General features: G+C 43.5%; 5 protein-coding genes, 1 long non-coding RNA gene and 1 pseudogene across 21 annotated transcripts; 3 read left to right on the top strand and 4 right to left on the bottom strand.

Moving 5' to 3' along the window:
• Positions 1–100603: 100603 nt before the first annotated feature.
• LOC117073370 lies at positions 100604–168969 on the bottom strand. The gene is made up of 8 exons (XM_033194168.1): positions 168956–168969; positions 166837–166890; positions 166220–166283; positions 165466–165953; positions 114404–114588; positions 112625–112658; positions 102169–102197; positions 100604–101226 (listed from the first exon to the last, which is right to left on the bottom strand). The coding sequence occupies exons 1-8, from the start codon at positions 168967–168969 to the stop codon at positions 101072–101074; spliced, it is 1023 nt and encodes a 340-aa protein (XP_033050059.1). The 3' UTR covers positions 100604–101071.
• LOC117073381 lies at positions 152064–152688 on the top strand (annotated as a pseudogene).
• Positions 165636–204049, top strand: RNF32 (ring finger protein 32). 4 transcript variants are annotated; one of them, XM_033194187.1, is made up of 10 exons: positions 165703–165928; positions 168524–168634; positions 169347–169438; positions 170046–170304; positions 180884–181026; positions 183775–183807; positions 184356–184480; positions 185009–185117; positions 202465–202632; positions 203337–204049. In XM_033194187.1, exons 3-10 carry the CDS (start codon positions 169424–169426, stop codon positions 203571–203573), a joined length of 1089 nt encoding a protein of 362 aa, XP_033050078.1. In that variant the 5' UTR covers positions 165703–165928; positions 168524–168634; positions 169347–169423; the 3' UTR covers positions 203574–204049. The 4 variants fall into 4 exon arrangements, with proteins under 4 accessions (XP_033050080.1, XP_033050078.1, XP_033050079.1 ...); XM_033194189.1 differs by lacking the exon at positions 168524–168634 and having other exon boundaries at positions 165636–165853; XM_033194188.1 differs by lacking the exon at positions 168524–168634 and having other exon boundaries at positions 169350–169438.
• Positions 191526–208408, bottom strand: LOC117073382. 5 transcript variants are annotated; one of them, XR_004433215.1, is made up of 7 exons: positions 207650–208408; positions 206003–206388; positions 203304–203542; positions 199254–200403; positions 199082–199141; positions 195604–195802; positions 191526–195381 (listed from the first exon to the last, which is right to left on the bottom strand). It is a non-coding gene; the product is annotated as an uncharacterized LOC117073382 (long non-coding RNA). The 5 variants fall into 5 exon arrangements; XR_004433214.1 differs by having other exon boundaries at positions 206003–208408; XR_004433213.1 differs by lacking the exon at positions 206003–206388 and having other exon boundaries at positions 203304–203545.
• A 634-nt stretch (positions 208409–209042) lies between these two features.
• On the bottom strand, positions 209043–423132 carry LMBR1 (limb development membrane protein 1). Of its 9 annotated transcripts, XM_033194184.1 has the most exons (18): positions 422840–423132; positions 373347–373419; positions 370313–370352; positions 362485–362624; positions 330890–330993; positions 296688–296814; positions 296128–296196; positions 295179–295243; positions 289714–289786; positions 267592–267714; positions 265216–265296; positions 259730–259806; positions 259019–259096; positions 256870–256943; positions 256542–256632; positions 255233–255299; positions 215596–215757; positions 209043–211687 (listed from the first exon to the last, which is right to left on the bottom strand). In XM_033194184.1, exons 1-18 carry the CDS (start codon positions 422903–422905, stop codon positions 211602–211604), a joined length of 1596 nt encoding a protein of 531 aa, XP_033050075.1. In that variant the 5' UTR covers positions 422906–423132; the 3' UTR covers positions 209043–211601. The 9 variants fall into 9 exon arrangements, with proteins under 9 accessions (XP_033050075.1, XP_033050076.1, XP_033050073.1 ...); XM_033194185.1 differs by lacking the exon at positions 215596–215757; XM_033194182.1 differs by lacking the exons at positions 267592–267714; positions 362485–362624; positions 422840–423132 and adding exons at positions 313978–314055; positions 390974–391094.
• Positions 423133–471877: 48745 nt separating this feature from the next.
• Positions 471878–497033, top strand: NOM1 (nucleolar protein with MIF4G domain 1). Its single transcript, XM_033192497.1, has 11 exons — positions 471878–472890; positions 474983–475110; positions 476563–476758; positions 482442–482765; positions 484756–484866; positions 485608–485775; positions 486503–486624; positions 489260–489392; positions 489954–490085; positions 492674–492783; positions 493422–497033. The coding sequence occupies exons 1-11, from the start codon at positions 471898–471900 to the stop codon at positions 493594–493596; spliced, it is 2592 nt and encodes an 863-aa protein (XP_033048388.1). The 5' UTR covers positions 471878–471897; the 3' UTR covers positions 493597–497033.
• Positions 497034–529072: 32039 nt separating this feature from the next.
• On the bottom strand, positions 529073–535133 carry MNX1 (motor neuron and pancreas homeobox 1). The gene is made up of 3 exons (XM_033193651.1): positions 534138–535133; positions 530696–530856; positions 529073–530092 (listed from the first exon to the last, which is right to left on the bottom strand). Exons 1-3 carry the CDS (start codon positions 534820–534822, stop codon positions 529739–529741), a joined length of 1200 nt encoding a protein of 399 aa, XP_033049542.1. The 5' UTR covers positions 534823–535133; the 3' UTR covers positions 529073–529738.
• Positions 535134–576716: the final 41583 nt, after the last annotated feature.

Raw genomic sequence — 576716 nt, 5'->3', positions numbered from 1 at the left:
AAAAACTGTACATATCCAAGACGTACAATGTGATGTGTTGGTGTGTATGTTCATATATAGTGAAATGATAATAAAAATTACAGTGAATTCAAAATTAATTTCCAAAATGCATACTGCGTGTCACTGCACTATAATTAGGATGTTGTCACTATCCATTTGATTCTGCGAAACTGTAGAATCTATGAGGACAGAACTGTAATCTTACAGATATTCTATAGTCAGAAAAATTATATCAAATATCCAGTTTTGGCCATTTCCTGGGACAGTGTTCGATAATTAACTTGAGCCTGAGGAGACTATAAAAAATCTTAACATTAGGGGCAACTGAAAAGGAAGGTTGAGATGGCTAAATTTTTTTCTTTTCCTGGGAAAATGCCCTATGTCAACTCCATATTCACTACATTATGGTTAATATTAATTTCATATCTTAAATCACTGATTCCATCAAATGTAACATGTATTTGATGATTACCTAGTATGGGTTCAACATTGGGCTAGACATTTAAAAAGTACAAGATACATTTACAATATGTAGTTCCAGCCCTCAAATAGTTATAAATCTGCCTGGGAAGGCAATTTGTTTACACTTGAACATTCTGGTTACATTTTTAAAAATCTATATGGACAATAATGTATACTGAAGGAGAACAATAGATGTTTCCTGAACACACTAGGCACACTCTTACTTCAGGGGCTTTGCACTCACTATTCCTTCTAGAATGTTCCTTCCTTAGGATACCTCCAAGGCTCCCTCCCTCACTCAAGTGGCGGTCTCTGCTGGAGTGTCCTGTGCCAATGGGCCCTCCCTGACCACAGTAGATGGCAACCTTCTACCTGTTGCCCCTGTCTCCCTACCCTACACTCATTCTTCACAGCACTTGTCAATCCTATTTTATTATTTATAAGTTATCTTTTTTTATTAGTATTTTCTGTCTTCCTCCTTCCTGTGAAAGCAGGGACTTGCTCTGTTTTGCTCATTCCTCTGTTTCTATCATCTGGAAGGTGGCCAGCTCATCACAGACATTCAATAAATATTTCTTAAATCAATGTCTAAGGGATGAATCACACAATGCAGGGTATTGCCCAGTCGGATGTCACGTGAATCAAGACATTTTTCAGGAAGGATTACAACTACCATGCAAATTGCAAGCTCCCTGGGAGGCGTAAGCCCTCCCTCCCAGCATCACCATCAGCATCGCGAGGTGTGCCACCAAACTCCACCGCGACTTGCTGATGTGCACGTGCATCTCAAATCGATTCTGGGTTTACGTGTATACAAACACACAGCCAGCTAAACACCTTCTAAACTCAAAACACTAACACCTAGACAGGTGCTGATTTCAGATGTTCATGCAATTGAAGCAAATGAATTCCATCTCTATCTGAGCCATATTTTCTAAAGACAGACTTCTTTTTCAGCATGGATTATAAAGAAGAAAAACACAATTACTCAGAAATCTAACATGCCTCATGTTAGTAAACCACGATGTGAATAGAAATGCCCAGGTCGCGTTAAGATTTGTTTCATTTGTTGTGTTTGTGTGTTTTTGTTTGTTTCAGCCCAAGTCATTTATTGCATTCCCAGATTGAGGCTGGAATCTCTTGCATGTGTAATCCTCGTTCGACAAAATAAAGAGCAGACATGCACTCTCCCAGAAAATCCTCCAGCGGCAGCAGCACGTGAGAGCCAATCGAAAGCCAGGCCCGGGCCTGTGGGAGGATCAGGGAATGGTGAAAAGAGTAGAAGGAGCAGGGACTTTGAAATCAGAGGAGGGTGAGGAACAGCCTCCCTCCCTTTCGGACTTTCCAGCTGCTGGACGTCTCCGAGCCTAGCCTGTCATTCTCAGAACATCTCGAATTCATCATCTCATCTTCCCACCCCACTTAGCAGCTGGTAGACACTGCCCTGTGTTTCATGATGTTAAACACACATGTGCTACCTCCACACTTAGCATGTATACCATCTTGTATCAGAGATGGCCACATCTTGTATTTCCTAGAGCAGGGGTCCCAGCTCCCCAACAATACGAGTCCGTGTCCTGTTAGGAGCTGGGCCACACAGCAGGTGGTGAGCAGTGGGCCAGTAAGCAAAGCTTCCTCTGTATTGACAGCCGCTCGCCATTACCTACATTACCGCCTGGGCTCCGCCTCCTGTCAGATCAGCAATGGCACTAGAATCCCAAAGGTGCACAAACCCTACTGTGAACTGCACATGAAAGGATCATGTTACTGTAATGCCTGATGATCTGTCACTGTCTCCCAGAAACCCCAGATGGAACCATCTAGTTGCAGAAAAACAAGTTCAGGGCTCCCACTGATTCCACATCATGGTGGGTTTTATAATTATTTCATTCTATGTTACAATATAATAATAATAATAGAAATAAAATGAACAATAAATGTAATGTGCTTGAATCACCTCAGAACTATCCCCCCTCCCTGTCCATGGAAAAATTGTCTTCCACAAAACTGGTCTCTGGGGCCACAAAGGTCGGGGAATGCTGTCCTAGAGGCTTTAAGGACCAAGTACACAGTGTAACCGATGTTGTGTCCCATAGCCAGGTGGGCACAGCCTGCAGCAGCCACATTCTATAGACTGAGAATCAAAAGCACTTAGCAGGTACCCCAGCATCAACAAACACCACCCACTGGCACCCGGATGTCCTCAACGCACTCTTTGTCCACCTGACCAGATTTCTCTTCATGACACGGTAGAATCTTTAGCTAAATACTAAAGAGAGAAAACATCTGTCCCTCTGGTTAAATATTAAAATGATCCTGCCAGATGTTCATTTCTAAACGAAACAATGGGAAGTGTTTTAGAAAGCATTCTCTTCACGGGGATGGAGGGAAGGCAATAAAAGAAAGCCCGTGTCAAAGGAACCCACACACCAACCTAAGGAACAGACCAAACGTAGGTGGGCGATGAAGAAAGCATTGTGTGTGTCAGTTTCCATCCGTCTGTCTCCCCGCAGCCCCCACCTTCTGTCCTGGAGAGTTGTACAGAGAGGGCACATCACACCCACCCACTGGAAAATGGATAAATGTTGCGTCCAATTTCACTGTCATCCCACAGTGGAAACCCTGAGCTGAGGAGGGCTGTCAGGTCGGAAGGACAACGTTCTCTCCGCCGCTTTGATGTAAACCAAACTCTGGGTGCTGCCAAGGTGTGACTAATTCTTCCTTTTTCCAGGCTTACCTTGTTGCATACTTTTTTTCATATAATTCTGCAAAGCTTTAAAACTGGGTTTAGAAAGTACAAGGGCAGGAAGATGTACCCATGAAATGCTTGACATGATATAAAAATCCCCATACCCCGTCCTCTCCCAGCCCTGCTGTAGAAAGCAAGTTTTATTAACACGAGGCAAGTGTTCAGTTTCAAGAGGACTCTGAGCATTAAAGCAGATTGTTTTATGTCTCTGACATGAATACTCCGGGTGGATGAACTATCAGGGCCCAGGTTTAAGTGTGATTAATGCCTAGTACTTGGAAACCATCCAAACTTATTAAATCTGATGGAGTAAAACAGCATAACTTTCTCATATTATTTCCAAGAGATGTGATTAGGCTGAACGTGGCAGTGAATGGAACTGCAAGAATAAGCCGCCATGCGGGGGAGGGGAGCTCTGTTTTATTTACAAAGAATTAAAACAGAGTGGAGCGTTTTAGCAAGTACGGGCAGAGTTCGATCACCTCAACCCAAGAAGAGGGGTGAGGACTGAAAACAAAGTCAACACAACCTTCCTGTATATTCCGTGACTTGTCCACACACTACCGAGAGTAAGAGTTGACTTACTGGAAGAAAAAGAAAAAGAAAGTATTTGATAAATGTTCCCTTTTGCCCACCGCAAAATGAATATATCAGTACACACGTGCACTTCACACACACACACACACACACACACACACACACACACGTCATTTTATATTCTGGTATGTAACAGAAGCATCGGAGATACATTCAATGCTCCCCCTTCCACACAGAAAACAGGAGCCATACAATCTTACAGTCCAGTCTGTCTACAGATCCAGGCAAGCGTGTCTGAAACTGATTACTGGTAGATGTCACGGCTTCGGGACCGTGCGCGTTTGTCTTTCCAAGGTGTGGTGTGCTTCTCCAAGGCAAGTCGCTCCCAAGCACAATACCTATACTTCGTAAATTCCTTCGGTTCTGCTTTGGACAAAATAACATTCCACAGAAATGAACAAGAAAACTACATGGGGATGAATGAGCAGCCAACATCCAACAAAGAGGAACTTGCAGAGCCCCTGCCACGGACCAGGAGGCAGTTGGGGGCTGAGAGACTAAGCCTGGGTGGGGACGGCCTCGCCTTCCGGTCAAGCGCTCTTGGCCCGAAGACGCGGGGAGTGCAGCAGTCGATCCTCCGGGGCCATGTCCCTCAGCCCGGTGCAGACGCGGCTGCATTAACACTGGACATCTAGACACTTGGACACTTGCATTTAGGGCTCTTATTGAAGAAACAGAAACATAACAAAAGTATTTATAATCTTAAAATCTGTCCATTATGATCCCAAGGCAAATCTGGGCTGTGGAGGGGAGAGAGAAGGTGACCCCCACTCCCCCACCACCAGTCTCTGCACTGATAGAAGAATAACAAATATTAAAAAATCTGCCAAACAACAAAGCTTCAATTTATTATACATGCTCATCTATTTAACTCAAAAAAAAAAAAAACCCTTGAAAGCCTGAGGGTGATCCAGCCCCTTTAATACCCAGGCCCTGAACACGCCACAGATCAAGGCCCAGGCCCCAGCCTGCTTTGTCTGCGAAAGATGAAAGCCAGGCGCAAACAGGTGAAGGCTTTTTTGAATCATCACCTGCAATTAAGCAAAGGAAAACCAAGAGAAGCAGAGGTGAGCTGAACTCGCTTGAAAAAGACGCCCGCGGAGCAGGTGGATGCTTGCTGCGGATGGCTGCGGTGTCTGCTGACACTCCCAGATGACGAGCCCTCCCCGGGCTCCCTGCATGCACGGCAGATTGCCCGGTGGGAAGGGGGGTGCACAGGGAAACACACACAGGTGCACACCCAGACACATACACACACACACACACACACAGATACAGACAGACACACAGAGACACTCACAAACACACAGACACAGAGACATGCACAAACACAATGACACACACCCAGACATACACACAGATACAGACACACAGACACACTCAAAAACACACACACAGCTACACGCTCACAAACACACAGACACGGAGACACGCACACACAGACACACAGATACAGACACACTCAGACACACAGAGACATGCACAAACACACACACATATACAGAGACACAGACACACAAATACACACACACACAGAGACATGTACAAACACACAGACACACACGCACAGATACAAACATACAGACACACAGGCACACAGAGATACAAACAGACACAGTGACACACACACACCCAGACATACACAAAGATACAGAACACTCACAGTCACACAGACACACAGATACAGACACACAAACACACAGACACACACGCACAGATACAAACATACAGACACACAGGCACACAGAGATACAAACAGACACAGTGACACACACACACCCAGACATACACAAAGATACAGAACACTCACAGTCACACAGACACACAGATACAGACACACTCACAAACACACAGACACACAGAGACACAAACACACACAGACACAGTGACACACAGATACAGACACAAAGACACACAGATATAGACACACTACAGTCACACAGATACAGACACACACACAAACACACAGACACACACACACACAGACACAGAGACATGCACAAACCCACACACAGACACACTCATAGACACACAAATACACACAGATACAGATGCACTCACAGACACACAGACACAAATACATACACACAGACACAGAGGTATGCACAAACACAGACACACACAGATATGCACATAGACACATACATAGATACAGGGACACAGGCAGGTACACACACAGACACAGGAAAACACACACACAAACACAGATACACCCACAGACAAATACACAGATACACATAGGTGCACAGACACAGAGACACAGACACATTTACACACAGGTACACACAGGCACAAGGACACTCACACTGACACAAAGACACACAGAGACAAACAGGTGCACACACACAGACACACTGACACACAGAGACACACACACAGACACATACACAGAGACACATAGGTGCACACAGAAATACAGACACACTAACACATACAGACGCATACATATAGACACATGGGTGCACACACAGATACGCACAGAGATAGGGACACACATAGACACACAGATACACAAACACACATGGACACAGGAAAACATACACGCAGACACAGATACACACAGACACACATGCAGACACACAGACACATAGAGTCTAGCACAGAGACACACCCAGAGACAGACACACACACCCGCATGCTGCATACTGCCTGTATCTCACCAGTCACTCTTTCCATGCATTGTTTTGACTGGTTCCTCTCTTTCCATTCTTTTGGAAACTGTCCCAAACTCAAGTTTGCATGAGACTTAACTATTAATATTTGCATCTAAATGTTTTCTGTTCTCCTCCACGGAGACCCAGATTTCTAATAACCACAATTATTAAGGTCTTAGAGGAGCATTGACCCAGAATTTTCAGACCTGACTCATTCCACAAGAACAGTATTTCCTGAACAGAGCTCCTTCTCTCTGAAAGAGCATGGTGATTTTAATAAAAAGTCTAGTGCCATGTTATGCCTCTGTGTTGTCATTTTTTACTTCTTGTAGAAAAATTCCACTGTTTGAAAGCGTCTGGTGTGTACATTTTGGATCAACTCTTCTGCGGCAAGTGACATAGCACTGCTCATACCCATTCTGCCTCTAGGCAACTACCTCTGCCAAAACTTCCTATTGCTTTCTCAGACGTGGAAGAAACCTCAGAGTCAGCAGCATATCTTGCTTACCCATTATATATATTTTAAAACATAATTTTTTTACCAAAATATGTATTGGCTTTAAAGGAGTTTACTGTAAAAAGGAAGCTCATCCTCACTAATGCAGGCTTCAAGTTTGTGTGATGCCAATGAGATGTCCCAATGACAGTTCTCAGATAAGTTCCGATTCCACACAGAAACCTCAATTGTACCAAAATGAATGAATGAGCAGGGGATAGGGCTGGCTTGTTGTATGATATTAGCTCAAAGCTCTTCATCGTTTTCTAAAGATCATTTGGAAGAAGATGGAAAAAGTCTTGCCTCTTTGCACCAGATCTGTTTAGAAGCTTCAAAAATTCCAAGTACTGCTTCCATATTTGGAAATCGATACCAAGAATCAATGCAAACTTGCTTTCTGTCATGTGGAAGCCAAAGGTGAGGATAATGCATTTGACCAGCAGAGAAAATTGCTGGTTTTCGGCCTCTGAGAAGTATCTTCTCCAAGGTAAAGTAGCAGGAATGCTCCAAAATATTTCTTCAATCCTACAGTCAATGCAGACAACAGAGAACTGTGGTGGAATTAGATACACTTTGGCCTCATGCTGGTCTCCAAGGACACTACCCCAAATCAAACTTTCTCACCTTTCTTCTTTTTGTCTCTCTCCAACCTCCTGTGGAACATGCTTGGTTCTTCTGTTCTTTCTAGCCCTGTCTCATGTTCCCTTTTACCCTCGCTGTTATCAGTTTCTCAAGGCTCAGGCCAACATACCATTCACCTGTCTGTCTGACTCATAAAGAGTGACCTGGCCTGGGCGTGGTGGCAGGTGCCTGTAATCCCAGCTACTTGGGAGGCTGAGATAGGAGAATTGCTTGAAGCTGGGAGGCAGAGGTTGCAGTGAGCTGAGATTAGGCCACCGCACTCCAGCCTGGGCGACACAGTGAGACTCCATCTCAAATAAAAAATAATAATAATTAAGAGTGACCCGACCGGCCGGGCGCGGTGGCTCAAGCCTGTAATCCCAGCACTTTGGGAGGCCGAGACGGGTGGATCACGAGGTCAGGAGATCGAGACCATCCTGGCTAACATGGTGAAACCCCGTCTCTACTAAAAAAAAATACAAAAAACTAGCTGGGCGAGGTGGTGGGCGCCTGTAGTCCCAGCTACTCGGGAGGCTGAGGCAGGAGAATGGCGTAAACCCAGGAGGCGGACCTTGCAGTGAGCTGAGATCTGGCCACTGCAGTCCAGCCTGGGAGACAGAGCGAGACTCCGTCTCAAAAAAAAAAAAAAAAAAAAAAAAAAAAAAAAAGAGTGACCCAACCATGAAGTCTTTGCCCATGCCTATGTCCTGAATGGTATTACCTAGGTTTTCTTCTAGCGTTTTTGTGGTTTTAGGTCTTAACATTTAAGTCTTTAATCCATCTTGAGTGAATTCTTTTGTAAGAGCTGTAAGGAAGGCATCCAGTTTCAGTTTTCTGCATATGGCTAACCAGTTTTCACAAAACCATTTCTTAAATAGGGAATCCTTTCCCCATTGCTCGTTTCATCAGGTTTTTCAAAGATCAGATGGTTGCAGATGTGTGGCGTTATTTCTGAGGCCTCTGGTCTGTTCTATTGGTCTATATATCTGTTTTGGTACCAGCACCATGCTGTTTTGGTTACTGTAGCCTTGTAGTATAGTTTGAAACATCAAAAACAATGGTAACAAAAGCCAAAATTGACAAATGGGATCTAATTAAACTAAAGAGCTTCTGCACAGCAAAGGAAACTAGCATCAGAGTGAACTGGCAACCTACAGAATGGGAGAAAATTTTTGCAATCTATCCATCTGACAAAGGTCTAATATCCAGAATCTACAAGGAACTTAAACAAATTTGTAAGAAAAAAAAAATCAAAAAATGGGAGAAGGATATAAACACACACTTCTCGAAAGAAGACATTTATGCTGCCAATAAACATGAAAAAAAGCTCATCACTGGTCATTAGAGAAATGCAAATCAAAACCACAATGAGATATCATCTCATGCCAGTTAGAATGGCAATCATTAAAAAGTCAGGAAACAACAGATGCTGAAGAGGACGTGGAGAAATAGGAATGCTTTCACACTGTTGGTAGCAGTGTAAATTACTTCAACCACTGTGGAAGACAGTGTGGTGATTCCTCAAGGATCTAGAATCAGAAATACCATTGGATCCAGCAATCCCCTTGCTGGGTATATACCCAAAGGATTATAAATTGTTATAGTATAAAGACACATGCACATGTATGTTTACTGCAGCACTGTTCACAATAGCAAAGACCTGGAACCAACCCAAATGCCCATCAATGACAGACTGGATAAAGAAAATGTAGCACATATACACCATGGAATACTATGCAGCCATGAAAAAGGATGAGTTCATATCCTTTGCAGGGAGATGGATGAAGCTGGAAACCATCATTCTCAGCAAACTAACACAAGAACAGAAAATCAAACACTGCATATTCTCACTCATAAGTGGGAGTTGAAGGATGAGAACACATGGACACAGGGAGGGGACCATCATACACTGGAGCCTGTTGTGGGGTGGGAAGCTAGGGGAGGCATAACATTAGGAGAAATACCTAATGTAAATAATGGGTTGATGGGTGCAGCAAACCACCATGGCATATGTATATCTATGTAACAAGCCTGCATGTTCTGCACATGTACCCCAGAACTTAAAGTATAAAAAAAAAAAAAAAAAACAAAGAGTGACCCAGCCTGAGTCAAATCAAACTTGCTGAGTTAAATAAAACTGGATTTTCTGGCCAGATCTGTGTCTTTAGTTCAGAGCCTGCAGGTCTCCAACCTTACTAAGCCACAGTGATCAAAGGGTCCAAAGAAATGGTCTTTTCAATAACTTTATTACTTGTCAAGGAAATGAATATGCAAACAGCACCATGTTGGATAAAATAATTTTTTTTCTTAAAACAAGTAAAACCAACATATCCAAAATAATACAATCTTCATTCTGAATCTGTTCTTTTTCTTCAGTCAAATACCATCTTAGCCACCACGGGTTTTATAGCCCAGCAAACAACCCCAAGTGACTTCTACATTCTTAACTATAACTTCAAAATGTGAAAAACAGTAGCAGTATATGAAATATTCAATTAAATGGGTGTTCCAGACAAAATCTTAAGGAGTATCTCGTGGAGGTGCCAGTTCCGCTCCCTGCAGATAGGAAATAGATGCTTTGCTCTCAACAAAAAGGAACTTGGAGAATTTGTCATCTCAAACTAAGTTGAATGAGGAACATCGGGTAACTGATATTGTTTTCTCCCCTAGGTATGTGGGTCTCCTGGCTTGCCGGTAATGGGTAAATTGCACATAAATGGGATTAAGCAAAACTTCTACTCATGCCTGGGAACAAAAATTACCTGCTTTAGAAAACAAGGGATGCATTTGACCCATCAATCCCACTACTGGGTATCCACCCAAAGAAAAAGAAATTTTTGATATATTAATTTCCTTTCCTTTAGATACATATTCAGCAGTGGAACTGCTGGATCATAGCATAATTCTATTTTTAGTTTTTTGAGAAACCTCCATATTATTTTTTAACAGTGGCAATACTGATTTACATTTCTATCATCAGCAACAAGGGTTTCCCTTTCTCCACATCCTCGTCAGCATTTTTTATTCTCTGTCTTTTTGATTTAAAATATTTTAACTGTCGAAGAAACAAAAAAAAGAGAGAGAGAGAGAAAACAAGGGATGGATTTCCCCTTAGTAATGAGCTCAGGCAAAGACTGACTAGAGCAGCCTCTAGTGTCCGAGTGGAGCTGGACCAAGTACTCAGCCCTTTAGGCCCCTCAACCACGGAATTCTGGGAGTCCCAGAGGCCATCCACGCAGCCGTCCCCCTGGGGATCTGAGATGTTGGGGTGTAATTCACTTCTCCATATTTGATTAACTTTGTAATCTCCAAGCAGCTGATTTCATTTGCCCTGTGTCGTTCAAGGTGATATCAACACATAGTATTAGGGTGAGAGCTGAGTCCTTTTCTCAGACACAGCTGCCTGCGCCATCTTTCTCTCATTGCTCACTCTGTCTCATGTCTTTCAGAAGCAATCACTGTTTTCCTACATGTACATTTACAAATGCCACCTTCAAACCCGAGGAAAGCCAGACCCTGGCTATGTTCCAATAGCAACGATCCTCCCATCTGTCCCTGAGTGTGGGGACGATCAGGCAAGAGAACCATGAGACTCTTCATTGAGTATCTCATTGAACCTTCTCGGCCTCAGTTCCCCATCCGCAGCACAAGGCAACGTAACAGTGATGTGGACGCCTCCTTTCAGCAGTAACAATGTGTGGTTTCTAAGCAGGGGTTCCAATCACTCATCCCTGTTCTCTCTCCAGTAATTCTCCACAGAGTCTAGGTCAGAATGCAGAACTTCAGGCCCTCTAAGTACAGCCACAGGAGTAACTCATGCCTGAGCTGGACGGAGAATCCCAGGAAAGGTGGGACCTGAGGTCTGAAGACCCGCGTCTCCTCCCCACCTGCGCCCCCCGTGCTCGTCCCAAACCAGGCTGCTCTGGCAGCGTGAAGACGGCGCTGCGCTGACGGGGCAGCAGCTCCCAAAACTCTTGTAACTAGTGTCCAGCAGCAAGCGTCCGTGGGAAGGCATTGGAGGCAAGGGCTCGGGTCTGCAGCTGTGAAAAGCACATCTTTCACATGAGACCAGCTGCTACCTGCAGGCCTCCAACCCACGTCCCAAGTTCATGAGAACCACCTTCTAGCCAGGTTTCCAAGAAACTCAAATTACCTGGGCATCTTGGATTTTACCTGGCAACTTAGCATCTGACCTGGTCAAACCTGCTATCCCCACCCTTTCTCATGTTACCCTCCCCAAGTCACCATCAACCTCTCCAAAGCTCTGGAGAGGAAAGGGAGGAGAATAAACGTGTGTGGCCCTACTGCGGGCAACGTGACCGACACTCTGCTCTTTGAGGAAGAAAGGCTTGCTAGGGAGAGGTCACACATCCGGGCCCTCCCGCAGGTTGGTTCTAGGCCATTCCTTCCAAACACACCACCCAGCACCTCCTAAGTCCAGCTCCGTGCCAGGTACTGAGGGTGACTGAACAATGAACAGGCCGGGTGGGGCTGCGGGGATCCTGTCTCTGTGGGAGGCACCAAGCGATAAGTAAACACCCCTTGCCTCCTGCCTGCCTTGTCCCCACTGACTCAGCTTGGAGCTACCTGGCCCCTGGGTCCCCAGTGTTCAGTTTCTTCAATAAGGCTGTGTTGTTCTCACAGGGAAATACGTCTCTCGGGGAGCTTCGGGCAGTGCGTGCAGGAAGCCAGCTGAGGCCTGCACTGCACCTAGTGAGCAGGGGTCAGTCCCCCCGGCCGCTGACCGCCCAGTAGCTGTGCCCAGGGGATGGGGGCCTCTGGATGCCCGGTCTCTAAGCGCAACCAGGTGGGATGTGTGCATGTCTGCATTTACAAATTCATTACAAGATCAACAGAAGCAGGCCACTCACCCCTTTTATCAGCTCGTGCACGCTGGCTCTGAATTTGCCTTCAGTTCATCAGGCTATGGAAAATACACCGTTCCCCATGGTTGGGCACAAGGAATGTCCTCCTCTCTCCTGCTCACGTGATCTCCTGGCAGGCCTCCCACACTCCGGAACAGGCCTGAGAAGGAAGCCGCAAACCGCGTGTCACACACCAATCTGGTGCAGGCCTGCGGTGCTCTGCGAAGGTCTGCACCCACCAGGCAGTCCCACTCCACCCAGGCCTGGCTGTGACTATGGGGTCTGCAGGGCTGGCCTCACCCCTTGCTCGCACTGTGGGTGCTTGTCACACGTTCCAGAGCGAGGAGGCCAGGGCAGCCTGGGACTCTGCTGGGGCCGGGAAGTTCTCCGTTGGCGGGCGGGCGGGCGTCTTCCTCCTCTGGTCACTCTCTCTGGCGCCTGGTTGGAAATTCAGCACCCTCAGACACACACGCTCTCTTTTTAAAGCATTCATCCAGATCCAGACGCTTCAGTCTCAGCACGTGTCCATCATTCACTTCTGACCTCCAACATCCAGGACGCCCAGCCCACTCGCCAAGGCGGTCTTGGCCTTTTCTCCCCCAAACCACCTCGTAATGGACACGGGTAGGGGACTTTGCAGGAAAGACGTGAGCCTTCGGCTTTATCCACTCAACAAGCACCCATGGTGTCCTACACACTGTGGGAGTCCAGGATCGAGCAGGAGTCATTCCTCAGCGATCGGAAGCACAGGAGGTCTCGAGGCAGCTGCTGGCGCCCGGCCGCAGAGAGGCGGTCCCAGGGGAGTCCTGGGACACGAAGAATGCTACCTGTGTTTTGAGGTCCGGGCAGCTCCATCAAGGAGGGGCACTGGCTCCAGAAGTTGAAGGAGAGAGTTGAACGCACGGCACAAGGCAGGGACTTTGCAGGTGGGAGAGGCAGCCCCCGGGCAGGCGGGCAGTGCTGGCCACATGGGCAGTGCTGGCCCCACAGGCTGCAGGGAAGATGCAAAAGCAATGTCAAGGTAATGGACACGTGCTTTTCAAAAATAAAATGTTTACTTCAGAATAGTTTTAGATTTAAAGAAAAATTGCAAAGACAGTACCCCCACTCGGCTTCCCCCACACTTAACATCTTACATCGCTAGAATCTGTCTGTTACAACCAGGGCCCCAGCGCTGCTCCATTGCTGCCAGAACTCCAGACCATCCAGGCACCACTGGTCCTCCCACCAACGTCCTTCTCTGGTGCAGCTGTCATGACACTGACATGTCTCTTTAGCCACCTCTCTGGAACAGTTCCTCAGTCCTTCCTGGGTTTTCATGTCCTCCTCTGTTTTGAGAGATATTGACTGTCCCACGATGGGGATTTGTCTGGTCTTACTCTCACCATCAGACCGGCTTCGCAGTCTTCCCCAAAGACCAGGGACACTCTTCCCCAAAATGCATAACCCGGTTTAACTATGCGAGTGAGGCCAGACAAAGTCCCATGAGGGACGGTCAGTGTTTCTTCTCGTCCCACCTCAGAATAGGGTGCACAGGGAGGTCTCAAGGAGAAGGTGGTCTTTCAGTGAAGCCCTAAGGGGGCTAAAGTGAGACAGGTTGACAGCTGGGAGGGGAAGAGCCCTGAGGCTGCAGACGGCCAGTACAGATGTCCTGAGGCAGCAGTGGGGCATTTGGGACTGCAGCAGTCGGCCCAGGGAGACGGAGGCAGTGTCTGGACAAGGAGAAATGCAGCAAGTGAGATGAGAGAGACACCATGGGCCATGTCGTAAACAGTCCTGCAAGAAATAAGGATTTTTTAAAAAGTTTTTGGTGCAAATGAATGACAAAATCAGAACAATGGTTAGCATGTATTAGAGGCAGCCACAACTGCTGCCCCACCCTTCTGGAGTCTGCAAGAATCCCCCGCTTGACTCTGAGGTAGGGACCAACAGATTCTGTGACCTTCACCTTCCGGCACAGAAACTTAAAGGATTACCAGGTGCAAAGGACTCTCCCCCAACCAAGTTGAGCTGAGTCTATATGAGTATTTCTCCTAGAAATTTGGCCAGGCGCAGTGGCTCATGCCTGTCATCCCAACACTTTGCAAGGCTGAGGCAGGTGGATCACTTGAGGTCAGGAGTTCAAGACCAGCCTGGTTAACATGGTGAAATCCCGTTTCTACTAAAAATACAAAAATTAGCTGGGCATGGTGGCACGTGCCTGTAATCCCAGCTACTCAGGAGGCTGAGGCAGGAAAATCTCTTGAACCCAGGAGGCAGAGGTTGTGGTAAGCCGAGATCTCACCACTGCACTCTAGCCTGGGCAACAGACACTCCATCTCAAAAAAAGAAAAGAAAAGAAAAAGAAATTTGAGCCAATCAATACAGAGGGAATCAGGCAGTGAGAGGTGGGCACCAGGCCTAGGAGAGCTTAAAGACTGGGGCCAGGCTGGCCATTCTAGGTCATTCTTTAGCAGAGGAAGCCGGTCTACCAGATGAGAGGAATGCAACTAAGACATTACAACAGGAGCCGTTATTTTAATTCCTGGCTGCCTGATCCCCACTTTCAGCTTCCAGGGGATCCAGCTGTCCTTCACTCCCTGTCTTTGGCTTTCATGAGTTCTTCTGCTCCTTAAAATAAACCCCCTTCCCCATCTTAACTAGCCTAAGGGGTTTCTGGGTTTTTGCAACTAAAAGCACTCTGACTATAACAGGAAGAGTGGGCCAGCAAGTGTACGTGGGACAAAGTAGAGGGAAGAAGACAGGACACAGGTGGCCCAGCTCAGGAGTACCTTTGCAGTGACACACAGGCACTTCCTGCATGCCATGTCCCCTCTCCATGCCGCATCACTCAGGTCACCAACAACGTGATAGTGCCCCATGGCACCGAAAAGTGTGAAATAAGCTCAACCCCAGTACAGTGTCAAGGGTGTAATCCATCATCATTTCCACGGAGCACAGAGTTTCTGAAAATGAATCCAGGAAATAGAATGCCTTCACCCTTTGGAAGGTGTTCCTCAGGGTAGAATTCCAGAGCACCTGGAGATGGAATATGATTTTGAGCAGGTGAGCCTTTTGAGTACCATCACTCAAATCCCCCCATCTGCAGGATTCTGTGGCCACTCACAGGTAAGCTCGGTTGGACTGCACCCCAATATTAATATAATGCCCTTCATTAGAGGCAGGAATTCAGCAAAAGAAGAAGTCATGTTGAACATTGTCTGTATTGATCTGTTTTCATGCTACTAATAAAGACATACCTGAGACTGGGTAATTTGTAAATAAAAAAGAGGTTTAATGGACTCACAGTTTCACACGGCCTGGGAGACCTCACAATCATGGTGGAAGGTGAAGGAGGAGCAAAGGCATGTCTTCCATGGCAGCAGGCAAGAGAGAAATAAAAGCCAAGCGAAGAGGGAAACCCCTTATAAAACCATCAGATTTCATGATAACTCACTCACTGTCACAAGAACAGTATGGGGGAAACTGCCCCCATGATCCAATTATCTCTACCTGGTCCAGCTCTTGACACATGAGGATTATTACAATTCAAGATGAGATTTGGGTTGGGACACAGAGCCAAACAATATCATTGCCGTAAGGATTTTAACTAAATCTCAAGCTTTGATCACCAATGTAAAAAAAAAAAAAGAAAAAAGAAAAAAAAAAGTCTTGTTATAAAACAATCTCACCAATTTATTATGAGGCAGCCTTTCCTTTGCACATACACCCAGGAACAACTAATACAAGATCTAGAAGTCTGTTGAAATACATACTCCCCAACCAGACCACAAGAATCATTATAAAGTATGTATCTGTGCTGGTCTTTAGATATCATCAAATCCAGTTTATCTGGGGGAAATGAAATACCTGCTGGGCTGAGATGAGAAATTACTTAAAATCCAGGTCCCACAATTTCCAAACACTGCTCACTACTCACACTCACTCATGAGCTCACACACCCACCTGACAGCAAATTCATGTGTCCTCACCAATGTCAACTATATAATAAATCATTTTTCCACTTCCTTAAGATGACATTTACTGATCCAGATCAAATATTCCAAATGGTCATTCACATTCTCCCTTTTTCCACATCTGCACAATTATATCCATAGTCTTAGAAAGAAAAATACCCTTTCTTCCTCTCGAAAAAGAAAAGTGAGCATTCATAGGAAAGAGGAGTATCCACTGTCCATTTATTCAGTCAGTGATGGTGCCAGTTCTCTCAGCCAAAGAGGCAAGGTGTGCATCATCGGGCAACGTTTGGAAGACGCTCCTCTCAGCTTGTCACCATCTAAGCCAGAACAAAGGCTACTGTGTCCCAGATGTAATATCCAGATGAGGTGAACACAATTTCAAGACTATGTCCCCACATATGGCTTTCTTTATTCATTGTCTTTAACCTCTCCATTGAGCTTCCCTCTCTGCCTACCAGGTTGCACAGGTCACTTTCATCTTAAATAATACAACAGCTGCCCTGTCTTCCCTTCTAGCTATTGCTCTCGCTCTCTTGTATATGCCTTTTTAATTTCCAACAACCTGGTTTTGAGTTTTTGTGAGTTCCAGTAACTTGCCCATGTTCAGTCACACCACACCGTCTGTTCCTCCCTCTCTGTTCTCATTGCCTGCACCTTGCCACCTTCTCCAGCACGACCTCGACTGCTCCTCATGTGGCCCCATCCCCTTCCTCTCACTGTGGCTCACCCATTTCACACATTCACCCCGTTCCTCAACCTGACACACCATTCAGGCAACTTCTAAAGCAACCTAGTTTCACTATGGTGGTCTGAGAATATTAGACATTTTCCCTCCACAGAAAACATGTACTAAATGAAAAAAAAAAAATTAAACACATCCATTTTGATACACTGGAAAACAACCAAAGGCAGGTAACAACTTGAAAACTGTTTACTTACAGAAAACCAGCCTGCACCAGGTAAGACTGGTGAACCTGCAGCCTTCCTTCCTGGGGCATTCCCACACCACCTCTCACTAGATCAGGTAGGGAGGGTGTGCAGCCTTATGATCAGAAGCCACAGAGTCTGTAGCTTCTGACTAGCTGGTTCGGTCAGTCAGATGAGATGAGACATTACTTAAAATCCAGGTCCCACAGTTTCCAGTCAAACACTGCTCACTCTCACACTCACTCATGAGCTCATACACACACCCATGAGCTCACACACACACCTGACAGCAAATTCGTGTGTCCTCACCAATGTTCAGGGTGGGTGGCAAAAGCAGCCAGAGATGTAAGAAGGAGGTTGTGGAGGGAAACAAGCTACGAAAGAGCCGAGATGTGCTCATTACATGTCACTGCTGCCAAACTACATGCAGAAGATGTTGGAAAAGTCTGTCAAAGTTACACGCATGAGACACTTGTGATGTTGCCGTGTCTTTGAATACATCCTGCAGTCCACACACAGCCACATGGTAGAGCAGAAGCCTTCCTGGCTTGAATGGAACAGCATGACCTCTACTCAAATCATTGGCTGACTGCTAGCCTATGTAGGCACTGGGAGACCACTTGGGAGCCAGGCCATAAAGAAAGTGAAAAGAAAAACAAAATAAAGATATTAGTGGCTGCACACACAATGGAGACACTTTGCATTTTGAGTCTAGGCAAGCTAATTTTCTACACCCTCAGAGGAACAAACCAGAATTCATAGTCATTTCAGTGTAGTGCTTAAAATGTCCAGTTTTCAAACGCAAATTATAAGACATGCAAAAAGAAAATAAAAGTATAACCCATACTCAGGGAAGAAAAACAAAAACCAATCAATATAAAGTGAGTCCAAGAAGGGCCAGAAGTTGAACTTAAGAGACAAAGATTTGTAAAAAGCTATTGTAAATATGCTCAACAATTCAAAAGAAAATACATCCAAAGGATTAAAGTAAATGTGCTAAACATGACTGAATAGGTAGAGAACAAAATATTGGAAACTATATAATAGAACCAAACAGAAATTCTAGAACTGGAAAGTAAAATAACTGAAATAAAGATTTCACCAGATGGGCTCAGCAGCAGCTATGAGGTAGCAGAAGAAAAAAAAAATCAGTGACTTAAAGAAAGATCAGTAGAAAATACTCAATCCAAAGAACAGAGAGAAGAAAGACAAAGAAAAATGAATAGAGCCTCACAGACTGCAGATCAATGTTAGACATACCAACATACATGTAATTAGAGCCCCAGAAATAGAGGAGAAAAGAAGAGAAAAAAAAATTTGAAGAAATAGTGTATAAAAACTTCCCAGATTTGGTGAAAAACACTAACTTACAGATCCAAGAAACTCACCAACCCCAAGTAAGATGAACAATAAGAAAGCCACAATTGGACACATTATAGTCAAACTGCTGGAAGCCAAAGTGAAAGAGAAAATCTCAAAAGCAGCAAGAGAAAAATAACATATTACATATAGAGAAACAAGGATACAATTTAAAGGTAATTTCTCACCAGAAACAATGTGGCCAACAGACATGACATATTCAAGTGCAAAAAGAATAAAACTATCAACCAAGAAGTCTATATTCAGTTAAACTATCATACAAATATGGTAATGAAATTAAAACTTTTCTAGATATGAAAAATTGATAGAGGTCAGGCGTGGTGGCTCACGCCTATAATCCCAACATGTTGGGAGGCTGAGGCAGGCAGATCACTTGAGGTCAGGAGTTCCAGACCACCCTGGCCAACATGGCAAAATCACATCTCTACTAAAAGATACAAAAATTAGCCAGGCATGGTGGCATGCACCTGTAATGCCAGTCACTCGAGAGGCTGAGGCAGGAGAATAGATTGAACCTGAGAGGCGGAGGTTGCAGTGAGCTGAGATCGCATCACTGTACACCAGCCTGAGTGACAGAGCAAGATTCCATATTAAAAAAAAAAAAAACAGAGTTTGTTGCTATTAGAACTTCACTACAAGCAATGATAAAAGAATTCCTGTGGGCTGAAGGAAAATGACACCAGATAGTAACTCAGATCCACAGGAAACAATTAAACACACCAGAAATGGTAAATACGAGTTATAATCTGCATAAATATACAAGAATATATACTTTTCTTTTTATCTCTTAATTTCTTTTAAAGAGTGTTTAAAGTAAAAAATATATACTGTGTTGTTGAATTTTAACATATAGGAATGTGTGTGTGCATGTGTGTGCATATGTGTGTATGTATATACATATGTGTATTATATATTTTAATTCTAATTGTATACATATAGATTTTACACATATATACATCATGCACATATACGTTATACATACATATGTATATGTAGGTGTGTGTGTGTATCAACAACAGCACAAAGAAACAGAGGAGAAAATGAAGCTGTACCAGTGCAAAGTGCTATATTTTACCAGAAGAAAGTCAGTATCAACTTGAAGTAGATCGTGATAAATTTAAATACTTATATAATCCCTAGAACAACTACAAATAATTTTTAAAGCACACAAAGAAATATAGCTAAGAAATCAATAGAGATATAAAAATGTTCTGCTTAAATATTAACACAAAAGAAGGAAGAACAACAGAGCAAAATGACAGACATGAATCTAAGCATATCAATAATTACATTAAATATAAATTTACGTGCCACTCCAATCAAAAGGCAAAGATTTTGAGACTAGATCTAACTGTATGCTTTCTACATAAGACATATTTTAAATGAAAGCTACAAAGACAGTAAAAGTGAAAAGATATGCAAACTGTACATATGAGAGCAGTAGATTGGCTGTGTTAACACCACACAAATAGTTTTAAGCTAAAGAATATTACTCAAGACAAAGAGGTACATTTCATAATGATAAAATGTCCAATGTAGAAGAAATATATAATAATTTAGGCATATATGCACCTAACAATAGAGCTCCAAATACAGGAAGCAAAACCGACAGAATCAAAAGAAGAAATAGACAACTAGCTATAGCTAGATGTTTCACTACTCCTCCCTCCACAATTTATAAATCAAGTAGATAGAACACCAGCAAGAACATAGAAGACTTGAGCAACACTGTCAAACAATTGACATCTGGAAAGCACTCCACTCAGCAACAGCAAAATACACATTCTTTTCAAACACACAGGGAACATTCACCAGGATAGACTACATCCTGGGATCAAGCAAGTCTCTATACATTTGAAGAGACTGAAATCATGAAGAGCGTGTTCTCTGACCACAGCAGAATAAAATTTTAAATTAAAACAGAAAAAATATTCTGGTAAATCCCCAAATATGTAGAAACTATACACACAATGCTTATACATAATCAACAGGTCAAAAGAGACATCATAAGGAAAATATATCTTGAACAAAATGCAAATGAAAACACAACATACCAAAATTTGTGAGACATAGCTAAAGTAGTATGCTTACTGCTAACAGCCTATGTTAGAAAATAGGAAAGTCTATAGTCAATGATATGAAATGCCATTTTAAGAAGCTAGGAAAAGGTCAAATTAAACCCGAAGTAAGAAGGAAAGAGATCATCAAGATAGTGCAGAAATCAATGAAATGGACAACAGGCAAGCAATAGTTAAAAATCAATGAAGCCAAGAAATGGTTCTTAGAAAGATCAATAAAATTTACAAACCTTTACCTAAGTTGATGAAATCATATACATACATTATTGCTGGTTGTGGAAAACGGAAACAGTTTTGGCAATTTCTTATTAAGTTAAACATACACTTACCAACAAACCCATCAATCCCACTTCTAGGCATCTACCCAAGAAAAATGAAGAAATACACCCACATTAAAACTTCTATGTGAATGTTCATAATAGCATCATTTATAATAGCCAAAAACTGGAAAGAACCCAAATGTCCATCAACTGGTGAGTAAACAAAATGTAGTATAACCATGCAATGAAATATTATTCAGCAATAAAAACAACTAAACTCTTAACATATGCAGCAGCGTGGGTGACTCTACCACATCATGCCCCAGAGGGAAGCCAGTCATAGGAGACTCCATACCATATGATTCCCTTTACAGGAAATTCCGGGAAAGGTGAAGCTATCGAGGGAGAAAGCAGGTCAGTGATTGCCAGAGGCTGGGGTAGGAGCTGGAATTACCTGCAAAGGGACAGGAGGGAATTTGGGGGGTGATGGAAGTATTCTGAAATGTTATTGTGGTGGTAGTTGCAAGACTTCACATTTATCAGAACCCTGTGAATAGTACACTCTAATGGAGTGAGGTGCATTTTAGGTAAATTATACATCAATAAAGCTATGGTGTGTGTGTGTGTGTGTTCACGTGTGTGTGGGAAAAACCCCCATATTGCTTACTGAGTCAAGGACACTTGTGCTGGGAACCCGGGGCCTCTGCATCCTGGCCCTGTGTGGTCCCGTCTCACTCACCTGCTTACCCATTTTTGTCTTCCACAGACCCATTCATTTGGTAACCGCAGACATCTTACACTTTTCAACCCCAAATGATTTGCATTTCTGATCCAGTGACTTCAAATCCCATTCCACCGTCTCTACCCATTCAAACCCCAGGACTTTGTCAAGACCATTCTGACTTTTTGTCCTGTGTTCCACGTCCCGCCTTCCGATGCTCCTCACCCTCCCATCCACCTCTGCTCTCGGACCTTCCAGAGCATGGAACAGCATTTCCCTCCTTCGAATGTCAAGGACAACCTGCACTGACTGTGTTGCTCCTCACTGTGCACCGCGTGCCATTGTTGTTTGTGTTGATGCATTGGATTTCCCTTGCAGAGGGCTTGCTAGAGTAATTATTGTCATATTCCACATAGCATACACTATCACACGAGTTTGCAGACAGAAGACACTCAATAAGGATTTGTGAACAAGCTTTTGGGTATGCCGGCTGTGTTACCTCCTTCCTTCAGGGTGCTTTTCCATCCTCCCAAAGCACAGAGTATTTCATGTCTCTCCTGGTCCCACATATTCTAATAGCTCAGAGCTGAGGACTTGCAATGTCTAACAAGATTAGAAGGGTCTCAAAGTGCAGGGCAGGGCTTTCATGTGTAGCCCTGCTAACTCCCAGTGGCGGTCTTCAAGATGAAGTAGACGTATCGCATCGAGTGAAACAGTTGTTATGCTCGCCTCAAACAAGCAGGACACAGATGAAAAAGAGAATACAGAAGCTGTTTCCCAGTCATGCCAGATCTCTCCACTGTGCCTCTCTTACATCGATTTCATTTCAGTTTGAATCCCAGATGTTTTCCCAAAACTAACACTTTTTTGTTTCTATTACATTGGCTTTCCCAAGAAATCATTCACAGGGCATTATTTTTACTAAGAAATTTAAAGGAAAAAATGAACTTGCCCAGATGCTCGGGCCGGACAGTGAGGTTTGGAAAGTTGAAAAGTGAGTTTGACAGTTTCATTCCCTCAGGCGACCGATGATCTCTAAGGGGCCTTATAATTATTTATTTATTTATTTATTTATTTTTTTTTTTGAGACAGAGTCTCGCTCTGTCGCCCGGGCTGGAGTGCAGTGGCCGGATCTCAGCTCAAGCCTTCAAGAACAATGTGAACCACAGGCAGGGGAAGGCAGTGGCAGTATGGGGTTTCCTGAGTCCCTGAGGGAGAGGAGCCCTTCCCAGACCAAACCAGTGGGGTCCAGAGCTATGTCAGATAAGGGAAGGCAACAGAAACTCCATAATGTGAGAAGAGTCAGTCAGGATCCAAGCAAGCATGTTCTTTTGCATCCAAGAGGCATTTCCCCCAGACCCCGAGGGAAGAAGAACTGCGAACTCATACTCCATCCCACAGTCGGTATTCCCACAGGTTGTCGTGCAGACTGTCTCACAGCTGAGGACACAAGCCCTGGAGGCCATTGTCTGGCTCCAATCCTAGCTCCTAGACTTCCCATCTGTATAACCTCAGGAAGGCGCTCAGTCTTGACTCAGTTTCCCTCTAAGAAATGGGGACAATGACCGCGCTTAACCCCACTGACGGCTATAAGTCTTGCAACCATCTTAGACCAGTGCCCGGCACAAAGTCGGCACTCCATAAATGCCACATGCTAACACTGCCATTATTGTTGTTAATGCTCACATTCGCGCTTTCCATTCTCACTGCACTGCGCAGGCTCACCCAGCCTCATCAGGACCTTCGGCACCAGCAGGAGGTTCCACGCAGACAATGCCGGGCACAGCTGCAGGGAGCACCCACACTGGAGGGGCCCATGGGGCTTTTTCTATAAAGATTCTGCTGCACAGACCTGGAGAGGCTGGAGAAGCCGAACCCCATTGAGAACGTTGTTTTCACAAAAGCCATTTGCCTTCACATTGGTTTGCAGCACATGACACTAACTCATTCAAGGTCAGAGCGACCAGACTCTCAACCCTTATTTTCGTTTGCTTGTTTTGCTTTTTTCTTTTCTTTTTTTTTTTTTTTTCTGCATTATCCATTTTGTTTACATTTCTGTTGGACATGACCTTAGGTTGACTGTCATTTCAGTCATGATACTGAGCGTCTAAAGTCCACAATCCTTTTTTAAAACCATTTCTACTCATTTGCTTTTCCTTACAACTCCACAGCCCAACCGCAGGGTTCTCCAACCAAAACCCTTCCTGGCCTCCTCCATCCTAACAAAACCTGAGTCAAACATGAAAGGAAGGTGGTCGGTGAAGCTAAGGGGAGTGATTTGTGTCCGTTCCATAAATCAAGACTGTCGCCTTTTGAAAAGGGGACGTGTCGCGCATCTGACAGCCTGATCTTTCAAGGACAGTGTGTTTCCAGGAAATTCTGAGCACATATGCAGGAAGCAGTCATCTTTTCCTCCTGTCCAGCCTCCCACCTCTTCCTCTTCCTCTAACTGCCTCCCTTGCTTCCAGGCCAGAGGTTCAACCCTTCCTCACCATCCCTGCCGAGGGAGGCTGTGTAGGACGCTATGAGGGAGGCACATGAGAGAGGCTATGTACGGGAGGCCCATGAGAGAGGTTGTGTGAGGGAGGCTGTGTGGGAGGCTTTGTGGTAGGCTGTGTCAGGGAGGTTATGTCGGGGAGGCTGTATGAAGGAGGCTGTCATGGAGGCTGTGTGAGGGAGGCTGTTTCTGGGGGGGCTGTCAGGGAGGCTGTGTGGGAGGCTGTGAAGGAGGCTATGTAAGGGAGGCCTGTGAGGGAGGCTGTGTGAGGTAGGCTGTGTGAACGAGGCATGTGAGAGAGGCTGTACCGTGTACCAGAGGCCCATGAGGAAAGCTATGTGGGAGACTCTATGAGGAAGGCCTGTGAGGGAGGCTGTGTAAAGGAGGCTTTGTGAGGGAGGTCTGTGAGGGAGGCGTGTAAGGGAAACTGTGTACTGGAGGCCCACGAGGGAGGCTGTGTGAGGGAGGCTCGCCAGCAAGCACACTTCTGAAGGACTCTGCCTGTGGGGCAGGCAGGAGGCCATGTCCTTGTGATGGCCACCATCACCCCATTCATGGCAGTGTATTCACAATGGCCACAGGTCTGTCAGCAGAGGAACACACAGGCAAATGGTGGCTCTCCACACCAACCATCTCAGACATCAATAACAGAATATTTTATGAATGTAATGGCCTGGTGGACATCCCAGAGGGACTTCAGAGCCATAATGAGCTCGTGGATTAAAATGACTAGCAAAAATGGACTTCAGATGAAATACTCATTGTAGTTAAGTAAATTAACAAAATTTAATTAACTTTGAATACACAATGACACTGAACAATATCAAAAATATACACTAAGATGATGAGAAAGATAAAAGCCTCTGTGCATATTTAAAATGGCCACAACCTTTCTGACCCACACCTCATCCACACGCGCAGGTTCCATCCCCGCCTCTGGAGTATGGGCAGGGCCTATGACTGCTGGGCGGACAAGAGGGACAGAAATGATGGCCCAGGTCTGGGCCCAGGCATTGGGATAACGGCAGTATCCACCTCCTTCTCACAAAATCCTTGCTCTAAGGGAGGCCAGACACCATGTGAGACCCTTGGCCACCCAGAGACCACCATGTGAGGAGAAGCCCCTGCCAGCCAAGTGGACAGGCTGTCTGGAGGGAGCAAAGCCCCTGGCCAACCCCAACTCTTCCAGTCACCCCACCCTAGAGGCCAGAGAGGCAACTGACAAAGCTTCTAAGATGTTCCAGCACCCGAAGCTGCAACTCAAGAGGAACCAAGAGCCAACAGGCATGAGAGAGGCTCCACAAGGGACCCCAGTGAAGCCACCCCTGACCCATCCAGCTGCTCAAGCCACCCCATCAACCACAGGGCAGACACCAACCAGCCCTGCTGCACCCACCTGGACACCTGGACACCGGGACACCTGGATGCCTGGCTTATAGCACCGTGAGCATGACAGGGTTGTCATTTGATGCCACTGGTGTTGGGGTTATGACACATCAAGAGAAAAGCAGAACAGATCAAATCTGGGCTACAGAGTTTCTACATAGATGGGCATATTCGGATTCAGATGTGCACGGTAGGCCCGCTGTTTTTCGGATGTGCACGGTAGATGCGCTATTTTGCCTACGTGGCAGGCATTCAGTGTCCTTGTGAAGGGATGATAGTGGCCAGTGGAGATCAAGGGAGGTGTCAATCTCCCCAACATAAGTGTCCTTTGAGAAGAGAGATGGTTGGTAAATGCAAAGCTGATTGCTCATCAGGTTCCTGGTGTTTTTATGTATGAGTTCCCCTTCATTTCCTGGTGTTTTTATGTATGAGGTCCCCTTCGTTTCTGTTTCTCTGTCTGTTTGCCTGTTTGTTTTTGGCCAGACACTGAAAAACAAATTGTTGATTAATAAGCAGAAGATAAATGTGTCTAATATTTTTCTTACAAATATTTTCTAATCATCTCACCTGCATAGTTACTTTCCCAAGACACCTGTTAACCTCTCACAGATCACTCCCCTCTGTGAAGCTTGGTTTGGGAAATGCTGCACTTAGGTGGTCAGAGAAATTAAAGATCCAGTAAGAAAGGCATGGAGTGCTCAGAGAGATGACGCTTAGTGAGGAGGAAACTCAGAAATGCTTCAGAGAACAAAACCAAGGAGGATGTCACTAGAAGAACCACAAGGACAGCACAGTAAGGACCAGAACAATGTCACAGTGAGGCCCTGGGGGACAAAGCACTCAAGACTTTGGAAGAAAACACAGTAAGGGACTATGAGGACATCACAGTAAGCCTAGGAGGACCTCAAGCAAGGACCTAGGAGGACGTCACAGCAAGGCCCTAGGAGGACATCACAGCAAGGACCTAGGAGGACGTCACAGCAAGGATCTAGGAGGACGTCATAGCAAGGGCCTAGGAGGATGCCACTGTGAGGTCCTAAAAGGACAATGTGGTAAGGACTAGGAGAACACTGTGGGAAGGACTTATGCAGCAAAGAGTATGATGAGAAAAGAACAAAACAACAAACACATCACAATTAAGCACTATTGATCACTTAGTTCACGTCAGTGAACTGTGTAAGCCCGTTCCATACACCATTTCAAGGGACAATCATGGAATAACATTCCCATTTTACAGATAAGGCAAGGAAGACTTACAGTATGGCTTCACTTGAGTCTAGGCCCATAGGCCCCTGCAAACCTTCAAGCCCAGTGCTGAAGAAGCGGAGGGCGAGTGGCAGGAGGGGCTGACTTTTCCAAAACAAAATTTGTGTGTGTGACAGTTCTCTCTAGATCTATAGAAAACATAAAGGGATGAGACAGGAGGATGAGGGTGCCTCCGGTGTGGCCTGCAAAGATGAGCTCCAACATAAATCACACACGATTTGGGGGAAGAGAGCACTCAAGTATCCTAATGCCAACAATATGGGGAAAAGTGTCAACGCATTTGCTATTTACATTAATAATGTCCACTGATAAATTTCCTTGTGTTGTCACAAAGAAAAGGATGTTTCTACAAATTTATCTTATTAGATTTCCATCGTAAATGCAAGCTTTACCCCTTTTTTCTCCTTCCCCATCTCATGTGTGCTTTGAGTTATTTGAAATGTGTTCCATTATGCTAACTTTTTTTAAATCTGCTGCCTTCGCAGGCCTCTTTGCTTTCCGTATTGAGTAGATGTATTTTTAGCCTCCTAATGCTATTGATTTCATTACTTTTAATTTAAGGATCTGTACTTGACATTTTTTGACCTTATGTTCAAAACCAAAGTCTTCATTTGTTCACCTTAAAAAAAAAAAAATCATAACAGAGTTTTCTTTGATTATTGGCCAAATCATGTGACTAACGAAAAACCAGATGTCAGACACAAAGCTACTAAATATCAAATAGGTTATCAAGCAAGAGGAAAATGCAAAGATATGAAGGTTAATGCAATCCTATCTTTAGACAAACTCATTTTTTCCACCCTAGTTAGAGACAAAAATGTCAATCTAATAGTAGAAATACATCAAGAGTGTTTATTATCTGCCTGATCCTAGGGCTATATATAAAAGTAATTCTGTGACCTTGTAAAGTATCTTGACAGCAGTAAATCATTATGTTAGGAAGTGGAATTGCATTCTCTGTGTTGTTAATTATTGTATCCATTCAAGACAGCTTATCAAGAAATAGGGACAGAAACTCAAATAAAGCCTATTGGGTCCCTCATGGGATGTCTATTTACCACGCACCTGGAGTTGTTAAGTTCGTGCCTTCTTGATGTGATATCAAACATACCTTATCCTTTCAGCAGCACTAACTTTCAAAGAAACCAACAACCATAAAAATTTTTTAAAGTATTTTTTTATCTCTAGAAATAAAGATGAGAAGAGTCCACAAACAAATTCATTACTTTAGAAAAGACTTTCAAATAAAAATCCTTCCAGGAGTAATAAGTGCTATAAAGTTCAAGAAACTATATTGTGGGAAATTAGTAAATATGCAAAATATTGATTAAAGAAAATTGCATCAATCTCCCAAGAACATGTTGAATCCTGGTAGAGTTTGAGTAACAATGACAGTTTTTCTACAATTACATTTGCAGAAAGTTAGAATTTCTAAGAAATGAAAATGACACCTTGCATCAGTTTGCTTTTTATTTTCAAAGCGCTTCCTCATGAAACAGGTGGTAATAGTATTAATTGTATTATTTCCTCATGAAACAGGTGGTAATCGTATTAATAAAATTGAAATGATTAATATTGTAGCGTGCTTGGAACAATATATGGCCTATGGTAAGTGCTCGATAAATGTTAGTTATTTACATGTATCTTTAAAATTTCAAATGCCTTCAAACATATTATCTCATTTGACCTTCAGGCGAACTCTCTGGGTTGGTGAAGTACTCGATGCATCCTTTTCACCCACATTTCTTGGTGTCTCTTCTGGGCCAGACCCATGAGACATCACCCTGAGCAGTGGTCTCCTGAAAGATGACTGTGCAAAGAAACAATCACAGAAATAATGCAGCAAACGAAAGGCTTATTCTAGGAGGGGAAAGGGACTTCCTGTGATGGGCGACTGGTGAGGGCCCTTTCAACGACGACGCCATCTTTAAGCAGACACAGAGAGAACCGGAAGCACAGCAGGCAGCATCACCGGATGTTGAGTTTTTAATGACGTCTTGTGTTGCAAGGTGCGTGTGCCACGAGCCATGATCTCTGCATTTTTGGGCCCTCGTTGGTGGGAGAGGGACCCATGGGTGGCCTAAGAGCAGAAATAATGCCTTGTGCTATGGAAGCAGGCTGTGGGCAGGCAGGCTCTGCCCGCCATCAGCATTTCTTGGCATCACGACTTGCGTCTGAGGACCAGGTAGACATGGAACTTTGCAAATGAGGCAGCCCCGCTGATCCAGGGGCACAGGTCCTGCAAGACCTTGACAGATCTCTCCAGGATTTGTTTCCTCTCCTCCAGGAGGCAGAATGTCCAATTTATAACTGTAACCCGAACCCCCGCAAATACGAATTCCAGTGCCAAAATGAATAAAGCTGAATGTAAGCACTTTAATTTTTTCTATGACCAGAAAATGCTCACCACTTTTTCCCTACCCAGTTCTAGAGGCGATAAACGCCGTGCAGTTTCTAGGACTTGATTCTACAGTACCCTGTACTTCCTATTAATTAGTTCATTTATATTTGTCCTGCTCAGGCTAAATCATAAATAGTCATAAGAATCATAATATCCTCGGATAGCACCAGGCACCATAGTCAGCATAGACTTGAGGCTTAAGTAACTTGAGCAAATTGGATGGAAGAGCACAGAAAAATGAGAAAGATGTGAAAATGATGGAAGAGACGACAGGAAGCTCCAGCCTCCTCCTGAAACCTGGAGCGGGAGAGATGGGAGGAAACACAAGCTTGAGCCAAAAGGCAGAACTCAACCCAGGAGCCTCCTGCCGGAAGTTGTGAGATTTCTTTAATCAGGGTGACTTCCCACAAATGTATTTCCTGCCTGATCCCGCTGTCTGTGTCCTTGTAGTGTGAGTGGCAGAATCCCTTGAAGAAGACCAAGCCAGTGACCTCGTTTCTGAAATAAAAGGCGGGAAGTGAGGGAGCCAGTGGCCACCAGGCAGCCAACCCAGAAAGAAAAATCTCCAAGAGTGGGAACAGGTGAGGGTAGTGTTAAAGAACAGAGAGCAGGCCTCATGCACTTCATGACACCGTCAGCAATGACAGCGACAACGTGTACTGTGCTGACCACACTCCAAAGGAAACACCGGGCAACCTCCCTTGGTGGAAGGTGTCTCCCGGGTCATACTCCCAAGCCCAAACAGGCGGCCAGGGGGTTCTCTCTGCTCGATTCTCCACAACTCACTTCTACAGGAAGAAGTTGCATGGAAATTCTGTGTTCTGGCAGGGCACAGTGGCGTACGCCTGTAACCCCAATACTTTGGGAGGCTGAGACAGGAGGATCGCTTGAGCCCGGGAGTTTGAGATCAGCCTGGGCAACATGGCAAACCCCTGCCTCTGGAAAAAAAAAAAAAAAATATTATATATATATATATATATATGAAAATTAGCTGGGCATAGTGGTGTGCACCTGTGGTCCCAGCTACTTGGGAGGCTGAGGTGAGAGGATCACTTGAGCCCAGAAGGTTGAGGCTGCAGTGAGCCATGATCACACCACTGCACACTAGCCTGGGTGACAGAGCAAGACCCTGTCTCCAAAAAAAAAACATATTCTTTACCAGATGCTCCTTGGTTCATATTTTTTAGCTAACATATAATGTTCTTTTTTATTCATCTTTATTAGGCCTGGGATACCACTGAGTTCTCCTTATAGAGAATGGAGAATTCAAATAAGCAAGTATTTCAATTAAACATAATTTGGGGGGACCTCCGTTTTTATTAGAAAGAGGTAAGCCTCTGCTCCACAAAGTCTGTTACCTATTGCATTTTTTGTTTTCTTTCTATCTGAGTTAATCATCATCATCATCATGATAATTAGCATTTATCAAGTGTGTTTGCCATATTTCGAGCTGCGAGCTGCCTGTGCCTATCTCCTGGAGCCCTGGAGCTTTTATTCTCTCCACCTTCCATTTAGGTAAACTGAGGCTTCAAGGTTTGTCTCATTTATTTCCTTAGTGCCTGAGGGAGGACTCTGTCCCCATTGGCCAGCCCACCCCAAGCATACTTGGTTTGGGTGAACTCACAGACAAAATGAAATTTCCTTCCAGAATCATGACCCAGGCAAACTGCAAGATTCTCGGTCACACAAGAAAGACAGGACTTTGCTCACTGGCTAGTGTTTCCTATCACAAAAATAACAGCAGAGTTCATACTTCTGACAAAGTTTTACAACTGAGGAAGAAAAGAAAAATCAGGTTCCTGGTTGGTCACCCCTCGGCTCCAGCAGATGTAGGGGCTGGAGCACTCCCTGTGTTTGGTTCAACAAGGCTGATGTCTGGTTCCCGTGCTGGGACTGGACTCCGCCGTCAGCTCCTTAGGACCTGGCAGCTTCCCTTCTTGGCATTTTATAAAAATTAGAGTAATTTAAATCTCCAGTAGGCTGTGGTGTTCCATGAGTTCTTAAAAATGATTACACTAGTTTACTAGTTAAATCTTTACATTAAAAACTGTGTTTCCAGCTAAAGGAAGTTTTAATAATTTCCTTTATTAATAAAATATCTAGTTATTAATAACTTCCTTTATTAATAACTAGATCCATAGATCTTTTCCCCTCAAAATTCTGACTCTTAAGAACAAAATAAGTATTATTCTAATTACCCACTGTTGCTCTCAATTGCCATGTGGCAGGCCACACAAGTGGATTTTCAATTCACAGGCTGTTTGCTGATGCTAATTTTGTGTCCCAATTTCATCTCCTTCGTAGAATATTAATAATTCCATTTGTGTTTCAGAATAGCTTTACAATTCTATTTTTTAGAAGCTCTGATATTATACATACTTTTGCAAAATCTAAACAAGAGATTGAAGGATGGTATGACTTGTTTCTAGAAACTTTCTTGTCAGCACCATAAGAAAGGTAAAAAAAAAAACAAAAAAACGGAAAGGCAGCTTACCCTGAAGTTATGGGGAAGACATAAGTACTGGGAAGAATACTCACTGTGTGAGAAAATCAGAAAAAGAATTATGAGGCCGGGCATGGTGGCTCACGCCTATAATCCCAGCACTTTGGGAGGCCAAGGCAGGTGGATCACCTGAGGTCAGGAGTTTGAGACCAGCCTGACCAACATGGTGAAACCCTGTCTCTACTAAAAATACAAAAATTAGCCAAGGTGTGGTGGCACATGCCTGTAATCCCAGATACTCAGGAGGCTGAGGCAGGAGAATCACTTGAACCTGGGAGGTGGAGGTTGCAGTGAGCCGAGATCCGGCCACTGCACTGCAACCTGGGCGACAGAGCGAGACTCCGTCTCAAAAAAAAAAGAATTGTGAGGGAGATAAGCAAGAATCATTAACCTTGGATTGTGCCCCAAAATAGGCTTCTTAAAGGGACTTTACAGACCATCCCATCCAATGATTTTGAAAGTAAGCGTCATGAGACATTAGACTCCACAAATGTCAAAGGATACCATAGTCACTCACTCACTCAAGAGAGGTCGGGGATCAACAGGCAAATAATTTTGAAAAATTCTGAGCTTAACCAAATTATACAGGCTTCTCTATTTCTGGACATTTAAAGACATTGTGATTCTCCAAGAGGAAGATAAAATGTTCAGCCTTTCCCAAGTCTGTCTGATCATGAGACTCTTTTACCATGGAATATCTTACAGGCTAATGTTGCGAAGAAGACATGTGGGAACCACTTGACAGATCTGCTCCTTTACATCGAGAGTGAGGAAATAGGGACCAGGGATAATTGGTGGTCCCAGGATTGAAATCAAGTCTCCACCTTCCTCCTCGTCCTCCATGAACAGTCCAGCTTCCTGAGTCCATTTGGTTTCCTTCTACCTTATAATTAGCTCAGCCCTGCTTGGCATAGCCCCTTTCAGGCTGCAATCCAATGCCACACAGGTACTCAGTAAACGAGAAAACCCTTCTTGTCATTTTCAAATAATGAAAACAGCTCATGTTCATTGGGCACCTACTATGTGCCAGGCACTATACTAAACATTTCACCCACATTGTCTTATTTAATGATCTCAACAAGCTACGAGAGGGGCCCAATTGGTATCCCCATTTCCCATTTGAGGAAATGGAGCCTTAAGATTGCTGGTCAGTTAGAAAGCTGTGGACAATACTCAAACCCAACCCAAGTACTCAGTCCCCACACTCAAATGTGCGGCTGTCTCTACTGCTCAGTGCTCAGTAAATGTTAATGATGACAGATGGTGAGTGACACAGGATAAAACATCAGGAAAAAGTGTTGCAAAACAAGGAAAAGATTGGCCACAGCTTAGAGGTTGTGTTGGTTTTCCATTTAAGTGTGCTGTTGGGCTGAGCTATTCATTAAAAGACCTTGGTCTTGTCCTGAATCTTGCATTTCTACCTCGCCGGGCTGCTCTTCCTCTGAAACTCTGCCAGTGGGAGGATTCCACAGAGACTTTCGTCCCCTGTCCTTAATGCCTCTGATTTTTAAACTGAGGTCAAATTATTCAAGGAAGTAAAGACTGCAAAATATTTCTCAGAAGAACGGCGATGAGAGAAGCCAGGTGCCTTATGCCACATTTTGTCATTAAAAAGGCTTAGGTTTTTCTTTTAAGGATGACACGAATCAAAATTACTTATAATATTGGAGTTCCTCTCCCATTCTTTGCTCACTATTCAAAAATGAAAAGAAGGGTTTTCTGACTTACTGAGCAATACTTGTGAGCTGTACCGAGCACAAGCACATACTGAGATCAGCATGGAGACTTTCTGGCACATAAAAAGTGCATATGGAACTAACTCTTGCCTTTTAGGGGCTGATAGTTCATTTGCAGAGATACGACACACCGAACATGTAAAAAATGCAGAATTTGAGGTGTGCAAGATTTCATAAGGCAAAATTTTATGGTAAATGTCACATTTCTGAGTTAAAGTGAAGAACTTGTGTTCGAGTTGGGGAGACCATTGTGGGCTAGTGTGATTGGAGGCTTTCTCCTGATGGAAGCAAAACTGGAGAAGCTCTAGAAGGATGAACCTGAACAAAAGTGTTGAGGAGCTCTGTCGCCACCTGTCAGACCCAGATGGTTTATTCAGGGTAACAGGAATCAGACCATGCTATGAGCCATCATCCATGAAGCTGTGGTTTTTCCCTTGGCTTCCATTTTTGTGCCCCTCCAGCATGGGGGATCATTTTCTATGAGGCAATGTGTGGGTTACCTGAGTCCCCCAATACACAGGCATCTCTTAAACACACACCATCTCCATTACAGTGACAGCTAATGTGAGAAGTTCCACTTTCTTTATTGCTAAGAAATATCATCTTCAAATAAAAATAATCCCAGAAGTTAGAATAGTACTTTCAGTCCGTCAAAGGGATTCCATATCTGTTTTTTCATATTCTCATGAAATTCCTCTAAGACAGGAAACACAAATATTATTATCATCATTTAGCAAGTAACAGGAAAAAAATGAGGCCCAGTGAATTTGTCCAAAGTTACAATACCAGACACAGAATCAAGACCAAAATGAAGTGATCAGTCAACTCCAGGGTACTATGGGCAAAACGTGAATATAGACTGAGTATGGGATGGTAATTGTGAATTTTGTTTGATGTATGTATTAGTCCATTCTCATGCTGCTAATAAAGACATATGCAAGACTGGGCAATTTATAAAGGAAAGACATCTAATTGACTCACAGTTCAGCATGGCTAGGAGGCCTCAGGAAACTTACAATCATAGTGGAAGTGGAAGCAAACACATCCTTCTTCACATGGTGGCAGCAAGGAGAAGTACAGAGTGAAGGGGGAAAAGCCCCTTATAAAACCATCAGACCTCATGAGAACTCACTCACTCACATGAGAACAGCATGAGGGTATCTGCCACCATGATTCAATCCTCTCCCACCAGGTCCCTCCCATGACAGGGGAGGATTATGGGAACTACAATTCAAGATGATATTTGGGTGGGGACACAAAGCCAAACCATATCAGTGTGATAGTGGCATTGTGTTTACATTGGAAGGCTTCCTGATTTTGGAAAGGTAAATGCTGCAGCTCTACAGGACCAGGTGCCCTGACATCTATAACATCCTTAATTCATCTTAGACGCTTCAGCAAAAATGCCACGGCAACAAGCTACCAACTACTAAGGTATGCAGCAGCTAGATATGGGTTTCCATTGTCCTATTCCTCTTTTTTTACCCTTGAGCATGTTCATGCAGAAGAAAAAGATAAAGTAGTCCATCCATGATGTTTAGCACACACCCACAGGTACCAGGATGTGTAAATGATGGGAGTAGACCCTGAGCTCTGCTGCAATTAAATGTGTATGCAAGAGTGGCAAGAGGGGACATGCATACACCTTAATTTCTTAATTATTAATAACGAAGGAGAAACTAAGAGCAATTCCACTTCAGTCCAGATATGCAGAGTCTCCTTGCTGATCAGTTTCTAAACTGCGTCAGCCACTGCCTTGAGGGAGCAACAGCTTTAAGCCAGACAAAGGCCTGCCCTTGAGAATGACATTTCAGAAAGCCCTCAGAAGGCTCCAAGGCAAATAGCACCGTCCACAAGCACGGCCGCTGGCCAGCCTTGTCCCTGGCTGCAGGCTCAGCCTGGTCTTCTTCTTGCATATTTCCTTTTTAACCTCAGATTGACCTGCAGCCTCCACGGCTGTCCCTCAACTCCAGGTCCCTCACCGCATGATCTGCTTCAAGGTGCTACCAGTCTCCCACCTCCTGACCAAGCCCAGACGGGCCCCTTGTTTTGGCTTCCCATCTCCCTCCTAGCTTGCACCAATTCAACCTTGTTACCTGGCTCACGAAAAGGACTAACTAGAAAAGTCCATGCTACACAGGTTGAAAGGGCTGGAATATATTCTAGAAAATTAATTTCATGGACAGTTTCAAATTCTGCGATTTATTTCAAAACATACTCAGCAAGTTTATTTTGACATGACACTATTGCATACTGAAAACAAAAAGTGAAAACATATGCATGTACATGTGTGTTTGCAAGGTGTGTGTTCATGTTTAGTACATGCTAGGCAGTAAATGCTGTGTAAAGTGTGTATATAGTACAAGCTGTGCGTGTGCATTTGTGTGTTAAGGGCCATGTTGTTCCCCTCACAATAACTAGGCTTTTCCCCTTTCCCCACTAGGACTAGATTGATGTATTTGAGATAACAATCTGAAAAATTAAGATTAGAAGTATTTTGCTTACTTATAATCTAGCGACAGATAAAGAGACCCATTGCCCTGTTTTTACTGGTTTAAAATGAAAAATACATTTATAAACCTATATATGGTTCTATTTTTAAATAGTAATTTAAAATGGCAATAACAAATGACCTAAGATTGATTTTTCACAAAATGTGATTAAGTACAAGTCCATATTATGTGCTGTCTGATGTGACTTAGTCACTAAAAAATACTAAGTTTAAAAATACTAAGCCCCACAGAGGTCTCTGGCTGTAATGTTCACTGTATATTACTAGTGCCAGATATATCATAGATAGTTGTTGGATGAATGATTAAATGAACCAACCTGAGTAGCTCCCAAAGATGGCATCTATCCAGCAACCATGTGACATGCCATTCTCCCTGTTAGCTGGCTCCTGTAAGATAATGCATTCATTTGCTAGAACTGCCTTAATGAAGTTCCATAGACTGGCCTCTCAAACAACAGGTATTTATTTTCTCACAGTTCTGGGGGCTGGAAGTCTGAGATCAAGGTGTCAATGGGGCTGGTTCCTTCCAAGCCTCCTTCTTTGGCTTGTAGGTGGCGGTCCTCTCCCGTGTCCTCCCATAGTCATCCTTGTGCGTGTCTGTGTCCTAATCTCCTCTCCTTATAAGGATACCCATCAGATTGGATTAGGGCCCATCCCAGTGACTTCACTTTAACTTAGTTATCTTTTTAGGGACCTGTCTCCAAACACAGTCACCTTCTGAAGTCCTAGGGATTAGGACTTCAACATATGAATGTTATGGGGGCATGACTTAGCCCATAACAGGTGAATATGGACAAACTGAACTCATCTCCATTTAGAGAGGTAAAAAGAGACACAGTTCTGGATTCTTGGAGTAAGGTTTGAACCCTATACAAGTACAGGAATAGTTCGCTATCCATCAGATTAATAATGAAAGTGGAAAAACAGAGAAGAATTTATTAATAGTTGTAAATGCAGCCTGCTCTGCCTTGGACGGATTGGGCCATGTAACCACCAAGACCTGTAAGAGGACCAACATGGCAAGATGTGGAAACAGATTCCGCTATGCCAGCACAGCAGGAGAGGCCCATGTGGGACAGCAAGAGATCAGAGACTGGGGCCTACTATTTAGATAGGGGGTCTCAGCTGAGAAATGAAAGGGTTTCTGTAGAAAACTGTACGATCCATAGTTAGCATCCCATGATTTTGTATGTGTGCTCCTTACTTCCACAGGGAGCCCATATCGTTCTTAGTGGGCAGAAGTCTCTTCTCTTTTATTCTCCACTTTATCTGCACCTGACTCTGTGAACTTCTTTATCTTTCTGTATTAGTCATCTCAGGCTGCCACAGTGAAGTAGCCCAGACTGGGTGGATGACACAGTAGATGTTTACTTTCTCACAGTCCTGGGGGCTTGAAGTCCAAGTGCCAGGGTTGGTTCCTGGTGAGGGCTCTCCTCCTGGCTTGCAGACGGCCACCTTCTCGCTGTGTCTTCACCTGGCAGGGAGAGCTCTGGTGTCTCCTCCTCTTGCTAGAAGGGACTAGTCCTGTCAGATCAAGGCCCACTCTGATGACATAATTTAACCTTTATCACCTCCTCACAGGCCTCATCTCCAAACACAGTCACACTGGGGATTAGGGCACCAACATAGGAATCTGCTTGGGGGGGCACAAATATTCCATCCATAACATGTTCCCCAAATAACACAGACAAGCCTCAGTCCATGCCTTCCAAAATGTACATGAAACTACAGCTGCTCCAGCCTAACCAGATGGCATTTCCCTTTTTTGAAGGATGGGAGCAGCAGCCCATGTGAATGAATGATGTGGGGGCTCAGGCACATTGGAACATAAGAAGGGGAAAACATGGGAAGGGGGTGGCTCTCCCCAGCCCCACATTCATTTAATGTATGAAAAATCAATAATTTTTTAAATTTTGTTTAAGTATCAGGTTGAATTTACTCCCTCTTCTTACTAAAAGTCATTATAAGAGATCCTTTCCTATCTAATTGCTCATAAGTTTATGAGAGAACTAAAAATCTCTCAATATTTCCAAGGTAAACTATAATTTTAATTATCATTTCTCATAATAATTAAGTCCTTCAGCAAAAAAGAAAATCCCGTGCTGGTTTTCTAAATGGTGATGACTTCTTCAGTGGTCTCCATTAGCATTTTGGTTTCAGGCTGAGAGGATGGAACAGAGGCCACAGAGCAATGCAAACAGTTTCCACTGGGGTGTTATGAGAGGGTTTGACACCTGCATGTGTAGCTGCAGGACCTGTGTGAGTTATAGCCTCACTTGAAAAGTGCTTTGGGATTAGAATTTCAGGATCTCATAGATTTGAGAACAGAAAGGGAACTTGAAGTCCAGGCAAAAATCTTTTGAGGTGGAGAACACTGCTTCTTTAGGCAGAATCTGAGCCGCTGTGCTAGTTTATCTGTGGGGACAAATGTACAGGAGGTGTGCAAAGGACACTAGAAATGGACCCACAGAGCCATCATTCCGTTCCTGGGGCTGCCATGGCGTCCATGCCTCATCCTTCCCGTCAGTTCTGTGACCTGGCATCCTCTTTCCACCCATGCTGACCCTCCTCTGTGGCCTGGCATCCTCTGCTTGCCCATGCTGACCCTCCTCTGTGGCCTGGCATCCTCTGCTTGCCCATGCTGACCCTCCTCTGTGGCCTGGCCTCCTGTGCCCACCTATGCTGACCCTCCTCTGTGGCCTGGCATCCTCTGCCTGCCTGTGCTGATGCTCCTCTGTGGCCTGGCATCCTCTGCCCGCCTGTGCTGATGCTCCTCTGTGGCCTGGCATCCTCTGCCTGCCTGTGCTGATGCTCCTCTGTGGCCTGGCATACTCTGCCCACCCATGCTGACCCTCCTCTGTGGCCTGGCCTCCTGTGCCCACCTATGCTGACCCTCCTCTGTGGCCTGGCATCCTCTGCCCAACCGTGCTGACCCTCCTCTGACAGCTCTGTGCCCCTAGGCCAACCTCTACAGCTGCATCGCCTGGAACCCTGTGACCTCTGGCTTCTGGTCCAGTCCATCAGGAGACAACCAGGTGCCGCATCCAAGACTGGGCCTCACGCAAACAGCCCTCCCTCGGCTCTGCACACTCTGTCCTCTCCATGCCAGGCCAGCCCCGGGGAGCAGCGTCCTCTCCAGTGCTCTCTGGGTGCCTTAGTTTCCTGTGTCTCTTCCCTAAACTCACCCATCCCTTTGTAAATGGGCCCTGCATTCGCGTTCTGTCTCTGCCAGACCTCACCTGGGGCAGTGAAGGCAGAAGGAAGAGGGCTCCTCAGACCTGAGTTCCACTCAACAGACCATGTTCTCACTGCTTCATTACAAACAAACCAGGTTCTACATTTAAAAATGTGGTAAAATGCACATAGGCCTTATTAATGTGGGACTCTAAGAGAATGAAGAGATCGATCCCGGGATGTGACCTCTTCAAAGCGGACACTCACAGTCGGCAGCAGTCTCTGCTTTCATAACGATGCCCTTAAGTTGATATGGGGCCTGTTAAGCAAAACCCAGAGAACTGCATAGTGCCATGGCAAGAGCAGCTGGCCAAGGCCAACCTGACTCTACCATCCCACTCCTGGCACTGGGCCGGGCCCAAACAGGAACCCTCAGCCAAGAGGCTCGGCTCCTCAGCTTCCACCTCGACATGTGATTCCTGTATCAGGAAAGACCCTTGTGTCCCTTTAGGGAGTGGCGGTGAGGCCTCAGTTTCCACCTGCGTGCCTCTAACAGCCTTTCATTCAGTGCAACTGGCCTCGGCAGGTGCAGTAAAGCCAATGTGGGTCAGAAAGCCTCGCTGCCCAAAAGGTTACAGACCTCTTAGAAACAAGTCAGTTGTAGACTTGAAGAAAATTTTTAAAATGTGTTTTTTGAAAATCAAACAAACCTGATACCATGGTGAATTAAAGAAGTTACTACTTCTGGGCTGAAGTTAGTCTGCAGGAAAAAAAAAAAAAAGACAATCTTCTGGTTTCTTTAGTAGGAAAAGGGACTTTTGCTTGAAGCAAAAAGTTTCAGGTTCCTGATTTTCCTGTGAACTCTTTGCAAATCTTTTAAGACTTACCAAGATATTTATGCCCAAATACTATTAAGCAATTTAGGAAATGATATGCTATTTACCTTCATCATTTGTGTTGAGGATTTTCTGAGTGTCTGTGCCTTTTTGTTCCCATCAGAAAGATTAATCAACCATCAAAGTTTTCAGATCACCGGCTACCTTCATTAGCGTTGGCATGACCCTAGAAAATGCTCTGGCAACAAAACAAAACTTCGCATGAGACCAAACATAAAGGCAGGTTATGAAAGATGTTTCCTGGGCACACCTGGAATTCCCCTCATTAGCAGAGAATCCTCCTAATCTGCCGAAAATGTATCACGCCGTATTCCAGAACACTTCCCGATGTTTCCTCTGCCTCGGTGCTTTCTTCTTTTAAGTGTGTTTTCTTTTGAGGCACTAGATTTGAACATGTGACAAGACAGCATCGCCTAGTGGACACAGAGCATTGGATAGAATCCAAGACTCCCAAGAGTGACTCGGCTTGTTGACGACTTGACTTTCTCAATTATAAAATGGGAATAATACATCATCACATTCCGTTTCACAAGTATACTATAAATACAAATTCTGTTCATTGAGGAAGGCCTTCTAACTTCTTAAAGGAAAGGCAAAGGTTGAGTTAGTCAAGACGTCACTTTGAGCGCTCTCAGGTTGATATCCTTGCTGTTTAGAAGTAGCTTGAAGCTTCAGGTGGAGTGGGGAGGTGTGAGATCGGTAAATGTGGGCTTTTGTATCTTTCCCTTTCTGGACCTGATATCAACAGTCCTCTGCCTCCCAAGTCCTCTTGAGGTGTCAGTGGATGCCAGTGCAGCTGCTTCTCTGAGATACATAGGGGTCTTTTTGCATTTCACCAGGAAACTGTGGAAAACCTAACATGTGTCTGATACGAGAATTGCAAGGGCTCCCATGGGAGGCCCGGTGAATCTTCAGGAGTCTTCCAGAATAGTCCTCAATCTAACCCACCTGCAAGACACAGCTCTGTTCTACCTCCCTGGAGTCAAGCCCTTCCTGAAGGAAGCCTTCTGGCCTTACCCACAAAATTAAAACTCAAGAATCCAGACAAAGTCAAAAGCCAGATAAACACTTAGAAGTTACTGGGGTAGAAACCCAAAAGAAGAGGCAAAGTTTTGATGGAAGTATTTTCGGCTCAAGGAGGCCCACATTCCTTCTGCTGCTCAATCATTTGGTCTGATTTTGCGTCTCGTAATTGGACCAGCCCCATCAGTGCACTTCCCATCCATGCAGCTTGGAACCTATTCCTGCCCTGCTTCAGCCTTGTTAAGACCTTCCCCAGGTTTTAGCCTGTTTTCTGCTTCAGTGAGATTCCCTCAACTGTGGGTTTTTAAGGGTTTATGTTCCCTGTATCTTTTCAAATGATGCTCCTTAATGGAGCACTGAAAATCCTCCCCAGAGTGAACTTTCCTCAAACTTGTTTGGTGGAAGAAGAAGAAGAATATCTTCCTACTATACAAAGCAAATTCCTTCATTTCAGGACATCTCAGAGATACAAAACTATGTCCCAATGTCAACCTAGCCAGCTGGGTCAGCTCACAGCCTCGGCGACACTGACTCGAAAGCAGAGTTTGAAGTGTGTGAGTTTGATCAGCGAAGTGCCTGTGACTGAGAGAGAGGAAGCAGGAGCAGGAGGGGAGAGCCCACAGCTGAACTGCAGACCTGACCTGCTGCAGGATGAGGAAGGAGGCTGGGGCACAAGATCCCGGGGCTGTAGCACAGCTCGAGAGTCTCTGCCAGCCCGTGCAAAACTGGCACAGAGGGAGATGTTGGCCTCTCATCCAGTAGGACCCCAGCTATGACAACTAGCAAGAGTTCTCACTCTCGGGGAACTAGAACTAGCCTTGGAGATACCACAAATATTTGATTACCACCTTTATAGCAGGTTTTAACATTTTGAGGCACTTGTGTCTCCTCACCACTCTTTCTTTTTTAAAATGTCGTGTTTATTCGTGGCCATTCTCTTCTGAATACCTGGAAATTAGTTAAAAAGAATCTAGTACCAGTAGTCACTAAGTAAATGTTCATTGTTATTTTTAGTATTATTTCATATTAGGTTTATTCTATCAGATAAACAGTGGCAAGAAGAGGAAGGACCAAGTCTCCCAGTGGGCCACCAGGAGGGATGAAAAGTGGGGCTACTCCTTTCTCCACCCCTGGTTCCTGGGCTTCCTCGGGAACACAGTGCCACAGAGAGAGCTCAGATTCTGGGCATAGCCTGTCACCTCGCAGAGCACTGCCCTCGAGGTGGGGTTTCAGCCAACACCCCTCCGCTCTCTCGGGCCTCAAGCACGTGGACAGGTGCATGATGCTTCCAGTGGGTACTGTGGCAGGGGCCCTCCTGTCCCTCTGATTTGGTCTGGCTGTGTCCCCACCGAAATCTCATCTTGAATTGTAGTTCCCACAATTCCCATGTGTCATGGGAGGGACCCAGTGGAAGGTAATTGAATCATGGGGGCGGGTCTTTCCCATGCTGTTCTCATGGTAGTGAATAAGTGATCTGACGGTTTTGTAAAGGGCAGTTCTCCTGCACACGCTCTCTTGCCTGCCACCATGTAAGACGTGACTTTGCTCCTCCTTTGCCTTCAGCCATGATTGTGAGGCCTCCCCAGCCATGTGGAGCTGTGAGTCCATTAAATCTCTATCCTTTATAAATTACCCAGTCTCGGGTATGTCTTTATGAGCAGCATGAGAACAGACTAATATACCCTCCCTCCCTGTGATTCCCTGAGGTTCCATTAGAGTCCCTGCCTGTGCACCTGATCCTCAGTGGTATTGTCTGAAGCTTTGAAGCAGGAACAGCAAATCAGCACCCAGGATGGATGACTGCTACCATGAGGCCAAGCTGCCATTACTGCCAGACAGAAAGGGCACAATAGAGCCAGTTTGCCCCCAGGTGGTCAGAGGCCTCCTTGAGGAACAGAGTCACCTCAGGGGCTCACCTGTAACTTTTCTTGCTGGCTGTTGGAACATCAGCCACCAAATTCACCTTGGCAAACGGGAGTTCCTGCTACTGGGACCACAAATAGCCCCTCTCTCTGCCACTGCGTGCTTCGTGGCAGCTCTTACCTTCCAGGGGTAAGGTCCCAGAGTGTGTGTTTTCAGGGGGCCCAGCTCTGTGGGTTCTCTACTACTCATCTCAACCACTGCCACTCAATCGCCAAAGCTTCTGTTATTATCTATATGCCAGTAACTCTAAAATCTGTATTTCCATTCAAGACTGGTCTCCTGAAACTCAAACACACAGGTCTAGCTGTCCATAACATGTCTCCACTTGGGTATTTCAGAGCCCTTCAGACTCAGCATGTTGAAGAATGAACACATGAACTACTCCACCCAGCCTGCTCCTGCACCCTTCCTGCCTTGGTGAATTGCACCACTACTCCCAGCTGCCCAGCTCCTCCCTCTTCCAGAACCTCATGTCCCATCCATCACAAACTCTTGAATATTTCTGTGTGTTCATGATCTGCACCTAAACCCCAGCCACCACTGGCTTTCCTGGACTACAGTAGTTTCCTGGCTGGTCTTTCTGCCTGCAGTATAATCCACCTCCAAGTCACTTTCCATTTTGCAAATGGGTGATAATTCAAAGACATTTGCCTGTTTAAAACAGTTCGAGAGATGATAGCTAAAATCATTCATCGAGGGGTGAAGTCCCTTTATGGTGTAGTCAGAATGGAAAAAAGTCTGGGAATCAGAATTAATGAAAAGTGGCTGAGCTGAAATGAAATGTGTGGCCCAGGGAAGATTTGGGAGAGACCATGAGAGTATTTTTCCATTTTCTATGGCCTGATGTTTTTTACATGTTTACCTTATCTAAATGTAATTCATTTGGGAGAACAAAGTAAGCATCTAAGTTGACCTTTCAAGACAATAGTTAAAATTAGTAGCCAACTGCAACATACAGAATATATGACATATTCCTTTACATAATATAAAGATAAATTCAAAATGAGCACTTGTGAGGCTCTCTGATTTTCAACTTATTCTCCTGAGCAGATACCACAAATGTTTGATTACCACCTTTATAGCAGGTTTTAATATTTTATAACATTTGTGTCTCTTCACCACACTTTCTTTTTTAAAATGTCATGTTTATTCATGGCCATTCTCTTCTGAATACATGGAAATTAGTTAAAAAGAATCTAGTACCAGCAGTCACTAAGTAAATGTTCATTGTTATTATTAGTATTATTTCTTATTAGGTTTATTCCATCAGATGAACTTTAAAATAATTCTGGCAATCTCAAAAATATGAAGAAGAGGAAGCTTAATCCCATTTTCATTGATTATTTTAGTCCTAACAATTAATTTTAGGAAACCATCCATCTCCCACTGCATCAACATGGAATGCTTCTCCATTTATTGTTTCTATCTTTTCATAAAATAAATGATTGCTTTCCTCTAATATGTTCTGTACTTTCCTTCTTAATATTATTTTAGGCAGGAAAATCTTTGGCTTCAATAAACAGAAATGCCACTCAAACTAACAAGAAAAAGAGATTTTATTGTAAGAATATAGCTCATGGAACTCAAGGAATTCAAAGACAGAACACAATATAGACAAGCACCCCAGGGGCTGGAACAAGACAGCCAGGGCCAAAGCTCTTCTCCCACACTCATTCACTCTCTCTCTCTGTCTCTGTCTATCTGTCTCTCTCTCTCTCTGTCTCTCTCTCTCTCTCTCCTCCCTCCCCCTCCCTCTCTCTCTCCCTTTCTGTGTCTCTCTTTCTTTCTCTCTCTCTCTCCTCTCTCTCTCCCCCTCCCTCCCGTTCCTTCTCTCTCTCCTCTCTCTCCCCCCTCCCCCATCTTTCTCCCTCTCTCTCCCCCTCCCTGTCTTTCTCCCCCTCTCTGTCTCTCTCTCTCTCTCCTCTCTCTCTCTCTCCCCCCCTTCCTCCCCCTCCTTCTCTCTCTCTCTCTCTCCCTAACCCCCTCTCCCTACTCCACCTGGCAACATGCACACACTGTCTCAGTCTCTGCTCTGCTTGGTTAATCCACTCCGGTCCTGAGTGTCTCTCTTCAGACCAACTTCTCGATTTGCTCAAGGTGTCTGCTTCTCTGTGAATGTAGCTGGCACAGGGATTTGATTTGTTGTGGTCCATTTTCCCATCAACTGTGCATGAATTTTCACCTCCGTGCCACCCTCCCCACTGCCACTGAACTAGCCTGTACAGTCTCTGTGTCTCTTAATTCAAATTCAGCAGAGAGAGAATTGGTGGCAGGTGTGGGTCAGCCACTTCGCTCCGGGATCCATCGGTTTGGGACACGAGAGAAGTGTACAAGAGCCATGAGGCAGCAGGGTGGTGTCTGTGTCATGTGACGCTGAGACCGCCCCTTCCAGGGCAACACACAGGTGGCAGGGCCCCTAAAAGTGCAGTCAATAGGTCTGAAAATGATCGACGTGGCTAAGGGCATTCCTAGACATCACACACACATTTATCACAGCAGGATTTATCTTTCGTTATATTACCCACAAGTTGTTCCCAAATATGGTAATAATCTTGACATCTGTGTAGTTATTACACATCTAGCAATCAAATTCAATCATTTCTAACTTGATTCCTTTTAGAATTTTCTGTGCTAACATTTAAAATACTGATTCCTTTATTCCTCTATTTTATTCTAGTTACCATATTGTTGTTGTCATTGCTTGGATTTTTCAGAATAGTAATAAATAATAATGGGAATCCTAGCCATTCATGTTTTTCTATGTTTTTAACAGGATTTTCTGTAATGTTTCACTATTAAATACCATGCAGGAAATTAGGAAATAATATCACAACCCAAGATAAATGGAGCTAACAGCATAGACGGGACAAGGTAAGACATGAGGACCAGCTTGCAACTCTAGACCTGGGAAGACCCCATGAGAAGCGGGATGGGGAGAGAGTGGGGACAGTCATGGGCAGGCTGGGAACTCCCTCTGCTCACTAAGCCTGTGGGAGCAGGACCCTGGAGACCCCAGGTTTCACACAGTAGCCGTACAAAGCAGAAAGTCAGAAGCACAGAAGGCTTCTTCCCAAGGTGGTGGGGCAGGCCAGGAAGCAGGTGGCAGAGCCCCAGCATGAAGGCCAGCCAGGGAGCAGAACGCTGAACCCTAGCCCCTGGGGTTCCACTGGCATCACCAACTCCCACCATGCTAAGTGGAACTTTCAGGTGGAGGGGAGTTGGGAAAGGGTAGAAGTGATATGCTATGGAAATCCTTACAGTTTATGCTATTACAAAGTTGAGTTTTAAAACATTATACTGTGCTATTAGAAAAAAAAATCCTTTTTTTATAGTCATTATTCTTCTATGGTCATATCTTTTTATTTTGTGGATGAGCTTAAGCCGGCTTAGTTGGTTCTAACGTGATTTGATTAACACTACACTATAGCCTTTCTCAGCGAATTACAATCTCCTGGAAAAATAGCCATGGCTTCACAGCTTTTACATTCTTCACAGCAGCTGCGAAGTTGGCTGAGTCTATGATAGGCATTCAATAAATACTTACTGAACACAATCAAAAATTCTAAAAAGTATTGATACCCAGAACCCACTACTAACCTGGGTCATCCTCGCATAAATCCTTCCTATTGGCATCAAGTGCAGTGGTGGCCAAGAGAATGTGAATAGGCTGATACCAACCACTCTCTGTCCCAGTTTGGAAAACATCAGCCTGTAGCACAGTGTGACCCAGGAAACATGCCAGAGTATGTGTGTGTGTGTGTGTGCACGCCTGAACGTGCATGTGAATGTATGCAAGTGAAAGTAAATGCTGATTTTATTTATAGGATTTTATTTTTGTTGAAAAGCGAAATGGGGAAAGGATGGCCCTAAGAAGCTAAAGCATAAAAGCTCGTAAGAGAGCCTTTCAGGCTTCACTTACAGTAAACTTATTTCTACTTTACATATCATTTTAATAATCTTGGGGTCTGTGAAGTTTTTACATCAAACGTTTTATATAATAAATATCCCTCATCTTTAAAATAAAATCAAAATCCAAAAACACCTGCCATCTACAGTTCTTTTGCAAGAACTGGAATGTGTGCTGCAAAGGAAACAATCAACAGAGTGAGGAAGTAAACTACAGAATGAGAAAATATCCGCAAACCATCCATCTGGTAAGGGGCCAAACATCCAAAATACATGAGGAACTCAAGCTACTCTGCAGCAAGAAAATAAAGAACCTGATTACAAAATGGGCAAAGGATCCAAACAGACACATCTTAAAAGACGAGATACGCATGGCCAACAGGTACATGAAAGATGCCAACTTCTCAAGTCAGCAGGGAGATCCACATGAAAACCACCAGATATCACCACGCACCTGTTAGAAGGTTATTACGAAAAACACAAATGGCAAGTGTTGGCAAGGATGTAGAGAAGGGGGAAGCTTGCACATTGTAGGTAGGAATGTAAACTAGTACAGCCATTTTGGAAGACAGCATGGAGATTCCTCAAAAAGTTAAAAGTAGCACTACCATACAATCCAGCAGTCCCACGGCTGGGTATAGACCCAAAGGAAATGAAATCATTATGCAGAAGGGAGACCTGCACTCCCAGGTTTATTGCAGCACTATTCACAATAGCCTAGATTTGGAATCAACCTAAGAGTCCAACGACGGATGAATGGATAAGAAATTGTGGTACATGGCCTGGCGCGGTGCTCACGCCTGTAATCCCAGCACTTTGGGAGGCCAAGGCAGGCAGATCACGAGGTCAGGAGATCAAGAACATCCTGGCTAACACGGTGAAACCCCGTCTCTACAAAAAATACAAAAAATTAGCCAGGTGTGGTGGCACGCACCTGTAGCGCCCCAGCCTTGGCGACAGAGTGAGACAGAGAGGTCAGAAAAAAAATTGTGGTATATATATGCAATGGGATATTATTCATCCTTAAGAAAATAAAAAGGAAATTCTGTCATTTGTAAAAATAAGGATGAACCAGGAGGACATTATACTAAGGGAAATATCCAGGCACAGAAAGAAATACTGTGTGATCTCACAGTGAAATTTAAAACGTCAGTCTGATAGACACGGGAAGCAGAAAGGTGATTTACCCCAGAGGCTGTGGTGGTGGGGAGAGGACAATGCTGATCCAAGGCCTCCCTTGGTGTGGAGAAAGAAGTTCTAGTGATCTAATGTACTTCATGGCGACCATAGTTAATAATAACATACTGTATATTTCAAAATTGCTAACAGAATACATTTTTAACATTCTTACCACACACAAGAAAAACAGTTCGTGAGGTGATCGATACGTTAATTAGCTTGATTGAATCTTTCTACAACGTATTACCTAGATCAAAACATCACATTTTACCCCAAAAGTATACACAATTATTTGTCAGTTAAAAATAATATACGGCCAGGCACGGTGGCTCATGCCTCTAATCCCAGCACTTTGGGAGGCCGAGGAGGGCAGATCACCTGAAGTCAGGAATTCGAGACCAGCTTGGCCAAAATGGCGAAACTCTGACCCTACTGAAAAATACAGACACTAGCTGGGTGTGGTGACGCGTGCCTGTAATCCCAGCTACATGGGAGGCTGAGGCAGGAGAATCGCCTGAACCTGGGAGGTGGAGGCTGCAGTGAGCCAAGATGGTGCCACCGCACTCCAGCCTGGGCGACAGAGCGAGATTCCATCTCAGTAATAATAATAATAATAATAATAACAATAATAAAGTAATATCTATTTTAAAAAGTAGAATAAGTAAATAAATACACTTTCGATAAAGATTTTTGATTAAACAACTAGAATGTGTTTGGGACTAGGGATGGAATAAAACATTATTTTCTCGGGAATCGGGAAGGCATTCTAATTCACCGAACGGAGGAGCGGAGTGGGGGAACCCGCACCGGGCATGCGCACACGTGAGACGTGCCGCCTGTGGCCGCTGGGAGGCCGCGTCCAGCCCGCCCCGGAGAGCTGCGAGGTGGCTCCGCGAGGCGTGGCTGGGGCTGGGCGGCGAGGCCTGTCCCAGGCGGGAGAGCCGCCGACCCGCCATGTTTGCTTCTCCCGCGCGCAGCCTCATGGGCCTGCGGTGAGATTTATGGTATCTATTATTGAGTTGTAGATCAGCCTGGATATTGCATGTCAGTGTAAACACCTTTTCACACTCTTCACCATATAACTTGTCATTTTTAATCTCCTACATTGATGTTAAACATCTCCTTACCATCAAACTGTAAATACAGCGTGGACCATTTTTCTACGTGACTAAAAAGAGTGATTGAAGAGATGATTAAAAAAAAAAATTCCTTGATTTATTTCACCCGAGGTTCCTCAGAAATATGCTATGATTTATATCCTAACAGAGGCTGTCTGATTAGTTCACTCTGGGCTAAAAAGGCAAACCATTAAAGGCATTAAAATTGCAACAAGAACGTTATCTCCACAGTCAGCACAATAGTGACATCTTGTGCCTAGGAACTCGGGAGATGGCGCAGCCCTGCCACTTCTCGGGTCAAACCTGAGGCCCCAGGAACCAGCACAGGGCCAACTGCGACAAAGACTAAACTATTTAAAACGTTGACGGTTCCTCCATAGACGGACCGACCCCAGCAAGGGAGGCTGCTTTTTGAGTTAGACTTTCCATGTGCAGAACAGAACTGGGTGGTCCTGGCGCCTTTTCTCATCATACAAGAGAGTCGGCAGGTAAAAGAAAGAGCACTGTTTCGGGCATTCCAGGGTCAGGGTTCCAGCCCCAGTCAGGCCAACTTTAAATCACGAGCCTGTTCTTCTTCTGTAAAGTAAAGGCCTCAAGTCTGAGGTCAAACTTTTCATATTTACAGTTCTTGGATTATTTTCATTAGGAAGACTATTAAACGGAAATAGAAAGCCTGTTGCATTGTCAGTTAACACATTTTGTATCACGCTAAGACAAAGACAGTGCCTCTCTGTCTCAAGGCGTCCTCGATAACACTAGCAGTTACCTATAGGCACAGACCCAAGCAACCACAGAACTTCAGCACAGCACACAGAAGGCGTTTCCGTGGCTCCCACACACCTGAAGGTCAGGTAGGGGTCAGCCGATCTAGGCTGGGTTCAGCTAGAGCAGCTCGCCTCTGCCCCTCCAGTCTCTTCCTGGGAAGAGCAGGCTATCCTGGGCTAGTTCCCAACTCAAGGGAAGTGGGCTATCCTGGGCAAGTCCCCAGCGAAAGGGAAGAACTGCAAGAGGCTGGGGGAAAAAAAGGCCTCTGAGTTCTAGGCTTATGAAGGTGCACCGGCACATTGGCCCCTCCATATGTCAACACAACTCACACATCTGAATCCAAAGTCCAGGGCAGGAAAATGCACACCACCCTTTCAGCAGGTGGAGCTGCAGAGTCACACGTGTGAAGTCATGTGAATAACCCTGAAGTCTAAGGAGGAAAAAGGAGGGAATGGAAAGGCAATCTACCACTCCACACTGGGAGAAAAGTGAACGGAAAGGCAGAGACCCCATCTGCATTTCCATTGTTCCTTACACGGTGAACACTCCAACCAACCCAACTACCAGAACCCACTTATTTGATTTAATTTAATAAGTATTTGTTTTGACTCTGTCTGATCAAGGCTTGGTGGAAGGCCAGAATCGGGGAACTGGTTTACCCACCTCCTACTCAGGCCTCTGGACATGCACTGCCTGGCCAGAGATCACACCAGGCAATATGGGGGCATATGCATTCAATACTAATGAGGCTTCCTGCTCATTACACAGAACACCAGAAAACACACACAAGATAAGTCCAAGTTTCATTCAATCACTCTTTGAAAACACATCATCAAATTCAAATGAGTGAAGCAAATAGGTATGTATTCTGAAGTAAAAAACATTTTCTTTTTGAACTTTACCATGAAAACCTGGATGTGAGAAACTTGGGAATACCTTAGTCAATAATTTGGATATAAACTTATTTTTAATTTGTTGGCACTGAGGTAATATTTTCTTTCTCAGTATGATGGCATTTTGATCCAAGCATATGTTTGTGAATTTTGTGTTAGACTTATTCTATACCTGACACCTTTCGTGAATGGGCCAGAAAGGTCTCCTGACGTCAGTTATACGCCTGAGAAAACTCATTACTACAGCTTTTTAACAATTTTAAATTCAGGTGTTCCCTGTAGAGTAACAAATAAAATGCACACAGAGTCTCTTGGGGAGGAGGCTGAGAAACATGACACAAAGCTGTTGTTGCCCAGGAAACAGACACGGCAGGAGAAAACCAAGGGAGGGCCACCTCCCCGCCCCGTCATTGTTGGAAAGGCTCCTATGCCGCAGTCAGAAACCATGGAAGTGAACGTGGATGATGATGAGGATGGAGGGAAGGGGTGGCTGCACGGTGAGATCTCTCATCCATCAGAAACTGGGTCTTCTCCAAGCTCTGAAAGACTCTCTTGGAGATGCATGTTGCACTAAGGAGCAAAGTGACAACATCCAAAATGTGCTTTCCTCAGTTCAGCCAAGAAGTTGTATACACATCAGGTCAACATGGCAAGAATGCTCACCAGTGATTACCTGTACCTGTGTGCTCACAGCACTCTTCAACCCTCCCTCTGCACTTGAGCCTTTTCCAAATAAAAACGTTTTAAAAATTCAAAAATAAATCAATGTCCTCTTGCGGGATTCTTGCCAAGATGTCATTATAGCATCAGTTTTGAAGTTCCCTCTCAGGCCCAAACATTTACCATGACAGATAAAATCTACCAATCGCACCACCCCCTGCTTCCCCCCGCCCCCACCCCCCCAAAAAAACATGATCAAGCTCAAATTTAGCTAAATAACTATATGAACCAAAGGTGATACAAAAATGGAAAGCTGGCTGGGTGCGGTGGCTCACGCCTGTATTCTCAGCACTTTAGGAGGCTGAGATGGGTGGATCACTTGAGGCCAGGAGTTCAAGACCAGCCTGGATAACATGGTGAAACCCCGTCTCTATTAAAAATACAAAAATTAGCTGGGCATGGTTGTGCATGTCTATAATCCCAGTTACTCAAGAGGCTGAGGCAGGAGACTTGCTTGAACCCAGGAGGCAGAGGTTGCAGTGAACTGAGATGGTGCCACTGCACTCCAGCCTGGCAACAGAGCGAGACTCCGTCTCAAAAAAAAAAAAAAAAAAAAAAAAAGGAAAGCTGAGAGTCGTAGAGTTTGAAAACAGCACAACAACCATGACACAGCATCCCTGAGGTACCAGGTAAACTAGGCTCACAGATGAGCAGCGTCAGAGGAGGGTCCCACCTGTTTAATGCAGCCAGCAACGTTAACACTAGAACCAGAGTGGGAACGTGCAGGAGAAAGTCACTGCCATTCCTGCTTCTGCTCACACATGCAAGAATTCCAAACTCAATATTAGCACATCAGCCGTGTGTACAGATCATTTATCATGGCAATGTGGGATTTAACCTAAGAGTGTAAAATGGTTCAACACCAGAATATCTACAAAGTAACTACTAAGTTAACCTAACAGATGAAAGAAGAAAAGACATATGCGCTCCTCAGTTGATTCAGAAAAATCATTGTATAAAATTAACAATCATTCATGTGTTTAAACAATATAGAACATAGAAAGGAACTTCTTAACCTTTTTTTTCAAAAAAAAAAAGGGGGGGGAATAATGAAATACTCCCAGCAGGGCATGGTGAAATGTCAGCTCACTTCTAGGTGCCTGCCTAATTCTTCAAATCATTATAGGGTTGCTTTTCCCTTGCAGCTTCCAAGAGGACAGTTATTTATTATTAATGTTTTAAACTGTTTTTATTTGGAAAAAGCTCAAGTTGCTGATGCGGGAGGTTGCTTGTGGTGAGCCAGTGCTCCTGCCAATATTAAATAGAAAATCTGGGGAAAAAAACTACCCCCAAAATCTGTTTGAAAGCACGGAAGCACCACGGAGGCCGCAGGGACTTGAGAGAAGGGTACACCCCCGGAGAGGGGGCCACATCCTGCAGCTTCTCCCATCAGCCATCTACTGAGTCTGATATAGAGCGAGACTGCAGTCTGCACAAAGGGCCGGTCCTGAGGCCACGACTGAGAGGCAGAGACCCCACCCAGGTTTCGGCAGGCTCATGTGGGTGCAGAACTAAAAGGAGAGACTCGAGGGACCAGCTTCCCCCTGGGAAGGGGAGAGATAAACCAGTCCTGGCAGGTCTCAGCGTTTTCCTTCACACATACACTGCCTTATAAAGCTGCAAGGGGTGGAAAGGCACCAAGCCAAGAAGAAAGCCCCAAGCCACAGTAGTGAATGTTTAGCAAGTTCTAGAAAAATCAAGGCTTGGAGATTAGCACCTGCTGAGAAGAGGGGCCTGTTGATCCCCACAGGCCTTTGGCTGAGACCCCAGGAGGGGAGGGGCACACGGAGCCCTGCTGACAGCCCAGCCTCAAGTCAGCTTAGACCACAGTGAGGGAAAGGCGATCATCACCTCCTTGGTCTGCCTCGCACAGAAAGCATGAACCCTCTCTGGGAGGAGACAACACCCAGAGATCTCACAACTGTTCATATGCAAGGTCTAGAATTCAGGGTGGGCAGGGGAATTCTGTGCACATTAAAGTGACAGAACTCAGTGACCAAAAGTCAGGGGAAATCAGTCAACAGAAAAACAGAAAAGAGACAACAGAAAAAACAGAAAAGAGACCACACCCACCTTTGATGCACATATTGAAATTATCGGGTAAGGAATTTAAAATAGTTTGTGGATATGTTCAAGGAAATGATGGAGAAAAGAAAGCAAAATGGGAAATCTCACCAGAGAATTAACATCTATTAAAAAGAACCAAATGGGAATTTTAGAAATGGAAAATATAATAATTGAAATTAAGAACTCAGCAGATGGGTTTAACAGCAGATGATACCCAGCAGAAGAAAGGGCCATGAACTAGAGTCTGGGTCAATGGAAAACATCGCGACTAAAGCACAGAGAGGAAAAGGGTGGGGACTGCAGAAGACAGCATGAGAGGCTTGCTGGACTTCGGGGAAATGACGTAACATGCATCAAACTGCAGCTCCAGAGAGAGACCAAAGCCAGAGTACAGAAAAACCACTGTTTAAAGAGATCATCGGTAACATTTTCCAAAATGAATGAAAGACATCATCAAGGCAAGCCATACATTTATAAAGTTCTACAAATTCCATGCAGGATAAATAGAGGGTAAAGAAATGAAACCCTCCACACATACTCTACTTACAGGTAAGAAGTTTAAAATGCAGCAAAAGCCTGCAGAAACCAGTAAGTCACAGCCTGGCAGATTTTTGCAATCCATAAAACCAACAAAAGATTAAAAACCACATTATATATTTTTAAAGTTGAAAAATCGATTTTTAAAAGACAAGCAAATCACGTTCTTGTCCAAGTCTGGGAGGCCTCATGTGACAAGACCAAGGACCGAGAGCACCTGCCGTCCCATCCATCTGCCTACACACCAGCTGGTCCCCTCCTGGGCTTCTTCTCTCTCAGTACTTGGCTGGAAGCAGCAAGAAGACACCAGAACTCACCAAAGCCTTTCTTATTCCCAGAACTGTCTCTCCTGGAGCAATGGGTTCCACAAGCCACAGCCTGCCTTCTGGGTTCCAGGCCATGAGGGCAACACTTTCACCAAACGTCTTCCCAGGACCTCACAAGACCATCATATTCACAGCCCATGATGTCTATTTCTTCACGCTTACCCCTGACCACTGGGCCAATGCACATGTTGTAGGGTTTTATTACAGCGGATCCCCATCCGCAGGTTCACATTTCTGATTAGGTTACTGACCCCAAATACAGCGAGATGGATAAGCTGTCAGTGTACATCATGCTCATGTCACCGTCCAGAGCTCCGCAGTAGGTACATGACAATGGTATGATGCTGCTGGAGGCCCAGGCTGGCCCGGTGGCTCTGCCATGCTGGGCGCATGGCTGTCTCTGGGCAGAGGCTACAGCTGTCTCCACATCCTGCTAGCTGAAAGGAAAAGCAGGTATCTAGGCAAGGTAGCTTTTTCACCTCTACCTTCTCACCAGCCCAGACAGTCATATGGCTACACCAGTCGCATGTATGTCTTAGAAACACAGTCAGCTTTCCAACCACTGCCAAAACCAGAAGGATGAAGAGGTGGAAGGAGTACACACGAAGTACCATGGGGCTGATTCTTCCATTCCACAGTCATATCCCCTCCCCAGGAAGCTGCCTGAGGAAAGCTGGGCTACACAGATCAAGGATTTGACTCCTCCAGGCTCACGGCCACTGCCCCTCTCCTCCTCCTTGTCTACTGATCCATCTCTTTCTGCCACCAGGACAAAGTTATTTCAGGGACTTACCTCTTCTGACCCTTGACTTACTTCAGTGCCAACTTGCTAAGCCCTGACAGGTCTCCCCAGCCCCAAATCCAGGGAGGAAAAGGCTGAGGAGCTTGTTCCCCCCGAGAAGACCATGGACTCCTTCTACTATATAGTTACCCCTTCCCCAAGCCCTGCATCCTCAAGGAAGAACTGAGTGGGTGTGTCCAACTAAGGTCCTGATAGTTAATTTTGCCAAGGTGGGGGTTAATTAAGAGACATAAATTTATCAGACAACGTAGATTTCCTCTGTGGCAATCTCCTGCATCTATCCATAAAGAAAAGCAGCTAGCACATCTTTTGTCTACACACACACACACACACCCCCCACACTGAGGCATTCCATTACACCCATTACACACTGTATGCTACTCAAGGACATAAAAGAAGACTTGAGAGAATTTACACCTGTTGCTCCTAAATGAAGAAATTCAGCTCTCTAAAGTATCAGTTCTCCCTAAATTAAAAACATTATTTCTATCCAAAGCTTAATGAAGTCACTTTAGGAATTTGGAAAAAAAAAAGAAGATTTGAAAATTCTTCAGGAATCTTATATACATACAAAAAGAAGAGCAATTAGGGAAAGTGGTACCAGCAGATAATAAAACCACACATTGGAACAGTCTAGAACAGGCGGAGGAAATACAGCTCCCTGAGACTGACATCAAGCAGAACCCATACATACTGGTTGACGTGAAAATGTGAAACGTCTGCATGCCAAAAAGAAAACACTGTTTATTGATGAAAATGCAAATAGTCATATAATATATTGAAAGGGAAGGGCTGGTGATATAAAATCATTAAATCCTCATCAATCATAGGAGGAAGTAGAAAGACATTGTCCAAATCACTAAAATCAAGGAGCTGCAGAATACTCGGATAGCAAGGACTGGGGTAAAGGGAGTGTTACCTCAATACTGGCTAAAGAAGCTTCGCTCATTCACCGCTGGGAGTGTGAGAAGTGTGGCTTGTTACCATTTTCTTTACTAAATCTAGCAACATATAGAAAAGCATACATCCATCTATTTTTCTATCTTTTCCTATCCCAAAGAGCAAAAATCACCTTATATAAGCACTCAATGTGTACAAACAGAAGAGTCTTATTAGTTTTAAGTATCCAAAGAAAGAATTAAAAGTAAAATAAAAATGGGCCTGAGATGACAGATTCTGGCACAATGCCATGGCATCTACTACACAGAATGAGATAGAACTATGCCAACGGGCTTGGGAGAATTTCTGTGCCTGTTTTTTTTTTTTTTTTTCATTCCACATTTATTATAAGAAATTTATGTGCTGGGCACAGTGGCTTGCACCTGTAATCCTAGCACTTTGGGAGGCTGAAGCAGGTGGATCACTTGAGGTCAGGAGTTTGAAACCAGCCTGACCAACATGGTGAAACCCCATCTCTATTAAAAATACAAAGAAGTTAGCCAGGCATGGTGGCAGGCACCTGTAATCCCAGCTACTCAGGAGGCTGAGGCAGGAGAATCACTTGAACCCGGGAGGCAGAGGTTGCAGTGAGTGGAGATCGTACTACTGCACTCCAGCCTGGATGACAGAGGGAGACTCTGTCTCAAAAAGAAAGAAAGAGAGAGATAGAAAAAAGAAAGAAAGAGAAAGAAAGGGAAAGAAAGAAGAAAGAGAGAAAGAAAGAATGAAAGAAAGAGAAAGAAAGAAAGAAAGTAAAGAAAGAAAGAAAGGAGAGAAAGAAGAGAGAGAAAGAAGAGAGAGAAAGAAAGAAAGAAAGAGGGAGGGAGGGAGGAGGGAAGGGAAGGGGAAGGAAGGAAGGAAGGAGGGAGGGAAGGAGAGAGGGAGGGAAGGAAGGAAGGAAGGGAAAGAAAGAAAGAAACAAACAAAAGAAAGAAAAAGAAAGAAAGAAAAGAAAGGAAAGAAAGAAAGAAAGAAAGAAAGAGAAAGAGAGAGAGAAAGGAAGGAAGGAAGGAAATAAATAAATAAATTTATGTAAGTGTAAGAAAAAATAAGACGTAGTGAAATACATATAATATGAATGTGTTTATATAAAAGAATGAACTAAAAAATACACCAGCATATTAAGTGTTAATGGAGAAACAGATGAAAGTTTTACACACTACAGTTTTCATAATTTTGGTGTGGGGCTGAGAGAGAATTTCAGAGAGATATTAAGATGCAAAATGAACAGAGAGGTAGAAGAAAAAATATGAAGTTGCATGAAATAATTTCATCTGCATAAAATCATACAAGTTTGAATCTCTCCCGAATGCTATGTTTGTTATCACAGGTGGTGCCTATCTAGGTGGAATTCACTTTCTTCTAATACTTTTGTCCAAATGTTTTGCAAGGAAGATGTCTTACAATATTATACTATGATGTAATCAGAAAATAGTTTTGGGTGTGCAAGACATATGAATCAAATTGAATCTAAAGTAGAAGAAAATAAAGAGTTAAAAACAAGCAGAAAATAGACAAACAATAAAGGAATATTGGTGGTTTTTTGAAAGATCAGTAAAAATTATTAACTTTAGTTAGAAAAAAAGAGAAAACACAAATTGCCTATATCAGGAATAAAAGAGGAAACTTCATGATAAATATTACAGATACAAAATAGATAACAGGGGACTAGTATGAACTACCTTATCACAACAATTCAACAATTTAAGTGAAAATGGTGATCTCTATGAAACACACAAAATACCTACTTAAGAAGAAATAAAATGTAAAGAGATGCAAAAAAGAAAGAAAACTGATTTAATAATTTAAAGCCTTTCATACATTTAAGCACAAACATTTTTAAAATTAAAAAATAAAGCTTTCCTACAAAGCCTTTCTACAAACTCCCAGACCTACAAGACTTCAGTAAATTCTATCAAACCTTTAAGAAAGTAGATAAAGGAAAAAGAACCCCTTTCCAACTCAATTTTGTGAAACCAGTTATACCCTGAAATCAAAACCAGAACTATCACAAGAAAAATCTAGGGACTGTATCCCTAGTTTAAGTGTAGCCAAATATTAGCTCACTTAATTCAGCCATCTATAAAGGGATAGGAAAAAAGAGTAACTGTTGGCCAATGTTCATATCAAAAATAATAATAAGCGCTTAGAAAACCAGAAACAGAAGGGTCCTCCTTCAACCTGCTTAGACATGTCTAGATGAAGCCCACAGCTATCATATTTAATGTTGAAAAACTGAATGCCTTCCCCTTAAGACTGGCAACCCCAGGCAAGGAAACCACTGGCACCACTCCTAATCACTATCATCCTGGAGGTGGTAGCCACTGCAGTCAGGCAAGAAAGAGAAATTAAAGGCACACAGATTGAAAGTTTAAAAGAAAATTCTTTATTTGCAGATGACATTATTGGATATGTAAGAAATCGTAGAAAATCCATAAGGAAAAATAGTCCAACAAGTGAGTTTGGCAAGGTCTCAGGATACAGGGATAGCATTCAAAAATCAATTTTGCATCTCTATATACAATAAACAATTAAAATTTTAAAGTTTTTAAATGCCATTTATAAGAACATCCAAAAATCTGCAGTACCTAGAGATTAATCAGTACAAGTCCTGTGCTTTGAAAGTTCTAAGAGATCACTTAAAATAGCTAAAGAAGAGCAAAATAAATGGAAAACTGTACCATGATCATGAACTGGAGGGATTAAATGGCAATTCTGTCCAAATTGATGAATGGATTCAATGTTATTCCGATCAAAATTCCAACTTTTTTTAAATTATCAAGTTGATTCTAAAGTTTATAAGGAAATGTAATTAAGCTGTTTTACAAAAGAACTTATACTACCTGATTTCAATACTTACTATAAAGCTATAATAACCAAGATAGTAGGGTAATGATGTAAGTATAGACATATGGATCAAGGAAACATAATGGAGTTCAGAAATAGACCACACTAAGATAGCCAATTGGTTTCTAACTAATGCGCTAAAGCAATTCAATAAAGAAAAATCTCTTCAAGAAATGATGCTAAAATAACTGGATATCTGGTCTTACCTCACCCCATAAAAATGAATAGACCTGAGCCTAAACTAAATTCACATCTCTTGTAGAATATATAAGATAACATCATTATGATTTTTGGCTAGGCAAAGAAGTTTTAGTAAACACAAAAAGCTTATATTCTTTTTGTCTTTTTTTTTTTTTTTTTTTTTGAGACGGAGCCTCCCTCTGTTGCCTAGGCTGGAGTGCAGTGGCACAATCTCTGCTCACTGCAACCTCCACCTCCCAGGTTCAAGCGCTTCTCCTGCCTCAGCCTCCTGAGTAGCTGGGGTTACAGGCACGCGCCACCACATCTGGCTAATTTTTTTCGTATTTTCAGTGGAGAAAGGGTTTCAGCATGTTGGTCGGGTTGGTCTCAAACTCCTGACTTCATGATCCACCTGCCTTGACTTTCCAAAGTGCTGGGATTACAGGCGTGAGCCACCGTGCCCAGCCAAAAAACTTATATTCTAAAAGAAAAAATATGGTAAATTGGACTTCATCAAAATTATAAACTTGTACTGATCAACAGACATTGTTAAGAAAACAAGACAGAAAACCACGAATGGAAGAAATTATTCTCCATACATATATCTGATAAAGGCCTGATAGAATTTCAGAACAACATAATTCAGTAACAAGGAAATAAGTAACCCTTAAAAATAAATGAAAAAAGACTTGAACAGATATTTCACCAAAGAAGATATTATGCGCAAATGGCCAATGAACACATGACAAGAAGTTCGACGTCATCAGTCACTAGGGAAATGTGAGTTAAAGCTGTGACAGGCTCCCACCACACAGCCGCGGGACGGGTACATGGAAAGACCCTTCGGCGCCAAACATTGGCGAGGAGGGCGAGCAGGTGGAACACGCATATGCCGCGGGTGGGAAAGAACAATGACAAACACTTTGCAAAACGGAGGGGCAGGTTTGTTTGGTTTTTCATTTGTTTGTTTTAACATGCCCTTACTATACAGCCTAGCAATTCTACTCTTGGGTATTTACCTAAAACGAGAAAAAATATCCACACAAATACTTGTAACCCAAATGTTCATTAACAGTTTCATTCATATCAGCCCAAAACTAGAAACAACCGTCTTGTCCATCGACATTTGAATAGATTTTTTAAACTGTAGTATAGTCACACTGCTCAGCAATAAAAGGGAAACTCTATAGACATATGTAAAAATATGATGAATTTTCAAAACATGACGCTAAGCAAAAGAGGCCAGACATTAAAGATGACATGCTATACGATTCGATTTGTATGAAACTAAAGAAAAGACAACTCTGATTCAGAGAGAAAGATGAGTGGCGGCCTAGGGTCAGGGTGGGCCAGGGGCTTGATGGTAGGGAAGGGGCACCAGGGTGTCTCCTGCAGTGATGAATATATTCTAAGTCTTGATTTCAGTGGAGGTTACACCAGGGTACGTATTAGTACACTCAAAACGAATGCATGGCTGGGAGCACTGGCTCACGTCTGTAATCCCAGCACTTTGGGAAGCCAAGGCAGGCAGATCACCTGAGGTCAGGAGTTCAAGACCAGCCTGGCCAATGTGGTGAAACTCCATCTCTACTAAATACAGAAAAATTAGCTGGATATGGTGGCAGGCGCCTGTAGTCCCAGCTACTCAGGAGGCTGGGGCAGAATTGCTTGAACCCAGGAGGTGGAGGTTGCAGTGAGCCGAGATCGTATCATTGCACTCCAGCCTGGGCGACAGAGTGAGACTCCATCCCAAAAAAAAGAATGCATTTGCTGTATGTAAGTTATAGCTCGATATAGTATTTTTTAAAGAAATATGTAAAGAACTTGATATGTATTAGGATTAGGTGCTCACAAAATGGTATATGTAAACAGTACAATTGTAAAATGAAAGAAATGGCAGCATAAGCCCACAATTGAGAGACGGGGGGCCAACTGTAGCACAGAGGCAAAGAGCGTAAGCCCTGCAGATCCCCTCTCTGAGTCCCAGGGCTACCACTTAGTAATGGTATGACCTTGGAAAGGTTATTTAGCCTCTCTGGGCCTCGGTGTCCTGGTCTGAAAAAGAAGTCTGCCATAGTATACACTTCATGAAGTATAAGACAGTCGTAAGTCATGAAGTACGTAAGACAGTCCCAGTTCAACAAATGCTTATTGTTTGCTTATGATATTACTGGGAATATTTATCACAATCCAAAGTCAAAAATATTGAGGACAAGCACAGTGGCATCTGCCTGTAATCCCAGTGCTTTGGGAGGCCAAGGCAGGAGGATCACTTGAGGCCAGCAGTTCAAGGCTGCAATGAGCTATGGTCACACCACTGCACTCATTCCAGCCTGGGCAACAGAGCAAGCCCTGTCTCTAAGAAATAAAGAGAGAGAGAGAGCCAGAGTGAGAGGGAGAGTAAGCAGAGCTGAAGATATCTACCATGAAGAGAGGAGCATAGAGCTGGGGAGGACTAGCAAGGGATGCTGCATTTTCTCATAAACCCTTATATATGCTTTGATTTTTAACCAGATGTTGATAATACCTTATTTTTTCAAATTTAAAAAGATAGGATAGAAAAAAATACAAATATATCAACAAATAAAAACCATGACAAATACATGAAAAAACAGTTTACAAGAGAAGTATGCATATGAAACAAGAAATTCTTACAAAAGAATTTCCATGCATATGAAACATTACTAATAAAGAACATTACTAATAAAGAAGATAAAACAGGGTATCTTTTTTTGTTTTATTGGATTGGCAAAGATCTAAAATAATGGCAAAGAATTTGAAGAAACAGGAGTTTTTATGTTGTTGGAAGGAGTGAAAATTGTTACAAGCTTTTTTGGAAATTTAACAATATATGTCAAATTTTAAAAATCTGTATAATCTTTTAACAGTGACTACACTTCTCAGAATTAACCCTTAGATCAGACAAGTTGGGCTGGGCACGGAGGCTCATGCCTGTAATCCTAGCACTTTAGGAGGCCAAGGTGAGCAGATCACTTGAGGTCAGGAGGTCAAAACCAGCCTGGCCAACATGGTGAAACCCCATCTATACTAAAAATACAAAAACTTAGCCGGGCATGGTGACGAGCGCCTATAATCCCAGCTACTTGGGAGGCTGAGGCAGGAGAATCACTTGAACCTAGGAGGCGGAGCTTGCAGTGAGCTGAGATCAAGCCACTGCACTCCAGCCTGGGTGACAGAGCGAGACTCCGTCTCTGAAAAAAACAAAAGACTTAGACAAGTATGAATATTTAAGAATAGCCAATACAAAATTGTTTATGTTTGCAAAACTAAAAGCTGGCAACAAACCGAATGTTAAACAATATAATTAATATTAAAATGATATAGTTAAATTAGAATATATCTATGACATTCACACAATGGAATGATTGATAGACAGTCAATAATGATGGTATAAATCTATATTTATTGAATTAGAAATATGTTCAAACTATAATATGATACGTAAAATCCAGGTTATAAAATAGCATACCTAGTATAAACAAATTTAGTTTTCTTTGGAAGTGCATCTGTATGTTTTCATGGCAAAAGAAAAAATCTGAAAGGATTTTTACCAAAATGATAATAATGATTATTAATGGACAGTAAGATCTGAGGGATTTTTACTTTTTACTTTAAAGTTGTCTCTGTCACATAAAAGTTTTATAACGATCATATGTTAATTTTTAATCTGCATTTGTAGTTCTAGATGTTAGGATGTGCTGGAGAAGGCTCAAGTTCTTGCCTCTCCAACATCAACTCCTTACAAAAGTTAGTGTTGTAAAACATTTTACATTTAGCAAAAGACTGCAGTCTGTTCCTATTGTTCTCTCTTTGTTTTGTTTTTTTTTTTTTTTTTTTTTTTAGATGGAGTCTTGCTCTGTTACCCAGGTTGGAGTACAGTGGTGCAATCTCCACTCACCGCAACCTTTGCCTCCCGGGTTCAAGGGATTCTCCTGCCTCAGCCTCCCAAGTAGCTGGGACTACAGGTGCCCGCCACCACACTCAGTTAATTTTTGTATTTTTAGTAGAAATGGGGGGGGGGGGTCTCACCATGTTGGCCAGGCTGGCCTTGAACTCTTGACCTTGTGATCTGCCAGCCTCGGCCTCCCAGGTTCCTATTATTCTTTTGTGCCTACAATGATGAACACACCTAGTGATTCAGACCTCAGGAAGCCTGGCCTCATCTCATGCTGTGATCTCATCCACACTGGCCTGTTGCCTGGTTAATGAACTGTGATATCATAGCTTGTGAGGATGCATACTTGAGCAGGGAAGAGACACTAGGCAATATTAGAGTCAACACAAAGAAAAGAAATAAATACATTCCAAGAAGCACAGAAGGAAAAACAGGTATAATGATTTTTTTTCATACAAGCATTCTAATTTTCTGAGTATATATTATAGTAATGTTTTTTGATACAGAATTTCACTCCGTTGCCCAGGCTGGAGTGCAGTAATGCGATTAAACTTCGGCTTATGATCATCTAATCTTAGAAAATAAAGTTAAGAAGATGCTAGCTAATATATTAGAATATTTTCCACAAAAGAAGGTGATCTTTGTCCCTTGAAAAGTGGAACCAAAAGTGGTTCCATGTATGTTTCAGAGTCATATAAATGTAGACCACTGTGGAGGCAGCAGGACTTGCTCCGAGGAATGTTTGGAGCATCATCATTTTTAATCCTAAATCCTCAAATGAGATAAAGTAGCCATCAAAATAGATCCCCGGCCTCTGTTGGGATCTTGGGGAGCTAAGCCCCAGCTTCTGATGTGAGCAGCCTAGGCCAGGTGACCAAGTCACGAGCAGGCCCATTTCTAACACAGAGGTAGGGGAGTCTGCGTGACTCAGGGGTGCATCCTGCAAGAAGACAGGGACCTGCTCAGGGGCGGCGACCACTCCAATGCACAAGCTGCTTGCTTTTGGCCAACTGGACTCCAGCAAGCTTCTTCACTGGGAGCTACGACCACCTGAAAATGATGGCTCAGCGCAGGCATGGCCAGGGCCACAGCTCGCGTCTGTCCCTGCCAGGGAGGCTGTCCTTCAGGGCGATGGGCAACTGCAGCCTCTCCTGTCCTTGACCGCCTGGGCTGCCATAGCCAGGTGATGGCCTTCTCATCCAGGCACGGGGACTCATGTCACCAGAGGGAGGGAGAATGTCTCCCATGCTAACCACGTTTGACTGTCCCTTTGTAGAACATTCTGATGTGTGTAAAGCACGAATTTGGGAATCTCCAAGCTTGGTTGACTTTGTAAAAGGAAAAGGTAAGAGATAAATGTGGACTCTGCCAATCCAGCACTGTCTAGGAGACAGGACACTCTGAGAGCCCCACACCTCTCGGGAAAGGCAACCCAAAGGGGAGCTGGGCACTGGGGTTCCAGGCAGTGGGGTCCCAGTGTCCTCATCCCAGGAGTGAGACCACTCTCACTGGATGCCAATAAAGCCGCTGAGGACAGCATTCGCCTCCTTCCCTCTTGGGATTTCTGTTCACCGAGCAGAGCATTTACTCCACACTCTCCCCTGGTATTCTGAGCCCTTCCACTGTTGCTTTGCCTTATAAATTAATAAAGCAGGGCCGGGCATGGTGGCTTACATCTGTCATCCCAGTACTTGGTGAGGCCAAGGCAGGAGGATCTCTTGAGCTCAGGAGTTTGAGACCAGCCTGGGCAACACAGTGAGACTCCCGTCTCTGCTAAAAACATTTTTTTTTAAATATTAAAATTAGCTGAGTGTGATGGCGCACCTGTAGTCACAGTTACCTGGGAGCCTGAGGAGGGAGGATCACTTGAGCCTGGGAGGTCAAGGTTGCAGTGAGCCATGATTGCACCACTGCACTCCAGCCTGGGCAATAGAGCAAAATTCTGTATCAAAAAACAAAGCAAACAACAACAACAAAGCAGCATTCTGATTTTATGCATGTGGCTCATGAGTTTATTTAGGATAAGTTTGTCCCTGGGATTGGCAAGACTTCCAGGTTAGACCCAGAGTGCCACAAGATGCCATCCCACAAGACCTGTTGGGAGAACTTCCCTTGGTCGCCCCTGGAGGCTACCAAGAGTCTGGGAACATTGTGACTTTCTCTTCCAAGATAACCCACACTCCTGCAAGTGGCATGGAAGTCTTCGCCACCTGGCTCAGCCCAGCTCCTGGCCTCAAACCGCAGCTTTCTTATGCTGCACTTCACAGCAACTCACAACTACTTGTACCCCACACACCTGCCCCATGCGTATGCATCCGCCCATCCCACGCACACATTCTTATTCAGAAGCGGGTCCTGAGCCTGTGGCTTCCTAAAACACCTACCCCCGATCTCCACATCACAAGCTCCCTCGGCTTTCAGGTTTTGGCAATATCACTTCCTCTTTATTGCAGCCAATCCCACTGCCCCAGCCACCTGAGCACTCCCTGTCTCCATCTCCTCCGTCGTCATCATTTTATTACAATATTTAGTGTATCTGTCTCCTCCCAGATTGTGAGCTTCCAGAGATGAGCAATTCTATCACTTTTAGATGCCTGGGATTTGCGACCTATTAAGTACATGTATTGTAGGTATTTCTCAAATGTGAAATGAATAGCTACAGTAAGATTTATTATCTACGTATTGGAGGAAAATGCAAATGCAGTGAGTCTCCAGGGTGTTTCCTCACAGCACCAGGAGTGAAATGTTGGAGGAGATGGAATGAGGTCTGAAAGAGCTTCCACCTGACCAACGCTGGAGCCACGGAGAGGAGGGGGCTCCGCGCTCTCCCTCTCCTCTTCCCCCCTGTCCTGACTGCCCAGAGCCTCTCAGGAAGTAGCATGTGAGGAAGGTGTGAAAACGAGAGTCAGGGGGATGAACTCCAGGCATCTGCCAGATCTGCTGTGAAGAAGGAAAGAGAAGGCAGGAAGTCACTGTGTGACTGCTGGAAGGAAAGAAAATTCCAGGGGCCAGCCATCCAGGGCAACTGTGCCTGGGTATCTGTTCATTTGCAAAAGTGCCTAAGTCTTCAATTACCTGTAAAATCAGACATACTTTCTCCCAACAATTTTTCTTAATTGGGTAAAGAAAGATATTAAATCCGATTTATAATATAATAAATTTTCCAAATTTGAAAAACTACTTTATATTCTCTAGGGAAGAGTCAGGTTGGAGGAATCTTGCCTTAACTCACAGCTCCTACAGATTGCTTTTGACCATGAATATCTTTTTATAGTCCCATTTTTCTAAGTGATATCCTGAACTAAGGAATAATTTAGATAATAAATCCATTTCAATTACTGTCCATTAGAAGACAGGAAAACATTAAGCCCAACCAAAGCTCGTGGGAATTATGGTCGCCCTTGCAGGTGAAAGTGAATTTAGTGCCGCCATAGGTGAAGCCGCCCTCCTCCAGCCCACGTTCTTTCTTATGGAAAGAGCATTCCACATTCAAACAACATGTTTCTCTGTCATGCTTCTGAATGAAGAAACCATCATCTGAATTTTCCTAACACAAACTCAGACCCCATGACACAAAGTAACAACAGTGTGGGTCATAGAACTGTCTGATTCCCCGTCCCTTCCCACTCTCCTCTCCTCTCTCCTTTCTTTCTCTGACCTCCTTTGCTCGGCCATTCTACAACTCAGGAGACCTTCCCACATTTGCAGACAGAAGCGGACAACAACTTGCAGGGGGCTGGGAGGCCCAGTGTCAAATCTCTCAGAGAATCTGATCAGCTCCACCCAGGTCAGTACCCACCCTGGTCCACTCAGCTGTGCCATGGCCATCGGATCACACAAGTCGAACATCACTGATGGGTCAGGGCTCAGAAAAAGCAGCTGGTTCAGGGGTTAAGCAAGTGCTCCCGACATTTACTTCATAGTTTCCCTAAAGCATTGTGGGAAAAGTACACTTTGAAATATAGACGGGCCCCAAATTACAACAGTTGACTTATAATTTTTCAACTTTACAATAGTGTAAAAAGGGAGATGTCTTCAGTGGGAAGCACACTTCAAATTTCGCATTTTGATCTTTTTCCAGGCTAGCAATATACCGTAGGATGCCCTTACATTGCCTAACAGCATGTGTGGCTCCCAGACAGGCCCACGGCCACGAGGGTGAGCAGCCTACCCTCGATAATTTTGCCAACTATGGGCTAGCAAGCATGCTCTGAGCAGTTAAGGTAGACGAGGCTAAGTTGTGGTGTTCCGGAAGGTCAGTATATTAAATGCAATTTCGACTTTTGATACTTTCAATTTGAAATGGGTTTCAAGTTGAAGTTTCAATGGGTTTTACTGGAACGTGACCCCATCATAAATTGAGGAACATCTGTAATTATTTATGCCTACATCAATGAGAAGATGGAGAAGTTTATTTTTCTTGTTTCCTTATGATTATTAGCATACATGCATCTTAACTCTTTTTAGGCAGTGACGAGCATGGGTAAAGATGGCCCAATTCCATCTTGTGTGAAGCTCTTATCATCACTCATGTTCAATTGGGACAAATAATTAAATAGCAATTATTTTGTTCTTCATCATTCACACTCGTAATAATCATGGGAAATTCATCACGAATTTAATAATTCCAAGGGGCTTTCAAGGTGATTGACCAGAATCAGGAAGAGGAAATGGGCAAGGCTGATGAAAATATACTTGTTTGTCCTGGAAAACTGCATCACACACATCTTTTTGTGTGATGGAGAATGGAGATGGACTTCCTCCTCACCATGCTGGCTCCTTCCTCCTCTCCCTCATTCTCTCAACCCTACCAGGCCCACTTCAAGGGCCATCAATGAGCCCCATAAGCCTCACAGGCAATCCACTGATGAAACTCTTTTTTCAGAGGATAATGAAGACAGGAACTATAAGTGGATTTAAGAATTATTGGGATAAAATGATAATATTAGAGCCATAAATTGCTACAGAGAGAAGCTAGGATATATTTAATTCTTAAAGATGCTGATTTTAGGGGTAATCCTCCAACCCAATCCTCCTATAAACAGAATTTAATTAGAAAATACATAGAAAGGGAGAAGATTTCAGACAGAGGAAACAGAAGGAATGAAACTGAGGAGAAAGGAATGAGAAGCTGTGCTTAGCAGAAGGAAATAAAACGTGTTATACAGAAGAAAGAAGGATTTCTCCTTTGGCTGGATGTTACAGTCATGACACATCAGCTAAACATCACTCTTTCGGGAGGTCTTCCCTAAGTTGCCAATGTAAGTAGCTCCTGCCCACTCTGTAGGACATGCTGTCATAGCACTTACCACTACCTGATTTGGGAAAGGGGGGTGTATTAGTCCTTTTTCACATTGCTATAAGAAACTACCTGAGACTGGGTAATTTATAAGGAAAATAGATTAATTGACTCACAGTTCCACATGGCTGGAGGGGCCTCAGGAAACTTACAATCATGGCAGAAGGCAAAGGGAAAGCAAGGCATGTTTTACATGGTGGCAGGAGTGAGACAGAGCAAGGAAGAAAGTGCCACACTTTTAAACCATCAGATCCTGTGAGAATTCACTCACTATAATGAGACCAGAGTTGGGGGAAACCACTCCCGTGATCCAATCACCTCCTACCAGGTCCCTCCCCTGACACATGAGGATTACGATTTGACATGAGATTTGGGTGGGGACACAGAGCCAAATTATAGCATTCTGCCCCTGTCCCCTCCCAAATCTTATGTCCTTCTCACAGTTTAAAATACAATCATGCCTTCCCAACAGTCCCCCAAACTCTTAACTCATTCCAGCATTAACTCAAAAGTCCAAGTCCAAAGTCTCATCTGAGACAAGACAAGTCCCTTCCACCTATGAGCCTGTAAAATAAAAAACAAGTTAGTTACTTCAAAGATACAATGGGAGTGCAGGTATTGCGTAAATGCTCCCATTCCAAAAGGGAGAAATTGGCCAAAACAAAGGGGTTACAGGCCCCATGCAAGTCCAAAATCCAGCAGACTGTTATTAAAACGTAAATCTCCAAAATAATCTCCTTTGACTCCATGTCTCATATCCAGGGTATGCTGATGCAAGGGGTGGGCTCTCAAGGCCTTGGGCAGCTCCACCCCTCTGGCTCTGCAGAGTACAGCCCTCACAGCTGCTTTCACAGGCTAGTGTTGAGTGCCTGCAGCTTTTCTAGGTGCACAGTGCAAGCTGTCAGTGGATTTACTATTCTGGGGTCTGGAGGACTGTGACCTTCTTCTCACAACTCCACTAGGCAGTGCCCCAGTAGGGACTCTGTGTGCGGGCTCCAATCCCACATTTCCCCTCCACACTGCCCTAGTAGAAGTTCTCCATGAGGGCTCCACCCCTGCAGCAGACTTCTCTCCGAACATCCAGGCATTTCCATACATCCTCTGAAATCTAGGCAGAGACTCCCAAACTCTTGCCTTCTGTGCACCTGCAGGCCCAACACCACGTGGAAGCTACTAAGGCTTGAAGCTGACACCTTCTGAAGCCATGGACTGAGCTGTACCTTGGCCCCTTTTAGCCACAGCTGGAGCTGGAGTGACTGGGACACAAGGCACAATGTCCTGAGGCCGCACATAACAGCAGGGCCCTGAGCCCAGCCCACAGAACCATTTTCCCCTCCTATGGGAGGGGCTGCCATGTGATGGGAGGGGTTGCCATGAAGGTCTCTGACATTCCCTGGAGACATTTTCCCCATTGTCTTGGTTATTAACATTTGGCTCCTCCACTTATGCAAATTTCTGCAGCCACCTTGAATTTCTCCCCAGAAAATTGTTTTCTTCTTTTCTACCACATGGTCAGGCTGCAAATTTTCCAAACTTTTATGCTCTGCTTCCCTTTTAAACATAAGTTTCCATTTCTGATCATCTCTTTGTGAATACATATGACTGTATTCTTTTAGAAACAGCCAGAATACTTCTTAAATGCTCTGCTGCTTAGAAATGTTTTCCACCAGATACCGTAAATAATCTCTCTCAAGTTCAAAGTTCTACAGATCTCTAGGGCAGGGGCAAAATGCCACCAGTCTCTTTGCTAAAGCATAGCAAGAGTGACCTTTACTCCAGTTCCCAATAAGTTCCTCATCTCCATCAGATCCTGTGAAAACTCACTCACCATCACAAGAACAGCATGAAGGAAATTCTCCCCCATGATCCAGTCATCTCCCACCAGGTCCCTCCCCTGACACGTGAGGATTACAATTCAACGCGAAATGTGGGTGAGGACATAGAGCCAAATCATATCAGGGAGGCTGTTTTTCACTAGAGTGTGAGCTGTATGAGAATTTGAATAGCGTCATCTGACACAGAGTAGGCACTAACTAGGTGCTTATGGAGGGAAGGAGCGAAGGAAGGAAGCGGGTGGGGGAACTACAGAATGCTAGTTATATTATGTGTGATCCTAGCCTTCACACTTGATTGCTTTTGAGTGGTATTTTAATGCATTGTTGATATAACTCAAGACGTTGACATTCTCTTTTAGCTTATCTTACCAATTAATCATCTGAGCCAATACTTCATTGAGTTGAATTTATTTCTTAATTTTCAGCCTTATAAACAAATCCTGAAATCACATACCTCTGTCCTCTTTCTGTTGCTGCTTCCTCCCCTTCGATTGCCTCAATCGCCATGACCAAAAGTGACCTCTCCCTCTGTGCTCATTATCACCCCTCTCTGTACCAATTACTTGGGAGGTCTTATATTGTTATTGAACTCCTGAGTGTAATTTCACTTTTACCTATTTGTGGCTTTCCCCCAATCGTGCTGTAAGCTTCCAGAGCCCAAAGACCATGATTTGTATTTGATGTCCTTATGCTCCCAAGAGTACCTGGCATCAAATTTTGCACAAAGTAGGTGCTCAGATATTCTCTATTCACATATTTATTTATGTGAAGAGCTAGTTTATCTCAGAAATCATAGTTTGCCATGTTTCATTACAATACTAATCACAAAAGTCAAAATTTTGATGAGTACAACTCAACCAGAATTCCTGAGTTAACATAAATATTTTGATTTGCATCACTTTTATCAGAGTTATGACATTTCATTGAGAACAGAAATCTCAAAGTCTTCACCTTCTACCTTTCACCTGGCCATCCCAAAGGCAGCCTCTGCTTCCTATTCTACACCTCCAGACCTGAATAAGGAGAATTCATCTGGAAATCACCACTTCAGAGAAGATTTACCTGTAGATTGTGGGCTCTCAGAACGTGGGACCTTTTTCATCTTTATTTTTCCAATTTCTAGCACATAGATATTAGCTAATTCAACATCAGTCATTATTGAAGGATTCTATTATTTTTATTACATCATACTAAAGCTTTCACTAAAACTTCAGATCACTAAATAACTACCATTTTTTGAGCATATCCTCTGTGCTAGGACACATTTCACCTAATTTAATCCTTCCAAGAACCCTTGGAGGCAGAGATTAGAATGATGAATAAAAGAGATTAAGTAATTTTCCCAAGTTCAAAAAGCTGGTAAATGATGGATGGTTCTCAAATCCAGATCCTTCCAATTTCAGATAAGGGTCAAAATGATTTTTGAGTTTAAAAAGAATCCTCCATGGTTAACTCTCAATGAATCAGAACATTCACTGCAACACAATGCCCTTTGTATTCCCTGGGGCATAAAAATAAAATAAAAAACACAACACCACAGTCCCCAAACATGTGACCTTAAATAAACCAACAGGCCTACCTGGGCTGAAAACGTAAGCATATAACTTTTAAGAGTACACATTTTTAAAACTAAATTGTAAATTTACACAATAACTTGCCTTTCCCACATGACCTCAATTTGTTGAGCCTGCTTACCTGTTCCTCAGGATAAGAAAGCATGTGTTTTTCATCTTGCCCTGATGGATAAAATGACAACAGGAAATGAGGTGTTTCAGACCAAGGTGTTCACACATTGGTTGGCAAACATGATTACCTAAAAATTCCCTTCCAGAAATGACCCTTCTTGAGCCTATACAGCTTCATAGAAATTGGCAACAATCACAAACAGGATTTTACACCACCTTGCACATCTAGCACAGGTGAGTTTGTCTGTTGTTAAATCATATCACTTTAACTCCTGAAACACAAGGCTGTCAGCAGAGCCAGCGCTGGGCCATCCTGGCCCCACCACACCTTCAGATTCTGCCGGGAGCTCAGGGCTTGGCCTCTCCCCAGCAAGCAGCTATCAGCCCTTCTGTTCTGTTTTAGCCTCCACCCTATGCTATCCCTGCCAAAGGTGTTAACTCATTAACCCACCAACTCTTGCTGTTGGTTCAGTTGAATTAAATCAAGAGTTATTGAGTGTTGCAATGTGTAGGCTCAGCATTAATTAACTGGCAGGAACTGAAGTTCGGGCCCCACCCAGAAGAGACTTACCCTTTAGCGGGAAACTTGAGGAACACGTTGCTCTGATGGTGTTGAATGGTTAACATCTCAGGGCTAGGACCCTGCCTTGCCTGCTGTGAGGTCAAAAGTCTGTCCCTTCCCAGGGCGGTGATGAAACAGAAGTGGGGGCACCAGCTCCGCCTTCCACTCCACTAGGACTCCGCCCCCACTAAGAGCGTCTCAGTCTTAAAGCAAATGCTGTGTAGATGTAGCTTCAGGATCATTTCCCCAAGATTTCTCCACCAAACCAGAGGGCTCCCCCAACCCAACCCTTTCTGTACTAGAAATTCTGCAGCCTCCACTGCACCATCCAGGACTATTTGTAAAAATATTAAAATTTCCAAATGCATCTGATAATGTCATGATAGATTTCTAGTCTAGAAAGCATTCAAGCAGAATCAATAGTGAAAGCCAGCATCAGAGTATCACAAAATGTTCAAAAAATAATAAGGCTGATTCTTCGTGTTAAAAAGCCCACTCGGCCGGGCGCGGTGGCTCAAGCCTGTAATCCCAGCACTTTGGGAGGCCGAGACGGGCGGATCACGAGGTCAGGAGATCGAGACCATCCTGGCTAACACAGTGAAACCCCGTCTCTACTAAAAATACAAAAACTAGCCGGGCAAGGTGGCGGGCGCCTGTAGTCCCAGCTACTCGGGAGGCTGAGGCAGGAGAATGGAGAATGGCGTAAACCCGGGAGGCGGAGCTTGCAGTGAGCTGAGATCCGGCCACTGCACTCTAGTCCGGGCGACAGAGCGAAACTCCGCCTCAAAAAATAAAAATAAAAATAAAAATAAAAAGCCCACTCACCAAAAGTTATAGTTTTAAATTTACATAATCAAGAACAATAAACTTTATTTTAAAACAGAAGTAAAAATTATTTTTTAATCCTTAAGTATAAAACACACTTTTTGGCTATATTTTATTGGCACATCTTAAAATAAATTTTAAAGTGCTCATTGTTGATCAATAGACACAGAAAGTATTTGTGCCAGAAAAGTCATAATTAGACTAATAGCTGTGACATCAAAAATCTTGTAATTGAAGTAGAAACTCTGAATGAGCTCTGTTGCGGCAAAACCTATAGTCTCTTCTCTGGAATTAATACTCCGGAGACCAATAAAAGATTAATCAAGACAAAGAATCAATAACTTCTCAAGTGCTAATAAGCACTGCCTTGTTCTGTGATATGTTGAGCAGTTTATCATGTTTAGCCGTATGAAGATTTATAGAAAATCCATAGTTAAAACTGGAGGATGAGGTAATGCAACACTTAGTAAATGAAGCCAATTAAAATTTATGCTTGATATCGTGCATTCCAAGGACCTGAAAAAAAAAATCACTTTTGATTCCTCCTCCCCTTTTCTTAAGGATAAGAAAAAAGAGTTAGTCGTGTCACTTAACAGTGTTACTGGGGAATAACTAAGAAAAGTGCGATGCTATTCTAATGACCAGCTCCCTGTTCTGGAGTGGAGGGCAGGAACATGCATGGAAAATTCATCAGTTTTCTTTTTCTGCCATCTTGCTCATGCAGGGATCAACTTTTCCTGGAATTCTTTGTGAAAGTTATATAAAATACCTTTTAGGATCATTTAGGTCTCTACTCTCAATCAAGCTGATGGATCTACAGGTCATGTGAGTGGATGAGTTAATGGGTAATTAATAGCTCATCAATTGCAGGTCTTGACCATTAGGTTACGTCATGAGCTTTACACTATGGCATGTGATTAATTAAAAGCATCAGATTATATGTTTAGTAAATTAATCTTTGAAGCACTATGATGATCATGAGAATATGCCTAATCAAATAGATGGGCCACAGTAAATGTTTTCATAAATTTGGAAACATAAACTATTGTGAGTAATTAGAAACAAGCAGATCCTGGTGGGGAGTTTCCTCCAGTGTCAACAATTAGAAAGATGAGAGCACTACATCAGATAAATTGAAATCACTAGTTGAACCAACGTTTAAAATACAATATATGAAAACTGTGAAAAAGACTCTATTTTCTCAATAAAAAATAAAGTTCACCACCACAAAGTGGTAACTAATATTTTTTAAATTGATAAGGTAGGGTGAGCGTGGTGGCTCATGCCTGTAATCCCAGCACTTTGGGAGCCCAAGGTGGGCGGATCACCTGAGGTCAGGAGTTCAAGACCAGGCTGGTCAACATGGTGAAACCTCGCCTCTACTAAAAATACAAAAATTAGCTCAGTGGCATGCACCTGTAATCCCAGCTATTCAGGAGGCTGAGGCAGGAGAATTGCTTGAACCTGGGAGATGGAGGTTGCAGTGAGCCAAGATTGTACAACTGCACCCTAGCCTGGGTGACACAGCAAGACTCCATCTCAAAAAAAAAGAAAAGAAAAGAAAAAAGAAAAAAATTGATAATGCGATCCATCCTTAAAAATAAGTAAAGAATTTCCAGAGAAAATTCTGATGTTTTTAATGCTTTCTGGTCCAATTACACTGGGAATTTTTTTCTAATCAGAAAGGTCTGGTGAATAATGAGTGAAGTAAGCTTTATTTAACAATGGCTACTGACAGGAGTGATTGGAACACATACGTAGGTGGGCTCCCCGACACGGGTGCTACCTCCACACACTGGCTGAAATTTGCTTGAAACGCTTCTTTTGAAGGGTCCTTGGGAAGTTCATTTGAGGGTTTCAGGGATGACAAATCTCTTCCCATTCACAGTTTAGTTAATGTGGAATTGGCCAGAAATCACACATAGGCCAGTGGAGCAAATACGGAGGCTTGAGAAGCAAGGGTACGTTTCACACATCAGGAGTCGCCAGAGGACAGGCTGGGTGCGTGTGTCATCTAGTATCCCTGTGCCTTCGAGCAACAGAAAACCAGAAGCTGCATGGCTTAGATAATAAGGAAATGGATTCGATCACACAAGAGCAAGTCCAGAGTCCTTGGAACTTCAAAGGTCAGCCCAGTGGCTGGGCAGCCTCCACTCAAGCCCGAGTGACCACCTTCCCTGCAGCCACCCATGGTGTCACTTTGCCCCACTGCTGCTTTTCTCACGGCTGTAACAAGGCTCCCAACAGCAACCTCAGCTATGTGCTTCTTCATACCATGGAAGGAGGAGAGATTTCTGTGACTCTCCTTAACCCATCAATCAACGAGTGGATGAAGAAACTTTATATACTTTATATAAAGTTATATATATAAATACATTTTATATAAATATATATATTATATATAAAATATATTATATAATATATTATATAATATATAAATATAAAATATATTTTTATATAAATATATAAAAAACATAAAATATAAAACTATATGTTTTATATATGTTATTTTATATATATACACACATATATATGATGGAATAATACTCAGCCATAAAAAAGAATGGATTAACAGCATTTGCAGTGACCCGGATGATAATGAGACTATTATTCTAAGTGAAGTAACTTAGGAATGGAAAACCAAACATCGTATGTTCTCACCAATATATGGGAGCTAAGCTATAAGGACACAAAGACATAAGAATGATACAATGAATGGCCTTTGGAGACTTGCAGGGAAGAGTGGGAGAGAGGCAAGAAATAAAATACAACCTATATGGTGCAGTGTATAGTGCTCAGGTGATGGGTGCACCTGGATCTCACAAATCACCACTAAAGAACTTTCTCATGTAACCAAATACCAGCTGTATCTCAATCACTTATGGAAAAATAAAATGAAATTTTTTTTTTAAAGTGTGAAGGAGCTTTCGTTAAGGTATCCAGGAAACTTCTAAGTTGCATTGGCCCAAATTGGGTCGCAACCTGATTCCTAAACCAATCAGCAGGAAGACTGGAAGTAGTCGAGTCCAGGTCTAAGCATGGAGACTTTTGGAGTGTGATACCCGGTGGGCTCCTGTTTTGGGGGAACGGTAATAACATGGGCTGAGAAAAAGCCCCCAGCACACAGCAGTGTGAGTACCAGGCCGAGCTCGCATCCGCGGGAGAGACAGTAAGAAGTCCATTCATCCGCGTCTCGGTGGGGGAGACGGCGCACAATTCTCTATCATCCGCTTCTCGGTGGGGAGACGGCGCACAATTCTCTATCATCCGCGTCTCGGTGGGGAGACGGCGCACAATTCTCTATCATCCGCGTCTCGGTGGGGAGACGGCGCACAATTCTCTGTCATCCCGTCTCAGTGGGGAGATAGTCCACAATTCTCTATCATTCCTTCCAAGGACGTGAGCACTGATTTGCACTCAGTAAGTTGCCCTCTTACCCAGCAAGATCTGGTTCAACAATGTAATTACCTCAGAACCTAGAACTAATTAAGGTAGAGTTCAAGGTCACAGCCTCATAATCAAGGGATAATTATCTTTGCTGTTTAAATCACATCATTTTGATGAAATATAAAAGTTACATGGCAAATAAACATCTAATTACATGGCAACTGCAGTGTAATTACTATTAAGTCATCTATCAGATATAAAATCACTACTCAATGTGCTTATTATGATCAGCCTTGCTATTGCCAAAATGTTTCCCATGACTACTATGTCTCGGAAAAGACGCCATTCTAAAATAACACCAAGCATTAAAAACAGATTTTGTTTTCTCTTTACCAAATAGGATCCTAAGTCTTTTCATTGGGTTCAATTCAAGGCACTTCAGAACACCAGAAAAAGAAAAAAAAGATACAGTATAGAAAAAAACAGCTCAAAGAACAGGAAGAAAAAACAGAAATAAACAAAATCTTCTCAAATCTCATACACTTTCAGATTAAAAGAAAAAAGTCTGAAATCCAAAAGGCAATATAGCAAATGGTTGAAGGAGTGAGGGATCCAGCTGAAGAACTGCTGCTCATGTTTTCAGAATTTCAGGATGCAGAGACTTTTCCATTCCCACCACAAGGGAGAACAGATGGTCACAAGATTATCACAAGCCTCTCTTTCTCGAAATTACTGACAAAGAAAAGCTCAGAGTTCACTATTTCTACATTTTATAAGGAGGCAGACACCTGTCTTTCTCACCATGGATTTGTTCTTCCACAAAGTAAGAATAAAACAGCTTTACAAAAATTAACATCACCAATTTCTCGCATTCATACCCATCTGGACAAGAAATTAAAACTGGTAAATTTGTTCAGATTGACTGCCTCTATAGGGCCCATTTTGTTGTAATGATTTTCTTTCTATTCTTCATCACTTTTTCCCAAGTGACTTTATATTCTTATTTCTCTAACCCTGCAAATATTATATATGCTAGTTTTCACTGACTTTGGATTGCAGAAGTTGTGTCTATTTGCCATATATTTGAAAGCCTTTATCATCTCTTCTATTACTCCAAAGTCATTATTGTCCACATAAGAATTAGATTCAATTTTTAAGTCAGTCAATACTGAGAAAATATGAGTAAACTGGAGTTTACTCAAAATAAGGAGGAGAAAAGGTGAAAGGGTGAAAAAGGTGGGGGGAGTGGGGGGAGAGGGTGGCAAACAGCTGGGGACCACAGGGTAAGGCGAGGCACACAGGAGAAGAGATAACGCAGCCACACCCAGGCTCACCCACCTCCTTCTCCCGAGGGAGCAGGACCTGGGCGCCCGTGGCCTCCTCCCTCTGGGACAGATGCACACCGCTCAGGGAAGCCCTGTCTTCCCCTCCTCCCTGTGAGAGAGCTTCCCACTTCTCTTTTGAAGAGCAAGCTTGGCTCCAGGAAATCCAGTCGACCAAACAAGGGGAAGAGACGCCCAAACACCCAAGGATGCCTCCCTGAGTTGTTGAACACTGAGTGCCCGCCACGTGCCATGATCTGTGCAGATCGGATGATGCCTGCCCATCTTACATATTTTCTTTTCCTTTTTGGTCTTTCTCTGAATTCGTGTCATTTTTCTATTTCGTGTCCAGGTTATCTACGGTTTCTGCGGCAATGGAGAGCAGAGGGCTTGGAGCCTCCTTTGACCTTGGCCTCCTCCCTGACACCCTGTCCGCCAGCCTCCCTGTGCCAACGCCGGCCCTGCACCCAGCACGCTACTGACTCTGCGCCCCTGAGAGTTCTCAACCTTTTTCCTACCAAATTCAATCCCCATGTTTCAGTCTTCATTCCTCTGTAGTTCCCCAAGCATCTGAGCTGATGGACACCCCGTTCGTGCATCCCAAAGTCTCCCCTCCGAGTTTCCATGACACTGAGTCTTCCTGCCTCACTTGCTTCCCCTCCGTGATGACCCTGACTCAATTATGTCCCACCACATTCATCAGAGCCCCGCCAGCATTCCCACCCAGCCTCCCTTTCTGGAGCTCGGTGGGCAGCCTGCTCACTCCCCCACCCCCAGCCTTTCTGGCCCCTCTGTTCTTTCTTTACTCCCCTCAAAGCCCCTCAGAGCTCCCGCTGTGTTTCTCTTAGGTCCCTCCCACCCTGCCTCCCTCTCCAGTTCAGCCTGCCCCTCGCTGCCCCCCACACTTGGACCCCTGCACCCACTCAAACAGTCGGCGTTCCCGATGATCTTTCCACTCATGCACAAACAGCAGACTCATCTTCCCAAAGGTAGCAGTTTCAGAATTCCCCCCAAATCCTCTTTATCTAGGAGTCCAGTCCAAACACTTCGGGCTCTGCATGATGCAGCCACTGACTGTATCCGTTCACACTTCACCCGATCTTCCAGTTCCGCACCCATTCTTGCCCTGACCATGATCACGTATGGTGAACACTCTCTTCTCTGAAATCTTGTTGAATGTATTGTCACCTTCATATATTTAGTTTTTTGTTTGTTTGTTTGTTTGTTTGTGACAGAGTCTTACTCTGTCGCCCAGGCTGGAGTGCAGTGGTGGGATCTCAGTTCACTGCAACCTTCGCCTCCTGGGTTCTAGAGATTCTCCTGCCTCAGCCTCCCAAGTAGCTGGGATTACAGGCATGTGCCACCATGCCCAGCTAATTTTTGCAGCTTTAGTAGAGACAGGGTTTCACCATGTTGGCCAGACTGGTCTCAAACTCCCAACCTCAGGTGATCTGCCCACCTCGGCCTCCCAAAGTACTGGGATTCCAGACGTGAGCCACCACGCCTGGCCACCTTCATAGATATAGTATTTAATTAAAGATAAGCCTGTACTGTTACAGAATTTTTTAAATTTAACTTTATTTTCTTTTGGTTTTGTTTCCTCCAGTGAAATGGTTAACTTCTCTAGAGAAAGCCTATGCTTAAGTTTATTTTTCATTATTCTTACCACTGAACATTAGTAAGTATTTAATAGTCGTTAAACTACCATTTCATTCATTCAACAAATATTCATAGAGACCAACTAAGTCCGTGGGGCTGTGCAGGGTACTGAGACACAATAGCGTGTGAAAGACATGACTGTCACAGGCCAAGTTCAAGTACAATGCAGGCCACAGGAGGAAGAGCCTTAGAGGTGGGAAGGCTATGCAACACAGACATATTTAATAATCTTAGACGCAACCGGATCCATCCCATCTCCATCCACCTCCTTCACTGAAACTCCTCCCCACCCACTTTTAATCCTAATGCATTCAGGGTCTTCCTTCCTTATGGTCTTATTCTCCAGGAATTGCTGCTACACGTTAAAGTGAAATTTCAAAGTTTTGTGACACGTATCCAATAGTATGTGGAACCACCAAATCCTTCTTTTCATGTCCTCTTTTTTTTCCTTACAAAACAGGAAGCACATAGTGTATTACCTATACAAGTGGATTGCTTAAACTTTTCACAATTAATTACCTAGAAAATTCAAACACCACGAGCAAAACCTCTGGCTTCACTTCATTTTACACCTCTCAGTATAATGCCTTTGTCTCGGCATCCTCTGAATCTTTGTTGTCTTCATTATTTGCTCTCTTTCCTTTACACTCTAATAATAATCTATAAATGATCTACAGGAAAAAAAGCTTCAAGGGCAGATACATTTTAGCCTTTGGGGGCATAAGAACATCCTGTATTCTCCTTTCTTGGAATGTTCTAGAAGATCCGTAGTTAACACCTAAAATAGCATAAGCCTTTTCCTTCTCGACTTCACTTTTAGTTCCTATTAGATATTTCTGCCCATTTATGATAATCAGGTCTTCTCAGTTTCTGCTTTCAGCGAAAGGACACATAGTGATAATATTTACTGAGATGGGGGAGACCGATATTTATATATAATAACGGAGATAAATCAATAATTAGGCTGGAAGCATGTGACATTAATTACAATAATTAAGCTTGAGACAACTGACACGGAGACAGATGGATCGACATCCCGGGCCTCTGGGGGGAGATGTGGGCTCAGCACAACAATATGGGAACCATGGACAACACAAATCCAGAGGAGTGGCCAGGTCACCTGGGAGAGAGAAGCAAAGGCTGAGGGCTCAGTACCAAGTCCTGACTATTACACACTGGAGGTCTCGTGTCTCTACAGATTGGAGGAGGGACTCCTAAAGGAAATTGAGAATAATCAGATAAAGGAAGTAAACCAAGAGAATATGGGTTTGTATTAGCCAAGAGATGACGGTATCTTGAATGGGAGCCATCCTGAGCTGGGGAAGGAGAAAGACTGACTTGGACACAAAATAGAAATTTTGACTTAGATTGGTCTGGACTATTTTTAAACTCTTGAAAATAAGAGATTGGCCAGGCACAGTGGCTTACACCTGTAATCCCAGCAATTTGGGAGGCTAAGGCAGGTCAATCATTTGAGGTCAGGAGTTCAAGACCAGCCTGGTCCACATGGTAAAACTCATCTCTAGTAAAAATTAAAAAATTAGCCAGGCATGTTGGCAGGTGCCTGTAATCCCAGCTACTCGGAAGGGTGAGGCAGGAGCATCACTTGAACCTGGGAGGCAGAGGTTGGAGTGAGCCAAGGTCATATCACAGTACTCCAGCCTGGATGACAGAGCCAGACTCCATCTTGAAAAGAAAAGAAGAGATTATCCTAATATAATACCTGAAATGGACTGTAAGATCCACCTGAGATGTCATCCAAGAGAGAAGATTTGGCAGAGTGTGTCTGAAGGTAGTGGTGAGTGAAGAAAAGAGATTCCTGGTAGCTAGATCCCTGGGGATGAGACCGACAGGAGAGGAGCTTCCTGTCATGAAAAATGTCTGGTCAACAGGAAAGCTGGGAAGTTAATTAAACAGACTCAGGAAAAGGTTAGATCAAGGAAAGGTTAAGGAGAGAAATCTTACTGAAGTTGATGGGAGCCAAAGTGGGAAGTACTTAGGAACTGGCAACAGACATTACCATGAAAACCCTTTGCAACATCAACAGTCTCCAGCATTGAACTTAGAGAACCAGATAGCAAAGTCTTTGTCAGTGGCACCTAGCATTCATTACAAAGAAAGTGCTCTGAATCTGAGAGGTGGAAGTGGCCAGACCAAGGCGTAGGAAGGTATAGGGTACAAGACAAATCTGTTTGCTGATTCTAAATATCTTGCTTCCCTCCACAGGTGAAATCAAGTTAAAAGGTAATATTAAAAATGCCCTTTAGGTAACACCATCCACAAAAGCCCAAAGGTGGAAATAACCCAAACGTCCATCAACTGATGTATGGATAAACAACGTGTTCTCTTCATACAATGAAATATTACTCAGCCATAAAAAGGAATGAAGTTCTGATCCATGCTACAACATAGATGAACCTTGAAAACATGGTGCTCAGGGAAAGAAGCCAGTCACAAAAGGTCACATAGTATAGGTATATTATTCCATTTACATGAAATATCCTGAATAAGTCCATAGAGACAGAAAGCAAGTTGATGTTTTCCAGGGGCTAGGGGCCTGGGGGGAGTTGGGATGATTGCTTAACTGGTACAGGGTCTCTATTGGGGTGATTAAAATGTTCTGGAACTAGAGAGAGGTGGTGGTTGTATAACATTGTAAAGGTATCAAATGCCAATGAATGCTTTAAAATAGAATGGTTAATTTTGCATTTGTAGATTGTTTTTGGCAGTTACGGTCATTTTCGCAACACTGATTCTAACTATCTATGAGCATGGGATTTATTTCCATTTGTTTGTCCTGTCTATAATTTATTTCAGCAGCACTTTGTAGTTTTCCATGTAGAGATCCTTCACCTCCTTGGTTAAGTATATTCCTAAGTTTTTTGTTTTTTGTTTTTGCAGCTATTGTAAAAGGTGTTAGTTCTTGACAGCTGGGTGCAGTGGCTCACGCCTGTAATCCTAAGACTTTGGGAGGCCAAGGTGGGCGGATCACTTGAGGTCAGGAGTTGGAGACCAGCCTGGCCAACATGGTGAAACCCCATTTCTACAAACAATACAAAAAATTAGCCCTGCATGGTGGTGCATAACTGTAATCCCAGCTACCCAGGAGGCTGAGGCAGGAGAATCATTTGAACCCCAGAGGCAGAGGTTGCAGTGAGCCAAGATCACACCACTGCACTCCATCCTGGGTGACAGTGAGACTCCATCTCAAAAGAAAAGGAGTTAAGTTCTTGATTTGATACTCATCTTGGTCGTGGTTGGTGTACAGCACTGCTACTGATTTGTGTACATTGATTTTGTATCCTGAAACTTTGCTGAATTCATTTATCAGGTCTAGAAGCTTTCTGGAGGTGTCTCTAGGGTTTTCTATGTATACGATCATATCATCGGTGAACAGTGACAGTGTGACTTCCTCTTTACCAATTTGGATGCCCTTTATTTCCTTCTCTCGTCTGATTACTTGGGCTAGGACTTCCAGTGCTACATTGAATAGAAGTGGTGAGAGTGAGCATCCTTGTCTTGTTCCAGTTCTCAGGGGGAACGCTTTCAACTTTTCCTCATTCAGTAAAATGTTGGCTGTGGGTTTGTCATAGGTAGCTTTTATTACCTTGAAGTATGTCCCTTCTCTGCCAGTTTTGCTGAGGGTTTTAACCACAAAGTGATGTCGGATTTTGTCAAATGCTTTTTCTGCATCTATTGAAATGATCACATAATTTTTGTTTTTAATTCTGTTTATGTGGTGTATCACATTTATTGACTTGTGTATGTGAAACTTGCATATGTTGACCTGCATCCCTAGTATAAAACCCATTTGGTCATGGTGGATTATCTTTCTGATGTGCTGTTAGGTTCAGTTAGCTAGTATTTTGTTGAGGATTTTTGCATCTATGTCCATCAAGGATATTGGTCTGTAGTTTTCTTTTTTTGTTATGTCCTTTCCTGGTTTTGGTATTAGGGTGATACTGGCTTCATAGAATGATTTAGGGAGGATTTCCTCTTTCTCTATCTTTTGGAATCATTTCAGTACAATTGGTACCAATTCTTCTTTCAATGCCTGATAGAATTCAGCTGTGAATCCATCTGGCCCTGGACTTTTTTTTGCTGGCAATTTTTTTATTATTGTTTCAATCTCACTCCTTGTTACTGGTCTGATCAGATTTAACCTAGGAGAGTTGTATACTTCCAGAAATGTATCCGTGTTCTCTAGATTTTCTAGTTTGTGCATGTAAAGGTGTTCATAGTAACCTTGAATGATCTTTTGTATTTCTGTGGTATTGTTTATAATAGCTACCATTTCATTTCTAATTGAGCTTATTTGTATCTTCTATCTTCTTTCCTTGGTTAATCTTACTAATGGTCTATCAATTGTGTTTATCCCAAAGAACCAGCTTTTTGTTCCCTTTATCTTTTGCATTTTTTGGTTTCAATTTCATTTAGTTCTGCTCTGATGTTTGCTATTTCTTTTCTTCTGCTGGGTTTGGGTTTGGTTTATTCTTGTTTCTCTAGTTCCTTAAGATATGACCTTACTTACATTGTCTATTTGTGCTCTTTCAGACTTTTTGATGTAGGCATGTAATGCAATGAATTTTCCTCTTAGCACCACTTTTGCTGTGTCTCAGAGGTTTTAATAAGTTGTATTGCTATTATCATTCTGCTCAAAGAACTTTTTAATTTCCATATTGATTTCATTGCTGACCTAAAGCTCATTCAGAAGCAGATTATTTAATTTCCATATATTTTTATAGTTTTGAGGCTTCTTTTTGTGGTTAATTTCCAATTTTATTCCACTATGATCTGAGAGGGTATTTGATATAATTTTGATTTTCTTAAATGTATTGAGACTTGTTTTGTGGCCTATCATATGGTCTATCTTGGAGAATGTCCCATGTGCTGATGAAAAGAATGTATATCCTCTGGTTGTTGGGTAGAATGTTCTGTAAATATCTGTTAAGTCTATTTGTTCTAGGGTATAGTTTAAGTCTATTGTTTCTTTGTTGACTTTCTGTCTTAATCACCTGTCTAGTGTTGTTAGTGGAGTACTGAAGTCCCTCACTATTATCTTGTTGCCTTTTTTCTCATTTCTTATGTCTAGTAAAATTGTTTTATAAATTTGTGAGCTCCAGTGTTAGGTGCATATATATTTAGAATTGTGATATTTTCCTGTTGGACTGATTCATTTATCATTTTATAATGTCCCTCTTTGTCTTTTTTAACTGTTGTTGCTTTAAAGTCTGTTTTGTCTAGTATAAGAATACCCCACTCGTGTGTTGTTTCCATTTGCATGGAATATCTTTTTCTACTCCTTTATCTTAAGTTTATGTGAGTCCTTATGTGTTACGTGAGTTTCTTGCAGACAGAAGATATTTGGTTGGTAGATTTTTATGCATTCTTCCATTCTGTATCTTTTAAGTGGAGCATTTAATGCAATTCCCATCAGAATTCATCATCATTCTTCACAGAACTAGAAAAAATTATAAAATCCATATGGAACCAAAAAAGACCCTGCATTGCCAAAGCAAGACTAAGCAGAAAGAATAAATCTGGAGGTATCACATTACCTGACTTCAAACTATACTACAAGGCTGTAGTTTCCAAAACAGCATGGTACTGGTATAAAAATAGGCATGTAGACCAATGGAACAGAAGAGAGAACTCAGAAATAAAGCCAAATATTTATAGGCAACTGATCTTCGAGAAAGCAAACAAAAACAGAAAGTGGAGAAAGGACACCCTATTCAACAAGTGGGGCTGGGGTAACTGGCTAGCCACATGGGAAAGAATGAAGCTGGATCCTCATCTCTCACCTTATAGAAAAAAATCAACTCAAGATGGATCAGGGACTTAAATCTAAGGCCTGAAGCCATAAAAACTCTAGAAGATAACATCAGAAAACCCCTTCTAGACATTGGCTTAGGCAAAGAGTTCATGACCAAGAATCCAAAAGCAAATGCAACAAAAACAAAAATAAATAGATGGAACTTAATTCAACTAAAAAGCTTCTGCACAGCAAAGGAAACAATCAGCAGAGTAAGCAGACAACCCACAGAGTAGAAGAAAGTATCTGCAAACTATGGATCTAGCAAAGGACTAATATCCAGAATCTACAAGGAACTCAAACAAACCAGCAAGAAAAAAAACAAATAATCCCATCAAAAAGTGGGCAAAGGACATGAATAGACAATTCTCAAAAGAAGAAACACAAATAGCCAACAAACATAGGAAAAAATGCTCAACATCACTCATAATCACAATGCAAATCAAAACCACAATGCAATACCACCAGACTTCTGCAAGAATGGCCATGATCAAAAAATCAAAAAATAACAGATGTTGGCATGGATATGATAAAAAGGGGACACTTTTATGCTGCTGGTGGGAATGTAAACTAGTACAACTACTATGGAAGACAGTATGGAGATTCCTTAAAGAACTAAAGGTAGAACTACCACTGAATCCAGCAATCACACTACTGGGTATCTACCCAGAGGAAAAGAAGTAACTATATGAAAAGGACACTTACACATGAATATTTATAGCAGCACAATTCACAATTGCAAAAATATGGAACCAGCCTAAATGCCTATTAACTAATGAGTGGATAAAGAAAATGTGGTGTATATATATATATATAAAACATGGAATACTACTCAGCCATAAAAAGGAAAGACAGAATGGCATTTGCAGCAACCTGGATGGAGTTGGAGATCACTCTTCTAAGTGAAGTAACTCAGGAATGGAAAACCAAACATCGTATGTTCTCACTCATAAGTCAGAGCTAAGATACGAGGATGCAAAGGCATAAGAATGATACAATGGACTTTGAGGACTCAGGGGGAAGGGTGGGAAGGGCGTGAAGGATTAAAAAAAAAGTGCTATGTGAAAAGGTTCCCAAGAACAATTTGGGACAATTTGAAATTAACAAAACTAGATGGAAATACACTTAGTATGTTTAAATAAAAAATAAATAAATTGGTTAATTTTATGTTATGTAAACCTTACTTCAATAAATTTATTTTTAGTTTTAAGAAAATTCCCTTTAGGAGCAAAACGTCATAAAATGCAACATGAAAGGGAAAATGAAAAAGGGAAGGGTTAGTTTCATAACTTTGCATTAATGTAAATTCTATTAGGGCAGTGAGAAGAGCTTATAAATGGCTTTCATACAAATAGGACTCGGATCTTTTTAGCCCTTCCTGGGATCCATCTTCCCCTCCCCATCAGGACACACTCGCCCTGAAGCAAAGGAACTTATCATTCCCCGGGTCCTTCTAAGACTCCAAGAGAGTCCCAGCAGTTTGTCTTCATAATCTTATGTCCTTTTACCTAAAAGCATTCCCAAAATCATATCAGCTTCTGTCTTCCCCAGAACTTTCTAGATCTATCTTGCTGAGTCCTCTCCAGCCCTGAGTCAGAGGTGCTGCCCAGGCACTGAGCCAGCAGCAGCTTCCATTAGGGAGCAGAGACTGAAGCCAATGCCAGCCGCTAAAGGAATATCCTTCTCCAGGACCAAGAAAGATTGCTCGAGTTGCCAATAAAACCAGTCTGCTGTCTTCAAAACTCATGTTTCATTTTGCTTTGATTTCTTGCTTATCTAAGGAAATGAGAGACACCCTCCTGTGTCTCAAGAACTACCACCTGGGGGACATAGATGATGCAATCCCCTCGGTTAATTAATACATCCCGACTCTGGTTATCAAACAAAAAGATGTTCACCAGAGCTTGGTTCCTTCCAAACAGGAAGATGGCATTGAGCTTCCAAGCAAATAACCCAAGTCCCTAACCGGGTCCTCGAGTCTACTCTTCCCCCTCCTCTGGGCTCACTCTGGCCACACCCACCACACCGTACCAACCGCACACGATGCTCTTCAATTGCTCTTGAATTTGCGGTTTGCTCCTGTCTCGGACCTTTGCAATTGGTTTCCCCTCCACCTAAAATGCGCTTCCCCAAAATATCCACGTGGAATTCCCTGTCCTCTTCAGGTCTTTCTCCCATGCTTTTCCCCGGGTACTCGCTCTGAAACTGCACTCTACCCCTTACCTTCTATTCCCTTCCAAGTTGATTTTCCTCCCTAACCTTCATTAACCACCCAGGACAAGCCGCACATTCTGCCAACACCTCCTGCTGTCTGTCTTCCCCACCTGACTGTCCACTCTGCAGGGGCAGGAATGTGGGCGTTTTCATCACCACAGCTGTGAGGTGCAGACCACCGCCTGGTGTGTGACGGGTGTCAGTGAGCATCTGTCTGGGGAGGTGGGGTTCAGTTAATTAATCATGCAATGAGGGACGGGCTAAGGAGATGAGCCGCTCAGACAGAACATAGCATAGCAAGGCACACGCTGAGCTTCTCATACAGGTAGCACTATCCTACAACACCAAACAACTCAATGCAAGGGGAAAAAGTAAAGTCAAAAGTAATTCATTCATATTTGTCTAATTGTGGCAGATTTATACCGCCGAGGACTACTCAGCAATAAACAGGAACAAACTACTGATGTATACGACCGTGGGGATCAATTTTAATGCATTACTGGGTGAAAGAAGTCAGACCCAAGAGAGTCTGTGCTGTGTTATCCCGTGTCCATCAACTCCAGGAACAGGCAACACTCACCCATGGTGATAGAATTCAGAAAGTGATTGCCTGGTTTGGGGGCAGGAAATGAGGAATGACTAAAAAGGGTCATGAGGGAATTTTTCTGGGATGATAAAAAGGTTCTGCCTTTTGTTTGGGGCAGGGCTACATGGATAAGCATGTGTTAAAATACAAATTGAGCACCTCAGATCTCTGCATCTTACTGAATGTAAAATGATCTCAATTATAAATACATACGAGTATATACACACACACCGAATCATTCATCTTAAAATGTGGGTCTCTCCACTTGCCACATTCTGGAAGGCGCTGACTGAGGGAGATTAAATAAAAGGGGAAGGCACCCTAAAACCCAGTTCCTAACCTTTATGCTATCTCTGTTTCATAACTGGACAAATTACTTTAACTTCTCTGTGTTGTTTTATTTTGTTTTTTTTCCTTAAAGACAGGGTCTTGCTCTCTTGCCCAGGCTGGAGTGCAGCGATGCAATCATGCCTCCTTGCAACCTTAAACTCCTGGGTTCAAGCGATCCTCAGCCTCCCGAGTAGCTGGGACCACAGGCACGCATTTCCACACCCAGCTTGTTTTCTTAATTTCCAGAGTTGTCGGTAGAGACAGCAATGCCTGCCTAGCTGTTTTACAGAGCTAAAACCTCTATGAGATGCTAGCAGCTGTGAGCAGGCAATCCTCCAAGCTCATCTTCCTTATTAATAAGGCCGTCTTACAGTCCTCACACTTAAAGAACTAAGCCCCTTGGACGGAGGCCAAGGCAGACATGCCTTTGTCAATTGTCCCCTTTGGTGACTGCTCTACATTGAGCTGCCAAGGGGGTAATAATAGAACATCAGATTTGTAGGAAGAGCTGTCTGCATTACCTAACTTACCAAAGACGAAATGTCAGAAAAGGGGGAATTCATAACAAAAAAAAAAAAAAAAAAAAAAACTTTACATCCTTCCAAATGACAATGAAGGTCAGAAGTATTTTTTATGCATCTCAATGTACTCAGTCTTCATGATGTTCAGAAGCTGCAGAATCGGGAACAAGCGGTCCTGCTCCTGCGGCCCCTGCTTTGCTGCTCCTCCTCTGAGGCGCTGAGGACATCCTCTGCCCCAGACCTAATTTCTTTTTCTTTAGAACATCTGCCAGGGAGGAAAAGGAGGGCATGCAGCCGTTCTGAGCATTTTCTCCTCCCAATCTGATATTCACCTGACAGCCTGACCTGTACCTGACACTGCTCTGCCAGCATCATACAGGAGAAATACGACTGGTCAGAGACAGACCCCTGGCTTCGCCGTGATCCGTCACCACCACGCACGCTGAGCAGCCCTGGGTGTCCTCGAGGGGCAGTGCTGCATGCTGGCGAGCAGGGCGGGCTCTGGCTGCCATCCTGGCTGACCCACAGCCACTCAAGTGACCTTGGAGTCACTCGCCCTCTCTGTGCCTCAGGCTCTCCACCTGCAGGGTGGGTGTAATGAGAGTGCACCTCTCATCCGTGGTGCCTACACAGTATGACACACACAAAGTGCTTAACACAGCGCTGGACCCTTCGCTTCTGTGCTGAAGGAGCACAGAGCGCTGAGGGGATGGAGGACACGCCCGCGCTGGCTGCCACGCAGTGTGTGTACCCTAGAGATGTGTGATGCCCCAGGACGGCAGTGCACAGCCTGGGCTCAGGGGGTCTGAACACCAAGGTCACCAGTAACTGGGGAGTGTATGCATCCATGCCTCTTCCTCACAGGAGGCTCCACAGCCTTTGCAAAGGGGCCCTGACTCCAAAAGCAATTCAACTCAGCAAGGGCTGTGAGTCCCACAACGCCTCAGACACTGCTAAGCCCAGAGGGCGCGAGGACGATGGTGACTGAGACCAAAACAGACAAGCAACTGAGTTCTCTTGATGACAGCTGGGTTAGGGGAAGCCAAGGAGGGGGGTGGGGTGGGGCAAACACAAGGGCGGCTGCCCTATGGAGAAAGAAAAGACCCAGGGAGGCCTCCCGGAGGCGGCGGCGTTTACCTTGGGATCTGAAGGATGCCAAGAATCTGCTCCCCTGCTTGCTAGAGGAAGAGGGATCCAGTCCGAGAACAATACACATGAAGACCCAGAGGTGAGAGCCGCCCAGAGACTGAGAAACGGAAGAGAGTTCCATGACAGGAAATGGCCAAACACAAACTGGAGGGTTCTGTGGAGCCAGAGCCCAAGAGCTGTGAGCATTAGGTGTGCCAAGGAGATTTTGAAGGGTTTTAAGGAAAGAAAAGACATGGCCCGGTTTTTCGGAGGGGAGTCTGCGTGCCTGCAGGGTGAGGAAGGATTATGAGGGACCAGCTGGGCAGCCACCATGTGAGAGGGCACAGGCCAAGGCGGTGAGCATGAGAGGGACTTGTGACAAGTTCAGAGGCGAGTCCACGGGGTGGTGGCATGTCTGTGAGTGGTGCGGGGAGAGGGGCAGGAGAGAAATCAAGTGTGATACCTGAACTTCTGCTGGAAAGCCAGAGGGATGAGGTGTCGTGCCTGGGAGAAAATGACTTGTAGAAGTTGAAGTGCCTTGAAAACATTCAAGCACAGATGACCAGAGCCGGTGGGGAGAGAGCTCCGCTGACATACGGATTTTGGAGACATCAGTGTATGTTAACATCAGGGTGGCAGGATGAGCTCACAAACAAGGAATTACATAAAGAGAAAAAGGAAGAAGGTCTGAAACAAAACCCTGAACAACCAGAAGGTCCCTCCAGGAGAGACCCAAAACCAAGACCCCACAAAGGACCCTTGGACAAGGATGGCCCGAGGATGAGGAGGAAGTCAGAGGAGTGTCATTGGCACACAGCGAGAGCATCTCACAGGTGTCTCTACGATGCAACACTGGACAGACATTTTGAAAAACAGGTAACATGACCTGAAAAGACATCCACAAAATACTGGATTTAAAAAGATCGCATAAGGCCAGGCACGGTGGCTCACGCCTGCAATCCCAGCTCTTTGGGAAGCCGAGGTGGGTGGCTCGCTTGAGCCCAGGAGTTTGAGACCAGGCTGGCCAACATGGTGAAACCCCATCTCTACAAAAAATTCAGAAATGAGCCGACGTGGTGGCACATGCCTGTCATCTCAGCTACTCAAGGGGCTGAGGTACAAGAATTACTTGAACCCCGGAGGGTGATGGAGCAAGATTCTGTCTCAAAGAAAAAAAAAATAGCATAGTATGAACTACTTTTGTAAAACCAGAATCAAAACTGCATGATAACAACGTGCTGAACCCTTTCAACATGCCAAGTCTTCTTCAATAGGCTTTACATCTATTAATATGCTGAATTTTTCACCAGAGCCCTATGAAATGGGTATGATTTTTAATCATCACTTTACAAATGGGGAAACTAAGGCCCAGACGCATCCAGTGTAGTTCCCAAGGCTACAGCTGGTACGTGGTGAGGGATGGGTGTCAGCCATAGCAATCCGTGTAACTGGACAGAGGATTCCCTGAAAGAAGCATCAGGGGATATTTCGAAGGAAGTGAAATGAGTTTGAGATGCTGCAGGGTACGCAGTGACGTCCAGGAGGTAACCACAGATGTGAGAGGCAAGCTCAAGACAGTCGAAATCCAAAATGTAGACTTGGCATCTTGTAGTCCATGAGCAGTAGCTGTGGACAGAGGAGGAGGGGAGCTGGGGGCCGGGGCATGGCGAAGCGTCTGTGGGAGACGGGAAGGAAGGCAATGCTTTGTGGAAGTTTGGCCATCGAGACAGTGTTGCAGCTGGAGGGACCTCAGGTGGAGACAGGAAGGCGCATCTACCCAGCACGCCTGTGTAGATGGAAGAAAGGAAGAAAGACCAGAAGGCAGAAAGTCTCAGGCAGGGCGAGGATGGAGGCAGACAGCCGAGGCCCTGGGGTGGCATGGAAGCATCTCGGCGTGTGCTCCTCTGACATCAGGAGAGTCCAGGGGAATAATGCAAAGGTGAAAAAATGATAGAACATCAGAAAGTGAGGAAGAAATTAATTCCATGATAGTCTCAACAGAATAAGTTAAAACTCGATGAAATGTGAATACTCACACATTACGATGCCCAACAGAGGCTGAGAAAAAGCCAGCCAGTTTTGTGTTGTTATAACACAAAATGCTACTGTTTCTTGTAACTCCATCTTTTAATGGTAAAGTTACAGAATCATCCAAATAGATTATCTTTTATTTGTAAAAAGGAGCATTTCCTTACACAGTCTCTGCATACTGTTTATTGATACTGTGTGTCATCTGGATGCTTGATCTCCATTAAACTCCAGACTTAGATTCATCCATTAGGAAGGTAAGACGTGGAGCCAAACAGAGAACTGTGTGCACAGCTGCACTCTCTGTGGGGCCCAAAGACCATGCCCACACATAGTTAACTGAAAGCGTGGAGCTTCAGTGTGTTTGTGTGTTTGTTTGTTTTGAGAAGAAGTTTCACTCTTGTTGCCCAGGTTGGAGTGCAATGGCGTGACCTCAGCTTACCACAACCTCCGCCTCCCAGGTTCAAACGATTCTCCTGCCTCAGCCTCCCAAGTAGCTGGGATTACAGACATGCGCTACCACGTCTGGCTAATTTCGTATTTTCAGTAGAGATGGAGTTTCTCCACGTTGGTCAGGCTGGTCTCAAATTCCTGACCTCAGGTGATCCGCCCACCTCAGCCTCCCAAAGTGCGGGATTACAGGCCTGAGCCACTGTGCCCGGCCGGAACTTTAATATTAACGTAAATAGAGAGAGAGAGAGAAAGAGAAGGAGACGGTGCTCACTGGTATTTCAATAAGTAATGCTCTATAAACAACTGTAATTTTTTAATCTTTTAAAAAATTATGGCCGGGCAAGGTGGCTCACGCCTGTAATCCCAGCACTTTGGGAGGCTGAGGTGGGCAGATCACGAGGTCAGGAGATCGAGACCATCCTGGCCAACATGGTGAAACCCCGGCTCTACTAAAAATACAAAAATCAGCTGGACTTGGTGGCGTATGCCTGTGATCCTAGCTACTCGGGAGGCTGAGGCAGGAGAATCACTTGAACCTGGGAGGCAGAGGTTGCACTGAGCCGGGATCGTGCCACTGCACTCCAGCCTGGGCGACAGAGACTCCATCTAAAATATATACATTTACATATATATCGTACACATTTCTAAGTCTTGTTGCCTCTCCCTGTGGCACGCAGCATCTTCACCCATTTTAACCACATCATGACAGTCTAAGTGAATATCTTGCATTTCTAAGAACCAAGATATCAAGATTTTGTCTTGGTAACCACCGTTCTTCTCTCTGCTTCTGTGAGTTCAACTTTTTTTTTTTTTTTTTTTTTTTTTTTGAGGCAGAGTCTCGCTCTGCCGCCCAGGCTGGAGTGCAGTGGCGCGATCTTGGCTCACTGCAAGCTCCGCCTCCCGGGTTCACGCCATTCTCCTGCCTCAGCCTCCCGAGTAGCTGGGACTACAGGCGCCCGCAACCGCGCCCGGCTAATTTTTTTGTATTTTTAGTAGAGACGGGGTTTCACCATGGTCTCGATCTCCTGACCTTGTGATCCGCCCGCCTCGGCCTCCCAAAGTGCTGGGATTACAGGCGTGAGCCACCGCGCCCGGCCGTGAGTTCAACTTTTTTAGATTCCACATCTAAGTGAGAATATGCAGAATTTGTCCTTCTGTACCTGGCTCATTCCACTTAATGTCCCCCAAGTTCACCCAGGTTGTCATAAATGACAGACTTTCCTTCTTTTCGTAGCTGAGTAATACTCCATTTTGTGTTTTTGTATGTATGTATATGTGTGTGTGTATGTCTCTCTCACACACATCTTTTTTATCCGCTGGACACATATCTTGGCTACTGGGAACCGTGCTGCAATGAACACGGAAGCCCTAGGCCCAGGCCGCTGCTTTCCCAACTTTTTACATAAGGCGGCTTCCAGGAAAATACCTCAGCAGGGGTGCTTTGCAGCAACCATAGAATTTTGAAAATTCATATTGAATGCCCTTAGATGGTGTGGGGACTCTCCACTTCTACACAAGCCTTGCCATTCTCCATTGCCTCACAGCCAGCTCACTCACAGGCACCACCTGCTGGGCCCTGTGGGTTTTTGGTTTGTGACGAGGTGCAGGAATGAGATGGAATGGGTACAACACACAAACACACACACACACAGTCCTTGAATTCACAGATATACATTCGAGTTCAGCTCTCCTACTTTTTTTTTTTTTTTTTTTTTTTTGAGGCAGAGTCTTGCTCTGTCACCCAGGCTGGAGTGCAGTGGTGCAATCTTGGCTCACTGAGACCTCTGCCTCCCCGGTTCAAGTGATTCTCCTGTCTCAGCCTCCTGAGTAGCTGGGATTACAGGTGCATGCCACCACACTTGGGTAATTTTTGTATTTTCAGTAGAGATGGGGTTTCACCATGTTGGCCAGGCTGCTCTCGAACTCCTGACCTCAGGTGATCCGCCCACCTCGGCCTCCCAAAGTGCTGGGATTACAGGCATGAGCCGCTGCACCCAGCTTCTCCCACTTATTTTCTACAGAAGACTTCCTGGTGAGCATTTTCAGTAATTCTCAGGCTCCTCATCTGTGGGAACAGTAACATCTTGCCAGCCCACTCCACAGAAACATTCACCTGCATCACACCTCACAGAATTGGTGTAAAAAGCACAATTACATGACAATGCTTATAAACTGTTTTAAAAAGTATTCAGTGCTGAGGATGGTTACTTCCAAAGGTCAGGAGCCAGAAAGGACCTTGTACATGACCCATGAGTTGGAGGCAGAAGCAAGTGCCCCACCTCTAGCTGTAGGCTAAGTCTACACACGCATGGAAGAGGGAAAATGAAAAGCTACCTTTCAAACATCTCTTATTAGCAGCCTGGTCACACGTTAGTGGCAAAACGTACAGTGGTTAAACTAATTTTTATTACACTGATGTACACTTTTAAAAATCAGAAACACAAGCAAAACATCATGTTTTTTCTTCTGATTTTTCAAAACCTCCAGATCCCTATTATTTCGATCTGGAGTATTTGCAGTAAAACACAAATGCTCACGGTAACAGGAGCAAACGACACTGTCATGACCACGCTTGACAATGCCAAAGCCAAGTTCCCAGCGCTCTGCTTTGCAGGGATCACTTACTGTGAGGATATTTTTCTGGAAAGGTGAAATGGAATTCAACCGCACAACCCCTAATAACACTCATAGAAACCACACTGCACCCGCAGCACATTTCTGAGAGTCTACGAAATGGATATCAGATTTTGTGGTGACATCAGTGGCTGGCACACGGGCTGAAACACTTGCTAGTAAGGACAGAAAAGTTTCTTTCTGAAAATGTCACCTGTATCCTGTGGTGACAACGGGAGTCAGGCTGAGGTGAATTTGAAAATTACACCTGCTACACAAGCAAACGCGTCCTCAGGGCTCATTCTGGAGAAATCAATAAATTCTGTGGACCTCCTCGGTGGGAAGTCACCCTGTACTATTAAATTTTGCAAACGGTATTTTCCTTCCTGGTGTTTATTCCATCTTAATTAAAAATGGTTCGCACAGTTTTGGAAGTAAAGTCTGTCTCCTCCACTGTAATCTAAGTCCCATGGGGGTGAGGCCATTTCTTTCTTATTCATCTTCATATCGTCCAGAACCAAGGGCACAAATCTCTGTTGACTAAAAACACAAGTGTGCTGAGATTTTTGGGTGGGGGTCAGGGGGTGTCAGATTTAAAGGGGTATAAGTCAGCTCCGCATCATCAGGAGTTCACAAACCTAGTTGACTAATGAGACATCACAGAAGATAATTTACAGCATAGATTAAGCGTAAGATAAATGACAAATGATTTAGATTATAATCCCAAAAGACATTCTAGACATATTATTACAATATATATATTTATGCAGAAAGCCTTACTCTGTAAAATTATGTTCTTAAGTGATACTCCCAGAGCTGGAATGATGTGGTAGTATTTTATAGAAAAATAATATTAACACCCTTTTTCTGCAAAAATTAATTTTAAAAATGGTAATATTTGCGATAGCTTAACAAACTTCCTAGCTTAAAGCTTTAGAAAATATTTTAAAAGTATTAAAGTGTATGTAAAACAAAGATGAGGAACTTTAATACAATTTCTTAACTACTTAGTAGTTGTTATTACTCCAATATGTAAAAAGCTTAGATCTCCCTCTTGTCCTTAACACAAGGAAAAAACCGAACAACCTGAAAATCAAGGACCTTTTATGGATCCATTGAAGAACTGAGGTCATAGGGAAAACTGCTGCTCCGAGAACTGGAGAGACAATACACGGAGAACCACCACCGGAGTCAGCTCACCCGGGGCTGAGGGCAGGAGCCACAAGCTGGCAGGAATATTAGATGGTGATTTGGATGAACCTCTGGAGGCTGCACATGGCCCAGTTTGAGAGTGAGAAATTCCTGGCCCAACCTTAGCGGGGGCCCACACTGTCATGGTTTTACCTCCAGGAACCCCACCAGGTTCTCAAATAAAGAGCCAAGAAAAAAATCCCTTGTGTTTGAGGCAGGGAGAAGGGAAAGGGATCATTTTGAAGGACGCCAAGAGCATTCTCCATCACAATGCCCTCTTCTGCAGGGAAAAGACTTTACCAGGGACTTATCTCACCTCCCACCTGCAGGGAGGACAACTACCCATCTCCAGCCTCCTCTGGCTCCCTTTCTCACCGAAGGAAAGTAATATAGGGCAGAAGCTCTGATCTACTTAACGAAAAGAAGAGTATCACAGAAGGAATACATGAAGGGAAACTTTTTTTTATCCTTAATCTTATCAGTAACTATTTTTTCATTGCAACAATAGTAATAATGTATTGGCTGATTATAGTATATGGATAAGTAAAATGAACGACAGCAACATTATAAGAGATGGGCAGAAGGGATTGAGAATATTTTGTTATAAGGTACCTACCTGCACTACACGTGAACTATATATTGTTATTTGAAAGTGAACTTAAAGTAGTTGTAAATGTATATTGCAAACTGTGGGGTAACCACTAAGAAAATATTTAGATATAAGTATAACTGATAAGCCAAAAGAGGAGAGAAAGAGAGATCATATAAAATTCTTAATTAAAGCCAGAGAACTCAGTAAAAGGGGGGAAGGGGAAAAGTTCAACAAATAGAAAACAGTTGCAAACATGGTAAATATTAACCCAGCTAGATAAAAAATCACATTAAATGTAAATGGTCTAAAGACACCAATTAAAAGGCAGAGATTGTCAGCATGGATTAAAAAAATCAAGACTCAAGTAAATGTCTACAAATACGAGCATGCTTTCTATCTTCCTGGCTGATCACGGTACTCCTGCCAAACTTTAAGCTCTGCAAAGATGAAACCTAATTTGCTTCAGCATTTTTCAGCATAGGGTTGTTTTCATTAGTATTTATATTACTATAGAAATGATAGAAATAATAATATCCACCACTGATTAAGCACCTACTGTATGCTAGGCATTGTGATTTCAATACATAGGAGGTTCTTAATGGTCATTTGATAAATAGATGGATAAATTAATAAACCAGTTAATAAAAACTCTAAGCATGCTGAATTTTGTCTTCACCTACATCTATGCCCAGCTTTCTTTTAATGAGTGACTACCATACAGTCAAGTCTGGTTTATATAAGCTGCAAAGGGAGAGGAAAAAGCATAGATTTTAATCTAATATTAAATTCCCCATGAAGAAATTATCTCTAGTATCAGTAAATTCTTCATCTTTCACTGCCTTGCCATTCACCAATCCTTCTAAGGACTGGTCTCTCTGCTTTTTCTGTCCTTGCTCACAGTGATGGAAAATAGGAAATGCATAAAAGTACACACCCCACCCCACTGCTTCACAAATTGGGTTATCACTAACAGAATTGTATGCTCTATGAAGGAAAGTCCTAAAAGTCATCTAATCTACAGGGCCTCAATCTTCACTCCCAAAAATCATGACATGCACAATCTGGAACTTTGGCACCAAGTTTGAGGAAGGACCTGGATATATGGAACCAGATCAACCTGGAAGCCCAGAGTGTAACAGTTACCAGGCCAGGACGACCACATGGGCACTGGCCTGAGCACCAGGAAATCCAGGTTGCAGATGTGAGCTGGTAATTATTATGCAGAAGTTCCTCAATTCTCTGGCCTCAGTTTCACCATCTATAAAGTGAGCAGACATACTCTAAATAATCTCTTACATCCCCTCCAGATTCAAAGTTCTAAGTTCTAAATTGATGAAAACAATATAATAATTATTGAATCTCTATATAACTCTATTGTGTGATTCAATCCTATATGAGATTGTGAACACAGAGACAATATAAAATACAGCAAGTTCCCATTGCCTTCCTTAACACTGACTCATAATTTGAAAGCCAAATGGTATTTATCAAATGTAAACACAAGGTACATAAAACTAGCCTCATTCCACACCATGTCTCTTACCTCTCTTCACCCCTAAACTTACTTAAACTTCAATTAACACCATGTTTCCTCACAACCAGGCAGCTTTCGAACTTCTCCACACACTAGTCCAGAGCTCCTGACTCTTAATTATTCTGTCTTAAAGCCAAAAATCCTACCACATCACAATAGTATGAACAGTAATCAATACTATGTAGTGTCCATCAAGGGTATGTCAGGCATTATGCTCAGTGGTTCCTACGTTATCTATTCCATTCTCATTGCAAATCCATGAAGTAGGTCCTACCCATATTCAACCCACAGAGAAACTGAGTCTCTGGGAGATTAGGTGACTTGGTCCAGGCCATACGTCTAGTAGGTTTTAGAACCAAAAGTCAAACTTAACTCTTCATGAGTTCCTAGCCATGTTCTTGCCATCTTATCAGTTTTTAAATATCTTTAGTAGCAGAACCCTCTTTGGAGTAAAAATATGTACACAGAACCCCAATATACAGAACAAAAGTGAGAGTATATTGGAAGTGTAAACACATAAATGAATACACTATTATAAAGGAAATATTTTCCTATTATAAAGGAAATCAATGAAAATCATAACAAATTCTGATAAACACAGAAACCAGGAGTTGCTCATGACCTCTGCAGATATTTACCAGCCTCTGCATCCTGTTCACGTTGGTATTCTGTTGGGGTTGCACGTTGCCCTACATAGTTGAAAATAACCCTGGGTGTTTAACATTTCACCTTGCAATCTGGCTGTTCTTTGATCCAATTGACCCAGATGTTTGCAACAAGAGTAGGAAACTATAAAAATATGTAAAGCAATCCCAGGCTTACAATATCTACCGTATGTACCAAAAATATAAGGGCACGATGGCCAGATGCATATTCACTTGTTACCACACAAATGACTGATAAGCTGTCACTAGATCAAATGTCAAGTGAACGTGAAAGCTTGTGTGGCCATTCATTGAGCCAGTATTACCACTACAAATACACGCACACATGTATCTATACACACACATATATGTAATGCTTTGGAAACATTGTCTTTTATAGACTTTGACATTAGTGGGAATCACAAGCCTAAATTCCAAGAAAGATCATTATAGAGATAGAACTTTTAAATTAATAATGGATTATAAGAAGTTCAAATACTGACCACTGACCACAAAATGACAGGATTATCTTTAGTTCAAAGTCTTCCCCAAAGAAATTAATCTAGAAGCACAAAGTAATGTCTTACTGTCTTGTTATTTTCCAGTGTGTTAAAATGTAGCATACACTGCAATTTGAGGTTATTTTTATCACTACTTTTACAAATAGTTTAAATTATCTATGAATATGTGTATTCATAAACACTGTACTAATGCACATGGCTTGGTCCTGTGGTGCTAAGTCCTGCCTGGGCATGCAGAGGGAGCTTTCTAGTACAGAACGCCCAGTCCAGGCTGGGTGTGGTGGCTCACACCTGTAATCCCAGCACTTTGGGAGGCTGAGGTGGACGGATCTCTCGAGGTCAGAAGTTCAAGACCAGCCTGGCCAACATGGTGAAACCCTGTCTCTACTAAAAATACAAAAGTTAGCTGGGTGTGGTGGCGCACGCCTGTGGTCCCAGCTACTTGGTAGGCTGAGACAGGAGAATTGCTTGAACCCAGGAGGCAGAGGTTGCAGTGAGCTGAGATCATGCCACTGCACTCCAGCCTGGGAGACAGAGTGAGACTCCTTCTCAAAAAAAAAAAAAAAAAAAAACACGACTGCCCAGTCAGACTCTCTAAATGAAATGAGTTCTTAAATGGAGCCGACCACCTGATGTCACTAGTCGTCCCTCCTCGATAGGAAAGCGCCAAGTCACCTTGCACTGGGCATTTTCTAAGTGCTCCCATTTGAGGTGCAGCTTTAAGTTGATATATTGCAAGCTAGCAGTCACCTACCAAATGTCAAACGTAACATGGCAGAAGGATTGGTGTCAAGAATTTTCTTAACTAATGTAGTGTCTGGGTGCTGAGTCATTTATTAACAAAACTATTAATGCTTGAAAAGTTTTTGTCAAGTTTTGCAAAAATGTCACACATGTTTAAGATGCCATCCACACAGGCTAACTGCCAGGAAAAAGCAAACCCATCACGTAGGACTTGATGGAATATTTATAAGATCCAATTTCAAACAGATCCAGGCCCTCGGCCAAAGTGCAAGAGAGATGCTTCACTTTTAGAATTTGAGCTTCTAATGAAATTCAACAAAACAGAAAGAGAATTCAAATAATTTTCGGTGCCCAATAATACTTTTCTTGAGATTGTTCGATATACTCAGATATAGTTTTATGTAGTTATCCATTTCTTCCCAAAGAATTCCAGAGATATCTTCAAAATTCAGTGATGCTGCAAAAAAAGAGTGGTCTTTAATGGATATTCAGTTTACTCAACTTATTAAAGAAAGCAGAGACACTGCATAAAAGACCAACAGACTCAAAGAGGGTCCCCGGAAAGGAAGAGTGAAATTATTTGACAAAGTTACAGTGGACAGAGGCTGTAGATGTGATAACCCTAAGTTGCCCGGTGAGGAGGAGAACCTCCAGCAGCTGAGCTCTCTAGCCTCATCCTCTTCTGGTGAGACTGACGCTCTGTGCTGGAGATGGCTCACCCCCCAGCGGCAGCTTATGCCTAAAAGAATAGAAAAGAATGCTCATACCAAGAATTTTGCTACAGTTCAACATTGCATTGGGGAAAAGTATAATGAATGAATCATGTGAACTAGTTTTGTAAAGTCCAGACTCACTCCAGGCCACATAAAGGGGTGTCATTTACGTAAAACAACAATTGTGCTTGAACATCAGTCCTGGTGAGACTGAATGTTGTGGCCTGTTTCCAAGAATACGGGGGCCTGGACTGATGCAACCAGTGCTTCTCCCACTGCCGTCACCCAGAAAAACTAGTTCACAATACACATTTTTAGAAGACACAGCTGAGCTCAAGAGGAAGAGCAGAAAGCCCCAGAGGTCAAGGGTGAGAGAAGCAGCAGGCGGCACGCAGGTGACCCAAGGCCTCAGGCAGGAGACTGGACCCGCAGTCCAGCTCACACAGCTTCCGGATGTGCAGCCTGTGCCCAAAGCAGGGAGACTGAGCTCTGCAGGTGATGTGCAAAGCCACAAGGCCACGTATCAATGGATGCGGCAGCATAAAGACACTCGCTGTCTCCCCAGGATCTGGGGAGGTGAAACCTCATCCATAAGGTGCAGAATTTCCAAATCTGCAGCACGAGAAGGGTGTAGAGTCTGAATATGACTGCCCGAAGACAGCAGGAACTCCAAGCCAAAAACTTACCTCGAAATTTAGACTGGAACTGCTGAAGCCTGCATGGACCGAAAGAAGCAAAAATGAGAACACTTTGAATAAGGAATTCCCAAAGCAGGACAGATGAAAATACCGCACACATGCACACACACTACAATACACACCTTGTTTTTCCCACTTTGGAGCTGAGGAAACTGAGTCACATAGGAATTACGTAAGTTACCCCCGTCAAAGACCTATTCGCAATAAAGCAGCCATTTGAAGCCAGGCAGTATGTCTCTGGAGTTGTCTTTAAAATACGATGCTTAATTTCATCACCATCTCGCTGCACCCACACAGCTGAAGGAGACACACGGCCCTGCCAACTGATGTCACTTCGCAGGACAATTACAAATCTAATTTGAACCAATTGATAACGAAGGCAATACATATCAAAGAATGTGTATTACCTTGGAGAAACAGCTCTCACAGTACCCAAAGAGAAATACTTAGCCTTACATGCATGTATGAGAAAAAATTAAAAATTAGTAAGCCAAGAGTCCAACGTAAGCTTGCAAATCCTGAGAAAGGAAGAAGGAAGATGATGCGGATGGAACGTCTGTGTGCCTTTGTTGACAGTGATTATGAGACCTCGGTTTTTCTTTTTTGTTAAAAGAATGTAAACCAGAGACACACAGCAAAGGAGGTGCAGCACAGAGCCACTGATCTCAGGGGACACAGCGCACTCTGAGTGTTAGGTGCGAACGAGGAAGTAACACTTCGGAGAGGATTTGGAGCGGGTTCCTCGTTAGGATGAGACAGCATTGACAGTTACTGGGCCCCTTTATGGAAGTCTTACCTGATTGTTCAAAAGGGGTGGGAAGAGGTGTTGCTAGGAAGCACATTCTGTGTGACCCCTGGGCACAATATATCACAGGTCTCATGAACATCTGAAATCTCCAGCTAGTGGTGTGTAGTTTACTATTATAGTGAGCAAAGGATCAGTCTGAGGACAGGCAAAATCAAAATGCACATGCCCTCTACAGGGGAAATTCCCTACTGGAGACAGCTTTGCTTGAGTGAGCTTGATGACAGTGCAAATGCTGGGGCTTTTTGTATTGGCAGTGCGGTCACCGTGGTTGCCACATCACAAGGACATGGTTATTTCCTTGACTACCTGTGCTGCCTCACCTCCAAAACTGATATGTTGAAGTCCTAACCTCCAGTGTGGCTATATTTGAAGATTGGTCTTCCAGGGAAATAACTAAGGTTAAATGAGACTATAAGGGTGGGGCCCTGATCCCATAGAATTAGTGTCCTTATAAGAAGAGACACTCTCCCTCTCTCTCTCCCTTTCCCTCTCTCTCCTTCTTTGTCTCTTTCTCCCTCCCTCTCTCTCCTTCTCTGTCTCCCTCCCACTCCTCTCACCAAGCCCTGAGGAAAGGCCACATGAGGACACAGAAGATGACTATCTGCAACCCAAAAAGAGAGTCCTCACCAGAACCTGACCGTGCTGCCACCTTGGTCTTGGACTTCCAGCCTCCATAACTGTGAGCGATAAATGTCCGTTACGCCACCCAGTCTGTACTACATTGTTATGGCAGCCTGGGCCAACTAATACAGATGGAATTAAAGATAAGAGCAGAATAAGGAAAATAATAATGATAAGGAAAATAATGAGATCAGACGACATGTTTTATAACACATAGATTTCATAAATACTTGGGCCATTTTAATCTATGATAACATTGGGTATTTACAAGATAGGTCATCTTTGAACTGTTTTTCTTCTTCAAAACTGCTTTTGCTATTCTTGGCCCTTTTTATTTTCATATAAATTTTATCATAAGTGTATCAATTTCCAAAAAATATTGCTGAGATTTTGGTTGGAATTGCATTGAATCTACAGATGTTCTTGGAAATAATGACATTTTTACAATAACATGACATCTAGTTCATGGGCACGGCAAGTCTGTCCATAGATGAAGCTCTTCTCTCCTTTACTCTCATGTTTTCTAATTTTCAACACAGAGATTGCCTCATTTTTCACTACAATTATGCATGGAAATTTCCTGTCTGTGATGCTAGTGGTAATTTATTAAAATTTTATTTCCAGTTGTTTAATGACTGTATATAGAAAGGCAGTTATTACTAACCTTGTATCCTGTAACCTTGAAAACTTTGCCTAAGAATTCTAAGAGTTTACCTGTAGATTCTTTTGAATTTTCTATCAACAATATTTAATACCTGAACACATTAAATCTGATGTCTCAACTATTTTCCATTTGCTGACTGATTTCCTCCGTTACATTCCTGACTCTGTTTTTCAAAAGAGTATTTCAGAATTACGCTTCCAGGAGTCATCCATTAGATGAGAGGTTGCCAGAATTCTTCCGTGACCGCCCCACCTGCAGCCCGGCTGAGCTAAGTACCCTCCCTTCATGCTTGGACAGCACATCTTCCTGAAATGAGCTGTGGATGAGACCATCTTGTCCTTGTCTTTCCCTTCTCCTGAAGACAAGGCCCATTCTCTTCAATGTTACATCCCTAATGCCTCCTGGAAGATAATAAGCTCTCAATAAATATCTATGGAACTGAAGAGCTAAACTAAATTATTAGCAACCATAACGGCCAAGGGTTTCACTCTGTGCTCTTATTCAATCCTCATGAAATCTATGAGGTAAGAAGAGCAGACATAATTAATAACCAGGTTACAGGAAGCTACAGGTCAAAATAGTAATGAAGTGGGAATTGTCCACAGCGATAAACCTGGTCCACAGTAGACCTGGGGCCAGGAACTCATGCTCTTTCCCTTTCCCTTTTGCTGTTTCCAGACAAAAATGAAAATGCTGAGAGTGTGGCTCTGGGTCAGACTTTTTATACTATGCACATAAAAAGCAAACGCTTAGGTAGAGGCCATTTATTGATTTATGTGTTTGTTCTAGCATCCAAGGCTTCAGGAACCAAAGGGCCATCATGTTTTTGTAGCAGGCAGGAGAGTCTTCTACAGTATTTACAACTGATATAACTGAGCTACATGGCTGAAATCTATAGATCATTATATTCATGATGGGATATTATGGACTGAATTGAGTTCTCCCTCTCTCAAAATTCATATGCTGAAGTCCTAGTCCCTGCAATGTGACTGTATTTGAAGATAAGGTCTTTAAAGAGGTGATTAAGTCAAAATGAGGTCATTATGTGGGGGCCCTAATCCAATCTGCCTGGCGTCCTCATAAGAAGAGGAGATTGAAACACAGACACACAGAGGGACGACCCTGTGAGGACGCAGGGCAAAGATGCTTCTAGAAGAAAATGAAGGTGGTTACTATAAGCTAAAATGGGCCGGGCGCAGTTGCTCATCTGAGGTCAGGAGCCACGCAGAGAGGCCCCAGGAGAAACCAACCCTGCCAACACCTTGATGTTGGACTTCCAGCCTCTAGCGCGATCAGAAAAAATTTCTGTGGCTTCAGCCCCGCCCCCCCAGTCTGTGGTCTTTGCCACAGCAGCCCTGAGACACAGGTGGCACTATGGACACCTCCTGGGCTTGTCTCTCCTCCTTTCCTGTGCTCACCCTTCATATCCAGGCATGTAGGGAAATGGGAGGACAGCTCTTCCCACTCACATCTCACCTCCCTGCAGCACCTTACATCAGACCCTTTCCCCACCCTCATCCCCAAGACATACCCATCCTCCTTATGGGCATGACCTCCCACGTGAGCACCTCACATGTGAACAGAGGATGAGCCAAGGGAGAGGAGAGATGAGGAGCGTCGCTCATGGGGAGAACAAATGGAACGCTGTCTGCAGGACTCACCACGTCCATGCAGAGGATACAGCCATTGCACCGTCAACCCCTATCTGCTCCCAGGCTGGGTGGACCTCACGCTCTGGACAGCAACCAGGGGAGAGGGTAAAATCAGACAACAGGATTCTTTGCTTGTTCTGACATCAGGCCAACCCACTGAAGGCATGGAAGAGCAAGGTCTTGCCCTGCCTTCTCTCAACTCATGTGTCATTATGCTTCCATAATGCTTCAGTTCATGTGTCATGAATTGAGAGATACTCATCATGAGATACTGCTTCTGCCTTTCTCTTCTACTGCAATGGCAGCACTAGAAGAGAAAGGAAGAATGGGTATGCGACTTAGGCTGAGTCCATCACGCCCTTTGCCCTGTCACTGGAGGAGCAACAGGCTGCCTGTGCCCAACAAATTTGCATACATTGGGCTTGGATTTATGTATTTATGCAAAACTCTAAATGTTTGTAAGTATTTAAACTCATACAAATAATCCTCAGTCCTTCGTTTCTTCTCTTGACTTGACCAAGCTTCCCCCCGGTACCTCCTTCGGGACAGCCTTATTCTTTTGTTTTTTTGTTTTGTTTTGTTTTTGTTTTCACTTTGAGACAGAGTCTCACTCCGTCACCCAGACTGGAGTGCAGTGGCACGATGTTGGCTCACTGCAACCTCCACCTCCCGGGTTCAAGCGATTCTCCTGCCTCAGCCTCCCGAGTAGCTGGGACTACAGGTGCATGCCACCGCGCCTGGCTAATTTTTTGTATTTTTAGTAGAGATGAGGTTTCACTGTGTTAGCCAGGATGGTCTCAATCTCCTGACCTCATGATCCACCCGCCTCAGCCTCCCAAAGTGCTGGGATTACAGGCGTGAGCCACCGTACTCAGCCTATGGTGTTCTTTAATTCTGGGATCAAATTAGGCTCAAGCTGGGTGCAGTGGCCAACGTTTGTAATCTCAGCACTTTGTGAGGCCAAGTCAGGCAGATCACCTGAGGTCAGGAGTTCAAGACCAGCCTGGCCAACATGGTGAAACCCTGTTTCTACCAAAAAATACAAAAATTAGCTGGGCACAGTAGTGCATACCTGTAGTTGCAGCTACTGGGGAAGCTGAGGTGGGAGAATTGCTTGAACCTAGGAGGCAGAGGTTGCAGTGAGCCAAGATTGCACCACTGCACTCCAGCCTGTGTGACAGAGTGAAACCCTGCCTCAAAAAATAAAAAATAAAAACAAAAAAAAGAGAAAAGAAACGAAGTAGGAGAGCTGAACTTGAATGTCTAAAAAAAAAAATTAGGCTCACGTGTCTAGTTACTTCTAGTTTCACATCAATGCACATGTGGTTCTGAGCCACCTAGTAGTCTTTCTTTGGTGATAACACTATGGGCAGCTGGCTGTCTTCCAACTGTGTGAAAACCATATTTTGCTTCTGTAATCCAAAGTACACAAGAGTCTCACATTTTATTCCTACTATGTCTTACCAGGTCCGTGAACGAGTGAAATCCAATGAACTCTGTCATTTAATTAATAGTATTTATCAATGTTAATTTCTTAGTTTTGATTACTATATGATGGTTATATAAGATACTAATATTGGAGGAAGTTGAAGGTATACCAAGGGTATATTGGTAACTGCAGTATTTTGCAACTCTTTAAGTCTAAAGCATCTCAAAGTTAAAAGTTTTAAAAAATTCAGGCTTTGGAATTGGTCTGGAAATAAGGATAAAGAAATATTAAAGTTGTTGCCTTCGTTTTCTGGTTCAGGGATTGAGGTATGGTGGTGCCACAGCCTTTAATAAGGAATCCTCTTTTAGGTAGGAAAATATTGGCAGCTATAACAAATAATCCTCAAAATTTAAACAGCTTAACAAGACAAAATTTTTATTTTTCTCTCAAACCACAAGTCCATTGTGGATATTCTGTCATGACCAGCAGTTGAGGGGTGGGTTCCAGGGCACTATGAACCATGACTGGCAATTGACGGGCAAGCTGGGGGTGCTATGTCCCATGGCTGGCAATTGAGGGGTGAGTTAGGGGGTGCTATGCCCCATGGCTGGCAATTAAGGGGTGGGTTGTGGGGAGCTATGCCCCATGGCTGGCAATTAAGGGGTGGGTTGTGGGGAGCTATGCCCCATGGCTGACAATTAAGGGGTGGGCTGGGGAGAGCTATGCCCCATGACTGGCAGTGGAGGGATGGGCTGGGGAGAGCTATGCCCCATGACTGACAGTGGAGGGGTGGGTTGGGGAGAGCTATGCCCCATGGCTGGCAGTGGAGGGGTGGGTTGGGGAGAGCTATGCCCCGTGGCTGGCAGTGGAGGGGTGGGTTGGGGAGAGCTATGCCCCGTGACTGGCAGTGGAGGGGTGGGTTGGGGAGAGCTATGCCCCGTGACTGGCAGTGGAGGGGTGGGTTGGGGAGAGCTATGCCCCGTGACTGGCAGTGGAGGGGTGGGTTGGGGAGAGCTATGCCCCGTGACTGGCAGTGGAGGGGTGGGTTGGGGAGAGAGAGAGCTCCCCCCACACTGTTATTTCAAGACTCAAGCTAATGGAGGTTCTGCCGTCATCAATGTGTGGCTTCCAAGGTTTCCCGGGGGGTCAACATCTACCTGGAAACTGGGAGAGAGTAAAGGGATTGCCCAAGACAATCCCATTTACAATAGCTACAAATAAAACAGAATACCTAGGAATATATTTAACCAAGGAGGTGAAAGATTACTACAAGGAAAACTACCACACACTGATGAAAGAAACTGCAGATGACACGAACAAATGGAAAAACATCCCATGCTCATGGATGTTAAGATTAATATTGTTTAAAAGGCCACACTGCCCACAGCAATCTACAGATTCATTACACCCTATCAAAATATCAATGTCATTTTTCACAGTCTTAGAAAAAAAAATCCTAAAAGTTATATAGAACCACCAAAGAACATGAACAGCCAAAGCAATCCTAAGCAAAAAGAACAAAGCTGGAGGCATTACATTACCTGACTTCAAATTATACTACAAGGCTATAGTTACCAAAACAGCATGGTACTGGTATAAAAATAGACACATAGATCAATGGAACAGAATAGAGAACTCAGAAATAAAGCCACACATCTACAACCAACTGTTCACAAAGGCAACAAAAACATACACTGGGGAAAGGAAAAAGTAGAACTATCATTCAATCTAGCAATCCACTACAGAGTGTCGATCCAGAGGAAAATAAACCATATCAAAGAGATATCTGCACGCGTATGTTTACAGCAGCATTATTCACAATAGCAAAGATGTGGAGTGAACCTAAGTATCCATCAACAGAGGAGAGGATGAGACAATGTGGTGTGGGTGTATATTTATATATACACCCACATACACACACACACACACACACACACACACACACACGGAGGTCATTATCTTAAGGGAAACAACTCAAAAGGCAAATGTCACATGTTCTCACTCATATGTGTGAACTAGAGAAAGTGTCCACATGGTAGCCGAGAGTGCAATGATAGACACTGGAGCCTCAGAAGGGCGGGGGCAGGAGGGAGGTGGAGGATTTAAACATGACTTAATGGCTTCTTTGTACACTATTTGGATGGCGGTTCCACTAACAGCCCAGTCTTCACCACTATGCAATATATGCATGTACCAACACCACACCTGTACTCCATACATTTATACCATTTAAAAAAAAAAAAAAAAGATTGCCCGAGAGAAGTGTCCCCATCCAGGCCAGCAGCAGCCCACATCACTCCCACTCAGACCCCACTGGTGAGGACTCAAGTGGCCTCGCGTAGCTGAAAGGGGCCCTGGGCAATCCAGCCTCACTGTGTGCCCAGAAGAGGCTCTGAGCTCCGTGCCTGGCTGGGAGACTCCACCACCCGCTCTCATTATCTGTGCACCTTAATAGCCACCAGGCCTTTCAGAGGGAAGAGGCATCACTTAGACAGCAGGTAAGCAGCACAAAGGGGCCTGCTCTGGGCACTGAGCCTTCACCTGTGCCCTTCCCATCACAGGTCGTTGTGAGCCAGTCACAGAATCATTAGTGAGAGGTGGCCGGTTTCAAGTTCTCAGTCCGGGTCGTGAGCGTTAAGAAGTAAGGACAGTGCCAAATCATAATTGGTCAAATTTGGTTTGCCACTATAGGTCCAGCCGTTAGGTGAGGACAGTTCAAAATGGTAGAGCCCTTGGAAAGTGCCTGAGCAGTTCTGATATGGGAAGGGGCACGGGCGTCTTCAGGGAGCCTCTAGAAAGCGCTATGCTTGATGCTGTTAATATGTGTTTATTATATGCGCCCGGCCTCCATACTGTTTTCCATAGAGGCTGCACTAATTTACATCCTCAACAACAGTGTGTAAACACTACTGCTACCTCGTTTCATACTCATAACCGCCCCCCTCCACGAATATGCCCACACTAGGACTGAGGAATCTTAGGTTAGGGAAGTCCCAGAATCCACAAAAGAACAAGACACAGTCTTTGCTTTCCAGGCCCCAACACTCCAGTGAAATGGTTGCAGTTGACACGTGTGAGCTGGGCACATAAATCATAAGCCCGAGTGCCAAGGCCCCCACACCAGCTGGCACGTTGGCTCCCAGGGTCCACACCCGTGATGGTCACCCGCTGCCTGACTGGTTTAATGAGTGCTGAGACAACAACCCATTCCTGCAGAATTCTGGTAACTTTGCAGTGGAGGCCTAAGCACCACGGTCAGCCTGTTCGGTCCACTCAATCCCTTCACAGCTGAGACCCCTGTGGTTCTCTGACCAGCGTCCATCTAAGGCTCGCCTGGCAGAGGCACCTGCTTTGGAGGACTCCTAAGAGGGGTGTCATACTATGTCTGACAACTGCACCCCAGGACACCTCTCCCTCCTTACTATCACATTCAACCTCTGATGGTAAACCCCCAACTCTGAAGAGCAAATACAACCCTAACTCTGCTTAGTTACTAGAAGTCGCTATCCCCCCCCCAAAAAAATAACCTCTACCAAAAGAAGAAACTCAGCACCCAATCTTAAATTTCCATACTGGCTCTTTTGCATTTCTCTGACACATGCCAGCTTAAACCCAGACACTCATATTTTGCAAACTAAAACTACTGAAAAGTTAACCTGCCCACCTTCTCCTAGGACAGGCGGACTCCTTTCCCTTGGGTCTCTACCCCATTTCTCCTCCTGTAGGATTCCTTTGGGCTTTGCATTCTCTTCCCAGGACCAAAAGAGTCCCCTACAAACCTACTATCCTTTCTTTTCTGTTTTTTATAAAGAGTGAAGGCAGAAGTGACTAAAGCAACGTGCTGACAGGAAGCCAGCACCTGATTTAAGGACAGTCTCTTGTAAGGGCCTGGCCCACCCATGGTCCCTGACTCTGAACAGTGCTCTCCGTTCAGCAGTGCTGATAGTGAGATTCATTATCCTCCAGTCCAGCCGAGAAGCGGGGGTTGCCACACGGATGTGTCTCCAGCCACTTACTACACAGAGACTTACTCATCACAAGCGCTGAGGATGTTGAAAGAACGCACATTCCCGAGCAATATTTGTTCCTATGCTAATTTGATTTTGGAAAAACCAGGCTTCCCCCCTGCAAGAAAGGCAAGTGAGAGAAAGAGGAGCAAGCTTTTGCCAAAATAAATGGGAGGAAGAATCCAATTCAACTTCTCCTCGTTTCACGGTTTAATCTCTGCTTTCCATTAGGCAGTTGAAGAGGGACTGCCCCTTCACCTGTTTGCCTCTGTGACTTCAGACAAATCCAGTTGACGACAACAAAGCACCTTCTTTGTCCTTATCATCAGTTAATTTAAAGGCTGCATGTTTACTAACAGCTTACTCTATTTGGTGCAAACACTCTTCACATTCTTTTCCTTCATCAAAAACAAAACCCCAAAACCTTCCAAAAACTCACATGGAAACTTCCCGTCTTAAGTTGGCCTGGATGGCAGCACCATAGCTGCAGAAATCTTAGCCGCACAACCATGTCTTAGTCGGTTCATGAGCCTCCCTCTCTCTGTGAAATGTCAGGGCCAGAAGCTCACATTCGGAGTGGCTAGTCTCAACTTTTACAACTCTGCACACTGCAAACACTGAAGTAGCAATGAGAGCTCCCTTTGACCCAAAGAAATTCCTTCCTCCAAGAATCAACCGAGAGGAAATCAATGTTTATGTTTCACACACAAAAAAATTGACAATAAACTTAATTAGACTTGGTATCTTCAATACGCCAACAACTGCTGGTAACTTCACAAACAGAATGAACCAAGTTTACTTTCCTTGAGTCATTACCTAGCTGTATCAGGAAACATTTGCTTCTACCAAAGTAATCACTTGCATGGAGTTTTAACATCAGTTGCAAGAGAAGTATGGTATAATTTTAACACTGTACTTGCTTGTATTTTATTTTAAATACAGAGTAATGTTTTAAATTGAATTTAACTATAAAACTTCCATAAAATAAAAATGCATGATCTCATAAAATCAAATCAGTCTTTAATTGTAATAATAAAAATTACATTTAAGTAATGGTGTCTCGGAGTTAATAGCTCCATAAAATCGCCCCTGAAAAGCCAATCTTTGCTACCTGAGTGACTCTTTCTTTAACATTCTGCAGTTAAAAGACGAAGTTCTGCCATGACTCACCATGTGTCTGCTGTGGAACTCCTACTGGGAGTGAATTTCCAACCGAGCTCGCCAGTGAGTAGTGAAGGGAATGTCCAAGCAAAGGTGTGTTACCTGGGCCCAGAAGATTCCGCTCTCCACACTTTAACTACAAACCACAGAAAAAGGGCAACGTGAAACCAGGACACTTTTTTAGAAAATTCTAAAATAACTACCATCTAGAGATAAAGTAATTTTTTTCCCCACTACACACCAGGAATAACATTTCCCCAGTGCTATACACCATTACTACTCATTTGCGGAATAAGGGATTTATAAGGATGATGTCCATTTTTTTAATGCATCTTGAAGTAAGCCAAGAGGAGATGCCACCTTACAAATGCATTTTACGTCTAAGAAAGGCTTCTTCTGTTCCTCTACATCTTCCAGGTAATAGACATCAAGAAACCCAGCACCGCAGACTTAGCACCCAGGCACACGTTCGCATGTTCCTATTTATTTCACGTGTGCCGACCTCCTATCCTGATGAGGCCTCAAGTCCCCTGAAGACAGGGACTGTGTATTTTATTTTCCCCATGCATTTGCTCTAGGACTGGATCTTCAACACATACAAGTGGGTGCAGGGAGGGAGGCCCTGAAAATCTTCACCAGCATCGACGCAAAAGGCCAAAGCCAAGCTTGTCTTCAACATCAGCCTCCAAAGGCCCCCCTTCTCTCCCCAGCCTTCACGTCCTCCCACGTTCCCTCTACCGATCCACGAATGCACCGCAGCTTCCTCAGTCTGGAAGTCGCCTGAGGGCTTATGACTGACACAGAATGAGGAATCCAGTCCCACCGGGCAATTCCCAGCTCTCCAAGCGCCTGTGATGCCTGCGGAAGGGGCAGCGGCTGAGCTCCCTAGGGCTAGGGCTGTGGCTACACACTCCCCTCTGCAAGAAACCTGCTTCAATTTCAGGCTTGTCTACCTACACACAAACCTGATTCTAGTAACCCCGTGACAAAGAACCTCTGTTAACTTCCTTCACCTGCAGAATAAAGAGGACCCGCTAAAGCCTCCCAAGGTCTCTTGCTTCCGGTTCCTCTTCTCTCACTCCCCCTCTTCCTAGCCTTCCCCTTGACCTCATGGAGAAGATTGTTTCCTACTTTGGAATAAGTGGCTTAGGCCAGAGAGTGCCACGGCTTCTGCGTTACTCTCTACCCTCACCCCGGTCACCAGCGCTGGAGCCACAGCCCTGCATCTCAGCTCTGTGGCCAAATGCACACCCACCTGGTCAAGACTGCCAGCCACACACTCCAGCCTCCATCACCCGCACCCACACTGACAGAGGTTGCCCACGAGCAGGCCCCAGGGGCTTCCAAGACCAGGACTGTGAGGGATCATTTGACTCATCAACAGGACAGGATAATACTTGTATTTTTAAAAGAGTCTTTTATGCGCTGCGTGAAGAAAGGCTGGGCAGGCATGGGTGGTGGGCAGGCTGCTATTTCCATGAGACCAGAGTTCGAGGCTTCCTCGTTTAGCCTCTGTCCTTCCACACAGTGCAGGCAGCAGGCAGGGAGGACAGGTCCCCGGATGACCAGGCGGGTGCGCTGGGACTGCAGGGGTCCTGGTGGGACATCATGCTGGCCACCTAGCCCATGAGCAGCAGAGAGAAAAGGGCAGATTCAGGACATATTCAAGAGAGAGAACCCGCAGGATTCAAGTCATCACATAGGGTGGATTCAGTAAAGGGTATCAAGGATGAGGCCCAGGTGTGTGACGTGAGCAGCTGGGTGGATAGGATGTGGAGGCTAAACCAGGGGCCACTGCAGGAGCCCCACATCTAGGTCAGAGGGCTGTGAGCGCCACACCAGGAGAACAGGAGACAAGTCGTGCAAAGGGAGGTGCCTTACCCACAGCCATGCAGCCTGGAGCCCAGCAGAGAGGTCCCCCTGGAGATACCACGTGGAGCAGATGACAGTGGAGGCAGGGGATGCCATGGGATCCCACCAGGAGGGCCTGAGAAGGGGAAGACAGGAGGCCTGGGCTGACACTGGAAGGCAGGTGGAATGGATGGCCCCTGCAAGGTGAGGAGTCCCTGCAAGGTGAGGCCCAAACAGGAGAGTGAAGACCCCATGGCCAAGGCTGCCAGAAGCAGAGGGAAGCCTGCTTTCCCTAAGCTCATGAACTCAAGACTAAAAAGGAAAAAGAAAATCTTTCTTACTCAGTTGTATTATCACTAGAATAACAAGTACTTTTCTTTTTCTTGGAACTGTTCCGTTTTTTTGCTGCAATATTAGTTAAAATGGGTTTCTTACTTAACCTTAAAATTCAAATACAGTTTATAGCTTGTCACAAGTAAACTACAGCATTTAAAAACAAAATGATTTACAAAGGTACTTTGGGGAACATATTCATGACTGAATGGAGACTTCATAAAACGAAATGAGTTGAAATCATTCAAGGAAAAGATAGAACTTCTCATCAGAAAGCATTTATAGCTAAGTCTAAGCCTAAAATTAAATAGTTAAAATTTCCAGCACTTCTGCTGTTGTATGAGGTTCATGATCGCCCTGCCACATTTGACCAGTTGGGCCATTAGAAACAGAAAGGTACAAAATTGCAGAACAAGTGTCTCGTGTACACTTGCCCACGTTGGGTGCTGCTCAGGTCTGTGCTCTATGAAATGCAATTGGACTGCAAATATATATGTATATATTTTTGATAATGAATTTAATAAGTAGCCAACATCTCATAATATAGAATTGAACTGTCATTGTTTTCGGCTAGTTTTAACTGGGAGCCCTTAACTAAAGAATAAAAAGTATTCTTATCTCTATAACTAGATAATTACAATCTATATAATTAATTATATCTTATTCATCTGCATGGAAGAAGGAAGTTTACTTTCTCTTGCAGACATCAATTCGCCTCTCCCCACACAGCACTCTCATCACTTGGCTCCTGCAGCCAAGTCGCACCTGGGCACAGCACCTGGGCACCTGGATACCATTCCTTGCCCTCACCTGGGTACCCCACTGCTGGCACCTGGACACTGCCTTGCCCCCCTCACCAGGGGACCACCCGGTCTCCCACACCTGGGCACCACGCCACCCCCCACGCCTGTGCACCATTCCACTGCTGGCACCTGGGCACCGTCCTGCCCCCTTCACCAGGGGACCACCTGGACCCCACACCTGGGCATCACCCCACCCCCCTCACCTGGTCACCACCCCGCCCCCTTCATCTGGGCACCGCCTCACTCCCTCACCTGGGCACTGCCCTGTCCCCCCTCACCAAGGGACCACCCGGCACCCCACACCTCGGCACCACCCCACCCCCCCTCACCTGTGCACCTCCCCCACCTAACCTGGGCACCGTCCTGACCCCCTCAGCAGGGGACCGCCCAGCCCTCCACACCTGGGCACCGCTCCACTCGCCTCACCTGGCACCTCATCACCCAGCCCACGGCACCCCGCAGCCTGGCCCCAGGCCCACCTTCCAGGGCTCCCCGCGAAGCCTCCTGTCCGCTCAGCCCCACGCGCGGCACCGCAGGTCCCGTGGGTTCCACCTTCCCAACGCCTCTGAGGCCTCGCGGTGGCTTCTCCCCGCACCCGAGCGAAGCCCGGCAGATCAATCTCTGGGGACAGCGCCTCTCCTGCCCCAGCCCCGGGGTCTCCCGTCTCATCCCACGCAAAGGCAATCTGAGCCGTGACCTCCGAAGCCCCCAGATCTGCCCCCGAGCGAGGCGGGCAGGGAGAGGACGCGCGGCCCCCACCCACTCAGCTCCCAGAGCGGAGTCCCGGGACCACCTTGCGGAGAAAAGTCGGCCCGCACCTGCCGCGGAGGAGAAGCTGGGGGTGGGGGACCCAGGAACTCCGGCTCGGTCCAGACGGGGCACCTGGAAAAGCCTCGCGCGGGGAGACTCGGGACGGCGGCGAGGAGGGAGGCTCCGCGGACGCGCGTGGGGCGGCCCGGGACGGCGGGTGCCAGGCGGAAGAGGAGGCGGCCCGGGGCCCCCAAGCTCAAGTACCGCTCCCCCGACGTGCATCCGGCCCTGGGCGCCTCCCCCTTTACTTGGCTTCCTCCCCCACGACCACCCTCGGCCCACTCTCCAAAAACAGGGGCGCCCCGCGCTCCCCCTGCGAGGCCAAGCGAGCCCCGACCCCCCGCGCACCGGGCTGCAGACGGGAGACGGGCTCCAGCCTCAGGAGGCCCCAGACTTGCTGGAAAGGCAGGTGTGTTTAAAAATGGAACGGAAAGGCAGGTGTGTTTCCGGAACGGAAAGGTCTGTTGACCGGCAAAAGAAGTATTTACAAATCATTCTGTAAATGTAGAGACCAAGGGGGAGAAAACGGATGCCTCCTAAACCTCCATGCGATCTTCCGAGGACTGGAGGACACCGGGCCCAGCCCCTGCAGCCCCGTGGGCTCTGCGATGACCCCACCCGCTTCCCTCCAGCCCGTTCCTCCAACTACCGCCGCTGCGTCCAACCAGGCTCCTTCCTGGCCCTGAACACACGGTGACGTTCCTGCCCCCACGTCCACCTGAGGAGACTCTTTCTCAAGCCCCTGCCTGGTACCCATCCGCCCCTCTGACTTCCTGTGAAATGGACAGATGCTTAGTTATTCGTTTTGTGGATGTTAAGCGACTTTTTTTTTTTGAGATGGAGTCTCACTCTGTGGCCAGGCTGAAGTGCAGTAGCCCGATCTCGGCGCACTGCAACCTCCGCCTCTCGGGTTCAAGCGATTCTCCTGCCTCAGCCTCCCTAGTAGCTGGGATTACAGGCCCCTGTCACCACGCCCAGCTAATTTTTGTATTTTTAGTAGAGACGGGGTTTCACCATGTTGGTCAGGATGGTCTCGAACTCCTGACCTCAGGTGATCCGCCCTCCTGGGCCTCCCAAATTGCTGGGATTACAGGCCTGAGCCACCGCGTCCAGCCACCAGTCTTCTTAAACCATAAGCCCCTTGAAGGTGTTATGGAATCATTATTAGATCAGATGAGTCGACTTCGTGCTGATCATAAATAATCTACAACCTTGTCCAATTTACTTACTTTCTTCTCAATTTACTCTTCTACAAAGGAAGGATGATGAGCCAAGTAATCTTAGGTGTTCCCAAGGGGATTTTTATTGTTACATATTTTCTCCTATCTGTGAGTATTACAGGAGAGCAGGCACTCAATATGTCCTTGCTTATTGGGGTTTTTTCCTCTTTAATAGCTTACAACTAAGGCATATTGGAAGGTAGGAAAAGCCCTGGTCCATGCCAGGGGAGCTGTCCCAGGCTCCCAGCCCCGCAACAACATCTACAGAATTCTAGAGATAAGAGGCACCTAAGCGAGTCTTTATCTACCCTTCCCAGTGAGCAAACAGGAAAGCTGTCAAGAATTTCGGAACGCCCCGTTCTGCACAGTCCATTGTTTGAAACTGAACTCTGGACCCAAAGTGCTTACAGTGAAGCCCAACGTTTATGACACGATCTTAGCGGGGTCAGACCGCTCTGAGAATGGTTTTAGCTGGTGATTCTTTTCCTACTAGTTAAAGAAAACAGTATATCTGGAAAATTCTGTTTTTGGCTAATTCCTAAATAAACAGAACACGAGGAAGTAATTACTCTTGGGATAAATCTAGTGTCTAGAATTATAGGATTTCTTCCCACAAAATGTCAAAGTTGGACTTAAATCAACACATGTCACATCATTGTCATTCCTTAAAATTAGAAACAATTTCAAATTTAAAATAATTTTTATTTCATGGACCTCCTACAAGCTTAGTGTATGGAAAAAGTGTTAAACACAAAATTATCTGTGAGTTCTGAATAAATATTTACCAATTCTATCACTATCACTTATTACCTCTCTGAACGAGTCTCTTAGCCTCTAACTCTGGGCTGGTTGGCCTTTTTTTGTTTTTGTTTTTTTCTTAACTTAGAATGTGCTTCCCATTTGAAAAGGTGGAATGAGGATTAAATAAGACAATTTATGCAAAATTACCTAAAATAGTGCCTGGTGAGTAGTAAATGCTCTGTAAATATGTGTTCCTTTCTAGTATCCTTTCCAATATTAGAAAGATTTGCCTTGTAAAACTGTCCATTTTAAAAAAAGCAATAGGGCTAAAGTGAACTGTTGTGGAGATGAGTCCCAGTACACACCAAGAGAAAGTTCTAGCACCGCATTGATCGGTGCTTAGGAGGAAAAGTAAATCAGATTCGATTTTTCAGTATTCTTATACTTAGAACATAAAACACCAGATTCTAACCTAATCCCCATTTGAGGCATATGGCTTATAAGCGACAAATTAAAGACAAAAATACATAAACAGTATTCATTCCCTTGTCCTAAGACTCCACAGCTACGTCTTGAGATTCCCCCTTGAATCTTTGCTGCATTGGACGCTGGGGTGCTGAACTTGAACGTGCCCTGTGCTTAGAGATTGAGTCAGGAGCTGCATCTGTGCCTCCCGAGCACCTGGTGTGTGCCTTGCTGGGGAGCTACTTAGCCCCACTTCTGTTTCTGAATTCAGGAAGAAAAGTGGAGTAGCCGGTAGCAAGCAGGAGCCAGAGGGCAGGAGGCCCTGGAGCAAGAACGGGCAGCTGGTCAGAGGCCCAGCACTGCAGCCAGAACTTTCTTCTTTTGTTGCTGGCTAAGAAGAGAAAGACTGGTTTGAAGTTCCCAATAGGCTTCAAGTACTACTTTAGGCTCCAGAGTATGAAGAGATGAATAGGAAAAAAAAATCCCTTCTCTTAGGAAATTCAAGGTCTAGCAGAGACACAGGCACAAAGTCACCATCACGATTTCCTATCTGATGTGCTAGGACGACTTGCCTGTGCGGACAGGGAGTTACAGATGCTGGGATGCCTTGCAAGAGAGGGCACGTGAGCCAAGTCTTGCAAGATGAGTACTACTGGGGGAAAAGGGGTATTCCAGGAACGTGGTTCTCCAGCTTTTAGCTGCATCAGAGTCACCTGGGTTCATTAAAGCGTGGATTTCTGGGTCTCCTTCCTAGAGTTTCTGATTCAGTGAGTCTGGAGTGGGGCCCGACAATCTGAATGTCTAACAAGTTCCCAGTTGCTGCTGCTGCTGCTGTGAGAATCAAGTTTGAGGACTGCTGTGGAGAAAGCGTGGCCAGAGCCCAGTGGAGACAGAAGATGACGACACTGCTGAGACGCACACGCCAGGCCCGCTCCCCAGAGCATCGGACTGCATCGGGGCGCTTTTCAAGCTCCCAGGTGATTCCAATGGGCAGCCCAGGGTTAAACATCAGCTCCCAGCAACTTCTCTATTCAATCATGAGCGAAAGATGAGGCATGTCCTGTTTCTCCCAGCTCTGCGTCATTCCCAGACATACTAGGTATTCTTTAATGCTCCGCCTCAGTCATGGATTCAAGGTTGACCAAGACAGAGTCAGCATCTCCCCTAGAGATACTGTTCCTCCCGGATGAGCTGAGCTACCTAATGGCCTGGAGTGGGGCCTGTGTACTGTGGTCTGCTCACTGATTTCTTGGGATGAGTCTTAGCCGTGCCTTACACTAAATTATAAGCTCCACAGAGCAGGGACTTCAGTTTCCTGCCTGCTGCTGTCCCCCACTGCCCAGCACAGGGCCTGGGACAGAGCAGGTGCCCAGTGTTAACTTTTGCTGAGCAAATGCCCTGGGAGTCACTAAAGCCTTTTGTGTGGGAATGCCTGTGGAATCTTGCCTTTTACACACAGCTTGTCACTGAACTTTGTGTGTGTGATTTAAAGAAAGAAATAGAGACCATCTTTGGTGTTGCAATGCCTAGCATTTCAGCCAGGCTTCTCAAAACAGAACCGACGTGATTCATAGGAGCTGGAGGAAAGGGATTCATCAGGGAATTGGCTCACTTGATTATGGAAGCTCAGGAGGCCCACGGCAGGCCATCTGCACGCTGGAGACCCCGGGAAGCCGGCAGCGTGGTTCAGATCACATCGAAAGGCCTCCGAACCAGGGAAGCCGGTGCTGTAACTCTCAGTGTGAGGCAGAGGGCCCAAGTACCAGAGAGGGTGGTGCACAGGGGGCTGGTGTGAGTCCCTGAGTCCAAATGCCATGCAGCCTGGAGTTCCAATGTCCAATGGCAGGAGACAAAGGGCATCCCAGCTCTGGAAGAAGGGGCCAGAATCCACCTTTCCTCTGCATTTGTGCTCCATCTGGGCCCCCTTGCCGACTGAAGGATGCCCCCCACATTGAGGGCAGATCTTCTCCACTCAGTCCACTGACTCGCACACCAAACTACTCTGGAAACTCCCTCACAGACATGCCTGGGGCAGCACATTCATTCTAACCAAACACCAGGCCAACTGGATTTCCCTTTCAGCAGAAGAGGGCCATGCCCAGTGCCCACTGAAGCATAAGAATAAATGGTGCTTTGTCAGGTATCTGGGCATCCCTTAATGCCCTGTCACCTTGACATCCAAAATCCACCATCCCAAGCTCCCCCTTTGTCACTTTGGTACCCATAAACATCTCCTTAAACCATGTTTAACCTCCAAATAAAGCCAATACTAAGGTCATATTTCTGCCTAGCATGATACAGCCATGCTGTATACAACCAAAATCACATAGCAAACCATGCTGCGGTTTGAACATGCTCCTTCCAAAATCCAGGTGTTGCCAATGGGATGGTATTAAGAAGTGGGTCTTTAAGCGACGATTAGGCCATAAGACTAAATGCCCTTGTAAAGGGGCTTGCTGGAGGGAGCTGGCTGTCTCTTGCCTTCCTCCAGTGGTCCTCCAGCTCTAGCTGCATCAGAATCACTGAGGACACAGCAAGAAGGCCCACACAAGATGCCAGCACCTTGATCTTGGACTTCCAGCCTCCAGAACTTTGGGCAAATTAATTTCCATTCTTTGTAAAGTACCCAGTCTCAGATACGCTATTGTAGCAGCACAAACGACTAAGACACTTTTACCTGGTAAAGGTAAAGAGAATCTCGGATGCAAGTAATAGATAAGCTTTAAAATTCCTGAGGTAAGATCTATAAGACCTAATGACAAGAAACACAGCTTATTGCTTACTTGAGAGAGTGTCTGTTCATTTTAATTTATCAATAGAATCTTTATATATCTGATTTGGAAATATTCTTTAAAACTTTTTTGCAGGGAGGCAGGGAGAGTTTGCCCCACTTCTCCTCTGTTCTTACGCTTCACCATGAACTGGGTGTTTTCTGACCACAAAGCCACAGTAGCTCTCCGTTCTTGAGTTGAAGTGGCGAATACTGGCTCCACCCAAGATGATTCTAAAGCACAAGCTGCATGGGTGCATGGCTCAGATCCACGTCTCAGCACTCTGCCACGTCACAATTCGAGCATGCTGTAGCCTGGGGAAGAGCATCCTCCACCTGCTGACTGAGAAATCAAAAGTTCAGGCCTCGTTTACAGATGGTTGTGCACAATACGTGCTACATCGGCCCAGAAATGGAGAGATGCCTCTGAAGGACAGTGTTGAAGGAAATATTTGCAGTGGGCAGGACTCCCAGCAAAGCACCTGGCTGTTCGTTTTGCCCCAAAGAGAATATGGCCTGAGACAGCAAGAGCCATCAGTATGAATGGATGGCCTGGGACTTGGAAGGAATACAGCTGGAAAACTGATAAGAGGGCAGTCTCTGCAGGAACTATGTGGACAGACTTCTTCAGTGGACACAGAGGATGGACACATTTGTGTTACACAGGAAAGCTTACCAAAGGGCAACTTCACCAGAGAAGGCTTAGAACAGATCCCAATCTTTCTGGCACCAGAGACCAGTTTCATGGAATATAATTTTTCCATGGACCTGGGATGAGGATGGTTTTGGGATGATTTGAGCTCATTACATTTGTGCACTTTATTTCCATTATTATTACATTGTAATACACTGTATTATTATATTGTAAATAATCATACAACTCACCATAATGTAGAATCAGTGGGAACCCTGAGCTTGTTTTCCTGCAACTAGCCGGTCCCACCTGGGTGTGATGGGAGGTACTGGCTGCACACAGGCACCAGGAAACTCTGTCATGATGGGTGTGTTGTTCATTGTGATTTTGATGGTGGTTACAAGACAGTTTGCATTTGCTAAAATTCATAGAATTATAAAATTTTAAAGGTGTATGTGTTTTTTAGCTCAATATACTTGAATTAAAATACACGAAGTACATAAATATAAATGGACAGGAATATTATTACTGCAAAACACATAACAGAAAATGTCAATAACTAAAGGAATGCTTGAATAAATCGTTGTATCTGGACCACGCATTATTCTGCAGCTATTAATGATCATTTTAATACACAAGTTTAAAAGTCCTACTAATAACTCTGCAAATGCAGATTTAACAGCACAGCTGAATTTCTTTTGAGAATCATTCTCTAGAAGAGTACAGTAGACTTAGGTATGCAACAATGTTCCTCATTCCAAACCTCTTTATTTTGCTGTTTTATTGATCTGAGCCATTATCTGTTAAAAATCAGAAAGGAAATGGAAGTACACAGCTATCCTGGGACACGATTAATTTGTCTCACAGAATAACCAACCCAAGCGCAATAAAAAGAATCTGAGACCAAATGTTCAGATTAAGATTATATGCTGTTGCTTTTCATCCAGTTTTTATGGTGTTTAAACAAGGATTTGGTGGAGCCTTGACTTCTAAAAGGTCATACTGTGTGACACTGCTCTAAATCTTTGTCTGGTCTCACAACAAGGTGAGTTTCCTTAATGCTGCCACGAATCAGGTAAAAGGCACGCCAAGGTGAAAGTTAAATAAGAAACGATCTCAAATAGCATTTTTTAAAAGGCAAACATCAACCTTGTAAGTATTAAAAGCACGTTCTAAAATCCACTCTGATGACAGTTGAAGAAAGCCGCCTTTATGTGCACGGAGTCCTGGCTCTGCGTGGTCTTTTAAATGCGAGTGTTTACCTAAGGCTGCAGGCCAGGACCAGGCTCTGGCCTTGAGGAGGTGCCTTTGGGTTGCACACAGTGAACCCGATCTTTAACTCATAAATCGCTCTACACCTTTGTCTCCCCGGAGAAAGGCAGAGGTCTGCTCTCTCACAAGAACGTGCAAGCCTCTTTAAAGTCAGGTGGCTTTTTACTCCGCGTCTCCATGCTTGTTGATTTAGAGTCTCTGTGAGTGACAATGCACATCACTGGCTTTTTTTTTTTTTAGCTCTGTCATCTGTGCTACTGAGTGTACTTTGCCTCAGATCAAAGTTGAAAGCTTCTAGAAAGATACACAAACCACAATGTGACAAATAGCATGCTGTGTTTGACACAGCAAACAATAAATTACTTTCATCAATCTAGATAAAGAATCCCATGTTTTCAATGCTAATTCTGATGTCTGAAATGATAGAACTTTACTACACTCTCAAAGAATGAGGAGCTTTAAATAATGAGGAAAAGACACAAAACTCACATACCACAAGTTCTGAAATTGCCATTGTTTGAAAACCTGTGGTTTCAACTTGCTAAATTAAAACTTTGCAAAACTTAAATGGAATGGTCTGTATTCAAATAAAACATGTTCATTTGTCTCCATTTTCTTAGTTTAAAAACAATTTTTCTGTAGTATATCTGTACCCAACCAGACTGTATCAAAACAAGGTTTCAATATTATTTAACAATTCTACAACAGCCTATTTCTTTCCCGTGTAAACTTTTGCCACAAGGTGCCCATTAATAAGGAATGGCGTTGAATAAAGTTGCCACACAAACACTCATTTGACCCATGTGGTACGTCTCATTGGCCATCCTCTGAGACCAAAGAAGAAAGGACACTGCGTTTCCTGAGCACTGCTGCCCACTAGGCCCTGGCAAAGGGCCTCACATGATACCTAATTTAATCCCTCCACAGTCCCCTGAGGTGGATATCATCACTCCCATTTTCCAAATGAGGAGACTGAAGTTCAAAATAAGTGGAATAAGTTGCCCAAGACCCCACGCACCCAGTGAGTGAGAGAGCCGAGATCTCTACCTTTTTTTTTATTTGTGAAACCCAAACTATGACACTGTGGTGGGGACATTTCCTTCCGATGAATGAGTTACTCTAACATTTAAAAACGGATGCATTCACCTTTTCTTTCAGAATCCTGCCTGAATCCAGGAGAAACCCTCCTGTTATTTCACCAGGTACAAAGTAGTTTAATGTACTTCTACCACCGGAGATTCTGAATTCCACATCCTTCGGGTGCCCACTCCGGGTGGGTACTGGGCCGCGTGGTGAGGACGAACAGTTCAGAAAACAGGAAAAAAATACTTTGGATCCCAGGAGAACTGTGTTTTCCACTTATAAAAAGTATGCACATATATGCACTTTCTATAGACATAAATATATGTTTGGATTCAGACGTCCCGCCAGAACCTGAACGTTCAACTGTGGCCAGCGGTCACCCCTCCACAGTCTCAGCGGGTTCCACCCCGCACGTGTCAGCGCCCGCGACCTGGGATCCTCGAGAACCACGATTTGGGAGTGGGCCGGTTTAGGGTCAGCAAACACGCTGGGCTGAATGTATCATCACAGAACTCAGAAGGGAAACAGCACAGCGGTGTTGGCGCTCCGGGCCTTTCCTGCGTTGGCGCTGGCCGCGGGGCCCAGGACCCGGGACGTTGGCGCCCGCAGAAGGGAAGGCCCCGGCCACCCTGCTCCGCTACAGCTGCTGGCCTCTGCGGTGACGGGTGGGGGCAAAAACTCTGCAGAAAAGTCACCGTCACACGCGGAGTCCAAAACTCCCCTTTCCCCGCTGGAACCACTTTCTCCAAAGAGCTCCGCCCCGCGCGCTCTTCCCCGATCCGCGCGCCCCCAGACCCCTCACCGCCTCGCTCTCCCCCTCCTGCCCCGCGACCCTCCTTGGCCCCACCCCGCGTCCCTGCGCCGGGGCTCCAGCAAGGTCCCTGCCGCCTCCCGCGCCGCGCGCCCCGCACCTGCCCGCAGCCCGTCCCCTCCCTGCAGCGCAGCGCTCTGGGTTCGGGTCTCTGCCCTCTCCTCCCGCCTTTCCCGCCGGTCTTCTTGGCTTCCGTGTCCCCCTCCCCAGTCGGGTCTCACCCCCGCACCCAGCATCTGCGCCCCCCTCCCGCTGGCCCGCGGCCTCCGCGAGGGCAGCGCGCTCAGCCGGGTGAACCCGGGACTGTGTTCCTGGCCCAGTGCTTTCATAAAAGGGCGCGGAATAGTAAGTCCTAGTTCGAGGAATAAACACGGACCCACACTGGCTATGCCGAGACTGACGCAGGAAAGGACGCGAATAAAAACATTCATTAAAATATGCCACGACCAAACCACGGAGAGAGTTACAATAAAACAGAACAATTTCAGAAACAGAAGTGATATTATTCCTTTATTATTACTGTATGGACAGATTGCCTGTCCACACAGTAAGTCATCAGCTGAGAGCAAAACAAGCTCAAACGCGTATTATTCCTTTATTTCTGTTTCTTTTAGTATGTCTACTTGCATAAAACTACAACTTTTTCCACGAATAAAGTGTACATGAGGTAAAGGTTTTGAGCAGAACATTTGTTTTAGTGGATATCAAGAGAAAACTGCTTCTTGGATGGTTTGATGGTCTCCCGGCAAGGCCGCATCTCAGGGCAGTCGTGGCAGGAGGGGCACAGCTGCAGGGTCTCCCCCCGCCCTCGGCTGGGCTGCACTCGTTCCTGTGCACGCGGTGCACACGGGCGTCTAGAAGCACACACCTGCTGAACTTAAATACAGTCTAAACTCCGTTTCTTTATGATTCATTTTAAGGGTAATAAAGAGTGACAGTTACTACACATGGTTTAATCTGGGGGGACATGAAACCCATCAGCAAGACTGTTACTACTTAAGGGCTCCTAACTGGGAAACTGAGTCCAGTCCTAATTAAAGGAATAAATTTTTCCCTGTGGATGTTGAAAATAAATCCTTAAATACTATACAATTGAAAGAGCCTCCTATGACACTTAAAATTTCCACAAAAGCATTTACTTCCAAATTATCTCTGTACTGTGAAAATAAAACAGATGTGTGAACTGCAAGAGAAGCAGTCCAGTGGCCTCATTTTAAATATTCTACCTATGAATTTATACATTCTGGACTCATGGACTAAAATCTCGTTTAAAAAGGAGTAACAGGCCAAACGCAGTGGCTCACACCTGTCATCCCAGCGACTTGGAAGGCTGAGGTGGGAGGATCACTTGAGGCCAAGAGTTCAGGACCAGCTCCCGCAGCAGAGTGAGACCCCCGCCTCTACCAAAAAATGAAAATAAAATAAAATTAGCTGGGCATGGTGACATGTGCCTGCAGTCCCAGCTACTCAGGAGGCCGAGGTGGGAGGATGGCTGGAGGCCGGGAGATTGAGGCCGCAGTGAGCTATGAAGATGCCAGTGCACTCCAGCCTGGGGGACAGAGCAAGACCCTGTCTCTTAAAAATAAATAAATAAATAAATAAATAATAAATAAATAAATAAATAAAGTAGTAATGCTGTGTTTCATACATGGCAATTATCAAACCATCCAAGAAGCAGTTTTCTCTTGATATCCAACCATTTTCACTTTCCTGAACAAAGCAAACCATGCGGCCACACTCAGATGGAGGGGTGGGCAAAACCGCAAAGTCACTGGGTAGAGCGCTGTGGAGACGCCTGTGTGCACTCTGCCGGGCAGCTGTGCGGTCCCTCCCCCTGGAGGCCTCCGCTCAGCCATGTGTCTTGCTTGGACGGCTGGTATGTTAGATAACACGCCGGCCAAGGCTCACAGCGGGCGTGCACACGGGCTTCCTGTCCTTTCTCATGGAGAAGCATGGCAGGGCTGGGTAGCTGGAGGATGAAGCTGGAGGATGAAGCTGGAGGATGAAGCTGGGTAGCTTTGGGGCACCACGGCTGAGCTGCCCCGGCCCAGGCCAGCCTGGGTTAGCCAGCAGCCTGTGGCTCCGTTTGAACGTTAGCTACTTTGGGTTTCTTCTTCGGCAGATTGCCAGTCCATACAGTAAGTCATCAGCTGAGACCCAAAGAAGCTCAAAACAAGCTTCTGCTCAGCCCAGCCAGGACCGCCAGCTGCAGGCCCGCTTGGTAATCCAGTGAAACTGAATGTCTGAAACCACTGAGTCTGGGGGTGAGCGGGGTTGGAGTACAGGGTTATTGAAACACTCCCTAACAACACAAGCCCGGAAGCATCAAGAGACAGCACACAAGCGGACGAGGGCCAGAGACCGGCCGGGTGTGACAGCAGAGCGCTCACTACGGCCTCTGCAGCAGCAGCAGCCAGGGAAGGCAGGCCAGGCTCTCCGGACCGACCAGCAGGCAACCTCCGGACGGGTGAACAGCCTGGCCAGGGAAGCCTGCGACCTGTTAGTTAAGAGGCCTAAGCTGGAGCCGGGAGGCCACTTGGGATCCAGCCTCTGGCGGCTCAAGTGGAGAATGTTCCATCCCAGGCTACATCCCCCTGGCTGAGCGGCTGCCAAGGCATCTGCTGTGGTGGCCGTCTCCCTCTCCAAGGGCGCCGCTTACAGTCACACCCAACCCTCAGCTCCAGGGCTGCTCTGACCGCAATTAAACCCATTGTAAGAGTTGAAAAACGACTTTTGCAACTGCCCGCTCTCCTGATTCATCCTTTTTTCTTTAAAAGCTTAGAATCCTCCCTTGTTCTCTGAAGCACTTCCCAAGGTAACTTGGAAGCATTTCCTGGGCTACAGTCACTCAAATGTGGCTCAGATAAATTCTTTGAGGCTTAAGCTGTGCCTCAGTTTCCTTCCAGGTCCACGACACCCAGTTTCTGTATATTTTACCCCTGCTTCCAAATTAGGACCAACTAGAGAAAGCCAAATATGTTCCCCAAACCACTGGCATGAGATGCTCACTTTGCATGAGCCACCCCCAGTCTGGCAACATCCAATCAGGACACCCTAGAAGCTTTCCTTTCTTCACTCTACAGCTTTCCTGCTCTCCTCCGCCTCTGAGCCCCTGCTGAATGCAGGTGGTGGAGCTGAATTCCTTGTTATGTCACAAGCTCTAAATAAACAGCCTGTTTGTTCTCCTTTGGCTGGTCCTTGTCTCCACAACAGGAAGCGGGTGGAGAATTGTGACCATTAGAGGAAAGAGGTCCCAATCTGGACCCCAAGGGAGGGTTCTTGGATCTTGCACAAGAAACAATTCAGGGCGAGTCCGCGGTGCAAAGTGAAAGCAAGTTTATTAAGAAAGTAAAGGAATAAAAGAATGGCTACTCCATAGACACAGCAGCCCTGTGTCTTTTCACACCATAGAGGGTAACTTCCTGATGTTGCCATGGCATTTGTAAATTGTCATGGGGCTGGTGGGAGTGTAGCAGTGAGGACACCAGAGGTCACTCTCGTGGCCATTTTGGTTTTGATGGGTTTTGGCCGGCTTCTTTACTGCAACCTGTTTTTTATAAGCAAGGTCTTTATGACCTGTATTTTGTGCTGACCTCCTATCTCATCCTGTGACTTAGATAGACGGTCTTAACTGTCTGGGAATGCAGCCCAGTAGGTTTCAGCCTCGTTTTACCCAGCTCCTGTTTAAGATGGAGTTGCTCTGGTTCATATGCCTCTGACAGTACTACAACCTACAACAGACATAGGAGCCAAATGGATGGGTCACAGGGCATGAGCACGGTTAATATGCTCCAGGCCAAAAAACTACATTGCGGTATTCATTCAACTTTGACTTTCAATGTGTTGCAGATGATCAAGAGGCTCTTCAATGCATTCCCAAAGCCTTCCTTAATCCTTCAGTATGCAAGTCTTTTCTCTTCTGAAGCTCCTGGCCATCATTCTTGTCATTTTCTCTTCTAAAATTATCAGGTCTATTTCCGCCAGATCTTTAATCAGTAACGGCTTTACCTAAGAGCCTGCCACGTCATTTCCATCAATTCCATTAAATCCTGACTCTTTCATGGAATTTGCAGTTTTGACTTTGCAATCTTTTTACCTTGTATCCTTAAGTGTCCACGGTGCCCTGCACTGGTGAGAAGCTTGTTGACAACGATACCGATGGCACAGTAGCCAGTGGGAAGTGGGAAGGGATATTTGAATAGCACTATTCTTATAAATCTTTCATCAGAAAATTTTGATAATAAAATCAGAATACCAATGCCTATCTTTTAATAATTTTTTCTATATTTTAGAAAGATCCTTTAGAAACAAAATAAATTATCTAAAAATTAAACTCACTACTTTTTATTTTATGTCTCTAGGAAAATCCCACTTGATCATGGTGAATAATTCTTTTAATGTGCTGTTGATTGTGGTTTACTAGTACTCTGTTGAGGATTTTTGCATCTATGATCATCAAGGATATTGGTCTGTAATTTTCTTTTCTGATAGTGTCCTTGTATGACTTGGTATCAGGGTAAGCTGGCCTTGTGAAATGAGTTTGAAAGTATTCTCTCGACACAAACAAATGGAAGAACATTCCATGCTCATGGATAGGAAGACTCAATATTGTGAAAATGGCCATAGTGCCCAAGGTAATTTATAGATTCAATGCCATCCCCATCAAGCTACCAATGACTTTCTTCACAGAATTGGGAAAAACTACTTTAAAGTTCATATGGAACCAAAAAAGAGCCCGCATTGCCAAGACAATCCTAACCCAAAAGAACAAAGTTGGAGGCATCGTGCTACCTGACTTCAAACTATACTACAAGGCTACAGTAACCAAAACAGCATGGTACTGGTACCAAAACAGAGATATAGACCAATGGAACAGAACACAGCCCTCAGATATAATACCATACATCTACAACCACCTGATCTTTGACAAATCTGACAAAAACAAGAAATGGGGAAAGGATTCCCTATTTAATAAATGGTGCTGGGAAAACTGGCTAGCCAATGTAGAAAGCTGAAACTGGATCCCTTCCTAACACCTTATACAAAAATTAATTTGAGATGGATTAAAGACTTAAATGTTATACCTAATACCATAAAAACCCTAGAAGAAAACCTAGGTAATACCATCCAGGACATAGGCATGGGAAAGGACTTCATGTCTAAAACACCAAAAGCAACAGCAACAAAAGCCAAAATTGACAAATGGGATCTAATTAAACTAAAGAGCTTTTCTGCACAGCAAAAGAAACTACCATCAGAGTGAACAGGCAACCTACAGAATGGGAGAAAATTTTTGCAATCTACCCATCTGACAAAGGGCTAATATCCAGAATCTACAAAGAACTTAAACAAATTTACAAGAAAAAAATCAAACAACTCCATCAAAAAGTGGGCAAAGGATATGAACAGACACTTCTCAAAAGAAGACATTTATGCAGCCAACAGACACATGAAAAAATGCTCATCATCACTGGCCATCAGAGAAATGCAAATCAAAACCACAATGAGATACCATCTCACACCAGTTAGAATGGCAATCATTAAAAAGTCAGGCAACAACAGGTGCTGGAGAGGATGTGGAGAAATAGGAACACTTTTACAGTGTTGGTGGAATTGAAAACTAGTTCAACCATTATGGAAAACAGTATGGCGGTTCCTCAAGGATCTAGAACTAGAGATACCATTTGACCCAGCCATCCCATTACTGGGGATATACCCAAAGAATGATAAATCATGCTGCTCTAAAGACACATGCACATGTATGTTGATTGTGGCACTATTCACAATAGCAAAGACTTGGAACCAACCCAAATGTCCATCAATCATAGACTAGATTAAGAAAATGTGGCACATATACACCATGGAATACTATGCAGCCATAAAAAAGGATGAGTTTGCATCCTTTGTAGGGACATGGATGCAGCTGGAAACCATCATTCTCAGCAAACTATCGCAAGGACAGAAAACCAAACACCGCATGTTCTCACTCATAGGTGGGAATTGAACAATAAGAACACTTGGACACAGGAAGGGGATCATCACACACCGGGTCCTATTGTTAGGGGTGCGGGGAGGGATAGCATTAGGAGATATATCTAATGTAAATGATGAGTTAATGGGTGCAGCACACCAACATGCCACATACGTACATATGTAACAAACCTGCACATTGTGTACATGTACCCTAGAACTTAAAGTATAATAATAATATAAAAAATAGAATCCCACTTGGAGAAATGAGAAAGTTCTGGAGATTGATGCTGGTGATGGTTGCTCAATGTGAATGTACTTAATTGTACAGTTAAAATGGTTAGCCTGATAAAATTTATATTTTGTATATTTTACCACAAAAAAACCTACATGGGGAAAAATTGTAGGCTTTTAAGAAATTCTAGTATCTTTCATTTTAAATTGTCTTGAATCTACTTTTAAGCAAAAGTAAAGCACTGATTTCAAACTTCATTTTTAAAAAATTCATTCTAAGCACTGGTGATATTAACAATTGCTTATTTCCTGAGCACAACCAATTTAGAACACGATTTCAGTTATCTGCTTGAAGAGTTGATTAGGAAAGTGGAAGGGATCATGACAAACTCAGCAGAAACCCCTCAAACATTCTTTTCTTGGTATAGTAATGGCAAGAGTCACATGACCAGCATACTTCAGCGTGGCAAGACCAATCACTTGTTGAGAGCTTGCCTGAATATAGTGTAAGGCTCTCTTAGAAATTAGCATTATCTATTTCTGTTTGGTGGCATATTTTTTTCATGTACTTAGGAGCTTCACTTGGGTGCATTTATAGAAACTGGAAAAAGTAGCACTTAAAAAAATTTTGGCTGGGCGTGGTGGTGGTTTATGCCTGTAATCCCAGCACTTTGGGAGGCCAAGGTGGGCAGATCACCTGAGGTCAGGAGTTCAAGACCAGCCTGACCAACATGGTAAAACCCCATCTCTACTAAAAACACAAAAAAAAATTAGCCTGGTATGGTGGCAGATGCCTGTAGTCCCAGTTACTCGGGAAGCTGAGGCAGGAGAATTGCTTGAACCCGGGAGGCAGACGTTGCAGTGAGCTGAGATCACGCCACTGCACTCCAGCCTGGGCAACAAGAGCAAAACTCCATGTCAAAAAAAAAAAAAAAAAAATTAAGATGGTTATACTTTTAGTGATTTAAAGAGCTAAGATTTTTTTCCAGGCTACATTGTGTTTTTTTCTTCAGATAAACTTTTTAAAATTGAAATACGATTCATCTATCATAAAGCAAACCTACTGAGTGTACAATTCAGAAGTCTTTATTATATTCAGAAAATTGTGCATCACCACTATCCAATTCTAGGACATTTTCATCAAACCCAAAAGAAACTCCATACCCATTAAGAGTCATTTAATTTTCTCCCTCCCTCAGCCCCAGGCAACCACCAATGTTCTTTTTGTCTGTATGGGTTTGCCTACTATGGACATTTTACATAAATGGAATCATACAAAAAAAGGAAAGAAAGAAAGAATGTATTCTCTCTTCTTCAATGTTTTAGGAAGGGTTTGAGAAGGATGGGTATTAGTTCTTCTATAATTGTTCGGTAAGATTCAGCAGTGAAGCCATTAGGTCTTGGGCTTTTCTTTGATGGGAGATGTTTTATTACTGATTCAAATCTCCTTTCTTATTATTGATCTATTCAGATGTTCTGGTTCTTCATGATTCAGTCTTAGTAGGCTGTATGTGTCTAGCAACTTATCCATTTCTTCTTGGTTGTCTATTGTGTTGGCATATAACTCTTCACAGTAGTCTCTTATGATCCTTTGTATTTCTGTGGTATCTGTTGAATGTCTCCTCTTTCATTTCTGATTTTATTTGTCTTTATCCCAGGGATGCAAGAATGGCTCAACATACACAAATCTATAAATGTGATTCACCATATTAAGAGAATGAAGGATAAAAACCATATGATCATCTCAATAGATGCAGAACAAGCATTTAACAAAATTCAATATTCTTCCATGATAAAAACTCTTTGATAAGTTAGGTACAGAAGAAGTGTACCTCAACACAATAAAAGCCATAGATGACTAATCCACAACTAACATCATAAAGGCATACCTTAGAGATATTGTGTATGCAGTTCCAGATCACTACAATAAAGCTAATTTTGCAATAGAGTCACATGAATTTTTTTGCTTCCCAGTGCCTACAAGAGTTATGTTTATACTATAGTATATTAAGCATGCAACAGCATTATGCCTAAAACATGTGCATACCTTAACTTAAATATACTTTATTGCTAAAAACGCTGAGAAAGTGAGCACAGGCTGTTGGGGAAAAAATGGCACCTGTAGACTTGCTCAATGCCACAAACCTCCAATTTGTAAAAAAATGCAATATCTGCAAAGTGCAATAAAGTGAAGTGCAACAAAATGAGGTATGCCTCTACTCACTGGTTAAAAAAAAATTGAAGGTTTTTTCCTCAGAAACAAAACAAGCATGGACACTCTCACTACTTTTATTCAACATAGTACTGGAAGTCCAAGCCAAAGCAACTAGACAAGAGAAAGAAATGGAAAGCATCCAAATTGTGGGGAAAAAAAAAATTAAATTGTCCCTGTTTGCAGACAACATGATCTTATATGTTGAAAACCCTGGCAGGGCATGGTGGCTCATGCCTGTAATCCCAGCAATTTGGGAGGCTGTGGTGGGCAGGTTGCCTGACCTTGGGAGTTTGAAACCAGCCTGGGCAACATGGTGAAACCCCATCCTACTAAAAACACAAAAAATTAGCTGGGCATGGTGGTGGTGCCTATAGTCCTAGCTACTCGAGAGGCTGAGGCAGGAGGATCGCTTGAACCTGGAAGGCAGAGGTTACAGTGAGACAAGATCGCGCCACTGCACTTCAGCCCGGGCGACAGAGTGAGCCTCTGTCTCAAAAAAAAAAAAAAAAACACGAAAAGAAAACCCTAAAATTCCACCAAAAACCTGTTAGAACTAATATGCAAATTTGGTAAACACACATAAAATGAAATCAACATACAAAAATCAGGAGCATTTCTATACACTAACAATAAATTACCTAAAAAGAAAACATTCCCATTTACAACACCTAATACCTACAAAATAAAATAAAATAAAATACTTAGGAATAAATTTAACCAAAGAGATGAAAGACTTCTAAACTGAAAACTATAATACAATGGTGAAAGAAATTAAGAAGACACAAATAAATGAAAATCCTGTGTTCATGGATTGAGAGAATTAATATTGTTAAAATGTCCATACCACCCAAAGCAATCTACACATTCAATGCACTCTCCATCAAAATTCCAATAACATTTTTTCACAGAAATGGATAAAACAATCCTGAAATTTGTATCGAACTATAAATGACTCTGAATAGCCAAAGCAATCTAGGTTCTTGAGCAAAAAGAACAAAGCTGGAGGGATCAAACTGACTTCATAATCTGCTACAAACATATAATAATCAAAACAGCATGGTACTGGCATAAAAACAGACACATAGACCAATGGAACAGAATAGAGAGCCCAGAAATAAATACACACATTTATGGAAAATTAAGCTTCAACAAAAATGCCAAAAACATACAATAGGGAAAGGACAGTCTCTTCCATAAATCATGTTGGGGCAACTGGACATCCATATGCAGAGGAATAAAATTAGACCCTTTCTAACACCAGATTTTTAAAAATCAACTGAAAATGGATTAAAGATTTTGACATAAAACCTGAAACTATAGGCCGGGTGCGGTGGCTCAAGCCTGTAATCTCAGCACTTTGGGAGGCCGAGACGGGCGGATCACGAGGTCAGGAGATCCAGACCATCCTGGCTAACACGGTGAAACCCCGTCTCTACTAAAAAATACAAAAAAAATTGGCCGGGCGAGGTGGCGGGCACCTGTAGTCCCAGCTACTCGGGAGGCTGAGGCAGGAGAATGGCGAGAACCCGGGAGGCGGAGCTTGCAGTGAGCTGAGATCCGGCCACTGCACTCCAGCCTGGGCGACAGAGCGAGACTCCGTCTCAAAAAAAAAACCTGAAACTATAAAGCTAGAAGAAAACACAGGGGAAAAACTCCATTACATTGGCCTGGGTCATTTTTGGATGTGACCCCAAGAACATCAGCAACAAAATAAAAAATAGACAAATGGGATTGCATCGAACTAGAAAGTTTCTGCAGAGTAGAGGAAACAATCAACAGAGTGAAGAGACCACCTAAGGAATGGGAGAAAATATATGCAAACAGTGCATCTGACAAGAGGTTAATATCCAAACTATATAAGGAAGCCAAACAACTCAATAGTAAAAAATCAAATAACCCGATTAAAATATAGGCAAGGAACCTGAATAGACATCTCTCAGAAGAAGACATACAAAGAGCCAAAAGTATATTAAAAATTGCTCTGCCAGGCGTGGTGGCTCATGCCTGTAATCCCAGTACTTTGGAAAGCCGAAGTGGGAGGATTACCTGAGGCCAGGAGTTCAAGACCAGCTGGTCAACATGGTGAAACCCCGTTTCTACTAAAAATACAAAAATTAGCCGGGTGTGATGGTGAGCACCTGTAATCCCAGCTACTTGGAGGCTGAGGCAGAAGAATTGCTTGAGCCTGGGAGATGGAGGTTGCAGTGAGCTAAGATTGTGCCACTGCACTCCAGCCTGGCCAATAGAACAAGATTCTGTTTCAATAAAAAATTTTTTTAAAAATTGCTCAACATCACTAATCATCAGAGAGATGCAAATTAAAAACACAATGAGATACCACTTCACACCTGTTAGAATGGTTATCACCAAAAAGATCAAAGATAACAAGTACTGAAGAGGGTGTGAAGAAAAGAGAACATGTGCACACTGTTGGTGAGAATAGAAATTGCTACAGCCATTATGGAAAATAATATGGAGGTTTCTCGAAAACTTAATAAAACTACCATATTCAGCAGTTCTACCAGATATGCGTTCAAAGAAAATGAAATCAGTGTGTTGGAGAGATAACTGCACTCCCATGTTCACTGCAGTATTATTCACAATAGCCAAGATGTAGAATCAACCCAAGTGTCCATCAACAGATGTGTAAAGAACATGTGGTATATATGCACAATTCAATACTATTAGCCATAAACAAAGAAGCAAATCCTGTTATTTGCAATCATATGGATATTATGTTAAGTGAAATAAGTCAAGCACAGAAAGACAAATGCCACTAATCTCGCTAATATATGAAATCTAAAAAAGTTGATCTCATAGAAGTAGAGAGTGGAATGGTGGTTGGCAGGGGCTGTGGAGAGGGACGGGTTCAGGAGATGTTGGTCAAAAGACGTAAAATTTCAGTTAATAGGAGAAATAAGCTCAAGAGATATATTGTATAACAGTAGTTTATTGTATAACTTTATTATATGACTAATTGATAACAATGAATTAAATTCCTGAAAATTGCTAAGAGATTTTAAATGTTCTCATCACAAAATAATTATGCAAAGTAAGGCGTACATTACTTAGCTAAATTGTCATTCTACAATGTATACATATTTCAAAACAACACATTGTGCATAACAAATACATATAGTTTTATCCATTAAAAATAAATAAATAAGCCAAGCGCGGTGGCTTATGCCTGTAATCCCAGTGCTTTAGGAGGCCACGGCAAGCAGATCATGAAGTCAGGAGTTCGAGACCAGCCTGGCCGATATAGTGAAACCCCGTCTCTACTAAAAATACCAAATTAGCTGGGCATGGTGGTGCATGCCTGTAATCCCAGCTACTTGGGAGGCTGAGGCAGAAGAATTGCAGTGAGCTGAAATCAGGCCGTTACACTCCAGCCTGAGCAACAAGAGTGAAACTCCGTCTCAAAAAAAAAAAAGAAGTATAAATATCTAAATCAATTCCTTTAATAACTTATTAAAAATTGATGAAACTGAAAATATAGAGGAAAAGTTTAAAAAATGTACATAAACCAAATAAATAGCAGGTACTAGAGAGCAAAGGGAATAAGTACCAAAAAATCCTCCTGGGATCATTATAAAATAAAAAGTAGAAAAATTAAAAAAAGAGAGAATTAGAAAGAAAGAAAAAAACTCCAAAGAATGTGAATAAAAGAACATGATACAACAAGAGGACAGTTAAAAACAAAACAAGGACAAATGAAAATTCTATTTGGATTCACAAATTCTAGTTTTTACTCTGACATGCAAAGAACTTGCAGTACTTACTCCCAACCTCACAACAAGAAGAAACTGAACAAACTGAAAATCAACAACACTTCTTAGAATAACTAGAGAGATGAGGTCACAGGGCAAATCACCACCTCAAAAGCTGGGGACAGACATGAATACAGACAGCCACAGTTTACAAGGTACAAAAGTTACTGCTGCAGCCAGCAGCTGGCAGGCACAAATCGCTACAGGCTGAGTGTGGACTCGCCTAAGAGTTAGAGACCTTTGGGGGCCGATGCTTTTTTTATTTTATTTTATTTATTTATTTTTATTTTATTTTTTTATTTTATTTTTGTTTGTTTCTTGAGACGAAGTTTCGCTCTTGTTGCCCAGGCCAGAGTGCAACGGCGCAATCTTGGCTTACCACAACCTCCACCTCCCAGGTTCAAGTGATTCTCCTGCCTCAGCCTTCCTGAGTAGCTGGGATTATAGGCATGTGCCACCATGCCTGGCTAATTTTGTATTTTTTTAGTAGAGACGGGGTTTCTCCATGTTGGTCAGGCTGGTCTCAAACTCCCGGCCTCAGGTGATCTGCCCGCCTTGGCCTCCCAAAGTGCTGGGATTACAGGCATGAGCCACCATGCTCGGCCTGGGGGCCCACTCTTAGGGTATCCCCATACTTTCATAAATTTTACCTACAGGAGTCTGAGCAGGTTCTCACACTGAATTTCACAGAAAAACTCCTTTGTTTTAGTGGCAGTAGGGGAGGAAAAGTAACCATTTTGAAATAGGCCATGGAAAAAGGTCGCCATTATGAAATATACCTGAGCTTTCTCTTCATGGCAGGGACCGGTCCTCAGGGGAAACCATCTTGTTAGAGCCTTGTCTAACCTACAAAAAAGACAACTGGATGTATTCCATTCCCTTTAGTCTTCCCGTCTCACATAAGGGGAGAGGGGAAAGGCTAAGAAACTATTAAATTAAGTTTAGCCTAAAGCTACCTCTTTGTAAGTTCAGCCTAAAAGTTTTTCTGTACATAGTAAACTGTATAACTGGACGTGTAAACAGACTGTAACCTACACTTGTGACAAGTAGCTGAGTCTCAGTCAACCACTGTCATACTTCAGCCACTCACAGGCAGCCAACTGCTCAAACCATGTTCAGATAAGGCAAATGCCAAGTTGTAACCAGTCCAGCTGTTTCTGTACCTTGCTTCCATTTTCTGTACCTCTCTTTAATTTTCTGCCTGTAAATCCTCTTCAAACATGCAGCAGTGCCAGAGTCTCTCTGAACCTGTTCTGGTTTGGGGGTGCTGCCTGATTCACAAATCATTCTTTGCTGTATTAAGCTCTAGTAAATTTAATTTGTCTCAAGTTTTTCTTTTAACATATGGCATCAGAAGTGGGATCCAAAGTAGAGCGTCCAATGACACCTGGGAGCTTCGAATAACCAAACAGGCTCCCCATGGGGCCCACTGTTGTATTGTGTCTCACAGCCGCTGGGGATGCTGGGTAAGTTCTCTCCCAAATTCTGAAGCTCCACAGACTTGTGTTTTGAGCTATCCAAGTTTGAGCAAAATTTTAATCCCAACTGGGTTCGGAAGTCATAACAAACTGGACCGGGTCCAGGATCAGATTGGATCTGAGGATTAACTGGCTTGGATCCAGTTAGATAGAGGCCTCAGACGTCTGACTGGGTCAGACAGAAAATGGCAGTACACGGCAGTACTGCAGGGGGCACAAACCCCAGCTTTCGAAATTTTGCAGCGATTTTGCGTGTTCCATCCCCTTTGTTTCTCTTTCTTGCATGCTTAGGTAGGGAAAAATCATTGGCTAAGTTGATTATGGGGATCTTGGAGCCAAAGCCAAGATTCAATGTAAAAATGGAATCCTTAATTTCTGAAGAACTGAGTACTCTACCTTCTGGCTATGCCTATCTATACATGTATTAGTATTGGGCCCTACAAACAGCAAATATGGCATGTAGACATGGTGAAATATTATTAAAGACAATTAAAAACTACAGTAGGGGCCAGCTGCGGTGGGCCAGCTGCGGTGGCTCATGCCTGTAATTCTAGCACTTTGGGAGGCTGAGGTGGACAGATTACCGGAAATCAGGAGTTAGAAACCAGCCTGATCAACATGGTGAAACCCTGTCTCTTCTAAAAATACAAAAATTAGTCGGGCATGGTGGTGGGCGCCTGTAATCTTGGCTACTTGGGAGGCTGAGGCAGGAGAATCACTTGAACCTGGGAGGCAGAGGTTGCAGTGAGCCAAGATTGCACCACTGCACTCCAGCCTGGATGACAAAGCTAGACTGTCTCAAAAACAAACAGAAACTATAGGACATTCCAATAAACAACACTGCACTTTAAGAAGCACATTTCAAAATGACAGCTCCCAAATTAGTCTCATCCAGCAATTCCTGTTGATCTGCAGAAGCTTCTAAAAAGATGTCAATTTTTTTATTGCTTCTTTTAAAAGAATCATTCTAAAAGACAAACAAAAAGTTTAAGTGACTAATTGATAAGAAAAGTTAAATATGCTAACCTTTTGGCTTAGTTACTATCCCACCCCAAAAGCAAAAAGAAAGCTATCCTAGATAAAATGTTTATAAAAGGTAGGCCCTTGGGTAAAATAGGCTTGCTTTTTTTTCAGAGGTATCCATGCTGAGTCCAGACACAAAGAATACTTTCTTTGCCCTATTTAATGGGCTCCACCCTGAACTCAGTAATTTTAACCAACAAACAGTACCTAAGTTAAAAAGACCACCTATTGAACAAAATCCTGTCTCTAAAATACATCTTTCTGGCATTTGATTGGTGATATGGTCTGGATCTGTGTCCCCACCCAAATCTCATGTCAAATTGTAATCCCCAATGTTGGAGTTGGGGCCTGGTGGGCAGTGATTGGATCATGGGGTCAGACTTCCCCCTTGGTGCTGTTCTCATGATAATGAGTGAGTTTTCATGAGATCTGTATGGAATCCCCCGACCCCACCTCTTGCTCCTGCTCTGGCCATGTAAAAAGACATGCCTGCTTCCCTTTTGCCTTCCACTATGATTGTGAGTGTCCTGAGGCCTCCCCAGAAGCTGAGCAGATGCCAATATCATGCCTCCTGTACAGCCTGTGGAACTGTGAGCCAATTAAGCCTCTTTCTTCTTAATGAATCACCCAGTCTTGGGTATTTCTTTATAACAGTGTAAGAACTAATATAGAAAATTGGTACCAGAAGTGGGATATTGCTATAAATATACCCGAAAACCTGAAAGCAGCTTTGGAAAACAGGCAGAGGTTGAAAGAATGTGAAGGGCTCAGAAGAAAGGAAGATTAAGGAACATTTTGAACTTCCTAGAGACTTGCTAAATTGTCGGGACCAAAAATGTGATAGTGATACAGACAATGAAGTCAAAGCTGAGGAGATCTTAGATGGAAATGGGAAACTTATTGGGAACTGGAATAAAGATCACTTTTGCTACGCTTTAGCAAAGAGCCTGGCTGCATCGTGCCCCTGCTCTAGGGATCTGTGGAACTTTAAACTTAAGAATAATGATTTAGTGTATCTGGCAGAAGAAATTTCTATGCAGCAAAGTAATCAAGATATAATCTGGCTGCTTCTAAACAATCTATGCTCATATATGTGAGCAAAGAAATAACTGAAACTGGAATTTGTATTGAAAAGGGAAGCAGGGGAAGGGTGCATCCAAGATGGCCGAATAGGAACAGCTCCAGCCTGCAGCTCTCAGCGTGAGCGACGCAGAAGATGGGTGATTTCTGCATTTTCAACTGAGGTACCGGGTTCATCTCACTGGGGCATGTCGGACAGTTGGTGCTGGTCCGCGGGTGTAGCCCGACCAGCGAGAGCTGAAGCAGGGCGAGGTATCACCTCACTTGGGAAGTGCAAGGGGGAAGGGAATTCCTTTTCCTAGCCAAAAGAAATTGAGACACACAACACCTGGAAAATCAGATAACTCCCACCCTAATACTGCGCTTTACCAAGGGTCTTAGCAAACGGCACACCAGGAGATTGTATCCCACACCTGGCCCAGAGGGTCCCATGCCCACGGAGCCTCCCTCATTGCTAGCACAGCAGTCTGAGATCTAACTGCAAGGTGGCAGCAAGGCTGGGGGAGGGGAGCCCACCATTGCTGAGGCTTAAGTAGGTAAACGAAGCTGCCAGGAAGCTCGAATTGGGTGGAGCGCACCACAGCTCAAGGAGGCCAGCCTGCCTCTGTAGACTCCTCCTCTGGGGACAGGGCATAGCTAAATAAAAAGCAGCAGAAGGTAAATGCCCCTGTCCGACAGCTTTGAAGAGAGCAGTGGATCTCCCAGCATGGAGGGTGAGATCTGGGAATGGACAGACTGCCTGCTCAAGTGGGTCCCTGACGCGTGAGTAGCCTAACTGGGGGACATCCCTCACTAGGTGCAGACCGACACCTCATACCTCACATGGCGAGGTACACCCCTGAGACGAAGCTTCCAGAGCAAGAATCAGACAGCAACACTCACTGTTCAGCAATACTCTATCTCCTGCAGCCTCCGCTGCTGATACCCAGGTAAACAGGGTCTGGAGTGGACCTCAAGCAAACTCCAGCCAACCTACAGCTCAGAGTCCTGACTGTTAGAAGGAAAACTAACAAAGAGAAAGGACACCCACACCAAAACCCCATCAGTACGTCATCATCATCAAAGACCAAAGGCAGATAAAATCACAAAGACGGGGAAAAAGCAGTGCAGAAAAGCTGGAAATTCAAAAAATCAGAGCGCATCTCCCCCTCCAAAGGACCGCAGCTCATCGCCAGCAACAGAACAAAGCTGGACGAAGAATGACTTTGACGAGTTGAGAGAAGAAGGCTTCAGTCGATCAAACTTCTCACAGCTAAAGGAGGAACTATGTAACCAGTGCAAAAAAACTAAAAACCTTGAAAAAAGAATGAATGGATAACTAGAATAATCAATGCAGAGAAGACCTTAAAAGAACTGATAGAGATGAAAACCATGACACGAGAACTACGTGACAAATGCACAAGCTTCAGTAACCGACTCGATCAACTGGAAGAAAGAGTATCAGCGATTGAAGGTCAAATGAATGAAATGAAGCAAGAAGAGAAGTGTAGAGAAAACAGAGTAAAAAGAAATGAACAAAGCCTGCAAGAAATATGGGACTATGTGAAAAGACCAAATCTATGTCTGATTGGTGCGCCTGAAAGTGACGAGGAAAATGGAACCAAGTTGTAAAACATTCTGCAGGATATCATCCAGGAGAACTTTCCCAACCTAGTAAGGCAGGCCAACATTCAAATTCAAGAAATACAGAGAACGCCACAAAGATACTCCTCGAGAAGAGTAACTAACTCCAAGACACATAATTGTCAGATTCACCAAAGTTGAAATGAAGGAAAAAGTGTTAAGGGCAGCCAGAGAGAAAGGTCGGGTTACACACAAAGTAAAGCCCATCAGACTAACAGCAGACCTCTCGGCAGAAACTCTACAAGCCAGAAGACAGTGGGGGCCAATATTCAACATTCTTAAAGAAAAGAATTTTAAACCCAGAATTTCATATCCAGCCAAACTAAGTTTCATAAGTGAAGGAGAAATAAAATCCTTTACAGACAAGCAAATGCTTAGAGATTTTGTCACCACCAGGTTTGCCCTACAAGAGTTCCTGAAGAAAGCACTAAACATGGAAAGGAACAACAGGTACCAGTCATTGCAAAAACATGTCAAAATGTAAGGTCCATCGATGCTAGGAAGAAACTGCATCAACTAGCGAGCAAAATAACCAGTTAATATCATAATGACAGTATCAAGTTCACACATAACAATATTAACCGTAAATGTAAATGGACTAAATGGTCCAATTAAAAGACACAGACTGGCAAACTGGATGAAGAGTCAAGACCCATCAGTTTGCTGTATTCAGGAGACCCATCACACATGCAGAGACACACACAGGCTCAAAATTAAGGGACAGAGGAAGATCTACCAAGCAAATGGAAAACAAAAAAAAGCAGGGGTTGCAATCCTAGTCTCTGATAATATAGACTTAACCATCAAAGATCAAAAGAGACAAAGAAGGCCATTACATAATGGTAAAGGGATCAATTCATCAGGAAGAGCTAACTATCCTAAATATATATGCACCCAATACAGGAGCACCCAGATTCATAAAGCAAGTCCTCAGCAACATACAAAGAGACTTAGACTCCCATACAATAATAATGGGAGACTTTAACACCCCACTGTCAACATTAGACAGATCAATGAGACAGAAAGTTAACAAGGATATCCAGGAATTGAACTCAACTCTGCACCAAGCGGACCTAATAGACATCTACAGAACTTTCCACCCCAAATCAACAGAATATACATTCTTCTCAGCACCACATCGCACTTATTCCAATTGACCACATAGTTGGAAGTAAAGCACTCCTCAGCACATGTAAAAGAACAGAAATTATAACAAACTGTCTCTCAGACCACAGTGCAATCAAACTAGAACTCAGGACTAAGAAACTCAATCAAAACTGTTCAACTACATGGAAACTTAACAACCTGTTCCTGAATGACTACTGGGTACATAACAAAATGAAGGCAGAAATAAAGATGTTCTTTAAAACCAATAAGAACAAAGATATAACATACCAGAATCTCTGGGACACATTTAAAGCAGTGTGTAGAGGGAAATTTATAGCAGTAAATGCCCACAAGAGAAAGCAGGAAAGATCTAAAATTGACACCCTAACATCACAATTAAAAGAACTAGAGAAGCAAGAGCAAACACATTCAAAAGCTAGCAAAAGGCAAGAAATAACTAAGATCAGAGCAGAAATGAAGGAGATAGAGACACAAAAAACCCTTCAAAAAATCAAAGAATCCAGGAGTTGGTTTTTTGAAAAGATCAACAAAATTGATAGACTGCTAGCAAGACTAACAAAGAAGAAAAGAGGGCCGGGCGCGGTGGCTCAAGCCTGTAATCCCAGCACTTTGGGAGGCCGAGACGGGTGGATCACGAGGTCAGCAGATCGAGACCATCCTGGCTAACATGGTGAAACCCCGTCTCTACTAAAAAATACAAAAAACTAGCCGGGCGAGATGGCGGGCGCCTGTAGTCCCAGCTACTTGGGAGGCTGAGGCAGGAGAATGGCGTGAACCCGGGAGGCGGAGCTTGCAGTGAGCTGAGATCCGGCCACTGCACTCCAGCCTGGGCGGCAGAGCGAGACTCCGCCTCAAAAAAAAAAAAAAAAAAAAAAAAAAAGAAAAGAGAGAAGAATCAAATAGATGCAATAAAAAATGATAAAGGGGATATCACAACTGACCCCACAGAAATACAAACTACCATCAGAGAATACTATAAACACCTCTATGCAAATAAACTGGAAAATCTAGAAGAAATGGATAATTTCCTGGACACTTACACTCTTCCAAGACTAAACCAGGAAGAAGTTGAATCCCTGAATAAACCAATAACAGACTCTGAAATTGAGGCAATAATTAATAGCCTACCAACCAAAAAAAGTCCAGGACCAGACGGATTCACAGCCGAATTCTACCAGGGGTACAAGGAGGAGTTGGTACCATTCCTTCTGAAACTATTCCAATCAATAGAAAAAGAGGGAATCCTCCCTAACTCTTTTTACGAGGCCAACATTATCCTGATACCAAAGCCTGACAGAGATACAACAAAAAAAGAGAATTTTAGACCAATATCCCTGATGAACATCAATGCAAAAATCCTCAATAAAATACTGGCAAACTGAATCCAGCAGCACATCAAAAAGCTTATCCACCATGATCAAGTGGGCTTCATTTCTGGGATGCAAGGTTGTTTCAACATACGCAAATCAATAAACATAATCCAGCATATAAACAGAACCAAAGACAAGAACCACATGATTATCTCAATAGATGCAGAAAAGGCTTTTGACAAAATTCAACAGCCCTTCATGCTAAAAACGCTCAATAAATTTGGTATTGATGGAACGTACCTCAAAATAATAAGAGCTATTTATGACAAACCCACAGCCAATATCATACTGAAAGGGCAAAAACTGGAAAAATTCCCTTTGAAAAACTGGCACAAGTCAGAGATGCCCTCTCTCACCACTCCTATTCAACATAGTGTTGGAAGTTCTGGCTAGGGCAATCAGGCAAGAGAAAGAAATCAAGGCTATCCAGTTAGGAAAAGAAGAAGTCAAATTGTCCCTGTTTGCAGATGATATGATTGTATATTTAGAAAACCCCATTGTCTCAGCCCAAAGTCTCCTTAACCTGATCAGCAACTTCAGCAAAGTCTCAGTATACAAAATCAATGTGCAAAAATCACAAGCATTCTTATACACCAGTAACAGACAAACAGAGAGCCAAATCATGAATGAACTCCCATTCACAATAGCTTCAAAGAGAATAAAATACCTAGGAATCCAACTTACAAGGGATGTAAAGGACCTCTTCAAGGAGAACTACAAACCACTGCTCAGTGAAATCAAAGAGGACACAAACAAATGGAAGAACATACCATGCTCATGGATAGGAAGGATCAATATTGTGAAAATGGCCATAGTACCCAAGGTAATTTATAGATTCAATGCCATCCCCATTAAGCTACCAATGAGTTTCTTCACAGAACTGGAAAAAATTGCTTTAAAGTTCATATGGAACCAAAAAAGACACCACATTGCCAAGTCAATCCTAAGCCAAAAGAATAAAGCTGGAGGCATCACGCTACCTGACTTCAAACTATAGTACAAGGCTATAGTAACCAAAACAGCATGGTACTGGTACCAAAACAGAGATATAGACCAATGGAACAGAACAGAGTCCTCAGAAATAATACTACACATCTACAGCCATCTGATCGTTGACAAACCTGACAAAAACAAGAAATGGGGAAAGGATTCCCTATTTAATAAATGGTGCTGGGAAAATTGGCTAGCCGTAAGTAGAAAGCTGAAACTGGATCCTTTCCTTACTCCTTATACGAAAATTAATTCAAGATGGATTAGAGACTTAAATGTTAGACCTAAAACCATAAAAACCCTAAAAGAAAACCTAGGTAATACCATTCAGGACATAGGCATGGGAAAGGACTTCATGTCTAAAACACCAAAAGCAACAGCAACAAAAGCCAAAATTGACAAATGGAATCTAATTAAACTAAAGAGTTTTCTGCACAGCAAAAGAAACTACCATCAGAGTGAACAGGCAACCTACAGAACGGGAGAAAATTTTTGCAATCTACTCATCTGACAAAGGGCTAATATCCAGAACCTATAAAGAACTCAATCAAATTTACAAGTAAAAAACAACTGCATCAAAAAGTGGGCAAAGGATATGAACAGACACTTCTCAAAAGAAGACATTCATATAGCCAACAGACACATGAGAAAATGCTTATCATCACTCACCTTCAGAGAAATGCAAATCAAAACCACAATGAGATACCATCTCACACCAGTTAGAATAGCAATCACTAAAAAATCAGGAAACAACAGGTGCTAGAGAGGATGTGGAGAAATAGGAACACTTTTACACTGTTGGTAGGACTGTAAACTAGTTCAACCATTGTGGAAAAGAGTGTGGCGATTCCTCAAGGATCTAGAACTAGAAATACCATTTGACTCAGCCATCCCATTACTGGGGATATACCCAAAGGATTATAAGTCACGCTGCTATAAAGACACATGCATATGTATGTTTATTGCGGCACTATTCACAATAGCAAAGACTTGGAATCAACCCAAATGTCCATCAGTGACAGACTGGATTAAGAAAATGTGGCACATATACACCATGGCATACTATGCAGCCATAAAAAAGGATGAGTTCATGTCCTTTGTAGGGACATGGATGCAGCTGGAAACCATCATTCTCAGCAAACTATCGCAAGAACAGAAAACTAATTACCGCATGTTCTCACTCATAGGTGGGAATTGAATAACGAGACCACTTGGACACAGGAAGGGGATCATCACACACTGGGTCCTATTGTTGGGGGTCGGGGGGAGGAATAGCATTAGGAGACATACCTAATGTAAATGACGAGTTCATGGGTGCAGCACACCAACATGGCACATGTATACATAGGTAACAAACCAGAACGTTGTGCACATGTACCCTAGAACTTAAAGTATAATTTTAAAAAAAAGAAACGGGAAGCACAGCATAAAAGTTTGGAAAATTTACAGCCTGGCCATGTTGTAGAAAAGAAAAGCCCGTTTTTAGGGGAGGAATACAAGCAGCCTTCAGAAATTTGAATAGCTAAAAAGAAGGCAAGTGCTGATAGCCTAGACAATGGGGAAAAGACCTCTAAGGCATTTCAGAGACCTTCAAGTCAGCCCCTCTATATTCATCCATTTTCATGCTGCTGATAAAGTCAGAGAGACTTGGCAATTTACAAAAGAAACAGGTTTATTGGACTTACACAGTGCTATGCGGCTGAGGAGGCCTCACAATCATGACAGAAGGTGAAAGGCACATCTCACATGGCAGCGGCAAGAGAATGAGAGCCAAGAGGAACAGGTTTACCCTTATGAAACCATCAGATCTCATGAGACTTATTCACTACCACGAGAACAGTATGGGGGAAACTGCCCCCCAATTCAATTATCTCCCACCAGGTCTTTCCCACAACATGTGCAAATTGTGGGAGTACAATTCAAGATGAGATCTGGTTGAGGACACAGAGCCAAACCTTCCCATCAGAGGCTTGAAGTGCTAGAAGGACTGAATGGTTTCCTGAACCAGGCCCAGCCCCTGCTGCCCTGCACAGCCTCTGGACACTGTTCCCTGCATCCCAGCCACTCCAGCTCCAGCCATGGCTAAAAGGGGTCCAGGTACAACTTGGGCCACTGTTTCAGAGGGTGCAAGCTGCAAGCCTTGGCAGCTTCCACATAATGTTAAGCCTGTGGATGCACAGAATGCAAGAGTTGAGGCTTGAAAGCCTCCACCTGGATGGATTGCAGAGGATGTATGGAAAACCCTGGATGTCCAGGCAGAAGCCTACTGCAGGAGCAGAGCCCTCTCAGAGAACCTCTACTTGGGCAGTGCAGAGGGGAAATGTGGGGTTGGACCTCCATATAAAGTCCCCACTGGGACACTGCCTAGTGTAGCTGTGAGAAGAGGGCCACCATCCTCCAGACCCTGAAATGGTAGAGCCACAAACAGCTTGCACCATACACCTGGAAAAGCTGCACGCACTCAATCACAGCCTGTGAGAGCAGCTGCAGGGGCTGATCCCTGCAAAGTCAAAGGGGCACAGCTGTCCAAGGACCTGGGAGCCCACCTCACACTGGTGTGTCTTGAAATAGGGATATGGAGTCAAACAAGATTATTTTGGAGCTTTAAGGTTTAATAACTTCCTTCCTGGGTTTCAGACTTCAAGTGGGGCCTGTAGTCCCTTTCTTTTGGTGGATTCCTCCCTTTTGGAACAGGAGTATTTACCCAATGCCCATACTTGCATTGTACCTTGGAAGCACCTAACTTGTTTTTTTTATTTTACAGGCTCATAGGTGGAAGGGACTACCCTTGTCTCAGATGAGAAATTGGATTTTTGAGTTAATGCTGGAATGAGTTAAGACTTTGGGGGACTGCTGGGAAGGCACGGTTGTATTTTGCAATGTGAGAAGGACATAAAACTTGGAGAGGTCAGGGGTGGAATTACATGGTTTGGATCTGTGTCCCCACCCAAATCCCATGTTAAATTGTAATCCCCAGTGTTGGAGGTGAGGTCTGGTAGGAGGTGATTGGATCATGGGGGCAGATTTCCCCCTTGGTGTTTTTCTCATGACAGTGAGTTCTTGAGAGATCTAGTTATTTAAAAGTGTGTGGTACCACCCCCACCCCAAAAACTTTTACCATTATTTTACATTTACATAACAAGTCTTACCTTTAAGGTGCTTTTCTTGGCCATCTTGTCTTAACTGTGCCTTTATGTACAATCTTTTTCCTTTAAGCCTAAAGTCTCAGCTCTGAGCTTTTGAGATATAAATTTTCTACCTTGTTTCACCTAACAGTCACCCCTAGAAATGCAAATTTAGGGCTGCCTAGCTAACAATTGCTTAGGGCAATGAAACGTAATTAGAAGATTAATAGTCTGAATAGGGAAATAAAAACTATTTGAAAGCTAGCAAATGAGAATTACTTGTAAAAGCTATAAGCTCTGCTTCTCCATGTGTCTGTATGTTGATATGTATTATGTGTATAATATTTGGCAAATAAAACTAGCTTTAAAATTGTTGATAAAATAGAAATGGCTTCAGAATTGTCAGTTAAATATAATTCAGATATTTTTGGCTAGATCTACTGGTCAAACAGGTTTGTGCTATCTCTACTACATGTTTTTAAGGGCAAAAAACTGCTGCTTCTATAATACTTCATATACTTGTTTGTCTGTAATATTTTGTTCTTGGTTTTCAGTCTCTGGATTTGGGGGTCTGGATAGGTGGCCATGGTGAGGCCTGGGGACATGTTATCAGTGGCCAGACCACCAGTTACAAGGCAGAGTCAAGCCCAAGATGAGCCCCTTCCTCCTTGGCCCAGCTTTGTCTCCCAGCCATGCTGAAAGGGTTTGGATCTCCCAGGCATCATCTTCACAGGTGTCTTCTGTCTTGAGCTCTACATTTGATATGTAAATTCAAGACCCAAATAGGCCCTGCCCTTCAAAGCCATCCTGGGTACCACATGACTGAGACTCGGAACAACTGGGGAAAATACTAGCAGGAGAGTACCTGTGTTATTAGTAGAGTTTCTACGTCATTAGCATGAGAGTACCTGTTTCAAAGTTCTTTTCCGTAATTTAAAATCTTAAAGTTATGCTATATTGAATTAAGCAATGAGCATAAATGTCTGAGTCATTTCTGAGTAAGTTAAAATACTAAAACATTAATTAGTAAACATAAATGTAAGTTTATATATTTTGGCATCTTATTTTTATATGGTATAGAAAAGCTACATATATTTACATATATTAATAAACAAAAACTTGAGAAAACCTATCTAAAAAGTTAAGAAATAGTTTTCATCTACAATTATTGATATAGAACAGTTCAAAATTACTTCCTAGGTTTTCACTAGAAATTAGGGTTACTAGTAGTTAAAATTGTAGTTAATATATGTAATTGAAACTAATAGACATAAGAAACAATTTTGTATATAGTGTCTAAAGAAAAGCAAAGTATTTTCTGGTGAGGAAAGTTGTAAGGCATGAAAATGTGTGTTGAGAAAAAAATAACTTTGTCTAGAAGCTGAAGATTGTTTCAAATTGAAGGAATAAAAAGGACAGATTAAATGAATGAAGTTGAAAAGAATGAAAAAATTGTAAGAGATTATAAAAAGTTTATGGAAATTTTCTGAGGTCAAAAGATGACAAATTGGACAGATTTGTTTATAAGGTTTTATTAGCTTAGTGTTGATAATACACTATGCAAAAGTAAAATTTGGTTTTCCCTTTTGAACAAGAATTTTCTTTTCTTTTCTTTTTTTTTTTTTCCTTTCCTGAGACAGAGTCTCACTCTGTAGCCCAGGCTGGAGTTGCAGTGGCATGATCTCGGCTCACTGCAACCTCTGCCACCCAGGTTCAAGCAATTCTCCTGCCTCAGCCTCCCAAATAGCTGAGATTACAGGTATCTGCCACCACACCCAGCTAATTTTTGTATTTTTAGTAGAGATGGGGCTTCACCGTATTGGTCAGGCTGGTCTTGAACTCTCGACCTCATGATCCACCCGCCTCAGCCTCCCAAAGTGCTGGGATTACAGGCGTGAGCCACCACGCCCGGCCTTGAACAAGAATTTTCATGTAGTATTAATAAGAGGTAGCAAAAGATGTTTGTTCACCTTTTGAGTAAACTGCAAGAGACAGAGAGAAGAGGAGGAGACAGAGTCTGTCTCATGCTGTCTTTCTCAGATCTGTTGATTGGAAAACTGAGTCTCCTCTCTATCAAAGAAGAACAGTTTTTGCTTTCTAACCCCTGTTATCACTTTGGCTAAATGAGTATTATCTTACAATGCCTTGTGATCCTGTTTTGATTATTTTAAACCTTTGACATATTTGACAGGCTTCCCAAAATCAAATTTCAATTTGTCTTTTTTTGTTGTTACCTCAAACTAACTTTGGGATGCTACAGAGGACCCTCGCAGCATCCAAAAGACAGAGAAGCAGGATTATCTGCTACGTTAAGTTCATAAGCTAGTAAAATCCTAGAGTATCGTGCCTTCGAGGAGATTCATGAAAAGGATGGAAAGGACTCTGATAAGCACTCTTGAATGCCAAGTTTCTGATAACTTTAGGATCATATCGTTTAGACTGGGTATGAATTACCAGCCCTCTAATGAACAGACTGACTGGTTTATGAAACTGATAATCCAATCAGGATAAAAATTAATTGAATACCAAGGAAATACTCTGCCAGATTTTCAAGCTAAGTCAGCCAGTACTGAAATGGTTTTGATATGTAGTTTAGATGAACTCCATGATCCAAGTAAAATTTACCTGTAATAACCCATCTAATAAACAGTGCAATGCACCTGAATTGGAGAAACAAAGCTGATATTTAAGAAGATATAAATCTTCCATTTTGCTGCTATCACTGAAGTGAGAATGGCCAAAATGAACTTCAATCCCTTTGCAACTTCTGACCGAAGCAAGAACCACAAAAGGCATTTCAATGCACCTTCCCACATTTACAGGAAGATTATGTCTTCTCCTCTTCCCAAAGAGCTGAGACAGAAGTACAACATGTGATCCATGCCCACCCAAAAGGATGATGAATTTCACATTGTATGAGGACACTATAAAGGTCAGCAAATTGGCAAAGTAGTCCATGTTTACAGGAAGAAATATGTCCTCCATGCTGAACGGGTGCAGCGGGAAAAGGCTAATGGCACAACTGTGCATGTAGGCATTCACCCCAGCAAGGTGGTTATCACTAGGCTAAAGCTGGACACAGACCACAAAAAGATTCTTGAACGGAAAGCCAAATCTCACCAAGTAGGAAAAGAAAAGGGCAACTACAAGGAAGAAACAACTGAGAAGATGCAGGAATAAAGTAATCTTACATATAAGCTTTAAAACTTGAAATGAAAAAAAGAAGATATAAATCTAATGTTAAGGATGGACTCATGGAGAGCCTGGACAGATGCCTGGTCCTTCCTGAATCCTTAAAGCTTCTGTTATTAAAAGCTCTACACTCCACGGCCCATCATGGAAGATATAAGATGATCCAAATAGAATATTGGCATGGTTAGTGTTCTAAATTGCTAAAATGGTTTATGACCAATGTTTGGTTTGTCAAATCTATAATCCTGGGAAGGCAATCAAAACTTCATGTACATTTCTGCTATATGATAGGCCACTGAAACATTTTTAGAGGGATTTCATTCCATTGCCATTTTCAATGCATGTTTTCTGATTGTATAGAAGCTTTTCCATTCAAAAAGTCTCGTGCTATAACAGTAGACAAAAGGTTATTAGGAAACATGTTTCTCTCATGGGATATACCTGGAAAGATTGCTAATGATAGAGGTACTTGTTTCACCAGACAAGTTGTAAAACAATGAGATATGGTATCATAGGTACAATCACATGAGTATAAGCTAACCGAATTGACTGGATTTCTTTGGTCTAAAGTACTGTGGATTGATGACAGATCCACTTCCACGTGGAAAACATAAGTTGATCCCTTATACAATAGTCACTGAAGGCCTATGCTCCTAATAATAGAACCTTACACATCTCCTCCTCCTAAGCTCCGATATGACTAAGTGCTGCAAGGCTTTAAGGCATTATGCCCAAGTGTTATTTTCACCAGGTAAAGAAAGCTTTCCATGGTCTACTGAGGAGAATCAAACCCTACATTATCTAAAGCCTAGAAACGGAGTCTTCTGGAAACATCATCAGGGAAAGACTGTCCCTGCCACTTACACTGCAGCAAAACTTCAGGACCTCTAGCCTTGGGTTTACAATCTCACAGCTGAAACGGGCCTCTCCAGACTCTTCAATCTATACACCTGTTGGAGACCTTAAGGTAAAGCTAACCATGAAAGTTTCTCCCCAAAAGCAGACAGCATCCTACATGTGGACAGCTTTCCCAAGATCACAGATCAATACTGTTGTGCTATCATGAGACTCATCTCTCAATAGTTCCTTTGCTTGTGCCACTATGAATAAAACTGCAGAAGGGGTCTCTCCTGTGTATTTGTGGGTTATACTTTTATTTGTGGAGAGTTTCATAGTCAACATTAAACATGGGCAACCTTATAGTACATCAATTTTAACAAACAGAGCATACAAATGGCAAATAGGGGAAACTGTTGCAAGGAGAGGGAGCTCTCTGTATTATTTTTTAATTTATCTGTAAAATTTATTGAGAAAATAAACCTATTAATTAAAACTATCTGGATGCGATCAGGAAACACCCTGTCTCTTGATATACTGAACATATTAGAGCATCAATTGATTCAATTTTTAGAGACATCCAGCTTTAGCCAAACTGGATGAAACCAGTATATATGTTTATTTCCTAGGTTATTTTAGAGTTTCTACTAATAACTTGACATTTATGCTTTTACAAACCTGTCAAAACTTTCAGTTAAGGCAGAAAAATCACAAATGTCTGAAAGGAGTCCACATTACCCAAACACCTTTGATACAATCAGTATGCCTAATTTCTTTTGGCAACATTTTTAAAGTGGCTAGTATCTGGTGATCACAGTGTAGATAGCATGAATATCTTCATCATGTCAGATATGAAGGCATAGGACATTATTCTTTACCAAAGTGATAAATTACTTCTAAGTATATTGAATTCAACAACAAAGAATGAATTTGCTCCATTTTTTAAATTCAGAAAACAGTTTTTAAAAGCTCATTTGTTATGCCCATGACTTTAAATTATAGAGTAAGAATGAAAACAAGATTTCTCCTCTTTTCTCCAGTGTCGGAAGTGTTTTCATCAGTGTTTCTCTACTACTATTTTAATGTTGACAGGAATGACGTAATCATCTTATGTCTGTCACAGTATTTTTTTTAAATGCACTTTGTCAGAGGAGTGGAAACAACTCATCCTAAGCCCTTTTTCATTATTAAAAACAAAACAGAACTATAATATAATCTCAAGGAAAAAACACACTTCAGTAAATTCCCACTAGTATACCTGAGTCTTTACAGCAACTGCTGCTACAAAACACTAGGAGAGACTGGCAAATTTCCAAACAACTGCTGGTCCTCACATATAGAAAAAAAAAAACAAAACAGGAAGCGACTTAGAATTATTTGAAAAAATAATCTGGGTGGAAGCAAGTGTATTAGTCTGTTCTCATTCTGCCAATAAAGACACACCTGGGACTGCGTAATTTGTAAAGGAAAGAGGTTTAATTGACTCACAGTTCCACATGGCTGGGAGGCCTCAAAATCATGGTGTAAACGAGCGGGAAGCAAGACAGGTCTTACATGGCAGCAGGCAAGACAGAGCATGTGCAGGGCCACTCCAATTTATAAAACCATCAGATCTTGTGATCCTTATTCACTATCACAAGAACAGTATGGGGGAAACTGTCCCCATGATTCAATTCTCTCCACCTGGCCCTGCCCTTGACACATGCGGATTAATTACATTTCAAGGTGAGATTTGGGTGGGGACACAGCCAAACCACATCAGCAAGTTTAGGAATAGAAATTGGTAATAAATATACAAGTGTGAGTAGAAAGTTAAAGGTAATACTGAAGATTCAGAAAAATAAATGGAATGAGAGATGGTTTTGGTGAAGGTTAAAATTGAAAGCTAAATTAAAGATGAAACCCATGCCACCCATTTCTGCTCCTTAGGTTTGTTTTAGATGTCAAGGACTGTGTTAAGAAAGACAAGAGTCGGGGGGCGGAGCAAGATGGCCGAATAGGAACAGCTCCAGTCTCCAACTCCCAGCGCGAGTAACACAGAAGACGGTGATTTCTGCATTTTCAACTGAGGTACTGGGGTCATCTCTCTAGGGAGTGCCGGACAATCGGTGCGGGTCAGCTGCTGCAGCCTGACCAGCGTGAGCTGAAGCAGGGCGAGGCATCGCCTCACCTGGAAGCGCAAGGGGGAAGGAAATCCCTTTTCCTAGCCAGGGGAACTGAGACACACACCACCTGGAAAATCGGGTAACTCCCACCCCAATACTGCGCTTTAAGGAAACAGGCACACCAGGAGAATATATCCCACACCTGGCCGGGAGGGTCCCACGCCCACGGAGCCTCCCTCACTGCTAACACAGCCGTCTGCTGCGATCTATCCGCAAGGCAGCAGCGAGGCTGGGGGAGGGGCGCCCGCCATTGCTGAGGCTTAAGTAGGTAAACAAAGCCGCTGGGAAGCTCGAACTGGGTGGAGCTCACAGCAGCTCAAGGAAGCCTGCCTGTCTCTGTAGACTCTACCGCTGCGGACAGCGCACAGCTGCAGTCCATTAGGGGAAGAGCGGGCCGCTGCAGACCCGAACGACTCTGTCTGACGGCTTTGGGGAGAGCCGTGGATCTCCTAACGGAGGTTGAGATCTGAGAACGGACAGACTGCCTGCTCAGGTGGGTCCCTGACCCCTGAGTAGCCTAGCTGGGAGACATCCCCCACTAGGGGCAGTCTGATACCCCACACCTCACAGGGTGGCGTCACCCCTGAGAGGAAACTTCCAAAGAAAGAATCAGACAGGTACACTCGCTGTTCAGCAATATTCTATCTTCAGCAACCTCTGCTGCTGATACCCAGGCAAACAGGGTCTGGAGTGGACCTCAAGCAATCTCTAACAGACCAACAGACAGTCCTTCTGACTGTCAGACGGAAAACTATCAAACAGGAAGGACACCTATACCAAAACCCCATCAGTACGTCACCATCATCAAAGTCCAGAGACAGAAAAAACCACAAAGATGGGGAAGAAGCAGGGCAGAAAAGCTGGAAATTCAAAAAATAAGAGCGCATCTCCCCCTGCAAAGGAGCGCAGCCCATCGCCAGCAACGGATCAAAGCTGGTCAGAGAATGACTTTGACGAGATGAGAGAAGAAGGCTTCAGTCCATCAAACCTCTCAGAGCTAAAGGAGGAATTACGTACCCAGCGCAAAGAAACTAAAAATCTTGAAAAAAAAGTGGAAGAATTGACAGCTAGACTAATTAATGCAGAGAAGATCATAAACGAAATGACAGAGATGAAAACCATGACACGAGAAATACGTGACAAATGCACAAGCTTCGGTAACCGACTCGATCAACTGGAGGAAAAGTATCAGCGATTGAGGATCAAATGAATGAAATGAAGCGAGAAGAGAACCCAAAGAAAAAAGAGAAAAAAAGAAATGAACAAAGCCTGCAAGAAGTATGGGATTATGTAAAAAGACCAAATCTACGTCTGATTGGGGTGCCTGAAAGTGAGGGGGAAAATGGAACCAAGTTGGAAAACACTCTTCAGGATATCATCCAGGAGAACTTCCCCAACCTAGTAGGGCAGGCCAACATTCAAATTCAGGAAATACAGAGAACGCCACAAAGATACTCCTCCAGAAGAGCAACTCCAAGACACATAATTGCCAGATTCACCAAAGTTGAAATGAAGGAAAAAATCTTAAGGGCAGCCAGAGAGAAAGGTCGGGTTACCACAAAGGGAAGCCCATCAGAATAACAGCAGACCTCTCGGCAGAAACTCTACAAGCCAGAAGAGAGTGGGGGCCAATATTCAACGTTCTTAAAGAAAAGAATTTTCAACCGAGAATTTCATATCCAGCCAAACTAACTTCATCAGTGAAGGAGAAATAAAATCCTTTACAGATAAGCAAATGCTTAGAGATTTTGTCACCACCAGGCCTGCCTTACAAGAGACCCTGAAGGAAGCCCTAAACATGGAAAGGAACAACCGGTACCAGCCATTGCAAAAACATGCCAAAATGTAAAGACCATCGAGGCTAGGAAGAAACTGCATCAACTAACGAGCAAAATAACCAGTTAATATCATAATGACAGGATCAAGTTCACACATAACATATTAACCTTAAATGTCAATGGACTAAATGCTCCAATTAAAAGACACAGACTGGCAAACTGGATCAAGAGTCAAGACCCATCAGTCTGCTGTATTCAGGAGACCCATCTCACATGCAGAGACATACATAGGCTCAAAATAAAGGGATGGAGGAAGATCTACCAAGCAAATGGAAAACAAAAAAAAGCAGGGGTTGCAATCCTAGTCTCTGATAAAACAGACTTTAAACCATCAAGATCAAAAGAGACAAAGAAGGCCATTACATAATGGTAAAGAGATCAATTCAACAGGAAGAGCTAACTCTCCTAAATAATATGCACCCAATACAGGAGCACCCAGATTCATAAAGCAAGTCCTTAGACACCTACAAAGAGACTTAGACTCCCATACAATAATAATGGGAGACTTCAACACTCCACTGTCAACATTAGACAGATCAACGAGACAGAAAGTTAACAAGGATATCCAGGAATTGAACTCATCTCTGCACCAAGCGGACCTAATAGACATCTATAGAACTCTCCACCCCAAATCAACAGAATATACATTCTTCTCAGCACCACATCGCACTTATTCCAAAATTGACCACATAATTGGAAGTAAAGCACTCCTCAGCAAATGTACAAGAACTGAAATTATAACAAACTGTCTCTCAGACCACAGTGCAATCAAACTAGAACTCAGGACTAAGAAACTCAATCAAAACGCTCAACTACATGGAAACTGAACAACCTGCTCCTGAATGACTACTGGGACATAACGAAATGAAAGCAGAAATAAAGATGTTCTTTGAAACCAATGAGAACAAAGATACAACATACCAGAATCTCTGGGACACATTTAAAGCAGTGTGTAGAGGGAAATTTATAGCACTAAATGCCCACAAGAGAAAGCAGGAGAGATCTAAAATTGACACTCTAACATCACAATTAAAAGAACTAGAGAGGCAAGAGCAAACACATTCAAAAGCTAGCAGAAGGCAAGAAATAACTAAGATCAGAGCAGAACTGAAGGAGATAGAGACACAAAAAACCTCCAAAAAATCAATGAATCCAGGAGTTGGTTTTTGAAAAGATAAACAAAATTGACAGACCGCTAGCTAGACTAATAAAGAAGAAAAGAGAGAAGAATCAAATAGCAATAAAAAATGATAAAGGGGATATCCACCGACCCCGCAGAAATACAAACAACCATCAGAGAATACTATAAATGCCTCTACGCAAATCAACTAGAAAATCTAGAAGAAATGGATAATTTCCGGACACTTACACTCTCCCAAGACTAAACCAGGAAGAAGTTGAATCCCTGAATAGACCAATAGCAGGCTCTGAAATTGAGGCAACAATTAATAGCCTACCCACCAAAAAAAGTCCAGGACCAGATGGATTCACAGCTGAATTCTACCAGAGGTACAAGAAGGAGCTGGTACCATTCCTTCTGAAACTATTTCAATCAATAGAAAAAGAGGGAATCCTCCCTAACTCATTTTATGAGGCCAACATCATCCTGATACCAAAGCCTGGCAGAGACACAACAAAAAAAGAGAATTTTAGACCAATATCCCTGATGAACATCGATGCAAAAATCCTCAATAAAATACTGGCAAACCGGATTCAGCAGCACATCAAAAAGCTTATCCACCATGATCAAGTGGGCTCATCCTGGGATGCAAGGCTGGTTCAACATTCGCAAATCAAAACGTAATCCAGCATATAAACAGAACCAAGACAAGAACACATAATTGTCGGCCGGGCGCGGTGGCTCAAGCCTGTAACCAGCACTTTGGGAGGCCGAGACGGGCGGATCACGAGGTCAGGAGATCGAGACCATCCGGCTAACACTGTGAAACCCCTCTCTACTAAAAATAGAAAAAAATAGCCGGGCGAGGTGGCGGGCGCCTGTAGTCCCAGCTAATCGGGAGGTTGAGGCAGGAGAATGGCGGTAAACCCGGGAGGCGGAGCTTGCAGTGAGCTAGAATCCGGCAACTGCACTCCAGGCCGGGCGACAGAGCGAGACTCCGTCAAAAAAAAAAAAAAAAAAAAAAAAAAAAACACATAATTATCTCAATAGATGCAGAAAAGGCTTTTGACAAAATTCAACAGCCTTTATGCTAAAAACGCTCAATAAATTTGGTATTAATGGAACGTACCTCAAAATAATAAGAGCTATTTATGACAAACCCACAGCTAATATCATACTGAATGGGCAAAAACTGGAAAAATTCCCTTTGAAAACTGGCACAAGACAGGGATGCCCTCTCTCACCACTCTATTCAACATAGTGTTGGAAGTTCTAGCTAGGGCAATCAGGCAAGAGAAAGAAATCAAGGGTATCCAGTTAGGAAAAGAAGAAGTCAAATTGTCCCTGTTTGCAGATGACATGATTGTATATTTAGAAAACCCCATCGTCTCAGCCCAAAATCTCCTTAAGCTGATAAGCAACTCAGCAAAGTCTCAGGATACAAAATTAATGTGCAAATCACAAGCATTCTTATACACCAGTAACAGACAAGCAGAGAGCCAAATCAGGAATGAACTTCCATTCACAATTGCTTCAAAGAGAAAAAATACCTAGGAATCCAGCTTACAAGGGATGTAAAGGACCTCTTCAAGGAGAACTACAAACCACTGCTCAGTGAAATCAAAGAGGACACAACAAATGGAAGAACATACCATGCTCATGGATAGGAAGAATCAATATCGTGAAAATGGCCATACTGCCCAAGGTGATTATAGATTCAATGCCATCCCATCAAGCTACCAATGACTTTCTTCACAGAATTGGAAAAAACTGCTTAAAGTTCATATGGAACCAAAAAGAGCCCGCATTGCCAAGACAATCCTAAGTCAAAAGGACAAAGCTGGAGGCGTCACTCTACTGACTTCAAACTATACTACGAGGCTACAGTAACCAAAACAGCATGGTACTGGTACCACAACAGAGATATAGACCAATGGAACAGAACAGAGTCCTCAGAAATAATACTACACATCTACAGCCATCTGATCTTTGAAAACCTGAGAGAAACAAGAAATGGGGAAAGGATTCCCTATTAATAAATGGTGCTGGGAAAATTGGCTAGCCACAAGTAGAAAGCTGAAACTGGATCCTTTCCTTACCCCTTATACGAAAATTAATTCAAGATGGATTAGAGACTTAATGTTAGACCTAATACCATAAAAACCCTAGAAGAAAATCTAGGTAGTACCATTCAGGATAGGCATGGGCAAGGACTTCATGTCTAAAACACCAAAAGCAACGGCAGCAAAAGCAAAAATTGACACATGGGATCTAATTAAACTAAAGAGCTTTTGCACAGCTAAAGAAACTACCATCAGAGTGAACAGGCAACCTACAGAATGGGAAAAAATTTTTGCAACCTACTCATCTGACAAAGGGCTAATATCCAGAATCTACAAAGAACTCAAACAAATATACAAGAAAAAAACAAACAACCCCATCAAAAAGTGGGGAAAGGATATGAACAGACATTTCTCAAAAGAGACATCCATACAGCCACAGACCACATGAAAAAATGCTCATCATCACTCGCCATCAGAGAAATGCAAATCAAAACTACAATGAGATACCATCTCACACCAGTTAGAATGGCAATCATTAAGAAGTCAGGAAACAACAGGGTTGGAGAGGATGTGGAGAAATAGGAACACTTTTACACTGTTGGTGGGATTGTAAACTAGTTCAACCATTATGAAAACAGTATGGCGATTCCTCAAGGATCTAGAACTAGATGTACCATATGACCCAGCCATCCCACTACTGGGTATATACCCAAAGGATTATAAATTACTCTACTACAAAGACACATGCACACGTATGTTTATTGCGGCACTATTCACAATAGCAAAGACTTGGAATCAACCCAAATGTCCATCTGTGACAGACTGGATTAAGAAAATGTGGCACATATACACCATGGAATACTATGCAGCCATAAAAAAGGATGAGTTTGCATCCTTTGTAGGGACATGGATGCAGCTGGAAACCATCATTCTTAGCAAACTATCACAAGAACAGAAAACCAAACACCGCATGTTCTCACTCATAGGTGGGAACTGAAAAATGAGATCACTTGGACTCGGGAAGGGGAACATCACACACTGGGGCCTATCATGGGGAGGGGGGAGGAGGGAGGGATTGCATTGGGGAGTTTACATGATATAAAAGTCATGCACATGTACCCTAGAACTTAAAGTATAATAAAAAAAAAAAAAAAAGTTTCAGAATCAATAAAAAATTTTCAGTCCATTGAAAAAAAAAAAAAAAAAAAAAGAAAGACAAGAGTCAAATATGTACTGAGTAGGTTTTGAGAATATTTTGTAGATAACAAATGAGAAATGTGAGAGCATTAAGATATTAAAACGTGAGAAGGATATTGAATTAAGAACCATTCTGACCCTGCCTAGGTTTCCATTAGTGCAGTATTTAGAGACTAGGCAGGTGGGCAAACTCAAATCCTGCGGGTGTGATACGTTAAGAATCCATAGGCCGGGCACGGTGGTTCACGCCTGTAATCCCAGCACTTTGGGAGGCCGAGGCATGAGGATCACCACTGGTCAGAAGTTCAAGACCAGCCTGGCCAACATGGGGAAACCCCATCTCTACTAAAAAATACAAAAATTAGCCAAGCGTGGTGGCAGGCACCTGTAATCCCAGCTACTCGGGAGGCTGAGACAGGAGAATTGCTTGAACCTAGGAGGCAGAAGTTGCAGTCAGCCGAGATGGCACCACTGCACTCCAGCCTGGGTGAGAGAGAGAGACTGTCTCAAAAAAAAAAAAAAAAAAAAAAATCCATACAGTGCCAGCACCAGTCTCCAATAACGTGTCTCTAGTGTCATCATGAAAAAAACCCCAACCTCCACAAGATGGACTCCAAATGCCTATTCTAGTATTTGAACACTTTCTCTGAATTGCCTTCTACACAAGCAAAATGTAAGATTTTCCCTTCATATCAATGTCTTCCACTTAAATAGTCCACTATTGCCATCCATCTTGGACTGCTCATGACTCTTTTTGTGACAATGTTTATACAACAGATCTCTTACAGTTACCACATGCAGCTTTCTTCTTAAGCATAGTGGAGTACAGAAGTGCATCTTAATCAGCCAAGCACACTGGTGCCCTTCTCCTCGTGACTAAGCACAACCTCATCACCCTTACCATCACATACCTCTAATTTTCTTTTCCATCTCCACTATTCCTAGGACATTCAATTATGATTTTGAAATTCTAAAATAATCATGTGGGTGGCTACACAAATGGCACTGAACAGCACCATAGGGAATGTACTCAATAGCAGTTTTCTGAAGATGCAAACATGCTTTGTATATATGCAGTTTCTTAGGCCCATCTCAAAAAAAATCTTTTTAAAACAAAGGCATAACGTTAAAATATAAATCACTGACAACATGGTATTGGGGACAAGACAGGTTGACTATATATTTTAATTAACTCTATCCAAGATGTTGCATTCTGATCATCTAACTCATTTAGACAGAACACACTATCTTGAAGAAGAATGAATGTATTATTCTTCAAATGTCAACTATGTTAGCTTTGTTTTTGTCAAGAATTAGAAAGCAGTAAGGTTAAATTTTCAGTCAAGCCTATACTTAAAAATCGATTGCACATTTCAAAATAGCTAGAATAACTTGAATGTTCTTAGTGTAAACAGACAATAAATATTTAAGGGGATGGATATCTTAATTACCCTGACTTGATTATATGAATTTATCAAATTATCACATGTACTCCAAAAACATGTTCCTCTAATATGTATCAATAAAAAATAAATTTAAAAATATAAAATATAAAATATTTGTAGCTAACTGAAGAATGACCAATTTATTTTGAATAGAAAACATGCAGATAGAAAAACTATCATGAAAATTTAAAACATGTGAACAGAGGGTAGGAATTTTAAAATGGTAATTTTTCTTAGAAGTTTATGAAGTTCAATAAAAATACCTTAAAACCAATATAAAGAATAACAGGCACTGGACTAAGCAGTTCACCCACAATATCATGTTTTAATCTCACCACAGCCATAAGGCGGTAATAGCATGCCTAGTTATCATTCCAATTCTTCCTGTTGCAAGTAACAGAAAACCAGACCCCACCTGGCTGAAGTCAGTAAGTGAAAAGACTAACACAAGGGCCAGCCTCAGGGTTCAAATACGTCACCAGGACTGGGTTGCGTCCCAGTCTTAGCTCTGCCAGTTCCTGTAGAATCCTCCTTCCAAGGTTCGTGGGGTGGCTACCATAGCTTCAGGCCCTCACCTCATGATGACAAGACAGCAACACAGCCGCCATTTCATGTCTGTTCTCATTTCTACATTCAGTTAGAATTGAAGAAATTTTCCAGTAGCACCCACAAAAATACTGAGTCTACCTGGTTGGCCCAGCTAGACATATCGCCAGCCCTGATTAAGTCACTGTGGTGAGGGGCTTGGATTTTCCGGTTCGCTTAGGCTAGTCATACGTCCCATCCCAGGACTGACGAAGCTCCAGGGCTGTTGCTGGAGAGTGGCTAATGTCCCCTTTACAAATAAGGAGCTCATGGTTTAGGAAGATGAGCTTGCCAGAAATCAGGTACTTGTAAAAAAAAGTCAAAATTTGAACTTAAGTCTACTTATCTGAGCCCAAAGCCTTACAACCATTTATGGCTGTTATCCTAACACCTACGTCGCGGAATGCAAGAGTCCTAAGACTGCAAGGACCCTTCCTTTTCTTCCAGATCCACTCTAAGTTGGTTGGTGATTTCTTCAGACCTTGCTTTCAGGGAAGTTTTAAAAAAAATTACTTGCATTTGTATATTTTCTTTGTACTTTCAGCCAAATTTCTTCTAATTAAAGTACAACATAAATTGAACCACCACAATAAAGTAATTGTCATTTTAAGAAAAAACAAACTTCTACTGATTTCTGCTTCTGGTCATGGAGTGTGAGGGACCAGATTTAAGTTCTTAAACAACTACAAAATCAGACCAAAAAACACAATGGTTTCCAGGCAGTGGACGACAGGCAGTGCAGGGCTGTGATTCTTAAGAGAAGGGAAGCAGCGAGCCAGGAGTTTCCAGGCCACAACCCAAAAGGAGGCCAAGAGAGTAACAGCAGAGGATACAGAGAGAGGGTTCCAGGGGCCAAGACGCAGTCCGAGGGGAAGCCCTTCCGTGGAGAGCTGAAGTCCTGGAGCGGCCTTCTCGAGTCTTCCCGAGCAGGTCTGAGCAGCGAGGAAACATCCGAGGCTGGAGTGAGCCACGCGGAGAAAGAACAGCCTTGAGCTCACAGAGGCGGGTAAGAGTTCCAGCTCGCAACAGTCCCTGGGAGGAACAGCGCACTATTTGGGGCGTCGAGTAAAGCACCGAAAGGCTCCACTCAGGAGCGTGAACAGCACTGCCTGCTGCAAACCTGGAAAGGAACGCGTTGCCTCAAGTCACTGCGATGTGTCACTCGCGGCTCAGTCACCTAGGGAGCAGGAAAAGGCCAGCGGGCCACGCAGGGATCACCGGGGCCTGCATCCAACGCAAACGGCCAGGCCCACGAAGCAGGAAACACAACCCGCAGCGAAAAGCAAAGGGATCCACAGAGAGGGGCCAGGAGTCACGGACGACCCCAGGCAGTCGGCGCCCGCGCTTCCGCGGGCCAGGACGCCCGAGAGGCACGGGGGAATCGGGGGATCCCCCAGAAAACTGCCCTCGACTAAAAGCACAGCGAAGGGGCGGTGCGCTCGAGACCCTGGAACGGGAACGACCACAGACACCCAGGGAAACAACCAGGTCCCAGGCCCAGGTGGGCGGGCGTCTGAGGAGCGTGGCTGCACCCACAAAGCCGCCAGGGACTGCGGACTACAGCGAACCCGGCGCGGGGCTCGGCCCTCACTACACGAGGCCTGGGCGGCTGCACGCCCCCGCGCGTCAGCCCGCGGCTCCCAAACACCCTGCCAGGCAATCCCCAAACACGCCCGCAAAACGAGCCTCGACTGGCACGCACCTGCTTCTCGACGCTGACGCCCGGCGCGGCCGGAGGCCGGTGAGCATGCGCAATGTGGTGTGGCCCGGGCGTGGCCGGCAAGCATGCGCAGTGTGGGCCGGGCGGGCTGGCGAGCATGCGCAGTATGGGGCAGGGCGGGGCTGGCAACCAAGCGCTAGGGGAGCGAGCGCGGAGAGGGGCGTTGCAACGGCAACGGCTGGCGGGCGGGCCGGGGAGTTGCCAGAGGGAACCGGGCCAGACATCCCTGGGTTCCGGTGTTCCCGGCGGAGTCGAGGCACGGAGAGGCTTTGGGGCGAGGGCGGAAAGAAGGGCGGCCCGCCAGGGGGTCCGTGGACTCGCTTTGGCCTCCTCCGAGCCGGGCCGGCGATGGCCGCAGCTGTGAGGCGAGGTCGGGTCCCGTAGCGGCGCGCAACCTCCTCGGGGGACTCGGGGTCCTGGTTGGTTTCCACAGCTCTTCCTGAGGGTACGAATTTACGGCGGCCTGAAACCTTAGAACAGTGATCCCACGTCGGTCATTTCAGAACCCAGTAGGACCCGCTGTCATCAGGGGCCCCAGGCGCAGGGTGGTGTCGGCTTTCAGGGGAATTGGAGCCTCGTCACCGCGCGCCTCCGGCATGAGTAGAATCTCAGAAAACGGTCAGCGGGGTTCAGAAGGCAGGAGATAAACACCAAGACCCCACGTAGAATTGCATCTTTACGTCCTAGGCTTGGTCTCGCGTATTTTTACTGAGCGTGTTTAATGAGCTGAAATCACTTGCTTGGGCACCCAACGGTCGTTTTTGCCGCCAAGCTCTGCCGCTTGAGCGTTTAATACTGGGCTTTACAAAGCAACGTGTTCCTGTTAATCTTAGCTTTCAGTACTGGGCAAGGGTTACGTTTCTAACCCTGCCAGTGCCACAGTCTCATTATATATTGAAGGACTCACCTGGTGTTTTTTTGTTTTTTTGTTTTTTTGAGACGGAGTCTCGCCCTGTCGCCCAGGCTGGAGTGCAGTGGCCAGATCTCAGCTCACTGCAAGCTCCGCCTCCCGGGTTTATGCCATTCTCCTGCCTCAGCCTCCCGGGTAGCTGGGACTACAGGCGCCCACCACCTCGCCCGGCTAGTTTTTTGTATTTTTTTTAGTAGAGACGGGGTTTCACCGTGTTAATCAGAATGGTCTCGATCTCCTGACCTCGTGATCCGCCCGTCTCGGCCTCCCAAAGTGCTGGGATTACAGGCTTGAGCCACCGCGCCCGGCTGGTTTTCTCATTTATAAAGTGGAGCTGGACTAGATAATTGAAGCGTTTTCAATACCTTTAAATTCTAAATTTTAAACTCTAAAACTTAATACCATAGGACTTTGAAAGAATACAGGTTTCAAAAGCTCCTTACCTTGATGTTAGTGACAGTGGCCTGCCGTGGAGAAACGTGAGATTAAACTGCGGACTGCAGATATCACCGGACCGTTTTTAGTGTGATGCACACTATCTTCTGCAGCTTATAGGCTTTTTGGAAACAGGAACTGAGAAAATTCTGGCAGTGATCTTTCAGGATTTTAAATTCTTTCCACCATTTCTCCAAGTTCAGTTATCTTGATGAGATATGGGGTGGAACTTCTTTCAAACATCTCTTGATGCCAGAATTGAACGGGAACAGGAAAGGGTTGTAGTAAGAACCATCATCAAAGCCTCTGCAGGACTTGAGCAGCGACTGACGTTTTTACTCCTAACCCTGGATCTCTCAGAGATTGGGTTCCACTGTGCTTTTCTGTCTCTGCGCTCACGCCTTAGTGAGTTTGTTCTTTCGGTTGGAGTAATTTAATACAAGTGTTAGTCCTTAGATTATGTTGGATTAATTTCTTTTGGATTAATTTCTTTCTACTTTTACAGTTAAGCCCTCAATACAGTAAGTCCTCACTTAACATCATCCATAGGTTCTTAGAAACTGGAGCTTTAAGCCATGCAGTGTACTAGGAAACCAGTTTCACCATAGGTTAATTGATACAAATAAGAGGTAAGTTCCCACAGCACATTCCTGGTCACAAAAACATCACCAAACTTCTTTTTTAATTTTTGTTGTTGTTGTTGTTGTTGTTGAGATGGAGTCTCGCTCTGTCGCCCAGGCTGGAGTGCAGTGGCCAGATCTCAGCTCACTGCAAGCTCCGCCTCCCGGGTTTACGCCATTCTCCTGCCTCAGCCTCCCGAGTAGCTGGGACTACAGGCGCCCGCCACCTCGCCCAGCTAGTTTTTTTTTTTTTTTTTTTTAGTAGAGACGGGGTTTCACCGTGTTAGCCAGGATGGTCTCGATATCCTGACCTCGTGATCCGCCCGTCTCGGCCTCCCAAAGTGCTGGGATTACAGGCTTGAGCCACCGCGCCCGGCCCAAACTTCTAAATAAAGACCGAAGCATTTCTAATATGAAACGCTGAAATACATATAAGCTCTACATACATTTAAGAAAGATCATTACCCAATTTCTGGTGAATCCATGAGTGACCAAGTCGTGGAGGGGCTGCGTTAAATCAAAGGTAATGTTGGCCAAGTCAAAACTCTGAAGTGCCTCTGCCTACTATGTAGTTTGAAAACAACAGCCAATTCTCAGCCCGCTGGGACTTTTCTACTGCATCGGGTATTGTCCTGCATCTCTGTGATTACCATATGCTTTACGAATTTTTATTTTACAATAATTTGTATCCTTCCATTTTCCAACCTCCTTATTCCAGTTCAGGGTGGCAGGGGACTGAGCCCATCCAGGCAGCTCAGGACCAAGGTGGGCAACAGCCCTGGAGAGGACGGCATCCCATGGCAGGGCACACTCACACTCACAGTCACTCAGATGGGGACAAGCCAGTGAGCCTCACGTGCACAGCCTTGGGACATGGGAGGAATCTGGGGTGCCTGGAGGAAACCCACAGTAGGTGGGGAGAACATGCAAACTCCACACACAGTGGCCCCTGTCGGGGATCAATTTCTTTTCTCATCAATGTTATAAGGAAACGATGTTAGAAGAAATGTGTTTGAGGGCCTCCTGTGCCAGTTCCTAGATTACTTGAATAACTTTCTATTTCTCCTCATCACAGTATATTTTGAATACATCTGTCTTCATAAAATACACCATGTCCAAAATCTAGAAGGGCCAATTCCAAACTATTCCACCAGCTTTGAAGGGAATTGAAGCAAGAATAACAACAGTAAGTTCTGTGTGAAAAGACCTACTTTAGATACTTCAAAGGTCTCATTAATCCTTGCGACAACCCTGCAAAGCCAGCATTGTTATACCTGCTTTGTAGATGAGGATCATGGGGCTCAGCTGTGATCAGTATCTTGCGCAGCAAAGTGGTGGAATTCAGTTGGAACTCAAGTTGGTCTGTCCCCATATTCTGTACTTCTGTGTTCTGGAGAGACTGAAGTTAGCCAGTGTTCCTCTTGCGTTCCAGTTTCTTCATTGTTCCCTTTCTCCCCAAAATAAGCACATCATGCTGATTTCCAGCCTGCCAGCTCTTTCCTCCTACCTGTAGTGCGCCATGTTCATTTCCCTCTATGTATCTTTCAAATGCCAGTTTAGTTTTTCCGTTACAAGTCTCCAGTGTTAGCCTGAAATTTTGTAGTACTTACGTATCATGTTATATTTAGCAATGGATTAATTCATAGTAATTAACCATTTGTATTAATGTGTCCTCAGGAGCTCAGGGCTGAACTATTTGAGGACAGCGATGAGTCGAAGCGTAATTAACTTGAGTTCACCCCCTTCCTCCAGAACCAGAATGTGTAACTTGGTGCCACCCTGTAGCAGGCATTCCTGCTGCTTCATGATCTATTAGACTCTTACAGATCGTCCTCACAAACTTCATAGGTTTTTCTGTGCACTATAGCTTTGACTTTCTGTTGACCATGTCTTTGCAGCAGAAGAATAAAAGAAAGGTGATGTGATGTGATGATAGAATTTGTGATAGCCAGGCAACAACTTTTCCTGATTCAGCATGTTAAAAAATAAGGTACACTATTCTTTTCTTAAACATACATGTTATTTGACTCATGAAATGTATTTTAATTCAGCCATGTGAGAGTATAAAAACTAGTTTACAAACCCTGCTTCAACTAGGAATTGTCAGCAGGAATGGGCAATGCCAAGTGTGGCATGGGGCAGTGGACAGACTGATGGAAAAACAGTCTCTGGTGATATTAACTGCAGGCATCTCTTAGCTATTTGGTGATTTTTATTCTGCACAGGAAATTACCAAGTTTTCACAAAAAGGCATAAGCTGAAATGGCAAGAGTCTCCTTAGTACTTGCCTGGAGTCTTAATTTATTTATAGTGAAGCAGCATGGGTTTGTTTAGGCATGCACAGGTTTATAGGTCATAATGAATTTATTCATATTATAATTAAGGCTTTAGTAATTAAATGAAAAGATATTCCTGTATTGTTAACATAAATGCTGAGATGAGGGTCTGCTCCTGCTTAGGCAACAATGAGTCAAGCGTTCCTTACTGTTTGATTTGTTCGTATGTGCTATCAAGGTTGAGTATTGAAGCCTCAGTTCTCTTTTAAATGATATATTACATAATATTCATCTAAATATGACTTTTTCCCTACTTTTTAGGGTCACTCATCTAAGAAAGATAACTTGGCAGTCAATGCAGTTGCTTTACAAGATCACATTTTACATGATCTTCAACTTCGAAATCTTTCAGTTGCAGATCATTCTAAGACGCAAGTACAAAAGAAAGAGAACAAATCTCTACAAAGAGAGACAAAGGCAGTAATAGATACTGGACTTAAAAAAACTACGCAGTGCCCCAAACTAGAAGATTCAGAAAAAGAATATGTTCTTGATCCCAAACCGCCACCATTGACTTTGGGTAAGCTGATGTAGTCATTATCTTTTGGCTTATTAGGGCTCAAAAATCTATTGAGATTAATAGTATAATTTTTTATGTTACAGAAATAATTCATTTATTATTATACAGAGAGGTATGTATGTATTGAAGGTGTGTATGTATTGAAGTTTAAAAATGATAGGGGACCTTTAGAGCAAGAAGGTAAAGATAGTAATGGTAAGTAGGATAATAAGTAAAAATGGGAGAACAAAAGAAATACATGTTGATTCACATTGATAAAAATAAATAAATGAGTAAATAAATGGTGGAAAAGAAAAATCCCTTATAGTAGAATGAATATAACTCATAGAGATAGTAGACAGGGGATAGAAAATCACCTTTGGCAAACACCACAGTAATGATCATCATTACTGAAATTAGGAATGAGAAAAGTTATGTGCAGACACAGAATATTGAGGTGGTTTCTCCAGAGATGCAAGTACATGGCGCGGAGAAAAACGGTAACTTCACAGTTACTTCAGCTGTACAGTCGTAACACTTGGCAGGCAGCACCTGCACCAAGTAATCCTAGTTAGGTCAGCAGTAATGCACAGGCCAGCCTCACGTGTCTCCTGCTGAAAGGTGCAACATCACTTCTGTGGCATTCTTACCAAAATGCATATTTGAATTTAATCATGAGGAAATCTCAGACCAACCCAAGTGAAAGACATTCCGCACAGTTCCTTGCTAGTACTCTTCAGAAGAGTCAAGTCAACAGAAGCAATTGAAGACCTAGAAACTGTTCCAGATTATAGGAGACTCAGGACATAGCTGCAAGTGCAGTCTGTGATCCTGGATCAGATCCTAGTTCCGAAAAAAGACATGAGTGTGACGGAGAACCAGACCTGCAGAAGGCATGTAGGCTAATTGATAGATTATAGCAACATTAATTTCGTGGTTTTGATCTTTGTGCTAGGGTTATATAAAAGGTTAACATTTGGGTTTAGGAACATATGATAATATTTTCTTTTTACAAGTGTGAATATTTAGAATAAGACCAAAACTTGCAACAAATTAGGAATTTCAAAAAACATGAAATATATCCTAAACAAAAATCAATAAAAATAGCAATAATATTTTGTATTAATTAGCTTCCTAAAATATCTCTATAATACTTTTTCCATCTCTTTTGATTGCTGGATACTCTTTGATCATATTTTCATGTGACAATAATTCTGTAATGTCATTCTCTATAGAAATAAGTCAGCCTTACCTCCGTCATGGCTGATTGAAATTCTTTCCTTATGATAGGTGGGATGCATATAGCATGCAACTTGACACACATTCTTACTGTGTGTAGTATTGCTACAAGTTTGTGCCTGTAAATAAAGGCATGCAGATCAATTCCATTTCTTCTAATTAATAAAAGAAAGGAGATGTATTATGCATTTATAATTGTAAATGCTGTTTTTAAGTATATTGGTTTCCCAGTGCTGCTGCAACAAATTAGTACAAACTGGGTGGGTTAAGTTTCTCTCAGTGTCCTGGAGGCCAGAAGTCTAAAGTGGTGCCATTGGCAGAGTTCTATGGGAGAATCCTAACTTACCTTTCCCTGGTGGTTCCTGGCATTGCTTAGCTTGTGGCAGCGTCACTCCAGTCTCTGTCTCTGACTTCAAACAATCTTCTTCTCCACGTGCGATTGTACCCTCCCTTTCCTCTTCTTATAAAGAGGATGTAGGATGTAGGGCCAACTTTAAACCAATATGACCTCATCTTAACTACATCTGCAAAGACCCTATTTCCAAGTAATGTCAACACCCTGAGGTTCCAGGTGAACAAGAATTTTGAGATGATGCTATTCAACGCAGTGCATCAAGTATGTCCCTGATAGGGGAGAACTTCCATTTAGATTAGGCATCAATGAGAACAGAATCCTTCACTTACATTTGTTGTCTGGAAGACTTTTTCACAACATCAAGCTAAGTACTTTTCACACTTTTTTCCTTATCCACTGCTCACATATATTACTATGTTGATAGGTGCCAGAGGCCTTTTGATAGCTCACAGTGGCTAGGCTATGGTTTGAATGTTTGTCCCCTCCAAAGCTCATGCTGAAATTTCATTTTGTTTTGTTTTATTGAGATGGAGTCTTGCTTGGTTGCCCAGGCTGGAGTGCAGTAGCACAATCTTGGCCCACTGCAACCTCTGCCTTCTGGGTTCAAGCGATTCTCGTGCCTCAACCTCCCAAGTAGCTGGAATTACAGGTGTGTGCCACCACACCCAGATAATTTTTGTATTTTTAGTAGAGACGGGGTTTTGCCATGTTGGCCAGGCTGGTCTCAAACTCCTGACCTCAGGTGATCCACCTGCCTCAGCCTCCCAAAGTGTTGGGATTACAGGTGTGAGCCACCACGCCTGGCCTGTTTTTTTATTTTTTTGTTTGTTTGCTTTTTGTGTTGTTTCTTCTTTTGTATTTATTTTTATTTCAATAGCTTTTGTGGTACAAGTGGTTTTTGGTTACATGGATGAGTTATATAGTGATGAATTCTGAGATGTTAGTGCACCCACCACCAGAGTAGTGTACATTGTACCTAACGTGCAGTTTTTTTATCCCACACCCCTCCCACCCTCTGCCTTCTGAGTCTCCAATGTTCATTATACCATTCTGTATGCCTTTGCATACCCATATGTTAGCTTCCACTTATAAGTGAGAACATACAACATGAGTTACTTCACTTGCAATAATGACCTCCAGCTCCATCCAAGCTGCTGCAAAAGACATTTTTTCATTCATTTTTATGGCTGAGTAGTGTTCTATGGTGTATATATACCAGATTTTCTTTATCTACTCATTGGTTCATGGGCACTTAGGTTGGTTCCATATCTTTGCAGTTGTGAATTGGGCTGCAATAACATACGTATGCATGTGTCTTTTTCATATAATGACTTCTTTTCCTTTGGGTAGACACCCAGTAGACACATCCTTTGTGGTGTTCGTTGGCCTTTATCTAATTTTAGGATTTTCCTTTTAGCAAGTTGCTAGAGGTTTTTTTTCTTGCTGATTTGTTTGAGCTCCTCGTAGATTCTGGATACTAGTCCTTTGAGAATTCTTCATAGTGTTTTTACAACCTTTTGTAAATCTGAAATTATTTTAAACTGAAAAGTTAGAAATGTGATTTTTAAATGGTGGGCGTGGAAAATAGGTTTGGTTGGGGACCGTATGTTCTAGCGCCAGCCAGATGGATCTGGAGGTGCTGGAGTCGCACAAGGTGGAGGGGACCTCTTCCCACAGCAGTGCCAGGGGAGATGTTTGATGCTATGCTGTCTTCCTCTGAACTTCTGCTAACAAGCTTGTTTTCTAGAAAACAGCGTGGCTCATGAACATGTTGAGACTTGGAATAATGTCATACAGCAGTTTAGTGAAGATCTTCTCTTGTGCCCATGTGGTTTATGTAGATGACCAAATAGGTTCGTCATAATCAATCTTAAGAGTTTTATCAGGAAAAATTTAAATTAGACATAAAGAGTAATGTCCCAATTTGGAAAATAAGTAAAGTTATTAAGGAAAATAAATGAGACCTTTTTTCAGGACCTCTTTATGGAAAAAATCTTGATTGTGCATATTAGTTACTAATGACATTGAACCACATGCTCTTTACTATCTATATGTAATATTCCACTTGGATTTCTGTCTTTTCTTGCAGATTTATTGGAGTTCTTTGCATATTCTACATAGTAATCTCTTGTTGATTTAGCCAGTGAAAATATCTTCTGTTCTTTTACCATCTTTTAAATTATATCTGTCATTTTATATTGAATACAATTTTCATTCTGATTAATGTTAAATCCATTGTTTTTGTTTTTGTTTTTGTTTTTCACTTTATTGCTGTTTGGGGGAGACTTAAGATATTCTTCACCCTTCTGAGAGTGCAAGGATTTTTCTACATTTTCTTATTTATTTATTTATTTATTTATTGAGACGGAGTCTTGCTCTGTCGCCCAGGCTGGAGTGCAGTGGCCGGATCTCAGCTCACTGCAAGCTCCGCCTCCCGGGTTTACGCCATTCTCCTGCCTCAGCCTCCCGAGTAGCTGGGACTACAGGCGCCTGCCACCTCGCCCGGCTAGTTTTTTTTTTTTTTTTGTATTTTTTAGTAGAGACGGGGTTTCACAGTGTTAGCCAGGATGGTCTCGATCTCCTGACCTCGTGATCCGCCCGTCTCGGCCTCCCAAAGTGCTGGGATTACAGGCTTGAGCCACCGCACCCGGCCTCTACATTTTCTTTATTTACCTTTAACCTTTTACATTTCATATTTAGATGTCGCCACAGTTTGTTTTGCTTATGATACTGGGAAAATCGTGGTTAAATGAGGTTAAAGTGTGTTCTGTTCTCTCCTTCCAAGGCTTCTGCTTCTATGTCAGTATTGCACTGTTTTGATTAATAGAGTCTTGTAATATGTCTTAATAGCTGCTAGGAAAAGACCTTTCCTCTTTTTTTTCCTCTAAAACTGCCTCATTTTCTACATAAAATTCTGCTGGAGATGTTTTTCGAATTGGATTTGTAGATGGGGGAAATACCGTATTTACAATGCTATCATCTGATCCACAAATATGGTGGCATCTCACACCATTTAGATCTTTTTGTCTGCGACTCCTAGGGGTTTTCTGAGTAAGTCAGTTGATCTCTGCAGTGATTCTTATTGTCTGTGCCTTTCTACTTTTATGCCCCTTCTTCTTTTCCCCCGCTTGATTTTTAATCTGGACTGGATCTCCTGAGCTGTGGTGAATACATGTAGTAATACCTAGCATTTCTATCTTGTTCCTGAACCTAACACATTTCATTTTCCTACTTATGTGATGTTTGGCCTTTGTTTATTGTTCTGTTTTGTCTTGTTTGTTGGCCTTTATCTAATTATAGGATTTCCCTTTTAGCAAGTTGCTAGAGGTTTTTAAACTCATTAATAGGTGTACTTTTTTAGATGCTTTTTTTCCTGCAACTTTTTAGATGAACATGTTTGTTGTGAGTTTTCTCCTTGAGTTCGTTTGTGCCGTAAATTACAGTGACAGACTCTGACATTGAATCTTCGTGCAAGCTTGAACAAACCCTACTTGCCCACGGTGTTTTTCAAAGTCACTGTTGCATTCTGATAACTAATTCTCGTTCAGGACGTTTGACGTGTAACCATGGATTACCCTGGACTATGATTGTCTTTGTCTGGTTTTATTATCAAAGCCATATAAGCTTCACCAAATAAGTTGGCCAGTATTCCCTCTTGTTCAGTATTCTGGAATAACAGAAAATAGGGATGATATGTTCCTTAAAAGTTTGGGGTAACTCGATTGTAAAACCATCTGGACCTAAGGCTCTTTTGTTCCTTTAAGTGCGGTGAGGAGAGGTGATGGGTTAGGATGCATTTGGCTGCAAGTATACGAACAACACACTGAAAGTGATGTCAGCCTTAACGGTGTGTGTCGTTGTTCACAGCAGTTCTGGTTTGGTGTCTTATTGATGTTTGCCGGGACCAGCCTCCTTCTGGTGCTGCCGTTGGAAGCTGCTGCCCCGTGCATGGACACAAGAGGGTGCACAGCCCTAGGGTCAGTCCTCAACAACAAGGGACGAGCTGGAAAGGCGGGGGAGAAAGCTCCCAACAGACCTTCCTTCCGCTTCACCTGAGATGTCACGTGCCCATTGATAGTCTAAAAATTGGCAAAGGGTAGCGAGACTTCCATGACGTGCTTAGATCCATCAGTAGACCTCTGTGAGGCTGAGCCCATTTCCACTGATGCGCAGTGTGGTTCTGCAGGCAAGATGAGCGCTGGACGTGCTACTGATTTTCAACATTATTGCATTGTGGCCAGAGAACACAGCAGTTTGCTGAAATCTGTCAATACAATTATTTACCTTCCCTCCCGTTCTAAGGTCTTGATTAGTTTATAAATATAAGGCCAGGTTTGCAGGATGGGGAGATGTGGATGCTTGAAGTTGAAGCAATTGGCATTGACCATAGCAGAGTCTGGAGTGTGCAGCAAGCGCCCACCCAGGTCTAAGAGGAGCAGTGGCGCTGGGGGCCCCGTCTCTCCCTGAAGAGGAGCAGTGGCGCCGGGGGCCCCGTCTCTCCCTGAAGAGGAGCAGTGGCGCCGGGGGCCCCGTCTCTCCCTGAAGAGGAGGAGTGGCGCCGGGGGCCCGCTCCCACACCTTGAGCCAAAGGCAAAGAGCTGGCCTGAGGCAGCGTCCCTCTTCTGCAACCTCAGTCTCAGCCTCTTCAGTCTTACTGTTTCCTTTGTTTCTCTGCAGGCCAAGTGCTCTCTCACAAATGGCCATCTGCACATCCTTTTCCTCCATCTAGAAAACCTCCCCCTTCACCCACTGCTGTTACTCTTCACCCTGTGGGTCTCCATTTAATGCCACTTTGGTCAGGTAACCTTCTCTGGGGTCACAGGTCCTCATCCAAGCCTTGCACGCCATTCTCCATAGTGGTCATCACACTTGTAGCTGCTTGATTCTTATCAGAAGCTCCATGGGCATAGTTTCAGAAGTAAAATAGTTCTATGAGCATTATAACAGAAAGTGTAGCAGTCCCCTGACCCATTTTGAGCATTACTCTAAGGCAGTCATTTTCAAATCCTTTGGTTCATTCTTCTGGTATTATTTGTAATATTTCTTTTTTTTTTTTTTTGAGACGGAGTCTTGCTCTGTCACCCGGACTGGAGTGTAGTGGCGTGCTCTCGGCTCACTGCAACCTCCACCTCCCAGGTTCAAGCGATTCTCGTACCTCAGCCTCCCGAGTAGCTGGGATTACAGGTGTGCAGCACCACACCTGGCTAATTTTTGTATTTTTAGTAGAGACAGGGTTTCACCACGTTGGCCAGGCTGGTCTCGAACTCCTGACTTCAGGTGATCTGCCCACCTCGGCCTCCCAAAGTGCTGGGATTACAGGTGTGGGCTACCACGCCCAGCCCTATTTTTAATATTTCTAAATAACATGTCTATGCTGCTGTTTGTTAATTTTCAGTTCTGGATATCTCTTCTTACTGTAGAAGATCAAGATTTAGCATAGTTTTCGTAACTTGTGGTTAGACAAATAACATTCAGTGTTTACTCTGTTACAATTCCGTGACTTCACTCACAGCTGAGCAATGTGGTGTTCTATATTACAATTTCCTTCTCAGACATTTTTCTATTTTCCCTGAAGTTATGTCTTATTTTTTCACATTTTAGTTTCCTCTATCATCACTCATCACTGATTCATCCTTAAAATCTCCAGAAGTACATTCTCTCAATACATTAAAATATACCAGGGTACTTTATGGATGAGGACGTTGCTTCTGGAATCCTCTGTGGTTCTCTCCCCCGGCCCCTCCCCAGGCTCCCTCTTGAGCAGCATCCCAGGACCCCAGACTCTCCTTGGATTCTCTCTGCCTGGACGTCATGGCGGCCTCCTCCGTGGTTTCTTCCCTCGCGGTGGCGAAGCTCCTCTGTCAATAGCTCGCTGGGGGAGTGCAGAGGAGACTCATACAGAAGCTCACGTGCATAGCAATGTCTTTGTTCTTTTCTCACATTTCATTGTAGCTAATAAGGAATCTTGATATGGAAATCTTTCCTGCCTCCGACTTTTGAAGGAATTGTCTTCTCCTGTCTGTAGTGCTGTGGATGAATCTGGTGCAGTTCTGATTCCTGATCCTTTTTTGAGGCCTGTTTTTTTTTTTGAGTCTGCTTTCTGTCTCCGAGATGCTCACAGGAATGGGACTCAGTGTTCTGGGTACTTGCTGGGCCCTCTCAAACCAGAAGCTCATGTCCTTTGCTTCTGGGAGATGGTTTGGACTATTTTCTTTAAAATTTTTACTTCCCATTTTCCATGTTTTCTTTCTAGAATGCTAGTTTTTCAGATGTCACACCACCACCTAGACCAGTCCCTTGATTTTCTTATTTTCTGTCTCCTGATATATATTTTTCTGTGAGATTACAGTCACGTGCCATAAAGCAGTGTTTCAGTCAACAACAAACTACAGTGGTCCCATAAAATTATAATGGAGTTGAAAAATTTCTACCACTTTGTGACATCTTGATAACTCTGACCCTGTGTAGGTCTAGGCTAATATATGTGTTTGTGTCTTCATTTTTAACAAAAAAGTTAAAAAAAAAATTTGAGGCTGGGTGTGGTGGCTCAAGCCTGTAATCCCGCACTTTGGGAGGCCGAGACGGGAGGATCACGAGGTCAGGAGATCGAGACCATCCTGGCTAACACGGTGAAACCCCGTCTCTACTAAAAAAATACAAAAAATTAGCCGGGCGAGGTGGCGGGCACCTGTAGTCCCAGCTACTCGGGAGGCTGAGGCAGGAGAATGGCATAAACCCGGGAGGCGGAGCTTGCAGTGAGCTGAGATCCGGCCACTGCACTCCAGCGTGGGTGACAGAGCGAGACTCCGTCTCAAAAAAAAAAAAAAATTGAAAAATAGAAAAAGCTTATAGGGTAAGGATATAAAGAAAGAAAATATTTTGTATAAACTAAAAAATTAGCTGAGCATGGTAGTGTGTGCCTTTGGTCCCAGCTACTGAGGAGGCTGAGGTGGGATGATCGCTTGAGCCCAGGAGCTACCGGCTGCAGTGAGCTGTGACCACATCACTACATGCTAGCCTGGACAACATAGTGTTTTAAGCTAAATGTTATGCAAAAGAGTCAAAAAGTTAAAAAATTTAAAAGTTTAGAGAGTGAAAAAGTTATAGTAAGCTAACTTTATTATTGAAGAAAATACATGTTTATAAATTCAGTGTAGTGTAAGTATAGACTGTTTATGAAGTCTACAGTGGTGTATGGTCATGTCCTAGGCCTTCACACTCACTCAGCACTTACTCACTGACTCACCCAGAGCAACTTCCAGGCCTGCAAGCTCCATTCATGGTGAGTGCTCTACACATGCACCATTTTAAATCTTTTATACATATTTTTACTGTACCTTTGCTGTGTTTGGATGCACAGATCCTTACCATTGTGTTACAGTTACCTGCAGTATTCAGAACAGTAACATGCTGTGCAGGTGTGTAGTCTAATCAGCTGTACCACGTGGCTTTGATGTGTGGTGGGCTGTACCAGCTAAGCGTGTGTACATACCCTATGATGTTAGCAAGACGACCAAGTCACCTAACGGCACATTTCTTAACAATCGCCTGTTGTTGCCGGGTGCGGTGGCTCAAGCCTGTAATCCCAGCACTTTGGGAGGCCGAGACGGGCGGATCACGAGGTCAGGAGATCGAGACCATCCTGGCTAACACGGTGAAACCCCGTCTCTACTAAAAAATACAAAAAATTAGCCGGGCGCGGTGGCGGGCGCCTGTGGTCCCAGCTACTTGGGAGGCTGAGGCAGGAGAATGGCGTGAACCCGGGAGGCGGAGCTTGCAGTGAGCTGAGATCCGGCCACTGCACTCCAGCCTGGGCGACAGAGCGAGACTCCGTCAAAAAAAAAAAAAAAAAAACAATCGCCTGTTGTTAAGCAACTCCGGACTGTATCTCAGCTTTCTCTTCCAGCCTTTCAGTGGACGTTCACATTTCTACTCTAAAAGCCCAAGAGCTCTTTCTGTGCTCAAAGTGTCCCTTCATAGCTTCCTGTCATGTTTTGTTAATGTAACATTTTGTCTTCTATTTCTGAAGATATCCTTGTAGGTCGATGCCTTTGTATGCACTGACCCTTCTTTGGGGTGCAGGGAGGTGGTAGAAGGTGACACTTCACTTCCTGTATTTTGCCTGAGGATATTGCGGTTACTTTTCAAGGCGAGTGACCGCACTGTCAGCTCGATGCCAGTCAGCACATGCTGGGTACCCATGTGTTATTGAAATAAGAACTTTATTCTGACCATGATGATATGTCACATGAAGGTTTTAGCAGGGGAGGTGCAGGATTGATGTAGAGGCCACTGGTGGCAGAGCAAGGTGAACTGGGAGAGACAGTGCTGGGGGCTGAGGCAGGTGAGAACTGGGAGAACCTTGGGCCAATACGTGTGAACGATTAGTATTCCTCAGTTTTTCTTTCATAAAATTGGATATCATTCTTGCTTGCCTTATTGAATTATGGGGAAATGAAATAAGGTATGGGAAATTCTTTGTAAATAAAAATAAATGTATTGAAAACATAAGGTATTATTACCACTGACTTCTGTGCCCTCGTAGGAAAACAGCATCCTCTCTACAGTCTGCCATTTGTATCTGTGGGTTTGGCATTCACAGATTCAACCAGCCACATATCAAAATTTTAACAAAGGAGTAAAAAGTAACAATAGAACAATAAAAATAATACAAATTAAAAACAATACAGTATAACAGCTATTTACATAGCACTTGCATTAGAAATTATTGGTAATCGAGATGATTGGCAGTATACAGGAGGATATGCATGGGTTGTATGCAAATACTCCACCATCTTCTGTCAGGGACTTGAGCATCCTTGGGACGTCCTGGAATACTTTCCTTGTGGATACCAAGGGACAACTTCTATTGTGAAATAAAGTATGTGATCTATATGTAGTTCTTTAATAATTGTTTGCAAATGGTGTCATTAAAATTATAGGTGGGTACCATATGCTAAAAGACATTCTAACTGCTATCCTGTGCTGTCTGCTGTCTTCCTTTAGCACAGAAGTTGGGCCTCATTGGGCCTCCACCACCTCCACTGTCATCTGATGACTGGGAGAAGGTGAAACAGCGCTCCCTCCTGCAAGGGGACTCAGTGCAGCCGTGCCCCATCTGTAAAGAAGAATTCGAGCTTCGTCCTCAGGTGTTTAGCGTATGAGGGTGAGCTAGAGAGCTCCTGGGCTGTTTTCTAGGGATGAGGCCCAGAGCTGGAGCCTAAGATTCCAGGCTTCCTTTTCCCAGTTTTATCCTCCTGTGTGAGCCTCACACACTTCCATTTTCTTTTCCATTAATTAAAGTGTGTGAAGAGCTAAACATCCTCATTAAATGGTTTTGTTTGTTTACTGACTGGTATTCTCAAGTACTAACGTTTGTACAAAAGGAATGTTTCTGTTCAACAGGCCCCATGTGGCTGTGCAGACAACTGGGGGCTTCCCAGGAGCAGCTGTGTCCCAGCGCGGGAAGGATGAAAGCAGAGGAACTCTTAAGTTGTTTTGTGATTTGAGCCAGAAAAGGGGAAAAAAAAAAACAAACTGTACTTGAATGTCTCCAAAGAATTTGTGAGAGAATCTTTAAGAAAAGCAAAATCTTTTAATGATTTTTATTCATGAAACTTTACCATAGTAAGATTGATGATACTACTCTGGGTTAACAAATAATACACACACACACACACACACACACACACAGAGAGAGAGAGAGAATGCATGTAGGGTTTTTTCTATACATATTTTGTCTGCCTAACTAAATCGTCTCTTGAAGTTGGGGACACTTAGATTTATCAGAAGTGTGTGTGTGTGTGTGTGGTTGCCCTGTAATGATTTCCCACAGAGTGTGGCATGACGCTTCCTGCATAGCAGGCCCTCAGAGATTTGCTGAGAAAATACAGCAAATACAGTTAAAATCAGCCTTGGAGTTCGTAGCCTGGGAACCCAGGCTTATTACAATCTGGGCAAATGAACTCTTGAGTCTTTGCTGAATTTGAGTAAGTTTCATCTGCAAGAAAGCTCACAACAGTTACACTTCTATTCACTAATTTGAATTCATAAGTTACTTTAGACATACTTATTCCATTTCTCTATCAGGACCTAATCTTACATATGTGAAAGTTGGGTATTTTGGACAGATTTGAGCCCCAAAACCACAAATTGTCTAGGAGAATTCAGTACTTTAGGTAGCAAAACTGAATAAAATCAGAGGGTTCTTTCTGGCTAAGCAAGCTCTTTCTTATACTAAACTATCGAGCCTGGAGTGAAAGTTAGTATCTTATGGGCATCAGGGTGTACCCTGCCCAACATTTCTTTCTGTTTTTTATAAATTTCTCCCTAAATTCTATTATTTTTATTTGGTTTTGATATAGGACCTATCCTGTATATTTGGCACTTCTAATGATCGTTTCCGTGTTCAGATTTTTCCTTAGTTATAAACAATAGTTGGCATTTTTACAACATTTAATGATTTCAGAGGGCCTTCAATTAATTTCATATAGTAGGCATTCTGCCCATTTAGCGACGAGGAAATAAAAAATAATTCAAATGGTTCGTAGTAGGCCAGCTTAGAAAGTATGGAGTCCTGCTGGAATCCAGTCCTACCTTCTAGGCCATTTTTAGTATGTTTTCCACCACTTACTCCTTGATTTTTGTTACATCAGAGAATGTTTGCCAATAAGAAATATTTGTGGACATTTAAAAAGATAACACTTTAATATACTGGAGTCCAATGTTGCTCGGTATAGATAGAATGTATGTTGAGGAAACACTGGAAAGTTCTGTAAAGGATGAGTGAAGTATAGAAAAGATTGCTATTCAACGGTGGTAATAAAAAAGGACCCATATTACTGAGTTTATTCAATTCAGACTTACTCTTGGCAATAAGTTTCAAGAAAAGGTTTTACAACTTTCTGAGTTCTACTTATTTCTGTGTTTCTTCCATTTAAGAAGAAAAGCATACATTGAGTGAAGGCAGGTGGGATTCACTTTAAAAACTGTTAAGTCTTCCCCACAGCAGGCATCCTGGGCCACCTGAGACTGAAACCTCACCCGGGAGTGCCCCAGACTGCAGTCACCCAAGTCAGATTCTTGACAAAAAGGGAAAACCCTCCGCCTGCCCCCACCGCTTTGCTCAGTCTCACAAGTTCCCCCACTTTCCTCCCCATTGCTGGAAGCGGCCCCTCCCCAAGGGAAGCCTGGCCTTTGTGTGGCAGCCCGCAGGGCCTGGCGCTGCTGGGCTGGTGGCTCTGTCCCTTCTACTGAGTACCCACTGCCTTCTTCTTCATTTGGTCTAAGCTTCAGTGTTTTGTCACAGCCCAGAGTATCACTGTTTAGTGGGGAATTTGGGCCACAGAAAGGTGAAGTTTTCTTGTGAGCACACTCCCTGCATTAAAAAAAAAAAAATGACTCCTATGTCTCCCTGATGTGTTGCTATTTAAATTTAAGACTGTCAGAATTATATCTCAGGAGGGCTATGATTTTGCAAAAATTGGGGGGCATAACTGAGCTGAACAAAGACCCAAATGGTATTTACTTAGCATTTCCCTGGCCCCACTGGACAGGCCCCTCCTCACCCCTCCAGTTTGCAGTCCTTGCCCGCATCTAAGGGAAACACTCATTTTGTCCCTGTTTCGCTCTTAAGTATACACTCCTTTTCATAGTTACATATCAAACTTCATGTGTTTATTTGATATTTCAGATCATTAATTTTTCTTGTTTAGAGTATATACTTGTGCTGTGCTAAACAAACAATAAATAGTATAAACATCAAAGTTATAAATTTGCCTCTTTAATTTTTCAAGAAATAATACAGCTTACCTTCTAAGCATTCAGGAGTTTAACTGTTGCATTCATGCTGCTTCTCTTTTGTAAACCTCAAGGTTGTTCTGTTTCCTCATGAACAGGTGCTGCTTTCATGCTCCCATGTGTTCCACAGAGTAAGTCCACCCCTCACGCCTGCCCAGGTGCCCCACACATCGCTCTTACAGTGCAGAGAAACCATAGCCGTTTTCAAGGCTCCTGAGAAGAGCCATTTATTTTATTCATCACCACCATCAATAGTTAAAGAAACATGACTGTAGGCTACAGTACAATTCATCCTATTTTGAAAATCATGAGTTTCCTGACAAAAGAACCACAAATGTTTATGTAACAGATTGTTGTCAGTAATGCATGTCAGTGACAGCTAAATTCACATGATCGGTCTGCATGTGGTCCCATAGACACGCATGACTCACCTTTGTGCTGGTGGATTTCAGAAGTTTTTGATGTCTTTGCATGTATATTCTTGTAAGAAATCACTTTTGGAACAGGTTTCATGAGGAAGGTGGTAGCACCTGATGAAACTTCCTCACTTGATAACCTAAATTGGGCTAAGTTGCATAGTTACGGGAGAAAAGAACACTGTAATTAGAACACTAACACTGGAAGTAAAGACGTTGTTTATAAGTAATTGTAAAATTTTAAGTGAAATATTTTTCTTCAGGCATGTCTTCAGGCTTTTGAAAAGTTCACAAATAAGAAAACCTGTCCTCTCTGTAGAAAGAACCAGTATCAAACCCGAGTGATACACGATGGGGCTCGCCTGTTCAGAATAAAGTGTGTGACCAGGTGAGGATGCCAGGCCCATTTGGCGCTAAGCAGACACTTACAGGTCAGGCTATGACAACTAACTGGTTTTTTGTTTGTTTGTTTTTTGTTTTGAGACAGAGTCTGGCTCTGTCGCCCAGGCTGGAGTGCAGTGGCCGGATCTCAGCTCACTGCAAGCTCCGCCTCCCGGGTTCACGCCATTCTCCTGCCTCAGCCTCCCGAGTAGCTGGGACTACAGGCGCCTGCCACCTCGTCCGGCTAGTTTTTTGTATTTTTTAGTAGAGACGGGGTTTCACCGTGTTAGCCAGGATGGTCTTGATCACCTGACCTCGTGATCCGCCCGTCTCAGCCTCCCAAAGTGCTGGGATTACAGGCTTGAGCCACCGCTCCCAGCCTAACTTGTTTTTTAAATAGTGGGATTTTATCTCTCTTCTTGGCCACTATAATTTCCCCAGGGCCTTGTATAGCACAGGGCTTATAACAGCTACTGAAGTATAGTAGTTGGTTCAGAGTCATCATAAATTAGTCATTTTCAAATATCTGTTTTAGAATCCAAGCCTACTGGAGAGGATACGTTGTCAGAAAGTGGTACAGAAACCTGAGGAAAACAGTACCTCCCACAGACGCCAAGTTAAGAAAAAAATTCTTTGAAAAAAAGGTAGGTAGAGATCATGAATTATCCAGATATGGTCTCTGTGTGGGTGATTCACTTGCGGTCCGGAAGGCTAACAGAGGTGATAAAACTTTGAGACGTACTTCACTTTGAGGGCCTTTTAAAAATGGTTGAGATGCTGCTAAAAATCCTATTTAACTTAAATTGACTTTCCAACCTAGACGGTAAAATACTTTTAGACTTTCTTTTCTAGTTAAATCATAAAATTAGGTGAAATCAGAACAACTTCTGTTTGGCCATTTTGTGCTAATTGTTTAAATAAACTTACCTCTTCAGACACAAGACTGGAAACCAGCTTAATTTTTCCCATCTCCTGGGCTATACGTAAATGAAGACATCTGCTGCACATCTCATAGTAATGAAAACGGAAGCCACCTATAAAAGTAAAGCCCCAGGCCGGGCGCGGTGGCTCAAGCCTGTAATCCCAGCACTTTGGGAGGCCGAGACAGGTGGATCACGAGATCAGGAGATCGAGACCATCCTGGCTAACATGGTGAAACCCCGTCTCTACTAAAAAAAAATACAAAAAGCTAGCCGGGCGAAGTGGCGGGCGCCTGTAGTCCCAGCTACTCGGGAGGCTGAGGCAGGAGAATGGCATAAACCCAGGAGGTGGAGCTTGCAGTGAGCTGAGATCCGGCCACTGCTCTCCAGCCTGGGCGACAGAGCGAGACTCCGTCTCAAAAAAAAAAAAGTAAAGCCCCCACATGCTCCCATTGTATTGAGTACCTTGTGGGGTCATCACAGTGAGCTTCAGAGCTAACTTCCATGTCTGCCCTTCCTCTTAACCACTATTTATGTTTCAGTTTTACTTTTGGGGGACTTATTTAATAATTCCCATTCCTTGTCCCCATACCTGCCCCATCAGCCTGTGGCTTCAGGCGAGCAGCAGCAGCCCCAAGGCTGTCATATGAAAGCCTGAGAAGAGCTGTAGCATTTATAACGGCCCAGCACACAGTGCTGGAAATTCTGTATTTATTATCGCTATTAACTCATTTCCTAGAATATGGAGAGGAGTTACTGTGTGTTTGGCCAGTCTGTTCCTTCCGGGGAGCAGTGTCTCTCATCTTCAGAGATCGTTCATCTCGGGTGTTCCTTCTCAATTTGGTAAAGGACCGCCATGCACGATTGCGTCATCCTTTCTTTACATTCTTTCCAGTTTTTTATCTTCAGTCGCTGACAGTCAGTCTTGTTCTCTGGGCTACTCTTAGTAATTTCTAATATATCATAGTCGGTTGTCTCTTAGAAGTGATTTTTTGTCACCTCTTATAAAATTTTAATTACAGATTTGATAGTCATTGTACCTTATATATATATTTTTCACATGCACACATCATTTTATACGAACTCTTGAAGATAAAGGCCCACTGAAAGTGTTGGTGGTCTCAGCGCATTGCACTGGAGGAGAACCGGCCCAGCTTGCTGGAAACAAGTGAAGCAACAGTGTACAGTGTGCCTGGTGTTATCTTGTAAAGTAGCCAGTGAGGTTAAGTTTCAGCGTTCAGTGCTCAGGTGTTCAGATACCGCAGCCTTCAGCTTCATGGAAAAAGGAAAATGAAAAATAAAAAGCAAGTGACCAAGAGCAATCAGGGCAGGGAGACCTAATCAAACAGGCTCCTCAGTTTCTCATTCAGTCTCTCCCACAGAGAGATGGAACTTTACAAAGCAGATCCATAGCTCTGTCCCACCGGACGTTGGGTCCACGGCCCTGTGGCCATCCTACCTCCCCACAAATCCTTTTTTTTAAAATCCCTGGTTCATCCTGTCTGCTGCCCCCTCATCCTGAGTCCTCATCGCTCTGCACACCCCGCTCTGATCCCCACGTCTGCTCTTCTGAGCACACTCACGCCGCACCCAACATGTCCGGCCTGTTCCTACCAATTCCCTCTGCCTTGCTTAAAATGTGCCAGTTTTTCAAAGCCTAGCTGAAATTTTCTTCCAATTTCTTTGGTCTTCTCTAAACCTCTATTGTGTGTTTAAACAATACCATCTGGCCGGGCGCGGTGGCTCAAGCCTGTAATCCCAGCACTTTGGGAGGCCGAGACGGGCGGATCACGAGGTCAGGAGATCGAGACCATCCTGGCTAATATGGTGAAACCCCGTCTCTACTAAAAATACAAAAAAAAAAACTAGCGGGGCGACGAGGCGGGCGCCTGTAGTCCCAGCTACTGGGGAGGCTGAGACAGGAGAATGGCGTGAACCCGGGAGGCGGAGCTTGCAGTGAGCTGAGAGCCGGCCACTGCACTCCAGCCTGGGCGGCAGAGCAAGACTCCGTCTCAAAAAAAAAAAAAAAAAAAAAAAAAAAAAAAAAATACCATCTAAGAGATCAAGAAGAACAGAAGCATGACTGATAGGCTAGCTTTTATATTACAAATGCGGTCTTTCCTTTGGGGCTTTTAAGATGATCTCAGAAGATTTCAATTATCTGGGAAGAAACTGACAAGGAAAACTGAGTTTTTATTTTTTGCAGGCGTGGTAGGGAGGTATATGTTAAGAACAAACTGTGTAAGTTGTTTTTTATTTTTATACATTTTTATACAGAGTTTTGTTATATTGCCCAGGCTGGCCTGAAATTCCTGGGCTTAAGTGAACCTCCCACCTCAGCCTCCCAGTTAGCTGGGATTACAGGCAAGAGCCACAGACTAGGGCAGTGGCTTTCAGACTTTTCCTCAACCACAATAAGAAATATCTTCTAAACAATGTTAACAGAAAACCCTAACTCTGTAACGTATTTTAAAGAAGCTGATTCTGAGCTGATATGGGTGACTGCAGGCCAGGAAACCAACCCCCTCTCAAGGAGTCCTGAGAAAGTGTACCCCGGGCGGTCGGATTACGGTTTGGTTTTATACTTTTTAAGGCGGGGGGGGGAGGCAGTTACAGGCAAAGACATCAATCACTCCATGGAAGTTACACACTGGTTTGGCCAGAAAGGTGTGAAACTTGAAGTGGGGGCTTACAGATTCTAGGTGGATTCAGAGGTTCTTTATTTGCAATTGGTTGAAGGAGTAGGGCTCTAAGTGCTGGAGTCAGCAGAAGGGAATGTCTAAGTTGAGGATGCTGTGTAGCAAGACTGATGGCCTGCAGCGTGGCTGTCTCTTGCCGGGTATGGCCTTAGGTCTTGTTTGTAATTTGGTTTCTTACTGCCTCAAACTGTGTCGTCAGCCTTATCACCTCTTTTAACAGGATAGTGGTCGCTTGAGCTTAAACTCCGGCAAGGCGTGGGCATAATGAGGGGCGTCTCACCTTTCTTCCCATTGTGGCTGAAAGTTCCATTGTTAAGGTTGTCCTAGGGCCTCCTTGGCCAAGAGGGGGTTCATTCTGTTGCTGGGGCCTTAGGATTTTTTTTTTTGAGATGGAGTCTCCCTCAGCCGCCCAGGCTGGAGTGCAGTGGCACGATCTTCTCTCACTGCAACCTTCGTCTCCTGGGTTCAAGCGATTCTCCTGTCTCAACCTCTTGAGTAGCTGGGATTACGGGCACCTGCCATCATGCCCAGCTAATGTTTGTATTTTTAGTAGAGACAGGCTTTCCCCATGTTGGCCAGGCAGGTCTTGAACTCCCAATCTCAGGTAATCTGCCCGCCTTGGCCTCCCAAAGTGCTGGGATTACAGGTGTGAGCCACCATGGCCCGGCCAGGATTTTATTTTTAGCTTATAGCAATGACCCGCCACATGTATACATTTAACAGAAACATAACTTTCACAAAGCAAAATCTACTGTTACCACAGGCACCACACTGTAGTCATTTTTATTCCATTTCGTTTCCAAAGTGCTCGGCCTACTACATTAATGTTATGAGTCAATGATGGGTTGTAGACACCAGCATGTCTGTATTATCAGTAACTGCCACCTTAAACGTAATACAAGTGACTGTGTTATCCCCTGAACTGTAATCTTACCTCATTCAAGTTTCAAGTGTGCAGGTGGGGAGTGACAGGAGATGTATACATACACACACACACACATCACAGTGAGGTTATACTCATCATTTGTTACATGAATAGGCATCCTATCATGTAACTGTTGCTCACTTATCCCATTTGGCCATAAACACTTGAAATCTGTAAACTCAAATCTCATGTTAAATAAATGAAGATTGAACTGACTGTAAGACAGTATATTAGTAGTGGGTAGTAGTTGCCTGTATGGGTCCATGCCCTGTGTGCGTATATACCTATATGAGTAGAACTCAAAGGCTGTCCTTTATTATAAAGACCACTTCTTCATCATTTACCAAATGACCTCACAATTTGATGCTTTTTTTCTTTTCTTTTTTTTTTTCTTTTTTTGAGACGGAGTTTTGCTCTGTCGCCCAGGCTGGAGTGCAGTGGCCGGATCTCAGCTCACTGCAAGCTCTGCCTCGCAGGTTTACGCCATTCTCCTGCCTCAGCCTCCCGAGTAGCTGGGACTACAGGCGCCCGCCACCTCGCCTGGCTAGTTTTTTGTATTTTTTAGTAGAGACGGGGTTTCACCGTGTTAGCCAGGATGGTCTCGATCTCCTGACCTCGTGATCCGCCCGTCTCGGCCTCCCAAAGTGCTGGGATTACAGGCTTGAGCCACCGCGCCCGGCCTTGATGCTTTTTTTCTACCTTTCCAACCGAATAAACTCATTCTGTGAGTAAAGGGAATCCTCTCGGAAATGTTAATCTACAATTTTAGGATGCCCTGCATGTTTAATGGAATCTGAAAGATTATCGAACTAGGTTATTGAATGTCACATTACCCAGGTGTGATGGTTAATTTATGTGTCAACTTGACTGGGCTAAGGGATGCTCAGGTTATCTGGTTAAACATTATTTCTGGGTGTGTCTGTGAGGTATTTCCAGATGAACTGAGTGTTTGCATCAGTGGACTCAGGAAAGTGAATTGCGTGTGCGCACGGGCACGGTCTCACTCTCTTCCGTGGGCTTTCTCTCTCTCTGTCTCTGCCTGACTGCTTGAACTGGGACGGTGCTTTTCTGTAGATACACAGAAAGAGAGGTGTACCCATATAAATAGAAATAATTTTAAAATTACAAAATTGCTGTATACAACTTTATGCAATTAGAACTGAAAATATAATTGAAATTACTTCCTGTAAAAATAGCAAACATGGAAAGAAATTTAAAGTATGAAATGACTGAAAAAAAATTATATGAGCATCTCAGTTTTTACTGAAAAGATATTAAATAAAATTTAACAGCCATTCTTAACGACAGACATTAGAACTGGAATGAAATTTCCTTGTCACAGTAAAAACTATGTGTTAAATACGAAAAACACCTTGTTTTAGAGAGTAAAATCGTAAAGAAAACTAGGTTCGTTTGTCATCACACTTGAGCCAATCCTTGCCAATAACACATGAAAACAAAATATATGTATGTGCATGTATGTGTACATATGTTATGTATATTATATAAATCCATACATGTATATTACAATTTTATATTTATATTAAAATAAGCCGAACAAGGAATGTACCACTGATAAAAAATTTTTTCTGATGGAATAAAAGGCTTGAATAACATGATAGATATTTTACACTGGAATGAGTAAAAATGTCCACTTAGCTTATATAAATTTAATGTAGTTTCTAACTCCCAAAGGAGTAGTATAGGCTGTGCATTTGGGATTTTACGGGTTAACTCTAAAGTTTATCTAAAGAGGTATGAAGAGCTAATAATTTTTTTAAAAGACAGATTGATGAGCTAGAACAGCCTTGTTAGATATCAAAATATATAACTTTGGCAACTAAGATTCTTGGGGAATAATAGACAAACAGTGAAACAGTATTAAGTCACACATCTCAGCATACAGGAAATTTTAGTGTACTAAAGAAGGTATTTCAGACCAGTGGAGAAAAAAATTATTTGAGAAAAATCAGTTGGGAAATTGAGTTCATTCATGTGAAGAGGGATTAAAGAACACTGCTTTATACCTTACTGCCAAAAACATTCCACATGGATTACATTCTTAAAAACATTTTAATGGATACATGGAATTAATAGTCAGATAGCTTCGTGGGTGCCTGCTCTCTGCCTGTGCTTTGTTAGTCAGGGGAGATAAGGAGGGAACAAACAAAACACCACGATCCGAATAGAACGTGTGCAGTTCAGAGAGCTGGGAGAGAGCTTGGACCTGATTCAGCTCTGATATAAACAGTACGTTGCACGATTGCCACAGTGGCTTTTACAGCGTTCTGAAGGCAAGGCTATAGAAAAACATTGCAAGGGCCGGGCGCGGTGGCTCCTCACGCCTGTAATCCCAGCACTTTGGGAGGCTGAGGCAGGCGGATCACCTGAGGTCAGGAGTTTGAGACCAGCCCAACCAACATGGAGAAACCCCTTCTGTACTAGAAATACAGTATTAGCCGCGTGTGGTGGCGCATGCCTGTAATCCCAGCTACTCAGGAGGCTGAGGCAGGAGAATCGCTTGCACCCGGGAGGCAGAGGTTGCAGTGAGCCAAGATCGCACCATTGCATTCCAGCCTGGGCAACAAGAGTGAAACTCCATCCAAAAAAAAAGAAAAAGAAAAACATTGCAAGAACACACTAGGTGGTAATTTGTCCTGGTTGACAAGGCAAAATGATCATTTTGATTTACATGTTTAGTACAAGTGGAGAATTTCTTCGTATATATTATATATTCATGTTTAGGGGTTGCATCCATTTTATTGTTCTTTTTTAAAGATGTAATCATATGAGTAGAATTTGACAGCTCAAAACTGGAAGAGCTTAATAATAAATGAGACAAATAATACACAGACCCTATCTTAGTAAAGAAATTCATCATCATCCACAGAACAGTCTTTTTATCTAGCATAATAGTATACTATTATCAAGTTTATTCAGTTTAATCTGGGTGTAACACGTGAAAATGTCATTTTTCCAATGATAGAAACATAATTTTATTATTTTCACCAAGAAACAAACATATGTTTCAGTTAAAAAAAAAATAATTGAACTGCTTTCAAGTACCTATAAAAATTTTAACAGATTATAAGTAAAACGAGGCTTTTTAAGCTTCTAGAAATCACAGATTAAGATATTTAAAATAAAAATATAACTGTTGGTCTCAGGTTCTCAGCTCAGTCTTCATTTTCTCATTACATTTGTTCCTTGATGTTTCCAAAAGTTCTTCAGAACTAAAAATGTGTACTAAATAAGGACCAGCTTCAGGGCTTTTCAGTCTTCTGGACTCTGCTAAACTACTAGAGAAACTTGGGGCTTCCACGAAGTCAGTGCCAGCTTTTTAAACTCATCCCACCAAGTTAGAGGAAAAAGCAAAACACCACACACCATCAGAATCACTTCAGAAAAGAAAGATCATTGGAACACCAGAAAAGAAAAAAGTACCTGACCGCACACTAAAGGATATTCCTTTCACACCGCGGACATTTGGCCTTATAAATGTTTCATTCCCTTGAATTTATTCTTTCTGGGCTGGCAGATACGTGAAAACTTGTTTGCTGTACTTGGGAACCATTGGTTTCGATCGAAGATAAGTTGCCTTTAGGGAAAGAGACGTGTAATCGATAGCAAGAAGGACAAGGAGGGTGATAGTTAGATATTTTCAGACACCGCTGACTAGAAGTGTTTGTTTCCCTTATGTTTTGGGGTCTCACCCAGAGGGATATGTTTTTCATGCTCAGGATGAGATTAGCCCAAGCCATTCTGTTTTTATAAATTAATCTATTTTGCTTGTTGAACTTTGCTCCTACATTTTTACTCCTCTACCACAGAGAGAGGTAGTGAAGCGTTTTCTTCAGTTTTCATGCACCTTTTGGGTGTTGCCGAGTGAAACTCGGGCACCCTCGTTCTGGAAGAGGAATGCTTACATACACTGTAGGTTTCTTTTCACAACTCTAAGATGCCACTGACACATTCCTAACAAAACCCAGCCACAGCAGTGATGTTGTGCTACAATGTAGGTCCTTTCAGCTATGTTGAAGTCTTGTGGTAAGAACTGAAAAGGTCAGATGTTGAGTTTTGTACCCTTAGGTAAGTGTCAGAGAATAAAAATTCACTCAGAAATGCCTTTGTCAGAGAGGGTGTTTGAGTTGTCTGGGGATGATACAGTAGTCCTCATACACTTACTCATTCAGGTTTTGAGGAACGCAGATCAAAGAGGCCGGGGAAGGTCACTCGAGCTGTTCTGCTAATACCTAGCACCGTGTGTACAGAAAGTCCACAGTGGTGCCCAGAATGCAGCGGCTGGGCCTGCCTGCCTTTGATCCTTATCTAGAAACTCTGCTAGCATATGTCATATGATTGAGGTAGGGTCTTTTATTGCTGCAATTAAAACTTCTCAAGTGCATTATATTATCTCTACCCCAGCTAAAAGTCCCGGACATTGTTTAGAAAGTGGGGTGAGTGATTTGTCAGATGCTGGGGCAGCTTTAGGGGCTGCTGGCTCCCACACCCTCCAGCACAAGATTTCTCTGACTTTTTTCATTTACATCTCACCAAACAGCATAATGGTCTTAAAGTTTGCTTAGTCCTTTGACTTCCTTTATCACATAGAGATGGCAAACATTCTGTTGCTAACTTGAAGTGGCTCCAAGCAGCAGGACTGGAAGGATATTAAACCAGTAAAAGCTTATCAACTGATTCATTGATATGCTGTAAATTCCAGGCTTTTCATTTTGCTTTTGAGGGCGGCCATAAGTCAACACATTAGTAAGCAATTTGCTGACATCAAGATGGATCACTTAAAAAGCCCTCCTGGGTAGACAGAGTTCACCTGGGTGCTTTTGTTAGTATATTTTTAAAAAATGTTTAGCCAGCTTGTTACTTGTAAATGACCAGTAATTGTTTTACATATCAATAACTCAAACTCTTACTTAGTTTATCAAGTATCTGAAATGTGAGGCTTAAAAGGAAAAATACATTAAGACATTCATTCTTTGTAAAATTGAAAATGTTCAGGTATTTTGTCTGTTTCTGTAGAATTCATAATATCAACCATTTGTTTAAAAACTAGAAATCAGTTGTCATTTGTTTTTGACAGTTCTTGCCCTTTCAGTTACTAAGGTCATCTAACCCACATGAAAAGTGAGGGAGTAAATAAAGGAATAAAGAACGCTGCACACAGAAGAATTTGACAATTAAAAATATTTAATAGTAGCTAACCACAGAATATTACTTTGAATTAACTACAACGATTAATAAATGTTGACTTTTACAAGTACCACCCTTGCTAACTTTTGAATACTCAAAGCTATAAGAATATTCATCCCAGTTCACTTTTTAAATTTGTCATAAATGCCTATGAAAGGACTTTCAGTATATTTATTAATAAGCTAATGTCAATGTTATGATTATAAGCTAAAGTTGATGTTTTACTGAATTTTGACACTGGAAATAACTTGAAAATCATTTTAGGTAGGCAGTGTTTTTTCTCAGTTCCCCCAAAAAGGATTTCTGCTGCACTCCTTTGGAATATGTACATTTGAGGCATATATTTGCTCTCATTTCTCATCTGTTGCGAACCTAAAGTCAAAATTTCTTGAATGCTAAGGGCCTTACAAAGATGAATTGGTGCTTCCCTGAATCTAAGGCAGTCATTCAAGGAGATAAGCAATGCACACAGGAGAAAGCTAACACTGGGCAGCTGACGTGTGTGGAATGAAAGCAGCAGCAGTGCCCTGTGAGAGCTCAGAGAAGAGAGGTCACCTCCAGCCCAGGTACCTGGGACACAGGGATCCCACTAGCCATTCATGTGCAGTCAAGGAAACAGAAATATCTAACAGTGATTCACTGAACTGAGTCAACAAGTTTGGCCAGACCCTAAGATTCACACAGGAAAGGAAGGAACAAGAAGGAAGGAGGGTGGCCCGTGGGGAGTGACCTGGGACAGCGTTCCCAGAGGACAGAGGCTGTCGAGGGAGGTGGGTGGGGCTGGGCTCCAGGGACTTGCCCTTGTGGGTCTTGCCCCCCTGCATGGTCCCTCTGCCTGTGTCCTCACTCCTTCCTTCCCAGGTCCCTGTCCCACCGGCTGCATCGGCCCAGGGCTGACTTCCCAAGAAGCCTGGCGATTCCTCCCTCCCTCCCTCCTCCATGTCTCCCGAGTCCGGTGCCACAGCAGCACGCATTCCATCGCATTCCATCGTCAGTGCGGCTCTTCTTGCTACACGGGAGCTCTTTGTTAAAGGAACCAGTGTTTGTCCTCCAGACCGTCGTGCTAGCACAGTGCCTGTTCCATGGCAGCTCAGCACTTCCCCAACTCTTTTCACCCCAGCCCCTTTAGAAATTGTTGTCATTCACCGTGTGGATCCTGTAAGTGGTAAATTTAAGTGAAAATTATTTACTTTAGATTGATTGAAATGCATATTAATAGTCTTTAACCACCATTACATATAAAGGGAATTGTTTTTCTCATTGAGGAAATGCTTTAATTCCTCTTAAATTAAGGAAGAAAAAAGTATTGTTAATAAGTGTAAACATGATATTTGGTTACATAGGGTGAGTGGATATTAAAATATAAACTAGACTTAACTGTATTAAAAGTCTATGTGAACTGCTTTCATGGACCGGCACTTGGAGTTGTGTACTTTGCGAGCCTTCATTGTAAAGGGGGTGCTGACCGGCACCTCTGGGGCCCAGGTGTGAGCACCCAGTCCGCGCGCCTGTCCAGGTGCATGTGGAGGCCACTCGGGTGGTTCCCGCCTGCTGCAGGGCACCCTTCCTGCAGGGAGCTGGGGAGAGACAATAAATAAAAGATTTTGTTAAAATTTTCAAGAAGTAATAAGTGCCAGGAAGAAAAATACAAAGTGAGGAAGGGGAGAGAGAGTGAAGTGGGGGTGAGATGTTTGAAATAAGGTGGAAATGTCTGAGGAGATGCACCCTGAACCCAAATGGAGGGACCATGCCGTTCCCTGGAACCTCTGTCCAGGCAGAGGGCAGCGCAGCTTGGCGTCTGGGAGGGGCAGGCTGGCAGAGTGTGAGCCGCTGGGCACAGGTGACCCTTCCAGGACCCAGACCCCTGGTGAGGCCCTGAGCTGGGCACTGAGCAGATAGGTCATTTTCAAGAGGGCGACCTGCATCCACATGAAAACTGGAAACTGCCCTCAGAGCCCCGGGGGTGTGAGGTCAGCAGCTGCGACCCAGACCAAAGAGGGTGAAGAGGGCAGGGCTGGGGACTCCCAGGGAGAAAGGGCCATGACTCGGCCCCTCCAGCACAGGGGCTTCCTGGGAGCCTCCGCAGGGCGTGCCCATGGAGGGGAAGCCCAGAGTAACCACACGAGACACACAGCTGGGGCTGCAGCGTGCTGGGCTGGGAACTGTGTTCCAGGTGACAGGAAGGCGGCAGGCATGGCCTAGTGCCATGAAAATGAAAACACAGATCCCTGTTTGAAAGAGAAAACATGGGGAAAGTGCCGTTCAAGTACTAAAAGTATAAAGCTGTATGTACTTCTGTGGCCTCTCTCTCCAGTGGTCACGTAGTATTTTTTATTTGCTATTTAATGTTATTCTAAGAAAAAATTAAATTATAAATTTTATGACTTTCACAGCGCATCTTTACACCAGAATGTCAGTTTTAAGTGCGAATATAAGAGCATTTAATTCATACGTGGAATCACCAAAAAGTACACAGTTGGTATTTCCCACCCCCTAGTGCACACACATTTCCTTCTTTCCAGAAGAGCTGGATGCTAAGCACGGCTGGCTCTACTGTTTTGACTTTGGCTCTTGATACACACACGTTCTAGCCAAGCCCTGCCTTCAGCTCACTGAGGAATCAGGTCTGCAAGGGGGACCCTACGTTTCGTATCCCCTGGGAAGGCAGGTCCAGGGAAGTGACTTGCCTAAGAAAGGATGTGGTGCAGGGTTCAATGTCACTGTCAGAATTCGAAGAGAAAAGAGAACACCTGGGACAGAGGCAACGGCTTGAAGCAACAAAGGCTAAGAATTTCCCAGATCTGAAGATGCAAGCCACAGATTTAAGAAGCCCAAGGAAGCCCAATATGACTTTGTTTAAGTGTCTAGTGAGCCTGCAGAACACGAGGCACTGAGCCATCTTGGAAGTGGCCAGGAACGAGGATAAACGATGGCAAACCCTGCAACCCTGCAGAGTTCCCAGTGGGAACGGCAGAAGGTGGGATGACATCTCCCTGTTTCGGAAGAGACCTAACCGTCAGCCTAGACTTCCATATGAACCAAATGAAAAGTACACTCAAGAAGAGAGGCAAAAGAAAGCCATCAGACAAAAAGAGTGTGCCACCAGAATGCCTTCATTAAAGGAAATTCTAAAGGATGCATTGCATGAGGAAGGAAAATGGCCCCAGACAGGAAATCTGAGAAGTCAGTGGTAAAAATTGGAGTAAATCTAATAGACATTGATTCCACCAAACAAGAATAAGCATGTCTCAGGTTAAAAGAGAGAGAGAGAGAGAGCTTATGACAAAAATAACATAAAGCAGGAGAGGAAAATTAAGAAGTATGCTGAGATCCTTGTATTGGTTCAAGGGATAAAAATTACAATTTAGACCTTAATAATGTAAGTATGTACTTCTAGGGCAACAGCTAAAAGAACAGAAACAGAGTTTTAACCTTCAAAATAGTAAAGAGAATAGAAAATTTTAATTGAAAAGAGCAAAATTTAAAAAAATGGCAGGGCAGATGGAAGGCACAGAGCAGGATAGGTGTGCCGTTTGTGTGTCAGTAACAACACGAAGTGGACTGAGTGCTCCAGCAACCAGATGATGTACATGTTACTCAGAGGAGATGCCTGAAAACATAAGAACTGTGTGTGAGTGTGTGTGTATCACATATGATGCGCACTATAATATACACATAAACTCTTCACAGAAGAAAGCTGATGTATTGATACCTGACAAAAGCGGTTTTAAAGCAAAGGCATTTATTAGAGAGAATGGTGTAGAACACCACACCGAGCAACTGTAGCACATATTTCCTTTCAAAGTACAAAGGTACCATTCTAAAAACTGACCATATACTTGTCCATGATGCAAATTTCATCATAGGTTAAGACATTCATGTTTTGTAATTTCAGCTTTTGGATTTGGGGGTGCCTGTGCAGGTTTGTTACTGGATGTATTGCAGGACGGCGATGTTTGGGGTACAGATGATCCTGTCACCCAGCTCATGAGCATAGCACCCAAAAGTTAGTTTTTCAGCCCTTGTGTCCCTCCCCAGTCACCCCAGTATCTCACGGCACCATCTTCATGCCCATGTACTTCAAGAAACTTCAGTCGTGTAGGGTATGTTCCCTGACCGCAGGGCAGCTGAGGCTAGAAATAAAATTTTTTAAAAAAACAGAAATATCTCACATTTGGAAATTAATAAACAGTTCTAAATAACCTATTATAATGGAAATTAGAAAAATTTCAATAGAATAGCGAAAGTACATAACAAAACTTGTGGAATGGAATATTTCATCAAAACTTGTGGAAAGGACATTTGCGTCTGCACCTGACTGTGGAATGAATTCGTTTGTGATTCTTATGTGTATTAACATACCCTAAGCATTTATTTGCTTCCTTGCTATATGACACCAGTTACTATTAAGACTGGAGCACTGAGTGTGAAGGGCCACTCTCCCTGAGATTTATTTGGTATGTATGCAAAATTGACAAGTCTGTGTTTTTCAACAAGCGCCTGCTATGGTCAGTGCACGTACTGAGCTCTTGAGAGGGTTTAAAGGCGGGATGTAATGACAGATACAAAACCCTTTAAAAACCCTGGATGGTATTATCAGTGTTAAGAACAACACTCCTGGCCCCAGGAACTGACTTTCTAATAAAGGAGATGGGACCTGTATGCCACAGTGACTGAGGCAGAAGGAGGCATTTAGGTGACATCACTATTGGACCTCAGAGTCTTTGTCATAAATAGGGCCACTTAGGAGTCGCCCAACACAGTTGTTCAGAGCATATGAGCTCTATTTCCATCTAACGTGTTTGAAGGAAAATGTACTTTAAACAGTCCTAATGATGCTGTCTTTGGAAGTTTACCTTGAGCCGCAAGTAACTGATTCATGTAACATCAGGACAGCTGGGATTCCTCCAGGCATCCTGTAGAGAGAGATACACTCACATATGATAGAATATATGCACACACAGGTGATACTGTAACATAAATGCATATCAGTGTACATATGTATGTATATGTGGCCCACGCACTTACTGTGTTCCTCACGTGGCTTCCGAAAGCTCACTCACAGCAATACCCATGCTTGGAGTTGGGAGGTGACACCTCAGGAATGATCAATAATGCTGTGTTAAGTAACTCTGCATATTTAAAAAATGTGATAACTTCTGTGACCCTAGTTCTTCAACCTGAATGGGCCTCAGAATCACCTGGAGAGCTTGGAAAACACAGATTGCAGGGCTTACCCCGCCCCCACCCAGACTGCCCTCAGCAGGCCTGGGGCAAAGCCTGAAGCTCTGCTTTTCTCTCAGGTTCCCAGGAGCTGAGGCTGCGGGTCTGGGCCCCACTTTGAGAATAAACATCCAGATCATATCGATCATTTCATTCAATTTATCAGTCATTCCAAATAGTACTTTTATGTTCAAAACTCATCTCAGAACATACCGCACAACTTGAAACACTTCGCAAGGTCTGGATAGAATGTGACCCTTTCTCTGAGGTATAATTTTGAAGGAAGAAAAGATCTTGCTTTTCAGGCATATGCGGAAAGTATCTCACACTTAAAAACAATTTACAGAAAACCTGAATTACAAAGCATCAATTGGAGGTCACTGTATATATTTCCAAGTAATTCTTCCTTTTACAACATATAGAGACCTCTTCTACTTTCAATAATTTATTTAGATATTATTAGATATTTGAAAGGCCAAGGAACAAAGAAAACTAAAATTAAAGCCTTAGGAAACATTACCAATTGAAGGCCCTAAATTAAGATACAGCTGCTTGGTAATTATAATTACATTCAGCGTGAAAGAGAATTTGACTCATAAGTAGAAAAGCAGCTTCCACCGGGCTTCCAAGTACGGCTAATCCCAAAACACAGGTGCCTGGAAGATCCTCAGCCACCCCCTTCATTCAAACCCCAACCCTTGTGGACCGCCTGCTGTGTTCACAGAATGTTCTTTACTCAAAAGGATCTCTCATCCTTAAAGCCAATACTCATTCTTCTAACATCCCAGGACAAAGGCAGCTCATAGTCTCCACAGCACTCGACCCTGTGCTGTCTCACGATCTTTTTGCAGAAGGGAGAGAATTGGAAGAGAATTCCATGTCCTCAAAGGCACCTTCCGAAGTCTGGGGACTTAAATACACATGACGTTCTGCCAGGTGACCTTCTGCCAGGTTGCTCCACATTAAATAAAAAAAAGAAAAAGAACGTGAGGTCTCCGGTAGACTAGAATATTTGAAACCTGGACAGTCATGGACCGCCCAAAATGCATTTTCCCCATCACACATCTAAACGTGTGAGATCCCCATGGGCCCTCTTCATTTCGTCCTTCGTTGGGCTTCAAGCCCGATTCCATGAAGCAGATGTAACTCCTGAATCAGGGCACTTCTAACTGCTGGACAAAGAACCCTCGAATTTCAGTGACTGAAAGCCGGAGCTTCCGTCTCCTAGGACAGTTCAGGTGTCCTGACTTGCAGGCAACATGCCAGCCTGTGGGGCTCGGGAACTGTCTCCCTCTGTCCTTCATCTCCCACCCCCTGGGCCTGGAGAACACCCAGAAGAGACACGAGCCACGTCCATCTGGAAGAACTATTTCATGTGGCCCCGCCTGGGCTTGGGGGAACGGGAGATGTCATCTCTGGGGGAGCCACAGCTCTGCCCTTGAAAGGACAAGCAAGAGGGCAGGCAGCGTGGCTGACAGTCACCACTGACACAGCCTTTCACACACCTTACTCTCCTTTGCTTTACATTCGTCTTCACGCTTCCTGAAAAGGAGCTGCTGGTGTGGCCCTGAATGAGCTACCTCTCCGAGCCTCAGATGACACCGGTGACTGCTCTGCAATGACTCAGACCTTTATAGTGTAGGATGGCTTGAACCTGGGAGGCTGATGCTGAGTAAGCACTGATGGCCCCACGCACTCCATTCTGGGTGACAGAGCAAGATGCTGTCTCCACCAAACCAAACAAAAATACCAAAAAACCAAAATACTGTATTCAATTAATAAACGTTGAAGTGATAATATTTTGGATATGTTGGGTCAAATACAATACTAAAATTAATTTCGCCTTTTAAAAAACTTAACGTGGGCCGGGCGCGGTGGCTCAAGCCTGTAATCCCAGCACTTTGGGAGGCTGAGACGGGTGGATCACAAGGTCAGGAGATCGAGACCATCCTGGCTAACCCAGTGAAACCCCATCTCTACTAAAAGATACAAAAAACTAGCCGGGCGAGGTGGCGGGCGCCTGTAGTCCCAGCTACTCGGGAGGCTGAGGCAGGAGAATGGCGTAAACCCGGGAGGCGGAGCTTGCAGTGAGCTGAGATCCGGCCACTGCACTCCAGCCTGGACGACAGAGCGAGACTCCGTCTCAAAAAAAAAAAAAAACTTAATGTGACTGCCAGAAATTTTTAAATTACATATGTAGCTCACAGTACGTTTCTGTGGGACGGAGCTGATCCTGCAAAATTCAAATTTTTCTCTCAACTTTTAATTTCAAATGTGTTCCTGCCAATGGTCAAAGCTCACAACCAAGGAAACAGCAGGGGAGGGAAAAAATGTACCCTTTTCCCTCCCCTCCTACATTCTTGAGCTGGAGCCTGTAAATGAGACCAAAAGCTTAACAAAAGAAAATTACACAGATGTACTTAGTACGGCCCACTTGATCTGGAAGCCTTCCTAAGGCAGTGGAGACCTGAAGAGACAGTGAGGCCTGAGCGCCTTCTCCGCTAGGCTGGATTGAGGACGCGGGGGCCGTGGGGAAGCGTGCAAGGGGAGTGAGCTGAGGGTGGTGGGTGGGAACCACGGCAGGGCCTGTGTGTGCTCAGCCTACTCGCAGCTCCCGTCTTTGGAGACCAGGGTGCCTCTCACAGGAGGGTCCTGTGACCCACTTCAGGGGTGGGGAGGGGTCAGACGGTCCCTCCTGCAGCTGTCATTTCGCACATTCCTTTGGGAAGGAACGTTTTTCCTTAAAATATTCAGTGTGCCAAGGTGCCCTATTTTGGGGTAGTGTATTCTGAACCCCATTAGGTAGGGGTTCTTGTGGTCCTCTGTCCAGATAGATTATCTGGATTTATAGTTAAGTAAGTTAAGTAAGATAGACATGTATCTATTTCCCTAAGAAGTATTCTTTGAAGACAGAGATGAGGAAGGTTACGAAAATAGATGGTCAGGCTCCAGAGCGTTTCCCTGCAACCTCCACCAAGCTCGGGTGTGAGCCTTCCCCTCCCTCTGTCCTCCCCAGTTCACAGAAATCAGCCACCGAATCCTGTGCTCATACAACACCAACATTGAAGAGCTCTTTGCAGAGATCAATCAGTGCTTGGCCATAAACCGCAGTGTTCTTCGGCAGTTTGAAGAAAAATACAGCCATGAGCTCACAGAAGAGGAATGGGAGAAAATCCAAGCACAGGTAGGCACGGCTGGCGGCCCGTTAACCAGTGGACTCAGCTGCAGCCGGGGAGGCTGTGGGGAGCGGCTTGTGGCGGGAGGTCGAGGACTCACTTTGGGGAGCCGAGGCGTGTCAGGCTCGGGGTAACCTCTGCCGTAGCTGCCCCTGCACCCATGGTAGGACCTTCGTCGTGGGCTTTACGGTGATGGCAAAGGTCCCTTCGGTTTGAAATTCTGGAAGTTCCTGTTGTAGGATGCCATTTTGTGAACCGTGAAAACACGGAAGGGAACAGATCGCCTTCCCAGGTTTCCTGAAAGTTCCAGCCTGAGAACGACCATGAGATGACTCAAGCCAAGGCGGGGAAAACTTACTTTAAAAACTATAAAATTAGGAAGTTTGGGAAAGTTTAGCAGTTAGTCAAGTATTTTGAAAAGCAGTCCTCGATTGCTTACTTAAAAGGAAATATTAATGTTCAGCATTTTAGAAAGTATTTTTGTTTCAAAATTGCTTGTCACAGGTGTCAAGTTAGTGTCACACTAACCCTTTCCACAGTTCCCAGGAGTAACAGAGCATATATATATAATTAATGGGATTTTAACACAGAATGAAACTTGCGCATGTTTAGAAGACCCACGTCTCGGGGCACATGATGCTCATTTCAGTTTAAGTAACTCTGCTGTGATGAAACTAACCTGCGTGGCCTCCTCCTGTCCTGTGTGCTGCAGGCTCTGAGCCGGGAGACCCAGGAGTGCTCCATCTGCCTGGCCCCTCTCTCCCCTGCTGGCGGTCAGCTCGTGGGTGCCGGCCAGCGTTCCCGAGAGACGGCCCTCCTGTCCTGCTCACACGTGTTCCACCATGCCTGTCTGCTCGCACTAGAGGAGTTCTCCGTGGGAGACAGGCCTCCTTTCCATGCCTGTCCTCTCTGCCGCTCCTGCTACCAGAAGAAGATTCTTGAATGTTGAATTCATAGTCAAGGAAAGTTAGGTAATTCTGAGGAAAGAAGTTTACCATCATTTTGCATGAACTGCCTGAGTTCTGGGTTAAGTACTACAATGCAATCTGTTTCCCAGGGAAATAAGCTATTGGTAGTTGTAGGAAATCTAAGTATATTTTCAAAGATGACAGCCCATCTAATTTTAGTCTTTTGTCTCTAAAAAGTAAATTTCAAATTTATGAGTTGAATCACTTGAAATATGAAAGGCAAAAAATGAGAGCTTGCTTGCGCTTAAAAATGGAAGTTAAGAGACAGCTAGTGTCTGACCGACACTCCTTACAGTCAGTTCCAAATGTAAAACACTCCTTAAGTTCCAAATGTTTTCCACTGAGACTTTGTCTTAAAGCCTTTGCCATTCCTAATATTCGTTTTGTAATAATTGCTGTATTTCTGTGTCATAAAATATGAAACTAAAATATTCAGTTGTATTCAACATCAAAAAAATGCAAATTTTAATGTCTTAGAGCAATAAAGACTGTTTTAGTTCATACATTTAAAAAAATGTGAACTTTTTTGGATAAGAATTGTTTTTGTCACTGGTTTACTATTACTGGGAGCTTGGTTATTTACAGTAACCAGTTACAGTCTCATCAGTTAGGTTAACCCTAGCCAAGTAACAGGTAAAGCCCCAAATCTCAGTGGCTCGCTGAAGACACGTGATTTCTGAGGTGTCCAACCCGTGTCAGCCGTGGGGTGAGGCAGGGTGAGGGTCTGCCGGGTGTGACCCTGGCTCCCTTTTGTCTTGGGACACAGTCTCCTTTGCCCCAGTCCCCAGTGAATCCTCTCACTGCTGGTGGAGGGGCAGGAGGACCTTGTTCCAGGCCATGCTTGGAAGTGGCGCTCATGGCTCCAGCCACAGGTGACTACAAGGGGCAAGGAAAGGGCAGGGTGTGGGCCTAAGGGGGAGAAGCCAAGTGGGTGTGCACATGGCACGCGCTCAGAATAACCCAGCGTCTAATGTGAGAAGTACCAACATTTCTATCTCATTCCTTAGAAAAAATACTCATGGGTTTTGTGATGTACACATTAGATAGCTACATATGTATCATTTATGAATAAATATGCATGCATTGTGGTGTGCTCAAACTTTTTTTTTTTTTTTTTCTTTTTTTTGAGACGGAGTCTCGCTCTGTCGCCCGGGCTGGAGTGCAGTGGCCGGATCTCAGCTCACTGCAAGCTCCACCTCCCGGGTTCCCGCCATTCTCCTGCCTCAGCCTCCGGAGTAGCTGGGACTACAGGCGCCGCCACCTCGCCCGGCTAGTTTTTTGTATTTTTTTTTTTAGTAGAGACGGGGTTTCACCGTGTTAGCCAGGATGGTCTCGATCTCCTGACCTCGTGATCCGCCCGTCTCGGCCTCCCAAAGTGCTGGGATTACAGGCTTGAGCCACCGCGCCCGGCCTGCTCAAACATTTTTTAATGATGTATACCATCAAAAAATTTGGAGACTAATTTGGAGAATGCTTTAAACAATGAGTAAGCACTTCTATTGTAAGAGAGCAGAAGGAAACTGAATCACAGAACCTCAATTTTCTGTAAGCTGACATTTCTCTCCCCATACTGTGACAGGCAAAGCACTGGCATGTGACAAAGGCCGGGGCAGTCTGATTCTGCCGCCCCAAACTTTGGATCTAGAGGGAGGGACAGTCCCGGAGATACACGGATCATTCAGTGATGGGAAGAGCCCAGGAAAGGCTGTGCCTAGGGCTGTGCCCAACACTTCTTCCGGGGCTTTCTCATGACATCCGTGGGCCATGCCATACACTCCCCGTGAACGCCTTTCCTGCTTATGTTGGCAGAGCCCATTTCTGTTCTTTGTAACTAGTGCAGTACTTTACTGACACAGGAACTCGTGTTAGTTGTAGGCAACAGATACTCAGGAAAACCGGTGGGATGAAAGGCAGGAATGGTCATGTAACTTCACTGAGGATGAGGGTCGTGAAAATCCCGTGAGTACTGAGAGTAGTCCAGGGCAGCCTGTGACAGTTAACAGAAAATCAGGTATTTTCTTACTGAAAAGTGGCCATGCAATGGCACGCCCATCGAAGGCTTGGGAGGCCAAGTTGCAACCACAGAACCATAAAAAGGACCTGCGTGAAGTAGCTGCTTCTCTGGACAATTTGAAGATAATGACATATTGTCAGGGCAAGTCATGAAAACAATGCAAGCTTTTACACAATTACTCCACAGCCTCATCAGGTCTCTTCTATGAAAATTGAGACACTGACCAAGAAAGAGTGGGGCCTTCAGAACCATGAGTTCATGGGAGGACTCGGCGGACAGGGAGAGCCCTGTCTGCTGCCCTCAATGTGGCTTCCCAACCAGCTACCGCAGTCCCTACGGGATGCAGCCGCTCCTCCCTTATTTTAACAGGTTGTAACCCAGTTGTCTGGTAGTCACCTTGCAAGATGAAGCCACTTCTTGTGCCTTCTCACACATCCCTCTTTGCCTTTAAATCCACTTAATTAGGAGCCTGCCATTCCACGAGCTGGGGGAAATCATTAAATCAGTATCAAGTCCAGAAAGAGAATTCTTAAGAGAATTGTGGGACTGGAGGCATTTGATAAGAATAAAGGTTATAATCTAGAATGCGGATACCTGTCATCAATCTTTACCAACCAGATAATAGAACTGTAAGGTACATGACTGAAAAAGAAACTGAAAACCTCAAACAAAGAAAAAATGAGACTGCGGTTGTACTGGCCTGTATTTCCATCCAGTTCATCTGCCCACTATGAGTGTGGCCCCAGGGAAATGTCTGCAGCTTTCTGAGTGGCGTTCCTTACCTGTAAAATGCAGGTGTGTATTTTCTGCTTCACAAGGTGGTCCTGGGGGTGACTGTGGGACCACAGAGCACTCGACCCTCCACACCACACCCCAGGCCCCTGCTTCCAAGTCTTTGATGAGATTCCACAGTAAAGACAGTAAAGACTACAAAGAAAAGAAAAAGTAAATCACTCTTCAGACTGAAGGAACGCTAGGCTAGAGAGGTGGTAAGGAGGAAGTGAGCAGGAGGAGAAGGACGACGCTCCACTTGTCACTTAGTTCTCTGATTCTACTGTGAAGTCCACACAGAACAACTGTGGATGACTTCAAGATGCTGTGAAAGAAAAGCTGCAGAATCACTAGAACTAGCTACAGCAGTAACACATGCTTGGTTCTGAAGGGTCTGTGTTTGTACGCAGCATCGTTCATCCAGTAACAGCTTTTCAAAGGAAAGGAAAGCAAAGGAGAAAATATTACAACAGCCACAAAACGGTTTGAGTAAGTGATAAAACTTCAGTTCTCAGATCCATAGCCCACAGGTGACTCTCCACCTCCTCACGCTCAGACAGGACAGGTTCTCCTACATCACTCTGGTCCTCTACAGCCACTCACAACACCAGGGCCGCCCTGCTGTTCTTAATCCAGGCTCATGAACTAGACTTCTGTAGCACTTTGAGAAGTAACAGCAGAACACCACATCCAAGAATAATGAGGTTTTGTCTGAAGTTCCTATTTGATTATAGTTAACCTTGAAAATAAATGTTTCCTAATTAAAGAACACAGAATTGGAAGTTAAATAACTTCTCTTGAAAAGCTAAGTTTGTTGCCTAATATTCCTTCAAGGCATATGGATCAATCACCAAGTTTTGAAATTTTGTCTATTTGTTTTAGGAACTTCTATTTTCTACAATGCAACAAGTAATTTGCATACACACTACTTTTGCTTCAGTGGTATTTGCAGCAATAATTTTTACCTAAACAATATTCAAACACCAAAAAAACAAAAAATACTCCAAAAAGGTCTTTGTATTATTTCTTCTTTCAAACCATAATCCAAAGGGATGCTTTTCAAACTGAAGTTTGCCGTCTATTAGGAGACCACAAAATAACTTAGTGTCTGTCTAGTATTTTTAAAAATGATGAAAACAGAAGGTGCCAGCATGCGCACTTAGGAAAAATGGGCACTGTCTTGTTACAGTTTTGCTTATATGTATCTGAGAGAGACAGAGAGAGAGAGAGAGAGAGAGAGAGCGTGCGTGTGCGTAATGGGTTATTTCTTACTGTGGTCAAAAAGTTGAAAGCCACTGACGAGTAGGTTTCTGTCTGCCAGTAAATTAACCAGATGCTAACAGCATTTATTCTTCCAAGAACTCTGGGTTAAGCTGCCCAGACCATAAGTAGGTGCTGTTCAGTCCTTTTATGGAAAAAATGAGAGAAATCAAACAAGTCTAAATAATTCAAGTCATTAAATAAAATACATGCTATCAATTATTGATGATACATTTTGGGTTATAAGAAATTGATCTACCAATAACTGCACAACAGAGAAAGAAAATATCCATTTCTTCCTTAATTCAGCATTCATCAGAATTATTACTGCCCTGTATAAAACTGAAATGGAATTAGCCTACAAATACCCTTAAGTTTTAGCCATGATGGCATTTAAGATGGAAAAAACAAAAGTATAAGCCCCACATATAAATGCTTATAAACCAAATATGAAATCACTTTTTGTAAAACTTTAATTTCTAAGACATTTTAAAGTCACACTAAAAGTATCTCATCAAAACAAAAGAGTAACAATGTGTAAACAAAATCCGTAAATAAAAATGTTTACTAGTTTACTAGTGTGTCCAAATGTTACTTTTAAAAGTTAACATTATACCAGTTTTTTCAAGTTTAAAAAGTAGGTGCTGCATCTATGTTCACATTTTTTAAAAAACTTACAAGAATTCTGCCTTTGCCCGGGCGCGGTGGCTCAAGCCTGTAATCCCAGCACTTTGGGAGGCCGAGATGGGTGGATCACGAGGTCAGGAGATCGAGACCATCCTGGCGAACACGGTAAAACCCCGTCTCTCCTAAAAAATACAAAAAAAATCTAGCCGGGCGAGGTGGCGGCGCCTGTAGTCCCAGCTACTCGGGAGGCTGAGGCAGGAGAATGGCATAAACCCAGGAGGTGGAGCTTGCAGTGAGCTGAGATCTGGCCACTGCACTCCAGCCTGGGCGACAGAGCGAGACTCTGCCTCAAAAAAAAAAAAAAAAGTCTGCCTTTGTGCATTAAATAACGTGCTACCAACCAAACAAGCACATAAGAGCCTGCAAATCATGAAAACCTGTGTCCCTGGCAGACGAGGTCATCACTGAGGCTGCAGGGAGAGCCATGGGCACCCAGCAAAGTGTGGGAAGGCTGCACTGCCGCTGAGAGCAGATGCACATGAGCCTTTAATACATGTGCGAGCAAAACGCCAGAGGCTCCATCCATCTCTACTAACCAGCACTTTAGTGCAGCAATTTAAGGAACTAACATTAGTGTATGTGTGTACAATTTTCATGTAAAGTCTCATACTTAGAGGTCTATTTTTACAGAGAATGTACATAAAGCTACGTATAGCAAATCTAAGAACTATCTTGGAAAATCAGTAAAAATTAATACAAATGTTATAATCTGAAAACGTATAATTGTAAAATAATTTATTTAAGTATCGCAGAACCAATGAATACGAATCTGCAAAGTTTCCCCAAGAAACTCTGAAACCACAGTGCCTAATGCACTTTAAAATCGACACTAAAGGAGAGAGAAGAAAAGGACTGCTTGATTTGATACAGTCACCGCTGCGTCCCCATCCAGTCAGAAACAACACTGTAGCTCCAGAATTGACCTGATGACGAGCATCTGCAGCTCTGCCTTCCAGGGTCTATCTCCTTTCACTGGTGCGCAGGAACTGCAGTAAAATGAAGACCCCCAGAGCGACTGTCCTCACCAGCACTCAGAACGTCTGGCCTCCGTATTCTGGCATCCATTTCTGGAGTCTGTCATATAAAGCAGCCTCCAACCTAGGTCCAGTGGAAGCACCTACATTTGGAGTCAGTCTCTCAAGAGGCAGAGCTTGGGCATGTGCCCTGGAAGAGGCTCGAGGAACTGTGATTATGCAGCAGCCCAAGGCTTTAACAATCTGTATTTGTTCTCGAGGCTGAGTCCAGAGGTTCGAAGCCGTCCTTCCACCTCATGCACATTCTCTGTTTCAACAGCAGTGACGATGCCTCCAGGAAGTGTACTGTACTCTGGGCTTACAAATCCAAAACTGGCTTAAGTCCTCGGATGGAGAGAAACTTCCAAATGAACAAAAAGTTGAGCTAAACATTGAAAAGTGTATTACTTAAAATTTTTCAGACATTTTACAAGTATCTAGGAACTCTCTGGATGTGCCCTGAAAGTGGTGTAAGTGAAAAGTGACATTACTCTACTCCTGAGTTTCTTTCCGTTCTTCCCTTGACTTAGTCTGCTCAAAGTACGGATTCCAAGTTTCACTAAAAATGAAACCTTGCTATTAATACTTCAAGAGGCATAACAATGAAATTGGAAAAGAGCTGAATTTTATTAACTTTTTAGGTAAGTCAATTTTATGCTGAGAAATTCACCAGTACCATACTGGTGGTATTTTACTGAAGGTTGTTGAGAATCACAAAATGAATGTTCTTTTATTTTAAAACCAAGCTGCATTTTAGAAAGATGTGAAGCACAGAAGGAAATGCAGAGATATAAATAAGGGGGAAGTATACTCAACGAAGGTTATAAATATACGGATTAAAGTTTCTCATTATTTTGGTTTAACTGGAAATTTCTGACGTCAAATAGACACAGCCTGTTTTTCATAAATTTCTCCCAGAAAACCTTTAAATTTAACAATTTGAAAAAAATGTTTTACTTTCGTCTGAACACAGACAATCTATTTTCATACACATAGTGCATGTGAACATATTTATATAATAGATTGCATAACTACGAATTGTGTGCAAATGGACCCATCTCGTATTTTTGCATGCACAGTTTCCGGTATTCTATCCTAGTGGATGGTTAACACAGAGTACAATTTCATAGATTTTATTCAGTAGACTTAAAGCCAAGAAACCATCCCAGTAATTATTTACAATTGAATAACTGAATGATTATCAGATCATGTTATACTGCAAAACTGTTCTTACACCATGAATGGTGATGCTGTGAACTTTGGATGTTAAACTGGTAAAAGTTGGAGGCTTCAAATGGCATATGCAAAAGTAACCAAAGCCCGAGGACTATGAGGAAAGAAGGAGTTTCCACCACTCAGCATTTATAGTTTTCATAAGCATTACAGAAGCACGGGGAATTAAGTGATCTTTGAAAAAAAATGCTTTAAAAAACTGTGTATACATATAGCCTATAAGGCAAAAATCCAAGTTACAAGTGTATTAAACACTGGCAACTATGTTATCAGAGGTAATACTGAATTATATACATAAACCGCCATTAAACTGTGATTACACGATACTTCCTACCATAGCTTATTAGACTGTACAACAGAAGATATTCCTGTGGCTCTCTAAGGCTCCAGGTTTAAAAGAATTTAGTATTTTCCTCTTGGCTCAAAGTCTAATCAGTATCATTCTGTAACATAAATCAGAAACTATGCTTTTTGCTTTTAGGGAAATAAGAAACATAACTGCAACCATTACAGCTCCAACACACTGCAATAACGATAGCTACAAACAGTTCCTACTGCATTTGAAAAATGCATTTTCTGAAGAAGCTTCACTTAGTACCAAGGATGCATTTCAGGTCGGCTTCTACATTCTGAATAAAGTATATAATGGGATTTAAGCAAATCTTTAGAAGTCCCAGAGTTTGCCTTTTCTAACATTTTCGTTAGAAAATTGTTTCAGGTGAAAACAATTTTTTCATATGGATGATTGTATTTACCGATATGAGAAAATGTCTACAGAAGAACGCGCTGTTCTACACGTCTCTAAGGAATCTGCATTTAACTGGAAACTACAGGGTCTATCAGAAAGTTAAATTTAAAAAAAGATCAGCCATAGCCAAGTTCTTCACAGACTATGAAAAAAAATGGCACTGATAGGTCTAGGTTCTGAAGAGGAGCCAAGGCTGAAATGAAAATGCTTCTACATGGGACAGGAATGTCATGAGTCTGGAGTTCTCAGGTCTCTTGGTTGTAGAAGACGCCGTCTGTGCATCTCACAGTGCTTTCTGATGCCCATTTACAGAAGGCTTGGCTGTTTCTGAATCCCTTGAAGTATTTGATAAATGAAGTTTATGAAGCCCTGCAAAAAAATTAAGAAAATGGTGAGCAATGATATATTGTTGAGTGGCTGGGAAAGGGTTAGGGTAGGGAGAAGAGGAGATTTACAAAGCTAAGTTTTACTTGGAAAGCTGTGAGGTGTTGGCCAGATAACCCCTGAGGAATGAAAGATTTCTTTTCCTTACTGGCAACTTCCCTTTGGGGACGGCCTCAGCTGAAGACAGCTGCAGGGAGGGAAGTCCTGCCCCTTCCAGGATAGCACGTGAGGGTCCTAAGAGCCTGCCCGCTTCTCCTCAGTTCAGTGGAGCTCTGAAGGATCACCGAAGTCACAACAGCCCCGAGGGCCAGCGGAGGCTTCTAGTGTGACTGCATCATGACACAATTCCTCTCTCTGCACAGCCCCTTCCTCTTCCGTTTCCCCAACCCGGCTAATAAACCTCTTCCTGGCAAGCGGATTCCCATCTAAAGTGTGCTTCTCAGGGAACCTAACCCGAGACAGATAGGTTCTCACTTTCATTTTAAAATACACGCACACAGGCTGGGCATGGTGGCTCACGTCTGTCATCCCAGGACTTCAGGAGGCTGAGGTGGAAGGATCGTTTGAGCTGAGGGGTTTGAGGCAGGCCTGGGCAACACTGTGAAACCCCATCTTCATGAAAAACACAAAAATTAGCTGGTTGCAGTGGCTCATGCCTATAACCCCAGCACTGTGGAAGGCTGAGACGGGAGAACCGCTTGAGCTCAGCAGGTTGTGGCTGCAGTGAGATGTGATCACACCATTGCACTCCAGCCTGGGTGACACAGTGAGACCCTGCCTCAAAACAATTTCAAATAAAGTAAAATAACATACACACACACATAAGCAGGAAAATGTAGGGAAAGCCACACCAAAATATTAATATGTAATTAAAAAGAAAAGAATGGAAAACATTACCAAAAAAGAAAGAAATGACGAAAGAATAAATTGAACATAAATAATATCTCACTACCCAAAGGTATTTCACAGAATACAGAATGATCACTATCTTTTAAAGTTACATTTATTTCTCTCTGTGTCATATAACAATTATTTACGTGATACACCTGACACCAACACTGCACAGACCAACACTGCACAGACCAGCACTGCACAGACCAACACTGCACTCTCACAAGGAGAAGAAAACGTAAGAGCTTCTGTGGCACCGGAGCTTCAAGCACTTCAATAAAAATGAAAGACAGTGACATACAGGAACATAGGTGTTGCTGAACAACAGGAATACACTGAGAAATGGGTGGTCAACTGGTCACTGTGATACCATCACAGAGTACATCTACATACACCCAGAGGGCACAGCCCACCACATACCTAGGCTGTAGGGTATGGCCTATTGCTCCTAAGTTACACACCAGACAGCATGTTACTGTACTGAGTACTGCAGGCAACTCTGGCACAATGGTAAATATTTGTGCATCTAAAAATATCTAAACCTAGACAAGTGACACATTGTGCCAGGACATTACAACAGCTACCAGGTCACTAGGTGACAGAAACTGCTCAGCTCCACTGTCATCTCCGTGGTCTCTGTCACACGGGCAAGTGGCCCGTTACTGACCAAACGATCATTGTGTGGCCTATGACCACACACAGCAGCACTTCCACACGACAGATGTTGAGAAAATACTTATCATGAAGCTCAGACCTTTCTGGCATCTCAACAACTTACTTGGAAAAGACTTTTCTCCCTAAAATTTCACATGGTAACTGGCCTATTAGGCAGTTTCACATCACTCATAAACTAATACCGCACTCCAAAATCTTTGTCACCTGCATATCTTAATGAAAGAAAAGGTAAAACTGAGCCTCTCTACGTCTGAATGGGAAGGAAAAAAAGAAATCAATCCAAGACAAAAAATGGTCTGGTCCCAGGAATGACAACAGGAACCCACAGCTGTGGGAGTTGAGGAAGTGTGCTAAAATAAACCTTGTTAAAGAATGGACTGAGTGAAGACAGATGATCGATGCAGTATCCACTGACTAAGCTGAAATGAAGTCCCCCTTTTAGGATAGATTATTGGAGTTTACATCTAAAACTTGGGTGTCACATAGGTTATGCATTCTGAGAAACTCTGATATCTGCAGACAACTCCAAAAAACATCTCGTCCATTAACACCATCACCACAGCTAAATTTCTAGTGTTTATACTATGTGCTAGATACTCTCTGAGATGGATACTATTATTATCAATGGGTGGAGTAGCAGAGGGGGAAAAAAACTCTACAAAAAAGAAAGAAAAAGAAAGAAAGAAAAAAAAAGAAAGGGGCTAGCTACTTCACAATCAAATTACCAGTCTCAGTGAAATCCTTGTTAAGATCTCAGATCATTCAAACATTACATATACTTAGTAAGACTCTTTTTCTATGTATAAATTGCCCCCTTAGAGCACCCCAAAGAATACTGAAAAACATTTGGGAAGAAAAGTAAATGTATCTGTTAGGTAGTTTTATACAACTCTTGTTCATTCTACTCTCTCCTATGGTCGGTGAACTGACATGCATATAAGGCCTTTTATATCAGGTTAAGTTATGTTTTATTACTTTAATAAAGGCTTTCTTAGCAAAACGTCCAGAATACCTAATTCAAAAGCTAAACTTACAGCAGTCCATTTGCAACCATCTCATTTAGTGAATGGAAAGTGGAAATTTATCTGAGACCATGGCTAACTAATCTTGCTGATACTGTAACAGGCTTAAAAATTAAGTTTTAATGCTAGACATCCAATAAAAAGGACTGTTTGATTCCCACTTCAAGTTGGGCCAGCTTTATTAAACCTAAGCATTAAAAGGTATAAATTATCTGGCGCGTCAGCTGAGATGAGCTGTGACTTTCTCCTGTCAGGCCAGCATTTGATGAGCCGTCCCCTCCCAGGGCATATGCAAAGTGAAATACACATGGCCAGCTCATCTGAAATCTTCTGTGCCTCCCAAAGGTCACCCTCTCAAACATCAAGGTTGGAAAGGCCTGGTGATGTGAGAAGCTTTATTGCTGCTCATATAGTTTAAGTTATCTAAAAACTGGACCTTAATGAATCCATCAATGTGTGGCCTTTTGCAATAGCTAAAAGCCCCAATATGGAGTCATATGCATTCGAATGATGTCAATTCAGGTAAATGAGCTAATGTCAGGAGTTTTAATAACTTTCTACAAGAAGTCACTGCCTTTCCCTTCTTCTGTCATAAAATTACAACCCCGCCCCCCAAACCAAGATCATTTACTTTGTCCTGGCATTCTTAAAGTAAAAAACTTGACATATGTTTAGCACTAATGTGGAAATAAGCATAAAAAATACATTCATAGGTTATGTTTGTACCCTTTAGCTAAACCTACCAGTTTTTAACACCATTACAATACATGTGACTCTTGGAATACATAATAGTAAATCCCCTCTCTTCTATTATATCAATGCCAAGAATGCTAACATTTTCACCTTGAATTTATTACTTGGCTTACTGAAGAGACTTATGGGTTAGCCTAATACTTATAAAATCCAAGCCTCAAAAAAGCTTTAACTAAAAGGTATTACTACCAAGGAATAAGCTTTTAACACCATATCATCCTCACCACCACCATGACCACCATCGTCATAATAAAGGGGTAATATTTACTGAGTTCTTATGATGTGCCAGGCACTATGCTAAGGATCTTATGAGAATTATTTCAGTTGATCTTCACAAAAACCCTAAAAGGAAGACGATACTATCACTATATTACAGATAAGGAAGCTAAGGCTTAATGAAGTAATTTTGCACAAAGTAGTATATCAATAACTTGACCTCTAAGGTTTTACAAATCTAGGAAACTTAAATAGCTGAAAATGTAATATTAACTCAAATGTCGAAATTATTATTTAGTAGAAAGAGGAAGAAATACCCATAAACCTCAGGATTACCTAGGGCCTTGAAAAGCTCTTCTCGAACTGCAGAGGTGAATTTTCGGACCAGACACAATGTTGTCACAATAGCAAAAAGCAAATTGTAGGATAATACAATATAGAAATTTCCCAGCCAATTAAACCTTCCAAAGTCGCCAAGTAGATCAAATCTAGTGATTCCTGTTAAAAATAAATAAAATAGCCCTTAATGAAATCAGGTTAAGACAGTGCTAAAAGTAAAGTACAAGTTAGACAGAATTCTATGGACTTTCTCTTTTTTTTTTTTTTTTGGAGACGGAGTCTCGCTCTGTCGCCCAGGTTGGAGTGCAGTGACTGGATCTCAGCTCACTGCAAGCTCCGCCTCCCGGGCTTACGCCATTCTCCTGCCTCAGCCTCCCAAGTAGCTGGGACTACAGGCGCCGCCACCTCGTCCGGCTAGTTTTTTTTTTTTTTTTTAGTAGAGACGGGGTTTCACCGTGTTCGCCAGGATGGTCTCGATCTCCTGACCTCGTGATCCGCCCGTCTCAGCCTCCCAAAGTGCTGGGATTACAGGCTTGAGCCACCGCGCCCGGCCCGACTTTCTCTCTTCTGTTAGGTGAGATGCTGTAATGAATAAATCCTAGTTTAAAATACGTAACTATCATCTAGTGGGACAGCCTCAAGCCAGCCCTAACCTGCTTCACATACACGCCACAGTCACTTGCAAGTGATGAGTAATGAGGTCAGAATGAATGCCCTTTGACGTCCGATGGAAGTCACGCTTACATTAAAAATCAAGCTCTCCTGTAATCCCAGCACTTTGGGAGGCCGAGGCGGGCGGATCACAAGGTCACGAGATCGAGACCACGGTGAAACCCCGTCTCTACTAAAAATACAAAAAATTAGCCGGGCGCCATGGCGGGCGCCTGTGGTCCCAGCTACTCGGGAGGCTGAGGCAGGAGAATGGCGGGAACCCGGGAGGCGGAGCTTTCAGTGAGCCAAGATCGCGCCACTGCCTTCCAGCCAGGGGGACAGAGCTAGACTCCTTCTCAAAAAAAAAAAAAAAAAAAAATCAAGCTCTCGTGCTGCTTACATGGGTAGGATGGCTCACTGCATACTCTACTGAGACAGGAAGGCTGTAACTGATCACAGGAAGCAAGAGTCACGATGAAAAAGGTGCCTGAGAACATCCTCACGCCTCCTCTGCTGCTGCCCTCTGGAGGAACTGCCCCTCCCCTCTCTTTAGTCGGGTCTCTGGGCAAATGCCATCTCCCCAGAGAGGAAATCTCTGACTCCCCTATCTAAAACAGCTGGACCTGCCATGGCCTTCTATACTAATTATGACTCTTCATAGCATACATAAAGTAATGTTTTTTTTCTTTTTGGCTTATGTATTGCCTGTTTTCCCCACTAGAATGCAGGTTCTGTAAGAATAGGAACTTTGTTTCCCCGCTATAATCCCAGTGCCCAGAATAATGTCTTATACACACTTAATATGTATTATATAAATGAATAAATAAGATAATTTCCTTCCATAAAAAATTGTTAATCTGAGTTTAATGCTTATAGGTTTGTAGGGTAAAAAGGCAAAGCAGGAAATACAGTAGGGATGACATAATATATGCATTGAAGTTACTTAAATTCATCTATACACATTTTTAAAAATCTTTTTACTTAAAAATAGTTTAAATAGTCATTCTATTAAATGAGCACATGGCCAGGTCCAGTATTTATTGGAAAAAATACATGAATGGTAGGATTTTTCTGATCACTGATAAATAAATCACATCACTCAGGCGCTGGTCAAGTGACAGATACTGGGAATGTCAACATTCTTCAAGGAAGAAAGGATAGAGCCACTTGGGGGCCATATAAAATTTAAACTACAAAGAATGAGAATAAATAATAATTGTCTATAAAATTGTATAAACAAAATTATGTACCTCATATTTTAAGGGTGATTTAAGCATTTTTTATGGGTGATTTCAAGAATAACTTTGACTAAACTCAATTTTACATTATCAGTTGACCTTTGAACTGAACTCTCATCCTCACTCCAATGCAATGGCATCATCTACTACAGATAGCCTCTACAAAAGCAGCTCAGAGAGACAATAGAAAAACCAAATGTAAACATTGTCATAAAAATAGGAGATCTCAAAAGTAGCTCTTCTGTAGCCACTTCTACCCAAGACAAATGTGTTTGAAATTGAAAGGCAATAATATATCAAAATATTTTTTAAAGGTAGACAATTAATGAAAACATACAAAAAAATAGCTTTTTTAAAAAGGTTAATGCAGACACCAGAAGAGTACACAGCATCTGTCACACATGGTTATGAGAAGATGACAACAATCTTGGCTGCAGTTTCTCAGCTATTCATATTAATAAAACTTCACTTTGTTAAAGGGAATACATATCTAATTATAAGTTTTATTTTTCAAATAAAGCACCATTTCACTTAGCCTAGGAAGTGATCTTTAAACAAGATATAGTCCTACCAAAACAAGCTTCAGTGGCTGCAGCCCAGAGATCCCAGATAAGTAATTTTCTCATTAGGGCCAAAGACTCCTTTGAGAATCCGGTGAGAGCTATGAATCTTCCCAAAAGAAAAACCCACAGACACAGACACTCAAATTTTACACAGCACGAAGCTCACTGATGGAGGAAACGGGAGATCCCAGAATCAAACCCTTGCCCAGATGCTCTACAAAAGTCTTAACTGCTCTTGAAATTTTTTTGATCATATACTACCATTAGTAAAAACAAAATTTGACCATCTATACCCCATATATGTGTATTTATTTATAAGCTACATATATACTATTAAATGACATATACAGACAAAACAAAGACTTTTTAAAAAAATCATAACAATAAATATAAATACAAATTCTAATAGTTTCTTCACATAGTCCAACGACTTACTTTATGAATGCATGGAAATGCACAAACTCCACTTTGGACACCACTGGTAGATGCTCTGTGGTTGTTAATCCAACCCCCCCGGACATGGCCTGTGTCCTATGTTGTGACAGCACTACCACATAATGAGAAGTCAAGAAGCTGAATGCACCATCATGGTAAGAATGGAAGGTATGTTTTGAAAAACGGGAAAGTGCTTCACTAGAACTTCTTAGTGGATTCAACTTGGTATCTTGAGACTCAGGGTCGAGACTTAATACGGAACATCTAGGCAAAGAACAGTCTCTATCATCAGATGTTTTGGTTTCCAGGCTATTTCAGGTTGACTTCATAAACAGAAACCCAGGAGCCTGTTGCTATAGTGCGCTGAATAACTAGATAAATATTACCTCATAAAAACTAGTTCCAAGACATCATCATGTTGAATATTTTTAAAAATCTGATAGATTGACTAACAGATCACTCTGACCAACACACAGTTCTTCAATTCTGAAAATTTTCTATAAAGTCTGGACCACAAGAAACTTTAAAAAAGAACTTCTGTAAAATTCTGCCTGAGAGGTTTCTGGCATGGCACTAGATTATAAAATGTACTTTCAAAATTAAAAGCGCCGGGCACGGTGGCTCACGCCTATAATCCTAGCACTTTGGGAGGCCGAGGCGGGCGGATCACGAGGTCAGGTGATCAAGACCATCCTGGCTAACACGGTGAAACCCGTCTCTACTAAAAATACAAAGAAATTAGCCAGGCGAGGTGGCAGGCGCCTGTAGTCCCAGCTACTCAGGAGGCTGAGGCAGGAGAATGGCCTGGACCCAGGAGGCGGAGCTTGTAGTGAGCCAAGATCACACCACTGAACTCCAGCCTGGGCGAAAGAGCGAGACTCCATCTCAAAAAAAAAAAAAAAAAAAAAAAAAATCAAAAGCACCAACAATTAAGAAAAAATGACAATACTCACACAAAGCTTTAACAGCAATCATTTGACAAATATAAAAGACTTTAAAACCTCTATTTCTGTAAAAAATTAAAGGTATTTTAAAAGCAAGCAAATTTTAAAATGTTTTAAAATACTGCTATTAGATTTAATTATCAAATGTTGTTGTTTAACTCTCTTAGTCAAATACCTAAATGCTTATGTCCATCTGGAAGTTTATTCTGTTAAAAGATTAAGTAAAATATACACCAGGCAAGAAGCTTAGTAAGTTAAGCAGTGGCTAAGCATAAGGTCACATTATCTAGATTATCTGTCAATAAAAAAAATTCTTCATGACAAACTGCACATCAACTCCACCCATTAGAATTCAACTGAAAATATTTTATGCATAATTCCTTGAATAACAGTCTTTTTCTATTCATACCTATAAAAGAACATACAGAATAAAATCTCATTTAAGAAAGGGCTGGTTTCTCTACCTGCAGTATGAGTCAATAGAATTTACGTTCTTTAGCCCACCTGAGTAAACTTCTACTTTTAGGAAGCCTATTCATCTTCCTAAAGCAGCAAAAAGTAGTTAAGAGAGTTTATAAAGCTTGACACATAAAGAGATCATTAATCTAATTTTATCAATAAATTATATATGTTAGCATATTACACAAATGGCTGACATAAATATCCATGGTTTTAGTGTAAGATTACCAGAAAGAACACGTACATCTTATTTTTTTAAATGTATAGATTAAATGTTCTTTGCTGAAATATTAGGATTAACATACTTTTTTCCTTCTGAACTCAAAGGTTAATTATACTATGTTTTCAAATCTCTTCCTCTAAACGAGATTTTTGAAATATTAGCTAAGACAGTATTGGAAAAAAAAAGTGACAAAGAGTATGAAGTAATGAAACCTACAATCATTTTAAAACAGGAATAATTTAAATAGGCTCATTGCCAATTGTTTTATTCATTCAAAAACAAAGTCATCATAAAATGAAAGAGAGGCTCCACTTCTGGGGTGGAATGAAAGATGGTGCTGTTGAAGCAAAGGCTTTACCATTTTTTTGTTTTTGTGAGACGGAGTTTTGCGCTTGTTGCCCAGGAGTGCAGTGGCACAATATCAGCTCACTGCAACCAAGCCCTCCTGGGTTCAAGCGATTTTCCTGCCTCAGCCTCCCAAGTAGTCGGGAATACAGGCGCCCACCACCATGCCAGGCTAATTTTTGTATTTTTAGTAGAGACGGGGTTTCACCATGTTGGTCAGGCTGGTCTCAAACTCCTGAACTCAGGTGATCCGCCCACCTGGGCCTCCCAAAGTGCTGGATTACAGGCATGAGCCACTGTGCCCAGCTGGCTTTACCTTTGAACAGTCTTGCTGTGCAAGTATTTTTTCAAGAAATTATATCAATTGGAGATATACTTATTGACTTCAGGTTCCAGCCTATATGGAGTAAAAGAGACCAAATTTTCCCTCCCAACTGAATAAACTGAAACACTGAACAAAATATATGAAACAACAGTTTTCAAGACCCTAGACATCAGGAAACCAAGGACAGTGATCACTGAGAGATGAGAAACAAACAAGGTGGGCCCTATGATTTCCACAGTTTACCGTCTAAAGAGACACTGCAATGTAGAGAGAAGAGCTGAGGCGGGCTCCAGCCATCTCCCTAAGATCAAGAGATGAAGCTTGGAGCATGAGGATGACACAGTGGCCAGAGGGCTGCACAATGGAAGAACCCGGCAGAGAACTGACCAGTGTATGCTTGTGGGGAGCAGCTGGTCAAGAAATGAAGCAGGTGACAGAATGAGTAGCAAAGACATTACAACAGTTATTTTTAACTACATTCCTTATTTCAAAAGCTAGAGGAAAAATAAAACTTGCTAAGTAGACATATTAAAGAAAATAGACTGAAATTGACCTTCCACAAAGGAAAATTACACTGTGGGACATGAAAAGCACACCAGACGGGATGAACAGCAGATTGGACACTACAGAAGAGATTAGTAAATTTAAAGACACAGCAATAGGAAAACAAAACAAAACAAGGAGCAAAATAAGAAAAGAATGAACAAAGCATCAATGAACCATGAATTCATTTGAAATGTCTTATGTACTTGTGATAGAGTCCCTGAAGGAGAAGAAAGAGAGGATAAGAGAAGATGACCAAATAGGAACAGCTCCAGTCTACAGTTCCCAGTGTGAGCAATGCAGAAGATGGGTGATTCCTGCATTTCCAACTGAGGTACTGGGTTCATCTCACTGGGGCATGTCAGACAGCGGGTGCAGGACAGTGGGTGCAGACCACTGAGCATGAGCCGAAGAGCAAGAGGTCAGGGGATTCCTTTTCCTAGCCAAGGGAAGCTATGACAGACGGCACAAAGAAAATCTGGTCACTCCCACCCTAATACTGCCCTTTTCCAACAGTCCTAGCCAAACGGCACACCAGGAGATTATATCCCGCGCCTGTCTCGGAAGGTCCCATGCCCACAGAGCCTCACACATTGCTAGTACAGCAGTCTGAGATTGAACTGCAAGGCGGCGGCGAGGCTGGGGAGGGGTGCCCGCCATTGTTGAGGCTTGAGTAGGTAAACAAATCAGCCTGGAAGCTCAAACTGGGTGGAGCCCAATGCAGCTCAAAGAGGCCTGCCTCTGTAGACGCCATCTCTGGGGGCAGGGCACAGCTGAACAAAAGGTAACAGAAATTTCTGCAGACTTAAATATCCCTGTTTGACAGCTTTGAAGAGAGTAGTGGTTCTCCCAGCACAGAGTTTGAGATCTGAGAACGGACAGACTGCCTCCTCAAGTGGGTCCCTGACCCCAGAGTAGCCTAACTGGGAGGCACCTCCCAGTAGGGGCCGACTGACACCTCACACGGCCAGGTGCCCCTCTGAGACGAAGCTTCCAGAGGAATGATCAGGCAGCAACATTTGCTGTTCTGCCGTATTCTGTTCTGCAGCCTCTGCTGGTGATACCCAAGCAAAGAGAGTCTGGAGTGGACCTCCAGCAAACTCCAACAGACCTGCAGTTGAGGGTCCTGACTGTTAGAAGGAAAACTAACAAACAGAAAGGACATCCACACCAAAACTCCATCTGTACATCACCATCATCAAAGACCAAAGGTAGATAAAACCACAGAGATGGGGAGAAAAGAGCAGAAAAGCTGAAAATTCTAAAAATCAGAGCTCCTCTTCTCCTACAAAGGAACACAGCTCCTCGCCAGCAATGGAACAAAGCTGGACAGAGAATGACTTTGACGAGTTGAAAGAAGGCTTCAGATAATCAAACCTATCTGAGATAAAGGAGGATGTGCGAACCCATTGCAAAGAAGCGAAAAACCTTGAAAAAAGATTAGACGAATGGCTAACTAGAATAACCAGTGTAGAGAAGTCCTTAAATGACCTGATGGAGCTGAACACCATGGCACGAGAACTACATGATGCATGCACAAACTTCAGTAACTGATTCGATCAACGGGAAGAAAGGGTATCAGTGATTGAAGATCAAATGAATGAAATGAAGGGAGAAGAGAAGTTTAGCATTAAAAGAAACGAACAAAGCCTCCAAGAAATATGGGACTATGTGAAAAGACCAAATCTACATCTGATTGGTGTACCTGAAAGTGACGGAGAGAATGGAACCAAGTTGGAAAACACTCTTCAGGATATTATCCAGGAGAACTTCCCCAACTTAGTGAGGGAGGACAACATTCAAATTTAGGAAATACAGAGAACGCCACAAAGATACTCCTCGAGAAGAGCAACTCCAAGACACATAATTGTCAGATTCACCAAAGCTGAAATGAAGGAAAAAATGTTAAGGGCAGCCAGAGAGAAAGGACGAATTACCCACAAAGGGAAGCCCATCAGACTAACAGCGGATCTCTCGGCAGAAACTCTCCAAGCCAGAAGAGAGTGGGGGCCAATATTCAACATTCTTAAAGAAAAGAATTTTCAACCCAGAATTTCATATCCAGCAAAACTAAGCTTCGTAAGTGAAGGAGAAATAAAATCCTTTACAGACAAGCAAATGCTGAGAGATTTTGTCACCACCAGGCCTGCCTTACAAGAGCTCCTGAAGGAAGCACTAAACATGGAAAGGAACAACCGGTACCAGCCATTGCAAAAACATGCCAAATTGTAAAGACCATCGATGCTAGGAAGAAACTGCATCAACTAAAGAGCAAAATAACCAGTTAACATCATAATGACAGGATCAAATTCATGCATAACAATATTAACCTTAAATGTAAATGGGCCAAATGCTCCAATTAAAAGACAAAGACAGGAAAATTCGACAAAGAGTCAAGACCCATCAGTGTGCTGTATTCAGGAGACCCATCTCACATGCAGAGACACACATAGGCTCAAAATAAAGGGATAGAGGAAGATCTACCAAGCAAATGGAAAACAAAAAAAGCAGGGGTTGCAATCCTAGTCTCTGATAAAACAGACTTTAAATCAACAAAGATCAAAAGAGACAAAGAAGGCCATTACATAATGGTAAAGGGATCAATTCAACAAGAAGAGCTAACTATCCTAAATATATACGCACCCAATACAGGAGCACCCAGATTCATTAAAGCAAGTCCTCAGAGACCTACAAAGAGACTTAGACTACCACAAAATAATAATGGGAGACTTTAACACCCCACTGTCAACATTAGATAGATCCACAAGACAAGAGAGTTAACAAAGATATCCAGGAATTGAACTCAGCTCTACACCAAGCGGATCTAATAGACATCTACGGAACTCTCCACCCCAAATCAACAGAATATACATTCTTCTCAGCACCACATCACACTTATTCCAAAATTGACCACATAATTGGAAGTAAAGCACTCCTCAGCACATGTAAAAGAACAGAAACTATAACAAACTGTCTCTCAGACCACAGTGCAATCAAACTAGAACTCAGGATTAAGAAACTCAATCAAAACCGCTCAACTACATGGAAACTGAACAACCTGCTCCTGAATGACTACTGGGTACATAACGAAATGAAAGCAGAAATAAAGATGTTCTTTGAAACCAATGAGAACAAAGATACAACATACCAGAATCTCTGGGACACATTTAAAGCAGTGTGTAGAGGGAAATTTATAGCACTAAATGCCCACAAGAGAAAGCAGGAAAGATCTAAAATTGAAACCCTAACATCACAATTAAAAGAACTAGAGAAACAAAAGCGAACACATTCAAAAGCTAGCAGAAGGCAATAAATAACTAAGATCAGAGCAGAAATGAAGGAGATAGAGACACAAAAAACCATTCAAAAAATCAGTGAATCCAGAAGCTCATTTTTTGAAAAGATCAACAAAATTGATAGACCTCTAGCAAGACTAATAAAGAAGAAAAGAGAGAAGAATCAAATAGATGCAATAAAAAATGATAAAGGGGATATCACCACCGATCCCACAGAAATACAAACTACCATCAGAGAATACTATAAACACCTCTATGCAAATAAACTGGAAAATCTAGAAGAAATGGATAATTTCCTGGACACTTACACTCTTCCAAGACTAAACCAGGAAGACATTGAATCCCTGAATAGACCAATACAGGTTCTGAAATTGAGGCAATAATTAATGGCCTACCAACCAAAAAAAGTCCAGGACCAGATGGATTCACAGCCGAATTCTATCAGAGGTACAAGGAGGAGCTGGTACCATTCCTTCTGAAACTATTCCAATCAATAGAAAAAGAGGGAAACCTCCCTAACTCATTTTATGAGGCCAGCATCATCCTGATACCAAAGCCTGGCAGAGACACAACAAAAAAAGAGAATTTTAGACTAATACCCTGATTAACATCGATGAAAAAATCCTCAATAAAATACTAGCAAACCAAATTCAGCAGCACATCAAAAAGCTTATCCACCATGATCAAGTGGGCTTCATCCCTGGGATGCAAGGCTGGTTCAACACACACAAATCAATAAACGTAATCCATCATTTAAACAGAACCAAAGACAAAAACCACAGATTATCTCAATAGATACAGAAAAGGCCTTCAACAAAACTCAACAGCCCTTCATGATAAAAACTCTCAATAAATTAGGCATTGATGGGACATATCTCAAAATAAAAAGGGCTATTTATGACAAACCCACAGCCAATATCATAGTGAACAGGCAAAAACTGGAAGCATTCCCTTTGAAAACAGGCACAAGACAGGGATGCCCGCTCTCTATTCAACACAGTGTTGAAAGTTCTGGCTAGGGCAATCACGCAGGAGAAAGAAATAAAGGGTATTCAATTAGTAGAAGAAGAAGTCAAATTGTCCCTGTTTGCAGATGACATGATTGTATATTTAGAAAACCCCATTGTCTCAGCCCAAAATCTCCTTAAGCTGATAAGCAACTTCAGCAAAGTCTCAGGATACAAAATCAATGTGCAAAAATCACAAGCATTCTTATACACCAATAACAGACAAACAGAGAGTCAAATCATGAGTGAACTCCCATTCACAATTGCTTCAAAGAGAATAAAATACCTAGGAATTCAACTCACAAGGGATGTGAAGGACCTCTTCAAGGAGGACTACAAACCACTGCTCAACGAAATAAAAGAGGACACAAACAAATGGAAGAACATTCCATGCTCATGGATAGGAAGAATCAATATTGTGAAAATGGCCACACTGCCCAAGGTAATTTATAGATTCAATGCCATCCCCATTAAGTTACCAATGACTTTCTTCACAGAATTGGAAAAAACTACTTTAAAGTTCATATGGAACCAAAAAAGACCCCGCATTGCCAAGACAATCCTAACCCAAAAGAACAAAGCTGGAGGTATCATGCTACCTGACTTCAAACTATACTACAAGGCTACAGTAACCAAAATAGCATGGTACTGGTACCAAAACAGAGACATAGACCAATGGAACAGAACAGAAATAATATCACACATCTACAACCATCTGATCTTTGACAAACCTGAAAAAACAAGAAACGGGGAAAGGATTCCCTATTTAATAAATGGTGCTGGGAAAACTGGCTAGCTATGTAGAAAGCTAAAACCGGGTCCTTTTCTTACACTTTACACAAAAATTAATTCAAGATGGATTAAAGACTTAAATGTTAGACCTAAAACCATAAAAACCCTAGAGGAAAACTTAGGCAATACCATTCAGGACATAGGCATGGGCAAGAAGGGCAAGGACTACATGTCTAAAACACCAAAAGCAATGGCAATAAAAGCCAAAATTGACAAATCGGATCTAATTAAACTAAAGAGCTATGGCACAGCAAAAGAAACTACCATCAGAGTGCACAGGCAACTTACAGAATGGGAGAAAATTTTTGCAATCTACCCTTCTGACAAAGGGCTAATATCCAGAATCTAAAAATAACTTAAACAAATTGGCAAGGAAAAAATCAAACAATCCCATCAAAAAGTGGGCAAAGGATATGAACAGACACTTCTCAAAAGAAGACATTCATACAGCCAACAGATACATGAAAAAACGCTCATCATCACTAGCCATCAGAGAAATGCAAATCAAAACCACAATGAGATACTATCTCACACCAGTTAAAATGGCAATCATTAAAAAGTCAGGAAACAACAGGCGCTGGAGAGGATGTGGAGAAATAGGAACACTTTTACACTGTTGGTAGGACTGTAAACTAGTTCAACCATTGTGGAAGACTGTGGCGATTCCTCATGGATCTAGAACTAGAAATACCATTTGACCCAGCCATCCCATTACTGGTGATATATCCAAAGGATTGTAAATCACGCTGCTATAAAGATACGCATGCACACGTATGTTTTTTGAGGCACTATTCACAATAGCAAAGACTTGGAACCAACCCAAATGTCCATCAATGATAGGCTGGATTAAGAAAATGTGGCACATATACACCATGGAATACTATGCAGCCATAAAAATAGGATGAGTTCATGTCCTTTGTAGGGACATGGATGAAGCTGGAAACCATCATTCTCAGCAAACTATCACAAGAACACAAAACCAAACACCGCATGTTCTCACTCATAGGTGGGAAGTGAACAATGAGAACACTTGGACACAGGAAGGGGAACATCACACACTGGGGCCTGTTGTGGGGTCGGGGGAGGGGGGAGGGATAGCATTAGGAGATATATCTAATGTAAATGACGAGTTAATGGGTGCAGCACACCAACATGGCACATGTATACATATGTAACAAACCTGCACATTATGCACATGTACCCTAGAGCTTAAAGTATAATAATAAAATAAATAAATATATAAAAGAGAGGATAAGAAAAAAAACTATTTGAAAAAATAGTGGCTGAAAATCTTTCAAATATTATGAAAATTAATCAAATTAGTATAATAAACTCAAAGAACAAGAAGTCTACCAAAGCACATAATAATCAAACTGCTTAAAAGAAAAATTTTAGAAGCTGCCAAAAGAAAAGATCACATAAAATATAAGAACAAAAACAATGATCACAGAAGATTTATTGTCAAAAATTATGCAAATCAGATCATGGAGCAACATTTTTAAAGTACTAGAGGCAGGCCAGGCATAGTGGCTCACACATGGAATCCCAGCACTTAGGGAGGCAAAGGCAGGTGGATCACTTGAGGCCAGGAGTTCAAGACCAGCCTGGCCAACATGGTGAAACTCTGTCTCTACTAAAAATACAAAAAAATTACCAGGTGTGGGGGCGTACACCTGTAATTCCAGCTACTTGAGTGGCTAAGGCAGGAGACTCACTTGAACCTGGGAGGCAGAGGCTGCAGTGAGCCAAGATTGTGCCACTGTATTCCAGCCTGTGCAAGACATCGAGACTCTAAATAAATAAATAAATAAATAAACAAAGTACTGGAGGCAAAAAATAAAGTAGTCAATCTAAACTTCCATATCCAACAAAAATATCTTTCGAAACCAAGGCAAAATAGACATTTCACACATACAAAAACTGAAAAAAGCTCATTAGCAATAGGCATACATTATGAGAAACATTACAAGAAGTCCTTCAGGCAGAAGGAAAATGTTATCAGAAAGAAATCTAGATCTATCAAAGAAAGAGCAACAGAAATGATCACTATGTGGGTAACTATAAAATACTTTTTTTCATTTTTAAAATCTCTTTAACACATCATTGCTTAAAGCAAAACCAACTAATACATTTTGGGGTTTATAACACATTTGGAAATAAAACTGATGACAATATTAGCACAGGAATGTCATAAGCAAAATGGCAGAGTAGAAGATTTCAGCCCTTACTCACCTATAAAAACAACAATTAGACATCCATGAATGAAAACAGTCTGGGAGAGTTCAAAAATCCAAGTAAGAAGGTGCAAAACAGAGTAGAGTAAAAAATTAAAGAACCACAGCATAGAAATTACAGGAAGAACACTTCCATATGACCTGCATCAGCCCATACCCCAGGCCAACATGGTTTGGCAATGACAGGAAACTCCTCAGTCCAAGAATTCTCCTCATGAAGGAAAAGGAGAGCAACCAGCTTCCTCGGTCTTTTGAAGCACTGCCTGAAGGACCCGCTTCAGTTTAACCACCCTTAACTCTGGAAAGACTGACGTAGCCAAGACATGTGGAACGAACTAGAAACAAAGAAGAGCAGAGGCTATCAATATCAGCTAAGCGGTGGTGCCATCAGTCACTAGCACCCTGCATGAAGAGTCAGGTGGATTTTGCCACTAAGGAAACCAATGGCCATCACAGCCACTGCATATGCCCTGTAGCTTTTACCCCCAAGGGTCTCACAATTTTTGCCTATGTGGACCCACCTGCTTAAGCCACTGTTGCCTCTGCACTGCTAGCCCTACTCTCAAGACCTAGCACGGTGAGTACACATGCCCACAGGATCCCACCACTGGCCCTGATTCCCACTGCTGCACACCTGTTGCTGGTGGGACCTAGTCCCTAAAGCTGGCCTCTGATATTGCACGCTTACTTACTTTGCTGACCCTAGCCTCAGCCTACCCAAGCATGTTTACTGCTGAACCAGGAGGCAGCGTGAGGTTCCCAACAGCCCTTGCAGCCCTTCAGTGTGCTCCAACAGGCTACCCAAGTCAGTAACCCCACACCTCCACTCCTGCGGGTGAAGTTTCCTTAAGACAGTCCATAAGGTCAGAAGAGGTGACTGCTTGGATGTCAACAAAAGGATGTGTGCAACTTGAAAAACCAGGAAACATGACACCACAAAAGGAACACAATACACTTTCAGTAAAAACCCTAAAGAAATAGAGCTCCACATACTGCCTGGCAAAGAATTCAAAATAATCATTCTGCACACGTTCAGTAAGATACAAAAGAACACATATAAACCATTTTTTTAAATCAGAAAAAAATTAAAGAACAAAATGAGTAGCTCAACAAAGAAATAAAAACATAAAGAATCCAAAGAAATTCTGGAGCTAAATAATACAATGACTGAACTAAAAATTCAACAGACGGCTTCAACAGCAGACATGATCAAGCAAAAGAAAGATTCCTCAGACTTGAAGACAGGTCATTTGAAATTATCCAGTTAGAGAAGAAAGTAAAAATTAAAAAGAATGAAGAAAGCTTGCAAAACTTATAAAATACTGTACTAGTCCTTTCTTGCATTGCTATATAGAAATACTTGAAACTGTAATTTAGAAAGAAAAGAGGTCTAATTGGCTCATGGTTCCACAGGCTGTACAAGGTAGCATGGCTGGGGAGGCCTCAGGAAACTTTCAATCATGGCAGAGAAGCAGGCACATCTCATATGGCTGGAGCAGGAAGAAGAGAGCAAAGCGGGAGGTACTACGTACTCTAAACTACCAGATCTCTTAAGAACTCCTTACTCTTATGAGAACAGCAAGGGGGAAATCCACCCCCATGATCCAGTTACCTCCCACCAGGCCCCTCCTCCAACAATGGACATTACAATTCAACATGAGATTTTGGTGAGGACACAAATCTAGACCATAGCAAACACCATCAAGCAAACCAATATATGTATTAGAGGTGTCTCAGAAGGAGAAGAGAAAGAGAGAAAGAAAAAGAAAAAAAGCTTATTTAAAGAAATAAATGAGGAGTGTCTAACCTTTTGGCTTCCCTGGGCCACAATGGAAGAAGAATTTGTCTTGGGCCCTTGGGTCACATATAAAATACACTAAAACTAATGATAGCTGATGGACTTTTAAAAAAATCACACATAAAAATGATAATGCTTAAAGAAAGTTCATCAATTTGTGTTGGGCCACATGTGGCCTGCTGGCTGTGGGTTGGACAAGCTTGAAATAAATAAAAACTTCCCAAATCTCGGGAGGGATATAGACATACGAACTCAAGAAGCCGAGAAATTCTCAAATAGGCTGAATATCAAAGAGGTCAACAATGAGACACATTAAAACTAAACTGTAAAAAGTAAAAGATAAAGAGAAGATTTAGAAAACATCAAGAAAAGAGTGATTCATCTCATAAAAGGGGACACATAAGACTATTAGTGGATTTTTCTGCAAAAACTTTACAGGCCAGGAAAGAATGGGATAATGTATTCAGAATACTGAGGGGAAAAGTGACAACCAAGATTACAATACTCTGCAAAGTTCTTTTTTAAAAATGAAAGGGAGATAAAGTCTTTCCCAGACAAAGACTGAGTGACTATCACCATTTGACCCATCTGATAAGAAATGCTGACAGGCATGGAAGGATCACTTGAGCTCAGGAGTTTGAGACCAACCTGGGCAACATGAAAAAACCCTATCTCTATAAAAATTACACAAATTACCCAGGTAGGGTAGTGCACACCTAGGGTCCCAGTTACTTGTCAGAGGGACAGAGATGGGAGGATTACCTGAACCCGGAAGGTCAAGGCTGCAGTGAGCCATGATCATGCCACTGTACTCCAGCCTGGGCAGCAGAGTAAGACCTTGTCTCAAAAAGAAAAAAAAAAGAAAGAAAGAAAGAAAAAGAAAAGAAAAAGAAATGCTTATAGGAGTTCTTTATATGGCATTGGAAAAAGACAAGCAGAAATGTGAAAGTACATGAAAACATAAATCTCACCAGTAAAAATAAATACATATTCAAATACAGAATATATAACACTGTAATGGTGATGCATAAATCACCTATAACCCTAATATATAATAAAAATTAAAATACAAAAGTACTAAGAATAACTATAATGACAAAAAATTGCTAACAGGATCACAGCCAAAAAAAAAAAAGAACACTGACTTTAAGAACACAAAGTTGTGGGGACAAAGTGGAAGTGCAGAGTGTCTGTATATGTAATTAAACACAAGTTTTTTATCAAATTAAAGCAGATAGTTATAACTGCAAGACTTACACATGTCCCATGATAATCACAAAGGAAAAGCCTTTGGGAGATACAAAAAAGATAAAGAGGAAGGAATCAACCACTACCAAAAAAAAAAAAAAAATCATAAATAAGACAGCAAGAGAGGAAGAAAAACAAAACCAAACCATGCAAAACAGACAGAAAACAACAAAATGGCAATAGTAAGTCCTTACCTATTAGTAATGACTTTAAATGTAAATTGATTAAACTCCCAGTCAAAACACATAGAAGAGCTGAATGAACTGAGGGGAAAGGAGCCAGTGATATGCTGTCTACAAGAGACTCGTTTTACATATAAAGACAGACATAGACTGAAGGTGAAGGGATGGAGCCCAGGAGTTCAAAGCTGCAGTGAGCTATGATTCTGCCACTGCACTCCAGCCTGGGTGACAGAGTGAGACCCATCTCTCTAAAAAAGAAAAAGAAAAAAAAAAGTGAAAGAATGGAAAAAGGTATTCCAAGTAAATGGTAACCAACAGAGAACAGGGGTAGCAATACTTAGACAAAACGGACCAAGAGTCAGAACATGTCATAAGAGAAAAAGGTCATTATATAATGATAAAAGGGTAAAATCAACAGAAAAATAAAAAAATTATAAATAGATGTATAAACCCAACATCAAGGCACCTAAATGTAAAACAAATACTGACAACTCATAAGAGAGAAATAAATAGTAATACAATAACAGTAAGAGATTTGAAAATCCCACTTTTAATAATGGATAGAACGTCTAGGCAGAAAATCAGTAAGAAAAGAGCTGACTCAATAACATAAAATAAATGGACCTCATAGACATATACAGAACTTTCCACACAATAGCAACAACAAACATTGTTCAGGACAGATGATGTTAGGTCATGAAGCAATTCTTAATACATTTAAGAAAATTGAAATTATATCAAGTATCTCCTCAGACTACAATGGAATGACACTAGAATTCAACGAAAGAAAATGGAAAAGTCACAAAAATGTGGAAACTAAATAATATACCTTTGAACAATCATTGGATAAAAGATGAAATCAAAAACATTTTCAAAAATACCCTGAATCAAACAAAGACAACACAAATTACCAAAACATATGGATGTAGCAAAAACTGTACTAAGAGGGAAATGTATAGCAATCAATGCCTACAATGAAAAAGAAGAAAGATCTCAGTTAAACAACCTAACTTTATAATCCAAGGAATTAGAAAAGAACAAACTAAACCCAAAGTTAGCAGAAGAAAGAAAATAATAAAGACTGACACAGAAATAAATTTATTAGAAAATATAAAAACATTAGAAGTATCAACAAAAGAGTTGGATTTTTTAAAAGATAAAAGTGACAAAACCCTTAGCTGGACTAAGTCAAAGAGAAGTCAGAAATAACTAAAATAAGAAATAAAAATAGAGATTTCCAACAAATGACACAAATAAAAAAGATCATCAGGGACTATTATGAACCATTACATGCTAACAAATTGGATAACCCAAAACAAACAGATAAATTCCTAGAACATACAATCTGCCCAGACTAAATTTAGAAGAAATAGAAAACCTGAGCAAACTAATAAACAAGAAGATTGAGTAATCAAAACTTTCCAGCAAAGAAAAGCCCAGAACCAGATGGCTTCAAACGGTAAATATGAGCAGACAATTCAAAGAAAAATTAATATGAACTCTTCCTAAATTGTTCCAAAAACAGAAGAGGAAAGTAAACTTCCAAACTCATTTTACAAGGCCAGCATCGCCCTGATTCCAAAGCCAATAAAAAGGCAACACAAGTAAAGAAAAGTACAGGGCAGTATTCCCAATGAACACAGATGCAAAACTCCTCAATACAATGCTAGCTAGCAAACCTAACTCAACAACACATTAACAGGATCATACACCCTAGTCAAATGGGGCCAATTTATTGCTGGGATGAAAGTATGGTTCAACATATGAAGGTCAATCAATGTGATATACCACACTAGCAGAATGAAAGACAAAACCACAAGATTAGCTTAGTAGATATAGAAAAGAGCAACTGACAAAATTCAATATACTTTCATGATAAAAACTCCAAACAAAACAGGTAAAGAAGGAATTTATCTCACCATAATAGAGGCATTTTTTTTAAGAGACAGAATCTCACTCTGTCACCCAGGCTAGAGTGCAGAGCCTCAGCCTCCTGGGAAACGATCCTTCCCACCTCAGCCTCCCAGGTAGTTGGGACTATAGGCACATGCCACCATGCCAGGCTAATTTTTGTATTTTTTGCAGAGACAGGGTCTCATTTTGTTGCCCAGGCTGGTCTTGAACTCCTGGACTCAAGCTATCCACCCACCTCGACCTTGCAAAGCGCTGGGATTACATGCATGAGCCACTGCGCCCGGTCAAGACAACAGATATTTTTAGAAACCCACAGCTAACATTATAATCAATGGGAAGAAACTGAAAGCTTCTAAGATCTGGAAGAAGGCAAGGATGTCCACTCTTGCCACTGCTATTCCACATAGTATTGGAAGTCCCAGTCAAAGCAATTAGGTTAGAAAAACATTAAAAATCCATCCAAATAGGCAGAGAAAAAGTAAAATTATCTACATATGCATGTGAAATGATCATACAGGTAGAAAAATCTTAAGGACTCCATCAAACAAAACTTTTAGAATAAATGAATTCAGTAAAATCACAGGTTACAAAATCAACATAAAAAATCAGTGGAATTTCTATACACTAAGAATGGACTATCCAAAAAGGAAATTAACAAAATAATTCTACTTGCAATAGCATCAAAAAGAATGTTATAATAAATATATTCGACAACTTAGATGACATAAACAAATTCATTAAAAGACACTAACAAAGTTCACTAAAGACCTAAACAAAACAAAACTACAAAGAGAAATTTTTTAAAAGACTCAATATTGTAAAGATGTTAATCCTTTCCAACATGTTTATGGATTCAATACAATCCCAGTGAAAATCCTAGCAGATGTGGTGGCTCATGCCAGTAATCCCAGCCCTTTGAGAGGCTGAGGCAAGAAAATCACTTGAAGCAGGAATTTGAGATCAGCCTGGGCAACACAGTAAGAGCGAAAGACGGCCGGGCGCGGTGGCTCAAGCCTGTAATCCCAGCACTTTGGGAGGCCGAGACGGGCGGATCACGAGGTCAGGAGATCAAGACCATCCTGGCTAACATGGTGAAACCCCGTCTCTACTAAAAAATACAAAATAGCCGGGCGAGCGGCGGGCGCCTGTAGTCCCAGCTACTCGGGAGGCTGAGGCAGGAGAATGGCATAAACCCGGAGGCGGAGCTTGCAGTGAGCTGAGATCCGGCCACTGCACTCCAGCCTGGGCGACAGAGCGAGACTCTGTAAGAGCGAAAGACGGCCGGGCGCGGTGGCTCAAGCCTGTAATCCCAGCACTTTGGGAGGCCGAGACGGGCGGATCACGAGGTCAGGAGATCAGACCATCCTGGCTAACATGGTGAAACCCCGTCTCTACTAAAAAATACAAAATAGCGGGCGAAGCGGCGGGCTTGTAGCTACTCGGGAGGCTGAGGCAGGAGAATGGCATAAACCCGGAGGCGGAGCTTGCAGTGAGCTGAGATCCGGCCACTGCACTCCAGCCTGGCGACAGAGCGAGACTCTGTAACAAAGAGCGAAAGACTACACAAAATTTAAAAATTAGATGGCCGTGGTGGTGAATGCCTGTAGTCCTAACTACTTAGGAGCTTACGCAGGAGGATCGCTTGACATCACGAGGTTGTGGCCACAATGACCTAAAATCATACCACTCCACTCCAGCCTGGGTGACAAAACAAGACTTTGTCTCCAAAACAAACAAATGGTATTAGTCTGTTCTCACACTGCTATAAAGAAATATTTCAGATTGGGTAATTTATAAGAGGTTTAACTGACTCATGATTCCATGGGCTGTAGAGGAAACATGATGCTGGCATCTGCAGTCTCTGGGGAGGTCTAAGGAAACTTTCAATCATGGGGGAAAGAGAAGGGGAAACAGGCACATCTTACATGGCAGGAGCCGGAGCAAGGGGTCGGGGGAGGTGCCAGACACTTGCAGACAACCAGGTCTCACAATAACTCACCACTGCCATGACAGCAGCACCAAGGGGGATGGTGCTAAACCATGAGAAACCGCCCCCAAAATCCAGTCACCTCCCACCAGACCTCACCTCCAACACTGGGGATCACAACTGAACATGAGATCTGAGTGAGGACATAGATCCAAACCATATCTCACACACACACAATTTTTTAAAAAGCTAAACAACTTATACTGCCTGATGTCAACTTTTATGATTAATCTATCATCATCCAGACAGTGTAGTACTGATGTAAAGAAAAAAAAGTCACTGATGGAAAAAAAAGAGGGGGGGAGAGCCCAGAAACAGAACCACATTCACACATATGTGGACAACTGATTTTTCAATGAAAATCCAAAGGTAATGCAGTGGAAAATGAATAAACTTTTCAAGCAATGGTGCTGGAATAACTGGTAACCAGTATGGAAAAAAAAAACCTCCAATCTATATGTATACTTTATTCAAAAATTAACTCAAAGTGAGTCATGGGCCAAAGCACAGAAACTAAACATATAAAACTTCTAGAAGAAAACATACAGGACAGTCTTTGTGATCTTGGGTTAGAGAAAGATTTAGTAGATTATGACATCAAAAGCACAATCTATAAAAGAAAATTTAATACATTTGACTTCATCAAAATTAAGAATATCTGCTTGTTCAAAGATATTGTTAGGAGAATGAAAAGACAGGTCACTGAATGGAAGAAATATTTACAAGTCACATGTTTTGATAAAGAACTTTAACCAAGAATATGTGAACAGCACTCAAAGTTAAAGAACAAGAAAATAAATCCAATCTTCAAAATTATCAAAAGATCTTAATAGACACTTTGCCAAAGAAAACATACAACAGTATATCAGTCCATTTTCATGATGCTGATAAAGACATACCCGAGACTGGGAAGAAAAACAGGTTTAATGGAATCACAGTTCCACATGGCTGGGAAAGCCTCACAATCACGGCAGAGGGTGAAAGGCACTTCTCACATAGCAGCAGCAAGACAGAATGGAAGCTTGTGCTGGGAAGCTCCCCTTCTTCAAACCATCAGATCTTGTGAGACTTACTATCACAAGAACAGCATGGGAAAGACCTGTCCCCATTATTAAATGACCTCCCACTGAATCCCTCCCACAGCATGTGAGAATTCAAGATGAAATTTGATTGGGGATACAACCAAACCATATTATTCTGCCCCTGACCCCTCACAAATCTCATGTCCTCTCATTTCAAAACCAATCATGCTTTCCCAACAGTCTCCCAAAGTCTTAACTAATTTCAGCATTAACTCAAAAGTCCACAGTCCAAAGTCTCATCCAAGACACAGCAAGTCCCTTCTGCCTACGAGCCTGCAAAATCAAAAGCAAGTTAGCTACTTCCTAGATACAATGGGGATACAGGCACTGGGTAAATATGGTTGTTTCAAACGAGAGAAATTGGCCAAGACAAAGATGCTACAGGCCACACACAAGTCCAAAATCCGGCAGGGCAGTCAAATCTTAAAGCTCCAAAATGATCTCCTTTGACTCCATGTCTCGCATCCAGGTCATGGTGATGCAAGAGGTGGGTTTCCATGGGCTTGGGCAGCTCCACCCCTGTGGCTTTGCAGGGTATAGCCCCCTCCCAGCTGCTTTCACAGGCTGGTATTGGCTTTTCCAGGCGCACAGCGCAAGCTGTCAGCAGATCTACCATTCTGGGGTCTAGAAGATGGTGGCCCTCTTCTCACAGCTCCACTAGGCAGTGCCCCAGTAGGGACTCTGTGTGGGAGCTCCGACCCCACATTTTCATTCTGCACTGCCCTAGCAGAGGTTCTCCATGAGAGCCCCGCCCCTGCAGCAAACTTCTGCCTGGGCACCCAGGTGTTTCCATACATTTTCTGAAATCTAGGTGGAGTTCCCAAACCTCAATTCTTGACTTCTGTGCACCACAAGATCAACACCACATGAAGAATGCCAAAGCGTGGTGCTTCCACCCTCTGAAGCAACAGCCCGAGCTGTACCCTGGCCTTTTAGTCACGGCTGTAGCAGCTGGGATGCAGGGCACCAAGTCCCTAGACTGCACACAGCAGAGGGACCCTGGGTCCAGCGCATGAAACCACTTTTTCCTCCTAAACCTCCCAGCCTGTGATGAGAGGGGCTGCCGCAAAGGCTTCTGACATGCCCTGGAGACACCTTCCCCATTGTCTTGGTGATTAACATTCAGCTCCTCATTACTTACGCAAATTTCTGCAGCTGGCTTGAATTTCTCCTTAGAAAATGGAATCTTCTTTTCTATTGCATTGTCAGGCTGCAAATTTTCCAAACTTTTACGCTGTTTCCCTTTTAAAACTGAATGCCTTCATGTTTTAAATGTTTTATGTTTAAATGTTTAACGTTTTAAAACTGAACAGCACGCAAGTCACCTCTTGAATGCTTTGCTGCTTGGAAATTTCTCCCACCAGATACCCTAAATCAACTCTCTCAAGTTCAAAGTTCCACAAATCTCTAGGGCAGGGGCAAAATGTCACCAGTCTCTTTGCTAAAACACAACAAGAATCATCTTTGCTCCAGTTCCCAACAAGTTCCTCATCCCCACCTGAGACCACCTCAGCCTGGACTTTATTGTCCATACTGCTATCAGCATTTTGGGCAAAACCATTCAACAAGTCTCTAGGAAGTTCCAAATTTTACCACACTTTCCTTTCTTCTTCTGAGCCCTCCACACTGTTCCAACCTCTGCCTGTTACCCAGTTCCAGAGTTGCTTCCATATTTTCGGGCATCTTTTCAGCAGCGCCCCATTCTACTGTTATCAATTTACTGTATTAGTCTGTTTTCACGCTGCTGACAAAGACATACCCAACACTGGGAAGAAAAATAGGTTTAATGATTAGCCTCATGGTTCCATGTGGCTGGGGTGGCCTCATAATCACAGTGGAAGGTGAAAGGCACTTCTTACATGGCAGCAGCAAGAAAGAATGAGAGCTTGTGCAGGGAAACTCCCCTTTTCAAAACCATCAGATCTCATGAGACTTATTCATTATTGTGAGAACAGCAAGGGACACGCCTGCCTCCATGATTCAATCACCTCCCACTAGATCCCTCCCACAACATGTGGGAATTCAAGGTGAGATTTGGGTGCGGACACAGCCACACCATATCAAATGGCAAATAATCACATGAGTTATCAGAGAAATGCAAATTATGTATTCCCTGCCTAGACATTTATCCAAGAGAAATGAAAGCATACATCCATATCAACAGAAAGTTGATATGACTGTTCAAGCTGCTTTATTTATAATAGTCAAAAGTTGTAAACAACTCAAATGTCTTCCAATGGGTGAATGGATAAACAAATTGTGATACATACATAGAAGTTTTATTTTTCAACAATAAAAAATGAACTATTCATACACACATCATCATAGATGCATCTTAAATATGATGAGTAGAAGAAATCAGGTAAATGGTACATATTGTATGATTTCATATATATAAAGTTCTAGGAAGTGTGAACTAATTTACAGTTATACAAAGAAGGTCAGGCACATGTATGAGAATGGCCAAAATCCAGAACACGGATACCACCATATGCTGGTGAGGACGTGGAGCAACAGTAACTCTCATTCTATGCTGGCAGGAATGTAAAATGGTACAACCAATTTTTTCAAAAATGTACTTTTAAGTTCTGGGATACATGTGCAGGACGTGCAGGTTTGTTATCACGTGCTATGGTGGTGTGCTGCACCTATCAATCCATCACCCAGGTGTTAGGCCCCACACGCTTGTTTCTCCTGATGCTCTCCCCTCCCCCGCCAAGCCCCATTGTGTGATGTTCCCCTCCCTGTGTCCATGTATCATCATTGTTCAGTTCCCACTTATAAGTGAGAACATGCAGTGTTTGGTTTTCTGTTCCTGTGTTAGTTTGCTGAGGATAATGGCTTCCATCTCCACCCATATTCCTGCAAAAGACATGATATCTCATTCCTTTTTAAGGCTGCATAGTATTCCATGGTCTATATGTACCACATTTTCTTTATATAGTCTATCACAGATGGGCATGTGGGTTGATTCCACGTCTTTGCTATTGTGAATAGTGCTGCAATGCACATATGTGTGCATATGTCTTTATCACTGATTTTTACTCCTTTGGGTATTTACTCAGTAATGAGACTGCCGGGTCAAGTGGTATTTCTGGTTCTAGGTCTTTGGGGAATTGCCACACTGTCTTCCACGATGGCTGAACTAATTTACATTCCCAATAACAGTGTGAAAGTGTTCCTATTTCTCCACTACCTCACCAGCATCTGTTGTTTCCTGACTTTTTAATAATTGCCCTTCTGACTGGGATGATATGGCATCTCACTGTGGTTCTGATGTGCATTTCTCTAATGCTCAGTGATGTTGAGCTTTTTTTCGTATGTTTCTTGGCCACATAAATGCCTTCTTTTGAGAAGTGTCTGTTCACGTCCTTTGCCCACTTTTTAATGAGGTTTGTTTTTTCTTGTAAATTTATCTAAGTTCATTGTAGATTCTGGACATTAGACCTTTGTTAGATAGATAGACTGCAAAAATTTTCTCCCATTCTGTAGGCTGTCTGTTCACTCTGATGATAGTTTCTTTTGCTGACCCAACCAATTTAGAAGACACTTTGACAGTTAAATTTTCTTTTTTCATCTCTTAATATTTGTACTTCTTTTTCACATCTCAGCAGCAGCAGAGAAATTTTTTTAAAAAGAAAACTAAACATAGTCTTACCATATAATCCAAGAATCATGCTTTTTGGTATCTACCCCAAGGAGTTGAAATCTTATGTCCACACAAAAACTTGCACATGAATATCTACAGAAGCTTTATTCACAACTGCCAAAATCTGGAAGCAACCAAGATGTATTTCAGTAGGTAAATGGATAAACTTGGCATAAGAAGCTTCCTGAAAAGGAAAAGCCAAATTCTGTAAAAGGAAAACAGGCAGCCCATGTGGCCTGGGGCCAAAAATGGGGAATGAATCCCCCACATGGGAGAGGGTGAGTGAGTGTCCTTCTGGGGTCCACTTTCCCTGGGGAACTGTACAATCCAGGCCATTGGAGAGCACCTTGACTCTCTCAATCTCAGAATCGCACTTAAGGAGCAGCCGGGAAACCATGAGAAGAAACTGCTCCAGGATGTGTCCCATGGAATGTCTCAGACCCACGCAGCTACAGTAAGATGCCATTCTTGATCTTAGCTGTTCAACTGTGTATGGACCTGGAAATCAGCAGCACTAATCACTGGAGTTAGGGGGACTTGGGCTGGGGTTTGCAGAAATGAGGCTTGAGTAGGGGAAGAACTCCTGCAGCCAGAACTGAGAAATGAGCATGACCTGGGATCCAGCCCAACTGGCACAGGATCCAGGCTGTCTCCTAAGACCTAAGCAGGGGGAGAGCTGCCTCAGAGGCCAGGCTGGGGGCTGGGTGGCATCTCCCACTGCCCTAAGCTGAGTGGCAGACTGGATGCAAACTTTCAGGACTGACTAGATACCTGGGTTGGCTGCCACAGTCGGAACAAGGGAGGGAGCACTCCGCCAGAACAAGGATAGGAGAGGGACACAAATCCCATGTCTGTCGGCCACAACTGTGGCTGCTTGGGCTGTCCCTCCTTCCCTAGGCTGAGACCTTGGCATAGTGGTGGCCACCCCTCACCCAAGCATTTTCCCAGGGGCTTGGGGGCTGCCCCACTACCCTTGTTGGGACTTGTGCATACAATCACCATGGGGACCTGAGGACAACTGCCCAGTCCAGCTCTGCCTGGGCTCTGCCCCACGCCTCTCCAAGGTGAGGTATGGCATCCAGGCTCCTGAGTCTTCTATTACCCAATCTGCCACCTGAGACACCCAAGTACTTCTCCCATGGAAAAGAGGTTGGGCACAAATCCTATTGTACCCACTGTAGCTGGTTCTAACCTGTAAACATCATCCACTGACCTAGAGGTCAATCTGCAAAGCCCATTGCCACAACTTCTAACACAAGAGCAAAGTGCTTGGAAACTAGAAGATCATTGCACAACCAATGCTACCACAGTGACCCATGCCAGCCTGGGTCACCAGGGGGTTGAGGGCCCACTCACCCATTCAGCATACCACAACTACAACCAGCAGCCAGGAAAGCTACACAGAGGCCCAGGAAATAGCCTGAACTGCCAACACAGGCGCTAGAATACACTGCCCCATGGCACAAGGACAGACATGCTTAGCCCACCACTGCTACCACTGAAACCTGAAAAGGGATCCATCAGGTACTCCAGTCTCCAGTACAACTTCACGACAGCCACCACCAATAACTGCACCATTACACACCAATAAACCCACAGCTACCACAAAGGCTATTTACAGCCAAAGAAATCAAACAGCGTTTTTACCACTGCACATCCTGAAACAAAGCCAAACAGCCCTACCTACCCAAACACATCATGGTCACATAGTCAAGAAAAAAAGTCCCCTCCCAATGAAAGTAAATTAAAAAATAAGCGGCAACTGTTGCTCTGCTTGTGCAGAAATCAACGTAAAGACACAAAAAGCCTGAAAAAGCCGAGGCAATATGACACCCTCAAAGGAAAACAATAGTTCTCCAGCAATAGATCCTAACTGAAAAAAAAACCTCAAAATGCCAGATTAAAACTCAAAATTACTAATTTCAAAGAAGCTCAATGAGATGTAAGAGAAACCTGAAAACCAGTACAAAGAAATCAGAAAATCAATATAGGATGTGAATAGGAAGTTTACTAAGGAGACAGATACATTTTTAAAAACCCAGAAATTCTGAAACAGAAAAAAATCATATAAGGAAGTACAAAATACAATCAAAAGCCTCAACAATAGACCAACAGAAGAAAGAATCTCAGAATGTGAAGACAGGTCTTTTGAAATAATCCAGGCAGACAAAAATAAAGAAAAAGGAACAAAAAAGAATGAAGCCTTGGAGATGTCTGAGACTACATAAAAACCTAATGTACAAATTATCAGTATTCCTGAGGGGGAAGAAAGATCAAAAACTTTAGAAAATATATCTAATAAAATAAATGGTGAAAACATCCCAAGTATAGCAAGAGATACAGACATCCAAATATAGGAGGTCCACTGGCCCCTGAAAAACACACTCCACAAAGGACTTCACCACAGCATACTATAATCGGATTGTCAAAAGTCAAAGTGAAAGAATTCTAAGATCAGTAAGAGAAAAGTAATGGCAGACTTTTCAGCAAAAATCTTATAGGCCAGAAAAGAATGGGAGGGTATATTCAAAGCACTAAAAGAAAATGCCTGCCCCTGGGCATAGTGGCTCACATCTGTACTCCCAGCACTTTGGGATGTCAAGGTGGGTGGATGGCTTAAGCCCAGGAGTTTGAGACCAGCCTGGGCAACATGGTAAGACCCCCACCTCTACAAAAAATACAAAAGTTAGCTGGGCATGGTAGCATGTGCCTGTGGTCCCAGCTACTTGGGAGGCTGAGGTGGAAGGATTGTTTGAGCGTGGGAGGCGGAGGTTGCAGTGAGCCGTGATCATGCCACTGCACTCCAGCCTGGGAAACACAGTGAGACTCTGTAGCAAAAAGAAAAGAAAAAAGCCTACCATTGAAAAATTCTATTTTCAGAAAAATTAAGCTTCATACATGAAGGAGAGATAAAGTCTTTTGCAGACAAGCAATGCTGAAATAATTCATTTCCACTATACAGATCCTGTAAGAAATGCTCAAAGTCCTAAATGTGGAAACAAAGGAAGATATCCACCATCACGAAAACACATGAAAGTATAAAACTCACAGTAAAACAATCACACAAAGGAGGAAGAGAAGGGAAACCAACGGCAATACTACAGAATTCCACCAAACCACAAAGAGAAATAGAGAAAAATAATGGGTGCAGCACACCAACATGGCACATGTATACATATGTAATAAACCTGCACGTTGTGCACAGGAACCCAAGAACTTAAAGTATAATTTTAAAAATATATATATATATAGAGAGAGAGAGAGAGAGAGAAAAAAAAAATTAAAATTATGGCCAGATGCAGTGACTCATGCCTGTAATCCCAGCATTTTGGGAGGCCAAGGCAGGAGGATCACAAGGTTAAGAGATCAAGACCATCCTGACAAACATGGTGAAACCCCACCTCTACTAAAAATACACACACACACACACACACACACACACACACACAAAATTAGCTGAGTATGGTGGCACGCATCTGTAGTTCCAGCTACTTAGGAGGCTGAGGCAGGAGAATCACTTGAACCCAGGGGGAGGAGGTTGCAGTGAGCTGAGATCGCACCACTGCACTCCAGCCTAGGCAACAGAGCGAGACTCTGTACAAAAAAAAAAAATTAAAATTAAAAATTAAAAACAAAAAAAACTAGAAAATGAAAAATATGACAGGAACAAAACCTCGCATATCGTTATTAACCTTGAATATAAATGGATTAAATTCTCCTCTTAAAAGATACAGATTGGTGGAATGGATAGAGAAAAACATGATCCAACCATACGCTGCTCACAAGAAATCCATCTTACCTATGAAGACACAGTCTCAAAGTAAAGATACTCCACACAAACAAAAAAACACTCGAGACCAGGAGTAGTTATACTTACACCAGATAAAACAGACTTTAAACCAAAAACAGTTAAAAAAAAAAAAAAAAAAGACAACAAAGATCATTATATAATGACAAAGGGACCTATTCAGCAAGAGGATATAACAATATATCCAAATATACATGCAGCCAACAGCACCCAGATTCATGAAACAAATATTACTACACCTAAAGAAAGAGACAGACAGCAATGAAATACTGGTGGTGGGCTTCAACACGCTATTCATAGCTTATCGAGAAAGAAAATCAGCAAAGAAACACTGTACTTGGTGCAATGGACCTAAAACACATTTACAGAATATTCGATTCAACTGCAGAATTTATGTTCTTCTCATCAGCACATAAAACGTTCTCCAAGATAAACTATATGTTAAAACACAAAACAAGTCTCAACAAATTTTTAAAAATCAAAAATTTTCATGTATCAATACCAAGAAATCAACACCAAGAAATCAATACCAAGAAGAATTTCAGAAAATATACAAGTACACAGAAATTAACAACATGCCTCTGAACGACCATTGGGTCAAAGAAGAAATTAAGTCAGAAGTTTAAAAAAATTTTTTTGAAACAAATGAAAATGAAAACGCAATATACCAAAACTTGTGGGATACAGCAAAAACGGTGCTAGGGGAGAAGTTTATGACATCAAGTGACTACATGAAAGATCCAAATTAACAACCTAAGGTCACACCTCAAGGAACTACAAAAGTAACAAACCAAGTCCAAAATCAGTAGAAGAAAAGAAATAACAAAGATCAGGGCAGAACCAAAAAATAAAATACAATACAATAAAATAAAGACCAAAAAACAGTACAAAGGATCAGGAAAACAAAAAGTTGGTTCTTCAAGAAGATAAATAAAATTGATAAACCAATTGCTAGAGTAACAAGAAAAAAAAAGAGACAATCCAAATAACATCAGAAATGAAAAAGGAAACATTACAACTGATACCACAGAAATACAAAAGATCATCAGAGAATATTATAAACAACTATATATTCACAAACTAGAAAACCTAGAATTCCTGGAAACATACAACCTCTCAAGATTGAACCAGGAAGAAATAAAAAACCCAAGCAGACCAATAATGAGTGGCAAGATTGAATCGGTTTAAAAAGTCTCTCAACAAAGAAAAGCCCAGGACCAGATGGATTCACAGCTGAATTCTACCAAATGTACAAAGATAAACTAATACCAATCCTCCTGAAACTGTTCCCAAAAATTGAGGAGAAGGGTATTCTTCCTAATTCATTCTATGAACCCCAAATCACCCAGATACCCAAACAGACAAGAACACTACAGACCAATATCCCTGATAAACACAGATACAAAAACCCTCAATGAAATATTAGCAAACTGAATCCAACGGCACATCAAAAAGATAATGCACCATGACCAAGCGGGTTTTACACCAGGGGTGTAAGGATGGTTCAGCATACACAGTCAGTAAATGTGATACATCACATTAACAGAATTAAGGGCAAAAACCACATGATCATCTCCAAAGATGCAGAAAAAGCATGTGATAACATTCAGCATCTCTTCACAATGAAATCCCTCCACACATTAGGCATGCGAAAAGCATACCTCAAAATAATAAAGATCACATCCAACAGTCTCACAGCCAACATATAAGAACTGGAAAAAGACAAGGATGTCGATTTTCATCACTCCTACTCAACACAGCACTGACAGTTCTAGCCAGAGCAATCAGGCAAGAGAAAGAAACAAAAGGCACCCAAATTGGTAAAGAGGAAGTTAAGTTATCCCTGTTCATTCATGATATGATCTCCTATTTAGAAAAACCTAATGACTCCCCCCACAAAAAAACTCTTAGATTTGATAAATTCAGTAAAGTTTCAGGATACAAAATCAATGTACAAAAAACAGTTGCATTTCTATACCAAAAAGGAAAAAAAAAACCAAAAACCTACTATCTGAGAAGGAAATAAAGAAGGCAATTCCATTTACAATAGCCAGAAAAAAAAAAAATGGAGGGAGATGGCAGATCATGTGCAGTTCCCGCTCGGAAGGACAGAACAGTGTGCGGAGACTCACACCGTGAACTTTTGCTCCAAGAACCATTGTAGAATGTACCAGGAAAACTGAAAGAATTCACGAATCCTTTGCAAGACACAGCATACCACTGCAAATTCCATGAGACACACGCAAAAACCTGAGTTCCCAGTGTGTGAGGTGGGGAAAACCTGCCTCTGAACACACATCCTCACTGTGGTAGCTGAAAATCCAGATAATGGGAAAAGGATTTAACCTTCCTTAGAGGTGAAATAGATTTAGGGAGCCACACGAAAAATCAAAGTAGCATCATGGCAGGAAGAGCCCTGCAGGCACTCCCAGTCTCCAGCTCAAGCCCAGGGAAGCCATCCCTGGCTATACCTCACAGGGACCCTTGAGGAAGGCAGCCAGCGGAATTAGGGTGGGGTCACAGGATGAAAAAGCTTCCAACTGAAATCTGTAATAATTTTGACTGGGCACAAATTTTCTTGAGCAGAATTTCTTGAGCAGAATCTGGTGGGGGGGCAGGGTGCAAATGGGAACGGCTGCAGATACGAGCGTAGAAGCCACCTCCAACAGTGCGGGCAGATGGGGAAGGGCAAAGCCCCCATGCTTGCTTTCTCAGTGGGAAAGCTTATGGCCTGGGGCAAGGTCTGAGGTAGGCACTGCAGAAGAGAGACCAGCCTTGCCAACTGTGTGGGAGCTGGATGAGGCCTTTCACTACTGGCTCTCCCCTATTTCCCTGGCAAACTATATAACACAGCACAGGTGGCCACAATCCCCTCTGGAACAAAACCTCATTGGCCTGAGAACCACCCCCCAACAACCATGGTGGCTGCAGCAAGCCCTGCCCAGGGAGAATCAGAACCCAGACCCACCTAACCTTGCCCCCAGCTGATGGTATTTCTCTACCTACTCTGGTAGCTGAACACAAAAGACATAAATTCTTGGGAGCTTTATGGCCCCACCCATCGCCTGAGAAACCAGAATACTTACCCTGGCCAACCTGAGGCAAGCTTAGATACCTCTACTACTATGGCAGCTGGCACTCTCTTGAAAGCGAGGTCAACCAACTGGCCAACCAACTCAGGCCATTACAGCAACTCATGACAGAATAACCCTGCTCCCAGGAAGGAGAAAACAAAAGCTAATTCCACTGCCTGCAACATTCTGGCTAACCAGAGGTCCTGAGTTTCTCCACATGACACTTTCACTCCTGCCATAACCAGCATTTGAGAAAGTCAGCATACTAAATATATCTACAACCAAGAACTCTCACAAAGTCTCCATTACTCCCCTGCCAACCCCACCAAAGCAGATGCTGGTATCCACAGCTAGGAGACCTGAAGACAGACCACATCATAAGACTCTTTGCAGGCATTCCCCAGCCCTGGTCCAGAGCCTGGTAGCCCTACTGGTGGCTAGGCCCAGAAGAACAGTAACAATTATTGCAGGCTGGCTCTTAGGAAGCCCCATCCCTAGGGGAAGGGGGAGAACACCGTATCAAGGGATCACCCAGTGGAACGAAAGAATCTGAACAGCAGGCCTTGAGTTCCAGACCTTTCCAATGAACTAGTCTCCCGCACAAAAAGGAACCAAAAAAGTAATTCTGGTAATATAACAAAACAGGGTTCTATAACACCCCCAGAAGATCACACTAGCTCCCTAGGAATGGATCCAAACCAAGAAGAAATCTCTGAATTGCCAGATAAAGAATTCAGAAGGTTGATTATTAAGCTACTCAAGGAGATACAAGAGAAAGGTGAAAACCAATTTAAAGAAACTTTAACAATACAGAATATGGATGAAAAATTATTCAGAGAAATAGGTATCACAAAGAAAAAACAACCACAACTTCTGGAAATGAAAAACACACTTAGAGAAATACCAAATGCACTGGAAAGTTTCAACAGTAGACTGGACAAGTAAAAGAAAGAACTTCAGAGTTCAAAATCAAGGTTTTCAAATTAACCTAATTGGACAAAGAAAAAAGAATTTTAAAAAATGAACAAAGCTTCCAAGAAATTTGGGTTTATGCTAAATGATCAAACCTAAGAATAATTAGTGTTCCTGAGGAAGAAGAGAAATCTAAAAGTTTGGAAAACTTATTTGAGAGAATAACTGAGGAAAACTTCCTGACCTTGCTAGAGATATAAACATCCAAATACAAGAAGCTCAAAGAACACTTGGGAAATTCATCACAAAATGATCATCACCCAAGCACACAGTCATCAGGTTATCTAAAGTCAAAATGAAGGAAAGAATCTTAGGAGGTACGAAACAAAAGCATCAGGTAACCTATGAAGGAAAACCTATTAGATTAACAGATTTTTCAGCAGAAACCTTAAAAGCCAGAAAGGATTGGGGTCCTTATCTGTAGCCCTCCTGAAACAAAATAATTGTCAGTCAAGCATTTTGTATCCAGCAAAAAAGCTTCATAAATGAAGGAGAAAAACAAAGAAATATCCAGGAGAATATTTAGCCAAGGAGATGAAAGATATCTCAAAAAAAAAAAAAAAAAACCTACAAGCCGGGCACAGTGGCTCACGCCTGTAATCCCAGCAATTTGGGAGGCCAAGGCGGGCGGATCATGAGGTCAGGAGATCGAGACCATCCTAGCTAACATGGTGGAACCCCCTCTCTACTAAAAATACAAAAAATTAGCCGGGTTTGGTGGCACGCACCTGTAGTCTCAGCTACTTGTGAGGCTGAGGCAGCAGAATCGCTTGAACCCGGGAGATGGAGGTTTGCAGTGAGTCAAGATTGCGCCACTACATTCCAGCCTGGACGATAGAGTGAGATTCTGTCTCTAAAAAACAACCAAACAAACAAACTACAAAAAACACTAATGAAAGAAATTGTGGATAACACAAACAAATGGAAAAACATCCCATGCTCATGAATCAGAAGTATTAATATTGTTAAAACGACCACACTACTGCAATCTATAGATTCAATGCAATCCCTACCAAAATACCAATGTCATTTTTCACATAATTAAAAAAACTACCCTAAAATGTATATGGAACCAAAAAAACAGCATGAATAGCCAAAGCAACCCTAAGGAAAAAGAACAACGCTGGAGGCATCAACTTACCTAACTTCAAATTATACTACAGGGATACAGTAACCAAAAGAGTATGGTACTGGTATAAAAACAGATACAAATATCAATGGAACAGAATGGAGAACCCAAAAATAAAGCCACATATTTACCGCCAACTGATCTTTGACAAAGCTGACAAAAACACACACTGAAAAAAGGATACCCTTTTCAATAAAAGGTGTTGGGAAAATTGGATTGCTATATGCAGATAAAATAAACTGGACCCCTATCTCTTGCCATATATATAAATCAACTCAAGATGGAGTAAAGACTTCAATGTAAGACCTGAAATTATAAAAATACTAGAAGGAAACTTAGGAAAACTTTTCTGGACATTGGTCTAGGAAAAGAATTCATGGCTTAAGACCTCGAAAGCACAGACAACTAAAGCAAAAATAAACAAATGGAACTTAATTAAACTAAAAGGCTGCTGCACAGCAAAATAATCAACAGAGTGAACAGATAATCTGCAGAATGGGAGAAAATGTTTGCAAATGATGCATCCAACAGAAGACTGATACCCAAAATTTACAAGGAATGCAAACAACTCAATAACTATTGTGGGATCTGGCCAGCAGCCCACAATGCAATGGGGCTCTCTCTTTGTTCCCAGGTGGATCGGCAGGTTGAGAAATAATAGACACACACAAGATAGTGAAAGCTGGGTCCAGGGGGGTCACCGCCTTCTGGTCTCATGGCACCAACAATGCACTGGATATGCCAGCATTTATTATTAAGTTTAGTGAGGGCGGGGGTAGGTTAGTGAGGGATTTAGGGTCATTTGATTATGAGGTGAGATGGTCACATGGGGATGAAGTAATAATTCTTTAACATAACATCTGTATGCAGAAGTACAGTATACAGAGACAAGAATTTACAATATAGTGTGTGCATCAGTAATTTCTAACAGAGCCTTAAAACAGAAACACAGTCTTTCCATATTAATCAGCAGTAACAGTTGCAATCCAAAGACATTTCTGGAAACTTGGAAAAGGAGATTGGAATTAGAAGTGGTGGCCAGATCTCTAATTTTTAGTATTCTTTATCAGGACTATTTATTTATGCATTCCCTTATATTATTAAAAATTAAAAATACAATTTCCTACAAATGAGATAATCTGTTCATCTATCTCAGAAATGACTGTGCATATGTACTATTAAGAATACTCAGCATGGCTAGGCACAGTGGCTCACACCTGTAATCCCAGAACTTTTGGAGGCCAGGGCGGGTGGATCACTTGAGGTCTGGAGTTCGAGACCAGCCTGGGCAATATGGCATAACCCCATCTCTACTAAAAATACAAAAATTAGCCAGGCATGGTGGCAGGTGCCTGTAATCCCAACTACTTGGGAGGCTGAGGCAGGAGAATTGTTTTATCCCAGGAGGCAGAGGTTACAGTGAGCCGAGATCGCACCACTGCACTTCGACCTGGGCAATGGAGCAAGACTCCATCTCAAAAAAAAAAAAAAAAAAAGGATTAAAGAAAAAAAAAAATACTCAGCAAGGCCAGGCACATGGCTCCCACCTGTAATCTCAGCACTTTAGGAAGCCAAGGCAGTTGGATCACTTGAGCCTAGGAATTTGAGGCAAGCCTGGGCAACATGGCAAAACCCCATCCCTACAAAAAATACAAAAAATTAGCCAGGTATGGTGGCGCATGACTGTAGTCCCAGCTACTCAGGAGACTGAGGTGGGAGGACTGCTTGAGCTCAGGAAGTTGAGGCTGCAGTGAGCTATGATTGCACCACTGCACTCCAGCCTGGTTAACAGAATGAGGCTCTGTTTCAGAATAGAAAAAAAAAAAAAAAAAGAATACTCAGATAGCTTAGAAGTCATTATTCTTAGGACAAATTAGACCTTTTCTGTAATTTGTCTAGTTTTAATTGTAATATTTTAATGTAACATTTTTCAAATTATCTCTTAAGGCTCCCTCCAGTTAAAAAGTCCTAAAGGAAATTATTTTCCCTATGAAAATTATAACAAAGTAAATCTAAAGTAGCTGAATATCAACAGGTGACTAAATTTAGGTATGTGTGACCCACAGACATTTTCTCAGACAGGGCTGTGTGCCCTGAAAGAAGTGTACTGTCAAGAAACACATTTCGCAGATATCAGGAATATGAGTTTTTAGGGTGGGATCATGAGCTGCTCTCTTAACTGTTTTAGACATTTGGCACAAAATATTTTTAGGAATTCTTTATTCTTAAAAATCTCAACTGCATATATAAGCTTATTGCTCAGATAGAAGAACATGAATAATCAACCAAAAGTTAATTCGTGTTATTCATTTATTATTTTCTATAATATATCTGAATATAATAAAATCATATATACTTTTTGGTGAGGAATTTTCAATATAGAGATTGAAATTATTTTTATATAAATGTCATAATTAGGAATATATGATTTATACTTCCACTTCACATTCGTCATTGCTAAGCCTCTGTGAAAGCATTGTTTATTTCTGTTTCACAAGAGCCAGAGAAAGCTCAGGGTAAAGATAAACAGGGATTACCAAAACCCCAAATAAGGACCTCTCCAAAACAGACCAGTTATAAAACAAGGTCCCTTCATCAAGAAGCAAAAAATAATCTACTTTACCTCCTGTAAGATAACAGACTATATGGGACCCAGATGAGAAATAGGTGAAAATACTGAAAATAAATTCAAGCTGATTTGAAAGAGTAAGTGTTTTTGTTTTACTACCATAAGTACATTAAAGACAAATTGTATTTGGACCCTACATAACTTACAAGTTATAGAAAGAGCTTCCAAGATGAAAAATAACTGCAGAAAGAATTACAACATGGAAATTATTAAAAGCATTTCAAAAACTATCATTTGCATTTGAGAAAAATTTTCCTCTTTAAAGGAGAATTCAAATAAAGAATAACACAAAAAAGTCGACCTCTCAATTGGTTCATGATTAAGCATAATAAAGAACATATCAGCAATCACACAGAATCTATTCTTATAAAATTCATTGCAACATTTAAAATATTTTACTGCATAGAATTTTGGACATCTATAGATAATTAGTTTGATCCTGTTCTATTTTCACCTTGTTTGCAAACATCTCCTTTAATCACCCTCAGAGTCTATTAAACAACATAGTAAATTGTTTACTAAAAATACAGACATCAAATCTCCCCAAATTTTGGATTCTGAAAACTTAAGTATAAACAGGCAGCCAAACAATGTTTTGAAAAATATATTCATTTACATGGCATTACTTTTGCAGGGTTCTAATAAAAAATTTTAAGTACAGATTCTTTGGGTTTCCTATGAAAAATAAAACCATCATTCATACTAATTCAATTTAACTAAGAATACATGGTCAAAATTTTTCTCACAACTTAATTCTCTGTGGCAAGTAATATGCTTATAAAATTTGCTCAGTGGTGATTTTCCAGTTAGTACCAAATTTTTCATTCAAATATAACAAACTATTTGAAAGGAATTATTTAATAAATATGTCATATGACACCATGCACTTAAACCTAAAGCCTGTGATGCAGCAACAATAACAGTGGGCAAATTTTTAAAAAGGAAACATGTCCACTGAACACTTTCATTTTTGAAGCAAAAACATCACCAAATTATTTCTTTTATACTAGACTCCATGTATTTCAATTTACAATCAAATTTATACTCTTCACTAAAAAAAAATGTTGAAATAATAGAGAAATTACATATATAGAGGTAAAATATGATTTTTCTTGTTATTGCATTTTTCATCTCATTGTAAGTGATGGGGCACTGCTGGCTGATTTCACATAAGCAAAGGAGACCACACTAAGGTCAGGGTTTCCTTGAGAGAGGCGACAAGAAAGACTGAAAAATGCCACAGCTTGGAATCTGATTGCTTAAATACATCCTCTATTCTAGTCTTATAAGCTTTTCAGCTGGTAAATCAAAATCCTGTTATACACTAGGATAATATTCATGACAATTCTCTATATTTTATCTTCTTAAAATCAAAGACTCAATTCTAAAGGGTTAATAGAGGAATTACAAAGTAACTCTCTAGTTTGCATTTCCCATAATGCTAAAATAAAGCTTTTTCTTTTAGTCTAGAAATTTGCTTTTTTAATACTGTGAAAAGCCTCTATGAATCTGTTTAACGTATTTATTTCTTTTCATCTATTCAGTGCCACTGGGCATAACATGTAATGCAGTGCGTGTTGATATTTTGCAAAGCACCACATGACTCACTGTACCCTAATGCACTCCATTAATCCTGTTTGGACAGCTGGGTCCAGGCATTTGTTAGCTGCATTTTAATTGTTCCATCTTTCTTTTTTTTTCTTTTTATTTATCTCTATGGCAAACTACTCTGGAATTTAATTTGTTGGCCTTCAAAAAGTAAATTTTACCATTAGTTTGTTTTCTTTGTATTAAAACTATACTCAGCATGTAATTTTCTTCCATAAAATCAGTATATATTAATGATTAGCAATCAATCTTAAATAATAGTACAGTGAATGAGTTTCGTACATATTAAAATGATAGGCTGGCTGAAATAGAACAGAAATTATTTAATAGACTCATAATATAAATGATAACATTTAACATCAAATCAGGTTGCTAAAGAGCATACTTTTGGCATTTTCAAGATTCACATAAGCAGATGTCAAAACAATAACAAGTCCTATAAAGCAAACACAAAAGAAATAAGACTATTACACACACCAGTTTTTTATTAGCTTATGGAACAGTGGTCCCTTTACATTTATACTTTAATTTTGTTTTCTATTACAAACATGAAATCCTTTGTAAGAATTATGAAGATAACTACAAAGCTTCTACTTTCTTTGCACAGCCTGCATCCCTGATATCTGTAAGTCTTCAATAAATAATGGAGCCAATATGAGAGCTAATGCAAAAGCAACTCAAAGTTACCAGCAAATTTTGTTATGAGCAAGTAGCTAAAATTTAATGACCAAAATTTTCCAATCATTTGTGTGCACTCTTAAGTCAAAACCTAAGTCTAGAGAATTAGATAGAAATGCTTCATGAAAATTTTTGTCTGATGTAATATTTAGTGAAGAACTGAGAAAATGGTCTACGATAGCATTTTATAAAAGGCGACTAAAGGAAGACTTACTCAACTATTTCAATGACAAAGTGAAAATCTGTTTTTCTTCTAAAAGATTATCAAATTCTCCGTAAACTGAAACATTAAGAAAATGACAGGAATGAATGACAAGCAAGTAGGAACTCTCAAGGGTGTCCTTTGAATCAGAGTGTGTTCTCAGAGATTACACTGCATTCATCTCTATTTCGTGGACACAAAGCAGCTTAAAATAATTTACAAATGTTCAATTTTTTAAACCATACTAAATTATAAATGCTTAAAAACTTTTATACAGAAAAATTAGTTTAATGCAGTTTCCTCACTAGAGGACTCAAAAGCCTAACTTATGAATGTGTCAGTAAAAACAAAACACAACAAAAAACCAGCCCATTGTTTGGAGAAAGAATGCTTTCAAGTGTGTAAAAAATAAACGGTCTTTGTTTGGTAAAAGTATTTGTCTTGGTATGCTCCTATACATAAAGTACAGAAGTAAAGGTGTAAAATGATGTAGGAAGAAACACTGTATTTCAAAGGTAATCTTTATGAAAAAGTTTAGAAAGTAAAAGTTAAATAAGTTCAGTAAAGACAGTTTTTAAAAACATTGATCTTTAAGTGAAAATTCCTCAATGAAACTTACCCAGTGTTCTCGACATCACAGGCAGAGCAGAGCTCAAGACCAAGATGGACACACAATTTCCAATGATCTGTTGTGAGAAATGAGAAAGAATATTGGGCAGTTAAACAGCAGGATGACAATCAAACCCAGTAACATTCTGAGAAATTATTGTGCATTCTAGTTACCTAGTGTACTTTGCTGACTTCTTAATGATACTTACTATTCAGTACAGAATTTTCAAAGAAAAACACACTTTTAAAATAAATAAGGTTATATCTGTAAGTTCCAGAAGATGTTTACAGTACCTAGCACAAATATAGTTATAGAATACTTAAATTATTTGACACCTAGATAATGCATTTTACATTACTGATTGCAGTTGTTAGTTTCAAAAGGCTCTGCCTATCAAGTAACAAATAATTAACATATTGGAGACTTCGGACTACATTTTTAAGGCCAGATTATTGCTTAAGATCTCTCTTATCACATCTACTTCTAATGTTTATTATAAGATCTAAAAAGCACCAGAAATCCAAAACCTCTAAACTTTTGTAATAATGCATCCTATGTTTATTCTTCCATAGTAAATAAGAGGAGTTGAAAATACCAATTAATATTTATGATCACCTAAATTAGATACTAAATATCTCAACTACTTATTACGTTTAAAGAAATAGCTGGCTGTGTGTGTGTGTGTGTGTGTGTAAAATAACTTCTCCCCTTCAAGTAGGCTAAAAATATAAAATAAAAACAAAACAAGCTTTCAGCTCTTATTAGTTATTCTTCTTTGTCAGCCTATGGGCATATTTTATAAAGATTCAGTCACTATATACAGCAACAGCCTTTTTATTCTGAAGCCAATGACATGTTGTGGAAAAAGTCAAATTAGCCTCAGACTACAAAATGTTTCTGAGTAGAACTCTTCCGTCTTACTTTAATTATTCAAATTTGAAATACTTTGTCTCTACTACTTGTAGCAACTAAGTTCTTCAGACTTCAAACAAGCTCCCTGAAGTACAGTTAGCACAATCCAAGTTACTCATTAGCAATACCCTTTCTTTAGAGGAAAAGGAGTCCTTTCAGGGGTCTTCTATAGCTAGTTAACAAGCTCTGCAGTTCTTTGCATTTACAGTGAATGGACGCCATCCAAATTAAACAGGGTACATCCCTTTCCCACTCACTCAGCATTTTGAAAATCTTCCAGTTTGTGTTTACGCAACTTACAAACAAATACCTATCACTGCAAATGAACCATTCAGGATGACTATTAAATAAAGCAGTCTGTCTGGGAAGGCAAGAGAGGCCACAGTCACCTAAGACTCTACCTTACCTTTGTCATAGTTGTGTCATCTTTCTTGGGAGTAAAGTTTCCAAAAAATCGAAGGCTATAGAAACCGACAACAGAGGACACCATAAGATAGCTGTGAGAATCAAGGAAAAAACTCTCCAACAGAATGCAAGTTTCCTAAGTTCTCAGCAGTCTCCAAAAAGTCTTAAGGCCCATAGGAAAAACAAAACAAAAAGCCACTTTAAGTGCTTGAGGAAGACTAACCTGTTGTTTTCTCTTCTAGACAAGTGTCTTAGTAAATAACCACTGCCCCAGAAAACTAGGTATAAAATTTGGGGACAGGCTGAACGTTCAGTTAAAGAAAGGATACAAAATCAAAATGATTTCAAGTGCAGCTCCCACAAAACCAAACGTAGAAAGAGAGGCATTTCCTATTCCAGGCCCCTGGGGTGGGAGAAAGACACTTTTCAGAATTTGATGACACCATTATACTGGTTTCCCTAAAACAGCTGTTTCATAAATATAAGACAGTTGAAATTATGAATGTTTACTACTTTGAAATAACATCTAGACTTTCAAAGGCCAACAAGACATGGCATTAAACTGATTCCATCAACAAATTCAGGCACCATGTTAATAAATTTAATAAGCTCAAGAAAAATTACTTATCTCAAATGTAATTTAAGTTACTTCTCAAGATGACATGATTATGCTTACTGTTATAAAATGGGGCAACTTGCCACTTGAGGAAAAAAAGTCCTGAATAGTTTCGGGAAAGAGTTTTTTAAAATACCATAGAAAAATAAGAATAGGATATACAGCTATCTGAATGCTTACACAACATACAAAGATTACACAATCAACGTATGTCAAAATTAAGCTAACAGTAGAAAGAGAGTAAATGTGCATAGCCTGTTCCCATACCTGAAAGTTTCTTTTGCCCAAATTTTCCTTGGGAATTCAGAGTTACAAAAGACAAAACTGTTAACACCAATTTTTAAAAAGTAATGCTATGAATTTTTTCCTAAACAATTATCCCTATCTCAAAAACTGTCTTTACCTAGAACTTTAAAAAAACACAAAGAAGTTAATATTTTTATAATGAAATCTGAAAAAACTATTCCCTACTGAAGTAGAACAGTATTTTCAAAGATTACTAATAAAAGAAACTATCTGAATATTGTACTGGTCAGCACAGATTACATCTAATAGAAACAACAGGGATAATTAAGAATCTACAGTCAGTCCAATAAAAAATAACTTTTTGACAATCTTTTGAAGAATAAATAAATGATGCTAGTAGAAAGTGATGGGGTTCAGGACACACTACTCCAAAATATGGGGCCTAGTATTTGAGAAAACACAGGAAGGTCACACACTGATCCGCCTCTCTTCTCCTGTGAAGCAGGCCATAAGACCCCCGTTTGAGGGTGCCCTCGCCGCCACCCAGAGGAGAGGCACACCGAGAAGAATATGAATAGGCCTTGCTAAATTCCCCCCGGTTTATAATCATTAGATCACACCCCTGTCTTCCAATCATACTTCCCCAAAACTGTCCACTCTTCACTAAACCTGAGCATAAAGATACACAGCTTTTTCTGTTTTTTTGGTGGTCTTCATTTCTGAAGACTCCTGTGATATGTAAAACTTATCTTAAATAAATTTGTCAGCTTTACTCTTGTTAATCTTTTGTTATAGGCATCTCAGCCATGAACCTTGCAATAGGTTAGAATAAGAAATTACTTCTTCTCCCCTACAAAAGCTTATTGATCAACAGAGATAATACTTTGGAATTATGCTATCTCAAGAGAAGCCATGTAGGAAGGATGAAGATTATCTAATTTTTTTACACAATTATACAGGGATCTCCTATAACATACAAGTCATTTTCTACTAAGCACTAAGAGGGATGGGTACAAAAATGTACCACAGGGCTTGGGACTTGTTTTGTTGGTATAGTAAAATGGGTTAAAAGTGACTAGGAAGTCAGTATAGTAAGTGACTTCCTGTTCTATCAGCGGGTTTGAGTATAAAACTAAAGAAAAAGGTAAGACTGTACATGGAAAAGGGTAGTTTCTTGTCTGTCTGTAGGATGAGACACGTGAAGCATGATGGTGGGCTTATACTCATGGAGAAGAGGCTGTTACTGAATACAACAATGGCAGTAACAAACGGCACAAGGTCCTGGAAAGACTGGGGTCAGGGGATCTGAATCAAGACTGTGGCTAAAGGAATTTCATATAGCTAAATGAATTTCAGTAAAATCAAGATAAACTCTGATAAGAAATCTAAAAGGAAATTCCAACACTTGAAAAAAGGCCCTGTCAATCCAAAGTAAAAAATTAGACACAAAAACCACAGTTTATATTATAAAGGGTCTCTGCAAAAAGAAATTCATATAACTTGAAGTATATACATGCACAAAGGTGAAATGTTTTCATTAGCTTACTTGAAATACTCAGGGTATAGACATAGAATACTTTTGCAGAAGAAAGACGTTTTAAAGGATTTTACTTTACCCTTGTTCCTTTTGGCATTGCTGTTTCATCAACCAATAGGCAAAGAATGTTACACGCCACCAAGAGCACCGAGATGGACTACAAGACAAACAGCAAACTGTCAGCTCCCAAGACTTCTTACCAATACAAAATATTAAAATCTAGGTCACCAAATACATGTTTCAGAATAGAGGGAAAGCAGTCAAGACCAAAAGGCTATATATAAAACTAAAATAATCAGACTACAAACAAGAGTTGAAGAAATTCTAAAAGATTCTGCAAGTTATTGTAATTTCAAAGCTTGTGATAAAAGCTGGTAGCACAGATCCTTCTACTAAGTGATCTCACCATTTGGAAACACACAACTCCACAGACTTCAAAAAGTGGTAAAATATTACAGAACTAATTTCATAATGTAATTTTCATATTTTATCAAAAAATTTAAAGCGGGTTATCTGCAACACCTTGTTTTCTTAATTTTTAATGAAAACAAAGACTGAATTTCCTCCTTTCATGAAGAAACAGAAAATCTTCAGAATTTTTTTTAAATTGCCATTAATTTCCATTTTTGCTTTATTGGCTTTTCATAAATAAAGGCATAGATGGATTTTAATCCTGTTGATAGAAAACCAGTTTACAAGAAACCATTTATCTGAGGGAGCTGCCATACTCAAATGCTAAAGTAAATAATATATAATTTGCTTTTATTTAACTAGGCAAATAAATTCTTACTGTCTCAATAAGAAGGAGAACCATAACAGCGGGATACACCAAATTTCTTTCCCATGCTGAAGCCTTTTTTCGCCTCTCTATTAAAAGGAAAAACAAAATAAAACAAAGTTTTCTCCAGATTAACATTTTCATTCCATAATGCTATAATCTGTTTTTTACATAATTTCTTCTGAAAAAACACAAATTACTTTTAATTTTCCTCCACAAACTATAAAAACTAGAGATAGGGCCTTTCTCTGTCACCCAGGCTAGAGCACAATGGTATAGCCACAGCTCACTGCAACCTCCTAGGCTCAAGTGATCCTCCCATCTCAACCACCCGAGTAGCTGGGACTACAGGTACGTGCCACCATGCCTGGCTAATTTTTTTATTTTATTTATTTTTTGTAGAGACAGGGTCTTGCTATGTTGCCCAGGTTGGTCTTGAACTCCTGGGCTCAAACAATCCTCCCACCTCAGCTTCCTAAAGTGCTGGGATTATAGGCAAGAACTACCATACCTGGCCAGAAATCAGAGTTTTAAGCCCAGTTTGCTACATTAAACGCCTCATAAGAGAGAACGGAGCAGAAGCAATTCCGTGATGCTTGAATTTCAGCTCTGTGAAGACATCTCAATTGTTCAGGAAATATACTGTTCTGAAACCAGACCCCCACAAATACTGAGGGCCTACTATATTTGTATTTCATATAGATCTACATATTGATACATAACTGAATGAATAAAGTTATATGAATAAAAATCCCGTCTATTCTTTTTTTTTTTTTTTTTTGAGACAGAGTCTCGCTCTCCCAGGCTGGAGTGCAGTGGCATGATCTCGGCTCACTGCAACTTCTGCCTGCTAGGTTCAAGTGATTCTCCTGCCTCAGCCTCCCAAGTAGATGGTACTACAGGCGTACGCCACCACACCTGGCTAATTTTTTGTATTTTTAGTAGAGTCGGGGTTTCACCATGTTAGCAAGGATGGTCTCGATCTCCTGACCTCGTGATCTGCCCACCTCGGCCTCCCGAAGTGCTGGGATTACAGGTGTGAGCTACCACGCCCGGCCCTCTTCTATTCTTAATATCCCAAAGATAAACACTTCTAGTTTTCTAAAGGCTGGACGCAAACTTCTACTTTTACCTACAACAGCAATCCTCATGCTAAGAACAAGTAGAAAAGATTAATCAAACTTAATTTTTAAAAAAAAATCTGTATGAACATATCAGAGAGCTACCAAGACAATGAAAATTGAGGGGCCAATATTCTGTGAAGTGAACTGAGCTAAGACCTCCAATTTGTACTACACCTTCTGCTGCAAGGCATTTCCCAACATGTAAATGGCACAGACCCAAGAGGCTGAGAAATCAATGGGTAAAAGGCAATGATTCTAAAGCAAACCTTTCAGCAAACTCAACAGAGCCAAAAGGACAGACACTGGCATTTGGGGGTACCAACACAGTCAAAATTTGAGACGCTATGATCATACAGAAAAGAAAAGGGCAAAGAAGTGAGCCTGGCAGACAGTGCCACTTTCCCTTCAAGACATCAGTGGCTAAGAGGCCGAGAAGAACAACAGAAAGATGCAACTATGAGGCTGAGAAGCCAAGCAAAGCTTCTGTCAGGCTCCTGTTTCTTGAGAAGTAAAAACTAAAATGTATTAAGAAAATGGGGTCACAGTCAATAACTAAGCAACTAGGCTTTCCATTAGGACCAATGAAAAGCTATACCCTAGTATGAGGGAAGGCCAAAGTAAAAACAGACCAGTCGTCGTAAAGACCAAAGTCTGGCCTTGAATGATCTCAAGTCTAATGGATTAGACTGATATGTCCCTACTCTAATTGTCTGCCAGAAGCAAAAGTACATTCTCCCCCAAAAGAAGAAAACATCATACAGAGTTTCTATAGTTTTGTATAAGAAATATCTGGCATTCAATTACACATTACCATATATAGGAAAAAGAGGCCGAGCGCGGTGGCTTAAGCCGGTAATCCCAGGACTTTGGAAGCCCGAGGCGGGCGGACCACTAGTTCAGGAGTTTGAGACCAGCCTGGCCGACATGGTGAAACCCCGTCTCAACTAAAAATACAAAGAATTAGCCGGGCATGGTGGCGGGCACCTGTAATCCCAGTTACTTGGGAGGCTGAGGCAAGAGAATCATTTGAACTCATGAGCCAGAGGTTGCAGCAGGCTGAGATCAGGCTATTGCACTCTAGCCAGGGCAACAAGAGCAAAACTATCAAATAAATAAATAAATAAATGGAAAAAGAGGGGAAAAAAAGACAACAGAAACAGACCTCCAGGTGATTCACATTTTGGATTTATCAGAAAGATGCTTTAAAATAAATGATTAACATATTCAATAAAATAAGTGATAAATGGAAAATTTTGCAAGTAAATTTAAATCTATAAAACATAAACAGAAAATCTAGAACTGAAAAATAATGTAACTAAAATGAAAAATTCAATAGTTTTGACAATAGTTATGACATAGCTGAAAGAAAGCGAAATGGAAGACAGACCAATAGAAAATATCAGACTGAAGCATGAAGATACAAAAGGAGATAATTACAGAAAAGAATATAAGAATGACAAAGTTTAGCATATGTGTAACTGCAGCCTGAGGAAATAAGAGAGAATGGAGCAGAAGCAATATTTGATAAGACAATGGCCAAGAATTTTCCCAAACAGATAAAAGACATCAAGTCAGTATCATGAAGTGACACATAGATTTCAAGATAAATACAAAGAAAACCAAATCTAAGCACATCAGAGTAAAATTGCTAAACAAAGACAAAAGGAAAATCTTTAAAGCCCTTTGAAATAGCAACAACATGACTTTCAACCAGAAACCAGAAGACAGTAGAATGACATCTTTCCAATGCTGATAACTAGCAAACAAAAATTTTTAGTATGTTTTCCAATAAACAAAAACTGAGAGAATCTATTACCAGCAAACCTGTGTTTTTCAAACAGAAGCTAAATGAACGTTAGAAACATAAAACTCAAAATACAAATCAGGAACATATGAATCAGAATACCAACGAAACACCACTTTACATCCACTAAGTTGGTAAAAATTTTAAAGTCCAACATTGTCAAGTATAGGCAAGGATATGGAGCAACTGGAATCCTACTCACGCCTAGCAGGAATGCAGACTAATACAACTATGTGAGAAAACCATGTGGCTTTATCTACAAAAGTTGCACAGGCACATATACAATGATCTTGTAATTCCATATCTAGTATGTACCCTGAAAAAACATATATACCAAGAGATACATACCAGAATGATTATAGCAACACTATTTGTAACAGCAAAAAACTAGAATCACATCTAATATCCACCGACAGCAGGATGACTGAAGTAACTTCAGGAAATATATTATCATCAACAGAAATGAAAATAAATGAACACCATTATATAATTTTCAAGAACATAGCACTGGACTTCCACTTCCAAAGGCGCAGCAACAACAGGAACCACATTTGTCATCCAGAGTCTGACACAATTAAGACACCAAAAAGTACACAGATAAGAAACAACAGTTTCCAAGACAGTGGACATCTGATTGTGGAAGAACAATGACGCCTGAGACACAGGAAACAAACCACACAAGCCCTTTCTGACCCAGCTTACTGTCCTGAGAGTTTCCAGGCCATGATGCAGGAAGGAGGAACACAAGCTGAGCCCAGCTCATCCCTTGACTTGAGAGCACGAACTGGGAATCTGGGGAGACTATGTCAGCTGGAGTCTGTGCAGCAAAGTACCAGACAGGAAACTAAAGCACAGAAAAAGAACTCCAAGGATCTGCAAAGAGTCACCCTTGAGTATTCAGTAAAGAATTCAGTAAAAAATTCTCAAGTATATCGGCTCAGGCGTGTGAAGAAACAACCCATGGCTGAAGAAAGAACCACCCAAAACATGCAAAGAAACAACACTCGACAACCACAGAAGGCCAAAAATAGTTGCTTCTCCCACAAGACAGTACAGAACCTCATCAATCACAGGACATTGGATAGAATTTGTAAAAGGGTCTTGCCTCAGCAGCGGGGAATACTTAGCCCTAGATGCAATGATCCCCTGGTCCAGCCTAAAAAGTCTTCAGAACAAGACACAATAATATCAAACTGTTTCCAAGTAACTTAACTGCATTCCAGAACAAAGTTCCTCACTTACAGAACTACTAAAAGTGGCCAGGCGTCATGGCTCATGGCTCATGCCTGTAATCCCAGTACTTTGGGAGGCCAAGGCGGGCACAACACTTCAGCCCAGGAGTTTGAGATCAGCATGATCAGCATGGCCAATATGGCAAAATTCCATCTCTACCAAAAAACACAAAAAATTAGCCAGCTGTGATGGCATGCACCTGTGGTCTCAGCTACTCAGGAGGCTGAGGTGGGAGGATCGCATGAGCCGGGGAGGCAGAGGTTGCAGTGAGTCGAGATTGCACCATTGCACTCTAGCCTGGGTGACAGAGTGAGACTCTGTCTCAAAAAACAAAACAAAAGAAATACTGTAAGTGAGGCACCCAACAAGGGTAAAATCTCACCTGAAAAGGTGAAATTCAAAATATCTATTTTCTAATCAAAAGTTTCCAGACATGCAAAGAAGCACAAAAATACTAGTGATTATGAGGAAAAAAATCAATCAATCAAAACGTATCAAGAAGTAACACAAACGTTAGAAGGAGCAGACGAAAACATTGTAAGTGTTGTCTATATTCTATATTTTCACAAAGATGGAGGACACAGATTGAACGTGTTAATTAGAGACATAATAGAAGATACAAAACACGCCCAAACAGACCCCCTAGAGATGAAAACTGCAGACTGCAGAAAAACAAAAAAGCAAAACCACTAGATGAAAGGCAGATTGGACGTGCAGAAGATTGGTGACAGTGAAGACATAGCTATAGACACGAACCAAAATGACACACAGCAAGAAAAAAAAACTAAAAAATAAAGGAACATCCTTAAGCTATAGCCTAAAATACATGTAATTGGAGTCCCCAAAAAGGAAAGCATGAGAGGAAAAGAAAAAATATTTGGAGAAGTAATGGTCAAAAAATGTCCAAATTAGTTGAAAACTATAAACTCCTAGCTCTAAGAAACACAAAGAAAACTACTCTAAGGCATATCACAATCAAATCGTTCAAAATCAATAATAAAGACATCTTAAAAGCAGATACAGAAAAAAGACACATTAAAAGATAAGTATGACAGATGATTTGTCAGAAAACATGAAAGTGAGAAGGCAATGAAGCAACATCTTTGAATGTCTGAACCTTTGAAAAGTCATTTGGTACATATATAAAACCAAAAAAAGTGCATAAATGTACATTTATCCTCTCCCCAAACTAAAAGATAGTCTTTATTAATGATTTTGGGCAGGTTGAAAGTTTTAACATAAAGATTTCATAACTGTTCTAGTATTTCAGACTACAGTAAAGTCTTTAATAAGAAACCAAGGCCAATACACAAGTCAAGAAAAAAAAAGTACAATACCTAATTTTGTCTTAAGAGTCTTTACATTTTCAAGTTCTTGTTCCAACTCCATTATGTTGTATTCCACCGATGAAGACAGCCCTGTTCAAAGCAAAAAACATTTAGAAGTAAAACAGAACCCCTAACACTATAGAACAGGTAGCCCTTTAATTAAAATCTAAAATAACACATGGTAAATCCCACTAATTGAAAAGAAAAACAAATGCTGCTGTGATTCAGAGGAAGGCACACCCATATATTTACCAATTAAAACTTCTTGCTGATTAAACACAGCACGTTTCCACAGAGTGATATAACAGACTCTCAAGACTCAGAAGGGAGAGGGTTGGGATGGAGGCAAGGGATGAAAAACGACGTGTCGGGTACAATGTATGCTACTCCAGTGATGGGTACATTAAAATCTCAGACCACACCACTATACATCCATGTAACCCAAAACCACTGGTACCCCAAAAGCTACTGAAATAATAATATTAAAAATAAACACTACATGTTTCCTAGAAAATTTCTTAACATAGTAAAGTTCTAATTTGATCTATTCATAATCTTTTCTTAATTACAAAAGCAACCTGGGCTTACTATAAAAAGTGAAAAAAATCAGGATCTCCTCTTCTGCATCTCACCTCCCTAAAATGACAATTATGAACAGCTTGGCTGATGCTTCCATACCTTTCTTCACATTCAGAAGCACATTCATACATACATATGTATCCTATACATGGTTTTTATTACATATTTTATATGAATGGGGTCAATCAGACATAGTACTTTACCATTTGCTTTCCTAGTCAATTATATGTCCAAGTTGACAGCTGAATAACATTCCATAGTACAGATGTACTACAACTTTATTCCCTTCACACATATTCAAGTTTTCAACTTTTTGCCACTACAAACAAAATGCTACACTACAAACAAACACTACACTATTGCAAACAGTGTTGCAATAAACATTCTTGTATGCACATCCAGTACATTTTGGTTCTAATTATTTCTGTAAGACAGATCCCCAAAACTTAGATTGCTGAGTAGGGTATGAACATTTATAGAAGGTTACTTCTGCACAATATTGTAATAATTTAAACTATGTAATAATTTACATTTCTATCAATAGCTTTGAAACTATCTGTTTTCCAGTATCATCTTCAGCACTGAAGTTGTAACTGAAGTGACAACTCTTCAATTCTACCAATGTGATGGGTGAAAAATGTTTTCTTCCTGTTACTTTAACATACATTTCCCTAAATGTGGTTGAATATACTTCTCAGCGTTTATCACCTGAATTTTCCCTATTCATATTTTCTACTTGTTTCTCTAACAGTGGATCTTTGTATTATTTATATTTTATCTGTTAAATTCTGAAACAGAGAAATTAAAATACCCACTACAACAGTACTTTAAGTTCTCTCAGTTTTTAAGAGGTTTTTTTTTTTTCCATTATGCATTTGTATTTGACTGCTGAGACTGGGAGGTTCCGTTTGCTAGGGTTTTTTGTTTTGTTTTGTTTTGCTTTGTTTTTCATCCTAGACTGTTACATCTTCCTTACGAATCATCTATTTTATCATTTCATAATGACCCTGTTTGTTTCTAATGCCTTTCAACTTAAATTCTGTTTTGTGGATTTTAAGTTCTACTTTTTGTTTTTACCTATCTTGCTTGTTTACTTACATACATTTATACACACACCTTTAATCTTTCTTTTTCTCTTATCCAGCTGAATCTTACTGGAGGTTTAATCTGTATCAGTTAGCGTTTACTGGCTACAGGCAACTGAAATAGACTCACTAGTTAAAACAGAAAAGGAATTCATAAGATAGAACCAGGAGGAAAATTTTCCAGTAAAGAAAGTAGAGGAAATGGGCAGCTGAGAGTTGCAGGTGGCAGAACAGATGGATAGTTTCCTCATATCGTAACAGCTGGGATGACTCAGTCCTGAGTACTCGCAGTCAAGTCACTATGAGGAAGAATAGAAGTCTAGGAAGCAGGTGGCCTAATGGCATGGCTTAGAGTCACATGTCAGTTTCATGGAGAGCCAAGAACTCTGATGAGCAGTTCTGCCAATCTCATCTAACCGGGGAAATCCGCAAATCCAAATCAGGTACTTTACTACAAGAAAGGGCAATAGATGCTTGCAGGAAAAATGATAAATACAGGCTGAATAAATCCAATCTGATAAACTGTTCTTTAACAGTCAAATTCAGTACATTTACACTTAGTAAAATATAGAGCTTGCATTCAGTATAATTTAGTATTATAGCTGATGAAATTTATTTTATAGTTTCTATACTACTTGTCTTAATTTTACGTGATTTTTTAAAAGGTTTTTATCTTTATCAAAATGAAGCATGCACACAGCTCAAAGTGTCAAACATATGCACAGGTTTGCTGTCATGTCTCCTCCTTCCTGAATCCATTTTCCCAAAACTAGCTGTACAGCTGGTTCTTCTGGCACTTGTCTTCCTATTGCAACTTCTGAATTTCCTGCACAGAGCATTCCCACTGTGGCAGGTGAGCCACACATCTCTTCACTCCTCCCTTTCTCTCAATATGGCCATAATGATCATTTTAGCTAGACTGATATTCAATGTCTACATTATTATAACAACCAAAATGCCTATCCACATAGCAAACTATGACCAGCTTTCCTTCTTTCCTTAACATCCTTCCCACCCCCAGAATTAGCAATAATTTTTCTTTTACTTAATTTCTATGTACTTAACACAAATTCAAACCCAAAACATCCTGCCAAAGGTCTTTATTTTCTCTTGGTTTTTATATTCCTCAGTTATACTATTAACTTCATTTTCTTGAAGAAATTTCTGCCAGTGCCTTTAGACCTGCCCACCCTAGAAGGACTGCCCTCTGTGCCTCCTGCACCCTTTCACCCTGGGATTGGCTGCCCACATCTCCTGTGGAGCATCTCTTATTTCCTACACAGCCCGTATCTTTTCTTGATTTACTCCCCTGTTTAGATGGTGCATATCCTCGAGTGGCTTGCTAAGCAAAGGTGAATGTGAGGTAAATTTTTTTTTTTAAAGATGGAGTCTCGCTGTCACTCAGACTGGAGCGCAGTGGCATGATCTCAGCTCACTGCAAGCTCCGCCTCCCGGGTTCACACCATTCTCCTGCCTCAGCCTCCCAAGTAGCTGGGACTACAGGCGCCCGCCACTACGCCCGGCTAATTTTTTGTATTTTTAGTAGAGACGGGGTTTCACCATGTTAGCCAGGATGGTCTCGATCTCCTGACCTCGTGATCCACCCACCTCGGCCTCCCAAAGTGCTGGGATTACAGGTGTGAGCCACCATGCCCAGCCAATGTGAGGTAAATTTTTAAAGACTATACAAGTCTGAATACTTTATCTTTGCTCTTACATTATAGTTTGATTAAGCACAAAAAAATCAAAGTCAAAACTAATTCTCCTTCACAATTCTGAAGGCACTGCTTCATTGTCTTCAGGCTTCTAGTTTTGCTTTGGAGAAGTCTGAAGCTATTCTTACTCCTCTCTTTTTGAATGTGAACTGCTTGTCATTTCCCTTTCAAACTGTGTAGGATCTTTGTCCCCCGTGTTCTTGATGAGAGTTCATTTTCATGTATTGTGTTGGGGACTGATGACCCCTTTCAATCTCTAAATTCATGTCCTTCAGATCTGGGAAATCTTCATTTTGTCATAATAGCACTGTCATAAGAACTAAAGATCAGGTGAGCACTGACAGTACCTGGTTTTAACTTCATATTCCTGAAAGAGGCACTGAAGAGGGTAGAAAAGACAGCCTTGAATCACTGATGCCAACCCCTCCTCCATCCCCCAGCAGTGGCCGCGTGGTGTGGAGAGAGAATCTGTGTACTTGGGGGAGGGAGAGCACAACAAACGGGGGACTTGGCATTGCACTCAGTGCTGCCCTGTCACAGCAGACAGCAAAGCTATGCTGGGCTTAGCCAGTGTGTGCCCACAGAGGGAGCATGTGGACCAGCCCTAGCCAGAAGGAAATTCCCCATCCCAGAGGTCAAAACTTGAGTTTCTCAGCAAGCCTCACCATCACGGGCTACAGCGCTCTGGGGTCCTAAGCAAACTTGAAAAGCAGTCTAGGATACAAGAACTGCAATTCCTAGGCAAGGCCTGGTGCTGGGCTGGGCTTAGAGCCAGTGGACTAGGGCAACATGTACCAGACAGAGTGGCTAAGGGAGTGCTTGCACCACCTCTCCACCAACCCCAGGCAGCAGAGCTCACAGCAAGTAAAGTGACTCCTTCCTTCTGCTCAAAGAGAGGAAAGTAAAGAGAACTTTGTCTTGCATTTTGGATACCAGCTCAGCCGCAGTGTAATAGGGTACTGGGCACAGTCATGAGGGCCCCATTCTAGGACCTAACTTCTGGATGATGTTTCTAGATACACCCTGGGCCAGAAGGGAACCTGCTACTTTTAAGGGACTCAGTTCTGGAAGGATCCATCACCTACTGACTAAAGAGCCCTTGGGCCCCAAAGATCCAGGAGTGATACATAGCTAGTATATGCCATGGGCCTTGGGGAGCCTCTAAGACATGCTGGCTCCAGGTCTGATGCAGCATATTCCCAGCTGTGGCAGCTACAGTGAAAGACTCCTTCCGCTTGAGAAAAGCAAAGGGAAACGTAAAGGGTCCTCTGTATTGCAGCTTAGGTACTAGCTCGCCACAGTGGGGTAGAGTATCAGGTGGGCTCTTGGGGCCCCCGAAACCAGGCCTAGGCTATTGAACAGCATTTCTAGACCTGCCCTGGGACAGAGGGGAGCCCACTGCCCTGCAGGGTGAGTCCCAGGCCTGGCAACATTCTCCACAAGCTGACTGCAGAGCTTCTGAGCATTAAGTGACCATTGGCAGTGGCCTGGCAGAACTCCCCGTGGGCTGGTAGTGGTGGGAGCATGTGGAAGGAGCAGGGAAGAGGAGGAAGGACTTTGTCTTGTGGTTTGAGGGCCACTTTAGCTGCAGTAAAACAGAACACCAACTAGATTTCTAAAGTTTCTGACTTCAAACTCTGCCTCCCAGACAGCATCTCTGGACCTGCCCTGGGTCTGAGGGAACTTTTCACCCTGAAGGGAAGGACACAAACCTGGCTGGCTTCCCCAACTACTGATCGTAGAGCCTTAGGGCCTTGAGAGAACACAGGCAGTAGCCAAGTAGTGTTTACAGTGGGCTCTGAGTGAGACCCAGTGCTGTGCTGGCTTCAGGTCTCACCCAGCGCAGTCCCAGTGGTGGGGGCCACAGGGGTGCTTGCATCACCCCAATCCCAGCTCTAGGAAGCTCAGCACAGAGAGATGCCATTTGTTCGGGAGAAAGTAAGGGAAGAGAACAAGAGTCTCTTCCTGGTAATCCAGAGAATTCTTCTGGATCTTATCTAAACCCACTGAGGCATTAGTCTGCAAGAACCACAGCATTATTGGGCTTGGGGCCCAAGTTCCTTTGAATGTCCAGAAAGCCTTCCCAAGAAAGACAGGCACATACAAACCCAGACTGTGAAGATTACAATAAATACTTAACTCTTCAATGCCCAGACACTGACAAATATCCACAAGCGTCAAGACCATCCAGGAAAACATGACCTCATCAAACAAACTAAACAAGGCACCAGGGACCAATCCTGGTGAAAGAGAAATATATAACCTTTCAGACAGAATTCAAATGGCTGTTTTGAGGAAACTCAAAGAAATTCAAGATAATACAGAGAAGGAATTCAGAATTTTATCACATAAATTTAACAAAGAGACTGAAATAATAAAAAAGAATCATGCAGAAATTCTAGAGTTGAAAAACATCACTGACAAACTGAAGAATGCATCAGAGTCTCTTAATAGCAGAACTGATGAAGCAGAAGAAAGAATTGGTGAGCTTGAAGACAGGCTGTTTGAAAATACATAGTGGAGACAAAAGAAAAAAGAATCAAAAAGAATGAAGCATGCCTACAATATCTAGAAAACAGCCTAAAAGGAGCAAATCTAAGAGTTATTGATGGCAAAGAGGAGACAGAGAGAGAGAAAGGTAGGAAGTTTATTTATTCAAAGGGAGAATATTAGAAAACTTCCCAAACCTACAGAAAGATATCCAAATTTAAGAACAAGAAGGTTACAGAACACCAAGTAGATTTAACTCAAAGACAATTACCTCAAATAATCAAACTCCCAAAGGTCAAGGATAAAGAAAAGATCCCAAAAGCAGCAAGAGAAAAGAAACAAGCAACATCCAATGGAGCTCCAATCCACCTGGCAGCAGACTTCAGTGGAAACTTTGCAGGCCAGGAGAGAGTGGCATGACATGTATAAAGTGCTGAGGGAAAAACACTTACATTCTAGAATAGTATGTCTGGTGAAAATATCCTTCAAGCATGAAGGAGAAATAAAGATTTTCCCAGACAAACAAAACCTGAGGCATTTCATCAACACTAGACCTGTCCTACGAGAAATGCTAAAGGGAGTTCTTCAATCAGAAAGAAAAGAATGTTAATGAGCCATAAGAAATCACCTGAAGATACAAAACTCACTGGTAATATAAGTAAACACAGAAAAACACAGAATATTATAGCACTGTAATTATGGTGTGTAAACTACTCTTATCGTAAGTAGAAAGATTAAATGATGAACCAATCAAAAATAATAACTACAACAACTTTTCAAGACACAGACAGTACAGTAAGACATAAAAAGAAACAACAAAAAGTTTAAAAGTGTGGGGATAAGTTAAAGTGTAGAGTTTGTACTAGTTTTCTTTTTGCTTGTTTGTTTTTTGCAATGTGTTAAAATGCCCTCAGTTTAAAATACGGGTTATAGGATAGTATTTGCATGCCTCATGATAACATCAAATTGAAAAACATACAATGGATACTCAAAAAATAAAAAGCAAGAAATTAAATCCTACCACCAGAGAAAATAACTTTCACTAAAAGGAAGACAGGAAGGAAAGAAGAGAAGACTACACAAAACAACGAGAAAAGAAATAACAAAATGGCAGGAGGAAGTCCTTACTTATCAATAACAACACCAAATGTAAATGAACTAAACTCTCCAATCAAAAGACATAGTGACTGAATGGATAAAAAAGCAAAACCCAATTATCTGTTGCCTACAAGAAATACACATTTTTACCTATACAGATACACATAGTTTGAAAATAAAGGTATAGAAAAAGATATTCCATGCTAATGGAAACAAGGAAAGTACAGGAGTAGCTATACTCATATCGGAAAAATAGATTTCAAGACAAGAAATGTAAGAAGAGACATAGAAAGTCATTATATGATGATAAAGGGGTCAATTCTGCAAAAGGGTATAACAATTATAAAGATATATGCACTCACTGGAGCATCCAGATATATAAAGCAAATATTATTAGAGCTAAAGGGAAAGAGAGACCTCAATACAATAACAGCTAGAGACTTCAACACCCCACTTTCAGCATTGGAAAGATCTTCCAATAACAGAAAATCAAAAAGAAACATCAGACTCAATCTGTACTGTAGAACAAATGGACCTAACAGATATTTACAGAACATTTCATCTAATGGATATCAGAACAAACATTCTTCTTCTCAGCACATGGATCATTCTCAAGGATAGACCACATGTTAGGTCACAACACAAGTCTTAAAACATTCAAAAAATTGAAATAGGCCGGGCACGGTGGCTCAAGCCTGTAATCCCAGCACTTTGGGAGGCCAAGGCGGGTGGATCACAAGGTCAGGAGATCGAGACCATCCTGGCTAACACGGTGAAACCCCGTCTCTACTAAAAAATACAAAAAAAAAAAAAAAAACTAGCCGGGCGAGGTGGCGGGCGCCTGTAGTCCCAGCTACATGGGAGGCTGAGGCAGGAGAATGGCATGAACCCGGGAGGCGGAGCTTGCAGTGAGCTGAGATCTGGCCAGTGCACTCCAGCTTGGGTGACAGAGCGAGACTCCGTCTCAAAAAAAAAAAAAAAAAAAAAATTGAAATAATGTCAAGCATCTTCTCTGACCATAATGGAATAAAACAAAAAATCAACAAGAGGAATTTTCAAAACTATACAAGCACACAGAAATTAAACAAAATGCTCCTGAAAGACCAGTGGGTCAATGAAGAAATTAAGGGGGAAATTGAAAACTTTATTGAAACAAATGATAATGAAAGCACAGTATACCAAAACCTACGGGATACAGCAAAAGCAGCACTAAGAGGGAAGTTTATAGCTACAGGTGCCTACATAAAAAAAGAGAAAAAACTTCAAATAATCTAATGATGCATCTTAAAGAATTAGAAAAGCAAGATCAAACCAAATCCAAAATTAATAAAAGAAATAATAAAAGGCCGGGCGCAGTGGCGCAAGCCTGTAATCCCAGCACTTTGGGAGGCCGAGACGGGCGGATCACGAGGTCAGGAGATCGAGACCATCCTGGCTAACACGGTGAAACCCCGTCTCTACTAAAAATACAAAAAAAACTAGCCGGGCGAGGTGGCAGGCGCCTGTAGTCCCAACTACTGGGGAGGCTGAGACAGGAGAATGGCGTAAACCCGGGAGGCGGAGCTTGCAGTGAGCTGAGATCCGGCCACTGCACTCCAGCCTGGGCGACAGAGTGAGACTCCGCCTCAAAAAAAAAAAAAAGAAATAATAAAGATCAAAGCAGAAATAAATAAAATTGAAATGAATACAAAAGATTAATAAAACAAAAAGTTGTTTTGAAGTTGACAAAACTTTAGCCAGACCAAGAAAAAAAAGAGAAGATCCAAATAAAATCAGAGATGAAAAAGAAGACATCACAACTGACATCACAGAAATTCAAAGGATCATTAGTATTTACTGTGAGTAATTACATGCCAGTACACTGGAAAATCTAGAAAAAAATGGACAAATTCCTAGACACACACAACCTACCAAGATTGAACCACAAAGAAATCTAAAACCTAAACAGATCATTAATAAGTAACTAGATCAAACCTGTAATAAAAAGTCTCTCAATAAAGAAAACCCCAGGACCTGATGGCTTCACTGCTGAAGTTTACCAAACATGTAAAAAAGAACTAATAACAATCCTATTCAAACTAGTCTGAAAAACAGAGGAGGAGGAAATACTTCCAAACTCATTTTAAGGGGCCAGTAATACCCTGATACCAAGACACATCAAAGAAAGAAAACTACAGACCAACATCTCTGATAAATATTGATGCAAAAATCCTCAACAAAATACTAGCAAACCAAATTCAACAACACATTAAAAACCATTCGTGATGAAGTGGCATTTATCTGAGATGCAAGGATGGTTCAACATACACAAATCAACCAATGTGATACATCGTATCAATGGAATGAAGGACAAAACTCATATGATCATTTCATTTGATACTGAAAAGCATTTGATAAAATTCAACATCCCCTCATGATACAAACCTTTAGAACACTGGTATCTTCAATGGAGCCAAAGATGTGGGGATCAAACCATTACATAAACAGGATTTCCAATCAATTCTCTTACGAAGTAGCTCACTCTACTTCATCTGGTGGTGCCACTTTTTTGAGACTTTTGGGGATTCTGGGGTATAAATCAAGCACAAATGGCTTAGGATTTAGTTTCCTTGGGTCTGTGAAACTGGTTACTCAAGTCCGCTAAGTTTTCTCAGGTCTTTTAAATTCCAAAATTTTATTGTGATTTTCTCCTCTCAACTTCTCATCCTTTTAGGTTTATGCCTCTCTGAACCTCAGTGTTTTCATCTGTAAAAAGGGGGTGTATCTATTAGGATACTATATACTGAATCAGAAAACTAAACCCTAATGAGTTTAAAAATGAGGAAATAATTTCATATAATTAGAAGTTTAGACACAGAGCAAACTTCAAAGAGGATTTTCCAGCAGCTCAACAGTGACTGTCCTGCGTGTCCGTGTGAAGAGACCACCAAACAGGCTTTGTGTGAGCAATAAAGCTTTTTAATCACCTAGGTGCAGGCGGGCTGAGTCCGAAAAGAGAGTCAGCGAAGGGAGATAAGGGTGGGGTCGTTTTATAGGATTTGGGTAGGTAAAGGAAAATTACAGTCAAAGGCGGGTTGTTCTCTGGCGGGCAGGAGTGGGGGTCACAAGGTGCTCAGTGGGGGAGCTTTTTGAGCCAGGATGAGCCAGGAAAAGGAATTTCACAAGATAATGCCATCACTTAAGACCAGGACTGGCCATTTTCACTTCTTCTGTGGTGGAATGTCATGGGTAAGGCGAGGCAGGGTGTTTGCACTTCTTTTGTGATTCTTCAGTTACTTCAGGCAATCTGGGCGCATACGTGCAAGTCATAGGGGACGCGATGGCTTGGCTTGGGCTCAGAGGCCAGACAGTGACATCAAGGGACTGAAAGTACTGCCATCCACAAGTTGACTTAACAGGAAGACTAGTGCTCTTTCTCTTTTTATGTAATTTTGTAATCTCTGCTCATTTTAATTTGCTCTTTACTTCTTCATTTTCTTCTTTCTCTAACTTTTGTTTATCCTTTTTCCCCATGTTGATTTGGCAGTTCAATGGTTATTTCCCATTTTTAATACTCATACTTAGATATACTTTAATATCAGCATCACACAGTCCTAGCCCCACAGGGATGCTTTTCTGAGTAACCCCACACCAAGGTAAAGCTCTCACAACACTTTAGTCATTCTCTCATCGCTGCCCACCCATGCCCCCAACTCCTGGATCTTGCTGAGACAGTTTCAACAATATTTAGTTACCAAATGTTTCAAATGTTACCAAATGTTTCCTTCAATATGGAAGCTAAAATAGTGTTTGGCACAAATTAGATGCTCAATATACAGATATAAAATAAACAAATGAGCGAATGCGTAACAGATGAATGACATCTTTGGGAATATATGAATTTTTTTTTTTTAAGAGACAGGGTCACTTTATTTTATTGCCCAGGCTAGACTCAAACTTCTGGGCTCAAGCTTATACTCCCACCTCCCGAGTAGCAGGACTATCGGTGCACGCCCCACACTCAGCTGAGTTTTTAACTGCAGTCTTTATTCCTCCCTTACAACTATAGGTACTAGTCAGCAACCAGCAGCAGGTTGCAAATGGGAAGCTTAATGTTGATCTCTCTCTTCTTTGTCTGGAATTTTTCTAAGTGAAAGTTTGTAAGGGCTTTTTCTTTTCCCATTATTTTCGGAATTCAGGAATCTTACAAACTAAATCCAGATCTTTTTTTCTATTGAATAATCTTGCCTAGGAGTCTGTGGCCTTTTAACCTGAACTCAAGTCTTTCTTAAGCTCACTGATATTTTCTTCTACTTTTTATTTACCTACTTGTTCTTTTTTCTCCTTTTAGATGCCTGTTATTTACATCAGTATCTTAGCTCTGCACTTCATGTCTATTTTTCATTAATAGTTGCCTTCTTTTTGTACTTTTGGTGTGTGACAAAATAGTTCTTCCCCTTGATTCTGCCAGATGATTAATTCAATTTTTGAAGGACTATATTAGTTTCCTATGGCTGCTGCAACAAATTACCATAAAGTTTCTGGCTTAAAACAACATAAATTTATTGTCTTACAGTTCTGGAAGTGTGAAGTCCTAAACTCAAGGTGTTAGCAGAACTGTAATTCTTCCGGAGACTCTAAGGGAGCAACCATTTCCTTGTCTTTTCTAGCCCCTGGGGGCCACCTGCATTCTTCAGTTCATGGTCCCTTCCTTGAGTCACTCCAACCTCTTCTTCCATTACCAATGTCTCCTTCTCTGACCATCTCAGCCTTCACTTACACCAACTCTTGTGATTACAGTGGGCCCACTCCATAATCCAGAATAATCTTTAAAGTAAAAAGTAAAGTAAAAAGATCCTTTACTTCATCCCATGTGCAAAGTCCCTTTTGCCATGTAAGGTAACATATTCACAAGGTCTGGCGATTAGGCCTTGGACATCTTTAGGAAACCATTATTCTGACTACCACAAGGACTATTTCTTTTTTTGTTTGTCTATTAAGCTTTTCATTTTTTTCAAGTTCTCAGTATCAGCCTTTTTCTGTTCTAATGACATTTCCTTGGACGTTCTAACTACTTCTGAGAATTAGGTATGAATTCTTATTTGTCTCTCCCATTAATTGGTAACTCAAGTGGGAACCACTTGTTCTAGATATTCATCTTGGTCTTCTTCACTCAACCTTAAACAACTGGTAATTTTTCTCTATCCACCTCTGTTGTTCCCTTCATCTCTAATCAAGTCAGACACTCCCTCAAACAGTGACAAACCAGCTAAAAGGTATAGCAATTCAATTCTGTTCCTAGGACTAGGGACCAACTGGCCAGAAAAACTGATTTAGGAGGAGGAAACCTCACTGGGTCTCTCTAGGTGCAAAGAATGGTCCTTTCTCAAAGGTAGAGACTGAAAGGAGGATTCAGAACAACAACACAAGGCCAGCAACATCAGACACAGGGGCAAATGCAATCTCACTAAGGGAATTCAGAGGCCTCTTTTTCTAAGCCCCTTTGGGGAATCACAAAATTCCAGTCTTATCCCAGGTTTCTAGGAGAAGTAAATCCATCCCCTTTGCAGCTCCTTGCTCACTTCTGCCCATCACTGAAGAGAAAGCAATCGAACACCCTCCCTTTCGCAGACCCTGAGGTCTCAAATCCACTGACACGTTATATAGCATTTTCAGAGCTCATGAGTTTAATCACTTAACTTGTTAATATATAATTGATATATTTATGAGACGAGGGATAAAGCTAGTATAGAAATATTCAGGTCATGTGACACAAGCTACTAAACTTTGATTACAAAGTTAGTTTTGAGTTCCTGGCAGCCACAGCAAACGGGGAAGCAATTAAGTTACATAATGAATGAGCATTTCCATATAATGTGATTTACAGAAAGCACAGCTCTGTAAGATTTTCAGGTGTCTTTGAATCAAAGTTTAAACTACATAATATTCTCAGTAATAAATATATTTTACTTTTATCTCCATTCTTTATCAATTAAACTGTGTATCTGTAATTAATGCTCATTTAACTTCTATATTTCATTGACTGGAAATACAATTCCAAACTATATTCATTCCCCATTCATGCAAAGATCTATTATTCTAGTAACCAGCTGAAGGCTAGAAAAAATCAGCTCATGAGGCCAGGTATGGTGGCTCAAGCCTGTAATCCCAGCACTTTGGGAGGCTGAGACAGGAGGATCACGAGGTCAGGAGATCGAGACCATCCTGGCTAACATGGTGAAACCCCGTCTCTACTAAAAATGCAAAAAATTAGCCAGGCAAGGTGGCGGGTGCCTGTAGTCCCAGCTACTTGGGAGGCTGAGGCGGGAGAATGGGGTGAACCTGGGAGGCAGAGCTTGCAGTGAGCTGAGATCCGGCCACTGCACTCCAGCCTGGGCAACAGAGCAAGACTCTGTCTCAAAAAAAAAAAAAAATCAGCTCATGAGTTTTCAGAATTTTGGAAGAGACTGGACATCAGAATAGACAGTATTTCTGCTGCCAATGTGAAATTAAGTGAAAAGACAAAAATGCCTATTTTGTGGGTATGTTTACAGAGCTCAGTACAAATGTCTAGACGACTCAATGTATGATTCTTCAAAGGAAAATAACTAAAATGGCATTTCTGAAATGTTGTGCTTTTGTTTGCAGGTGATATAATACTAGGCACACAATAGGTAATTAATAAATACTGACTGACATGAATATAAAAATCAAAACTACATTCTTGTTGTCCTCAACTAAATCATACTTTTATTAAACAACTAGATTCATCTGGGATGACACATTATTCAAGGACAAGGCCACCCTTTATTATAATAGAGCAACACTTAAGGAAGAAATGTAAGCTTTTGTGAGTAAATATTTCATTATAAATGACCAGAAGGAAACAATGACTATGGTAAGAAATTATGACATACTGGAAACAAATCCTGAGGTACTATGTGGATTTAAGTTACCAAAAATTTAACAAATCCTGAGGTATTATGTGGATTTAAGTTATACCAAAAATTTAACAAATCCTGAGGTACTATGTGGATTTAAGTTACACCAAAACTTTAACAAATCCTGAGGTACTATGTGGATTTAAGTTACACCAAAACTTTAACAAATCCTGAGGTACTATGTGGATTTAAGTTACACCAAAACTTTAACAAATCCTGAGGTACTATGTGGATTTAAGTTATACCAAAACTTTAACAAATCCTGAGGTACTATGTGGATTTAAGTTATACCAAAACTTTAACAAATCCTGAGGTAATGTGGATTTAAGTTATACCAAAACTTTAACAAATCCTGAGGTACTATGTGGATTTAAGTTATACCAAAACTTTAAAATATCCTGAGGGACTGCATTATCATTACTTTATTTCCAGATGAATCTAAAATGTCCACTGTCGGCATTGTCTAGTCAATAAGTCAAACTGGTAGACAAAACCTGTTTGGACAAGTCATGAGAAATAAAAAGGGATTCTCCAAGAAAACCACAAAGCAGCTCATTTAAGGTCAATTTAATGGTATTATTCTGTTTTTCTTCCAGCCCCAACATAAGATTTCACTACCTCAAAGGAAATTGTAAGAGTATCTATTTGCATTCCCCTTAGGTGATTGGCAGTTCAACACCAATTAGTTCAAAATTACACTGTTACTAACATGCAATAAAAACAACACCTTTCATCTTTCTTACATAGGTAAGAATAACTTCAGAGCCAATAACTTTGATCAAATAAGTATTTTTGATCCTGCCCCACCCGTCTCTTTAGATTCAGGAAAACTAATAGCTGAAGGCAACTTTTCCCAGCTTTATTCTTAAGCTGAAAAACTAGTGTGGTATTAAAAATATTTTGCTTCCAAGATAACAGAATTTCCCAAAGTCCAGTATTTATTCAATAACTAAACTGTCCTTATAACTTTCTTAATATATAAGACCGCCTTCATATATAAAAGGAGAGATATTAAGTATTTAATTTAAAATATAAAATGTATTTTTTAAAACAAATACAAATTTCCAATTAGATATGCAAGCCCTTCAAATAATTGATGCAATACGATTATCTCCCTAAACAATTCAGTGTTCTAAACTTAGTCTCATAATGAATACTATTTGGAAGTAGATACCTCTAACATAAACAGATTGATGTCACATTTAACTTTTAATTTAGCATATAACCAAAACAAAGTTTGATTAGAAAATATTATCCAAGAAGCTCTTTAAAAATTTGATTATACTTATTACTTTAAATTTGACCAAAGTGATCTCTATCACGAAGAATGTGAAGTCACTCAAATACTATAAATTATTTCTAATCACTTAGGCAAACAACTTTGTTGTTAAAGCCCAAATCTCCTAATAATTCACAGAGCAAACAGTTTCCATCTCTCTAAGCAAACACTATTTACTGTACACCACAGGGCTAATGCTGATTAGGCAAACTCCAGAAAGCATTTGAAAACTGAAGCCAGGACATTCAAATCTCTAACGTATCTATTTCAACATGGACTAACACTGTTACTGTCTACAAAGGAGGAGTAGCCCATACACTCAGAGACTCTGTATCTACGTCTATTCCACTTGTAATGCTAATAATTATTAAAATAATAGTTTCTTTTTACTTCTGACATATCCACACAATTATGGCTATTGACCTAGTAATGTGAGGCTTTTGAGATCCAACATAACTGTGAAAATGCAAATATACTTTCATTATTAATGACTGCAAAATAGAAATTGTTAAACAATCAACTTTAGGAACACTAGATAATGCTATGTACAATTAAAACAATGGTTTGGCTTTTTCTACTTTAGATATAAGCTACTAGATCTAAACTAGATAAGACGTTAAGATAATTTTTAAACCTTTATATTTATATAAGCTACTATTGGGAATACCATCATCTATCTAGGTTGCAGTTGAGAAAGCAGCTCAGACATATTAAATTCATCTTCTATTACACAAATTTGGATTTTTTTTTCTTTATTGAGGCAGACTCTCGCTCTGTTGTCCAGGCTGGAGTGCACTGGCATGATCTCGGCTCACTGCAACCTCTGCTGCCCGGGTTCAAGTGATTCTCCTGCCTCACCCTCCCGAGTAGCTGGGATTACAGGCATGCGCCACCACGCCCGGCTAATTTTGTATTTTTAGTAGAGACGGGGTTTTACCATGTTGGCCAGGCTGGTCTTGAACTCCTGACCTCAGGTGATCCACCTGCCTCAGCCTCCCAAAATGTTGGGATTACAGGCATGAGCCACTGCACCCAGCCAATTTGGATCATTTTTATACAATTATCTCTATATATATTTCATAAAATATATGATATTTAACTCATTCTATAGTTTATTATTCCAAAGCATTCCTCATTTACTGATTTTATATTAGCATATTCTCTGGCAGTCACCTCATTTTATCTTGCAAAAACATCATTTCTTGGGGCTGCATTTTATTGTCATAAATTGTGATTAAAGAGCCCAAGAAGCTGAATAAATTATAACAAGGAATCTCTGACCATTTCAGATCCTTGGACACAAATGTTTTTTGATGATATCTGATCACTTTCACGCTAATAGACATGTCTCAAAGTGGCCCAGAGTCTGATAAATTCAAAATGTTCTCCCTTCAGTGATGTAACTAACAGCAAATAGTATTTATAGGATTGTCATTGCCAGAACCTAGAAGAATGCCTAGAGGAAGCCAATATGAAAGTAATTTAGAGGACAGAAGAAAATCTAATGTGAGCTTCCATATATCATTAAGTGTGTTATATGAAAGAATGTAAAGACCAAATGAGCAAATCACCTTGCCAATGATAACTGAAAATGCCTCTGACAGAATACTACTCTAAGATAGTCTTTAGAAGCAACCACTCTAAAGAATACATGCCACCCTAAGCCTTGGCACCTTCATAAAATTCCCCGGCAAATTCAACTTGGTGATAAACAGCAAGATTCAAGGACTGATGATGACATTAAGTGCTTCTGACAGGTCACAAGCTCCACAAAAAGCCTGTATAAGACATGTCTTGTTTTTTTTCAATCCCTTTATCTTTCAGGATGAAAAGGTATTGCAATCTGACACCCAGCAAAAATGAAACAACAATATCATCTGTGCTCTTAAGAATAACTAATTAATACACGCTTCAATGGCAAGGACTTTTTTTTTTTTTAAGATGGAGTCTCGCTCTGGTGCCCAGGCTGGAGTGCAATGGCGCGGTCTTGGCTCACTGCAACCGCCGCCTCCCAGGTTCAAGCGATTCTCCTGCCCCAGCTTCCCAAGCAGCTGGGATTACAGGCGCCTGCCACCACACCCGCTAATTTTTGTATTTTTAAGAGAGACCAGGTTATACCATGACAGCCAGGCAGGTCTTGAACTCCCAACCTCAGGCGATCTGCCTGCCTCAGCCTCCCAAAGTGCTGGGATTACAAGCGTGAATCACTGAAAAGATTAGAATCAAGCAGGAAAGTAACTACTATAAGAAGTGATACACTAACTTTTTATCATGAAGATGAAAATAGTATCTAAAGAAAATGAGTTGAATTATTAAGTTCAAAGACTACAATATTTTTAAATAAATTAAAAGAACTCTGGAGGTTTTGAACTTAAACAAAAAATAATAATTTCTATTCATTATGGTACTACTTCTAAAGTTACCCAGTATACCCATAGGCTATACACACACAAATGCTAATTATTTCAATTAATGCCATTGCATTACTTAAACATTTAAACATGTTAAATGTCTGTCTGTGTGTGTGTGTATGTGTGTATCCTCTTCATGCTGGGAAGGAATTACAAAAGGTTTTCTACCACAATTAATGTAATGGGATTTTTCTGTTGCGCTACTCTTTAGGAGTGTTGGAGTAGAAATGGTTCTTGATTACTCATACTCCATGGCCCAAACAGTAAGGGGAAAACCAATTTCAGCCTCTTCACTAACACTCCAATGCATATGGTCTTCCTGTCCCTCAACTTTGGTGTATCCTTGGCAGTCTCCACTATGCACCTTCATAAGAAATCTCTCCAAGTGATTCTGTCTGATCTTGTCACCAAATTTTACTTTCTCTTCCTTCTTCACTTCTATGGTAAAATGACAACTCTCCATCATGTGCGTTTTTCATCTATTAATTTACTTATGGGACACATGTTTACCACATATCCACCATGTGTCTAGCAACATTATAGAATCAGATTACAGAGGGAAAGAAAACTAACAAAAATCCCTGCCCCAGTGAGGTGCAGTAGCTCACACCTGTAACTTACAAAAATCCCTGCCCCAGTGAGATGCAGTAGCTCACACCTGTAATTTACAAAAATCCCTGCCCCAGTCAGGTGCAGTGGCTCACACCTGTAATTTACAAAAATCTCTATCCCAGTGGGATGCAGTGACTCACACCTGTAATTTACAAAAATGCCTGCCCCAGTCAGGTGCAGTGGCTCACACCTGTAATTTACAAAAATCCCTGCCCCAGTCAGGTGCAGTGACTCACACCTGTAATTTACAAAAATCCCTGCCCCAGTCAGGTGCAGTGGCTCACACCTGTAATTTACAAAAATCCCTGCCCCAGTCAGGTGCAGTGGCTCACACCTGTAATTTACAAAAATCCCTGCCCCAGTCAGGTGCAGTGGCTCACATCTGTAATTTACAAAAATCCCTGCCCCAGTCAGGCGCAGTGGCTCACATCTGTAATTTTAACACTTTGGGAGGCCAAGGCTGGCAGATCACTTAAGCCCAGGAGTCTGACACCAGCCTGGGCAAAACCCTGTCTCTACAAAAAAACACAAAAATTAGCCGGGTATGGTGGTGGGAGCCTGTAGTCTTAGCTACTCAGGAGGCTAAAGGGGAAGGATCACCTAAGCCTGGGAGGTGGAGGCCACAGTGAGCTGTGATTGTGTCACTGCACTCCAGCCTGGGTGACAGAGTGAGTGAGACCTTGTCTCAATCAATATAATTAAATAAATAAATCCCTGGAGTTCATGTTCTAGTGTGAAGAGACAGGCAATATACTTACTAAAAGACTTAACATGTGAGATAGTAAAAAATGCTATAGGAAAAAAAAATGCAGGAAAGGGGAAGCATAGAGCAGAGGCAGGACTTAGTGATACAATTAATACCCACAGGGCTCACTCCAGAGTGTGGGAAAGCTCCACGAAAGGGTATTTAGGTAAAGACCTGGAAGAGACAAGGTGGCGGGAAACACAATAAAAATGCCCCAGGGGAAGGGGCTCAGTGGGGGAAGAGCGAAGAGACAGCAGGCATCAGATATGGGGCAGGAGTGAGCAGCCACTGCAAGGACTCTTGCTGTCCAGACTGAAACAGAAACCATCATCTGAGGACTTGGAGCAAATAAGTGGGAAGATCTGACTCACATTGTCAGAGACTCTCTCTGACTCACTAGGCCCAGGACAGACATGCATGGAAGCCATTAGGAAGCTACCACAGAAACCTCTCCAAGGGGTGAATGCTACCCAACCAGGGTGGTGGCAGCACAGGTGGTGAGGCATGGTCAGATTCTGGAGCTGTTATGAAGCTGGAGCCAACAGCTTTGCAGAAGGAATCCATATGGAAATTAAGAGAAAGAGACTCCAAGGATTTGACCTGAGTACCTGGAAGAATGATTTGTCACCTGTAGAGAAGGGTTGATGGCAAAAGAAGCAAAATCTGGGAGTAAGATCTTGAGTTGACATCCAAACAGAAATGTCCACTAGACAGTTAGATCTTTAAGTTCAAAGCTCAGAGTAGCGGTCACAGCTTACAGGGGGTATTTAAAGCCATGAGACCAGATGAAATAACAAGGGAGTAAAAGCAAATAGAGAATTTGAAGGATGGAGGCATAAGACTTTCCAGGTGAAGAAGTTATAGACACAGAAAAGCCAGAAAAGTAGACTGAGAAAAAAGCAGCCCATTAAATAAAAGGAACAGGAAAGTATGGTGAACTGAAAACTAAGTGGAATAAAAGATATTTCAAGGAGGAAAGAGAGTAAGATAAGGACTATGAAGTCACAGACCAACTTGACCATGGCATTTCATGGAACAGTAGAAGCAAGAGTGAGTTTCAAAACAAAATGTGAAACCCATGAGCACACAACTCTTGTGAGCTTTGCCAAGAAGACCAAAGGAATGGGTGGTGAGCTGGAGGAGATACCGGGTCAAGGCAGATTCCTTCCTCTGTCTCTTTCTGGGAAAATTATAGCATATCTTTATGCAGATGGAAAGGATCCAGTTGGGGAAAAACCGGATCATGACAGAGAGAGAGACAGAAAGAGTAGAACTGCTAGATCGTGTCCTTGAATCGGCGAGAAGAGATGGAATCCAGGGCACCAGCGGAGCGCTAGCATTAGCCAGGCACACAAACAATTCAGCCACAGCATCGAGGGAAAAGGCAGCAGGTGTGAGGGGAGCTGCAGGGAGGTGGGTTGGCATGAAGAAAAAAGCTTGTGAAAATTCTCTTATGACTGCTTCTATTTTCTTAAGAAAACAGAAAACAAGGTCACCAATGGAGATTAAGGATGATGAAGATCTGAGGGAAGAAAAGACAGAATAAAGTCATCCAGGAGAATATAAAGTTAATTTAGGATACTGGTCACATATATAAAGGAAGGCCAGGCAGGAGGGTCAGTCAGCCAGCCAGGAGTGAGAGCACAGAACAGTGAGAGGAGAGCAGAATGAAGGCTCAGGTCTCACTGGTTCCAGTACAATCCAGCAAGACCATGAAAGGGAGCTAAGAGTGTATGCAGGGGACTGATTCTAACAGCCCAGGAATGGAAACTGTGCGAGGAAGTAGGGGGATGGGGAAATGATGGAGAGGAGGTGAGAAAAGGTGTCAGGATCAGGGCATGTTAAATCTCCACACTGAAGAACTGTAGGAAATGGGAGTGCTAGAAGAAGTGAACTGGAAAAGGAGGCGGTAGGTGGAGAGTAGGATGCTTCATTGTAAGATTACGCAAAAGAACTGGAGTGGGTTATGTCACAGGCATGAGTGGGTGAGGCAGACAACCACAGGGACAGGGAAGGAGTGCCCCGGAGTGGGAAGGACACACGCACAGACACAAAATCACCACGAAAAAGGCACAGAATCAGAGAAGGATTAGAAATGAGGAGCAAAAATCCTCCAGAAGGGAGCAGAAAAGGCCTGGGAGGTGAGCAAATGACAGGACTAGGTCACGGTCTGATGACATGAGATCCAAAGTGCTGGAGAGTAGTAAAAGGGAACAGGAGGGCACCTCCTCAAACTCCAGGACCAGCCAAATGAAGGATGTGGGTAGAAGCGAGCCATTGCATAAGCGGGTGGCAGGAATGTGTGCCAAGTTTCTTTGAGCAAGAAAGTGGCAGTTGAAGATACAGGGGTTTTGTTCATGAGTTAACTCTCAGTTCCAAATGGCACAAGCAGAAAGTTTCAGAAGCTAGAGGAAAGTGGAAAATCAGGTCAGAAATGGGATGTATAGAGACATGGGGGCAGAGTCCAGGGTACAAGGAGCCTGGATGTTCTGGGTTCCATGTGCTAACCATGATAAAGAGGAGTGACAGACAAAATGTGCCCATTAGTTCTGACAGTCCCAAAGCAGATGGCAGAGGGGAGGCTGTGTGCTGCGGGGAAGGGGAAGGCCGCCTGCCACGATCACAGTGAGTTCTGTGGACATCTCTCTACTCCTGCCATGACAACAGGGACATGAGGGAGGTGCTGTCTTAGCCAAACGACAGGTGCTCTGGGGCTCCCTCCTGTCTCAGAAACACAGAATTCCTTTCTCTCTCTTTCTTTTTTCAAGTAGTTAAGCACTAGATAAAAATCTATAAATTCTTGTCCTTTTTTCTCCTCTTCTTCAGTCAACTAGCCTATGATCTTGAGACTCAGCATCTTAATTCATCTGCACAATATTTAGTGCCTAATTAAGATGTGCAATAAGCAAAAAGGGAAAGGAGAAAGGGTAGAGAGTGGCTGATAACAGGATGGCTTATTCAGGATACCAACTAACATTATCACAGCACACAGCTTTGCTTTACTAACATTCCATGAAACAATAACAATATTAACAAGAACAAAACCTCCCAATAACTTTATACCTATAGCACCATCAAGTGTCAAATAAACAATTGAGAAGTCACAGTCAGGCATTCCAACACAAAGCTATACTGATTATTTTTAAAACCAGGCATGAAAATTCAACTCCAGCAATATCATAACTAACACAATAGCTCATGTTACTTTTTTAAAAAGTAGTGTTATTTCCACAGTGAAGCACTTGTTGGTGCTGGCTGTCACGTTTTTTCGCGTAACTGTACAACGGAGCTCAGAGTAAGCCACGCTGACACCCCAGAGATTCCTGCAATGCACACTACATATTCCAACACACACTAAGAAAGCACCGCCAGGAACCCTATGATAAATCCGCAAAGGAATTGTATTTTTAAAAAAGTATTTTACTCTCATTATTCTGGAATTCTTTTTTTTTTTTTTTTTTGGAATTCTTTTTAATAGCAAAAGTAAAACAATAAACACTTTACTTTTGTTTCATAATTTAAAATAGACAGTAACTGCTATAACAAAACACAATAGTCATAATACTAGATTAAATAAAATCCAGGGGATGGTTTCTCTTACTAACCTCCTATTTCTATTTTCTGAAGAAATGGTAAGTCGTGATTTTTCAGTCTTGCTTTCCTACACATTTTTCTAAGCATACTCTACTGAAGCTCACAATTCTTCATCTGTATTAGTCAAAATGTCCATTTTGCCACAGAACCATGTACGTTGTAAACATAAATCATTTAGCTCTTTATTTTCCACCTGAAATAGTCCACAGTGGCTAACCAGCAGCAAATAGCAAAATCATAATTATCCTAACATATCACTTAAGAGTTTCACTGAAAAGATTTCAGACAATCTACCAAACGGATCATAAATAGTGCATGGCCTACCAAAATGGTGTGTAAAACAATTAATTTAGTATTAGTTATCACACCATCCTCCATCCTCCCCAGGTCCCATCCATCTCTTCTCTGTAACATTTCTACGCCAGGGAGGTGTTTTTACTGATTTTGACTTGGCTTCATTTTATGATACATTTAGCCATCTAGCAAGGGTTTCCTTTTCAACTTCTTTACATATGGTCAGCCACTTTTAAATTTGAGGAGCCAGAGGATTTATAAAGATTCTAGAAAGGCCTTTTTTATTTTTCATACTGTGAAAGGGGAAAGTGAGAAAGGCTGTATTTTTGGATTTTGTTTTGTTTTGATTGAAGTCAATTCGAGTTCTTCAGTTCATGGGGGGCTACATTTTACCCTTCCTGGGTGTCAGCCTCCTCATCTGTGAAACAGAAGCGGCGGCTGCCTGAGGCTGCAACAACCCCACAGGCAGCAGCAGCTTGACACATACTCTTCACCACGCAGGCAGGCTCACTGCACAGCAGCATGGTCATCCAAATAGCATACATTTATTATAATATTCACTGCTTTAAGGAAACTTTATAAAGCTGACATTGTTGACTAAAGTTTATATCTCTGAAACAGGTTTAAATATTAAAGTAGTTTTAATTAAGTTAAAAGAAGAAAAAACATATGTAGTTCCAGTCTAGAAGTTTATCTGTATCAAATTATAGAATGTTACTGACAAGAACCATCTAGAACAGATACAAACTGAAATTCTTGGATCTAAGAAAAAAGCTCTAAAATATTATGAACACTTTTGGGGTGATGATTTAAATTCACTATTTTTAACTAAAGAAAGTAGGTATCTACCTATTTCTCAGTATTTCATAAACTAACCTTCTATTTTATATCTACTCTTGAATCATGTTTCTGAAATGCAGTTAGCTATTAATTATCTGATTGTTGGCGGGAGACTGGTTTTTCAACATGTGAAAATTACTTAAGTAAAATTAAAGAAAATTTACCTATACTATCTGTTAAGCTATATCATTACTCTTTTCTTCATTGGTTCCTCAAAAACGATCAGTAATTAAAAATTAAACTTTAAAGTCATATGCTTTTTTTTTTTTTTTTTTTTTTTTGAGGCAGAGTCTCGCTCTGTCGCCCGGACTGGAGTGCAGTGGCCAGATCTCAGCTCACTGCAAGCTCCGCCTCCCGGGTTTACGCCATTCTCCTGCCTCAGCCTCCCGAGTAGCTGGGACTACAGGCGCCCGCCACCTCGCCTGGCTAGTTTTTGTATTTTTAGTAGAGACGGGGTTTCACCGTGTTAGCCAGGATGGTCTCGATCTCCTGACTTCGTGATCCACCCGTCTCGGCCTCCCAAAGTGCTGGGTTTACAGGCTTGAGCCACCGCGCCCGGCCTAAAGTCATATGCTTAAAACATAAACACAGTTGGCAGCAGAGAGGTGCCTAGTCCCTCAGTGGCCAAAGTCTCACAAAGAATGGGTCTTGCTAGGTTACAGCTCATCTCAGCCAGGGTCTGCAATAAACGTCTCTTCACCAGGGAAGTTCTTTTGTTACTCTAAAGTGTCCTTCTCTTGTAGCAGCACAAGATACAGAAAGGTTTATGTTTTTTCCCTTCAATTACCTATCCTTTTGAAATTAAAGTTTTTTTATCCCAGTCTAAATATGTAATATATACATACCATTTAGTCGTCTCTGGAGTGCTTCTTCCTCTAAGGTAATGATATAAATTTGTTCATCCAGGTCTTCAAGAATCTAAATTTAAAGATAAAACTATTCAACAATGCAACGTTACAAAACTAATGCTTATGAGACCATTTAGGCTATCTGGTCTATTTATTTTAGATAATGTATTCATAAAAATTTCTAAGACCCCAAAATAAAAAAGCTCCAACTATTTTATTTACAAATTAAGTATAAATACTTTAGTATATAACCAAATACATCAAAAGTTATCACAAACCCTATATACATTTAAATTGGATATTTTTAAAGTTTAAGGGATTAAACTAAGGAACTCTTCTCAATGGCCAACAAATGTATGAATTTTAGGGTTTTTTAGTGACATTCTGAGATGCGGGCTACATGTATGAATTTTTTTATTATTTATTATTTGTTTGTTTGTTTGAGACAGAGTCTCACTCTGTTGCCCAGGCTGGAGTGCAGTGGCATGATAATCTCAGCTCACTGCAACCTCCGCCTCCCGGGTTCAAGCAATCCTCCCGCCTCAGCCTCCTTAGTAGCTGGGACTATAGGCAGCTACTATAGATGGCACACCACCATCTATATATGGCACACCACCATGCCCAGCTAATTTTTGTATTTTTAGTAGAGACAGGTTTCACCATGCTGACCAGGCTGGTCTTGAACTCCTGACCTCAGGCGATCTGCCTGCCTCAGCCGCCCAAAGTGCTGGGATTATAGGCATGAGCCACCATGCCCGGCCTACATGTGTCAATTTTAAACAGCCAAAAAACTAATTATGGTAAATAACTACAGTAAATACACGCCCAAGCCAACATTTTAGAGATAGAAGGAACAGACACTCAGTCCAACATTCGTTTTCTCATTTACATTTACCTACATAATGTCTAAAACAAGAAATCCATAAACTACATCAGAAACATGCAATACTTTCCATTTATATCATCTGTATGTACTAAAAACGCTCCATGAATATTAAAGATTGGTGTTATCAAAATTATCAAAATCATCCAATAGACCGAAATCTAGAGAAGGGGTATGTTTACATATAAACCAAGTTATACAACAGTAGTTCCAAAAAAAAAAACCACACTGATAATTTACCAATTGTATGGGATATTGTCTGCATTGTTAAAAAACCTAAAATTGATTTAATTCTAGTTTTGTTAACATAGCTATCCTTCTGAGAGGATCCTTGTTATCTTCCTAGCTGCAGGGAAAATCTGAGAGAAGTCTAGAGCTGATATCAGTGTTCCATATCCTCACCTTCAAACTACTCACACTCAGCAAAAAAAATAAATTGTGAGGAGCTAATGGACAAAAAGATAGAAACCATATATACATCTCCTTTCAGATTTTAAAGTATTTTCAGAAAACAGATTTTCAAATCATGCAATCCCTGTCAGATGTCAAATGTATACAGCTGGTGTGAAATGTATTTGAAGCAATCCAATAATTCTCAGCCTTTCAACAAATCTTTACGGTCCCCTATGACTTAGCACTGAACTCATCACTGGCACACATACCAACTTGATCCTTGAGAAGCCTGACTTGGAAGGTGAGAAAAAATAAATACTAAAATAATAATCAACAGTAGTCAACAAATAAATATACAAACAAATAATGACAAAGAATGACTATCCTATGAGGAAGAAAGCAATAGGAAGAAAAGGGGAAGGGATACCTAACGGCCAGCCACCAAGCCCTCTCCAAAGAGGGAACATATAGGCTGAAAATGCGTGCTACTCCCGAGGAGAAAGAGTGGTACACAGAGGGGATCTACTGGATGCAATGGGTCAGGGGAGAGGAATCCCAGAGAAAACCCACATGTCTGGGACCAGGTCCTTGGGGGCCATCATCCGAAGTTCCTTTCCCATCAACACTTCTCTTCACTTTCTACTATCTGGATCAGAATTGACATTTTTTACTTAAGGTCTAATGCATACAAAATGATTTTTATCTTTCTTACGCAAATCATCCAAGAATTACTTATCACCACTGGTATGTCTTAGGTGAATGCATGACTGATGTAGTTTGGCTATTTGTCCCTTCCAAACCTCACGTTGAAATCTAATCCCCTGTATTGGAGGTGGGACCAGGAGGGTATTTGGGTCATGGAGGTGGATCTCTCATGAATAACCGATTTGGTGCTGACCATACAGTAATAACTGAGTTCTTGCTCTATTTGTTCACATGACAGCAGGTTGTTTAAAAGAGTGTGGACCTCTCTCTCGCCTGTTCCCTCTCTTGCCCTGTGACACAAATGCTCCTCGTTCAACTCTCGCCATGATCGGAAGCTTCCTGAAGCACTAGCCAGAGGCAGGTCCCAGTGCCATGCTTCTTGTACAGCGTGCGGAACCATAAGCCAAATAAACCTCTTTTCCTTGTAAATTACTCAGTCTCAGGTTTATACCAATGCATAATAGACTGATGCAGTGGCAATGTGAACAACACACATATATTTCTGTTAAGTGCTTATGAGCACCATCCTCCTTGATTTCTACAACACTCCTATGAAAGACAGATTGTTCTCATCTCCATTTTATATTCCGAGAAACAGGGTTACCAAAGAAATGTTACGTGCCTTCAAAGCCTATACTCAACTACTATGGGCTAATGGGGGCTTAAATATGGGTAAGACATAGTCCTTGACCTCAAACAGCTTATATTCTAGTGTAGCAGAAGAGATCAGATGAATTAAAAAAAATAATTAGAAGATTTGTGAAAGTCATAACGATGGTTTAAATAAAACATTACAAAAGTTCAAAGGAAGAAAAATTACTCCCAGATGGAGAGAAAAAAGTTTTGGCCAGTGTTTTTGATGGTGGTAGCATAGTAGCATCTTATCTGACAGCTTAAATTACCAAAAGAAAGGCATTTCAATCAGAGGAAACTGTAAGCAAAACACAGAAGTGGAGGGGTACAAAGTCCACTCAGCAAGAAAGCGGTTTTACAGCGCTGGAGCTTACAGCCAAATAGAATGGCAGAGCAGCCTCTGGTCTGAAACCAGCCTCTTGGGTTCACATTCTGCCCCATCCTAGATCTCTGATCTTGTACAAGCTACTTAATCTTCCCAAAATGGCACTAGTTTAGCCATAAAATAAGAATACCACTATCTAACTTACAGGTTTGTCATCAGGATAAAATGAAATTATGTGTGTAAAATACAGTGTTTATTGCTAGCATATACAATACACTCAATTACTCAATAAATCATCTTTATTATTGAATGTTATCAACAAGAAAACAAACAAAGATAAGACTCTGAGGACACTGTTAATGCTAGAAATGCAAAACGCTTGTTCCCGGTGCCACAAAGAAATAGCACCCAAACATTAATTTTGTCAGCAAGGCAATTTTTATTTCTACAGAAGGGTGAGACTCACAAATGGAGTAATGGCGAGAGCACACCTGGACAGGGGAGAGGAAGGAGTTCTTATTCCTGATACGGGGCCCTACTCCTGTCTCGTTCCCCTATTGGCTAGGGCTGGAACACACAGTCTAAGCTAATTCCGACTGGCTATCTTAAAGAGAGCAGGGGTATGAGCCAGAGTGGCGAGGTGACTAGTCTGGTGGGAAGGACGGTTAGGAACAGGTAATTAAAGGTGACTTAGGTCAGAGGAGGTGACCAGGAGTGACTCAGGTCAAAGAAGGTGACCGGGGTGAGTCAGGACGGAGCAGGTGACCAGGGAACAGATGTGAACTACTGATAAGGACTGGTGGGAAAGTTGTTTACTGAAACTAGAGGCAAGGGGGAAAACACAACCAGGAATTTAAACTTTAAAACGGAGAATCGAAGAGGGGGGCTGAACATACTGACATACTGATTCTTTGAAGAGAAACTTGGGGTTCACTATATTTAACATTAATAAGAGACAAGGAGAAAAATTAGCTTGGGGAAGGGAGCTAAGTAAGTAGTTTCATTTTATATACGTTGAGTTTTCAGCTCCATGGGTTATTCAATTATAGCACTTAAAATGTACTATAATTTGTTTCCATTGTCTTTTCCTCATTAGAATTAGGCATTTAAAAGTGATGTGGAAATGGCAAGATGGTTTAGGAGCAGAGCATTAATAAAACTTTTGACCAATGATAGAACTTTAAACATTTGCCTATAGTTAGGGGTCAGGAAGCAGAAAAGGAGAAAGAAGACCAAACAAACACACAACAACAACAAATGTAGGAAGGAAAAAAAAAAAACAAATGTAGGAAAGAACTAAATGAATGCAGGAATGCAGTGTCACAGAACCTCCTTACAAGGGAAAGGAATTCCATGACTTGACAGCACGTGTGTGGCACACAAGTATGTATACAACATTTATATACTTTTTGTAAAATGTATTTATGCATTTTTTATAAATAAAAACTTAAACTTTATCTTTAAAATATAAAAATATTATGATTTTTAAAATTAAGCAAGTATTTATTAGAAGTATATCCCCTATAACACTTCCTCAGTATTTTCCCTAAATGCATCATGACAAGGAATACAAACACATAACTATAACGATATAGTAAGTATTACTAGTGAGACAGAAACAAAAGGGAACATGAGAAAGGCAAAGGAAGGAGTTTAATTATTTGTCCTTGAAGAAGCAAGCTATGTAGACAGCGGAGGTGATATCTGAGCTAGGCCGTAGGAGGCTGCTAGGTGGCTGGAGCAGGTAAGAGGCCTTGGAGGGAAAGAGACAGTCCTGGAGACAGAATGCACAGAGCCTATTCAGAGCACAGCAAGTTCGCTCATGAGCTAGAGTGACAGCAAACAGAGGGACAGCTAGAGGAAAGCTTAGCGTGGACCAGGCTGTGAAAGGCTTTGTAACATGTAAGTAGTTTACACTTGAGTTCACAGGCAATGAGGATCCATGAAAATAAGTGACAAATTTCCTAGGTGCAGCTAAGAAATCATTTTTATGTAATTAAATATCTGACAAAATAGAGACCAAATAAAGCGACAAATCATTAGAATTACTACCAACTGAAAATCATTTAAAAACTAATATATAGTGTTTCTAAGATTAAAGGCAAAGTATGGTTCAATTAATCGAGACATAATATGCGGGCAAATTTTCAGAAATATAACCGTTTTGTAAATTAAAGTATACATGTAAATTTTGAAACATAATCAAAGTACTTTTTGATATTAGGCAATGGACACCTAAAATACCTGTAAATATTTGTAAATTTTGTCCTAAAATTTGCTAGAGGAATTTTTACCTGTGCGCCTATAGGTAGTATTTTAAAAGCAAAACCAAATTTGGTTTCCAAAGATTGGAAATTTAACCAAAGTTCTATTAAAAAAAAAACTTAATAAAACAACAATTTGAGTGATAAATGTACAAAAAATATTCTTCTTCTATTTCTAAGTGCTAGCTCACAATCTAAAAGGTGCTCAAATGTAACATATTTATTTAATAAACAAAATGATTTATAATTAAATACTTACTGTTGGCTTCACTAGCAACTGACCCATCACTGTGAACATACGAGAAAGGCCAACTGGTGTACACACTGCAGAAATAAGATCACCAAAAGACAGAAAGCGACATTAGAGAGCTTGGAGAGATAAACAACTAGAACGTAAAAATAAGGGAAATTCAAAGATTATCGTTTTAAGAACATTCTTCTCTCCAACTGAGATTCTAGTGTTTTGTTACCATCATCAATAAAGAAGCTAGAGGGGGCATGTGAGGAGGATAGGTATAATTAGCTCTGAAAGATATGTGACAACAAAAAAAGGCTTAGAATAATATTCAAGATTCTAGCAGTTGAATAATTAAAAATACTTTTGGTTAAAATAAAGAAAAATGAGCAAAGAACAGGTTAAATTTCAAGTATTAATAGGACTGAGAAACAAACAAGAATATCTAAAGGTGACAAGCATAGTCTTAAGTCCTTTAAACTACATTGATCTACTTACAATATCCCTGAGATAGTCTGTGATGCTTCAAGTAAAACAAAACAAACTTTTAAAAAACCATGAACTTATCATAATAATTCTACCCTTTCCATTTAAAAGTAGAATCTAGCATTATGACAGGTACGGGGATGAGGGTATGGCACGTGTGTATGAGTGTGCATATGGTTTGTGTGTCCGTGTATGTAAGTATGACTGTGTATGAGTGTGTGAGTGAAAGTGTGTGAGAGTGTGTGTGTGTGTGTGTGTCTGTCCATCTGTCTCACTCTACAACCCGGTAGAAGAGGCTTTCCTTAGAGAACAATAAAAGCATCTTATTATTTCAAAGTTTCCATTTATCAAAATTTATTTGAATAAAAATAGTTAAGGCGAACTCAAAAAAATCTCCAAATAGTTAAGAAATCTCATCAGAAAACTTCCCTGAATTTTCCAGAATAAGGACAACTCTACTTTTCTATTAAGTCTGAAAAATACTTACAGAGAAGTAACAAACATCCCATCAATGATATACAGGAATATAAATAGGGTAGATAGAACTCCCAGAGATCTATTAAAAAAAGTAAATATATTTTAACAAATCCAAAATATTGCACATTAAAATACAACCAATCTATCTTACGATAAGATAGAGGCTGACTACACCTCACGTAAACATTGTAACTGCCTGTTTGAGTTTAAGCCATGTAATTTCTAAACTGTACAATAAAAAGATCTAACATAGAAAACCAAGAAGTAACCCTTTAGCAAAACCTGTTTGGAGGGAGAAAAAAAGTCTCCACGGAATTTGAAGAACAGAAACCAATTAACAACAACAAAAAAAAATCCGAAAAGCTGCTTACTTATTCTTCACATATAAAAGAAATAAAACTTCATTTTTAGATAAAGATACCTAAAGATTTCTTAATTCTGTAAATTAACATCAAACATCTTTGTTAACTATACAAAGAATTATTTAAATGTTTTTAAAATTGACTGTGTAATTATATCCCAAACTCTAGTTTCCAGTAAAGAAACTGGCTAAAACAAGGAAATCCATACCATATAAAGATTCCATGCTTGCAGCATCATTGTCAATGAGTGCTGAAGCTACCCACACTATCCCAAGAATGAGTAATGCAAGAAGAAGAAGCATGACCAGAGTCTCTAAAATGCGGGCCCGGATTCCCTGAAAAATATAGTAGAAATATAATTTTAGTATTTTACTTCACTTCATGAACAATAAGGTTTCTGCCTATATGAAAGCATAAAATAATCCCTTGGAAGGAGAAGAAATTTATATTTATGAACAGGAAAAATACACTAAGTACCTATAGTTTACAATGTTTAGACTGACTTTTCAAAATTATGGAAAATATTATCAAGCTTGGATAAAACAAAAAAAACTTCATAAAAAACATCTGCAGAGCCATTTTTAACGATTAATTACTTTCCTAACACTTTCCACTAACAAAGCAGATTAATGAATTTCTATCTGTGATTCTAATCAAGGGAATAGAAGGCTAATTATGGCATAGAGACAGACAGTTGAGTGAGCACTGAACTTGGGGTGCCACAATGCTCCGAGCTGCTGGAGAGTGCGGGCTCTCTCTAGCATGGACTCTGGTGCTCCTCACAGCCTCCAGAGCCCTCTACTGTGCCGCTGAAGAACTGTCATTGTAACCCAGCATTATAAACTCTAGAGATACTGCTTTTACCAATTCTATATGATGCTTTTCTTCACATTCTATAGAATTCTCATTAATCCATGAGACAAGAATACAATAATATAATCATTATGCACAATTTTGTTTTAAATGTAAAACAAATTCTGACCTCAGGACCAAACTACAGGCCAGACTTTTAAAACTTAAAACTGCAAGGTAAGACAAAAAAAGAAACTTCTTTTACTCCCCAAAAAGTCACCAAATGATTGAATCTGCAGCTATAAGTTAAAGGTTCATGTTGATATTTTGCACTGCAATGCACTAACCTACAATTATCTAACACAACCAACAAAATTATAAATACATCCATATTTCTCAATAAATCATGTAATCTCATTCCACATTTAACATAAAAATGAGTTATAAAATTCCAAAACATACACTTATTTCAATTTTGTCCTAGGTATTACTTTCTAATTTCTGAACTGCAGGAATAGGCACCCCAGTTCTTCAAATTCAATAGAAGGGAAAGAAAACGTCCTCAAGGCATGGAGAAGTATACCCAGCCCTAAGTGATGACCTCTGAGGTGAAGTGGCTTTGTCTTGCTAGTCCTTCAACAACATCGCAGACTTGCCACAGGGCTGCACTGGGCCAGTTTAAAACACTTCCTCAAATCTGAGAGTCGGCTCACCTTAAGTGTTCATAGCACGGGAGGCCAGTGAACCAGAATGAATTGGGCTGGTATTTAACACATGAGATCTCACAGTAAGTAGCTATTAATCACAGGAGATGAAATGGGAATAGTCACAAAACACACTACAACAAAACACAAAAACACACTACTACTTTGCTGAAGAGTCCTTTGAACTTCCACTTCACAACTTTCAAACTATTCAAGATGCTGATACGGTTTGGTTGTGTCCCCACCCAAATCTCATCTTGAATTGTAATCCCCATAATCCCCATGTGTCGTGGGAAGGACGAAACGGGAGGTAACTGAATCATGGGGGCAGTTTCCCCCACGCTATTCTCATGATAGTGAGTGAGTTCTCACGAGATCTGATGGTTTTATAAGCGTCTGGCATGTCCCCTGCTGGCATTCATTCTCTCTCCGGCCACCCTGTGAAGAGGTGCCTTCTGCCGTGATCGCAAGTTTCCTGAGGCCTCCCCAGCCATGTGGAACAGAGAGTGAATTAAATCTCTTTTCTTTATAAATTACCAAGTCTCAGGTATTTTTCATAGCAGTGTGAGACAGATAACAGACTAATACAGATACCAAAACATAATCTACCACCTTTAACAGTGACTTCTCGCTTCCTTTCTTTCTCCTCCCCTCCTTTTCTCTCTAAAATCCTTTTTATTACACATTAAATATTTTGTGGAAAGCCTATCAATAAACAGACAAAAGGAGATAAAATTATATCTTGCACATTTATGCAGAGTTGTTCTAGTGTTTGTGTTACACTCTCAATTCTGTCTTTCCCTGCCTCCAACCAGCCCCTAAGAAATACATGAACTAAAGAGTGGGGCTCCCAAAACAAGTCACATATGCATTATACCTGTAATACATATGAATTAAACAGTGGAACAGCGTCAGAAGTGTTACAATATAGGAACTACACAGTGGTAACTCCTTGGAACCGTTTAAAACCCACTGTCCAAAAGAAGTTATAATTGTCATGTTAAATAATTATAACACTATAACAATAAGTATAATTTTTAGGATGATAACCAATGTTGGGAAATCAATCACCATAAAATTTACAGACTTCCTCTGATATTTTGGTAAGAACTATTTCTTAGCAATTAAACTTGTTTTCTTCAAATATGTGCCTATGTGCTGGGAGACAATGTTCCATGGGTCTCTCACATTTCTGTGCATCCCAAAAGCAGAGGCAGGGACAGACCTTATTTGGAACTGCCTTCTTAAGGTTTGTACAGCAGATGGCCTTGGGATTTAGAGATAGTGTATCTCTGAAGCAAAGGACAGGTTTGTTTACTGTCTGGTAGCACAATGTTCACCTCCAAGCAAAGGTTAGACAGAGTTGCTTGCAGCCCGATATAAATATGGTGAGTTCCCTAAGTGTGATACAGGTCCACTGTGGGGCTTGGGGTCAAGGGGAACTGGCACCAAAAGGAAGCTTGTGTACTTGGTTATGTGCTGCACATAACCAAGTCCTTTGCCTCCGACCCAGACATCTCACGTTTACAACCACCATCCATGAAACTGGGAGACTAACTTGTTAGTTTGCAAGCAGAATAAAATCTCAGACCCTTCACAGTTCTTGATGGTTTTTGGTGACAAGGATAGAAGACTAACAGACGGCTTTCTGGAAAAGAGAGGGGCCCATGCAGATTGGCTTAAGGGATATGAGAAGACTCCTGGGATCTATTAACAGTAGTGAGTGCGCGCACCCAAGTGGTGGGCAAGCAGGAGGAGCAGGGACCCCGAGCAGTGCTAGCTGCTGGCAACAGTCTGCAGGCTGAGGTAGGTAGTGAGGCTGAGCCCACTGCTGGCTAGGTTGTTACTCCCTCTCCTCTGAGCGGAAGCAGGAAGGAATGTCATCCTGATGGTGTTGAAAGCGAGCCCGGCAACACCAGCTAAAAGATACTGTGGGTACAGCTGCTCAATCAAGGAGTCCCAGAGCTGAATAAACAGTGTCAGGAATGAGGCTATAGACCTATGCCTAAACTGATGTCATTACAAATATGGTTGAGCCATGAGTAGCCACTTGCCGCTCAAAAAGAAAGGCACCTTGCAATGTAGGCCAATCACTTTTGCCATGTTCCTTCATCTGTCCTCCCCCAACTCGGACCTCAGATGCTTAGGAAAAAAGATGACGGGGTAAAGTGGGGGTCTCCCTGTCCTTCAGGGGAGTAAAAGCCGTACAGAGACCCCTGAGCGTGCAGGGGAACTTCAGGAAGGAGAGGGACCCAAACTCAGGGCTCTGCTGAGTACAGCAGCCCACGTCACCATCCTACCCGGTCCTTCACAAAGGACTGTGAGGTGACTGCACGGGAATGTTGGTGAACAATGACAATTTTTTTCTAAATAAAGAGAAATATAAATAATGATATATACAGTTATAAACTAAAATGCAATGCCAAAAAATATTTTTGAAAGAGAAGTCATTTAATAATTTCTGATTATCTTATACATAAAGAAGTAGACATTTAGATGAGAAAAAAAGAGTTAAAGAAAAAATTTCCTTTTAAATAGGGGTCATTTAAAATGATAGTATTTCACTTTTTACTGACAGTAGAGATTAAAGTTAAATAATGCTATTAAAAACTTGTTACCACTAATCTCACTAGTATCAAAATAACAAAACTAGTAACAGTAATAGTAACTAGTATCAAAAGTAGTATTACTAAGATATTAGAAAATAGAACAAAAAAGTAATAGTTAATATAGTAAAAAACAGAAAACAAGTTTAGCAAAATATTAACAACCATAACAAATTATATAAAATACAAAAACAGGAAACGATAAAAACCAAATATATCTACTATAACTACATACGCAAATTAGATCAAAAACCAAAATTAACTGTCTAAGACCTATCAAAACTAAAGTGATACTAAAAGTGAAAATGATTAAAAAATTATTGTTTAATTTTCAAAAAACGTAACAGGAATCTGGTTTAAATATAGAAGAATGCAAAACAAAAAACATTAAATGGGATAAAGTAGGACATTTTACACTGATGAAATTTACTATCCACTATATTATTATGTTCTTAGATTAACTGATGAGTACACAGGGCTTCACTGTCATTATTCTTCATACAATATTTAAATAAATAGAAAACCGGACTGGGCGCAGTGGCTCACACCTGTAATCCCAGCACTTTGGGGAGGCCGAGGTGGGTGGATCACTTGAGGTCAGGAGTTCAAGACCAGCATGGTGAAAGCCCATCTCTACTAAAAACACAAAAATTAGCTGGGCCCAGTGGTGGGCACCTGTAATCCCAGCTACTTGGGAGGCTGAAACAGGAGAATTGCTTGAACCTAGGAGGCGGAAGCTGCAGTGAGCCAAGACTGTGCCACTACACTCCAGCCTGGGTGACAGAGCAAGACTCGGTCTCAAAAAAACAAAAAACTAAATAAATAAATAAAATAGAAAACCTTTATTCATTACATCTACATGTTTATGCAAATTTGATACTAATAAGAAATTCATGTAAAATTTTAAAAATAAAAAATTCCTAAGTATGCATCCATTTTGATGGGCTGCTGCTCCTCAGTAATATCATCAGCTTCGGATGCAGCCGAAGGTCAGAGAGCCCAGCCTCGACATTAGAGGGCCTCAGGGGACTGAGGGCCTAACTGGGTGGTTTGGCTTCAGCAGTGGATGAGGAAATAGGGTTTCCCCCAGGAGATATCTGCCACTTATTCATACGGAACCTTGATGCCAGGTAGGACCAGGCAGGTTGAGCTCTAGGACAGACCATTGTTATTTGGCCAGGAGGCCTGTTAAGCCTCTCTATTTTACTGGGCATGGAATCTAAGCTGCTCCACCCCAGAAGAGGGATGCCAGGCTAGAGAGTCACATAGCCCCACAGGTTGGGCAATCCATTTCAACAAGAGCCGAGCAGCAGATTCACAGCCGTCCTCTCTCAGGAGTCCGCTCGCAGGCAGTGGCAGGCAGGAGAGGCACTGCTATTTCAGGAATTGGTCTCGTTGAGTACTTGGGAGCTATTAAGCCTCTCACAAAAGCTGTGATATTAGCTTCTCCTCCTGGGGCCCTATACTGTTTATATTGGGCCAAAGGGAGGGCACAGTCCCTGAGGCCAAGCACGCATAGTATGATCATGTAAAACATGAATACCAATTTAATACAGTCAGCAGTGCAAGTTACACCACAAACGGAAGAAGCCCAAAGACCCTACTCAAAAAGTCACCTGACGCCAGGCTCAGTAGCTCACACCTGTAATCCCAGTGCGTTAGGAAGCTGAGGTAGGAAGATCACTTAAGGCCAGGTGTTCAAGACCAACCTAGCCAATACAGTGAGACTCTGCCTTTACGAAGAAAAAAAAAAAACTGTTTAACAATTAGCTGGGCACAGTGGTTCATACCTGTAATCCTAGCACTTTAGGAGGCCAAGGTAGAAGGATTGCTTGAGCCCAGGAGTCCAAGGCTGCAGTAAGCTATGATGATACCACTGCACTCCAGCCTGAGCAATACGACGAGACCCATTTGTGTTTTTTTTTAAAAAGGTTTGAGTCTTGCCCAAATCTCATCGGTTGAATTCAGTGTTTTTCCTACTCTGGGAATGCTGACCAAGGAGTGCCATATGTGCCTGACTCAGGGTCTACAGCAACAGTTGCCAGGAGATGATCTCCTGTAGGGAGTGTGAGGAGTGCAGGTAGGAAGGGGGCAACTGGTAGGCACTTATCCTCCTTGGTCCCTTACTCCAAGGTCAGTAGATGGGTACCCATGCTATGTCCTTTGCCAAGTACCTACTAGTGTCCAGCTAGCACCGTGACCTGTAGATCTGTTCTTTCTGCCTTGTGCAGACAGCCATGCTCCGCCCTGAAATTCTGCTATGTTCAGCCACTCCTCCACCCACAGCCTCAGCCCCATCACCATGCTATGTGTGCACAATGCTATTAGGCAAGGTTTTGCATCACTTTTGCTTTGAGGGCCACCCACGAATACTCATCAAATGAATTTCTGATGTTTGCGTCCACTCCAAGCTCTACATTGGATAGCAAGGCCCTCACTGCCGACACCGTTCATTTCAGGACTGAGACTCCTTGACTCAGCAGCCACACCAATAATGCCTTCTGACTGGAGCTGGGGGCTTACTGCTCTGCTGTCATACCAACATTCCTTCCTCTTACAACAGGAGAGGAGTGAGAGACAGGCAAAGCACCATTCAGACTCATTACAGGTAGGAGCAATGTAATCACCAGGGGCCTTTCCTCCTCCACCTCCCTCTCACCACTGAGTTGAGTATATCCACCACCAGATCTGAAGAGTCTTTTCATATCACTAAACCTGGAATGCAAGGTCCTTGTTCCTCCTCTTCACCATCCAATCTCATTGCCAAAACTGTCAGGTCTGGGGTCCGGTTCTATCCTTACAAATCAGTAAGTTAGCCTGTCGCTGTTACATGAATGCTAGCAGGAGACACGAGACTCCTGGATCGGAAGCAAAGGATTTTATTACTCTGGGTATAGCAAGCAGCATGAGTGTCAGCATGTCACTTCCCCTGCTCCCAAGTCTTATGGATGGAAGTTGCACATGTGCCGGATCTGTGCAGCAGTGAAAGAACAGTGAGCATGGGGAATCCACTGTTTCCATAGCACGTGGTAATAAGCCCGGCTGCTCTGTGGCCCCAAGGGAGCCATCACTTCATCCCTCAAGTTTGCTCAGAAGATACACAACCCTAACAAACGGCCCAGGGAAAGAGCAGTCAGGACCTCACAGTCTTGGCACACCCAGAAAGAAAACGCAAGAATGCTTAGGGCCCACGCAGACCGCCTCTCCTAACACACCTCTCTATCAGTCTGTGACTGCCCAAGAATGAAAAAATATTAACAATGATACATAGCATTTGAAAAATAATTAACAAGGTTGATTTAATAAACCTAAAGTAATCCCTTATTGGGAATATACCTAAATAATCACTAAAGAAAATTTGCAAAAATGAATTTGAGGCCGGGCGCAGTGGCTCACGCCTGTAATCCCAGCACTTTGGGAGGCTGAGGTGGGCGGATCACGAGGTCAGGAGATCAAGACCATCCTGGTGAACACTGTGAAACCCTGTCTCTACTAAAAATACAAAAAAATCAGCCGGGCGTGGTGGCGGGCGCCTGTAGTCCAAGCTTCTAGGGAGGATGAGGCAGGAGAATGGCGTGAACCCGGGAGGCGGTGGAGCTTGCAGTGAGTGGTGATCGCGTCATTGCACTCCAGCCTGGGCGACAGAGCGAGACTCCGTCTCAAAAAAAGTAAATAAATAAAATAAAATAAATAAATAAATGAATTTGAAATTAAACTACAAAAAGTATGTCTTTTTTTTTAAGATGAGATCTCACTATGTTTCTCAGGCTGGTCTCTAACTCCTAGGCTCAAGTGATCCTCCCATCTCAGCCCCCTGAGAAGCTGGGATTACAAGTGTACACCACCCTGCCCAAGAAAATACATCAAATTATAAACCTCATCAGAACTACTGCATTAACAACAGAGAATAAGTCAAAATATCTGAATGCAAAAAATTAACAACAAGGTTTCAATTAAAATACACTAATGAAATCATAGGCCATCTAAAAAGTAACAAAACAAGAATACTTTATAAAACATAAAGTGCAGAAAATCCGTATTCAGATGCTCAAATAAATGAGTTTTATTACGAAAGAAAAAACACAAAGTACTCAACTCAAGAATTTGTAAAAGGAGCAACAAAATAAATCCTAGCAAATCACAATATAGGAAGAAATAGGCCAGGCACGATGGCTCATGCTTCCAATCCTAGTACCTTTAGAGGACGAGGCAGGAGGATCATTTGAGCCCAGAAGTTCAAGACCAGCCCGGGCAACATAGCAAGACCTTATCTCTAATAAAAATTTTAAAATTAGATGGGCATGGCAGCACGCACCTGTAGTCCCAGCTACACGGGAGGCTGAGGTGGGAAGATCACTTCAGCTCAGGAGTTTGAGGTTACAGTGAGCTATGATCGCACTAGTGCACTCTAACCTGGGCAACAGAGTGAAATCCTGTCTCAGAAACAAATCAATAAAACAAAATAAAACAGGAAATTAAAGTAAGTATAATGAAAAAGAGCTAAAAAGTAGGAAAAATAAATCAAAGAATTCAGAATTCAAAAGAATTCTGATCAATGTCTGGCTAGAAAAATCAAGAAAATAAAGTAGCAAAAACACATTAGAAATGAGAAAAAATATAATCAAGACATAAAATTTTAAAAAGAATACCAAGTATAACTGTCAATAAATGGAAAAACAAATGACCTGAAGAACCAGAAAACCAACAGCAAACCAAGCCCAAAGCTAGCAGAAGACAAGAAACAAAATCAGAGCTGATCTGAACGAAATACAGACACAAAAACCATACGAAAGATCAATGAAACCAGGAGTTGACTCTTTGAAAGAACAAATAAGGTAAATAGACTGCTAGCTAGACTAATAAAGACAAAAAGAAGATCCAAATAATCACTATCAGAAATGACAAAGAGGGCATTACCACTGACCCCACAGAAATACAAAAAACCATCGGGGACTATTACGAACACTTCTGTGCATACAAACTAGAAAACTTACAAGAAATGGATAAACATACAAACATTCCGGGAAACATACAACCTCCCAAGACTGAAACAGGAAGAAATGCAAACACTGAATAGAAGAATAATGAGTTCTGAAACTGAATCTGTAATAAAAAGTCAACTGACTAGAAAACGCTCAGGATCAGACAAATTCATGACCGAATCCTATCAAATATTTAAAGAACAGCTGGTACCATTCCTGCTGAAACTATTCCAAAACTTTAAAAATGAAGGATGCCTCCCTAACTCATTCTATGAGGCCAGCATCATTCTGATACCAAAACCTGGCTAAGACACAAAAAGAAAAAGAAAACTTTACACCAGTATTCTTGATAAACTTAGAAGCAAAATCCTCAACAAAATACTAGCAAACCAAACCCACCAGCACATCAAAAAGCTACTCCACCATGATCAAGAGGGCTTTATCCCTGGGATGCAAGGTTGGTTCAACACACTCAAATCAATACATGTGATTCATCACATAAACAAAACTAAAAACAAAAACCACATGATTGGCCAGGCATGGTGGCTCACACCTGTAATCCCAGCACTTTGGGAGGCTGAGGCAGGTGGATCACGAGGTCAGGAGTTCAAGACCAGCCTGACCAAGGTGAAACCCCATCTCTACTAAAAATACAAAAATTAGCCAGGCATGGTAGCACACGCCTGTAATCCCAGCTACTCAGGAGGCAGAGGCAGGAGAACCCCTTGAACCCGGGAGGCAGAGGTTGCAGTGAGCCAAGATCATGCCACTGCACTCCAGCCTGGGTGACAGAGTGTGAAAAAAAAGAACCACATGATCATCTCAACAAATGCAGAAAAAGCCTTCTATAAAATTCAACATCCGTTCATGTTAAAAACTCTCAACAAACTAGGCTTTGAAGGAACACACCTCAAAATAATAAGAGCCATCTTTGACAAACCCACAGCCAGTATCATACGGAACAGGCAAAAGCTGGAAGCATGGCCCCTTGAGAACACCGTAACAAGACAAGGATGCCCATTCTCACCACTCCTATTCAGCATATTAGTGGGAAGTCCTGGCCAGAGCAATCTGGCAAGAGAAAGAAATAAAAGGCTGGGTGTGGTGGCTCACACCTGTAATCCCAACACTTTGGGAGTCCGAGCTGGGTGCATCACCTGAGGTCAGGCGTTTGAGACTAGCCTGGCCAAGATGGTGAAGTCCCACATCTACTAAAAATAAAAAAGTTAGCTGGGCGTGGTGGCGGGCACCTGTAGTACCAACTACTAGGGAGACTGAGGCAGGAGAATAGTTTGAACCCAGGAGGCAGAGGTTGCAGCAAGCCCAAGATTAGGCCACTGCACTCCAGCCTGGGCAACAAAAAAAGAAAAGAAGAGAAGAGAGGAGAGTAGGGGAGAGTAGGGCAGGAGCATTCAAATAGGAAGAGAGGAAGTCAAATTATCTGTTTGTAAACGATATAATTTTATACCTAGAAAATCCCATAGTCTCTGCCCGAAAGCTGCTGGATCTGTCAAACAATGCCAGCAAAGTTTCAGGATATAATATCAATGTACAAAAATCAGTAGCACTTCTATACACCAATAACATCCAAGAATGGCCACAAAAAATAAAATAAAATAAACCTAGAAATACAGCTAGTCAGGGAGGTGAAAGGCCTCTACAACAAAAATTACAAAACATTGCTCAAGGAAATCAGAGATAACACAAACAAATGCAAAAACATTCCATGTTCATGGATAGGAAGAATCACTCCTAAAATGGCCATACTGCCCAAAACAATTTAGAGATTCAATGCCATTCCTACCAAACTACCAATGACGTTCTTCACAGAATTTTAAAAAACTATTCTAAAATTCATATGGAACCAAAAGAGCCCATATAGTCAAAGCAATCCTAAGCAAGAAGAACAAAACTGGAGGCATCACACTACCCAACTTCAAACTATACTACAAGGCTACAGTAAACCAAAAGAGCATGGTACCGGTATAAAAATAGACACATTGATCAATTGGACACATAGATCAATAGAGAGCCCAGAAATAAAGCCACACACCTACAACCATCTGATCGTCAACAGAGTCGACAAAAACAAGCAAGCAAGAAAGGACTCCCTCTTCAATAAATGGTGCTGGGATAACTAGCTAGCCATAAGCAGAAGACTGAAACTGGATCCCTTCCTTACACCATATACAAAAATCGATTCAAGATGGATTAAAGACTTAAATGTAAAACCTAAAACTGTTAAAAAAAACCCTGGGGAAAAAACCTAGGAAATACCATTCTAGACAGAGGCCCTGGCAAAGATTTCACGATGAAGACACCAAAAGTAACTAAAACAAAAACAAAAATTGACAAAAGGGACCAAATTAAACTAAACAGCTTCTGCACAGCAAGAAACAAGCAAACAAACAAACAAACCTACCAACAGAGTAAACAACAAGCTAAAGAAAAGGAGAAAATATTTGCAAACTATACATCTGACAAAGGTCTAATATCCAGAATCTATAAGGAACTTAAACACATTAATATGCAAAAACAACCACACTAAAAAGTGGACAAAAACAGGAAGAGACACTTTTCAAAAAAAGAAATACATGCAGCCAACAAGCACATGAAAAAAATGCAACAACACTAATCATTAGAGAAATGCAAATCAAAATCACAACGAGACACCACCTCAGCCGGGCACGGTGGCTCATGCCTGTACTTGGGAAGCGGAGGCAGGCGGGTCACGAGGTCAGGAGATAGAGACCATCCCGACTAACACAGTGAAACCCCATCTCTACGGAAAAAATACAAAAAAATTAGCTGGGCATGGTGGCAGGCGCCTGTAGTCCCAGCTACTAGGGAAGCTGAGGCAGGAGAATGGCATGAACCCAGGAGGCGGAGCTTGCAGTGGACCAAGATGGTGCCATTGCACTCCAGCCTGGGCAACAGAGTAAGACTCCGTCTCAAAAAACAAAAAAGAGAGAGAGAGAGAAGAAAGAAAGAGACACCACCTCCTACCAGCCAGAACTGCTATTATTAAAAAGTCAAAAAAACAACAGATGCTGGTGAGGTTGCAGAGAAAAGGGAATGCTCATATACTGCTGGTGGGAATAAAAATTAGTTCAGCCACGTAGAAAGCAGTGTGGCAATTTCTTAAAGAACTTAAAACAGAACTACCATTTGATCCAGCAATCCCATTATTGGGTATATACTCAAAGGAATATAAATAATTCTAACATAAAGATATATGCACTCATATGTTTACTGCAGCACTATTCACAATAGCAAAGGCATGGAATAAACCTAAATGCTTAAGGGTAGACTGAATAAAGAAAATGTGGTACATATACACCATGGAATACTATGCAGCCATAAAAATAAATGAGATCGGCCAGGTGCAATGGCTCATGCCTGTAATCCCAGTGCTTTGGGAGGCTGAGGTGGGCGGATCATCTGAGGTCAGGACCAGTCTGGCCAACATGGTGAAACTTCATCTTTACTAAAAATACACAAATTAGCTGGGTGTGGTTGTGGGTGCCTGTAGTCCCAGCTACTCGGGAGGCTAAGGCAGGAGAATCACTTGAACCTGGGAGGCAGAGGTTGCAGTGAGCCACGACTGTGCCACTGCATTCCAGCCTGGGTGACAAGAGCAAGACTCCATCTCAGTAAAAAGGAATGAGATCGTGTCTTTTGCAGCAACATCGATGGAGCTGGAGGCCACTGTCCTAAGCGAACTAATGCAGGGACAGAAATCCAAACACTGCATGTTCTCCCCTACAAGTGGGAGCTAAACATTGAGTACACATGGACACAAAGAAGGGAACAACAGACACTGGGGCCTACTTGAAGGTGGATGGTGGGACAAGGGGAAGGATCTATCTATCCATCAGGTACTATGCTTATAACCTGGGTGACAAAGACAAGCACAGTGGCTCACGCCTGTAATCCCAGCACTTTGGGAGGCCCAGGTGGGTGGATCACTTGAGGTCAGGAGTTCAAGATCAGCCTGGCCAACATGGTGTAACACCATCTCTACTGAAAATACAAAAATTAGCTGGGTGTGGTGGCACCCACCTATAATCCCAGCTACTCGGGAGGCTGAGGCAGGAGAATCACTTGAACCTAGAAGGTGGAAGTTGCAGTGAGTCAAGATCAAGCCACTGCAATCCAGCTTGGGCAACAAAGCGAGACTATGCCTCAAAAAAAATTAAAAATGAAGATCTTCCTAAACAATTTTACCAAATATTTTAAAAGATCACACATGTACACATACACTTACAAACTAAACAACCTCCATCTCTAATTGTAAAAAACAGATGAATGAATTATTATACTTCCATAGCATAAGACATTATATCTTAAATCATGGGGAATGTTCATAATATAATCTTACTGCATGCACAGAATGACCTATTTTTAAAAATACATTTAGAAAAAAATATGTGAATATGTATAATTAAGTCTTATCTCTAGAATTACAATTATAGGGAATAATTCTTCCATTATACTTTACGCTTTTCTGTTTTTTTCTGAATTTTTTAGAGTGGGTGTGTATGACTTATGTAATAAGAGTACCAACTAATGTTGTTTTTAATTTTTTCTTAAAAGAAGTAACTTCCAAGAGATTGGAACTCAAAAAAGCTTTTAAAAAATATGTCTGATTTCAGCATACTAAGCTGGTTAAGAGCCTCAACGCCAGCAGTAAATTGCTTGGGTCCAAATCCTGGTTCCACCACTGTATAACCTCGGGCAAATTACTAACCTTTGCTGTGCCTCAGTTTCCTCCCATGTGAAATGAGGATACTAACAGCACCCCTACCTCATAGGGTTGTTATAAAGATCGAATGAGTATTTTATATGTATGAGTTTTATATATATTTTATATATGTAAATTATATACATTATATATATATGCTTAGGACATTATCTGGTGCTTAGTAAACACAAAGTAATGGTTCATTATAATGATTCAAATTATTACGTTTGTCTCTGAAATCTCCAAGGCTTGGGAGTTCACATATCATTTGTGTTTTTAAATTAAATTTATGCCACCTTCTAATCCCATCCTATCACCCTCTTCCCAACTTTGTTCCCTCTCATCTACAAACATATAAGAAGCAGTTCCATCTTTCTCAATGATATGAGCACCTGGTTCACAAGTACTTCTTATCACATCCCCTGCCCTCATAAGTAACATCCTGGCTCATCCCCTCAATTCCAATGAGCTTCATTCCCATTCTACTGTAGACACCCACACATGCATTAATCCTATTCCAAAATCTCTCAGGCTCACCTCTAAGAACTCCAACTTTCAAACTGCCCTCTTAGTCTACAACTTCCTATCTTTTCCTGTCCCCTCAGTGCGCTAGCCTAGCTCTGCCTCCACATCATCAGAACCTTCACCCCCTTGTTCCCTCCCAATCCTTCCAATCAGTCTTCTCTTTCCCCGGCCTCAACCCCATGGTTCACTAGTAAATTTTAATGATGAGCCAGCATCAACAATATTCTAGAGCTCCTTGAACCTTTCGCTTCCACCAGATCAGCTTCAACAATCCCCTGGCACCTACTCCTTGATTCCTAGCCCTGTCAAAAAAAGTTTGTATTATACAATCATGAGAAAGTTTTACTACGACATTCCAAAGCGGGCCTTCAATGCTACTTGGCAATCTTTATACTGATCTCTAGCTGACTTTAGCAATTTTCACAACTTTTTTGTTTGCTTGTTTTTTTGTTTGGAAATGGAGTCTTCCCTGTCGCCCAGGCTGAAGTGCAATGGCGCAATCTCGGCTCACTGCAAGCTCCACCTCCTGGGTTCATGCCATTCTCCCGCCTTAGGCTTCCAAGCAGCTGGGACTACAGGCGCCCGCCACCATGCCCGGCTAATTTTGTTTTTGTATTTTTAGTAGAGATGGGGTTTCAATCTCATGGATGAGACCAAGATGGTCTCAATCTCCTGACCTCATGATCCGCCTGCCTCGGCCTCCCAAAGTGCTGGGATTACAGGCGTGAGAGTCACCATGCCCAGCCTTTCACAACATTTTTAAAATGTTTTCCTTTCTTTTTGATCAAAAATCTCATCCTCTACTTTCTTCCAACTACAGCTGACTTTACCTCTACCTCAGTAGGACACAGCTGAGTGGGGTCTGTGAGTCCCTCACCTTCCCTCCTCTATACCTTAGCTTCTGTTTCCATTTCTATTTCTTTCATTCTATAAAAGAAAATACCTTGAATCCCTTTTCTCCTATGGCCCAATCTCAGATGTTCATCTTCTCACACGTCATATCAGTGCTTCTCAAATGTCAACCTGCATCGTAATCACCAAGGGGCTTGCCAACTCATAAGCATCAGCCCCAAAGTGATACCTCAGTTGATTCTGATGAAGATGGTTCACAGATATATTGCTCAGTTTTTACCTAAGTGATCTTGCCTCTTCTCTTCCAATAGCCAGCAACTCTGAAGTTTATATCTTTAGTCCAAATCTTACTGCTGTGGCCAAGAACCATATATACCAACTGTCATCTTTCATTAGACATCTCACCGGTACCTTAAACTTAATTCTAAGACCAAACTCACCGTTTTATTCTCTATCTCTGTTCCTCCTTCAGTATCACATACCTGAATACATGACATCATTATCTACTTTGCTGTTTATGCCAGATACTTTGGAAACACCCTTGTCACCTACCTTTCCTGCTGAACCCCATACCCGACCCCCACCATACACGCTGAGCCTCGGTCCAGCCAAACACCAAGTGCTTCTGATGCTACAGTGTAATTACAACTCAAATTCATCCCTTCTTTTCCTACTGCCACCATACCCATCCAAGATGATGATTTTATTATAGATACACAAATAATAACAAGAAATGTCTGAAATATATACTCACATGGTTAAGCAGTCAATTCAGAAACATTTAGCCAAAAGAACTCTCTGTAGTCAAATCATATAAATTGCTCAAAAAGTTATTTCAAATTAGTCAGTATTTCTTTTGAAAGCCAGTAAATAACTCACAAAAAGAAATCTGCTCCTTTTATAGTTATCGATCTACATTAAAAGAGTGAATCAACAACACTAATAGAAAAGGCTGCCACGGCACAAGTCATCAAAATTATTTAATATGATTATGCTTGTCCTATGAAATACTGAAGATAACTGATAGAGTAAGAAAGAGCCGTTATTCTGACTTAATCCACTAGGAGGCTAGGATAGTTAAGATTTCCCTTGTGTTAATTTTATTTTCTTTCTGTGATTAAATGAGACAAAACCTATCCAACTTAAAATCAATTAAATACCACACGCGTGAGCTTTAGATAAACCTTAAAAAAAGATAAATATGTTCGTTAAATGCAATGTGGCAAATTTTTACCTTCAAAACTTTGAGCTACAGCGAAGAGAGATGATGGGACTATAGTCAGAGATTTAATTTGCTAATTCAGCTTCCACTAGTAAATATACAGGTACTAAAAATCTGTAAGCTGTTACCACTATCTTTCTTGAGATCATAAAAATATTACCGAGCTTCAAGAACACAGCCTTTATGGCATGCCATGTGTGAGATTTTTAGACTTTCGGATGCCATTCTGACTGCAAAGTAATGAAAAGCATTGTGAGCACTTTTATCACCACCATTAATCACCAGCAGCACAGCATATAAACAAAAAATATGCCGACTGCTCATTTTTCCATTAAGGGTCAGAATCAGGAGCTAGAAAGCCCCAAGGGGAAGCTTCCTATCAACTCCAGTCTTGCATATACTGAGCTAAAAGATGTACCAGATGTCAGAATAACTTATTAAAATGCCCTTCAAACAACAAAGTGGCAAAACACTGTAAACAAGGAAGAAGGTCTCCATTGTTCCTCTTAGTGAGAATACAAGATCACAGGACTATAAGAACTTCTATTTATTATCAATAACTGTACTTTCTTCACCTAGTTTTGAATGTTTAGATTATGTCACCAGGATTTCATGTACTTCATATTTTTATTTTCCAGTATGAACACTTATCCTGCCATCCCCCACAAAAAAAACCATGTTTAAATTACTTTAGCAAAACTCCATCCTTCTTATTAAAATTGCAGTATAATAAGCACTCAGTGTATTAGAAACACCACTGAAATTAAGTACTTTTCTGCCAATGAAACACCAGTTGTTTTGAGTAAGCTATAGAATTAATCACGTTAATTTCACACCAGCATTTTTTGAAATCACAACAACCTCAATATTATAAAAGGTTAAATTAGATGAACTAGATTGGTAAAGACTAAATACTTGTAGACACATAGATTTCTTTTAGATTTAAATGGGAATTAAATGGATAGTCTACTACACTAAAATGGTTATGACATAATTGCTTCTTGGAATTTTTGTGCTGGTCAATTATACATTTAATTCACATCAATGAAGTGAAAATTACGATGTACTTACAAAAGCTCTCTGGAGAAGCTGTAATGTTTCTATGGTGATGAACATTTAAACAAGGTTTTGCCTGGACATCTTGCCCTCCTGTAAGGGATGTAAAAACCACTTCATACACTATGTCTCTACCCTTTAGGAAGCCTGGGAAAACCTCTACATTCACAGAACATTTAAAATAGTATCAAGCTATTGTTTTCACTTAATAAAAAGGGTCTCTTAGTAACATTAAAATAAGGTTTGCTCAGCATGGCATCAAGACTGCACTGAACATATACACAGTCATCGGGGGAAGATCGGTAGAAGCGCGAATAAATAACAGAAAATAAAAGCAGGTATTAATTATTTTATTTTAAGCCACGAAAAAACTACAAACAAGCATCTCTAGAGAGTGTCAAACATTTCTCCCTTTGCTCCCAAGTAATCATTAAGAGTATACACGAAAGAGCTTTGGTCTTCACATCAAAGAAAACGGCTTTGTGAAAAGCTTTGTTAAGCTCTACAGTAAAATAGTGAAATGTTTTTTAATACTAATATGCTATACAGTCTATTTTATATACAAATATACTTAATGTGGTCTATACAAGATGAAAAATTAAAACTATAAGATGCTCACACTGCTAAAGCTGGACAAAAAGAAAGTGCTTGGGGTAAGTTAAAATAAAACACTAATATTGCTAGTTCATTGAATTAAGATGTCCATTGTATTAAAATTTGTGGGCAGAAATTTCCCATGATATTAGACAAATAAAAATCCTCCAGATTACAAATAAATTAATACAAGTTTTCAATATGTAAATGAAAGAACCGAATTATAAAAAGACTATAGTAACTAGATATCAACATTTTTAAATTTAATTCTAAATTTGGGAAAAAATATTTCTTAGTACACCACACCACATCAAATAATTCACTGGTTCGCTAGTAAGGCTCTTTTCTTCTATTTTTGTTCTAATTCTTCAGTTCAAAATTCATGGAAAAGAAGAAATGAGAACTAACACTTTCAGAGCTCCTACTAGTTGCTTTATACACGCTTACTGAATCTTTGCAATGTATTAAAAGGTAAATTTGATTACACATAACGAAGTTCACACTCCAAAGAGTGAAATAATTTGCCCGCATGCCAGAATTCACTTTCAATTCAGGTCTGTCAGCCCTCAGGGCCCTGTGCTTTCCACCCCTACCCTTCACCCCCACCTCCCCAGTGACAGAAATAAGTCACAAAAGACAACATCACATGGAAACGAGGAAGTGGAGGAGAATGCTTAAAACAAACAAGACAAACCTATGATTTTAGTAAAGGACCTAAAGCAAAGGACCTAAAAGCTTCTTTTACTGGATCATGAATTTTCAGTTCCATAAAAACAAGCTCATACTGAGGTCAAATGCCCAGTCCTGTAAGAAATCTGTGGCCGGGAGCAGTGGCTCAAGCCTGTAATCCCAGTACTTTGGGAGGCCGAGACGGGCGGATCACGAGGTCAGGATATCGAGACCATCCTGGCTAACACGGTGAAACCCCGTCTCTACTAAAAAATACAAAAAAACTAGCCAGGCGAGGTGGCGTGCGCCTGTAGTCCCAGCTACTCAGGAGGCTGAGGCAGGAGAATGGCGTAAACCCGGGAGGTGGAGCTTGCAGTGAGCTGAGATCCAGCCACTGCACTCCAGCCTGGGCGACACAGCAAGACTCCGTCTCAAAAAAAAAAAAAACAAAAATCTGTAATGCAGCAGAACATCTTAGCCAATATTCACTTTCGTTTCATGAAACACTCAAGAACAAACTCCAACGAAGATACAAGAAAAGAAAGATCATTAGGGTTATCACTTATTATAGTGAAACATAAAAGACATTAAGGTTTAAAATATAATAAAAAGCAATGCCACATGATAATTTAGGTAATAGCATCATACTGCTTATGTGGCAAATAATACTTTACACAAAAAGCACTAGAAATTTTAAAACACTACAGGAGATCCTTTATGATAGTGAACAAAATAGGAAAGACATACATGAAAGCTTCCAGCTGCCTGCTCTCACTCCAGACTAGTCCCCCGTTAGCTCCTTTGGGCCCTTCTCTCCCAGCTTTCCACATTTCCTGCATCTCTCAATAAATAATAGCTACTTTGGGTGGGCAGGTATGAGTGCAGACGCATACATACATATTAATATTTTATTAATATATTTATATATTTTTCCATTGAAAATCAGCAAGTTGGCATTTGGTTTTATGTATCAGCCTCTGTTTAGCTAATAATGTGAGCTGATCACCAAGGGATAAATCACCCTTTTCCCTTTCTATTTTACAATAAAAGTATACTATTTAGCTTTACATGTCTATTAAATACCCATGTATATACTATCCAACTAGAACAAACATTACGATGACCATCCTCCCAACCAAGTCAACCTTCTGCACCAACCTACCCAGAGGTAACCACAAAACACTGCCATGTTTATCATCTATTTATGTTTTTTAAAATTTTGGTAAAATACATATAACATAAAATTCACCATCTCAACCATTTTTAAATGCACAGTTCAGTGGCATTACTACATTCACACTGTTACAGTACCATCACCACCATCCATCTCCAGAATTCTTTTCATATTCACCAACTGAAACTCTGTACCCATTAAACAATAACTTCCCCCGCAATACACAATCCCTGGCAACCACTATACTACTTTCTGTTTCTACAAATTTGACGATGCTAGGTATCTCATATAAGAAGAATCACACGGAATTTGTCCTTTTGTGACTGGACTATTTAACTTAGCAAGGTTCATCCACGTTTGTGGCATGTGACATAATTTCCTTCTTTAGAGCGGAATAATACTTCATTGTATGGATATACCACATGTGGTTTACCCATTATTCATCATACACAGTGGGACTGCTTCCACACGTTAGGTATTGTGAATAATGCTGCTATGAACATGGGTGTACATGTATGTGTTGGAGTTCCTGCCTTCAATTCCTTTGGATGCATACCCAGAAGTGGAACTGGTGGATCAGATGGTAATTCTATTTTTAATTTTTTGAGGAATCGCCGTATTGTTTTCTATACCAGCTCTTCCATTTTACACTCCCACCAACAATGCACAATATTTCCAATTCCTCCACATCCTTACCAATGCTTGCTGTTTTCTGGGTTTTGCTAGTAGTCATCTTACTAGCAGGTATGAAGTGGTATCCACTGCAGTTTTTTGTTTGTTTGTTTTTGAAACAGGGTCTCACTTTGTCACCCAGGCTGGAGTGTAGTGGTACAATCTTGGCTCCCTGCAACCTCTGCCTCCCCGCCTGAACCTCTGCCTCCCGGGTTCAAGTGATTCTCGTGCCTCAGCTACCCAAGTAGCTGGGATTACAGGCACACACCACCATGCCCAGCTAATTTTTGTATTTTTACTAGAGACAGGGTTTTGCCATGTCGGCCAGGCTGGTCTCAAACTCTTGGCCTCAAGTGATCCTCCTGCCTCAGCTTCCCAAAATGGAGGGATTACAGGAATGAGCCACTGGGGCCGGCCTCATTGTAGTTTTGATCTACATTTCCCTAGTGATTAGGGATGTTGATCATCTTTTCATGTGCTTATTGACCATCTGTATATCTTCTTTGGATAGACTTTGGTTGTCTATTCAGTTTCTTTGCCTATTTTGTAATATTTGATAGAGTAAGTTCCATCACCTAGTTCTTCAAAATTGCTCTGGCTATTCTTGGCTTTCTGCACTTCCATTAAAATTTTACTACCTGCTTGTCACGTTCTATAAGAAAACTTTGCAGAATTTTTATCAGAATTGCAAAAACTCTAAAAATTATGAACACAGAATATCTATCAATTTATTTAGGTTTTCTTTAACATCTTTCTTGTTTTGAGACAGGGTCTTCCTTTATCACCAAGTGTGAAGTGCAGTGGTATAATCATGACTCACCGCAGCTTTGAACTCCAGGGCTCAAACAATCCTCCCACCTTAGCCTCCCGAGAAGCTGGGACTATAGGCATGCACCAACCAGGCTCAGTTAATTTTTTTTAAATTTTATTTTATAGAGACGGGACCTCGCTTTGTTGCCCAGACTAGTCTCGAACTCCTGGCCTCCTGCGATTCTCCCACCTCGGCCTCCCAAAGTGCTGGGATTATAGGCATGAGTCACTGTGCCCAGCCAACATCTTTCAATAAGATTTTTTGTTTCCATTATTGTTTCCATAAAGGCTTTAAATATCATTTGTTAGATTTATTTCAACATACCTTAGGCTGTTTCGCTATTATAATTAGATTTTCAGTTTGTTGCCGGTATTTACTGATTTTTTAAAAAATATATTAATCCTGTACCCAGTGTCCTTGTTAAATTTTTTTATTTGAATAATCTATTTTTAAATTCAGTTAAGCTTGACTTTCTAGTTTTATTTACCTCTATGCAGGTTCATTAGGACATGTGCAGGGACTGTATGAAAACATTCCTATCCGCTCTAGATACTGCTCTTACCCATAACAGGAAAGAAAGAAGACAGCTCCTTCAACGGTGTAAGAGATCAGGCCATGTCAGCTCATCAACTTCATCATCAAAGTCTATGTGTAGAATCTGCTTCAGAAATGAAAGTCTTTTTTTGTCAGTTAATACCTTCGTAATTACCACTCTTCTTGTTGTATTTTGTTTACTTTTTGTTATTTTGGGTTTTTTTTTTTGTTTTTTTTTTACAGTATCACACTATAATAGCAGCTTGCTTCTATAAGTGGTAACCAGCTCTGCATGGTGTAGAATGACTCAGCAGCATGCACTTCTGGCAATACTGAGGACTAGATATCCTTAAGTTTTTCTGTTAAAGAAAATCCCCTAGATAATATATTTAAAGTCTCCTTGAAATCTTTTTTGCCTACCAACTCTCTGAGTAATACACTGAGTTTGGGGCCTCTCATGGTGTTGGCTTTTCTCAAATGTTTATTCGTCTTTGAATTCTCTGTTCATCTCCATATTTAAGAATTCTTGTCCTGCTTGTTCTCCTTATCATCTCCTGCCTCTGATGATACTGAATTTAGTGAATGGATCTAGAGAGTGAATGGAGGCGGGCAGGACTAATTCTGGGGGGCGTCTTGTACGTTGGTGGACCTTTATAAGCATTAATCTGAACTCTCACATCACCAGTACCCACATTCACTACTCCAGCCCAAAGCCAATGCTACCGCTGCCTGCTGACTGCAGCTCTCTTCTCAGCACCCTGCTTCTGTCTGTCCCTAATGTCCTTCAGTAGCAGAGTCACATGGTTTTAATTCTGTTAAAGTCAGGTCAAAGGAGAACCTGAGGAGTACAGATAATCAGAAATCCTAAAATCGATTTGCGAAACTGCGTAATATCCTATGGAAAAATAAAATGAAACGTTGGGGTTATCTTTTATACAGGGGAAAGTCAATTGGCTCTCTATTAGATAAAATCCACTTGCATTGCTCTCTACTTCCTCCAAGGTAACTCTAACTCTACAGAGAGGTAAAAGGGCCCAGGCAGTGGAAAGTCAGTCAAACGCACATACCCCTCTAGGACCCGGTAATCCCCAGGATCTACCACACAATGCCCAGGACTCCACTAACAGACACCTGCATCTCTTTTGCCCATTTCCAAGTCTTGGACAATTTTTCCTGACACCAGAAAAACGTATATACACAAGATGAACTGTTAAAGTAAGAAGAACATAAAATATAAGTACACACTAATTATAGTAAAACAGTAATCCAAGTACAAATGTTGACAGGTACTTTGGAATGATACAAAATATGATTTGGGGCCAGGTGCAGTGGTGTGCGCCTGTAATCCCAGCTACTCGGGAGGCTGATGCGGGAGAATCACTTGAACCCAGGAGGCAGAGGCTAGAGTGAGCCAAGATCATGCCACTGCACTCCAGCCTGGCAGACAGGGCAAGACCCTGTGTCAAAAAACATAAAAACAAAAACAAACAAACAAAAAAAACCTAAAATATGATTTGGGGTTAACTGGCATTCTATAAAATTGTAAAAATTAGAATATTAATGAAAACCCAACAGAAAGCAAGATAAACAGGAAAATTAATTAAAACCATCAGTGTAATATGCTTCATGCAAGCCACGTAAGACACAGGAGAGGTAAACACTGAGAATCCTGACATACGGATGTATTCAGCAGTGGCTCGCAAACTTATAGGAATCATCTTGCAACCTTGAGAAGGAGTTTCTGAACACTACCTTGGAAAAAATCTCCTTAAACAGAACCTTAGGGTTGGGAGAGACTAAAACAACTACAAAGCTTTGCTCTGTTTGCTACAGAGCAAAGGACAGAAGAAAGGACCTGGGCTCCGTATCTCTAGAATAAAGCTGAGCAGATTCAAGCAGAGACAATGAATCTTCCCAGAGGTGGAAACAAGGCCAGAGAATGCAAAGTTAATACAGAACTGAATTACTATGTTCCAGATAAAAGGTCAGTAAAGCAAACAGGTAGAAGAGGAGTCATGAGTTCAAGATGATGGGTCACGCACACACTTTTTACCATAAAAGATGGGAGAAATATACAATAAATCACCAATCTACATGTCCCTAACACTAGCAATAGTATGTGGCATGCAATAAGCCATCAAAAAATACTAACTGAATGATTTAATTACGCCAGAGGACAGAAGCACCACCAGCAGACTAGTGACACTGAGAAGTTCCTAAAAGACAGCAAATAGATGGGATCGAATATATGGGAAAATGTCCAGGGAAAGGTATAGATGGGAGGCAGGGAGGGAAGGTGGGAGGGAGGGAAGGAGGGAGGCTGCGAAGGAAGGAGAGAAGGAGGGAGGCCAGGAGGGAAGGAAGAAAGGAGGGAGGGAGGGGAGGGAAAAAAGAAGAAAAGAGTTAGTTAGCAGTGATGCCCAGTGCTACAAGCTTATAGTCAAAAAGCTCAAAACTACTTCTAATTATAGGTAAGAATTTAATGTTAAGAAATAATAGGTAAGGGTAACATTATTGTATAAATTGTTCTAGAATAACTGAATAGTAATACAGAGAGAAAATAACTTAGGTTTTCTCTTTTTAACCACCTCACAAAATTAGCTACAGATAGATGAAAATATTAGATCTTTGCAAAACTCAAGGACAAAGTAGCCAAAATAGAATGGACTACATTATTCACCCCAGCTTTGAAGGAATGGTAACACTTGAAGAGCGAAACCAACTATCAAATTACTAAGAAAGAGTTTAGTTTAAGTGTAAATATGTCGAAAAGCTAGCAGAAAACAAAATCAGGTTTTGTTTGGGCCTGCTTATATAATATTTGTTAATAAGTCCTGAGTTTTCTCACACAATTAAAGAAAACTAAACAGCATGTGACATGGTTAAATAGGACCAAGTCAAATGTATATATTATGAATCTTAAATTATAATAAATCAACTTTCTAAAACCAGCCTTAATTATATCTTTATATATACCCCCTGCTAATCAAAATTTACCATATATATAGTTGATTAAAATGATTAAATTATGCATAACATTTTTAATCAACTTTAATGCTATTTTCTTGGCTTAGGATTTTCCAACAATACAGGTATCTATAGTAACATAGAGCCGCAAACTCTTGGGAAGTCAAGGCCTGCGGATGAGCTCGCAGGGGAGACTTTCTTCTGCCCAGAGCTAAGGCTGACAGTCGTCCTCTGTCAATGGGCAAGGTGTGTGCATGCTTTAAAATCCGCTCTTTGCCTGAGCACTTCTTACTGGACCTCAGTTCTGACTCCTGGTCTCTGTGTGCCTCTAACCTCATTTTTTCCAAACTAAAGGTCCCATGTTACTTGGTGACCACCCTCCCTTCCTTGCTGAGGAAACCATGGCTTGGTTTATTCACTTATTCTTGGGGTTTTGTTGTTCCTGTTTGTTGCTCTTCAAATACTCAGAGATTTTTCTGGCTTTCTTGAGAACTTATCTATGTACTTAATATTAATAAGACAGGCTGCTTGTTACATAGTTATATTTTTGACAAGGTCCTATTTAAACAATAGGATGTGCTGTTTAACTTCCTTTAAACCAACTATGTTAAAAAAAAAAAAAAAAACTCATGGGGTGACAATAAACATTATATAATCAGGCTCAAATAAAGCCTGATGTAGAAAATACACAGACTAAAATTTCTCTTTGCATGACAACTAACAATATTTTTGAAACTGTAATCTGTTGAACTTCTAAAACCCTGATTTATTTTTTATAATTTTCATGTTATTTCTACATGCTGAAATAAGAAAACATTTCAAGGAGTTATTTCCCAATAAGTGATAAATATTTCTCAGTATGTAACATTCCATGTCTAAGTTGTCTATTTTCAATAAATGAAGTCAAAGTAGATATGACTGGATCTTTCTTTTCTTTTATTTTTTTAGAGCTGGAGTCTCGCTCTCTCTCCCAGGCTGGAGCGCAATAGCACAATCTTGGCTCACTGCAACCTCCACCACCCAGGTTCAAGTGATTCTCCTGCCTCAGCCTCCTGAGTAGCTGGGATTACAGGTGCCTGCCACCACACCCGGCTCATTTTTGTATATTTAGTAGAGCCAGTGTTTCACCATGTTGCCCACGCTGGTCTCAAACTGACCTCAGGTGATCCACCTGCCTTGGCCCCGTGAAGCGCTGGGTTACAGGTGTGAGCCACCACACCTGGCCTAGCACTCCATTCTCGCTGTGTGGCATTAATTTTAAGGTTTTAGGGCCATCCTGATGTGCTATACAAAAGTTTTCATAAGGCCGGGTACAGTAGCTCAAGCCTGTAATCCCAGTACTTTGGGAAGTCAAGGTGGGCGGACTGCTTGAGGCCAGGAGTTGGAGACCAGCCTAAGTAACATAGCAAAACCCCATTTCTTTAAAAAAAAAAAAAATTTGATCAGCCAAATACAGGATCTAGTGAAGATTAACGTGGACAGACCTTTACTATCTGTATTGTTACTAGTAGTATGCTCTTCATTACCTCGTATTTAAACATCAGTGTACCTTTTATTTATGATATTTAACCAATTATCCATTAGAGGCATTAGTTAAGCAATCTGTGACTAGGAATTTTTTAAAATAGAAAACAGCTCAAAACCATGCCTACGGCTTGTCCGGTTCAGCTGAGTCAAGCACTGAAATCATGGGCATGCTCCCCAACCTCTATTAATACCTGGCGTACTCACCAAACCCCACATTCACAGGCTCTCAACATATCTTGTTTTAAAGAAAAAAATATAAAATACTCATAAATATATAATATTTTTATTTTAAAAAATAAGAAATAGTATGAGGTATCTTTACAGAATGAAACTGCAGAAACCCTTCTGTAATTTCTAGAAGATCTGAGAATCACTTGGTATAAATTGGCTGGGTGTGGTGGCTCACGCCTGTAATCCCAGCACTTTGGGTGGCCAAGGCAGGCAGATCACCTGAGGTCAGGAGTTCGAGGGCAGCTTGGCCAAAATGGTGAAACCCTGTCTCTACTAAAAATACAAAAATTAGCCAGGTGTGGTGGCAGGCACCTGTAATCCCAGCTACTTGGGAGGCTGAGACAGGAGAATCACTTGAACCAGGGAAAGGGAGGTGCAGGGAGCCAAGATCCTGCCATTGCACTCCAGCCTGGGCGACAGAGCGAGACTCCATCTCTAAAAATAAATAAATAAATAAATCTAGTATTATAAAACAACTTAAAACTTCTTCCTCTGTGCTACAAATAGAAGAAATGTTTTCCATAAAACTGATCATTTCAACATACTGAATCCTAACTTTGTCTACCGTTAGTGTGTCCTCATTTTTTCAGTTTTTGCCTGCTGATCTCATTTTTAATCCCTAAAAGAAGATACATTCACATATATATATTTTAATGTTTCGGTTGCTTTAGAATTCAATCACTTCAGAACAATACAACCTTGTCTTTCTAGATGAGAATTTCCTTTCTTTAACGGAAAATGTGCAAACCAATAAATATTTAAGTCGTATCATGTTAGTGACTTAAGTTTTAAAGAAAAGTAGATTTATCACAGGCTAAAATATTACCTAATGTCAAACTATCAAACAATCTTACTGCCTTCGATGTAAACAAATACACAACTTCTATATTAAATGACAAATAAATGAACTGTAAATTAATGTACCAAGGTTCAGCTATATATTGGCAAACATTTCATAGATCAAAGATTAACATTGTGACCTGCTGAATAAATGATTTTATAGATGAATAAATATGAGCTTAAGGGCCAAATAAATCTAAGATGGTAACAATTCAACCTCTAGTCTCTCTGGTGAGCTGTTGTCCTGCAGGTCTGTGGTAACCTAATGACTTAAGAAGCTCTCTAGTAGCACTAAATCCGACATCTAATTTTACTTTCAAATAAAGTTTATTCCAACCAAAGGTGGGTAGTTTTCTATTTCCCGCAAAAACTTTTAGAAAAGATACCCTAAATAACAATGATGATTTCTATAAAACTGTTTCATGAGTATTGGAAGTATTACGACCAGTTTAATTTCAAGTATAATTACTTTAAAATCTGTACTTGGTGACTTTCTATTTCCTCTCTGCCAAAGCTTTTCTTCATTTAACAGAGGCCTAAACTATCAAACATTATGGGACATTAGTTAGTAATTTAAGCATCATATAAAAGGGTTTGAAGTTTAGTTATCTATTAAACATAATACCTATTTTTTACAAGCTATACAGTTCTAAAACAGATTCTATTTCAAAAAAAAATAAAAGTTGAATATGTCAATACCAATGTAATTTCTCATGTCACTTTGCTGTTAGATATAAAAAGTAATCCTACACAAGTTTTCCTGATGTTTCATCATCAGCTTCAACCTAGTTGGTACATTTAAGCACCTAATAATAACTGCTACTTAAAATGTGTCTTGGGTACTTCACCAACCTTTTAGGTGAGGCTACTAAATCCCTCAGCAACCCCGGTAGACAGACACTGTTAGACTCATTTTATAAATGTGGACACAATGAAATATGCCCTAAGTTACAGTCAGTAAGAAGAGTGAAGATTGAAGTCCAGGTATTCTGAATTCCAAAGTTCGTATTTTTTGCCACTGTTATGCAAATAAAGAGATAATCTAGCCTTTAAATACAGAAATTTATCATTTTTGTGATAATGAAAGGCAAAGATGAACGTACAATGTAAGGGTTCAATTCAAAGTGTACCATCACAATGTATATGGAAACTGAGTGATGTCTTTAAAAAACCTGTTACTTAACAATCACAGATACTATAATTAAAGCCGTAACTTAGTGCCCTGCTAGATCCAACTGTATTAAGAACAGTGACAAAATGTCATTTCCTGAACTAAATGATTTTCAATTCAAAATTTTTATAAACGCAAACGATTTTTAAATGAAATAAATGTATTTACTCCTTTCCTCAAAATAACACTTTCCTATTTCTTTCCGAGTTCCCACATGCCCAGATCTGATGTCTCAAATGCTCACTTTACATGGTTGTAACCACACCTTTACAGTAGAACAATTCCAACAGGAGGCTTAAGTATCACAGCATTATCAGAAGAGAGTATTTTCCAAGCAATCATTCTGATCCATGACCATTTCTAAGGTAAGATCTAGTGCTCTCAATTGGGGGACGGTAGAGGATTTCTATTAATACAATGCTCTATGATTTCTTTTCTTGAAGGTGTTGGGAAAATCAAATTAACACATAACAATGGTTAGTGAGATACGGCTTCATTTTCTGTAATAAACACTAAGATCAAAACATGACCCAAGTTAAATTTCCTTGCAGGGTTCCCAGCAGGGGCTTCCCTTTTGTCTGTGATTTCCTCTCACCCACCAGCACCAGGCCAAATATGCGCATGTGCCACTAACACTAAGCAGCACTTCCTTAATCACTCATTTCCAACAATTTATGGATCATCAGTGGCAAAAAACGAGCAAAAATAATGAAAGAATGCAATGAAAGCTCGTGGAGACAGAGGCTGGACTTCCTACTCACTCTGTGTCTCTTTAGGATGGAGGCCTGATACAAATTAGCCACTGGGGGGAAAAAGTCATCTGGTCATAAAATACAGTACAAGGTCACTTTTATGTAAGTTTGCCAAAAGGGACATAAACCAGGACAATTTCAAACTGTGACACAGGATAGAAACATATTAAAAAAATCTTTGTTCCTCCTCTATTGTGCTGTCATGTTGCTCAGCTTTATAGACATTCCAAGCACCAGCACAGAACTCTTCGCTTCCACCTGGTCAGTCCAATTAATTAAGAAAGGAAGTTACCTAAAATTTTGTACTTTTTGCTTTTATTATCAAGCACTTTGTTTGAAGTTACAGGAGTTAACCTCTTAATCCTACAGACCGTGTGCTATGCTCTGGCCATTCGGGGATGTCTGGATGGTTTGGATAATTGGTCAGGATGTTGCTTATGTTACATTTTATGCTATGACTTCAAATCAAAGATAGGCATTAAAGTGAAGTACGATAGAAATTTACTCCCAGAAAAATCTTGGGTTTATGAATTAATCTGTCCTAAAATTTACATAACAATCATATAGAGATATTTTCTCCCACTTTCATTAAGTCATTGAATTTTTTTTCCTCCTAGCATTTTAATTCAAAATAAGATGCTAAGATATAACGTGAAACAAATATATTCCTAACTACCATATAAACACTGGCCAGAGGTTATACCTCCAAGAGTTTATTACAAAATCAGAAAATATCTCTGATATTAATCCAGACAACCTGGAGGTCTTTTCTGGAGCGGAGGAGGGAGACAAATCATACAGTCAATCTGAGGTATGATAAGTACAGCAGTAATGTCTGCCCTAAGATGTTCCCTGAGCCCTAAAATCCACGTACTGCAGAAAAAGTAGGTTTACTACAAAACAAAACAAAAACCACCAAACGGAACCTTTTTATCAGAGTTGAAAAATTAAGATGTAAACAGAGTCACTTTCAAATACCTATGAACATACCTAAAGCTCAATACAATACACATAGGTGACAGTAAAACAATCTACATTTGGTAAACATTTAACTGCTAACAATAAGTCTAAATTCCAAGATAAAAGTTAGCTGCTTACTAAAAAAAGTTTTACTTTATCAAAACCATTTCTACCCTTTTACACTTGAGAATTATAAAGTAAGGGAATAGCAAGGAGATGGTCCTAATAAAATAGAAACACACACCGCTGCCACCGTAAGAAGAGAGAAGCAAAGCTATTTAAGGCCCTTAAAAGGACATAGTCAACCCCCCAGGCCTAATATGTCCTGTTTGAATTAACATAGTGGTTTAATTAAAAACTAAGCAGAGAATTCTGCTTAATTTGATTTTCAATTCAAGCTCTGCATCCGCCCATGGCCAGTGGCCAATTTCCGCATCTCGGCACAATATGCAAGAAGCTGTTTGAACATCGATTGCCCAGGGGAATCCATGGGAGTAGAGTGGGGCCATATGCCATTTAGGGATACACCAGACTTAGACACAGTAAAACAGCACCAGGAGGGTGGCCACAGGAAAAAAAAAAAAAAGAGGAAATTTTACTTAACCATATTACAAGTTTGTCATTGCTCAAATTAGTGTGCTGAATCTACCAATTACAAAGGTTTCTAGCCTCTCTTCAGGATCACTTCAGAAACTACATGCGTCAAATGTAATCAATGAGCAAGCAGTTTTAAAGGAATATACATAAATATACATACTTATTAGCCAAATATGTTAAACATTTGAATGACTGTGATCAATCATATTAATTTCAATAAAGCGGCTAAATTAATTCTAGTAAGTACTGTGTAAAGAACCATATATCTTAAAAAATGTTATTTAGAACTTACACAGGTAATTAACAAATGATTCTAGACTACAGAAATAAACAACATGAACAGGCTCAAATGTATACTTAACACATTTAGACTTAACGACACAATATTAATAACCTTTCCAACTTTCATTTGACTGATTTTAAAACTGAGAAATATGAATATTTTAAAATGACACGCCTTGATTAGCTTAATTTTAAAACTTTCTAAACGTTTCTACTAGGATCTAGAACACATCTTATCTTCAAACAACTTTATTTCAAAGTATGCTACCTGTAATGCTCAAGCTGTTATTCTACTTCAGTACATGCCATTTCAAAATGGGAAACATATTTTAAAACTACCTGAGATAATAATCTGTGAGTAATAAAAGATGATTGTACTATATTCAGTTGCTTGCTTTCTGAGGCCCATATTTTACAGAATACTTAGTGATAATAAGTATTTTAGAATACTTATTATTCTAGAATACTAAGTGAAGTCCTGGGCTATGTGCATTACATAAATAATCACATCTCATTTAATCAACAAAATAATACAATAAAGTAAATATAATTATTACACCTGTTTTTACAGAAAGCAACCCTGAGGTTTAGATGAAGTCACCTGCCCAGGCAGTCTGACTGATGCCAAATTTTCTCAGGGTTGTAGCTTCACCATCTTCCGCTGGTCTCTCTTCCTCAATACAGTCAGACTCTCCAACTTTAAAATGATTCTTCCTCCCCTACCTTCAAGCGACAATCCCATCTCCCTCCTTCCTTTAATGGCATTAACCACCAAATTCTTTAATTTGGTTTTCTGCAGCACCTATTACAACTTCCCAAGTCGGACAAATGGCAGTCATCCAGTGCTCCACCTCGCTGCTCTCTTTTTAAGTCTTCTGCTGTGTTTGGGAATTAATTGGATTCGTAGTTGCCTGTATCCTACAGTCATTCAATATTTCAGTCCCATTTGAGGTCATGAAACACAGCTGGTGACCCTCAAGGTGATTTTTAGGCAACTAACATGGTCAAGGACGTGCCAAGAAAAGAGTATTAATCATGTATAAAAAGACTAAATTTTTTTTTTAAATAGAGGAAATAAGTGCTGTACAATCGTAGGTGTGAAATATCTCTAATTACCTTCTAGGATCCCTCCTCACTGATTCTCCCTTTAACCTTAAGTCTATAAGGGGGAACAGGAGAAAAGTGACATGTCACTAGGATTTTTTGTCATTTTTTCTTTTTTAATTCTGGAGATCGTTGCTAATTCTTCAAACAGATTTAGCCAAGTCCCTTTCCTAGTTGGTTAATTCACAAAAAGGGAAGAAAATAACTTGGAGGCAAAGAGTTTGTCCATATTATGCCCTGTTATCGTAAATAACAATCTATTCAACTAGATTTTTATAAAAGTATAAATTAGGTAGATAGATACTGCTTATAAAGTCAAATATGAAAACCTAGTTCACAGCGAGCTTTATCATTTGCTTTTGTATGTGGTACTATTACACAAGAGGTGGTGTCCGGAAGAGGGAAGAACTTCGCTTATTGAAAGCAAAGGTCGGCAGGCAACGTCACAGAGTCAGGTGCAGGACTGATTCGGCGCCGTGATCTACACAACAGTGTTCTGCACTGTGTGGGGCATGTACTCCTTTGTACTCCTTTCCTTTGTGACTTGTACAAAGTCTAAAATGCATATTTATCTCTAAATATACTGAAATGTTAGGTGAAAAAAATTATTTTCAAAAATCCTATTCTGGCTTCTCTGTTGCGTACAACATAAAACTCAAATGACCAGACAGAGGACTCCAGGCCTCCAGAATTCAACCCTGGCAAGCGTCTTGTGCACCCTCATCTCTCACCATTCTCCAGTATCTAAGTACCGGTCATTCCCTCCATTCTGTCAGAGCTCTGGGCCTTTGCCCAAGCCTAGAATGCCACACTCTAGCAAACCCCTGCTCATCCTTCAAGTACCAGCCCAAGTCCAGGTTGACTTCCCCTGTGAAGCCTGCTCAATTCCCCAGGAAAATCAAGATATCCGTTCCTTTCAGGGTTTCCCATAGGACTTCATTATATAAAAGGGCTTCAAACTGCATCTTATTTGTTTGCATCTGTCATTTCTCCCACTGTCCCACCCTTGAAGGCAGGAGCCCCATCTTTTCATCTGTGTCCCCAGCAAGCTCCTATAAATGGCATAATAACTGCTACTTAAGGAACTGGTTAATAAAACTCTGAATTCTCGATAAAATTCATTCTCTGTTGAATGAATGAATATCCATCAAAAGTTATGGTTCCAAAATTCTACAGAAATTGCCTTCTCAAGAGTCTACAATGACCTCCTTTCTTCTTGTTGTTCATTCTTGGTTTCTGTTTGTTTCTGAGACAGGCTGGAGTGCAGTGACATGATCACAGCTCACACCACAGCTTCAACCTGCAGGCTCCAGCAATCCTCCCACCTTAGCCTCCCGAGGAGCTGGGACACAGGTACCCATCACCACACCCAGTTAATTTTCTTATTTTTAGTACAGACAGGGTCGCACTATGTTGCCCAAACTGGTCTCGAAGTACTGGCCTCAAGCGACCCTCCTGCCTCAGCCTCCCAAAGTGGTGGGATTATAGGTGTGAGCCACTGCACCCAGACCTTGACTAAATTTTAATTGCCAGTCTTAAGAATACATCATGATTTTTTAAATTCCAGTATATAAAAGCCAGTTTTCTTAATGTCAGGTTTGACTACCAGAGTCGTTCCCTCTGATCCTTGTACATTTACTAAACGTGAAATCAGCTGCCAGTTTTCAGCTGCAGACTGTTAACGTATGGAATAACAGCTAGACAACAGAAAGGGGAGCCCATGGAAATAACACTTTACTGTCACCTAAATAAGATACCCTAAGGAAAGAATAAAAGCTATTATGTCAGGTTTATCCATTACACTAAATGTATGCATACTGTAAAAGTACTCCCAGGTCTAAAAGATGTCTCTCTCTCATGGACATGCACAATAATTCATTATGTAGAATCACTGTTACTGTTAACAGCGTGTTGTTAATATTATTATTCATTTAATTTTCTATAGTCCATTTAAGTAATTTAAGTCTGTTTTTTCTAGTTCAACGTGAATGATATTTAATTCCTCACTTAACCAATTTAATTCCAATACTAGATTCACTTACCTTTTTCAGGCCAGCAAAGCCTTCTGATTCCAGAAAGAAAAAGGCAAAGGGCATCAATACAAATAAACAAAGATTGGAAAAAAGGGAAGCAAGATTCCACAAACCTATAAAAAGAGTAACAAGAAAAGAAGAAAACAGGTTATATACTGAAATTGTGACATTAATCAAGATCTATACTTTTAAATAGTAAAAATAAACAAAAAGTAACAAATGATCTAAACTTAGAAATCATAAAATAATTATAGTATGTATTTATTTAAATTTTTTTAACATTGTAATTTGTACCTATTGGGAAAAGTCAGTATAGAAACTAATGTTTTCTTCCATGCCGTAAAATAAATTCACTAAAAATATGACGTGTGCAGAGATCCAAAGGCACAGCCTCTTTAGACATATAGGCACCGGAATATTTAAATTAGAGCCACTAGCATTTATTGAGCCCTTAATAAATGCCAGATACTCTACAGAACATTTTACATGCATAATCCCATTTAATTTAAGCCTCATAAAAACCCTAAAAATAATAATTAGCATTTATTGAGCCCTTATGTGCCAAGCACTATTCTAAGTGATTTACAGATATTATCCAAACTCATTTACTCACCACAGCAATCCCACGAGGCAGGTAGCATTACTGCCCCAATATGACAGAAAAGGAGCAGGCTGTGCAACTTGCCACAGCTGTAGAGCCTGCAAGTGGCAAAGCTGACTCTTAATTCCTGGGATTTTAAAAAATCACTATATCACAGAAATTTTGGTAAACAGTTCCAAGTGGGAAAGAAAAAGTCAGAGACTGGCAATCTCAAGTGACCTTTTCCTCGCTGGCACAAAATGGCAAGTAAAATAATAAGAACAGATTTAGTAAAAGACAGAGCCCTGTTAGGTATGTCATTGGGAGGGTATTTGCCCAACATGTCAGATCGTAAAAAAATAAAATTTAAAACTGAGCTTCAAAATGATGGTGATAATCATTACAAAAGTTTATAAAATCAAGAGTCAAAGATAAAATTTATGTCAAGGATAAATTCAATGGCCTGTTTGCAATTATAATTCAATGCTTTTTAAAGTAGCCAACTAATGCTTTTTCAACACCTTTATTTCCAAGCAGTGCTAAAAGCACTGGAGATCCGGTGACGAACAAAACAACACCTCTGCTCTCAGAGCTGCTCATCTGCAGATTCGCATGCAGAGACTACCTCTGAGCTGGCAGTGAGCACAGGGAACAGAGCTGTTCCTAACTACTGCAGTTATGAATAAACATAAAGGTTTGTAACTGTCCTAATGCCCTTTGGAATAGCAAGGAGTATAAACAAACACATTAATTTAGCACTTAATATGGGTCAGCTGGGGAGATTCACTTCCGTTAGTAGACAAGGTATATAATAAAATCAACTCACAGTTTCTTATTCAAAAATCTACATAAATTTAACATCATTTCCTTTAGTAGACAAGGTAATATAATAAAATCAACTCACAAAGTTTCTTATTCAAAAATCTACATTGATTTAACAAATTTACAATGTACATTTATCTTTGTAGAAAGTAAAATGTTTTATAAACAATATCTTAACATCTTTTAGTGGAAAAACTGCAATTTGAACTATTTAAAATTTTTAAAAATTTAAATAATTTTAAACTTTCCAGTCTTTAAAAAAAAGCCAAACATTCTGTTTTCTTTATTCAAAAAGAGTATACTTAGAGTCAATTGTTTTATTGCGCTAATTACTGGAAGAGCATATAGAATGATGGCTGCACGCACACAACTGAGTTCCAGGCAGACCTGGGTTCACATCCTGCTGCACGTCTATGTGACAACTTTGCTAAATCACAGGTTCTTCATCTATAAAATACGGCTAATGACGGGTCTATAGACATTGGTAAGTATTAAATGATGCACGTACAACAACTGGCACAATGCCTGCCATAAAATAAGCATTTAATGAATTTTTGCTTTTATTAAGTTACAGCACCAGAGGCTACTAGTTACAGTGCTATCAGCTCCCACACCAAACTACCATCCTTCCTGAGACTCTAGGCTCGCTTGCTAGTTTTCCCTTTCATCTTCTTTCTACCAGGTGTATCGGCTCCTGGTTTTTGGGAAATGAGCATGTGTCCAGCAACAATCTCTCCCACCCCCAATAGCTTATAGGTAAAGGTATACGCAACTTTTAAAAATTGTATCTAAATAAACAGACCTGGATCAAAGCTGTAACTTCCAGGTCCAATTCACAACCTAAAGTGCAGGGTCTTTGGCCTCTCTTTGCCTGCTCACAGTATTTTCTCTTCTTTATGGTTTCCAAGTAAGTTACTTTCAGATATGTGAGATATAACAATAATTAGTATTATGTAAATTACATAATTATTATTCTTTAGTAGGCTAGAGAACCATGGTTGTTAATCTATTGATTTAGGCATGGTGAAAGAAAGACATGACCATTTCAAATCATTTGTGTTATAAAAGATAAAGGTCAGTGTGTCAAGAATCATACTCATTTGACACAACATAGTTTTATTCCAATTAAATATCTCACAGTCTTTTAAAAAAAAACACACATTTTAAAAAGTTATCTACTGGCCAGATATGGTGGCTCACACCTGCAATCCCAGCACTTTGGGAGGCCAAGGCAGGAAGATTATAAGGTCAGGAGTTTGAGACCAGCCTGGCCAGCATGGTGAAACCCCGTCTCTACCAAAAATAAAAATAAAATTTAAAAAAAATTAGCTGGGCATAGTGACACACACCTGTAGTCCCAGCTACTCAGGAGGCTGAGGCAGGAGAACTGCTTGAATCCAGCAGGCGGAGGTTGCAGTGAGCCGAGATTGCGCCCCTGCACTCCAGCCTGGGCAACAGAGCGAGACTGTCTCAAAAAAAAAAAAAGTTATCTACTACAGGTACACCTAGTTAAAGCCGATCGCATGTTGCTTTACTGTGCTTTGCTGATACTGCGTGAAGGCTTGTGGCAATCCTGTGGTGAACATGTCTATCAGTGCCATTTTCCCAATACCAGATGCTCACTTCATTTCTCCGTGTCATATTTTGGTAATTTTTGCAATATTTCAAACTTTTTCATTATTATTACATTTGTTATGATCTGTGATCAGTGATCTTTGATGTTACTATGTTAATTGTTTGGGGCCACTGCAAACTGTGCCCATATAAGATGCCAAACTTAATCAATAAATATTGTGTGTGTTCATTAAGAAGTCAGGAAACAACAGGTGTTGGAGAGGATGTGGAGAAATAGGAACACTTTTACACTGTTGGTGGGATTGTAAACTAGTTCAACCATTATGGAAAACAGTATGGCGATTCCTCAAGGATCTAGAACTAGATGTACCATATGACCCAGCCATCCCACTACTGGGTATATACCCAAAGGATTATAAATTACTCTACTACAAAGACACATGCACACGTTTGTTTATTGCGGCACTATTCACAATAGCAAAGACTTGGAATCAACCCAAATGTCCATCTGTGACAGACTGGATTAAGAAAATGTGGCACATATACACCATGGAATACTATGCAGCCATCAAAAAGGATGAGTTTGCGTCCTTTGTAGGGACATGGATGCAGCTGGAAACCATCATTCTTAGCAAACTATCACAAGAAGAGAAAACCAAACACCGCATGTTCTCACTCATAGGTGGGAACTGAACAATGAGATCACTTGGACTCGGGAAGGGGAACATCACACACTGGGGCCTATCATGGGGAGGGGGGAGGAGGGAGGGATTGCATTGGGGAGTTATACATGATATAACGTCATGCACATGTACCCTAGAACTTAAAGTATAATAAAAAAAAAAAAAAAAAAAAAAAATATTGTGTGTGTTGACTGCTCCCCCAATTGGCTGTTCCCTCATCTCTCTACTTCTCCTAGGGCCTCCCCATTCCCTGAGACACAATGATATTGAAACTAGTCCATGTAATTACCCTACAATGTCCCCTAAGTGTTCAAATGAAAGGAAGAGTCGCACCTCTCTCACTTTCAATCAAAAGCTAGAAGCTTAGTGAGGAAGGCACGTCAAAAAACAAGACAGGCTGAAAGCTCTTGTCCCAGTTAGCCAAGTTGTGAATGCAAAGGAAAAGTTCTTAAAGGAAATTAAAGTGCTACTCCAGTGAACAAACAAATGATAAGAAAGCAAAACAGCCTTACTGCGGATATGGAGAATGGTTTTGTGCTCTGGATAGATCACACCAGCCACAACATTCCCTAAAGCCATAGCTGAGCAAGGCTGTAACTCTTCACACCTATGACGGCTGAGGGAGGTGAAAAAGCTCCAAAAGAAAAGTTTGAAGCTACCAGAGGTTGGGTCATGAGGTTTAAGGAAAGAAGCCATCTCCATAACAGAAAAGTGCTAGGTGAAGTAGCAAGTGCTCATGGAGAAGCTGCAGCAAGTTCTCCAGAAGATCTGGCTAAGACCATCAATGAAAGTGGCTGCATGAAACAACAGATTTTCAAAGTAGACAAAAACAGTCTTACACCAGAAGAAGATGCCATCTAGGACTTACATAGCCAGAAAGAAGTTCAATGTCTGGCTTCAAAGCTTCAATCAACAGGCTGACTCACTTGTTAGGGGCAAATACAGAAGGTGACCTGAAGTTGAAGCTGGTGCTCAGTCACCATTCCAAAAATCCTAAAACCCTAAGAATTACCCTAAGCCCACTCTGCCTGTGCTCTATAAACAAGAATAACAAACCTGCCCAGATGGCAGCACATCTGTTTACAGCATAGTTTACTAAAGAGTTTAAGCCTACTGTTAAGACTTGCTACTCAAAGAAAGAAAGAAGAAAGAAAGAAAGAAAGAAAGAAAGAAAGAAAGAAAGAAAAAGATTTTTAAAATACTACTGCTCACTGGCCGTGCGCCTCCTGATGGAGATGACAGAGCCCTGGCGCAGATGCTTCAGAAGAAGAGTATTTTCATGCCTTAACACAACATCCATTCTGCAGCCCACGGACCAAGGAGTAATTCTGACTTTCAAGTCATATTATTTCAGATACATTCTGTAAGGCTATACCTGCTACAGATTCCTCTGATGGACTGTGCAACGTAAACTGAAAACCTTCTGGAAAGGATGCACTATTCTAGATGCCATTAAGAATATTTGTGGGCCGGGCGCGGCGGCTCATGCCTGTAATCCCAGCACTTTGGGAGGCCGAGGCAGGCGGATCACGAGGTCAGGAGATCGAGACCATCCTGGCTAACACGGTGAAACCCCGTCTCTACTAAAAATACAAAAAAATTAGCCAGGCGTGGTGGCGGGCGCCTGTAGTCCCAGCTGCTCGGGAGGCTGAGGCACGAGAATGGCATGAGCCCGGGAGGTGGAGGTTGCAGTGAGCCAAGATCGCGCCACTGCACTCCAGCCTGGGCGACAAAACGAGACTCCATCTCACAAAAAAAAAAAAAAAGAACATTTGTGATTCATGGGAGGTCAAAATATCAACCTCACCTGGAGTTTGGAAGAACTGATGGGTTTGAGATGTCAGTGGAGAAAGTCTCTGCAGATGTGGTAAAAATAGCAAGAGGACTGGAATTAGAGGCGGATCCTGAAGATGTGACCGAACTGCTGCAATCTCATGACAAAACTTCAATGAATGAGGAGCTGCTTCTTAGGGATGAGCAAAGAAAGTGGGTTCTTGAGATGGAATCTACCCTGATGAAGATGCTGTAAACACTGTGGAAATGACAATCAAGGACTTAGAATATCATAAACTTAGTTGATAAAACAGGGACAGGGTTTGAGAGGATCGACTCCAATTTTGAGAGAACTTCTACTGTGAGTAAAACGCTGTCAAACAGCATCACACGCTACAGAGAAATCTTTTGTGAAAGGAAGAGTCGATCAATATGGCAAACTACACTGTTGTCTTTTTGTAAGAAATTGCCATAGTCATGCAACCTTTAGCAAAATCAAGGCAAGACCTCCACCAGCAAAAACATTACAAGTCACTGAAGGCTCAGATAATTGTTACCGTTTTTTAGCAATAAAGGCAAGTACACATATTGCTATTACACACTTAATAAATGACATTATAGTTTAAGTATAATTTTTACATGCTCTGAGAAACCAAAAAAATTGTGTGACTCACTTTATTGCCACATTCGCTTCATTACAGTACACTGGAACCAAACTTGCAGTATCTCCAAGGTATGCTTGTAATTGTTAGGTGTGTAACACAGCAGACATTGCTCTAGATACGTTAAGGTGCTATCTTCTTTTCTGAGACAGGGTCTCACTGTGTCGCCCAGGCTGCAGTACAGTGGTGTGATCATAGCTCACTGTAGCCTTGACTTCCCAGGTTCAGGTGATCCTCCCGCCTCAGCCCACCAAGTAGCTGAGACTATAGACGCATGCCACCATGCCAGGCTGATTTTTGTATTTTTTGTAGAGATGAGGTTTCACCATGTTATCCGGTCTGGTCTCAAATTCCTGGGCTCAAGCGATCCACTCACCTGGCCTCCCAAAGTGCTGGGATTACAGATGTGAGCCACCTTGCTCAGCCAGGTGCCACCTTAGTATTTTATGACAGGGAAGGTCCTCCATTTTACAGATGGACTTCAGGCTCAGAAACATGCCCTTCTCCCAGAGCAAGAACAAATTCAGCTATTCCTTCTAATATGCTGTATTTTTAGGCAACATAAATTCCACCATTTCCTAAACTTCTTTTTTTTTTAAGACAGTCTCACTCTGTTGCCCAAGCTGGAGTGCAATGGTGCAATCTCGGCTCACCGCAACCTCCACCTCCTGGGTTCAAGCAATTCTCCTGCCTCAGCCTCCTGAGTAGCTCGGATAACAGGCACGCGCCACTGCGCCAGGCTAATTTTTGTATTTTTAGTGGAGATAGGGTCTCACCATGTTGGCCAGGCTGGTGTTGAACCCCTGACCTCAGGTGATCCACTCACCTCGGCCTTCCAAAGTGCTGGGATTATAGGCATGGGCCACCACGCCTGGCCCCTAAATTTCTTATATTCTTTAGAGATGCTTGCAAATGTATCGTTACAAATCTCTAGATCAAAGGTCCATGAGGCAAGAATACATTTCTCCTCCTCGTTTTTTATTTCCCAATGCCTGCTACAGTGCTGAGTAATCAATAAAAATGAGTTCCATAAACAAACAATATCACAATCCATATAGCTAAATGTTAACAGGAAAAGACCCCCTCAGGAAAAAGGTCACAGGCTAAACTAAAGAAGTAGTCTCAGATTAACTATCAATTGTCAGTGCAAAATGAAAATTGTAACATATACAAAAATAATACTAATTTTTAACAGCTTTACTGAGCTACATAAAATAAACTACACATGGAGTATACCATTTGATAAGTTTTTTTTTTTTTTTTTTTTTTTTTTTGAGATGGAGTCTTGCTCTGCCACCCAGGCTGGAGTGCAGTGGCCGGATCTCAGCTCACTGCAAGCTCCGCCTCCCGGGTTTACGCCATTCTCCTGTCTCAGCCTCTGGAGTAGCTGGGACTACAGGCGCCCGCCACCTCGCCCGGCTAGTTTTTTTTTTTTTTTTTTTGTATTTTTAGTAGAGACGGGGTTTCACCGTGTTAGCCAGGATGGTCTCGATCTCCTGACCTCGTGATCCGCCCGTCTCGGCCTCCCAAAGTGCTGGGATTACAGATGTGAGCCACCTTGCTCAGCCAGGTGCCACCTTAGTATTTTATGACAGGGAAGGTCCTCCATTTTACAGATGGACTTCAGGCTCAGAAACATGCCCTTCTCCCAGAGCAAGAACAAATTCAGCTATTCCTTCTAATATGCTGTATTTTTAGGCAACATAAATTCCACCATTTCCTAAACTTCTTTTTTTTTTAAGACAGTCTCACTCTGTTGCCCAAGCTGGAGTGCAATGGTGCAATCTCGGCTCACCGCAACCTCCACCTCCTGGGTTCAAGCAATTCTCCTGCCTCAGCCTCCTGAGTAGCTCGGATAACAGGCACGCGCCACTGCGCCAGGCTAATTTTTGTATTTTTAGTGGAGATAGGGTCTCACCATGTTGGCCAGGCTGGTGTTGAACCCCTGACCTCAGGTGATCCACTCACCTCGGCCTTCCAAAGTGCTGGGATTATAGGCATGGGCCACCACGCCTGGCCCCTAAATTTCTTATATTCTTTAGAGATGCTTGCAAATGTATCGTTACAAATCTCTAGATCAAAGGTCCATGAGGCAAGAATACATTTCTCCTCCTCGTTTTTTATTTCCCAATGCCTGCTACAGTGCTGAGTAATCAATAAAAATGAGTTCCATAAACAAACAATATCACAATCCATATAGCTAAATGTTAACAGGAAAAGACCCCCTCAGGAAAAAGGTCACAGGCTAAACTAAAGAAGTAGTCTCAGATTAACTATCAATTGTCAGTGCAAAATGAAAATTGTAACATATACAAAAATAATACTAATTTTTAACAGCTTTACTGAGCTACATAAAATAAACTACACATGGAGTATACCATTTGATAAGTTTTTTTTTTTTTTTTTTTTTTTTTTGAGATGGAGTCTTGCTCTGCCACCCAGGCTGGAGTGCAGTGGCCGGATCTCAGCTCACTGCAAGCTCCGCCTCCCGGGTTTACGCCATTCTCCTGTCTCAGCCTCTGGAGTAGCTGGGACTACAGGCGCCCGCCACCTCGCCCGGCTAGTTTTTTTTTTTTTTTTTTTTTTGTATTTTTAGTAGAGACGGGGTTTCACCGTGTTAGCCAGGATGGTCTCGATCTCCTGACCTCGTGATCCGCCCGTCTCGGCCTCCCAAAGTGCTGGGATTACAGGCTTGAGCCACCGCGCCCGGCCCATTTGATAAGTTTTGTCATGAGAATGCACCAATGACACCATCACCACAATTAAGCTAATGAACATAAACACATCCATCACCCCCAAATTCTCATATCCTTTTATAATCCCTGCCTCCTGCCACTCCCCACCTCCCTCTGATTCCCAGTCAGCCACTGACTCTGCACTTTAGAATCTAAAGATGGATTTTCTAGAACATTATACAAATGGATTGTGTGATATATACTCCTGTTTTTGTCTGGCTTCTGTTATCTAGCACAACTATTTTGAGATTAGAATGAATCGCTATTGGATTGCATCCATTCACCTGCAAACAATCCATGTTGTTCCCAATTTGTAGATATTAAAAATAAAACAGTCATAAATGCTCATGTACAAGTCTGTGTGGATCTATGGGATTATTTCTTTTGGGAAATACATAGGTCATATGGTAGATACATGTTTAACATTTTAAGAAACTGCCAAAATGTTTTCCAAAGTGATTGTATTTTACAGTCTCTCACCAGCAGAGATCAAGTTCATCCACATTTTCACTAAAAATACTATTTTAACCCTTCTGGCAGGTGCACAGTAAGATCTTATTGCTATTTTAATTTGCATTTATCTAACAAATAATGATGTGGACATCTGTTCATGAGCTTATTTACCATCCATTTATGTCTTTTTTAGCTAAATGTCTCTTCAAATCTGTTGCCCATTTTTTCATTCTTTTTTGTTTTAATTACTGAGTTTGGCCAGTTCTTTATATGCTCTGAATACAACTCCTTTATCAGGTATGTGGTTTGTCGATATTTTCTCCCAGTCTGTAGACTCTCTTTATTCTCTTAAAAATATCTTTAAAAGAACAAAATGTATTAGAAGTCCAATTTATCAATTTTTTTCTTTTATGGATTGTGCTTTTGCTATCCTACCCAAGAAATTATGGCCCAGTTCAATGTCACAAAGACTTTCTCCTATGTTTTCTTCTACAAGTTTTATAGTTTTAGGATTTACATTAAGCGATGACCCCATGAGTTACAATTTGCTAACAGTGCTAGGCATGGACCGAAGTTCATTTTTTGCCTCTAATTAAACAATTGTTCTAGCATCATTTGTTTAAAAAAAAAAATCATCTTCCCTCGAAATTCTCTTGGTACCTTTGTCAAAAATCAACTGACACTATATGTATGTATCTGTTCCTCGACAAGTCTATTCTGCTGATTTGATCTGTTTATCTTTATGCTAGCACCAAACACTTTTTTTTTTTTTTTTTGAGACAGAGTCTTGCTCCGTCATCCAGGTTGGAGGACAGGGGCACGTCTCGGCTCACTGCAACCTCAACTCCCAGGTTCAAGCGATCCTCTGCCTCAGTCTCGCGAGTAGCTGGGATTACAGATGCATGCCACCACACCCAGCTAATTTTTGTATTTTTAGTAGACACGGGACTTCACCATGTTGGACAGGCTGGTCTTGAATTCCTGACCTCAAGTGATCTGCCTGCCTCGGCCTCCCAAAGCACTGGGATTACAGGCATGAGCCTCCATGCCCAGTCACACCACACAGTCTTGATTACTGTAGCTTTAAAATAGTCTTTAGGTTAGATGGTCAATCCTCTAAGTTTGTTATCTTTCAAAGTTGTTTAGGCTATTCTAAATCCATAGAATTTGCATCTGAATTTTACATCAGCTTGTCAATTTCTACAAAGCGTGCTGGAATCTTGACAGGCATGGTGTTGAATCTATAGATTAATTTGAGGAGAGCTGACCTCCTAATATTGCTGTTACAGACTGAATGCTTCTATCCCCACCCCCAAATTCATAATGGAAACCCTAATCCTCAGTGATGGTCGTTAGAGATGGGAGCCTGTGCGGGGCAATTAGGTCACAAGGGGGCAATTCTCATGATGGGATGGTGCCCATCTCTGGAGGAGACAGAAGAGAGTTTGCTTTCTCTCTCTCTGCTCTCAGCCACGGAAGGATGCGAGGAGACGACCATCCATGAATCAGGAATAGGGTCCTCATCAAGACCCTAATCATGGTGGCAGTGGCACCCTGATATCGACTTTCAGCCTCCAGAACTGTAAAAAATATTTGTTTTGTAAGCCACCCAGTCTATGGTATTGTTAGAGCAGCCCAAACTGATAAAGACAAGTGTCTTCTAATCCATGAACACAGTATCTGTCTCCACTTACCGTGGTACTCTTTAATGTCTCTCAACAACGTCTTATTGTTTACAGTACTTAGGTCTCACGCATCCCTAAGTATTTCATATTTTTGATGCTACTGCATAAGTGATATTGGGTTGTAAATTCAATTTCCAATTATTAATTGCCAGTATATAGAAATACAATTGTTGTATCTTGATCTTCTATCCCGCAACCTTGAAAAATGTATTTACTGGTTCTGATAGCTTTTTTATAACAGATCCCACCAGAATTTCTGCATAGAAAATATCAACTGTGATATACAGTTTTACTTTTACCTTTCCAACTTCAGTGACTTGTTTTAAAAAAAAAAACCCTCCAGAATGATGCTAAATAGAAGTGGTAAGAACAGATGTCCTTGCCTTGTTCCTAATCTCAGGGGGAAAGCACTCAGTCTTTCACCATTAAGTATGATGTTACCAGTGGGTTTTTTGTAGATGCTTTTTTTTTTTTTTTTTTTTGAGACAGAGTCTCACTCTGTCTCCCAGGTGGCACGATCTCTTGGCTTACTGCAACCTCCGCCTCCCAGGTTCAACCAATTCTCCTGTCTCAGCCTCCCAAGTAGCTGGGACAACAGGCACACATCACCACACCCAGCTAAGTTTTATATTTTCAGTAGGGACAGGGTTTCACCATATTAGCAGACTGTTCTCAGACTCCTGACCTCAGGTGATCCACCCACCTCAGCCTCCCAAAGTGCTGGGATTACACACATGAGCCACCATGCCCAGCCTGATGCATTTTATTAGGATGAGAACATCCCCTTTCAGGCCTACTTTGCTGAGAGATTTTACTAGAAATGGATAATGAATTTTGTCATATGCTTTTTCTGCATGTGTTGTTACGACCATATGACTTTTTTTCTAGCATGTTAATAAAATCACATGGATTGGCTTTGCAAAAGTCATGATGTATTATCATTTTTATACAGTGTTACATTTGATTTGCTAAAATTTTATTTAGAACTTAAGCGCCTATGTTCATGACACTGGCCTGCAGTTTTCAGTTTTCATGTATTGTCTGCCTGGTTTTGGTATCACGGTAATATTGATCTCAATGAATTAGGAAATATTCCCACATCCCCAATTTTCTAGAGGAATCTGTGCAGAAGTGCTATTATTTCTTCCTTAACTATATGACAGAACTGACAGTAAATCCTCTGGGCCTAAAGCTTTATTTGTGAGAATGTTTCTAACATTCCCAGAATATCTGAGACAGCTTTAATAGTTTTTGCCTGTTAAGGAAATTTGTCCATTTCTCTAAGTTGTTGAATTTGTTGGATAAAGGTGTTCATAATATGCCATTATTATCCTTTTAATCACTGTTACAATGTGTAGTGATGTCATCTCTCTCATTCCTAATACTGGCAATTGGTCTCTTCTTTTTTGCTGATCAATCTGCTATTGTTTACCAATTTTAGTGTTCTTCTCGGTGATTTTTTCATTGATTTCTTCTCTCATGCTTTTTAAAGGAAGATTTCCCTTCTTTGGGATCTATTCATTGAATCTGTGGAAACTGACGTGAGGCCTTTTTTCTATTGTAACACAGGTATTTCGTGCGATAAATTGACCTTTAAAAACTTTTTAGACACATCCCACAAATATTAAAATGTTTTATTTTCATTTTCATTCAGTTCAAAGCACTTCCAAATTTCCCTTTTGATTATTCTTTGACCAATGAGTTATTGTAAAGTATGTTATCAATTACCAAATACTCGGGGATTTTCTAGATTGTTTCTAGGTAAGTTTTCTGCCACTTATTTAATTTCATTGTCCTCACGGAGCGTATCTTGTACGACTCAAAATCCTAAAATGTATTGAGACTTATTTTATGGCAAAGAATGTGATCTCTCTTGGTAAATGCTCCCATTGTACTGGAAAAGAATATGTATTCTATTCTTGGGAGTTCTATAAACTTCAATTAGGTCAAGTCAGTTGACAGTATTATTCAAATCTTCTATATCCTGATTTTTCTTCTATATGTTCTATCAATTATTGAAAGAGGGGTGTTGAAATAGCTGAATGTAATTTTGATTCTGACTATACTTTCTATCCGTTTTTGCTTCATGTACTTAATAGCTATGTCATTAGGCAGATATATGCTGAGTATCATTGGCTCTTTGGGTAAACAAACCACTTCAACATTATGAAATGATCTTCTTTATGACTGGTAATATTCTTTGCCCTTGTCTGATAATCATATAGCCACTCCAACTTTGCTCTGATTATAATCAGCATGGTATATCTTTTTTCTCCTATTGCCATTAACCTAGTTTTGTCCTTACAGTGGGTATCTTACAAGCAGATATACTTCAGTCATTCTTTTATATTCAATTTGATAATCTCTGCCCTTTAGTTGTGGTGTTTAGAACATTACGTTTAAAGTGATTATTGACACAGTTAGGTTTAAATCTATCAACTTGCTTTTTGTTTTCTATTTGCCCCATGTGTTGTCTTCCCTTCTACATTCCCATAGATTAAGCATTTTTTTATGATTCTATTTTATTTCCTTTGTTTACTTATTCACCATATCTCTGTTGGGCTATTTCTGGTTTGTCTTTAGGTTTATCATATATGCCTTTAACTCATCACAGTCTGCCTTCGGATGATTTTATAGGCTGCTCTGCCAATGCAGTAGCCATTCTTTTATTCCTTTACTTTCTTAATAAACTTGCTGTCATTTAAAAAAAAAGATAACACTTCATGTAGAGCATGAGAACTTCACAACAGTGCACTTCCACAGCTTTCCTCCTGTGTGTCATTCTTGTCACACAATTTACTCGTACATATATAATAAAATTCATAATACATTGTTACTATTCTTTAAACAGCCAATTATCTTTTCTAAACACATGATTTTTAAAAAGCTTCTCTATCTACCTACAAACTGCCGCTTCTAGTGTTCTGCATTTCATTTTGTAGAGTTAGGAAATGAGTTCAGACATATTCCCTCGGGTTTGTTTAGCTCACAGTTCCCAGATATCTATCTCCTACCCACTTCCTACTGCATGAAGGACAACCTGTAACATTTTTTAATGTACAGCTCTGCTGATTACAAATCTTTATCTTTTGTGTATCTGACACTGTCACTATTCTGTCTTTGTTTGGAAAAATATTTTCACTGGGTATAGAACTAGACTGGCTGGGATTTTTTTTTTAGTACAATCCTCCCTCAGTGTCTGTGGGGGATTGGTTCCAGGACCTCCCATAGATACTAAAATCCACAGACGCTCAAGTCCCTTATATAAAATGGTGTGGTATTTGCATATAACCTATGAACATCCTTCTATATACTTTAAATCATCCATAGATCACTTATAATACCTAATACAGTGTAATTCTATGTAAATAATTATACTATATTGTTTGGGGAATAAGAAGATAAAAGTTTGTACATGCTCACTATAAACACAACCATCTTTTTTTCCAATATTTGTGATCCATGGTTAGTTGAATCAACAGATCTAGAACCCACGGATCCAGAGGGCTGACAGTACTACACTGCTGCTACACGGTCACGCTGTCATCTGGCTTGCACTGCTTCCCACCAGAAACATGCTGTGATTCTTATTATTGCTCCTCTGTACTTAATGTGTCTCTTTTTGTAGATGCATTTAAGATTTTCTCTTTATCACTGATTTTGAGCAATCAGATTATGTGTGTTGGTACAGTTTTCTTCATGTTTCCTGTACAAAGAACTGGTTAAGCTTCTAAAATCAGTGGGTTTACAGTTCTCATCAATTTTTGAAGTTTTCTGCCATTAACTTTTCAAATATTTTCTCTCAACTCCCCCCCTTTAGAAACACTAACTACATCCCTGATACCCTGTGTGTTAGCCCACTTTGCATTGCCATCAAGGAATACCTCGCGCTGGGTAATTTACATATTTTTAAAAAAAAACGTTTATTTGGCTCACAGTTCTACAGGCTGCACAAGAAGCTCGGTGCCAACAGCTGCTCTGATGAGGGCCTCAAGATGCTTCCATTTGTGGCAAAAGGCGAAGGGGAGCTGGCATACGCAGAGATTACAGGACAAGAGGGGAAGCAATGGAGAGGGGGTGGTGCCAGGCTCTCTTTAACAACGAGCTCTGAGGAGAATAAAGAACTCATTCACTCACCTCCCAGGAAGGAATTCATCTATGCTTGGGGGATCTGCCCCACTGGCCCAAACACCTCCCACTAGATCCACCTCCAACACTGGGAATCACATTTCTCCCTCTTTTTTTGAGATAGTGTCTCACTCTGTCCTCCAGGCTGGAGTGAAGTGGCACAATCTCAGCTCGCTGCAACCTCCACCTCCCAGGTTGAAGTGATTCTCCTGCCTCAGCCTCCCAAGTAGCTGGGATTACAGGCACACACCACCACGCTCGGCTAATTTTTGTATTTTTAGTAGAAACAGTGTTGCACCATGTTGGCCAGGCTGGTCTCGAACTCCTGACTTCAAGTGATCCACCCACCTAGGCCTCCCAAAGTGCTGGGATTACGGGTGTGAGCCACCATGCCTGGCCCTGGGAGTGAAATTCCAACATAAGGTATGGGGGAATAAACATCCCAACTACAGCACTATTGGCACTTTTGAGCCATTTTTCTCTCTGTGTTTCACTTTCACATAGTTTAATTGTTGCTTTGTTTTTTTCTTTTTCTTTTTTTTTTTTTTTTTAACATGGATTGTTGCTCTGTTGCCCAGGCTGGAGTACAGTGGCGCTACAACCTCCACCTCTCCCGGGTTCAAGCGAATCTCCTCCCTCAGGCTCCCAAGTAGCTGGGATTACAGGCACGCACCACCACGCCTGGCTAATTTTTGTATTTTTAGTAGAGACGAGGTTTCACCATATTGGCCAGGCTGGTCTTGAACTCCTGACCTCAGGTGATCCACCCACCTCAGCCTCCCAAAGTGCCAGGATTACAGGCGTGAGACACAGTGCCCAGCCCCACTTTTGAATAGTTTTCTATTGCTATGTCCTCATATTCATGAACCTCTTCTACAATGTCTAATCTGCTATTAATCTACTGTTTTATATACTTTCACATCACATGCTATAGTTTTCATCTCTAGAAGTTTGTTTTTTTACATCTTTTACATCTCAGTATGTTAGACATTTCCTCTAAGTTTCTGGAACATATGGAATAGTTATAAGAATTGTTTTCCTGGCCAGGTGCGGTGGCTCACACCTGTAATCCCAGCACTTTGGGAGGCTGAGGTGGGAGGATCACAAGGTCAAGAGATTGAAACCATCCTGGCCAACATGGTGAAACTCCGTCTCTACTAAAAATACAAAAATTAGCTGGGCACAGTGGCAAGTGCCCGTAGTCCCAGCTACTCAGGAGGCTGAGGCAGGAGAATCGCTTGAACCCGGGAGGTGGAGGCTGCAGTTAGCCAAGATCGCACCACTGCACTCCAGCCTGGGTAACAGAGCCAGACTCCGTCTCAAAAAAATCGTTTTCATGTATTTGTCTACTAATTCTGACATCTCAGTTGCAGACTCAAGGTAGGCATAGTGGACAAGGTCCCCATGCCTTAATCCCCAGACTTCTGTGAGAATGTTGCATGGTATACTGGTTTTCTGATAAAACAAAGCACCACAAACCAAATGGCTTCAAGCAACAGAAATCTACTCTCTTACAGCTGCAGGGACTAGAAGTCTGACATTAAGGTGTCAGCAGGACCATGTTCCTTTCAAAGGCTCCAGGAAGAATCCTTCCTACTCTCTGCGGGTGGCTACCTGCAATCTTTGGCATTCCTGGACTTGCTGATGCCCTTATTCCACTCTTGGCCTCTGTCTTCACACAGCTTTCTTCCCTGTGTGTCTGTGTCTCTGCTTTATGTTTTTAGGGGGATACCAGTCTTTGGATTTGGGTCTTCACTAATCTAAGATGGCTTCATCTTCACTAATTATGTCTACAAAGACTGTTATTTCCTAATAAGTTCACATTCTGATGCTCTGAGTGAACCCGAATTTTGGGGGAACACTATACGACTCACCTCAGTACATATGGCAAAAAGGACTTGGCAGATATAATTAAGGTTATGGACCTTAAAATAGGAAGATAGCAAGACCATTTTGGATTATCCAGGTGGCCATAATCTAATCACATGAGCCTTTCACGTGATTTTTAAACACACACACAGAGAGAGAGAGAGAGAGAAAGAAAACACAAGAGCACAGAGAACTTTCTCCAGCTGGAGTCAGAGAGATGCAGCAGAAGGGAAGTCAGAGAAAAACTTGACCCACCTTTGTTAGAGGGTATCACATGGAAGAGTAGAGAAAAGAGGCAAGCAGCCTCTAGAAACAAAGGCTAGCACCTGGCTGACAAGTAGGAAGGAAATGAAGGCCTCAGTCCTAAAACTACAAAGAACCAAATTCAGCCAACAGTCTGAAAGCAAATTCTTCCCCAGGGCCCCCAATGAGGAAGGCAACCCTGCGAACACCTTGATTTCAGCCTGTGAGACTCTACACAGAGGGCCTTCATCTGCCAAAAACAGAACCCCAGTTTAGTAAGGTTTTACTACGGGAAACCTTCGAACTGAGAAAATGATATCCCATTAACTCTACCCATCAGTGTAAAACAAAATGCTTCTCTGTGCAGCAATCTCCTTTCTTGTACTCCGCCTGGTAACTCTAGCCCCTTATTGGTCTCTCAAAACGCCTGAGTTCTCAACCCAGAACACTGCTCAGCTCCACCTGGGTTCCCCTCTCTCTACTGCAGTGTGGAAACTCTCTCAAGGCAGCACTTTGTTTGCCTCCCATTTCTGGGGATTATTGTCCTTCTTTGCCTATAGTTTCTCAAAAACCTAGTCATTTCAGGTGGGAGGGGATATATCCAGTCCCCTTACTCCACCTTCGCCAAACTATGTAGCTTTTAAAGTGTTTCTCTATCAACACTTGAATATTGGCTTTTTATTGTTTGTAGATACAGGGTCTCACTTTGTTGCCCAGGCTGGTCTTGATCTTGCTTCAAGCAATCCTCCCACCTTGGTCTCCCAAAACGTTGGGATTACAGGCTCACTACGCCTGGCCTAATTTTTCGTACTCCACGTTTGAGCCTTAGTCCTCAATAATACAGAAAAAGCTCTGGACATAAAACATCAGCAAAGAGTGCTTGTTTACTACCTATCTATCCTAATAGATTTGCTGATCATAGAAAAAATGTTTTAAAACTGTAGTTACCTACTCTATTTCAAGTTGGCCTCCCCAAATACTTATTGATATCCTTGCCCTTTAATTCTCTCAACATACAACTCAACAACAAAACAAAGTCTATTTATTACTAAAAGAGTAAGCCTCAACTCCGATGTCTTAGTTTTCTCTTACTAGATGGAATATTGCCCCCTATTGTGAAATACACGTTCTCTTCATTCTCTTGCCCCAAATTCCTAAAACCTAATTATTCCAGTATACATTTCTACAATAGGCCTCCAGGATGCTTCACAGACATCATCAAGCTTATTCTTTTTCTCCTTTTCCCACACTCTTTCTATTATGTTCTTTGATACATTTAGAAAATAAAGTCTACTCAAATGATGTTGTGTTAGAAAATTTTAAACATAATAATGAAATAATTGCAAAGCCTCACTTTGGTTAATTTCCTTTAACACTGTTCAATACCTGCTACTTTGAATTCACATTCAGAAAAAACACCATCACTTGAAGAAAAACAGTCCTAGGTTTTGTTTTTTTTTTTTTATCTTTTCCAGACAGAATTGTTTTAGACTGAAATAACCTCTTTCCTCTTTCTAATGAACTAAAATATATACTTATTTCAATACTTAAGCAGAACAGATACAATTGTAAGAATCTAAAATTAAAATCTGTTCAAAATAAATAAAAGCTTGCTCTTATTTTAGTGCACCAAGAATAAGGTACAGAGCAGAAGAGAACCTAAGATCCCCTTAGCCAACGCACCCATAAACTGAACTTTTTCTTAAAAGAGACTCAATAAATTTCTCATAAATTCCCTAACTTACAAATGGCAGCCCTGGGATTAGATCCCAGATGCTCTTTCTACATATGACTGAATGATGTCTCATACGTAACATTCTGGGTGAAAAGGGAACGATGTTTTGAATTTCCTTAATATTATCTGCCAAAAAAGAATATATTAGTTTAGTAAGATTTTACTAAGGGAAATAACGAATACGATATTCCATTAATTCTATCCATCAACACAAAACAAAATGCTTAACTGAGCCTGCGATCAGTTTTGTAAAATGGAACAAAACATGTCTGCATTTGTTTTCTCAGTTGTTGACATGTGGGTGAGCACATGTACAATCAAGGCTTCTGAAAACACCAAGACATCTTTCAACTACAGAAAGGTTTCTAAAAATCTAATTTCAGTAAAATATTGAATATGCTGTATCTATTTAGTGTACTATACTGTACTCTAACAAAATCAAGGTATTCACACAATTTGTGATTTGAAAAACTTCACCAGTTCTCAATGGCAGACAGCTAAGTGCGTAGCACTTTATGTCTAACAAGCCTGGATTTGCACCTATCACAAATATGTGACCTTGAAGAGGGATTGCAACTCTGTCACTCAGTTTCCTCAGGTATACAACAGGCTATAGTACACAGGGCTCTTATGAAGAACAGAAGATAAATTAACACCCAATATGTTAAACAAATGTCAGTGCCTCTTCCCTGCACTGTCTCAACATCATAAAAATGGTACAAGGCCGAGCGTGGTGGCTCACACCTGTAATCCCATCACTTTAGGAGGCCAAGGCAGGCAGATCACCTGAGGTTGGGAGCTCGAGACCAGCCTGACCAACATGGAAAAACCCCGTCTCTACTAAAAGTACAAAATTAGCCGGGCATGGTGGCACATGCCTGTAATCCCAGCTACTCGGGAGGCTGAGGCAGGAGAATCGCTTGAAGCTGGGAAGAAGAGGTTACGTGAGCCAAGATCGTGCCATTGTACTCCAGTCTAGGCAACAAGAGTGAAACTCCATCTCAAACAAACAAACAAAAAAAAACTAAAGTTCTGACATACACCAGAATTTAGACCATATAAAGACAACAAAATGATGTGAGTTATAACTACAGTTAGCTCTCAACCCTTTCCTTAAAGAATTATTCTCATTAATTTCACGAAAAAAAAATTTAACCAGCAAAACCTATATACATAGGTGACACTGAAAATATTTTAAAATGGCAATGATAAAAACCAGGCATAGAAAATCAACTGCAGATAAATACCCCAACTAATTAACAATATCAATGTAGCGTAACTGTGCATGATTTTTTTGTCTGGATATTCTAAGTTTTCTATAGGAAGCGTATAAAGTCTTCTAAAATTCACAAAGCATATATTTAAACACCTTTGTGAAACTCAAAATTCTCCAGATCCCTGTATCATATAATTTCCCCCATAAAATGAATAAAAAGGGCTGAAAATAATAAAACTAAACTGAGATGGGGATGCTGAGATAGGCTCACTCGTTAGCCACGTGGCTCACTTTATTTACTAGTTTATCTGAGTGCACAGTTTAGATTTTAGCTTCAGCAGTATTACAAATTACCACGTGTTGGCGAGCCTCAAATATTGCTCTCAAATTGTTGCAACCATGAATATAAAACCTTGAATGCTAAAGGTCCACTATGCTTTTATATTCAGAAGTAAAAAGTTTAAAACCTATTTCTAACTTTTGACATCTAGAGAAGAATTTGAATTTTATCGTATAAAAGGGATATGTATGATTAAAAAGATACAATTCTGGGACATAAAAGAAGTTTCTTTTTATTGTTATTGATCTATAAACATACATGCTTCCAGAATTTATCTTTCTAATCATACATGTCCCTTTAAAACAGTAAAACTCAAATTCTTCTCTGGATGTCAAAGTTAAAAAAATACAACTTTGCCTTAGGCAAATGCTCACAAATCACTAAAAATTATCTATTATGACTAACCAATACACTTACTTAAAACAAAGATAGTTTATCAAAAGCTAAACGAAAAAAATCTTTTTTTTTTCTTTCTTCCTATTTTCTTTCCTATTTTTGGAGACAGAGTCTCACTCTGTTACCCAGGCTGCAGTGCAGTGGTGCAATCTTGGCTCACTGCAGCCTCCGCCTCCCGGACTCAAGTGATTCTCATGCCTCAGCCTCCCGAGTAGCTGGGATTATAGCCGCGCACCATCACACCAGGCTAACGTTTGCATTTTTAGTAAAGATGGGAGATGGGGTGAAGAAATCTTTATGGGCAAATCAAACAAGCAGCAATGTCTGTTGGACAACTGAAGAAAACAATTCAGCACCCTGAATCAAGAAGGGCTCCAAACACCAGGTAATCTAGTTTATCAAGAAATTAGATGCCTTTCACATGCACTGATCAACCAGCTTTTTTCAACCTAAGTAATTACATGCAAAATATTAAGTTCATTAGCCAGAATAAATAAATGTGAAAATTTCAGACTCAACTTATGCTAATCTAATAAAATTTGCAATATATAAGAAAGTAAAAATACTATGAGAAGAACATCTAATACATAGATACAATATTATATCTAAGATATATTGCTAAGTAGTAATTATATTCTTGGCAATTTTGCAAAGCTTAGTAAATTTCTAACATTTTATAAATACATGTCAACATCCACACATACACATTCCTTAATAATATTCTATAATTTTGATAAATCATTCTTTAAAATTTCTGTTAGGGCCAACACATATTTCGTTATACATTATTTCATATTAATTTGTAAAATAAATATTAATCAAATCTCTCTGCTTTAAAGAGGTAAAATTATATACTTCCATATAGTAGTAAAACCCTAAAAAAATACAGCAACGATATAACGGCAACCTATTTGAAAGATATCCAATGCCCATCCCCAGAAAAGGTATTTGAATTTAAAGTTATTTAATCGTGGTTTAAAATAAAACAAAACAAGACTGAATTTCCAGATCACCATAGGATGCATTAACTTCTAGCTCCATCTGCTGGAGTTACAAAATATTTCAAAATACAATATACAATACTATGGAGGAAATAATTTATCTTTTTTCCTCACATAGACAAAAACCTTCATAAATTTAAATTAAAAAATTAATCAGAGTTCAGCCATACTCAATAATTTCCAAAATGACAAAAGTTAAACCAATATTTCAGTAGAATTGAAGATCTAATCCAATTATCAAAAAGTAATTTATACAATTTTTTAAAATTCTACCAACAAAGCATAAGCCTTAGAAAAGAGACTACAGTCTGTTTTCAAGTAGTGTGAGGACTTCAGAATTATTAGTCACTGTTGATTTGGGGTGAAAAGAGAGAGAGAGAGACACACAGAGACAGACAGACAGACAGAGACAGAGAGAGAGAACTTCAGAATTAGAATAGCCTCTGCTTATTTACTTAGAAGAAAAATAAATAACAATTTACCAACGAGTTGTGGGACTTTTGATCTTAATATAACTTTTTTCTTAAAAAAGAAATAATATGTCCATTGTATAAATGCAAACACCAAATGCAACGTAAATACCAAAAAAAAAAAAAATGCATATCATATAATCCTACACAAACTCTTTGCATTTACCCTTCTGGATATTTTTCTGTGCAGCTACCTACACATGTACTCTTTTTCCTTTTTACAAAATAGGCATTGGATCATAAATATGGTCTTTTTTCTGGATATCTTTGTATATCAACAAATACCTACATTATAATCTGTAATGGTCAAAAAAGCACTCCACTGTTTGGATCTGGCAAGTTATGATTAATTTCCTATCCCAAACACCAGGATTTTTCTGTTTATAATGTTATAAGAAATACTTCAATATCCAATAACTATCTTGATACACATTATGATAAATGACTGAACTACTGAGCCCAAATGACTAGCAACATTTAGCGAACAATAGTACATTAAAATTTATTAGGGACTTACTTACTTTTGACTTAGCAACTATGCATAAGTAAACACAATTTTTCTTAAGTTTGATTGCTTATACTCTAAAAGTCTGGTTTTTTGGATCGTCTGTGGAACTTAAAAATGAATTTTAAAAGGTTGGATTTTGCATTGTTCCTTCACGATGTCCAAACGGTATATCGTCTATTCCTGATGACAAATCAAAATAAAGCACACAGTCCTTGCAGCGACTCGTCGGATTCATTGTGGTTATATTTTAATAGACAATCTCAAACTGGACATTCATGTCACAAATGTTTGTTTTGTCTCTATCTCTGGCCATAAGTGAGTGGACAGCTTAGTCAAAATTGGGCCCCACTGGAGAAAAAAACCCTCAAAAACTGAAGAATTATTTCCTGGTTTTATTAAGGGTACAATCTAATTCCATCATTTTCCTATCTTCCAATTTTGATCGCTATTTGGCTCTTATTTTGATATTAAACTCACATTACTTAAAATTAGTCATTTTAAAGTGAACAATTAAGTGGCATTTGCACAGAACTGTTCATTTGCAATGGTGTGCAACCACCAACTTCACCTAACTCCAAAACATTTTTATCACCCCAAAAGGAAAACTCACAAAGCAGCTGTATCATTGTTTTTCAACTTATGGAAATGAAGAGTTTCATATTTTTCTATTAATTTTTTAACAGCAAACAAGATGTATAGAAGCAGATACTTCATGTTTTCGGTCCATTTCTAACCCTTTTTCCTATTTTAACAACAAAAAGAACTTACACTACCATTTTAATTTGTCATCTCTGCCCCATCCTACAACAAACTACAGTTGCTGGCATGTCATGGACCCACACTGTGTGAATTACAGAACACATCTCACAGCATCAAGCTGACAAGTGATGACAACCACCAGACAAAAGCCAGTGGCCAGAGGACTACCATCAGTTTGCCTAACCCCAGTGCTCCAATGTCATTTTTCTATATCACATTTTTCAAGCTGTTTTCTCACTGCAGGCAGAGATACATCTTGTTTACATGACACAGTTTACTAACGTTATTATTTTATTTATTATGTTACAAAATTCTTGCCCAAAAAAGTAAAGAAGCATTCCAAGGTAATATGGTTAACACATAACATCTCAAACCTATGTCCAAAATCCAAACACTGTATTTAAGCCAAACTAAATATATTTGCACATACAAAAAAAAAACATTAACACATTTAGCCTCTAATCCATATGTGATTTACACATTAAAGGCACAATCAAAACATCCATACTGACAATTTTATAAGATAAGCCATTAAATTTCCTCTCAAATTCACTTTTGCCAAAATATTCCTAATGACATAATTATAATGACTTTTATTCCTTCAATCAATAAATATTTATTGAACACTTTCAACATGAAAGTACAGAACAGATGCTCCATGGGAGATTAAAGGAATCTGAACATTTTCTGGGTACTCACAGAATCCCATAAATGTCACAAAAGCGTAAATGACAGATTGACAAATGAATATAAGTGATGTAACTGTGCTCTGGGGAAAAGGAAATAACCAGACCGTTTGTGAACTTCTGGACACTGGCTCGGAACTGACACTGTTCCCAGGAGACCTTCACTGTGGCTCTCCAGTCAGAGTAGGGGCTTACGGAGGTCAGGTAATCAATGGAATTTTAGCAGAGGTCCAACTCAGAGCGGGTCCCTGAACCCATCCTGTGGTTGTCTCCTCACTTCCAGAAGGCATTAATGGAATGGAATGGCTAGCAGAATTCCCACACTGATTTCCTGACCCGTGAAGTGAGGGTTATTATGGTGGGAAAGACAAAGTGGAAGCTACTAGAACTGCCTCTACCTAGGAAAACAGTAAACCAAAACCAATACTGCATTCTTGGGGGGATTTCAGAGATTATTGCCACCACTGAGGACTTGAAAGATGCAAGGGTGGGGATCCCCACTACACCCCCATTTGACTCATATCTGGTCTGTGCAGAAGACAGACAGAGCTTCCAGAATAGCAGGATACTGTTAAGCTTAACTAGGTGGTGAGTCCAACTGCAGCTGCTGTACCAGATGTGGCTTCATTGCCTGAACAAATTAACATGTCACCTATCTGGTATGCAGCTACTGATCTGCCAAATGCTTTTCTCTCTGTCTGTGTTAGTAAAGACCACTAGAAGCAGTTTGCTTTCAGTTGACAAGGCCAGCAACATGCCTTCACTGCCCTACCTCAAGGGCATATAAATTCTCTAGCCCTGTATTATAATTTAATTCACAGGAATCTTGATCACCTTTCCCTTCCATAAGATATTAATATCATACTGGCCCAACACGCTGATAATATTTTGCTGATTGTAACTAGTGAGTGAGAAGTAACAACCACTCTAAACTTATTGGTAAGACATCTGTGTGTCAAAAAGTGGGAAATAAATCTGACAAAAATTCAGGGGCCTTCTATCTCAACGAAATTTCTAGGGGTCCAGTGTTATAGGATACATAGAGCTATCCTTTCTAAGGTGAAGGATAAACTGTTGAATCTGGTGCCTCCTGCACCAAAAAAGAGGCATAGCATCTAGCAGGCCTCTCTGGATTTCGAAGACAACACATTTCTCATTTGCATGTGTTGTTCTAGCTGGTTTACTGAGTGGCCTGAAAAGCAGCCGGTTTTGAGTAGAGCCCAGAATGAGAGAAGGCTCTGCAGCAGCTCCAGGCTCTGTGCAGGCTACTCTGCCTCCTGGGCCACATGACCCAGCAGATCCAAGGGTGCCTGAAAGGGCAGAGGCAGAGACGCATGCTGTATGGAGCCTTTGGCAGGTTCCTCTCGAGGTGAACTGGCCCTTAGGATGTTGGGGCAATGCTCTGCCCTCCTTGTGGATAACGGCTGCCTTTGAGAAACAGCTGCTGGCCCACTATGGGGCTTTAGTAGGGATTGAATGCTTAAATATGGGCCACCAAGCTACCATGGGACCTGAGTTGCTCATCATGAACTGAATGTTTTCTGACCCACCAAGCCAGAAAGTTGGGTGTGCACAGCAGCATTCCATCATCAAATGGAAGTGGTATGTGTCCAGGCCTAAGTAGGCCCTAAAGGCACAAGTCACATAAAGAAGTGCCCCCAATGCCGACAGTCCCCACTCCTGCTGCACTGCCTTCTCTCTCCCAGCCTGCACCTACAGTCTCCTGGGGAGTTCCCTAAAATCAGTTGATGGAGGCAGACCTGGGCCTGGCTTCCAGATGGTTATGCATGATATGCAGGCACCCACGTTAGTGGATAGTTGCAGCACTACTGCCCCTTTCTGGAACACCCCTAAAAGGACAGTGGTGAAGGGAAATTCTCTGACGGACAGAACTATGGGCCATACATCCGGCTGTTTACTTTGCTTGGAAAGAGAAATAGCCAAATGTGTGATTATTACAAATTAACGGACTATGGCCAATGGTTTGGCTGGATGGTCAGAGTCTTAAAGAAACACAATTGGAAAACTGGCAATAAGAAAACTGGGATGAGGTAGATGAACAGACCTCTCTGAATGGGAAAAAAATGGGAAAGTATTTGTGTCCCATGTGAACGCTCACCGAAGGGTGACCTCAGCAGAGGAGGATTTTAATAATTAAGTGGATAGGTTGGCTGGCTCTGTGGATACGAGTCAGCCTCTTTCCCCAGCCACCCCAGTCATTGCCCAATGGGCTCATGAACAAAGTCACCATGACAGTAGGGATGGAGATCATACACAGACTCAGCACCATGGACTTCTACTCACCAAGGCTGGCCTGGCTAAAGCCACTGCTGAGGAAACCAATCCACTAGCTGTGACTTTTGTTTTCCAAATTTCTCCACCAAACATGTATTTCTTTAAACACACACGAACATGTATATACACATACATTTCCCTAACACAGACAGAACAATTAAAAGACAAATTTCCATAGAATTGTCATATCCCACACTGCACAAAATACATGCCTTTGCTTATGAAAAGCTTCATAAAATGTATGAACTTTTTAAAACCTAGTAGGAGCAAAGTATTACAAAACTATAGTATTTAAAACAATATGGCACTGGCATAGGAACAGACAAACCAGAGGGGAAAAACAGAAAGTAAAACTCAGCATTTATTTCCTGCTTACTCTGGACCATCAGGCAATAGACTAGGTACTTTGGTACTTAGTGTATATATATATATACACATATACACACTACTATATATATATATATATTCCACTTACTAAATATAATAATTCTATAAACTAACCTTGATATGGTCATTTTAGAGATAAAAGACTGAGACTTTGAAAGTGTAAACAATTTGCTCAAGGTTGCTAAGGGTTTCAGACAGATTTGAAATTCAAGCTCAGGTCTATCTGACTCCAAAACCTGCATACCTGAGCCCAGAAACAAACCCTAATATAATATTTAGCTTACTGAAAATGAAGCATAAAAAATCAGTACAGAAAAGAATATTCAATTAATGGTATTGGGACAACTGGCTGTCATATCTTAGGATGGGAAACCATCTTATAAACACAAAAACAATCAGAGACACCAAAGAGAAAAAGAAAAACCAAATATTATAAAAAATATTCAAATTCTGGAAAAAAGCAATTGAAATTAAAAAGCAAAATAACAATCAGAAAAACATGTATAAAAACTGAATGAAAAGCTGATGTGTTCACACATAAAGAGATCATGAATTCAATATGAAAAAAGCAACAACCACAAAAAAGGGCAAAAACATGAATCAAATAAAATGATACATGGGCCGGGCGCAGCGGCTCACACCTGTAATCCCAGCATTTGGGAGGCCAAAGAGGGTGGATCACTTGAGGTCAGGAGTTTGAGGCCAGCCTGGCCAACATGGTGAAACCCTGTCTCTACTAAAAATATAAAAATTATCTGGGCGTGGTGGCACACAACTGTAGTCCCCGCTACACAGGAAGCTGAGGCAGGAGAATTGCTTGAACCTGGGAGGTAGAGGTTGCAGTGAGCTGAGATTGCGCCACTGCACTCCAGCCTGCGCGACAGAGCAACACTTCATCTCAAAAAAATTATAATAAAAATAAATAAATGAAAATAAAATGATATATGTATTATTTTTCTATATTTTATAAATTAAAATTAAAACGTCCTATCTCACTAAAAATTTTCTAAATTAACATTACAATAATGAGAAACGACCTTCTATCCATGAAAATGGAAAAGATTTTAAAGATACTAATATCCATTGTTATTAAGTTTATGGCTAAAAACAAGAGGCACTTTCATGGTCTATCAAGAGAATATAAACAAGTAATTCTAGAAAACAGTTTAGCAATAATGCTCATTAGCCTAATAATTTTCATTCTAATTTCCATGTAAAGAAATTGTCGGCCGGGCGCGGTGGCTCAAGCCTGTAATCCCAGCACTTTGGGAGGCCGAGACAGGCGGATCACGAGGTCAGGAGATCGAGACCATCCTGGCTAACACTGTGAAACCCCGTCTCTACTAAAAAATACAAAAAACTAGCCGGGCGAGGTGGCGGGCGCCTGTAGTCCCAGCTACTCGGGAGGCTGAGGCAGGAGAATGGCGTAAACCCGGGAGGCGGAGCTTGCAGTGAGCTGAGATCAGGCCACTGCACTCCAGCCCGGGCGACAGAGCGAGACTCCGTCTCAAAAAAAAAAAAAAAAGAAAGAAATTGTCAGAAACCCAAATAATAATTAAAATTTAAAAATCCTCTAGATGCTCAATAACAGTTTACTGGTTAAGTGAAATGTTCCACAAACAGGACAGGGTGGGTTTGCTACCTGAGGAACAACTCAGCCGTTTTCTATTGCAAATCTGAAAAATGCAGGTAGCAAGTCACTGGAGGGATAAATGGTTCCACCTTTTAAAATGATGAAATAGCCTTTGAAAACCACTAGCTTAATATATTGCCATATATACGGCTCAGGTTACACCACTAAAACTGGTTTCGAAGAACATAAAAGGTATAGAAAACACAATATAATATTAAAGGTTTTAAAGGTAGAAATTGCATATGCTATACATAATATACACATGCGGCCAGGCACGGTAGCTCACGCCTGTAATCCCAGCACTTTGGGAGGTCGAGGTGGGCGGATCACGAGGTCAGGAGATCAAGACCATCCTGGCTAACATGGTGAAACCCAGTCTCTACTAAAAATACAACAAAATTAGCCAGGCATGGTGGTGGGCACCTATAGTCCCAGCTACTCAGGAGGCTGAGGCAGAAGAATGTCGTGAACCCAGGAGGCGGAGCTTGCAGTGAGCCAAGATCATGCCACTGCACTCCAGCCTGGGCGACAGAGCGAGACTCCATCTCAAAAAAAAAAAAATTTATATATACATACACACACACACACACGCTAAAAAAATGTGGATTTTTCCTTGTTTGTACATTTTAGTATTTTTCATATTCTGTATAGTGCGCACACACTACTTTATGAACAGGAAAAAAATAACGGAGTGGTTGGTGTTGCTGTTGTTCTTAATATATAGGGCCACAGTCTCAGCAAAAGCTTAAGGGATTGCTAAGGTAGCACGACCTACAAAGACTGTCTTCTACGTTTTCTCAAACAACAGGAGACAGGAAATAAAATATACATATAAAACTGGTAATCTCTTAAATTTAAACTTGCTCTTTTCCTCCACTGGATTACAGCACCATGAACATAATAGCAATGAAAAAAGAATATACATTATTAGTCTAACGCACCACAGCCTTCAACAGCAACTCCGGTAATCACGTGTCACACATAAAAAGTGACATCTTGGCAACATCTCTAGTCCCAGCACTTTGTGAGGCCAAGGTGGGAGGATCACTTCAGTCCAAGAGTTCAAAACCAGCCTGGGCAACATGGCAAAACCCTGACTCTACAAAAAAAAATACCCAAAATTGGCTTGGCGTGGTGTCACGCACCTGCAGTCCCAGCTACCTGGGAGGCTGAGGTGGAGGATCACCTGAGCCCAGGAGGTGGAGCCTGCAGAGAGCCATGATCATGTCACCGCACTCCAGGCTGGGCCACAGAGTGAGACCCTGTCTCAAAAAAAAAAAAAAAAAAAAGGGGATGTTTTCCAAATGCAAAATGTCAACTATAAAAACTAAAGCATACTTAACTGTAACACTACTACACATGCAAGTTATTCCATTTTTTTCCTTGGATTTGAGATCCCAACACTTCTTTATGTTAACTCAGAAATTCCAAATTCCCTGACCTATAATACAAATGTAATGAAAACAAGCTATCTCTGACACATATTTTTTTAAGTCAAATGGCAACTTAGATTAAATATTGTCAAAGAAGGACATTTAACCATTAACTCATAAGGTTCTCACTAAGAAAAAAAATTTTCAAAAAACTTTTACCTTAAAATGAGATGAAGAAATTGAAATACATAACAAAATAATTATTAACACTGATAACACCAACAACTAATAACATTAACAAAATAATAACTAGAATATAGTTACTAGTAACACAAATCAACACTAATAAAATGAGAAAGGGGTATGGGCATGATGAGCAAGAAAGATATCCAAATTCCTAAGAGCTGTAGTTCTAACACATAATTACGAAATCTTAACAAAGGATAAATGCTTGAGGTGATTGTTTTGCATTGCATGCCTGTATCAAAATATCTCATATAGTCCATAAATATATACACCAACTATATACTCACAAAAATTAAAATTAAAACATTAAAAAATAAAAATAAATTAGAATGTCTCAAAAAAGAATTACACCAGTATGTTCTATGAGAGACAAGAGTTCAGTTTACATACACTAAATTGACTTGTAAAAACAATAAGAGTCTTCAGAAAGAAGAAAGAAAACACCTCACAGTATAAATAACTATCATAATAGCTATCACCTATTAAGTGCCTACTAAAAGACAGTTACTTTACATACATCATTCCTATTCCAAAAACAAGCCAGCAAGCTGGGTTTTATTTATCATCCCAATTAAGACAATAGGAAACCGTGGCAAGAGGACAGCAGCTTGCCCAAAGACTACAAAGCAATACACCACGATACCTATTTGTACCTGACATAGAGTGTTTTTCCCCTTCTATATTTTGAAATGACTAAAGAAACTACTAGCAAATAAATAAAATAGAAACTATAGCTGCTGTTTTTTAGGTCTTTTGAGATGGAGTTCCACTCTTCTTGCGGAGGCTGGAGTGCAATGGTGCAATCCCGGCTCACTGCAATCTCCCCCTCCCAGGTTCAAGTGATTCTCCTGCCTCAGCCTCCCAAGTAGCTGGGATTACAGACGTGCGCCACCATGCTTGGCTACTTTTTATATTTTTAGTAGAGACGGGGGTTTCTCCATGTTGGCCAGGCTGGTCTCGAACTCCTGACCTCAGGAGATCCACCCCCCCCTCGGCCTACCAAAGTGCTGGGACTACAGGCCTGAGCAACTATGCCCGGCCAGTTTTCTAGTTCTTAAATGGAGGCTGAGTTCTTCTGACATATTCAGATAAACCAAAATTCTCTTGCTAAATACTGAAATGAATTTATCAAAATCGTAAGTATAAAAACTGCTCCTTGACTAAGAGAAAAGTCTTTCACAACTAAACATAGAAATGATAAGTAAAATCTGGTTTTCTGACATTATTAAAGACCAAAATCGTTTACTGGAGGAAGTCACAAATTATGAAGAAAACTAAGAAAAGAAAAATCTAAAAATATGATACAGTAAAAAAACAAAATATTGATTGTGATTAAGTAATATATACTAACCATGAATCAGGGAGCCATTTAGCCACTGAATATAGTAGTTGTGAGGAAAAGAAAGCAGGATTTCATTGCTGATTATTGAGAAGGGTAAAAGCAAAACAGCCCCAGCTGACACTGCGAGAGTGAATGTGCTCAAAAACAACCTGGAAGAAAGGAGAGTCATCGTCACAAGTGATCTGAAAAAGCCATGAACATGAAAGTCATCAAAAAGAATGCAAACTCTTTAATGTTTTAATCAAAAAAGAATTATATTAAGAACTTTATTAAATATATGTAGTTGGGAGACAAATGATACACATATGGGCCTAGAAGTTAAACTAGATAAACTTTAAAACTCCTTACTCTATGAAAATGTCAATAAGTCTAGCAAGTAGTACCTAAAAGACAAACATATACTGAAGACACAGTACTTCACATATTTTACAAAGAAAAAATTGTAGTTCCTTCCTCTTTGAAATATAAGTATTTATTTCACAACTGCATTTAACAACTTTGACAACATATGCTAACAGCAATGCAACAACTGAAGTGAAAAAATTACTGTGAAAGCAGTATAAAAAAAATTTAATTTAAAATGTTTATTTTAGAGGGAAAAAAAACTTAGAAAGCCTGACAAAATCTTTAATGGGTAAAGATTAAATAAATTATAGTAATAAACAACAGAAAACTATTAAACAATATTGTACTATTAATATTTAAAGCACTACTTTGTCATTTAAAATAATAAGATAGCTTTAATAGGTAATATGGAACAATATCTAAAGTAAGTTAACCAAAAAAATGAAGAAAAGCATGAACAATAAATGTAAAACATGCTCTCCCCCCAACAAATGTGTATTTATACAGAGGTACAAAAGAAATCCAGCATAGTATGTAACAATCCCATTGGAAAGAGGGATTATAAGGGGCTTTCACCTTCTCAGTTATACATTTCTGAAACACTTATTTTTTACAACAAACACCTAACTTTTTAAAATATTTTACAAGAATAAATTGGCAAAGGAAAAAAGAACTTCACCAATATTAGAGACAGAATGGATATTAAAGTTCTATTAAAGTTAATATTGGAAGAAAGTAAAAACAAATGTAAGAAAATATTTTTTAAAAGCAGGAAAAAAAAAAAACTAAATACCCAAAAACACATCTAACAGAGAAACTTTGAGGCCAATGCCATCTTGTGGCAACCAACAGAAGTGTATTCCTACTTAAAAGCCAAAAATAACCAGGATTCCTTGGTTCAGTAAATCAATGATAAATTTTTAAATGGAGACTATATGATACATACCAAAAATACAACTGAAATCAGATATAGAATTTCTGTAAATTTGTTTTGCTGAATAGACACTGCGTTTCCTGGGAAAAGTCCTCAGACAAGTGCTGTCTCAGGGTCCACAGCCAACTCTGGCAGCGACCAGCCAGCAAGCGGTCTCCAGCAAGCTTCTCCAGTCACGAGAGGAAGCTATTCTGATTGCTGTCATTCCTTCCCGTGCTAACATTGACATCAAATCCAAAATCTCGCCATTTCAGGTCCTGCACGGCTATCCCAAGATAATTTTCCAGGCTCTTCTCTCATCACGACCCATTTCGACATACACTTAGACTTACCTAACTCCTTCACAGCCCAAACAAGAAATGGATTTTCAGGACTCCTTCCCCTCTGCACAGTCTACTCACTCCCTAGAATACCCTCTAAGTTGCATGGCAAACTCATACATGAATAGAAGACAGACCCCAAACATCATTTGCCCTGTGAAGTATTTCACAACTTCACCTTCTGAAATGGAGCATTATTTTTAAAAATTACATCTTCAGAGTAATGCATCTTTTCTAATTGTGGTAGTAATAAGACAAGTGTTTCCCCAAATATCTGACATTTGTAACTATCTCCTTAATCCAATCAGGAAGAGAAAACTTTTGTCTAAATAAAATAAGGTGATGAGGGCATGCACTCAGATGCTGAATATAACTAGTGACTGAATGAATATAACTAGTGTAAAAATAAAAAAGCCCTATCTATAGATATTGTGAAGTGTCTTTGCAAGGTGATGATGAATTAAAACAACAAAACCACCTTAAATCACTTTAACACTCCACAAAGCTTTCATATACTTTCAGTTAGTAAACAAGGATCAGGATCCTTGGATTATGAGTCTCTCATCTCCTATTCTTAACCCCCATCATCAGGGATGTGGGATATGATGAGGTTTCTCTTCAAATAACCTGATCAATCTTTTATTCTTTAATTCATAGTACCCCCCCCCTTTTCCCTTTTCCACCTTTTTTTCCTTCTTGCCTTTGTTAGATGCCCAGGCACACCACAGTACCAGGCGTTATCAGTACCAGCTCACATTCCTTTCCTTATTTGGAAAGAGGACTAACTTTCTAGCTCATTAGACACCCCTTCCCCTTTCCTCTCCACTTTCTTTTATGTGCCCATCTTATCTAAGAAAAATCAAAAGTTTAGCCAACCAGGATCAGATTGTACAACCCGACCCCAGCCAATGGGGAAAGGGTACAGGGCAGGACTTGCGTCAGGAATACAAGATCTCGTGCCCCTTTGTTCAGGTGTGCTCTCATGGCGACTGGCCAAGGAGGCACCCCTCTGCGCAGAAATAAAATTGCTCTGCTAAGAATCCTTTGTTTGAGTGTTCAATGTCCTTAGGATTTTGAGTGTTGTTCCTAACAGTGATATGGTTTGGATATCTGTCCCCTCCAAATCTCATGTTGAAATGTGATCCTCAGTGTTGGAGCTGGGGCCTCATGGGAGGTATTGGATCGTAGGAGCAGACCCTACAGTAATGAGTGAGTTCTCATTCTGTTAGTTCACAAGAGAGTTGGTTGTTTAAAGGAACCTGGCATCTCCTCTTCAATCCTGATCTCCCTTCACCTCCCACCATGAGTAAACGCTTCCTGAGGCCTCACCAGAAGCCATGCAGATGGTAGTGTCATGCTTGTACCTCCTGCAGAACTGTGAGCCAAACAAATCTTTCTTTATAAAGTACCCAGTTTCAAGCGTTCCTTTATAGCAACACAAAACAGACTAACACAATCAGGCTCTTCCTAAGCTTTGTACCATGGCCCTGCTGCTCCTCATTGCCAGAAAATGACTGAATCTCCTGTTTCAGAGTGAAAAAAGGGGTACGATCCCTTCTTCCCTACCATCTGACAAAGCTACCAACAGACACAATTATTCTCCTATCTGTCAACCTCCTGCTCATTTGTGCTGATCTACCTCTGCTGTCTCCAGGGCCCTTGCTTCACCGGTTAGTCATCCTCCCTCTAGCTGCTGACCGGCCAAAAATAAATATCCTCAGGTGCTTCTGCTCTTTCAAAATGCTTCTGAAGTAGAACTCACATATCACACCTTTACTTCTTTATCCTCAACTTCTTTTTTTTTTTTTTTTTTTTTTTTTTTTTGAGGCGGAGTCTCGCTCTGTCTCCCGGACTGGAGTGCAGTGGCCGGATCTCAGCTCACTGCAAGCTCCGCCTCCCGGGTTTACGCCATTCTCCTGCCTCAGCCTCCCGAGTAGCTGGGACTACAGGCGCCCGCCACCTCGCCCAGCTAGTTTTTGTATTTTTAGTAGAGACGGGGTTTCACCGTGTTAGCCAGGATGGTCTCGATCTCCTGACCTCGTGATCCGCCCGTCTCGGCCTCCCAAAGTGCTGGGATTACAGGCTTGAGCCACCGCGCCCGGCCTATCCTCAACTTCTTTATTAGCCCACTGCAGTAGGACTTCTGCTCCTCACCCAGTTCTAAAGAGGCGCTCCTTATGGTCAAATCCATCAGATACTTTTTAATTGCAATCTGAATATGACCTTCTATGACATTTCAAATTGATAAGCACTACTTCCTTCTTGAAACTCTTTCCCCAACTTCTACAATATTCCCTCTTCCTCATTTTTCAATCTCAGACTCAATGTGACACTCAATTTTTTTAAACAAAAAATAAATGCTTTTTTATTTATTTGTAGTTATCAATAAAATGAAAGACCTCACATTTTTAAAACTCCACTGCAAAATACAGGTTATCATAAAAATGTATTTCATGGGTTAATATTTCATATATATTTTTAATAAAAAAGACTAATCATAAGCAAAACCTGCCACTTTACATCTTAAAGTTTAACAGGTTGATAGTATCTAATCAGGAAGTACATGTGGAAACAAGACTCCATTATGGTTGAATTTAAATCATTCAAAATTATTCAATAAGATGTATATAGTGTTGATGACAAAGAAAGTTTCATATTTCACATTTTGCTCACACCCTCCCAAGTACCATCAAGAGGTCTGATTCTCTGGGCAATAGAAAAGTAACAAATTGAGTGACATTTTACATTCATCTGTGAAATGTTGGCATACCAGCATTCAATCTTAAGTCTTCATCTCAGCTAATCAATAAACATTTGCTGCATGAACTAGGCTTTCTAATACGTCACTCTAAACCAGTGGTTCTTAAGCAGTAGCACTATCAGGATCACCCATGGAGCTTTTGTTAAAGCCCATCTCGGAGACTCTACCTCAAGGGGTCTTTCAGGTGAGGCTCCCTCACTAGACAAGTATTTGCAGAGTGCCTGCTCCCCTGTACCAGCACTGTGCTAGGCACTTGAGAACAGTGAAGGAACACAAGTGAACATTCTTGCCCAAGGAGGGCTTATCCTGGACTGGAGAGAGTCAGGCAATAAACAATAAAACATTAAATATGTAAATGCATAATATACTAAAGATAAGTGCTACAGGAAAACACAGGAGGACTGGAAATGGGGAGGAAGACACACAGGTTTCAATATTAAGTGTGGCACTTAGGGAAGGCCTCACTGAAAAGTTGAGACTTAGGGAAAAACATAAAGCAAAACAAAACTGAAGGTGAGAGTGAATTCAGTGGGATATCTGACAGAAAAGAATTCTAAGCAGGACGGGCATGGTGGCTCACGCCTGTAATCCCAGCACTTCGGGAAGCCGAGGTAGGTGGATCACCTGAGGTCTGGAGTTCAAGACCAGCCTGACCAACATAATGAAACCCCATCTCTACTAAAAATATAAAAATTAGCTGGGCATGGTGGCAGGCACCTGTAATTCCAGCTACTCAAGAGGCTGAGGCACGAGAATCACTTGAATCCAGGAGACAAAGGTTGCAGTGAGCCGAGATTGTGCCACTGCACACTCCAGCCTAGGCAACAAGAGCGAAACTCCCTCTCAAAAAAAAAAAAAAAAAGAATTCTAAGCAGACAAAACAGGTCAAAAGCCCTTAGGTGGAGGAAACATTAATTTCACACCTATTGTGTATCAAGCACCTTACCCTAGTTAGGTTTTTTTTTTTTTTTTTTTTTTTTTTTTTGGCAAATGCTATTTAATCCACACAACAGCACTCCAAAGTAGATGGGAACTCTGTTTTACATACACAGAAAGTGAATATTTCTCATTCTCTTCTGGACTCAAGTTAATCATGGGTCCAGAATTTGAACCCACGTCACCCTAACTCAACAGTTCTCACTCATTCTACCACAGCAAAAGACAAAGAGATCAACAAGGGGAGGGAAGAAAGACAGGGGAGACTAGGTCAGACTCCTCTCAGGTGACCCTCTTCCCCATGCCCCTCCCCTAACTGTATCACCACTTTATACGAACCCACTGACCTTCAGGAAAAGGATTTCTGTATGCATCCCCAGGATATGGAAACCACCTGTGACTCGGAAAACCCAAACCCCTTGCACGTGCTGTGCCAGCTGCCCCAAGAGCAGACAAAGATGCTCCTGGGCATCTACCGTAAGGAAATAGCACATCACCCCACTGTCATTCAACGTACTTTTAGGGGTAAAAGACAAAGTGCTGTGTTCTTTTCTGTTTATAAATTATGGATCTACAAGTACACTGAAGTGGATGTACCACCACAGGTAGCACCAGACTGAATGGAGAGGAGAAAGGTACGTATCTCACTTGCCCTTCACACCTAGAGGGTTTCACATGGAGAGAATATCTACCTTTTCAGTCTCTTATTCGTTGTAGCTTTTGTGAGGTGAGTGAAGTGAATTTTTAAAGGAGCACTAATTTATACAGAGGAAAAAAATGATTCACTTAATTTTCATAAATGTCACAGGGCCAGGAATAAAACTAAAACCCCTAATTCTGTAAATTTAAAACATCAAGTTTTGGGCCTAGGTTTTAAAGCAAGAAAGTAAGAATTTTCAGCATAAAGTTACAGCTATTTTTGTTTCTTATCTAGCTTCCCTATGTCATTTAAAATAAATTACCAAATCTAGTAAATCACAATCCATTTATATTCATTTTTCAGTTATGAAACAAATCAGGCCGGGTCAAGTCATTTATTAGCTGGGAGTTATTAATTTCTTTACTGAGGTGAAATTCACATTACATAAAACGTACCATTTTAGGGTGAACAATTCAGGTGTGTGTAGTTCATTCACAATGTTGCACGATCACCTCTTTCTTTCATATTCATCACACCAAAATAAAATGCCAAACCCAGGAAGCAGCTGCTCCCTATTCTCCTCTCCCTCAGCCCCTTGCAATCATCAATCTGCTTTTAGCTACTCTGGACATTTCTTATAGATGGAATTGTACACTATGTGGCCTTTTGTGTCTGGCTTCGTTCACTTACTATGGTCCATCTACATTGCAGCACATATCAGTACTTCATTTCTTTTATGGCTGAATACTATTCCATTGTATGTAGAAGCATTTATCTCTATGTATGTACAAGTACGTGAAAGCACATAGAATCTTTCTCTTCCTCTTCCCCTTTTCTTAATTCCTCATCCTCCTCAGCAAAGGATGCATAATCTGATACTAATTATGAAGAAAGATCAGACAAAACCAAATAACTACCTAATAATTTTCAAAAGTATCAAGGTCAGGAAAGTCAAGGAAATACTGAAGAAGTGTTTCAATCTGAAGGAGACTAAAGGACATGACACCCAAATGCAGTGTGTGATTCTGAACTGGATCCTTTCACCACAGAAAGGACATTATTGGGATAACTAGTAAGTTTGAATGGAGTATGAGTGGTACTGCTGTCTACGCTAACTTCACCATTTTGATACCTAGGTAGAATGCACTATTTATAGGAATTACACATAGAAGTATCCTCAGGAAATGAAGCATCAGATGAGCAACTTCTAAACAGTTCGAGTACAAAAACTTTTTCTTCTACTTCCACCTTTTCTGTAAACTTGAAATTTCAAAAGAATGTTAATGTATCAATAAAAAATTCCTGGAATACAGAACTTTCCTACATAGGCACATCTGTGTAATTTCACATTTAAACAAGCAAAAACTAACAGAAAGGAATTCGCTGCTTTCCATTCAGTTTGATACTTCAATAAAAGTAACAATAAAATTTCTTGATACTTCAATAAAATTACAAGACCTCCCTATCATATCTCACTGGTGTACATAAGGAACCTACAAGACAGTCTGGGTCCACGTTCCTGCTCACAGCAGGCAGGTTCAGTTAACCAGAGATGTCTGCTGCCTGGTTCAAGAACATCATAGTCTTCTCAGCAGAATGTTCAGACAGCCAAGAGTCTTCTTTCTTATGACCAAGCAATTAAATTAAGGCCATTTCCTCATTTAATCCCCTGAAGATAAAATCTGTCAGCTCCTTAAATATGCCAATTTCAATAGGAGACAATCAGTGCTAAATTATACACACATATTTGCTTACACGTGCTTTCTAAAATTTATATGATAAAGCTATTGTAATGTGCTGGATGAATATTTTCCATACTTCTGTCCAAAAATTAGAATTGGATTTTGAGAATTGATGACTTCAGAATCAGAAACAGAACAATTGAGCTTTAAAATACATACGAAATCCTGTTGACGATGGCATCTTCATCTTCCTGTTCATCTGCAAAAACATTTAAGGTATTAATATTCCTTTATCTTCTAACAAAATGCTTCATTATTAAAACTATAAACACAATATAAACAAAAGGCAATTATTGATTCAGCATAGATCCAAATTTAAATCTCATTAAATCAAGCAGTATGGTATACAGAGAATGGGATGTTTTGATTAACAAAATCCTGATTAATAAAACCACCATATGTAAATTAAAATTTGCTCAAGAAAATAAAACTTAGTAGAACCTTAGGACCACTACAAAGTAAATTGTTATACAATGTTAAGTGAAACTGCTAATAAATAAAATTTTCTGGTTAACAGTCAAATAAAATTACTATAAAATTAAAATTCAGAAACATAGAACTCATCTAATTTTCCATAATTTGCATTTGTCATTAATAATAGTAACAAGGAATCTCCTGGATCATCCTAAATAACTTGGATACTACTGCCTCAGTAACTCATAATTATTGTTACAAACAGAAATTGGCTGAGCACAGTGGCTCACGCCTGTAATCCCAACACTTTGAGAAGCTGAGGTGGGCAGATCTCTTGAGCCCAGGAATTCAAGACCACCTTAAGCAACATAGGGAGACTCCATCTTTACAAAAACATTTTTTAAATTAACTAGGCATGGTGGCACACGCCTGTAGTCCAGGATACTCAGGAGGCTGAGGTTGGAGAATCACTTGAGCCCAGGAGGTCGAGGCTACAGTCAGCCATGATTGCCCCATTGCTCTCTGGCCTAGGGGACAGAAGGAGATCCTATCTCAAAAAAAAAAAAATTGTGTATATATGTGTATATATATATTTAAACATAAAAATTATATATAATATATAATAAAAATATACATATATATAAATATATTAAATATACTGAAATACATTTGAAATTATATATATATATAAAGTTTGCTTAATCTTTTTTAAGTAGCCAATGGCCTTCACTCTGCTACTCTCCTTGTCGCTCATGCCTGTCAGCAATCTCTTTTGTCCTCCCACATAAACTTATAAGCTAAAGAGATTGCCCAATTGTAAGAATACCACAGGCTGAGCACAGTGGCTCATGCCTGTAATCCCAGCACTTTGGGAGGCAGAGGCAGGCGGATCACGAGGTAAAGAGATTGAGACCATCCTGGCCAACATGGTGAAACCCCACCTCTGCAAAAAATACAAAAATTAGCCGGTGTGGTGGCGGACGCCGGGGACGCCTGTAATCCCAGCTACTCGGGAGGCTGAGGCAGGACAATCACCTAAACCCACGAAGCGGAGGTTGCAGTGAGCCGAGATCACGCCACTGTACTTCAGCCTGGCAACAGAGCGAGACTCCGTCTCAAAACAAACAAACAAAAAAAAATACCACAAATCCTCCTGGTCCCTCCTTCTTATATGCCTAAGGGTCCTCCAAGACTCTCTGCTCATGTCTCTGGAATTCTGAGTACCCACCTGCTTCAGTATCAAGGGTGAATTTGGGACATTTTGTCAGTCCACCTCCATTCTTAATTCCAAGATTCCCAAAAGAACTTTTACAACCAAAGGGACCACAAAAGAATATAGTCACAATTAATTTTTATATACTGTTGTGCTCACATCCAATTAATCTTCAAATCTTGGCCAGGTGCAGTGGCTCACACCTATAATCCCAGCACTTTGGGAGGCCGAGGCGGGCAGATCACCTGAGGTCAGGAGTTCGAGACCAGCCTGGACAACATATTGAAACCCTGTCTCTACTAAAAATACAAAAATTAGCTGGGCGTGGTAGTGCACGCCTGTAATCCCAGCTACTAGGGAGGCTGAGGCAGGAGAATCACTTGCACCCAGAAGGTGAAGGTTGCAGTGAGCCGAGATCGTGCCACTGCACTCCAGCCTGGGCGACAGAGTGAGACTCCATCTCAAAAAAAAAAAAAAAGTCAAGTCTTACAGAATGTGTTAATATCTCCACATTCATTTCACTTCTATTTCCAGCACACTACCAACTAGGTCCAGGGTCCTCATCCCTCTCCCACCACTCCTGCATTACTCTAAAAATGATCTAATAAATCTCCAATTTTCCCACTCACCAACCTCTAATTTCACTTAGAAAGATGCAATTATATACAGTCATTCTTTCTCTCCCCCTCCTTCTGTGTCTACAGTCCATAAAACCATGCCAATGAATTTTTTTTAAATAGCTACAATACTATTTTGAATCTATATCTTCAAAAATTTTAAAGGTTATAGAATCCATGGAGTACTTCAAGTGCAGTCACAGAGCCAAGTAACAGTACTAAAGTAATGCACTAGAACCTATTTATCTCAAAAGTCCCACAAGTTTAAACTGATAGCATAATATGAAGAAATCATTAAGTATTCATACAGCACCTACGATTAGCCCAACATCACAAGCAGATAATCCTGTGATTTTCAGAAAACAGCTGAGATTTAACAAAAAATAGTAAGGTAATTGCTTAGGTACTTATAAAACCCTGACCTAAAAAGTCTGAATTAACGAGCACAAAGGTCATTAAAAAGAGTGAAGATAACGGTAGTCCCTCTGGTTGGGTAAGGATATATGTGAAAGAATAAAAGGATAATACAAGATGCCGGTAATTGGATACTAAATAGTATTATGGAGACTCTAAATATCTACTACATGCTCTAGTAGCCAGCAAAGGTATGGGGTGTGGATGAGTTAAACATTCAAAGTCAGAGACGCTCACAAGGAACCAAATATCCTTATAAACTCTGGAATTTCCCAGACACTAAATAGCCTAGCACTATTCTTAGTTGGACATCAGAAGTGTGATAAACAAGGACTCTGGTCTAAGAGGATGACTCTAAGAGTAGTCAAATTCCCTGGGGGTTATTTTTAGGTCTCTTAGTACCAGACAACTGCTTACTTCAATCACCGGTATATTCAACGCACTATGACACTGAAGTGTACTAATATATCCCATATACCATGCCTAGACCATCTGGCATTCTAACAAAGGTTTTAATTGAAATGTTTCCACTTGCCTGATTTTCTCTTGTATCTTGTGATGATGAAGTAGGAAACAACGTAGAGAATGGCAAAAAGAAGGAAACATATCTGAAACAAAACAAAGTTAATGGATCACTTACTTTTTTGCATATCTTTTTTAAATACTAGAAGATATATCTGTGATATTTACAGGAAAAAAGGATTTAAACTACTAAAAAGTTAAAATGTTGGACATTTTACTCATTAAAGTTTTAATAAAACATAGGCTGGGTGTGGTGGCTCACACCTGTAACCTCAGCACTTTGGGAGGCCAAGGCAAGTGGATCATCTGAGGTCAGGAGTTTGAGACCAGCCTGGCCAGCATGGTAAAACCCTGTCTCTACTAAAAAACACCAAAAAAACATTAGCAGGGCATGGTGGTGGGCACCTGCAATCCCAGCTACTTGAGATGCTGAGGCAGGAGAATCACTTGAACCCGGGAGGCGAAGGTTGCAATGAACCAAGATCACGCCATTGCACTCCAGCCTGGACAACAAGAGTGAGACTCCATCTCAAAAAAAAAAAAAAAAAAAGTTTTAATAAAATATTAATTTATATGAACTAGTCAATTAGTCCCATTTAACACCATTAAAAAAAAAAAAAAAAAAAAACCCAATGGAGACTTTGCTTTCCATAACTTGATCTTGATCAAATGTTTTTCAAAATCATGTGGAAGTGTGAAGAACCAGACCATCACCACTGACAATTCTGAAAAATAAAGTCAATTAGAAACTACTAACAGTACCAAATATTAAAACATTATCAAAAGCTTCAATTCATTTAAAGAAGATGCTGTCACCAAAAACTGACAGATACATTAAACAAATTCCACTATATAAAAGTTTAACATACAAATGGAATCACAAATCAATGGGGGTGGGAAATAATTATTCAATAAATATACCCCCATATCAAAACAAAAGGCAGTTAAAGAAGAGACTTCTTTAAGATAGTATTAAATTCTGTATTTTTAATTTGCTTTTTTTTTTTTTTCTGAGACAGGGTTTCACTCTGCTCAGGCAGGAGTATAGTGGCACAATATTGGCTCACTGCAACCTCCCCCTCCCAGATTCAAGCAATTCTCCCATCTCAGCCTGCCAAGTAGCTGGGAATACAGGTGTGCGACACCATGCCTGGCTAATTGTTGTATTTGTTGGCAAAGACGGGGTTTTGCCATGTTGGCCAGGCTGGTCTCGAACTCCTGACCTCAAGTGATATGCCTTCCTCGGCCTCCCAAAGTGCTGGGATTACAGGCGCAGGCCGCTGCAACCGGCCTAATTTTGCTTTTTTAATTGACAAATAAAAGTTATACATATTTACTATGTACAAAATGTTTTAAAATAAGATACATTGTGGAATGGCTCAATCAAGCTAATCAGCATACTCATTACCTCAAATATTTATAATTTTTTGTGATGAGAACACTTAAAATCTACTTAGTGATTTTCAAAATACAATACATTGTTATTTATTATAGTCTTCATGTTATACAATAGATTTAAACTTATTCCTCCTACCTAACTGAAATTTTGTACCCGTAGATCAACATCTCCCCAAGCCGCCAACCCCTAGTCCCTGATAATTTTTTGTGATGAGAACACTTAAAATCTACTTCGTGATTTTCAAAATACAATACATTGTTATTTATTATAGTCTTCATGTTATACAATAGATTTAAACTTATTCCTCCTACCTAACTGAAATTTTGTACCCTTTGACCAACATCTCCCCAAGCCCCCAACCCCTAGTCCCTGACAACCATCATTCTACTCACTGTTTCCAAAAGTTCAACATTTTTAAATTTCACATATAAGTGAGATCATGCAGTATTTGTCCTTCTGTGTCTGCCTTATTTTACTTAACATAATGTCTTCCAGGTTCATCCATGTTGCTGCAAATGACAAGATTCTTTCTTTTTTACAGCTGAATAGTATTCCCTTGAATACACTACATTTTCTTGATCCACTCATCTGTTGGCAGACACTTAAGCTGATTCAACAACTTCACTATTGTATAGTGCTGTCATGAACATGAGAGGGCAAGTATCTCTTCAACACATTGGTTTCATTTCTTTTGGAAATATACCCAGGAGAAGTACTGCTGGGTCATATGGCAGCTCTATTTTTTATTTTTTGAGGAACGTCCACACTGTTTTTTATAATGGCCATACTAATTTACATTCCCACCAACAAACCAACAATGTACAAGGGTTCCCTTCTCGCCACATCGTCATCAACCCTTGTTATCTTTTGTGTTTTTGATTATAGCCACTGTAACAGATGTGAGGCGATTAGCTCATGGTGTTTTTGATTTGTATGTCCCTGATGATTAGTGACGTTGAACACATTTTCATATACCTGTTGGTCATCTGTATGTCTTCTTTTGGGAAATATCTATTCCAGTCCTTTGCCTTTTTTTTTTTTTTTTTTTTTTTGATGGAGTTTTACTCTTGTTGTTCAGGCTGGAGTGCAATGGTGCGATCTTGGCTCACCGCAACCTCCACCTCCAGGTTCAAGTGATTCTTCTGCCTCAGCCTCCCAAGTAGCTGTGATTACAGGCTCCCACCACCACGCCTGGCTAATTTTGTATTTTTAGTAGAGATGGGGTTTCACCAGGCTGGTCTCGAACTCCTGACCACAGGTGATCTGCCTGCACCAGCCTCCTAAAGTGCTGGGATTACAGGCATGAGCCACGGTGTCCGGCCGCCCATTTTTTAATCAGGTTAATTGTTTAATTTCAATTGAATTTCTATCAGATCTGGGGAATGACAGACTGAAAAAAAAGAATAGGTCAAGCAACAGGAGATCTTGTTACAGTCAAAGACGAAGTGTGCTAGAAATAAAGGTTTGCCACAGCTTGTTGTGGAACATGGAAAAAAAACTGAAGACTCAAATGAAACCACTCTGAGTGATGATAAAGTCTACAGAATATCCATGCATGGATTTCTGAAGAAGTACTGGTGGCCATATGACTGAGAACAACTTTGGACCAGGATAGTAGACATTCCCTGCACATCATCATGCAGGAATGACGAACTGAAAATGAAGAAGACTACTAGCTAGCTGTGTGCCAAAGCTCTCTCAATACATAAGGGAGAGGAATAGAAGTCAATACTGACAGCAACCAAAAGGACCAACAGGCATCAAAGATCCCCTGCCGCTAGAAGCCAGTGACCTGTTGGGAAAACTGGCTAGACAAGAAAATGTTAACAGCATCGCTATCTCCTCCCAAAATTATTTGGAGTGTAGAAGATGGGCCAAGAGGAAAACCAGTTCTTGGTGAAGAAATATAAATGGAGGGGTTCTTCTAAGAAGTTGAGAATAGGGAGGAAATTTTTACAATGGAATGGAAGTCTGAGTAAGGCTAAAAGAGCAATGGAAAGAAGACAGAAACACAGTGAATTATGAGGTTAAAGTCAGAGAGATGAGATGACTAAGGGAATTAAAATGTAGGACAGAGGCTGATTTAAATTCATTCACTCAACAATTATTTACTGTGGGCTTGCTGTATACCAGGGATTCTTCTAGGAACTGGGACATAGCAGTGAGCAAAATTGTAGCCCTCATGGAGTTTACAGCACACTGCTAGAAAAAGACAATACACACATGTAAAGTGTGTCAGATGACAACTATGCAACTTTAGAGGAACAGGAAGTGCCAGCAGGGGTGGGGACATGTCTCACTAATACGGTGACATCTGAGGAAAGAGTTGTGGGACAAGAGGAGTCAAGACATGCAGAAATCTAGAGGAAGGGGGGAGGATTTGAGGCAGAGAGAACAGTAGTGCCAAGGATCACAGGCAATAATGGCTCCATTGTGCTCAAAAAATGAGGGGGCAGAAGTAAGAGACAAGGTCAGAGAATAATGGGAGCCCACTATTCGGGTCACGCAAGACTCAGGTACTGTGTCGGTTTTTACCCTGAGCGAGACAGAATTCCATTGTAGGATTCTGAGTAGAGGGTGATAGGATCTGACACAGTGCAAAAGGCTCACTATAAGTGCTACACAGAAAATAAACTGGAAAAGGGCCAGGACAGAAGCAATGAGAGCAGACAACAGAGAACTGCAGGAAGCCGAGAGCAGCCACTCAGACCTGTACAAGGAGGTGCTCAGAAGAGATGGAGTTCTGGGTATGTTTTGAAAGCAGATATGATAAGATTTGCTAGAATAAATATAAGATTCTTTGCCTGAGAAACTGGAAAGACAGAGTTGCCATTTCAGGACTCAGGAAAGATTACAAGAGGAGTAGTTTTGAGGGAAATTTATGTATAGCTGACACTGTTGAATCTGACATACATATAATTCACTCAGGTCAAGAGGCTGGATGGGCAGCTGGATAAAAACTGTATCATTCAGAAGAAAGGGCCAGGCCATAAATTTTTTAAAACCTTAGAATCATCAGCAGATGATATTTTAAGTCCTGAAACTAGATGAGATTTCCATCCCAGGGAGTAAGTATAGTCAGAGAAGAGAAGTCTGAGAATAGAGACCTAGAGCTCTCAAATATTTAGAATCAGCTTGACAGAAGGATTCACAAATGCTGACTGAGAAGCAGCAGTCGGCAAGGGAGGAGGCAAACCAAGAGACTAGATGGCTTGAAAGCCACATGAAGAAAGTTTATTTAGGAAAATGGAATTATCAACAGTGTCAAATGCTGCTGACAGGCCAAGAAAGATGAGGACTGAGAATTGACAGCTGGATTTAGCACCATGGAGGTCACTGGCGACCTTGACAAGAGTTGATATTTGATAGAGTAGTGGAGGTAAAACCCTGAAGTAGATTAAGAAAGAAGAATAATTGGAAACAGAAATGCAAGTACACAGAACTTTCCAGGAGTTTGATTATAAAGAGGAGCAAAGACAATGTGAAGGGAATGTGAAGTCAAGGGTTTTTTTAAAAAAAGGAAAAGCATATTACAAATGATTATATGAATAATCCAGTAGAGAGAAAAATTATTGATGCAAGAGAAAAAAGAAATAATTGCTGAAGTTACGTGCTCAAGTTGTAGGAGTGATATAAAATTTATCCATAATAAAAAGGAGGAGAACAAGGAGGAGACAGAATATTTGAGTTTAGTTGCAGGTAGTTATGTGTGGTGAAGACAGAAAGACATTGACTACTTTTTTGATGGCTTCTATTTCCTCAGTGCAACAGAAACAAGTTGATCAAATCAGATACATACAGAGAGTGAGGAGAGAAGGAGTATGTAAATCACATGGGAGAATAAATGGAGCAAATATAATAGAAATGAGAGGCAAGGTGAGATTAAATGGCCTTTAAAGTTCCAGGCAAGTCCAAGCTAAAATCCTCAGCAGTGCTGGCAGCCTGGTGATGCTGTAAAACATGAGAGCCGGATTCCTAGATGCTGAGGCAGATGCAGGTAGAGTCCCCAAGAAATATTAGAAGCTTGATGATTCTAACAGATATCCTAGCCTCTCCTCCCCTTTCCAGCCAAGCGCTTCAAAATAATAGCCTGTACTTGCAGACTTCTGCCTTTAAACCACTCACTCCCTCTTGCAGTCACTCATCAAACTTCACACTAATCGACCAACTCCAAGTGGTCAGCAAACCTAACAGGAAAATTACACTTCATGATTTTTGCTGAGCTCTATGCAGCAACTTCTGTCAGCAGTCTTCCTCCCTCTCTATTGTTCTCCCAGGCTCCTTTACAAGCTTCCCTTTTCCTGCCAGCCTTTAAACAATCTTCTCTATAATTTCTGGGCTGAGCACCCGTCTATTCTTATTCCACAAGCTCTTCACAGGTAACATCAACTACTCCCACGGTTTCAACATCAATCCCAAGGAAGCCCCTGACCACAGTGTGAGAAGCACTGGTTTAGGGTATTAGCAAGAGTGAGTGAAATGACTGGCCATGATACCAAAGTAGATTAGGAGAAAAATGAAACTAAGGGTAGGCTGACGGACAGGAGAAGCAAAGACCTCAATCAGCTAATGTTCATGGCAGAGAAGTAGCTGCAACAAAAGAACTTGACCAAGGAAGCTGGAAGAATAGAAGGTTTTGATCAAAGCATGTTTCTGAATTTTTTAAAAATTATGTTTAAAGGTGAAACACAATCGTTTCACAAAATCCAGGGAAGGACGGGCGCAGTGGCTCAGGTCTGTAATCCTAGCACTTTGGGAGGCCAAGGCAGTTGGATTACTTGAGGTCAGGAGTTCAACACCAGCCTGGCCAACATGGCGAAACCTGGAAACACAAAAATTAGCCAGGTATGGTGGTGCATGCCTGTAATCCCAGCTACTCAGGAGGCTGAGGAACGAGAACAGCTTGCACCTGGGAGGTGGAGGTTGCCGTGAGCCAAGATGGGGCCACTGCACTCCAGCCTGGGCGACAGAGCAAGACGCTGTCTCAAAAAAAAAAAAAAGAAGAAGAAGAAAGAAAAGATCCAGGGTGTTAGTGCAGAAGTAGAAGGTAAGAAAGCATGAAAATGGAGAAAAGGAAATCAAGTAACCAAAATGCACAGGATAAGACTAATGGAAAATAATTCATTTAAGAGTAGAAGTAAGGCTAATAATTTAAAAATAGATGTAAGTATTATTATTGAAATAAAAGTTACACACTAGGGCCAGGCATGGTGGCTCACACCGGTAATCCCAGTACTTTGGGAGGCCGAGGTGGGCGGATCACCTGAGGTCAAAAGTTCAAGACCAGCCTGGCCAACATGGAGAAACCTCATCTCTACAAAAAATACAAAAATTAGCCAGGATGGTAGTACGCACCTGTAATCTCAGCTACTCAGGAGGCTGAGGCAGGAGAATCGCTTGAACCCGGGAGATGCAGGTTGCAGCAAGTCAAGATCGCGCCACTGCACTCCAGCCTGGGTGACAGAGTAAGACTCCGTCTCACCAAAAAAAAAAAAAGAAAAAAAAAGCTACACACTATGAAAATACGAATACAACTACAACAGACCAAAGCAAACATCAGAGAACTGATTAGACTGTGTTTCTAGTTTCAAAAGTAGGACAAGGAGTAGGTTCTCCTCTAAAGTTGTCTCTTCCAGAGACAGAGTCAGAGGGATGAGTGAAATAAAAGAATGCTGTAATGATGCCTATTCTCCCTACGCCCAGGACGAAAGGAAATTCCTAACCAAAAAAAAAAGAAGAAAAACACTCCAGCTTCTCACCACTAAAAGTGAAGCACACCTGATCAGAAGAAAAAACAAAAACAAAAACAAAAACAAAAAAGGATGGGCTCTCTGCTGGCATCTTGTGGTACTGTGAAACTGTGAACAAAATGAGCTTTGCTCCTTTGTTCCTTCCAGGGAAGGAACAGCCATGCCCTGTTTCAGAGCTCACAGCAAAATACCCACTGGGGTGCATGTCCTACTGCCCTAGCTAGCCCAGAAAGAAGGCAATTTAGCCCTGGAAGCGGGAGGCAGCATGGCTTTAGTCCTGATGCTGATCAAGAATGGCTAGGCACTTGAGAGGTGACCCGGTCATAAGTAACTGAATAGTTCCTTTAATATGCATTGTTAAAAACTAATATTCTTAAATTCGTGTGAAGTAAGACAAAGTAGGGCACTTAAGGAAGAGTGGTGTAAACCACAATGGAAAAAGAATTGTCATGAATCTTCATGTACCAAAAAGCACAGCACCAAAATATCTTCAGGAAAAAAAAAAACAGGAACAGTGGCTCACGCGTATAATCCCAGCTATTCAAGAGGCTGAAGCAGGAAGATCACTTGAGACCAAAAGTGATCACTTAACGACCCCCGGGGCAACCCAGAGAGACCCCGTCTCTGCAAAAATAATTTACAATTTTTAAAAAATGAGCCAGCATGAACCTGTAGTTCCCAGCTACTCAGGAGGCTTTAGGCAGGAGGATATCCCTCAAGCTCAGGAGTTCAAGGCTGCAGTGCACAGTTACTGCTCATGCCACTGCACTCCAGCCTGGATGACAGAGAGAGACCCCGTCTTTCAAAAACAACAACAACAACAACAAAACAAAGATGCCAAATATGCAAAGATTTAAAAACCTCTATTTTAGTTAGGAGACTTAAATTTACCATGAAAGAAAAAGTAAACTAAAACCAAATAAATGACGATAAATGTTAATTTTTTTAAGTAACAAGATGTTAGAAGGGAACTTCTTCAACTTAATAAATATCTACAAAAAAGCCTACAGCTAACATACTTATTGGTAAGACATTTGAAGCTTTCCCACTAAGATCAGGAACAAAGCAAGGATTTTCCTTCTCACCACTTTTTTTCAACACTGTACTGGGAGTCCTAGATAATGAAAAAAATACAAGAAAAAGAAAAAAAAAGTATACAGATTTTGAAGGAAGGACATGATCGTCTGTGTAGCAAATCTGAACGAATTAACAAAAAAACTCCTAGAATTAATAAGCAACTATAGCAAAGTTGCAGGACACAAGGTTAATATATATACTAAAGTCAAACTAAAGTCAATCACTTTCCTATACACTAGCAATGAACAAGTGGAATTTGAAATTAAAAATACAACACCAGGCGAGGGTAGTGGTTCACACCTATAATCCTAGCACTTTGCGAGGTCAAGGCAGGAGGACTGCTTGAGGCCAGGAATTTGAGACTAGCCTGGGCAACATAGTGAGACTCCATCTCTACAAAAAATAAATTTTTTAACAAATAAGGCAGGCCTGGCACGTTGCTGTAATCCCAGCACTTTGGAAGGCTGAGGCAGGTGGATCGCAAGGTCAGGAGATTGAGACCATCCTGGCCAACATGGTGAAACCCCGTCTCTACTAAAAATACAAAAATTAACTGGGCGTGGTGGTACATGCCTGTAATCCAAGCTACTACAGAGGCTGAGGCAGGAGAATCACTTAAAGGAGGGAGTCGGAGGTTGCAGTGAGCTGAGATCACATCACTGCACTCCCGCCTGGTGACAGAGCCAGACTCCGTCTCAAACAATAAGAAAAGTAGTCAGGCATGGTGGCATACACCTGTGGTCCCAGCTCCTCAGGATCACTTGAGCCCAGGTCAAAGCTGCAGTGAGCCATAATCATGCCACTACACTCCAGCCTGGGCAACACAGTGAGACCCTGTCTCATTAATTAAATAAATTAATGTAAATAAATACATAAATGTAAAACACCATTTACATTAGCATTCCACCAAAGCAAAATACTTAACTATAGATCTATCAAAATACGTACAGAATCTGTATGAGAAACCTACAAAACTCTGAAAGAAATCAAATAACTTAATTAGTGGAGAGATATTGCATGTTCATGTATAGAAAGACTCAATATTGTCAAGATGTCAGTTCTTCCCAACTTGATCTATACATTCAGTGTGATTACAATTACAATCCCAGCAAGTTATTTTGTAGATATCAACAAACTGATTCTAAATTTTACATGGTGAAGCAAAAGACCCAGAACAGTCAACACATATTGAAGGAAAAAAACAAAGTCATCTATTACATAGTAGGGTGGCTATAGCTAATAACAATGTACTGATATTTCAAGACAGCTAGAAAAGAATGTCTTAAAAGTTATCAACACAAAGAAATAATAAAAGTTTGAGGTAACAGACATGCTAACTACTCCCTTTTGATCATTATACAATGTACACATACATGCACTGAAACATCACACTATACCCCATAAACATAAAATTATGCATATAAACAAAATTAATTTTAAAAAGAAAGAGGACTGACCCTACCCAGTTTCAAAACATTATAAGGCTATAATAATCAAAACAGCATGATATTGATGGGAAAACATAGACAAATATAGATCAACAGAACAGACAGCCCAGAAATACACCCACATAAATACGGTCAACTGATATTTGACAAAAGGAGCAAAGGCTATATAATGAAGAAAGGACCAGCTTTTCAACAAACGGTGCGGAAACAACTGGACATCCACATGCATAAAAATGAATCTAGACATAGACGTTATACACTTCACAACAATTAACACAAAATGGATGATGTTTACAAACCTAAATGCAAAACACAAAACTGTAAGACTCCTAGAAGATAACAAAGGAGAATATCTAGATGGCCTTGGGTTTGGGGATTGCTTTTTAGATACAGCACCAAAGGCATGATCCATGAAAGAAAGAATTGATAAGCTGGACTTTATTAAAACTTAAAACTTGTGCTCTGCAACAGATACTGTCAAGGGAATGAAAAGAGAATCACAGGCTGGGAGAAAATATTTGCAAAAGACTCCTCTGATAAAGGACTACTATGCAAAATATATAAAGAACTCTGAAAGTTCAACTACAAGAAAACAGTCCTGTTGAAAAATGGCCAAAGACCTTATGAATGAAGATACACAGATGGCAAATCAGCATACAAAAAGATACTCCACATCAACACAAAGTACAACAACGAGACACCTGTGATGACACACCTATTAGAATGACTAAAATCCAGAATGCTACCACCACCAAATGCTGGTGAGGATGTGGAGCAATAAGAACTCTCATTCATTGCTGGTGGGAATGCAAAATGGCACGGCCACTTTGGAAGATAACTTGGCAGTTTCTTACAAAACTAAAAATACCGTATGATTCAGCAATCCCATTAGATTTGGTATTTACCCAAAAAAGTTGAAAACTGACCACACAAGAACTTGCATAGGAATGTTTATAGCAGCTCTTTCCACAACTGCCAAAATTTGGAAGGAATCAAGATATCCTTCAATAGGTGAATAACTAAAATGTAGAAGATCATTCAACACTTTAAAAAAATGCAGAAGACTGAAACGAGACCCCTTCCTTACACTATCTACAAAATCAATTCAAGATGGAGTAAAGACTTAAATGTAAAACCTAAAACTATAGAAATCTGGAAGAAAACCTAGGAAATACCATTCTGGACACAGGCCCTGACAAAGACGTCATGACAAACACACTAAAAGCAACTGCAACAAAAACAAAAATTGACAAATGGGAACCTAATTAAACTAAACAGCTTCTGTACAACTAAAGAAACTATCAACAGTAAATGACAACCTACAGAATAAGAGAAAATATTTGCAAACTCTGCATCTGACAAAGGTCTAATAAAAGCAATCCCACTAAGAAGTGGGCACAGGACAGGAGCAGACTTTTCAAAAGAAGACATACATGCAGCCAACAAACATATGAAAAAATGCTCAGCATTATTAATCATTAAAGAAATGCAAATCAAAATCACAATGAGATATCATCTCACACCAGAATGGCTATTATTAGAAAGTCAAAAAATAACAGATGCTAGTGAGGCTGCAGAGAAAAGGGAATGCTTATAAACTGGCTAGTGGAAATGTCAATTAGTTCAGTCACTGTGGAAAGCAGTGTGGCAATTTCTCAAACCATTTAAAAGAGAAATACTGGCTGGGCATGGTGACTCATGCCTATAATCCCAGCATTTTGGGAAGCCAAGGTGGGTGGATCACTTGAGGTAAGGAGTTCTAGAACAACCTGGGATCATGGTGAAACCTCATCTCTACTAAAAATACAAAAATTAGCTGGCCGTGGTGGCAGGAGCCTGTGGTCCCAGCTACTACGGTAGCTGAAGTACAAGAATCACTTGAACCTGGGAGGCAGAGGTTGCAGTGAGCCAAGATCATACCATGGGACTGCAGCCTGGGTCACAAAGCAAGACTCCGTCTCAAAAAAAAAAAAAAGAAAAGAAAAAGCAAAGAAAAGCAAAGCAAACAAAATGAAAACAGAACTACCATTTGACCCAGCAATCCAATTACTGGCTACAGACCCAAAGGAATACAAATCATTCTACCATAAAAGACACATGCATTATACTCTTCAGAGCACTATTCACAATAGCAAAGACATGGAATCAACCTAAATGACCATCAACAGTAGAATGGATAAAGAAAATGTGGTACGTATATACCATGGAATACTATGCAGCCATAAAAAAGAATGCGATCATGTCCTTTGCAGCGACATGGATGGAGTTGGAGCTGGAGACCATTATCCTAAGTGAACTAACGCAGGAACAGGAAACCAAATACCACATGTTCTCATTTATAAGAGGGGGCTAAATACTGAGAACACATGGACATAGGGAACAAGAGGCACCAGGGTCTACTTGAGGATGGGAGGGAGAGGATGGAAAAACTACCCATCGGGTACTATGCTTATTATCTGGTGACAAAATGATCTGTACACCAAACCCCTGCGAAACATAATAACAAACCTGTACATGGGCCCCGAACCCAAATAAAAGTTAAAAATTAAAAGAGCTGTCAAAGCAATGAAAAGTCATGGAGGAAACTTAAATGCACGCTGCTAAGTGAAAGAAGTCAATCTGAAATGGCAACATTTGTATGATTCCAACTATATTCTGGAAAAGGCAAAACAAAACTGTGGAGACACTGAAAGGATCAGTTGTTGCCAAGGGTTGAGGGGAGGAAGGAATGAACCAGCAGAGCTTAGAGGACTTTTAAAGATAGTGAAATTATTCTGTACGATACTGTAAGGTTAGATATATGTCCTTATAAAATTTTCCAAACCCATGGAACATACAACACCAAGAGTGAACACTAATGTAAACTATGGAATCTAAGTCATAATGATGTTCAACCCAGGGTCGTCAACTATAGCAAATTTTCCACTCTGGTGGGAGATGCTGATAATGGCCAAGGCTATGCATGTCTGGAGCCAGCGGATATATGGAAAAATTTCATTACCTTTCACCTAATTTTGCTGTGAACCTAAAATTGTTCTAAAAAATAAAGTCTACTTTTAAAAAGTAATAAGATTGCATTAGTGCTATGGTTTGTGTGCTTCCCAAAGTTCATGTATTTGAAACTTAATTCCCAATGCAACAGTGTTGAGGTGGGGCCTCAAGAAGTGATTAGGTCATGAGGATTCTATCCTCATAAACTGACTAATGTTATTACAGGAGTGGGTTAGTTACGGTGAGAGCAGGTTTGTTATAAAAGCAATTCTGGCCCCCTCTTGCTCTCACTCTCACCGTCTCTTGCCCGTCTGCCTTCACCATCGGATGATACAACACAAAGGCCCTTGCCAGATGCCAGCCGCTTGATCTTGGCCTCCCAGCCTCCAGAATCATACACCAAACAAATTTCTGTTCATTATATATTATCCAGCCTGTGGTATTCTGTTATAGCAGCATAAAACAGACTAAGACAGCTAGTAACAAGGGTGTTTATTAAGTTCAATGTCCTATGCTCCTCCCACCCTGCTTAGACTCTCATAATCACCAATCTACTTTCTATGGATTTGCCTATTCTGGGTATTTCACATAAATAAAATCATACAGTATGTGCCTTATTGTGTCTGACTTCTTTCACTTAGCTCAAGGTTTATCCATGTTGTAGCATGTAACAATACTTCATTCCTCCAGACATTTTATGAGAAAAACCTCTATTTGATTAAAAACACATCGGTTATATTTTTGCTTGCAGCTGAAAGCATTCCTTTCAAATACATTTGTGTACCCACACAAGGATGTATATATAAAGATGTTCATTTTTCCATTGTTTGTAACTGCAACCAATCACCCTTTAAAATGGTTTGGATGTGTGTCCCCTCAAAATGTCATGTTGAAACGTGATCCCCACTGTTAGAGGTGAGTCCTGGTGGAAGTGTCTGGGTCATGGGGGCAGATCTCTCATGAATGGCTTGGTGCCCTCCCGTTGGTGATGAGTAAGTTCTCTATGAGTTCACACAGGATCTGGTTAAGGACTTTGGGCACTCATTTCTCTCTCTTGCTCCCTTCCCTCTTGCTCCCTCTCGCCATGACAACCCCCTTTCACCTTCTGTCATGATTGGAAGCTTTCTGAGGTCCTCACCAGAAGCAGATGCTGACAATACGCTTCTCAAAGAGCCTGCAGAACTGTGTGCCAAAATAACTATCTCTTCCTTATAAATTACTCAGTCTCAGGCATTCCTTTACAGCAACGCAAAATGGACTAACACACCCTTCAAAAGAGAGAAGTAAACAAAATTACCAATGCCCTATCTCCAGAACAATTAATTTGAATACAATACACATGCTGATACCTACTCTTCTCATAGTTGCTAAAGTGTCATAATAAATTGCCCTGTGTCTTTCAACTTGTGCTTCAATAAAGGCAAAGCAACTTCCTCACAGAAAACACTAAGACCCTTAGCAAAAGGTAAATATTCAATTTTTCAAGATTATCACAGCAAATTTCAAGTTCATTAATGTCATCAATAATATTACACTTTAATACAACATGCTGTGAAATATTTTAGACCCAGAAACAAGAATGGACAACTATACACCAGATTACTCTTCCTACTGGTTTCCTGAGGAGATGGTAAAGTTGGGGGGCTGGGGAGTGAGGACGGAAGAGTCATGATTGTAAGCCAAAAACAGAGACAAAAGACTAAAGATACCTGCACATAAAAACAGCAAACATATAATGTGACTAATGTAAAATTATTTAAGTCGTATAGCTATAAATAGAGGTTGAAACAATGTGCTTATCTCAGAATGGTGGAATTTCAGATTATTTTTACCCTTTTACCTTCTTCCTTAAACGTATGAATAAATTAAAGTTTTAACAATAAGGACTTTTATTTACACACGAAAAAAGCACAATTTTCAAAACGAATACAATAAAATTTATTCTAATAACCTTTCAGGAAAGCAATATGACAGCATATTTAAGCACTGTGATTCAATACTGTTACTCCTGGGAATTTATATTACAATAAAGAACCATCCCTCCACTTTCAGATAATGAGGTTACCATTACTACTACTCACAACAAGAATAACAATAATAGCTGCCACCTGAGAATTTAAGAACACATCTCTAGGAACAAAGTAATATAACAAGTAATAAAGATTTCGGTCCATGTCTCAAAAGGGCAACCAAGAGAATAACAAATAATAATAATATAACAATAAACACCAGAGAAAATGGGAGAAACGAAGTAGTGTGAATACTCACTACCACAGTGTAAATCCTATCGGAAAGCTAGTACTTAAGTCCTCAGTGTCTGTATTGGGAAGTCAATATACACGTTCAGTATTGGTAAGCCAAAAAATATTACCAAGCATTACAGAAACGACTTAGAAAAACTAAAAGAAAAATAAGAGATTGCTTATGGAAAATACTTGGATAGGAGCCTTATTATTCTTAAGGCTTCCTACACTATCTGATGGATAGTATAGTATATTTCTATACAATCTGATGCATGCATTAGATTTAGAAAAGTATAGGTTTCTATATCCCTGACACAGTAACCCTTTTTTTTTTTTTTTTTTTTGAGACGGAGTCTCACTCTGTTGCCCAGGATGGAGTGCAGTGGTGAGATCTCTGCTCACTGCCAGCTCCGCCTCCCGGGTTCACACCATTCTCCCACCTCAGCCTCCTGAGTAGCTGGGACTACAGGTGCATGCCGCCATGCCCAGTTAATTTTTTGTATTTTTACTAGAAACAGGGTTTCACCGTGTTAGCCAGGATGGTCTCGATCTCCTGACCTCATGATCCGCCCGCCTCAGCCTCCCAAAGTGCTGGGATTACAGGCGTGAGCCCAGCTCCTGACACAATAATTTTCAAGTTATCCTTTAGAGATTTATCTAAGATTCCTTCACTTGGAATTTTACATCATTTGGAAAAGTAACACCAAATAAAATCTTTACATTTTTGCCTTTTGCTAAACATGGTTGAGACCTATGGTTCTCAACTGACAATGTCCCCCCAGGAGACATGCTGCAATGTCTGGGGACAGTTTAGTTGTCACAACTAGGTGAATCGTGCTACTAGCATCTGGGGTCAGAGAACAGAGATGCTGTTAAAATCCCATGATGCACAGAATAGCCCCCAACAATAAAGAACAACGTGTCTAGAATGTCAACAGTGCCAAGGTTGAGAGATTCTGTTTTAGATTAACTGCCAAAAAAGTACAGAAGCACAGAAGTAATTACATATACAACATAACTTGAACAGTCTATTACAAATAATGCTTATTTTTTATTGTAAGTTGCCACAGTAGAAAATGTTAATACTAATTTCATTAATATATTGTAATAAGCACATTCCTTTCTCTTTAAAAAAAAATGGTGCACATAAAGAGATATTACCCAGATTAAGGGACAGATCATTCCAAACTACTTAATGTTAAAAGAAGAAAAAAGCACTATCCGTTATGATCTCACACTCTGTGCTTTAAAAAGAAAAACATTTACACTAATTTTTGTCATGCCATCCAAAACTGTATTTAAAATTAAAAATAAAATAGAACCACTTCCTAAAAGTCCTAGAATAACTCCTCTGGATTAAATCTATGCAGAAACTGGATATCAAATGAAGATTCTCAAGCAGCTGCCAAATGATGAACCCAAAGGAAGTCACCACATAGAATAAAGCTTTTGTTAGTTTTTGTTTTTTGAGACAAAGTCTCATCCTGTCACCGAGACTGGAGTGCAGTGGCACGATCTCAGCTCATTGCAACCTCCACTTCCTGGATTCAAGGAATTCTCCCGCCTCAGCCTCCCAAGTAGCTGGGATTACAGGCACTTGCCACCATATCCGGCTAATTTTTGTATTTTCAGTAGAGACGGGGCTTCACCATGTTGGCCAGGCCGTTCCCGAACTCCCAATCTCAAGTGATCCACCCATCTCAGCCTCCTAAAGTGCTGGGATTACAGGCATGTGCCGCCGTGCCTGGCCCACACAGAATAAAATTTAAAACAAACAAACAACCTATATACATCACATACCATACACTAAAAGCAATCCTCAAGTAAATCAAAGACATAAAGGCAAAAGACAAACCCATAAAAGATAACAGTGGTTTCTGGCTTCCAGTCCAACATGAAAGGAGCTTGGAAGTCATCTCTTCCACCCGCATAACAAGAAAAAAACTGAACAAACCGAAAGTCAACAACTCTACTTAAGTCCATGAAAGAAGTTAAATTACAGGGCAAACGACTGCTCTAAAGAGTGGAGAGGGCCGGGCGCGGTGGCTCAAGCCTGTAATCCCAGCACTTGGGAGGCCGAGACGGGCGATCACGAGGTCAGGAGATCGAGACCATCCTGGCTAATACGGTGAAACCCCGTTTCTACTAAAAATACAAAAAACTAGCCGGGCGACGAGGCGGGCGCCTGTAGTCCCAGCTACTCGGGAGGCTGAGACAGGAGAATGGCGTGAACCCGGAGGCGGAGCTTGCAGTGAGCTGAGAGCCGGCCACTGCACTCCAGCCTGGGCGGCAGAGCAAGACTCCGTCTCAAAAAAAAAAAAAAAAAGAGTGGAGAGACAAAAGCCCTTGTACAGAAACCTGCTGCTAGAGCCAGTACTGGTAAAACACTTCAACTGTAATTGATGAATTACTAGAGGATCAGTGTGGACTAACTAGAGAGATAAAAACTCCAGAAGTCTAGTCTCAGGGGGGACTCCTACACTTTTTTAAAGTTTTTCCTTCAGGAGTCCTACCAGGTTCTCAGAGTCAAGATTAGGGAAACTTAATTAAAAAAAAATTTAAAAATTAAAAAAAAAAAAAATCCCTTCAAGCTTCCAGCAGGAAAAAGAAAAAAGTAACCATTCTGAAATATGCCCAGAGCATGCTGTTCACCTCAAGAAAGGCCTGCCTGCAAGATAAACTATTTTTACCCAGAGCCTAACCTATTTGAATTGTATCAGAGTCTAATCAACCTGGAAGAAGAGAGATACCCAGCTTCAGCCCCCTCTAGTCTTCTTCACCTAAGGAAGGAGGTCAAAAGCCAATAGCACCTGTGAAGGTCACAGACCAGGAGCATAGGCTCAATGAAAGACTCTGACCTATCACAAGACTACAGAACGTTCCCCTCCCTGCACCTCTTAACATCATACCAATCAGGCTCAAGAATAATAACAGGAGATTACAGCTAAAAGAACTGCAAGGCTCAAATTCTATTTCAGAAGTAGTCTCTAGGGGAAACCAAAGACAACAGAAGAGATAAAAACAAGAACACTAGGAGAAATCATACCCTCGGAAACCTGCAGCTACTTCAAACAGTAAGCAGCCTAACTCACACACACATAAACACCAAACCTAACACTAAAGGCCAAATTACCTCAATCCCTTTTACCTACATCGTATCCGGCTTCCCACAAAAGATTACAAAGCATGATCAAAAGCAAAAATCACAGTCTAAAGAGACAAAGAAAGCAGCAGAACCAGACTCACATATGACAGAGATCTGGGGATTATGAGAGTCTGAATTTAAACTAATTATTAGTATGCAAAGGTAAAAAAGTAGACAAAATTCAAAAATATATGTGTAATGTCAGCAAAGACATGGAAATGTTAAGAAGAAATTTTGTTTTAATGGAGAAATCAAACATACTGTAATAGAAATGAAGAATGCTTTGATGAGCTCATCAATAGACTAGACACCTATGAAGGTCACAGACCAGGGGCATAGGCTCAATAAAAGACTGAGACCTAATCACAAGACTGCAGAATGTTCCCCTCTCCCCACCTCTTAACACCATACCAATTAGTCAACTAGAAGATACGTCAATGGAAACTTCCCAAGCTGAAAAGCAAACAGAAAAAATAACAATTCTGAAAAGAAACAGAACAGCCAAGAAGTACAGAACAATTACAAAAGGCATAACATACATAACAGGAATACCAGAAAAAAAGACAGAAAGCAATAGATAAAATATTTCAAGTGATAATGGCTGATAATTTGCCAAAATTAATACAAACACCTAACAACAGATCCAGAAAGCTCACAGACCAACAAACAACATAAATATAAAAAAAAAAAAAAAACCTGTATCTAGGCATATCATATGCTGCAAGCTGCAGAAAATCAAAGATAAAGAGAATATCTTGAAAGAAGCTACAGGAATAAAAATGCCTTACAAATAGAGGATCAAAGATTAGAATTGCATCAGACTTCCCTTCAGAAACCATGCAAGCAAAAAGAAAGGAGTAAAATATTTCAAATGTTAAAAGGAAAAAACTAAAAATGAAAATACCAACCCAAAGTTCTGTATCCACCAAAATTATCCTCTGAAAATAAAGGAGAGCACTTTGGGAGGCCGAGGTGGGCGGGTCATGAGGTCAGATAGAGACCATCCTGGCTAACAAGGTGAAACCCTGTCTCTCCTAAAAATACAAATAATTAGCCGGGTGCGGTGGCGGGCACCTGTAGTTCCAGCAACTCGGGAGGCTGAGGCAAGAGAATGGTGTGAACCCAGGAGGCAGAGTTTGCAGTGAGCCAAGATCACGCCACTGTACTCCAGCCTGGGCGACAGAGCAAGACTCCATCTCAATAAATAAATAGACAGATAGATAAATAGAGTTTGTCGGGCAAATGAAAACTGAAGGAATTTGTTGCCAATAGACTTAACTTAGCAAGAATTTTTTCTTTTTTTGTTTTTACTGGAGACGCAAGTGGCTTAGCAAGAAATTTTGAAAGATCTTCATAAAGCAACATGACCACAGGACAGAAATTCAAATCTATGTAAAGAAAGATCATTAGGCCAGTGTAGGGTGCGGTGGCTGAGCTCACGGCTATAATCCCAGCACTGTGGGAGGCCAAGGTGGGTGGGGCCCAGCAGATTGAAACTACCCTGGCCAACATCGAGAAACCCCATCTCTACTAAAAATACAAAAATTGGTTGCACATGGTGGCACGTGCCTGTAATCCCAGCTACCTGAGGGATTGGTTGGGCTTGAGGCACGAGAATCGCCTGAACCTGAGAGGCAGAGGTTGCACCACTGCACTCCAGCCAGGGCGACAGAGTGAGACTCCATCTCAAACAAACAAAAAAAAAGAAAAAAAGATCATCAGAGAAGGAGTAAGTGAATATAAAATAAAGTCTTTTATTTTCTTTTTCTTAATCTAACAGACAACAATTTATTGAAAGTAATAATAGCAATAACGTATTTGGTGATTACAGCTTCTAGATAAGTGAAATGAATGACAGCAAGAGGGTAACTAGGAATATTCTCTCCTAATGTACCTGCACTACTCATGAAGCAATATAGTGTTCTGTGAAAGTGGAGGCAGATTAGTTGCAAATGTAAATTGCAAACTCAAGGGCAACCACTAAAAATATTTTAAAAGAAGTATAATTGATATGCTAAGAGAGGAAAGAAAACAGACTCATAAAATGCTCAACTAGAACGAAAGGCAGATAAAAAGACCAAAAAAACCCACCAAGAACAAGTACAATAGAAAATAGTTAAAACTATGGTAAATATTAAACCAATAATATCAATGATCACTTTAAATATTAATAGTCTAAATATACCAATTAAAAGAGACAGAGTGGATAAAAAAATATTTAACTATATGTTGTCTATAAAAAATATACTTTAAATATAAGAGATTAAAAGTACAGTGACAGAGAAAGACAAACCATGTTAACACTAATCAAAAGAGAACGGCAGCTACATTAATTTCAGGCAAGGCAGACTTCGGAGCAAAGCAAATTATCAGGACAAAGAACAGCAATACATAGTAATAAGGGGTCAATTTTCCAAGAAGAACTAACAAAAAGTCAAAATACGTGAGGTAAAAATGGATAAAAATGTAAACAGAAATAGATGAATCTACTATTATAGTTGGAGACTGCAACATCCTTCTACCAGTAATCAGCAGATGTAGCAGGCAGAAAATCAGTAAGAATATACAGTTGACCTGAACGGCATCATCAATAAACTGGACCTAATTGACACTTATAGAGTATTTCATCCAACAATGCATAATATGCATTGTCAAGCTCACATGAAAACACTCACTAAGACATTCCATATTCTGGGTCATAAGGAATACCTTAACAAATTTAAAACAATGTAATTCCTAACAACTATGCTCTCAGATCACAACAGAATTAAACTATAAATCCATAACCAAAATACAGCTGGAAAACTTCTTGGGGATTAAACAAAAAGCCTCTAAAAAACACATCGTCAAAGAAGTCTCAAAATAAGTTTTAAAATATTTTGAATTAAATGAAAATGAAAATACATCTTATGAAAATGTGTGAGATGCAGTGCTTAGAGGGAAATGTATGGCACCATGATGGCAGAGCAAAAGATGAGATCTGGTGGAGGATACAGCCAAACGATATCATGGATCATACACCTAATGTAAAATATAAAACTACAAATCCTCTAGAAAATAACATAGAAAAAGAAAACTAAGTGAACTTGGGTTTGGTAATGACTATTTAGATACAACATGAAAAGCATGATCCCTGCAAGAAAAAGTGATAAACTGGACTTCTTTATAATTAAAAACTTCTGTTCTGCAAAGGACACCGTTAGGAGAATGAAAGGACAAGCCACATAATAATGGGAAATTTTTGTAAAAAGCATACAAGACTTGCATCCAAAACACAAAGAACTCTCCCTACCTCATGTGGGTGGGCCTCGTTCAATCAGTGGAAGGCCTGAATAAAGCAAAAAGACTTAGTAATAGGGAATTTCTTCTGTCTGACAGCCTTCAAGCTGAGACATCAGTTTTGTCCTGCCTTTGGACTCACACTGGACCACCACCTCTGCTGGGGCCTTGAGACTGCTGGACTAGGAACGAAACTGCACTACTAGCAGTTCTGGGTCTCCAGCTTGCCCAGTGCAGACCATGGGACTTATCAGTCTCCATCATCACGCAGCCAACTACTTATAAGAAATCTTTCTGTATATATGTACACATCCTATTGGCTCAATTTCTCCTAAGAACCCTAATTGCATTAGTCAGGGTTCTCTAGAGGAACAGAACTAATAGGAGATACATATCCCCTAACTTAATTTTTCTCTTTCTAAAATAAATACACTAAATATATTTACCATTGCAGTAGGCTATATAGAGGATTAATAAGGCAGGCACTTTTTAATTTTACTATGAAGCAAAAGTATTAATAAGTGTTATTAATAACTACAGAAGACCAGGTGTGGTGCCTCACACCTGTAATCCCAGCACTTTGGGAGGCCAAAGCAAGTGGAACACTTGAGGACAGAAGTTCAAGATCAGCCTGGCCAAAATGGTGAAACCCCATCTCTACTAAAAATACAAAAAAACAAAATTAGCCAGGCATGGTGGCACACACCTGCAATCCCAGGTACTCACGAGGCTGAGGCAAGAGAATTGCTTGAACCCAGGCAGTGGAGGTTGCAGTGAGCTGAGATCACGCCACTGCACTCCAGCCAGGGTGAAAGTGAGACTCTGTCACACACACACACAAAGTAGCTAGTGAAAAGAAAATCAAAACCATTTACAAAGCTCTTCTAACCAAATGCCTCCAAAAAAGGTTGGTTTCATAATCTTAACTCTTGTTTATAAACATAATTAGAACCAGTTGTAACAATCTGTATTGGTTTTGTCAAATCACTGCATTTTAAATAACAGCAGCCTATATGATAATTGTAAGTTAGTGAAAAAATGTCTTATCACCTTATTCAAATTTCACTCTATATTAATATGTTTCAAACAATAAACCTATGATGATATATTTTTTAATTTATTCACACTGCATGCCTTGGAGGGTGAAGATAGGGTCCATAGGAGGTTACAAATGAAGACTCAATAAATGTTAAGGCAATGAAAATAGGTTTTTATGAGAAAATAACATTTTCATATACCTCTATATACTTGGAATAAAACCAAATAGAAATCCTAACTCCTGATTTGTGCTCTAGAAATGAAAGAACACTTCTTAATTTTGTAAACACTAGCAATAAGCAATCTGAAAATAAAATTTAAAAAGCAATTCCAGGGCCGGGCACAGTGGCTCATGCCTGTAATCCCAGCACTTTGGGAGGCCAACACAGGTGGATCACAAGGTCAGGAGTTCGAGACCAGCCTGATCAACATGGTGAAACCCTGTCTCTACTAAAAATACATTAGCCGGGCACGGTGATGGATGCCTGTAATCCCAGGTATTCAGGAGGCTGAGGCAGGAGAATCACTTGAACCTGGGAGGCAGAGGTTGCAGTGAGCCGAGATCGCGCCATTGCACTCCAGCTTGGGCGACAGGGTGAGACTCCATCTCAAAAAAAAAAAAAAAAAAGCAATTCCATTTCAGCCAGGCACAGTGGTTCATGCCTATAAAACCAGAACTTTGGGAGGTCAAGGCAGGAGGATCACTTGAGCTCAGGAGTTCAAGACCAGCCTAGGCAACACAGAGAGACAGCAGCTCTACAACAAACATAAAAATTAGCTGGGCATGATGGTGCATGCCTGTAATCTCAGCTACTGGAGAAGATCACTTGAGCCTAGGGGTTTGAGGTTGCAGTGAGCCATGATCATGCCACTGTACTCCAGGCACAGTGACAAAGTGAGACCCTATAGCAAAAAGAAAAAAAAAACTCAATTCCAAATAGCCTCAAGAAGAATAAAATACTTAGGAATAAATTTAACAAAAGAGGAGTCAAACTTGTATTCTGCAAGCCACAAAATATTATTGAAAGGCGTTAAAAAATTTATGAATATACAAAGACATCACATGTTCATGAAGAATTTAATATTAATGGGATAATACTTCCCAAATTGATCTACATATTCAATATAATTGCTATTAAAATTGTAGTTCTTATTATCTTACAGAAATTGACAGATGTATCCTAAATTCACATGAAAATGGAACAAATCCAGAAAAATCAGACAACTGTGGAAAAAAAGAGCAAAGTTGGAAGACTCACACTTCCCCAATTTTAAACTTACTACAAAGCTGCACTTGTCAAGACAGTATAGTACTAGTATAAAAATAGACATATAGACCAAAATAACAGAACTAAGAGTCTAAAAACAAACCCTTACATTTATGGTCAATTGATTTTCAACAAGAGTATCAAGATAATTCAATTGGGGGTATGGGGGAGAGAGCCTTTTTAACAAATGGTGCTGGAACAACTGGATATCCATATGCAAAAGAATGGAGATGGGACCACTTCTTACATCATACACAGTAATTGACTGAGAACAGAACATAGATCTAAATGTAAGAGCTAAACCTATAAAATTACTGGAAGAAGGTATAGAAGTAAATCTACAAGACCTTAGGTTGGCACGGTCTTCTTGCATATGACATTAAAATCTCAAAAGACAAAAAAAAAAAAAGAGAAACTGAATGTCAACAAAATTTAAAACTTTTGTCCTACAATCAAGAAAGTAAAAAGACCCACAGAATAGCAAACATTTGCAAGTCATATGTCTGATAAGGGACTTATGTCTAGATTATGTCAACCTACAATAATGACAAAGAAACTCTCCAAAAGAAAATTTTATTTGGGAGTGGCAGGTGATTGCAATCTAGATGTTTGCTATAACAGATCAAAGGCATATCAAGATAGGATGAAGTAAGGTGAAACTTTTTTTTTTTTTTTTTGAGACGGAGTCTCCCTCTGTCGCCCAGGCTGGAGTGCAGTGGCCGGATCTCAGCTCACTGCAAGCTCCGCCTCCCGGGTTTACGCCATTCTCCTGCCTCAGCCTCCTGAATAGCTGGGACTACAGGCGCCCGCCACCTCGCCCGGCTAGTTTTTTTTTGTATTTTTTAGTAGAGACGAGGTTTCACCGTGTTAGCCAGGATGGTCTCGATCTCCTGACCTCAAGATCCGCCCGTCTCGGCCTCCCAAAGTGCTGGGATTACAGGCTTGAGCCACCGCGCCCGGCCGTAAGGTGAAACTTTTAAAGGCAAAGAGAAGAGGTCCACGTAAGCTATTTTGAAACAAAAATCATTAATTACAGGGGCTAGTTGTAGATACTGGTGCTAATTTATTGGTGGAGACAGCCATTGCTATGCAAATGTTCGTCTTGTGAGAGTGGCTTATCTGGAAGGCTGCGATCTATGAGGAACTGCTTGCAATAAACCCTGTTACAGATGTGTGCAGAATATGCAGGATGACTAAGATATGTAGGACATACAGGAATTTCTTAGGAGTTTTTTTTCTGGGGATTTTTCTTTTCTTTTTTTTTTCTTTTTTTATGAGACAGAGTCTTGCTCTATCGCCCAGGCTACAGTGCAGTGGCACAAACTCGGCTCACTGCAACCTCCGCCTCCGGGGTTCAAGAGATTCTCCTGCCTCAGCCTCCTGAGTAGCTGGGATTACGGGCGCCCACCACAACATCCAGCTAATTTTTGTATTTTCAGTAGAGACGGGATTTCACCATCTTGACCAGGCTGGTCTGGAAGTCCTGACCTCGTGATCCACCCGCCTCGGCCTCCCAAAGTGCTGGGATTACAGGCGTGAGCCACCGCGCCCGGCCTCTTATGAGTTTTTAGAAGACCCTTGTGATAGTTCTTATCTCAGACATAGAAGCATGAGATCTCCCTCTTCATGACCTGCCAGCTCCACTTTGTTTGGGTCGGACGTAAGTGACTCCATCACAGCATTGGTGACTTTCACAAATTATATAAAGAATTCTTACAACTAAATAAAAAAAAAAAATTGACAAAGCAGTTGAAGAGCTATTTCTCCAAAGAAAATACACAAATAGCCAATAAGCACATGAAAAGACGCTCAACATCATTAGTCATCAGTAAAATGCAAATCAAAATGACAATGAAATACCACTTCACACCCACTAGAATGGCTATAATCAAAAATCACAATGACAAGTGATGATAATGATGTGAAGAAATTAGAATTCTCAAACACTGGTGGTAGAAATGGGAAATGATGTAGCAACTTTGGAAAACAGGTTGGCAGTTCCTCAAAATATTAAATATAAAGTTACTTTATGACCCAGCATGTCCACCCCTAGGTACATGCTCAAAAACACACCTACCCAAAAACTACACAAATGTTCATAGCAACGTTTTCATAAAAGCGAAAAAGTGGAAACAACCCAAAGATCCATCCATCACCTGATGAATGAAAAAACAACATGTGACATATCCAAGCAATGGAGTATTATTGGACCATAAAAAACAATGAAGTACTGATACACGCTACAACATGGCTGGACTTTGAAAGTATCATGCTAAATGAAAGCAGCCAGATATAAAAGAGTACATATCTCATGATTCAATTTATATAGGAAATATCCAGAATAGACAAATCTATACAGGCAAATCTAGACAAAGTAGAGCAGTGGTGGCCTAGGGTTATAGGAAGGAGTATGTGGGTGCAAACAGGGAATGACTGCTACTGAACATAGGGTTTGTCTCTGAGATAACGGAAATGTTCTCTGATTAGACAGTGGTGATGCCTGTACGACTCTGTGGATACGCTAAAAACTACTGAACTGGGTAAATCATATGGCATGTGAATTAAATCAATAAAACTGTTTCAAAAAAAAAAAAAAACAATTGTGGCTGGATGCCATGTCTCATGCCTGTAATCCCAAGACTTTTAGAGGCTATGGATGGTGGAAAGAAATTTTTTTTAATAAAAATAAAAGTTTTAAAAATGAATCAAGGACTGTGATTAATGCAATTCTGTGTACCTTAAGTCCAAATGAAAAAGGGAAAAAAGACAAGAAATAAAGTGTCAACTAAAGAATCATGAGATCTACAAATCTGAAAAGGAGAGTTTCTTTTTTTTTGTAGTTTTTGTTTTTCTTTTTTGAGATGATGTCTCACTCTTGTCACCCAGGCTGGAGTGCAGTGGCGCAATCTCAGCTCACTGCAACCTCCACCTCCCGGGTTCAAGCGATTCTCCTGCCTTAGCTTCCCAAGTAGGTGGGATTACAAGCACACACCACCACGCCTGGCTACAAGACTTGCAGTGGCAGGCCAGGTGCAGTGGATCACGCCTGTTATCCCAGCACTTTAGGAGGCCAAGGCGGGCGGATCACAAGGTCAGGAGTTCAAGACTAGCCTGAGCAACGTGATGAAACCTTGTCTCTCCTAAAAATATGAAAATCAGTCGGGTGTGATGGTGCGTGCCTATAATCCCAGGCTGAGGCAGCAGAATTGCTTGAACCTGGGAGGCAGAGGTTGCAGTAAGACTAGATCATGCCACTGCACTCCAGCTTGGGCAACAGAGCAAGATGCCATCTCAAAAAAGAAAAAAAAGACTTGCAGTGGCTAAGTGAGGTGGCTCACACCTGTAATCCCAACACTTTGGGAGGCCAAGGTGGGCAGACAGCTTGAGCCCAGGAGTTCAAGACCAGCCTGGGAAACATGGTGAAACCCCATCTCTACAAAAAATACAAAAATTAGCCAGGCGTGGTAGTGCAAACCTGTAGTCTCAGCTACTTGACAGGCTGAGGTGGGACCTGAGCCTGGGAGGTCAAGGCTGCAGTGAGCCGTGATCACGCCACTGCACTCCAGCCTGGGTAACAAAGTGAGACCCTGTCTCAAAAAAAAAAAAAACAAAAAGTAAAAACTGGCATTGCACAATACAAAGATAAGTGTTAAAAATCATGCTAATAGATATTAACAGTGTAAAATCAGAACATACTGTCTTCATGTAGTGTTCTTTCTAAAAATTATTTTATTAAGTGTTAAAACATTTCTAAAGGCTTTCAAAGATAAATTCTGAACATCAGACTCTCATGTCTATCTTTCCCATAATGCCTTAAGATTCTTAAATTATCTTACTACCAAGGTATTCAGGAAATTAACCTGTACTATATTTGGATATAATATTCAAAACCCTAAGATCATCAAGAATTAATATCTACAAATATCTACTACAGACAAGTGAAGAAGGGAAAAAAAAGCTATCTTACTGCATAACTTTTGCTTGGAAACAAATGGAAGATTTCTGCTGTTAGCCAGAAATCATGCTGCAAGACCAGAATATCCTTAGGATGTCTAACCTCTCAGGTGATACACTTCCAACTGTAATTTAAGAAGGAAAGAATACAAAATACCTACAAAAGTTACCCAAAGGAAAAAAGAGAAAATAATCAAAGCCTATCAATACAAAAAAATCAGCCACACCCAAAGGTAAACAGCAAGAAAGGGTAAGACAACCAAAAAAACCATAAGACTAACAAAAAAAACAACAAAATGGCAATAGTAAAATTCTTCCCTATCAATAATTACTTTAAATGTAAATAGATTAAACTCTAGTAAAAGGCTGAATAGATTTAAAAAAAAAAAATTCCAACTATATGCTAATACAAGAAGCTCTCTTTAGATTTAAGGGCATACACAGGCTGCAAGTAAAGAGAGAACTGAATATTCCATGCAAATAGTAATCGAGAGAGCAGAGGTAGCTATATTTACATTGGGCAAAAACTGTCACGTGAAACACAAGACATTCATCATTTCTCATTATAAAAAAGGACAAGTTTCTGCTTACAAAGGGCAGAAATAAAAGAAAAAACAAAATTTAAATAAAAGACATTTTACAATGATAAAAGGATCAATCCACCAGGGAGATATGACAATGACAAGTATACATGTACCCAACATCAGAGTACATAAATATATAAAGCAAACACTGACAGAACTAAAGGGAGAAATAAACACTAGAATAACGATTGGAGACTTCAATACCCCATTGTCAATACTGAACAAAACATCCAGACAGATCAATAAGAAAACAGAAGACTTCAATAGCACTATAGACCAAATGAATCCAACCATATATGCAGAACGTTCTCCTCAATGGCAGCAAACTACACATTCTTCTCAAGCAAACAGGAATCCTTCCCCAGGAGAGATCACAGGATAGGTAACAAAACAAGCCTTAGCAAATTTAAGAAGGCTGAAATCATGACAAGTGTATTTTTCTGACTACAAAAGAATGAAAACTGAAAAAGTTACAAATACATGAAAAGTAAACAACACATTCTGGAACAACCACTGGGCTGAAAAAGTAAAAAAGGAAATTAGAAAATATCTCAAGACAAATAACAAAAACACAATATACCAAAACTTATGGGATGAGACAAAAGTAGCAGTAAGAAGGAAGCTCATAACAATAAATGCTGACATTAAAAAAGAAGAAAAATCTTTTTTTTTTTTTGGAGACGGAGTCTCGCTCTGTCGCCCAGGCTGGAGTGTAGTAGCCGGATCCTGGCTCACTGCAAGCTCCGTCTCCCGGGTTCACGCCATTCTCCTGCCTCAGCCTCCCGAGTAGCTGGGACTACAGGCGCCCGCCACCTCGCCCGGCTAGTTTTTTGTATTTTTTAGTAGAGACGGGGTTTCACCGTGTTAGCCAGGATGGTCTCGATCTCCTGACCTCGTGATCCGCCCGTCTCAGCCTCCCAAAGTGCTGGGATTACAGGCTTGAGCCACCGCGCCCGGCCCAGAAGAAAAATCTTAAATAACCTCACTTTACAGCTCAAGGAACTAGAAAACTACTAAGCCCAAAGTTGGCAGAAGGAAGGAGGTAACAAAGATTAGAGAAGAAATAAACAAAATAAAAAATAGAAAAATAGGGAAAAAACAACAAAACTAAGAGTTTGTTTTTCGAAAAGATAAAACTGACAAACCCTTAGCTAGACTAAGAAAGAAAGAGAAGACTCAAATAAGAAAGGAAAGACACATTACAACTGATGCCTCCGAAATAAAAAGGATCATGAGACTACTAAAAACAACCATATGCCAACAAACTGGATAATCTAGAAGAAATGAATAAATTCCTAGAAACGTAACATCCTACCAAGACTAAATCATGAAGAAATAGAAAGTCTGAACAAACCTGTAAGAAGTATGCAGACTGAATCAGTAATCAAAAACCTCCCGAAAGAGAAAAGCCCAGGACCAGATGGTTTCATTTATGAATGCTACCAAACACTTAAGGAGCAATTAGCACCAATCTGTCTCAAACTCCTTCAAAAAACTCAAGTGGAGAGAACACTTTCAAACACATTTTACAAAGCCAGCAATTCCCTGATACCAAAGCCAGACAAAGAAGCCGTAAGAAGAAGAAACTACAGGCCAGTATCTCTGAAGAATACAGACATGAAAATCCTCAACAGAATACTAGCTCACGGAATCCAACAGCACACTAAAAGGATCATAAACCATGACTAAGTGGGATTTATGCCTAGGATGCAAGAATGGTTCAATATATGAAAATCAATGACTGTGGTACACCACATGAACCAAATAAAAGACAACAATCATACGATCATCAGGCAGAAAAATCACCTGAAAAATTCAGCATCCTTTCATGGTAAAAACTGTCAACAAACTACAAACAAATGGAAATTATCTCAATGTAATAAAGGCCGTATATGAAAAGCCCACAACTATCTGACTGAACTGTGAAAAACTGAAAGCTTTCCCACTGAGATCAGGCACAAGGTAGAGATGTCCACTCTTACTTACTTTTATGCAGTATAGTTCTAGAAGTCCTACCTAAAGCAATTAGGCAAGAAAAAGAAAAGGCATTCAAATCAGAAAGGAAGAGGTAAAACTGTCCATTTGCAGAAGACACCATCTTAGATATAAAAAAACCATTTAACAGTTTTTTTTTAAACTGTTAGAGCTAATAAATTTAGCTTTGAATAGTGGCAGTATCGTAACCAGTCAGGTTTATCTGAGGTGTGATTATTTTTCCTGACACCCCACCACGATAACCTGCAATACAGTCAGCACTAGCAACTTCTGACAGTCTCCATGAAGAATGAATTATAAAGAAAAAAAAAAAGAACTAATAAATTCAATAAAGTTGCAGGATAGAAAAATCAACATCCACTAATAAACTACCTAAAAAAGAAATTAGTAAAACCACCTCACTTACAATAGCACAAAAAAACAGTAAAATACCTAAGAAGAGGCTGCGTGCCGTGGCTCATGCCTGTAATCCCAGCACTCTGGGAGGCCCAGGCAGACGGATTACCTGAGGTCAGGAGTTCGAGACCACCCTGACTAAGATGGAGGAACCCCACCTCTACTAAAAATACAAAAATTAGCTGGGCATGGTGGCGCATGCCTGTAATCCCAGCTACTTGGGAGGCTGAGGCATAAGAATCGCTTGAACCAGGGAGGCAAAGGTGGAGGCTGCGGTGAGCTGAGATCACATCACTTGCCTGGGTAACAAGAGCAAAACTCTGTCTCCAAAAAAAAAAAACCTAAGAATAAACTTAACCAAGGAGGTGAAAGACCTGTATCCTGAAAACCATAAAACATTGATGAAAGAAATTAAAGAAGGCTACATTTGGAGGAAAAACGGCAGATGGGAGGCAGGACTAGATTGCAGCTTCCACTTGGACAGATAGAGCAGTGTGTGGAGACTCACATCATGAACCTTTGCTCCAGAACTACTGCAGGAATAAACCAGGAAAGCCTAGAGAACCCAAAGACCCTCTGAAAGAAGCAGATTGCTCCTGCAGGACCCAGGAGACAGTCCAAATGCTGTGTGGTTATCCACAGCTGAGAGACCTGCAGATGGTTCACATCACAGGACTCTGCGCAGACAACCCCAGTACCAGCCCTGCCTGGTACACCTGCGGAGTGGCTAGATCCAGAAGAGAGAGAACAATCACTGTAGCTCGGCCCTCAGGAAGCCACATCCTTAGAAAAAGTCCACAAAAGAATCTGAACAGCAGCCTTGAGCCCTAGACCTTTCCTCTGCCATAGCCTACCCAAATGAAAAGGAACCAGAAAAACAATTCTGGCAATATGACAAAGAAAAAGTTTTTTAACACCTCCAAAAATATCACACTGGCTAACCAGCAATGGATCCAAACCAAGAAGAAATCCCTGATTTACCTGAAAAAGAATTCAGAAGATCAGTTATCAAGCTAATCAAGGAGGTACCAGAGAAAGGTGAAGTCCAATTTAAGACCAAAAAATGATACAAGAAATGAGGAAATAAATCGTCAATGAAACAGACAGCTTAAATAAAAAACAATCAAAGCTTCAGGAAATAAAGGACACACTTAGAGAAATGCAAAATTTTCTGTAAAGTCTCAGCAACAGAATCAAACAAGCAGAAGATAGAACTTCAGACCTCGAAGACAAGCTTTTTGAATTAACCCAAGTCAACAAAGACAAAGAAAAGAATAAGAAAAAATGAACAATGCCTCCAAGAAGTTTGGAATTATGTTAAGTGACCAAACCTAAGGAATAACTGCCATTCCTGAGGAAGGAGAGAAATCTAAAAGTCTGGAAAACATATTTGGGGAAATAACTGAGGAAAATCTCCCAGGCCTTGCTAGAGACCTAGACATCCAAATACAAGAAGCTCAAAGAACACTTAGGAAATTAATCATCTTCTAGGCACACTGTCATCAACTTACTAAAGTCGAGATGAAGGACAGAATGTTAAGAGCCGTGAGGCAAAAGCACCAGGTAACCTACAAAGAAAAACCAGAGTAACAGCAGATTTCCCAGGAGAAATCCTATGAGCTAGAAGGGATTGGGGCCCTATCTTCAGCCTCCTTAAACAAAACAATTATCAGCCAAAACTTTTGTATCCGGTGAAACTATGCTTCATAAATGAAGGAAAGATACAGTCTTTTTCAGACAAACAAATGCTGAGAGAATTTGCCACTACCAAGCCAGAACTACCAGAACTGCTAAAAGGAGCCGTAAATCTTCAAACAAATCCTGGAAACACATCAAAACAGAACCTCTTTGAAGCATAATTCTCACAGGACCTTTGTATAAAACAAAATACAATTAAAAAAAAACAAAAACAAGGTATACAGGCAATACAACAAATAGCACGATGAACAGAACAGTACCTCACATCTCAATACTAACATTGGATGTAAATGGCCTAAATGCTCCACTTAAAAGATACAGAATTGCGGAATGGATAAGAATTCACCAACCATATGCTGCCTTCCAGAGACTCACCTAATACGTAAGGACTCACATAAACTTAAGGTAAAGGGGTGGAAAAAGACATTCCATGCAAATGGACACCAAAAGTGAGCAGCAGTAGCTATTCTTATATCAGACAAAACAAACTTTAAAGCAAGAGCAGTTAAAAAAGACAAAGAGGGATATTATATAATGATAAAAGGTCTTGTCCAACAGGAAAGTATCACAATCATAAATATATATGCAGCTAACACTGGAGCTCCCAAATTTACAAAACAATTACTACTAGACCTAAGAAATGAGACAGACAGCAACACAATAATAGTGGGGGATTTCAATACTCCACTGACAGCACTAAACAGGTCATCAAGATAGAAAGTTAACAAAGAAACAATGGATTTAAACTATACCCCGGAACAAATGGACTTAACAGATCTTTACAGAACATTCTACCCAACAACTGCAGAATATGCATTTCTTTCATCAGAGCGTGGAACTTTCTCCAAGACGGACCATACGATAGGACACAAAACAAGTCTTAATAAATTTAAGAAAATTGAAATTATACCAACTACCTCCCTGACCACAGTGGAATAAAACTAGAAATCAACTCCAAAAGGAACCTTCAAAACCAGACAAATACATGGAAATTAAATAACCTGCTCCTGAATGATCACTGGGTCAACAATGAAATCAAGATGGAAATTTAAAAATTCTTCAAACCAAACAATAATAGTGACACAACCTATCAAAATCTCTGGGATACAGCAAAGGCAGTGCTAAGAGGAAAGTTCATAGCCCTAAATGCTTACATCAAAAACTCTGAAAGAGCACAGACAGACGATCTAAGGTCACATCTCAAGGAACAAGAAAAACAAGAACAAACCAAACCCAAACCCAGCAGAAGAAAGGAAATAACCAAGATCAGAGCAGAACTAAATGAAATTGAAACAAACAAAAAAAATACAAAAGATAAATGAAACAAAAAGCTGGTTCTTTGAAAAGATAAATAAAATTGATACACCATTAGCAAGATTAACCAAGAAAATAAGAGAGGATTGGAGGCTATTATAAACACCTTTAGGCACGTAAACTAGAAAACCTGGAAGAGATGAATATATTCCTGGAAAGACACAACCCCCTAGCTTAAACCAGGAAGAATCAGATACCCCAAATAGATCAAAAACAAGCAGTAAGGGTAAAACGGTCATTTTAAAATTTACCAACAAAAAAAAGTCCAGGATGAGATGGATTCCTAGCTGAATCCTACCAGACAATTAAACAAGAATTGGTACCAATCCTATTGACACTATTCCACAAGATAAAGAGGGAATCCTCCCTAAATCATTCTATGAAGCCAGTATCATCCTAACACCAAACCAGGAAAGGACATAACCAAAAAAGCAAACTACAGACCAATATCCTCGATCCACATAGATGCTAAAATCCTTAACAAAATATTAGCTAACCGAATCCAAAAACACATCAGAAAGTGTTGATCAAGTGGGTTTCATACCACAGACGCAGGGAAGGTTTAACATACACAAGTCAATAGATGTGATACACCACATAAACAGAATTAAAAACAAAAATCACATGATCATCTCAATAGACGCAGAAAAAGCATGGAACAAAATCCAGCATCGCTTTATAATTAAAACCCTGAGCAAAATCTACATCCAAGGGACATATCTCAATGGAATAAAAGCCATCTATGACAAACCCACAGCCAACATAATACTGAATGGAGAAAAGTTGAAAGCATTCCCTCTGAGAAACAGAACAAGAAAAGGATGCCCACTCTCATCACTTCTATTCAACATAGTGCTGGAAGTCCTAATAAAGGGCATCCAAATTGGTATAGAGGAAATCAAACTGTCGCTGTTTGCTGATGATATGACTGTATACCTAGAAAACCCTAAAGACTTCTCCAAGTAGCTCCTAAAACTGATAAATGAATTCAGCCAAGTTTCAGGATATGAAATTAATGTATACAAATCAGCAGCTCTCCTATACATCAACAGTGACCAAGCTGAGAATCAAATCAAGAACTCAACCCGTTTTACAATAGCTGCAAAAAAATAAATAAATAAAACACTTAGGAATATACCTAACCAAGAAGGTGAAAGGCCTCTACAAGGAAAACTACAAAATACTGCTGAAAGAAATCACAGATGACACAAACAAATGGAAACACATCCCATGCTCGTGGATGGTAGAATCAATATTGTGAAAATGACCATACTGCCAAAAGCAATCTACAAATTCAACGCAATTCCCATCAAAATACCACCATCATTCTTCACAAAACTAGTAAAAACAATCCTAAAATTCATATGGAACCAAAAAAGAGCCCATGTAACCAAAGCAAGTCTAAACAAAAAGAACAAATCTTGAGGTATCACATTACCGATTTCAAACTATACTATAAGGCCATAGTCACCAAAACAGCATGGTATTGGTATAAAAATAGGCACACAGACCAGTGGAACAGAATAGAGAACCCAGAAATAAACCCAAATACAGCCAACTGATCTTCCACAAAGCAAACAAAAACATACAGTGGGGAAAGGACACCCTATTCAACAAATGGTGCTGAGGTAATTGGCAAGCCACATGTAGGAGAATGAAACTGGATCCTTATCTCTCACCTTATATAAAAATCAACTCAAGATGGATCAAGGACTTAAATTTAAGACTTGAAACCATAAAAATTCTAGAAGATAATATCAGAAAAACCCTTCTAGACACTGGCTTAGGAAAAGATTTCATAACTAAGAATCCAAAGCAAATGCAATAAAAACAAAGATAAACAGCTGAGAATTAAAGAGCTTTTGCATGGCAAAAAGAACCATCAGCAAAGTAAACAGAAAACCCACAGAGTGGGAGAAAATCTTCACAATCATACATCTGACAAAGGACTAATATCCAGAATCTACAATGGACTCAAATTAGCAAGAGAAAAACACATAATCCCATCAAAAAGTGGGCTAAGGGGCCGGGTGCAGTGGCTCATGCCTGTAATCCCAGCACCTTGGGAGGCCGAGGCGGGCAGATCCCAAGGTCAGGAGATCGAGACCATCCTGGCTAACATGGTAAAACCCCGTCTCTACTAAAAACACAAAAAATTAGCCAGGTGTGGTGGCGGGTGCCTGTAGTCCCAGCTACTTGGGAGGCTGAGGTAAGAGAATGGGGTGAACCCGGGAGGCAGAGCTTGCAGTGAGCGGAGATCACGCCACTGCACTCCAGCCTGGGCAACAGAGTGAGATTCTGTCTCAAAAGCAAAAAAGGTGGGCTAAGGACACAGACAATTCTCAAAAGAAGATATACAAATAGCCAACAAACCTATGAAAAAATGCTCAACATCACTAACGATCAGGGAAAAGCAAATCAAAACCACAATGTGATACCACTTTACTCCTGCAAGAATGGCCATAATCACAAACAAAAAAGAATAGATGTTGGCATGGATGCAGTGAACAGGGAACACTTCTATACTGCTGGTGGGAATGTAAACTAGTACAACCACTATGGAAAACAGTGTGGAGATGTGTTAAAGAACTAAAAGTAGAACTATCATTCAGATCCAGCAATACCACTACTGGGTATCTACCCAGAGGAAAAGAAGTCATTATACAAAAAGGATACTTGCACACACATGTTTACAGCAGCACAATGTGCAGTTGCAAAAATGTGGAACCAACCCAAATGCCCATCAATTAACAAGTGGATAAAGCAACTGTGGTATATATAACAATGGAATACCACCCAGCCATAAAAAGGAATGAAATCATGGCATTTGCAACAACCTAGACGGGATTGGAGACTATTATTCTAAGTGAAGTAACCTAGGAACGGAAAACCAAACATCACATGTTCTCACCCACAAGTGGGAACTAAGCTATGATGATGCAAAGGCATAAGAATGACACATGGACTTCGGGGACTCAGGGGGAAAGGGTGGGAAAGGGGTGAGGGATAAAAGACTAAAAATTGGGTTCAGTATATACCGATTGTGTGATGGGTACACCAAAATCTCACAAGTCACCACTAAAGAGCTTAACTCATGTAACCAAATACTATCTGCTTCCCCAAAACCTATGGAAATAAAAAAACCTAAAACTAAAAAAAAAAAAAAAGAAATTATAAAAGGCACAGACAAATGGAAAGACACCCTATGTTAATGGATTGGAAGACTTAATATTGTCAAAATATCTATAATACCCAAGCAATTTACAGATTCAATGCAATCCCTGTCAAAATCCCAACGGTTTTTTTTTTTTTTTTTTCCTGAGACGGAGACTTACACTGCCACCCAGGCTGGAGTGCAGTGACACAATCTCAGCTCACTGCAACCTCTGCCTCCTGGGTTCAAGTGATTCTCCTGCCTCAGCCTCCCAAGTAGCTGGGATTACAGGCATGCTCCACCATGCCTGGCCAATTTTTGTATTTTTAGTAGAAATGGGGTTTCACCACATTAGCCAGGCTGGTCTTGAACTCCTGACCTCAGGCGATCCACCCGCCTCAGCTTCCCAAAGTGCTGGGACTACAGGCATGAGCCACTGCACCTGGCCCCCAGTGGCATTTTTTTTTTTTAACAGAAATAGAAAAAATAATTCTGAAAGTCTTATGGAATGACAAACGACCACAAATAGCCAAATTAATCTTGAGAAAGAACAAAGTTGGAGGCATCACACCTCCTGATTTCAAAATATATTACACAAAGCTAGTTATCAAAATAGTATGGTACTGACATAAAGACAGATACATAGAACAACGGAACAGAATAGAGTGCCCAGAAATAAATCCATTTATGTACAGTCACGTGATCTTACACAAGGCTGCAAATAATACACAACAGGGAAAGAAAAATGTCCTCAACACATGGTGTTGGGAAAACAGGAGATTCACATTCAAAAGAATGCAGCCTTCTCTCACACCATACACAAAAATCAACTTACAAAGGATTAAAGACTTAAACGGAAAACATGAAACTATAAAACTCTCAGAGAAAAACACAGAGGGAAGCCGTCACAACACTGGCCTTGGCAATGATTTCATGGATATAACACCAACAGCGCAGGCAATAAAAACAAAAATATGTAAGTGGGAATACATAAAACTGAAAAGCTTCTGTACAGCAAAGTGGACAATCAACACAGTGATGGAAATGAGAGAAAATAGCTACAAATTGTATATCTGAAAAGGGGTTAATATCCAAAATACGTAAGAAACTTCCACAGCACAAAGGTAAAAACAACTAATAACTTGATTAAAAAACAGGCTAAGGACTTGAATAAAACATTTCTCTAAAGACATACAAACAGCCAACATGTATATGAAAAAATGTTCAATGTCACTAATTACCAGGGCAATGTAAATCAAAACCACAATGAGTTATCACCTCACACCTGTTAGGACGGCTATGATTTAAAAAAAAGACAAGTGTTGACAAGGCTGAAGAGAAATCGGAACCCTTGCAGACTGTTGGTGAGAATGCAAAATGATGCAGCTGCTCTAGAAAATATGTGGGTTCCCGAAAAAATTAGAAACAGAACTACCATATGATTCAGCAATCTCCCTTCTGACTATTTATCCTAAAGAATCACCATCGCAATCCCAAAGAGATATTAGCACTCCTATATCCACCGAGGCAATGTTCACAATAGCAAAGATGTGGAAACAACCTAAATGTCCATTAACGGATGGATAATGAAAATGTAGTATACAGTGGAATACTATTCACCTTTAAAAATATTTGAAAAAAGGACATTCAGCTGGGCATGATGGCTCATGCCTATAATCCCAGCACTTTGGGAGGCCAAGGCAGGAGGATCACTTGAGCTCAGGAGTTTGAGACCAGCCTGGGCATCACAGTGAGACCTAATCTCTACAAAAAATAAAAAAATTAGCCAGGTATGGCAGTGGGTGCCAGTAGTCCCAGCTACTTAGAAGGCTGAGGTGGGAGGATCATTTGAGCCCAGCAGGTCAAGGCTGTAGTCACCACATTCCAGCCTGGGCAAGAGAGTGAGACCCCATCTCAAGGGGGGAAAAAAGGAAATTCTGCAATATGCAACAACATAGATGAATCTTGAGGAAATTAATCTAAGTGAAAAAGAGAGTCACAGGAAGACGAATACTGCATGATCCCACTTATACAAGGTATCTAAAATGGTCAAATTCACAGACTCAAAGACTGGAAATGGTGGTTCTCAGGGACAGGGACAGGGAAGGAAATTGAGAGTTACTAATCAATGTTCATAAAGCTTCAGTCAAGCAAGATGAGTAAGCTCTAGAAATCTGCTGTACAACATTGTACCTATAGTCAACAATATAAATGCACATTTAAAAATTCGTTAAGGGCCGGGCGCGGTGGCTCAAGCCTGTAATCCTAGCACTTTGGGAGGCCGAGACGGGCGGATCACGAGGTCAGGAGATCAAGACCATCCTGGCTAACACGGTGAAACCCCGTCTCTACTAAAAATACAAAAACTAGCCGGGCGAGGTGGCGGGCGCCTGTAGTCCCAGCTACTCGGGAGGCTGAGGCAGGAGAACGGCGTAAACCCGGGAGGAGGAGCTTGCAGTGAGCTGAGATCTGGCCACTGCACTCCAGTCCGGGCGACAGAGCGAGACTCCACCTCAAAACAAAAAAAAAAAAAAAAAAATTCGTTAAGAGGGGCTGGGCGCAGTGGCTCATGCCTGTAATCCCAGTACTCTGGGAGGCCAAGGCAGGCAGATCACGAGGTCAGGAGTTCGAGACCAGCCTGGCCAACATAGTGAAACCCTGTCTCTACTAAAAATATAAAAAATTAGCTGGACGTGGTGGCAGGCACCTGTAATCCCAGCTACTCAGGAGGCTGAAGCAGAAGAATTGCGTGAACCTGGGAGGCGGAGGTTGCAGTGAGCCGAGATCACACCATTGCACTCTAGCCTGGGCAACAATGCGAGACTCCGACTCAAAAAAAAAAATTTTTTTTGTTAAGAGGGTAGATCTCGCCGGGCGCAGTGGCTCAAGCCTGTAATCCCAGCACTTTGGGAGGCCGAGACGGGCGGGTCACGAAGTCAGGAGATCAAGACCATCCTGGCTAACACTGTGAAACCCCGTCTCTACTAAAAAATACAAAAAACTAGCCAGGCAAGGTGGCGGGCGCCTGTAGTCCCAGCTACTCCGGAGGCTGAGGCAGGAGAATGGCGTGAACCCGGGAGGCGGAGCTTGCAGTGAGCTGAGATCCGGCCACTGCACTCCAGCCCAGGCGACAGAGCAAGACTCTGTCTCAAAAAAAAAAAAGAGCGTAGATCTCACATTAGGTATTCTTACTGCAATAAAATCAAGTTTTAAAAAAGGAAGACAGGGCCAGGCACGGTGGCTCACACCTGTAATCCCAGCACTTTGGGAAGCCGAGGCGGGTAGACCACCTGAGGCCAGGAGTTCGAGACCACCCTGGACAACAGGTGAAACCTGTCTCTACTAAAAATACAAAAATTAGCCAGGTGTAGTGGTACACACCTGTAATCCATGCAACTTGGGAGGCTGAGGCAGGAGGATTGCCTGAACTCAGGAGGCGGAGGCTGCAGTGAGCCAAGATCACGTCACTGGACTTCCAGCCTGGGCCACAGAGCAAGACTCCATCTCAGAAAAAAAAAAAAGGCGGGGGTGGGGGACAGTATAGGAAGACAGGAAAAATTATCTCAAATGTTATTAGAATGTCCCAGTTTCCTTTAACCTCAAGTAGACAACTAGGGAGTGGTAAGATATACAGGGACAGCCGTGAAAGTCAAAGCCTCTTGATGAAGGAGTAGGAATCTCCTATGGCTGCTGTAACCAAATAACACAAACTTAGTGACTTAAAATAACACAAATTTACTGAATTTCACTGGGCTAAAATCAAGGTGTGAGCAAGGTTGGTTCCTTCTGGAGACTCTAGGAAAGAATCCATCTCCTTGACATTTCTAGCTTCTAGAGGCCGCCCACACTCCTTGGCTCACAGTCCCTCCTCCTTCCTCAAAGGGCATCACTCCAACTCTGTCTCTGTCTTCGTATCTCCTTCTGACTCTGACCCTCCTGCCTCTCCTATAAGGACCCTGTGATCATATAGAGCCCACCCGGATAATTCAGGATAACTCCCCTTTAACGTACTGACATCTGCAGAATCCCTTTACCCATGTAAAGTAACATACCACAGGTTCCAGGGAATATCACATGGATTACCAACTTCAGGGGCCATTATGCGGCCCACCACAGAGGGGAAGCTGATTTAACCCAGTTTAGAAAAGCCAAATACAATGAAACCTTTATACCTCTATCCCATTCCTTTTTGCTCTTCTATGTTAGAAAATCACTTCAACATATGTTGGCTATTGGATTTGTTTCTAATACACCATTCCACTAGAAGACTTTACAACCATGTGAGAAAAAGAAAAGCAGTCCCTAACATCTGGGAGCTGGCCTGGTAATATCACAGCTGGGTCTCGGTGTTGCTGTAAACTGGCAAGCAACTCAGAGCAAGGCACACACCTCGGCCTTGATGACTGACTCTTCCGTGGAACATAAACAATTTCAGAGAACATCAATATCAGACAAGACCATGATGGACAAAGACTAAACAAGACCACTCTGTAATCACTCCTGAGCACAAGCAAAAACATGAACATTGTCCAAATCACAAAAATGACCATCTCTCTATGCTGGCTAACAGGAATGACTGTTGCTTCTTTACCAGTTACAGCTTTAGCTTTATTCCAGTCTTCTCTCCTTCTAGAAAAGATTTCTTAAGCTATCCAATTACAGAATTATTCCAGCTTCCTAACAGCATCCCATACAGATCAAAGCCTCACTTCCTTAAACCCTTCCCAAACTACCTAGTAGAAGCCCAAATCCCACTTGAAAAGTTACTTAAACATCCCAGTTCTCCACGGAACTCACCGCAATATGCAATAAGCCCAATTTGTCCAACTACAGGTGTGCTCTTGGTAGTCTTTGGCTGCAGGGCAATGACAAAGGTCAGAAAAGACTACACACTCCACGATAACTGTATTCTGAACTTACATACCAGATTGGTGACTGGTTCCCATCTTCTGCCCAACCACTATCCTCAAGTGGGAAGGACTAAAGTTTTTGATCTCCTGCACAAAGGGTAAGCCATAGAGTTGAGGGCAAGACATTGGCAGAAAACAGCAGGTAAACTCACCTAGAGAGGCAGCAGGTGAAGAATAATTCCTTCTATCCCCATTATCTCCCACCTCTCATTTGGCCTTAAAGAAGCCAACTAAATGGGAAGGTTCTAAAATCTCTGTTGTAAAAGTCCCAGTCTGGTCGGGCACGGTGGCTCAGGCCTGTAATCACAGCATTTTGGGAGGCCGAGGCGGGGGTGGATCACCTGAGGTCAGGAGTTCGAGAGCAGCTTGGCCAACATGGCAAAACCCCATCTCTACTAAAAATACAAAAATTAGCCAGGCATGGTGGCGGGCACCTGTAATCCCAGCTACTTGGTAGGCTGAGGCAGGATAATCGCTGGAACCTCGGAGGCGGAGGATGCAGTGAGCTGGGATCGCTCCACGGCATTCCAGCCTGGGTGACAGAGCGAGACTCCATGAAAAAAAAAAAAAAGTCCCAGTCAACCCCAGACTTGGTTCCAAAAATATTATAGCCAAGAGGGGAGCTTAAGCCATACCCAGGATAAGGAAGAATTCAGATTGCGCAGCCAGGCTGGGCATGGTGGCTCACACCTCCAATTCCAGCACTTTGGGAAGCTGGGGCAGGAGGATTACTTGAGGCCAGGAGAGTTCAAGACCAGCCTGGGTAACATGGAAAGAACCTGTCCATACAAAAATGGCCAGGCGCACTGACTCACACCTGTAATCCCAGCATTTTGGGAGGCCAAGGCAGGAGGAACACTTGAGGTCAGGAGTTCGAGACCAGCTTGGCCAACATGGTGAAATCCCGTCACTACTAAAAATTCAAAAACATTAGCCGGGCATGGTGGCAGGCGCCTGTAATCCCAGTGGGAGGCTGAGGCAGGAGAATCGCTTGAACCCGGGAGGCAGAGGTTACGGTGAGCCTAGATCATGCCACTGCACTCCGGCCTAGATGACAGAGTAAGACTCCACATCATAAATAAATAAATAAATAAATAAATAAAATTAGCCAGGTGTGGTGGTGGGCACCTGTAATCCCAGCTACTCAAGAGGCTGAGGCACAAGAATTGCTTGAACCCAGGAGACAGTGGTTGCAGTGAGCTGAGATCATGCCACTGCACTCCAGCCTGGGTGACAGAGTGAGACTCTGTCGCAAAAAAAAAAAAAGACTTGCAATGACTCACATGTAATCCCAATACTTTCGGAGGCTAAGGTGGGTGAATAACTTGAGCCCAGAAGTTCAAGACCAGCCTAGGTAACATGGTGAAACCTAGTCTCTACAAAAAATACAAAAATCAGCCAAGTATGGTTGTATGTGCCTGTAGTCCCAGCTACTTGGAAGGCTCAAGTAGGAAGATCTCTTGAGCCTGGGAGGTAGAGGCTGCAGTGAGCCATGTTTGTGCCACAGCATTCCAGCCTGAGTGACGGAACGACACTCTGCCTCAAAAATAATTTTGAAGAGAGTCACAGCCTACAAGGTGACAATCCTGACGGCTGGGAAGCATCCTCCCGCAGAGCACAGAAACAGACGCTTTAAGGGAGGATCGAACAGGGATTTATGCTGAACGGGTTGGCCAAGTTTATATATTTAACAGGTTATAGGAGGAGCTATGAATATTCACAAAGCGGGGGAGGTCATGCACATGTAGGCTGAATAAACATGTATGTTACATACTTATCCGCATTCACATGTGGGTGGAGACTTAATATCTAAACGCATTACAATGAGGCTCTGTAGTCAGATGGCGAAGCAGGGACATGAAGGCACTCAAGTGCACGGCCTCTGTAAACTGGCCAGAACCAGTTCATGCTCAGCGCTCTTATCAGGACAAAGTTACTGAAATCAGTCTCTTATCCAATCAAAGCTGTAGTTATAGCTTGTGGAACAGGGGAGTGAGGGTCAGTTAGTCACGGTCTGGTAGTGAGTGAGCTGCAGTTATTAATATTGCTTATCTGGAGGCCAGTGCTTGTTTAGCTGCTAGAAAAAAAGAAACACCTTGAGATAGTTAGAACCAAGTTTATTCCTCAAGGGGCGGGGGGTGCTTTACTTAACCCTTGCCTGGCATGGCCCTACATCTTGTTCACCGTTTGGTATTTTATTGCCACAAAGAGTCTGTTCTCTCAGTCTTAAGATCTCTATTTTAACAATAATGCTGGTCAGTTGTTGTTTTTAAACCTCAAAAGGGAGTGGGTATAACAAGGCGTGTAAGATCTCTCATCCCATTCTGGCTGGGAATTCAGTTTTTAAGGTTTCCTGGGGTCCTCTTAGCCAAGAGAGGGTCTACTCAGTTAGCTGGCAGTCTTAGGATTTCATAGCTAGCTCTCAAAAGAAAGGAAATGGATCATTACTACCTGATATTAATAGCCAAAGTCAAATATGATCACTAAAGCAACTGACAAGAGATCTATGAGATATTCATAACACAAAAGACAAAATTATTACATGAGTATGTAAAAGTTAAACACTACATTGTACACAAAAATTAATTCAAAATGGATGAAAGACCTAAACATAAGAGCTAAAACTATACAACTCTTAGAGGAAAACCTTCATGATGCCGGAGCTGGTGATGAATTCTTGGATGACACAAAAAAACACATGCAACAAATGAAAAAACAGATAAATTGGACTACAAAATTAAAGACTTTTGTGCATCAAAGGAAACTATCAATAGAGTAAAAAGGCAACCCTACAGAATGGGAGAGAAGTGTTTGCAAATCACATGCCTGATAAGGGGTTAATATTCAGAATATATAAAGAACTCCTAGAACTCAACAACAAAAATCAAGCAACTCAATTCAAAAACAGGCAAAGAACAGATATTTCTCCAAAAAAGATGTACATATAGTCAATAAGCACATGAAACAATACTGAACTTCACTAATAATTAGGGAAATGCAAATCAAAACCACCATAAGATACCATTTCACATCCATTTTAAAAAAAAAAGAAGAAAAACAGAAGACAATGTGTGTTGGTGAAGATGTGGAAGAACCAGAAACCCTGGCTCCTTGATAGTGGGAATATAAAATGGTAAAGCCTCTGTGGAAAACGGTATGGCAGTTCCTCAAAAAATTAAACATAGAATTATCATATGATCCAGCAATTCTACTTCTGAATTGAAAGCAGGGACTCTAATAGATATTTCTACACCCATGATCACAGCAGCATTATTCACAATAGCCAAAAACGGAAACAACTCAAGGTCAATTGATGATTGAATGGATAAGCAAAATACGGTATACACAAAAAGAAAATATATTCAGCCTTAACAAATTCTGGGCCAGGTGCGTTGGCCTGTAATCCCAGCACTTTGGGAGGCCAGGGTGGGTGCATGACTTGAGGCCAGGAGTTCGAGACCAGCCTGGGCAACATAACAAAACCCCATGTCTACAAAAAATACAAAAATTAGGCCAGGCGCAGTGGCTCACACCTGTAATCCCAGTACTTTGGGAGGCTGAGGCGGGTGGATCACCTGGGGTCAGGAGTTTGAGACCAGTCTGGCCAACGTGGTGAAACCCCATCTCTACTAACAATACAAAAATTAGCCAAGCATGGTAGCGCACACCTGTAATCCCAGCTACTCGGGAGGCTGAGGCAGGAGAATTGCTTGAACCAGGGAGGGAGAAGTTGCAATGTGCTGAGATCACGCCATTGCACTCTAGCCTGGGCAAAAAAGACTCTGTCTCAAAAAAAAAAAAAAGAAAGAAAAAGAAATTCTGACACATGCTACAACACAGGTGAACCTTGAAGGCATTATGCTAAGTGAAATAAGCCAGACAGAAAAGGACAAATATTTTGTGGTTCAACTTGGAACAGTCAGATTCATATAGGCAGAACCAGCAGCTAGAGAGAGTGGGGAATGGAGAGTTACTGTTTCATGGGTATCAAGTTTCAGGTGATGAAAAAGTTCTGGAAATGGATAGTGGTGGTGGTTGCACAACAATGTGGATGTATTTAATGCCACTGAACTGTATATTTAGATATGGTAAATTGCATGTTATATATATATATATCTTATCATGATTAAAAAGTTAAGCAATTATAGCATTATGTAGCAAAATCAGAAACAACTGAATAATTTCAAAAACTGGCAACAGGTCTTACAGAAAAAGCAAGTATTTACATTCACTCTAAATATAAATCATTTGAGAAAGAAATGCCAAAGACTGGGAACCCTGAGCCTGGTCACTGTCTATGCTGGTTCTGTAGAAGATGGAGTAGACTCAACCAGCCAGGGGTGTTGGATTGAGGGAAACAGGGGTGAGGAGAGTCAGAACTAAAGAACTCTGTAATCAGTACCAAAACCGAGTTGTTTTCAGGGGAGTAGACAAAGCTCTGGACTGTTTTAACATGTGTTCCTTTCTCAACCGAAATTCTAGAATATCTAATTAATTAAAACTAAAGCCAAAGAGCAGGAGGATCACTTGAGCCCAGGAGACAGATCTGGTCAACATGATGAGACCTCACCTCTACAAAAAATTAAAAGATTAGCTGGGTCTGCTAGTGCACACCTGTATGATTCACGCCTGCAGTCCCAGCTACTTGGGAAACTAAGGTGGGAGGATCGCCTGAGCCTGGGAAGTCAAGGCTACAGTGAGCCATGATTGCGCCACTGCACTACAGCCTGGGCAAGAGAGTGAGACCCTGTCTCAAATTAAAAAATAATAATAAAACTAAAGACAAATAGACCAATAAAACAGCATAAAGTCTAAAATTAAACCTTATGAATATACAGTTACCTATCTGTGACAAAAGTCATAAATAGTGCTGGAGCAACTGGACATTCCTGTGGGAGAAAAAAATATGACTCCTACCTTGCACCAGACACAAAAAATAAATTCTAGATAGACTGCAAATTTAAATGAGAATAATTCAATAAAGCATTTCGAGAAAAGAACAAGAGAACATCAGTCTTAGAGTAAGCGATTTCTTAACCGGGACATAAAAAGTACTCAAAAAATTTTAATAAATTGAACTATATTAAAATTAATAATTTCTGTTGATCAGAAGATATCATTAAGAGTGAAAGGCATCCACAGAGTGGGAAATAAATATGTGCTGCATATATATATATATATCTGACAAAGAAATCTTATCCATTTGTATTACAATATAATACAAGTTATACTGTAAAGGACCTTGCAAATCAATATTAAAAAGATAAACTTAGGTCGGGCGCGGTGGCTCAAGCATGTAATCCCAGCACTTTGGGAGGCTGAGACGGGCGGATCACGAGGTCAGGAGATCGAGACCATCCTGGCTAACACGGTGAAACCCCGTCTCTACTAAAAAATACAAAAAACTAGCTGGGTGACATGGCGGTGCCTGTAGTCCCAGCTACCCGGGAGGCTGAGACGGGAGAATGGCGTGAACCCGGGAGGCGGAGCTTGCAGTGAGCTGAGATCCGGCCACAGCACTCCAGCCTGGGTGACAGAGTGAGACTCCGTCTCAAAAAAAAAAAAAAAAAAAAAAAAAAAGATAAACTTAATTTTTAAATGGGGAAAAAAACTTGACGCTTCACAAAAGATTGCCAAATGGCTAATAAACAAACAGGTGCTCAAATTCATTAGTTATCAGGAAAATGCAAATTAAAATTATTCGTATGATGAACACTATAACACACTTGCTAGAATGACTGAAATTAAAAAGGACAGCAAATACCAAGCGTTGGCAAAGATAAGAAACAACCACACCTCTGAGACTCTCAGTACTGGCGGAAGCGTACACTGGTACAACCACTTCGAAAAATTGTTTAAAGGTATCTACTAAAGATGAACAAATGCACACTCTTTAACCTAGGGTTTCCATTGTTTCCATTTCTAGGGCTATACCCAACAGAAATGCACAAACATGTCCACCAAAAGCTATGTACAAAAATATTCATAACCAGCCGGGTGTGGTGGCTCACACCTGTAATCCCAGCACTTTGGGAGGCCAACGTAGGTGGATCACGCGAGATCAGGAGTTCAAGGCCAGCCTGACTAACAGGGTGAAACCCCGTCTCTAATAAAAATAGAAAAATTAGCTGGGTGTGGTGGCATGCGCCTGTAATCCCAGCCACTCGGGAAGCTGAGGTAGGAGAATCACTTGAACCCAAAGGCAGAGTTTGCAGTGAGCCAAGATTGTGCCACTGCACTCCAGCCTGGGAGACAGAACGAGACTCCATCTCAAAACAAACAAACAAATAAATACATATATATATATATATTCATAACCAAGACCTAGAAACTACTGAAGTGCCCATCAACAGTAAAATGAAAAATAAATTGTGCTATAGTCACACAACTACAGCACTGAGAATGAATTATAACCACTACAAAATGGAGAAATTTCACAAACACTGTAGAAGAAACTGGACACAAAAGAGTGTATAATGTAAGATTCTATTTACATAAAGTTCAAAACTAAGCAAAAACTAATCTATGATATTAGAAGCCAGGGCAATGTTTACCCTTGGTGGAGGAGAAAGTAACTGGAGGGGGGAAAGGAGTCAGTCTCCGGGATGATAGTAAAATTCTGTTTCTTTTTTTCTTTATTTATAATGGTAGAGATGGGGATTCACTACGTTGCCCAGGCTGACCGGTCTCAAACTCCTGGTGGATTCAGGAGTACACAGGTGTGTTTAGTATGAAAGTATCTGAAGGGTACATGTATGACTTCACGAACTTATCTCTGTGTATTTTAGCTTCAATTTAAAAAATTACAAATAAATTTGTACCAAATTCCATGAACTCAAATTCCACCAGCTCAGATTTCATATGTCCTCTTTATTCAAAGTATGACTTCCAAAGTGATTCTCAATTTTCAAGATCAGTAAGTACACAAATTAGACAATTCTTCACCTCGAACCAAGTGTGACTGAATCATAGACAACTCAGGAAAGGGGTAAATACAAATATAAAAAATTGATATACTTTACAACCGTTATGAAAACACAGATAAACCCAATTATAATACATTCTAGAGCATCACGAAATTATAAAAAACATCAAAGTAGACTTTCCAAGGTCAAGTCCGCTTCCTGACCCCTGCCAACAGCACGCATAGAAACATGGGCCAAAAAAGAGCTGCTTCCCTAAGAAGTTGCTTCCAGAGCAAAATGGACTTTTGCTGAGGTTCTCACTCCCATAAATAACCAATATTCTCACCCCAAAAGGGAAGGTTTCGAACTCAATCCACGTGGGGGCTGGGGGAGATGAAAAAGGGATGGAAACGTGAGGCGCCGGGAGGCGCAGGAGGTGTTGACTGGGTACAAGGTAACCGGCCGGGTCCAAACGCGAGAGGGGGGCGGGCTCCGCGCAGCCTGGTCCTTCCAGGACCCACCGGGCCCACCCAGGCTCTCCGGGACGCCTGCGCATCCACCTGCCTACCTGGCCGGGCGGCGGAGCGCGGGGGCGCGCAAACCGGCGGGGCCGCCGTCCACACCCCGAGGCGCGAGCCGCACATCCCCCTAGAGAGCAAGCCCCCGGGGTCCCGGAGCGCGGCGCGTACCGCAGCCCTCCCCACGGAAAGGGAAGGGCAGGACGGGGGCCGGGGGGCAGGGGCGGGGTCCGGGCTGGCACAGAGGGAGCGGGAGGGGGCAGGGGAAGCAGAAGCGGAGCGGGGGGCAGGCAGGGGGAGGGGAGGGGAGGGAAGGGAGAGCGGCAGAGGCCGGGGCGGGTGGCGCGGGGCGCAGGCCCGGAGGTGAGGGGCCCGGGGACAGGGACGGAGGGCCCGGGCAGGCGCGCGGGGCTGTCAGGGCTGCCTCGGTCCCCACGCACCGTGGACTCCCGCACTTGGCTGTGGAAGTGCTGCTCCCGCGCCGACACCTCGTCCTGCCCTTCCATCCTCCTTCATGCCCGCCGCCGCGCCGCCCGCGTCCGCGCGCTCCGCCGCACCATCGCCCGCCCGCCGCAGGGGCTCGGACGGCCGCGCCGGGGACCGGGACCGGCACGGGCCCGCGAGCCGCAGTTGGAAGAGGTACCGAGACCACTACACCGGCCGCCGCCTCAGCAGCCTCAGACGAGCTACTCTGGCTGAGGGAGGGCGGGCGCCGCGCAGCCGGGGGCGGGGCGGGGGCGGGGCGGGGCGGGGAGGGGGCGGTACAGGGACACGTCAGACGAAAGGCGCCGATACGTCAGAGAAGCGCGCCTCGCGGTCTTCCGGGCCGCTGGGCCGGGAGGCCCCGAGGGGGCGGGGTCCAGCCACGCCCTCAGGAGCTACCCCAGTTAGGGAGGCTGGGTCCTGGCGTGGGGTGGGGACGGGGAGCGCGTCGAGGGTTCTGCGACTTCTGCCCACCTGGCCCGGCCGCAGTCTCTGAGTTCCTGTTCCTCACAGAAGCTAATTATTTATGAGAGCTGCAAGGTGCCCCTCCCCCAGTTACTCAGTGCTTGGCACTCAGCACCCCTTAACTCAGCACTCAGTACCGCACTCGGCCTCAGAGGACCTGGGCAGAGGGAAGCAGGGAGTCTCCTGCGGAAACTCTTGCTCTGCCAAAGTCGGTTGAAAGGTCGGAAATCGGTGGTTTGGGGCCGGGCTCTGGGCGGAAACCCAGCTTCTCTGGGCCTGATAAGGGTCTTGGGCTGTCCCACCTGGAAAACTCAGATAACCGAACTGGCGAGGCCCTTGTCAAGTCCTTCCGGTAGCTCGGTCACTAGGGTGAGTTTTATGACCCTCAGTGGACCCTAAACAGCACGTAATATATATATTTGTCACCGCCAAATATATCAAACACAATGATTCACCCTCCATTCCCCATTATCTTTCTTTTTGCTATAACATTTGAATTTAAGGGAATGTTTGTAATTTCACCTTGGGATTTATTTGGCTACGAGGAAGTCATTTAAATTGCTAGTGGCTATGATTTTTGTTTTTGGCATCTTTGAGAATTCTTAGGAAGTGTGAAAATCTACAAATTGTTTTCAAATATCATTTAGTTTTTTGGTTTTTGTTTTTTGTTTTTTGTTTTTTTGAGACGGAGTTTCACTCTTGTCGCCCAGGCTGGAGTGCAGTGGCGATCTCGGCTCACTGCAACGTCCGCCTTCTGGGTTCAAGTGATTCTCCTACCTCAGCCTCCTGAGTAGCTGGGATTACAGGCGCCCACCACCACGCCCGGCTAATTTTTGTATTTTTAGTAGAGACAGGGTTTCACCACGTTGGCCTGGCTGGTCTCAAACTCCTGACCTCAGGTGATCTGCCCACCTCGTCCTCCGAAAGTACTGGGATTACAGGCGTAAGCCACCGTGCCTGGCCGTTATGTAGATTTTTATGAATCTAAATTTAACAGCTAATGAAGTTGGTGCAAAGTTTTTCAAAGACAAATATATGGTAATTTAAATGTTGCCGTTTCTCTTCACAATTTTGAGTTAAAATTTTTTCACAACTCAAACTTGTTATGGTGCTTGGCGAAGTTGGAGGCCCCGACACGTTGTTTCTATGAGTTCACTATAGCTGAGCATTGTGGTGGTGGGAAAACTCAGAGAACCTGAGGCTTGTTCTCAGCATGTGCCCTGGTGCCACAGGCTGACTGATCATAATCCAAGAACAACTGTCAACTGGTTGAATTCAACATTCACCTTTATTTCTTAGAATGTTTTGGAGCCCTAAAAAACCTGGATAATGGCCGGGCGCGGTGGCTCAAGCCTGTAATCCCAGCACTTTGGGAGGCCGAGACGGGCGGATCACGAGGTCAGGAGATTGAGACCATCCTGGCTAACACGGTGAAACCCCGTCTCTACTAAAAAATACAAAAAACTAGCCGGGCGAGGTGGCGGGCGCCTGTAGTCCCAGCTACTCGGGAGGCTGAGACAGGAGAATGGCGTAAACCCGGGAGGCGGAGCTTGCAGTGAGCTGAGATCCGGCCACTGCACTCCAGTCCGGGAGACAGAGCGAGACTCCGCCTCAAAAAAAAAAAAAAAACCTGGATAATTTCTGGGTTACCTCTGAAGGGCAAGCAGATTAGATTTTAAAGTGTACAGCATTTAAACACAGATTCCGGAAAGTGATTGCATGCAGGATTTCTCATCTTTTTAATGCAACACTCCAACCATGTAGACCTTTCGATTTTCTTTTATGCAATCAGCCCTAGAGGTTTACCCACCACTGTACTTGTAACACTTAACCCAGGGTAGCAGGCTTCAGCAATGGGCCACGTACTCACCACTCCCTGTACGCTCACCCCTCTGCCATCTACCTTTGTCCTTCCTCCCAGCGAGAAATGGACTCTGCTTTCCAGCCCTGGAATCAGCCTGGCTGGGTGACCTGCTCTGGCCAGTGGGACATTAGAAAATATGAAACTATAGGAAAGTGCTTGTGCGTTAGGACTTGCCCTTTCTTACGGACCCTAGGGACCCTCCATGGCCACTGGCCACTGCATCATAAGCCCCAGCCCAGCTGACGATAGGTGACCTGGTCACCTCCATCAGCCCAGCCAACACCCTCTTTTCCACATCCCTAAACGCTGTTGTATGAGACCACATGGGCCATTGTAACGGCTTTGGCTTTTATTCTGGGAGAGGTCAGGAGCCACTGTGAGTTACTGACAGGTGTGATGTGATCTGACTGTTGCTCAGGGTCTGGACAGCGAATGAGGAAGACTTATTGCAGAAATTCAGAGCCTAGCAACCTGGACCAGGGTGGAGGCAGCAGACGACGTGAGAGGTAATCAGATTCTGAATGCATTTTGAAAGGAGGATTTCCTATCACATGGGGGATGTGGTCAGAAAAAGAGAAAGACAGAGAGCTCCGAGGCATCTGGCCTTAGCAGCCAGAAGGACAGTTGCATCACCAAAGAGGGGGAAAGCTGCAGTTAGAACAAATTTTGGAGAAAAGACACAGAGTTCTTAAAATATGATGACACCTCCTGGCCCCCAAAATATGCTGTGTGGATATGAAGTTTCATCTCATATCAGAACAATATGGCTGGCAATCAACATTTAAAAATATGTTTCATCTCATCAATACCCAGGACATGCAAACTGAAACCTAAATGAAGTAGCTTTTCACTTTCATTGGGTGGGCAAAATTTTTTTAATTTGACAATATTGAATGTCACAAGAATGTGGAACAGTAGAAATTCTATGCCACTGGAGGCAGCGTGAACCAATGTAACATCTCAGTAAATAATTTGGCATTATCCGATAAAGCTGAAGATAAGCAACGAGCAGCTGCACTCCTACCCATACATCCTAGAAAAGCTTGTGAGCATGTACGCCAGGAGATGTGAACGAGAATCCCCACAGCTGCGCCACTTGAACCAGCAGAATTCTACAAATAGCCCAGCTGTCTATCCACGGTGAGATGGGTAAAGAAACTGATATGTTCATGCAACAGAATGCGATTCTGAAAAATTAGTGAACAATAGCTGCAAGCAGCAATACAGGTGCATCTCTAAAACAAAGTGTGGACCAAAAGAAAGTACCAGAAGAAGACACACAGTGACTCCATTTAGGTAAAGTTCAAAACCACACAAAACTATATACTATTGTATTATTCCATTCTCACACTGCTACAAAGATCCTACCCAAGACTGGGTAATTTATAAACAAAGGAAGTTTAATTGACTCACAGCTCAGCATGGCTGGGGGGGCCTCAGGAAACTGACAATCATGGCAGAAGGGGAAGCAAGCATGTTTTACATGGTGGCAGAGGAGGTAGGAGAGGGTGCAGGGGAAGTGAGGAAGTGGGGAAGAGGGGCAGGGAGGGGGGAAAAGAGGAGGGAAGAGGGGATGGAGGGAGGAAAAGAAGAGAAAGGGGGAGAAAGCGAGAAGGAGGAACTGTCAAACACTTATAAAACCATCAGATCTCATAAGAACTCAGTACCATGAGAACAGCAGGGGGCAAACTACCCCCATGATCCAATCACCTCCCTTCCTCGACATGTGGGGATTACAGACCCCTTGCCTGGTGTTTAGGCTAACATGCTCCATTTAGCAAGGGGTTATGTTGCAGTAGAGAACCCACGGTTTAAGCTACCAGGAAATGGTAAACCCTCCATACATGGTGACTACAATTGGCGATGAGATTTGGGTGGGCACACAAACCCCAACCATATCAACTATTTGGGGATACAATCATGCAGTAGAACTATAAAGAAAAGCCAAGGAATGATAAAACTCTAAGAGAGAGGTCAGAGAAGGGATTGGTGAGAGGCATTCAAGTGCTGCAAAAAGAATGAGAATGTTCTATTTGTTAAACCAGAGTGGAGAAGGCCCACAACCCTATGTTACATTGTTATTCTTTATACCTATACATTATCTGTCATGCATAAACAGCATCTATATAATATTTAATAAAGTAACTGTTTCAAGAAGCACAACTTCCTGGTAGCCTAAACCATGGGTTCTCTACCACAACTTAACCCCTCGCTAAATGGAGCACGTTAGCCTAAACGCTAAGCAAGGAATCTGTAAACAGGTACCAGTTCTGTGGTAAATTGCTGTATGACCTTCCAGGTCTCCATTCAATTAACAATGCCTGAGATTCCTTCCAGCACTAATACTGTGTTTGTTGTCTTAAAAATTAACTTGGAAGGCCGGACACAGTGACTCACGCCTATAATCCCAGCACTTTGGGAGGCCAAGGCGGGTGGATCACGAGGTCAGGAGATCAAGACCATCCTGGCTAACACTGTGAAACCCCGTCTTTACTAAAAAATACAAAAAATTAGCTGGGCATGGTGGCGGGCGCCTGTCATCCCAGCTATTTGGGACGCTGAGGCAGGAGAATGGCATGAACCCAGGAGGCAGACCTTGCAGTGAGCAGAGATCACACCACTGCACTCCAGCCTGGGCAACAGAGCGAGACTCCGTCTCAAAAAGAAAAAGAAACATTAACTTGGAGCCGGGCGCGGTGGCTCACTAATGTAATCCCAGCACTTTGGGAGGTCAAGGTGGACAGATCACGAGGTCAAGAGATTGAAACCATCCTGGCCAACATGATGAGACCCCCATCTCTACTAAAAATACAAAAATTAGCCTGGCGTGGTGGCACACACCTGTAGTCCTAGCTACTGGGGAGGCTGAGGCAGGAGAATGGCTTGAACCCAGGAGGTGGAGGTTGCAGTGAGCTGAGAACGTGCTACTGTACTCCAGCCTGGCGACAGAGTGAGACTCCGTCAAAAAAAAAAAAAGTTGGAAACTTTCCATGCAAACCCACGTTTCTGTTGGCATTTGTGTGGGTTAGAGGGGAGGAGGCGATCATGAGCATCAGTTGCTTAGCGCCAAGCCTGGGAGTCATCCTGAATTCCATACTTTCCCTAACAACGCACACCCCATCCATCAGCAAGTATTTTTTTATTCTACCACTAAAATATGTCTGGAATTCAGCCACTCTTCCACACCGCCTTTGCCACTCTCCTGTTCCAACCGGCCTCATGCCTCAGTGGCCTCTGGGCTGGTCTCCCTGCATCTACTCTTCCCAGACCCTCACCATCTTCTCCCTCCTATCATCCATCCGGAGTGATAAGCATGTAAATTAGTTGTGTTCCCCAACCCGAAGGCTTCCCATATCACTTACACTCAAACTCTGATCCCTAACCAAGACCTGCAGAGACCATAGGACCAGCCTCTGCCCACCTCTCCAACCTTGTCTTCTGCCGTGCCCCCCACTTCCTTTGTACTGTGCCCTCTGCCCAGGATGCTCTCTCTCCCTCTCCTTACTCACAACATAAAGATTAATACTGTAGAGAGGGCATTTTTGATCCTGAGCTGAGGGAGCACCTGAACCCAGCCCAACTATGCTGGCTCACTTCACCTTGCATTGTCTTCAAGACAGGACCATAGAAGTTATTAACACATAGGGACCGGGTGTGGTGGCTCACGCCTGTAATCCCAGCACTTTGGGAGGCCGAGACGGGCAGATCACGAGGTCAGGAGATCGAGACCATCCTGGCGAACACGGTGAAACCCCATCTCTACTAAAAATACAAAAAATTAGCTGGGCATGGTGGCAGTCACCTATAATTCCAGCTACTTGGGAGGCTGAGGCAGGAGAATGGCATGAACCCAGGAGGCGGAACTTGCAGTGAGCCGAGATCGTGCCACTGCACTCCAGCCTGGGCGACTGAGTGAGACTCCATCTCAAAAAAAAGACTAAAAAAAGAAGTTATTAACACATAGGTGTGTTTTTGGTCTGCCCTAGTCATGGCAAGGACTTTATCCTGTTCACTATTTTTCCAATACCAAGCATAGGGCCTGGCACATGATAGGAGGTTGATAAGCCTTTGCTGAATAAGTAAAGAGTGATACATGTGAATGGGGGGGTGGTGGTAGTGGGGAGCTAGCTTTTGTGGAATAACTACTGTATTCCAGGCACTTTCCATGCATTATTTAATTTAACCATCACAGTAGCCCAGTGAAGTAGGTGCTGTCGGCTCTATGTTACCATTGAAGACATTGAGGCTCAGAGAGGTTAAGCAACCTGACCTGGTTTACACATCAAGATTTGAACCTAGATTCATTGACTCATTAACACCTGCTTTTCTCATAGTTCCATTGCTGTCTGCCATGCAATAAAACAAAAACAATTGCATCACCATGCATGACACATAGTAAAACATCCAGGTCCCTCTGTTGGAGATTCTGCCCTGACAACCCACCTCCCCTTCCCCAGTGAATTCTGTAATCCTGAGTGTGCTTGAGTAGAGTATGCAACCGAGCATACAAATGAGTCCAAGCTCACTCTCTGCCCCTCAAGTTCCAAGAATGGTGCATTAAGGCTCTCCAGAGGAACAGGACTAATTAGGGAGTGGAGGTGTAGAAAGAGAAGGTGGGAGAAGGATGTAGAATTGGCCCACATGATTCTGGAGGCTGAGAAGTCCTAAGATTTGCAGATGGCAAGCTGAAGACCAAAGTATAAGTTCCAGTTCGACAGCCAGCAGGCTCGAGATCCAAGAAGAGCTGATAGTTGAGGCTGAGGCCAAAGGCAAGAAAAGATTAATGTGTCAGCTCAAGTAGGAGGAGCTCCCCCTACTCAGGGGAGGGTCAGTCTCTTTGTTGTGCTGAGGACTTGGACTTATTGGATCATGCCCACCCACACTGGGAGGGCCATCTCCTTTCCTCAGGCCTCCAATTCAAACATTAATCTCCTCCAGAAGCACCCTCGCAGACACACCCAGAATACCGTTTGACCAGCTCTCTGGGCATCCCATGGCGCAGGGAAACGGACACATAACATTAACCATCACAAGTAGGGACCCTGTTTTTATTCTCTTCTTAATAGGCTTGGGGAGAAGTTGGCCTCTTATGCTTCTAACTCATCAGCTGTTGCTTGTGGGAGCTACTACCTACTCAGGATCGCTCAGGGCACTGCATTACGCCTTCCAGGCAATTATAGGAGGTACTGCTTGAGCTTAAGCAAACTGAGAGAAGATTTAGCACACTTTCTAAAGGTAATATCATAAATAGACATTGATTCCAATCATTTTGTTTTTTTGAGATGGAGTCTCTCTGTGTCACCCAGGCTGGAGTACAGTGGCGCAATCTTGGCTAACTGCAACCTCCACCTCCCGGGTTCAAGCGATTCCCCTGCCTCAACCTGCCAAGTAGTTAGGATTACAGGTGTGTGCCACCACGCCCAGCTCATTTTTGTATTTTTAGTAGAGACGAGGTTTCACCTTGTTGACCAGGCTGGTCATGAACTCCTGACCTCAGGTAATCCACCCGCCTCAGCCTCCCAAAGTGCTGGAATTACAGGCATGAGCCACCATGTCCAGCCTTGATTCCAATCATTTTTATTTTTATTTTTATTTTTATTTTTTTTGAGACGGAGTCTGGCTGTGTCGCCCAGGCTGGAGTGCAGTGGCGCGATCTCGGCTCACTGCAAGCTCCGCCTCCCGGGTTCATGCCATTCTCCCGCCTCAGCCTCCGAGTAGCTGGGACTACAGGCGCCCGCCACCACGCCCGGCTAATTTTTTTTTGTATTTTTAGTAGAGACGGGGTTTCACCATGTTAGCCAAGATGGTCTCGATCTCCTGACCTCGTGATCCACCCGCCTCGGCCTCCCAAAGTGCTGGGATTACAGGCTTGAGCCACCGCGCCCGGCAATTCCAATCATTTTTATTGGCTCATCATACATCATCTTCAGTCACACATCATCTTCCTAAGCTTTACTTATCTATCTTGATTCTTTTTCTTCCAACTTCAACACACATAATTTAGGAGGGAAATGAGTCAAAATGGGGCGGGGCGAGGGAAGGAACAGTCCAGCAAACCTCTTTGTGCCACAGAAGGAGCAAGAATGTCTCTGGAACAGTCAGGAATCACAGATGTGTGAAGCCTAAAGGACCCTGGGGATCTCCTAGCCCTGTTGCAACCAAGTCCCAAAGAAATTTAGGGACTTTCCTAAAGAGACACACATTAGTGACCAGGGTAACCCAGGCTTGCTGACTTCCAGCCCATCATTCTTCGCCTCGTTCCCCATTCCCACTAGAGGAGAACTTAGTGCCTTCCCAGCTTCTGAACCCACTCCTTCCTCCAGTCCCCTCACCGTCCTGGCAACACTCTCCTGTGTGGAGACTCATCCACACAGGGTCACAACTGCACTTTGTTGAAAGGAAACGGCTTGAAATGCAAATTCCATGTGTTACGCTCCAGCCTAGTGTCATGCCTGCTTTCATTTCTCAAATAGTTTTGTTTTACCATCATTTTTAAGGTCATTCTGCCTTTCAAGCTTTTATCTTTTAGTCAAAATAACAAATATTTCTGAGCACTTAGTATTTGCCAGGCACTGTTCTTTTATTTTTAATTTTTAAAAAATATTTTGTGGAGAGAGAAGTTTTGCCATGTTGCCCAGGCTGGTCTTGAACTCCTGGACTCAAGCAGTCCTCCTGCCTCAGCCCCCGAAAGCGCTGGGATTACAGGCATGAGCCACCGCACCCGGCCCTGCTTGTGTTATTATACTTTACCTTTGAGGCCACTTCCGTCAGCTGTCTAACGACGGTGTGCTCCTCCACACTCAACATCAGCACATTTGGTAGCAAGAACGGGCCACAGCACAGAAATCAGTCAGTGATACAAATCAGGACCCCTTCACCCCTTGAAGAGCCGGTTATTAAATAATTACAGCGCACCACGGGAGCCAGCAATCGTTTTAGAAAGAGCCTCAAATGAAGATGTTCCGCACTGTGGGCTAATGTCGAACAACCAGATGATAAAAGGTGAAAACTGAGGAGACTGGACAAGACTCTCACCTGGTGGTTGGTCATCCCACATGTCTGCAGAGGCAAATCAAGGGGATTACTAGAGGGAAAACAGGAATTTTTCTCAGGAAAACAGTTCTAAATTCACAAAGATACAACTAAGTTCAGAAACATGCATTACTTTTACACCAATCTGAAGTTCTTGCTGGTCATACACACGTCTGTGGATTTCTGAAAGGGGTGTGATATGGTTTGACTATGTCCCCACCCCAATCTCATCTTGAATTATAGCTCCCATAATTCTCATGTGTTGTGGGAGGGACTCAGTGGGGGGATCATTGAATCATGGGGCGGGGGTGTCCTCCATATAGTTCTCGTGGTAGTGAATAAGTCTCACAAGATTGGATGGTTTTATAAGGGGTTTCCACCACTGCACTCCAGCCTGGGTGACAGAGTGAGAATGTCTCAAAAAGTATATAAATAAATAAATAAATAATAGAACCTACAAAGTGCAATGACACTGTAAAAGTTGGCTGTTAGTATCAACGTCATCATCACCATTATTGTTATCATCTAAGAAACCAAGATCTAAGCATGGATTATGCTAATATTTACAAATTGGGTTATATATCTATGCGATACTTACACATTTTTTTTTTTTTTTTTTTTTTTTTGAGATGGAGTCTCGCTCTGTCGCCAGGCTGGAGTACAGTGGCGAGATCTCAGCTCACTGCAACCTCTGCCTCCACAGGGTTCAAGTGATTCTCCTGCTTCGGCCTCCCAAGTAGCTGGAGCTAGAGGCCTGTGCCACCACGCCCAGCTAATTTTTTTTTTTTTTGTATTTTTAGTAGAGACGGGGTTTCACCATGTTCGCCAGGATAGTCTCGATCTCTTGACCTTGTGATCCGCCAGCCTCGGCCTCCCAAAGTGCTGGGATTACAGGCATGAGCCACTGTGCCCGGCCCCACATTTCTAAGGAATTCATGACAAACTTGTAACTTTTACGCAGGGATGCTTAAATGGATACTTAAAATGGAGGAGAGGACCTTTACTTTGCAAAGAAATTCTGTGGCTGTCTTATCCATGAGTCAAGCTTTACAAGAACTCATCAGAAGAAATGGGTAGACATGAAACTGGAATTAGCTTGAGGAGAATTACAGGGTATCATGGGGAATTTAAGTCCATGCATAAAAATAATATCACCCTCCTGAATATTTCAACCTTTTACAACCTATCACCACTTCAACCTTCGGTGTCAGTCTCTGATTTTAACAAGATTTTATCTTAGGACTAATGGTACAAATTTCACCTGTCCCTGACTAACTCTCGTTGAAATATAGAGAAACAGATGATCAAGACTCTGCTAGCAGGAGAAAAAGAGAGAAAAGAGAGATGAACAAGTCTTGTGTGACCAGAAGCTTATGAACCTTGTGTGCTGTTGGCTTAGTTTAACATTTACAGCAGACGATAGATCCCTGAATTGTGTTCAGATCACACAATAAGGTATCAAATGACCTCACGAAAGCAAGACGGCACTGAACCGCAAGGTAAGAGATTGTACAGACATCATTTAAAGGTGTGTGTCCCCCCTTAAATGTTTGTGTCCCCCTTTGGCAGTCCAGACATGAAAACTTCTTATCTGGGTGTGACTCAGACACCACTCTGGAGTAGGCTGACTTTGTAACTCGGGAGCACACAGAATGGCAGGAAGCAAAGCAACAGTCAGAGGAACAACCTGGGCCAATGTGGCACGAGATCAAAGAGGAGCACAGGACTTGCTGAGCCCAGAGGGGGTGAGTCAGAGAGAGAAGAGGATGTTTTCTTATGGTCACTGCAGACGCAGGTTTTGTTATGAGCACTAGGTGAGCTGAAAAGCCCCCATCCTAATTCCAGGTCCGCAAGCCAAGAAGGTGGAGCAGGTTCTCGTGGGGCTCTGTCTCCAGAGACCTTGTGTGAGCTTGGTCATGAGAGGCCCAAAGCTAACATTTAGATAGTGCTGCTCCAGGAAAGGGAATTAAGGGCTTTAAAACTGGATGCTGAATTGCCTGAACCCAGGAGGCAGAGGTTGCAGTGAGCCGAGGTCACACAATTACACTCCAGCCTTGGTAACAAGAACAAAACTCCGTCTAAAAAAAAAAAGCGGATGCTGAGGCAGGCTCACTGCAACCTCCACCACCCAGGTTCAAATGATTCTCCTGCCTCAGCCTCCCGAGTAGCTAGGATTACAGGTACCTGCCACCATGCCTGGCTAGTTTTATTGTAGCTTTCATAGAGACAGGGTTTCACCATATTGGTCAGGCTGGTCTCGAACTCCTGACCTCAGGTGATCCACCCGCCTCAGCCTCCCAAAGTGCTGGGATTACAGGTGTGAGCCACCACGCCTGGCCTTGGGCGTGGTGGCTCTTGCCCCACATGGTGGCTCCTGGTGGCTCATGCTTGTAATCCCAGCACTTTGGAAGGCCAAGGCAGGAGGATCACTTGAGGCTAGGAGTTCCAGGCCAGCCTGGGCAACATAGTGAGACCCCATCTCTACAACAAAAAAATTAAAAAAAAAGAAAATTAGCTGAGTGTGATGGCACATGCCTGTAGTCCCAGCCACTCAGGAAGCTGAGGCTGGAGGATGACTTGAGCTCAGCAGTTCAATACCACAGTGAGCTGTGATTGTGCCACTGCACTCCAGCCTAGGTGACAGAGCCAAACCCTATCTCTAAAAAAACAAACAGAGAATGGATGCTGAACTTACACTTTTTTATGCTAGCTCTTATTTTTATTTAGTTGTTCTTGTTTTTGTTTTTGTTTTTGTTTTGTTTTGAGACGGAGTTTTGCTCTCTCGCCCAGGCTGGAGTGCAGTGGGTGGCACAATCTCGGCTCACTGCAAGCTCCGTCTCCCAGGTTCGTGCCATTCTCCTGCCTCAGCCTCCCCAGTAGCTGGGACTACAGGTGCCCGCCACCACGCCCGGCTAAATTTTTGTATTTTTACTAGAGACAGGGTTTCACCATGTTAGCCAGGATGGTCTCGATCTCTTGACCTCGTGATCCGCCCACATTGGCCTCCCAAAGTGCTGGGATTACAAGCGTGAGCCACTGCACCCGGCCTTATTTATTTAGTTATTTTATTTTATTTTTTTGAGATGGAGTTTCACTCTTGTTGCCCAGGCTGGAGTGCAATGGTGTGATCTCTGCTCACTGCAACCTCTGCCTCCCGGGTTCAAGCAATTCTCCTGCCTCAGCCTCCCAAGTAGCTGGGATTACAGGTGCCTGCCACCACGCCCAGCTTATTTTTTGTATTTTTAGTAGAGATGGGGTTTCACCATGTTATCCAGGCTGGTCTCGAACTCCTGACCTCAGGTGATCCTCCTGCCTTGGTCTCCCAAAGTGCTGCGATTACAGGCATGAGCCACCATGTCCGGCCTATTTTTATCTTCTTTTTTTTTTTTTTTTTTTTTTTGAGACGGAGTCTCGCTCTGTCGCCCAGGCTGGAGTGCAGTGGCCGGATCTCAGCTCACTGCAAGCTCCGCCTCCCGGGTTTACGCCATTCTCTCGCCTCAGCCTCCCGAGTAGCTGGGACTACAGGCGCCCGCCATCTCGCCCGGCTAATTTTTTGTATATTTTAGTAGAGACGGGGTTTCACCATGTTAGCCAGGATGGTCTCGATCTCCTGACCTCGTGATCCGCCCGTCTCGGCCTCCCAAAGGGCTGGGATTACAGGCTTGAGCCACCGCGCCCGGCCTATCTTCTTTTTGAGACAGGGTCTCACTCTGTTGCTCAGGCTGGAAGGCAGTGGTGCAATTTCAGGTCACTGCAAACTCTGCCTCCATGTTCGAGTGATTCTCCCACCTGAGCCTCCCAAGTAGCTGGGATCAGGCACGCGCCACCACACCCAGCTAATTTTTTGTATTTTTACTATAGATGGGGTTTCACCATGTTGGCCAAGCTGGTCTTGAACTCCTGACCTCAAGTGATTCGCCCACCTCAGCCTCCCAAAGTGCTGGGATTGCAGGCGAGAGCCACTGTGCCCGGCCACTACACTGGCTTTTAAATATACTCTCTAGAGGGGAAATGATGGAAATAAGAGGAAGGCATACTTAAGAAATTAGTCTTTCTCCCTTCAGCCTCAGTTCTGTTCTCTAGATGCAACCAGGACTAAGGGTTTCTAGCCATTCTTCCAGAATTTTCTACACATATATAAGCATTTTTTAAAGTACACAACTGAGATCTGTTTTGCCACTTACATTTTTACTTAATAATATATCTTGGCTGTCTGACCATATCATTACGTACCGGTCCATTCCATTCCTTTGCTTCTTGGTTAGTAGTCCCCTGACTAGTACGTGCTGCATTTACTGAACCAATCTTCTGTGAATGGGCGTTCAGATTATTTACAGTTTTGTTCTGCTTTGCAGCCCTCTTCTAACAATGCTGTCACGTATATCTTTGCACGTATTTCCTTGCATACTTGTACAGCTTTTGGCGGGGGGTGGACACGCCCCTGGTATGAGGTGGAAGCAGCCAGATCTTTTGGATAAGGTTCCACTGTGCCCAGGGTCATGGCATGGCAGCAGCCCAGGATTAGCAGAGGATTCCAAGAGCTACCTGCTAGGGGCAGAGTCAGAGCTGGTGGTGAAAGGAGTGGGTGGTATTTTCTGTCTCGCGTGACACTGGGCCAGGTGGGGAGAGGTAGTGTCTGTAAAGACCTCAGGAAATTCACCCAGGAGAGCACAAGCCTCCTCCAGGCCTCCCCTGTGACTGCAAGCCCAACACCAAGCCCTAGAACAGCCCAGTGAACTGAGGGTAAATGCAGCACCCGTGGGAGGGGTGGGGCCCGCTGGGAGTCTTCCACAGCCCTGGGCGCTTTGGAAAACACTGAGCAGTACCTCCTGAGAGCCCAGGCCCCTTGCTGGGTGGCCCAAGGGTTCCAGGCCTGAGCACCCCACCCGGAAATGAGCAGACAGAGGCAAAGGGGCAGCTGCCCAGGTTGGGGGTGAATCCACTGAGTGTCTCCCTTGTTCTAGGTCAGAGTTTCCTGGTTACTCCCACGTGTTTATTTTTCCAGATGAATTTTGTATCATCTTCATTACCTTACCTACTCCTCCCCCAACATCCTCTATTTGATTGGAAGTGAATTAGGGAGAACTGACATTTTTATAACATTTGAGTCTTCATAGCCAAAACAAGGAATGTTTTTATTTAAATGAACTGACACCCTTTTTAAATTTTTTATTATTATTATTAAGACAGCATCTCTCTCTGTGGCCCAGGCCTCACTGCAGCTGTGCAACCTCACTGCAGCCCTGATCTCCTGGGCTCAAGCGATCCTCCCATCTCAGCTTCCTGAGTAGCTGAGACTACCGGTGAATGCCACCAAGCCTGGCTAGTTTTTTTCATTTTTATTTTTATAGAGACAAGGTTTTGCCATGTTGTACAGGCTGGTCTTGAAGACCTGGTCTCAAGTGATCTTCCTGCCTCAACCTCCCGAAGTGTGGGGATTACAGGCATGAACCACTACACCCTGTGACTTATTTATTTATTTGAGACAGAGTCTTGCTCTCTCTCCCATGCTGGAGTGCAGTGGCATAATCTCGGCTCACTGCAACCTCCACCTCCCGGGTTCAAGCCTTTCTCCCACCTTAGCCTCCCGAGTAGCTGGGATTACAGGTGCTCGCCACCACGCCAGGCTAATTTTTGTATTTTTAGTAGAGATGGGGTTTCACCATGTTGACCAGGCTGGTCTCGAACTCCTGACCTCAAGTGATCCGCTGGCCTCCCAAAGTGTTGGGTTTACAGGTGTGAGCCACCGCACCCGGCTGACATCTTTTTTTAATCAGCTCTTGGCTCTTGGGTTATAAGCCAAGACAGTGGACAAAAGTATTTGAAGAGTTTCTCTAGGAATAGGATTTCTCCTTCTCTACACAATCTTTTCTACCAAAGGCAGGTCACACCTGCAGGGGCAGCTTTGCCTCCTACACACCAACCGGGCTCACTGTCACAGCAAAACACTGCTGTAAAAGAACCAGGTCCCAACTCTTGGCCATATCCTCCCAGGAACAAAGCAGGTGCCTCTGCCAAGTGTTACTTAAGGAGTTTGTAGGGCTCATTTAGGCAACTTGTAAACCTTGACAGAAGCATCTTGGTCACCTTTATGCACTCTTACACTGCGGCATTCCCAAACATCCTTCTGCTAATGTTCCTGTTTTACAGCATTTTAAAACCAATTTTCAAGTGAGTGTCATAAAATCACTCTATACAGGAAGTCAGCTCCATAATCTCCATGACATAAGCTTTAAAAGCAAGATGTAAAATGCTGTTGGGATGCTCTGACATGCTTTTACACTGTGCTCATTTGTAAATTTATTAGCAAATCATTAGGATATCAAAATCCACATCCGGGAACTGCTTACCAATTGTAGTAGGAGACATGATTAGGTTTTGTGACCTGGCAGGATGCAGAAAAATCATTCAATCTGTGCATGACTTGCTAGTTCCCTAAGAGTTTGCTTTCTGGGAAGGTTTCCATGACAAACACAAACAAACCATTAGCCTGAGAACTTCATGTTGCTTTGTGGTTTAATATGCTGTATGACACAATAGGAAGTTCCTATCCTTGCCTCTCTTTTTATGCTTATAGCTTGTCTTCATAAGCATAGCATGATTCTCTAAGGGCAGAAACCATATACTGTGATTTCTTTTTATTTATTTATTTATTTATTTATTTATTTATTTATTTATTTTGGGGGCAGAGTCTCGCTCTGTCGCCCAGGCTGGAGTGCAGTGGCGTCATCTGCAACCTCTGCCTCCCGGGTTCAAGTGCTTCTTCTGCCTCGGCCTCCCGAATAGCTGGGATTACAGGCACCCGCCACCACACCCAGCTAATTCTTGTATTTTTAGCAGAGATGGGGTTTCACCATGTTGGTCAGGCTGGTCTCAAACTCCTGACTTCGTGATCTGCCAGCCTCGGCCTCCCAAACTGCAGGGATTACAGGTGTGAGCCACCATGCCCAGCCTGCAGTGTGATTTCTTCTATGCAGCTCTGAACATACCTCTCTCATGGTTCTCAGGAAATACTTTTTGCAGACAATGACTGTGAGTCCACAGTAACAGACTCATAGAAACAGCTTACGTGGGCCAGGTGCGGTGGCTGACGCCTGTAATCCCAGCACTTTGGGGGGCTGAGGCGGGCGGATCACCTGAGGTCAGGAGTTCTGGACCAGCCTGGCCAACATGGCGAAGCCCCATCTGTACTAAAAATACAAAAATTAGCCAGGCATGGTGGCCTGTGCCTGTAATCCCAGTTACTTGGAAGACTGAGGCAGGAGAACCGCTTAAACCCAAGAGGCAGAGGTTGAGAGGTTGTAGTGAGCTGAGATCCTGCCACTGCACTCCAGCCTGGGTGACAGAGCAAGACTCCGTAAATAAATAAACAGACTTCAATGCAAGAACCATGCACAGGCGTGCTTGCTTGCTTTGCCAACTGCATTTGTCTGATGTGAGCAGTATGTGCCCAGGCTTGCAATGTTAAAAACAACAACAACAACAACAAAATCACCACATACACATGAACAGAAGTTGGGGGTCTCTCTCCCAGGGACAAGGGCTGGAGTTCCATGCGGTCCTCCACATGTCCTCATAGTTACTCTGCCTGCTGGAGGGAAGGCGTTCCTGTATGTTCCTGGGAAGTTGCTGCAATGCAGCCTGAGCGCCAGCGGGGCTAGGGGGCGCTGAGGCTACACGGGACGCCGACGACTCACCGCGCCAGGCCCGGCCACCGTGCAGTATGCGCGCGGGTCACACAGGCCACCGTGCGGAACGCGCGCGGGTCACGATTCGTTCTCCCCTGCTCCCGGGGCCTCGGAGCCATCTCTCTTTTCTTGAAAGGCCTCCAAGTCTTGAGTGTCATCATGAATTAATGTGGGATATTTTGGACCAGAGGTAATGTTATTCATCCTACTTTACACTTAATTTTTCTTTCTTTTTTTCTTTGCATTAATTTTTCTTTAACCCTGGGCTTATTTAGACTTGAAACGATCTCAGGAGTATGTCGTTCAATGTCATCCATGACAGTATTACAGATGAGAAAACTGAGGCTCCTGGGCCCTCCTCAATGCTCCACAGATTCTCTAGAGGTGAACAAAGCATAACAAAGTGCAGTCCTTCTCTGGGGAATGGGCCTTAAAATGAGAATTTACCCCCATTTATTATCACCTCCCAAACTGGACCTTAAAAATTTATCACTAATCTTGTTTGACTTTTATGTGGTATTCTATAGCCCACAAAGTACATGTTGTCCACTATTTAAATTCACAATAACTCAACAAGATAAGCAAGGATTATCATTTCTAACAGAGGAGAAAACTGAAATACAATAAGGTTAAATAACATACTCAGGGTTTCACAGCCAATAAATGGCAGAGCCAGCTCTAAGCTTCGGATCTCTGCTCTCTGCCCAGAGGTCTCTTTTCTACTCTGCATAGCCACTCCAGTACAGAGAGAGAGAGAGAAAGTTACAGATACAGATACAGATAGGGATGCAGATAGAGAGAGAGATAGAGATAGATGTAAACATATAATTATAATTATAGATATGGAGCAGAGTGCAGTAGCTCATGGCTGTAATCCCAGCACTTTGGGAGGCTGAGATGGGAGGCCAGGAGTTCAAGACCAGCCTGGGCAACAGAGTAAGACCTCATCTCTACAAAAAATAATAATTATTATTATAGATATGGATACAGATATTATAGATATGTTTATTGCTGTGGTTATGGATATAGATGCATAGTTATAGATAGATGAGATATAGATGTAGAAACAGAGACATCTGGCTATAGAGATAAATATCCAGTACCCCTTTGAGTTAGCCAAATTAAAACTATTATGCAGCTAGAAAGCACTTGTCCACACATTCCATATCCCGGTTGTCCCCTTGAGCCCCAGAAGGTCTTGTTTAAGGGAGATGGTGTTTTGATCATAGAAATGATCTCTGCAATGCTGAGGAGTTCCGTGATTGCTGGTTCCTAGATTGAAATGGTTGATAAAACTTCCCTTTCTCTTGTTCATCAAAATCAGCTTTTTATATAAGTAGGAAGTCTGGGAGCTTCCTGGGACAGTCTGGGATATTAATATATAGACAGTCTTGCTTTGTCTTTATATACATGAAGATGAAAGGTAAAACTCAAAAAAATTAATGCTAAAATTGTTATGTCTTTTATTATTATAAAAATTAAATTATAATTTAGGAGCTCCTATACGTTTCCAACTGTGGTAGATTTTAAGGTAATTATGTATCTCTTCAGTGATGTATTTGCAATCAACTTATTGCATAAAAGACTTGCTTGTGAATTCAAGATTATTTGTAGATTTATAGCCCTTTCAAGTGAAAAGGGGGTTTTTCAGAAGTGCTTCCGATTTCCAGTGTCTGGTGAATCTTCCATTCGCCATCAATAATGACACCTACAGAAATCCTCTCTCATATAAATCCAGCCTGACATTCCTGTAATGCACCACCAAGGAGTGCTCTGAGGGCGAGAAGTAATATCTGTGTGAATTATATTAAGCCAGCATGTGAAAAAACATTCATCCTGCAATTTATGAATTCAGAATGCTCCTAGAACGTGTTTTGGTATTCTAAATAGAGGGAGGGGGTTTTTTTCATTATTATTATTATTACATGGCTGTCTTGATACATGTTTATTGCAGGCACTATGAAAACTGCTGATTTGAAAAAAGTATTTTTGTAATCATTTTTTTGGCCTGACTCTAATGTTTACTCTTCACATTATTAAAATTGTATGGCTCTATTATCTGTCAAAGGTTTTTTTGTGTTGTTTTTTCAATGTAAAGATTACGTTAATGGCATCATTTGTGACCTTAGAATTTGGCTTAACCTATAATCATGCTGAGCACCTCGATGTCGATGTACCTCTTGGCTACTGCTTGACTTCAGTCTGTCAAGGAAGATTTGGAAAGGTTCTGCGTACGTGGCAGAGATCCAGTTAAAGATATTATATTATATTACATTATAATGTTATGTTATGTTGAATTGTATTACTTTATGTTGTGTTATGTTAGTGTCTTATGTTACATTGTTTTTTGTTTTGATTTTTTGTTTGTTTTTTTGAGATGGAGTTTCGCTGTGTTGCCCAGGCTGGAGTGCAGTGGTACAATCTTGGCTCACTGCAACCTCCGCCTCCCGGGTTTGAGCAATTCTCCTGTCTCAGCCGCCCAAGTAGCTGGGATTGCAGGCATGCACCACCATGCCTGGCTAATTTTCTTTTCTTTAGTAGAGACAAGGTTTCACCATGTTGGTCAGGCTGGTCTCGAAATTCTGACCTCAAATGATACACCTGCCTTGGCCTCCCAAAGTGCTGAGATTACAGGCATGAGCCACAGGGCCCAGCCCTGTTATATTGTTATATTATTTATATTGTATTGCCTAAGACCACAGAACTATAGTTGCAATACAGGCAAATAACAATTTTGTCAGCGTTACTCTGTAGATAATTAAGGATGGAGTAAGTATTCAGGCTAAATGATACATTTTGTTTACAGTGTCTAAATTCACTGGATAATTGCCATTCTCTCACTTTCTATCCTAATCATTAAAATGTGGGCTTTTTTTTTTTTTTGAGACGGAGTCACTCTGTTGCCCAGGCTGGAGTGCAATGGCATGATCTTGGCTCACTGCAAGCTCCACCTCCCGGGTTCAAGTGATTCTCCTGCCTCAGCCTCCAGAGTAGCTGGGATTACAGGTGCTTGCCACCATGCCTGGCTAATTTTTGTATTTTCAGTAGAGACAGGGTTTTACCAGGTTGGCCAGGCTGGTCTTGAACTCCTGACCTTATGTGATCCACCCACCTCGGCCTCCCAAAGTGATGGGATTACAGACGTGAGCCACCGTGCCCCGCCGGGTTTTAATTTTTCATTTGGCTGTTTTACAAGTTAAAGGTTGAGACTTCAAAACTTAGCCTCCTGCTTTTAGGTAAGTGTATGAGTGTGTGTGTGTGTGTGTGTGTATGTGTGTGAGTGTGTGTGTGAGTTTGTGTGTGTGTGAGTTTGTGTGTGTGTGTGAATGCTTACAGACCTCAAGGAAAAGAGATTCTATTTAACACAACAAATCTTGGTAACCAGCCCTGGCATCATCAGCCTTCATTCATCCAAACACTGAAGGAGCAGATGCTCTTCTCCTCTCAGGTAGTACATTTAATTCTAATAGTGATGTCTGCACAGCTTACTCCTGATATAAGTCTAAGGGTAGGTAGACTTTAATCTGAAATTTGAATAATAGTTACCAGGAAAAGCATGCAAATATACATGTAGCATTAACTGAGGAATCATTTCTGAAGTCACTGAGTGCGTTTCTGTAGTTAGATCACTGAAAAGAAACCATGCACCATTCTATTTCGGAAAGATTTGTTTCAGAAGCATTAGAAATCCTAGTCAGTACAAATCAGATTAATTTGAGAATTAGCAGGGATAAACTTTATTCTGAAATCATGAATGTTCTAATTAGTTCAAATGTGGTTAATTCCTCTTAGGCATGTTACAATAATAAGTAGTGGACTTGATGTGGGGTGAATATCCTTGATCCCTGTCAATAATTAAGTTGGTTGGCATAATGTCTAACGTTGTAAAAACCCCAATCTTCCACTTCTGTCTCATTAGCAAAAATAAATAGGCTGGTGTTAACTGCACAGACTAATACAGGCATTCAGTATCGTTCAAGGACACGCCAAAGGAGGTCCAGGGTGCTTCTTGGCCGACAGTTGTTTATTCAGCTTGGTTTTCTTCTTCCCAAAAAGAGAGTGAGAAAAAGAGGTGAGATTAGCAGCTCTCACACATTCACATTACTGGGCGACCTGGTCACTCGCCAAGGGGCAGAGTCAGGAATTGGTTCTGTGCAGCATGGGCAGGTCGGGCACCTAGGTAATCCTTCACCCACAGGACCACACCACCCTCCCCCAGCGAGAGGAACCAGAGCCACAGGAAAGGGAAGCCCCACACCATCAGTGCTCGAGGCCCGGCCCACGGGGAGCACTGGGTGGTCTGGCCTGAGAAAGCCCCTTGTGCCCTTTGGGTGGCAGCAGCAGGTACCCATGGGAGCTCCAGCAGCACCAGACAAACCAAGCGGACCCAAGATAGCACCATGAAGGCTCTGAACATCAAATTGTCACTGGAAGCACGGCCTGCAAAAGTGGGCCACGATCCTCACACTAAACCTAAACAGGGTGACCAGCTGCAAAAAGAAAAGATTTTAAAAATAGGACCCAGAGACCTTCCTTTTCCTCATGAGTTTTCCAACTCATACTTGATTGAAACAAAAATGTTAGCAGCATCTGAGACTCAGGACAATGATATTTATGAGCTGGGAAGGTAAAGGAACCTACATGCAGTAAGTTCCGCACCTCACGTGAAGTGGGAAAAGGCCACAGCATGCAGCACTCACTGAGTGGTTACCAAAAGAAACCAGCTCTGAGCTATAACATGGCAAGCTAATACTACATTTTGGAAAAGTACACATATTGAAATTTGTGTTATTTGTGCTATCCTAAAGACCTGATGCCTGGTGGAACCATGTTTAAAATGTGTGTTCTGAAAAACTCCTCTGCTGCTTCTTCCTCTGATGTAACATCAGGTAAACCTGCAAATGCACACATTTCATCCCCTTGTGAGATGTAGTCAGTGCCCAGTACATCTACATTTTACATAGAATAAGGTGATTACCAAGATGGCACCATGGATAAAGGAGACTACCTGTGTTAGCAGTTGTGACTTTTCTTTTTTTTTTTTTTTTTGAGATGGAGTCTCACTCTGTCAGACTGGAGTGCAATGGCGTGATCTCGGCTCACTGCAACCTCTGCCTCCTGGGTTCAAGCGATTCTCCTGCTTCAGCTTCCTGAGTAGCTGAAATTCCAGGTGCCTGCCACCACGCCTGGCTAATTTTCTATATTTAGTAGAGACGAGATTTCGCCATGTTGGCCAGGCTGGTCTCGAACTCCTGACCTCAGGTGATCCGCCTGCCTCGGCCTCCCAAAGTGCTGGGATTACAGGCATGAGCCACTGTTCCTGGCCATGAGTTTTCAGATGTTATCTAATAAGCCGCCATTCTGAGGGGCAGGCACATCATTGTCTGCTCTTTATTCCAACCATGTTCTGCCATCTGAAGAAAGAATGGATTCTGCTAAGTTGGCACCAAGAAGCAAAGATACTGCAAAAAGTGGGAGACTAGAGAAATAGGCCTGGGACACTCACCAGAAATGGAGACCAGGGCAGCAGCCCTCCAAATGGCGGTCTGCTTAATCAACGCATAAATGCTCTGGATTAACATTCTGTGACAAAGTAACATTCAACAGCAGGAGAAAGGAGATAGAAGAAAGGGTTAACAGGCGGGCGTGGTGGCTCAGACCTGTAATCCCAGCACTTTGAGAGGCTGGAGCAGGTAGATCACCTAAGGTCAGGAGTTCGAGACCAGCCTGGCCAACGTGGTGAAACCCCATCTCTACTAAAAATACAAAAATTAGCCAGGCATAGTGGCAGGTGCCTGTAATCCCAACTGCTTGAGAGGCTGAGGCAGAAGAATCACTTGAACCCAGGAGGCGGAGGTTGCTGTGAGCTGAGCTCACACCACTGCACTCCAGCCTGAGCAACAGAAGGAGACTCAATCTGAAAAAAACATAAAATAAAATAAGGGGGCTGCTGGTGGTGGTGGTGGTGGTGAACAAACCAGCCCAGAAACCGTAATGAAGACAGAAAGAATCTCCTGGTCTGGTCTACGTCAGGCAGTTGTGGTCTTGCATGGAAGTCTTTGATGTGGCAGAGCCTTTGGGGCCGATGGCAGGTGATCATGAGTGACAGCAAGATAGGGTCTGTCAAGATGGCTGTATCTAGCTGGCTAGGTCCTGCTCGTTCATGGCCACGGAGCCCTGTGGCAAAGATGCTAGTGGAAAAGTGTGCTTGGTTACGTCCTTATCTGGTTGGATGCAGACTTTATTGGTCAGGCACAATATCTGGTCCCTGTTGGCAAAGTGCCTTTTGAAATGTAAGATGGAGTCTTTTTCTAAGATGGAGTCACTTACGTCAAGGTGCTCTACACATGGGGACAATTTCAATGGAGAAGATTGAGAAATAAAAATAGGGCTGGGCACGGTGGTTCACACCTGTAATCCCAGCACTTTGAGAGGCTGAAGCAGGTGGATCACCTGAGATCAGGAGTTCGAGACCAGCCTGGCCAACATGGTGAAACCCCGTCTCTATTAAAAATACAAAAATTAGCTGGGCGTGGTGGCGGGTGCCTATAATCCCAGCTACTCAGGAGGCTGAGGCAGGAGAATCACTTGAACCCGGAGGCAGAGGTTGCAGTGAGCTGAGATCGTGCCACTGCACTCCAGGTTGGGCGACAGAGCAAGACTCCGTCTCAAAAAATAAAAAATAAAAAAAATCGAAGCCCCCAGCTGACTGAACAGACCCTGTGTTGGCGAAGGGGAGAAGACTTGGACGCCATGACGGGTTGGGAATTCGTCCCTCTCCCTCACTCACCATCCTTAGGCTCTCGTCCCTAAGGGCTGAAAGAAACAGATCCTTTCAAAAGGCTCCTCCCCGACTGCCTGGGTTGATTACTGATCTGCCCAGGTACAGAACAAAGACAAGATGAGATCAATTGTTCCTTCACCCCTCCCTGAGCCGTTCCTTTTCTTCAAATGTTTGCCTTATGTTGTGTAAAATGTAGATTTACTTGGCACTAACTACAGTCTCACAAGTATATACTCATTTGTCTCATTGCCACCCCCCATCTTTGAAGGAAACTGTAGAAATGCAAAACTTCCTGAGAACCTCTTCGAAAAAAACAGCCACAGATGTGTCTGTGGTGGGCATGCTTCCTGGGAGCGCCCTCAGCTGGCTCAGTCACCCCGATGATCTGAGACTTACGCCTCAGTCGCTCATTTTGGTTGTGAAGATGAAAACAGCTCTAGAGACCGATGGTGGTGATGTTTGCTCAGCAGTAAGAATGGATTTGATGTCACTGAACTATACACTTGCAATGGTTAAAATGGTAAATTTGATATTAGGTATATTACCACAATTAAAAAAAAAAGTCACGACAACATCTATCTGTAGCATACCGAACTATTTCTGGGAAAAAATTCTATGTCAGAGATTTCGCTCCAAAATAATCCAAAGGGAAAGGGAAAGATGGAGGGGTGGGTGGGGTATGGATGAAGCTGGATGGGTTGGTTGACCATTGGTTAAGCTGAGTGGTGGGTATTTGGGGGCTAATTATGTGGTTCTCTCTACTTTTGTATGTTGTAACATTTTCATAATAAAAAGAAATAAAAGGAGTCTATCCGTTGTTTTCCAGCTATAGAAGGTTTCTGCTGGAATTCACTGTAACTCTGGGGGCTGAGGTTGCACAAGTTTTAAACCTAGAGTTTTATTTGTAACAGTCTTACCCATAGTACAGAAAAAGATTTTTACTAAAAAGTGGACAAAGGATTCTTGTTAGAGAGTGGGAATGTTCATTAAGAATTTGGAAATTCAGGAAATGAGATTTCCCTGTCAGAGTTATACTGTAAAATCAATACTGGCTGATGGGGAAAGAGATATCCAAAGGACTCGTGCTGTTCTGGCACTTGCAGGAGAAAATACAGCCTGCTCTGACTGGTGGGAAGGGCTGAGACCCAGGACAGACCACAGAGGTCTCGGCAAGCACCTTCCTTCCTCCGTGAGCCTTGAGGGTTTGGGAGTGTGGGGGGTGGTCTCTGTGGCTGTGCAGTGAGTCTGTGTCTGCTCATGAGTCCTTCTGGTTTGCATTACCTAGGCCAGGTGGAGGAGATGGAGGAATCCTCTGGAACAGGTAACTATAAACTAATTGAATATGTTACTATATCTAAACAACCAATGCATTATGAACCCAAAAGGGGTTTACAGTCAATGAAAGCTTAGAGGAAAGGCTGCCCAGGCGCTGCCCACATGCTGCAGGCTCACCCATGGACTCCGGGTCTTACTCAGAGCCCACCCTCATGGTTCATCCTGCGGGGACAGGAGAACCAGAAGCTGCACGTGGTGGACACAGGCACTGTGGGGCCCCTGGCAAGGCCTTGTGGGCAAGCTTCCCACAGAGACCTGCACACAAGCCAGGCGTGGTGGCATGTGTCTGTGGTCCCAGTCACTCAGGAGGCTGGTGAGGGAGGATTGCTTGAGCCCAGGAGTTCCAGGCTGCAGAGAGCTATGGTCACACCACTGCACACCAGCCTGGGCAACAGAGGAGACCCTGACTCTTAAAAAAAAGAAAAAAGGCCGGGCGCGGTGGCTCACGCCTGTAATCCCACACTTTGGGAGGCTGAGGCAGGTGGATCACGAGATCAGGAGATCAACACCATCCTGACAAACACGGTGAAACCCCGTCTCTACTAAAAAATACAAAAAAATTAGCCGGGTGTGGTGGCGGGCACCTGTAGTCCCAGCTTCTCAGGAGGCTGAGGCAGGAGAATGGCGTGAACCTGGGAGGCAGTGGAGCTTTCAGTGAGCGGAGATTGCGCCACAGCACTCCAGCCTGGGTGACAGAGCGAGACTCCGTCTCAAAAAAAAAAAAAAAAATCAACAAAATAAAGAGACCTGCATACAGCAACACAGGGGCTGGTCTTGGACGAGACCCAACCACCTTGTCCCTCTGACCATTTCACTGTGTGTCGAATAAACCGACATTGTGTGCTCATCACCACTTCCATGAACTTGGCTACTGTGCATCTGTCCCTGAACGCACTTGTGTTAGGTCTTCTGCTGAAATAGAAACTCTATTCTGGGGACATTAGCAAAGCACGGCCTCTGGGCCCCGCTGGCCACCCTCAGACCATCCTGGTGAAACCTGTCAGTAGTTGGGGGTCCAACTCCTCCAACCCCACCCCCACTACCTTTTCTTCCTGGCTTTCAAGCTCATTGGCCTACTGTACATGGCTCATTCCATATCTGTTTGCACACAGAGGTAATGCCACAAATAAAACGCGAAACAACAGCGTTTCAGAGAAAAAAATCACATCCGGAATATTCCAAGCCGCTTAAATCTTCCGGAAAAGTGGAAGAGACAACCATGAAAGTGTTAATATTGAACTGAGACCACATTTTAAAATGCCAAGCTTGTGTGTGATTGTTAAATGTATATACGCTGAGGAATTATTATAATTCTATCATAATTTACTACTTTACCAAAATAAACCGATAAGATAAATAAGTACTGTGGCTAATGCCCAATTGACTAATATGACCTGAATAGAAATAAAATATTAGTTGAGCTTGTGATGCCAAGATTAAACTAGATTAGTGATAGAATCTCAGAGTACTGTTTCGATATAATTAAAGTGGTGATTTAATGTGTCTTTAGCTCAGAATCGTTGTAAGAGTTTTTTTTGTAATAACGTAGAAATGAATACACACTCGTCCAAGCTGCAGAGGAATAAAAGGTTGTAATATTTTTGAGTTCCCTTGGCAGGGCAATCCATTCTCATCAATCTCACACTCTGCAGGGGAACATAAGGATGTTTTTCTTCCAATCATTCGCCGTCATTATTTAATGTAGGGCAACAGCCACAGTCTTCATTAATATATTAACCTATGGCTCACAAAGGCCTTGCAGTAAACCAAGTGACAACTCCTCATGACAGGTTTATATCATAGGGCTCAGAGATATTCGCCATCTGAAACGCTGACCTCTGGGATAAGCTTAATGTCGATACCCAACTTAAGAAGAGGCTAGCCAGAGCGAGAGAGGAACTCAAATGCCAGCTCGTGGGTTGCTACTCATTGCTATTCAAGAGGAGCTGGTCAAAAACACATCTCATGCAACCATGTAATGCAAGATTTTACAACTTCCATAGGAATGAGGCAGATCTACATGTTGCAAAACAGAACAGACGCAAATGGATATATACGGTTGCAGGAAAAGCAATGGCGAGTACATGTCATCAGCATTCTGGCATGAAGGAGTCCTCAGAGAAATGGCTGACTGCCGTCCGAATCACCCCAAAGGAAAACCCATCCACAGCTCCGCGGAAACACAGAGCACAGCTTCTCCATGCCCTTAGCTTTGAGTCATTATAAAGGCAATCACGGACTCTCAGAAAAGTGTAACTGGCTTGTAAAACATGGGTATATGGACTTTCTTTTTTTTTTTTTTCTGAGATGGAGTCTCGCTCTTGCCCAGGCGGCACTGATCCTGGGAGCGCAGTGCTGTGGGCCTGTCCATGCCTGAGCTGCACCTGGAGGCGTCCTCCACCCTGACTACTGTCAATGAAGACAGTCAAACTCTAAAATATTTGAAGAGATTTCCTGTGAACCAAATATGAGTGACCAATTCTTACAGTGGGTAGCAAGTCAGACATGAGCAGACAGGAGAGGGCCCCCCTCCAGCCAGGAGTGTCAGGTGACCATCAGGTGATGGTCAGGTGGCTGTTAACTGTCTCGCTAAAGTAATTAGTTGCAGCCGGCGCCAAGGAAAAGCAGCCCCCCCCCCCCCCCAATAGACAGAAACACCTGCAACTGGTGATCAGCCGCTTCCTGATAAGATCTCAGGAGCTGGGCAAGTGGCTCAAGTATGTGCACTAAGAGGCAAACCTGGAGGACGACGTTCCTCTGGGAATACTGGGCTGGAGGACGACGTTCCTCTGGGAATACTGGGCTGGTACGGGAGGAATGCCTCAAGGGAGCACGCGTACAACTCCAGTAAACCCACTGTGCACGCAGCCCCTACCAAGTGCTGGCAGGCCACTGTGCATGCGGACAGCCCACTCCACCGGAGGAATCAGGGGAGAAGGGATACAAGACCCCTGGCCCTAAGTCAAAGGCTGTGGACTTGATCTTGCGAGTCGCCCACTTGGCCTTCTTCCAAGTATACTTTCCTTCCTTTTTTTTCCTGCTCTAAATGTTTAAATAAACTTTCACTCCTGCTCTAAAACTTTGCCTGAATCTCTCATTCTGCCTTTTGCCCTTCAGCTGAATTCTTTCTTCTGAGGAGGCAAGAATTGAGGTTGCTGCAGACCCGTACAGACAGGCTCGCTGCCGCTAACACTGTGACCCAGGCCACAGCCCTCCAGAGATCCTGAGAACATATGTCCAAGGTGGTTGGGCTACAGCTTGGCTTTGTACATTTCAGGGAGACATAAGACATCAGCCAATACGTGTAAGATGTATGCTGGTTCGGTTTGGAAATGTAGGACAATTGGAAGGGGCAGGGGCTTCCAGGTCATAGGTGGATTCAAAGATTTTCTGATGGGCAGTTGGTTGAGTTATTATCTAAAGACCTGGAATCAATAGAAAGGAATATCTGGATTAAGATATGGGATTGTGTGCCGGGGTGCAGTGGCGCACGCCTGTAATCCTAGCACTTTGGGAGGTTGAGGCGGGCAGATCACGAGGTCAGGAGATCGAGACCATCTTGACTAACACGGTGAAACCACGTCTCTACTAAAAATACAAAAAATTAGCCGGGTGTGGTGGTGGGCGCCTGTAGTCCCAGCTACTCGGGAGGCTGAAGCAGGAGAATGGCGTGAACCCAGGAGGCAGAGGTTGCAATGAGCTGAGATGGCACCACTGCACTCCAGCCCCGACAAAATAGCGAGACTCCATCTCAAAAAAAAAAAAAAAAAAAAAAAAAGATACGGGATTGTGGAGACCAAGGTTCTTACTTCGCAGGTAGCAGGCTTCCGGGGGAGAACAGATTGTAAATGTTTCTTATCGAACTTAAAATGGTGCCTGGATCAAGAAAAAGGTCTGGAAAACAGAAAGGGGTTCTCTACAGAACAGATTTTCCCCACAAGAGACAACTTGGCGGTGCTATTTCAAGATCTGGCAAGGAAGCATATTTGGTTTAAAATATTTTGATTTCCTTCCTTATCTGTCATGTGAGGTATTGCCAGGGTCAGGTTGGAAAGTGAGCCACATTATATAGGGTTAAATAAAACCCCTCCAGTAAGACTCCCCAGGTCCCTTAGATAAGAATTTGGGCAAGAGAAGAAAAAGATCGGAGTTCAGACCCCACTGCTCTGCTCCAGAACGTGGGCAAAGTGTCCGCGGTCTCACCTATGCAGGGGGCACAGTGACACCCATCGCAGGCCATGGTTGGGAGCAGCAAATGAGAACATCATCGAGAGCTCTCACCCCTGCCTGGCACATGGAGAAGGCTCAACAAATAGCAGCTCTCGGTGTGACTGCTGCTCGAAGAGAGGAAATTCTGCAAAACCGAACAGCCTGAGGATGGTTTCTGGGCATTCCCCCATCAGCGGTTCCTCCCCACCCACGGCTCCTCCTCACCCCATGATCTCAAAGCTCCCAACGCCTCAAGGCTCCCCCGGGCGGGTTTTCTGTCTGCCCTCTCTCTCATAGGGAGCTCATTCCTGCTCAGGGTTTTAAATGTCATCTACCTGCAGATGACTTCATCTGCAGCCCAAGTCAAGCTCCTGAAATCCACGCTGTATTCCACTGTTTATCTGACATCTCAACTTAGATGCTTAATTAACCCCCAGGGGCATGAACAGAACCAGCCAATAGAGACCCAGGAGCTCATTCTGATTCCTGGACCACGATCCTGCAGGGACAGGGCCGTCTTCCTCCCCTTCTCCCAGTGGGAGGTGCTGGGATTACAGGTGTGAGCCACTGCACCTAGCCTAAATGCATTTTTAAGGTTTTATCTGTAAAACATCATACAGTTAAAAATGACTTTTTTGGATGACAGTTCTGTGAATTTTAACACATGTACAGATATGTGGAACCACAGCCACTATCCAAATTGTACTCCAAAAAAAGAAAATGGGCTGGGTGCAGTGGCTCATGCCTGTAATCCTAGCCCTCTGGGACGCCAAGGCAGGAAGATCACCTGAGGTGAGGAGTTTGAGACCAGCCTGGTCAACATGGTGAAACCCCATCTGTACTAAAAATACAAAAATTAGCCAGGCATGATGGCAGGCGCCTGTAATCCCAGCTACTCGGGAGGTTGAGGCAGGAGAATCGCTTGAACCTAGGAGAAGGAGGTTGCAGTGAGTGGAGATCGCACCACTGCACTCCTGCCTGGGTGACAAGAGCAAAACTCCATCTCAAACAAAACAAAACAAAAAAACACAACGATCAGTTTGTGCAATTTACAGCCTCTCCATCACAATGCTGTCCAACATCATGAGAAGGTTTAATAACTTTAAAAGCAAAAGCCCTGTTTTTAAATTCTTGAAAAGCGAATGAGTTTTTTGGTTTTCTATCTGGCACCCTCTAGAATATAAACCCATTAAGTGTAGCTTCCAAGTAACCTGATCTCAAGCAATCCTCCTGCCTCAGCCTCCCAAAGTGCTTGGATTACAGGAGTGTGCCATCTCGCCTGGCCAGTGCTTCTTGACATTACAATATCATGAGTTCAGCCCTCAGCATTGCTTAGTATGATCAATTTAGATGCCAGGATTGGTCTGACAAGAATATCTATTTTGATGTTAGTTGGCGTAACTAATACTTTGCTGTTTCTGTTGACAATGGTTGACCGGTCGGTTTAGTTGCTCTTTGAGGCCTACTGAGAACTCAGTCATGGTCCTATATCATCAACATGGAGGATCATCTCTTGCTTATTTACTTTCAGAGACAATAGGACCAGATTGGCAAAGAACCATTCCAGAATCTTTAGATGTATAGGTTGAGTAGGTCAGAGCCATCTTAACATAGTTAAATGTGCAGTTTGATGTCAGAAGGCTATTCCTACCCACTCTGATTTTTTTAGTGACATTATGATAAAGGCAAAAGGTACATTAAAAGCTTTGGATCTATATTGGGGTCGTAAAATGTCACCCATAGACAGTTCCTGTCTAGGGATTCATTTGCGAGGCAGATCAATAAATGCTGTGAAAAGTTCTACAATAAGTATTCCCAACCAGGTGCTCTGCAAAGCACCCATGAGTGTACGCTAGTTAAACAGTAAAACATTTCTGTAATTTCAGTATCAAATATATAATTTACTCAAAGAGAATAAATTCGTTTTCAGGAAACTTAATTGAGAAACGGTGTGTTAGACTTGCCTTGTTTTCTAGGATAAAATCCTGATAATTACCACGGCCCGAGAGCCAACCCCAGACAGGCAGATGCTGGAGATTTTACTCTTCAGTGTGGGGGTTAAAACTTACTATCTAGTGGTGGTTCCGTGTCTGTCATTGAGAAATGCCTTTATTATGGCAAAAATCCAGGTATTTCCAACTCACCAGGAAGAAGACAAAATAAGCAAATGTATCTTGGTGGATGTTTACTCTTTGAATGTCAATAAGAATTTCACTCTGAACGACAGCAGGTTTCCATGGTCCTCAGACAGGCAGCAGACAGCTGGGTCAGAAGCCAATGCTAACAAGTGAACCCAAGGTGAGGGAACTTTCAGATCCACACTCAATCTCTCCAACAGGAAGCATCGCTTTCCTGGCAACGGAAAGATTAATCATACATTGCACCAGGGAGAGACGAAGCTTGGTAATGTGAGACTGTGATTTACAATGATCTCCTGATTTATTGTTGTGTATTTTTAAGCCATATTATTTAAAATGCAGCTAATTTAAAAGCTAGTGTTCAGCACCACATGACTGCTGCTAAAGATCTACTCTCTGCTGAGAAGAAAAGCACCGTGTTCTGTCCCCTTACTCCCAGGTCCCCACGGCAGATCCAACCTCTAACAAAATCACCTGTCAGGTGACGAATTTTGCTTTTCTCTGGGAAGTTATTATTTCTGTCTTTTTGTGTGTGTTTCCAAGGCAGTTTATTTTTATTTTTATTTTTTATTTCTTTTTTTTTTTTTGAGACGGAGTCTCGCCTTGCCGCCCAGGCTGGAGTGCAGTGGCCCAATCTCAGCTCACTGCAAGCTCCGCCTCCCGGGTTTACGCCATTCTCCTGCCTCAGCCTCCCGAGTAGCTGGGACTACAGGCGCCTGCCACCTCGCCCGGCTAGTTTTTTGTATTTTTTGGTAGAGACGGGGTTTCACCGGGTTAGCCAGGATGGTCTCGATCTCCTGACCTTGTGATCCACCCGTCTCAGCCTCCCAAAGTGCTGGGATTACAGGCTTGAGCCACCGCGCCCGGCCTATTTTTTATTTCTTAATTTTTTTTTTGAGGCGGAGTCTCACTCTATTGCCCAGGCTGGAGTGTAATGGCATGATCTTGGCTCACTGCAACCTCTACCTCCCAGGTTCAAGAGATTCTCCCACCTCAGCCTCCCAAGTAGCTGGGATTACAGGTGCCCACCACCACGCCCAGCTAATTTTTGTATTTTTAGTAGAGACAGGGTTTCACCGTGTTGGCCAGGCTGGTCTGGAACTACTGACCTCAGGTGATCCGCCCACCTTGGCCTCCCAAAGTGCTGGGATTACAGGTGTGAGCCATCGCACCCGGCCAAGACCCTGTCGCTTAAAAAAAGAATAAAAATTCACAGCTTATAATAAGGAATTAAAGGCAGGATGAACAAAGATTTTCTTTTCTTCTCTTTTTTTTTTTTTTTTTGAGATGGAGTTTCACTCTTGTTGCCCAGGCTGGAGTGCAATGGCACAATCTTGGCTTACTGCAACCTCTGCCTCCCAGGTTCAAGCAATTCTCCTGCCTCAGCCTCCCAAGTAGCTGGGACTACAGGCATGCACCACCACGCCCAGCTAATTTTGTATTTTTAGTGGAGATGGGGTTTCACCACGTTGGCCAGGCGGGTCTCAAACTCCTGACCTCAGGTGATCCACTGGCCTCTGCTTCCCAAAGTGCTGGGATTACAGGCATGAACCACTGTCTATTTCTTAATTTCTTTTTTTAGAGACAGAGTATCTCTCTGTCACCTAGGCTAGAGTGCAGAGGTGCGATCATAGCACACTGTAGTCTCAGGCTCCTGGACTCAAGTGATCCTTCCATCTCAGCCTCCTGAGTAGCTGGGACTAGAAGCCGGTGCCACAGTGCCTGGCTTCAAATGCAGTTTACATGTTACAGAAACCCACATAAGAACAGTACTTAATAGTAACAAACAGCCTTGCTGGATGAGTACAATGATATATATTTTTAGTTTTACTTTAATTATCCTTCGTCATTCAACTGAAATATGTATTTTTAAAGGGGCCCTTTTGTAACTAGCATAAGTGACACCACTTGTGTTACGTGAGGCTCTTGCAGGGGGCTCCCTTTAGTCTTAGCTCAGCTCCACAGATGGGCAATTCAGCCAACACCCTCATTTCATGGCTGAGGAAATTGACATGTCCCAAACCACACAACAGACTTTGCCACACTGTGTTCCTGGTTAGGTGGGCACTTCCTGAGTCCACCATTTGCAGAATCTGCAGCTCTACTTCTAGGCCACACCAATTGCTGCCTTCTGGAATTTGGGAGGCATTGAATAAGTGGATTTTTTTTAAAGCTTAGAATAGTGCTTGTCTTATGGTAAACATACAATAAATGTTATGTCCTTATTATGACTGACACAGAAAAATTAAAATCTATCCAAGTTCATTATGTGCTAAATATGGTTAGTACCAGACAATGGACTAAACAACCCTAAACGTGGTAGTGAACACAAATAATGTTTTTAAAGGACCTGTTAAACTTTCTCCCCAAGATTTACAATGTTGCAATGCAAATAATTAAAATGAAAAACAGACATGATTTCTTGTGTGAACCTTGACATCCACACAACCTTGACATCCAGACAACCTTGACATCCAGACAACCTTGACATCCACACAACAGGGATCCCCAACTTGGGCAATGTTTGTACTTTTTTCTTTTGTTTGAAACTAAGTCTTGCTCTGTCACCCAGGCTGGAGTGCAGTGGCGTGATCTCAGCTCACTGCAACCTCCACCTCCCGGGTTCAAGCGATTCCCGTGCCTCAGCCTCCCAAGTAGCTGGGATTACAGGCATCTGCCACCACGCCCGGCTAATTTTTGTATTTTTAGTAGAGACGGGGTTTCACCATGTTGGCCAGGCTGGTCTCCAACTCCTGACCTTAGACAATCCGCCCACCTCGGCCTCCCAAAGTGCTGGGATTACAGGCGTGAGCCACCGGGCCTGGCCTTTTGTACAAATTTAAAACATCTCCAATCAATGGACAACCGTGTGTTTTCTAAAGGCCCCTATGCCAGGCCCTGAAAAGATAATTTCCAAGCATAGTGAGATAGAGAATGGGGAAGAAAAAACTCCAGGGCAATTTTCTTCTGGGCATTTTTTTTCTTTCTTTTTTTTGACATGGAGTTTTGCTCTTGTCACCCAGACTGGAGTGTAATGGCACCATCTTGGCTCACTGCAACCTCCACCTCCCAGGTTCAAGCAATTCTCCTGCCTCAGCCTCTCGAGTAGCTGGGATTATAGGTACCCACCACCATGTCCTACTAATTTTTGTATTTTTAATAGAGAAGGGGTTTTGCCATGTTGGCCAGGCTGGTCTCGAACTCCTGGCCTCATGATCCACTCACCTCAGCCTCCCAAAGTGCTGGGATGACAGGCGTGAGCCACCGCGCTCGACCCAAGACTCCAGGGCAATTTCAAAAGGGAGGTGGGATTTGGCCAGGTTGCTGTGTGAGAAAGCACTGGCCACATGGCAAGGGTGGGAGGAGGCTAGGGCTTCTGTGCTGGCGGCAGTGGGCACAGGTGTAGACCCTGCATTGGGAGGCCACGGCTGCAGGAGAGGAGAATGAGCCTCAGAAAGCCAGCAGCAATGCCTTCTGGCACCCACCCCTTTCTTCTGGGGAATTCCTCTCTCTGTGTTCAGGGCAGGGCTCCTGCCTCCCTAATCTCACTCGGCAGGAATCCTCAGGGAGCCGCCACCTTCGCACCAGCCACCCTCCCGGCCCCGGCACCGCGGGCTGCAGGAAGACAGTGGGAATGGAGGATGATTGCCTTCTCCCCTTTGTTTCTCCAAAACCGTGTGTGTTGAAGAAAGAACCTTAGGCTGAGGAGGAGAAATCCAGCTTGGTTTCAGAAAGAGAGAGGGCCGGGCACGGTGGCTCACACCTGTAATCCCAGCACTTTGGGAGGCCAAAGCAAGCAGATCACCTGAGGTCAGGAGTTTGAGACCAGCCTGGTCAACATGGTGAAACCCTCTGTCCACTAAAAATACAAAAATTGGCTGGGCGTGGTGGCATGCGTCTGTAATCCCAGCTACTCAGGAGGCTGAAGCAGGAGAATTGTTTGAACCCAGGAGGCGGAGGTTGCAGTGAGCCAAGACTGCATCACTGCACTCCAGCCTGGGTGACAGAGCAAGACGTAGTCTCAAAAAAAAAAAAAAAAGAAAAAAAGGCAAAGTGAGAACTCCACACGCCTTGCTTCTGAGTAGCCACTGGTTATTATTAGAGTTTCGCTGTTTTGTTTGTTAGCTGCTGTGGTAAGTCAGATTCTTTTGCACACAGAGACAAACATGTTCCTGCGAGTCACCTAGCTGGGAGTGGAACTGAAAAGCCCTGCCTTGAGCTGGTGCGAGACAGGGAGGTAAAGCCTGCAGTGAGGATGTGGAAGGACGAGGCTACTGCATGGGCAGCAGCCCTCAGAGTGAGCTGGGCCCGGCAGAGGGGAAGAAGCTGGACTGTTGATCCTTGATGCCTAGTTGTGCTGTTCCGGGGCTGGCCCCCTGGGACCCAGAGAGAAAGGCCCTTGCTCTGAGCATCACAGGCGCACACAGCCGGAGACAGGGAGGCACCCACAGAAGGACCCTCCGCGGCCTCTCTTTCAAACTTTTTAAGTGGTCTGCAATTTTTATTTTGAACTGTTTTCTTCTTTCTTTTTGAGACAGGGTCTTGCTCCGTTGGCCAGGTTGGAGGGCAGTGGCGAGCAATCGCAGCTCACTGCAGCCTCTGCCTTCTGGGCTCAAGCGATCCTCCTGCCTCCGGCTCCCAAAGTGCTAGGACTACAGGCATGAGCCACCATGCCTGGCCTATTTTGAACTTTTTATAATAAGAAAACACTTTTTCCATCTAGAAAACATAAAATACACCTGGGTGTTGCATTGCCAGGATTTCCGTCTGGAGAGAACCGTGTTTGGAGTTAGTTTGTGATCTGAGTAATATCGAAGGGGAGGTGACTGTAGCCAGTGATGATACTAAGTAGTGTCTTATGAAATTTGAAAAAGCTACATTCAAATTCTATTAGTTTGCTCTAGGCCTGAGTAACATAGCCACATAGAAAGATAGAGTTGTTTTTTTTTTGTTTGTTTGTTTGTCTGAGGTAAGTCTTGCTCTGTTACTCAGGCGGGAGCACAGTGGTGCAATCTCAGCTCACCACAACTTCCACCTCCCAGGTTCAAGCCATTCTCATGCCTTCTCATGCCTCAGCCTCCCAAGTAGCTGGGATTATAGGCAGGAGCAACCACACCCAGCTAATTTTTTTCTATTTTTAGTAGAGATGGGTTTCACTGTGTTGGCCAGGCTGGTCTCAAACTCTTGGCCTCAAGTGATCCTCCCACCTTGGCCTCCCCAAGTGCTGGGATTACAGGCAAGAGCCACTGTACCCGGCCAAAAAACAGAGTTTTATAAGTCCTGTAAAAGCAACAGACACCCTCGGCCCAGTGTTGGCTAACTCGGCAGCAATCACAAGGCATTAGGATGAATCTTCTCAAGCAAGAATGTCAATGGGAAACCACCTCCGTGTAAGATTACCCTGCTAGAGCACAACACTGCCTGGCATAGACACAAAAACAAAGAAAGTCACAAAAAATAATGAGAAGTCTTACACGACTAACAAAACAGGCATAATTGTTTTTTCCCCTGAGGCAGGGTCTTGCTCTGTTACCCAGGTACAGTGGTGTGATCTCGGCTCACTGCAGCCTCCACTTTCTAGGCTCAGTGGATCCTCCCACCTCAGCCTCCCCAAGTAGCTGGGAGTGCAGGCCCATGCCACCACACCCAGCTAATTTTTGTATTTTTTGTAGAGATGGGTTCTCACTATGTTGCCCAGGCTGATCTCAAACTCCTGGGCCCAAGTGATCCTCCCACCTTGGTCTCCCAAAGTGCTGGGATTATAGGCGTGAGCTACAATGCCCTGGCCCAATAGGTATAACTTTTATCAAGAAGGTGAAGTAGGCCGGGCGTGGTGGCTCAAGCCTGTAATCCCAGCACTTTGGGAGGCCGAGACGGGTGGATCACGAGGTCAGGAGATCGAGACCATCCTGGCTAACACAGTGAAACCCCGTCTCTACTAAAAAATACAAAAAACTAGCTGGGCGTGGTGGCGGGCGCCTGTAGTCCCAGCTACTCGGGAGGCTGAGGCAGGAGAATGGCGTGAACCTGGGAGGCGGAGCTTGCAGTGAGCTGAGATCCGGCCACTGCACTCCAGCCTGGGCAACAGAGCGAGACTCCGTCTCAAAAAAAAAAAAAAAAAAAGAAGGTGAAGTATATAAATGTCAAAAATGTAGCAATTCTTAATTTGAGGGCATTTAGGTAGCATTCGCTACAAATGAGGGGAGCACCTCTAGAAAATAGAAAATCCACTTAAAAGGAGGAAAGTGTATAGAAAGAACAGAAAGAGCTAGTGAAAATGAATGATGCCTCTGAAATACAGCCAGTACTGGATGTAACTTTATGTTAGTCAAATGCGTAAGAACTGGCCAACGAGGCCTGGTCAGGGAACAAAGGTTTTGCAAGGACTTTGGTAATCAGGGTGAGATTGATAACCATAATGAAAGCCACAACATTAATAATAAAAGATCAATGACACAGACAAATATATTTATAGATCATTGCCTCAACTGGAGGCCCGCGAAGGCCCAGATGTATCACTGCTTTCAAATTTATTTATAGATCAATGTCCTAATGTGATAAACAGTTGGCTTGTAAACTAAAAATACTGAAAACCACAACACAAAACTATGAATTTTTCCTTTTCTTTACTGTGCAAGAGATGTCAGCCCAGGTCTATGGTTCGGGGACAACTCCTTACTCATCTGATGAATGGGATGAACGGTGTCAGAGGAGGAGTTAACCCTGCAGCCAAATTCTAATAAACAACGGGCTCAAGACCCTTGTCGACAAGCTCAGTCCAGACTCCAAAGTTTCACTGGAAGCATCTCCCACAGAAATGGCCTTCTCTGTGTCCAACACGACCCTACTGCTACAGCTTGGTGCTGTCCAAGCTCCTGGGAGAGAAACATGAACCTTTCAGCTCTTGGCTCAGCCATTCCACAGACAATTAATATTGCAAAAGGAAAAGACTGAGGCCACGGCGGGGCGGCCTCTGAAAGTTCATTTCTGCCCACACGTATCTGCCTTGAATGTTCTAAGGCACTTACTCCTTCATTTGTTCGTTTGCTCACTTGTCCGTCAAAAGTCTGAGTGCTGACTGTGCTCCAGGAGTTGAAACAGGCCCCAGGGTAGAAACGTGAACTGTAGTCAGTTGAATAGGAATCGGAGGGTTAGACTCAAAGTCTCGTGTGGGAGACAGAAGTGAGCACAGAGAGTTCCGTATTGTTAAGGCTGCCCATCAGGGCACCAGGCCCAGGAGCGGAGGACAGAGGAGGCCCCTTGCTTCAGGAAGCAGGGAATCCATCACCCAGCAAAGCAGAGGCAGAGGGCGGAGAGGGTGCCAGCCAGAGGGCAGGTAAGGCGCCAATGCGAGTGCTGCCCTGTGGAGTTCCAGCTACTGGGGAGACTTGAGTCTGGGAGTCTGAGGCCAGCTTGGGCAACATGGTGAGACCCTGTCTCTTAAAACAATAATAATAATAATTGAAAATAAGTAGTCAATGTATGTGTTGGTGCGGGAGGAGGAGTCCGGAATGGGCCTAAAGGCCGAGCATGAAGGAACCCAGCACTCCAGGTAGGACTCGCCCTGGACTCTCAGGCTACACACAGAGCCACTGAATGATTTGAAGAGGGGACTGGGACTTTGAAGAAGGAGAAATTTGGGGACTTGGGGACGGTGGAGTCAGGGCTTCTCCCCTCTCCAGGAGGCTGACCTCTTGTCAGTGAGAAAGATGAAACCGCCTGAGGCCATGCCATATAGGGAGGGATGGGGGATGGATGCGCACTCTCCCTAGGAGTGCAAACCGGCACAGTTTTTGGGTTGGAAATTTGGCATTATCTGTTAAATTTAAAAATAATATTCCTACCTTTCCCTAAGCAATTTCTGGAAGGAAATTCTTGTGAAATTTGCACAACCCTGCAAAATACACAAAAGGAAGTTTACTATAGCATTTTTTTTAGATGGAGTCTCGCTCTGTCACCCAGGCTGGCGTGCAGTAGCACAGTCTTGCCTCCCAGCAATCTCTGCCTCCCGGGTTCAAGCAATTCTCCTGCCTCAACCTCTCTAGTAGCTGGGACTACAGGTGTGCACAACCATGCCCAGCTAAGTTTTGTATTTTCAGTGGAGATGGGTTTTCACCACGTTGGCCAGACTGGTCTCGAACTCCTGACCTCAGGTGATATGCCCACCTCGGCCTCCCAAAGTGCTGGGATTACAGGCGTGAGCCACTGCGCCTGGCCTACTATAGCGTTTTGTAATAGTACAAAAAAAAATTATGTTTTCAAAAGAAAACAATCAAATATTCACCATTACCGGATTGGTTACATAAGTCACACCCATAAAGCCACTGAAAAGAGTGAGGGATCCACACCTGCGGACTCCAATGTGCAAGCGAATCATCCAGGGAGGCTGTGAGAATGTAGACTCTGCCTCGGGGTCTGGGGAGGGCCTGAGGGGCTGCACTTCTCACAGCCTGCAGGTGCATGGCTGCTGCTACCCTGGGGCCCCTGTGCCAGGTAGCCAGGACCCAGATGACCAAAAGCAAGCGGGAATATGAGAAACAGTATACCCTATTTTGGTTTAAAAAATCATAATGCAAGTTAATATACACATCACATATCCAGAAAGATATGCATTTCTGGAAGGAAGAGCTTATGGTGGACTTTTCCCTCTACATTTTATATACATAATTGTAACATTTCAATTTTTATAATAATCATGAATTATCTTTGCAACCAAAAACAAATTCAATGTGTTAAGGTAATCGACCAATATATTGATACATTAAAACAAAAAAATTGGCCGGGCGTGGTGGCTCAAGCCTGTAATCCCAGCACTTTGAGAGGCCGAGATGGGCGGATCACGAGGTCAGGAGATCGAGACCATCCGGCTAACACGGTGAAACCCCGTCTCTACTAAAAAATACAGAAAACTAGCTGGGCGAGGTGGCGGGCGCCTGTAGTCCCAGCTACTCAGGAGGCTGAGGCAGGAGAGTGGCATGAACCCAGGAGGTGGAACTTGCAGTGAGCTGACATCCGGTCATTGCACTCCAGCCTGGGCAACAGAGCGAGACTCCATCACAAAAAAAAAAAAAAAATTGTGAACCTGAGTTAAAAGTTACATTTTATTATTATTATTACTATTTTGAGAAAGAGTCTCACTCTGTCACCCAGGCTGGAGTGCAGTGGCGCGATAGCTCACTATAACCTCCATCTTCCAGGTTCAAGCGATTCTCCCGCCTCAGGCTCCCCAGTACCTGGGATTACAGGCATGCGCCACCAAGCCCAGCTAATTTTTGTATTTTTAGTAGAGACAGGGTTTCACCATGTTGGCCAGGCAGTCTCAAACTCCTGGCCTCAGGCGATTCACCCGTCTCAGCCTCCCAAATTGCTGGGATTACAGGTGTGAGCCACCATACCTCGCCACAAGTTATACTTTAAATTGCATATCATATTACTCTTAATAGATCATTTGGGCTATTATTTTTTTCTTTTTTTGAGACAAGATCTCACTCTGTTGCCCAGGCTGGAGTGCAGTGGCACGATCTCGGCTCACTGCAACCTTTGCCTTCTGGGCTCAAGCAATCCTCCCACCTCAGTCTCTCCAGTAGCTGGGACCACATGCATGTGCCACCACACCTGGCTAATTTTTGTTTTTTTTTTTTTTTTTTAGATATGGGGTTTTGCCAATGTTGCTGAGGCTGGTCTTGAACTCCTGGGCTCAAGTCATCCTCTTGCCTAAGCCTCCCAAAGTGCTGGGATTACAGGCATGAGCCACCAAACCGGACCTGGGCTATTATTATTATTATTATTTTTTTCTTTTTTTGAGATGGAGTCTTGCTCCATTGCCCAGGCTGGAGTGCAGTGGCATGATCTCCCCAAGTAGCCACTTTTTTCCAGGCTAGGGGAAGTTCTCAGATACAACAGCTTTCTGCCCGCCCACCTGGATTGCAAGGTCCTGCAAGCTGCAGGGCGGCCTGCTGAAAATGCAAAGCCGTTACTGTCCCTCTCTCACCCTCACCCACGCCCCACCCAAAACATGGCCATGCTTCCTACTGCTCCCAGAATAAACACAAAACACTCCTGGATTGGCAGAGCTTTCACGTCTGGCCCTGGCCACCTCGCCAGCCGCATGTCTTACGCACGTCTCCTCATGCCCAGCACTCCGGCTGCCCTTTGGACTCTAGTGTGTGCCACCTGCCCCCCACAAACCGACTTCAGCATCATCAATGCGCTGGTTCATGTTTGCATTCCTCACCTGTCCGGCCAGGTGGCAGAGTCTCCCATTTCCCCACTCCAGGCGCCTTTACCCAGGACCATGGGGATAGGACTATTTCCCACGCGAGTGGGTGACGAGGCGTGACTGGGCGACGAGGCGCGACTGGGTGACAAGGTAAGTCTTGCTCACGACTACTCCCCACCTACCTAGCTCAGGTTCCTGGCAGGCGCTGGCCCTGCGTGATCCCTGGGAACTCCCGGCCACAGCCTGGTCTCCCAGCAGCCTGAACAGACCGTGGTCAGCTCCTGATGGTGACCAAGTCCTGATGCTTTGTTCCAGCACAGCCAGAGTGCAGGTCGGGCTCCCATCCACAGTCTGGGGCAGGGACAGGTGGTTGGGGGTGGTGTAGAGCACAGGAGGGCAGTTCCTGGAATGGTGACAGCCAGGGAAGGGAGCAGGGCTGCAGACAAAGGCCAGGCAGAACAGGAGCATTGGAATAGTAGAGTAACCAGCTCTAAAATACGCCTCAGGGGCTGGGAAAGTGACTTACTCCTGACTCCTGTGTACACACAATACCCTGAGGTGGTGAGCCGAGCCCCTGCTCCTGCCAACGCTCACTCCTGTACAGCGCCCAACACGCTGGGTGCTGGGGGCCCCTGCATTTCATTTCTACACACCACAAAAAGTGCGGCTGTTGACCCAGAAGATGGAAATGTTTTCACTGAGAAGATGTAGGGCTGTGGGTGTCTGGACGTCTAGGTTGCAAGAGACAGGAAAGTTTTCAGCGGAAACTTGCGCCTGGCCCTCTGTATGGGGGGAAATGAATTTCTGTCTCCCCACACTTCCCAAAAGTGTGTGCCAGAGCTTCCTTCCCCACGTCTAGATGACACCCCAGGTGCATCGCAGAGCTTTTCCAGTCACTTTTGAGCTTTAGAACTGCATCCTTTGCAGATTTTTTAAAAAAATTCCAGCTAGATTTAAATCAAAATTTCATCTTTCCACCAGTTCAGACCTCACCTCAGTTCAGAAATCTGCTAAGAGGAGTGGGGCGTTTTTCTTCACTTCCCTAACTTAGCGCATCCTCACATTATTGGGGGCTGGAGGTGCAGGGACATGATGTCATCCTCCCCTCTGACAGTTCCCCCACGCAGGACATTCTCCCGATGCCTCCCCTCCCCTGGGCGTGGGTAAGAAAGCTATGCTCACCGCCCTTGCCACCCTCTGCCTCCTCTTCTCCGATAGTGAAGGGTCTCAGGACCCCTCCAGCCTCCCTTGGCAGATCCTGCGGCTCCTGGACGGACATGGGAGTGCTCATCACCTGCAAACCTCACCAGAGCTCCCAGGAACCAGAAAAAGCCCCCATTCTTCCTGCTCACTCCACTCCAGAAAGCCCCCCTTTCCTTCTGAGTCCCTTCCCTGCTCCAAACACCCCTAGCTCCCCGGAGACTCAGCCTGGACCGCCGCAGACCACAGACGGACAGACGCCAGGGCCTGCCTTCAGGCAGAATTGTGCCCATCTGTGCTTCAGAGCCCTTCCCTGCACAATGAAGACATGGCCTGCACCTCACATGGTGGCTGCTGTGAGGATGGAGGCTGAGGCTTGGGAAGCCATTGGCTGCTTTGAGGGCGGAGGCTGAGGCTTGGGAAGCCATTGGCTGCTGTGAGGATAGAGGCTGAGGCTTGGGAAGCCATTGGCTGCTGTGACGATGGAGGCTGAGGCTTGGGAAGCCATTGGCTGCTGTGAGGATGGAGGCTGAGGCTTGGGAAGCCATTGGCTGCTTTGAGGATGGAGGCTGAGGCTTGGGAAGGCATTGGCTGCTGTGAGGACGGAGGCTGAGGCTTGAGAAGCCATTGGCTGCTTTGAGGATGGAGGCTGAGGCTTCGGAAGCCATTGGCTGCTGTGAGGATGGAGGCTGAGGCTTGGGAAGCCATTGACTGCTGTGACGATGGAGGATGAGGCTTGGGAAGCCATTGGCTGCTGTGAGGATGGAGGCTGAGGCTTGGGAAGCCATTGGCTGCTTTGAGGACGGAGGCTGAGGCTTGGGAAGCCATTGGCTGCTGTGAGGATAGAGGCTGAGGCTTGGGAAGCCATTGGCTGCTGTGACGATGGAGGCTGAGGCTTGGGAAGCCATTGGCTGCTGTGAGGATGGAGGCTGAGGCTTGGGAAGGCATTGGCTGCTGTGAGGACGGAGGCTGAGGCTTGAGAAGCCATTGGCTGCTTTGAGGATGGAGGCTGAGGCTTCGGAAGCCATTGGCTGCTGTGAGGATGGAGGCTGAGGCTTGGGAAGCCATTGGCTGCTGTGACGATGGAGGCTGAGGCTTGGGAAGCCATTGGCTGCTGTGAGGATGGAGGCTGAGGCTTGGGAAGCCATTGGCTGCTGTGAGGATGGAGGCTGAGGCTTGGGAAACCATCTGCACAGCTTCTGTCCGCCGCACGTGGGACACGTGCTCTCGCTGCCCAGTTTGGCTTTGCTTCTGCCTGACACCCATCCTCCACTCCAGCCAGGCAAGGTCACTGTGCCATGTGCCAGGCTCATTCAGAAGCCTTCACCTCCTCCCATATTGCCCACGGGAAGTCCCACATCCTCTCAGGCATCAGAAATGCCCCTCTGAGCCAGGGGGCCCCCATCCCCCGCCTTTTCCAGGCCTCGCCCCCTCCCTCCTCCTCCTCCAAGACAGGGAGCCCAGGACACCAGGACATTTGTGCTGCAGGAGTTAGCGAGGCAATTAGGAGAAAAACAAGCCAGATAAAAGTTGGAAAGGAGAAGGTTAGGACAGGGAAATCTGACTGTCTCCAATGTCCGTTCTTTTCATATTCTCTAGAGGCCCAGATTTTTGGATGAGCATACAGCCTTCATACATGTTAGAAGATGTAATGATCCCATTGACAAAAACAGAGTGATAAGACACTTAAGAATAAATTCTGCAAGAAACATATGCACAACCAATATGAAGAGAACAGACTGTCTGAATGAACAGAAGGTATACACTGTCCTTAGAGAGAAAGATTTAACATCATAAATATTCTAGCTTTTATTCCCAATTTAGTCTACAAAGTAAACACAGCCCCAGTTAAAAATACCAACAGGATTTTTCATGGATGTTCGTTAATTCTAAAGTTCGCTTTTTAAGTTGGGTGCAATGGCTCTCACTGGTAATCACTGCACTTTGGGGGACTGAGGTAGAAGGACCATTTGCACTTAGGAGTTTGAAACCAGCCTGGGCAACACAGCAAGAACTCCTCTATACTAAAAATAAAAAATAAAATAAATTAGCCAGGCATGGTGGCATGCACCTGTAGTCCCAGCTACTTGGGAAGTTGAGAAGGGAGCATCACTTGAGCCCAGAAGGGCGAGGCTGCAGTGAGCTACGATCATGCCATGGCACTCCAGCCTGGGCAACAGAGAAAGAGCCTGTCTCCAAAAAATACATAAAAATAAAGATAAAATTTATTTAAAAAAAAAAAGCACTAAAGAAATCAATTACGGGCTGGGCACGGTGGCTCAAGCCTGTAATTCCAGCACTTTGGGAGGCCGAGACGGGTGGATCACAAGGTCAGGAGATCGAGACCATCCTGGCTAACACAGTGAAACCCTGTCTCTACTAAAAAATACAAAAAACTAGCCGGGCGAGGTGGCAGGCACCTGTAGTCCCAGCTACTCGGGAGGCTGAGGCAGGAGAATGGTGTGAACCTGGAAGGCTGAGCTTGCAGTGAGCTGAGATCTGGCCACTGCACTCCAGCCTGGGCGACAGAGCGAGACTCCCTCTCAAAAAAAAAAAAAATTCAATTACAAAAATGAAGAGTAACAAGGAATGAGAAGACTGATATTAAACTATGTTATAGAGCCATAATAGTTAAAGCAGTATAGCACTGAGGCATACATATGCAGGAAGATTAGGAAAAAGAATAGAGAGCCCAGAAATAGGCTCAAACACATTTTAAAAACTTTGCTGTATTATCAAGATGGTGTTTCAGATTGGTGGAGAAAAGGTAGATTTTTCAATAAAATGTACTGGCATTGACATTTTCTGGGGAAAAAAATAGGTTGGTCTTACCTTGTTTTATACATCAAAATAAAAAATACATTGGTCAAAGATTAAGTATTTTAGGAGCCAGGCATGGTGTTAGGTATTTTAGGAGCCAGCCTGTAATCTCAGCTACTCAGGAGGCTGAGGCGGGAGGATCACTCGAGTCCAGGAGTTTGAGGCCATGGTAAGCTATGATCCTGCCTGTGAAGAGCCACTACTTTCTAGCCTGGGCAACATCGAGAGACCCCCATCTCTAAAAGGAAAGGGGAAACTTAAAAAAAAAAAAATCTTTGAGTGGGGAAGGGCTTTCAAAGTATGATACAAAACTTTAGAAGTCATAAAAGACTGATAATTCTAACAATGCAAAAAAAAATTTTAATCGTCCATGGCAAAAAAAAACACAAAAATAAAACTAGTCAACTAGAGAAAAACACATTTTTGCAACATGTCATGAACAGGAGCCAATTTCCTTAATATGTAAAGAGCTTCTGTAAGAAAAGACTGTCATAAACCATAGAAAAATGGGAAAGGATATGAATCGCAATTTTGCAGAAATGAAATGGAAATGGCTCAGAAGCATATGAAGGATGGTCAGCTCCACTTTTACTAAGGAACATGCAAATTCAACTTAATGAGATTTTTTCTGTCAAATTGGCAAAGATAAGTTTCATAACTTTCATTCATTGGTGTGACTTCCATGGATGGTCCTTCAGCAATATTTATCAAATTTACAAAATACACACCATCAATTTCAGAATTCACACACTTCTAGGAATATATCCCTGAAACTATAGTCTCACATGAAATGCTGTGTGTGGAAAGCTATTCATTGTAGCATCTTTTTAGTATGAATGTGTGGGAAATAAAAAGTATCATCGGGGCTGCGTCACTAAATGATGGACGGCCTCTCCATCACTGACTTTGCAGCCAATAAAAAATCACAAAGCATCCATTCATTCACGTCTATTTACCGAGTGCCACTAACCCTGGGGACAAATCCACAGACCAGAAGTCGTGCCCTAGTGAGAAGGAGACAACCAACACATAAGTCAAACGGGGAGGGAGGTGCCAAGGAAACAGGATTTTGAGGCTGCTGCAGCCTCAAACGGGGCCGGGGCCGCCGTCAGGATGGACTTGCTGAGACATTTGAGCAAAGGCTGGGCTCAGAAACGACCCGGAGCCTGTGCCCGCACTGGAGCAGGTGGAAGCACCAGGAGAGAGGGGAGACAGGGTTAGGAGATGAGGAGGTGAGGGCAGATCCAGCAGGACCGCCAGGATTCCTGGAGAGTGAGCCGGCAGGCAGCCACGTGGTCCTATGGTCATATTTTAAAAGCATGCCTGTGGCTGCTATGCTGAGAGCATACTGAAGGGTTGAGGGGATTACAGTGGGGAGACCAGACAGAGGCCTTTGCAATAATCCAGGCAGAGATGATGATGGCAGGGAAGGTCCACTGGTCCCTCCCTCTGCTGCAGGATGCTCTACAAGATACATTGTTAAATGAAAAAAGCAAGATGTGGAATAGTGTTTAGTAAATTAACACTCATGAGACACAGCACACACACTTATGCTTCACTCAGTATAGAATCTATTGTGAAGATCACTTGAGAACGCCATATTGCTGCTTCATGGAAGGAGAACTGGGTGGCTTGTGGATGGGCACAGCATGGAAATTGACCTTTTCATTTATATCTTTTTGCATCTTTTGAATTTTGGACTCGGTACATAGAGTATAATGCTTATTAAAAATTACTTATTTATCAAATACCTTAAATATTTGAGAGAGGAAAATATTTGCACATAGGAGATACAGAGGATTTTTCAAAATTTTTTATTTGTAAAGAATTCCTTGCCGGGTGTGGTGACTCATGTCTGTAATCCCAATACTTTGGGACTTGAGCTTAGGGATTTGAGTTTGAGACCTGCCTGGACAACACAGGGAGACCCTGTCTCTACTTTACATTTATATTAAATAAATTTTATATTTTAAAAAATTCCTAAAACGTATAAGGAAAATGGACAAAGGCCATAAAACAGAGGACTAAATACAAATGGCCAGTGAACAAAGACACCCACTCTCATCAGGAACTAAATGACAAGATGCCACTTTGAGCTGACAAGCTGGCAAAAATTAAAACATTTTAAAGTCAAGGACAGGCCCGGCGCGGTGGATTGTGTGTAATCCCAGCACTTTGGTGGTGCCATTGCACTCCAGCCTGGGCAACAGAGACTCGGTCTCAAAAAAAAATTTTTTTTAATTAAATAATTAAAGTCAAGGGCGGGAACTCTGTGGAAATGAAGCTTCTGAAAGTGTCCCGGAAGAGAAGCGGCCCCTGGTCAGGCCAAGAATCCCACAGCAGCAGCCCCGTCTTCCCCCAACTCACTGCTAGGCGGGGGGCCTCCCAAAAATGTAGACGCAAACCGCGCGGCCTCTGCGTTCCCTTCCCGGTTCAAGTTACCCGGTAACGAGGAACCACAAACGCTCTGCCCCTGGTGGGGACCCAGCGTCCAAACCCAGCCTGGGCAGGGCCGGCTGCTCCGGGGTCCTCGGCCGCCTGGGGGCCACAGGCGTCTCCCCGGTCCGTATCCAGAGCCTGCTTCTCAGGAGAACGCTGGATCTGGGGCCAGCCCTAACCTCGTCTCGACCACATCTGCAAAGGCCTCGCATTCCTGGGTCCCGGGCGGACACGAACGCGGGGGCCGCGCATCCCAGCGCCGCCGCTGCCAACCTCCGGCTCGCGCCGGCCCGCGATCCATCATCCTCTAGGATTCCCCTTTGGAGTCTCTCTCTGTCGCCCAAGCTGGAGTGCAGTGGTGCAATCTCGGCTCACTGCAACCTCCGCCTCCCGGGTTCAAGAGATTCTCCTGCCTCAGCCTCCGAGTAGCTGGGATTACAGGCGCCCGCCACCACGCTCAGCTAATTTTTGTAGGGACGGGGGTTTCACCAGATTGGCCAGGCTGGTCTCGAACTCCTGACCCTAGGTGATCCACCCGCCTAGGCCTCCCAAAGTGCTGGGATTACAGCCGTGAGCCACCGCGCCCGGCCAGATTTCCCTTTTAAACGCGAAGGCACCTCCACGCTCATCGCGAGCCTGACGTCCACGCGGCGCCCACCCGCGGGCGCGCCTGCCCCGGGCGCCACCTGCCCGGCGCCCCGCGCAGCTGTGCGCTGTGGCCCTCCGGCCAGCAGGGGACGCCGCCCGCTCGCCCCGCGCAGCCGCCGCTGTCCCCGGAAGTCACGCCTCGGCCGGAAGTCGTGCGTCCACGCGTCTCGAAAAATGGCGGCGTCCAGGAGCACCGGAGAGGCCGGCCCGGGAGGCTCCCGTGGACGCGTGGTCCGCATGAAGCGCAAAGTGGGCCGCGGGCCGCGCCGCGGTCCAGGCGGCGGTGGGGAGAAGGCCCTGAAGAGACTGAAATTAGCGGTGAAGGAGTTCGTGCACGCGACTTCGGAGGGCGAGGCTCCCGAGGGTTGCGGGGGGCCCGGCGACCCGGTGCGCTTCCGCCCGGGAGGGAGAAAAAGTCGCAAGGAACTGAGGAAGGAGAAGCGGCACCTTCGGAAAGCACGCCGGCTGCAGAGGACGGCGGGCCCCGACGAGGGTCCCGGCCCGGGAGGCCGAAGCGGAGCCGAAGAAGCGAGCGGTCCCCGGCGGGACACGGAGGAACGCGCCCGCCCAGCTCCTCGTCGGGACCCCTCGCCTCCCAAGGAGCCGCAGCCGTCCCGGGTCAAGGCCAAGGTCACGGCCCCCACCGCAAAGACTAGACCCTCCGCAGCCGCCACCGCCGCTGCCCGAAAACGGGCGCTTCTAGCGGCCAACGAGGAGGAGGACCGAGAGATCCGAAAGCTGGAGCGTTGCCTCGGCTTGAACAAGCGCAAAAAGAAGGACGGCAGCAGCTCCGTGCCGCTGAGCTTTGCACGCGACGGGCTCGACTATATTCTGGGAGCCCTGGAGCCTGGGAAAAATAGCGGCTTGTACGACAGCAGTGGTGAGGAGGAGGAGGAAGATGCCGGACAGACACTCTCCGAAAGTGACTTAGAGAGTGACTCCCAGGACGAAAGTGAAGAGGAGGAGGAAGACGTAAAAAAGGAAAAAAAGGCGCAGGAAGCAGAAGCAGAAGCGCAGAGCGAGGACGACGACGAGAATACAGAACAGGAACAGGGGGAAGAAAGGGGGAAGGGAACACAGGAGAAAAGGAGGGAGAAGAGAGTCCGTTTTGCAGAAGATGAAGAAAAGAGTGAAAATTCCTCGGAGGACGGTGACATAACGGAGCAGGTATCGTGTGAACACTCTCTAGGCCCTTGGGATTTCCTTCAAAATAACGGGGCGGGGAGGAGGGCGTGAGACAGAAATGACACAGACTTGGTGTCTTGATAATGGTTTCAGCTGAATGTGAGTAAATCGGGTACGTTACTCTATACGGTCTTTCATGTTTTTAAATTTTCATAATGTAAAGTTTAGGGAAAAAGCAATATAGAGACATTTTTATCCCGGGGACTTCAGGGCTGTCTCCACAGTGCGGCATCTTCATTCTGTGTTTACCGGCCCAGGTCTAAAGCAACCCACCCCATCTGTTCAGGCCTCTTTCAAGTATCCAAGGACATCTGCCGTCCCCGACTTCTAGAGTGAATTTTCTTTTCTTTCTTTCTTTCTTTTTTTTTTTTTTTTTAAGACTGAGTCTCGCTGTGTCGCCCAGGCTGGTGTGCAGTGGCCGGATCTCAGCTCACTGCAAGCTCCGCTTCCCGGGTTTACGCCATTCTCCTGCCTCAGCCTCCCGAGTAGCTGGGACTACAGGCGCCCGCCACCTCGCCCGGCTAGTTTTTTGTATTTTTTAGTAGAGACGGGGTTTCACCAGGTTAGCCAGGATGGTCTCCATCTCCTGACCTCGTGATCCGCCCGTCTCGGCCTCCCCAAGTGCTGGGATTACGGGCTTGAGCCACCGCGCCCGGCCTCTAGAGTGAATTTTCTAAAACCCAAAGCTAATTTACAGCACTCCCCTGGATAAAGTCCAACATTGAATTCAAGATAAAGTTCACGCCTGTAATCCCAGCACTTTGGGAGGCTGAGGCGGGCGGATCATTTGAGGTCAGGTGTTTGAGACCAGCCTGACTAACGTGGTGAAACCCTGTCTCTACTAAAAATACAAAAAATAGCCGGGCCTGGTGGCAGGCGCCTGTAATCCCAGCTACTTGGAAGGCTGAGGCTTAAACCAGGGGGGCAGAGGTCACAGTGAGCCGAGATGGCGCCACTGCACTCCAGCCTGGGCGACAGAGCAAGACTCTGTTTCAAAGAAAAAAAAAGTTCAGAGTCCAGGATGTAGCAATCAAGGCTTTCATGGGCTGTCCTCTTGCATATTTTATCTCAGTGTTCTTTTGCATGTAGCTCATGGTTGGAGGCAGCTGTATGGAATTGCCTGCATTTCCTTCTCCCCACATCGCACTAATTCTATGTATATAAATATTCAACTTCTATGTATACACATATTTGTTGAACCAGCTTTAAACTCTCTAGCAGTGAGGATCTTGCCTTACAAATGTTTGTGTCCTTAATGATTTGCAAACACCACCACCCCCCTTGATAATTTAGGAAATAGCTGGTTTTGATTTTTTTTTTTTTTTTTTTGAAACTGAGTCTGACACTGTCTCCTAGGCTGGAGTGCAGTGGCGCAGTCTTGGCTCACTGCAAGCTCCACCTTCCGGGTTCACGCCATTCTCCTGCCTCAGCTCCCCAAGTAGCTGGGACTACAGGCACCCGCCACCATACCCGGCTAATTTTTTGTATTTTTAGTAGAGAAGGGGTTTCACCGTGTTAGCCAGGATGATCTGGATCTCCTGACCTCGTGATCCGCCCGCCTCAGCCTCCCAAAGTGCTGGGATTACAGATGTGAGCCACAGTGTCCAGCCGGTTTTGATTTTTGTCATATAAACTTAGATACTACTTTTAAACAAGTTTGAAATTATTTTTAGGACACTTTTCCTCCAAAACTAGTGGTATGTTTAATTTAGGTATTTGTATGCTACTGTGCCTGCAGTAAATGAAGGCCGAGCAAAAGCACAGTAGATAGGGCTCTGCTGGAGTTGAGCAGATACCAGAGGTGCACAGCTAGGTCTGAAGAACTGCGCAGGGGAAAACAAGATGATGAAATGTATTATTAATAGCATTAATGGAAATAATGACATGCACATCCTGATGAGTGGAATGTTTACCCATATACTAAGCACTCAATAAATCTGATGTATTTAGGCAGCAATGATCAGTAGCAGCTTCCACCAGTTCTTGGGAATTTAATATTTAAATGCACATATGGCAAAGAAAAAAACAGGATTTGGTCAGTGTAAATTGTTTGTAATTTATTTCTCTTTTCAAGCGGAGTCGTTGTGAAAGTGGTGAGAAGTACATGCCACCTCATGTGAGGCGCGCTGAGGAGACAGTGGACTTCAGGAAAAAGGAAGAACTAGAAAGGCTGAAGAAACACGTGAAAGGTTTACTTAACAGGTGACCTTGCAGTGTTGTTACGCGGTTTCACTTAAGGAGCTTGTCTGTTTTCTAAAAATGTAGGAGTTATCCCCGCAATTCAAATAGAAGTGATGGGGACAGTCGATCGGATCCTTTCTGTTCTTGTCTTGATGCACCCAGACCCATACCTCGAGAAGGAGAGGATACGCAACTGTTGGATACTTTGAATCCCTTCAGGGTTTGAGAGCAGCCCCAGTGCCCACATGGTTATTCTGAGAAGCGGGAAGGAATAGGGCAGAGGTTCTTTGTGCATCTAAGGACAGTGTTGGAAGGACTGGCCTATGTCCACTCTGCAGGAACACAGTTACCTGGTCTTCCATCCCCCGTACTCATTGCTCATGTCTGCATTTTGTTGTTAACCACTTTAAGAACAGAACATTTAAAAAACTGATTGGAAACCATACCGGTGGGGCTTTGGCAGTTACGCGTGCCCATCAGCTCTTTGGTTTTGAGGGTGTATGCGTGTGACTTTTTTTGAGATGGAGTTTTTGCTCTTGTTGCACTGGGTGGAGTGCAATGGCGCGATCTTGGCTCACTGCAACCTCCACCTCCCAGGTTCAAGTGATTCTCTTGCCTCGGCCTCCCGAGTAGCTGGGATTACAGGCATGCACCACCACGCCAGCTAGTTTTGTATTTTTAGTAGAGATGGGGTTTCTCCATGTATGTCAGGCTGGTCTCAAACTCCCGAACTCAGGTGATCCACCTGCCCCGGCCTCCCAAAATGCTGGGGTTACAGGCGTGAGTCACTGCACCCAAGCAGGTCTGTGTAGTTTTATCACATGAAGATTCAAGTTAGCACCACTGCAATCAAGATAAAACTCACCACCATCTCTCTCCTGCTGTCCCTCCGTGGCCTCACCCACCCCCTTCTGTTGCTTTTTGTTTCCTATTATCCTGGGAATTTACTGTAAACCTCTGCTTTAATGTTGAGTTCTGTATTAGCACAGGTGCACAGTGAATAACCTTCCATGTACATGTGTATATAGTCTCCCCTGCTACCCGTTCAAACAGAGCAGCCTTTTCTAGTGTTAGGAACTAAGGATTTCTATGCCACCTAAGAAATAAAAAGTTAGCATTTTTTCGAACAGCACATCCTAAGTCTGGACTCTGCCTGTGGCGATATCAGGTCAGGATATTCAGGGGAGTGTCCTCACCCATGTTTCTGTAGACTTCATCCAGGGTATGCCTCCGTGTGGCCACATTTCATCTTGTGAAGACAGCAATTACATTGTTTCGGGATTCCAGAATATTATGTGGTTATGAATAATATATGCTGGGTTATTGGGTCAATATAAGAATAGTGAAGGGGTCAAAAGGGTACACAAAAATAGAATATATTGTTGGTATGGATAACTTTTTAATTTTTTAAAATCGAACTGAAAATTCCTAATGGGAAACATAGTTGCTCTCTGTCTTTACAATTCTCTGCAGGTTGAGTGAACCCAACATGGCTTCCATCAGTGGGCAGCTGGAGGAGCTGTACATGGCCCACAGCAGAAAGGACATGAATGACACCCTGACCTCCGCCCTCATGGGTGCCTGCGTCACTGCCTTGGCCATGCCCAGCAAACTGATGATGGAGCATGTTCTCTTAGTCGGCGTCCTTCACCACACCGTTGGAATCGAGGTACAGTTGTCCCTTTCTCCAGGCTGTCACCTGTGTCTCATGGCGATGATTTTAATGATAGGCTTGATAAGTGCATCATTGTGTGCTGTGGGTGGTTCTTGTGTGAATTCCTTTTTGTTCTGAATAAATACTACATTGTCTATGTCATGTCATTGTAAAGGGCATTCAGGAAGTGCTTGATCTGCTTTAACTTTGCTTTTTGGTTCTGTCCGTTCTTTTTTTTTTTTTTTTTGAGACAGGGTCTCAGGGCTGTCGTTTAGGCTGGAGTGCCGTGGCACGGTCACAGCTGCAGGCTCAGGTGACCCTCCCACTTATCCTCCAGAGTAGCTGGGACTGCAGGTGCACACTACCACGCCTGGCTGATTTTTTTGGCCGGGGTAGAAGTGGAGTCTCACTCTGTTGCCCAGGCTGGTGTCAAATTCCTGGGCTCCAGCGATCCTCCTGCCTTGGCCTCCCAAAGTGCTGGGATTGCAGGAGGGAGCTGCCGTGCCCAGCCCTGTTCTGTCCAGCCTAGCATGTCTTTTATCTTCATTTTCTTCTGGACTGACAACTCAGATGTGCCTTCATTTCCTTTGCACTTCTCCCTTAACACTGATTTATTTCAGATGTTTGGAAGATAGTGGTTGGTGTGGTCTGACTGCTGAGGTGTTGGTGTTGATGGGAGATGTGAGCGGGCCGTGGAGCTACCTGGACATGTTCGGGGAGGCCTGGTGCCCTTTCTGTGTCGTGGCCCTTTCTCATCAATGAAGTGGGCTGTTGTCGGGATTGAACAGTGTACAGAACACATCTGGCACCTGACAGGTGCAAAGGAAATGTCCACCCCACCCCCACATCCCTTTCGTACTCTTGGTCCATGACCCTGGTGGTTAAAGTCGGGAAGGCTCTTTGGTGATGGCCCTGGTTCCACAGCCACGGCCGTCTTCTGGGCCTGTTCTGTCTTAATTGAATACAGGAAAGTCATAACCCTCCCAGTCAATATTGCAGTCCCCCAAGGGAGCTGATTTCAGGTGTGTTGGAGGAAATCAGTCCAGTTAAAGGAGTTTGTTTTGAGGTAGGTGAACGAATGGGTGGTTGGGTCTGTGAGGCTTAGTTTTCCCACGATACAGTATTTACCTGCAAATGCAGTGTTGGACCCATTTGGACCTTTACATGATACCGTCTCTTTTGATGGTGGTTCTTAGTTTTTTGCTTTCTGACAGCTGTACTCCAAAAAACAGGCCATTCCAGCACAGCATCCCTAAAAGTCTGATTCCCTGGTACACGTTTATATACTTCTGTCTCCTTTTCATCTTTGATCCCAGAGTGTCCCAGTGAGATCAGGACAGACATTTGCTGAAGCCTGCTTTGCAGTGCAGCAGGCAAAGCCACTGAAGCGCTATGTGAAATTCCCAAGATCACGTCTTGTTAAAAGTACACAACTTGTTTTCTGGGCTCCTAGGCAAGCATGCTTTCTACTGCAGTGCTAGTCACATTCACTTCATTTTTATATTATTTTCTCTCAATTATAATCTTAACAGTTATCTAGAGTCTTACTAACTGGGGCTCTCCAAAGCTTGCTCTAAGATGCACAGATTTGCCAAAATGAATTAGCCTTCTTGTCACTGAGGCTTCTGTGCTGAAGGTGGTGTAGGGTGGGTGGAGATGCTGCCTGAGCACAGAACGTGCTGTACCAGCACGGTCTGTGTCACTTAGATGAGCTTGTGCCTCCGAGTCTTTCTGTGTCCAGTCGTTAAGGTCAGTGAGTTAGTTAATGTAATAGGCATAGGAGGCCGGGTGCAGTGGCTCAAGCCTGTAATCCCAGCACTTTGGGAGGCCGAGACGGGCGGATCATGAGGTCAGGAGATGGAGACCATCCTGGCGAACACGGTGAAACCTCGTCTCTACTAAAAAATACAAAAAAAACTAGCCGGGCGAGGTGGCGGGCGCCTGTAGTCCCAGCTACTCGGGAGGCTGAGGCGGGAGAATGGCGTAAACCCGGGAGGCGGAGCTTGCAGTGAGCTGAGATCCGGCCACTGCACTCCAGCCTGGGCGGCAGAGCGAGACTCCGTCAAAAAAAAGAAAGGCGTGTGGGGCATTAGGAAGCTGAGGGCAGGAGAGAGGGGCACAGGCTGAGTGTCTGAGTGCAGGACTCTTCTCAGCTCTATGGGTCATCTCAGATACGAAAATCTGCACCAACTGGGGCTGGGCGCGGTGGATCACGAGGTCAGGAGATCAAGACCATCCTGGCTAACATGGTGAAACCCCGTCTCTACTAAAAATGCAAGAAAAAATTAGCCAGGTGTGGTGGGGGGAGCCTGTAGTCCCAGCTACTCGGGAAGCTGAGGCAGGAGAATGGCGTGAACCCAGGGAGTGGAGCTTGCAGTGAGCTGAGATCACACCACTGAGATCGCACTGAGCTGGGCTGAGATCGCACTGAGAGCAAGACTCCATCTCAAAAAAAAAAAAAAGTCTGCACCAGCTGCTTTGGGAACCCTCTTTTGTTGTTTATTTTTTGTTTCTAAGAGCTCTCCTCATTTTCATGTATGAGAATGTGGGAGTCCGTTTTCTTGTCATTACAAAGTGACGGAATCACTGGGTGCCATTCCTGGGCCCTGTGATGACCATAATCAGGGCCATTCTGTGACTTCTTGGTGCCTCCCTGTCCTCCTGGAGGGCACTGGTATGCTTCAACTGACTTAATCTTCAGAATGATCTTAGTGCAGGAAGCATATCAGTGAGTTACAGGAAAAGCAATAGACCCTGACCACCCACAGCACATCAGGAATTTACTTGATAGGAAAACATGAGATTATTGGGCCTACTTTCATTTAAACCTTTGCTAATTGCATGAAGGACAGTGAAATGACTTGTTCTGAGCGGAAGTCATTACGGTACTTTAGTTAATGACATCCACAGAAACTTTGCCAGCATGTGATGAGCTTTCAGGATGTTGGCTCCATTCAGCTGCCTTCAGTGCTGTACTGAGAAAAACATTCTGTGTTAAAGACGTTGGTGTCAGCTGCTGAACTGCTTCTGTAAGTCCTTTAAAACTCAAAAACCCAGTCTGTATATTCATGTTAAAATTTCCACGTCAGAATTAACGTACAGGATGTGCTTGAATAACTTTACCAACATGAATTTTACTTGTATTCTTAAATGTTATGCTGTTATATTTAATTTGAAGATGTTAAATGGAACTTCAGATTTAGAATTTTGAGAAATTTTGATGTAATTTACATAATTGAAAACATACGGCCGGGCGCGGTGGCTCACGCCCGTAATCCCAGCACTTTGGGAGGCCAAAGAGGGCGGATCATGAGGTCAGGAGATCGAGACCATCCTGGCTAACACGGTGAAACCTCGTCTCTACTAAAAATGCAAAAACTAGCCAGGCGTGGTGGCGGATGCCTGTAGTCCCAGCTACTCAGGAGGCTGAGGCAGGAGAATGGCGTGAACCTGGGAGGCAGAGCTTGCAGTGAGCCGAGATGGCGCCACTGCACTCCAGCCTGGGTGACAGAGTGAGACTCCGTCTCAAAAAAAAGAAAACATACTTGAAGATGGCGCAGAAAGCGAAGAAGGAAGCTCCTGCCCTTCCTAAAGCCGAAACCAAAGCGAAGGCATTAAAGGCCAAGAAGACAGTGTTGAAGGGTGTCCACAGCCACAACATACTTGAATATGTTTTTTGCCTGAATTTTTATTGATGTCTGCAAAATTGTAATTTACTGTTAAAAAATTATATTTGAATATAACCTAGTAGCCACATTAGAATGTGTCTTCCAGTTTATCTTCATTGAAGAGACTTAAATTGGAAACTACAGTTTTCTCAGGTCTTTACAAACTGAAGTGTATATCCAGTCCGTCAGAGCTAGCCTCCAGTAAGTCACTGTGGCCTTCTTCCAATCTGTTGCCTTTCTCTGGATTCTTCTAGCATTGATTTTTTTGCAGTCTAGCAATGATGTCTGTGTACTTCCCCATTACACTCAAGCCTGTCTGGTGGATCTCAGCCTTGCCTGCGATTTTCACTGACACCCTTTCATCTCCATCCAGTCCTGTCTGGATGACTCCTGTTGAAGCTTAATAACCCCTGAGCTGGTTTTGTCCAGATCCGCTAGGCTGCTGTCCCTCACGTTGTTCCTGGTTACCCAGACCGAAAACCTGGGAGTCACAGAGCCTTCAGCTTTTACAGCCAGTGTCATGCACTGCCGTGCGTCACTGGGGTGCCCAGCCCCTTTATCCCTGGTCCCGCACAGCTGCGTTGTTTAGGCCATCATCTCCTGGCTGGGCTGTGGGGGGCGCTCTGTGTCCCCACCATGTCCCTGCTTCCACCTTTTCCCTCCAGTCCCAGCTTAAGTTGAGATTTAAGAGAAAATGATGACACGATAGTGTTGCCGGCAAGATTGAAAACTACTGTTTCTGCCTTCAAGTTTTATTATCTCTGTTTTACACACTGAAAAAACAGGGGTCCAGGAACTTGCTGAAGACCACACAGACCCACTTCCTGGTCTTCTCATCCTTCAGTCCACAGTTATGGAATTCGGGATAGAATGTACCAGAACAGCACAAGGAAAACACTTAGGCCTTGCTTAGCTCCACCAGGCCTGGCAGTTCCTGGCCCCCGTTCTGTCCCTCAGGGCAGTGTCTGGTTTACCTGCTGGTCCCCCTCAGGGCCCAGTGCCCCTCAGACCACTGGCTGAGCCAAGTGGGTGTATTCGCAAGCTATGGTAGTGCCAGGACTCAGCCCTGGGAAAGTAGGGCTCTCCTCTGTGGCACCTGGGGCCCTTCCAGAGCTTATTAAGTACCTGTCTATTTGGCAACCTCTGATATTCAGAATGTGTTGCGTTTTTCTATTTTAGGAATCACTTGTATTTGCTTCCTTGTAAGAAATTAATTTGGGGTAAAAATCTGCAAAAAATCTTTTAAGAAATGAGTATTGTTAGGTAGTAGAACTTTTTTTTTTTTTTTTGGACACAGAGTCTTGCTCTGTCACCCAGGCTGGAGTGCGGTGGTGCGATCTCAGCTCACTGCAACCTCCGCCTCCTGGATTCAAGCGATTCTCCTGCCTCAGCCTCCCGAGTAACTGGGATTACAGGCATGTGCCACCACACCCTGCTAATTTTTTTTTTTTTTCCATTTTTAGTAGAGACAGGGTTTCACTCTGTTAGCCAGGATGGTCTCAATCTCCTGACCTCGTGATCCACCCGCTTCAGCTTCCAAAGTACTGGGGTTACAGGCGTGCACCACTCCGCCTGGCTAATTTTCTTTTTGTATTTTTAGTAGAGACGGAATTTCACCGTGTTAGCTAGGATGGTCTCGATATCTCTGACCTCGTGATCCGCCCACCTCCGCCTCCCAAATTGCTGGGATTACAGGCGTGAACCACCGCACCCAGCCAGTAGTGGAACATTTTTAGAGATGTAGATGTATTTTTAACATCATTTTTAACAGTTTTATTTTTCCCAAGGAGTCAGAACAGCTGCTGGCCAAACAATGCCTGTTTGTTGTTGGCTTTAACAAGAGGAAGGTGCCCTTGCATCCAGTCTGGGCGCTCTGGCTGGCTGCTCTGGGTTGCTGAGGGAGGCCTTGTTGGAATGCCCTGCCTTGTGGACACTTTGTTCATTTAGAAAGTGCCAGTTCTGTGTGTTGAAGGAGAAAGGAAGGTTTCTAGGAATAACATAATCATCTTTTTTCTGTTCGGTTCTTTCAGGTCGGTGCCCACTTTCTGGAGGCGGTGGTGAGGAAGTTCGATACCGTCTATAAACATGGAAGCGAAGGGAAAGAGTGTGACAACCTGTTCACCATCCTCGCCCATTTATACAACTTCCACGTGGTTCAGTCTCTCCTCATCTTCGACATTTTGAAAAAACTGATTGGAACTTTCACCGAAAAAGATATTGAACTGATCTTGTTAATGCTGAAAAACGTGGGTTTTTCGTTGAGAAAAGATGATGCTTTATCACTTAAGGAACTGATCACTGAAGCCCAGACCAGAGCCAGCAGGGCAGGCAGCGAGTTTCAGGACCAGACCAGGGTACGCGTGCGACACTTGATCTGCTTCCTAACTCCCTAAAGCCCACAAACTGGCCAGAACCTAGAAATCAGTATCTGGGGTAAATATTACACTCTTCCTTTCCCAGTGATTTCTGTTTCTTCTGTCTTGTCCCGTTTTCTGGCTTTAATATGTGAATGGACCTTATTCCTTTACTAAGAACTCAGAAAATATTTTGTGAATTCAAAAATTGATTTATGTAACATTCATTTATGCAAAACATATTTACCAAGGAGGCCACAGGACCTGGGGCTCTAGGGTAAGCCTGGGTTGGACTTTGGGCTCTGCCACTTGACAGCAGCATAACCTGGGTCTTCTTAGCCTCAGTTTCCCCCTCTGTAAGACAGGAACTGATCACAGCTCTCACCTTGTGTGCTGTTCAGATGATGAGATGGGTGGAACCGTGTGTTCTGAGAAACCCTTTGGCGAAGAACCCGAAAAGGGTTACTGTGAGAACCTGGAGGGGCTGTCACAAGAGAAAAAGGCAGAGTCCAGGACTCTGGACCCTTGTTAATTACTGCAGGGAATTGAGGGTTTATCCTGGGGGCCTCGGAAGGTCCCAGCAGCTGATTGACAGGTTGGAGTTTTCCTTCTGATGGTCACTTTGACTCTAAGATAGAAAGAGGTGCGAGGTGGTCGGAGTCAGGAGTTTTGCAGGAGCTGGGGAGTAGGTGGTGGCAAATGTCGGGATCGTGGCAGCAGGTGTGGACATGGGCGTCAGAAATGACTAGACCTCATGTGGATTGGGGTGAAGGGAAGGAGGGCTCAGGGTCACCTGTCAGGGGCACAGGGGACTGTGCCGGAGGAGGTGAGGATTTAGAAGGACAGGCACCTCCGTTTCGGAGAGACTGGGTTAGCTGTGAACAAAGTGGGCTGAAGGAATTCGGGGCTGCTCTTGTAGAGGGGTCCTGGGAGCCATGGACATGGGTGGACTTGCCTGGCAGGGGGCAGGCTGTGAAGAGGACCTTCAGGTTAAGGAGCACTGACGTTTAGCTACAGGGAGGAGGGAGAGCTGGCAGGTGAGAAGGAAATGAGGATGGTCTCAGGAGCCGGGGACTCCTAGTGTCCCCAGGAAGAATTCACGCCCGTGTGGGATGCTGAGGACCAGCAAGAGGAGGAAGGGATTTGCGTTTTGGGCTGAATTGTGACAGCGGTCCTTACTGGCTTATCCTGGTCACCGGAGAAGCCAGTCTGAAGAGGAGGGGGCTGGAGAAGGGAATGGGAGCAGCGGATTAAATGGTGGTTTAAAATGGAGAAGAGACAGAAAGTACATTAGTGGCCACCTAGAGCTAGGGTGCTGGCTGGGGAGTTGGGGAAACGGGGAATGGTTGTTAATGGGCTTGGAGTTTCTCTTCTGGGGTGATGAGAAAGTTCTAAATTGATTGTGGTGATAGTTGCACAGAATGTACTAAAAGCCACCTAATTATATACCTTACATGAGTGAGTTTCATGGTATATGAATTCTGTATCAGTAAGAAGTTGATATTTGGGGACATCTCAGAGGGTATGTGGGAATTCTTTGTGCTGCTCTTGCAGCTTTTCTGTAAGTGTGACATTCCTTCCAGTTTTAAAGTGTAAAAACTTTCAAGGCCAGTGGTAGGAGAGGAGATGTCCAGAGCAGGTCGCTGGAGGCCAGGGTGGGAGCAGGAGCACAGTAGGGGCCGGGGCGGCCGAGGAGGTGTGGACGGTGCGGAAGGGCGAGGTGTGTGGCGAGCAGAAGGGAAAGTGAGATCTCTGGGGAGTTTGGGTTCCCACTTGACGTTGGGGGACACATTTCTGTTTTGAGGTATTATGTAGCCCTGAGTAAGCGGCTGAGACTAGTTTAGACCGTCTCTACCTAACGGCCGTCCTGACTTTGTATGGTGGCAGTGGCGGCCATGTGCGTCAGGTGTGGTAGATTTCTTGCCAACTTGAATGGGCCGTTTCGACTGTTTGAAATGATGGACTTTCCATTTTTTCATTTTTCTTGAAGATTCGGTTTATGCTAGAGACGATGTTGGCCCTGAAGAACAATGACATGCGCAAAATTCCAGGCTATGACCCCGAGCCTGTGGAGAAGCTGAGGAAACTGCAGAGAGCTTTGGTAAGTCAAGGCACTTTCGGTTCTGCTTTGCTCAGAGCTTGCATGTCAGCATGAGCCTGTCGTGAAAATCAAGAAATAGTCAGACCTGCAAGTCAGGGCGGTGTCTGGTGAGTGAGAGCGTGCTCAGAGGCCGGGTGAAGGCTGCTCGGCTTTCCTCGGGGGCTCTCCCGGTGGTCTGGGCGCGCTCGTGCAGAGTGTCCGTGCGTGGGGGAGCCCATGTTGGGCGAGCGTCCTCTTTGCCTCGCCCCGGGTGCTGAACTTGGGCTGCATCATTGGATCATCCGATGCTTTAAGAGAAGGCCGGGTCCCCGCCTGGACCAAGGAAATGGGATGATGTAGGTCCTTGGACCATCTCTGACATGCAGCCAGGATGGAGACTGAGCAACTCCCTGCCGGAGTGAGTCTTTCAGCCCCTGTCATCTCAAGTCCAAATCGTCCTTGACCCAGGCTCTTCCAGGCGTGTGCTCCCCTGCCACTGAGCCTGAGGCAGCTCTGTCACTTTCCCCGGTTGGGGCAGCTTTCCAAACAACGCGTTTAGGGTGCTGGACTCTCAAACACAAAACACCGAGTTTACTGCTAGTTTTGGCATTTTTCCAAACAGGTTAATTGTCCCAATTGTCCAGTGAATCATCCAGTATTCATGCACCAGAAATGTCACGGTCAGAAACAAAGCCACCAGGCATGGAAGTACAGAATATGAACCAATTAAAAGCGTTTCAGTAGCTCTTCTCTCTTAATCAGGTCCGCAGCGCCAGCTCAGGTTCTGAGACTCGGCTTCGCATCTCCTGGGACAGCATCTTGAATGCGGAGCAGACAGGTCGCTGGTGGATTGTGGGGTCTGCCTGGAGTGGGGCCCCAATGATTGACAACAGTCACCATACACACCTGCAGAAGCAGCTGGCAGGGACGGTAGGGATGCCTACGCTCAAGGCCGCCAGGCAGTGGCACCCCCCGTGTGTTGGGTGGTCACAGCTTTACCTGGAGCAGCTCTCTTACTGTTCTTGAATCGTCACTGAAATGTACAAGGTTTATTTGGAGGCCTTATAGAAATTGCTATTAATATTACATTGTGATAGAATTATTCTGTTTCTGTTGTATCTTTTTACTGAACTTTAAGAGATCTGAAAGTTGAATGACATGGGGCATGAGGACCTGAACGCTCACGGGGCAGGAGCCCGTTGCTGAGACCCCTCGTGCTGCCCCCCTGGGCTGTGCATTCTAGGCCACAGGCCATGGATTTCACATTGTGGAAATTCAAGTCCATTTTTCACCCAGACTTCCCATGTTATCCCCTTGTGTCCTTCCCTGTCCCAGATTCTGTGTCACTCGTGGTGGTCACAGTTCCCTGGCCTCTGCCAGTGACTGGCTCTCTGCTTTATTCATCGTCGCTTGCCCTGAGGTTGAACCACGACTGAGAAGCCTCCCCCATGAGTATTTTCTCCCCCAGCGGCTGTGGCTTCCCTGTGTGTCCCCCTTGCACAGAGGGGCGTTGCCCGAGAGTGAACTTGGTGCTGACGCTCTTCTGCCCACATAGACCTCCCAGTTGGAATCAGTGACACTGAAGTACAGTGTGGTGTCTCAGGAAGCCGTTTCCATGGAGACATGTGTATCACTTGTCCATTCATCGTGCTTCCAGGTCAGCTCAAAGATCCTAGAACTCGCCCGGAAGCAGAGGATGAACACGGACGTCCGGAGAAACATATTCTGCACAATAATGACAAGCGAAGATTTTTTGGATGCTTTCGAAAAGCTTCTGAAGTAAGCATTTGTGTACACATTTTGACCTATTAATGAGATGCTGTAAAATAAGTAAGTTGATTTGCTTTTTGAGTTTTGGGTGACTGAGTCTGATGCTGCTTAGGGAGGACAGGACTATTCTTGTGACCATCTGCTCACGCTGTTGGATTCGTGCATCCCTGGGTTAGTCATCTTGGTCCTATTAATTTGCCTCTAGTAGTTCCTCATTAGAACATTTTATGATATATAAAGATGGGGGGTTTGGGGGTTTTCTTGAGACAGCGTCTTGCCATGTTGCTCAGGCTGGAGATTGAGGAGTTTTGACTGAAAGTATCAGATAACCTTGTCGGTGGCTGTTGGTTGTCATGAGTTGCTTAAAAATATATAAATCTTCATAATAAAGCTATTCTGATTCTTCATTTAAAACTTCCTGGTATAGTTTCTATAATTAGTTGTAATAAGATTTTAAAGATCCTGTAATCCCAGCTAGTTAGAAGGCTGAGACAGGAGGATCACTTTAGCCCAGGAGTTCAAGACCAGCCTGGGCAACATACTGAGACCCCATCTCATTTAAAAAATTTAAATGTACCTGTGTAGTTTTATGAGATTCTTCCTTTTTTTTTTTTTTTTTTGAGACGGAGTCTCGCTCTGTCGCCCAGGCTGGAGTGCAGTGACCGGATCTCAGCTCACTGCAAGCTCCGCCTCCCGGGTTCACGCCATTCTCCTGCCTCAGCCTCCCGAGTAGCTGGGACTACAGGCGCCGCCACCTCGCCCGGCTAGTTTTTTGTATTTTTTAGTGGAGACGGGGTTTCACCGTGTTAGCCAGGATGGTCTCGATCTCCTGACCTCATGATCCGCCCGTCTCAGCCTCCCCAAGTGCTGGGATTACAGGCTTGAGCCACCGCGCCCGGCCTTTATGAGATACTTCTACACGATGTAATGTTAATACATATTCTTTTATTTGCTTCAAACTAGGATGAAATATAGGGAGAACATGGTTCGTTTTAGGGTTCTGATAATTCGGGTTTATTTTCGAAACGGGGGTGCCTAGTTGAAGTGGAAGTGCTGAGCTTCCTCGGCCTCTCTGTGGCCTTGCTGCTTTGCTGATACATCCCGTCTCCCTAGTTACCCTTTGTCTCTAAAAGGGCTCTTTTGAGGAGAGCTCTTATTCTCTAGTCAGCGGGTCTAGCTTATCCTTTGTACTCAGAAGGACTTCTTTTATTTTTCGTCTGGTGGACTTCATGTTTTGAAATTTTTGGCCTTTCAAACTACGTTTATTAAACAATAGTTTTTGCCACTGTTATTCATCCAAATCATGAGTTATGAATCTGAGCTTTTAATCAACATGAATTGATAATAAATGCAGCCAAAACTCAGTTGGTTCTTTGGGCTGCCTGCACTGCCTTCACGTGAGTGCTGTCCGTGGGGCTCTGCCGTTTGCAGTGGAGTTGGTGCTTCTCTCCTAAGGTACAGAGTGTCTGCCTTTGTGCAGGGGCGGCAGCCTCAGCCATATTCGGATCTCACCAGAAACTGGAAGCAGCCCACATGCCCCTCAGTTGGGGAAAGGATGAACCATGAGACGCCGTCTAAGGGATACTCACTACTTAGCATCACGAGGGGCAAACTCCCAGGGCCCCAACAGCACAGTGACTCTTGAGTGTGTTCTGCCAGTGCAGGACGCCGCCCTGCCTCGAATCTGTGTGACAGGCAGAGGCAGAGCTAGAGGGACAGAAGCAGATTAGCAGTGGCCCATGGCATGGGGGCCTCACGGCCCCAGGTTCTCGCGGCAGATTAGCGGTGGCCCACGGCAAGGGGGGCCCACGGCAAGGGGGGCCCACGGCAAGGGGGGCCCACGGCAAGGGGGGCCCACGGCCCCAGGTTCTCGCGGGCGATGGAGAGTTCCGTTTCGGCAGTGCCGGTGGTGTCATGACTATATGGGCTTATCCACACTCACAGGATTCTGCACTACGAAGGACAGGTTTCACTGTGTGAGCTCTAACTCAAGTTTTACAAACGATGGCGGGCACCCTGGCTCATGTCTGTAATCCCAGTACTTTGGGAGGCCAAGGTGGATGGATCACCTGAGGTCAGGAGTTAAAGAGCAGCCTGGCCAACATGGCGAAACCCCATCTCTACTAAAAATACAAAAATTAGCTGAGGGTGGTGGTGGCACCTGTAATCTTAGCTACTCGGGAGGCTGAGGCACAAGAATCGCTTGAACCTGAGAGGTGGAGGTTGTTGTGAGCTGAGGTCACACCACTTGTACTCCAGCCTGGGTGACAGAGCAAGACTGTCTCAAAAAAAAAAAAAGAAAGAAAATGTGAAGTCATTGCCGTAGCAGGAACCAGCTCTGAGGGCACACACGACTGAGGCCGTTTATTGTCAGCCGGGCACAGCTGTCGACTTTTGCAGCTGGCGGGGGACCCTAACGGTCTTGTTTCCTCTGACGTTTTGTCACATTATAGGATAAGCTGAGGACCAGAGAGGTTGTGACAGGGCTGGGCCCCTAGCGGGTGTCTGCCGCTGCCTCCACCTCCTTTACCTGGCTCGCCTCTCACCAGACCTTTCCAGGCGGGAAGGATTTCCCCTGAAAGGTATCAGCCATTAAACTTCGGAAGTCGAGCGATGTTCCAGTCGTTGCTGTTCTGTTTTGTAGGCTTGGACTTAAGGATCAGCAGGAGAGAGAAATCATTCACGTTCTCATGGATTGCTGCCTTCAAGAGAAAACTTACAATCCCTTCTATGCTTTCCTGGCTAGCAAATTCTGTGAATATGAAAGGAGATTTCAGGTAGCTTAGTGCGGAGGCACCAGTTACATCTGCTCTACTGTTTTTTCTACACATGCTGCCTGGTGCAACCCACCTGCAAAGGAGTTCCCCAAGTCAGGAGGCCGCTGATACCCCCAGTCATGTGGTCCACACTGGCTGCCAGGCCACGTTCACTGGGAGCGGAAGTGGGAGGGCGAGAGGGGAATGTCAAAGGTCCACCATGTCCTCATGTCGCCTGCCCCTGCCACAGTTGCAGGCAGTGTGTGGCTAGGCCAGTAGGAGCACCTCACCGGTTTACAGTGCACCAGTCTCTTCTGATGTCACTTGCTGTGGCCTTTTCCTTAGAATGTTCTGTTGGTATCTGCTGATTTGGGGGGAAAACTGCACCAGAAAGAGATTCTTGTGAAACTGTTTGGGACTATGCTCCATAGGAAAGGACAGTAAGGCCGCCACTAAAAGTCTTGATGTTTAGAATATTAAAAATAAGATAATAAGAAAATACCTTTAGGTTCTGTTCTTGGTGATGTATTATAATAATTTGTGGCCATTTACCTTTTTTTCTCCTTTTAACTATGATACTAGATGACTTTCCAGTTCAGCATATGGGACAAATTTCGGGACTTGGAAAACTTGCCAGCTACGAATTTCTCTAATTTGATTCATCTGGTGGCCCACTTGTTGAAGACAAAATCTCTTTCCCTTTCCATCTTAAAGGTTCGTGTAACATGTGAAAATATTGAAAGCAATGGAAATGGGAGTGTAATTGTTTACATCAGGTCCTATTGTACCAGCGTGTTTTCTTCGATTCTGATTCATCTGAAAAGTGCCTGCGATTTCCTAGCCAGCATAGAAAATGGCCAGACTAACAGGTGCTACAAATTAACCTGGTAAATGAAGGCACCGCTGCAGTTCTTTTGCTAATCTGAGTGAATCTGTTTTGGGGTTTGAGGTTAATTTGTTGGTCCTAATTATAAAATCCTGAACTAGGCCGGGTGCGGTGGCTCAAGCCTGTAATCCAGCACTTTGGGAGGCCAAGACAGGCGGATCACGAGGTCAGGAGATCGAGACCATCCTGGCTAACACGGTGAAACCCCGTCTCTACTAAAAATACAAAAAAAAAAGAACTAGCCGGGCGAGGTGGCGGGCGCCTGTAGTCCCAGCTACTCGGGAGGCTGAGGCAGGAGAATGGCGTAAACCCGGGAGGCAGAGCTTGCAGTGAGCTGAGATCCGGCCACTGCACTCCAGCCCGGGCGACAGAGCAAGACTCCGTCTCAAAAAAAAAAATCCTGAACTAGTCACTGTTAGTGAGGAGAAGAGTGGACGAAGTAGGGCCTGGTGTCCTTAGAGGTGAGGTGAGTTTGCTCACTTCTGTGTCAGTTGTTTTAAAACTGTAGGCTTTCTCCTGCCCTGCTGTGTTTTGGGACTTTGCAGTGAACCATGAAACACAGACATTTTTTCTTTTTCCCCAAGATGGAGTGTTGCTCTGTCTCCCAGGCTGGAGTGCAGTGGTACGATCTCAGCTCACTGCAACCTCTGCCTCCCGGATTCAAGCTATTCTCCTGCCTCAGCCTCCCAAGTAGCTGGGACTACAGGCGCCTGCCACCACACCCAGCTAATTTTTGTATTTTTAGTAGAGACAGGATTTCACTGTGTTGGCCAGGCTGGTCTGGAACTCCTGACCTTGTGGTCTGCCTTCCTCAGCCTCCCAAAGTGCTAATATTACAGGCGTGAGCCACTGTGCCCGGCTGAAACCTAGGCATTTTATAAGTTGGGGTTTGATGTGGGCCAGTAAGGCTTGGATGTTAGGACCAACAGACTCTGAATAGCCTAAAAAATTTGGAGCGCCTGGGGGGCAATGGGAAGTGAAAAGCAGAGAAAGTTGAGGGGCGTTGACTGCAGTGGCCTGGACCCACAAGACAGCTGCAGCCGCAGCTTCCCGTGTGTTTCTGTGTGTCCTGTGCAGTTCATCAGCATGCCCGCTCCAGTGCACACTACGTCCCTTGCTGTGTCCAACTTCCTGTGTCCAAGTGTCTAAGTTTGGCCACTGTACTGAAAACGAGGGTACCGAGCCTTACGCCAAATCCTGACAACTGGAATAACTTAGATCACGGCGGAGGCGTCGCTCCCCCTCCACTCCCCTGCGTTGCCTTTTGCTCACCCAGGAATCGTGCTCATCATGGATACTACTGCGGATGAGCGGGAGAGGCGTGGCAGGAGTGCATCCTTTGGCACAGAGTTTTAGAGATGCCCCAGGCCCCGCTCCGCCCCCCCGGGCTGCTCTCATTCCCAGTATCTCTATGTTCCGGCCATGCTTTGTGGTCTCGCTGTGTCCCGGGTCTGCAAGCGCCTGTGATGGTGTTTGGCTGCAGACCTCCCTGTGGGTATCCTTCCCGTCACCATGCATTTAGTCCCCTCCTTGAGCTCGCTGACATTCAGCTAAGATGGAAGTGGGTCCATGCTGGCGCCCGTGAGTCTGTTCTGGGTAGCATCCTACTGTATACGTATGCCTCAGTTTACATACTTATTTATCCTACTGATCCGTGTTTAAGTTACTTCTGATTTTTTGATAGTTTTCTAGGAGAGAGATAGATATGGATTAGTCTTCTAGAAGTAAATTTTATATATATGTAGTTTTAATTAGGGGATGGGTACTTTGGGAATGGAGGTAATTTATGGTTCAGTTCTAGATACTGAATTTCTGATTCAAAGGTGTATGCCCCGGGAATTCCACTTACACTGCTCAGTTGTTCTCAGCGGTGATTGTGGCCAGCCACACCTCTGCCAGCAGTGTTTAGGGATTCCCAAGGCCCACATCCTTGCCAGCAGGTGTTCATTTCTTAGCTCTAGAAATAGCTTCTTGGCCGGGCACGGTGGCTCAAGCCTGTAATCCCAGCACTTTGGGAGGCCGAGACGGGCGGATCACGAGGTCAGGAGATCGAGACCATCCTGGCTAATACGGTGAAACCCTCTCTCTACTTAAAAAATACCAAAAACTAGCCGGGCGACGAGGCAGGCGCCTGTAGTCCCAGCTACTCGGGAGGCTGAGGCAGGAGAATGGCGTAAACCCGGGAGGCGGAGCTTGCAGTGAGCTGAGATCCGGCCACTGCACTCCAGCCTGGGTGGCAGAGCAAGACTCCGTCTCAAAAAAAAAAAAAAAAAAAAAAGAAATAGCTTCTTAAATCAGGGGTAGAGTGGGGGAGTGGGGGAGATTCATTTTTACTCTAATTAAGTATGTTTACAAATCATTGACAAAGTTGGCTGAATCAGGGTAACTGTATTTTTCTCTGTGTCCTGACCATTAGGTAGTTGAATTCAGTGAACTGGACAAACCCAGAGTCCACTTTTTACGAAAAGTATTAAGTATCCTGTTAACGGAAACAGAAACTGAAGACCTCAGTTTGATTTTCACAAGGTATGTGCCCCACCCTTTCTGATGAGACGTGGAAGAGAAATAGATTGTTTTCACTTGTGTTCATTTAGAAACACAAGGTTGGCCGGGCGCGGTGGCTCAAGCCTGTAATCCCAGCACTTTGGGAGGCCGAGACGGGCGGATCACAAGGTCAGGAGATCGAGACCATCCTGGCGAACACGGTGAAACCCCGTCTCTACTAAAAAAATACAAAAAACTAGCCGGGCAAGGTGGCGGGCGCCTGTAGTCCCAGCTACTCGGGAGGCTGAGGCAGGAGAATGGCGTAAACCCGGGAGAGGGAGTTTGCAGTGAGCCGAGATCGCGCCACTGCACTCCAGCCTGGGTGACAGAGCAAGACTCTGTCTCAAAAAAAAAAAAAAAATAGAAACACAAGGTTGTACTACGTGTGTAGCTTAATCTTTTCAGTTTTATTTTTAAGCTAGTATGCATTAGATCTGGGGAATAGAAATTTGTCTACCAGCAAACTAACAATGATTGGTAATAATAAAATATGTTAAGAAGTTCTTAATTGAGAATTCTGTTTTTAAAAGAAACTGGTTATGTCTCACTATTCGAGATACCCAGGATTGAGATCTAGGAGAGGCTCAGTCCTGACATGTGTTTATACGATTCCTTCCCAGAGTATCTGACAATCCAAAGCTGGGGATGTTACGTGAGGGTTTGAAGCTTTTCATTAGCCACTTCCTGCTAAAGAACGCACAGGCCCACAGAAGCGCCGACGAAACCAGCGTGCTGCGAGAGAGAGCTGACCTTGTGACAAAGTGTCTGCAAGGAAAAGCTTCCCTGCGAATGTAGTCAGGGAAAGAAGGAAGACAGGTGGCCCTTTGACTGTAAAATGTCCTTTGTAAACCCAAAGCTTTATTCTGTTGCCTGCGTGTGAACGTTTGGTAGAGCTATATCATTGTCTATTATTGTATTATATTTTGAGATAATTTTTTGATCTAAGGTTTTATTGTTTGTATTTCAAGTTGTTTTCAAATAACTATATCTTGGGGGTGAGAGGAGAAGGAGGGAGGGAAAAGGGGGTTCAGGCACACTGGACAGGGTTCTTTAAGCAGTGAGGCTGGTGTGTGTGATTGTCTTAAAATTGTTTAATAGGTATGGCCGCGCGTGACGGCTCACGCCTATAATCCCAGCACTTTGTGAGGCCAAGGCGGGTGGATCACTTGAGGCCAGGTATTTGAAACCAGCCTGGGCAAAACCCTGTCTCTACTAGAAATACAAAAATTAGCCAGGCATGATGGCACATGTTGGTGATACAGTTTCTGAGGTGGCTGAGGCACAAGAATTGCTTGAATCCTGGAGGTAGAGACTGCAGTGAGCCAAGATTATACCACTGTACTCCAACCTGGGCTGGACAGTGAGACTGTCAAAAAAAAATTAATAGATAAAATAGGCCACTAGAGGGTGCAGTTATGAAGAAATTGGTGAGGTTTTTAGCTTTTTAAAATAATTGGTTAAAAGTTCAAAAACCATCAGTTAAATGTGATTCTTCTTTTGAGACGGAGTCTTGCTCTGTCACCTAGGCTGGAGTGCAGTGTGGTGTAATCTTGACTCACTGCACCCTCCGTCTCCCGGGTTCAAGCGATTCTCCTGCCTCAGTCTCCCTAATAGGTGGGGCTACAGGCGTGTGCCACCACACCTGGCTAGTTTTTGTATTTTAGTAGAGACGAGGTTTCACCATGTTGGCCAGGCTGGTCTTGAACTCTTGACCTCAGGTGATCCATCCGCCTCGGCCTCCCAAAGTGCTGGGATTACAGGCATGAGCCGCTGCGCCCAGCTTCAGCGTGATTCTTGATACTGTTTTAAGTATTTGGGATGCAGTTGAACTTTGGCAAAGTCAGTCGACTTAAGCCCTGTGGATATGGCCTTATGTAGACTATAGTGCAGACAGGTGCTTTTCATCATTCATGTGACATTCCCACACAGTTGAGGGTATTCATCTCACCAATTCCAAATTGTAAATATTCCTAAGCAACTCTGAGGTCACCAAACAGTAGTTATTTGACTGTTAATAGGTGCTCCTTGCTTGCAAGGATTTGGAGATGTCAACATGAAGAAAATACAATTACTGCCTGCAAAGAATTAACATTTATCTAGTGAGAGGAACAAGCACACCCATTCACTAAGTATGGAAAACTGATTCTGGGAGGAAGCAGAAACGTCCCTAGATACTAGCGGGTATTGCAGATACCCAAATGTTTATTGTTTTGCTTTTCTTTCTCAAATGCTGCAGACTCAATTGACATTTTACCTTTGATTGCTGAAAAAAGTCACTAAGATGTGAATACAGAATAGACATTGAGAGGTTGTATAAACTCATCTGTCCAGCAGTCACTGTCCTCTTCAGAGTGGTCCTGTTGGGCAGATGGGCACAGGTGCTGGTGATGTCACTCCTGTGCAAAACACCCCCTTCGTGGCACTTTCAGATATTATGTATTTATTTTTTAAGAGAGAGACAGGCTTACTCTGTCACCCAGGCCAGAGTGCAGTGGCATGATCATAGTTACTGTAGCAAATTCCTGGACTGAAGCAATCCTTTTGCCTCAGCCTCACGGATAGCTAGGACCACAAGCAGTAGAGACAAGATATCCCTGTGTTATACAGGCTGGGCTTGAACTCCTGGCCTCAAGTGATCCTCTTGCCTTGGCCTCCCAAACACAGGGATTATAGGTGTGAGCCTCCGTGCCTGGCCTCAAATTTTATTTATCCGTGCCCTGTAGCAGTTTGTGTTTGGAAATTGTGATGTGAAGTCATCAGTGTCTGTGCATATCCCTAAACTAATGGTTTAAGCTTTGAAGCATGTGCAAGCGACATGAACAACTGAATACAGAAAGTAACCAAAGCAGCACAGAGACTGTGTCGTCCCTACAGACTTCCTAACCCTGCATTTAGCAACATCAGTCCACCTGAGGCCAGATTCAAACCCTATGTCTTCTGGCAGGTTCTGCATTTAGAGGACAAATAAAGTGACAGGTACTAAGAGAAGAGTGAATTAAGTGAAAATCTTCCCTTTGTTAAGGAGCTTTTTAACAAGAGTGTCTTTGCTGGGTGGTGATTGGGATATAACACGTCAGTTCTACTGGACGTGTAGCTTGAGCGTGAAGTAAGGAGCTTGGGCTAAGGGAGAATCAACACACCGCTTCCTTCCTCAAGGTCTTCCTATGAAGAAACAATGTCAGTTGAACTAAATTGTGCTTTACACCACTGTTGATTTGCATTGTGGTGCAAGCCCCCGACCTCACAGACCGAGAGGATCCCTGGCTGCCTGTGAATGGCCCGCATTTGAGTAGCACTAACGTAAGTGATGTGAGTAGGAATTAATTATGGGTGCAGCTACTAGGATTGGGAAAAACGACCATGACAGTGGCACCGCCTGATTTCATTACGTGCCATACGCAGTAACCCTTGTTTGAGGTAGAGAATTGAAGCTGATTTTTCTGCAGAAGATGAATTTCTATAAACAATCCCATTTTTATATTGTCTTTTATTAAAACAAAAATACCTATCTTTGCTATACAGTATATTTATGACTTAAATTATCAGCTACGGTTTGCATTTAGTATATGGCAGATTACCTGTAAGTCTGTACATTTTAACAACATATGGGGCTGGGCACGGTGGCTCGCGCCTGTAAACCCAGCACTTTGGGAGGTTTGGGCGGGCAGATCACTTGAGATCAGGAGTTCGAGACCAGCCTGGCCAACATGGCAAAACCCCATCTCTACTAAAAATATAAAAATTCTTTGGGCATGATGGCAGGCACCTGTAATCCCAGCTACTCGGGAGGCTGAGACAGGAGAATCACTTAAACCTGGGAGGCGGAGGTTGCAGTGGGATCTCTGCTCACTGCACTCCAGCCTGGGTAACAAGAGTGAAACTCTCTCAAAAAACAAACAAAAAAACCAATATATATGGGCTGTTAGTAATTATAATTTAGTATAAATAGTAAATAAGTACATCTTGACTAAAAGCTATGAATTCAGAATTGCTTTTAAATATATAGGGGTTTTTTTGAAATGTATTACAGTGCCATTGAAAATACACTTAACATACTGCAGGATGCCTAGTGCTCAGTGTTATTTATGAACTTGTGGACTTTCCAGTGCAGGTTGAGAACTGCTAATGTATAGAATGGCTAAACAGCTGTCTTAGGGAATCTCATTTTTAGAGGTGTAAGGAACAGACTTTAAAGTATTGAAATGTGTAAATAAAGTGTATTTTTTATATTTTGTTTAGAGTAACAGTGAATGTTTATTTTGAAAGACCAGCTTGGCCAGGCATGGTGGCTCACACCTGTCATCCCAGCACTTGGGGAGGCCGAGGCGGGTGGATCATTTGAGGTCAGGAGTTCGGGACCAGCCTGGCCAACATGGCGAAAACCCTGTCTCTACTAAAAATACAAAAAGTAGCCAGGCATAGTGGCAGGCGCCTGTAATCCCAGCTACTGGGGAGGCTGAGGCAGGAAAATTGCCTGAACCCAGCACGGGGAGGTTGTAATGAGCTGAGATTGTGTCACTGCACTCCAGCCTGGGCAAAAGAACAAGCCTCCGTCTCAAAAAAAAAAAAAAGCTTTGGTGGTATACTGAGGTCTATACCTGTTCTTTACCTTTTATAGAAGGCTTCTTAGCTCTATGATTTAGGAAGAAAGATTCATTCTCTGCAGCCCCAGAGAGACAGAAAGCCCAGGAGGTGGAATGTTAGCCACTGGAGAGCTTGGGGGGGATTATGCGGGTGAAATGTGTTCTTGTAACTTTTCTGTAAGTGTATAATTGTTTCAAAATAGATTTTTTGAAAGCATTCATAATTCAGAACACATTCTATAAAGATCTAAAATATACAATTCTTTTACAGAAATAATTAAGCAAACTGATTCGAATCACCTTTGCCTCCTTTGTAAAAAATTGCCTAGGCCTTAGTGTAAATCTGCCAAGATTTACCTTAACTTTGGGGGGGGTTGGTTTCCTTCAGCTTGGTCAGGTGACTGCCTCAGCTCCCTGTCGCACTACCCGCATTGGCAGGGAGGGAGGGAGAGCTGGAGAATGGAAGGAGGGAAGGTCCTGTCATTGGCCGTGCTCAGGGGCTTCAGTATCAAGAACTGCACTGATGGGCCTGGTGTCAGTGGGTGTCCCAATTATCCAGGCACCTACATCCCTTTAGGGTTGAATGGAGTGTATAGGAGTGAGCCAGAAGATGCCAGCACCCTCCCCCTCTCCCCGCTGTGGCAGGCATCCCAAGGGCCAGGTCAGGAGTGCATTCATTCTCTCTTTTTTTTTTTTTTTGAGACGGAGTCTCACTCTGTTGCCCAGGCTGGAGTGCAGTGGTGTGGTCTCGGCTCACTGCACGCTCCACCTCCCAGGTTCAAGTGATTCTTCTGCCTCAGCCTCCTGAGTTGCTGGGATTACTGGCACGTGCCTCCACACCTGGCTCATTTTTGTGTTTTTAGTAGAGACGGGGTTTCACCATGTTGGTAGGCTGGTCTCAAACTCCTGACCTTGTGATCCACCTGCCTCGGCCTCCCAAAGTGTTGGGATTACAGGCGTGAGCCACGGCGCCCGGCTCATTCATTCTCTTGTAGGTAGCTGGGCCCAGATTTTTTTTTCTGAACCACTTGGAAGTTGCATCATCAATCCCTTCACGCCTAAATGCTTTTGTATGTCTTTCCTAAGAGCAAGAACATTTACTTCTGCAACCACAGTGTAACTATCAAAGTAAGGAATTGGCCGGGCGCGGTGGCTCAAGCCTGTAATCCCAGCACTTTGGGAGGCCGAGACGGGCGGATCACGAGGTCAGAAGATCGAGACCATCCTGGCTAATACGGTGAAACCCTGTCTCTACTTAAAAATACAAAAAAAAACTAGCCGGGCGACGAGGCGGGCGCCTGTGGTCCCAGCTACTCGGGAGGCTGAGGCAGGAGAATGGCGTAAACCCGGGAGGCGGAGCTTGCAGTGAGCTGAGATCCGGCCACTGCACTCCAGCCTGGGTGGCGGAGCGAGACTCCGTCTCAAAAAAAAAAAAAAAAAAAAACTAAGGAATTAACATTGATAGCATACTAACAGAATGTCCCTTGAGTTTTCTTGCTGCCTCTCAAGGGACATTCTGTTAGTATTCTAAGACCCGCTTCTAAGCTGGTCCATGCTTTGTAGTAGCTTACCAGAACTTACTCTTCCTGCATAACTGAAACTTTGTACCCATGACCATCACCTCCCATTCGCCTCTCCCCCATAGCGCCCGGCAACCATCCTCCTCCTTTCTGCTTCTGTGAGTTTGACTGTTTTAGATTTCACTGTGAAATCATATGGTATTGGTCTTTCTGTGCCTAGATATCTCACTTAACAATGTCCTCCAGTTTATTTCATGCCATTACAAATGACAGGATTTCCTTCCTTCCTTAAGACTATGTAGTACTCCATTGTATACATAGACCACATTTTCTTTTTCTTTTTTTTTTTCTTTTTGAAAAGGAGTCTCACCGTGTCTCCCATGCTGGAGTGCAGTGGCGCGATCTCAGCTCACTGCAACTTCCGCCTCCTGGATTCAAGTGATTCTCTGGCCTCAGCCTCCCGAGTAGCTGAGATTATAGGCGTGCGCCACCATGCCTGACTAAGTTTTGTATTTTTAGTACAGACAGGGTTTCACCATGTTGGGCAGGCTGGTCTCAAACTCCTGACCTCAGGTGATCTGCCTGCCTCAGCCTCCCAAAGTGCTGGGATTACAAGCGTGAGCCACCGCACCCGGCCCCATATACCACATTTTCTTTATCCATTAGGTTGATGCTGTATCTTGGCTATTGTGACTAGTGCTGAAATGAATACGGGAGTGTGGATGTCTCTTTGAAATGGTGACTTAGTTCTTTTAGGTGTATACCCAGTTGTGGGATTACTGGATCATATGGAAGTTCTATTTTTAATTTTTTGAGGAGCTTCCCAATTGCTTTCCATAATGGCTGTGCCAATTTACATTTTTCCACCAACCGCATGTAAGGAAAAAGGTATGGGTTCCCTTTTCTCCGCGCCTTTGCCAACACTTACCTTTTGTGGTTTTAGTAATAGCCATTCTAACAGATGCAAGGTGATGTTCATTGTGGTTTTGATTTTCATTTCCCTGATGATTGGTGATGTTGAACATCTTCTTGTGTAACTGTTGGGCGTTTGTATACTTGCTTTGGAGAAATGTTTATATGCATCCTTTGCCCAGTTTTTATCAAGTTTTTGATGTAGTTTTGTTATTTGTGGGTTTTTGGTTTTGCTATTCAGTTGTATGCATGTATTTTGGATAATGACCCGTCATTAGATCTGTGGTTTGCGACTATTTTCTCCCACTCTATAGGCTGTCTTTTCTTTTTTGTTTTTCTTCTCCTGTGCAGAAACTTTTGAGTTGGATGTCATCCCATTTGTTTAGTTTTGCTTGTGTTGCCTGTGCTTTTGGGTTCACATCCAAAAAGTTATTTCCTAGACCAATGTTGAGGAACTTTTTTCCTACGTTGTGTGATTTCAGGTCTTAAAAGATTTAAGTCTTTGATCCATTTGAGTTGATTTTTGTATACAGTTCCATTCTTTTGCATTGGAGATCCATTTTTCCCAGCACCGTTTATTGAAAACATTATCCTTTCCTCATTGCGTATTCTTGGTGCCCTTGTCAAATATTAGTTGACTGTGTATGTGGGGTTTATTTCTGGGCTCTATTCTGTTCCCCTGGTCTATGGATCTGTTTTTATGCCAGTACCAGACTGCTTTGATGACTATAGCTTTGTAATATATAGTCACGTGTCACATAATGACATTTTGGTCAATGAAAGACTATATATACAACAGTGGATGCATAAGATAATGGAGCTGGGCCGGGTGCGGTGGCTCAAGCCTGTAATCCCAGCACTTTGGGAGGCCGAAACGGGCGGATCACGAGGTCAGGAGATCGAGACCCTCCTGGCTAACACGGTGAAACCCCGTCTCTACTAAAAATACAAAAAACTAGCCGGGCGAGGTGGCGGGCGCCTGTAGCCCCAGCTACTCCGGAGGCTGAGGCAGGAGAATGGCTTAAACCCGGGAGGCGGAGCTTGCAGTGAGCTGAGATCCGGCCACTGCACTCCAGCCTGGGCGGCAGAGCGAGACTCCGTCTCAAAAAAAAAAAAAAAAAAGATAATGGAGCTGAAAAAATCCCTTTTCTGTGTTTAGACACCAAAATGTCACTGTGTTGTAAGTGCTTAGAATATTCAATACAGTAACATGCTGTATGGGTTTGTAGCCCAGGAGCAGTAGGCTATGCCATACAGCCAAAGTGTGTAGCAGGCTATACCATCTTGTGTAAGTGCACTCTGTGATGTTTGAACAATGATGAAATTGCCTAACAACACATATCTCAGAATGTATCGCTGTCATTAGCGACATGTGACTGTAGTTGTTTTGTTTTGTTTTGGTATTTTTGAGACAGTCTCACTCTGTCAGCCAGGCTGGAGTATAACGGTGCAATTTGGGCTCACTGCAACCTCCATCTCCCTGGTTCAAGTGGTTCTCGTGACTCGGCCTCCCAAGTAGCTGGGATTACAGGTGCCTGCCACCATGCCCAGCTAATTTTTGTATTTTTAGTAGAGATCGTGTTTCTCTACATTGGCCAGGCTAGTCTCAAACTCCTGGCCTCAACTGATTCACCCACCTCAGCCTCCCAAAGTTCTGGGATTACAGGCATGAGCCACCACGCCAGGCCGACTGTAGTTTGAAATCAAGAAGTGTGATGCCTTCAGCTTTGTTCTTTCTCAAGATTGCTTTGGCTCTCTGGGGTCTTTTGTAGTTCCATTTGAATTTTGGAGTTGTTTTTTCTTTTATTTATTATTATTATTATTATTTTTGAGACAGAGTCTTGTTCTCTGTTGCCAGGCTGGAGTGCAGTGACACGACCTCGGCTCACTGCAACCTCCACCTCCCAGGTTCAAGTGATTCTCCTGCCTCAGCCTCCCGAGTAGCTGGGACTACAGGCAAGTGCCACAACACCCTGCTAATTTTTGTGTTTTCAGTAGAGTCAAGGTTTCACCATGTTGGCCAGGCTGATCTCGATCTCTTGACCTCATGATCTGTCCACCTTGGCCTCCCAAAGTGCTAGGATTACAGGCGTGAGCCACTGTGCCCGGCCTGTTTTTTCTATACACGTGAAAAACGCCATTTATAGAGATTGCATTGAATCTCTAGATCACGGAGTAGTATGGACATTTTAACAATGTTAATTATCCCAATCCATAAGCATACGATATCTTTTCATTTATCTGTGCCTACTTTAGTTTCTTTTTTTTTTTGAGACGGAGTCTTGCTCTGTCACCTAGGCTGGAGTGCGGTGGTGCAATCTCAGCTCACTGCAAGCTCCCCCTCCTGGGTTCACGGGTTCACGCCATTATCCTGACTCAGCCTCCTGAGTAGCTGAGACTACAGGCACCCGCCACCACACCCAGCTAATATTTTGTATTTTTAGTAGAGACGGGGTTTTACCGTGTCAGCTAGGATGGTCTCGATCTCATGACCTCATGATCCGCCCGCCTCAGCCTCCCAAAGTGCTGGGATTACAGGCGTGAGCCACCGCGTCTGGCCTTTAGTTTCTTTAATCAATGTTTCATATAGTTGTTAGTACATAGATCTTTCACCTCCGTTAAATTTTTTTTTTTTTTTTTGAGACGGAGTCTCGCTCTGTCACTCAGGCTGAAGTACAATGGTGCGATCTCGGCTCACTGCAAGCTCCACCTCCTGGGTTCACGCCATTCTCCTGCCTCAGCCTCCAGAGCAGCTGGGACTATAGGTGTCCACCACCATGCCTGGCTAATTTTTTGTATTTTTAGTAGAGATGGGGTTTCACCATGTTAGCCAGGATGGTCTTGATCTCCTGACCTCATGATCCGCCTGCCTCAGCCTCCCAAAGGGCTGCAATTACATGTGTGAGCCACCATGCCTGGCCTCACCCCAGTTAAATTTATACTTAAGTATTTTGTTCTTTTCGACGCTATTGTAAATTTATTTGTTTTCTTAACTTCTCTTTTGGATAGTTTGTTGTTAGTGTTTAGAGACACAACTGATTTTTGTATCCTCAACTGTATTAAATTTGTTTATTAGCTCTAGCAGGTTTTTATGAAGTCTACGGTTTTCTAGACATAAGATCGTGTCATCTGCAAACAGAATTTCTTCCTTTCCTATTTGGATTTTTTTTTTTTCTTACCTAATTGCTTTGGCTAGGATTTGTTGGTTTTCTGTCTGGATGATCTGTCTGTTATTGAAAATGGATAATCAGGTCCCCTACTATTATTGCACTGCTGCTGTCTATTTCTTCCCTCTTTTCTGTTAGTATTTGCTTTATGTTTAGGTGCTCTAATATTGAATGGATATATGTTTGTAATTGTTATATCCTCGTGATGAATTAACCCCTTTATCATTATATAGTGACATTCCTTTTTTTGAGATGGAGTCTCACTCTGCCACCCATGCTGGAGTGCAGTGTGTGATCTCATCTCACTGCAACCTCCGTCTCCAAGGTTCAAGTGATTCTCCTGCCTCAGCCTCCAGAGTAGCTGGGATTACAGGCATGTGCCACCATGCCACTACTAAAACTATAAAATTAGCCAGGCGTGGTGGCACACACCTGTAATCCCAGCTACTCAGGAGGCTGAGGCAGGAGAATCACTTGAACCTGGGAGGTGGAGGTTGCAGTGAGCCGAGCTTGTGCCACTGCACTCCAGCCTGGGCAACAAAGTGAGACTCTGTCTAAAAAAAAGAAAAATATATATGTATTATTCATTAAGTAGAAGTGGATCATCATAAATGTCATCATCCTCATCATCCTCACGTTGAGTAGTCTGAGGAGAGGTTGTCTTGTGGTATCAGGGATGGCAGAGGCAGAAGAAAATTAGCTTATAAATAGACCCACAAAGTTCAAACCCTCATTGTTCAAAGGTCACCTGTATAAGCTCATAACTTGAATTGCATATACTTTTACCTTTCCACCCCCACATGCATTTTATGTTATTGATGTCACAATTTACATTTTTGTGTGTCTGTCCATTAACAACTTATTGTAGCTACAGCTGTTTTTGATACTTTTGTCTTTTAACTTTTATACTAGAGTTAAAAGTGACTTACACACAATCATTAAATATTAGAGAATTCTGAATTTGACCATATACTTACCTTTATCAATCAATTTTATACCTTCATATGTTTTTATGTTGAACATTAATATCTTTTTGTTTCAAATTGAAGAACCCCTGTTAGCCCTTCTTGTAAAGACAGGTCTACTGGTGATGAACTCCCTTAGCTTTTGTTTGTGTTGGGAAGTTTTGATCTCCCCTTCGTCACTGAGGGACACCTTTGCCAGGATAGTATTCTTGGTTGGCAGGGGTTTCTTTTGCTTTTGGCACTTTAAATATATCCCACTCTCTCCAGGCCTTCAAGGTTTCTGCTGAGAAATCTGCTGATAGCCTTATGCAGGGATAAGGGGGGATTTTTTGGAAAGAGTTGCTTTTCTCTTGCTGCTTTCAAAATTATCTCTAGCTTTGACTTTTGGCAGTTTCATTATAATGTGTCTTGGTGAAGACTTCTTTATGCTCAATTTATTTGGGGTTCTTTGGGCTTCATGGATCTGGATGTTCATTTTCCTCTCTAGTTTTGGGAAGTTTCCTGTCATTATTTTTTTTATTGAGGTTTTTGCCCCTTTCCCTTTCTCTGCTTCATCTGGGACTCCCAGAATACATATATTGTTTTGCTTGATGATGTTCCCAATTCCCATAGGCTTTCTTCACTCTTTTTCATTCTTTTTATCTTTTTGTTACTCTGCCTGCATAATTTCAAATGATCTGTCTTTGAGTTCATATTTTTAAAAATCAGGGCCTTACTCTATCACTCATGCTGGAGTGCAGTGGCACGATCAGGGATCACTGCACCCTTGACCTCCCAGGTTCAAATGATTCTCTCACCTCAGCCTCCCACATAGCTGGGAATATAAGCTGTGCCACCATGCCCAGCTAATCTTTTTACTTTTTGTAGCAACAGGGTTTTGCCATGTTGCCCAGGCTGGTCTCAAATTTCTGAAATCAAGTGATCCCCCCACCTTGGCCCCACAAAGTGCTGAGATTATAGGTATGAGCCACCACCCCTGGCCGAGTTCATTAATTATTTTTTCCACTTCATCATGTCTGCTATTGAAGCTCTCTGTTGAATTTTTCAGGTCAGACATTGTATTCTTCAGCTCCAGAATTTCTGTTTGGTCCTCTTTTATAGTTTCTACCTCTTTATAACTTTGCATCTTGTTCACGTATCGTTTTCCTGGATTTCATTTAGTTGTCTATCTGTGTTCTCTTGAAGGTCACTGAGCTTCTTTAAGATGATTACTTTAAGCCAGGCATGGTGGCTTGTACTTGTAATCCCAGCACTTTGGGAGGCCAAGGCAGGAGGATTGCTTGAGGCCAGGAGTTTGAAACCAGCCTAGGCAACATAGTGAGATTCATCTCTACAAAAAAAAAAAAAAATTAAAGATGATTATTTTTGAATCCTTTGTCAGAGAGTTTGTAAGTCCCCTTTTTCTTTTTTTTTTTTTTGAGAGTAGCTGGTATTACAGGCATGCATCACCACGCCCGGCTAATTTTTGTATTTTTTGTAGAGACAGAGTTTCACCATGTTGGTCGGGCTGGTGTCAAACTCCTGACCTCGTGATCTGCCCGCCTCGGCCTCCCGAAGTGCTGGGATTACCATGAGCCACTGAGCCTGACCAGTAAGTCCTCATTTCTTCAGGGTCAACTATTAGAGCTTTATTTTGTTGCTTTAAAGGTGTCATATTTCCTTGATTCTTTGTATATATACATTTTTGAAGACTTGCACTGCTATCCTCACATTTGAAGAAGCAGTCACCTCCTTTAGTCTTACATAATTGTTTCTTATTAAAAAATGTTTAATGTTTTATTTTTTTTAAGAGACGGGATCTCACTATGTTGCCCAAGGTGGTTTCAAACTCCTGGCCTCAAGTGATCCTCCCACCTCAACCTCCCAAAGTGCTGGGATTACAGGTGTAAGCCACCATGCCGCGCTCTCCCCCAGTCTTTGTTGACTGACTTTGGGAGAGAAAGACCTTCATCAGTTATCCTAGCTAAGGATTTGAGAGGTCTCTCAGATCTTTTCTGTAGATACACCCACTCTACTCCTGTTGTTCCCTCTTAGGGAGAGAAGTCTTAGGTTGTAAGCTTCTGTCAGTCCTCCAAAGCCGGGTCTATGCTGAACACCTTCCATTTCCCCTAGTGCAGTGCACTGAAGAATTCAAGGTTGGGCACCTTCTCGCAGTCGAGCAGAGTCAAGCTAGATGCTCAGATGTGCATCTGCCGTTGAGATCTGTGTACTGTTTGGCAGGAGGGTGCATGAGACACCATACGCTGAGGGGTACGTGGGGTGCTGGCAGCAGGGATCAGTTGGTTGGGGGGCCCCACAGGCAAGTCGTTCTGTGGGTTCACAGTCGGGCCTCCTGGTGGAGTGTTGGCTGGTTAGTGGGATCCCTGGCTGGCTGTTGTTTGCTGGGCATGTCCTTCCCTTCTAGCAGTACCCAGATGACTCAGGCATGCTGATTCCTCAGTGTTCTGGGGAGAGACACAGGTGGGGCTACTGGGCAGCATCCTATAAGGTTGGGGAAGCTGGTGCTCACTCAGTGCTCACTTTCCCCTGTGAGAGAAACCACAGGCCCAGGGGGGCTTCTTTGGAGGAGGACTGGCACAGGTAAAGTGAACCTTCTTAGCCTCTTCAATGTGCTTTCTTTGCCCTGTGGGGTGCTAGAACCTCTCTGTGTTTCTGTGTGGGCATGAGGGCTGGAACCTCCTATTCTGTCGTCTTCCTGGCCTCTTCCTACAATTATTTTTATGCTCAAATTGCCCCCAATTTGGCCAGTGGGAGGGCCTTCAGGCTGGCTCCTCTAGCCCTCTCACATGTCCCCGATGCTGTTCAGCATCTCCTTATTTTCTGGCACTAGATTTTCTAAGGCGCACCCTGCACTCTCTCTGCCCTTCCCTGGAAAGAGTCATTTCTCCAAGAGCTCTGTTCCCTTTGAATAGAGAATGGTATTTAAAAACCAAGAAATGGATTTTAGGTGTGCCAGTTGTTTCTGGGGTGTCTAGCTTCTAGGCCCCTTCAGTGGACAGAGCTGGGAAATAAACTGTGTATCATATAATACATCTGCACATACAAACTGTGTGTATCATATATAATACATCTGCACATACAAACTCTGTGTGTATCATATATAATACATCTGCACATACAAACTCTGTGTATATCATATATAATACATCTGCACATACAAACTCTGTGTATATCATATATAATACATCTGCACATACAAACTCTGTGTATATCATATATAATACATCTGCACATACAAACTCTGTATCATATATAATACATCTGCACATACAAACTCTGTGTGTATCATATATAATACATCTGCACAAACTGTATCATATATAATACATCTGCACATACAAACTCTGTGTATATCATATATAATACATCTGCACATACAAACTCTGTGTGTATCATATATAATACATCTGCACATACAAACTCTGTGTATCATATATAATACATCTGCACATACAAACTCTGTGTATATCATATATAATACATCTGCACATACAAACTCTGTGTATATCATATATAATACATCTGCACATACAAACTCTGTATCATATATATACATCTGCACATACAAACTCTGTGTGTATCATATATAATACATCTGCACATACAAACTCTGTGTGTATCATATATAATACATCTGCACATACAAACTGTGTGTATCATATATAATACATCTGCACAAACTCTGTGTGTATCATATATAATACATCTGCACATACAAACTCTGTGTGTATCATATATAATACATCTGCACATACAAACTGTGTATCATATAATACATCTGCACATACAAACTCTGTGTATATCATATATAATACATCTGCACATACAAACTGTGTATCATATATAATACATCTGCACATACAAACGATGTGTGTATCATATATAATACATCTGCACAAACTCTGTGTATATCATATATAATACATCTGCACATACAAACTGTATCATATATAATACATCTGCACATACAAACGATGTGTGTATCATATATAATACATCTGCACATATAAACTGTGTATATTATATACCTGCACATATAAACTATCATATATAATAAATACATCTGCACATATAAACTGTGTATATCATATATAATACATCTGCACACATGTTCCTCTATGTATTAAAAACCAAATTCTTACAGACCACTCCCATTCTCATGCAGCATTTAGGGCTAGCCTTTCCCAGCTTTAAGAAACCTGTCTTTCAGCATGATAACACATTTACTTATTTGCTCAGTCCTGTAATATGCAGAAAGTAGTTTTAGAATTGCCAAAACCGGCCGGGCGCAGTGGCTCAAGCGTGTAATCCCAGCACTTCGGGAGGCCGAGATGGGTGGATCACGAGGTCAGGAGATCGAGACCATCCTGGCTAACACCGTGAAACCCCCGTCTCTACTAAAAAATACAAAAAAAAAAAAAAAACTAGCCGGGCGAGGTGGCGGGCGCCTGTAGTCCCAGCTACTCGGGAGGCTGAGGCAGGAGAATGGCGTAAACCCGGGAGGCGGAGCTTACAGTGAGCTGAGATCCGGCCACTGCACTCCAGCCTGGGAGACAGCGCGAGACTCCAGCTCAAAAAAAAAAAAAAAAAAAAAAGAATTGCCAAAACCATACAACTGGGAAAAATCAGCATGATTACTTCAGCATGTGTTTGTTGCTCCTTATGTCCTGGCGCTGGACATGGAGGGAAAGCACGGACTGTTCCAAGTTTCATTTTTCCCCTTCTCTGAAATGCAGAGGGCGTTGTTTCTGTTTGTATTTCATTTGGGTCCTCCCTCTAGCCTTATTCATAAATTTGTAAATTATCTTTAACAATCTTTAACAATCTGTTATATTTATGATGTTTTACTGAGTGCTGCCTGTGAAAATGTTTCCTTCTGACACGATCCAGAACAACTAGGCTTTTAAATTCCAAATATTCCTGTTCCACAATAAGCCAGATGAGTTCCTCTGTTGTGCCACAGCTTTGGGAATGTGGTTTATTACCAATGGAAGTGGCTGCGTGGCTTGTTAGGGTTTTAATTACACGTGAGTAACAACCAGAGCCCTTCTGTGTCAGGTGCCGCTGATCAAGGCTGGCTCATGGGGACCTCACTGTCCAGAACAGGTGTTTCCCGCAGCCCAGCCCAGCTGTCTACCGCTTCTGCCCATTTCAGAGGGGCTTTGCTGAGATTAAATGGGGTGAAGCGCTCTGAGAACCTCAGTCCTAAAGAATAGCAGTTATACTGGTTTTTGTATTATATTTATATATTCTTCTTGTTAATATACTGGTTTTAATGTTCACTGTTCTCTTGTTTAATTTTGTCTTAAAAATTTTTTTTGTTAAGATAGATCATTTGATTAGTGGCACCCAGAGGGGCCGGGGTCTCATAAAGCTGGTCAGACGCCCCCTCTGGATTGGGGTGTAGGAAGCAGCTGTGCGGCCGGGTCCCAGGCATGGTGTGAAGGCTGTGAGCAGGAGCCCTGGGGCGGAGGGCCAGGAGAAGGCTGGATACAGGTCCATCGGTGGCAGCTGGGTGGGCAGAGCAGAGAGGCTGCATCTGCACGATGGCAGGGCCCTGGTGTGGGAGCAGCAGATGGGGCCCCCGGGTGTGGTGCCTCCTTCCCACATCCCTGCTGCTCCTGCATCTGCTGCTGGAGACGACCACGACGTACTCAGACCCCGTCACCGGAGAGCTCCAGATGTGGTGAGGGCTGCACGTTAGCTGCATAGGCACATCTGGAAGGTGAGACAGATGTGCCCACCATCTCCATGCCTGGCCCATGGTTGTGGGCATGCAGGGCTCCTCTGTGGCAGGCGTGGGCTGCACCAGCTACCTGGAGAGGCATTGGGGGGCGGGGCCTCACTTGACGGGCAGATTCTCCCAGCCAGTCCAGGCCCAGTGTCTGGAGCATCCCATCCAGCAAATTGTCCTGCAAGTTGCCCTGGAGACCCAGTGTCTGTCATCATGTCTCACTGCCCTGCCAAATGCCTCTGCGGCAATAATGAGAGCGGCTCTGCCTTCTGCACTGAATGCCGACAGGCGGCCAGAACATGACACTGGGGTTATGCAGTGCCCTGGTTGATATTCTAGTTTACCAGGAAGCTTCTGGAATGATTTTTTTTTTTTCTTTCTTTCTTTCTTCCTTTTTTTTTTCTTTTTTGAGAGAGCGTCTCTCTCTGTCACCCAGGCTGGAGTACAATGGCGCAATCTTGGTTCACACAACCTCTGTCTCCTGGGTTCAAGAGATGCTCCTGCCTGAGCCTCCGGAGTAGTTGGGATTACAGGTGCCTGTCACTATCACTGGGTTAATTTTTATATTTTTAGTAGAGATGGGGTTTCCCCATGTTGCCTGGGCTGGTCTCAAACTCGTGACCTCAGGTGATCTGCCCCCCTCGGCCTCCCAAAGTGCTGGGATTACAGGCGTGAGCCACCGCACCCGGCCCATTTGCTTTTCCTCGGGTCGCCCATCTTTATTGTCAAGTCCTGTTAGGAGGAACAACATCACAAAGAGCTTTCATGGCGGAAAGATTTCTGCGGGTTGAGCTGCAGTGTTAGCTGTGTGTCAGGATTCAGCTGACACCTTTCTCTGGAGTCTCACCCTTTCTGTAATTCACTTTTGACTGTAATAAATGTTGTGCAGGCCGGGCACGGTGGCTCACGTCTGTAATCCCAGCATTTTGGGAGGCCGAAGCAGGTGGACCACGAGGTCAGGAGATCGAGACCACCCTGGCTAACACAGTGAAACCCCGTCTCTACTGAAAATACAAAAAATTAGCCGGGCGTGGTGGCACCTGCCTGTAGTCCCAGCTATTCGGGAGGCTGAGGCAGGAGAATCTCTTGAACCCAGGAGGCGGAGCTTGCAGTGAGCCAAGATCGCACCACTGCACTCCAGCCTGGGCCACAGAGCGAGACTCTGTCTCAAAAAAAAAAAAAGAAAGAAAAAACTGTTGTGCACTGAATGTGTGGGTGCGGCCTCTGAGTTACATCAGCTCAAGGCCTCTTTTAAGGAGGACCCAAATAGGAGTGGGGATTGGTTTATCTGACTGGGAACCCACTCAGGGCCACCATGGAGTGAGGCTCTGAACAGGGGTGTAGACGCCCTCCCTGAAGAGTTGAGAAGCCCCACAGTGCAAGTGTGCAGAAGTCAGGCTCCTCCTGCTGGAGCAGAGACAGAGCAATAGGGAAAGGCTTTTCCAGAGGCGGGGTCATCGGGACTGGCTCTTCCGGGAGGAGCTGAGGGCACAAGCTGGGCAAAGCTGACCTCTGTGTGCGGATCGCCTGGGATGGCGCCTCCAGTGGCCTCACGATAAAGCACCTTGGAGGCAGGAGATGAACTTGAGACCTGACGGTGAAGGAGTGAGGAGTGAAGTCCTCTTCTCAACAGAAGGCAACCATCACAGAGTTTACATAATCAAAACTGTGTTGTCAAAACATTGCTGGACAGAGATGGTGGCTGGTCCAGCACTTGGGAATGTTGGTGACAAGAGGTCAGTTCGGTGGCTCTTGGACCTCCCAGGCCAGGAGGGAAGCGCCCAGGCCAGGGTGGCAGCCTGAGAATAGAGATTTCAAGAGACACTTCTAATGAACGCTCATCGGAATGTTTATTGTATTATTATTGTATTTCATTATTTTATTGGGACTGGATTGACTTGCATTTCCTTCACTAATCAGAAGTTTGAGGGCAAAGATAAAATAAATCTCAAATAATCACCTTGCATTTCTGATGAGGTAAATGTGTGTGTTTTACACCCTGGTTGTATGAGCTTGCTTTTCCACAAATAAGAGTGGAAATTCTATTTTATTATTATTTTGTATTATTGTTTTTTGTATTATATTATTTTATTTATTTATTTTTATTGGGACGGAGTCTTGCTCTGTGGCCCAGGCTGGAATGGAGTGGCGCAATCTCTGCTCACTGCCACCTCTGCCTCCCAAGTTCAAGCAATTCTCCTGCCTCAGCCTCCCAAGTAGCTGGGATTACAGGCACGCACCACCACGCCAGGCTAATTTTTGTATTTTTAGTAGAGACGGAGTTTCACCCTGTTGGTCAGGCTGGTCTCGAACTCCTGGTCTCGAGTGATCCACCCGCCTTGGCCTCCCAAAGTGCTGGGATTACAGGTGTGAGCCACCGTGCCCAGCCAGAATGTGGTGCCTTTAAACGAGGGGGTGGAGGTGGCAGTGGAGGCTTGGAACGTCTCTGAGAAGGGGGCTGAGGATCATAGATTTCAGAGGAAGAGGATTTCAACTTGAGGCACGTTGCGTTTTCTGGGGCTAGTGGCACCTGTGGAAGTCAGAGCTGGGGGACACAGAATGTGGAGTCCCTTGAGGAGAATGAGGTGAGAGGAAGGGGCCCCAGAACAGTGCAGTGGGTGAGTCCAGCAGGTGGAGAGAGGCCCTGTGAAAGCAGCCACAGACCAGCCATGGAAGCATCTAGAGTCAACTCAGTCACCTCCCGGGGAAGGCAGTTCTACAGCAGGGAGCTGCCATCGTGGAGACTGAGCATGAACTGAAGTGTGTGGGCTTCTGGAGGGCTGCACTGTCCCTCCCTGAGCCTGGAGGACGCCGCATGTCCGTGTGGATGCTTGCGTGTAGAGAGCGTATCAAAGTGCTATAAAACTTAGATTTTCTTTTTTTTTTTTTTTTTTTTTTTTTTTTTGAGGCGGAGTCTCACTCTGTCGCCCGGACTGGAGTGCAGTGGCCAGATCTCAGCTCACTGCAAGCTCCGCCTCCCGGGTTTACGCCATTCTCCTGCCTCAGCCTCCTGAGTAGCTGGGACTACAGGCGCCCGCCACCTCGCCCGGCTAGTTTTTGTATTTTTAGTAGAGACGGGGTTTCACCGTGTTAGCCAGGATGGTCTCGATCTCCTGACCTCGTGATCCACCCGTCTCGGCCTCCCAAAGTGCTGGGATTACAGGCTTGAGCCACCGCGCCCGGCAAAACTTAGATTTTCTAGTGACAGTACCACTGGCCAGGGAATGGGGAGCTTTTGTTCTCAGCCTTAACTGTTGCATCACAGGCTGCACTGATGAAGCTGGTGGGGGGCGTGGCTGCACAGAGGCCGAGTTCACCAGAAGGTGACACTTACCTTGAATAGAGCTGGACAATGATGAAAAATGATGTTTGCGTGGTAAGATGATGAAAGGGAACAGGGCCAGTTTAACATGTCCTAGGATGCAGGGGGGCTTCAGAGCTCGGGGGCCGTGTGTTTGGGGAAACAATGGCCTGTGTGTCCCACAGGCCAGGCGAGCTCGGGCGCCAGAGCTAACCAGTGCTGACCTTGACGTGTTCAGATGACGATGCCTGGCCCCGGCCATCCGTGGCCCCCTCCGCATTCTCCCCAGCAAGGGCTGACCTTTCCAAGCACGACAGACCATGGCCACCACGGTGTTTCCCTCCCTCCTGCTCTGGGGAAGGAGCCATCAATCCCTCGCGCACCCAGGGCCACCAGAGCTGCTGCCACCTGGGCTCACACTGATGTAAGGTGAGGCCTGATGAGCCTGGGCCTCACCAAGCAGAGCCAAGTCTCAAGCCCACGCCCCGGCAGCTTCAACTCTGGTGGAAGGAAAAACGATCAAGACCAGCTTTTAAGGTATTTTCTATAGAAAATCATTGAGAATGGGCTGGGCATGGTGGCCTCACACCTCTAATCCCAGCTACTTGGGAGGCTGAGACAGGAGAATCGTTTGAACCTGGGAGGCAGAGGTTGCAATGAGCCAAGGTTGCGCCACTGCACTTCAGCCTGGGCAACGAGCAAAACTGTCTCAAAAAAAGAAGAAAATGATTGAGAATGGATTATTCATTTCATGTTGTCAGAAGTGTTTCCAAAGAAAGAGGGCAAATTCTTCCACTTATATTAGTATTATGTTTGCCAGTTAACATTTGGCCATGTTTGCTTTTCTGTGGTTTTTCAGTACACATGTGTATACAGTTACGTAGGGACCCATTTATACCCACGCATGTTCTGATGGGATTGTTTGAGTACAGACATGGCGATGCTTCACCTGGTAGCCTCGGCCTGCAGCCTGGGACAGGCTTCTCCACGGCACCACAGCGTCCTCCACGGCACCACAGCACCTCTCGACCAGCTTCCAGTCCCGTCATTCTTCATTAAAAATAAGACTTCCTGTGCCCCTCTCCCTCTGTCCCCCGCAGAGATCACTCTGCTCATCTTTAGGCCACTGAAGTAGTCCCGGAGGGCCTGGGTCCGCGAGTTTGGTGAAAAGCGATGGTCCCACCTCCTCATCTGTGACACTCGAGGGCGCCTCATCCACTGTAGCAAGCGCAGAGGATGCGGACCAGGCAGTGCCTGCGGGGAGACGGCGCTGGCCTGGGCTGCGCGGTAAGCAGGGCTCCTCAGGCTTCCTGGGCCCTTGTCCTCCCAGGCTGGTGGCACTGTGTGCCTGTTGTGGGGGGGCGGGTGCAGGCAGCGGGAAGGCCCAGGTGTGGCTTGCAGGCCTCTAATGCCAACTGCACCACCTTTAAGCTCCTCTCCAGCTATGCTGCGGCCCCATGGCCAGGTCTGGGGTCGTTTCTTATGACACCACCTGTCCTATTTTGTTACCTTGTCCCTGTGCTAGTTAAAAAGCAAGTAGAAAGGTTAAGCATCACTTGTGCAGTCCCCTGGCGGCTAGGTGACAGCCCCTCTGTCAGTCACGTCAGTCATCAGGGCTAGAAGGGTCCATGCTCCCTGGACCTGTCCGGCCTCCTCCTGACCATCAGCAAGGGCACCACCCACTCTGAGCTGCTGTGGCCCATGATGCCACCATTTCCTTTCTCTCTAATTGTTCAGGCAGGCCTGTGAGCCCACAGAATGACAGCCTCAATCTCTGGGCCTAAGGGTGGGCCCCTGACAAGGATTCTGTTCTTACCACTGATCTTTCATGCTGACGGAAAGGCACAGGGCAGGCGGCTGGCCAGCTGTTGCGGGCTGGAGTGAAATCTGTGGATAAGTGCGGAGACAGGAGACACTGCACTGGTGACACCTCAGGGCCTCAGGGCCACACCAATAGTGGCCGGCTGGTGCCGTGACCCAGTCACAGTGCCTGTCTCTGTCATCAGCTTTTCCTTTTCCCCCGTATTTTCACCTTGGTTAGAGGACAGGAGGCCCGCTCGGTTTGCCAGCAACCTCACATTGATAAGAGTAAGGGCACTTCTAGCTCTGCAATCCTGGGATTTTATGAGATATGACGGGTTTTGTGTCCCTGGAAGGACGTAGGACTGTGCCTGTCACTGGGTTGGTTCTCATCTAGACAGAGCGGGTGCCTGTTTATTTAGCAGCCTGGGTCTCTACCCGTGGAAGTGCGCGTCGGAGGATCTCTGAATCCATCCTTCTTTCATTCCCCACTCTGCCGTGAACATTGTTGCGAGCATCCACAATAATACCTATTTTGTAATTCTTTTTTTTTTTTTCTTTTTTGAAATGGAGTCTCGCTCTGTCGCCAGGCTAGAGTGCAGTGGAGCAATCTCAGCTCACTGCAACCTCCACCTCCTGGGTTCAAGTGATTCTCCTGCCTCAGCCTCCCGAGTAGCTGGGATTACAGGCATCTGCCACCAAACCCAGCTATTTTTTGTATTTTTGGTAGAGACGGGGTTTCACCATGTTGGTCAGGATGGTCTCGATCTCTTGACCTCATGATCCACCTGCCTCAGCCTCCCGAAGTGCTGGGATTACATATTTTGTAATTCTCAAAAGCTGATGGATGATCCAGGACATCTGTGCTGTCTCCAGGAGAAGTATCCTCATTGGAAGTAAAGCAAGCTCCTTTTTTATTGGCTGGGCAGGGTGGCTCACGCCTGTAATCCCATCACTTTGGGAGGCTAGGGTGGGAGGACTGCTTAAAACTAGGAGATTGAGATCAGCCTGGGCAACAAAGTGAGACCCACCCTGCATCCATACAAAAATTAAAAAGATTAGCCAGACATGTTGGCATGCACCTGTAGTCCTAGCAACTCAGGAGGCTGAGATGGAGGATCCCTGGAGCCCAGGAGTTCGAGGCTGCAGGGAGCTATGATCATACGACTGCATTCCAGTCTGGGTGACAGAGTGAGACCCTGTGTCTTTATTCTAAACAAACAAAAAAAAATTGAAATAGAAAGTCAAGCAAGGCTTGCAAAGGACAAGACAAGACCCGAGGCTCTGAGGACCAGCCTGACATCTCGGAGCCCAGCACTGCACGGCAGGCACCTGGCAGCCACCCTCCACCAAACGGAGGCTGTTACTGTTCCTATTACTATTACTACTATTATTATTACTTAATTTTGCCCAGCCTTGGCCAAATCTCTGATTTCCTAGGAAGACTCAATCCGAAACAGATGTGTGCAAAGGTCTAATTATCAGACAGGATGCAAAAACAAAGCACGACAAACCTAGACCTCCTGCGAAGTCTGTCCAGCACTCACTGCATGTGGAAAAGCAAGCTCAGACAACCAGGCCATAAAACACACTCATTGAACTCATCAGAAATGCAAGGTGATTATTTGAGATTTATTTTATCCTTGCCTTCAAAATTCTGATTAGTGAAGGAAATGCAAGTCAGTCCGATTCCAAGCCAGCCGGAGCAACCCTCAGATCGCCAGCACTCTCGCCCTTTCTGACTTCAAGGGACAAAGGGTTTTAAAGGCCCTCTGTTTTCTGAATCAGACTTAATAGAGCTGACGGAGTCTGGTTTCCTGCTTTACTAAGGGTGGAAATAACACTGATAAATCAAGTTCTGGTGGTGTTCGAGCCTCACACCCAGGCAGCGGAGTGCGGGCTGGGGAGCTTGCGGGAACGTGCTGCACTGGCCCAGCTGTCCTGCCGCACCCACGGAGCACTCAATGCAGAGCTGAGAGACAGTGGGTCTGTCACACAAGATGGATTTCCAGAACTGTTCCTCCACCCCGTGTGTGTGAAGGAATCAGTGTTCCTTTTTTCCTGCACGTTGACACCGTTAAAATAGTTCACATGAGGGCCAGGTGAGGTGGGTCACGCCTGTAATCCCAAGGGGATTTGGGAGGCCGAGGCAGGTGGATCACTTGAGATCAGGAGTTCAAGACCAGCCTGGCCAACATGGTGAAACCCCGTCTCTACTAAAAATACAAAAATTAGCCGGGCATGGTGGTGCATGCCTGTAATCCCAGCTACTGGGGAGGCTGAGGCAGGAGAATCGCTTGAACCCAGAAGGCAAAGGTTGCAGTGGGCCGAGATCATGCCGCTGCACTCCAGCCTGGGAGACAGAGTGAGACTCCGTTTTAATAAATAAATAAATAAATAAATAAAAATAGCTCACACAGACGGGCAGAAGGCTGTTCCCCCAGAAGGTTCTGGATGGGTCTGGTCTTCCTCCGAACTCTGAGGCATCACGTGTGAGGCATCAGAAGAGAGTGGGATTTTCACTTTGCCGTCTTTCACTCCAGGGTTCCTAGTCAGGGCCTGGACGAATTGGAGTTGCTGCAGCTCTCTAGGGGCAGCTGGAGCGGCTGTTCTGCCCCAAGACCTGCAGGGACCCTCATCTTCCCGTGGAGACAGGCGAGTGCCATGGCCTCCAGGACCCACTGGCTTCCAAGCTGAGTGCTTGGGAAGCACCTGGAGCAGCAGAAACAGCCACTGGTGCTGAAGAGTCAGGAGAGACACAGCGGCGAATGAGCTCTGGCTGCCCGAGCAGATTCCATGGCCAAAGCAGAGCATCTGGGTATGGCGGGAGCTGGGTCCTGGCGGCTGCAGGCTGTGCACGTGGTCAGGACTCAGGGAGGTCCAGGAATAGGGCCAGGACACTGGGGAGCACCTGGGAGCTGCTCTCTTCCTCCCCTGCTTCCCTCAAATCGATGTCCTCTAGTTCCTACGGCCTTGGGGGCTCTGAGGGAAGCGACTCTGCACACGGATGGCAGGAGCTCTGTGCCCTCAAGCCTGCCACCCCGGAGAGCTTCCCAGGGCCTGGAGCCCAAAGTGCCATTGAAGTCGCAGTGGGAATACCTTGCCAAGCTGAGGTGCTCCCTGCCTAATGGGATAATAAAGCACTTTGTCACCCGTGAGTGAGAGGTCTGATAAAAGCAAAATATTATCACACCATCTGTGATTAGGAGGCAGCTGCACACTGGAGACACAGCCACATTGATGAGTAAATAGAATTTGTTTCTGTGCTCTGATTATGAAGGTCACAGTGGTTTAACCCTGTTGCGGAGGCCTCAGATACATTATCTGCTCAAATAGAACTGGGAAAGAAAACACCAGCGGTCATTAAAAGCAAATTACCTTGTGTACGAAGATAGAAGGGAGAAGGCCGCAGAAACCTTGAGGTGTGGGGCCCTGGGGGTGCCACGGAAGGGCAGCATCTCTGTAGGCACCTGCAGGCAGGAGCTGGGACATGAGAGTGACCTGCCAGTCCACTGGCAGCCAGAGATTCAAAGAGGTCCAGGGCTTCCTGTGGCTTCCTGGAAAGCTCTCAGGATATTTGCAGGCAATTTTGGAAGCTGCCTAGAGTGCAGGAGGTGAGGGTGCCTGTGCCTTCTTTACCTGTGAAAACAAAAGGAAGATTTCTGTGAGATGAAATCGGCCTGTGTTTCTGGTTTTTATTTATTTATTTATTGAGACAGAGTTTCGCTCTTGTTGCTCAGGCTGGAGTGCAGTGGCGCGATCTCAGCTCACTGCAACCTCTGCCTCCCGGTTCAAGCCATTCTCCTGCCTCAGCCTCCCACGTAGCTGGGACTACAGGTGTGCACCACCATGCCTAGCTAATTTTTTTGTATTTTTAGTGAAGATGGGGTTTCACCATGTTAGCCAGGCTGGTCTTAAACTCCTGACTTCAGATGATCCACTCGCCTTGGCCTTCCAAAGTTCTGGGATTACAGGTGTGATCCACCGTGTTCAGCCATGTTTCTGGCTTTAAATGCATAAAAGGACTTGCTTATGTTTTGATGCATTGATGCATTGGTTTTATTTTCAAAGTGAAATCTCTGGCCAGGGGATCTCTTTGGAAGGGGGGCTGGCACAGCACCATCTCTATACTGGATACTGTGAGGAGTGAAAAAAAGAACCAAAAACTGGCCACAGGCACCGTGGCTCACACCCGCAATTCCAGCACTTCGGGAGGCCAAGGCGGGTGCATCGCTTGAGCTTAGGAGTTTGAGACCAGCCTGGGCAACATGGCAAAACTCCATCTCTACAAAAAATACAAAAAAAAAATTAGCTGGGCATGGTGGCATGCCTCTCTAGTCCCAGCTAATCGGGAGGCTGAGGCAGGAGGATTTCTTGAGCCTGGGAGGTTGAGGCTGCAGTGAGTCGTCATTGCATCACTGTACTCCAGCCTGGGCGATAAAGCCAGACCATGTCTCAAAAAAAGAAAAAAAAACGTATCTGGAATAGGCAGATTCATAAATGGAGATGACCAGGGGCTTGGTGCAGGGGCAGGGGACGTCATGGTTAATGGGCATACAGTTTGTGTGGAGATGATGAAAAAGTTTGAGGTGTAGCTAGTGGTGATGGCTACATCGCATTTCAAGTGTGTCTAACACCACTCAATTGTACACTTACAAATGGTTAGAACGATAAATGCTGTTATGTATATTTTACCACAATAAAAAAAAAGGACTAGATGGATGCAGTGGGTCATGCCTGTAATCCCAGTACTCTGGGAGGCCAAGGCAGGAGGATCACTTGGGTCCATGAGTTCAACACCAGCCTGGGCAACATGGTGAGACCCAGTCTCTGCAAAATTTTAAAAAATTAGCCGAGTGTGGTGGCATGTGCCTGTGGTCCTAGTTACTTGAGAGGCTGAGGCAGGAGGATCACTTGAGCCCAGGAGCTCAAGGTTACAGAGAGCCATGATCATACCACCGCACTCCAGCCTTGGTGACAAAGCAAGACCCTGTCACTAAAATTGAAAAACACTTTATTGCTAAAAAATGCTAAGCGTCATGGCCCTTTAGCAAGCTGCAATGTTTTTGCTGGTAGTCTTGCCTCGATGTGGATGTCTACTGACTGATCAAGATGGTGGTTGCTGAAGGTGGGGTGGCTGTGGCAATGCATCTCCCTTCCCCCTCTTCCCCCTCCCCTCCCTTCCCCTTCCTTTCCCTTCCCTTCCTCTCCCTTCTTTTTTCCTTTGTTAGGTAAAGGGTTTCACTCTGTTGCCCAGGCTGGAGAGCAGCACCACAATCACAGCTCATTGTAGCCTTGAACTCTTGGGCTTCAGCAATCCTCTGGCCTCAGCCTCCGGAGTAGCTAGGATTACAGGTATGCACCACCACGCCCAGCTAATTTTTGGTAGAGAGCTCTCCATATGTTGCCCAGGCTGGTCTCAAACTCCTGGGCTCAAGCAATCCTCTCACCTCAGCCTTCCAATGTGCTGGGATTATAGGCATGAATCACCATGCCTGGCTATAATTTCCTAAAATAAGACGACAATGAAGTTTATCACATTGATTGACTCTTCCTTTCACGCCAGATTTCTCTGTAGCATGCAATGCTGTTTGATAGCATTTTACCCACAGTAGAACTTCCTTCAACATTGGAGTCAATCTTCTCCAACCCTCAAATTTATGGAATATTCTAAATCCTTTATTGTCATTTCCACAATGTTCATAGCATCTTTACCAAGAGTAGATTCCAGCTCAATAAACCACTGTCTTTGCTCATTCCTAAGAAGCCACTCCTCATCGGTTCATGTGTTATCCTGAGATTGCAGCGACTCAGTCCAATCTTCAGGATCCATGTCTAGTTCTAGTTCTTTTGCTGTTTCCACCACATCTGCAGTCACTTCCTCCACTGAAGTCTTGAACCCCTCAAAGTCATCCATGAGAGTTGGAATCAGGTTCTTCCAAACTCCTATTGTGATATTTTGACCTCCTCCCATGAATCATGAATGTTCATAATGGCATCTAGGATGGTGAATCCTTTCCAGGAGGTTTTCAATTTACTTTACCCAGATTCATCAGAGGAATCACTATCTATGGCATCTGTAGCCTCACAAAATGTATTTCTCAAATAAGCACACTTGAAAATCAGATTTACTTCTTGATCCATGGACTGCAGAATGCATGTTTCTTGTCTGTGTTAGAAGACATGAAAACAACATTAACTTCCTTGTACATCTCCATCAGAGCTCTTGGGTGACCAGGTGCATTGTCAATGAACAGTAATATTTTGAAAGGAGCCTTTTTTCTTAGCAGTAGGTCTCAACTTGGGCTTAAACTATTCAGTGAACCATGCTGTACACAGAGGTGCTGCCATCCAGGCTTTGTTGGGCCATTTACAGAGCACAGGCAGAGTAGATTTAGCATCATTCTTAAGGGCCCTAGGATTTTCAGAATGCTAAATGAGCTTCAACTTAAGGTCACCAGCTGCACTGGCCCCTCACAAGAGAGTCAGCCTGTCCTTTGAGGCTTTGAAGTCAGACACTGACTTCTCCTCTCCAGCTATGAAGGTCTTAGATGGCATCTTCTTCCAACAGAAGGCTGTTTTGTCGGCACTGAAAACCTGTGTATGAAGTCACCATTATCAAATACCTTAGCTGGATCTTCTGGAGAACTTGCAGCAGCTTCTCCATCGGCACTTGCTGCTTCACCTTGCACTTTTATGTTATGTAGACGGCTTCTTTCCTTCAACCTTACGAACCAACCTCTGCCAGCTTCCAGCTCTTCTTCTGCAGCTTCCTCACCTCTCAACCCTCCCAGAAGGCCCTTGGAGTTAGGGCCTGGCTCTGGATTAGGCTGTAACTTAGGGTATGTTGTGGCTGGTTTAATCTCCTATTTAGAGCACTAAACCTCTCTCCGTATCAGCAGTAAGGCTGTTTCTGTCTTATTATTTGGATGTTTACTGGAGTAGCACTTTTAATTTCCCTCAACAACTTTTCCTTTGCATTCACAACTTGGCTAACTGACACAAGAGGCCTAGCTTTCAGCCTGTCTCAGCTTTCAACATGCCTTCCTCACTAAGCTTAATCATTTCTAGGTTTTGATTGAAAGTAAGAGATGTGTGACTCTTCCTTTCACTTGAACACTTGGGACATTGCAGGGTTATTACATGGCCTAATTTCAATATTGTTGTGTCTCAGGGAACGGGGAGGCCCCAGGAGAGGGAGAGAGACGGAGGATAGCCAGTTGGTAGGGCAATCAGGACACACACATTTATCGATTAAGTTCACCATTTTATTGGGCAAGGTTTGTGGGACCTCAAAAAACAATGACATCAGAGGTCACTGATCATAGATCACATAACAGATATCATAATGAAACCATTTGATACTTGCGAGAATTCTTGGTAACTGCAAGAATTCCCAAATGTGACACAGACATGAAGTGAGCACAGGCTGTTGGAAAAACAGTGCTGACAGATTTACCTTGTGCAGGGTTGCCACGAGGCATCAATTTGTAAAAAATGAAATCTCTGTGAAGTGCAAAAAAGCAAAAAGCACAATCAAACGAGGTCAGCCAGGGCTTAATCTGATGACATGTGTGCATCTAAAGACCTGGAATAAATTAATCATGAGAATAAATGGACCAGGTAGTAAAAGGTAATACATACATATTGCAGACTGAAGAAAAAACACAATTTGCATCGTGTGTCCTCACTCATTTGTGGGATCTAAAAATCAAAACCACAGAACTCATGGAAATAGGGGGTAGAAGGCTGGTTACCAGCAGCGGGGAAGGGGAGTGGTGCGGGGTGGGGCGGAGGGTGGGGGGGGACATTGCCAGGTAGGTAGGGAGGGTTAATGGGGACAAAAAAATAGAAAGAATGAATAAGACCTAGTATTTAGGTCTATTGTCACCTAGCAGGGTGACAATAGTCAATAATAATTTAACTGTACATTTAAAAATAACTAAGTCTAATTGGATTGTTTGTAACACAAAGAATAAATGCTGGAGGGGATGGGTGCACCATTCTCCATGAAGTAATTACTACGAGTTGCTTCTTATGTCAAAACGTCTCATGTACCCCACACATCTATATACCTACTATGTGCCCACAAAAATTAAAATTTAAGGTTGCGCGCGGTGGCTCACGCCTGTAATCCCAGCATTTAGGGAGGCCGAGGCGGGCAGGTCACGAGGTCAGGAGATTGAGACCATCCTGGCTAACACGGTGAAACCCCGTCTCTACTAAAAAGACAAAAGAATTAGCTGGGCATGGTGTGGGGCGCCTGTGGTCCCAGCTACTCGGGAGGCTGAGGCAGGAGAATGGCGTGAACTCGGGAGGCGGAGCTTGCAGTGAGCCGAGATCGCGCCACTGCACTCCAGCCTGGGCGACAGAGCGAGACTCAAAAAAAAAAAAAAAAATTAAAATTAAAATTTTAAGGGAGAGATAATAAGATGTAGTAAAGCTATTAGGAACCACCCCCCGCAACTTGCATTTCCTTTACAGAGTTATCTGCTATTAAAGAAACACTGCAAGTTTCCTATTACAGGGATGGCCCCCTGCTCTGAAAAGCCAGAACCCTCAGCCTCCTGGGTGCGGCCCTGCCTAAAGCAGGGACATTGACAGACGCAGTTCGCAGGAGCCAGCTAAGCCTGAGGCTTAACCGGCCGGAGCCTCCTCTCAGGTGCCTGGCCTGTCCGAGCTTTCTAGAAAAGACGCTGGGCGCTCTCATGCTCCTCACAAAGTCCCTTGCCCGGGAACTGATCCTTACGCTTTTATTTTTTAAATTCTTTTCTTTTTTTTCCCTCTCCTTTCTTTCCTTCTTTCTTTCTTTTCTTTTTTTCTTTCTTTTTAGTATCACCATAGAAGAGGACATTTTTTGCTTGGCAGAAAGGCTGCTAAGCGGGAAGGTGAACTGCAATATTAACAAAAGGCAGATACGAAACTACAGCCTTTGTCATAAAAACAGGCTGTTTCTTCCACGTTCTCTGAGTAATAAAATATCTAAAATATTACATATCAGTACTTTTTTTTAAAAAAACGGGTTCACTTCTAGCCTGAAGCTCAAACACCCGTTCCAGGCTCCGAGAGTCCCTGTTCTTTCGCTTCTAGCGCCCACTTCAGCAGTTTCTTCCGGACCCGGACATCCTCAGGGCGGCGATCGGGGGTGAAACGCCCCGGGCCGAGCCCCTGGGTCACTGCATCCTGAGCCCACCCAGCAAACCCCGAGTCCAGGTCTGCGCGGCGCCCCCGACCCCGTCCCGGGCTGGAGAGGCCCCGCCCGCGGCCCCCGGCCTGACCCCGGCCCGCCCCGGCCCGCGGGCGATAAGGCCGCGCCTTTGTTCCTGCCCCCAGCTGGGTAAACCGCGCCCCGCCTCGCTCGCCGCCTCGGGGGCACCTTTGTCCGGCCCGGGGCGCGCATTGTCCGCACGGTGTGTACACGGGGAGGGGCGCCAGGTGCGCGGGCGGAATGTAGGGTCGGCGCGGGGCCGGGGGGCGGGCCCGGAGCCGGGGGGTCCTCAGGAAGCCTCGGCTGGGCCCGCCTCCTCCCCGAGGGTCCCCTGCGGCCGCGGGTGGGGGAGCCTGGGGGGCGGAGCGGGGGGGGGCGCGAACCCGGGGACCCCCGCGCTGGACAAACCCGCGGCCGCCGCCCGTTCCCGTCGGGTCCAGCTTGAGACACACCTGGCGCGTCGTAAAGTGATTTACGAAGTGAAAGTGTGAAACCAGGCCACCAGCTGGAGGCCCGGCCGGCTTTAGGAGTTTTATTAGGTGCCCTATTATGGAAAATAAACTTTAATCCCACCATAAAAACCCAATCTGAAAAACATATTTGCCCTTGTGGTCGGGAACGCGGCGGCATTCCTGGTGGAGGGCACACCTCCGATGGGATTAGTTTTATGGAGGGAGACAGCGCTCCGCAGGACTTTGATACCGGGGGGCTGGGGGGGCGCCCGCATTGCCGCCGCGCCCCACGCGGGTCCCAGCGCCCCTCCGCGCCACACTCCCCTCCCCGTCGCCTGGCAGCCCCCTCCAAGCCTGGGGCGCACTCGGCGCTGCTCCGCACAGAGGGGGTGGCCGCAGGTCAGTTAACCCAGAAACCTGAGAGGTGCTGAGGAACCGCCCGGGCGCCCCTCCGGAGCAGCTCAGCAAGGAGGGGCTGGGGTCAGAGGGGAGGGGAGGGAGAACGGCAGAGAAGAGGAAAAAGAAGGAAGAAAAAACAACAAAATTGTTTTTACAATCATTGTGACCATTCACGTGTTAGTACCGGAGGGTTAACTATATGCATTATGCAACAGATACTAGAACCCTCTCATCTTCCCATACTGAAACTCTGTCCCCAAGAAACACCGACCCCGCAGTACCCACCTCCGAACCACACTAGCAACCACCATTCTACTCTCTGAGTCTGACTCATCTAAACTGATATTTCATACGATCTTGCAGCATTTGTCCTTTTGTTTATTTGCTTGCTTATTTATTACTTTTTTTTTTTTTTTAGAGATAGGGTCTCACACTGTGGCCCAGGCTGGAGTGCAGTGGTGCCATCAAAGGTCACTGCATCCTGGAGCCCCTGGGCTCCAGCCATCCTTCTGCCTTGGCTCCTCAGTAGCTGGGACGGCAGGAGGGCACCCCCATGCAGGGCCAGTGTTTCTCTTTTGTTATTGGGCATTTCACTCAGCATAAAGTCCTCAGAGTTCATGGGTGTTGTAGCACCTGACAGGATTTTCTTCTTTTTAAAGCCTGAATAGCGCTCCGCCGCCGTATGTATGTACCACATTTTCCTCATCCATTTCTCTGTTGATGGACATGTAGGCTGCGTCCACCTCTTGGCAATTGTGAAGAGTGTTGCAATGAACTCGGGTGTGCAAATGTCTCTTTGAGATCTTTTTTTTTTTTTTTTCCAATTCTTTTGGATATATACCCAGAACTGAGACTGCTGGATCATATGGTAATTTTATTTTATTTATTAAATTTCTTGAGACTGAGTCTTGGGAGTCTTGCCCTGTCGCCCACGCTGGAGTGCAATGGCACGTTCTCAGCTCACTCCAACCTCTGCCTCCAGGGTTCAAGCACTTCTCTGCCCCAGCCTCCCAAGTAGCTGGTGCTACAGGCGCCTGCCACCACACCTGGCTAATTTTTTGTAGTTTTAGTGGAAACGGGGTTTCACCATCTTGGCCAGGCTGGTCTTGAACTCCTGACCTCATGATCCACCCGCCTTGGCCTCCTAAAGCGCTGGGATTACAGGCGTGAGCCACTGCGCCCAGCCTGATTTTTAATATTTTGAGGGAAATTCTGTATTATTTTACATAATGGCTATGACATGTTACATTCTGACCACAGCTCCAACTTCTCCACATCCTCACCATCACTTGTTATTTTCTATGCTTTTTGTTTGTTTTATATTGGCCATCTTAACAGGTGTGAGGTGGATCTGTGGCTCTGACTTGCATTTCCCTGATGGTTAGTGGTGTTGAGCATCTTTTCATATGTGTGTTGTCATCTCAAAATTTTATTTGGAGTCATGTCTATTCAAGTCATTTGCCCATTTTGGTTTTGTTGTAGAGTGGTGAGAGTCACATACTCTGGAGATTAACCCATTCCCTGATTCGCATTTGGCAGATGATGTCTCCCCTTCCCAGGTTGCCTTTCACTCTTGTTGATCGTCGTTTGTGGCGCGTACGTTTTTCAGTTTGATGCGGTCCCATTTGTCTATTTTTGCTTTGATTGCCTTGCGTTCTGTATCAAAGAAGGAAAGTCACCGGATCGGCGAAAGGACACGTCCACCTCCTTTCCCTTCGAGCTGTTTCTTTACTCCCTGACACCAGGGATGAAACGGAGCTCCAGGAGGGGCTGGAAAGGAGTCCCCTGGGCCTCCCTCTGGGGGGCGTGTGTGAAGTGTTTTCTCCAGTCACAAAAAAGGCTTCCTCCACATGCGTTTGCACCCCCTGCAGAATTCACCCACAGCAAGGCGCCCCTTTCTAAGAACGGAGGAGAACCCACATTGGAGCGAGGAAAACGGTGGCCAAGAGGTGGGGGCCTCGGTAGGAGAGGGAGGCCAGGCTGGGGTTCCAGGGGACAGGGTCAGCTTTGGGTGGGTCCCCTCCATGGGGACCCAGCGCCCAGGGTCGCAGTGACGGCCGCCGCGGGCTCTCCCCCCTGCGTACCTTGTCTTCTCTTTAAGGCAGTGAGATCCGCAGGCCTCTGGGACAGCTAGAGGACAGCAGAAATGAGCCGTGGGGGAAGCCTGGGCCTGTCTGAAAACACGACCTCAGCTCCCCCCGGGGTCCCCCTGCGTAGACCTGGCTCCAGGTGCTGAGAACCCGATTCTTGAGGGCTGCAAAGACTTTCTCCCGCATGCGCGGGGTCAGCTGGCGGCTCCGGTGCGGTTGGAGGCCTGGGCCCCAAGGGACCACCGCCCCAGGCCGAGCCGAGTCAGCGACCCCGAGCGCGGCGCCCAGGGGTGGGGCGCGCGCCCGCAAGGCGGGCAGAGCGAGTCCTCGAGACCGTTCATTAGGCAGAATGAATTGTTCACCGTGCCCGGAGTGGATGAGGACGAGCCAGTGATTATATTTAAATTTGCTATAATTGATTTGGGGAAGAGCAACTGTGACAAGAACGAATTGATCATTAAATTTATTAGCGAGATAAATTCCGCGGAGATTGAGCGGCCTGCTGGAGGCGCAGGGGCCGGCGCAGGTCCGGGGCCTGGCTCTGCTGGAGGACGGGGGAGGGGCGGCGCTATTAACAGCGTCTTCCTTTGATGTCGCTCTTTCCCCGCGTCCCAGAGGAAGCGCCTGTCCCCTGGGGGTAGAGGGACACACCCTCCGCAGAGGCCTGGGGCACCCCAGCTCCGGGCCGAGCCCCCACTCTTCCCTGGCTGCCCAGTGTTGGTGGGGGCGCTGAGGCTGGGCTGGCTGAGCCCAAGGGGAAAATAATCCCCAGATGTGGGGCCAGCCCGGGGAGAGATTGTTGCAGGCTGAATCTCACCAATGTGTTAGAAATTAAAAAGAAATGTACAGATTGCAGATTTTTAAAAACCAAAAGAAAAAAAAAAGCATCTGTCTTCCCCCTTTCCCTCTGGTTTTCCCACCCTCGTTCTCTGGGCACTCTGCCTCTTCCCCCAGTGGCAAACCCTCTACCAGTTCCCCCAAACACCTTTGGACCCCAGGCGGCGGAGGCCCAGCCCCTGCGCCAGCGCCCAGCAGCTGCTTCTGCCTGGACTCCCAGCAGCCGCGCCCCGGCCTTGGTTGAGGTTGATTTTATGGAAGGGGCCCGGGGTGATAATGAGTTGCCAGAGAGGATATTAATCTCCCCGCGCCCTGAGGCAGAGGAGTGGCTGCGCTCGCCCCGCGGTAATCACCCAAATGAAACGCCAGGCCCTTCTGAACTCATTTTATCAGCTGGGAGGAGGGGAGGGAAGGAGGGAGGAGAAGGGCACACGCAGGTGCTGCTGAGAAAGTGACAAACAGAAGGAAGGAGGAAGGCCCGGGAGAGGAGACAGGAGCGGCGTCCCTGTCGCCCGTCTCCTTCGGGGCCAGGAGAGGCCACTAGGTCAGCGATGGGGGAAGGGGGCCGGGAGGCGCGCCGGGCTGGGTGGGCCGCGGGCCTGCGCTCCAGAGCGGGCGATAGCGCGGGCTGAGCCCGCATGTGTGGAGCACATGGCGCTGGGCCTGGCCGCGGTGATTGATGGAGCGCGCTGCAGAGGCTGATTAACCTGGAGCAGCTGCAGCCGCGTTGTGGAGCGCTGCTGCAGTCGGCTGCTGTCTTCGCAGATGTGTTTGCACAGAGCCAAGAAGACCAATCCCGGCCAACCAAGGAAGGTTCTGCCAACAGAGAGGGCCGGGGTCGAGGCGAGAGAGAAGCACCGGGCAATTCGGCGCGTTCCGGGAAATGTGCCTAAGTAGCGCCTGAGGTCGCAGGGACTCCAGATACTACTAACGCCTAGTCTTTTGAAGCTTATTTTCTGAAACGTCCAAATGGCGTATTTCCACTTGTGGAGCGCCAACGAAGCGAGAGCCCGCAAGGAAAAAGGAAAATAAATAGAGTCCACAGCTCCGCTTCTGAGGGGCACGCGTCCCAGGGCAGGTGTGCACCAGGCAGCCCGGCATGCGCTGACACCTGACCACGGGTTTTTTTTTGCCAACGCTTCACACTGCGACTCCCCAGCAGGCGCGGAGGTGGTCCTGACACCCACTTGAGACTCCGATTTTCACCCTCAGCTGCCAACCGCCGTGTAGACACCCTCCCTATCATTTCTACAAGCAAATGGTAGAGCCGCGGTCATAACCCCCAAAAACGTGTGTACGCTGATCCAGTACAAAACCAATTTATTTTACATTCCATCGTGGGCGATGGGAGAAGCTAAATAATAATTTAGCATGCATACGTAGACGTTTCTTTTTATATATAAATACAATATACAAAAATAAAGACAGTACAGTTTTGAGATTTCCAGCAGTTTGAACGCTCGTGACACAATCCCCCCCGACCCCAGAGACGTAAGCATAAACCTTTTTCTTTTTCCAAATACTCTGCAGAATGGCCCCTCCAGAGGCGGTTTCAAGTTTCAGAAGTCAGATAACACTGTGGGTTTCCGCCTTCTCGGACGCTAGGAAAGGGGAGACCGGAGGCTTCCCCTTGCGGAGGTGGCGGGGGTCGGTTCTTCTCACAGGCACTCGCACCTCCCCCAACACCAACCAAAATTAATTTTAAAAGAACCATCAAGTTGCAGCCCCCTGGGTCTCCCTCTCGCTGTTTCTCGAAGAGCAGGTGAGGCGCCCTGGCTTAAAAGGGAAGTGCCCAGGACCGGAGGCCGCGGCCGAATCCCTCCAGCCCCGGCCTCGGCGAGGGGTCCACGGGGCGGCTGCCGAGCTGGCTCTCGGGGCCGGGCCGGGTAGGTGCGGGCGCCGGAGCCTCCAGGAGAAGCCGCTGGCCGGGGCGCTCCTTGCGAGCCACACCTGCTGGGCCCCGGGGCTCCTACTGGGGCGCAGGCTGGTGGCCCGGCCGCGGGGGCGGCGAGTCGTCCTCCGAGGAGCAGTCGGAGGAGGCGGCGTGGGTGCTGGCGCCATTGCTGTAGGGGAAATGGTCCTCGTCGTCCTCGTCCTCGTCCTCCTCGGGGTCACTGTCCCTCAAGTCCCGCAGGCGGCGTCCGCTGCCCTTGTCCCCGGGCGCGGTCGGCCCCAGCAGCTCCTCCGCGCCCGGCTCCTCCGCTCCGCCCTTCCCCGCGCCCCCGCCGCCGCCCTTCTGTTTCTCCGCTTCCTGCGCCGCCTGCTCTTTGGCCTTTTTGCTGCGTTTCCATTTCATCCGCCGGTTCTGGAACCAAATCTTCACCTGCGGGCATAAGCGGGCGTGAGACACCGGCCACCGCCACCCCAGGGCTTCCTGTCCCCGGAGTCCCCCGGCCGCGCGCCCGGGCCCCAGAGGGTCGGCCCTGGAATGGCCGCAGGGTGAGACGACTTAGAAGTGGAATGGGGAGGGGGTTTGCAGCTTCCTCCTCCCCCCAGCCCACCACTCAGCAGCAAACCCCAGGCTGGGCTTGAGCTCCGTGGGAGCTAGGACTATGTCCCCAACGACCGGTCCGGGGACTTTTCTACCCGCGCCCTCCGTCTGCGGAGGAAGGGTCAGGGCAGCTGGCTACGTGGCGGTAAATCTCAGGATGTTCCCTCATCTCTTTCTGGAACAAAATTTCTCGAATGCGGCCTGGGGATCACCTTCTTCAGAATGAAAGGAGGGGTGGTTAAGTGCTGACTCTTGGGCCCCACCCGAAGCTACTGAATCGGCGCTCTGGGCTCCTTAGATGAACCCGCACACCCGCCGTCTTGGAACTGTCGAGGCGCAGCGCCAGCTGCCCCAGACTGCCCGTGGGTCACGAGTGCAGAGGTAACAGTGTCCCCTGGGAGGCCGGGATGTGTCGGGGGTGGGGAGGGCGCGCACCTGGGTCTCGGTGAGCATGAGCGAGGTGGCCACCTCGAAGCGCTTGGGCCGCGACAGGTACTTGTTGAGCTTGAACTGATGCTCCAGCTCCAGCAGCTGCTGGCTGGTGAAGGCGGTGCGCGGCCGGCGGCACTTCCCCAGGAGGTTCGACTGCGCCTGGGCTGGGGACCAAAGGGCAGTGAGGCCCACAGCCGGCTCCGGTCCTCGCCCCAGCCCCTCCCGTGGCTGCTGGTACCACTGCCCTCAAGGCCCCAGTGCCGAAGGCCTGGCCCTGCAGAGGGCAGGGCTGTTCCCTCACTATCAGTGCTCACTCCCCAAGGAATGAGGACTCAGGACCACCAAGTGGAAATGGGTGGTTTGGGGTTAATGAGACCTTTTTTTTTTTTTTTTTTTGGTCTGGGAGACATCTGAGTGTCCCTGTTAAACAGGGTCCATCGCAGGAGGCATCCTCTCCACGTAAGCCGGCTTTGGTAGGAGTGGATTGACCCAGAGGCAAGAGGAGAAGTGAGGCCAGTTGGGGGCCAAGATGGGAGGTTCCAGGAAGCCCAGGAGTTCAAGGCTGCAGTGAGCTAGACTGCATCCCTGCCCTGTACCCTGGGTGACACAGCAAGACCCCATCTCTCAATAAATAAAAAATAATAAAATAAAATAAAGGAGCAGTGAGTGGTGAGAACCAAATCTCTCCCCATCTCCTCACTGCGCCTTCCTAGAGATTCAGGCTCAGATCCAAACCGGTCTGGGAAGAGCTGGTCCTGCAGTTCCAGGTCTCCTTCCACTGCCTCCTTAAGACAGAAAAGGAGGAGAAGAAAAAGAAAAGGAAGGAAGGGAGAGAGGTAAGGAGGGAGGGAGGGAGGGAGGAAAGAAGGAAGGAAGGAAGGAGGAAGGAAGGAGGAAGGAAGGAAGGAAAGGAGGGAGGGAGGAAGGGAGGGAGGAAGGGAGAGAGGGAGGGAGGAAGGGAGAGAGGGAGGGAGGAAGGAAGGGAGGAAGGAAGGGAGGAAGGGAAGAAGGAAGGGAGAAAGGGAAGAAGGAAGGGAGGAAGAAGGGAGGGAGGAAGGAAAGGAGGGAAGAAGGAAGAAAGGAAGGAAGGAAGGGAGAGAGGGAAGAAGGGAGGGAGGAAGGAAGGAAGGAACGGAAGGAAGGGGGAGAGAACGGGTGGAACAGGACCAAACCCAGGGTCCAAATCTGTGTATGTATTCATCAGGGACCCTCCCACCTTTCCAATGTTTTTCTTGACATGCCCCCTCCTCAGGGTGCGGTGGCGGGGGCAAAGCCTGGGGAGACTGGAAGCCTTTTCAGGACAATTCTCATTACGCAAATTAAAGGCAGAGGCGCAGGCAGGATCCGGTTCTCTGTGTGTTCGAGGAGGCCTGCCCGGCTTTATTTACATAATTTCGCACGGTTACATCACAGAGAATTTTATGACCTCAAAACGAGACTTCCCTTGATTTCCCAGGAGCCTGACAAGTGTTGGACAATAAAAGAAAAGAAAGCAAAGGAAAGAAAGGAGGCCAGCCCCAGGCCTGGATGAGCTCAGGTCCCTGGGGATGGGCAATTTGCTTTAGAGGATGGCCCACGCCCCCTGCTTTAGTCAAACAAGGCCCTGAATTCCCAACTTGACAATACATTAGAACTTTAATTAAAACACTGGCTCTGGAGGGACCATTTGGGAAATGCCATCCCACAGGCAGAAACAACCAATTAAAGAAACCAAACAGGTTTTCCCTGTGACCAGCAAGGAGGACTTCTCAGAACACATTCTGCCGTCTTTGGCACGATTATGCTGCCCTTTTGGATTGCCAGGTGCAGATTCCTCTTCTGAACTTAAAGCTGGCTGTGTTTAGAATTTGGCTAACTCTAGGTCAACATTTGGAATCAAACAGGCAAGGTGTGTTGGGAAAGGTGTCTCACTTTAATAAATTTTCTGAGTGACCTTGGGCTCCACAAAGCTCCAGAAAGCACCCCGGTGGCCAGGGAGTCCAGGGCCCTAGGCCTAGGACCATGGTCCCCTGCGCTGGCCAGCCCCCTCCGTGGGCGACTTAGCGTCCCTAGCTCTGGGAAATGCAGGTCATATTGGTGGCTTTCTATCAGAAGGGCTGGGCCCTGGGTCGGCAGCCAGGCCCAGGAGGGCGCCCTGGGTTTAAGCCCAAGCTGGCAGGAGATTCGCAGACCCAGATGTGTCTGAGGTGAGGGCAGCTTTCTGTCTTCCAGCTGGAGTCGGGGGGCTGACTTTCCCAGGTGAGGGATGGGTGGCCACTGGGGCCTTCCTGGAGCTGAGCTAGGAAAGCCTGGGGCGGCTGTGGGCAAACAGCGTTCTGCAGGGATTTTCTCACCCCCTTGTGACTTCTCCAGCCTCTGGGGTCCTAGATTTTCTCTGTTTAGTCACAACCACAGCTTCCAGCAAAGGAATCTGAATTCTGGAGTGTTTATTTCTGTTTTCTTTTTTGCTTTTCCCCTGCTCTGCCTGCATCTCCCCAGTCTAAACAAATTCACTCAGACAGAAACAATGGGGTCTCTTTGTTTGGGTGTTCGGCGGCTGAAAGCGTTGAGCGGAATCTTCTGCTCAGCCCGACTCAAAAGTAGCTGACCCCGATGGGGCGATCGGGGAGAGCCAGAGCCAGAGCCCCGGAGTCCCAGCTCAGAGAGTCTGCGTGTGCCAGGAAAGCCTGAGGGGCCCAGGCCTCTGGCGAGGTGTCCCGCCCGGATGGAGAGGAAGCTGCCCGAAGCCCAGCGGCTCTGGGGTGGGGGCTCCCACGGCCCCACCTTGGAGGGGCATTCGTTACCTTGTTGGGCGCCCGGGATACCAGGCCAGGCACCTACTGTTTAGAATCTCCCCATAGCTGGTTCAAGCCAGGCCACCTGCCTCGGCCATCGCACCCCGGACCCAACGCCCTCCCAGAGGAGGGCAGCGCCCTGGTAAAAGCCGGGGGTTCCCTGGGCCCTGGCCTTGTCTCCCCGGGCCTCGAAGCCTATTTCTCTTGTTTGCTGCTCCTGAAGCACTCCCTCTCCCTGGAGGGGCTGCGGGTGTCTCTAGCGCCCCGAATGGGGGACCTGGCCCAAGTTCCCTTCCCCGGTGATAAGCCCTGACCCCCATTCCCGGGCCTGCCTAATTCAGGGCGCTCTCCGTTCGCCTTGCCCGGCGACTTCCTTCTCTTGCAGCCTTCAGGTTAATCATTAGATCTCAGTCTCACACCTCCAACTGCCCCTTCCCGTTAAGAGAGGAAGAGAAGGCAAGGCCTGCGCATGGCCATTTTAATAATTCGCCGCCCGTCTCACGCCTGGGGGTCCAGGCGAGTCCTCGCAGGCCCCGGGCAGAACCGAGGCGGCTTCGCAGCGCTTCCCCCGCTCGCTGGGAGCCAAGCGCAGAGAGGGGCAGGCGGTGCCGGGTGGAGGATGCGCGAGGCCCTCCCGCCCCGCGCATCCACGGGGGCCGCAGGGTACTCACAGTTAAAGTCGGGCATCTTAGGCAGGATCATGCCCGCGGTGGACGCGCGCAGCCACTGGTCCAGCTGGAAGGTGCCGGCACCCAGCTTGATGGGGTCGGCGGGGTGGGCGGGGTGCGCGCCCTGCACCTGCGGGTACGAGTAGGAGAGCGCCGGGTGCTGGCCAGCCAGCGCAGCCGCCGCCGCTGCCGCGGAGTAGCCGTAGACCGGGTGGCCATAGAGCGCCGCCTGAGCCTGGAGGCCCGCGCCACCCTGAGCGCCCCCCGGGTGCAGCCCCAGCGCCAGGCCCCCAGCGGCGGCGGCGGCGGCGGCGGCAGCGGCGGCAGCGGCCGCTGCGCCCGGGTGCGCGTGGTGGTGGGGCCCCCCGTGCCCGCCGCCCGTGCCGCCGCCCGCGCCCAGGAATCCTGGCTTGGGCAGCAGCGCGCAGTGCGCGGCCAAAAGGCGCGGCGGCGACGGGCTCTCGGCGCGCAGGCGGTCGGCGGGCGCAGCCGGCGGCTCCGAGGACGCGGGGCTGCAGCTGCCGCTTGTCCCGCCGCTCGCCCCGCCGCCGCCCCCGCCACCTCCGGTGCCAGATGCGGCGGCAGCGAGGGACGTGACCAAGGCCAGCGGCGCGCTCTGCGCAGGGGCGGCTCGCGGGGGGTCCACCGCCAGCAGGGCGTCGATGCGGAAATTTTTGGATTTTTCCATCGGCTCGTTTGGGGTTGGCGCTCAGGGCCGGGTGGCGGGCGACGTGGCCGTGTGCGGGGTCGCGGAGTCAGCGCGTGCGGTGCAAGCCCGGGGTCTCGGTATTGTTATGGTGGTTATTTGCCAATAATCAAAGTCGCCGCCGGAAATTCAGCCGAGCGTGACCATGGTCCCGGCGCCTCCTCCGTGAGGGCCCCGCCCCGGGCCGCGCTCGCACAAACTTCCACGCGAGTGCTTCCCCGCGTCCGGGCCGGGGAGCCCGGCTCTCTGCGCTCCAGCCCTTAGGCGACCGCGCCGAGGCCGCTGGCGCCGTGCTGGGGACCCGCGCCCCTCCGCGCACTTGAAGCTCAGCGCGGCCTCCGATTGGCGCGCGCAGCGGGGGCCCGGGGAGGGCCGCGGGCTCCGCCATTGGCCGAGGGGCGCACCTGTCACCGTCCCGGCCGCCCGCCGCCCCGCCCCCCGCGCCGCGAGGTCCTAAGCACCCCGGGCTGTTGCGCGGCGCTGGCGGGCGGGGACGCCGCCGGGGAGTGGATACTCCGAGGCGCAAACTGGGGCCTCTGCCCGCCCTTCCCTGGGTGCGGAGCCGGACAGCGGGCACTGGCAACCCCCGGGGCCCTGGAGAGCCCCGCGGCGGCCCAAGACCCGCTCCCGAGACACCTGGCCCCCTCCGGACTTGGTTGGTCCCTGGAGCCAGCTGCGCGCGTCCTTTCCGGCCTCCTTGTCGGCGCTGGTGTGGGTCCACGTCTGCCTCGCGGAGCACGGTGGTTCCACGCTCCTGAGCGCCCATGCTGAGCGCAGACCTGGCCGCTCTGCGAGGCGACGGCAGCGCACTGAAGACCGTGGTGTTTCCCAAGCCCTCCCTGCTCCCGGGTCTCCAGAGCGCAGCAGGGGAGGGTTTTGTCCCGTGGCCAAAGCTCCGCAGGTCGAACTTTATCTGCACTGGGAAGGCCCCGCATTTTCAGGTGTGTGTGCGGGGACGTGGGGGTGTAAACGCGCATGTGAGTGTGAGTTTGGCCTCCACGAATCCTCGCTGGGAGCCCCTGCCACAGTCAAGGCGGAGACGGCAGATATGGGCGCCCTGGCCTGCAGGACCAAAGTCGGCTTGCAGACGTCGCCCACGTGCTTGCTCAGTGGAGCGGGTCCTCGGTGACAAAGCTCTTCCTCGCTGCCGAGGGATGCCCGTGGGCTTGCGGGAGTCGAGGCCCACACACCTCGGCCCTGAAAAACCCATAGGGCCCGTCATCCTTCGGAAGCCCTGCCGCTGCGACCCCCGGCCAGTCCCCGGGCAGGAGCGGGGAAAGACGGTCTCCTGCTGCCGGGGCCTCCTGGGAAGTGGAGAGGAAAGGGCTTCCCGTGAGTGAGTGAGGCACGGAGTGAGCACCCAGATCTCACCCCTCCCCCACACGCACACTTCAAATATTTACAGTAAAACCACTTCCAAGGACGTTTTTGAAGCTGAAAGAATCAACACGGGGTCGGGAAGTCAAGCGGCATCAACACCAGGCTTTGTCAATAGCGCCATTAGACCCAGTTATCTTCCCCAGCAAGCGTGAGAACCGGGAGGGAGTTCCAGGTTCCAGGGCTTCCTATGCAGGTGAGAGGTGAATAAAGGACCGGAAGGGGCTGTGGAGAGGGGAGAGAGCCAAAGAGAAACTCAGTGCCAGGTAAACTTCAAAATTAGCAGGCCAGGTTGCTACAAGAGGGATTTTTAAAAAGGCAAATAGAACTTGCCACTTCTCTTCAAAAGGCTTTTTACCTAGGCGAGAGTTGATGACAGTGACTTTGTTGGCATGAGTGATATCTTTTTCATTATAACACAGGGTAGTTCCCAGATGCACAGGACTGGTTGGAAGGTGAGGAGGATGGCAATGGATGAATAACAGCAACTTGGAGTAAATGTGAGCTAGCTTTGCAGAGCGACCACTGGGAAAAAGAAATCCCCGGCATTCACACGGAGTGTGTCGTGCCTTTAGATGTCTTTGTGGTGACAGAAATGCACTTCTGCCTCCAAGTGGAGAGAGGGAAACACTCACATTTCTTGAACACCTACTATGTGCTACGCGCTTTCTAGAATTCTCATCTTTGATCTTCACTCTGACACTAGAAGGAAGATTTTTATCATCTCAGTTTTCTTTTTTTTTCTTTCTTTTCTTTCTCTCTCTCTTTTTTTTTTTTTTTTTTTTTTTTGAGATGGAGTTTTGTTCTTGTTGCCCAGGCTGGAGTGCAATGGCACAATCATGGCTCACTGCAACCTCCATCTCCCAGGTTCAAGCGATTCTTCTGCCTCAGTCTCCCCAGTAGCTGAGATTACAGGCATGTGCCACCAGGCCAGGCTAATTTTTGTATTTTTAGTAGAGATGGGGTTTCACCATGTTGGTCAGGCTGGTCTCAAACTCCCGACCTCAGGTGATCCACCCACTTCGGCCTCCCAAAGTGCTGGGATTACAGGTGTGAGCGACCGCACCCGGCCTATCATCTCCATTTTCTAGAGTACAGGTTTAGAGTTTGGGATCCTTGTTCCCAGCAGGCAGTTCAGCCTTAGAGCTGGGAGTGGAACCAGGTCTGACTGCAGAGGCCACACTATTCCCACCCTGCTGCCCTCGAAGCTCTCAGGTACACTCAGCCCTGAGTCCCCATCCCATCTGTTCCTTTTTGGGGTTGGGGAAGGCTTGTAAAGGAGACCAGAGATTCTTAGCCACCTGTCCCAGGCAGGAAGCCCAGGCTGTGACTCTGCCTTCCCAGGGTAGAGAACACAGCCTTGGCCTCCTCCTCCTCCAGGGGTTTGGTGCCAAGACTGACTTGCCTTTCTCATCTCATCACCCCCATCTGCTGGGGGCAGGTTGCTTGGTCCTGAGGTCAATGATGTAGGAAGCTGGGGGAAGGGAGTGGCTGCAGAAGACATCTCCCAGGATGGACCTTGGAGAAGACGCTGTTCCTCTCTCAGCCGAAAATACCCACCGCCAGGGTAATTTTAGTTGGTGATGGGGTGTGTAGTCTGGACTCATGACATCAGCCATCTCCCTCAAAAAATCACAGTGGGTGTTTTCTGGCTTTTTTTTGGTAACTCCTAGAGGAATTCATTTCACCCCTTTTTGTTCTGCGGTAACCGTGGTCCAAAACCCCTTCACACCCTGCCTCGTGTTTCTATTCTGCCTGAGACCTGCTGAGGAAACCTTCCTGAAGACACAGACGGGACATGTGTGCAGGTCCTTCAGGTGTCTGTACCGCCTGTGGGGCTGTGCAAGGCTGTCCGAGGAGGCCTAGCATAGCAGCCCTGCATCCTGTCCGGACTGCCCCTCTAGCTGAGGTGCCATTTCAGGAGTCTGAAGCTCCTTTTCTTGATGGATTTGTTTGTCTACAGAAGCAGGGGTTGGACCAAATGGACTCTAAGGTGCTACAGGGCCTTAAAATGATCCGATGTTCTACTTATATTTAAGAATACGTTATATAAAGTGGAGGCTCTCTGTAAAGTTGCATGGAGAGAGGCAGGTGTGGGGGAGAGAGGGAGCTATCTGGGAAGTGTAGATCTTTGTGTGGTTTACAACGTGTGAGGTGGAGCCTGCTGGGTCTCTTCCTGTTCCCAGTATCTGTATTGATCCAGACCAGCTGGCTTTGGGGCAGATTGGAGCTGGGCTTGGGTCTTGGGAAGGGCCACAAAGAGAGATCAAAGGTCTGATCCTAGCAGTGCTCCCAAACCTGAGTCTCCGGTGAGTTTTCTCTCCAGCGGTCCCTGGGGCAGAACTCAGCCCTGGAGAGTTCTCCCTAGAACTCTTGGTTTCTCAAGACAGGCAGAGATAGGCCTGGTGCACCCTAACCAGCTGGCTCCCACCGTAGCTCCTCCCTGCCTGGCACAGGTGCCTCCTTTCTACAGGCCTCCTGTTAAGGAATTAAAGAGTGCCTGCAGCTGCCCTTCCTTCCACTACTTGGGAAGGAGATGGTGATTTCTACAAACCATCGCAAAAGAAAACGCTGTTGTAGTCTGTGTCTATTTACATCTGGACTTACACACGCAACTGGGAACCTGTGAGGATTGGGGGGAAAACCTGTACATTCACATATTCACAAGATGCAAGGCAAGTATCATGTGTTTATTTATCATTTAGATATTGCTTTTTTCCACGTGAAATGGAGCAGGTGCCTGGAAGGGCACTCAGTGGCTGAAGCAGAGGGCAGATCTTGCGTTTCTAAAACTGAAGCCCAGGGCCAACAGAGAGGATGTGGCTGCAGAGGGGCCCAGGCACGTTAGTCCCGTCTTGCTGAAGCCATGTGGTCTTCAGGGACTCACGCAGTTCCGTTTCAGTGTAAACTTTCAAGGCTTTCTTCAGGAAACAGGCATGAAGATGCCATGTAACTGGCCAGAGGTCGGGACCTAAGCATGTGTTTGAGATGAGACTGGCCTCTGGCACAGGAAGTAGCTTAGTAAGGCTGGAGTGGGAGCCCGGAGGGCCAGGACAGGAGTGGTGGGAGATGCTCCGACCTCCCTGGAGCTCAGAGGCAGAGGGAAGGAGGATCTGCGGAGAGGGCCTAGGGTCACCGGAGCTGGGGACATCTGCTCAGGTCCCCCCACCCACCCCAGCCCCTTCAGAGCCACGGGGCCAAAGGCATCGAGTCATTAGTGCTGTCCTTTGATCTGCTGACCTCCTCTATGACCCCTGGGAGCTGGGCCTTAAAGGAGTCTGGAAAGGGTGGGCTTAGGAGTAGCAACCCAAAGACCCGCAGCTCAAACCCTCAAACCGAGGCGGGGCCTGAGGCAGGCCCAGGTCTGCTGTGTGCTCTGCTCTATGGGTGTTCTCCCTCAGCCCCTCCTCAGCCTCTCCCTGCAACCTGGCTTTCCTGTTGCCATTTTAGAGGGCACCCTCACCCCAACTCCTTTCGCATGGCCAGCACCACCCAGGCTTCACTGGGAATGTGAGACCCCAGAACGGCCCCAAGTCACTGGCTTGACCCTCTCCTCTGGGCCCAGCCCTGGCTGCAAACAACCAGCCCCTAGCAGGGGGCTTGGCGAGAAGTTAGGGAGATGCCACAGGATTTAAATTAGTCCAATTCAGTGACCCAGGGGCCTTCTATTTTTAGAAATTTCCTCCAGAGACAAAAATCTCTGCTTCCTTCCAGACTTTGGGCAGCCTCCTAGCTTCCCTGGACCCTGAAGGGAAGGGACAGGCCTGGCCACCCTGGGCTCAGCTGCTGGCCCAGGTCTCCTTCTGACACAAGGAGGTGAAATCCTTTCCAGCCTCTTCGAAGCTTCTGGGGAAAGAGGGAAGGGAGGCTCCTTTGAGCCCCTTTCATTGTTTTGGGGGAATAACAACCCTCCACAGAAATGAAAGCCTTCTCTAGAGTCTTTTTTTGTTTGCTACAAACATTTTATTTTGTTTTATTTTATTCCAGATTCATGCAGGGCCCTCTGCAGACTGTTGGCAGAAACAAGGTAGACACCAAACACATGCATAAGCTGGACTTTCTCCAGAATGTGCTGCAACAGAACTACGCTCCAGATAGACACCAGCCTGTGGGCCACAGTGCTGCGTGAGTCTTGCAGCCTTATGGCAAGGCTGAGAGCACTGCCTGCACACTTGACCAGAGCCCAGCCTCTAGCCTCCATGGAAAACATGTTTCAGAATCAACACTCTTGCCAAATACTCCACACTGCTCTCTGGTAGCATTGGCCTGGGCGCCCAGGCACCCCTTTAGAACCCACCTGTTCCCCCCACCCACCCCAGCAGGAGGAGGAGAGGGTTATACTGACAGATACCGGCAGCTCTGCAGTGCCGGAACAACGCAGACAACATACAACTCAGGAGTCACAGAAGGTGGCGTCCATCGCGCCTGGATGGTGACTACTGCCCTGCAGGCTGCTGGGCGCGGTGAAACAGGGAAGAAGCACAAATACACACCCAGATGTGGCTCAGGGACATTTGAACGCTTCAGTGCGTCAATTTTTTTAGCGCGTTCTGACTCGAAATTATGACTGAATAGTGGCACACTAATGTCCAAGTCCATGTTCGATAATGGCAGGAAGTCTGCGCTAATTGGTCTATTTAGTAGTTGCTGAGGTGGCAAAAGCTGCAGCTGCTGGTGGCTGAGAGAGGGGGTAGAGAGAGAGAGAGAAAGAGAGAGAGAGAGGGAAGACCTCCTCTTAGGCCACTTTCTAGAGCTGTGGCAGTGGGGAGGGGGGATTCCCCAGGATGGGCAAATGGTGTCTGTGGTCAAGTTCACCTCTTGCAACCCTGTCCAGGCTTCTTCTCACAGGTGCACACATTCAAGGCCTGAAGAGCCCTCCCCACCCCCAGCAGTGTTCATGTCCCGGATTGGGGGCCCACCTGGGAGGGGCTCTATATGCAGGTAGGACCTGGCAGGTTTGCCTCGCATTCTTCCCACTCTTCCCCTTTTCTAGGGTAGCTTTTCTCTCTGCACCCCATCTCTCTCCCCTTTGCTTTCTAACTGGGTTGGGAAGCTAATCTGTCAAGAACCCGCTGCTTAGCTGGTGCAGTGGCACGTGCCTGTGGTCCCAGCTACTTGGGAGGCTGGGACAGGAGAATGGCTTGAGCCCAGGGGTAGAGGTGAGGCTGCAGTGGGCTAGGACTGCACCATGGCACTCCAGCCTGGGCCACAGAGCAAGACCCTACCTGAAAAAAAAGAACCTGCTGCCCACCTCACCATTTGAACTGGGAATATTTTACCAGAGAGAATGTGGGCATGGAAAAGCCACCGTCACACACAGAGTAAGGGTGTGTGGGGTGGGGGCAGATTTAAGATGGACTCTAGGCAGTTCCCAAACTCCTGGAGTGCCCATCCCTGCCAGGAGGCCCCAGATGCTCAGTGGTTTCAGCGGCCTTCTCCTGCAGCCTCAGCCAGTGCTTACACCACACCTGGGAGCAGCCTGGGCCGCCCTCTGCCTTACGGAGGGGCAAACCGGCTGAGGACCCAGGCACAAAGAGTGCCACCGGCTCTAACTGCAAGCCCTGTAGACCAGGGCTGCGTCCATAATCGGGTTTGATGGCATTAGTTATTATATTATAACCTGCTTGTTGCATCTAATAATTTCTTTTCCCACTTGGCCTTTGACTGGGCTGGGCTCCTCCCGGTGGAACAACTGCAGGGAGTCGTGTTTGCAGCAGAAATGCACACTAGGATCCTTTTTTGCAACAGCCGGGCCGGCTGGGTCTTTTATCTTCTGCATACAGGCCCCTCTCCGCTGTTTCTGCAGAGACCGAGGTGGGAGGGAGAAGGACCCTCCAGCCCCCTGCTCCCACCCTCCCCGCAGTCTCCCCGGCCCTGTGCTGCGGGCAAGATAATTTGGCTAATGAACGCGTTAAAGGGCCCCTGGTGACCCGCCCCGGCTTCCCCTCGGCCCATCTGGGAAATTCCACTGAAAGGCTGGAGAAGGTTCCTCAGTCCGGCCGCCTTCTGTCGCTGCTAGAGGCGCGAACCCGGTGACTCTGGGCCCCTTACATTAAAATAATTACCCGGCGGAACAGGTGGCCCACTCCCGGCGCCTGGGCGCATCTGGGCCCCCGGAGCCGCAGCCCGGGAGGAGGGGAGCGGCACGCCCAGGGGAGGGAAGGTCAGGCCCGCTGGGCCGGGAGCCAGGAGGGTAGAGAGGGGCTTTTCTAGGGACAGACGGTACCGGGACACCCAGGCTTCCGCGGCCTAGCGGGCTGAGGCCTGCGCAGTGAGGCCGCCGCCCTCAGGAGCAGGTAAGCGCACCCCGCGCGCCGCTTGGGACGCACCTGGCCACCTGCACTGCCACTCAAGCTTGGGGTATGCGGATGACCGAGCAGAACCCCGAACTCTCACCGGGCTCCGAGGTTGGAGCAACTCCTAACACTGGGCTCCGAGCTAGGGGCTTGCTGGAGGGGCGCTTGCCGCGCCGGCCCTCGGGGCTCACAGCCGGGCACGCCAGACTGCGGCGAGCGTGTCAGGAGTGTGCGCCCTGGGTGCGCGCGTGCGAGAGCGCACGTGTAGGGTGGCTTCCAGTCCTCCCTTCCCGCCTGAGAAACGTCCACGCGGAGTTCCAGATCGGGCGCTGGAGAAGGAGGTCCCGGGGACGCTGCTAAAAAGAGAGCGGCCAGCCCAGGCGCGGGGCCAAGCCTATTGCCAAAAACATATTACCCTGCGACATTCTGTAAATGAGATAATGATCCATAAACCCGGATGATAGATGTGGCGTGCCTGCGATGTCTTCTCTAAATGAGCTGCTCGCATCGACTGCTAATAATGGTGAGTTTATGGAAGCGATTTCAGCGCAAACTGCGAGAGGGTCTTCTTACTCTAATCAGCCTGCCTGAGCTAATGGACGAGGGGGTCAGGCTGAGAGTTATTGACACGCCCGTGCCCTTAACCTGTTTCCCAATAAAGCTGATTAGTTTTTGTCAATTCATCAGCTAACCACTCTTGCTGGAACTGCATCAAAGCCTTATTTGCTCAGGGGAAATCAACAAGTCACAGATCAGCTCCATTAAGGGGCCCGGCCGGGCTAGGACAGTCCTGGAGTCCTGGAGCCGAGGGACGCCCCGACGGACCTCGGGCCTCCCGCGAGCTTCACAGAGCGGCTGACAGCGTGGCCCCCCTTAACTCCCAGCACCACGACCCGGATGCACATAACTGTGTCTGGAAACTTCTCTTTCTCTGCAGGCGGAGCAGCGTCTGTGCAGCTCAGCCAAATGGCTTCAAGGCTCCGGCCCTGGCGTCTGGGCTCGGTCGGGGACAGTTTCCACGCGAGGCGGAGCTTAGCTGGAGGTCGCAGGGCGGTGGAGAGCGAGGGCATGAGGGAGGGAGCTGGGAACCGCGAAGTGTCCGTGGCCACGCATCTCTCCTACGCGTCCCCACGAGGCGACCTAAGGGGAAGAGTGCAGGACCCTGGGACCCCGCCCTGGGCGGCGCGGGCCTGAGCTTGGGGGACAAGCAAAAGGGTATCAAACCCGCACCCAGCGCAGACCCCTACTTTGCTCGGTGACTTCGCAAGCTCGTGGGAGGGAGCTGGGGGCGCCCGAGGGCACCTGGGCTGAGGTTCCAGTAGCTGGCTCCACCTGGGCTTCAGGTGAGCGGCTGCAGGAAGGGCCCTCACAGGCATCCCTCGGCTTCCGCTGGCAGCAGTGAGCCCATCCGCCGGCGGAGGTGACCCCAACGCCCTGGCTCAGGGGCGGGGAAGGAAAATGTGCGTTGTCTCTTTAAGCCCCCGGCCACCGCCACCTCCAGGCCCCATCCCCCTTCAATTTAATTTCATTAAAACAGAGCATGAATATTTCTATTAAACCTAAAATGAAATATGAAGCCATTTAGACTCTGCCTGCACCAATCACGCAGATTTATGACTTTTATTCATCACATCAAGAGCTTGGAAAAATGAATTTTCTTCACCCAGGAAGGAAATAAAACCTCAGGCTTGGTCATTTCCAGAAAGCTGTTAATTTGACCATGTGGTAATTACTTTCACAATTAACTAAAATACAAATCAACTTGACAAATTGGGCTAGTTTATATATTAATTAGCCCCCTTAAATTTATTCATTATGAAAAGACAATTTAAGGGGACCTGCAGTGTCTGTTTTATTGCAATAAATTATTGTTAGGAAATGGGTCTAATAAAATATCTTAATATTTAAGGATATTGTATATGCGGGGGGTATGCTTTATTGACAATTTCATTTTCCAATTAGTAATTTTGTTGTAATATATCTGTGAACCGGGAACTCCCGGGCAGGGAGGCAGGATTCTCCCGGCTGGGGCGGTCTGAGTAGCTGGGTCTGAGCTTCGGGCTGAAAAGAGTAAATTCTGCGGAAAGGGCCGCGTCCGATGGGCGCAAACGTTCGGTTCGTAGCAGGAGCTACTCCAGGCTGCCACTGCACCCCGGCCCAGGACTCGGCACTCCTGAAGCTCTCCTCCCCACGCAGGCCGCGGGGGTTGATTTAACAGAATGTCGATAGAATCATTCGATGCCTTTTAGCTTGTGATCTTTATAAATGTCCCTCTATTAAATTAGAAAATGATTCTCTTCTCGTTTAATTGTATTCTTTCGTTTCTTATTTCCAATTAATTAGTCCTATCGACGTTGCAATATTTTAAGTGACTTGAGTCCGTTTCCAGTTAGAATATATGGGTCAGCACATGCAATTTTATACCCGACAGAACTATATAATGTGGGTTTTAACTACTCGTTCCTCATCTGTCTTAAACATCTGGCCAGGATGCGCCACCCGGCCTCTTCGCAGCTCCTTCCTGGGGCAGGTGGGCACCGCGCGGGACCCTCCCAGGGGCTCCCGCAGGTGCCTCCCGCTGCCCGGGGTCAAGGGTCGGGCAGCCCGTAGCGTCTGGCTTGGGCCTTTACTTGGAATTCTTTCTGTTTAAGACTTGGTCTCAGCCCAGTGGTTCTGGGATAAGAAGACCCAGCAAAGGGGCCCAGCCGCCGCGTTCCTATGAGACACCTGCGCTGCACTGCGTTTCCAGCTGTGGGCGAGGAGAGCGGTGACTCCCCAGCCTCCCCGTCGGCCTCGCTCGCACCTCAGAGGGATGGCTGGCCCGGGCCCCTCCGCGGTTCACCTCCCCAGGCGGATCCGCGCAGGGAGAGCCCGGCGGGCCTGGGCCTGGTCTTGGTTCGGGGGTGCAGGCCAAGAGGGGCGCCAGCCCAGGCTCCCCTACAGGAGCACGTCGGTCCCACCCCCTCCCTTCTTGCTGCCCTACAAGACTTTAACATCAATTTTTAAGAGACCGTGTCTCCTCTCGACAGCCCCCTCGACCTCTCCGCAGGCGCCTGAGCAGCCCTGCACCGAGGGGCGCACCTTTGCTTTTGCGGGCTGCGCTGTGCGGGCACCTGGGCTGCACTCAGTGCCCCACCCCCACAGCCCTCCCACCTGTCGGCCCGATTTCGGCTTAAACGGGAGGGGTGCCCCACCTTTCCTTAATTAATTGACGAAGTCACGGATTCCTCCCGGGCGGATTTACGGGGCTGCGCGTCGTGCCCGCACCCACTGCTCCGCGTCTGCGCGCCCACCCGGTGCCGAGCCCCGCCCTCCGCCCCAGCCCTAAGCTGCGCCCGCAGGCCTGGCCACAGGTGCCCTGGCGGCCCCGCCTGGCCCGAGGGAAGAGGGCAACTGGGAGGGGCCCCGGCCGCCGTCCGTTCCTGCTGCGGGTGAGCACCGGGTCCCCGCGGGTCTTGCGCGGTGCCCCCCAACTCAGCGTGGGCGCTCGTCGGCCCAGGGTCTGGAGCGTGGGGGCATCAGCACCCGGCCCACTCTCCGGTTCCCTCCGGGCTGCCTAGCCCCACGTTTTCCTAGCTGGGGACGGCGGCTTCCCCTGGCCGCATCGCTGCCGGGCCCTGCCACCCCAACCCCGGCCGCAGTGGCTGGAAGCCGTGGCCTTTTCCTGGCTGCGAGAGTCTCCAGGGCGGTTTTCCTTCCGCCGGGGTCTTGGGTGCCCCTCAGCCTAGCCCTCCCTGCAAGGAGAAACCTGTCTACTGAGTGAATTTCTAAGCAGCTGATCCTTCGAGGCCTAAGACTCCTAGAGTGGAAAGGGCTCCCCGGAATACTAAGCGCGTCATCACCTTGGGTTTCTTCCCAGAGCAAGGAGACCCCCGTTTTCCCCAAGACCCGCGTCGTAAAAGGAGGGGAGGTGAGATTCACTGAGAGTCGTGAACCTGCCCCCAGCTCCTCCGGGGGCAGCCTCCCCTGGCCAGGGGAGGAGGGAGCCCTTCCCTTCAATCCCGGAAGGTTCCTGCCTGGTCCATAGCTTTGCTCTTTGCAGGCAGGGATGGGACTGGCAGGCCTTGCGAAGAATTTTACCGTTTTAAATCTGGACCTAGAGGCCAGGTCGGAAAGGGGAAAGAAGCTGCGCCCTGCCGAGGGTCCTGTGGCCGGAGCAGCGCCCCTTCTAGAAATTGTCCCTCCGGGGAGAATGCCTGCTGGTACACAATGGCATTTTTTTGAGGGGAGAGGAGAATTTCAGGTCAACTGAAGCTAGCAGCCATTCCTTCAGGGCCTCTGGCTAAGATGGAAGGGGAGGGAAGGGCACTACGGTCTAGCAGAAGGTCAGCGACTCCTCAGAAATCTTCAACACTGCAACCGCAGGCTGGCCATTCCCAGCAGGAGCTCAGCAGCTGACCATCTTCCTGTGTGCACCCGAGTCCATCTGGGGGGAAATTCAACATTTGCTCATCTTCTCTTACTGAATGTTAGCTGTATTGTCTACGGACAGGTTCAAGGGGAAAAAGAGTCCTTGGCGATTAGAGAACACTAGATGGCTGAAATCTGCAGAAATCGGCCCAGCCGCCCCCTCCTCCCCCAGCAGCCCCTGGTCCACCCTGGGAAAATCATTGGCTTTCTTCCCATCTCTCCACTCCGTCTGAACATGACCGGAGACATAGCCTAAGAGGCCAGCCCAAGGGTGACCTGCCAGACTTGAGCGAGTGAGCGCTCCCTGAGGCCACACCTGCTGGGCAGGTGAGGCGGCCCCTCCCCCTGCTGCGAGTGACACTGGCCTGCCCTCTTCTAATCTCAAGGCTCCAAAGAGGCTATTTAACGTGGTCCAGCAAGTGCTTTGTGTGACCCACTTGATACTGAAGGATAAGGAGGTGGCTTAAAATGCCCTTTCTGTGCTCAAGGAACTGAATGCCTCTTTGGAGGAGGAGAGTGTGCACATGTGAAAAACCAGAGAACATGAGCAAATCCTGTACCCAGACACCAGAGTGGGGAAGGAAGCGGTGCTCTGGGAAGTCAGACTTAAAGCCTGCTGTTTCCCCATGATGGGGTGTGTCACGAAGTGTGTTTTCCAGAGTCTTTCAAAGGGAAAAGGACATGGGGATGCGTGGGAAACAGCCTGAAATCTTCCATTTTTCTGTTCTGTGCAACAGGATGATGTCCTGCTTGTGGCCCTGGTTCGTCATTTTATTAAACCATTATCTTGTACACAGAGATAATTTGCATCCTGTAGGCAGGATGAAGTTTGCACATTTCTGATGAGAACTCTGGCCACACTACCAGCTCAGCCCCTTTCCCTGTCTTCAGGAGTCCCAACCACCTGTCTACTTGGAGCACCTTCCCAGGCAGCTTAGTCAGGCATCAGGACACAGGCGCAAAATACGCAAACTAATGACATCCGAAGGCAGGAGGCGGCTGGGACAAACGGAGAGGTTATAAAGCTGTGGGACTGAGAGGGAGAGAACGAAAACAGAAAAACCTCAGAGAAGATCAGCTTCATTTCATACCCTAATGTAACCAAGTTACATAAGGAAATATTTCCCAACTACTGGTAGGCAAGTGTTAAACATAAACACAATAAAGATAAAAATTTAAAAGCCAAAAGACAAACTACAGAAATGTATCCAGAAAAACACAAATCATAACAAATAGGGGAAAAGGAGAGAGTGTTTTTTTTAAAACCAGCTCTGTTAAAGTATAACTGACAAATAAAATTCTATATATTTAAGGTATACAGTGTGATGATTTGATGTACATATAATGAAATGATTATCACAATCAAGTTAATCTCACATAGTTACCTTTTTCTTTTTTTGTGGTGAGAACATTGAAATATCTCAGTAAATTTCAAGTATACAATACAGTATTAACTACAGTCTCCAGAGTTTATTCATCTTAGAACTAAAAGTCGGTGCCCTCTAATATCTTCCCATTCCCCTCCCCCTCCCCCTGTGCCTCCCCTCTCCTGGCAGCCATATTCTACTTTTTTTAATCTTTTTGAGATGGAGTCTCTCTCTGTCGCCCAGGCTGGAGTGCAGTGGTGTGATCTCAGCTCACTGCAACCTCCACCTCCCAAGTTCAAGTGCCTCTCCTGCCTCAGCCTCCCAAGTAGCTGGGATTACAGGCATGAACCACCACGCCTAGCTAATTTTTGAATTTTTAGTAGAGATCGGGTTTTGCCATGTTGGCCAGGCTGGTCTTGAACACCTGACCTCAGGTGATCCACCCGCCTTAGCCTCCCAAAGCCCTGGGATCACAGGCGTGAGCCCCTGGCCCATCATTCTACTCTTTGCTTCTATGAATTTGACTTTTTTAGATTCCACATTTAAGGGAGACCAGCCTGGGCAATATAGTGAGACCTTGTCTCTATTAAAAATAAAAAATTAGCCAGGTACGGTTAGCCAGCCAGGTGGGAGGATCACCTCAGCCCAGGAGTCTGAGGGTGAAGTGAGCTATGATCGCCCCACTACACTCCAGTCTGGGTGACAGAGTAAGACCATGTCTCAAAAAACAAAACCAAGTATTTTTTCATGATCATGCTGTGTTTGTCTTTTTCTGTCTGACTTACTTCACTTAGCATGATGCCCTCAAGATTCATCCATGCTGTCACAAATGGCAGGATGTCATTCTTTTTTATGGCTGGATAATATTCATTGGTGTGTGTGTGTGTGTGTGTGTGTGTGTGTGTGTGGTCGGTCACATTTTCCTTCTGTGCATTTGTTGGTACACAGGTTATTTCATGATGTGGCTATTGCGAATAAAGCTATAATAACAACGGGAGTGCAGATGTCTCTTTGAGATATTGACTTTGTTTCTTTTGGGCATATACCCAGAAGTGGGACCGCTGGGTCATACGGGAGTTCTCATTCTAAATTTTTTGAGGATCCTCCGAGCTGTTTCCCATAATGGTTGAACTAACTTCCTATTCCCACCAACCGTGTACAGTGTCCCCCTTCCTCTCCACCTTCACCAGCACTTACCCCTTGTCTTCTTGATGATAGCCATGCTAACAGATGTGAAGTGCTGCTTGTGGTTTTGGTGCACATTTCTCCGATGGTTGGTGGAGTTGAGCACCTTTTTGTGTACTTGTTGGTCATTTGTATGTCTCCTTTGGAAAAATGCATATTCAGGTCCTTTATCCGTATTAACATCAGATTATTCCTTTTTTTTTTTTTTTTTTTTTTTGCTATTGAGATGTATGAGCTACTGATATATTTTGGATATCAACCTTTTATCAGATATGTGGTTTGCAAATGCTTCCTCCCATTTCATAGGTTGTCTTTCCATTGTGTTGACTGCTGTCTTTGCTGTGCAAAAGCTTTCTAATGTGATGAAATTGCCCTAGTTCATTTTTGCTTTTGTTTCCTATGCTTTCGGTGTCAAATCCAAAAAATTGTTGCCAAGATCAGTATCACTGAGATTTCTCCTATGTTTTCTTCTAGGAGTTTTACCATTTCAGGTCTTAAATTTAAGCCTTTGATCCATTTCGAGTTAATGTTTGTGAATGGTGTAAGATAAGGGTCAAAGTTTATTCTTATGCTTGTGTATATCTATTCTCCAACACTGTTTATTGAAGAGATAATTCTTCCTCCATTGTGTATTCTTGGCATCCTTGTCAAATATTAGTTAACCTGAGCCAAGCATGGTGGTACATGCCTGTAATCCCAGCTACTTGGTAGGCTGAGACGGGAGGATCACTTGAGCCTAGGGGTTCAAGATCAGACTAGGCGCTTCAATGAGACCCCATCTCTACAGGAAATGAAGTAGAAAAAATATCAGTTAACTATATATGTGTGGGATTACTTCTAGGCCCTAGATTTTGTTGCATTGGTCTATGTGTCTGTTTTTATGCCACAACCGTGCTAATTTTTATTACATAGGTTTACAATGGAGTTTGAAATCAGGAAGTGGAATGCCTCCTGCTCTGTTCTTCTTTCTCAAGATTGTTTTGGCTATGTGGGGTCTTTTGTGGTTCCATATGAATTTTGGGATTGTTTCTCTACTTATACAAAAAATGTCATTGGGATTTTGACAGGGATTGCATTGAATTTGTAGGTTGCTTTGGGTAGTACTCACATTTTAACAATATTAATTCTTATTCATGAACAGGGGATGCCTTTCCACTTATTTGTAGACTTCTTTGTTTTCTTCAGTGTCTTATAAGTTTTAGTACACAGATCTTTCACCTCCTTGGTTAAATTTATATGGAAGTATTTTATTCTTTTTGATGCTATTGTAAATGGGATCATTTTCTTAATTTTCTTTTAAGATAGTTCATAGTGTATAGAAAGGCTACTGATTTATGTATGTTGATTTTGTATCTGTCAACTTTACTGAATTTGTTGATCAGTTCTAACAGTTTTTTGTGGAGTCTTCAGGGTTTTCTATATATAAGATCGTGTCATCTGCAAACAGACACAATTTTACTGCCTCCTTCCCTATTTGATGCCTTTTATTTCTTTCTCCTGCCTAATTGCCCTGGCTAGGACTTCCAGGACAATGTTGAGTAGAAGCGGTGACAGTGGATATCCTTGTCTTGTTCCTGATCTTAGAGGAAAAGCTTTCAGCTTTTCCCCATTGAGTATGATGCTAGCAGTGAGCTTGTCATATATGGTCTTTACTATATTGAGGCACGTTCCTTCTACCATATACCTAAATTTGTTAAGGGTTTTTTTTTTTATCATGAGAGGATGTTGAGTTTTGTTAAACACTTTTTATGAATTGAATGAGATGATCATATAGTTTTTGTCCTTCATTCTGTTAATGTGGTATATTGTACTTATTGATTTGTAATATTGAACCATCCTTGCATCCAGGGATAAATCCCACTTGATCACAGGGAATGATCCTTTTAAAGTGCTGTTGAATTCAGTCTGCTGGTGTTTTGTTGTGGATTTTTGCATCCGTGTTTATCAGGGATATTGGTCTGTCATTTTCTCTTCTGGCTGTGTCCTTATCTGGCTTGGATGTCAGCAAAATAGTAGACTTGTAAAATGAGTTGGGAAATGGTACCTAAAAGAGAGTTTTTGTTTGTTTTGAGATGGAGTCTCACTTCGTCACCCCTAGGCTGGAGTGCAATGGCATGGTCTTGGCTCACTGCAACCTCTGCCTCCCGGGTTCAAGTGATTCTCCCGCCTCAGCCTCCCAAGTAGCTGGGACTATAGGCACATACTACTAAACCTGGCTAATTTTTGTATTTTTAGTAGAGACAGGGTTTCACTATGTTGGCCAGGCTGGTCTCGAACTCCTGACCTTGTGATCCACCTGCCTCGGCCTCCCAAAGTGCTGGGATTACAGGCGGAGCTACCGTGCCCAGCCAATAGAGATGTTTTAAAAATCTTCGAAATTGCCTTCTCTGGCTGCATCTCATGATGAATCCCGGGGAGGGACAGAGGGGAGGTGATGCCAGTCTTCACACTCCCCAGTCAGAACGTCCGACCTGGGTGTGTGCAACGGACACAGGCCCCAACATGCTGTGAGGGAGCAGACGCCAGGAACTGACTCAGACAAGAGGCAGCAACATCTGAGACATGAGTGGATGGGGATCTAGTGGTGGGGAAAGAAAAAAGAGGGCGGAATTCAGGCCAAGGGAATTGTGGAACACAGCCAAATGTGTGATGAGAAGCTTTAGTATTTGCCTGCTGGGCATTAAAATACCATGAATCATTGACAAGAAACCAAACAACGCTGGATCTATATAACAATTTGAACCCATATTGCTCCAAGTAAAATCAAATTAGAAGCCTTTCCCCAATTAGGTTATGCAAACGCTGACCCAGAGTAGAGTTGTGTTTGCGGTACACATGACGCAACACCCACCTTACACCTCGCACAGCACAGCTACTCTCAAGCACACCCATCTCGATACCGGGGTTGTGTCAACATTCTACCCCTGGGTAATAAATATGAGACACAGAACACACTGCTTTTAATTGCATCGATAAACTGGGATTAACCCCCCAAGTCAGGTTTCACTATTGCAATTAAATGTCCTCAAATAAATTGTTTCCTCAATGAACAAATGGAAGGGGCTGTGTTTGCCCTGAATAATAACAGGTGTAATATTTTACTCGCTAAAGTTAAGTATTAAGTGGAATCACTTGCTAGTCCTGATTTATTCCCTGAGATCGGAAAGTCATTTTTCATACGTCATGTGCTGCTTCAGTACTGTATAAACAGCTAATAATGCACTAAATCAACCTGGCACGACCTTGCATTTCACCTAAAGCCACCAAGCTTCAAAATCCTAGAGTTGGGTGTTCTCACGAGAGCCAAAGAAAATAGCTGTCCTGCAAAAATCACTGGTTGACTGCTTTTTGGGTTTTTGTCTTTAGCTTCTACAATTCAAAATGTAAGAATTCCATAAAAACCTCCCGAGTCGTTGAACAATTCAGCAGCTCTTTATGGACTGCATTCTCACTGGTCTTCCGGTTGCTGCAGAAGAGGCTGGCAGGCTCAGCCTACGGGAAGACCACAGTGGGAGGACTTCCCTTGTGCCTTGGCTGAGTCTGCACCTTCTATGACCCTGTCCCGTTCATCGGTGAAACAGCGCAAGACGCTCCTAGAGCGACATTTCTCACTTAATCACAGAAATGCTCACCTCATTTTTGACGTGTTTGTGGATGTCGCATAGTTTTCAGGGCTTTTGATGTACATAGGTGAAGTCAGTATATCAAGGCTGCCCTTTATTTTTAAGGGGAAAGGGAAGGGAAAAGATAGTGAAGTATCCTTGGAGGTTGGGGGTGAACATTATATTGGCTCTCAAATAACTAGGATCTATTCTTTTTCAATAGCGTAGAATAACATTCTTGTTCCAGAATAGTCTACAGGGAGTAGGCCAGCATTTTCTAAATGGTGAGTGGTGATTTGCTAAGCTAGTAATATTTAATATAAACTATTAACATTAATTCATTAGTAGTGTTCATTTTATTTGGTCTTTTCAAATTTGTGGGTTTTTTCCCCCTCTGGTCTCTTAGCCAGATATTTAGTAATGAGAATTTGCAACCTATGTGTTTTGATGTTCATTGCAAATCTTTTTTTTTTTTTTTAATGGAGATGAGATCTTGCTATGTTGTCCAGGCTTGTCTCAAACTCCTGAGCTCAAATGATCCTTTCGCCTCTGCCTCCTGAAGTGCTGGGATTACAGGCATGAGCCACCACATCTGGCCATAATTCTATCTCAATTTGTCTGTATATGATCTTTCTAGAATTCATTTGTTTGCTGCTTAAACTTTGCGCCATGAAAGACTCCTTATTTCCCCCTAATAACCTTATACTTTCATACCAAGCTGTATTTAAAGTAATGCATTGCTTGACAAAAATTAATTAAATCCATATTGAGCTTCTTGTCCACATGAGAGGGAGAGCACACGTCCTGCACAGAGGCAAGCTAACTCCATTTCCAACAAGAGATTCCAAAGACTAGCTAAGGCCACCTCTTGAAGAGAGAGTGCAGGATTTCAATTAAGCTTTTATAAGTAACATATGGGAATTACCCAGAAGACACTGCCCTCCCCTTCCCCATGGCTACCTTCCCAGGTGCCTAGAGACCTGGACACCCTAGGTTGGGATTTATTGATTTAGTTAAGGAGCAATTTAGGAAACCTTTTATTAATACTCTCATCATCGGCATCACTGTCACCTTTCCATCATTCTGAGTGATCACCACTCTACACTTACTGGTGAATCTTTCATACTTAGATCACCTAAGAGGAAAATGCTTGCTGGGCTCCTCCACAGACAGAATATGCAGAGGAATCATGGTGCGACTTACATACATCAAAACAGCCCTCCTTTTAATTGACGGCCTATAGCTTAAGAGAAAGAGTTGGCCGGGCGTGGTGGCTCACACCTGTAATCCCAGCACTTTGGGAGACGGAGGTGGGTGGATCACGAGGTCAGGAGATCGAGACCATCCTGGCTAACACAGCAAAACCCCGTCTTTACTAAAAATACAAAAAATTAGCCAGGTGTGGTGGTGGGCGCCTGTAGTCCCAGCTACTCGGGAGGCTGAGGCAGGAGAATGGCATGAACCCGGGAGGCGGAGCTTGCAGTGAGCCGAGATAGCACCAGTGCACTCCAGCCTGGGCCACAGAGCAAGACTCTGTCTCAAAAAAGAAAAAAGAAAAGAAAAGAAAGAAAGGAAAAAGAGTTTGCTTTCCCCAAACTATTATAAAACATTTTTAGATGATAGAGGGCATCAGATGCAGAAGATAAAATATTTAACACATAGGACCTCATTCAGACCATGAATATAGATCTATAAGTAGTTGTAAGTTCCTAGGAATACTTGATGGGAAATATATTGATAATACAATTATTCTTTTGAAAGGAACTGCAATGATGGCGAATTTGGTTTAATAATTAAATTAATAAGAACTATTTGATTCAAACATGAGCCTTTTAATGATACACAGAGTTAATAATATCTGTCTTGCCACCTAAAGAGGTTTGGTTTTTTTTGAGATGGAGACTCGCTCAGTCGCCCAGGCTGGAGAGTGCTGTGGCGCGATCTCCGCTCACGTGTTCCTTGGTTTTTGGCTGCTGGAGTCCAGGGCTTGGCCTCTGCCATTCGTTTTCCTGGGCAGCCCCCAGGGGTCTCTGTGGTGAGCTCCTGTCTCGGATTGCTAACTGCTGAGATCCTGGAGGGAGGCATCTCCTGACACTGCTCCCTAGTCACTGCTTTCACTCTTTCCAAACGCAGGTTGTTACTAGTCACAGAAAGTCACAGGAAGCAGGGCAGGCCCTGGCATTCCCTCAGAGGGAAGCGCTTGGAGGGGTGACTCGCCCAGAGCCACAGAGCTGGGGCGGCAGAGCCAGGTTGAGGGCTCAGGTGTGTTTGACTGCAAAGCCAAGGTCCCCAGCAGTGGAGTCTGAGTCTCCTGCGCAGGGAGGGGCCCAGCCCTGCCAGAACAGGGCGCCTGAGCACAACTGGCAGCTTCCAGCAACCCAGCCCTGTGTGAATCGCGCGGCAACGTCTTGTCTCATTGGAAGCATAGCAGGCATTATTATTTTCACCCTTTTCAGATGCACAAACTGAGAAGAGGAACTTGCCCAGGGCAGCAGAGTGTGTAGGTGGCAAAGCCGGGGCTCAGAGCCTGGGAGTCAGGGACCTCGCTTTGCCAGGTGTCTGGAGTGTGACCCCCAGCCAGGTGGCAGCTCTGTCACAGGCTGCGAGATGACAATGTGGGTGGCAGGCAAGGCCTCAGTGCTCAGTGCCCACAGGAGTCCAGGGGTGCTGACTGAGGCTGCAGGACCTGTGCCAGGCCGCACTGGCCAGGGCAGGGCCTCCAGTGGCCTCTCGGTCACATCTTGCTGTGCTCCAGGCCTGACCAGGGCTGAGCCTTCAGCCTAACACCCTCCCCATGGAAGAACCAAACACCAGGACCTCATTAAGGAGGCCCTGGGTACATCCCAAAGCCCCTTTCTGTCCATCTGCGTGGGAATTCTCACCCCTCCTCCGTCCTTGTAGATTCTAGATGAGGATGGCAGGTTTTCCTGTGGAAAGCCATGGCCATCGCAATGAGGGTCTGAAAGAGCAAAGCCTGGGCTTGCAGGGCCGTGGCAGTGGAGATCCCTCGGTGGGATCCTGGCCCAGGACGTGGGGTGGGAGGCAGGAGTGAGGTGGCTGTGGAGATCAGGAAAAAAGCAGGGATGCCGAGAGCCCCAGGGTGGAGAAGAAATCAGAAGAGGAACAAGGACTTGGGGAGCACTGTCAAGGGGGGCAGGAGCTGGGGCCAGTTGTATTGGGGGCCGGATTACTTTTCCCCTACCACTCCCAAACCCCTGTCCATCTAGAGTAGTCAGGTGGTGCTAGGCTCTGAAACAACTGTGGAGCAAATTGGAACATTTCTGGGGCCCTGGACAGACACCTGGAACAAACTGGAATGTTTCTGGAGCGCTCTGGACAGACACCTGGAGCAAACTGGAACATTTCTGGGGCCCTGGACAGACACCTGGAGCAAACTGAAACATTTCCGGGGCCCTGGACAGACACCTGGAGCAAATTGGAACATTTCCGGGGTACTGGACAGACACCCAGGGCTTTGGGCTGACTTGGCCTCAGCCTGTGCAATAGGGGCACCTGTGGGTCCCTCTAAGAATGGTGGGGCTGTGTCTGCTCTGCAGCAGCTGGAGGAGAGCATGGGGTAGCGCTGGTGTGGCCAGGCGAGGGGACAGCGCTGGGACCTCACAGGTGCAGGTGACACTGCCATCTCCGTCTTTCCAACTACTAGACAATGTTTCATAAAGAACATTAATTTCCCAAGAGGTTTCTCTGTATTACTCTAATTGCTTTTTCCTTGACTAATTTTGTAAATTGCAATTTTACAAAAAAAAAAAAAAACACAAATATTTCTAAATGGGAAGTGTCTCAGTGGGAATACAGCTTTCAGGAGGGTTTGTAATCTTTACATCTGGATTATATAGTACCCTCCTATTGACACTACTTTTTGATTAATATTGTGTATAACATTCCTTAATGCATCTGCAGAATTAATTATGCAGAAGCATTCAGGCACACAGACATTATATTGATGAAATGACGTTTTATTGACAAAATGACAGTTTAATACTGAGCTTTCCTGAAGCTGTATATCTAATCGATTGCCTTGGTTCTGATAGCAAGGTAAATCTGTCCTGTCTACTGTGTACTCTCGGCAGATCAATCTGGAGCCACATACAGTGTATTTCTGTACAGAATTCTGATTTTTTTAAAATTTTGAATTTTGAGACAGGGTCTTGCTCTGTTGCCCGGGCTGGAGTGCAGTGATGTGATTACTGCAGCCTTGACCTCTTGGACCTAAGCAATTCTCCCACCTCAGCCTCCTGAGTAGCTGGGATTACAGGCGTGCACCACCACACCTGGCTAAGTTTTGTATTTTTTTTTTTTTTTTTGAGGCGGAGTCTTGCTCTGTCGCCCAGGCTGGAGTGCAGTGGCCGGATCTCAGCTCACTGCAAGCTCCGCCTCCCAGGTTCCCACCATTCTCCTGCCTCAGCCTCCCAAGTAGCTGGGACTACAGGCGCCCGCCACCTCGCCCAGCTAGTTTTTTGTATTTTTAGTAGAGACGGGGTTTCACCAGGTTAGCCAGGATGGTCTCAATCTCCTGACCTCGTGATCCGCCCGTCTCGGCCTCCCAAAGTGCTGGGATTACAGGCTTGAGCCACCGCGCCCGGCCAGTTTTGTATTTTTAGTAGAGATGGGGTTTCACCATGTTGATCAGGCTGGTTTCAAACTGCTGACCTCAAGTAATCTGCCTGCCTTGGCCTCCCAAAGCGCTGGGATTACAGGTGTGAGCCACCGCACCCAAGCCTTACATAACCATTTTATTTCTTCATTCTTCAGCTGGTGGACAGTTGTATTGCTTCCATCTTTGGGTTATGATGAAAAACATTGCTATCAACATTCACATGTGACTTTTGGGTAGACATACATTTTCATTTCTCTTGGGGTCATATGGTAATTCTATGTGTCACGTTTCAATGAACTGCAAAAGTATTGTCACCATTTTATGTTGTCAGTGGCAATGAGGGTTTCTCCAGATCCTCACAATACCCTTGCTATCTGTTTCACTGTAGCATGCTAGCAGGCATGACTTGGTATCTCACTTTGGTTTCGATTTCATTTTCCCAGTGGTTGATTATGTCAAACATTCTGTGTGCTTATTGGCCATTTGTGGGTCTTATTTGGAGAAATATCTATTCAGATCCCTGACCCTACTTTTTTTTTTTTTTTTTTGAGACCAAGTTTCACTCTTGTTGCCCAGGCTGGAGTGCAATGGTGCAATCTTGGCTCACTGCAACTTCCACCTCCTGGGTTCAAGCAGTTCTCCTGCCTCAGTCTCCCGAGTAGCTGGGATTACAGGTATGTACCACCATACACAGCTAATTTTGTATTTTTAGTAGAGATGGAGTTTCTCTGTTGGTCAGGCTGGTCCCGGTGGTTGACCTGCCTCGGCCTCCCAAAGTGCTGAGATTACAGGCGTGAGCCACTGCACCTGGCCCTCCTTGACCCATTTTTAATGGGTTTAAACATTATTATAAGAGTTCTTTAAATATTCTGGATATGAATCCCTTATCAGATATATGATTTGAAAATGTTTTCTCCCACCAAAAGGGTTGTCTTTTTACTTTCTTTCATTTATTTTTCTTCTGTCACCTATGCTTTTATTGTCATATCTAAGAAGGCTTTACCTAGCCCTGATCGTGGAGACTTGCTCCTATGTTTTCTTCTAAGAATGTTATCGTTACACTTAACTATATTACACTTAACTATAGATTACACTTAGGTCTATATCCACTTTCAGTTATTTGTCTGGTGTGAGGAAGGGGTCCAGCTTCATTCTTTTGCATGTGGATATCCAGTTGTCCCAGCAACATTTGTTGAAAAAGCTGTGCTGTAATTGTCTTGATATCCTCGTTGAAAATCAATTGACCATATGTGTGAGGGCTTGTTTCTAGACTCTTAGTTCTATCCCATTGATCCATATAGCCATCCTTAGGCCAGTACCACACTGTCTTAATCACTGTAGCTTTATAATATGTTTTAAAATTAGGACGTATAAGTCCTCCCATTTTGTCCTTCTTTTCTAAGATTATGTGGCCACTGGTAATCTTCCATATTCTTTTGGACCCACTCCATACAGCCTACCCCACCCTTCCCTGAAATTCCTCTCATTATGATCTTAGAGACCGCCATGTTGCTAAATCCAGTGGCCAGTTCTCAGTGTCAATATTATCAAAGCTCTTTGCAACAGTTGACATAGTGGATGACTTCATCTTTCTGGAAGTGCTCTCTTTATTTGGGATCCAGGGTATCCCCTTTTCAGGCTTTTTCTATTCTTCACTCACTGCTCCTTCGCAGTTCTCTTTTCTGGCTCATCCCCATTTTCCCAAGCTTTGAGCTTTGGAATATGCCCAGTCTCCATCCTTGAACCTCTTTGCTTCCTCATGTCAAGTCTCTCCTGGGGGCCTTCACCGAGTCTTATGGCTTCGGATGTCTTCTACTTAGTGATAACTTCCAACTTTATATCTCCATCCTGGATTTCTCCTTTGGGCTTCTGACTTGTGTGTCCAACTGACACTGACCTCTCCAGGTAGGCACTCTGTGGGCATTTCAAACTCAGAGCATCCAAGAATCAGACCTTAGCCTCCCCTCTCATCAAGATGCACCTTTCCTCTTCCTCAGGAAATGGCAGCTCCATCCTTCCTGTCACTCAGACTGAAACCTTGGGGTTACTCCTCACACCTCCCCTTCTCGCCTGCTTTTATCCAACCTGTCTGAAGATTATCTCAGCTCTATCTTCCCACTAGATCTGGAATCCAGCAATACAGCAGCAACAGCACTCATCTCCCTGGTCCAAGCCCCTCCTTCCTTATTGGAGTAGAGCAAAGCCTCCTGCCAAGCCCTCCTGCCCTCCTCATCCCCGTGCAGCCTCCGATCTGGTACATGGAGAGGTAGTCGCAGACCTTCCTGCTCAAGGCAGTCCAGGGAGCAGAAGCCAGAGCCCCACAGAGGACACTCTTGGGGTCTTGCTATGCTGCCCACCTGGTCTTGAGCTCCTGGCCTCAAGCAACTCTTTCAAAGTGCTGGGATTACAGGCATGAGCCACCACACCCAGTCTTCTTTGTCTTGTTTCTTGTCCACTCCTTAGAGTGTGTGCTCAGTGAGACCAAGAATCGGATCTATATTGTTCTCTGCTATGGTCCTCAGCTTCTGGGAGGGTGCCCGGGGCATGATAAAGGCTAAAAAGAAAAAATTAAATGAGTGAATAAATGTTTTCATTTGCATAAATGAATGTGTTAGCAGAATGATGACCCTCTTTCCCCCGCCCCGAGGTATCCACATCCAAATCCCTGGGGCTTGGGAATATGTTAGGTTACATGGCAAAGGGTATTTAGGATGGAATTGAAAGTGCTGCTTGGTTCACCTTCAAATAGGGAGGGAGGGTGTCCTGCATTATCAAGGTGGACCCAGTAAAATCACAGGGTCCAGACAGGGGAAGAGGGAGGCAGGAGAAAGGGGAGGGAGCCTGGGGAGGGGCGAGGGGAGAGGGCAGAGGGAGGCAGCTCAGCTGTCTTTGACGGTGGAGGACGGGATGAGAGCCATGGTATGTGGGCACCTCTCAAGCTGTGAAAGGCAGGAAGTGGGTCCTCCCCACAGTCCCTGAAAGACCACAGCCCACGATGTACTGATGTAACCCTGGGAGACCATGCAGGGCTTCTAACCTGCAGAGTTGGAAGAGAAGACATTCATGATATTTAAGCCACTGCGTCTGTGGCGATTTGGTGACAGTGGCCGGGGCATTGATGCAGGGACAATGGTAGTGAGTCTTTAATTCAGCAATTCAGTGTGGTCTCACAGGCTTCCACTGCAAACCTAGCTTCTGCCAGACCTAGCTTCCACCCCAGAAATGTGTGGCTGGTCAATGGAACACATTAACGGGTCCCTTTCTACGCTCCCAGACGTCTGTGGATTATTTTTTTAAAGGATATGCAAATATCCTTTAAATTATGATATTTTATGCAATATTATGCAAATTGTGACTATAAAATAAAAAGATGTGGCCAGGCGCAGTGGCTCACGCCTGTAATCCCAGCACTTTGGGAGGCCGAGGTGGGTGGATCATGTGAAGTCATGAGGTCGAGACCAGCCTGGCCAACATGGTGAAACCCTGTCTCTACTAAAACTACAAAAGTTAGCCGGGTATGGTGGTGGGTGCCTGTAATCCCAGCTACAAGGGGTGCTGAGGTAGGAGGATTGCTCGCACTCATGAGGTGGAGGTTGCAGTGAGCCAAGATCGCGCCCCTGCACTCCAGCCTGGGAGACAGAGTGAGACTCCATTAAAAAAAAAAATTAAAAAACATAAAAAGACTTAAACTCCAGCGACATCTGCCAGGGCATTGGTCTCCAGAGCTTTCTTCTCATGACCGTGACACGCGTGTGTATTGAGCCCACTGTGTAGGCCTCCTGAGGCCTTTTTGGGCTTGCTTGCCTCAGTACATGTGACCTTGTGACTTTCTAGTCCCAGTTCACCCTTGACCTGACACGGTGCCTCAACCCAACTTCATCACCCATATCTGGTGCTTCTAAAAATCTATTTTCCCCTCAAAGAATCAAGTTTTGTTACCATTGAGGAAACTTTTAATTTTTGAGATGGAGTTTAGCTCTTGTTGCCCAGGCTGGAGTGCAATGGCTCCATCTTGGCTCACCACAACCTCCGCCTCCCGGGTTCAAGGGATTCTCCTGCCTCAGCCTCCCGAGTAGCTGAGATTACAGGCATGTGCCACCATGCCTGGCTAATTTTGTACTTTTAGTAGAGATGGGGTTTTTCCATGTTAGTCAGGCTGGTCTTGAGCTCTCGACCTCAGGTGATCTGCCCGCCTCGGCCTCCCAAAGTGCTGGGATTACAGGCGGGAGCCACTGCGCCCGGCCGAGGAAACATTTTTTAAAGGTGCCGTGAACCGTGGAGGTGATTCTGGAGCGGGTCTGGAAAGCGCCCTGAGTTAGTGCTACTGAGACGACCTCCTTCAGGTCTTCTGCTCAACTGGATGTCTGCATTTAGAGTGTCAGCTAAGCCAAGCACAGTGGCTCATACCTGTAATCCCAGCACTTTGGGAGACTAAGGCGGGCAGATACCTGAACGCAGGAGTTCGAGACTAGCCTGGGCAAGATGGCAAAACACACACCTATAATTTCAGCTACTTGGGAGGCTGAGACAGGGGAATCGCTTGAACCAGGGAGGCAGAGGTTTCAGTGAGCCAAGATCACGCCACTGTACTCCAGCCTGGGCGACAGAGCAAGACTCTGTCTCAAATGAAAGTGAAACCAAAACAGAAAGTCAGCTAAACCAGGGTCACATTCCCCACGGCGAGTCTGCTCAGACGGCCCTGACCAAGTACCAAGACAGATCCTTGAAACAACAGAAATCTGTTCTCACAGTTCTGGGGCTGCAAGTTGGAAATCCAGGTGAGGGTAGGGCCTGCTCCCTCCAGAGGTTCTTGGGGATGGTCCCTCCACCTCTCCCAGCTCCCAGGGGCTCGGAATTCCTGATATTTCTTGGTTGCAGCTGCCTGGCTCCAACTTCTGCCTTTGGCGTCACAGGCATTCTACCCACCACGTCTCTGTGTCCGTGGGATCATCTTCTTACAAGGACACAGTCACATTGAATTGGGGGCCCATCCTACTCCAGCAGAGCCTCATCACTAACCATGCCTGCAAAACCCTGTTCCCCAGTGAAGTCCCGTTCTGAGACACTGGGGCTAGGACTTCCACCTGTCTCTTGGGAGACACAATTTAACCGGCAGCGCCACCACTGAGGAAACGTAAGTGTGCTGAAGACGCAAACCTAACACACAGGAGGCAGGAACCGTCTGAGGCAGCCCTCCGGCAAATGTCAGGCTGTGTGGCTCAGACTCGGCACAGCCTCCGCAATGGGAGCTCTGTGTGGGCTGGCTGGGGACAAGGACAAGCAGACTTGGGAGAGATGGGGTTTGGGCATCTGGGAGACAGGAACTCCTTCCCGGGAGGAAGACCGTGATAGAGGCGTGGAAGTGGGTGGGAGCCGGTGTGCACTGGGCTGCAATGCGCGCTGCTGGGCCAGTCCAGGAGCCCACACTGTCGGGTGCTGGCTGCTAGAAGCCCACAGCAGGGGCCCGAGGCCTGCCCCCTAGCCTCAGGGCACAGCTTCCCGTGTCCAGTCAAGGCTGCCTTACCCAAGCCCTGGCCCTGCCCGTTCCATGCCTTCTCCTGCAAGGCTGCCTCAAGAGCACACTGCGAAAACTTGCAGGCATCGCCCCCAACACAAGGGTTGCTGCTAGGGAAGCTGCCCTTGGACAGGGCGCTCTGATCCACCTGGTGCATATGCTGTTTAGGCTGTCGAGGAACGGCTACGTCAGTGACTGACCTGGAGCCTCCAGCTCTTCTTCCACCTTTAAATTCCATGGACATGGTGGGGCGCAGTGCTCACGCCTGTAATCCCAGCACTTTGGGAGGCTGAGGTGGGTGAATCACCTGAGGTCAGGAGTTCGAGACCAGCCTGGACAACATGGTGAAACCCCATCTCTAATCAAATACAAAAATGAGCTGGGCGTGGTCAGGAGGCTGAGGCAAGAGAATCGCTTGAACCCGAGAGGTGGAGGTCAGGGTGAGCAGAGATCGCGCCATTGCGCTCTGGCCTGGGTGACAGAGCGAGACTCCATCTCAAAGTAAATAAATAAATAAATAAACTAACAGATTCCATGGACAGGATTGATGGGCGCCGTAGGACATGGAGCTCTAAGGTGAGCAGGTCGAGATTGAAAACCAGCCAGAAACATATTCCTAGGTGTGAGTTCACACTGTCGTTCTTTCTACTTCGGTCATTGATGTGGCAGTTGCAACTGCAGTGTGGAGAAGTAGCCGGTGAAGGAGCCCATGAGGAGTGACATGGGGCCCCTGGAGCTGCGTGACAGATCTCAGGGTGCCGGCATGGTGAGAAGGTCACCACGGCAGTCACATGCTTTACTCCGGCCCATTAGCCCTCGTCTGCGTCTGCAATGAGGCCAGCAGCTGCGCTGCTTATAACTGTTGCATCAGCACAAACATCTGACTCCTGGACGGACTCGGCACTGGAGCTCAGAGTGTGATTAGCATAATGAAGTGAGGGAAGATATTGACGTTTTGTATATCTGCAGCCTGATAATGTTATATGAAAAGGGATATCTACAATGCTAATGGAAATGTAATTGATGTAAAACTGCAATTCCTACAATGAACTCAGAAGGCAAAGAGCTTACTTGTAAAATAGATAAGATTAGAGGGAGCGGCAGGAATCCCAAGACATTAATCCTGACTGTATTTCTGGTGCCAAGCGCTAATAAGTAAGTGATTGTTTTAATTCACATAGGTATCACAATATTTATTGTATGCTCCAGATCAAGTTTGCCTGAGGATGAATAAATCAGTAAGAGAATCTCATTACTTTATTTCTTCTCCCTCAGCAGTGTCTGTGGCACAAGCATGCCTGCTGTTATCGATGAGATAAGTGGAGGGAGGTGGCTGCAGGAGCACAGGAGCCGGCGTTCCAGGTGCATAAATAACACACAGAGATGCGATGCTTTCTGTGGCCCGGCCAAGCCCAGGCAGCCGGAGCTGTCAGTGGATGGACATTGTGGGCCATGATGTTGAGACTGTGGTCTAACATCTAAATTTTCTCTCAAACTCTTTGTGTTGCTTGAGCTGGAGGCACGTGTTTGGACTTTGGAGAAACCCAGAACACTGATGGCAGTGCTTGGGCAGGTGAAAACTGCGGGATCCCACACCCTGCCGTTGCCTGGGGCCCTGGTCTCCTTTTCCCTGCTCTGCTGGGGCCCCGGCTGGCTGACCCTGCAACTCCGCAGACCATTGGCTTCTGGCTGGATCCTGATAACGAAGGTACAAGTGAAAGATGGGAAACAGAAAGAAGGGTGACACCAGGCATTTTGAGTGTTGGTGACTCAGTGGGCGTCCCTGGCAGCTGGTGGTGGACTCCCCTGTGACTCCAGCTGCTCTAGAGTCTGAGACTGAGTAATGTAGACAGTTGTCATACGATGGTAAGGATTTGCATATCCAAACACATCAAACATAGAAAAGGCACAGTGAAAATATGGCATTAGAATCTTACGGGATGATGGCCGGGTGCGGTGGCTCACGCCTGTAATCCCAGCACTTTGGGAGGCTGAGGCAGGTGGATCACTTGAGGTCAGGAGTTCAAGACCAGTCTGGCTGACATGGTGAAACCCCGTCTCTACTAAAAATACAAAAATTAGCCGGGCATAGTGGCGGGCACCTGTAATCCCAGCTACTCGGGAGGCTGAGGCAGGAGAATCGCTTGAGCCTGGGAGGTGGAGTTACGGTGAGCCAAGATTGTGCCACTGCACTCCAGCCTGGGCCACAGAGTAAGACTCCATCTCCAAAAAAAAAAAAAAAAAAAAAGGTTCTTACAGGACTGCTGTTGTCTATGCGGTCTCAAGGTGACTGCAGTTATATGGCATATGACAGCACTCACAGTGCCTTCTACTCTCCTGGTTGGAGTCTGACTCCAGTCCCAGTCCTAGGTCAGGGGCTCCCGAGGTGCCTTCCATTGCTGGGCTATTTGGTGGAACTCAGGGGTGGCTTCTCAGAAGAAAATATTTCAGTGAATAATGCAAAATATGTAGGCTTAAGAAGGAGAACACTCGGCCGGGCGCAGTGGCTCACGCCTGTAATCCCAGCACTTTGGGAGGCCGAGGCGGGCAGATCACAAGGTCAGGAGATCGAGACCATGGTGAAACCCCGTCTCTACTAAAAATACAAAAAATTAGCCGGGCGCGGTGGCGGGCGCCTGTAATCCCAGCTACTCAGGAGGCTGAGGCAGGAGAATGGCGGGAACCCGGGAGGCGGAGCTTGCAGTGAGCCGAGATCACGCCACTGCACTCCAGCCTGGGCGACAGAGAAAGACTCCGTCTCAAAAAAAAAAAAAAAAAAAAAAGAAGGAGAACACTCATATTGGAATACACTTATCAAAACATTTAAGCAAATGTGTAGCAGAGCGCTGTGTACGCCTCTCCTTAATGCACGAAATGAGCAGATCTCTGGGAGGGTCTGACCTGGCTATTTCAAAGGAATGACATGTGTAAACAACGTTCTAGGATCTCTGTAAAAATGTGAGGCATATGGAGACGTCCACACTAGTGTGATAGTAAGAATATCTGTGCTTTCTGCTGGTGACAGAGCCACAGGATGAACTCCTACAGCTGTGCTTTGCAGTTCACGTTCATTATTGAAGGGCATGTCAGATTTTAGTTGGAAATTAGTGAAAATAAACCTATAATTATTTCTCACTCAAGTTCATGGACTTCTAAATTTTATCCACAGACCTCTTGGGGGGTCTCTAAAATCCAGATTAACCACCTTGCTGGAGATAAATTAAATGTTCCCTTGGATTTTCAGGCTAAGACCACACTATTCTTAACGTTTCAGCTGGTGGTGGTTTTTCTTTTTTGGTTTTTTTTTTTTGAGATGGAGTCTGGCTCTGTCACCCAGGCTGGAGTGCGGTGGCATGATCGCGGCTTACTGCAGCCTCTGCCTCCTGGGTTCAGGCGATTCTCCTGCCTTAGCCTCCCAAGTAGCTGGGATTACAGGCACCTGCCACCATGTCCGGTTAATTTTCTGTATTTTTAGTAGAGACGGGGTTTCCCTATGTTGGCCAGGCTGGTCTTGAACTCCTGACCTTGTGATCCGCCTGCCTCAGCCTCCCAATCAGCTGGGTTTGAAGTGACCATCCTTCTCTCTCCCAACCGCACAGCTGCCTTCCCCGCGGTATCTGATTCCTTGCGGAGTTAAAGTGGTCACTCTTTGAGGCTGAATGTTCTCAGCAGGCACCTCTGTCTGGGCTCAACAGAAGTCCACATTTTCCTAGGACAGCCCTTCGGATGTGAAAGGCTTGGTGTAACTTCCAAAACCCCCAGGCTTGTCCTCCCTAGGATGCTGTGAATCAGTGTGGGCTAGTTCTCTCCAAGCAGAACTCCAATTTTAAATTTTAGGGAAATTATAGAATCATATATTTCCTCACAGGAGACAGTTTGCTGGCCCCAAAAGAAGCATTAGTCAGCTGTGGCGCAAGCAGCTTTCTTTCCTAATGGAGCCCTGTGCACATATCCCTGGCCCCACTGGAGTTCTGAATTAGGTCACAGAGGCAGGCGTTTGCTTGAAGAGGCTGCCGACCTCAGACCCGGCGAGATGGTGGCAGGCCTCCACCCACAGCCTCCCTCGATCACCAGAACTATGGAACCGGAAGTAAAGGGAGGCAAACTACTGACAAAAGAGGGAAAGAAGATCCGCTAAACCAGTTGTCCGACGAGCTTGTCTTTTTTCCCTTTAATTAAATGGATGGTTCAGGTGACAATTCTCCAGGTGACTTGTGTGTCTGGACCCTGCACTCACGGGGTCCTGCAGCCCTGCTCCCTGCTCTGCAGTGACATTATTACTTTCCCAGGACCCCTGTAACAAAGTGGCGCAAACCCCACGGCTTGAGCAACGGAAATGTGTCCGCTCGCAGCTCAGAGACGGGAAGGCCAAGGCCGAGTCGTGGGCAGGGCTGGTTCTTTCTGAGGCTGAGCAGGAGTCCGTCCCAGGCCGCCCTCCAGCTTCTGGAGGTTGCTGGCAGTCTCTGGTGGCCCCGGCTCCTGGAAGCATCACCCCACCTCTTCCTGCGTGCTCGCCTGGCCTCTCCCCGTGTACAGTCTGTCTCTGTCTACATCTCTCCCTTTCATAAGGACACAGGCACACGGGATTAGGGCCCATCCTAGACACCTCATCCTACCTTGATTACATCTGCAAACACCCTATTTCCACATGAGGCCCCCTTCATAGGGACTGGGGCTTAGGCTCCAATATGTGAGTTTTAGGGGACAAAATTCCACCCATAACACACATGATCTCTTTGGAAAGGGGAAGCTTCTCAATGCAGGAGCAGCGTCTCCAAGGCCTTCTTGCCTCTCAGACACAGGGTTGAATTTGGAAGTGCGAGCTGAGCCAAATTCCCCCAGCCCCCTTTCCTGCCTGACACCTCATGTTCAGGTAAGTTGGCCAAGGACTGGAGCGGCCGATGACGACGGAAATCCATGCTTTCTCTGTGACACGCTCACACCCCACTGCTTTTCTCCCAGCCCTAGACAGCCCCTTCAACCGTGGCCTTGGCCGTGAGCTGTAAACCAGCGGTGTTGGAGCCGATGCCTGTCAGACGGAGCAGTTTATCACCGTACTCAGTTGATGAATACCTGTCAGTGGGCGTTCAGACGTGCTGCAGCGCTGCCCTGGAGTCACAGAGGTGTCTGTGCGCACAGAAAGTGGCAACAAAGGACTCCAAGTCTCCCTATCTGCTGGGCAGACCTTGAGGTGGCCATTGGGTGAAGGGCGGAGGCATGTCAAGCAGGGGCACAGCCTCTATGCCACGGTGTCTGCCCCTCACCAGCAGGCTAGGGGCAGACTCCCACCCTGGCAGAGGCCTGGCAAGGCAGAAAGGACCCGAGGAACTGGAGAACTGCCTCCGGGCTCAGCTCTCCGCAGGCACGACCGCAGCTCCGGGCTCAGCTCTCCGCAGGCACGACTGCAGCGTGACTCCAAGCCTGCCGTTCACCACTATGGCTCCCCGTGTCCCCATCTGTTCACGAAGGGCCTGAGCTGGAGGAACGCTCTGGCCCTTCCACTCCTTGTAGCTGTTCTGTGATCCGGCAGCCTGTCAGGGAGCACAGCTGCCTCTCACGCATGGGACCCTCCTTCCGGGTGTCAGCCCTGCCCACGACTCCAATGCCTAGTGCTGGGGCTGTACTCGGCACAGGGCTGGCATCTGTCTTCATCAGGAGCTGTTTGGTTACAAGGAATAGAAACCCACTCAGCCTGGCCTGGGTAGCCTGGGGCGTGCTGGAGGGTACCCAGGTCATCCCACAGATACCCACGGCAGAAGCCAAACCAGGCCACATGTGTCTCAGACACCTCGGGCTGTCAAAGACATGACTTCTCCCTGTTTCACGGCGGCACATGGTCTGTGCACATACACCTGTGCATGCTCACGCCCCACACATGCACACATGTGCACACACACACACACACACAGGCCTTCAGCTTGCCTCAGCACAGACTCTGCTTCGGTTCTGCTGGGCCTTTCATTCCAGTACGAACTGTCAGCTGTTGACTCCTAAGCTCTTAGTTCAAGGTACCAAGACAGAGAAGGAGTAAGTTGGCCTGATGATCCTTGGGTTATGTTTTCAATGTTTTCATCATTGGTGTGATCAGCTGTGGAAGGAATTTAGAATAGAAAAAATGGCAAAGACAAAGGCAGGGGCTGGGGCTGGGGAAGCGTGTGGTGGGAAGCCCAGGCAACCACTGGTATTTCAGTTTTGGTGCTCAGTGAATGTTTATGGATTGATTGATTGATGAATGGGTCTCCGAAGGGGAAGCTTGGGTCACTGCAGTAGACAGCTGCCCAGCATCCAGAGCTCATGCTCCGGGGGAGGAACCCCCATGCTGAGTTTATGTAAGAGAAAGGGGCCGGGCGCAGTGGTTCACGCCTGTAATCCCAGCACTTTGGGAAGCTGAGGCCGGTGGATCATGAGGTCAAGAGATCAAGACCATCCTGGCCAACATGGTAAAACCCCATCTCTACTAAAAATACAAAAATTAGCTGGGCATGGTGGCAGGCACCTGTAGTCCCAGCTACTCTGGAGGCTGAGGCAGGAGAATTACTTGAACCCAGGAGGCGGAGCTTGCAGTGAGCTGAGATCGCGCCACTGCACTCCAGCCTGGTGACAGAGCGAGACTCCGTCTCAAAAAAACAAAACACAAACAAACAAATAAAAAATAGAGGAAGGGCCTGGCCAGCATCCAGATCCCATACTCCGGGCGGGGAACCCCCATCTGGATGGGGAACCCCCATGCTGAGTCTCTGTAAGAAGAAGGACCTGCATCCAGCCCCTGTGCCCCATGCTGAGTCTCTGTAAGAAGAAGGACCTGCATCCAGCCCCTGTCCCCCGTGCTGAGTCTCTGTAAGAAGAAGGACCTGCATCCAGCCCCTGTCCCCCGTGCTGAGTCTCTGTAAGAAGAAGGACCTGCATCCAGCCCCTGTCCCCCGTGCTGAGTCTCTGTAAGAAGAAGGACCTGCATCCAGCCCCTGTGCCCCGTGCTGAGTCTCTGTAAGAAGAAGGACCTGCATCCAGCCCCTGTCCCCCGTGCTGAGTCTCTGTAAGAAGAAGGACCTGCATCCAGCCCCTGTCCCCCGTGCTGAGTCTCTGTAAGAAGAAGGACCTGCATCCAGCCCCTGTCCCCATGCTGAGTCTCTGTAAGAAGAAGGACCTGCATCCAGCCCCTGTCCCCCATGCTGAGTCTGTGTGAGAAGAAGGACCTGCATCCAGTCCCTGTGAAAGCCACAGGGACCCATCCACCCTCTTCCCAGCCCCTTTGCCCCAGCTTGTCCAGTTGGACTTTCCCATGCGGGGCCTGGAAGCAGCGACACATGATGAAGCGACCGTGCAGATGCGTCACAGAACCGCAGGCAGCTGGGGCCTGAGTGAGTGGCTGAGGGGAGCCTGGCTGTGAGTCTACCATCAGCAGTGCTGCTCTCTGAGCCTACTCTCAAGTCTTCCCACTCATTCCATGATCTCTCTGATGTATTTCCAATAAATTCCTTTTTTTTTTTTTTTTTTGTGCTTAAATTTACCGGTTCCTGTTTTTTGTAGCCAAGAACCTCAACTAATTGGATTTAGTGGAAGATTTTTAAGTAAATGAGCGCAGGAATGCTGGCTGTGGATGGCGGAAGAAGCACAGAGGACCCTCGGTGGTCTCTCCTCTGGGGCACCTGTCACAGGCCAGTGCAGGGTGTGGGGAATGCAGACACCATGCTGCCTTTCTGTTAGATCCAGCGGGGCTTCTGTGGCTGACCTTGGGAAGGAGGTGGATACCGTCTTCCGTGCCCTGCGCACTCTCTGTTATTATCTTTCTGCTGCCTGTCTGATACAGTCAATGATTAAGCTGCATAACTTAAATATTTATTGAGTGCATGCCTTACTCTAAGCCAAGATGAGGAGCCCTTGGCCCAAGGTGCTACTAAAAACTACTATGATGAATATCCTTAAAAAGATATTTTTGGCCAGGCACAGTGGCTTGTACCTGTAATTCCAGCACTTTGGGAGGCTGAAACGGGAGGACTGCTTGAGGCCAGGAGTTACAGACCAGCCTGGGCCACATGGTGAGCCCTCGTCTCTACAGAAAAATAAAATAGCCAGATGTGGTGGTGTGCACCTGTGATCTCAGCTACTTGGAAGGCTGAGGTGGGTGGGAGAATTGTCTGAGCCTGGGAGTTTGAGCCCAGTGAGCTATAATCACACCGCTGCACTCCAGTCTGGGTGGCAGAATGAGACTCCATCTCAAAAATATATATATATATAAAATATATTATATATAATTATACTATATATAATATATAATATATATATAATTATACTATATATATATATAATTTATATATAATATATAACAAATTATATATAAATTATATAATATATAAATATGTATTTTGTATAATTAAATATTTAATTAAATAATTAATCAAAATAATATATAAATATATATATATTTTATATATTTATATATTTTATATTATATATAAATTATATATTTTATATTATATATAAATTATATATTTTTTATATTATATATAATTTATATTATATATAAAATATAACTTGTATAAAGATATATTTACAAGGACATTTAGAGAGGAATTCTTGGGACAGAGGATATATTCATTTAAAATGTTTATAGGTAATACCAAATTGTCCACCAAAGAGATTGAGCAATGTGTGAAAAGCTTGTTTTTCTACCTCCTTACTCCAAACTTTATCCTCTTTGCCAGTCTAGTAGGTGAGAAATAGTATTTCTTTTTTTTGAGACAGAGTCTTGCTCTGTTGCCCAGGCTTGGAGTGCGGTGGTGTGATCTCGCTCTGTCGCCCAGGCTGGAGTGCAGTGGTGTGATCTCAGCTCACTGCAAGCTCTGCCTCCCGGGTTCCCGCCATTCTCCTGCCTCAGCCTCCTGAGTAGCTGGGACTACAGGCGCCCGCCACCTCGCCCGGCTAGTTTTTTGTATTTTTTTAGTAGAGATGAGGTTTCACCATGTTAGCCAGGATGGTCTCGATCTCCTGACCTCGTGATCCGCCCACCTCGGCCTCCCAAAGTGCTGGGATTACAGGCTTGAGCCACCGTGCCCGGCATATTTATTTAATTTAAAAAAACAAAACAAAACAGTTAAACAGGGCTAGGTGTGGTGGCTCACGCCTGTAATCCCAGCACTTTGTGAGGCCACGGTGGGCGGATCACTTGAGGTCAGGGGTTTGAGACCAGTCTGGCCAACGTGGGGAAACTGTGTCTCTACTAAATATATAAAAATTAGCCGGGCGTGGTGGCACGTGCCTATAATCCCAGCTACTCATGAGGCTGAGGCACGTGAATCGCTTGAACCTGGGAGGTGGAGGCTGTAGTGAGCTGAGATTGTGCTATTGCATTCTAGCCTGGGTGACAGAGCAAGACTCTGTTTCAAAAAACCAAATAAAAAGTTAAACATAGGCCGGGCGCGGTGGCTCAAGCCTGTAATCCCAGCACTTTGGGAGGCCGAGGCGGGCGGATCACAAGGTCAGGAGATCGAGACCATCCTGGCTAACACGGTGAAACCCCATCTCTACTAAAAAGTACAAAAAACTAGCCGGGCGAGGTGGCGGGCGCCTGTAGTCCCAGCTACTCGGGAGGCTGAGGCAGGAGAATGGCGTGAACCCAGGAGGCGGAGATTGCAGTGAGCTAAGATCCGGCCACTGCACTCCAGCTTGGGCGACAGAGCGAGACTCCGTCTCAAAAAAAAAAAAAAAAAAAAGTTAAACATTAAGTTGCCATATGGCCACTCCTAGGTATACACCCAGGAAGAATGAACACATATGTCCACCTAAAAGCTTATTCATAAATGTTCACAGTAGCATTATTTATATGATAACCGAAAAGTGGAGATAACCCAAATATCCAGCGACTGATGAACAGATAAGTGAAATGTGGAATAGCCATGCAATGGAAGATTATTCAGCAGTGAAAAGGAATGAAGGATTGATACATGCTACAACATAAATAAGCCTTGAACACATCCTGCCACGCCAAAGAGGCCAGTCACTAAAGACCACCTATTATATGATTCCATGTATACGAAATGTTCCTAATAGGCAAATCTACAGAGACAATAAATAGATTCATGGTTGCCTATGACTGGAGGGTGATGATGTATTAGGGAGAAATGGAGAATGAGTGCCAATGGGCAAAGGGCTGCTTTTTGGTGTGATAAAAAAAAGTTCTAAAATTGGTTGTGGTGATGGTTGGCCAACTCTGACTATACTAAAAACCACCGAATTGTACAGTTTAAATGGATGGTCTATGAATTACATCTCAATAAAATTGTTTAAAAATACACTTATGATTTTATGATTATGGGATTCCTTTTGGAGCCAAACAGTATGCTTGGACCTATAAAAAGGAAATGTAATCCTTGGCTCCCAAAGCTTTGCTGCTCAAAGTAGACTCTTGCAAACACCAAGGTCTAGGTGACTCTCTTATTTTTTTCTAGCTTTGCACTTATTGTCTAATAGACTTGTGCTTTGTTTTGTTTATATTTTTGTTTTTCAAATTTTATAATAATGTGTGTGTGTGTACATTCTCCTTGTAAAATTTAAAATATTATTAAAAGGTCTATAGTGACTTTGATCACGCCCACTGCTCCCAAACCCCCCAACTTCCTCCTACCACGCCTGTGTATACTCCCAGACCTTTACATTTGAATTTTCCTAAATCTTCATGTACCTATAATAGTATATAATAATTTGCATCTATGTACGTGTGTGTTTAGCATAAACAGTATTCCCTGTCATGCTGCAACTTGTCTTGTGCACTCAGCGAAGTCCGTGTTGGTCTCTCCTGGTTGGCCCCATTCTTCTCAGCTGCTGCTTAGTTTTCCGTCATGTATCAGGGCCATAGTTCCTCCAGTCATTCCACTATGGCGGATATTTAGGTGCCCCAGAATCCTGTATTTCATGCTTTTCTCTTTTTGTGAATTGCTTTATCATTTTGCTGGAGCACCACCTTGAGTAATTTTTTCAAGTCTTGTGTGGCATGTCGATATCCATTTCTTGACCTCACAGATGGCTAATTGTTCATGTGCTATAGAATTCTAGGTTCAGCAACTTTTCCTCTGAGTTTTGGACGCTTCATTTCATTGTATTATTATATATTATCGCCAATAAGAAATCTGAAGAGTCTTGTCACTTTATAGGTACCTTCTCCTCTCCTCCCAGAAGCTCTTAGGATTTTTTTTTTTTTTCAATTTTTGGAATTCTGAAATTTCACCAGAGTGTGTCTAGGTTTGAGGGCATTTTAAAAATTAATTCTGCTGGTATTCTCTAGGTCTTTGTCATCCAGTAACATGACTTTCTTCTGCTCAGAGAAATTGTCTTCTATTATTTCTTTCATGTTTTCTTTTATTTCTTTGATATTTTCTTTCCTTCTGTAGTCTCTTTTCTGTAACTCCTATTACATAGATATCAAATCTCTGTGGGATTTTGTTTGTTTGTTTGTTTGAGATGGAGTCTTGCTCTGTCACTCAGGCTGGAGTGCAGTGGCGTGATCTTGGTTTACTGCAACCTCTGCCTCCCAGGTTCAAACAATTCTTCTGCCTCAGCCTCCTGAGTAGAGTAGGTGGGACTACACATGCGTGCCACCATGTCTGGCTAATTTTTGTACTTTTAGTAGAGACAGGGTTTCACCATGTTGATCAGGCTAGTCTCGAACTCCTGACCTCAGGTGATCTGCCTGCCTTGGCCTCCCAAAGTGCTGGGATGACAGGTTTGAGCCACTGCACTTGACCCACTATGGTTTCTTAATGTTTCTGTGATAATTTCCATCTCTTCATTGTTTTGCTCCATTTGGAGGGAAGATTCCTTCCCATTTATCTTCCAATGTATCAACTTAATCTTCAGTGTACCAATTGAAGACTTTTATTTCATCAATTATAGACTTCTTTCTAAAGATAGTTTCGATTTCTCCTTCTCTGAGGAACTCACTCTTCTTTAGTGAAGCACCCACTCTGTTGAGCGTCTCTGAGGATACTGAGAATTGTTCGCAAGTTTTATACTACCCTCCCGGTTATGAGCGGGTCTGTTGTTTCCTCTTGGATCTTCTTTCGCATGCTGGGTTTTTGGAAATGCCTGGTTGGTTGTGTGTTCCATGTATTTATGAGACAGGGGCCATGTAGGTCTCTGGAGCCGAGTTTAGTTTAGTTCTAGGGTTTAGTTCAAGAGAAGGACTTAGTTCTAGAAAAGCCTGGTCTTCTGTCTCTTCAGAGGTCCTTGGACGTCTTCCCTCTCCGGTTTGTTTCCTCAGCTTCATGAACACACAGCCTCAGCCTCGGCCTCCATTCTGCACGTTTGCACAGAACTTCCTTCCCCCAGACCCTGCCAACAGGATGCAAAGGTTTCTAGGAGCGGGTAGGTTGTGGTGTCAACGTATTTACATAAAATACCAGTGGGTATTTTATGGGTCTAAACTCTAGTTCAGAGGAGCTGCCACTCCAGGGATTTCACTTCACTTCCAAGTAAAAGAGCTACTGTCATGAAATTCCAAGGAATCCAGGCTCGCCAGGCCTGGCTCTGTGCTGAGTCTCCATGTGCATTACTCAGTGCAGGGTGCAGACGCCACAGTTACTGTCCCTGTTGTGAAGGGAGGAAATAGGTACTGTCGTCGTTCCCAACGTAGACAGCGGGAAACGACTGCATGGAGACACCAGGTGATCTGAGGCTGCAGAGCAGCATATGGCCCAGGCGGGACGTGAACCTAGGACCTGAGCTCCAGCCACTGTCAGTGGGCGGCTGCAAGGCTGCTTCCCTCCTACGGCTCCACCTGCAGGGAGGATCCCGTGCCCGTCCTAAAGGGGCACACAGACAGAAATGGAAACTCTGAGCTGCTCTCTTACCAGCCATGTGACCACAGAGAGTGACATAACCTCTCAGCAGCCAGCTTCTTCAGCACTAAAATGGCAGCAAGAATACCAAGCAGCTCCTGGGCTGTTGTGAGAATTCAGCCAGGGGTAGTGCATACAGCAGCTGCCAAATACATGTTCATTACCTGATGGTCTCACTAGGGGCATAAGACAAGGGGCCTGTGAAACAATCACAGAAAAAAAAGCAAGAAAATATCACATTTTGCTAAATATACTCTGTCCCATGCTATATTAAAAATTAAACACCTCAGCCAGGTGACGTGGCTCACACCTGTAATCCCAGCACTTTGGGAGGTGGAGGCGGGTGGATCACCTGAGGTCAGGAGTTCGAGACCATCCTGGCCAACATGGAGAAACCCTGTCTCTACTAAAAATACGAAATTAGCCAGGCATGGTGGTGCGTGCCTGTAATCCTAGCTACTCAGGAGACTGAAGCAGGAGAATCACTTGAACCCTGGAGGCAGAGGTTGCAGTGAGCCAAGATTGTGCCCTTGCACTCCAGCCTGGGCGACAAGAGTGAAACTCCGTCTCAAAAATAAATAAATTAATTAATTAAAATAAAATTTTTAATTAAACACCTCTTGGTTAAATGAACTCTGATCCCATACCATAGGCTCTCAGGACACCGAGGTCCTGA

Source organism: Trachypithecus francoisi, unplaced genomic scaffold, assembly GCF_009764315.1.
Source record: "Trachypithecus francoisi isolate TF-2019V2 unplaced genomic scaffold, Tfra_2.0 Lachesis_group4, whole genome shotgun sequence".
Classification (NCBI taxonomy): Eukaryota; Metazoa; Chordata; class Mammalia; order Primates; family Cercopithecidae; genus Trachypithecus; species Trachypithecus francoisi.
The sequence above is the reverse complement of the archived record's forward strand: the minus strand, read 5'-3'. Positions and strand labels throughout refer to the sequence as shown.

Excerpts from the sequence above, each read along its gene's own strand:
- LMBR1 (XM_033194184.1), bottom strand. The coding sequence starts at position 422,905 with ATGGAAGGGCAGGACGAGGTGTCGGCGCGGGAGCAGCACTTCCACAGC. Across the intron at positions 295,244-296,127 it reads GGGATGTTTGTTACTTCTCT|TGTGTACACCAGTTGGCCTT; the intron begins GTAAGTATTTTT and ends TTATTTCTGCAG. Across the intron at positions 256,944-259,018 it reads CAATGCCAAAAGGAACAAGG|GGGCCTGGAATAGGAAATGC; the intron begins GTAAAGTAAAAT and ends CTCCCACCCCAG.
- RNF32 (XM_033194189.1), top strand. Across the intron at positions 170,305-180,883 it reads ACCGCCACCATTGACTTTGG|CACAGAAGTTGGGCCTCATT; the intron begins GTAAGCTGATGT and ends GTCTTCCTTTAG. Across the intron at positions 185,118-202,464 it reads AAAAATTCTTTGAAAAAAAG|TTCACAGAAATCAGCCACCG; the intron begins GTAGGTAGAGAT and ends TGTCCTCCCCAG.
- NOM1 (XM_033192497.1), top strand. The coding sequence starts at position 471,898 with ATGGCGGCGTCCAGGAGCACCGGAGAGGCCGGCCCGGGAGGCTCCCGT. Across the intron at positions 485,776-486,502 it reads AGAAGCAGCTGGCAGGGACG|GTCAGCTCAAAGATCCTAGA; the intron begins GTAGGGATGCCT and ends TCGTGCTTCCAG. Across the intron at positions 486,625-489,259 it reads GCTTTCGAAAAGCTTCTGAA|GCTTGGACTTAAGGATCAGC; the intron begins GTAAGCATTTGT and ends TCTGTTTTGTAG.
- LOC117073370 (XM_033194168.1), bottom strand. Across the intron at positions 165,954-166,219 it reads ACCGTTGGGTGCCCAAGCAA|GTTTCAGGCCGCCGTAAATT; the intron begins GTGATTTCAGCT and ends CACTGTTCTAAG. Across the intron at positions 102,198-112,624 it reads GCGGAATCTTCTGGGCCCAG|GCTTCAGCAGTTCCAGTCTA; the intron begins GTAACACACCTT and ends CGGTCCATGCAG.
- MNX1 (XM_033193651.1), bottom strand. The coding sequence starts at position 534,822 with ATGGAAAAATCCAAAAATTTCCGCATCGACGCCCTGCTGGCGGTGGAC. Across the intron at positions 530,857-534,137 it reads TAAGATGCCCGACTTTAACT|CCCAGGCGCAGTCGAACCTC; the intron begins GTGAGTACCCTG and ends TTTGGTCCCCAG. Across the intron at positions 530,093-530,695 it reads TCATGCTCACCGAGACCCAG|GTGAAGATTTGGTTCCAGAA; the intron begins GTGCGCGCCCTC and ends TTATGCCCGCAG.